Below are 576716 nucleotides of genomic sequence, written 5' to 3'. Positions count from 1 at the left end.
ACTGTGTTCCTCCAAAATTAAATATATGGGACCCTAACTTCTAAGGTGATGTATGAAGAGACACTGCTACCTTTAAGGTACTTGGATCATGAAAGACAACTCCTCATAGGCTAGACTCTTATAAAAGAAGACAGAAAAAGCTACCTTGATTCTTTGAGCATATGAGGGCCTAATGAGGGGTCATCACTATCAAAAAGAGGGAATACATACATTGATTCTGCCAATGACTTCCTCTTAGACTTACCAACTCCAGAACTAGGAGAAATAAATTTTTATTCTTTTACAAGTAATTTGATGAATAATATTTTATCAAACAACCAAAACTGACTAAAAATAAAATTAACACTAAAATTTTCCAAGATATTGTGATGTGTATGAAGTAACATAATATCATTTCAGAATAGATTACAATAAATCAAAGATATTTGTACTGAATCATAATAGCAAAGAAAATGTGAATTAACAAGAAAAACAACTAATTGTGAAAGGTTAAAAAAACTAATCGATGGTATATAAGAAGATGCTATATAAGTAGAAAAGTTCTAGAATAAAATATAAATATAACAAATGACACATCTGTTGTATTACCCCTCTTGTTCGAAGGAAGAAATTTAGATAGATCTATGTGGTTTATGCTTATAATCCTAGCTTCTTCAGAGAAGTTTCTCTTTAAGTCCTTAGCCCACTTATTTATTGGGCAGTTGTTTCTTTGAGGATTTGTTGTTGGGGGATTTAATTTTTTGAGTTCCAAGTATATTTTAGATATGAGATCCTTGTCCATTGTATGGCTAGTGAAGATCTTCTCCGAATCCGTGGGCTTTCTATTGATCTTGCTAGCTATGTCCTTTGCCATGCAGAAGCTCTGCAACTTCATGCAATCCCATTTGTCCAACCTTTCTCTGATTTGTTGTGTTTCCGGGTCTCTATTCAGAAAATTTCTGCCTGAGCCAAGGAGACCTAGGGTTTCTCCTATTCCATCCTGTAATGTTTTCAGAGTGTCTGCTTTGACTCAGTGGTCTTTCATCCATTTGGAGTTGATTCTGGTGCAGGGTGATATATAAGGATCTAGCTTTAGTTTTCTACAAGTAGTTAACCAATTTTGCCAGCACCATTTACTGAAGAGGCTGTCTTTCTTCCATTCTATTATTTTAGCTCCCGTATCGAAGATTAGTTGGCTATAGGTCTGTAGGTTCATTTAAGGGTTTTCAATTCTATTCTATTGGTCCTGAGGTCTGTTCTTATGCCAGTACCAAGCTGTTTTGATTACTATGGCTTTATAGTAGAGTTTGAAATTTGGTATTGACATTCCTCCAGCAGTGATCTTTCCGTTGAGGAGCGTTTTTGCTATTCGGGGTCTTTTATTGCTCCATATGAATTTTTGGATTGACTCTTCTATTTCCTTGAAGAAGGAGGTTGGAATTTTGTTAGGTATTGCAATGAATTTCTAGATAGCCTTGGGATGTATTGCCATTTTCACCATGTTAATCTTTCCAATCCAGGAGCATGGGAGGTTTTGCCATTTTCTAAGTTCTGTTTTGATTTCCTTTTTCAAGATTTTAAAGTTTTCATCATAGAGGTCCTTCACTTCTTTGGTTAAGTTAATAGACACATGAAGAAATGCTCAACCTCCCTAGCCATAAAAGAAATGCAAATCAAAACAACATTGAGATACTACCTCACCCCGGTTAGAATGGCAAAAACCAAGACCTCTAACAACAACAGATGCTGGATGGGATGTGGACAGAAGGGAACCTTACTTCATTGTTGGTGGGAGTGTAAACTTGTTCAACCACTTTGGAAAGCAGTGTGGAGGTTCCTCTAAAGACTTCACATAGAGCTCCCCTATGACCCAGCAATCCCACTTTTGGGCATTTACCCAAATGTTTACAAACAAGACCACACTAAAGCTACCAGCACAACTATGTTTATTGCAGCATTATTTACCATAGCTAAGATATGGAACCAACCCAGATGCCCTCAGTAGATGAATGGATCAAGAAAATGTGGTATATATACACAATGGAATTCTATGCCTCCATCAGAAAGAATGACATTTCCCCATTTGTTAGGAAATGGAAAGATTTGGAAAAAATTATATTAAGTGAAGTAAGCCAGGCCCAAAGAAACGTAGGTCCCATGGTTTCCCTTATTTGCAATATCTAGTATATGTATGAGTCAAGCAGGAAAGGTCAGATAATGTGATGTTAGGAAAATGAACCCTTAGATATGTATTTAAATGTTTTTTTCTTTCATGCATTTGTTTCTAACGCACTTATAAGTTTATTTCTTTGTTGCTTTGTATGTCTCTTCCCCACAATATAACCCCTGCTTTCACTATATTTGATGTCGGTATAATTTGTGGAGGAGATGGGGAAAAACAAGTCGTTTAAGGATACAGGTGGACCCGTTACAACAATGAGAAGTACAAGTTGTCATGTCGAAAACAAACTTTACAACTTTGGTGGGGGGGGGGAATTGGGGGGGGTGGCGGGAGGCTGGGAAGGGATGTGAAGGGTAAACAAAGGAGGAGGCTGCAATGCTTGATAAGAAATGTACTCATTATCTTGCCCATGTAATTGTAACCCCCCCTGTACAGTATGTTCACAAAAAATTTAAAAAAAAATCCTAGCTTCTTAGAGACTGAGATCTAACTAGAGCAGTGCAGTCTTCAAGACCCCATCTCCAAAGTAATAAACAAAAAGCCTGGAAGAGAGTTGGCAATACAGAGAGTAGAGCACCAGTGAGTAGGCATGATGAGTATTCTAAACAGCCCATGAGTCCCAAAGAAAGTATAAAAATTTAGAAATATTTTGATTTGAATGTAATATATCAGAACCTGTCATTTTCCATGAGAGCTATGTATAAAGAATTTATAGTAGTGTCATAGTTGAGGAAAGAATTATCTTGTAATACAAGAAAAGTTTAATAAAGTGTATCCAGAATAAGAAGAATGAAAGAATAAAAATTAATGGGTAAATCTATATGGCAGGAAGCAGTAAAACAACAGAAACTCAAGGAAGGAAAGACGGAAGGAAAGGACAATGTACCATGGCTTTGGTGAAATGAAAATATTCTTAAAATATAAAACTATAGAAATTCACTCAAAACAAGAAATAGATATCATGAATAGATCAAATTTATTAATGAATTATAACATACCAACATATCAACAAAGAAAATCACATGATTGCATGGGTGAATTCTTCTACAGAACATGTAAGGAAGTATTACTCAATCTCGTTTAGAAAATTTGAAGACAAGATACCATCCCAACACATTCTACATAGGTGCAGAACTCTAGTGCCTAAATCAGACAGTGATATTACAAGAATATTAAACCTACCAATTGATAACTTTGATTAATGTAAACAAAAATTTGTGAAGAAACTATCTAATTGCATCTAACAATATTTTAAAAGGGTGTGATATGTCACATGGGTTTATTGTAGTGCTGTAACTAGGCTTAAAATTTAAGATTTGATGAATAAAATTAACTAGTGGTATGAACAGTAAATCATAATTCTATATATATACATATGGGTAATCATATTTTGACAAACTCAGGAAAATTATATTTTTTCCAGTCCTGGTACTTGAACTCTGGGCCTGGGTGCTGTTCAAGGTTAGTGCTCTATCTCTTGATCCGCAGCACCACTTCCAGCTTTATCTGAGTAGTTTATTGAAAATAAGAGTTTCAAGAATTTTTCCCACTTAGCTGGGCTTCAAACTATGAGTCTCAGATCTCAGCCTCCTGAGGAGTTAGAATTAAAGACGTATACAACCAGCACACAGCTAGAAAGTCCTTTAAGAAAATTCTACATCCATTGCTGATAAGTTAGCTACCAAGAAGAAAATATACATTTTTTAAATAACCTCATGCTAAGTAAGAACCTTTATGAAAATCCCACAGATAATATCACAACTAAGGATACAAAGCACATAGTTTATCCTTAAGATTAAAGTGAGGGCAAGGACATCTCCTATAACCAAACCTTTTCAGCTAGAGGTTCTGACCAGTACATATATAAGTGTAATGCTCCGACTTGCACTTCCCTCTGTCCCTAGCGATGACAGACATGTACCAATACAAGCCAGCAGCTATTGTTCATCCCCATAGTTTGGAAAACTGTCTTTCACTACTGCACCCAGTGATTGTTTGAGATGGAGTTTCATGAGCTTTTTTTGTAAGGGCTATCCTCCAACTGTGATTCCCTGCTACATCAAATGAGCAATCATTGTCATATGTCGTGTTTTACATACACTCTTAAATGAGTTATGAGGGTTTCACTTCAATTTATTCTTTCCATTCTTGTCATTAGACAAGATCCTTTTTGTCTCATTTTGATTTTGTGACCTAGATTTGATTTTTGGATATCCTTTATTTCCTCCTCTTTCCTAACAGCTATGACTAGGAATCCCAGAATTACATTTAAGATCACATTCCTGATCTTGGAGAAAAACATAACTTCTCAACTTTCAGTATGATGTCAGCTGTAAACTTACCTTACATGGTCTTTTTTGTTTGTTCATTAGAGATATATTCATTTTATTCCCAATTTCTCAATGATTAACATTGGTTGAGTTTTATCATAGGCTTTTCTATACATGCTGAGATAATCATGTTTTCTGTCTTTTATTCCATAGTTGTGATTTACTGTATTTATTATTTGCATATGTCTAGCTATTTTTGTATCATAGGGAATAATCCAATTTGATTACAATAAGCAACCTTTTAATGGTAATTAAGTGGTATATAGTCAACTATTATTGTACTTATATATTTATCAAGAATATTGCCTTGTAGTTTTCTTTATCTCTAATATCTTTGTCTGGATTTGGTTTCAACATTATTCTAGCCCCTTAACTGAATGGTAAATGTTCTCTCCTCTTCAATTTTTGGTTAAAAATATGAGAAGTATTAGTATAACTCAGTTGTGAAAGTATCAACAAAGAGATGAGTGATTAAGTAAATCAATAAATGGTCACCAAATGGAAGAATTTAGATTAACTTATCTAGCTATTCCATCATTTAAAAAAATAAGCGTATTTCCTATTTCTGAAATGTAGGCTGGTATAAAGACTTTGTTCTCAAGAAGAGTTTAGAAAGGGAAGAGTAAAAGTAACTTCATAGACAAAAAAATAAACTATTTCAGCTAGGTAATCAAGGTCAATATTTCTATTAAGATCCTACAACTCCAGTGAAATCATGAGCATAATGGTACTCCACAATAGGCCTGAAAAAATGGCATAACCAAGAAGAGTCTGCAGAGGCATAAGCACTAAGTGCAATTGTATAGCCTATAGGGGATTGTGCAGCAGGAAAATGATTGTAGTACAAACACTAAAATATGGCCAACAGTTACAGCAATGAATATTCATTGATTTACTAATTTAAATAAATATAGCATATTAATGTAAGATGTTATATGGAGATATGTATGTGGATATGTGATTAAAATTGTGGGGAAACTATTTATCTGCTTAATATTTTTGGTTTAAAAGGATTCTAAATGTATATTAATAAAATATTTTAAATGTCTGTGGAAAATACTTTTAATTTCATAATCAATACATTAGAATTTAGACTATGTTTTACAAAGAAGCCCTCTAAACTCAAAATTTTTAAATATATTCTGCTTAGAAAGTGGGAAAATGTTTTCCAAATTATTAAACTATATGATATATAAATTAAAATCACCATAGCATATATCTATCATAATTTCTAAAAATACTAAGAATAAAACAGTTCTAAGACAAAACTATCCATAATGTTAAGAAATTATATCACTATGCTGCTACTGAGAATGCGGAAAAACCTCTCACTCTGGTAAACAATCTGCATGCTTATTAAAAAGCCATTAATGCACAATGTAAGCTGCATCTATCTCACAAGAATTTTGCTGGGCAAAATAATTTCAAAAGGATATGTACTTTATGAATTGATTTACATAATATTTTTTAAAATTAAAAATGTGAAGAGTAGATTAGTGGTTATTAAAAATTAACATGGACACATTGTAATAATGGAGATGTTCTGTATCTTGGCACTTTCAATGAGAATATTCTGATCCTATTACAGCTCTTCAAGATATGGTCATTGGAGGAAATTGACTCCATTACACAGAGAATCTCTGGATTACTCCTTGCAAATAGATATGACTGAATAATTGTGTTTTCTATATTAATTTGGAAGCTCCTCATGTTTACTGACTTGATCATTCTTACCTTATCTGCTCCCTGAAATTTTTTCTGCTCTACTGTTTTATACAAAATCTGCAAACATATATAATATAAAAGAGCCTCTTTACAAAGCCAACTGAAAAGTGTACGTATATAATACATCTTAAGTCAGGTTCATTTTTTTAATTGTGAAAATACTGTACAGAGGGGTTACAATTACATGGGCAAGATAATGAGTACATTTCTTATCAAGCATTGTTGCTTCCTTCTTTGTTTCCCCTTCCCATCCCTTCCCATTTCCCACCCCACCCCACCCCCGACCCCAGCCAAATTTATAAAGTTTTTTTTTGAACATAACAACTAGTACATCTCATTGTTGCAATGGGTCCACTTGTATCCCTAGTTAAACGATTTGTTTTTTCCCTTCCCCTCCACAAATTATACCAACATCAAATACAATGAAAGCAGGGGTTATACTGTGGGGGAGGGACATACAAAGCAACAAAGAAATAACCTAAAAAATATGTTAGAAACAATCACAAGAAAGAAAAAACATTCGAATACTTATCTTGGGATTCATTTCACCAAACATCAACTTATCTGATCTTTTCTGCTTGTCTCAGACAATTACTAATTATTGAAAATAGGGGAAACCATGGGACCTATGTTTCTTTGGGCATGGCTTACTTCACTTAATGTAATTTTTTCCAAGTCTTTCCATTTCCTAACAAATGGGGCAATGTCATTCTTTCTGATGGAGGCATAGAATTCTATTGTGTATATATACCACATTTTCTTGATCCATTCATCTACTGAGGGGCATTTGGGTTGGTTTCATATCTTAGCTATGGTAAATAATGCTGCAGTAAACATAGATGTGCTGGTAGCTAAGTTGGGTTCTGTACATTCTGACAAAATAATTGTCTCTGCTTTGAGCTGATTCACAGATCCTCTTCCCTACTTGGATGATAAAATGGGATGGGTTCCCAGAATTGTCTCTCTTTTATTCTCATAATCAACATTTTTCAAAGACCTCAAGATGTTGGTTCATGATTTTTGCAAATGATGGCCAACTCAAAGGAACACAGTCTTGTTTCCTGATTTTTGAATATCAAAGCAGAGGTTCTATATCTTTCCTTTTAAGTACAGTGAATGATCATCATATATTCTTCATTGGACTAAGTGTGATTCAACTTACCCTCTGCTCTACTAGTAGCTACAGATTTGGATTTGCATTGATGGTTAAATTTAATATGCTTTAGTTAGAACCAAGTACAGTTATTATAAAAAAAGAAGACAAAATCTACATCATGTTTTCCCCCACCAACCCATACCACAGCAAATGGATGTGATATCCAGGCTCAAAGACTGAGGTCTCAGAATTCTCGAGCTCAGCAATTGCTTTGGTCACAAGAAACATGGCTTAAAATTCGAATACACCCAGCTCAGGGAAGCCAAGGAATTCCAGACTTCTTTTGCTTTTGTACCCACCATCCGTCTCATAGTCCATTTAGATGCATAGAGCTATAAGCCCAATTCCCACCTGCAAATGTTATTCCCAATTATCGATACTTAGTCTTTATTCAATAAACAGCATTGATAACAAGAAGATATTATTTTTCAGACTCTTATTTATTTTGAATTTTGTCTAAAGTTTTAAAGAATCCCTGATAAGATGAAGTTAAGCCAAATTAACCCCAAGATAGGGACAGAAGTGGTTTTTTTTTTCTTTCTTGCTATTGTTTCTAATGTTTATAAGGTATCATGTGATTTTTTTGTTGTTTGTATGTCCCTCCCCCACGGTATAACCCCTGTGATGTTGGTATAATTTGGGGAAAGGAAGGGAAAAAACAAAATATACAAATAGTGATACAGGTTGACCCATTGCAACAATGAGATGTACAAGACACTATGTTGAAAAACGAACTTTACAATTTAGGTGGGGAGGGAGGAATAAGAGAGGAGTGTAATTGTAGAGGTGGGAGGGAAAGGATGGTAGGGGAAATACAAAGGAGGAGGCAACAATGCTTGAAAAGAAATGTACTCATTACCTTGTTCATGTAACTGTAACCCCTCTGTACAGTATTTTCACAATAAAAAACATTAAAAAAGAATCTAATGAATTGATATTCTAAGGATAATGAATCAAGTGTCCAATTTCTCCCAACATGCCTAATGCTAAAGTAAACAGCACAGGATCCACTGTTATATTTTCCCTTCTGGTTTAAAGGAAGTATCAGCTTTAGTGTCCACATGGGTCCCTTGACTTATTAGGAAAAGTTGTCAGAGCATCTGAAGAGATGCAGGGAATGTCAAGCCCAGATTAAGATGAAGGGATGGTATGACATGGAATGTTAGAACTTCTGTGAAACTTACTGACATTAAATACAGTCAAGTATGATTAATCAGACCCCAACCAGAGTGACAAGAGATTTCATGGAGAAGTATATACCAGGTAAAGTTTCGGTCAGATTTTGACCAAGATAAAAAGATCATTTGTAACAGACAAGCTACTGAAAATATCAGGTGCTGGTGAAAATGAGGAGAGCATACTCAGACAAAGCTTAAGCACCTGAGAAGTGAAAAATAAGAGGTATAGAGATCAAATGTGTAGGTTTTAGAGAAAGAGTTGGGTGAGGAAAGGTCTATAAAAGAGTAAAGAATGAAGCTGGGAAGTTGGCTCAGTGTTAGAACGCTTGTCTTGCATGCTTGAGACCCTGGGTTCGATTCCTCAGCACCACATAAGCAAAAAGAATAAAGCCAGAAGTGGCGCTGTGGTTCAAGTGGTAGAGCACTAGCCTTGAGCTGAAGAGCTGAGCGACAGTGCCCAGGCCCAGAGTTCAGGCCCTACAACCGGACCGCCCCCCAGAAAAAGAGTAAAGAATGGTATATGGTTCAGAGTGAGGAGTAACACATGAAGGATGACTGGAGACAAAGGATGGATGATATACATGCACACACACACACACACACACACACATGTATACTTCAGAGCCACTTCATACGCTATCAAAAATAGAGATACATATGTTATTTAAAAATCTATGGGAATTTAATTTCTTTCAGGAACTCATCATTTTCACTATATATAGATGGATATAGATTATATGTGTGTGTGTGTGTGTGTGTGTGTGTGTGTGTGTGTGTGTGTGTGTGTGGTTTAGTATAAAATATCTGTTACAACTCAATGCTTCTTGTCAAACTTGTTACCCTTTCCCTCATTTTTCTCCTATTTTCCCTCCCCACTGAACACTCTCAAGTTGTACAGATTGTTTCCAACATATTGTCTTGTGTATATCGCTGTTGCATTGGTTCAACCTTTGTCCTTTGTTTTATCAATCTGTGGTTTCCCTTCCCTTTTCTAATTCTAATAAACATACATATAATACCAGGGTACCAAAATCAAACACAGTGAAAACCAGGATATATTACAGGGGGAAGAACATATAAAAGAGACAAAAGAAAATTACATAGTATGTTAAAAACAACAACAACAAAGAAAAACTTCTTGTGTCCACGTCTTGGAGACATTTCGTTTAACATCATCTCATATACATAGCTATTGAGCTATTCTGCTCATCTGCTAAGATTATCCTAGATGTATACTAATTATTGCAAATAAGGGAAACCAGGGAACCTATGTTTCTTTGGGTCTTGCTTCACTTAATATGATTTTTTCTAAGTCTTTCTATTTCCTAACAAATGGGGTGGTATCATTCTTTCTGATGGAAGCATGGAATTCCTATATATATGTGTATATATATATATGTATGTATATATATATACAACATCTATATATGTATATATACATACGTATATATATATACATATATATACATATATACATACATATACATATATACACATATATACATATATACATATATGTATATATATATATACGTATGTATATATGTATATATATACACATATATGTATATATACACCATTTTTCTTGATCCATTCATCTACTGATTGGCATTTGGTTTGACTGTTGCTGTTTTTAATGTACTACATGATTTTTTTGTTTATTTTATATGTTCTTTCCCCTATGACATATCCCTTGTTGTCACTGTATTTGATTTTGATACCCTGCTATTGTATATACATTTATTTGAATTAGTAAAGGGAAGGAGACCAACAGAATGGTAGACAAAGGACAAGGGGGTAACTAATGCAACATCTATATACACAAGACAATATGTTGGAAATGATCTGTAAAACTTGAGGGGGGGTTAGGAGGAGGGAAAGCAGAAGAAAAATAATGGAAGGGGTAAATGTACTTACTACCTTACTTATGTAACTTTAACCCCTCTGTACATGACCTTGAAAATAAAAAGAAAAAAAGAAATTGATTCTAGGCACTGGTGGTTCATACTTATAATCCTAAATACTCAAGAGTCTGAGATCTGAGGATTGTGAATCTGAGAGACTCTTGCAAAATTACGCCAATAACATTACCAAAAAGCTAGAAATGGAGCTGTGGTTCAAATTTTAGAGTACCAGCCTTGAGCATAAAAGCTTAGGGACACCTTCCCAGCACTGAGTTCAAGCCCCAGGACCATCTCATACAAACTCAAATGAAATATGTTAATAAGTTTCTATATGACTATATTACCTCCAGATAAATCAGTAGTATGATAATATAAGTATTATTCATTCATTATCTTAGATAACATTTCATAATCCCCTCAGTTTTAAAGTTCATGTATTTGAAAGAGAAGACAAAATTGTTAGATGTGAAATGAGAATTAAGTATATTACCTAGTTTGTTATTTTATTTGACAGATATTTATGAAATAGTTAATGTTTCATATTGATACACACAAGAATTAAAGATCACTCCTGAAAATAACTGATAAAATTACACTTTTGCATAATACCTATAGCATAAGTAAATATAAATGACATGAAAATTGCCAGTAACTCCTGGCTCATAAGCATGCTTAGAGACAACCTAACTTTATCTACCTAAACTTACATTGAACCAGAACAGATTGAGGTTTTGTAACTTAGTTAGGTTATTGATGAATTATATAGCCAACGCTGATTCTTTGTAACCAAAAATTCCTGTGAAGAGATGCATTATTCAAAATAGCCCCAGTTTAACCATCAACACTCATCAAATTAATAGGGTAATTGCTAAATCATTGCATTGTTTTGAGCTACAAAGACACACATTGAGAGCCCCTGTGCTGCATATTTCAAAGCAGTGAGAGCATTTGTAATCCAAGCAGTACCCCAGAACAGAGAAAGCTACTGCTCTCCTAGAGAGTGACCCACATGCTGGAAATAGTATAATTAACAAAATTCCCTTGAGTTTGAGATGAAAATGTATAATATTTTTCTATTTCTCTGGAGTCACTGAAATAGTCTTCTCTTTCTGAAAACTTACCTCTGCAAAATATTCAGAGCCAAATAAATAAACAATTCAGAATGCAAAAGAAGTCCTTTTAATTAAAATAAGCACATGTCTTTTGTTTGATTTTCCTTTTTGAAAACTTCCAAGACTGAAAATAAGCCTTAATATCCAGATTGTTTTTTATGTGACATTTGCTTTCATAAACCATGCAGTTATCAAGATCTAATCCTGTAGAGAAACTAATCAAGGAAGGTGTTTCACAAATGCAAAACATATGATTAAAGATGAGGAAGGCAAATCTCATGCAAAGAACTGAATATTATAATGAAATTGCCACTGAATGGAGATGTGAAGACTTCAAGCTCACTTTAATTAGGCCACTGAGTGGAATCCCCTAAGACCAAGAAGAATTGAACAGCTAATAATCAGTTTGTTCTTTACTGATTACCAGTTAATCATGTCCCAAACACAACCCTAGTCCCCTCTCTAATTATGAATACATTTCCACACCTCTTCTTTAATCTCCACACTTTTATGGGTGCACAAATCTTAATCATCTATCTATTACAGTTCCTATAACCAGTCACTGTCTTGAAGGATTTCATTTCTATTGTGTAAGAAGTAAATATTTGCAATTTCTTGGAACTGTAGTGGTAAACATTAGCTGATCTTAAGGGGGAGGGGAGAACTATAAAAGGCAAGGATACAAAAGCACAGAGCTGTTCATGCCTAAATAATGAGTATTTCTTGTTACAAATTCTTTATAATAAGAGAGAAGAAAGGAAAGAGGGAAGAAAGAGAAAAAGGGAGAGAAAATTTTTTGCCTGTAGTTACCCCATACAGATAAAATTCTCATTTATTTTCTTCCATATATGGTTGTGGAAACTGGGCTTAACCCCCAGCACTGGGTGAAAAACAAAATGCTTTGTATATTAGTCCTGGAGATATAGGCTTCTCATGTATATGTGTATACTTTCATCATGTAAAAGATCACATTAAAACTTAATAATATACTCAAAAGATATGCTCCTTAAATATTTAATAATTGCAAAGTTTACTTTAAAATTCACATAATTTAATAGTTCAGAATAATTTAGTTTCTCATTGTTTTAATACTACTAGAACTGCCAAATGAAATAATATTTAATAATATTTTAGAGCCAGATGTTGGTGGCCAATGTATGTAGTCCTACTTCTTCAGGAGGTTGACATCTTAGGGTCAAGTTCAAAGCCAGCCTAGGCAGGAAAGTCTTAAAGACTTTAATCTCCAATAATCTACTCAGTAAAAGCAAGAAGTAGCACTGTGGCTCAAGTGGTAGAGTGCTAGCCTAGAGCCAAAATATCTCAGGGACAGAATTCCTAAACATTAATGCCCTTAATTTCCCCACTTAAATTAATAAATTTAACCTTCTGTCGTCTGTTTTTTCATTTTACTTCTCATATAAAGAGTCAAGTATTGATTTTTCTGTTCTCTAGCTGGTTATGGCCTTGAGAAAAATTGTTTGTTTTGCAGTTGGGCAGAAGAACATAAGGTCTCTCCTCCAGTCTCATTCTGTCTCTTTTGCTCAGTTTCTATTTTTATACCTTGATCCTGTATAGTCCCCCTACCTAGTACTTATTTAGCAAGAATAATATAGACAATAGTTAATAATAATGCTCACCCTACTGGATGATAGGTAATAGGCATCATTACTCCTGATTTAACAAAGTGAAAGCATGGACATATTTCCTTAAAGATTCCCCTACAAGAGTTAAACCACTTACCCTTTATGGTTTTTAAATTGCTTAGTAGGACCTCCATTATAACATTGAAGGTATAGCATTAAAATTAATCCACTTAAAACTTGAATTCCCACTAAAATCTGAGCTTTTCATGGAAGAGATTTTTACATTACTTTATGTGTACAGTCCCTAGCACAGTGTGGGATTTGTAATATACAATCATCAGATCAGAAGGGCAAGACTATGTGGGTTGAAGGTGGAAAGAAAAGGGGTGGTATTTTTAATCCCCTTCTAAATGGGAAAGAAATACGTATTTAGACTAAAATGTAGAAATCATTTAGTGAATATTTTCTAAGAGTTTAATATTTAGACATTTAAAATTCTTTGCATCAGAAAAAGAAATTAATTTTTTAACATATTTCCTATTCTACTACTTAAATGTGCCTTTAAAAATAACTTCAAGGTATAATTATGCTTATAGAAAGATAATTTTATTTCAGGTTGTCAAATAATAAATTGTTGGAGTGGGTGTGGAGTGTTTTTTTTCTTTTACTGTTTCTCACAAAGTAATCTAGAAATTGGGGCTCCTTTGTAAACTATTGATATGAAATACCCAGAGTAAGATGGATAATAGAAACTGTGTGGTTATCTCTTGTGTACAAATCCTTTTTCATAAACATCTCAAGAAATTCTTTCATCATGAAGTAAATAGGTCATCTTCAGATCACAGCAAATGTTACCATGTGCATGAGTATGCTCATGTGTACATAATTGTAAGAAATTAAAGAGTTTTGTCAAGCTTTGTGGAAGAAACAAAGTAGAAACATTCACCACCTGAAAAGAGTCCAAGAATTGGATGGTAACATCAGCATGATGGCAAAGTAGGAAGTTCCTGCCTTTCTCTCTTCCCAGGGACAAACCAAATGAGCAGCTATATGGAGATATATTACATCTAAAAGTAATTCAGAAGCTAGTTGAGAGACTACTAGACATAGCACCACTGTAAGGTATTTACATCTTTTGATTGGAAAGACTGAGATCCATGATACTATGAAGAAACCTGGCATAAACCCTTCAATTGGAGAACAAATCACAGCTCATACATACATCTCAATTTTTATAGCTTTCCAATAAGGGTCTAGCTCTGAATCATTTATGGGCATGACAGTTACACACATTGTGGAACAAAAGAGCACAAATATGGCTTTAAAAGTACATCTCAACATTTTTGCTTCATTCTCACACTGTGCAGGGAAGGTCAAAGGGGCAAATTGCCCAGCTGTAGTTTCTCCTGAGAGAGGTTTGACTGTTTATTTCCCTAGTTTCTGTTCAGAGTTGAAACTCCATGTATACTTTATGTGAGGGAATTATAAGATTCCAGGAGTCTCAACAGGTTGGTGGACACATCATGGAACTGTTCTACCCAGATTGCTCAAGTCATGAAAGCAAGGCTGTAGCTTGTTGGATAACATAGTTTACCCAATAAGCATCTCGATTTTGAAATTTGTGCATACTTCATTATGCTCTGTCTTGTATTAAAATTTATGTGCTCAGTGAATTTCTTCAGCTGCTGAGAAAACTGCTGAAATTATCTCTGAGTCAAGCAATATTTTACAATAAGTTAATAATTAAAAGTTTTCTATGATATAAAATAAACAAATAGGTTTTCTGATTTGTTTCAATAATGTTAAAAAATCACAAAAAAGGAGTCGGGAGGAAGATGGTAGAGGAGAAGATGGGGCTAAACAAGCTCTTGCATAGAAACTAGTTGTAGTGTTCCAGTGTAAGGTCCATGGCTAGAGAGTCACAAAAAGTGTGTTATCATAGTACAGAGAGTTTGACCATAGAGGAAAAATTCAGGCAGCTTGGTTAAGGAGATAGATTTGAGCACTTACGGGTATCCCAAAACAAAGGCACCAGAAGCAGTTTGTGATCACTAGCAAGAACTGACAAGGAGCGGAAATTTTCATCCTGCTGACCACAAACAGTCTCAGACTGTGGAAGGCCCAGAAACCAAGGGAAAAACATGAGTACCACACAAGACATCTTTAGTCCTCACTCCTCACAGACCAATGGTAGGAAGGTAGCCCTTCCCCCACCAGTGTAGAAGAACTACATCTTTGATACTGATAAAGACAGGGCCAAAGCAGCTGGCCCATAACTTAGGCCTTAGAAGAAGAAAATAGGAGCCATTAAACAGGTCAAAAGAACATGACCTGTGGAGTTCAACTCCATCTCAGGAGAAAGTTGTCCTTTTCAGGCAAAGGATGCTCTGCCCATGGAGGAATGACTTGCTTCTCTGAGTAAACAGAGCCAGAGGCTGTCCCACCCCACTGTAGCACAGACAGCAGACCCAGTGACAGGAAGGCCAAAGAAAAAACAATTGGAAATTCAGTAAACATAAATCCTGAGAATGGCTCCAGGCTGGGCTGTGTGTCTCAGAAGCTAGACCCTCAGGGAAAAGCTACTGGTTGCTGACAGGCCTCAACCATACCCACAACCTAGCCCCATCACAGCAACTCCAAGCTAGAGGAAACAGCCATCTCCCTCTTTTGTGATACTCAAAGCAGATCACCCTCCTACTGAATTAACCTGGGAGGATTATCATGAAGTCCTGGGTAAGGCAGAGCTTCCTTTGCCTGCTCAAACAAACTGATTTAAGAAACCAATCAAGCAACAGAAAGACTAAACACCACAAGCAAACCAGAGATTCCACCAAGAGACTGATTATGGACCCAGGGGAGACATAAGATCACCCTGCTCAAAAAAAAAATTGAAGAATTTTTTTTCTACATAATTTTTCAATTAAAAAAAGAGTTTTCTATTTTTTTCACCATTTTTATTTTAGGTTTGTTTGTTAGTTTTTCAAATGTCTTTTTATTCTCTTCCCTTTTTGTCCTTTTTGCTTTTTTGCATTACTTAATTGATGTTCTGATCATCCCCAGATATATACCCATCTTCGATCATTAGACCTTATCCTTAATTGTGTGCATACTTTATTCAGATATCAATAACTCAATTCACAAACTCTCAGCCTTAATTGCCTTAGTTGTAGTATTATTTCTTTAAACTTATATCATTTTTAAGTGTTTCATTTTTAAATTTTGTATTTCTCTTTTTTCTTTACCTCTCTTCTTTTTTTCTTCTCTCCTTTTCCCCTTTCTGAAATTAGGTCTTGGTTATTCCCACCAAACATTCCTCTAATCTTATTTTCTCCTCACAATTCTCCCTAAACCTATTAATTTATGGTCTGTTGACTCTTTCTTTGATTTTTTTAGTCCATTGATCCCAAGTTGTTTGTTTTTGAACTAGATTGTATCTGTGAAGTAGATTGTAAATGTACTCATTTTGACTGCATCAAACAATCTTTGCAACTACAGGACTCTGGTTGATGCTTGCCTTAAAATAGTGTTCTAGCACAGAATTGGTTTGTTTTCATACCAAATGGGCAGAACAAGCCCCAGAAACACAAGAATAATGGCAAGTTCAGATATCTCAACTCCTGCTCATACTAATTAGACAATAGAGCAGTCAATGTATAATCCAAAGAAAAGTCCCCCAAATGCACTACAAACACTACCAGAAAACATTCTGAATGAAAAGATCGAAAGCCTACAAAGGAATCTGTGTGAGTTTGACAGGGAAATCCCTGAGCATGATGAGGTTAACCAAAGATTAATACAGGAATTTTGTGAACATCAGGAGGCTAATCAAATATTAATAGAGGAATTGCATAGGAAGGATGAGAATAAACAAACATTATTAGAGGCATTCATTGAATCTACAAACAGAAAGCTGGAAGAATTCATGAAGGCCACTAAGGGAATGCTGAATGAAGCCAGACAGAAGGAAAGGGAGTCCAATGAAACTATAACCAACCAACTAAAGAATTTGAGAATGAACACTGAAAACCAAATGAAGAGGTAATGGAATCCACACAAGATCTAAAACAAGTTCCAACAAAGAATTGGAAGATATCAAATCTGACCAATTAAAAGGAAAGGAAATAAAAAATGAAGTAGAAAGTCTTGAAAGTAGGTTAGACCATAAAGAAGATCGAATCTCTGGGACTGAAGACAGCCTAGACATTAGAGAGAAAGAACAGACAAGTATTCAACTTACTAAACATGTGAAATGATAGGCTCAGTCACATACAAGAAGTCTTTAGAACCCCAAATAGACCAGACAGAACAAGATATCCCACTATCACATTATAATCCACACAGGATCAGTTCAAGGAAAGGATGCTTAAAGCTGTCAGGGAGAGAAGATCAATTACCTATAAAACAAAACCAATCAGAATAACTTCAGATTTGTCAGCAGAGACAATGAATGCAAGAAGAACCTGGAATGATGTATGCCACGGCCTAAAGACAACTATCAACCAGAAATAGTGTACCCAGCTAAACTGTCCTTCATAACGGAAGGATAAAAACCTTCCACAGCAAAGAAAAATTGAAGCAATATATCTCTACCAAACCAGCCCTACAAAAGATACCTAAAGATGTCCTACACATAGAAAAACAAAAGCACAATAAAAAAAACTGCCACTAAACAGAGAATCCAAGAATCATAGGAAAAATCCAGTTGGCACAGCTCCCAAGAAGGTGGATAACATGGCAGGTACTGCCAAATGCCTCTCAGTCTTAACTCTCAATATTCATGGACTTAACTAGTCTAGTTGATTCAAAAAGCAAGATCTTTCTATCTGCTTCAAGAGATACACCTTGCCCACAACAAAAACATTTTCTAAAAATGAAAGGCTGGAATAAAATCTGCCAAGAAATGGGACTGGGAAGGTGGCTCAGTGGTAGAACACTTGTCTTGCATGCCTGAGGCCCTGGGTTCGATTCCTCAGCACCACATAAGTAAAAAGAAAAAAGCCGGAAGTGGCACTGTGGCTCAAGTGGTAGAGCGCTAGTCTTGAGCTGACAAACTGAGGGACAGTTCCCAGGCCCAGAGTTCAGGCCCCACGACTGGACCTCCCCCCCCCCCAAAAAAAAATCTGCCAAGCAAATGTCGAAAATGAACTTTACAACTTTGGCAGGGGAGGGGGGGGGAGGAGGAGGAGATAGGAAGGGATAGGAAGGGGAAACAAAGGAGGAGGCAACAATGCTTGATAAGAAATGTACTCATTATCTGAGGATTGTGGTTCAAAGCCAGCCCGGGCAGGAGAGACTGTGAGACTCCTATTTCCAATAAACCACCAGAAAACCGGAAGTGGCGCTGTAGCTCAAGTGGTAGAGCGCTCGCCTTGACCTGAAAAGCTGAGGGATGCCCAGGCCCAGAGTTCAAGCCCCACGACCGACAAAAAAAAAAAAAAAAGAAATGTACTCATTATCTTGCCCATGTAATTGTAACCCCTCTGTATGATATTTTCACAATAAAAAAAAGGGCACCCATAAACAGGCGGGAGTTGCAAACCTAATATCAGATAAAATTGACTTCAAATTAAAATTAGCAAGAAGAAATAAAGAAAGTCATTACATACTAATTAAAGGATCTTTGCTTTAAGAGGATATTACAATTCAAAATATCTGCTCACCAAATACCAGAGCACCAGTGGGTCATGGAAGACATTAGAAAGGAAATTCAAATGTTCATGATATTTAACAAAAATGAGCACTCCAACTACCAACTCTTCTGGGACATAGCAAAGGCAGTACTCAGAGGAAAGTTTATAGTTTTGAGTTCCTACATGAACAAATTGGAGAGATCTGAAACAACAATTTAAAGGGCACCTGAAACTCCTTGAAAAAGAGCAACAAGCTAACCCCCAATCCAGTAGATGGAAACAAATCATTTAAATTAAATCAGAATTAAATAGAGTCCAAAAAAAATGGAAAGAATCAACAAAACAAAAAGTTGATTCTTTGAAAGAATTAACAAAACTGACAGACTCTTATAAAATCCTATCACAAAGAGAACACAACCAAATATACATCCAGATGAGATGAGAATGGAAACATTACCACAGAAACAACAACACAGATCATTAAACCTTTAGACTAATAGGTTTGGGAATCTGGAAGAAATGGACAAATGTATAGTAAATATTGACATGTACAAATTAAACCAAGATGATTTAAACCAATGTAACACATCCATATCAAGCATCAAAATAGAAGTAACAATAAGATAAATCCCTTCCAAACAAAAAGCCCAGGACCGGATGGATTTACAGGCAAATTCTACAAGGCCTTCAAAGCAGAACTCACACTAATACTCCTCCAACTCTTCAATAACATTGAAAGTGCAAGTTCACTACCAAACTCTTTCTATGAAACTATCACAAAGCCAGGAGGGACTCATCAAGAAAGAGAACTATAGAGCAATTTTTTGATGAACATTGATGTAAAACTTCTCAACAAAATTTAGGCCAATCAACATCAAATTCATCAAACAAATCATACACCATGACCAAACAGGATTTAGTGATGTAAAGCTGGTTCAATATATGTAAATCAATCAATATAATTCATCACATCAACAGAGCAAAGATAAGAACCACATGGTTATCACAATAGATGCAGAAAAAGCATTTGACAAGACTCAACACCCCTTTATGATAAAGGTTCTGGAAAAATTAGGAATCCATGGATCATTCCTCAATATAATAAAGGCTGTATATGACAACCTATAGCCAGAATTATATTTAATGGTAAAAAGTTAAAGCCATTTCTTCTAAATTCAGGAGACAAGGATTTCTGCTCTTTCTAGTTCCATTCAATTTAGTATTATAATGCCTTGGTAGAGCAATAAGACAAGATTCAAACATAAAGAGGATCCAAATAACAAAAGATGAAGTATAACTCTCCCTCTTTGCAGATGACATAATCTTGTGTTTAAAGAATCCTATGAATTCCACTTCCAAATTAATCAAACAGATTCGAAATTTTGGCAAAGTAGCAGGGTGTAAAATTAACCCTTAAAAATCAATAGCTTTTCTGTATGCCAATAACAAGAAGAGCACAGCTGAAATCAGGAAAGAAACTCCTTTTGGATTAGCCCCACAAAAAAATTAAATTTACCAACAACAAATTCTCAAAGAAACAACTGCCTGATTAATAAGTGGGCTAAAGACTTAAAGAGAGACTTCTCTGAAGAGGAAATAAGAATGGCTAAAAAACACATGAAGAACAAAAAACATTGAGATATCACCTCACTCCAGTTAGAACAGCAAAAATCAAGAACTCTAACAACAACAGATGCTGGAGGGGATGTGGACAGAGAGGAACCTTACTTCATTGTTGGTGGGAATGTAAACTTGTTCAACCACTTTGGAAAGCAGTATGGAGGTTCCTCAAAAGACTTCACATAGAACTCCCCTATGACCCAGCAATCCCACTTTTGGGCATTTACCCTAATGTTTACAAAAAAGACCACACTAAAGCTACCAGCACAACTATGTTTATTGCAGCATTATTTACCATAGCTAAGATATGGAACCAACCCAGATGCCCCTCAGTAGACGAATGGATCAAGAAAATGTGGTATATATACACAATGGAATTCTATGCCTCCATCAGAAAGAATGACATTTCCCCATTTGTTAGGAAATGGAAAGGCTTGGAAAAAATTATATTTAGTGAAGTAAGCCAGGCCCAAAGAAACGTAGGTCCCATGGTTTCCCTTATTTGCAATACCTAGTATAGGTATGAGTCAAGCGGAAAAAGTCAGAGAATGTGATGTTAGGAAAACGAACCCTCAAATATGTATTTTAATGTTTTTGTTTCTTTCATGCATGTGTTTCTAACGCATTTATAAGGTTATTTCTTTGTTGCTTTGTATGTCCCTCCCCCACAGTGTAACCCCCGCTTTCACTATATTTGATGTCAGTATAACATGTGGAGGAGATGGGGACAAACAAGTCGTTTAAGGATTCAGGTGGACCTGTTGCAACAATGAGAAGTACAAAATGTCATGTCAAAACCAGCTTTACAATGTCGGTGTGGGGGGGGTATGATTGGGTGGGGGGGAGGGGGGAGGCTGGGAAGGGAGGTGAAGGGTAAACAAAGGAGGAGGCTGCAATGCTTGGTAAGAAATGTATTATCCTGCCCATGTAATTGTAACCCCTCTGTACAGTATGTTCTCAAATAAAATAAAATTAAATTAAAAAAAAAAAAACACATGAAGAAATGCTCAATATCTCTAGCTATAAAACAAAACAACATTGTGATTCCACCTCACCCCAGTTAGAATGACTATAATCATGAAATCTAATAACAACAGATGCGGGAGGGAATGTGGCCAAAAGAAATCTTTCTGAATTGTTGGTAGGAATGTAAACTTGTTTGACCAAGCCAGGCACCTGTGGCTCATGCCTGTAATCCTAGCTACTCAGGAGGCTGAGATCTGAGGATTGCGGTTCAAAGCCAGCCCCAGCAGGAAAGTCTGTAAAACTCTTATCTAAATTTTAAAAACACCAGAAAACCAGAAATGGCGCTGTAGCTCAAGTGGTAGAGCGCTAACCTTGAGCTGAGGGACAGTGCTCAGGCCTAGAGTTCAAACCCTACGAACAACAAAAAAATATTTTCACAGACTTTCCTGCACGGGCTGGTTTTGAACCATGATCCTCAGATCTCAGCCTCCTTTGTAGCTAGGATTACAGGCATGAGCCACCAGCTCCCAACTTAATTTATTGTTTTTGTTACAAATGTGATATCATGTGTAAACTTTTTTGGCCTGATAATAATGCATGGCACTTTCTATTTGATTCTGTACTCATTTAAGAGGAGTTCTGGGAAGATGGCGGAGGAGAAGCTGGAGGCTAAACAAGCTCTTGCATAGAAAGCAGTTTTAGTGTTCCAGTGAACAGTCCTAAGCCAGATAATCACACCAAGTGTGCCATCACAGTACAGAGAGTTAAGCCAGAGAAGGAAAATTCAGGCAAGGAGACAGATCTGAGCACATGCCAGCAGCCACAACTGTGGCTGCAGCGGCGGCAGCCATAGCCACCATACCTGCAACACAGAGAGTCCAGGACAAAGGCGCCAGATGCAGTAGGTGAGTGGATTCTACTCAACACCAGCAAGAACTGACAAGGAGCAGACATCTTCATCCTGCAGTTTGCAGACCAGAGATGGCCCAGGAACCAAGACTCCGGTGTGAATAGAAGCCTGACATCCTCACTCCTTCTCAGGGAGCAGAGGAGGGAAGGCCACCCCCCCCCCCCACTAAAGGAGATCTCCATCTTTGATACTGATAAAGGCCCTGCAGAGCTACTAGCTTCAACTCAGGCCTTTGAAGAAAACAAGAGTCATATAACAGGTCACAGGAACCTAACTTGACCTGCCAGCTTCAGCTCCCCCAAGGAAAAGTCACCCAGCTCAGGCCAGCCCCAGGAGTGGCTTTCTTCACTGGGTAAACAGAGCCAGAGGCTGCCCCTCCCTACAGCAACCTTGACAATCAATTGAAATTCAGTAAATATAAACCCTGAGAATGGCTCCAGGCTGGGCTCTGTGAGTTTCTGTGAGTTTCAGCTAGCTCCTCAGGGAAAAGCTGCTGTTTGCTGAAAGGCCTCAACTCTACCCAGAACCTAGCCTCATCACAGCATCTCCAAACTAGAGGAAACAGCCATCTCCCTCTTTTGCGATATTCAAAGCAGATCTCCCTCCCATTGAACTAGCTTGGGAGGAGGATCACAAAATCCTGGGTAAGGCAGAGCATTTTTCTGCCTGCGCAAACAAACTGACTTAAGAAACCATCCAAGCCACAGGAAAATCAAACACCACAAGCAGACCAGAGACTCCAACACGAAGACTGGTATGGACACAAGGGAGATACAGGACCTTCCCATCCTCCCCCAAAAAATCAAAGAACTCTTTTTTGTACCTTTTATTAAAAAAAAAATTGTTCTAAAAGTTTTTTTTTAATTTTTAATTTTTAACTTAAAATTTTTTTCTATTAACGTTTTCTTCTTCCTCTTATAATTTTTATTTTAGGGGTATATGTGTGTGTACTTTTTTCTTTAAAAAATTTCATTTTGTTTAGCTCTAATGACCATTTGATCCTTTTTTTTCTTTCCTTCTCATTCTTTTCTCTTTTTCTTCTCTTTCATTCTTCTTTGCGTGACTTAATTGCTGTTCTGCTCATCCTCAGATATACTTGTAGTCGATTATTAGACCTTAACCCCCATTGTGTACACACTTAAGCCTGAAATTTATTACTCAATTTAAAACCTCTTAGACTTAAATTCCTTAATAGCAGTACTACCTCTTTATACCTATATAATATTTTAAGCATTTTTATTTTTAAGTTGTTCACATCTCCTTCCTGTCCCTCCCCTTCTCTTATTCTATCCACGTTCTTCTCTGAGTATTACGTTTTCAAATTTACATAATTTTTAAGTCTTTCACTTTTTAATTTTTGTTTTTCTATTATTTCTTGTATTTTATTATTTCTCTTTCTTCTTTTTTCTCTCTCTCTACTATCATTCTATCCAACCTATTTCCTGCTTTGAGATTAGGATTTAGTTAACTCTTCCACTGCCTTTCCACATCCCTCTATGCTTATTTTTACCCACATCTCTCCCTAAACCTAATAATTTCTGTTTGCCAAATTCTTTGCGGTTCATAGCCCATTAATACATAGTTGTTTGATGTTGAATAGATATATTTGTTGAACTAGATTTTATCTGCAGACTTTTGACTGTGTAACTACAGACTTTGGTTGATGCTTGCCTTAAAATAGTATGCTAGCACAAAACTGGTGTTACTTTCATCCCAAATGGGGAGAGCAACTGGAAAAACACAAGAAAAATGGCAAGTCTGGGTATCTCAACTCGCATTCATGATAATCAGGAGACAGAAAAGATAATGAATAATCCAGAGGAGAGTTCCCAAAAAGCTCTACAAACACTACTGGTAAATAGGGTAAATGAAAACCTGCAAAGGACTCTGTATGAGCGTGATAGGGAGAGAGAGGAGGCAAAACAAAGGTTAATACAGGAATATCATGAGCTTGAGGAAGCTAGTCAAAGATTGATACAGGAATTGCGTGAGCAGCTTGAGAACACTCAAAGAGAGATAAAGGAATGGCGTGAGCAGGCTGAGATCAGTCAAAGAGAAAGTGAGGAATGGCATGAGCAGGCTGAGAAAACTCAAAGAGAACTACAGGAACTGCATAAACATGAAGAAGCTAATCAAAGAGTAATACAGGAATTGAGAGAGTGGGATGAGAATACAGAAAGATCACTAAAGGTATTCATGGAATCCATAAACAGAGAGCTGAAAGAAGTCAGGGAGACCACAAAGGGAATGCTGAATGGAACCCAAAAGAAGGAATGGGAGTCCAAGGAAACCATAACCAATCAACTAAGTGATTTGAGAATAAACATTGAACACCAAATTAAGGAAGTAAAGAAGTTCATACAAGATCTAAAACAAAGCTTCAACAAAGAATTTGAAGCCATCAAAGCTGACCAATTAGAAGGAAAAGAGATAAAAACCAAAGTAGAAACTCTTGACAGCACGTTAGACCATGCAGAAGATCGAATCTCAGGGATTGAAGAGAGCATAGATATTATAGAGAAAGAACATACAACCATCCAAGACAAGGCCAAGAAATATGATAGATGTATTCAACACTTGGAAGACACCATCAGAAGGCTTAATCTGAGGATAATGGGAGTAAAGGAGCACCTAGAAACAGAAGATAATGGTCTAGGAATTTGTTTAACAGGATCCTAGCAGAGAACTTCCCAAACTTGCAAAAAGATAAGCCTGTTCAGATACAAGAAACTGGACCCAAACTGAGAATCCAAGAACCATAGGAAGAACCCAGTTGCACAGCCCCCAAGAAGGTGGATAACATGGCAGGAACTCCCACATACCTCTCAGTCCTATCTCTCAACATTAACGAACTTAACTCTCCAATTAAGCTACATAGACTGTCTTGTTGGATTAAAAAGCAAGATCCTTCTATCTGCAGCCTTCAGGAGTCACATCTTGCCCTTAAAAACAAACACATTTTGAAAGTGAAAGGCTGAAACAAAATCTACCAAGCAAAAGGCCCCCATAAACAGGCGGGAGTTGCAATCCTAATATCAGATAAAATAGACTTCAAATTAAAATTCATGAGAAAGAAAGAAGGTCGCTACATACTAATTAAGGCATCTCTCCTTCAGGAGGATATTACAATTCTAAATATCTGTTCGCCAAACAATGGAGCACCAAAATTTATCCAAGAAACACTACTTTCCCTCAAATCCCAAATAGATCCAAAGACATTAATTTTCGGGGACTTTAACACACCACTCTCTGGATTCCATAGAGCATTCCTCAATATAATAAAGGCTGTGGATGACAAATCTACAGCCAGCAATATGCTTAATGGCAAAAAGCTAAAGCCACTTTCTCTGAATCCACTCCTCTTCAATTTAATATTACAATGCCTAGCCAGGGCAATAAGATGCAAGCATAAAGGGGATGCAAATAGGGAAAGATGAAGTTAAACTTCCTCTCTTTGCAGATGACATGATCTTGTATTTAATGAACCGCATGGACTCAACTCCGAAGTTACAGGATGTGATTCGAAATTTTGGCGAAGTAGCAGGGTATAAAATTAACCCTCAAAAATCAATAGCTTTTCTGTATGCCACTAATGAGAAGAGCACAGCTGAACAGGAAAGTAACTTCTTTTTGTAAGAACCTCACAAAAAATAAAACACATAGGAGTTAAGTAAAGAAGTGAAGATTGAACAATTTTACACTCCCACCAACAATGCAGTAGGGTTCCTTTCTGGCCACATCCCCCTCCAGCATCTGTTGTTATTAGAGTTCTTGATTATAGCCATTCTAACTGGAGCGAGGTGGAATCTCAATGTTGTTTTGTTATGCATTTCTTTTATAGCTAGAGAGGTTGAGCATTTCTTCATATGTCTATTGTCAATTCTTATTTCCTCTTCAGAGAATTTCTCTTTAAGTATTTACAGATTTATTTATTGGGCAGTTGTTTCTTTGAGAATTTGTTGTTGGGGGATTTATTTTTTTGAGTTCTAAGTATATTTAAAATATGAGACACTTATCCATTGTATTGCTAGTGAAGATCTTCTCCCAATCTTGCTAGCTATATCCTTTGCCATACAGAAGCTCTGCAATTTCATGCAATCCCATTTGCCCAAACTTTCTTTGATTTGTTGTGTTTCTAGGTCCCTATTGAGAAAATTTTGGCCTGTAGAAGTATGGAGGTTCCTCAAAAGACTCCACATAGAGCTCCCCTATGACCCAGCAATCCCTCTTTTGGGCATTTACCCTAATGATCACAAACAAGACCATACTAAAGCTACCAACACAACTATGTTTATTGCAGCATTATTTACCATAGCTAAGATATGGAACCAACCCAGATGCCCCTCAGTAGATGAATGGATCAAAAAAATGTGGTATACATATACAATGGAATTCTATAAATCCATCAGAAAGAATGACATTGTCCTATTTGTTAGGAAATGGAAAGACTTCGAAAAAATTATATTAAGTGAAGTAAGCCAGACCCAAAGAAACATAGGTCCCATGGTTTCCCTTATTTGCAATATATAGTATATGTCTGAGTCAAGCAGAAAAGGTCAGATAAGTTGATGTTAGGGAAATGAATCCTAAGATATGTATTCAAATGTTTTTGTTCTTTCATGCGATTGTTCCTAACACATTTATAAGATGATTTCTTGGTTGTTTTGTATGTCCCTCCCCCACAGTATAACCACTGCTTTCACTGTATTTGATGTGGAGAGGAAGGGAAAAAGAAATTGTTTAACTTGGGATACAGGTGGACCCATTGCAACAATGAGATGTACAAGTCCTTATGTCGAAAACGAACTTTACAAGTTTGGTGCAGGCGGTGGGGGGGCAGGGGGGAGGATGGGATGGGAAGGGGAAATAAGGGAGGAGGCTACAATGCTTAATAAGAAATGTACTCATTATCTTGCCCATGTAATTGTAACCCCTCTGTACAGTATTTTCCCAATAAAAAAAATAAAAAAAAATGTACTCATTGTCTGGCCATGTAATTGTAACCCCTCTGTACAGTATTTTCACAATAAAAAATAATAATAATAATAAAGAATTTAAGGCAACTTTGTCCTTCCTCATTTTTATTTGAAAAATAATAATACATTTAAAATACATTTAGTAAGATTGCTAAAGAAAATCCAATGATATAGTGCAAAATTATATTTTACATTATAGCTTAAACATTTTAATATGTTATAATTACACATGGGTAGGAGAGTTAAGGAAAAGGGATTATACCATCATTATTGTCACTTTCATAGTAAAGTTGATCAGAAGAATTTCTTAAAATAAATGAAATTGAACTTTAAATCTGATTCAAGATGGCAAAACACTACTATTCAGCTGGGCACCCATGGCTTACACCTGTAATCCTAGCTAGTGAGGAGGCTGAGATCTGAGTATCATAGTTCAAATCCAGCCCAGGAAGAAAAGTGTATGAGACTCTTTTTGGGGGGCAGGGGTCCGGTCGTGGGGCCTGAACTCTGGGCCTGGGCGCTGTCCCTCAGCTCTTCAGCTCAAGGCTAGCGCTCTACCACTTGAGCCACAGCACCACTTCCGCCTTTTTTCTTTTTGCTTATGTGATGCTGAGGAATCGAACCCAGGGCCTCAGGCATGCAAGGCAAGCACTCTACCACTGAGCCACCTTCCCTCCATGAGACTCTTATCTCCAATAAACTACCAGAAAACTGGAAGTGGCACTGTAGCTCAGGTAGTAGAGTGCCAGCCTTGAGCTGAAGAGCTGAGACAGCACCTAGACCTAGAATTCAAGCCCCATGACTGACATAAAATATTATTCATTCTAAAAAAATTGTATTTTTATTGTTTCCTATGCCCTTAGACTACTGAGGCAATGGCTGAAATATAAAGACTTCTAAAAATGTGATTTTACTCATAAAACAATTTGATAATTATCTAATACCCCACTAGAAACATTGTTTTGTATATTCTTTAACATCTTATAAATGTGTGAGCTTTGTAATACTACTTAGTGGTAAGCTAAGCACATGTAGATTTTATAGTTTTCTCTCTACCTTTTAATAGACTTTTCTAAAATTATGACAGTAGTAGGACCATGAATAAAATTTTGTGAAATATCAGAGAGAATGTGTTAAACACTCTCATTCTCAGGATTTAAGAACATAAATGTTGGGGGGATTATGGCATTATAATTCTATCTGCAATCATAATTATTTTGATGTGTTAATGTTACTTATTTAAATGTAGCATCCTTTACTTTTGCCATTGTTATATAGTTCTATAAAAGCATTTCTAAAAGGGGTGACAGTAATCAAGATGCATTGTACCCATAAAGTGATATGTTGAAGTCCCTTTGTATAACTACTTAAACATAATAAAAGAAATCATTTCATGATATATTAGGTTGAAATTTGTCATGATTCCTATTTTATAAGGGATCTAACTAGTATATTTCCAGAAGCTGAAAAGTTTTGAATACATTTTGAGGAAGCTTAGAACAGAACTGAAACATGACTTAGCTATAACTCAGTTGTTCCTTTCCTCTATTTAATTTACCTCAATTATGATACATGCATTAAGGTAAATAGTGCAATTTATTAAAAATGTCAAACTTTCCATTTCACTTCCCTAATTGATTTCAGCTCTTGAGAAATTCTGGCATTGTACTTACTGCCACATTCCAGCAAACACCACAGTTTGTCATGCTTTCCCTCTCTTCAGTCAATCTTGAACAAAAACAGAGACAGTTTAAAACATACATTTTTAAATCTAACTATTATCATTTTAAACGTCCAACAAATTGTTTGTATTCCCTTTAGGGACATCCTCACACACACCCCTGTGCCAAAATACCCTTTATTCCTTTTCCAATGAGGAGATACTCAGAGTAGTTTAAGTATGGGTTTCTTGGTTGGTTGGTTGGTTGGTTGGTTGGTTTTCTGTACTCAGGATTTCAGTGATTAACCAATATAGAAGACAAATTGTAAAATAAAACAGGGTCTATAACCCAAATGATTTAAATGCCAGATGTAGAAATCCAATATTCATCCCTTCACTGAGTAGAATTCAATGTCCTTTTTTTTTCAGAAGGAATTAAAGAGAATCATGGCCTTAGATCTAGAAATCACCACATTTCACAGCCATAGATTCAGGTATATTTTATCCAACACAATTTATAATATTGATATCGATTTTTTTTCTTTCTTAAATGAAACTTGATATGTACACATAAAATTGTCAATAAATTTTCCCTATAAATTTATAAAACATTTCAGATAATTTAATATAACTTCCCAACATCTGTTTGGACTATTATATATAAAATAGCCATATCCTCTAGAAATGCATGGATTTAGAAAAAAATCATATTTAGTGAAATAACCCAGGCCTAGAGAAACAAGAGTACATGTTTTCTCTAATATCTGGAAGATATAACTAAAATATAAACCTATTTGAAAGAATATATAGGACTATGCACATATGTTCATGATAAAACTGACCAAAGAATAGTACATGTGGATGTAGGATTCCATGGTGTAGCATATTTGAACAACTAACAGGAAGTTCAATAAAATGAATACTAGGAAGCTGAAATATGTCTTGGCCAAGGGAAGTGGGAACTAAAAGGACAAGGGCAGACAAATAAAAGGAGGAAGAAACACAGTTATAATATTCAGTGTGTGTGTGTGTGTGTGTGTGTGTGTGTGTGTGTGTGTGTGTGTGTGTGTGTGTGTGTTGTGTGTGTGTGTGTATAAAAACTAAGGAACTTGGGATGATGAGCTATATGAAGAAGGGTGGATATGATGGAAGGGATAACTCAAATCAACTTACTTAGTACACATATATTGACATGATAAATTGAAGCACCTTTGTACAACTACTTGAAGAAAGCAATTAAAAAGACCCACATCATTCACAAATGCAATGTGGCTACTGGTAATAATGATAATAATACTGTGTCATGTTTTATCTCTAAATAGATCTGAATAAATTTGATAGAAAGAGAAGTGTTTGAATCATTTTCTTATTACATGTTTTATGTCTACAATGTTATTTATGTCTTTTTAAGTACCCAGTAATTATTAGGGCATTTGGAAGTAGTTGGATTCATCACTCTGCTAAGATAATACTATCCTAGCAGAAGGACCTTTGAAAGATTATTATTTAGCTTTGTCAATCCTGAAACATCTGGCAACATAAAATTACCCTTTATCTTGAATTTATCATTTAGATACAGAGTCTATATTTGGGGTTCTTCTGTGATGTGTTTATCTTCTAGGAAACTTTCTTTAATTAATAAAAATGAGATAAGATTAAAGAATAATTTTTTTTCATTATCTCCCAAATAGCATCTTCCTTTTCTTCCAATGAAAACATGGTTGTTACCGTGAATTAGTTCATTCTTAATTGCCTTTTAATCCCTTCCATCCCTATTTTTCACCTCCAGGTTGAAGAATAGAAAAATGAATGACTTAAATTTCCTCTATTCATCCAATTTTTAAGGGTGAAAAGTTTTGTGTGATATAACTCAATGATAGATGTTTAAGTTTCTGTCTCTTAAAGCAGATATTTGACCTATTTTTTCTTAACCTGGATCCTTCTTTCCTTCAGGAAATGTAGATTTCATATCAGGAAGTACAGCAACCCTTCCAATCCTACTCTGGAAAAAATCATTTTTTAAGAAAAACAGGAAAGGAAGGACATATTTTGCACCTTTGATGGATGTAATAAGTGGCCTCATATGCCCTGATTTATCTGTTCTGGCTCCTCATTACAAGTAGATATGTACTCCTCATGTTGGTATGATAATTTTTCAGACATTTTCTTGCTTCCAGGACCATTGTGAACTCCACAAGTGAGTAACTCTTCTCTAGGGGTAAGAAAATGAGGGAGAACAAAAAGGTATGAGACACTATCTATGAGAAATTCTAAATCCGGGGACTGCAATGCTCTGTAGGTCCTTAAAGCAAGGCATTCATACTCAGGAGGATAAAATTGTTTATTATTTAGTCTATGCGCTGTATACTTTGGGACAAATTAGTACTTAAAATTCTAGAGAAGATAGAAAAGATAACATTAGTGTCCACTGTCCACCTGCCTCATGCACTCAGAAGTTATCTGAAGTTGTGGTGAACAGCACCTGCTAACAACTTTCAGATTTGTATAACTGTCACTCAGTGAGTGAACTCTTTGTCTTGTTACAGAATAAGCAGACAGCATTTTATAGTTGGGAACAAACTATTCAGCTGGTATAGAACATTTTTTGATATACATTTCAAGCAGGACACATATATCATGAAAGAGCTCATAATGAAATTAGATTACTGAGAGGTGAGGAGAGGCAATGAGACACAATGCAATTTTTTCTTTACATTTCTAATTTCATGTGTACAGGTTAATTAACCTCAAATCCATCTTCTGGAATATAATGCAGTGATGTGAAAGGTAGGCTGAGATGGAAATTGGTTGCATTGAACTACCAATTCATTTGTTTTTTAATACTAGTTTTATTGGCAAGGTGTTGTACAGAGGGGTTACAGTTACATATGAAAGGAAGTGAGTATATTTCTTGTTGAACTTGTTACCCCTCCCTCATTTTTCTCCCACTTTCCCCTCCCCACCAATTCATTTCTGACCTTCCAAACAGAATCAAGATCAAGAAAATAGCTTTCCAAACCAGGCCACTGAGTAAAAAGGATTTTTAATATTTTTGTCTCCCCTTTAGGTATTACAAAAATAGCGTTGAGCTTCCATGCTCTTTTTCTTTGGACAATTGAAAATAATCAAACATTTTTCTGTAAAGTATAAGCCATGCTTTCAGACTCAAGCAGAAAACAGAGGAAATGATGGACGGAAATAAAAGTCTTTCTGGCCTGATTGTTTCTTGGGAGGTTTAGAGAGGAAAGAGGCAAAAATATACCAGTTGAATATGTGACCATCCACACTCAAAGTCTTAACTCAGGAAGAGGGAGATGAATTCCACAGTGAGAATTACCTGGAAACTGAAGAGCAGCACTGGCTTTTTATGAGACTATTTTAGGATCACATAAACCTACCTTTCTCTGGCTTGTAGCTTGTTTCACAATGTGGCTACTCTTTCTAATCTGACATTTTAATCATTTTCTCTAAAGAATGTTCTTTTCCAATGTGCAACAGGCTTTACCATGGTGCCTGTGACAGTCTGGGAATAGTATCAAGAACCTTACAGTGGACAGTCTACCTAGAGACAGAAAGAGACACAAAGAGAAAAAAACAGGGAAAGACTGAAATAGAGAGACAGACCGAGAGAAAGAAGAAAAAGAGAGAGAAAGAGACAGAAACAGAGAGACTGAGAGAGACAGAGAGCCACTGAGAAAAACACAGGAGCAGAGGGAGAGAGACCGCACTGATGACAGATAGAGAGATAGACCCACTGACCACACTTGTTACAGCTGAGGAATTCCACCATGTACTCAGTAGTAAAGGCAAGAGGGAACATGTTCTCATCAATCAGAGAAGCCAGAAGACATGAATATTATGGACCTCAAACACATTGGCAGGCTCGGTAGGCTAGATTTTAAGCTATGTGCTTGGAACAAACTGGCTTCCCTACCCTTTCCATCCAATTTGGGATGAGGGTTTTACAAATTAGAGTTGATTGGAAAATGATATAAAATGGATTCATAAATTTGATGCATAAACATTTAAATATCAGACTCAACACAGGTAAAATTCCTTTTTAAAATATGTTACAAAGGATTCGAGGTGATTTTTCTTTTTCTTCTTTTTGTTGTGAAAATACCGTACAGAGAGGTTACAATTACATGGGCAAGATAATGAGTACATTTCTTTTCTTTTCTTTGTTTTTTTTTGGGGGGGGGTCCGGTCGTGGGACCTGAACTCTGGGCCTGGGCGCTGTCCCTCAGCTCTTCAGCTCAAGGCTAGCGCTCTACCACTTGAGCCAAAGCGCCACTTCCTGCTTTTTTTCCCGGCTTTTTTCTTTTTGCTTATGTGGTGCTGAGGAATCGAACCCAGGGCCTCAGGCATGCAAGGCAAGCGCTCTATAACTGAGCCACCTTCCCTTGTAGCCTCCTCCTTTGTTTCCCCTTCCCATCCTCCCGCCCTCCAATTCAATCCCTCCCCCACCAAAGTTGTAAAGTTCATTTTAGACATAACGACTTGTACATCTCCTTGTTGCAATGGGTCCACCTGTATCCCTGTTTAAACGATTTGTTTTTTTTCCTTCCCCTCCACAAATTATACCGACATCAAATACAGTGGGGGAGGGACATACAAAGCAACAAAAAATAATCTTATAAATGTGTTAGAAACAATCGCATGAAAGAAAAAAACATTTGAATACATAGCTTAGGGTTCATTTCTCTAACATCAACTTATCTGACCTTTTCTGCTTGACTCAGACATATACTAGTTATGTGTACCAGGAGTTAAAAAATTTTTTAAATATGTCAAAAGCTATGTACATATGTCAATATAAGATGGTGCTAAGTGAAATGAACCCCAAGATGTGGACACAAGAGGTCTGTCTTAGTTGTTACTGATTTAAATGTACAATATGATTTTTTTTGTTTCCTTTGTATATTCTTCCCCCTATGGTATATCCTCTGTTGTCCCTGTACTTGATTTTGGTACCCTGTATCGTGTATATACATTTGTCTATCTGGGGAGGGGAAGGGGAATAACAAAATGCTGAAACAAGGACAGGATGACCCATTGCAACAAAGATACCCACAGCACAATATGTTGGAAATGAACTTTACAACATTGTGTATGGGGGGAGGGGGTAAGGAGTGTGGGAGGTGTGGGAGGGAAGGGATAGTGGGACAACAATAAGGGAAGGAGTAACAATGACTGACAAGTAACATACTCATTGCCTTACTCATGTAATTGTAACCCCACTGTACAGCACATTTACAATAAAATAAAATACAAAATAAAATAAAATACAAACACAAAAACTATATATATACATATATATATCAAAAATATGGACCATAGCTATTCTATAGGTCATACTTTGAGTAGTTTTGCTCATTCTTTGCTCTTCTGCTATATAACTTGATGCTAGGAAAAAAGGAAGAAGGGGACAAATGTGAATGACTAAATGGGTGTCTCCATGAGGAACAAGCCTGACTGCTTGTTTAAATAAAAAACAAATTAAATAATATAAAAATACTATTCCCAAGCTAAGGCAATCTTGGAGATAGATGAATGACAAAAATAATACATTTTGTAATGTTAATGGCACTTTATGAAGAGACTTTTCCTACCACTTGACTTCATAGTCTCCCCCAACTTAAGGGATTGTGTCTGACTGAGCTGATTGAACAGAAAAACTTGACCTATCATGGCTGTCAAGACAATTATCTGTTCTATAAACAACCAGATATTATACATTTTTACGTCCTGTGGACCATAACGTCTTTGTCACAACTACTCAACTCTTTCCTTATGTTGCTCAAACTTTATAAGGGGAGTGGTGATGCTTTGTTTTCTGCTATTGTATAAAATGAATGAGGGGCTATATTCCAATGAAACAGAATCCATCTGACTCCATCCTCACAGAAGCTGAGCAAATAAAGATGCATAATGAATAGAGAACAACTTCAGGGCTCCAATTAATGTTTTGTCTTTTCATGTAATAAATTTTTAACAATTCCATCCATGGAAAAGACAAAATGCATCTTTTAAAAAATATGAGATATTGATTAGTTTACAACTAATCTTCCTCTAGGGAAAAATAGATAGGCCAGAGTCTCTGCCAGGGCCAAAACCTGATCACTCCATAGAAATGTCTGAAAGAGTTAGCCTTATCTGGCTTTATAAATTGTCCTTGATCTCTAATTTAAACATTACAACTAAAACATCTAACCATCTAGAAAGCAAAAGACAAAATTAACAGGAGCATGTGTTCATCTATAACACATTCTCAGATACACCCTGGAAAACTCATTAAATATCCCATAGTCTCCTCTAATTATTCCAGTGTCCTACCAGTAGTTTCTGTAACATCATAATAATAAAAAGGTTATTTTTAACTGGCAAATGTTCAAGCTTTCATAAAATTATTTGGGGGCAAGAATTCCATTTCTTGCTAAATAAAAAGACTTCATGTACAAGAGATGCCACATAAGGTAGCGAAGAGCTTTGATTATTATATTTCAGAACCTGGGAGTCAAATGTAAAAGCTAAAAGAAAATTCTGTTCCTCTGTGGGAGAACACTCCACAGAACAAAGACCTTTTACTACCCAGGACTTTTCTGAGTCTTAGATGTTGATTTTCCTCACTTTTCTTTAAAAGATCAGAATGTCTCTATTAGCGCCTTTTAGACAGAAGTCTCATGCAGAGAATTGAAAGGGCACCACAGACTGGAAAACATGACTTATTGTATGGATTACATGTGCTGTAATTTATTTAATTATAAAGTTGTTCCAGTGTATATATATATATATATATGTACTTCACATTGGCTGTGTTGGCTAAAATCTTTAAAAAAAAAATGAGCAAGAAAAGTGAAAACGGAGATGATATTTTTTAAAGACTTATTTTAACTCTCGAGCAAATGTATGTGAAATGTTTTCATATGAGCATATACACAGGTAAGTGTGTGTAGTGGGGAGAGAGAAAGAGAGAGAGAAAAAGAAAGGAAAGACATGTATGTGTGTGAGAGCCCTGTATTTACATTTATATGTGCATCTGTATACAGAAAGTTATCTAAAGAGCCTTTTCCTGATTTTATTACATCCGATGATTATGTGTTTAATAGGTTCTACTTTAATCAAAACTAAGGCATCTAATGCCAACTGAATTAAAAGTAAAAGTTATTGATATATTTTAATTCTGTATGATTGATTTGCATTTAAGTAAGCTATAAGATAATTCTAAATTCACTTTTTGTCTCCTAAGAATAAGCAATCATTATGAAGCTTCAGAAATATATATATGTATGTATATACATATATATTGGGTTGTGAAGATCAACAAAAGGCATGATAACTAAATGTAACAATGACTAAATGAAACAGCCAAAGCTGTCTCTCATAGAGATGGTGGTTCTATAATCAGAAATGAGTACTAGCTTCTATTAAGCCTCCCTGGAATAATACAGCTGACAGTATATATGACAGGGGGTCTTACTGTGGCTGCTGGGAAATATGTAGTCATGGAAAGACAGGGTTTGGAGTCATAAGTAGTGTGTCATAGTTCAAAGATATACCAAAATGTTCCAGAACTTTTGCTACTGGCAAAAGCAAAATCTGTGGCAGTCAGTGTATCAAAACACCTATAGGAACTCTGAAAGCCCTTGGAAAAACAATGAATAAGACAACAGGAAGAACAATATGATAGTCCTTTCCAGTGGGTAAACCTTGTCAAATATTTACGAGAAGAAATAATTATTTCTTCCCACTTTCGATTTGTTGACTATGGTAACGCAAGTGCCGTATTTCCACTCCAGAAGGCAAAGACAGAAGCCTCTTAGAGGAAAGAATGTCTATTGGACAATATGAGAGGAATGTAGATCTGTCTTGTGAGCCATTAGATAGACTTAGTTCCTAAACATGATCCAACTTACAAAGGAAGGGTTATATAATGCAAGGGAACAAATCATCTAGGGCTTTTAACATCATTATAGTCAGAAAAAAAAGTGTAACATTGATTAAAGCATGAGTTGTCAATATAGCCTTAGACAAGTCACACAATATTCCAAATATCATATTCTACACCTAAAATAGATATAAAACTATATAAATGATATGGTTCTGAAGAAAGCAAAATGAATAAATGTAGATAATAGGTGTTATTTTAACTTATTTGCATCAATACCAACAAGTGCATGAGGAAATTCTCAATGACCCTGGTTCTGAAGAAAATGCAAACCAAAGTGACTTTAAGATTTCATCTCACTTCAGTAAGAATGGCAACCATCAGGTGGATAAACAATAAATTCTAGTTAGGATGCAGAAAAAAGAAACATTTAAACACAGTACAAAAATATAAACTAGGGTAAGCTTTATGGAAATCCTTATGGACGTCGCATAAAACTACCATATGAGCCAATGATATCACTCCTGGCATATTTGAAGGAATTCAGCTCTGGATACAAGAGAAGCCCCTGCACACCCATGTTAATTGCAGCACTATTCACAATAGCCTGGCTATTGAAAGAACTCGCATGTCCTAAACAGATGAATGGATTGCGAAAAATGTTAAATATAACAAATCAAGTATTTTTCACACCCATAAAGATGAATGGAATTGTCATTTGCAGTGAATGAAGGGAATTGAAGAACATCATGTTAAGTAAAGTAAATTAGGTTCAGAAGGACAAGGGTCTCTTTTTGTTTCTCTTATGTTGATGCTAGAGATAAAAATCATACACACATAGTCACACAGCCTGATGTATACACACACATATATATATATATATATATATATATATTATGCATACATTATCTTTATTTGGTTGTGGGCAGATTAAAGCAAATTGGAACTTACTGAAAACTGTGCAACAGGAAAGGTTGTCAGAAAAAAATGAGAGTAAACAATTGGGTCAATCTGTTTAAAATGGTATATTTACATGCATAAATAATGTAAGCTATTTAAACATTATCATATAATAAATTGAAAAATAGTAATGTAATATGTAGATCTTGTTTGAGATACAGTACTAGTGGCAGTGAAGAGGGAAAATTCAGAAAATGAAGCAGGGTGAATAAAAATACCTTAGGTATCTAAGTGAAAATGAAATAATGAAAGCTTATTGAGAGTAATTTGGCAAAAGGGAGAGGAGATGAGTGTGGAAGGTAAGTCTGATCTAGGTACATTGTATGCATGGATGGATGTGACAAAATGAAATCCCTTTGTACAACTAATTGTTGCTAATAAAAATATGATAAAAGGAGAACTAATGCCGTCATATGAAGGTCACATGTTGAGATTCTGTTCATGGTCTATACATATGGATAGAACCTTCTGGGTGTCAACAAGCAGGATAAGAGATCAAAGCCCCATAGAACCAAAGAACTAAACTCTGCGAATAGGGTCATGATCATGAAGTAGAACTCTGAGTTTCTGCAAGGAACTCATGTCTCCAGTATCATTACTCAGCTTTGGGAGAAGCTGAGAAGGGAATCTAACAAAATTTTCTCTGGACTCTTGACTCATAAAAATCTGTTAGATAGTAAGTGAATATTGTTTTAAACAAACAAAAAAATCACCTTTTCTAACTCTCATTATATATAACAGCAATAATCATTAATAATAATGATAATAATTCCTTCTAATAAAAGATTCAATCCACTTGGAATTTGGTATCAACTTCTACAAATGGTAGTGACAGAGAAATGATTAAAACAAGCAATCCAGCTTCTATTTTGATGACTCTGTATCTTTGAATATTGAAAGAGTGAATGTAATATTAGACACATAACAAACACACACTCCACCATTTGCTCTAACTTCATCTTTAATCTAATTTCCTCTTCCTAAAGGAGCAATTTTAGACTCAAATGATAGACTGTCCTAATTTTATGATTTATCTTTATTTTAAGAGATACCTTTAAACATCTATAAATCAATATTTCTCAATAAAAAATGATTTTATGTTTGCCCCAAACCCGCTCAATTGCTTCATAACAAACTGTGATGTTTCACATTTTTTCTCATGGGCAATCCATAAAATCTGTCATTTTCCTTCATGAAAATTTCTGTGAATTCTTTTTACATAGTCTATATTTATGAGGTCATTTGTAATAAATGTCTTATAAAATACCATTGTGCATTTGAATAAATCTGAATAAGCTGAAGCCAGTGTGGCAGCTCACTTTACAGGGTTTTTGTTGTTGTTGTTCTGGCCTAATTTGATTGGACACTATTGCTTTTAAACTTGTGATGGTCTGTAATTTAGCAGTGACATCTCAAAAAGTTTTAAAGAAAGCTTAGCAGAAAAAAATTGAAAAAAATACTATCAAAAAACCCACTTCAAGAAGACGCTGGATGTTTTAGAAGGCCAGAAAATAAAAAGAAAGAGAAATCTTATTATTTTCAAACTTTAGAACTTTATGAATAATGACCAAAAGAGTGACAGTTCTGACTTGTAAAATGCTTACTTCTTTTCCATAAGTAAACATCTTCATTTATCTAGAAGCTCCCTCTGTTTATGTAATTATTGTTGAGCATGCATAGTACTTTCTTTGATAATATTTTGATATTTCCCTTTTGGTCTCTGAACTACTAAAGAAGTATAAAATCCTGATATTTCTTAATCTGTTGCCACCACAGGGCAGAATGTTTGCACTATATTTGCCTCATTTTAGTTTTTCAAAATATTACAGGAGATATTACATGGATATTGTATATTTTTGTTGGCAAACATTAATTATGCAGGTATCAATTTCATTGTGACCTTTCTATAAATATTCCACTGTGTATTCCAGCCAATATACATCTTATAATACTCCCTCTCTGTCCATTTCTTTCCCAAAACTGTTTCATCAAGTCTTACTGGTGCATTATAATTCTTGCAGATCATTAATATGGGATTAGTTTATTTTTATGTAAATTTTCTTCAAGTAATATTTCAGTCCCTATTCTATAAAGATTCAACTGTTTCCAAAAACTCCAAATAGAAAATTTTAACTTTTTCAATTATCAGGAATGTCGCAATGTAATCATTGATTAGATCTAATTTATAAACTTGTTAATTTTACCACTCCAGAGTCATTATTATCTGTACAGATGTTTGTTCCTCATGTTAATTTTACTTTCACATATATACCGTATATATATATATTAGTTTAAAATATATGTAAGTATATATAATATTAGTTTGATTCTAATTTGTGCTTCATTCCAAAAGACATATCATGCTAGTGTACCCACTAACCAGGAACTACCAAGTCTATATGAGTTGTCAAATATGGTGTAAAATATTGTGATAAATATCAGTCACAAACCATAAATAGACAAGTGTGGTTCATATGTTCAAAAAAATTGACAGAAGAAAGACAATATGGGACCTAAGAATACTGGCATTTTCTACTATACAATTAACAGGAAAATGTGTATTAGAAAGTCAAATAGCTGCTCTGTAAAGGCACAGAAACAAAACTCTGTTTGCAGGGACCGTCCTTTCCCCTTTCATCCACCTCTTCTTTGCTTCAATTCCTTGTAATTCCTTAGAAGAGGATGAATAGAGAAAGGTAAGAAGAGATTGGTCCATTTGGGGCTGATACCATCCAGTTTTAATTCCCAATTCTTGTCTCTGGGTAAATTTATGCAATTGTTTGTGAATTACAGGGAATCAATTTTACTCTTGCATTTCTAGCGTTCTGACAGCTATAGCTTTATGATATTCAGCTTTTAAACTGTAACGAAGACAGGACACATTTGACACATGAAAAAAGAAATGTTGTATCACAGGCCTATGGTAATAGAATAACAACTGTCATATACAATTAAATAGCACATATGTCCTTCTCTTAAAATGACTTCAGCTCATTTCTGTCTATACTCATCAAAGTTGCCTCAAAAATATAGAAGAAGTCTCCTTGGTTCAGACAGATCTGTGTTGCTCTGCAAAAGCCTTAATTAAATTTCAAACAATGGAATCCAGGATAGCAGAAAATAATTGTTAATAATTGCTCTCATACAAAATTATTTTTATCAAGTAAAATCTACTTATAGTATCCTCTTATGAGAGTAGCCACTAATTATTTGTCACATAGTTGCTTAAATATTTATATGAGGTGTGCTCTTGCCTTCCTTAAAGGTAGTCAGCTCTCTTGTCAGTGTACATTGTCCTCTTCAGTAATACAAAAGTGCACTCAGGCATAGTGATTTACTGCAGTCATATTCCATCATACTCTTTCATGCCAGCACCTTACTTAATCTTTGTCAACCAAACCCGCCCATTTTTGCTCTTTTCCTACTGTCTTCACACTCACATATGTAGCAGATGTAAAGATGTCATTTGTGATAGTCAACATTTTTCTGTTTGCACAGATGGCTGAATTATCTTTTTATTCATCAAGAGGTTTCAAATTTAGAGTTTAAGAGCATAAGAATCTTTCATCATAAGAAGATGTTCAGATCACCTCTTATTTCACTATCAATTCAATGCAAAATTCTTTTCCAATATATTTTCAAAGTAAATTTGGCGTGGCACACACTATTTCTCCTTTCCATTGCCCTAGTTGAGTCCTGAGCCTATCCTCTTTTCAGTCTCACTGTGATCACATCCATTTCCAACTAGAACTAGAAATTAGTTGCACAAGAACAGTAAGTGGAAAACTGGCTTGTCTATGTTTAAAGATCAAATTCCACAAGCTAAACCACTGCTCTGCAGAGGGATTTAATCAGAGCATAGCATTTTTAGAATAGTCTATAGAAAATTCACATTTAAAATATTCATTCCCTGCACATTAAATATTATTTCATTTTTAAGTGTGTGAGGTAGAATCTTCACATCTATTTGTTTTAACATTCTCTAAGTAGTTGTACAAGAGCAGTGTCATTTAGCAAACCGCTATACGAACATCGATGCATCTGGATCTGCGTTATCCTTCAGCAATCTCATCCCCCTTTCATCCTGCCCTCCCCTTAGAGGTCTCAACTTTGTAGTATTTAAATGGATTCTTCACTGCCTTCTCCCCTTCCCACTTCATGGTCTACCCTTCTCCTCCTGGGCCCCACCCTCTCTGCAAGTACCCGTTTCTTGGTGCTTATTTTCTTGGGCTTTGTCTTAGTCTTTTTTTAAAAAATGTACTATTTGAATTCTCCATAGTGTATATTATAATTCAGATAATTTATTTGGAGCTCCTTGCATATCACCTAGGGTGTTTACTTATAGACATAGTCATAGTTTATCTATCACAAATAAGAGAAACCATGTAGTATTTATTTCTCTGGGTCTAGCTTACTTCAGTTAATATAAATCTTTCCAAGTCTTTCCATTTCCTTACAAATGGTACATGCTTTCTAATGGATGAGTAATATTCAATTATATATCTTTTATTATATATATTATATTATATTATTAGATACATTACTATATCATATCATATCTAGATAGATATCTCTCTTTTTTTGTCTGTTGTGGGGCTTGAACTCTGGGCTTGGGCACTGTACCTGTGCTCTTCAGCTCATGGCAAGCACTTTACAGCTTGAGCCACAGTGCCACTTCAGGTTTTCTAGTTGTTTATTGGAGATAAGAGTCTCACAGGCTCTTATTGCCCGGGCTGGCTTTGAACCTCCGATCCTCAGATCTCAGCTTCCTGAGGAGCTAGGATTACAAGAGTGAGCCATTGGCACCTGGTTATATCTCTTTATATATGTAATTTTCTTTTTTTTTAAATTTAATTTTAATTTATTTGTGAACATACTGTACAGAGGGGTTACAATTACATGGGCAGGATAATGCGTACATTTCTTACCAAGCATTGCAGCCTCCTCCTTTGGTTTACCCTTCACATCCCTTCCCAGCCTCCCCCCTCCCCCCCAATCCCAATCCTTCTCCTCCCCCCCCCCCCCCCACCCCCGGCACCGACGTTGTAAAGCTCGTTTTGGACATGTCAACTTGTACTTCTCATTGTTGCAACAGGTCCACCTGTATCCTTAAACAACTGGTTTTTCCCCATCTCCTCCACAAGTTATACTGACATCAAATATAGTGAAAGCAGGGGTTATACTGTGGGGGAGGGACATACAAAGCAACAAAGAAATAATCTTATAAATGCGTTAGAAACACATGCATGAAAGAAAAAAACATTAAAATACATATCTAAGGGTTCATTTTCCTGACATCACATTATCTGACCTTTTCCGCTTAACTCATACATATACTAGATATTGCAAATAAGGGAAACCATGGGACCTGTGTTTCTTTGGGCCTGGCTTACTTCACTTAATATAATTTTTTCCAAGTTTTTCCATTTCCTAACAAGTGGGGCAATGTCATTCTTTCTGATGGAGGCATAGAATTCCATTGTGTATATATACCACATATATATGTAATTTTCTTAATCCAATTGTCCATTGAAGGACACCTAGGCTGATTCCGTATTTTTACTATGAATAGTGCTGCATTGAACATGGTTGTGCTGGTGGTTTTACTGTAATGCATTCTATTATGTTCTATTGGATAGATGCCCAGGAGTGGAATTGGTGGATCACAATTATTTAAGGATCCACCACAGTGCTTTCCAAAGTAATTAAACAAGCATACATTCCCACCAACAGTGTTTTAGTGCTCCCTTTCGGTTGCATCTTGGCCAGCATTTGATATTGTTTCCTTGATAACAAACATTCTAACTTTGGTGAAAAGTAATCTCAGTGTTTTTTTTTAATTTGCATTTCTTTTTTTTTTTTTTTTGTCGGTCGTGGGGTTTGAACTCTGGGCCTGAGTGCTGTCCCTTAGCTCTTCAGCTCAAGGCGAGCGCTCTACCACTTGAGCTACAGCACCACTTCCGGTTTTCTGGTGGTTTATTGGAGATAGGAGTCTCATGGTCTTTCCTGCCCGGGCTGGCTTTGAACCTCGATCCTCAGATCTCAGCCTCCTGAGTAGCTAGGATTACAGGCATGAGCCACCAGCACCCGGCTTAATTTGCATTTCTTTAGCTATTTCTTTTTTTGAGAAAAGGGTTTATAAGATCTGTAACAGTTGATAATGCTCCAAAGCCATCAAGTTCAAGACTTTACTCTGGAGAGAAAGTAAATTATATATAAGTGTTATATATAAGTTACATAGAGATATTATATTCAAAAACAAACACAAAGAATATCATAAACCCAAAGAATATCATAATAAAACATTTTCAGCCTTCCAAATTTTGGTAAACTACCCAAACACTTAATAATAAATTTAGTGTGTGTGTGTGTGTGTGTGTGTATGTGTGTGTGTGTGTGTGTGTTTCTGGGAACCAAATCCATGCTAAGCAATGTTCTACCACTGTGTGACATCTCCAGGAGTGATGCTTTTATCTTTTCACTTAATTAAACATTTAGAAATAATCAGCTTTAATGCTTTCTGAGTCTAAAAATTTGCACTAAATGTACTACAATCTGGCATCTACTTTCACAATTTTACTGAAATTGCTTCATCAAATTTATCACCTTTTCAAAAAATAGGTAACACAATAATCCATTTTAGCCTTTGCTTTGTTGATGGTTTTTAAGACTTTGTACTCATATTTATTTGCTTATTTTTAAGTAGTTTATGACCATCTCTCTTTGGTGAGCAAATCAAAAAGCAGGAAGTCTCAAGTGGAGCATTAAGGATGGAAAACAAGTAATAAAAAATGCCTTGTGCTAAAGATCACTAAATAGATGAAATGTCTTAAAAAAGAAGATTAGCTTAGGATGGTAGCACTTAATATGTTGTATTGCACTCTAAATCTCTTCCACCAAAGTAGTCATGGAACATCTTGCACATGGACACATGAAATTTGTTAAAAATTATTCACGTTTCTCTTGTGTTTAGCATCACTTTGCTTGAAATTTTACCGCTTAAAATTTTGATTGCAAATAAAACAAATTTTACTCTGCACAAAAAATGCTTTTATTCTATCGTTTATGAGCAAAGATAAACACTAATGCTGATTCAAAAAAAATATCTGATTAGAAGTTCCTTCAGGGCTGGGAAGGTGGCTCAGGGGTAGAGTACTTGTCTTTCTTTCATGCATGAGGCCCTGAGTTCGATTCCTCAGCCCCACATAAGCAGAAAAGGCAGAAGTGACGCTGTGGCTCAAGTTGTAGAGCATTAGTCTTGAACTAAAGAGTTGAGGGACAGCACCAAGGCCCAGAGTTCAGGCCCCATGACCGACAAAAAAAAAAAAAATTCCTTCATTCACCTTCTGTTTTCATCCCTGTCTTAAACAACCATTATTATACAGCAGCCAAATTTAAAATACATGAATTAATAAGTCACTTCCTTCATTCTTGAAGTTCTTAGAAGTTTATGAGTTGAATATTTGATAATTATGTCCATAGACATGTCCTATTTGTACCTTAAATTGTTTTTAATTTCTTAGTGCAGTCACTGCCTAGAAATCTTCAGAACAACTACAGTGTTTAGTGCTTGTAGTTTGTAACCTCAATGCATTTTTCCATAAAATTGATTAAGATGAGCATGATTAGGAGACATAATTTTTAAAAAATGATGCTTTCTTTTTGGTTAAATATTGACAATTTTTATGATGACCAAAAATAACAAAATTATGAAAATCAAGGTTATTTATATGGTACATAATAAAATGATGACCTTGATATTTTTGGCATACTAAGTGAATCCTGGAGGTTGAAGGTTCTCAATGCTCATGAATGTTCTTCTGCACCCTCCATCTGAAACGCATGATTGCATTCTCCTTTGGCTTAGAAATCTAACTTTCATTTTACTTATATGAAATTATATTTTAAAAGTAATACTTTCCAAAAATTATATTAAGGGAAGTAAGCCAGGCCCAAAGAAACATAGGTCCCATGGTTTCCCTTATTTGCAATATCTAGTATATGTATGAGTCAAGCGGAAAAGGTCAGATAATGTGATGTTAGGAAAATGAACCCTTAAATATGTATTTTAATGTTTTTTTCTTTCATGCATGTGTTTCTAACGCATTTATAAGATTATTTCTTTGTTGCTTTGTATGTCCCTCCCCCACAGTGTAACCCCCGCTTTCACTATATTTGATGTCAGTATAACTTGTGGAGGAGATGGGGAAAAACAAGTCGTTTAAGGATTCAGGTGGACCTGTTGCAACAATGAGAAGTACAAAATGTCATGTCAAAAACGAGCTTTACAATGTCGGTGTGTGGGGGGGGGAAGGATTGGGTGGGGGGGAGGGGGAAGGCTGGGAAGGGAGGTGAAGGGTAAACAAAGGAGGAGGCTGCAATGCTTGGTTAGAAATGTATGCATTATCCTGCCCATGTAATTGTAACCCCTCTGTACAGTATGTTCTCAAATAAAATTAAATTAAATTAAAAAAAAGTAATACTTTCCAAATTGAAAGCATTTTATTTTTTATTTTATTGTATTGTAAAAGTGACATATGGAGAGGTTACAGTTCCATATGTAAGGTAATGAGTATATTTCTTGTTGAACGATGCTATTCCATCCCTAGTTTTCTCCCACTTTCCCTCCCTACATGACTCCCTCCTCTCCACTGCCACAAGTTGTAAAGTTCATTTCCATTGTGATCCTTCTGTGATCCTCTGCTAGGACTATCCTAGACATATACTAATTATTACAACTGAGGAAAAACATGGAGCCTATGTTTCTTTGGATCTGACTTACTTTACTAAATATAATTTTTCCATGTCTTTCCATTTCCTTATGAATAAGGCAATGTTATTCTTTCTCATGGAGATTCCTCAGAAGACTAAACAGAGCTCTCCTATGATGCAGCAATTCCACTCCTGGGCATTTACACAAACAAGGCCACATTAAAGCTACCAGCACAACTATGTACATTTCAGCATTATTTGCCACAGCTAAGACAAGGAACCAACCCAGATACCTCTCTCAGTAGATGAATGACTCCAGAAAATGTGATATATAGTCACATTAGAGAGCATTTTTTAAAAATGTCTTTCTAAGAGAAGATGAAGACAATTGCTCCCTAAATGCAGGCATCCCTGTTGGTGGAGAACTGAAATAGTCAAACCAGTGAAATATTGTTGCTATCTCTGTTTTTCAACATGGAATCTAGGAATGTTAATGAGTGATATTACCCTACCCACTCAACTATAATAAGCCTAATTTGGGCATGTAATAGATAGAACATTAAATGTGAAATAACATTCTTATCATGACACACATAAAATACATTTGTATTTAAAACTTATTGAAGGGTGTGGTAGAAGAAAAATTGGAAGTATAAAAACCTACTTGCCAAGCACTTTAAGAATGATGTAGTTCTCATTTAAAAATCATTTCTCTATAAAATTAGTATGAACACTGGTAAACATTGCCTACACATTTTTTAAACCCTGGAAATTAGTCAATACCTTATAATAATCCTAGAAGCAGATTAAGCTCAGAATAAAACAATCTGATGTTATTTAATTTGGTTTTTCCCATCAATCTCTGGGCAAATCCATGCATGACTTGAAAATCTGTAGTAATAGAGCCATAGTAAATGTATATGCCAGAATGTAATACTCAACTTAGCACAGAAGGAACATAAGGTTGAAATCCCTTCAAAAGAGTCACCCCAGAAAAATTGACATTTTATATCCATATCAGCTTCCATTAGTAAAAGTTGTCTTTATATGATTTGATTCATAAATTGCTAAGTAAGAAAACATTTCATTGGGGTACTTACTAAAAACTATCAGTCCATTGTTTAATAATGTGCATGCCTGAGCTAATAAGGACCAGTTGGGATAATAAAAGGTTAAACATAATTTTGAGTATAATCTAGAGAATCGGTTGTCTGTGGAAGGTTTTGCAAGCCTATGACATATTCTTGAAGATTTAGAAGACCATAGAAAAGTACAAGTTGAACTTACGGTCATCTTCCAAAGGTACCCAGAAGACTACAGTCTCTCAGATTCTGCTGATGTTTACTCTCTCATGAGAAAAGTAAAAGATAAGTGACTTATAAAGTTACAATATACTGAGATTGTTTTCCAGCTCTCTATTTCTGTCTCTGTCTTTCCATCCCTCTCTTGCATCATAGATAGACAGACAGACAGACAGACAGAGACAGAGACAGAGACAGACAGACAGAGACATAGATAGAGAAAGAGAGACAGAGAAAAAAATTATATATTTTTTCTGTGTACTACAATAAAGTCTAGTAGATGTATGGGTTCAAGGAACTGATAGAAATCTCTGTCGTGTTCTGTCTGAATGTACATCTCCTTAAAATATATATAATATATTAATGGCTCAACAGCTCAATCCTAATCAATGTAATGGCTTACAGAACAAAACCTAAAAATGCATGATTATACTAATAAATATAAAAATTGTTTGACAACATGTAACATGCTTTGAAGATAAAAGGTTGAGCAAGCTAGACTTAGAAGGAAAGTATCTCAATATAATAAAGATAGACAATTCCACAGATAAAATAATAAGTGATAAACTGAATATTAATCCTTTATTCTCAAGATCAGTAACATATTAAAGTTATTCTATTTTACATTGTAGAAGCCAATGCAATTAGGTAAATTGTAGGATAGATACAAGAAGGGTTGAATTTCTTATCATTGGAAACAAAGTTTTACTTTTTTCTGCCTATCACAGTCTTGAGTTTGGATGTTGTTTCTGAAATTCATTCCCTTCATGCAATACTGATTGCTTCTATTATCATATCCAGAGCCACTTTAAGTGTTATCTGTCAAAAGAACTCTTCTTTAATTGCTTGTGTCAAGAAAAACTAACTGTTGCCTTTGGATACAAGAAGCATTTGAACTTAGCCATGGAACACTTACTAGACTCTACTTGGCTCTATATGTTTTTAATTAAATTGAGAAAGAACAACTTTCTGTTTATGTTCCTTAAAACATACTGATACCTGGATCATATAGATTCTAATGAGGGTTTATTGAATTAGTTAAGAACAAACTGACAAATGTGTACCTGAGGTTTATATGTCTCCTCTATATTGGGTACAATATAAACTGGATGGTATTAGAGAATAGCTGGTGAAAGGAAATGATCTTTATGAGAATTTACTACCCAAATTTTCTGGAAAAAAGAATGATTTATCAGAAAGTCTACTTACACAATCACACATATACAGGCACTTTCAAAATTCACCAATATACATTTCATTTTCCTTGGGGGAGTGTGTGTGTGTTGTGTGTGTGTGTGAGAGAGAGAGAGAGACAGACAGACAGACAGACAGACAGACAGAGACAGAGACAGAGTTGGAGAAAGATAGAGACAGAGAGACAGAGACAGAGAGACAGAGACAACATAGAGAGGTAGAGTGACAGAAGAGAAGGAAAAACAGACAAAAGATGAGAAAAAGAATGAGTTCGGGGGCCAGAGAGGGAGATGTCATTTCATTCCAAAGGACAATAAACAAATCTTCTGCTTCAGTTTAATCTGAAATTTAAACTAATGTGAAAAGAATTCATCACATTAAGAAATAAGTAAAATTCAATTCTTAGGACAACTATGTCTATAGCCAAGGAGGCAATTTCTTGCATATCATTAGTATTGCATTATCATTAGTATGACATTTTTCAGGTTGTCTCAATATAATGTTTTAGAATATAGAAATCATATGTTCTGATTTTCCCTTAAATTATAACAAATTTTTAGAGATTTCCTGTATATGCAATATTAATTATGAGAAATTTTAAAATATTAATGAAATATATGCAAACCTATTATACAGAACAAGAAGGAACAAGTCAAATAAAGAATTGCATTACTCTTTTCCTCCCAAATTTGGTCTCAAAATGTGAAGATTAATAATTTTTAGAATTTGATGTACTTACAAGGACTTAGAATTTAAGTACACAGTAAGAACATTCTTTCTTTTTGAAAACTAACTTCACAATAAGTGTTAGCACAAATATGATTTCAAAATCTACCAAGTCAAGTTCAAATTTTCAGTTAAAATACTTTCTAGAGGTTTCTAAAGAAATACCTTTTTAATGAATCAAGTTCAATTTATACTTTCACACCTAGATAGACATAATCATAAGGCTCAGTTTTTAATTAAGTGGATTCAGAATCTCTATACCATTATTCTCTTTGTCATATTTGGGTCATCTTTTGCTTAATATGTAGGCCAGCCAATATGATCCTGGAAAACGTTAAAAATCAGAAGGTAATTCTCAAATGAGTCTAACTGGAAAGAACTGGTTTATAAAGTAAAGTGTAATATGAAATAGAACTCTGTCTTTGATGAGTGGCATTGAACAAAATACACCTTATATACTTAACACATTCTAGATAATAAAAACAGAATAGAAAATAAATTCAATAAAGGATCTTTGTTTTTCCATGAATTATTCTGAATGAGAGTCTCAATCAAATAAATTTGTAAAATATTAGTATATTCCATGGCCCTACATATTGAGAGAAAAATAAAGCTAGAGATGTAGATGATTAGTATTGGAGAGAAAAAGATACACTTTTAAACAGGAAAGTAACAAAGTTGCACACAAAGCAGTCTCTGCTTGTCCAATAAAGGTGATTTTTTGAAGAACATTTAAGAGATCATGTTATCAAGTATGATGTCTCTGAGGTAAAAATGTGCATAATATGTGGAGAAATACAAAAACTGAAATTAAACAAAATAAAATAACAAAAATATAACTGCAAAAGGAGGGGTTAATAAAAATGCTTGGTAATTTCAGAGATCAATATTTCCTTTGCTTTAAGATATTTAAATTAAAGAGGAGAATGGAGGAGAATGCATTCAAAAATACAATGTACATTCTACAAAACTTTGAAAATCAAGGGTGGGAGGCGGTTGGGAAGGATGGGTTAGAATGTTGAAAGATTTGACATTGAATAAAGATGCATTCGATTTATATACTGCTTTGTTAAATGGCGACCACTTTGTACTACTACTTAAAGTTAGGAAGAAAAGATATAACAATTAAAGGATGCCAATTTTTAAATTGAAAATTGCATAGTAAAGACATAAGTGTTAAGCATGATTTTTATAATTAATATGGAATATGGGGTTCATAGTTCTACTGTTAGTCTTAAAAAATCATAGAGTGAAAGAACTGTTCAGGTGGAAGCTTATGACCATAAGTATGTATATATTGTTAACTAGGCAGACTTATAGCATGTAACCTAAAGATTTAGCTCAAGATATTAGGAAAACAAGAATAAACCTAAGCCAAAATGATTCAAAAGATACAATATAGATCAGATTAAAAATAAACAAAATAGAGAGTTAAAAACAATATCAATAAACTTTTGCATAGACTAAGAAAAAAATGTAGTCTCAAATTTTAAATAGAATCAATGATGGAAAAACAAGACATTATAATAATACCAGAAAAATACAAATGCTCATGAATATCTTTTAAGAACTACAATATGCCAACATTTTGGAAAACTTAATGAAATGTTTTGTTTCTAAATATTTACAACCTACCAAAATTGAACCATGAAAATACACAAATGACCACAGTAAAAAAAATACATAGCAAGACTTAATCATTAATTTAAAAACTTGGTTTTAAAATTATGCATTATCAATAAAATGTTGAAATGACTAATTATTCAAATTATGGTAAAAGAAAGGGAGAGAAACCTGATCTAATTCAACCAGAGCAGTTTACTTTGACATCAGGCAAGAACATAACAACAACAAAAGAAAGAAAGAAAACTAGAAACCACCATTTCTTATGAACTTTTCTACATTTATGAAAAAATCCTCTATAAAATACTGTCAGATCAAGTCCATCTACTTATTAATTTTTTTCTATGATCAAGTACAAGTCATTTCAAGAATGCAAGGATGGTTCAACATATCCACAAATTTGATGTACTAAATTAACAGAATGAAGACAAACATGGCCATTCTTAATAGATGCAGAGAAAGCATAAAATTCAACTGTTACATGATAAAAGCTCATAAAAAGTTAGATATAGAATAAATTTATCTCACATGAAAAATGTCATATTTGACAAACACATAGTTAACATCAAAAACATCTATGAACACATGACCATATAAAATGATACTAATTTGGGCTGGGAAGGTGGCTTAGTGGCAGAGCGCTTGCCTTGCATGCATGAGGCCCTGGGTTCCATTCCTCAGCACCACATAAGCAAAAAAAGAAAAAAACAGAAGTGGCACTGTGGCTCAAGTGGTAGAGCGCTAGCCCTGAGCTGAAGAGCTGAGTGACAGCGCCCAGGCCCAGAGTTCAGGCTCCATGACCGGAACCATAAATTAATTAATTAATTAATTAATTAATTAAAAAAATGAGACTAGGTTCCGGGAAGATGGCGGAGGAGAAGCTGGAATCTGAACAAGCTCTTGCATAGAAAACAGTTTCAGAGTTCCAGTGAACAGTCCCAAGCCAGAGAATCACACCAAGTGTGCCATCACAGGACAGAGAGTTAGTCAAGAGAGGGGAAGCCAAGCAGACACATCTGAGCAGCTGCCGCTGCGGCGGCAGGGTCGCAGCGGCGACCACCGCCGCGGAGGCATACCTGAGACGCAGTCCGGGACGAAGGAGCCAGACGCAGCAGACAAGCGGATTCTACTCAACACCAGCAAGAACCGACAAGGAGCGGACAACTTCATCCTGCACTTTGCAGACCAGAGACTACCCGAGATCCATGACTCCGCGAATACGTGAATGTGTGTTTTCTTTTCTTTTCTTGTCTTCTTTCTCTTTTTCTTTCATTCTTAATTATCTTTTTGTTTTTTTTCTAGCTCTACTGAACTTCTGATCTTTTCTTCTCACTTTCCTATCCTTTCCATCTTTTCCTCTTTGTTCATCTTTATGTGACTTAACTCTTGTCCTGCACATCCTCAGATAAACCCGTAGTTAACCAGTAGACCCTATCCCCCATTGTGTACACACTTAATCCACAAACTTATTACTCAATTCAAAACCTCTGAGACTTAAATTCACTAATAGCAGTACTTTATACCTATACAATATTTTAAGCATTTTTTTAAAGTTTTTCTCATCTCCTCTATGTCCCTCCCTTTCTCTCAACATATTCATATTCCTCTATAAATAGATGGTCTTTTAATCTCTAAAATAACATTAATTTTTACGTTTCTATTTTTTTCTGGTCTCTTTTCATTCCCCTTTCCCTTTCTTCTTTTTCTCTCTCTCTCTACTTACATCCTACCCAACCCATTTCCTGCATTGTGATTAGGACATAGTTAACTCTCCCTGTGCCTCCCCACACCAATCTATTCCTATTTTTTACCCACATCTCTTCCTAACCCTAATAATTTCTGGCTTTCCAAATTCTTCTCTGCGGTTCGAAGTCCTTTAACATATAGTTGTTTGATGTCGAATAGATGTATCTGTTGAACTAGATTGTATCTGCAGACTATTGACTGTACAAATGCAAACTTTGGTTGATGGTTGCTTTAAGATAGTGTTCTAGCACAAAACTGGTGCTATCTTCATCTCAAATGGGCAGAGTAAGCCGGAAAAACACAAGAAAAATGGCAAATTCGGGTATCTCAATTCCCAATCCTGATAATCAGGGGTTAGAACAGATAATGAATAATCCAGAGGAGAGTTCCCAAACAGCTCTACAAACACTGGTGGCAAACATGATAAATGAAAAGTTTGACAACGTACAAAGGACTCTGTATGAGCGTGATAGGGAGAGAGAGGAGGCATCCCAGAAGTTTATACAGGAATATCATAAGCGTGAGGAACCTACTCAAAAACTGATACAGGATTTGCGTGAACAACTTGAGAATACTCAAAGAGAAAGGGAGGAATGGCGTGAGCAGGCTGAGAACACTCAAAGAGATCTGCAGGAATCCCACGAACGGGAGGAAGCTAATCAAAGAGTAATACAGGAATTGAGAGACCAGGTAGAGAACACACAAAGATCACTAAAGGCATTCATGGAATCCATTAACAAAGAGCTGAAGGAAGTCAGGGAGACCACAAAGGGAATGCTGAATGGAACCCAACAGAAGGAATGGGAGCCCAAAGAAACCATAACCAATCAACTAAGTGATTTGAGGACAAACACTGAACACCAAATTAAGGAAGTAAAGAAATTCATACAAGACCTAAAACAGAGCTTCAACAAAGAACTTGAAGCCATCAAAGCTGACCAACTAGAAGGAAAAGAGATAAAAAACAAAGTAGAGAGTCTTGACAGCAGGTTAGACCATGCAGAAGATCGAATCTCAGGGATTGAAGACAGCCTAGATATTATAGAGAAAGAACATACAACCATCCAAGACAAGTCCAAGAAATATGATAGATCTATCCAACACCTGGAAGACACCATCAGAAGGCCTAATCTAAGGATAATGGGTGCAGAGGAACACCTAGAAACAGAAGTTAATGGTCTAGGAAATCTGTTTAACAGGATCCTAGCAGAGAACTTCCCAAACATGCAAAAAGATAGGCCTGTCCAGATACAAGAAGCCTTTAGAACCCCAAATAGACCAGACCAGAATAGGACATCCCACCGTCACATTATAATCCACACAGGATCAACTCAGAACAAGGAAAAGATCCTTAAAGCTGTCAGGGAGAAAAGGGTAATCACTTATAAAGGGAAACCAATTAGAATCACCTCAGATTTCTCAGCAGAGACAATCAAAGCAAGAAGAGCCTGGAATGATGTATGCCATGCCCTAAAAACAAACAACTATCAACCAAGAATACTGTACCCAGCTAAACTCTCCTTCATAACTGAAGGCCAAATAAAAACCTTCCATAGCAAAGAAAAATTGAAACAATACATCTCCACCAAACCAGCCCTACAAAAGATTCTTAAAGATGTCCTACATATAGAAAACCAACAAGACCGCAATAAAGGCCAAGAAACTGCACCCAAACTGAGAATCCAAGAACCATAGGAAGAACCCAGTTTTCGCAGCCCCCAAGAAGGTAGATAACATGGCAGGAACTCCCAAATACCTCTCAGTCCTATCTCTTAATGTTAACGGACTGAACTCTCCAATTAAGCGACATAGACTGTCTAGTTGGATTAAAAAACAAGACCCTTCTATCTGCTGCCTGCAGGAGTCACATCTTGCCCATAAAAACAAACACATTTTCAATGTTAAAGGCTGGAACAAAATCTACCAAGCAAACGGACCGCATAAACAGGCGGGAGTTGCAATCCTAATATCAGATAAAATAGACTTCAAATTAAAATTCATGAAAAGAGATAAAGAAGGTCGCTACATACTAATTAAAGGATCTCTCCTTCAGGAGGATATTACAATTCTAAATATCTATTCGCCAAACAATGGAGCACCCAAATTTATCAAAGAAACACTACTTTCCCTCAAATCCCATATAGATCCAAAGACATTAATCGTTGGGGATTTTAACACACCACTCTCCCCACTAGATAGATCAACTCGGCAAAAACTCAACAGAGAAACCGCAGATCTAAACAGCTGCATAGATCAACTAGACTTAACAGACATTTACCGAACATTTCACCCAGCAGCATCAGAATACACGTTTTTCTCAGCAGCACATGGAACCTTTTCTAAAATAGACCACATTTTAGGCCACAAAGCAAACTTGTCTAAATTCAGAAACATTGAAGTTATACCTTGCATTCTCTCTGGCCACAAGGGAATAAAGTTAGAACTCAACATCAAAAGCCACCAAAGAAAGTCCGGTATCACATGGAGGCTGAACAACACACTGCTGAATCATGAGTGGGTCATGGAAGAGATTAGAAAGGAAATTCAAATGTTCATGCTATTCAACAAAAATGAACACACAAAATACCAGCTCCTCTGGGACACAGCAAAGGCAGTACTCAGAGGCAAGTTTATAGCTCTGAGCTCCTACATCAACAAATTGGAGAGATCTGAAACTAACAATTTAATGACACATCTAAACCTCCTTGAAAAAGAGCAGCAAGATAAACCCCAATCCAGTAGACGGAAAGAAATAATCAAAATTAAATCAGAATTAAATGAATTACAATCCAAAAAAACTATAGAAAGAATCAACAAAACAAAGAGTTGGTTCTTCGAAAAACTTAACAAAATTGACAGACCCTTAGCAAATCTTATCAGAAAAAGAAGAGAACACACCCAAATTAATAAACTCAGAGATGAGAATGGAAACATCACCACAGAAACAAGCAAGATTCAGAACATTATAAGGGAATACTTCTCAAAACTTTATGCTAATAAGTTTGAGAACTTGACAGAAATGGACCTCTTCCTAGCAAATATTGACATGCCAAAACTAAACCAAGATGAGGTAAACTATCTTAACAGGCCCATATCAAGCATTGAAATAGAAACAGCAATAAGAGACCTCCCAGGTAAGAAAAGTCCAGGACCAGATGGTTTTACAGCGGAATTTTACAAGGCCTTCAAAGCAGAGCTCACACCAATTCTCCTCCAACTCTTCAATGAAATTGAAAGAGAAAGCTCACTACCGAACACATTCTATGAAGCCATCATAACCCTCATCCCAAAACCAGGCAGGGACTCATCAAAGAAAGAGAACTATAGACCCATTTCTTTGATGAACATTGATGCGAAACTTCTCAACAAAATTTTGGCCAATCGACTTCAACAATTCATCCAAAAAATCATACACCACGATCAAACAGGATTCATTTCAGGGATGCAAAGCTGGTTCAATATACGCAAATCAATTAATATTATTCATCACATCAACAGGAGCAAGAATAAGAACCACATGGTTATCTCAATAGACGCAGAAAAAGCATTCGACAAGATCCAACACCCCTTTATGATGAAGGTTTTGGAAAAATTAGGAATCCATGGAACATTCCTCAATACAATAAAGGCTATATATGACAAACCTACAGCCAGCATTATACTCAATGGTGAAAAACTAAAGCCATTTCCTCTTAACTCAGGAACAAGACAAGGATGCCCACTCTCTCCACTTCTCTTCAATCTAGTATTAGAATGCCTAGCTACAGCAATAAGACAAGATGCAGACATAAAGGGGATCCAAATAGGGAAAGAAGAAATAAAACTCTCCCTCTTTGCAGATGACATGATCTTGTATTTAAAGAATCCCGTAGACTCCACTCCCAAATTACTCAAGCTGATTCAAAACTTTGGCAAAGTAGCAGGTTATAAAATTAACCCCCAAAAATCAATGGCTTTTCTGTATGCCAACAATGAGAAAAGTGTGGCTGAAATTAGGAAAGCAACTCCATTTGTAATAGCCCCACAAAAAATAAAATACCTAGGAATTAACTTAACTAAAGAAGTGAAGGACCTCTATGATGAAAACTTTAAAATCTTGAAAAAGGAAATCAACACAGAACTTAAAAAATGGCAAAACCTCCCATGCTCCTGGATTGGAAAGATTAACATCGTGAAAATGGCAATACTTCCCAAGGCTATCTACAAATTCAACGCAATACCTATCAAAATTCCACCCTCATTCTTCAAGGAAATAGAAGAGGCAATCCAAAAATTCATATGGAACAATAAAAGACCCCGAATAGCAAAAACGCTCCTCAACGGAAAGAACACTGCTGGAGGAATATCAATACCAAATTTCAAACTCTACTATAAAGCCATAGTAATCAAATCAGCTTGGTATTGGCATAAGAACAGACCTCAGGACCAATGGAATAGAATTGAAAACCCAGAAATGAACCTACAGACCTATAGCCATCTAATCTTCGACAAGGGAGCTAAAACAATAGAATGGAAGACAGACAGCCTCTTCAGTAAATGGTGCTGGCAAAACTGGTTAACTACATGTAGAAAACTAAAGCTAGATCCTTATATATCACCCTGCACCAGAATCAACTCCAAATGGATCAAAGACCTTGAACTCAAAGCAGACACTCTGAAAACATTACAGGATGGAATAGGAGAAACCCTGGGTCTCCTTGGCTCAGGCCGAAATTTTCTGAATAGAGACCCGGAAACACAACAAATCAAAGAAAGGCTGGACAAATGGGATTGTATAAGGTTGCAGAGCTTCTGCAGGGCAAATGACATAGCTAGCAAGATCAATAGAAAGCCCACGGACTGGGAGAAGATCTTTACTAGCCATACAACGGACAGGGGTCTCATATCCAAAATATACTTGGAACTCAAAAAATTAAACCACCCAACAACAAATCCTCAAAGAAACAACTGCCCAATAAGTAAGTGGGCGAAAGACTTAAAGAGAAGCTTCTCTGAAGAAGAAAGAAGGATGGCCAATAGACACATGAAGAAATGTTCAACATCCCTAGCCATAAAAGAAATGCAAATCAAAACAACATTGAGATATCACCTCACTCCAGTTAGAACAGCAAAAATCAAGAACTCTAACAACAACAGATGCTGGAGGGGATGTGGACAGAAAGGAACCTTACTTCATTGTTGGTGGGAATGTAAACTTGTTCAACCACTTTGGAAAGCAGTATGGAGGTTCCTCAAAAGACTCCACATAGAGCTCCCCAACGACCCAGCAATCCCACTTTTGGGCATTTACCCAAATGATCACAAACAAGGCCACACTAAAGCTACCAGCACAACTATGTTTATTGCAGCATTATTTACCATAGCTAAGACATGGAACCAACCCAGATGCCCCTCAGTAGATGAATGGATCAAGAAGATGTGGTATATATACACAATGGAATTCTATGCCTCCATCAGAAAGAATGACATTGCCCCATTTGTTAGGAAATGGAAAGGCTTGGAAAAAATTATATTAAGTGAAGTAAGCCAGGCCCAAAGAAACATAGGTCCCATGGTTTCCCTTATTTGCAATATCTAGTATAGGTATGAGTCAAGCGGAAAAAGTCAGATAATGTGATGTTAGGAAAAAAAACCTCAAATATGTATTTTAATGTTTTTGTTTCTTTCATGCATGTGTTTCTAACGCATTTATAAGATTATTTCTTTGTTGCTTTGTATGTCCCTCCCCCACAGTGTAACCCCCGCTTTCACTATATTTGATGTCAGTAGAACATGTGGAGGAGATGGGGACAAACAAGTCGTTTAAGGATTCAGGTGGACCTGTTGCAACAATGAGAAGTACAAAATGTCATGTCAAAACCAGCTTTACAATGTCGGTGGGGGGGAGGGAGGGGGGGTATGATTGGGTGGGGGGGAGGGGGGAGGCTGGGAAGGGAGGTGAAGGGTAAACAAAGGAGGAGGCTGCAATGCTTGATAAGAAATGTATGCATTATCCTGCCCATGTAATTGTAACCCCTCTGTACAGTATGTTCTCAAATAAAATAAAATAAAATTAAAAAAAAAAAAATGAGACTAATTGAAATGATCCTCATGACATGGAAACAAGAGCTGTGTGTGTGTGTGTGTGTGTGTGTGTGTGTGTGTGTGTGTGTGTGAGACTGTGAGTGTGTACTGTTAGCAGTTACTCAGTTGTTTCTTCTGTCTCATTTTTTTCTCCTCTGGTTTACTCCCCATGGTCACTGTTTCTAGTTCATTTGCCCATTGTCTTGTATGTAAGTTTATTTGATTTGGAGAAGGGAAGGAGAATCACTGAAACAGTAGGTCAAAGTGTGAACCAATGCAACAGTGATCTGCACTAGACACTATGTTGGAATGAACTTAACCACTTTGGCAGGGCAGGGAGCAGGGGGAAAGGAGATAAGGAGGGAAGGGCTATCTGTTTGAAAGGAAATATACTCACTACCTTAGTTATGTGACTGTAACCCTTGTGTGCATCACCTTTAAAAGAATAAGACTTTTTTAAAAAAGAAAACAACAACAATGATGTAAAGTGAATTTTTTTCCTCTAAAGTGAGCAACACAACCAGGATATGTACCCTTATCACTTATACTAAATCTAATAGTAGACCTCCTGATCAAAACAATTTTAAAAGGGAAAGAAATAAAATACATCCAAATTAGAAACAATGAACTTAGTGTCACTCTTTTCAGATAGCCTTATTTTATAAAGAAAAAATCCTACTAACTTCACCAAAGAAATGTTAGAAGTGTTAAATTTATGCAAAAAAAGCTGCAGAATACAAAACTAACATATAAAAATTCATTTTATACCATTTTATAACATTTTCTATACCAATAAAAAACATACTAATTAGAAATCAAGGAAGAAATTCCATTCACACTAGCTAAAATTTATTTGCTAAAAATTAGTTTAAGTAAATTATTTCTTCAATGAAAATAACAAAATACTAGTTGTTAAATAAATGGAAGTCACAAATGGAGAAAAGACCTCCCTTCTTCATAAATTTAGAACATTGATAGTGTTAAAAATTTCTGTGCTATCCCAATGGATTTGCTTATTCAACAAAATCTTCAATAACATACCAATGACATTCTTTGTAAAATTAGAGCACAGGAAATAATCCTAAAGCTTGTATAAATACAGAATCTTCCGAATAGCCAAAGCAATCCTAAGCAAAAAAAAGAAAGCCAGATATATCACAATCCTGTATCTCAAAATGGCTTATCAATCTACTACAATCATGGGACGTAGAAGCCAAGACAGGGAACAACAGAGCACAATTGAGAACCAATAAATTAATACAGGTATCTGTACTCAACCAATTATTTTAAGAACCAAAATATATACATTTGAAGAAAGACATCTTCCGTGGTATAAGATGCTAGCAAATTTTGATACTTACATTCAAAAGCCTGAAAGGTTTCAGTCATTACAAAATTAACTCAAAAAAAGATTGAATTCCTAAATGAGAGAACTGAAAGTCTGAATTCAGGTGTAGAAAACACAAACACTCTATTGAGCAATATATATTTAAGTAACAGACCCCTAAACACAGGAAACAAAATAAATGTGAAAAAAAGAATTAAAACCCAATTAAGAAGTCTTTGCCCAGAAAGGGACAGAACTAAACACAATTAAAAGACAGCCAATTTGAAAATTTGGTATGGTGAATGCATAATAACTAAAAAAAAAAGAAAATTTTACAAAAAACAGTAACAATAAAAGTAATTCAATTTCCAAATGGGAAATAATTTGAAAAGACAATTCTCCAAAGAAGACATACAAATGGCCAGCCCGTTCTTGACATAATGCTCATCATTGTTAGTCATTAGTAAAATACTAATCCAAACTGTAATATGATCCTTCTGCCTTGTCCTCTTCACTGAGTTTCAGCACAAAAGGTAAACAATTCAGCAATGAATTGGACACTATGTTAGAAATGAACTATACAACTATACAACTTGGTGAAAAGGGGTATTGGGAGGGGAAAAACTGGGAGAAAGTGTGGGAGCAGTGACACTTTTCAAAAAGAAATGTACTAATTACCTGACTTACATAACTGTGACCCCTGTGTACATCACCTTTACAATAAAATTTCAAATAAAGAAAAAAGTGAAGAAAAATTTAAAAAAAGAAAATATAAAATCATAATGCAATAAATAATTACCATCAGAATGGTTATTATTAAAAATATAAGCAATAATAATAAACGCTGAGATAGATTTAGTAAAAAGGGAACTGAATTCTATGGCTGTATCTAGCTGAGTGGAGAATAAGATAGTCCTTAAAAAATGAACTAAAATCTCTTAACAATAGAGAATATCTTCTGATAATCTCTTTGTTTCATGAATTATGCAAAATTCTTACCTATTATATACCCGGCATACTTTTTTTTCTTTCTGAAGTACTTTGTTATTTGCATAATTACATACTTTATTCAGTGTCACTTTTAAGAAAAGTAGTAAAATAGGATTCAATACAGCCCAAAGGTCACCCTCCCCAATGCAGGTGAGATTGATCAATATAAATTCCAAATCATCATGTTTACAATAACTCATGTAGGGCTGAATGTGACGAATCAAGAGCTAAATGGTAGGTTTGAAAATTAGTGGTATTACATCAAGGAAGTGTAGGTTTGAAAATTAGTGGTATTACATCAAGGAAGTGGGCCTGGCTTACAATTTAAAAGGAAAGAAAACTGAGCAGCAATTAAGGGGAAGGAAGTTGTTTGGTACATTTAGGATTCTCTGGATTAAGGTTTACAGATGGTAGAGTGAGTAGTGGCTGACAGCTGAAGGAACTCAGAGCCAAGTCTGCTGATCTATAAAGTGATCTGGTCAAAAGATGGAAAATTTTTCCAGATCAAGATATGTCCTGAAAGGTAACATTCTAAAAAATGTCAATGAGCACATCATTCTAAGAAATATTTTATATTATTTCAAACTTATTTTGATTATGTATTTAAATAATAATGCCTTGAAATTGTTACAGTTTAATGAGTATGTCTATATTCGAACCTCTGTTTTACTTCACTATACTAATTTTCATCTTTATGCTCTTCCATAAAGAGAAATGACCACTTATTTGAGCTCATTATATAAATACAATATGCTTATAATAAAAGTGAATCCTAAAGGGAACATTTGAAAAAGAAGTAAAGGTCATAAATATCACACCAGAGATAATTATTCTTAATGTATTAGAGTATAAAAGTTCTAAAATATTTTCTATACAAATATAAACAGCATAGTATCTAATTTCAGAGGAATGATAAGTTCCATCAATATGCCACCTATTTTTTCCAGATAGATAGATAGATAGATTGATAGATAGATAGATAGATAGATAGATAGATAGATAGATAGATAGATAGATAGATAGATAGATAGATGGATATAGTTTTCATATATGTACTTGATTTAAATTCTGCTATTGCCTTGTGCTATAATCAACTCTTTTATTGTCTCAATGTCATGTAAAAACCAGTAAATTATCTTTTTGGTTTATATAGGTAAATACCCTTTATAGTTCTCCTTTATCTAAGGCTTTAGTTACTTTTTATTCCATCTTTTAAAAGTTTAATAATATTTCTATCATTACTAATGCTCTTCTTGTGGAGATATTATATATAGTAACATACCTATGTCAGCACAAAGCATTGAATTTCTGCATTTCTTTCAGCTAAATTACTTAATAAATTTAGTTTTATTTATTTTTTGTGTTTGACTTTTTTACATTTTAATTTTATTGTCAAGGTGATGTTCAGAGGGGTTACAGTTACATAGAGAAAGTAGTGAGTACATTTCTTCTACTCCTCCCTAGTTTTTCTTCCCCTTTCCCTTCCCCCCAGTCACCCCAACACACAAGTTGTAAAGTTCATTTCTGACATATTGCCTTGTCAGTATCACCTATTTCTTTTTTTTTTCATTCTTTTTTTCCTATGTTTTATTCCCTGTTGTCACTGTATTTGATTCTGGTGTCTTGTGTATTGTATATACATTTATCTGAATTAGGGAAAGTAAGGGGAACAACAAAATGGTGAGATAAGGACATAGGGGGATAACATAAAAGCATTTTTAAAAACAAGGTGTAAGCTGGGTGCTGATGGCTCACACCTGTAATCCTAGCTACTCAGGAGATTGAGATCTGAAGATGGCAGTTCAAAACCAACCCTACCATAAAAGTCTATGAGACTCTTATCACCAAAAAATTACTCAGAAAAGATGTAAGTGCCTCTGTGGCTCAAGAGGTAGAGAACTAACTAGTCTTTATCTAAAAGAGGCTCAGGGATACCGCCCAGGCCCTGAGTTCAAGCCCCAGGACTGGCAAAAATAAATAAATGAATAAATTAATTGATTAAATAACATGAAATATAATTGTAAATATATGTATTAATGGATGAGTTAAAATTCCCAACTCAGTCCATAGATTTCTCTCAGGTAGCAATAGCTTTCTGCTTCCTAACAATGATACTTGGATTGTGACTGAGGAAGGCTGGGTTTCATTTTATACAGTGAAAAAATATATAGTATTAACATCTATTACATTTAGGTGATTTCTCCTAGGATATAAATATATCCCTCTACAAGAAACTAAGATTGAAAAAGACTATGTAACTCATGTATGACAAAAAAAATCAATAGATGTGGGAGAGAGATTAGCAGCCTACATCTGTCTATTAAAGAAGTCCCTACTCTTTTTTTTTTTCCAGAAAGCTGCTTCCCAAGTAAAAAAATGCCTTTTCACATCCAGCTACAACACACACAAAAGAAGAAACTTCTGGCCACTAGCCTAACCTCTGATATTCACAAATTCACCTCTGCCTTCCAAGACTTCACTCAACACACTTCTTGATATTTGCTGACTGAAGACAACTGGTTTACCTGGAGCCTCCTATCTTGGGAGTTGCTAATTTTGCCTGATAACATAGAAATGCATACACCGTTTTGTAAGAGCAGGCCAAGAGCACCTGTAATACACCTTATAATACAAGTCATAAGATGAAGAAAATGGAGATGTAAAAACAAAAACAAAACATATCTATACTATTTTGTTAGATAGGCCAATAAGCTAAATCAGGATTTGTTAAACAAAAGGACAGTCTAGAGAGAGGAGGCTTCTGCAGATTGTCAGTATTAGCACATATTCACACAGATAAAATGTCTGTAAAGGCATAGTCTGTGTACATCTTCCAGAGCTATTTTATGAAAGGCTACTGCATTAACTATTCTTCTAGGTTCTTTCATTCCATGTCTGAAGTTAAATAGTTTTATGTTTATGATTATATCTCAAAAAGTTTTAATTTAGGACATGAAAATGGCATATGAATGTATTTCATTGCAATTATATTAAGAATAAATACTCATTGAATTCCATTAAAATATTTGTTATTGATAGTATTTTTATATCTAATGTACTAAGTTTAAATTGAGAAAGATAAGAACATATTTTAATATAGGATTTGAGTATTAAATTTCTTTAATATAAAAATATTTTAATTATAATAAGATAGTATTGTAATGTCTATCTAAAAATAAAATGTGACTATAAAATTCATTGATCGGTTATTTTCCCTCTCCCATCATTTAATTGCTACATTTTCCCATAAATATGCTAAAAAGGAACAGTGGATTAGTTGAGCTCAATTTCCTTCTCTGGACCAGATCTGAGCAATTAAAAAGATCAATTCTATTTATAATATTGTCTGATTCCAGCATTTCCCAGGTTAAAATGTCTTTGTCTTTTTATTCAGAATATAAAAGTGCTAGATATACCATTATAAATTAAATTTTTAAAATTCCACTAACTTTGAATATATTTCTCATTGTCATATCATTGACTAAGGTAGTGTACTTCAAAGGCAACTTTAAAATGAAAGAAATTGGCAATATGGCTCACATTAACTATAATCTGCTGAAGAATCTTGGTTGGCATTGTACTGAGATAAACTAAACCCAAACAAATTTATTCTGAACTATTGTCAACTTCAGCATTTCAAGCAAAATGGCTGCTTGTTCCATATGTTGTTTATTATGAGATGTGAAGTTTGTTTTACATTAAACGTCTGCTGCATATTTTCTATAACTACACTAATCTGAGGGGAATAAAACCTTATTCATTGAGAGCATTGCATGACTTTTAAATATACAATATAAAAACACTTCTATATAAATTTTGGGGCTTCATATAATTTCATGGGCTTAGGTTGTTAGAATATCAAATATGAGTATGTGCAACCTAAGATCAAGAAGACACTTGCTTTAGTTTGCTACAAGTGAATAAACAATTTTTCCAGCACCATTTGCTGAAGAAGCTGTCATTCTTCCATTCTATTTTTTTAGCTCCCTTATCAAAGAGTAGGTGGCTATAGGTCTGTGGGTTCATTTCTGGGTTTTCAGTTCTATTCCATTGGTCCTCAGATCTGTTCTTGTGCCAGTACCAAGCTGTTTTGATTACTATGGCTTTGTGGTAGTGTTTGAAATTTGGTATTGGTATTGATATTCCTCCAGCACTGTTTTTTCTGTTAATGATTGTTTTTGCAACTTGGGGTCTTTTATTGTTCCATATGAATTTTTGGATTACCTCTTCTATTTCCTTAAAGAATGAGGTTGGAATTTTAGTAGGTATTGTGTTGAATTTGTAGCTAGCCTTGGGAAGTATTGCCATTTTCACAATGTTGATCTTTCCAATCCAGGAGCATGGGAGTTATTTCTGTCATTTAGAAAGTGCAGAATATGCAACTTTTTGAAATTGTTCAATTTTTCCCTTGAAGTATAATTTTCAGCCTTGTTTTTTTCTTATTCATTTGTTCAGTTAAATGGCTCATTCATTCATTTACTTATACAGATTTGATCTCAAGGCTTTGTGTTTGCTTAGCTTTCTTGGCTTGCTCCCTCAGCTCCCTCAGCTCCCTCTCTCTACCACTTGAGTCACTTACATTGCTGTTTTCTCCTGATTAATTAGAGATGAATTCTCAAGGACTTTCCTGTTTTAGCTGGCTTTGAACTACCATCCTTCATTTTCAGCCTCCCACGTACCTAAGATGATAGGCATGAGCCACAAGCTTCCAACCTCAGATTCTATTTCTGCTATTTAAATCCTTTTATACCAACTTTAACATATACTTCCAACAAGTTGCAAGTGACAAATGTAAATTTTTCTTATTCTGAGAATGAATTCTCCATGTTTCCCAAGTGCACTGTCTAGCTTTGTTTTGTTGCTCACATTTCTCTGTCACTGCTATTCCCTGCCTGCTACTATTCTATGTGCAAGGAGGGCACTAAATCTGGTCTTAGATTGTAGAGTCTCTTCCATTAACATTCATTTACAATAATGTTCTTATTTTCTGTTTCCCTCAAACATATCTGGCTTCATCCTTTGGAAATTAATGGTAAGATCTATTTAAATATCCTTAACTATTATTTTCTGCAATGCTGTCATATCTAAAGTTGGCACTCTTAAATATCTCTCATTCTTTGATAGCAGGCACTATTTTTGGTTTGCTATCTTTTTTACATTGTGCAGCCTGTTTAGTTAACAATTACACACCTAAGATTATATTTCTCACTTTTAGAAGATCAGTGTAATTTTTGTTAAGCTTTGTTCAATTAAGGTCTTAATAGTCTGTGGCAGAGTTTAGGTCTGGTTGTATTCATTAAAATTCAAGATTTCAATACCCAATTCCTTCACACAGCCACATGCAAAGAGGAAATAGAAACAGGAGAATCAATGTCCAAGCTGGCCCAGGCATAACAAAAAAAAAAAACTCAAAAATAACCAACATAAGAAGGAGCAGTGGATTTCTCAAGTAGTAGTGTACCTGACCAGTAAGAGTGAGGCTCTGAGTTTAAGCTAGAATATTGTGGGAAGGAAGGAAGGAAGGAAGGAAGGAAGGAAGGAACGAAGGAAGGAAGGAAGGAAGGAAGGAAGGAAGGAAGGAAGGAAGGAAGGAAGGAAGGAAGGAAGGAAGGAAGGAAGGAAGGAAGGAAGGAAGGGGGAAAGGAGGGAGGGAGGGAGGGAGGGAGAGAGGGAGGGAGGGGGTAGAGCTGTAGCTCAAAATGTTAGAGGGCTAGCCTTGCGCAGAAAAGTTCAGAGATAGTCCCCAAGCCCTGAGTTCAAGCCCATTACCTAAAAATAAAATAGATAAATAATATTCTAGTACTGACTCTAAATCCAGGTTTTACTTACCTCTGGATGTAATCAAGAAAGAAAATACTAAAGTTTTTCAGAAGACAGAGTTAGAAGGATTGTGGTTGAAAGCCAGCCTTGTTACAAGAATGCTTAAAATTCAGGCTAGAAGAATGGGAACTGTGTGTGTGACTCAAGTGGTATACTGTAATAAGCATAAGGCCCTGCCATCAGACCCTAATATTTAACAGAAACGAAAATAAAATCAAAAATCTATAAATGGAAACAGAAGGAAGAAAATCTGTATCTATTCTACAGTCTCTCCTAAACTAATAATGTTGTTCAATCATATAAATATATACCATTCAAACAAGTTAGTATAATAATTGAAATAAGATATATTTGATGATTTTCTAGTGTGTCCATCTTCCAAAACAAGACTTTCTCAATATTACAAGATTGGTTATCAGTATTGGGTGCAAATGAAAACAATCTGCAGCATTTTCAAAAGGATGGAGATTCCCAGACCGTATTGGAATTTTTAAATCAGAAATCATAAAGATAAAACTCAATCAACTGCACTTTTATTTACCTTGCCTAGTTGAATTTTAATATGTAGCCAGAGTTAAATGTTAAAAATAGGTCATGATAAAGACCTGGAAGGTGGCAAACAGTAAAAGAAGCTTGCTTTAGAGACTGACTTGGAAAAGTGCAGGCACCTCCCTCTCTGCACTGGTCCTAGTCCTGGAATGTAGTTAAGCCATAGCCTCTTTCCCTTATATATGTGTATGCAGATCGAGCCCATGGCAGATGACATAAAAGATCCTATTAATGTAAATTACCTGTTCATCCTATTCATCCTAATGAAACAACTCAAGCATTGGATAAATTTTTTGTTATATATTAGGTAGTGCTAGTCCAAGTAAAATGATTTCATGATACTGGAACAAATGATGTGGTCTCTTGCTACCTTCCCTATATTCTTTGACAACTATTTCTTGCATTTGTCTTTCCTCTTAAACTCTTTGTTTTACTACAAGAAAATTGCATCAGTGAATCCCATTGACATAAAAAAGTTGAAAGAAGTATATGCTGTATGAATTGATCTGTGCAGACTTAGATATAAGATAAATAATGCAGAGAATGAGAGTTACTTTTATAAGAATAAAAAAGTCAAAACTTTTCACCACTAGCAGCTAATTTAAGGTAGATTTAATGATAGCCACATAAATCTGTGGAAATAAGAATTGGAAATAAGAATAATCTAGGAATACAATTTTTATTCTGAAAATTTGGTGTGGTGCTTGAAGGATTCAAGTGTTCCCCAAAGTACTCTTTGATAATCTTAATCCCAGTTATAAACTAAATTAATGGAATACACTTAAACAACTATTCTGTTGTGTATCTCATGTGGAAGCATGTAAATCAAAATTACTAGAAATAGAGATTTGATAAGTTTAGGAGTTCTATGAGAGATTTTGACCCACATCAGAACCAATGATGAAGGTATGCAATATGCAGTGTTCTCAGTCCTCCTTCAGTAAGAGCACACATACATACACACACACATGCATGCATACAAACATACATACAGTACATACAGAGAGAAAGAGTAAAGAAGAAGGCAAAGAAAAGTCATTTCTGAAATGAAAATGAAAGTTCACTAGGGAAATATGCCTGACTTGTAAGGTTATAATTTCGGCTAAAATAAGAAACAAAAAGAATGTATTGGTTTCACCAAACACAGTCTGAAATCATCATTGCTGAAGATGAAATCTAAAAATCTTTTCAGCATTTTAACATATCATAGTCCAAACACAGCAGTGTTTCTCAACTAGTATAACTTCCTCCCTTTATATGGAATGTTTGATAATATCTGAAAACATTTTTGTTCTAGAAATCAGGAGATTCCTACTGGCATTTACTGGATGGAGACAATATTCTGCTTTCTTATTGATATATTTCCAAAACAAAATTCTCTTTCTGACATAGAGGTCTATGTTCTGGACTCAGGCATGACGTGGTAATGAATATTGCTATGGTTTGGCAGTGTTCCAAGGATACACAATAGGAGAGAAAAGGTCTGTGTAAGAACAATTTTGTAGTGTCAAGGGCTACAGAGAAAATGTTATTAGTAATGTTATAAATGTCTCTTTTGGAAGTGTAAATACAAATCCTTATAATAGAATTTTAGGATTATGGTAAATATTACTTAGAGCAATCTGTTTTCTATTGTAATTGCCAAAGGACTGTAATTCATCTCTGGTTTTTAATAGTAGGTTATAATGGAGAATTGCCCAAGAGCTAAACAAAATATATTGAAAACATATAGAGACTTTTTTTGTAATAATGGAACAGTGAAGGGACTTTTAAAAAAGGGATAATCCGAATACCCTAAGTCTGGGCTATGTTCACAGGTCAAATAATAAAGAGAAAACATGCATTTAAGTTGCACAATTATTCTATAAATATTTTTGTTTAGAAATGACAATGAATTCAAATTTGACTAAAAAATACTATGCTACAGCCAACTTATGAAGAGCAGCAATTAAAGTACCTGATGGATATTTGTCTCAATTTGAATTGATATAATCATGTTAAGAGTAATTAAGGATATACAAATTTTGTCTTTAAAAAATATGTAATTTTATTCTAGGTCAAATGTAGATAAAATTTTTTACAAAATGTTATGAAAAGTTGCTTTTTTGCTGAATGTAACTATATGAAATAGGTTTAGTTTTTAAATTATCAAATTTTACAAATAAATATAAACTTTTCGCATGTAGTATAATGCAGTTTTCACTCATTTTAATAACAAAAGTACATTCTTTGGTTTTATTAAATTTATTAACTAATAAATTGGTCATGAAAATACAAATACTAAAGCTAAACCATATATTGATTCATGAGTAGCTCAAGGAAACAAATGAAATCTTTGAACAGAAAATATATTAACAAGTTTTTGGACATAAAAAATAAGAATACAATTATTGATAAGCAGAAATATAGACGTTAAAATACAGAAATAATGAGAAAACTGACCTAAGGTAGCAAAAGACAGTGTACATATCACTGAACAAATGACACAGCCTTTTGTGATGATGATAGTCATGACAGGAAATTGGAAATTTTTACTGAGAAAAAAGTTATTTTCAGACACATGAAGAAAGTCTTTAAAGCTAGCATGAAATTTTTTTACAAGAACTATTGATCATCAACAAGAACATGTAGCAGCTCCAGTAGAAAAAAAAGAGAAACTGCAAACTTTAATAAGAGAAACTAGCAAAAGCTAAGAAGCAAATAGCATATTGAAAGAGAGACATTAATATGAAAACAGTACATTTCTTATAAATATTTGCAAACATTAAATTATGTGGGTACACGTTCAGGACAATAGTTTTAGCATGAAAAAAGGACATGGGCTTACAGTGTAATACATAAAATCTTTGTGGGCTGGGAAGGTGGCTCAGTGGTAGAGCGCTTGCCTCGCATGCATGAGACCCTGGGTTCGATTTATCAGCACCACATAAGCAGAAAAAAAACCCGGAAGTGGCACTGTGGCTCAAGAGGTAGAGCGCTAGCCTTGAGCTGAAGAGTTGAGAGACAGAATCAGGCCCAGAGTTCAGGCCCCACGACCGACAAAAAAAAAAAAAAAAAATATCACTGTTTGTAAAGATGTTAGGCGAAATGAACCCCAAGATAAGGACTCAGATGGTTTTTCTTTCTTGCTATTGTTTCTAACATATTTATAATACGATTTCTTTGTTGCTTTGTATGTCCCCCCACCATGTTATAAGCCCTGTTTTCATGGCATTTGATGTTAGTATAATTTGTGGAGGGGAAGGGAAAAAACAAATTGTTTAAATAGGGATACAGATGGACCCATTGCACCAATGAGATGTACAAGACGTTATGTTGAAAAACGAACTTTACAACTTTGGCATGGGGGGGGGTGGTGGAGGGAAGAGAGTGGGGAAGGGGGACGGAGAGGGGGGAGATGGGAGATGGGAGATGGGAAGGGATGGGAAGAGGAAATAAAGGAGGAGGCAACAATGCTTGATAAGAAATGAACTCAATACCTTGCTCATATAATTATAACCCCTCTGTATAGTATTTTCACAATAAAAAAAGAAAAAGATATTAAAATCCTAAAAAATCAACTTATTACATTTTATTAAAATAATAGGAATATTTTCATAGCAGTCTGACCCTAAAATTCATGTGATATAATTAGATCTTACAGTAACTTAAATATTTGTGAAAATAGAAGAAAAAATGAAAAATAACATCTTCTATGACAAATTCATAGTAAAATGAAGATACAACAGTATTTGAAGAGAGATAAATGATCAGAGAATTAAGATAGCCAAAAGAAGAGAGAAAGGAAATGGCATATACATGGGGCCTTAGGCATATTATTAGTTAGACATTGGTATCAGAAGGTTCAGGAAATTCTGTTCAATGAATAATGTTGAATAGATATTTTTCCATTATAAGATAAAATATCATTTTATCTATCTCTCTTTCTCTGCCCCATGCCTACTTCTTATTCCCTTTTCCTGTCTTTTTCGTTTTAGTCTTCATACCTATTTCTAAAATCCAAACCTTAAATACTATGCAATGTATTATAAATAAATAAAGCAAACATCTTATTCTTTCAGCATAAAGAAAGATTTCTAAATGAACACCGACAAAGGAGGGGAAGATGATGAGAAATAAGCATATCAGTATTTTAAAGTTCAGATATTTAGAAAATGCAAGGGGGTCGCTTCATCCTTTTGTTACAAAATATAACAGCCAGGAAAGTTTGGTTCTTTTTTTAAAAAAACAGATTTTATATCTTTATTGTAAAGGTGATGAACAGGGGGCTTACAGTTATATAAGTAAGGTAATATACATTTCTCTTTAAACACTGTTACCCCCTCCCTCATTTTCTCCACCCTACCTCTCATTTCCAATTAGTCCAGGCTTTGTCTTGCTGTTTTGTTTTGTTGTTTGCCTCCCCCTCCCCGCCCCCCCCAAACCTCCCCCTCTCCCCCTCTCCCCCCACCAAAGTTGTATGACAACTTGTACTTCTCATTGTTGCAACAGGTCCACCTGTATCCTTAAACAAAAGTTTGGTTCTTATGTCACAAACAGTAGGAAGTGGTATTGACCAACAGCCTTAATTATGGTCCTTTAACATGTGTTCCTTAGTTAATGATGTTTATGCTTCATTTGAGGATTTTCTGACAATGATTGCCCAGTTTACTAGGGCCCATGTGCTTAGAGACAATGACTCTATTGAGAAATCATAAGGTGAGAGGACTACATATTGTCCTTGCCAAGACAGTCATAGGATTGCTTTATAGTATTATTTTCTTGCCCAACTTGTCTTGTTTGTTTCTTGATCCTTTTGATGCTTATGGGTCACACCTGCTTCCTTTGATGGGTTTCCCAGCCTTTACTAGATCTGTGTCCAGTGTTCCTCACAGGTGTTTTACTCATTGCTGAGACATTTGTGTCTGTTTTTCCTAGGGCATTAATTAACATTTAGTGGCAAACCTCAAGCAATCAAACCGGAAATATAAGAAGAGTTGTGAAAATTTTAATTTAACACAAGTTTTTTGTGTGCAAGATGTGATAGCAAACAAATTCCTACAAAGCCTGGAGGCTGAAAGCATGATAGGACTGTGTAGCCCAGAATAAACCAACTAATGCAAAGATTATCTAGATCAGTATTGGCAATTTTTGCTTTGCAAAGGACTAATAAGCAAATATTTCAGCCTTCTCAGGACAAGAGATAAAACTGGAGATACTTCATTGGTTCATCAAAAGCCATTTAAAATGTTGCCTTTTAAAAATCTGAAGGTAGTTTTGTGCTATGATCCCTTATATGCAATCAGGACAACAAACAAGTCACCAGCCAGATTTAGTATGTTGTGTGATGATATATTATTACAAGGGTCACACAGTGCAGTTTATAAGAACTATTCAAAATTCTGCACCTGTAAGGATAAAAATGAAAAAAAAATGATTTTATTTTGTACCTATTTATGGTGAAACCTATCTTCTGATCTCACTTTGCAAAGAGTAAAATGATAGCTGGTGGCTCACACCTGTAACCCTAGCTACTCAGGAGGCTGAGATCTTAGGATTGTGGTTAGAAGCTAGCCCTGGCAGGTAAGTCTTTGATATTCTTATCTCAAGTTAATTATAGAAAAAGTCAGATATGGAGCTGAGGCTCAAGTGGTACACCTGGAGTAAAATGAGCCTAGGCTCAGAGTTCAAGCCCCAGGCCTGAAAAAAAAAGAATGAAATGATCATTGTAATTATATTGCATATGGACACTGTTATTAAAATTCCTGAGATACATATTAAGAAATGTATGGAAGGAAAATGTGTATCTAAAGGTTCAAGTAAGAAAGATCTCTTGCCAGGTGCTGGTAGCTCATGCCTATAATCCTAACTACTCAGGAGGCTAAGATCTGAGGATCACAGTTCAAAACCAGCCTGGGCAGGAAAGTCCATGAAACTATTATCTCCAATAAACCACCAGAAAACCAGAAGTGGCACTGTGGCTCAAGCGGTAGAGCACTCGCCTTGAGCTGAAGTGTGGGACCGCGCCCAGGCCCAGAGTTCAAGCCCCATGACCGACAAAAAAAAAAAAAAATACCTCTCCCTCAAATTGAGGCTCACTTTTCCATATCAGAAGCAAATATGATATTGTTCAGAATCATCTCAAATAAAATCCATCTTATCTCTGTATTTTTTTAATTCTATGAGATAGATCCTCAACATACAGATAGATATGTAGGAGGCAGGTGGACAGGTTCACAGGGTGCTTGAAAAGAGGAATGAAGATAAGTACTGAAGACCATTATTTCTTGAACTTTCTCTCTCTTTGGTGTCTCAGAAATTTTTATGAATTAGAAGCATGCTACAAAAGGATTTTTCTCGGTCTGAAAAGGTGTGACTGGAGAGTTCTGCAAGAATTGATGGACTTACAAAGCAACAAAGAAATCATCTTATAAATATGTTAGAAGAAATCACATGAAAGAAAAAACATTTGAATACTTATCTTGGGGTTCATTTCACTGTATTTGATGTTGGTATAATTTGTGGAGGGGAAGGGAAAAAACAAATCATTTAAATAGGGACACAGATGGACCCACTGCAACAAAGAGATGTACAAGTTGTTATGTCGAAAAATGAACTTTACAACTTTGGCAGGGGGGTGGGATAGGAGGGACAGGAAGGGGAAACAAAGGAGGAGGCAACAATGCTTGATAAGAAATGTACTCATTACCTTGCCCATGTAATTGTAACCCCTCTGTATGGTATTTTCACAATAAAAAAATATATATATATATAAATTTAAATTTTAAAAAATTTTAAAAAAAGAATTGATGGATTTGGGAAAGCCATACCAATCAATGACTACATCAGAGTACTTTCAGAAAGGTACACATGGAAGTTGATGATCTAGAAGATAATATCATCAATTCCACCTAAATGTAATTCTCCCACAGTATAGTTAAGGCAAGATCCACTTGCATAATTATGCCTTGACATGAACAGCATTGGTCTAATATTTTAATGCTCTATTTATAATAGTAATATATCACCGTAAGAAGGGTTGGCTATTGATAATGATATTTGTGTTTTTGATAAATATATAATTCCAGGCTTATAAATCTAGAGAATTCTGTCATAATTCACATCAATCCCTGTCCCCCTAATCTGGTTACTTCTTTCTATAAACATGTCAGTTGATTCCTGTTGTTGGAATTCCTGTCGGCCTTTCTACAGACTAGTACCTGTACAAGGAAATGTCAGAGTTTGCTCCATTGACAGTGCCTGTGGTTCATAGTGAGAAACAGCTTATGAACAGGCCAGCTTTTGTTCTTGTTACATTAGGGCTCCAAGAACCAAGAAACCATCATGAGTAAGTAGAGGGATAGAAAGAAAGTACATATCTACACACACACACACACACACACACACACACACACACACACACACACACACACACACACACACATAATTTGCCTTTTACACATGGATTTTGATATCCAAATGAGAAGATAAATTAACATCTTCAAAATAAATTTGTCTATAAAGGACATCAGTAACAGCATAAGCATGATTTTTATCATAAATGATACAAGTTATCACATATGGTTCAAAACATAATAAAAGAATTATTCCCTGAATAGTTTGGAGGATGTTTATCTTGAGTTCTATAAAAATTTACCGAGCAACGAACTCTTGTCTGAATTAATGAATACTACTCCTACAGGTTTCCTCTACTGAAATAAGATGGCCTTCAAAATCCTAATGACCCAGATGTAAAGTTATTATAATTAAAAAATAATTGGCATTGGCATTATTTTTCAAAAGGTACAATCGTGGGCAGTCTCTGAAACAAATTTACTTATTAACACTACTGGTTGCTTCACATATAGACAGTGAACCTTAGCAGAAGTATGGATGAGTCTAAAGTTGCTAATGCATTCATCTTTTTCCTTAAAAAATAAATCATATCTCAGAACATTTATAAGCATACACATCCATGAGTATGAATGATTGAACTCTTTAATAGAAATAATACAAACTTCTGTACTTACTAATCATTGCTTATTAGAATGTTCATTTTCTTTGTGTATTTTATTAATCATGTTTTTATTATTTCATCTATATGAATTCAGGTTAATGTGTCTCCTAATAAAATTACATCTTAGAAACAAACTCCTAGCAAAAATCAGTTATTTTTACTTTTGTATATGTTAAAACACATGTCTGAATGATTTACTGAGATATAAAAGTACAAAAAAGCTTTTTTAGTGTTTTATTAAAGGACTGGTTATATAAAAAATAAGTAACTTCTCTGCTGCTCTATGAATAAAAGTATTCTCTACCTGGTAATTAAAAAAATCTCAACTTCTTTTGTTGTCTTGCTTCTCAGTATTTTATTACAACAAAACAGTTGGCATTGCCTTTACGTGAGTAAAATATGAGTTCTAGTCCAATACATTTTAAAGGCATTGCCCACCTTAGTAAGAACTTCCACAATCCTGTCATGGTTTTGCTGTTTTTAGAGGTCTTTACTCCTGGTTGAACATGTGTCTCTGAAAATTGTCCATTTTGGAATATTTCATTGGACCAAACAATGCCCATGGAAAGGTTATTTGGAATAGAACTTTGCTAAAGACCTGATATTCCAATTTGCATGTGACACAGTAAAAAGCAACACTGCCCAGAATGTACACACACACACACACACATACACACACACACATGTTCATGAACATACACTTGTCAAAAAGAAATTATCATCATGTCTTAGAAATTAAAAATAAATTTCAATAGCAAAAAAGTCACAATCAAATAAAGAATGATACTTCAGAGCATATTAAACTCGTACACATCTTATAGGACTGCTTTATTAGGGAATAACTGTTTCAGAGGCAAAGTGTATCTCATTTTACTTGCAATTTTATAATGAGATTCAACCCACATTAAAGAGTGACATATTTGTTTTCTGAAGGATATTCCCCTGATATACCCAAACCCAGCCTGGCTTCCTGTCTGTGCCATTGTTTGCACATTTTGTAAATATCATTTGAGTGTTTCTGTATCTTATCATAAATTCCCCAAATCCAAATGTTTTCCCAAATCTAGCCATATGGCAATGCTACTTTAATATTATGAAAGATTCCGTTTCTAAGTTTTTAACAAAAAAACCGTTTATATCATATAGACCTTTTCCATAAAGGTCACCAAAGCACTATCTTTACAAAGCGAAGATGTTTCTACTGAGTGTTCCATCTCCATTTTGATTGTGGACTGCCTGCTGCCTGCTTTGCATTCTGTTCTCTAAATGGCTTATTAATAGGATCTAGAGGGAGGCTGTCAGAAATGGCAGTCTGAATCAAGGGATTTTCCTTTAACATCCAAATGACACACTGAAGCTAGAGAATTAAACAGATGACTAACCAGTGCCCTTTTGTTTGAAGATGAAAGTAGGATTGCCAATGTGCAATCCAGAGACTGACATTTGGGTGGATTAAACCATCCTGCTATTATACTGCTGGTTTATCATCATTACTGCTTTCTCCATCTCAAGTGCCTCAGCAAAAGCCTTCTCGGTGCTTAGAGTTATGTTTGTAGAAACCCTCCACTGAGCTTTTGCTGTAAACATTTATCCACCAAGAAGCAGTGTTCTGACACTAACTGAGAAGAAGCGTTGGCTTCTAGGTATTTAATTAAAACATTAAGGGAAAAAGCTTTTGTGTCAACATTCACAAGTACTTTCCTATAGCTGAGGGTTTCTATAATTGTGTTCTCCTGCAAACGCTTCCCTCCCCTTCCCAGCATTTTCTGAGAGCTACAATAGCTTGAGGTTCACTTTGCTTCATGCTGTTAGTTGTGGCTTTGAGACTTTGCCCCATGCTGTCACTTTCCTGATTCTCTCAATCTGGTTGTTAGCTTTAATTTCTAAAATCAAGATTGGAAGGCAACAAGGGGCTTTAATGAAGAGTGAAAAAAGTCACTTGTTAAACAGCATTAAGGAATCTTATCTTCACTGTTGTATAATATGGTCAAGCCAAATGCTTTCTGCTTTTATGAATCATCCAATTTCTTTTACCATATAATTAATGTTAATAAGGAGAAGGCATTATATAGGAACTAAATATGTTATAATAGAGCTTAAGTCTGGGTGCAGGCTTCTGGGGTGCTACAATTTTCATTTGGAAGAGAACTAAGAAAGGACATGGAGAACAAAGCACATATGGTCATTTGATTCTTGTTTTGAGTTCTTATGAAAAGAATACTTAATTTTCTTCAAAAGTTGCATGTAACAGAAGAATAACAGAAAAAAAGGACTTCTGGTAATACTGTTTAGTGCCTCTTGCTGAACAGTAGCATTTCTAAAGAACATTTTTAAGCTTCACTGTGTCTTGAACCACTAAATGTAATAAAGGGAGATTGCCCATGCAATTCTTTTCGATGTATCAAATCAATCGAGGGTTTTATTCCCCTTTACACAAAATGTAAAGGTATAGATGTCACAAAACATCCTAAACCAATCAAAATGTCTTCAATCAAGTGTTACAAGAAAGACACAAAATAGTTACAGCATGCTTGCTAACCTCATTTGCCTCTAGACAAGCTTAGCTCATTTGAACTCATATTCCAGTAAGTTCATTTTCTTCAAAGGTAACATGACTACATTTAACTTCAACTTTTAAATTAATTTAGAAAATTCAAATCTACATTGTTTTAATTGGGGCACTTTCTATATGTACATTTTTAAAATTTAACTTTATTGTAAAGGTAATATACAGAGGAGTTGCAGTTAAATAAGTAAGTTAATGACTACATATCTTGTCAAACTTGTTACCCACTCCATGATTTTTCTCCTACATTCCCCCCTCCTAATACCCCCTCCCAAGGTGTACAGGTCAGTTCCAACATATTGTCTTGTAACTATCGTTGCTGCATTGGCTCACCCTTTATCCTTTGTCTCACCATTTTCTTGTACCCCTTTCCTTTCTCTTTTCAGGTAAACCACTTAAATTCAACTTTAAACACATTTGGAAAGTGACTTTAAACACATTTAAAAAGCGACTTCATTAATTTTATAATAGATTGTATATTCCTTGTTTTATTTTTGTCTATCTGGCATGCTCTGTCTGTTACTGGCTAATTTCTCTCCATTGGTCCTTGAAATGATTGACATCCTCAATCAATTATCCATAGATAGCACTATGGAGTTATTTCATTTTTAAAGTAGCATTCGGTGTTTCCCAGTCTCTTAACTCATCATGGCAATTTTTTTTTTAAAAAAATCACAATTTTATTGTTGTTACTAAGGAGTTGTACAGAAAGATTACAGCTCTTTAAGGTCAGGTGATGAACACAATTCTTTTTTTCTTAATATATATTTTTAGTGTAAAGATACTGTACAGTTACATTAGCAAGATAATGAGTCCATTTCCTATTGAGTATTGTTACACGCTGTTCAATTTTTTCCCTCTGATCCTTTTCCTCCCCACCTCTCCAACTCCTCCCTCCCCTCTCCCACATGCTCCCCACCAAAGTTGTAAAGTTCCTATTCAACATACTGTCTTGTACACTCATTGTTACAATGGTTCATCCTATATCTTTATTTCAGCATTTTGTTATTTCCCTTTCTCTCCACAGATTAGAAAAATGTGTATGTAGGATGGAGGACACCAGAATTAAATACAGTGCCAACAGGGGTTGTACCATGGGGGAAGAACATAGGAAGAAACAAAAAAATCACATAGTATATTATAAGTACATTAAAAAGAGCAGCAACAAATATAAAACCTCTTGTGTCCCTATCTAGGGGTTCATTTCGCTTAACACCATCTTATATGGTCATATGTACATAGTTTTTGACCTTTTCTGTTTGTCCATGACTTATACTAGTTATTGCAAATAAGGAAAACCATGGGACCTAAGTTTCTTTGAGTCCTGCTTACTTCACTTAATATACTTTTTTCCAAGTCTTTCCATTTCCTAACAAATAGGGCAGTGTCATTCTTTCTGATGGAGGCATAGAATTCCATTGTATTTATATACCACATTTTCTTCATCCACTCATCTACTAAGGGGCAACTGGGTTGGTTCCATATCTTAGCTATGGTGAATAATGCTGTGATAAACACAGTTTTGCTGGTAGATTCAGTATGGCCTTGTTTGTGATTATTTGGGTAAATGCCCAAAAGTAGGATTGCTGGGTCATAGGGAAGTTCTATGTGGAGTCTATTGAGGAACCTCCATACTGCTTTCCAAAGTGGTTGAAGTTCACATTCGCACCAACAATGCAGTAACATTCCCTTTTTGGCATGGCCATTTTTCTGAAGGACAAGGAAAATGAAGAGCACACTCAACCTGTGTAATGTCAATGTCATCCTATAGGTTCAGAGAAGTCAGTGCCTCAGTGTTGACACAAAGCAGGATTTCAAAGAGATCAGCACATATACTTCATATCTGATCAGTAATGATCTGTATCTCGTGATAAATCTATTAATGTAAAATACTTATCGTCCAATTCTGTACTTTCTCCTTATTACTCATCTGAAAAAAAAAGTTAATGAATTGAAAGGATTCTCCAAGCTTCTGCTGTACTTTCAAAGAACAACAAGACTTGTGTTTTATGTTCCCCAAATTATCCAAACAGACTTTGACTATTGTATGCAAAATTAATAGCAAGTATACAACTAATCTAAAGGATGCCAGTTGATTTTAGGTCATTTTTTCATCTAGAAGTAGATGTACATTAACTTTTTTTTTTTTTTGGGTCCAGTCGTGGGGCCTGAACTCTGGGCCTGGGCGCTGTCCCTCAGCTCTTCAGCTCAAGGCTAGCGCTCTACCACTTGAGCCACAGCGCCACTTCTGGCTTTTTTCTTTTTGCTTATGTGGTGCTGAGGAATCGAACCCAGGGCCTTGAGCATGCAAAGCAAGCGCTCTACCACTGAGCCACCTTCCCAGCCCTAGATGTACATTAACTTTGAAGATGTTGATCCAAACAAAGGGAGGTTGTAGTTTTGATATAAAAAATGATTAGTCTGGAAATGTCATCATATGTTTCATTTAAAAAGAAATAAAACATATTACTCAGAAAGAAGAGGAAAAAATATTTTAGTCCAGTAACTTATCCTATCCATACTTCTGAGTTATTGAGCATGAATTTTACAAACTTTCTTAATAAGAGCAAGAAAATTTTGGAAGATATAGAAATAATTTAATGAAAAAAATGGTTTTTTCAGCTTCCTCTGAACTCTATGATTATTAACACTGTTGCTTTCAAACATAATTGAATGTGAATTGCCCGTATAAAGTGATTTTTTTTCATCCAATACTGACATATATCACCTCTCTTGAAAAATTAATTAACCCAAAAAGTTACAGATTGGAAAGTGTCGACTATAATTTACATGTGTAATGTAATTCCCTAGGTTATAATTTTGTGCCAGAAAATGGGTAATTTGCCTATTATTGTGAACTTCTATGAATTTTAAAAGCTAAAAGGAAATCATGAGTTGTTTTGAATATGATTTTCAAGACAGCTCCCTAAGAGTTACTACAGCTCCTGCTACATCGTAAATATCAACCTTTCCCCTTGTTTATACAATGAGTGTTTTACCATTCTTAATTGCATTATTCTTGATATTGATGTTGATCTTAGTGTAGAAAATAGAATTAGAAGGAAATAAAGGTCTAATGGTTCTTTGAAGGGTTCTAGGACCAGAACATCAGAACAGAACATTCAACTGTCAGCCACTCACCAATTTCTATCTTGTATTTCCTCTCCAGATTACTCACAAGTCTAGTGAACCTGAGGACAAAAACCTATACTCTAAACCAAAAAAGTATATGAAACATTTTCTAACCACTCTGCCCTACAAATTGTCTGATACATATATGGTAGGGACATTAAATCTGGTTACATCATTCAAATTTTCATTTCCTTTCCGAGTATTTTTCCCTTTCTTTATGTTGCTTATTTAGTAGATTTCTTTACTTGCCAATACACAATATTTAAAAATTGTAGTAATTGTAGACATATTAAATAGTTTAATAAAAATAGCAAGTACCAAAATAACATTGAGTAACATTATGTTTCTATTCACATACCAATCCATGGATGCATGGATGCATGGATGTATAATAACTATGCACACACAAATATTTATACTGTTCAGGAGCTATCCAAAACATTTGATCATTCATGCTTTTTCAACTGCATATTGTACTTGTGTGTACACTTTTGATGGTAATAATTTGGTGCCTCCACATAAATCAGATTTGTAAAAGCAGTTTTCCTGAAAAGGTTTTAATTCTAGGGCTTTAGAAATACATTTCTGAGTCTACAATGACTGTAAAGTGCATCCTGAAAAGCATATCTCAGAGGAAACCCCTTTGCCTAATAGGGACTACCTAAATGTTTAATAACATTAGTTCCCTGCAAATGGCGTTCATTTCCTGCATATGCAAATTTTCCTAATGTGAACCCCCTATAACAGGTAGAATGTATAAAGTTAATGAAGCCATGTAATTACAATCACTATGGTGAGTGCAGTCCCCTGAGAACAATAATGTAATAATATACATGAATTTTGACTTTCTTTGGAAACAACAGCTTATAACTTGAAAATAGATAGTAAAATATTTTCATTATTTTCCTCTAACTCCTAAGGCAGAAACAGATACAAGTAGATTGGTTTTTTATAAAGTGAAAATAAAATGATAAGAGAAAGGAAAAAATATAATGTTCATAAGTGTTTACAACTGCTAATGCTTTCATTTGCTTCAGTTTAAAACCTTCTTCCATTTTAATCAGAAAAAAATACCTGGGCCCATAGAGCTGGTTATTTTTTTCTTAAATCCTGACCTTTTCTTGCTTCTTATTCCCAATGGGCCTACTTAAGGAATGAGTATTGCTATTGTGATAAAATAACATGACACGGTTTTTTAAACTGGGAAATAAAATTTTAAACATTTCCTATTGATCTGGTAAGCCTGAGAGGGAGACAAAAAGTATGAGTTTCAGAATTCTATTGTGTTGTTTCTAAATATATATATATATATATATATATATATATATATATATATATATAATGATTTGTGAGTTTTCAAGAAGAAGCAATTAAATATTATTGCTGAGTATTATTTCATTCCCAAGTATGGACTGCAAAATTCATATTCACTCAAAGTGAATAAGATCATGCAGGATATTTATATCTCAGGAGGTGTGAGTGATCTTGATGTTACCGTTTGAAATCCAGGAGGATGCATCACACCCATGTATCATTGCCAAGCAGGTGCAGGGAATGCCATTCAGGGACCTGCGGAGACCACATCTAGGATGGAGAGGAAGGTGATGATGATATATTGAGATGCACGTTACATGGCAACCTAAAAGAGACTTAGAAAATATTCTAGGTTCTGATAACCACAGTTCTCTGACTCTTTGAGCTGGACAATTTGGGGATAGTAATATAAGGGAAATGATTAACTACTTATAGAATATTATAGAATAATAATTTCAAGATTCACCTGTGTTGCATTATTTCCTTCATCATTTCCTTCTTTGCAAAGGCATAGTATTTTATTATATGTATACACATCAATATGTTAATGAAATATTTTACATGAACAACCTGATTATATATAAATATATTACATGGATTACATATGTTATATATTATATAATCACCACAATCAAAATAACACATCTACCATCTGATATTGTTACTTTTGGCATGTGTGTATTCATGAAACATGGGCAAAGATAAGTTTATCCTACAGACCTACTACTCATCAGAATACCTATAGTTAACACAAATTGCTATATACAACACCCATTTCTAAACTTTCAACTTATTTAATCTACTGTAGCATGGCATATGTATAGCACATCTCCTATTGCTTTTAACCTATTGCTCATTTTTTATATTGGCTTACTTTCTTATGAGATACTATGACTTTATTTCTCATACATTTCCTTCAGCCTCACTGCTTCTGTCTTACTGTTTTAGGTTTGATACTGCTTATATATCTTATCTAACTATTGTAGGAGAAAGATCAGTCTTTGGTCTTTTCTTGTCTTGTCTTGTCTTTGCTTTTTCTTTTCTTTTTTGGTGTTGGTCCTGAAGCTTGAACTCAGGGCCTGGGTACTGTCCCTAAACTTTATTGAAGGCTATCACTCTACCACTTGAATCAGAACCCCACCTCTGGATTTTCTGTTCTTTAAATATGAAAATTTTGGACTGGGAAGGTGGATCAGTGGTAGAGCACTTGCCTTGCATGCATGAGGCCCTGGGTTCGATTCCTCAGCACCACATAAGCAAAAAGAAAAAAAAAAGCTGGAAGTGGCACTGTGGCTCAAGTGGTAGAGTGTTAGCCTTGAGCTGAAGAGCTGAGGGACAGGGCCCAGGCCCAGAGTTCAGGCCCCATGACCAGACCCAAAATAAATAAATAAATAAATATACAATTTTCATGGACTTTCCTGCTCAGACTGGATTAGAACAATGACCCTAAAATCTCAATCTTTTGAATAGCAAGGATTACAGGCATGAGCCACAGATTCCTAGGTTTTTGTCTTCTTTTTTGTGTCTACTCATTTCCATCATGATGATTTCCTATCTCAAACTTTTATTTACTATGTAAGTGCCAATAATTTGTATATTAATGTCTGAAGCCCAAACTCTTTCTTGAACTCTATAAACAGTTATTGAATTAATAGGTATATTATTTTAAAACAATGACTACTTATAGAAGATTCATGTAACTTCAAGTGGAAAGTAATGCCTATCTCCTTATATCAGTTAAAAAAAATCTCCTTTTGCCTTGAACCAAAAGATTATGTCAAGCTGATTCCAGAAATGCTTTCATTATGGTTGATGGGATATTGAAACTATGTAAAATTTATTATTTATTATTCTCCTCAAATTTATGGAAGAATTTCTCACAGCTTTTGTACCAAAAGAAAAGGCTTACTTCTCAGTAGATCATCTTAAATAATGTGTTCATCCCTAACTCAATCTGGACAGCATTTACAATAAAATTGGTGTTGGCAAAATGCATATCTAACAACAAGATTGAGAAATGTTTTTCTTAAGCAGAGCTATATGCAAAGGGTGAAGATCCACATTAAACTTAAAGTGCTTATTTAAACAGCTCTTGACGTACAGTATGGCATAAGTTATGATGTTTTCAACCTCATGTTAGTATAAAGAAAATATGCCTTCTATAGCAGGAATAATTCCCCTTTTCAGTTTCAATTTGCTTTGGGCCTGGAATACTGATGTGCTATGCATTATCCCCTTGAAGTACTAGACAGTGACTGAGTTCAGTTCCCAGGCAGCTATACAATCATAAAGGTAAACAACAGATGTTCTGCAGCGTTCAGTGGAACTAAGCTATGATATTAGGGAGCTTGCGAGGATTCAGTACAATCTCAACTCAGGATATTTTGAATCTGAGTTTATTAGACTTTCACCAGCATGTTTAGGAAATAATAACCACCATAGTGTGGTGGGAGCATGGAAGTTTATATTAAGCAAAAATGCTAAAAAAAAATCATAGTGTAGGAGTAGCACAAGAAGTAACATCACAAATTATTTTTCAAAGGAAAGTTGATATGCTTCTGGCACTTCTATTTCTTTGTCTGTACTCAGAATCATTAGACTTAAAGATGCCTTTAGCGTTCTTTTCTATCTAAATTTGAATATTATGTGATATCATTTCAAGTGGATATTTGTGGAAACATTTTATTGTAAAAACTATTGTTTTGTAATGATCACTTAGAAAATAATTTGTCAAATGTTAATTCTTTTCAGAATTTAAAAAATGTAACCCATTAAATTCTTATTAAATACAATTGAAGTAAAATATTTTCAATAGGAGTGCTAAAGGCCTTTGGAATCATGGTAGTCTTCCTCTAAAAATGCCCTATTAGGATTTTATGAAACAAAATCTATGAGGCAGTGATATAAATGTAATAAACAAATAATTATATTATAAATTGAAAATTTTGGAATTTGTTTGAAACTCTCAAAAAGGGTTTCCACATAAGTACTGAATGCTTACTTTTAAGCATAGCTGTAAACTAGCTACATTCTTACCATGATTATACTAGCATGTACCAGGATTGGCTTTTACAGTCACTTATAGACAAAAATAAGTGTTCGATGAACTTTCATTCATACTAATACTGATCCAAAACAACATTAATCCAGAAACCAGCAATTATATTGCATTACTATTATTATGTAATGGATGATTATACTTGGTTTGTATAAAAACCACTTATCACTAAACAGCTTTTTTAAATTTAATTTTATTGTCAAGGTGATGTACAGAGTGGTTACAGTTGCATATGGAAGGTAGTGAGTTCAATTCTTGTCAAACTTGTTACGCCCTCCCTCATTTTTCTCCCATTTTCCCTATCCCCAAGTCCCCCACCAAGTTCTACAGTTCACTTCCAACATATGGCTTTGTGACGATCACTATTGTTGTAATCTTATAGAAAAACAATTTTAAATGGGTATCTTGTTTCAAAAGTAAATATCACATTTCACCAATCAGAAATCTATAAATATTTCTCGGGTTCATTGTATGCTTTCTCTTTGTTTTTTTGGTTGTTATTTTTTTTCACTAAGCTATGATTTAAAACAATGACAGGTATAACTATGATCCTCACACAAATATGCTAAAATAAACCTGTGTTTCATGCTTGTACATTTACATCTAGGTCAGCATACTAAAAACTGCTTTTTTGTTGCTTAACGCCTCTGGGGTTTTGTCTGGTCATATTTGTAACTGAAAAGAGTATCCACACACCCTCAACTATCCTTCTTCAGGTGATAAAATGTTCAGCCTTCATGCTTTCTTTATTATAGTCATTCAATGTTAAACCATTGCTGTAAATTCCATCATAGGATCCCTCTTTCTCTATGCTATGATTTTGTAGGAAGTACCTCTGAGATCCCTTGTCATATTTATCTTCAAGTAAGTATCTCTTTTCTATTTTATTTCAATGTATGACTCCCCAACCATTTAAAGCATTTCAATGAAAATATTTATTTTACTATTTCAATAGCAGCCTGGCTCTATGATGTTACTGGCTGTTCACAATATGAATACCATTGAAACTACTGTAATGTTACTGCCTGTCATTTACAACTGTCATTTGCACAAAACAGTACTGTAGAATAATGGAATTGGTTTTTAGAAAATTGTTAGCCACCTGAGAGCAAACTAATGTTGTCTGGAATAAGAATGAGACTGTTCTCTGGAATGGAGTACATTAAGAGTTAAATGACCAAGAAATACTTGGAAAGAGAATTTTCCAACTCCGCATTACTAAACAGGTAGAGTGAGTGATGCACATATTTATAAAAATTATCAAGTATTAAAAGCAAGCATGCTGGACATGGGTGGCTCACAATGATAATCATAGTTACTCAGGAGGCTGAAATCAGAGTATCAAAGTCAGCCTGGGCAGGCAAATCCAGGAGACTTTATCTGGAATACACTACTCTAAAAAGCTGAAAGTGGTTCTGTGGTTCTTTTGGTAGAACACAAGCCTTAAACAATATCAGTTCATGTACAGTGCTCTAGCCCTAAGATCAAGCCCCAGGATCAGTACCAAAAACAAATTAAAACAAAACACAAACATGTATTTGAGTGTTATATGTAGAAACCAATGAAATGCATTTGAGTGTTATATGTACAAACCAATAAAGTATAGAGGAGAAAACACTGATATTATGTGAAACTGCAGATATTTCTATAATTGAATTCCTCACACAGCATTCAGTTATGGTTACCAAATATTTGGCTTGGCTTTGCTACTCTCTCCCATCCTTTATGTACCATCTCTTTGTTCCTCTGACCTTTCTCCTTCTCATCACTCATTTTTTAAATATATATTTTATTGTAAAGATACAGTGCAAAGGGGTTACAGTTACATGAGTAAGGTAATGAGTACATTTCCTATCCAGCATGGTTACCCCTCCTTTGTTTTTCCCTTACCATCCCTTCCTTCCCCACTTCCACAACTTCTGCTACTCCCCCGCCAAGCTGTAAAGATCATTTTCAACATAGTGTCTTGTACATCTCATTGTTACAATGGTTCCAACTCTATTCTTATTTCAGCATTTTGTCATTTTCCTTCCCCTACTCAAATTAGAAAAATGTGTATACAAGATGCAGGGCACTGGAATCAAATACAGTGAAAACAGGGGCTATAACATGGGGGAAGAATGTACAAAAGAAACAAAAAAATCACACAGTACATTAAAGTACACTTAAAAGAACAGCAACAAAGATAAAAACTCTTGTGTCCCTATCTTTGGTTTCATATCACTTAGCATCATCTTACATGGTCATATGTACATAACTTTTGACCTTTTCTGTTTGTTCTAAACATATACTAGTTATTGCAAATAAGGGAATCCATGAGAACTTTGTTTCTTTGGGCCTGGCTTACTACACTTATTATATTTTTCCAAGTTTTTCCATTTCCTAACTAATTATGGCCTTGTTTGTGGTCATTTGGGTAAATGCCTAAAAGTGGGATTGCTGGTTTATAGGGAAGCTCTATATGTAGTTTTTGAGGAACCTCCATACTGCTTTCCAAAGTACTTGTAAAAGTTTACACACTCCCAACAACAATGCAGTAGGGTTCCCTTTTGACCACATCCAATCCAGCATCTGTTATCAGATTTCTTCATTATAGACATTCTAACTGGGGTGAGGTGGTATCTCAATGATGTTTTGATTTACATTTCTTTTATGGCTAGAGAGGTTGAGCATTTCTTGATGTGTCTATTGGCCATCCTTCTTTCCTCTTCAGAACAGCCTCCCTTTAAGTCTTTAGCCCACTTCTAAATCAGGCGGTTGTTTCATTGAGGATTTCTTGTTGGGGAATTTACTTTTTTAAGTTCTGAGTATATTTTAAATATGAGACTATTCTCCACTGTATGGCCAGTGAAGATCTTCTCCCAATCCATGGATTTTCTGTTGATCTTGTTGGCTATGTCCTTTGCCATGCAGAAGCTCTGCAATTTCATGCAATCCAATTTGTCTAAACTTTCTTGGATTTCTTGTGTTTCTGGGTCTTTTTAAAGAAAATTTCGACCTGTGTCAAGCAGCCCTAGAGTTTCTCCCATTCCTTCCTGTAATGTTTTCAGAGTGTCTGCTTTAACTTTAAGGTCTTTGATCCATTTGGAGTTGATTCTGGTGCAGGTTGATAGATAAGGATCTAGCTTAGTTTTCTACAGGTATTTAACCAATTTTCATCATTTACTGATGAAGTTGTCTTTCTTCCATTCTATTTTTTTAGCTCACTCATCAGAGATTATGTGCTATAGGTGGGCAGGTTCATTTTTGGGTTTTCAATTGTATTCCATTAGTCCTCAGGTCTGTTCTTGTGCCAGTACCAAGCTGTTTTGATTACTAAGGCTTTGTAGTAATCTGAAATTTGGTGTTGATATTCCTCCAGCACCATTCTTTCTGCTAAGGATTATTTTTGCTATTGAGGGTCTTTTATTGTTCCTTATGAATTTTTGGATTGCTTCTATATTATTGAAGAATGAGATTGGGCTATTGATAGGTATCACATTGAATTTGTAGATAGCCTTTGGCAGTATTGCCATTTTCACAATGCTAATTCTCCTAATCCAGGAGCATGAGAGGTTTTTCCACTTCCTTAGTTCTAATTTAATTACCATTTTCGAGTTTTTAAAGTTTTCATCATAGAGGTCCTTCACTTTAGTTAAGTTAACTCTTAGGTATTTTATTTTCTGTGGGGCTATTAAAAAAGGATTTACTCTCCAGAGTTCAGCTGCACTCTTCTCGTTATTGGCATACAGAAAAGGCATTGATTTTTTAAATTTATTGTGAAAATAATGTACATAGGTGTTACAATTACACGGGCAAGATAATGAGTTCATTTCTTATCAAGCATTGTAGCCTCCTCCTTTGTTTCCCCTTCCCATCCCTTCCCAGCCTCCCCCCCACCCCCCGGTTCCCCACCCAATCCTCGCCCCCCACCAAAGTTGTAAAGTTCTTTTTCAACATGACAACGTGTACTTCTCATTGTTGCGATGGGTCCACCTGTATCCTTATTTAAACGACTTGTTTTTCCCCTTCCCCTCCACAAATTATACCGACATCAAATACAGTGAAAGCAGGGGTTATACTGTGGGCGAGGGACATACAAAGCAACTAAGAAATAATCTTATAAATGCATTAGAAACAAATGCATGAAAGAAAAAAAAACATTTAAATACATATCTTAGGGTTCATTTTCCTAACATCACCTTATCTGACCTTTTCTGCTTGACTCATACATATACTAGATATTGCAAATAAGGAAACCATGGGACCTATGTTTCTTTGGGCCTGGCTTACTTCACTTAATATAATTTTTTCCAAGCCTTTCCATTTCCTAACAAATGGGGCAGTGTCATTCTTTCTGATGGAGGCATAGAATTCCATTGTGTATATATACCACATTTTCTTAATCTATTCATCTACTGAGGGGCATCTGGGTTGGTTCCATATCTTAGCTATGGTAAATAATGCTGCAATAAACATAGCTGTGATGGTAGCTTTAGTGTGGTCTTGTTTGTAAACATTTGGGTATATGCCCAAAAGTGGGATTGCTGGGTCATAGGGGAGCTCTATGTGGAGTCTTTTGAGGATCCTCCATACTGCTTTCCAAAGTGGTTGAACAAGTTTACACTCCCACCAACAAAGAAGTAAGGTTTCCTTCTGTCCACATCCCCTCCAGCACCTGTTGTTACTAGAGTTCTTGATTTTTGCCATTCTAACTGGGGTGAGGTGGTATCTTAATGTTGTTTTGATTTGCATTTCTTTTATGGTTAAGGATGTTGAGCATTTCTTCATGTGTCTATTGGCCATCCTTCTTTCTTCTTCAGAGAAGTTTCTCTTTAAGACTTTAGCCCACTTATTGGGCAGTTGTTTCTTTGAGGATTTGTTGTTGGGTGATTTAATTTTTTGAGTTCCAGGTATATTTTAGATATGAGATCCTTGTCCATTGTATGGCTAGTGAAGATCTTCTCTGAATCTGTGGGCTTTCTATTGATCTTGCTAGCTATGTTCTTTGCCATGCAGAAGCTCTGCAACTTCATGCAATCCCATTTGTCCAACCTTTCTCTGATTTGTTGTGTTTCCGGGTCTCTATTAAGAAAATTTTGGCCTGCGCCAAGGAGACCTAGGGTTTCTCCTATTCCATCCTGTAATGTTTTCAGAGTGTCTGCTTTGACTCCGTGGTCTTTGATCCATTTGGAGTTGATTCTGGTGCAGGGTGATATATAAGGATCTAGCTTTAGTTTTCTACAAGTAGTTAACCAATTTTGCCAGCACCATTTACTGAAGAGGCTGTCTTTGTTCCATTCTATTTTTTTAGCTCCCTTATCAAAGATTAGATGGCTATAGGTCTGTAGGTTCATTTCTGGGTTTTCAATTCTATTCCATTGATCCTGAGGTCTGTTCTTGTGCCAGTACCAAGCTGTTTTGATTACTATAAAGCCATTGATTTTAAGGGGTAATTTTATACTCTGCTACTTTGCCAAAGTTTCAGGTCAGCTCAAGTAAGTTGGGAGTTGAGTCCAAGGGGTGCTTTAAATATAAGATCATATCATCTGCAAAGAACCAGAGTTTAACTTCATCTTTCCCTATTTAGATCCCCTTTATGTTTGCATATTGTCTTATTGCTCTAGCTAGGCATTCTAATACCAAAATGAATTGAAGTAGAGAGAGTGGACATACTTGTTTCATTCCTGAGTTTAGAGGAAATGGCTTTACCTTTTTGCCTTAAATATAATGCTAGCTGTAGGTTTGTCATACACAACCATTATTATATTGAGGAATGTTTCATGGATTCCTAGTTTTTACAGAGCTTTCATCATAAATGGGTGTTGGATCTTGTCAAATGCTTTTTCTGCATCTATCGAGATAATCATGCGGTTCTTATCCTTGCTGTAGTTGATGTGATGAATTATACTGATTGATTTGCATATATTGAACCAGTTTTGCATCCCTGAAATGAATCCTGTTTGATCATGGTGTATGAATTTTTTGATGAGTTATTGAAGTTGATTGACCTAAATTTTGTTGAGAAGTTTTGCATCGGTGTTCATCAAAGAAATGGGTCTATAATTCTCTTTCTTTGATGGGAGTAGTCCCTGCCTGGTTTGAGGATGAGAGTTATGATGGCTTCATAGAAAGAATTTGGAAGTGAACTTGCACTTTCAATTTCATTGAAGAGTTGGAAGATTATTGGTGTGAATTCTGCATTGTAAGCCTTGTAGAATTCAGATGTAAATCCATCTGGTCCTGGGCCATTTTTGGGTAGGAGGTCTCTTATTCCTATTGCTATTTCGATGCTTGATATGAGTCTGTTAAGTTGTTTTAAATCACCTTAACTTTGTTTGGGAATGTCCATATTTGCTAGACATTAGTCAATTTCTTCCAGATTCTCAAACTTATTTGCATAAATGTTTAAGAAGTATTCCCTTATAATGTTCTGAATCTTGGTTGTTTCTGTGGTGATGTTCCATTCTCATCTCTGAGTTTGTTTATTTGAGTGTGTTCTCTTCTTTTTCTGATAAGTTTTGCTAAGAGTCTATCAATTTTATTAATTTTTCTTTTATCAAAGAGACAACTCTATTTTGTTGATTCTTCCTTTGCTTTTTTTTGGACTCTAATTCATTAAATTTTGATTTAATTTTAATTATTTGTTTCTGTCTATTGGATTATGGTTTAGCTTGTTGCTCTTTTTCAAAGAGCTTCAGGTGCCTTGTTAAATTGTTGATTTCAGATCTCTTCAATTTATTCATGTAGGAACTCAGAGTTATAAATTTGCCTGTGAATACTTGAATACTGCCTTTGCAATTTCCCAGAGGAGCTGGTAATTTGTGTGTTCATTTTTGCTAAATACCTTGAACATTTGAATTTCCTTTCTAATCTCTTCCATGACCCACTGGTGGTTCAACAGTGTGTTGTGCAGCTTTCATGTGTTACAGAACTTTTTTTGGTGGCTTTTGGTGTTGAATTCTAATTTTATTCCCTTGTGTTCTGAAAGAATGCATGGCATAATTTCCATGTTTCTGAATTTGGATAAATTTACTTTGTGACCTAAATGTGGTCTATTTTGGAGAATGTTCCATGTGCTGCTGAGAAGAACATGTATTCTGTTTCTGCTGGGTGAAACATTCGGTGAAATATTTGATGTCTGTTAAGTCAAGTTGATCTACACAATTGTTTAGATCCAAAGTTTTCCTGTTTAATTTTTTCCCAGGTTTATCTGTCCAGCAGAGATAATGATGTGTTAAAGTCGCCAACAATTAATGTCTTTTGATCTATGTGTGATTTTAGGGAAAATATTGTTTCTTGGATAAATTTGGGTGCTCTCTTATTTGGTGAATAGATATTTAGAATTGTAATATCCTCCTGAAGCACAGATCCCTTAATTAGCATGTAATGACCTTCTTTACCTCTTCTAGCTAATTTTAATTTGAAGCCTATTTTATCTGATATTAGGATTGCAACTCCTACCTGTTTATGGGGGCCATTTGCCTGGTAGATTCTTATTCCAGCCTTTCCCTTTCAGAATACGTTTGTTTTTGTGGGCAAGGGTATCTCTTAAAGACAGCAGATAGAAGGTTCTTGCTTTTTAATCCAACTAGACAATCTATAGGAGATTAATCTTTTGCATGGCCTAACCTACTTTTAAGACTTTCAACTTTTTTTATTTCCTTTCCTTCCAATTGGCTTCAACTTCTTTGTTGGAGCTTTGCTTTAGATCTTTTTTTTTTGACTTTCAATGTCTTTAATCTTTAGAGAAATTAGAACCACAACATACATAGGTAGAATTGTTCTCTTATTGTTTCTGTCTCTCTGGAGAATCTAGAATATCAGCTTCTAGTTTGTGGCTTCATGATTGTTTATTACTTTGTTTGGGCTTGAGCAGTTTCAACAGAATGATTTTTATTCCATCTATTTTGTTATTTTTTAATTGTAAAAATACTGTACAGAGGGGTTACATCTTGTATGGACTTCTTTACCTCCTTAATTTGGTTTTCAGTGTTCATTCCCAATCCTTGATTGGTTATAGTTTCATTTGACTCCCTTTCCTTCTGTTGGGCTTCATTCAGCATTCCCTTAGTGGCCTCCATGGATTCCTACAGCTTAATGTTTGTAGATTCCATGAATGCCTCTTTTAATCTTTGTTTATTCTCATCCAGCTCACAGTATTCCTCTATTAATCTTTGGTTAGCATGCTCACACTTGCGAAATTCCTGTATTAATCTTTGGTTAGCCTCAGCACGCTCATGCATTTACCTATCATGCTCACCCACAGTCCATTGCAAGCTTTCAATCTTTTCATTCAGCATGTTTACCAGTAGTGTTTGTAGAGCATTTTGGGAACTCTCCTCTGGATTAATCATTAACTTGTCTGTTACCTGCTTATCATGAGTGGGAGTTGAGATACCTGTTTTTGCCATTTTTCTTGTGTTTCTCTGGCTTGTTCTTCCCATTTGGATATGAAAGAAAAACCAATTCCATGTTAGAATGTTCTTTTAAGGCAAGCATCAACCAGACCCCTGCAGTGGCACCAATTTTTTTACATAGTCAAAATGAGTACAGATACAATCTAGTTCAATAGATACAAAAATCATTCAACATCAAACAACTAAGGCTCAATGGATTAAGAAAATCAAAGAAGGAGTCAGCAGACCAGAAATTAATAGGTTTAGGGAGATGTGAGGAGAAAATAAAAGATTAGATGAATGTGGGAAAGGAAAGAGAGAGAGAGAGTACAACCAAGACCTAAATTCAGAGAGAGAGAAAGGAAAGAAGGAGGGGAGAAGAGAGATAAGAAAAAAGAAAAAGAAATTTTTTTAAATTATAAATGTATAAAGAAGTAATACTACAATTGAGTAATCAATAGCTGAAATAAGTATGTACACATTAAGGATAAGGTCTAATAATTGAAGATGGATATGTATCTAGGGATGAACGTAATAGAAATTAAGGAAAAAAAAAAAAACCACAAGAACCAAAAGGGAAAAGAATAAAAAGAGAATTCAAAAACAAACAAACAAACCTAAAATAAGAATGATGAAAAAAATAGAAAACAAGTTTTAAAACAAATTGTTTAAAAATTAGGTAGCAAAAAGAGTTCTTTTATTGGGAGTGGGGGTTGTGTCTCCCCTATGTCTGTAACCAGTCTCTTGGTGGAGTCTCTGGTTTGCCTGTGGTGTTTGGTTCTCCTGTGGCTTGACTGGTTTCTTAAATCAGTTTGTTTGAACAGGCAGGATGAAGCTCTGCCTTACCAGGAACATCATGACCGTCTTTCCAGGCTAGTTCAGCGGGAGGGTGATCTGCTTTGAGTATCACAAAAGAGGGAGATGGCCTGATGGGGCTAGGTTGTGGGTAGAGTTGAGGCCTGTCAGCAACCAGTATCTTTTCGCTGAGGGTCTAGCTCCTGAGACACTCACACAGGCCAGCCTGGATCCATTCTCAGGATTTAAGTTTACTGATTGTTTCTTTTACCCAACTGTAGATGAGTCTGTTGCCTGTGCTTCAGAGGGGTAGGGCAGCCTCTGGCTCTGTTTACTCAGTGAAGAAAGTCACTCCACCATGGGCGGGCCTTCTTCTGCCTGGGAAGGACAACTTTTTCCTGGGCTGGAGCTAAACCCTTCACAAGATGTTCCTTTGACCTGTTGAATGGCTCCTTCCAAGCCAGAGTTAGGTGCTAGCTGCTCTGGCCAGTCTTTGTCATTATCAAAGAGGAGTTCTCTGGTGGTGGAGGATGCGCTACCTTCCCACCACTGCTCCATGAAAAGTAGTGTGAGTGTCTTATGTGGTACTCATGCCTTTCCCTTTGTTTCCAGGCTGTCCATGGTCTGCGACTGTCTGTGGAGTACAGGATGAAGATTTCTACTCCTTGTCAGTTCTTGCTGGCAGTGAGTAGAATCCACTCTGTTGCCTTTCTCCTGGGCTCTCTCAGTAGCAGTATGGCTGCTACTGCAGACACCCATAAGTGCTCAAATCTTTCTCCTTAATTTAGCTGCCTGAATTTTCCCTCTCTGGACAAACCTTCTATACTATGCTGGCACACTTGTTGTGACTCTCTAGCCTCAGAATTTTCACTGGAACACTAAAACTGGTTTCTACATGAGTGCTTGTTTAGCCCTCATCTTCTCCTCTGCTACCTTCTTCTAAATCTCTCATCATTCTTGATTGTCATGAGATTATGAATACCAGTAGCAGAGCTCAGGTATATTAACTTTCAAGGTAAAATTTAGCTATGTTGATAATCTTCGCCCACTTGTTCCAAAACTGCCTATCCTATCTTAGAAAGTAGAATTTAATTTAAAAATGAATGTATTACCATTGAAAAATGAAAACAAACGGAAGCTGGGAAATACATCCCCTCTGAGAAGTTATTCTCTAGCACTTATTGGCCAAAATTAAACTTTTTCTCTAAAATTATATGACACATTTGGAATACTCATTAACTTTTTACATTTAATTCATATAATAATCATGTAGAAATTCTACCTAATATTCTGGATGTAGGTAGCCTCATTAGCCACAAATTGTCCACCATATATAAATCACAAAGATAGATTTTAAAAGACAGCATATATTTATTTTTCCTTTAGCATGATTTAATTACCTCCAAAATGACAGCAGAATTTGCCTGAAAATAAAAATTAGATTGAGAGACTAAAAAGCAAAACAAAAACAAACCTGCTTTCAAAGTAACCCAGTAGTATGATTAAGATAATAAGACTAATTAACCAATGGGAAAATGTAATAATACAAATCCAAGAATTTGAAACAATAGATTTACTGTCATACAAAAATATCTCTATATAACTCTCAGTTTTCATCTTGCAGAACACTTCATTAAAAATGATCAACCATACTCTACTTACAGAATGAAAAACAGGAACAAAAAGACAGCCTTAAAACTGAACCTGAACCTACAATCATGCATGTAAAATTGGAAAGCAGTCTAGGGGAAAACAACAAGCTATAAACAAACACAAAAGATTTATTGACATCTGTGCAGTTGAAAGTCCAATTCAATGTACTTTGAAAGTCCAACTAACTGATAACACCATTGTATAAAGATCCAAAAGATATTTAGAATTCAATATTGCTAATTGTAGAAATGTTTGCATAGATCATAAGCCATTGGAAGCCTTTGTTTTTATATGCAAAACTAAAAGAATGAGAAGAGAAATTGTTCACATAATTATGATTTGCATAATTGTAAAGTTCTTCTCAAGTAGTTACAGTATAGGTTTCTAAGCATATCAAAGTGATACAAATTCACACTCTTACCATGTAAAATTGGGCAGTTTACTTAATCTAAATGTGATTTTTTTTACCATACATTAAACATACCAATATATATTCTTCAGGCAGGTATATAAACAACTTACCACGTGCTGTACAGATTTAATCATTCGACAAACAGTGGTAATTATGAAGAAAGTCTGGCATTAACTCCACATTTATTGTCACTGTTTTTGATTCTGGTGCCCTGCATCTTGTATATAATTTTTTCTAATTTGAGAGGGGAAGGGAAATAACAAAATGATCTATTGTAACAATGAGACATACAAGATACTATGTTGAAAATGAACTTTACAACTTCAGGGAGGAGGGAGGATTTGAGGAGGTGGGGAAGGAAGGAATAGTAGGGGAAAAACAGAGGAGGGGGGTAACAATGCTCTATAGGAAATGTACTCATTACCTTACTTATGTAACTGTAACCCCTTTGTACAGTATCTTTACAATAAAAAATTAAAAAAAAATAAGCTTGAGGTAAACCTGAAGAAGATCCCACTGTGTAGAAGGAAGTAATATCTGATCACATGGTTAATTACACCCATCAGGTTATATATCAAGTATGAAGTATAACTTCATACTTTTAAAAATCACCTCACACTTCTGTATCTGGTAGTCATCCAAAATTCTGGAAAGTTGGCAAGTAGTTTCCATCAATTCTTAGGCTGTCATCTCTAAAATGAAAACAAACAGAAAGGGTCAGTTTCAAACTAAGTAGAAGATCAAACTGTGATGGCTGCCTTAAATTCTCCCATATGAATGATTAATTTTAAAAAGAAATGAAAATGAAATTCTTCTGGCCTGAGCACAAAGAATGTAACCATTACTTTGTTATAAATACCCAAGGTTGAATGAAGAGATAGGAAAGAAAAGGACATGACACTCATGACAACTTTGAAAAGCCTTTCCTTACAGGATTCTAAGCCAGAAACAGATTATTCTCCCAAAGCTTTTTGATACCTTGAAGGGTTGCTTGACTATTTCTTTGGAGGCTATCATTCACCAGTTCACACCAATTCAACATTACCTGTCACTCAGAGACAAACTTAAAATTACTGTCATAAGGAGAGAAAAATCAGTATCTGAAAGAAAGTCCCTTTGTAAATTCAGAAAATATGTTTTCTTTAAAATGGAAAGACTGATCACATAACTAATGATTTTCATAGAATGGATAAAAACTTTACCACATGGGGGAAGGAGGAGTTATTGAGGTGGGGAGGGAAGGGATGGTAGGGGAAAAACAAAGGAGGGGGGTAACAATGCTCAATAGGAAATGTACTCATTACTTTACTCGTGTAACTGTAATCCCTCTGTATAGCATCTTTACAACAAAATACATATTAAAAAGAATTTTTTAAATAATGGATTAAAAACCACTTGCTACTTCAGGAAGGATGCACTACCTCTTTGCAGATCTGAAATGCTCAAAAATTTTCTTTAGATCACACATATGATTAACTTTCTGAGCCCTTCCACAACACCTACATCTTGCATTTATGTCTCTCATCTCCTTAGATCCTTTTTTCTTCTGCTTCAAGGAAAAGCAATTAAAGTAACTTGTACATCAGAAAATAAGGCTTTGAATCAAGATTAAAGGAATCGGAGGTTATTTGGCAGATATTAGATAAAAAAATAAAGTTATATACAGGTAAAGTATGCTGTGGTTGATTTAATTTAATTCAATAAATATTTGGTGAGCACTGAATATGTGCACAGTTTTGTACTAAGCATCATAAAAAAATGAGAAGAAACAAACAAGACATTGGCCTTCAAAGAGCATTAGCATAGAGGACAGATATTTTGAAATATTGAAATGATTTGCAGTTTGAAATAAATGCCTTGTTGGATATGGAGGATGTTTGTAGAGATAATTGGAGAAAGAGTGGTTATGACAGACAAAAATCTTGTCATTGGTTTTATCACAGAAGGCTCAAAAGAGTCTCTGTTATAGTAGTGAAACTCAAAGGTTACAAAGGTCATCTAAATTTGAGGAATATTCAACAGCAATGGATGCTGAGAACGTCAGAACTCCAAAACTAGTTGTTGCATAAGATAAACAAGAGGGGATGGAAAATATCTAACTAATAAATTTGCATTATATCTTAGATTTACCTGTTATGCTAATGAATCTGAGATTTAAGGAAACTTTACAATGTTAGGATATATACTTACTTGATCAGAGGCAGGTCATGAAGATTAATGGTCTACTCTGCAAGGTGCATGATACCGGCAAGGCAAAAACAAAGGGGTAAGAAGGGAGGAAATGGAAAACACTGATGTAACAACATATTTGAAATGACATTTGGAGGCATAATTGCAAGAACTGGTTCTATAGAGGTGTTTGTTTTTAAAATTATTCTAAAATGTTAATAGGTTCTGGAAAAGGTGTAATATTTTTGATTAAATAATTAGGAAAGAAAGTAGAAATTAAGGGGGGAGGATTGGGTGGGAAGGCGGGGGGAGTCTGGGAAGGGATGTGAAGGGTAAACAAAGGAGGAGGCTACAATGCTTGATAGGAAGTGTACTCATTATCTTGCCCATGTAATTGTAACCCCTCTGTACAGTATGCTCACAATAAAAAAAAAGAAAGTAGAAATTAAGAGGACAATTTTTGTATGGACTATGACAGGTCACAATAAGAATTCAAAGGTGTTGATTTTTCCATGAATATAAGGATTCAACTGCAATTTATATAAGAACCAAAAAAAGTTCATTTAAAATACTAAGCAAGAAAATATTTTGTACCTGAAAATATGGATACTTTTCAGAAGAAAATATTCTGTATAAGGTAACTGGTTAAGATTAATTTGTTTTTCCTCCACAGAATTCTCTTCATGAGCAAGAATGTCACATATTCTTAACTATTTGTTATTTTGACCATTTTATAAATAATCATTTTCAAGTATGAGTCTTACAATGGTAACTCACATCTTTCATGTAATTTTAGTTTAGTGATCAAATTGTAGGTTTTTTTAGTAGTATATTTTATTGGACATCAATAAGAGCTTTGATATTCTTCTTGGTACATCCGATACAAAGAACAATGAAACAAATTGATAGATTTAAAAAAAAGAGTTAAAGGGTTAGCAGGTTGTTCTCTTATTCAGTAAAATTTTGAGAGCACCTCCTATGTGCTGAATCAGGACCACTATGAAGTGGATTGAACATAAGATATCTAGTATATGTACGAGTCAAGCAGAAAAGGTCAGATAAGGTGATGTTAGGAAAATGAACCCTAAGATATGTATTTAAATGTTTTTTTTCTTTCATGCATTTGTTCCTAACGCATTTATAAGATTATTTCTTTGTTGCTTTGTATGTCCCTCCCCCACAGTATAACCCCTGCTTTCACTGTATTTGATGTCGATATAATTTGTGGAGGGAAAAGGGAAAAACAAGTCGTTTAAATAAGGATACAGGTGGAACCATTGCAACAATGAGAAGTACAAGTTGTCATGTTGAAAACGAACTTTACAACTTTGGTTGGGGGAGGAATGGGTGGGGGTGGTCGGGGGAGGCTGGGAAGGGATGGAAAGGAGAAACAAAGGAGGAGGCTACAATGCTTGATAAGAAATGTACTCATTATCTTGCCCATGTAATTGTAACCCCTATGTACAGTATTTTCACAATAAAAATAAATTAAAAAAAAGAAAAATACTAGGTTTCCTATCAGGTTATATCAACAATCCCATTTGTTGATTTTTTTTAAACTTTCTAATATAGGTCAGAATGAATTACACATTGCAATCTATTTTCACTCAATCAGAAGCTTCCTTTAATTTTAAAAATAAATTATTTCTTTTTGTATGTACCAACGTACATACAAATGCAAACACTTAAGATAAAATCTTGAAGTCACTATTTTTAGTCTTCATAAATAATAAAATAGGTAATAGATTCCAGGTACTAAAGAAAAGTTGATAATTAGGATAAGTACACTTTTTAAAAATATATATAATATAAATATATGACTAATAGATCTTGAACTGACTTACTGTTAAAATTTTGGAGAACTGAAATTAAGAACAATAATTAGCAAAATATGTAATGTTGATATTTATTAAGTGGATTACAAAACATGGAATTTTATTTTAGGTCCTTCATTGTGAACTTTCCCAGCATGATTTAATAAAACTGTAATATGATAATATACAAACTAATGTAAGAGTCATTACTTTCATTAAAAATAGTACAGTGAATAAATTAACCCCAAACAATAAAACCTGAGCAGTTGATGTATGTAAGTCATTTACATCTTGTAGACTCATTTGGGGAAGGGAAGAATAAATGTGTTATGGTGGAGGTTTCATTAGCACTTGCATTTCAATTGACTTCTAAGCACACAATAAGAATACAAAAGCAATAAATATCATCCATAAACAAGAATACTATGCAAGGTTGTGGCTTTTTTTTATAACAAGATGTTCTGTGCCATTACACTTTAATAGTCCTGCTGAATTTTCAATATGAAAAAAGCTAAAGAGGCCTGCTGTGGTCCCATTGTTGCATTCTGTAATCATATTTTATTCTGCTTTATTGCATCACTCTACATTCAAAGCTACGTACCTGATGATGCCTCTTGGGAAATACCAAAGATGTTTCAGGAAATCACGAGTATAATGCAGTTGCATCTTTTAGTGTTCTGTACCTAAAGGTCTTCATTTAAGCAAAAGAAGTACTTCAGTGTAAGTCACAAATTAACAGCTTGTCACATCTACTGGATTTATATGCATGAGGATTTATTGGCAAATACAGTTCATTTTAAAGATGTCTTTACATCTTACTGGTATACTGGTTGATGTAATATAAAAAAACTGTTCAGTGCACTCAAGAGAATAATAAAAGCAGAGAGATTTCCTCTGACAGCTGGCCATGCCGTGCTCTATTTACGTTCTATTATTTGGGATATAAGATTTCTTTATCATTGTGTCTAGATCAGTATGATTTTTTTCTCAAAAGATTTTTTTATCTTCTAGATTATACCAGAATGAGAATTCCAGGTGTCAGTGTTTTAATCTAACAAAAAAGTATAGTGTAAAAACAGCAAAAACAAAATTAAGATACACAAGCTACTTTTTAAGAAACCTTGAGAAAAATTCTGAATGCTCTCTGAAATGCATTTGGAGATAGCTATCTCACTTCGCGGTGCTGCCAGAACAGAAAATCTGATAGCCTTGTACTTTCTCCAGTGTTGTCCTATCAGGCTTTCCGGATGAGATTGACAAATGCCGCCCTGGATAGCTCTCAGCTCCTTCAAGGATTTCTACTTCAGACTGAATGTTAGTCTTTGGAACCAGCTTTGTTAATTGACATGGGGGGGAGGGGGGGGGGGGGTTGAAACAAAGTATGCTATTTTAACTGTGAAACACACAAGCCCAGATCCTGGTTCCTCACTTGGAAGATCTCTTCTTCCTTCAGTTCTCAACTATTACTCCATATTGTGATTGTTCTGCTTGAAGTGGCTGCTCTGCCAACTCATTTTCTTTTTATCTCTGTTTCATTTACTTCTTTGTAGCATTGAAATTTGTAATAATGAAATTCCTAACTTTGTTATACTAGCTACCATTAGTGTTTTAGTGACATTTCATTACTTAACTGTTTTTTACCTCCTTATTTAAAATAAAATAGTAATTCAGAATTGTTTGATTGTTGCCAGGACAAACTACACAATAATTGTAAAGCAATCAACAAATGCCAAACAAAATAAACAGAAATGTGTAATGTATAAAGCCCTGAAGAAATATATCGTATTATCTATATTGGTAACTCTGCTAGGCAACACTTTACAACTTATGGTTTCATTCTGTCTAGATTCTCCACCATTTATAGGTATACCTGATAGAAGAAAATTGAGGGTCACTCTTAAATGGATGTAAGTATTTGATTCAACCAAGTTATTAATTACCAACTGTTAAATTAGTATATGAGTGTACTTGTCCCATAAGGAAATAACAATAATACCTTTTATTTCTGAATGGTATTAATAAGAGTCTAAAAAATGCAGTGTTCTTTGTATCTGTTATCTTGTCTAATCTTCACAGAATCTTATAAGGTAGCAGCTAATTACTCTTATCTCTCTTTCACAATGAGTAAATTAAAACACAAAGAGATTATGTAATTATGCAGAGAATCCAACCCAGTAAGGTACCATGCTGGTTTTGAAGGGGCTGTCAGCCCCACGAAATCTTTACCTGGGAACTGAAGCTCTCAGAAGGCAATATAGCTGTGACTCTGCTTTTACATGACCCCTGAAGTTACTGCTACAAATGGATCTTAGATTCTAGAATTCCTTCCATTACCAAGCACAGAATGATTCTCTTTTACCTACTCAGTGAGCATATAAAAGAATGATATAGGAATGTCATATCTGAAAATGTCCAAAAAAGTCTTCTTTTTTAGTTCATTATTAGCACTTCAGAAAAAACACGACAATTTTTTCACAGTCTGTCAAAGCCCTCCATTAGTATTGTTCTGAGAGATTCTCAAAGAGGAGGAAATGTGTATCTAAGTTCTTGAGAGGCTCTTGTAGATTTTATAGCTCCCATTAATCCACTCTACTCCACCCTGCCCACACCTGACAGCATCTCCTCTGAATGGCAGTTGGCAAGTGAAGTGAGCAAAAGGTGTATCCTTTGTCAGTGTGCTAGGCTTGGACTATAGTGCGACTATTTTGGAAGAAGTGTGAAGAGTCGTAAGGGCAGAGACAACATAAGTTTTATTCTAGCTGCTGAAATATAAATTGATCGTTGTTTCCAAGACTTGTTAGAAATACGCGAATAATTAGAAATGATAAAAGCTCATATTTATGAAGCGTTGTTGATGTTTATTAGATGTTCTACTAAGCAATTTAATTTAACACAAGGCTCCCCAACATCTAATCTATATGAGCATTGCTCCCATTATCATTTTTCCTACTTCATAGTAAAGCAAGAAAATGTGTCAAAATTATTCTCCCAAGTTCACTTCATTTTACGAATGGTGGGTCTTGAGTTTAAAGCCAGTGAACCCAAATTCAGACTCAGTGGTCTTACAGTCACATACAATAATGTCAACTTTCCAAGAATATGAGATCATCTTCTTTTGCTATTCTCCCACTACATGATTTCAAAACACACACACACACACACACACACACACACACACACACACACAACATTCTCTGTTAGAAGTTGCTATGTGGCTGATTAGTGGATCTTTGACTCTTTAGAACTAGAGAGTAGCTCTCTAGTTCTCTTGAGAGAACTAGAATAGTATCAAGATGAGATTTAACTTTCCTAAGAATGTGATTTTTTAAAAAATATATTGCTATATCTGTGCTTATAGAATTACAGAGTTTTGCCTCAGCATATTTTATGTGGAAACAGATTCTTATAGTATATAATATCACAAACAAAATATTCTATATTCAAGGTACTCAGGAGTCTAAAACTAAGCCCCTCAAGTGCATGAAGCTTTCACACTCATTTCATTCTCAATTACTGCTGCTGAATGTAACAGCATTTTTGCTAACATTCTTGTTTTCTTAAGCACAGCAGCACAAGATCATTTAGTGTACTGAAATCTATGATTTTTCAGTCTTCTTTGTCTTTCTCATACTATCAAATTGCTTGTATCTCATTTTCCAGGTGCTTTGGTCTACAATCTTCTGTGTGGACTGAAAGAAAAATAATTAAAATTTTAAGGAAATTTTAACTGAGAACTTACATTATATCCAAAGGATATCAGTGTTGAAAATAGGGCTTAGACGTGAGGACAAGGATGGTTAATCCTTTCAGATACTCAAAGTTCTTTTGATAAGGAGATCTTAATGCACATAGATTCATGACTCTTCATTTTTATCCATTGCATTAATTTTCAAAAAATACCTCTCCTAAGTGATTGTTAAATTAATGTAATTTTAACTCCTATGTATGGTATTCTCACAATAAAAAAATAAAAAAGAACATATATAGAATATAAAAGAAAGAATCAATGAAAATTTGATTTAACCACTCCTAAATCCTCTAAAGAAATGGTTCTCATCAAGAAAGCATATAATAAAATTTCACATATTTTAATTGCCTCCTGAAATTGTGATCTAATATTTCCTAGAGAAGCTCTCCATTTTATGATTATTTCAAACACAACAGTTCTTAGCCTTTGCTGAATTTTTGTACCTTTGAAGTCATTTCTTAACAGTCAATTAATCCCAAACACATTTTGGCAACCATATATTAATTATGGCCTTTTTATAGAAGCATATCATGAGATGCAGAGGTCACTGTGACTAGCCTGACATCACAACTAATAGACTGTAGACTATGAGAAGCTTAGTGAATGGGCTGAACTCCCAAAAGTAACACAGACGGTAAAAAGGAAGAAAGGTATTTTTTTTTTTTGCTGTTGTTATTTATTTATTGTGAAAATACTGTACAGAGGGGTTACAATTACATGGGAAACAGAGTGAGTACATTTCTTATCAAGCATTGTAGCCTCCTCCTTTGTTTCCCCTTATCATCTCTTCCCATCCCCCCCCCCCCACCCTCCATGCACCAAAGTTGTGAAGTTCGTTTTTCGACATAACGTCTTGTATATCTCATTTGTGCAATGGGTCCAACTGTATCCCTATTTCAACAATTTCTTTTCCTTCCCCTCCACAAATTATATCAACATCAAATACGGTGAAAACAGGGGTTATACCATGGGGGGAGGGAGATACAAAGCAACAAAGAAATAATCTTATAAATATGTTATAAACAATAGCAAGAAAGAAAAAAAACATTTGAGTTCATTCTTGGGTTCATTCCCCTAACATCATCTTATCTGACCGTTTCTGCTTGTATCAGACATATACTAGTTATTGCAAATAAGGGAAACCATGGGACCTATGTTTCTTTGGGCCTGGCATACTTCACTTAATATAATTTTTTTCCAAGTCTTTCCATTTCTTAACGAATGGAGCAATGTCATTCTTTCTGATGGAGGCATAGAATTCCATTGTGTATATATACCACATTTTCTTGATTGATTCATCTACTGAGGGGCATCTGGGTTGGTTCCATATCTTAGCTATGGTAAATAATGCTGCAATTAACATAGTTGTACTGGTAGCTTTAGTATGGTCTTGTTTGCGAGGAGGAAAGTTTTAAGACTATATTTGTTATACTTCAGATAATACCTCCCCAAAAAGTGCTTCCCATTAATTCATGGCCACAAAAGAGTAAATTCTATATAACTTCTAGTGAATTTAATTTAGGAGGCACAATATTCTATGTAAATTCTAGTGGATTTACATAGTGAAGGTACAATAACCTACAAATTTTAATTCTAGTAAGAACATTAATTATATAGTAGAATATTAACATTTCTCCTGATCCTAAAAATTTTTACTACTACATATAATTCTTCAAGCAGTACCAGAATATTTCTGATTAATTTTATGGACAAGTAAAACAATAATCCTGCTCTCAGGATTTTCCTTTAGCATTTAGGTATTTGGGAGGTTTTAGAAAAATAAAGATTGAACCACCTGATTAATAAGTGGGCTAAAGACTTAAAGAGAGACTTCTCTGAAGAGGTTGGCCAATAGACACATGAAGAATTGTTCAACTGCTCTAGCCATAAAAGAAATGGAAACAAAACAACATTGAGATTCTACCTCACCCCACTTAGAATGGCTATAACCAAGAACTCTAATAACAACAGATGCTGGAGGAGATGTGGCCAAAAGAGAACCCCAGTGCACTGTTGGGTGAGAGTATAAACTTGTTCAGTCACTCTGAAAAGTGGTATGGAGGTCCCTCAAAAGGCTACACATAGAGCTCCTCTATACCCAGCAATCCCACTTTTAGGCATTAACCCAAACAATCACAAACAAGGCCATACTAAAGCTACCAGCACAACTATGTTTATTGCAGCATTATTCACAATAGCTAAGATATAGAACCAATCCAGATGCCCCTCAATAGATAAATGGATTAAAAAATGTGGTACATATACACAATAGAATTCTATACCTCCATCAGAAACAATGGCACCATCCCATTTGTTAGGAAATGGAAAGATTTGGAAAAAATCATGGGAAGGGGAAACAAAGGAGGAGGCTACAATGCTTGATAAGAAATGTACTCATTATCTTGCCCATGTAATTGTAACTCCTCTGTACAGTATTTTCACAATTAAAAAAAAGAAAACATCAAAAAAAATCATATTAAGGGAAGTAAGGTAGGCCCAAAGAAACATAGGTCCCATAGTTTCCCTAATTTATTTATAATGTACTGTGTGATTTTTTGTTTCTTTTATATATTCTTCCCCCATGGTATAAACCCTGTTCTCATTGTATTTGATTTGGTGCCCTGCATCTTCTATATACATTTTTTTCTAATTTGAAGAGGGGAAGGGAAATAACAAAATGCTGAAATAAGGAAACAGATTAACGCATTGTAGCAATGAGATGTACAAAACACTGTGTTGAAATGGAACTTCACAACTTCAGTATGGGATGGGGAGTTGGGTATGTGGGGAGGGAAAGGATGGTAGGGGAAAAACAAAGGAGAAGGTAACAGTGTTCAATAGGAAATGTCCCCATTATCTTACTCATGTAACTGGAACCCTTCTGTATAGTATCTTTACAATAAAAAATATATTTAAAAAAAAATAAAAATAAAAATTGAATTGTTAAACTGATACTTCTTGAATGAACCAAGGGTTAAGCAATGTTCAAAATTTTGATAAATAGATCTTAATCTCCTTTTATGCTCACATTAAGGTAGATTCTTCCCTTTTTTAGAGTGGAAAGTGAAACTCCAAGAGGTTAAGTAAACTGCCAAACCATACAAACAGAGTGTAGCTAATCCAAAATTCAAATTCAAGGCTGTTAATTTTACAAAACCTATATTCTTATATTACCTCTCTGCTTTCTTTGGTAATTTACATTTAGATTAAAGGACTGCAGTATTTTAAACTCTTTCAGACTTAACAAAATTAACAACATCAAATGGGAAATTTACTTACAGAACTATTCAAGATGAAAACTAATAGGATATAACAAATAAGCTTTACTCTTATACTTCTTTACATCATACTGTCTATATGAGACTTGTCTGCCTGGGTATGCTGCTCAAGATACCCTCTATTTTGAACCAGTCTCTTCTCTTGCTTGCAGCTAAGTATTACATCTCTTAGGAAAGCTTCCACCTTCTTTTTCTTTTTTCTAACTTTTACACTATACCAGGGAATACAGGGCTATCATGCTTATATTTTGCTTGGACCCTGAGATCAATCTGAAATAAGAACTCATTTCCACAGGATATCCAAGTTTTTGCAGCTATAGACTAATATGATGCATACCTAATGTTCTGTCAGACCCAAATCTACTCAGCAAGACATTGTTTAACCCTTAGAACAAAATAGCAAATGAGGATTTAAGCTGATTGATCCCACACAAGGAGCCTGAGTAAAACATTTGAAAAGCACAAAATTTATGAAATACTAAAGGAAGAGTAAGGTTAAAAACAATCCAAATAATTACAATCTACTGAGATATGAAGATAGACAATGTGAAACTTAATCCTTGCTTTTCATAATTCAGATGATTATCTTGGGTTTTCTAAATTATCCATACTGTCATATCATCATAGATCATGAGCAGGCAATGATCATTTTAAATTTGATTTTGATTTCCAATCTCCTTTTCCCTTTCTCCTCATTAATTCATGAGCTGTTCACTCAAAACAATGATAAATCATAATGATTTTCAAACATTTATTTTCCTTTATTTTAGAGGGAAATATGGAGGTTGTGAAAATAAGTACATTGTGAAGAGAAATGTAAAAGATGGGCTCTAAGGAGAGGAGGCAGGAAAAGAGAACTGTAGAAGTGGTTATCTGAGGGAAAGTTGGGTTGAAGGAATTAAAAACTTTTGTAAAAACAGAGATCCAATGGAATAATATTAATGGAAAGATAAACAGAGGTAGTAGAAACTGATTAAAATTTAGTTAAAATAATCTGATGTGTCATAAAAATGCAGGCACAGATAGAACAGAAGGAACCCAATACTATTGAAAGAGTTAAACTTATAGGTAGCTTAAATAGTAGTCAATGATATGAAAGTATAATTGCAAAATATATATTTAATTATATATAATTAGTGAAATCCAGCCACTCAGAGACATTCCAGAACAATACAATTTTTATCCATAACTCTTCTATAGAGAACTTCTTTAAGTACTGCAGAAAATAAGATATATTAAAAAGTCTCATCACTCCATTCTCTGGAACTTACCCTGAACCTCAGAAAATATATAAATGTAAAAATATGTTAGTTAATACAGAGTAAGTGCTAGAAATGAGACAAAAGAAATATTCAGAAGGCTCAGAACAAGCCATTCAGGGAACTTTACTTTTGAGGCTCAATTTAGATATATACTTGAAAAAAGTAAGCCTTGCTTGAGAATACGGGCTAAAAGTACCAATGTCAGACAAGAGTACACATAGAGATCTGAATTTCTGGCACAAATGATGTGATATCAAAATTTGAAGTCAGTGCAAATAAATCATTTGATAGGTTTTTTGGAGACAAATTAAAATTACCGAAGTTACATCCCTCCATATAATATGCTAATTTTAAGCTAAAGAATGAGTTCCAATTTAATTTTTTTCAATATAAATAGACAAAGCAAGCTCTGTCAGTAAGGATGTGGATGTTTATTTATTCACGTAATAACAGAAAGCAAGCATAATGGTTAGGAGTAGGAAAATGTCACAGCATGTGATATGGCTTTAAAATTTTATACTGGGTATATATCCAAAGAAATGTAAATCAATATACTAGAGAGATACTTGAACACCATGTTTATAACCGCACTTTTTAATGATAAAAAAGAAATAAAACCAGCCTATATGCCCAATAGCTGATGACTGACTAAAGAAAATGTGGTACATGTAAAACAAAAGATTGTTCAACCTTAAAGAAGAACAAAATCTGCAAGACAAGGACTGGGATTCATAAGGTTAAGCACAAATATTACACAAAAGATGATATCCCATGTCTTCACTCATGTTCAGAAACTAGGCATAAAGTAATAATAGCATGATAATATTGTAGAAGAATGCTGGGAAGAGAACAAAAGATGAGGTCAGAGGAAAGAAGAAGATGATGGAGGATGTACAAGAATATATACATGAAAACAGCATAGCAACATCCACTAAAAAAGTCTTTAAAGAAACAAGGAGAACACAGTGTATTATGTGTGTATACATTTTGATATTTATCCAAATGATATTCTTTATATAAGTAAGTTATGCTAATATTGTAGAACTTATCTCATTATATTTTGTCTCTGGTCCTTAGTCAATACGACTGATCTGCCACAGCTATTTTCAGTTACTTAAATTCTTCCAAAATAAAATTTTACTTTTCTATCAAAAGAACAGTTGCAAGTTTTAGCTCCTATTTTGTCAAAACTTTGTGTTGAGTAATATTGCTATTAAACTGAATTTTAGAACTAGAATGTAGTTCCAAGAGCTAAGGACCTGTAATTTAAGACAAAGTTTCATCTTTTGTACAATCTGTTCTTATACAAGTTGTAATTTGGGGGGTGGGGGGTCATGGTGCTTGAACTCTGTCTGGGCCTGGGCTCTACCACTGGAGCCACAGTGCCACTCCCACAAGTTGTAATTTTTAAGATAAATTAATATTCTATCATATTTTAATTTCTAAACTCCTGCCATGATGTATATGTATTTGCTGCCCCATGAGCACTCAGTGAGCACTCGGGATAAAATTGCCACTCAACAAGAATTCACAGTCCTATAACTACAACGGACATTATATACCGTTTTATATTTTATCAACCATAAAACTGTGGGGCTTGAACGCTGAACCTTGGCACTGTCCCTGTGCTCTTCACCTCAAGATGAGAGCTCTACCACTTGAGCTACAGCACCATCTCTGGTTTTCTGGTGGTTTATTGGAGGTAAAATTCTCACGGACTTTGGTACCCGGGCTGGCGTTGAACCAGGATCCTCAGATCTCAGCCCCTTGAGTAGCTAGGATTACAGGTGTGAGCACCAGCGACCTACTAACTATAAAAGTATTTTCAGAAAGCATATGCTTGCTAGAGCATGAGTACTACATCCCACAGAAGTAATTCTTATGTTCTCACTTTCTACTGCTGAAGTTAAGAGTATAGAAATACATGGATGTTTCTGATGATCACCACAGTGGCAGACACCTCCTCAGCCATGTTTAAAAGAACATAGGAGAGGTGACATAATACTTAGCTCCTTTTGTCCTCCAGAGTCTTTTTTGAACTCATGCTCAAGCAAACGAAAGTTGCACCAACTATTATTACAAGCCTTGGAGAATTATACTTGCACAGGGCTATGCCTTATCCAAGTTGGAGGCAAAATGGTAGAAGTGATGAGTGTTGCCCATGGTGAACAGAAATATTTACAAATGGGTTTGTTTTCTTCCTTTATCATTGAGCACAGCCTATTTTTGGTGAAAACCCAAAGTATTCAATTGAAATTTCATTTATGTGCAGGAGGAGCTTCAGATATATTTAAAAAGAAGGAAAAAAACTCTCTTCAAAAGCTCTTTTCCTTTGAAATAGACACAAAGGAAAGGTGAAATTCATCTGAAGACTGTTCAAAGGAATCAGAATCTCAGTAAAAGGAGGAAAATGAAAATATGCTCAAAGCCATCTTTGTCTCTTCAGAAATATTTTACAAATGGAATCAAGGAATATTTGCTTAGAGCAATAAAGCCATACTCACTAGAGAATAAAAATGATACCCATGCATGTTTACACACAGTTTCTCCACATTTGCAATAAATTCACTTTACAGAGCATTGAACTCACAGGATTAACAGTAACTATTAAGTTTTGGAAAATGGGGAGCTTGGAATGCAAGAACTTTCTACTTGAAAGTCATTATACAATACATTTCAGAAATCCTTACAAACTGTGTCTATTTGATGGGATGATATAATAATTTATGGACAATCTAAAGAAACACTCTCAGTTCAGAAGTACTGAGTGTCACTAGTTAGAGAAACCCTTGTACTCCTCACACTTTCAGCTAAATCACTTGACATACATGCTTTGAAATTTATGTCAATATTACCTTGAAATACAATAAGATAATATAATGTTTCCAGTTTCATAGAAACACAGCTATAGCTTAAATAGGCTTATGGAATGTTGGAAGTGTCTTTTAAAGTCTTTAACTTCATGTAGGGAGGACTTACTAAAAGCTGTCAATGCTCATAGTCCAGGAGAGGGTTTTCAAAGACATTTGAGCTCCCCATTGAGCCACTTGAGGCATTAAAACATTGAGCCACCCATGTTGTCATAGATGAAAATGGAAGTAGATATGCTCTGCTGAGCTCTTCAAAGTGGGGAAGTGATAGCCTGTCTTACCAATTAAAACAGTTGATGAAGGAATTGTCTCAGATTTGGGCATGGGAAAGAAGTTTAGATTCAGGAAGCTGTTCTAAATCACAGACCCATCGACTTTAAAATACAGTCCAGTAGTAGAACCAAGTAGTGTAAGTTAGCATTTGCTTATGAGAGAAGAGCCTGCATTTGCAATCTTTTTCTGTGCTTTTAGCTGAATGATTCTTCCTAAGTTGTAACTTCTTGATGCCAGCATCTTCATGCCCTCATAGCCCTTTGACAGTATTAAGTATGACTGACATGTAGGTAAGTAGTTGAATACAAATTATGAAAAGATATTGTCTATGTATATTGTCTATGTACAGTATATGGCTGCAATTGGATAAATAAACACAACATATTCTGAACACACACACACACAATCATATGAGCTATCTGGCACTAAGGGCCTCTAAGAAATGAAGTGATACTGACTTGAATTTAGATATAGATAGGGAATACTATACTACAAATGATCCCTTTATAGAGAGAAAGATTAAATTTTAGGTTTATTTAAACATAATTGTCCCTTGGTGGTTGTAGTAATAGAGACTAAAACAAGGTAAAGGATCCATTTGCAAGTCTTTCTATTTCCTTATGAAAGCGGAGATGTCACTTTTTCTGATGGAAGCATAGAATTCTATTGTGTATATACACCACATTTTCTTGATCCAATCAACTATTGAGGGGCATCTGGGTTGGTTTCAAATCGTAGCTATTGTGCATAATGCTGCTATAAACATAGTTGGGCTGGTAGCTTTAGTGTGGCCTTGCGAGTGATCATTTGGGGAAATGCTCAAGAGTGGGATTGCTGCGTCATAGGGGAGCTCTATGTGTAGTCTTTTGAGGAACCTCCATATTGCTTTCCAGAGTGGCTGGACCAGTTTGCATTCCCATGAACAGTGTAGGAGCGTTCCTTTTTGGCCACATCCCCACCAGCATCTGTTATTGTTAATTTTATTGATAATGGCCATTCTAACTGGGGTGAGGTGGAATCTCAATGTTGTTTTGATTTGCATTTCTTTCATGGCCAGAGATGTTGAGCATTTCTTCTTTCCTCTTCAGAGACATCTCTCTTTAAATCTTTAGCCCACTTATTAATCAGGCAGTTGTTTCTTTGAGGATTTGTTGGGGGATTCAATTTTTGGAGTTCCAGGTATATTTTAGATATAAGACCCTTGTCTGTTGTATGGCTAGTGAAGATCTTCTCCCAATCCATGGGCTTTCCATTGATCTTGCTAGCTATGTCCTTTGCCATCCAGAAGCTCTGCAATTTCATGCAATCCCATTTGTCCAACCTTTCTTTGATTTGTTGTGTTTCTGTATCATTATTTAGGAAGTTTCTACCTGTGCCATACCAAGGAGCTCTAGCATATCCCCTATCCCTTCCTGAAATATTTTCAGGGTATCTGCTCTTACCTCAAGGTATTTGATCCATTTGGAACTGATTCTTGTGCAGGGTGATATATAAGGATCTAACTTCAGTTTTTCTACATGTGTGTAACCAATTTTTCCAGCACCATTTGTTGAAGAGGCTGTTTTCTCCCATTTGATAATTTTCGCTCCCTTATTAAATATTAGATGGCTATAGTTCTGTGGTATCATGTCTGGATTTTGAGTTTTATTCCATTAGTCCTTAGGCCTGTTCCTCTGCAAGCACCACGATGTCTTTATAACTACAGCTTTATAATAGTTTGAGGTTTGGTATTGATATTCCTCCAGCGCTGCTTTTCCTGCTAAGGATTGTTTTCATTATTCAGGGTCTTCTATTATTCCATATGAATTTTTTATTGCTTCTTCTAGTTCATTAAAGAATGAAGTTGGGATATACATGGATATTGCAGTGAATTTACATGATGATAATTCTCCTAAACAAGGAGCATGGAAGGTTTTTACACTTTCTTAAATCTGCTTAGGTCTTTATAGTTTCATCATAGAGGTCCTTCAACTCTTTGGTTAAGTTTATTCCTAGGTATTTTTTAGGCTATTAAAAAAGAGTTGCTTTTTTTATTTTAGCCTTGCTCTTATAATTGTTGGCATACAAAACACTACTGATATTTGAGGGTTAACTTTATACTTTGCTACTTTGTTTGGAAAAAATTTATATTAACTGAAGTAAGCCAGACCCAAATAAACATAGAATCCATGGTTTCCCTCATTTGTATTGATTAGTATATATCTAGAATAATTATAGCAGAGAATCACAATAGCTCAATAGTTATGTACATATGATCATATAAATTGATGCAGCTCATAATGAACTCCAAGATACGGAAACAAAAGGTCTTTTTTGTTGTTGTTGACCTTGTTGTCATCACTCTACAGCATCAGGTTCTTTCTTTTTATTTTATTTTTATGTTTATTTTCTTTTTCTCTTTGGTTTATCTTCAGTAGTCACTGTTTTTGATTCTGGTACCCTGAGTCTTTTATATATATTTGTCTGATTTGGGGAAGGGCAGGGGAATAACCAAATAGTGAAACAAGGACAAAGGGTGAACCAATGCAACAGTGATACTCACAAGACAGTGTTGGAAATGAACTTTACAACTTTGGGAGGGGAAGGGGAAGAAATGGGGAAGAGGGATAGTGGGAGTGGGTAACAATGTTCAACAAGAAATGTACTCACTACCTTATTTATGTAATAGTAACCCCTCTGTATAGCACTTTTACAAAAAATTAAAAAAATTTAAAAGATCCATTTGTTATATGTTGATGTCAGGTTGATAGTGTTAGTTGATGATAAAAAAGAGTAAAATGTGTTGTGTTTTAAAATAATGTTTGTAAGCAGCTTATTTATTAAAAGTGAAAACAGCATTCTTTCATCATCAGGTATAAAAATTACACAGAATAAGAAAGATAGAGCTTGCTCAGGACAAATGTCACAAGCGGCAGAAATCCAAGTGGGTCCCTATCTTCTATTTCCAGGTTACTGACTTTTCCTCCACTGTATCATACTAGTTCTCCTGGACATATGTCCCCTTACCATATAAGACACTGCTTCCTCTGAGAGGACTGGTGAAATTATAAAAATAATAACCATAAAATATTTAAGCTTCATAGAAAGTAGAATGTGCTTTATAAATATCAAATATTAAATGCTAGGTGACTAGACATATAAAATAGTTACGCTTTACACTTCCAGCAATGATTAAATATATTTTTTTAAAGAACTGGCCTTTTGTGCTTCTACTTATTTTTAAATCCAAGCATTTGGCAGTGTCCTCTTTTTTGTCACCTTTTGTACTACTTACATCCTTCTAACCAAAAAGCTTATATTTATATTTATTTAATTATACTATTTTTATAAGGCAATGATATATGCAGCAATTATAACACTTAAAAGTAAAGATTGCATGAACTGGATGCCATAAACAAGAAAAGCAGTGAGCATTGATATTGTGAGGATATTTTAAATCAAAAAGAAGAGCTGGCTTACTTGATTGTGGGGAATAGTCTGTCCATAAGGAAAAGGGGTTCCTAATGAGGATGGATGCATCTCCTAAGTGCATCCGAAGCGGCAGCAGCACAGATGAAATTGTGATGCATGTCGAGAGCCTTTCTTTTGAATGATGCCTGTTATAACACTATGTTTGAAGCCACTAGAAAGCATTCTCCTATGTATTGTACACCAAATAAAATGGCATGATGGAAACAAATATCACACAGCGATAAGTGGCCAGATATTGTGAGTTCTTTGGAAAACAAAAGAATTTTCCATGATCCAATTGTCTGACAGTATATTTTTCACTCAGTTGACAAATTTCTTTTACCTTCTCAACCAAAACCAATTGGTGAAGCCTGTGAAAATTGTTTTGTACAGAAGCAAGACTTTTTGCACTATTATTAATGACTGATGGTTTCAGTTTAGATTTTATTGAAAGCTATTAAAGGAAATCAAAGTTAATATAATAAAATACACTTCCAGATGATCTTCCAAAGTATATAAACAATCATGTATTCGTTTCTACTTTCAGTAATTTCAAATAAAAAGTGTATATAAATATTCAGGAAGTGTTGGTTCTGCCAATATTATACTTTAAAACTTCCAGAAATAAAACAAGACACAAGTAGTTTGCCTGCAAACTATCACAAGGTTTTAATATTAAAACCAATGTCATTTCAGGTGGCAAATTTTCAAAAACAGTAACTAGTATCTGAATTTTACTATGTTGGTGCAGTACAGATGCTGAGAAAAAAAAACAGAAATTTGTGGTTTCTTATTTTTTTTTCAGATCCATAAATAAAGAGAACTATGTACAAATTGTACATGAATTTTTCAAGACAAGTTTGAATCCTATGGGTGAAGAAATATATCTGGCATAAAAGATTCATCTTCAGTTTTAAATACTCTTGTGAGAATAACATAATCTTTCTTAGACTTGAGAATGATTCTCAATAAATTTCTAGAAATAGAAAAGACAGATTATATTCAATGCTATGTAACCTAAAACTCTAACATGCTTTATCTGCTTCCTAACACATTGCTTTAAAAAGTCAACCCAAAATTATGCTTTCATTCAACTGTTTTATCTGTGATCAGTACTCTCTCAATTATGATAGCTGTTTCTTCTACAAAAAGAGACTCAGGAGGAAAAGATAAAGAATAAAAGGACTAGGTGCATGCTTCATACTGATGTCACTTATTGGTGTTATCTAGCATGTATGATACTATAATTTTAGATGACACTTTAAAAGACACAAACAAATAAAAAGAAATCTTATACAACAACCACTTCCCAGAATTTCAAGAGAAGAATGGAGTTTGGTAATTTGCTCATCTTTAACTTTATAGCTAAGGGAACTGGAACAGAAAAGAGTTAAGTTGGTATCCAGTTTACTAGGGAGAAAGTTATTAGTAAAACAAAATCAAAAATCCTAGTTTACTGATTCACTTTATCTCATTCTCAACTGTTGATTTAAGAGTAAAAGGTGGGCCATAATTTGTCTGTGTGTAAGAAAATGAAATAATCAAATTTCCAGCATAGTTCTGTTGCTGCCAGTTCTGTTGTTAGATATTTGGTTTAACTGGATAAATCAGTTTCACACTGAAATTAAAGCTACTGTCACCTAGAAAACAGCACCTGAACTCTAGTGAATGATATGTACTTATTCATTCATTGAGGTAGTATCTAGCAAGTGCTTACTAAGTGCCTGATACTGTTTACTGGATTCAGGAGAGAGAAACCAACAAAAATAAGCTAGTCTTCAACACCTTACATTTTTAAAGAGATATGACACAAAATAACAATAATGAGAATTTCAAAGGGAAAACAAAACACTCTGTAAGAGAGCTTATTTATTAGGGGATCTGAAATGCACTCATTATCTTGCCCATGTAATTGTAACTCCTTTGTACGGTATTTTCATAAAAATAAAAGAAGAAATTATCTTAATATGTCTGTTTAAAATGGTGTGTTTTTTATCCATTTCTATTATGAAATCAGACAGTAGGTATTGTTAGAAGGAATATGTGTTGGACATTTGAGAGACATTATGGAAGATAAACAAGTTTCAGCTATTCAAAATTCTGCATACTTTCTGTATCATTTTTCTTCCATTACCTTGACCTGTATAATATGACCAGTCTAAATAGAAGCGAGGAAGCCATCTATTTCTTAATGCTGGGTAATTTCTTAGGCTGATTTTTACTTGTAGAGTAATTCAGAGTATATATACTACTTTGAGGCCTTCAGTATCCTCAAACATCGAAAATGAGAAAAAGGTTGGGAAGAATTACATTGCTTGAGAAAGTGTGAATAGTGAAGACAAACTTGGCAGAGGCAGGAAGACCTCTAGATTTAAATGGTAACACATATCACAACAATCAAAAACAAAAGAAAATTGGTTACTAGATAAATGCAAGTTTAAACAAATTCAGTTAGCACTCAACCTTGCCTATGAATCAGTAAAGACAAGAGCACAAAGATTTCATTGGAGGATATAATAAATTTTCAAAACACTTAGATATCATATGCTGTGATTCATAGGTGTATTTCCAGCTAGATGCATTAAGCTCTAGTTTAAACTGAACCAGATAAACATAGGTAGATGACTTATCTTCTCAATAATTCACTGAAAAGAACTCAACATTTTCCCATTTCCTGTATTCAACCCACAAGCACCCTTTAAGCCACCCAAACAGAAAGTTATTTGATGACATACTTGTTTGTATCCCTATTTAAAATATATTTTAGGTTCTGTTTTCATACACAGTCATTATTAGTTCCTTAACATAAGCAAGAAAATTCTATTTAATCTACAATTTATTTGAATTATAGCATTAAAATAATTATAATTTCCTCTTTCACTCTAGGAAAATGCATTAACAGTTCCCATAGGGAAGTCAGGAAATTGATACAGAGTTCTGGATTGTTAGAGTAGAAAGCATATTTGCTTTAAAATCAGTTAATTAGTTTAGAGACACTTAGATATTATTTACTGTGAAGGTCTAAGCACTTTGGAAATGCTAATTCACTTGCTCCTTGCATCAACTCTTAATAAGAAGGTGTTATTATTATTATCATTTTCATTCAAATTTTACAGATAAGGGCTTTGAAGCACAAAATTTTTAAAAGTAAACTGGCCAAAAGTCACATCATTTTCCTAATATGAAAAAAACATATCATACTTCAGAAAATTGTAAACATTGGATCAAGAATTTATAATGAAGCTAGTATTCCTAGAACACAGTCAAGACTTACTAAAGGTTATAATACAATTAAAAAAATTAAAATAGATTCCAGTTTCTTACAGCTAGCAAAGATCATACTTTAAATCAGAAAAGGGAGGAAAGTCTTGCTCTTTAATAAATCTAGAGTGAAAATTCTTTTATTTCTGTCTACTCATCCATGATAAGGAGGATTTTCATATTCTTCCCCAATTTGAGCTTCTTCTTTGCCTCTCTTCCATGATTAGGAAAGACAAAAAATAGCATTCTCTACTTGAAATAAATAGCTTTGAGAATTTCACAAACAGCAATAGGAGTTACAATCATGACTTCTTCAAAAATAAAACAAAAAAATCACAGAACCCTTAACAGTAATCATTCAGAAATAGTGTTGGCCTGTAAATTTAATGCAACAAGGAAAACAGTAAGGTAATTTTCATAATCCAAGCATTTCACAATGTCCTCTTCAAAGGAAGTTATTAAACATAATTTAAGAAAAGTAAAAGTATATGACTAAAGAAGCCTTGAATAATATTTAGTAATAAATCCTAGCCTTCAATTAACCTCAATTCTTGATTTTCTTATTTGTAAAATACAAGTCTAATGCCTCTTTGCCTCACTCTTGGAGTCAATGGAGACCATCATTTATTCTCTATATATTCTAGTTCCTTCCCAAAGTGACTAAACATGCATGGGACTCTTAAAACAAGGTGATTTTTTTTTTACAAACAAAAGTTAACCTTCCTTTACTCCATCTACTTCCTTTTTAAGAGTCTCCGGCCTTAATATTTGTTGGAAACTTTGTTGTGTACTTGTCAACATCAATTGAACATAGATTTATGTACTTCTTCACCCTCATCTAATGCCTCCCCATTAGATTACTCAGGGCCTATTGCTGGATAAAGAAAACTTAACTGAGATAACTGCTCTGCTGACTTTTTACATGGGTTAATACAGACCCTATAGTGGCCTGCAAATTTCCCCATTAAAAAATAGAGTGGAGCCGGGCACTGATGGCTCACACCTGTAATCCTCGCTAGTCAGGAGGCTGAGATTTGAGGATCGTGGTTCAAAGCCAGCCTGGAGCAGGAAAATCCGTGAGACTCTTATCTCCAATAAAGCACTAAAAAATCGGTAATGGTGCTGTGGCTCATGTGGTAAAGCACTCGCCTTGAGCTGAAGAGTGCAAGGACAGCGCCACGCCCAGAGTTCAAGCCGCATGACCTACAAAAAAAAAGAGAGAGAGAGAGAAGTAAAGAAAGAAAGAAAACAGAGTGGAATTTGAATGGAAATAGTTTTGTCACTTTGTGACACAAGAAGACTGTTCTATGCATAAATTCACTAAATCTCCTAAGATAATTTGTTTAATTAATTCCATAGAAGAAGTTTAAAGTTTGATATGAGATAATTTTTGAATATCTTTCTGCTGGCTTCTTGAACTTGTGTTAAAGATCACTGAAAGTTTGAAAATGGTATTCTCTAAAAGTAAAATTGAGTGGCTGTGGTCATGTTTATTTGCCAAAGGCATGGTTGGTGATATATAAATATGATCTAGTTCAGCTGGCTGGGCAGCGTTTTAATAAATGCTCTGACTCATGCTGTGAATCCAGCCACTTGAGATGAGCTTTGGGGATTAAAATCTTTTCCCCTGCTTCAAGCTCATTTTTCACTTATCTTTACTACCTTCTTCAAACTTATGTAGACAGCCTGTGCAAATGGTGGGAAGATGGTAAAGAAACCTCTTTTGCTTTGTAAATTTGCATTTTGATTTTTGAATTGTTCAGAGGTGGTTCAGATAGTGAAGCATTCACCCCAGAGGTAAGGCCTTGAGTGAAAATGAGAAGCAGCTGGGGGTATCCAGCTAAATGATTCCTATGTACAGATCCATGGGAATAGAAAAGAAATAAGGCAAACATTTAAGAAGATTTTGATATACGAAATGACTCTTAAAATGCTTCAAAGAGAATCTTTTCATGCTAAGATTGAGGAGTAAAAAGTGTTAAGAAGGCAATTATCACCTGTAATCTGAATTTCAATGGCTGCATAGGGAAACTAATGGATTTATAAACTAAGAATGTGATCTATAATTTCTGAAATGAGTTAAAAATCTCATATTAATTAATTCACTAAGTCAGTCATCCATTCATTAAAAAGTATTTGTTAAGAATGTAATATATGATAGAAAATGAGGTTTCTGTGACAAAGGATGACAGACTGGTTATAAAGAAAATACATGATATACTCAAAGATTATGGTAGGTTGTATTGGAGAAATAGATTGTTGGACAAAGAAAACATATACTCACAGTGGCAAATCTAACCTAAATAGGATGATCAGGATACAAAGCTCTCAGGATGTGATAGTAATTAGAGACCTGAAAAGTAAATGTGGGAAAGTGTTTTCCAAAAAATATGAAGGGGAATCAAAAGACCTAGTTCTAGAACCATACCATGTACTCAAAGAATGTGTGTCATTCTGAGCATCTGGGAGGCTGAGGCAGGAAGATTGTGGGTCTGAGGCAAATCTAGGCTGCAGAGTGAAGTACCTTGTAGGCCAGTATAAGGACATTCTATTTGAACTCAGCATATCAAAAAAATAATTACTAAGGTTATTTGAATGAACTTTGAGAACATAGTAAGAACTAAAAACATAGTAAGAACTAAAAAAATACAATTGATTACTATTATAAACTTGACTAGAAATGATTGGGACTTAGACTAAAAAGTTGTAGAACAGATGATGTTTTTGTCAGAGAACAAATGTTATTGACATAAATTTACATCATTTTCTGTTTAGATAAGTGTTTTGGAGGTAGAGCTGGAAAGTTGGTTAATTGAGTAAGTATAGTTTTCAGAGAAAGAGATTTATGGATGATAGTTGACTTAAACAAATGATGGTATAAAATGATAAAGTGTCTTGAGGGTTAAAAATAATTGGTTGTTTGCTTGAAAATATTTTATTGTATCTTAAATATATCACAAATATCCCAGGAGTGGGATGCTGAGTCATAGGGGAACTCTATGTTTAGTCTTTTGAGGTACCTCCATACTGCATTCCGGAGTGGCTGAACAAGTTTACACTCCCACTAACAGTAGTGTTCCCTTGTGGCCACATCCCTGCCAGCATCTATTGTTCTTAGATTTCTTGATAATGGCCCATTCTAACTGGAGTAAGGTGGAATCCTAGTGTTGTTTTGATTTGCATTTCTTTTCTGGCCAGAAATATTGAGTGTTTCTTATGTCCTACTGGACATTCTTATTTCCTCTTCAGAGAAGTCTCTGCTTAAGTCTTTAGCCCATAATGGGTCACAAACAAGGTCATATTAAAGCTACCAGCACAACCATGTTCACTGTAACATTATTTACCATAGCTAAGACATGGAACCAACCCAGAAGCCCCTCAGTAGATGAATGGATCAAGAAGATGTTTTATACATACATAGTGAAGTTCTATGCTTCCATCAGAATGCATGAAATTGCTCCATTAGTAAAGAAATGAAAAGACCTGGAAAAAAATCATATTAAATGATGAAGCAAGCCAGGTCCAAAGACATGTATGTTGCATGGTTTTCCTCATTTATAATAACTAGAATATGTTTATGATATTCTTAACAGGGGATCACAATAGCCCAATTGCTAAGTGCATAAGACCATATATAATGGTCAACTCCAAGAATTGGAAACAAGAGATTCTTATTATGTCCTGTATGCAATTATTTCTATTTTTCATCTGTTTTAGTTTTCTATACCCTTCTGTCTTGTCTATAAGTTTGTCTGATTCCTCAAGGGAAAGACAATCACAGAAACAGCAGGACAAAGGATGAACTATTACAACAATGATACTCACTAAACACCATGTTGGAAATGAACTATACAACTTGGGGAGGGAAAAGTAGGGAAGGGTAAGTGGGAGAAAATGAGGCGGGGGGGGGGGGCAGGAGTGTTAAAAAGATATGTACTAATTTCTTTACTTATGTTACTGTAACACACCTGTCCATCACCTTCACAATAAAAATATAAAAAAATAGAGGTTTGGGAAGGTGGCTCAGTGGTAGAGTGCTTGCCTCACATGTATGAGGCCCTGGGTTCGATTCCTTAGCACCACATAAGCAGAAAAAAGCTGGAAGTGGGACTGTGGCTCAAGTGGTAGAGTGCTAGCCTTGAGCTGAAGAGCTGAGGGACAGCACCCAGGCCCAGATTTCAGACCCCACAACTGACAAAAAAATAAAAAAAGTTAAAGATATAATATAACAAATAAGTTTCAGGACTCTTCAACCTATACGCTCTCCATAGCTGAGCAACTCTTAGCTCTTACTCATCAACTGTCCAACTCTTCCTTTTCAGGGAGAGTAAATTTTTTTCTGATATTCCTGTTTTTAGCTACCTAAATTTGATGTAAATTCAATGTCATTGCCTTCAAGAATTAACTCATTTTCTGGGTTTTTACTACTGAAAACACATCTAAATCATATGGATATATTTGCCATAAGAAAACTTGAATTTTTTCATGAAGTCTGCCTCCTGAATATTGACATAGCAAGAAAGTGAAAATAGCATATACAGATCTCCTTTCTTAATGGAAGCCAAAGGTAATTTTTTCAATCATATACCTGACTACAAACAGTGCAAACAATAGTCAATTTCTTTCCATTTTCCAAGCATTTGCCTTTCCAGACCCTCTTTTCTTTACAAGGAGTCTCAGTTCTACACTGATATGATTGAAATTCTCCCACAAAAAAAATCCTTAGGACTCCTTCAAAATAACTTCATAGTCAAATCAACATTTACTATAATGTTGAAAATCTGATTGTTGAAAAGGATATTTATTTTTCACAGTAGATGTGGCAAAAGAGCTTAGGTGGTTTCTTGTATACATATTATACTTGAATAAATTGAAGGAAATATCAATATAGTTAAATATATGTCACTCAAGTTCAGAAGAGACCTAGAAGGAGGATAGGTTTAGAAGGAAATATCAAATAAGTAAATATTTATGTTCAAAAGATGAAAACATACTAAACCTACCAGCACAACTATGTTTATTGCAGCATTATTTACCATGGCTAAGATATGGAACCAACCCAGATGCCCCTCAGTAGATGAATGGATCAAGAAAATGTGGTATATATACACAATGGAATTCTATGCCTCCATCAGAAAGAATGACATTGCCCCATTTATTAGGAAATGGAAAGACTTGGAAAAAATTATATTAAGTGAAGTAAGCCAGGCCCAAAGAAACATAGGTCCCATGGTTTCCCTTATTTGTAATAACTAGTATATGTCTGAGACAAGCAGAAAAGGTCAGATAAATTGATGTTAGGCGAAATGAACCCCAAGATAAGAAATCAAAAGGATAATACATTTTAAAAAATTGATAAAGGACAAAAAAAGAGCCCCATATTTAACACGATATCCCAGAAAGGAGTTTAAGTTATCCCATTAAAAACATGGGTTGGAAGGAAGGAGAGAGTATAAGGAGAAATGGAACCTGAATCCCACATAGACAACTATAAATTCAAGCAGAAAAGGTCAGATAAGTTGATGTTAGGGGAATGAACCCCAAGATAAGTACTCTAATTTTTTTTTCTCTTTCATGCAATTGTTTCTAGCATATTTAAAGGTGATTTCTATGTTGCTTTGTATGTCCCTCCCCCACGGTATAACCCCTGCTTTCACTGTATTTGATGTTGGTATAATTTGTGGAGGGGAAGGGAAATAATAAATCATTTAAATAGGGATACAAGTGGACCCATTGCAACAATGAGATGTGCAAGTCATTATGTCGAAAAACGAACTTTACAACTTTGGTGGAGGGTGAGGGGGGGGGGGGACGACCGGATGGGGGGAGCTGGGGAGTGTATGGGAAGGGATGGGAAGGGGAAACAAAGAGGAGGCAACAATGCTTGATAAGAAATGTACTCATTACCTTGCCCATGTAATTGTAACTCCTCAGTATGGTATTTTCACAATAAAAAAATAAGTAAATAAATAAATTAAATTTAAAAAGATGAAAACAGATCATTCGCATACAGAAAAGATTTGAAATATGATCATACATGGAGAAACCTAAAAAGTATTTGAGAACATAAACACTTAAACATGAATCTATTTTTTCTATAAAAAAAGCACAGTGGAATTAATCCACATGTTATCTAGATTGTGATTTCTGCCTGATATTCATTTAATTTAGTTATATGAGATCAAGTGCACTGCAGAAATATCTGTAACTTATCATTTTCATTTGTTATTTTCAAAGAATTAATATACATGTTAATGATTTTGGCAATTTGTATAAAGACTTCATTAAAACATTTTAAAATAACAAAGGGCTGGAAAATATATTTACAAAAGGTGCCTAAGAAGTTGAATGAGATCAGAGAAACTCAGTAATTCAGGATGAGGAACATGGAATTTTGAAAAGAAATGAAATTAATGTAAGTGAAAAGTTAAAATAATTTTTAAGTAGAAGATGTGGGATACTCATTTATATAATATTATTTTTCTAATGGCAGTTTTCAAAGAAAGCTATATTTAAATTAAATTTTAATGAGCTGTATGATGCGAATGCTTAAATAAAATGGAAATTTTAGTATTCAGTAAATAGCTATTTGAAATCACTCAGACCTGTAGTACTATCTTATCATTCAAGAATGTAATGACTTTGGTTCTTAATTTTCATGCCACTTGTCTTTTATAGAACAACAGCAATGATGATAATATGGAAAATAAAATTTGAATTTTCCCCATTGTATGAGTTTATTCATATTATTTAATATAGCAAAATAATAACTCAATGACTTCATAAGTAGCACATTATTAAAATTTCTCAGCTATTATTTATTTCTTTACTATTCTCTTGTTAGACTTTTAGAATATTATAATAGTACATCATTACTATAACATGTTTTGTTGTGAATCTTAGCCTAAGATACTATACAAAAATTCTATTGTATTTTCCCATTCTGCTTCCTTTTTTCCTTGGAGGATGTTGCTTCTATCCACACCTGAAGGACCTTATTCCTTAGCTTTTAAAAATACAAAAGAAAAATAAACACAAAGGAAGTATAGCAGAATAAAGAATTACAATGCAGTAATCAGAGGAGGCTGTCCCAAGCTGCCTGGCATCTTCCTCCACACCTGTGCTTATATTGCCTGCTTGTTCTGTCTTCGCTTTGGCTATGTAGAATAAGAGGTTGTGCTTTCATGAAGGACATCCTTTCTGCTTGTACACCTGCTAAAAACACATTGCTCTACAATTTTTTTTTCTCTTTGGTTACTTTGCCCTCTTTCTCTTGCAATAGCAAAACATGAGGCCATATAATCTATAAATAATAAGAAATTATTTGTCTCATAGTTCTGTATACCCTGAAAAGCCCTGAAGCACAATGCCAACATCTGCTCAGTATCTGGCATGGAATTTCTCTCTGCATCATGATGTGGATGAGTGCATCACATGGCAAGGCAGACCAAGTGCACTAGCTCTTTCCTCTCTTCTCCCATAAAGCCACTAATCCTATTTTGTGGCCTTTGTCTTCTTGTCTTCAACTAATCCCAAAGTTTCCAAATAGAATTAACATTTAAATTTTGGGATTACATTTTAACAAATGAAATTTGCAGGACACAGTCAAAACATACCACTTTGTAATATTTCCCTCTTTTGAACAAATTATCACAGTACCATAAAAACATGTTGCTATTGTGCCCTTCTTTAAAAAAATGTGGAAGAAAATTTCTCACATACTTCTTCTATCTTTTCTGCACTCCTTTGGTGATAAATTTCTAGATAGTTTATTTCCTTTATGAGCTTTATTTGTTTTTTCCCTTTCTTCTTTCTTTCCATTCCATTAAAGATGTCACTCCATACACAAACAAAATGTCCCTTTAGGTTATCAGTTATCCTTACTTTTTTCAAAACCACTGATAAATTTTCCATTTTGAACTCACTTCAAAAAGAAAAGAGTTAACTCTGCTTCTGACGACCTCCATTTCATACCTTAACGATTTCATGTAGTTTTTCTTTCCTTCGGTTCCCTGATAGCTTTCCATATCTGCACAACTTCTAGACATGCCAATCCCCAACTATTCACTAAGAAATTTTCTTCCATAGTACAAGTCATTTGAGATCTCATCTTTGTGCTCAAAACTCCCACATTTATGTTGCCAGCCTGGAAGTCTGTTGAACTCTTGCCTTTGATCACTAACTTCCTGCCATACATTGCTTTTGGGAAGTATCAGGAACTTAAAATGTGTTGATGGGTCTAGTTTTTGAGATTCCTAATATGACCTTTTCCACATAAATAAATTGCAGGTCCATCTTGCTATTGCTCACTCATCATTCTTCTCTTTCTTGTATGCCTTACCTGTGTCAACACATGCTTATGATTTATTTTCAATAGGTATGCAGTATATAAATTATTCACCACCCTCCACTTATTATGACATTCTAGTCTAAGGATGTGCAATTTTTTTTCTTTAAATGGTCAGATAGAAAGGACTTACGTACCATAAGCCATAAGGTCTTTGTTGGAGCAACTTATTTCTGCAACTTATTTCAGTAGAAGAATCTTTAACAACATGCAATTGAATGAGAATGTTTATGTCTATATCCCATTAAAGTTTCACTTACCAGAAAAAGCAGTTCTCATAATTTGATTCTTGGATTGTAGTTTGCCAACATCTTAGAGTTTTTCCTAATTCTTATTTTTCTTTCCTTGCATATATTTTCACTGTAAGAGATACAATGATCCTATTGAAAAAAAAAATAGCACATGCATTTATTTCAAGCTTTCTGGGTCCACATGTCAGTTACAACATAACTTTTTAAATCCTCAATAAGTTTTATGTAATTTTAGAAGAGAATTTCTCCCACGTTTTGCTTGCAGCAACTCTGGTATTTCTTCAGCTCTTGGCCACATGTATGAGGGCAATTGTCCCATCCAAGTAGAGAATATGACAGGATCCCTACATTGGAAATACTAGCTTTTCTCCTTTCTTAGACCCTTGATCAAATGTCACATTTTTCATTTTGGCATTTTCTTCCTGAGAAAATGTGTCCAAACTGTTTCCAACATGTTGTATTTTTCTGGTTTAATTCATTGACAGGCAAATTTACCATCATCTGTTGGTATGGTAAAATTAATAAATTAATTAATTTGCCCCTAGAAATAAGTCCCTTTAGGCTGATTATACTTGAAAGAAATTGTATTTTAAGTGTTTACAAATTTATCTCTAGAGCCTAAGATATTGCCCAGAATATAAATGAAGAACAATATTTTAATGACTTTGAGAACATCAAGAGAGAGGCATCAAGAGGCATATAAGGGATTGTAATTTATCAAATAATAGATGTTAGAATTTTTATGTAATTTGACAATTTTAATCACAAAATTTTACAGGAAATTTTGAGGTTCTTTTTTAATAAAACATCTTTATGTAAATTGTTTTCTATACTATCCAACAGAATCACCTGTACTGTCAAGTATATACCACTTACAGTTTACATATTAATTTCCTATTTACTAATGTGCTTATCTGTGAAATAGGGAGGTTACCTAATTTACTTTGTAACAGAGCATCTTTGTGTTTAAAGGGATGGGGATATAACTTAAGTGTTAACACTTAAGATTAAGGCTTGAAAATGGTGGCTCATACTTGTAATCCTAGCTACTCAGGAGATTAAGATCTGAGGACTGAAATTTTGAAGCAAGCCCAGGTAGAAAAGACGGAAAGACTTATCTTCAATGAACCACCAAAAAGCTTGAAGTGGAGCTGTGGCTCAATTGTTGAACATTACATGGACAGTGCTCACGCTCTGAGTTCAAACTCCACTACTGACATACATACAAAAAAGTATTATATTTGTAAACTACCTTGTTGAATATCAATGTTTTTGTAAAAGTACCTCAAGATAATAATAAAAAGAAAAAGAAGACAAAATTATGAGCTCTTAATACTTGAAGTATTTAAGAACATTTAAAGAGTTCTGTGAATTATAGCCCAAGCCCCCCAAACAAAAACATTATTTAGCTAGTTAGTTGTTAGTGACCTTCACTAGACCTTCCTGCTGCCAACTGTAATTAATTTGACTAGTCATACTTCAGTCATGTTTCTCACAGTTTCAGGTATAAAAGAGCTTAAAGTGAATAGTGTTAGAATAATGGCATGGGCCTTTTTACTTCCACTTTATTATAGCTACACAGGTGAAAAGATCCTAGATCTCATGTTTAAAAAGTATACACAAATACAAATCTTACACTCCTTTAATTGTTCTCCTAAGTAGACAATAGAACTCATGACATGAAAAAGTTTCATATACATCAAAGCTGGAACTTGTTTACCAAAGCAACTTTGAAAACAAGTATAGTATTAAAAGATTCTGTGACCAAATTAGGAAAGATAACCCTGGGGCTAGAAAAGGGCTAGTACCATGCTTTTCATGACAGTGTAAGGTTAATTCTGGAACGTATGAAGTAGAGTTGGGAGTCAGTTTCAGTTTCTCAAAATTTAGTTAAGCCTGGAAAATTTATTTTTTTCCTTGTTATTATTAATTTTTAAGTAGCTGTACAAAGAAGATGCTATTTAACATGGCAGTTTATGAATGCAGAATTGAAAACAGGTACTACCTTAGGTAGCTCAGGCTGTTTGCACACACATATTTCTCCAGGCTCAGATTTTAAAGTGTTGGGACTGCAGGTATGTGCCACCACATCTAACTTCCTTCGATGCTTAGATGTGTAACAGTTTCACAACCAGAGTTCTGTTACTCAAAATAACCTCTGAAGCCAATGGCAAAGGCATTCCTTTTGGGATGTGCTAAGAACAAATAATCTCAAGCATATCCTCAAAGTATGAATCCAATTCTGAATTTTAACAGCATCTGCACAGTATTTCATGAACATCTAGTTTAAAATGCATTTCTGAGCCAACCTTCTTGTGAGCAAGATTACAAATTGGATCTAGCATTTCCTGCATTAGCTAGTATCTCTTTTTTCCCTATTTTAATCTCTCTTCAAAGATACTTTAGAGCTCTACACACACACACACACACACACACACACACACACACACACACACACACACACACACACACACACTGGACCATTAGGTTAAGTAATACAGAACTATATAATGAAACAAGTCAGTGCTGGAGGTCAGGGCCTTGGGAAGAATCTTTGTGTTCAACTCGTTTACAGTAGCAGAGAATCAAGCCTGATCAGGCCCTGTGTGGGTTCACAACTGTAAATAATGGATAAGCCAATGACGTACTTCAGGATTCCTGGATTTGGTATTCTTGCTACTGTATATTCTGCTTGGATCGAGAAGAATTAGGCCACAATAGAAATTTTATTTAAAATTTTACCTCTTAAACATTGTTATTCTTATTCAAAGCAAAGTAGTGCTATGTAGGAAGTCCATTGTGTTGCACAAATGTGATTTCATCATACATTGTTAAAAGCAACTAAATATCAATATGGATTTAACCCATAATCTGGAAGGACTTTTTTAATCTAAATCATTTTCCAGATAATTTTTCAAAAATCAATCACTTTTAACTCCTAAAAATAATAAGAGTGGTTAAAAATATTGGTGATACCTCACTCCAGTGAGAACGGCAAAAATCAAGAACTCTAACAACACCAGATGCTGGAGGGGATGTGGACAGAAAGGAACCTTAATTCATTGTTGGTGGGAATGTAAACTTGTTCAACCACTTTGGAAAGCAGTATGGAGGTTCCTCAAAAGACTCCACATAGAGCTCCCCTATGACCCAGCAATCCCACTTTTGGGCATTTACCCTAATGTTTACAAACAAGACCACACTAAAGCTACCAGCACAACTATGTTTATTGCAGCATTATTTACCATAGCTAAGATATGGAACCAACCCAGATGCCCCTCAGTAGATGAATGGATCAAGAAAATGTGGTATATATACACAATGGAATTCTATGCCTCCATCAGAAAGAATGACATTGCCCCATTTGTTAGGAAATGGAAAAACTTGGAAAAAATTATATTAAGTGAAGTAAGCCAGGCCCAAAGAAACGTAGGTCCCATGGTTTCCCTTATTTGTAATATCTAGTATATGTATGAGTCAAGCGGAAAAGGTCAGATAATGTGATGTCAGGAAAATGAACCCTTATGTGTATTTTAATGTTTTTTTCTTTCATGCATGTGTTTCTAACACATTTATAAGATTATCTCTTTGTTGCTTTGTATGTCCCTCCCCCACAGTATAACCCTTGCTTTCACTATATTTGATGTCAGTATAACTTGTGGAGGAGATGGGGAAAAACCAGTTGTTTAAGGATACAGGTGGACCTGTTGCAACAATGAGAAGTACAAGTTGTCATGTCCAAAACGAACTTTACAATGTTGGGGGGGGGGGCTGGGGGGAGGGAGGAAGGAGAAGGATTGGGATTAGGGGGGGAGGGGGGAGGCTGGGAAGGGATGTGAAGGATAAACAAAGGAGGAGGCTGCAATGCTTGGTAAGAAATGTACACATTATCCTGCCCATGTAACTGTAACTCCTCTGTACAGTATGTTCACAAATAAAATTAAATTAAATTAAAAAAAAAAAAAAAGAAAAGAGCAGAAGGGGTAAGGGAGAGTGATAGTAGGGGTGAGATGAATGGGTACATTGCATGAATGTATGGAAATATCATAATGAACTCCCCTTGTACCAATAAAAGGAGCTCATAAAATTAAAAAAAAAAAAAAAAAAAAAAATATTGGTGATATTCCAAGTTTCAAATTTTTAAGATATTGAAAATCAATCCAGTTAGTGGGATTTGCATTACATTACAACTATCCCTAAATACTGTTTTGCTGCATCATATTACATTCCAGGTCTTTTAGTCTCAATGTTCAATTTTTTTTAGAGAAAAATACATGCATAATGGATTTAAGATGGCATTTTACAACTAATTATAGCCCCTTTCAGCTTTCCTGATGGAGACTTTCTTAGACCCAGAAAATGCTTTCCTTTATTCCTTCCTTTTCTTTTTATTGAAAAAGGAATGACAAGCTACTGAATTTTGAATGATTCCATTTTATGTTTGTGAAAAGGACAAGTAAGAAAGAAATGTGCCAGTAAAGCAATATAATAAATTTACATATTAATGATGATCAACTCATATCAATTAGTTCTCAAATAGCCACCTTAAACTATTCTGTCTTTCCTTGTAACGTGTGAAATCACTTTACATTGTATAGGTGTTCCAAATAAATGTTATTGTTCTTTTATAAACTTAAATCATAATGCAAACATTCCAGATTAAAGACTTTTTTCATCCAAATAAGTCTTCAGAAGGTATTATACAATTCAAATGTAACTGTTTGTAGTTGTAAATTGTATATTAATTCAAGTTAGACATAAGCAGTTTCACAGAGGAACCCATTGAGTGTTGTGTCAGAGGGAAAAACAAAACCACATACTTAATATAATTTTTTCCAAGTCTTTCCATTTCCTAATAAATGGGGCAGTGCCATTCTTTCTGATGGAAGCATAGAATTCTATTGGGTATATATTTATATATAGATATAAATATAAATATATATACATACATATCACATTTTCTTTTTGTTGTTGTTGGTGGTTGTGGGACTTGAACTCTGGGCCTGAGGGCTGCCCCTCAGCTCTTCAGCTCAAGGCGAGTGCTCTACCACTTGAGCTAAAGCACCACTTCTGGTTTTCTGGTGGTTTATTTGAGATAAGAGTCTTACCGACTTTCCTGCCCAGGCTAGCTTTGAACCATGATCCTCAGATCTCAGCCTCCTGAGTAGCTAGGATTCAGGCGTGAGCCTGATACATTCATTTACTGAGGAGCACTTGGGTTGGTTCCATATCTTAGCTATGCTGCAATAAACATAGTTGTGCTGGTTGCTTTAGTATGGCCTTGTTTGTGATCATTTGGGTAAACGCCTACAAGAGTCATAAGGGAGCTCTATGTGGAGTCTTTTGAGGAACCTCCATACTGCTTTCCAAAGTGGTTGAACAAGTTTACACTCCCACCAACAGTGTAATAAGGTTCCTTTTTGGCCACATCCCCTCCAGCATCTGTTGTTATTGGATTTCTTGATCATCGCCATTCTAACTGAGGTGAGGTGGTATCTCAGTGTTGTTTTGATTTGCATTTCTTTAATGGCCAGAGATATTGAGTATTTATGTACCTACTGGCCAGTCCTATTTCCTCTTCAGAGAAGTCTCTGCTTAAGTCTTTAGCCCATTTAATCGGGTGGTTGTTTCTTTGGGAATTTGTTGTTGGGGGATTATTTTTTTAGTTCTAAGTATATTTTAGGACCCATAATTTCCATTATAACAATTAGTATATGTCTAGGATAATCTCATCAGATGTGCAGGAAAGCTCAAAATCTGTGCACATATGACCATATAAAATGATGCTAAGCAAAATGAAACCCATGGTATAGACACAAGAGGTTTTTCTTTGTTATTGCTTTCAATATGCTATGTGATTTTCTTTTGTTTCTTTAGTATGTTCTTCCCCCTAAGGTATATCCCCTGTTGTGGCTGTATTTGATTTAGGTATCCTGCATCTTGTATATACATTTATCTAATTTGGGGAGGGGAAGGGGAATAGCAAAATGCTGAAATAAGGATACTCACCAGACACTATGTTGGAAATGAACTTTATAACTTCGGGGGAGAGGGAGGAGTGTTGGAGGTGGGGGAGGGAAGGGATAATAGGAGAAAAACAAAGGCGTGGTAACAATGCTCGACAAGAAATGCACTCATTACCTTACTCTGTAACTGCATCTTTACAATAATTTTTTAATCTATGAAATCTCATGTTCATCTGATATTGCTTTTCCAGGCAAATACTTGATGATTTAAGAATTTCTTCTTTAGTGTGGCCAGTTACTGTTGAAAGTCCTGTGAGAAGACATGAGGTCCCTTCTCATAATGACTTCAAATGTCATAATGAAAGGATAATAAATTTCAAAGAATTTACATGACACAAACTAATATAATCTGTGGAAAAAGTGATGTTGAGATAACATCAGATACTTTTGAATAAATATTTTGAGCTAATCTAAACCTTAGTTTACTGTTTATATTTGTGATCTAAATATCTGCTTCCAGTAACTCCTGCAAGGAATGTACATAAGTTTCAAGTACACTCAACATTCTTGATTTCCAGTGCATGCTACTTTTTGATTCTGCCCATTTCCATGCATTGAGATATCTTTCAATTTTTGCTAAAATAGTATTTACTTGCAAATATGAAAAGATTGGCAGAGCTTACTTATATCTTAGACAAGATTTTTTTTTCATATTTAAGCCATGACTAATTTTCAAGATACAGTATCAGAGTTTGGAAATACAAACAACATGTAATTTTTCAATAACCATCAATAGTTTCTACTGAACAGTTTCTAGTGAAAAATATGCTCCATAATTGCATTAAGCTAGAAGGATGCCATATTCAGTTGATATTGTTTTTATTCTATACTCATTAGAATAATAATTCATTTCAATGTTTTTACTGGGAAACGCTGTAGCATACTAAGAATGTGAAATAACACCCAGACCTTTGTGAGTGTGTTGTCAGGATTTGCGTGACTATAAACTTAATTTAGTAAAGCATTTTTTTTTTGCTGGATTTATTTTGTGCTGCTGAGAGAGTCTGAATAGGATGGACTCTGAATTGTTACCAAATTGCAAAAAATAAAGCTTCAGATGCTACATGTAGCAACATTCCTAAAGAACTCAGAGATGATTAAATTGTTGCATGGTTTTAGAATGCATAATGCTCTTCTTCACTTGACACTTACAAACTTGTAAAACATATCTATACCCTCTTTACTGAGTTGAATGCGTTACGGCCCTCATATGAAAAAAACTCATTCACAGGATTATATAAAAATATCATGGTACAGATAGACATTCTCCAGCAAGTCTTAACACAAGTAATATAACACAAAAGAAGGTCTATTTGGTGGGAAACTATAATTACACTAACAAACTCATCAAGTAGGAGAAATTAAAAATGATGTGTGAATGAATTTGGTATATGTGTGTATATGTATATATTTATATATAGTGTGTATGTGTATAAACATTACAAATACATACACATTAGAGAGAATGTGTTCCTCTTGTCAAAATGGATATACATTTCTTTGGAAGTTTATGTCATTTCTTTTAAAACGTATTTATCTGAGGAGAACAAGGTCCTGTAAATTTCCATGGAAACTGGAAAGCTGAAGAACTCCTCATTCATCCTCTAGTGAGGCTGTGCCAGGAGTTCAATCTTACCAGTTAAAAGAATAACTTAATGTCTTCTGATCCTGATCATTTTCTGGTCTTGAGCCTGGCAGCTTGTCAACCACATTTCCTGCCAAATTAAATTCCCTTATCACCTCCTAAATTACATGGGTTCCCTTTTTCCAGTCAAGGCCAACAGTCTACTTTCATCAGGAAGCAGTTAAAGAAGATAGACTATTGACCTCCTTATCTTAAAAAAATTATCATTACTACAGAGATGTACAGAGGAATTACATAAGTCGGGTAATGAGTGTATTTCTTTTTGTACAACGTTACCCTTTCCCTCCTTTATGTTTTTTATGATTAATAGGATCCATAGTCTCGGGAAGGAAATAAGAGAGGATAAAGAGGCAGAGAAATTTTAACACATTTTAAAAAACCCAGACTAAACAGTTAAAAGCAGAAAGTAAACTGAAAAACTAGATAAGCTCTCCTCCTACTGTACCTTCTTTTAAATGTTAAGTTGCAAGGTTAGGAGATATGAGAAGGGACTATATGAATCTGCCTTGTGATGATTCTATTTAATGAATAGGTAGAAACAGAGAATGAAAAGATTTTATCTAGCAAAACAAATTAATGAAAGTTACCTGGATTTTGAGCGGACATCACCCAATTTATCCTTTCCAAACCATTGTAGAAGGAAGAGGAATCACTCAATGGAAATAACCACATCTAGTGGTTATTTCACTCAGTAAAGCTATAGATAAAAATCACCATTTTGTATTTTTAACATCCATTTCCTGAATAAGGTCAAAAAATACGTCTCTGTTTTCCCTACTTTAACCACCTACTAAAATAAATTCTTTCTAAAATCATCACAAAAAAGTGTTTATATGACATTAAGTAGTCCTTCTATTTGACCTAATTATCATTTTATAAACTACATTTTCTTCAATAGCTGACATTAAGATCACATGCTATACCACCCAGCTGTTAAAGTTATTTCTATTAATCTGCCTTTATGTTTTCCTGGAGGTGTATCTGAAGCAGTGTTACCCAGTCATGAAAACACGATTATATTTTAGAATTTCATTTTTGGCTTTCTCCTTGAAGTTTGGGTAGCAATGACCTTTCTTTTTAACATAGGAAAAAATCCATTTTTTTTCTTTCAAATAAGCATAACCTGTTACATTATATCTCCTAGAATGAATGGTATTTCATCATATATCTGAAATATTAAGTCTTGCAACTATTGCATTGGAGAGAATAACAGTGTGCACCTTGGATTTGACGAGGCCAGTTATAAACACTGAGAAGACTTCTTACCATGTTTTATGTGTGCAATATACAATAGACGCTTTTGCCACTGATCATATTTAGAGTAAGAGTGTAAATGTTTTTACATAAATAAGAATTTGAGAACTTATACTCTGATATTGCTATACTGTTCCTTGGTAGAATGGGAATAACAATAACCATTGAAGCATTATTATGAAATCATTACTTACATAAAGATGCAGGGGATTGTCTGGGATAGCTCCCTAATTAATTCACACTCCTACACGACCTCATTAAACCTATTTTTAATTAATGTCTGTTGTAGGTATGCATGGAAGGCATAGTGATGAACCGGAAAGATTTTCTGGACACAGTATCTCATGAATAGTTAAATTTTTGAATAGTAAACATTTTAATATAATAAAAATGAATGTCTTGATTACCATATTCAACATATTTCAATGATTATTTTAGATTAGTTCAAATGCTTACAATTCATTTTATTAAGCTCATTTACATCCTTGTATAAATTAATGCTGACATAATTTCTGTCATAATTTATTGAAAACTTCAATAAGTTGCAAAGATTTAATACTGATGCAAAGCAAATAGAGTTTTGACCTAAATCTTCCTGGTTTCCATGTTGCTTCAGTCAAGAGTCTACAAGGTTCTGCTGAAGAAGTTGTTCAGTAGGTCAAGAGTGTCTCATTAATTGTCCACCAACCAGTGGTTTCCCGAGGAAATTATTCTGTGCTCTTATAATCACTTTTGAAAAATTCTTTTAGCATTTCAGACATTAATAAAGTATTTTAACTAAGGCAATAGACTTCTTTAGTAAAAGGGCATTATAATATACCTGGCCTGAATATAATAAATTACTAAATTTATAATGTCAAATACAAAAAGTCAAATAATGAACACTTTCTTTGGAAATTTTCTGTCTAATAATGAGTACAAAACATTATCTAATACAGCTTTCAAAGGATCAAATCTTTATATTACTTTAAAAATAGGCAATGTTTTAGATAAAATGTTGAAAATTTAAGTTAAATATTTACAAGCTCTTATTAACATACTGAGAAAGTATATTTAAATTTTATCTTAAATATTTAATGATAATAATTTAACGGCTTCATGCTTTGCATGCTTCACATAGATAAATCACTGTATAATTAACAGTTTAGGGAAATTGTTACTTTTAAAATCATAATCCTCTACTAAATCTTTAGACATTAAATAGTCTTGTTAAAAAGTCTTATAAATAAAATTTATAGACTAAGACTGGGTATAGTGGTAAAACCTGTAATCCCAGACACTAAAGTCTTAGTGATAGGTTTACAGTCCAAGCCAACCCAGGCAAAAGTGAAACCTTGTTTTAAAGGCAAAGTGGACTTTGTGGTGGGAAGGTGGCAATGAATGGTGTTGAATTATGAATAAGAATTAAAGTATATGACAGTGCAGAAATGTTATACTGCAAACTATTTTTTGTATAAAAATATTCAAGCTGTGTGTGTTGGCAGATACCTGTGATCCCTAAATCCCATGTACTTTGCAGATGTACATAGGAGAATATACTCTAAGGCTAGCAAAACAAAAAACAAAATGTGATAAACTAATTATAGAATTATAAGCTAAGATAGTAAATTTATGCTTGACAAAATCTTAACAAGAATGACCATAATACACAGATCCTATCCAGGATGTAAATATAAACCAGTGTGAGAAATAAAATATTTCACTTTTTCACTCTCTCATATAGAGAGAGAGAGAGAGAGTCTTCTGTAAACCAATTGAAAGTGCAGTACTACTAAATTGATAGTAAATTAGGATTCCTTAAAGCCAATATAGAATTCTAGTCATATCATATAGGTAAATATTATAAGGACAGAAATCAGCCATAAGATTGCTAAGAGAGAGCTTTCATCAAAATTCTGAAAGTAAGCTGAGTACTGGTGGCTCATGCCTATAATCCTAACTACCCAAGAGGCTGAGATTTGAAGATGACACCTCAAAGCCAGCCCAAGAAGACTACCAAAAAAGCAAGAAGTTGGAGGTGTGACTGAAATAGTAGAGTGCTAGTGTTGAGAAAAGAAAAAGGTTGGACAGCTCCCAAGCCTTTAGGTCAAACCCTAGGACCAGCAAAAAAGAAAATAAAATCTGAAGCTGAAAAGAAATGTTATTACAACCTCCTATGAAAGTATGCGATGGAAATTAACTCTGAAACAATTATCTTTCTCCCCAATAATGAACTGCTTTCATGACTATGGATCAAACCACAATATCCAAATTAGAAGTGCCATGGAACTCTCAAATGCAACTGACAAGAATACAGAAGAGCCGGGCACTGGTGGCTCACGCCTGTAATCCTAGCTACTCAGGAGGCTGAGATCTGAGGATCGCGGGTCAAAGCCAGCCCGGGCAAGAAAGACCGTGAGACTCCTATCTCCAATAAACCACCAGAAAACCGGAAGTGGCGCTGTAGCTCAAGTGGTAGAGCGCTCGCCTTGAGCTGAAGAGCTGAGGGACAGCGCCCAGGCCCAGAGTTCAAGTCCCACGACCGACAAAAAAAAAAAAAAGAATACAGAAGATATATTTATATTGATGCTTTGTGAATCCCACAAATGTGACTTTGTCATTTAGAACTTATTACATGAATACTAACAACTTTTTCTCTATGAAATACATTGAATAGGATGATTAAAACATTGTCTAAATACTTTCAGCCACATAGTCCAAAAAGCTAGTGGGCTAAATTAACTATGATAAAGCCATGAAACTATAGAAAACATTAAAAAACAACAATGAATTTGCTCATCCACATCCACATACACATGTGTATATCTATATACTAATGTGGAAGGATGGTTTCTGGATATTATAAAAAAGTAAGTCGTACAACTGCATATATGATAGGATTAACACATTTACATATTTGTATTCATATACTGAATCTACATTAACTAACACATGATATCTCAAACAAAAAATTGTGTATGCAGCAATTATATCTCCATTGTTACAGTATTGACAGCATGGCCTTAAGGAAGTGATTAAGTCATAAGATTGATAAAATTCTTCACCATATCTCTCCTTACAGTATAAAAGTGATGAAAGAGATGAGTAGAATTCTTATTAAAGTAAGTATTAATCATTGTTTTTCAAAATTTGTAAAACACAGACTCTCAGAAAAAGAAGCTATTTGACTTGCAAAATAATATTGATCCAAAAATTAAACACACCTACATCCTTGTGAAACTTCTGTAAACCAAAAACAAATAGAAAAATCTGGCATCAAACATGAGTAACAGAATTATTTTCAAAGGAATAACAACTGTATTGGGACTGAAAAGAAAACAGATATCTGATTTTCAATATAAATATTTGAAGACAAAACAATGTAATTCCACAATGAAAGTTTCTATTTTGGATCTATATTCCTTTAAAATATGGGCAAATAAAGCTGAAAACGTTTTTTTTTCTATGTTAAATAGTAAAATTTCAAAAAAATTCAGATATGATAGAGTTCCAAATAAAATACTATTAGTCTGAGACAGACTACAGAAAGAAATTTTCATAGAAATTTAGACTTGTATTGAATATTTCAAATGGTAATAATAATAATGCTTTGGCATAAATACACATATTTGCTGTATTGTATATGCAAAAATACTAAGAAGACATAAATGAATTCACCAAGAATCAATCTACTTTCAGAGAACTCTCCAGATTGTAGTGAAGAAGATGAAGTACAAATTGGAGAAACAAGTCAACACACACATAACCATCCATAGCCTATCTTTTTCAGTCATTCTGATAAGAGATTTCATACAACTGGATGTCCTAGGAAGGCTAGACATTAAATAAAATTGATGATTCAAAATGATTTAGTCACTAATACTAAAAACATGAGTCTACTTATTGCTCTTGCAGTAGGAGAAAAAGAAGGGGAAAAGATCATACGGAGTATTCACATTCACTATGTTCCTGAGAGTTATGAAGCTGATAATTTACATATGGGATGTATGGAACAAGAGAATTCTACTTCAATGACTAAAAAAATGGACTACTCACTGTACAGTGAAACAAATATAAGAAAAACAAAGCCAGCTATGCATTGCAGAAACTGAGAAGCAGCATTCAAACTGATATTGAGGGGTTCCAGGGGCTTATAATTATATCACAGGACTCCATGAACAGGTTAGAATCACAAGGAAATCTCCAGACCAACAATCTTCACAAGGAAAATAATTTTTATTTTAAAATTAAACAAAAATTCCATAACATAAGTGAGTCAATCAATATTCTCAAAATTGTGTTGGCTTAAATCTGTATCTATTAAAGTTCCCAGAAATACAAATATGAACAAGCATTTAAAATCACTCAATGACAATATACATTTAAAACTTAATACCAAATTTCATGCAGCTGATAAGACCAATGTTTGACCTAGAGATTATATGCAGAACCAACATAGAACTTTAAATATAAACAGTGCAGCAAAAGAGCTAGTATGAGGGATGAAGTAGATTCTTCTCCAATACCTTGAGTGTGTAAATACGTTTAGATAATGCCTTGCTTCAAATCATGCCTTCTCAATAGGAAGCTCCCATTTAAATATTTACCCATCAGCAGGTTCTTGTGTTCATTTGTGTTACCTGAAGGACTTCTCTCTGATCACAAAAGGTACTGTAAAAGATCCCCTCAGGCTTGGATATCTTCCAGCATTTCCATTCTATGATATGGACTCCAGCATCTAGAGGAGAGGGGATATACACTTCAGAAGACACAGTTTATAGAACGTCTACACGTTTACCATATTCTATGTATTGAGAGAGGTTTAATGAAAAAAAGAGATGGTGAAGTATACAAAAGTATTTCCCCAAAGAGTGGGAAATAAAGGCAAGTAAATTTGTAGAACTCAAGGGAAGCCAGTGTGAATGACTTGAAATATCTAGATAAATGCTAAATGAAGTTGGAAAGATATGGGAAAACCCATATACTTCAGTGCTAAGGCAACCATTTGAGAATTTTGCTGTTTTTCTTTAGCTAAATAGAAATATGAAAGGATAACCATGTCAAGATCAGGTATCTGTGTTTTGATGTGACACTAGAGCTGCTATGTGGAGGATAGGTTGAATGATACTAATTCAATGATTAAATCCATAGATACTGGTTTACTAGAATTACCAAAAGTTCTGTGAATGTTGAAGTGATAGATATTCCATTTACTCAGCTTTCATTATTACACATTGAACACATACATTGAAATGTCACACCATATTCTACAAATATATATGATTAATGTTTTATTTAATTAACTTATAAAATTATAATGTTTCTTAATTTCTATTTATCCTGGTCATAAATGCTATGCAAGAGGGATTGTTTATACTTTGTTTACTAGTCCTTCCTGAGCATTCACAAAGTCAGCAGTTGAATCTATACTCAAACATCAAAATACTTGAAAATTATATGAACTTAATTATATTTACAACATTATACAACAATGACTACAATGCATACAGGCTTTCAATGTGGAAATTAAGGTAGCATCTCAATAAAAGTAATTTGAAAACATTGATATTTAATATATACTCAGTGTACTTAATACACTTAACCTTCTAATATGGTCTGACAACACGGTACTTTACAGAATCAATGCAGAATCTTCTAGCTTATGGCCACTGCCCAACTCTGCAAATCATACACACACACACACACACACACACACACACACACACACTTATGAAAGAACAAAATTTTAAATTGAAAGAAAAATGATTTCTACTAAATGTATATAACTTTTGAACTGGTGTAAAAATTTTTTAAAATGTTTTATAAAACTATTATAAGTCAAAAACTATCTGTATTTCCAAAATTTTGTATTATCCCATACAGAAACTCCACAAATGTACAATAATATTCCATCACCTTTTCCAAAGGTCCTGTTGATTTATATTCTCTATTCTCTGTGTCAATAAATTTGCCTATCTGACCATCTCACAGAGTACAATCATACAGCAATTGTCCATTTGTGTCTATTATAGTGCATGTAGATGATGTTTTCAGAGTCAAGTTATGTTGTACTATGTAATAGAATTTGATTAGATTTTATGATTGTCTCAGAATTCTTTATAATAGCAATAAATTTAAATTCAAATAATCTAGCTAATATTTAGCTGTGTATACAAATAAGATGACAGGCATCTCAGTGCAATAAAATATGTAATGAATAATACCACATTTTATATGTTTATTAACATGAAATGCTTAAACTATATATGAGATATAATCATCCAGTTCAAAAAATATTAGAACATAAAACAAAGAAGTATGAAGAGCAAGGAAAGAATATTGAAAGGTCCAAGATAGGAATATCAAATCACATATAAAAGCAAATACATAAGAATAACATCAGATTTCTCATTATAAACTCTGAAAACCAGACATAAAATGATAGATATAGTTTTAGCTTTGGAAAACTGATACCAACCTAAACTGCAGCAAACTTCCCATCATAACTGAAGAAGAAATAAGAAATTTCAATGATAATGCAATTTAACATAGGCTTTGCAAACACTTTTAAACAAATGCTGCAAAAGATATTTAAAAATAATTCTACACAGAGAAGAGAAAGATAAGTAAAAATAAACATCAGAGTAGAGGAGGAATAAAATTCATTAAAAGCAAATGATATATAAGAAATGATCCCACATTACAAAAACAACAAAATGATAGGAACATATGCACCATTCAAATATAATTCTCATTGTTAATGATTGTGATTCTATAATAAAAACACAAATTTATGGATGAATTTTTTAAAACAATCATTTTATGCCTTTAAGAAATATAAGATAAGGTGCAAAAGTGATGGTCCTATATTAAAATGCCCTAAATATTCCACCAGAATACTCTTAATCTGATAGCCACTTTCAGCAAAATAACAGTGTTCAAAAAAAAATACATGTGAGAGTCCTGATAAAGATGGTGGAGGAGAAGCTAGGAGCTAAACAAGCTCTCGTGTAAAAACCAGTTTCAGTGTTCCAGTGAAAAATCCAAGGCTAGAGTCACACCAACTATGCCATCAGAATACAGAGAGTTTGGCTAGAAGGGAAAAATTCAGGCAGCTTGGTTAAGGAGACAGATTCGAGCACTTGTCCACAGCAAGGGCTGTGGCCGCCATACCAACAAAGAGGCCCCGGGACAAAGGCAACAAAGGTGGTGTGTGAGCAGATTCTACTCACTGCCAACAAGAACTGACAAGAGGCAGAAATCTTCATCTTGCTGACCACAGACAGTCACAGACCTTGGATGGCCCAGAAACCAAGGGGAAGGCCTTAGTAACCCACAAGACATTCTCACTCCTACTCACAGAGCAGCAGTGGGAAGGTAGCATCTCCTGCCTCCCCACCAGAACTCCAGTTTTGATACTGACAAAGACTGGAACAGATCAGCTAGCACCTAACTCAGACCTTGGAAGGAGCCATTAAACAGGTCAAAAGAACCTGACCTGAGGGTCTCAGCCCAACCCCAGGGGAAAGTTGCTCTTCCCAAGCAGAGAAAGCTCCGCCCATGGAGTAGTGATTTTCTTCACTAGGTAAACAGAACCAGAGACTGGCTCATCCTCTGCAGCACAAGCATCAGACCCAGCTGCAGGAGGGTAAAAGGAAACCAATTGGAAACTCAGTAAACATAAATCCTGAGAATGGATCCAAGCTGGGCAGTGTGAGTGCCTCAGGAGATAGCCTCAGGGAAAACTACTGATTGCTGACAGACTTCAACCCTACTCACAACCTAGCCCCATCACAGCAACTCCAAACTAGAAGAAACAGCCATCTCCCTCTTTTGTAGATCTTTGTCCACTAAACTAGCCTGGGAGGACAGTCATAAAAGCCCTGTTAAGTCAGAGCTTCCTTCTCCCTGCTCAAACAAACTGATTTAAGAAGCTGATCAAGCCACAGGAAACCAAACACCACAAGCAAAGCAGACACTCCACCAAGAGACTGCTGATGGAGGGACACAAGATCCCCCCATCCCCCCCAAAAATTGAAGAAGTCTTATCTACCTAATTTAAATTTTTTCTATTTCAAATTTTTTATCATTTTTATTTTAGGTTTTCTTGTTTGTTTTTAATTCTCTTTTTACTCTTTTCCCTTTTGGTCTTTTTGTTTTTTATTTACTTAATTGCTGTTCTGTTCATCCCCAGATATATACCCATCTTTGATTATAAGATCATATCCTCATTGCATACATACTTAATTCAGATATTAATTACTCAATTCACAAACTCTCAGCCTTAATGCCTTTAATTGCAATATTATTTCTATATTTATTTCTAATTTTTAAGTATTTCATTTTTTAATTTTATATTTATTTCTCTTTTTTTCCTTTTTCTTTATTGCTCTTCTCTTTTCCTTCTCTCCTTTTCCACTTTCTGAATTTAGGTCTTGGTTATATTCCCTCTCTCCCTTTCCCTCCTCACATTCCTCTAATCTTGTTTTGTCCTCACAATTCTCCCTAAACCTTTAAATTTCTGGTCTGCTGACGCTTTGATTTTTTTAGTCCATTGACCCCTAGTTGTTTGTTGTAGAATAACTTTGTATCTGTTAAACTAGATTGTATTTGTACTCATTTTGACTATATAAAAAAATTGGTGCCACTGCAGGGGTAAGGTTGATGCTTGCCTTAAAAGAGTGTTCTAGCATGGAATTGGTTTTTTCTTTCATATCCAAATGGGAAAAACAAGCCAGAGAAACACAAGAAAAATGGCAAGAACAGGTATCTCAACTCCCACTCATGATAATCAGGCAACAGACAAGTTAATGATTAATCCAGAGGGGAGTTCCCAAAATGCTCTACAAACACTACTGGTAAACATGCTGAATGAAAAAATTGAAAGCCTGCAACAGACTGTGTGTGAGCATGATAAGGATATGTGTGAGCCTGAAGAGGCTACCAAAGATTAATAGAAGAATTACATGAACAGTATGAGAATAAACAAAGATTAATATGGGCATTCATGGCATCCACAAAGAGAAAGCTGGATGAATCCATGGAAGCCACTAAGGGAATGCTGAATGAAGCCCAACAGAAGGAAAGGGAGTCCAATGAAACTATAACCAACCAATTAAAGGATTTGAAAATGAACACTGAAAATCAAATTGAGAGGGTAATGAAGTCCACCCAAGATCTAAAACAAAGCTTTTGAGGCTATCAAATCTGACCAATTAGAAAGAAAGGAAATAAAAAATGAAGTAGAAAGTCTTGATAGTAGGTTAGACCATGCAGAAGATCAAATCTCTGGGGTGAAAGAAAGCCTAGACATTGTAGAGAAAAAATAGACAAGTATTCAAGACAAATCCAAGAAATATGATAATCTATTCACATTTAGAAGATGTCATCAGAAGGCCTAGTTTAAAGCAAATGAATGTAGGGGAGGGTTGAGAGACAGAAGTGAAAGGTTTATAAATTTATTTAACAGGATCCCAGCAGAGAACTTCCCAAACAAGCAAAAAGATAGGCCTATTCAGATACAAGCAGCCTTCAGAACCCCAAATAGACCAGACCAGAACAAGACATCCCATTGTCACATTTCGATCCAAACAAGATCAATTGTGACAAAGGAAAAGATCCTGAAAGCTGTCAGGGAGGAAAGATTAATCAGTTATAAAGGGAAACCAATCAGAATAACTTCAGATTTCTCAGCAGAGACAATGAATGCAAGAAGAGTCTGGAATGATGTATGCCACATCCTAAAGACAAACAATTATCAACCAAGAATATTGTACCCAGCTAAACTCTCCTTCATAACAGAAGGACAAATAAAAACAACAAAGAGAAATTGAAACAATATATCTCTACCAAACCAACTCTACAAAAGATATGCAAAGATATCCTACACATAGAACACCAACAAGAGCACCATAAAGGCCAAGAAACAACCCCCAAACAGAATCCAAGAATCATAGGAGGTGGATAACATGGCTGGAACTAACAAACACCTTTCAGTCCTAACTTTCATTATTAATGGACTTAACTCTCCAATTAAAGGACATACATTCTCTAGTTGGATCCAAAAGCAAGATCCGTCTATCTGAGGCCTTCAAGAGATACCCTTGCCAACAAAAACAAACATATTCTGAAAGTGAAAGGATGGAATAAAATCTACCAAGCAAATGGCCCACGTAAACAGGCAGGGGTTGTAATCCTAATATCAGATAAAATAGACTTCAAATTAAAATTAGCAAGAAGAGATGAAGAAGGTCATTACATACTAAAGAAGGAATCTCTCCTTCAGGAGAATATTACAATTTTAAATATTCACCAAATAATGGAGCACCCATATGTAACTAAGAAACACAACTGTCCCTAAAATCACACATAGATCCAAAGAGATTAATTGTTGGGGAATTTAACACACCACCTTCCTGCTGGATAGATCAACCCAGCAAAAACTCAACAGAGAAACTTTGTATCTAAACAACTGCATAGATCAACAGACTTAACAGATACCTTCCGAATGTTTCACCCAGCAGCACCAGAATACACATTATTCTCAGCAGCACATGAAACGTTCTCCAAAACAAATTTGTCCAAATTCAGAAACATAGAAATTATTCCCTGTATTCTCTCAGAACACAAAAAAACAAAATTAGAATTCATCACCAAAAGCCACCAAAGAAATTCCTGTAACACATGGAGGCTGAACAACACACTGTTGAAGCACCAATGGGTCATGGAAGAGATGAGAAAGGAAATTCAAATGTTCATGATACTTAATAAACATGAACACAAAAGCTACAAACTCCTCTGGGACCCAACAAAGGCAGTACTCAGAGGCAAGTTTATAACTGAATTCCTACATGAACAAATTGGAGAGATCTGGAACCAACAATTTAACTTAACAATTTAAGTCACCTGAAGCTCCTTGAAAAAAGCAACAAGCTAAACCCCAATCCAATCGGTGGAAACAAATAATTAAAATTAAATTAAAATTAAATCAGAATTAAATGAATTAGAGTCCAAAAAAGCCATAGAAAGAATCAATAAAACAGAGTTGGTTCTTCAAAAAAATTAACAAAATTGACAGACCCTTAGCAAATCTTATTAGAAAAAGAAGAGAATACACCCAAATAAAGAAACACAGAGATGAGAATGGTAATATCACCACATTAACAACCAATATTCAGAATATTATAAGGGAATACTTATCAAACCTTTATGCTAATAAGTTTGGGAATCCAGAAGAAAGGGACAAATTTCTAGCAAATATTGAAATGCCCAAACTAAACCAAACAGACCTATATTAAGCATCAAAATAGAAACAGGATTTAGAGACATTCCACCCAGGAAAATTCCAGGACTGCAAAGCAGCACTCACACCAATAATCCTCCAACTCTTCAATGAAATTGGAAGTGAAAGTTCACTACCAAACTCTTTTTATGAAGCCATCACAACCCTCATCCCAAACCCCGGCAGGGACTTATCAAAGAAAGAGGAGTATAGAACCATTTCTTCAAAGAACATTGAAGCAAAACTTCTCAACATAATTTTGGCTAATTAACATCAACAACTCATCAAAAAAATCATACACTATGATCAAACATGATTTATTTCAGGTATGCAAACTGGTTGAATACACACAAATCAATCAATATAATTCATCACATCAACAAGAGCAAGGATAAGAACCACATGACTATTTCAATAGACTCAGAAAAAGAATTTAACAAGATCCAGCACCCCTTTATGAGGAAAGCTCTGGATTCCATAGAGCATTCCTCAATATAATAAAGGCTGTGGATGACAAATCTACAGCCAGCATTATGCTTAATGGCAAAAAGCTAAAGCCATTTTCTCTGAATCCAGGAATGAGACAAGGATCTGTACTCCACTCCTCTTCAATTTAATATTACAATGCCTAGCCAGGGTAATAAGATGCAAGAATAAAGGGGATGCAAATAGGGAAAGATGAAGTTAAACTTCCTCTCTTTGCAGATGACATGATCTTGTATTTAAAGAACCGCATGGACTCAACTCCGAAGTTACAGGATGTGATTCGAAATTTTGGCGAAGTAGTAAGGTATAAAATTAACCCTCAAAAATCCATAGCTTTGCTGTATGCCACTAATGAGAAGAGCACAGCTGAAAAAACAGGAAAGTAACTTCTTTTTGTAAGAGCCTCACAAAAAATAAAACACATAGGAGTTAAGTAAAGAAGTGAAGATTGAACAATTTTACACTCCCACCAACAATGCGGTAGGGTTCCTTTCTGGCCACATCCCCCTCCAGCATCTGTTGTTATTAGAGTTCTTGATTATAGCCATTCTAACTCGAGTGAGGTGGTATCTCAATGTTGTTTTGATTTGCATTTCTTTTATGGCTAGAGAAGTTGAACATTTCTTCATGTTTCTATTGGCCATTCTTATTTCCTCTTCAGAGAAGTTTCTCTTTAAGTATTTAGCAGACTTACTTACCAGGCAGTTGTTTCTTTGAGGATTTGTTGTTGGGAGATTTAATTTTTTGAGTTCTAAGTATATTTAAAATATGAGACACTTATCCATTGTATTACTAGTGAAGATCTTCTCCCAATCTTGCTAGCTATGTCCTTTGCCATGCAGAAGCTCTGCAATTTAATGCAATCCCATTTGCCCAAACTTTCTTTGATTTGTTGTGTTTCTAGGTCCCTATTGAGAAAATTTTGGCCTGTAGAAGTATGGAGGTTCCTCAAAAGACTCAACATAGAGCTCCCCTATGACCCAGCAATCCCTCTTTTGGGCATTTACCCTAATGATCACAAACAAGACCATACTAAAGCTACCAACACAACTATGTTTATTGCAGCATTATTTACCATAGCTAAGATATGGAACCAATCCAGATGCCCCTCAGTAGATGAAAGGATCAAAAAAATGTGGTATACATATACAATGGAATTCTATAAATCCATCAGAAAGAATGACATTGTCCTATTTGTTAGGAAATGGAAACACTTGGAAAAAATTATATTAAGTGAAGTTAGCCAGATCCAAAGAAACATAGGTCCTATGGTTTCCCTTATTTGCAATATATAGTATATGTCTGAGTCAAGCAGAAAAGGTCAGAGAAGTTGATGTTAGGGAAATGAACCCTAAGATATGTATTCAAATGTTTTTGTTCTTTCATGTGATTGTTTCTAACACATTTATAAGATTATTTCTTTGTTGCTTTGCATGTCCCTCCCCCACAATATAACTCCTGCCTTCATTGTATTTGATGTTGGTATAATTTGTGGAGGGGAAGGGAGAAAATAAATCCTTTAAATAGGGATATAGGTGATTCCATCGCAACAATGAGATGTACAAGTCTTTATGTAGAAAACAAACTTTACAACTTTGGTCGTGGCGGAGAGGAGGATTGGGTGGGAGGGAGGGGTGGAGAGGATGGGAAGGGATGTGAAGGGGAAACAAAGGAGGAGGCTACAATGCTTGATAAGAAATGTACTCATTATCTTGCCCATGTAATTGTAACCCCTCCGTACAGTGTTTTCACAATTAAAAGAAAAAAAAAAGATGATGTTAAGCGAAATTAACTGCAAGATAGGGACACAGGTGGATTTTTTTCTTGCTTGCTATTGTTCCAAATGTATTTATAATGAACCATGTGTTGTTTCATTTTTGTTTCTTTGTATGGTCCTCCCCCACAGTATAACCCCTGTTTTCACTGTATTTGATGTCAGTGCCATGCATCCGTATATACACTTCTCTAATTTCGGAGGGGAAGGGAAAAAACAAAATGCTTAAATAGCGATACAGGTTGACCCATTGTAACATTGAGATGTACAAGATACTATGTTGAAAAATGAACTTTACAATTTAAGCAGGGAGTGGGGAGTGGGGAAGTGTAGTTGTGGACGTGGGAGGGAAGGGATGGTAGGGGAAAAACAAAGGAGGAGGTAACAATGCTTGATAAGAAATGTACCCATTACCTTGCTCATGTAACTGGAACCACTCTATACAGTATTTTTATAACAAAAAAAAGTATCTAAAAATAAAAAGTGAAGTACTTCTATGATGAAAACTTTAAAAACCTGAGAAAGGAAATTAAAGTAGAACTAAGGAAGTGAAAAACCTCCTATGCTGCTGGAGTGGGAGGATTAACATTGTGAAAATGGCAATACTGCCGAAAGTTATCTGCAAATGCAATGTGATACCTATCAAATCCCAACATCATTCTTAAGCGAAACTGAAGAAGCAATCCTAAATTTCATGTGGAACAAGAAAAGACCCCAAATAGCTAAAATAATCCTTATCAGAACAGTACTGGAGGAATACCATTACCAAATTTCAAACTCTACTACAAAGCTATAGTAATCATAACAGCTTGGTAATGCCACAATAACAGACCTGAGGACCAACAGAATACAATTGAAGACCCAAATATGAACCTGCCCACCTATAGCCACCTAATCTCTGATGAGTGAGCTAAAAAAAAATAGAATGGAAGAAAGACAGTCTCTTCAGTAATTGATGTTGGAAAAATTGGTTAAACCCTGTAGAAAACTAAAGCTAGATCCTTACATAACACCCTTAGCAGAATCAACTCCAAATGGATCAAAGACCTCAAAGTCAAAGCAGACACCCTAAAAACATTATAGGAAGGAATAGGAGAAACTCAAGGGCTCCTTGGCACCGGTTGAAATTTTCTTAATAAAGACCCAAAAACACAAGAAATTCAAGAACGTTTGGACAAATTGGATCACATGAGACTGCAGAGCTAGCAAGATCAATAGAAAGCCCATGGATTGGGAGAAGATCTTCACTAGCCACACAATGGACAAGGGTCTCATATCTAAAATATACTTAGAGCTCAAAAAATTGAATCCCCCAACAAATCTTCAAAGAAACAACTGCGTGATCAATAAGAGGGCTAAAGACTTAAAGAGAAACTTCTCTGAAGAGGAAATAAGAATGGCCAATAGATAAATGAAGAATTGTTCAACTGCTCTAGCCATAAAAGAAATGCCCATCAAACAACATTGAGATTCCACCTCACCCTAGTTAGAATGACTATAATCAATAAATGAAATTACAACAGATGATGGAGGGCATGTGGCCAATAGAGAACCCTATTGCATTGTCGATGGGAGTGTAAACTTGCTCAACCACTGTGGAAAGCAGTATGGAAGTTCCTCAAAAGACTCTACATAGAGCTCCGCTATGACCCAGCAATCCCACTTTTGGGCATTTACCCAAACAATCACAAACAAGGCCCTACTAATGCTACCAGCCAACTATGTTTATCACAGTATTATTCACCATAGCTAAGATATGGAACCAACCCAGATAGCCCTCAGTAGATTCATGGATCAAGGAAATGTGATATGTATGTATGTATATAATGCACACACACACACACACACACACACACACACACACACACACACACACACACACACACACACACACTGGAATTCTATGCCACCACCCATTTGTTAGGAAATGGAAAGACTTGGAAAAAAATATATTAAGTGAAGTAAGCCAGGCCCAAAGAAATATAAGTCCCATGGTTTCCCTTACTTGTAGTAACAAGTACAAGTCTAGAACACTCAGAAAAGGTCAAAAGCTATTTACATATGACCATATAAGATGACGTTAAGTGAAATGAACCCCAACATAGGGACACAAGTGATTTTTTTCTTTCTTGCTATGGCTTTAACGTATTTAAAATGTACTATGTGATTTTTTTTTCTCTTGTATGTTCTTCCCCCATGGTATAACCTGTTTTCACCATATTTGATGTCAGTGCCCTGAATCTTGTATATACATTTTTCTGATTTGGGGAGGGGAAGGGAAATAACAAAATGCTGAAATAAGGATACAGGTTGACCCATTATAATAATGAGATCTACAAGACACTTTGTTGAAAATGAACTTTACAACTTTGGGTGGGGGGAGGGAGGACTTGGGGAGGGAATTGATGGTAGGGGAAAACAAAGGAGGGTGTAACAATGCTTGATAGGACATGTATGAACTACCTTACTCATGTAACTGTAGCCCCTCTGAATAGTATCTTTACAATATAAATAAATACTAAAAATGTTCAAAAGAAGAAAAATAAATAAAAATTACCGGAAAATACAAAAAAACAAATATGCAAGGAAATCCATAACAAAATACACCATATTAAGGTAATCACAATGTCTGACTTTAAGCCATAATATAGATATATAGTAACAAAATAGCTTACCATATTCACAAAGATAAATTTGTAGGGCAATGGAATAGGATAAAATATTCAGAAATAAGCCAAGTATACCAAAAGCATACACTATATACTCACATGTTGAGAAAAGAAACTAGATGCCCATCTCTTATTCTATGCAATGATTAAGTCAAGTGGATCGAAGACCCTAGTGAAAATTCTGAAGCATTAAAACTACTAGACAAAAGCATAGAGGTAGCCCTACACAACCTAGGAATAGTAAATGAATTTCCTAACGCTCTAATAACCAAATTTGGATAAGGAATATGAAATTAAAATTCTTCTACACATCAGAACAGATACTAATACAGAATAAGATACTTGCCAGATAGTATAACAGAGGATTAATATACAGACTATGTAAATAACTCAAAAAAACACGTCATGCAATTAAAATATTAACAATAGGACTGAACTCGCATTTATCATAGAATTAAGTACAAATAGCAAAAAAACACCATAAAAACATATTCAACAACCTTAGCCATCAGGACATAAGAAATCAAAATTACAAATGTCCATCATCAAGTAAACAAAGAAAAACAAATTTTGCTGTTTACACGGGGGAAATGAACTGTTATCTTCTGCTGCTGGGAATTTAAATTAGTACCATACCTATGAAGTTTCCTAAAAACAAGTTAAAATGGAACCAGAATTCATAGGTAATTCCTGTCTGTAATCTTAGCTATTCAGGGGTTGAAGATGTGAGTATCATGGTTCAAAGCCAGCCATGGCAGGAAAATCAATGAGAGTCTTATCACCAGTTTACCACCAAAAAGTCAGAAGGGGATCTGTAGCTCAAGTGATAGAGAGCAAGCTGTGGGCCAACAACACCCAAGCCTTGAGTTCAAACCCTAGGACCCATACACATACAAACACACATCACAAAAATAAATACTATAATTTAAATATAATCTTTTAGATTCACACCCAAAATACCAAAGTCAGCTTATAGCAAGATATTTATACATACATATCCTTTTTTATCATACTAATATTTATAACACCCAAGTTATAGAACCACCCCAGTTACCATCAATGGATGCATGGATAAAGAAAAAATTACAGGATGGAATAGGAGAAACCCTAGGTCTCCTTGGCACAGGCTTAAATTTTCTTCATAGATACCCAGAAACACAACAAATCAAAGAAAGGTTGGACAAATAGGATTGCATGAAGTTGCAGAGCTTCTGCATGGCAAAGGACATAGCTAGCAAGATCAATAGAAAGCCCATGGATTGGGAGAAGATCTTCACTAGCCATACAACAGACAAGGGTCTCATATCTAAAATATACTTGGAACTCAAAAAATTAAATCCCCCAACAACAAATCCTCAAAGAAACAACTGCCCAATAAATAAGTGGGCTAAAGACTTAAAGAGAAACTTCTCTGAAGAAGAAAGAAGGATGGCCAATAGACACATGAAGAAATGCTCAAACTCTCTAGCCATAAAAGAAATACAAATCAAAACAACATTGAGATACCACCTCACTCCAGTTAGAATGGCAAAAATCAAGAACTCTAACAACAGATGCTGGAGGGGATGTGAACAGAAGGGAACCTTACTTCATTGTTGGTGGGATTGTAAACTTGCTCAACCACTTTGGAAAGCAGTATGGTTGTTCCTCAAAAGACTTCACATAGAGCTCCCCTATGACCCAGCAATCCCACTTTTGGGCATTTACTCAAATGTTCGCAAACAAGACCACACTAAAGCTACCAGCACAACTATGTTTATTGCAGCATTATTTACCATAGCTAAGATATGGAACCAACCCAGATGCCCCTCAGTAGATGAATGGATCAAGAAAGTGTGGTACATATACACAGTGGAATTCTATGCCTCCATCAGAAAGAATGACATTGCCCCATTTGTTAGGAAATGGAAAGACTTGGAAAAAATTATATTAAGTGAAGTAAGCCAAGCCCAAAGAAACATAGGTCCCATGGTTTCCCTTATTTGCAATATCTAGTATATGTATGAGTCAAGCAGAAAAGGTGAGATAATGTGATGTTAGGAAAATGAACCCTTAGATATGTATTTTAATGTTTTTTCTTTCATGCATTTGTTTCTAACGCATCTATGATTATTTCTTAGTTGCTTTGTATGTCCCTCGCCCACAGTATAACCCCTGCTTTCACTATATTTGATGTCGGTATAATTTGTGGAGGAGATGGGGAAAAACAAGTCGTTTAAGGATACAGGTGGACCTTTTGCAACAATGAGAAGTACAAGTTGTCATGTCGAAAACGAACTTTACAACTTTGGTGGGAGGGGGGAAGGGAAGATTGGGTGGGGGGCGGAGAGGCTGGGAAGGGATGTGAAGGGTAAACAAAGGAGGAGGCTGCAATGCTTGATAATAAATGTACTCATTATCTTGCCCATGTAATTGTAACCCCTCTGTACAGTATGTTCACAAAAAATTAAAATTAAAATTTAAAAAAATGTGATATTCACATAGGTATACATTATAGACATTATAAATTTATATAAATATAATATGTATAAATATATATCATATGCATATGTTATATATTATATACATTATATATTATGTATCATATACATTTATGTATTATATATTACATATACATTATCCATATTGTATACACTATATATATTATAAATATTATAGTTTTACTCAGACATACCTCCAGGCTGTTTGCTGGAAAATGTATGGCAACAGACTTCATTGTATTAACTATAAGCCAGTCCTACAAAGTCAAATACTGGGGCTGGGAAGGTGGCTTAGTGGTAGAGTGCTTGCCTTGCATGCATGAGGCCCTGGGTTCGATTCCTCAGCATCACATAAGCAAAAAGAAAAAAGCCAGAAGTGGCACTGTGGCTCAAGTGATAGAGCACTAGCCTTGAGCTGAAGAGCTAAGGGACAGCGCCCAGGCCCAGAGTTCAGGCCCCACGACCGGAACCCACCCCCCCCCCGAAAAATCAAAAACTGCATTTTTCTCACATTTTTGAACATAGTACAACAAAAAAATATTTCTTGTACTAACAGTGAGACTAATCGGGAAGTCGAAATGAACAAACAGAGGAAGAGGGAGATAAGAAAGAGTAATAGAAGAGGTGAGTATGAACAAAGTAGAAATATTACAAAAAATCTCCTTAGTTTGTGCAATTGATACCTGTTAATTGTCCTCTTAAAAGTATATTCTCAAGTGAAATTGTTGAGAGTGCATTAGTAGAAAGTGTGAGACTTTCATTTTGCTCATTTTAAGTGATTGTAAACATTTAATTATTGGCATTTTCAAATTTTACAGTGCCCTGAAGCCTAATAGAATGTAGCAAGATTGTAATAAATAGAATCATAAAAATATCTAATTATGTTACATACTCAGAAAAATGCAAAAATATGTTCTGCTGTTTAGACTGCATCAATTCCAGTGAAGCTTAAAATGATCAATCAGTGCCATTCTTGCCTCAAGACATTATGGCCACATGGAGAGAAAATAGAATAACTCCATCTGACCACTCCATTCCTGTACTTCCAAAAATACTCCCTCATTCCATTACTCCTACAGTCCTGTGACTTAGTAGATCTATATCTATTTAAATGAACATCCCCCATATGTAAAATATAGAGGGTTTTTTAAAAGGACTTTATTTTAATTATTCTGCTAAAATTATTCCAAGTATTTCAAAATAGTAACAAAATAGTACTAGTATTATTAATAAAATAAATTCTACAGTAAAAAACAAATGGAGAATACATCTTAGTTTATGTGAGAGATAATGTCACTACCAAGAAACCAATTTGTCCAGCTGTTTCTCAATTCTGGACTAAAACAGAGGAAAGAATGAATCAGAGATAGCATTTTTCTTTACAAAATATCAACACTCAGACTTAACACTTGTGCAGTGCTCTGCAGTAGATCCTACAATCTTTTCATCTGATGGAAGTCATGTTTTATAGTTGAAAACACACTGCTTTAGTACAAAGGCATACAAATCCACATACTGAAATCAAAGGGCAAAGGAGATATGGGTTGAACTTCACTAAACTTTGCAAGAAAATGCAAGCTCAAGGTTTTATGGCATATAGATGAATCAAACCTAGAAAGCAATCAGAATATTCAGAGCTTTACAATATTTCCATATAATATTTAAAATGTAAGCTCCCTAAGCCTATGCTACAGATTTTAAATTTATTCTAGGACATTAGGGGAAGTAGGTTAATTCTACCTTGTTCAGTTATTTCTTTAAATAGTCATTTTCTCATTTGTTATTCTCATCCAAATTTTTCAAAGTTTACATGAAAAATCCCTTTGTACAGTATCAGTTGTATGGAGAACAAATTTTTTTCAATATTGGTGCTTCTAGTTGACCAGAAGAACAACCAAAACATAGTGGTAATTCAGATAGAACTTCCAACACAGTCTGTATCTGACACATTTGCATTCCTTTCATCATAGTAAATATTCATTAAAAATCTCTTTTCATTGCCACTTGTCATAGTACATTGCTAAATTTTCTTAACAAAAAGAATAAGGTATATGTTTCTTGAGTCTCCTATTTTTACTCAAAACTAAAAATTGGAAATTTGTATTTTTGAAGGGAAAAAGGTAAATTTCCAACTTTTAGAAATTGTAGAAGAGTTGAATAGTATATTTTGTCTACCATTTTATTATGTATGTGTATTACAATCATATGGGTATATTTGAAGGTTTATAAATGTATACACATGTAGAATTTTTTTATTGTGAAAATACGTACAGAGGGGATACAATTGCATGGATAAAGTAATAAGTACGTTTCCTATCAAGCATTGTTGCCTCCTCCTATGTTCCCTTCCCACTCCTTCCCATCTCCCCCAACCTTCCCCTGAGCCCAAGTGGTAAAGTTCGTTTTTCGACATAATGTCTTGTACATCTCATTGTTGCAATGGGTCAATCTGTATCCCTATTTAAACAATTTGTTTTTTCCCTTCTCCTCCACAAATTATACCAACATCAAACACAGTGAAAACAGGGGTTATTTACCGTGGGGGAAGGGACATACAAAGCAACAAACGAATATCTTATTAATATTTTAGAAACAATAGCAAAAAGAAAAAACATTTGAGTCCTTATCTTGGGGTTCATTTCACCTTCTTCCAGTACTGTTCACATTCTTCCAGTACTGTTCTTTCTGTTAAGGATCGTTTTTTCTATTCGGGATCTTTTACTGTTCCATATGAATTGTTGGATTGCCTCTTTTATTTCCTTGAAGAATGAGGTTGGAATGTTGATAGGTATCGCATTAAATTTGTAGATAGCCTTGGGAAGTATTGCCATTTTCACAATATTGATCTTTCCAATCCAGGAGCATAGGAGGTTTTTCCACTTTCTAAGTTCTGCTTTGATTTACTTTTTCAGGTTTTTAAAGTTTTCATCATAGAGGCTCTTCACTTCTTTGGTTAAGTCAATTCCTAGGCATTTTGTTTTTTGTGGGGCTATTACGAATGATTTCAGCCATGTTTTTCTCATTGTTGGCATACAGAAAAGCCATTGAGTTTGAGGGTTAATTTTATACCCTGCTACTTTGCCAAAGTTTTGGATCAGCTTGAGTAATTTGAGAGTGGAGTCCATGGGATTCTTTAAATACAAGATCATGTCATCTGCAAAGAGGGAGAGTTTTACTTCTTCTTTCCCTATTTGGATCCCCTTTATGTTTGCATCTTGTCTTATTGCACCTTGTTATATTGTCTTATTGTGTATTGCTTAATGCTAGGCATTCTAATACTAAATTGAAGAGAAGTGGAGAGAGTGGACATCTTTGTCTCGTTCCTGAGTTAAGAGGAAATGGCTTTAGTTTTTCACCATTAAGTATAATGCTGGCTGTAGGTTTGTCATATACAGCCTTTATTGTTTTGAGGAATGTTCCATGGATTCCTAATTTTTCCAAAACCTTCAGCATAAAGGGGTGTTGGATCTTGTCGAATGCCTTTTCTGCATCTACTGAGATAACCATGTGGTTCTTATCCTTGCTCCTGTTGATGTGATGAATAATATTAATTGATTTGCGTATATTGAACCAGCTTTGCATCCCTGAAATGAATCCTGTTTGATCGTGGTGTATGATTTTTTGGATGAATTGTTGAAGTCGGTTGGCCAAAATTTTGTTGAGAAGTTTGGAATCAATGTTTATCAAAGAAATGGGTCTATAGTTCTCTTTCGTTGATGAGTCCCTGCCTGGTTTTGGGATGAGGGTGATGATGGCTTCATAGAATGAGTTCAGAAGTGAACTTTCTCTTTCAATTTTATTGAAGAGTTGGAGGAGTATTGGTGTGAGCTCTGATTTGAAAGCCTTGTAGAATTCCACTGTAAATCCATCTGGTCCTGGGCTTTTCTTAGATGGGAGGTCTTTTATTGCTGTTTCTATTTCAATGCTTGATATGGGTCTGTTAAGTTGGTTTAACTCATCTTGGTTTAGTTTCGGCAAGACATGTAGAAATTTAAAGGGAGAATATTCTAATAAATATTGTGGTCAAAGCATTTGTTGGATGAGATTAATGAGACAATTAAAGCATACTTTTAATGTTTTACCACATCATATACTGAGCCTTTACATGCTTCATAAAGAGGATAACAAGGATAATTATCCTATAAATTGAAATTCAAAGTTACATTATTTGATTCAATCTTTCTGTTCTTTACTATCATGTTTTGTATATGCTATCCTAAATCTGTTTTTAACAAACTGCATTTTTTTTACTAATTTGTGTAACAATGACCAATTTATCCAATATGCTTAAATTTATTATGTTTGGAATATGCTATAAGTAAAAGAACTAAACATAATGGAGAGATCAAATAACAAAGTCTTATTTAAAACATCAATAACTTTTAGAAAGCAGAAATACTAAAAATAAATTTTGAGATTAAAAGAATACAACAATATAAGGTAACAGTGAAATCTGTGAAATGATCATTACAATACCATTTAATGAGGAATACCAAGAATATTATATTGGGTTATATTTGGATGCAGCTACATAATCATAGCAATACACCTGAAAATACTGCTTGAGAATACAAATGTATTACAAAAATACTAATATACATATTATGATTATTTTAAGTAAATGCTAACAAAAATATGTCAATGAAATATTGGCATCAAACATGAATATAAAATCCAATAAAAAAGCACAAATGAGAAAAAAATACTAATCCTAAACTATTCCACAGACTCACTCATTAAATAATAAATATGTCAGTTAGTGCCAGTGGCTTAGACAGGACTTGAGATTAGACCTTGTTTATATATATATAAATTAGAACATATATTAAGTACTGAATAATAAGTATCAAAATAAGTAGTACATACTTTAGAAATATAAGGTAACATTTAAAACATAGCAATGATGTTTAAAGCTGCAAGAATAAATAAAAATTTTTATAGTTACATGAGCAAGGTAATGAGTACATTTTACAGTTACATGAGCAAGGTAATGAGTACATTTCTTATCAAGCATTGTTGCCTCCTCCTTTGTTTTTCCCCTACCATACCTTCTCTCTCACCTCAACAACTACACTCTCCCCAACCCCTGCCTAAATTTTAAAGTTCATTTTTCAACATACATCTCATTGTTACAAGGGTCAGACTGTATCCCTATTTAAGAATTTAGTGTTATCCCTTCCCCTCCCCAAATTAGAGAAGTGTATATACAAGATACAGAGCACTGACATCAAATAGAGTGTGAACAGGGGTTACACTGTGGGGAGGAACATACAAAGAAACAAAAAGATCACATGGTACATTATAAATACCTTAGAAACAATAGCAAGAAGGAAAAAAACACTTGTATCCCTATCTTGGAGTTCATTTTGCTAAACATAATTTTATCTGGTCATATGTACATAGCTTTTGACCTTTTGTGCTTGTCCCAGACATATACTAATCATTGCAAATAAGGGAAACCATGGGAACTATATTTCTTTGGACCTGGCTTACTTCACTTAATATAATATTTTCCAAGTCTTTCCATTTCCTAACAAATGGGGTGATGTCATTTTTTCTGATGGAGGCATAGAATTCCATTGTGTGTGTGTGTGTGTGTGTGTGTGTGTGTGTGTGTGTGTGTGTGAATACACATATATATATATTCACACACATTTTCTTGAAAAAAAAAGATATATATATATATATATATACATACACACACACACATTTTCCTGATCCACTAATTTACTGAGGGGCATCAGGGTTGGTTCCATATCTTAGCTATGGTAAATAATGCTGCAATAAACATAGTTGTGAAGGTAGCTTTAGTATGGTCTTGTTTGTGATCATTTGGGTAAATGCCCAAAAGTGGGTTTGCTGGGTCATAGGGGAGCTCTATGTGGAGTCTTTTGAGGAACCTCCATACTGCTTTCCAAAGTGGTTGAACAAGTTTACACTCTCACCAACAATACAGTAGGTTTCCCCTTTGGCCATATCCCCTCCAGCATCTCTTGTTATTAAATTTCTTGATTATAGCCAATCTAACTTGAGTGAGGTGGAATCTCAATGTTGATTTGTATTTCTTTTATAGCTAGAGAGGTAAAGCATTTCTTCATATGTCTATTGGTCATTCTTATTTCCTCTTCAGAGAGGTTTCTCTTTAAGTCTTTAGCCCTCTTATTTATTGGGCAGTTGTTTCTTTGAGAATTTGTTGTTCGGGGGTTTAGTTTTTTGAGTTCCAATTATATTTTAGATATGAGACCCTTATCTGTTGTATGGCTAGTGAAGATCTTCTCCCAATGTGCATGACAATTTTAAAAATAGTTTGGAAATAAATGCACAAGCAAATGGCCAGAGTTTAAAAGGGACTTTTACAAAATGTATAAATCAAGATTGTATATTGACATTTTAGAAGTTAAATATTATGAGAGAAGCTGAAAATGTTAACTTAGTAAAGCATATCACAGTGTGAAAAGGAGAAAATAAAGTTGGAATCAATTATCCATATAATTCAAATACATTTGTCTTGTTTTTTTAAGTTCAATGTCCTTGTGATTCCCTCTCCTGGAAGAGAAAGGAGAAGCTCATCTTTGTTTCCAAACTCAGTCATCTCTTCCTGTGACTCATTCTCCTTTCAACTCAAATTTCCATCATAGGTGCTGTAACTCTATCATTAAAATAAGGTCAACTAAGTCACTTGCATACTGTCCAGACAACTCAGCCTCTGCCCAGGTGTACCTTCCACTGTGACAAAAACCATCTTGTGCTCAAAACCTAGTTTATCTTGGTTTGAGGGGACTTGAAAGTCTTATGTGAATATGTATTTACAACCGTATGATAGGGGAGTATTTTATCTTTATAAATATCTGTTTTAAAAATTCAAAAACAGCTGACGATCAAAGTTAAAAAAATGAGCTGTTTAGAGATTCAGTTCCTATGACTTATCATTAATGTTTGTTTGTTTTGTAATATATTATCATTAATTCACTCACAATTAACTTGCAAAATGAATTCCAACCATCTTAGTCCACTGGAACCTGCTAAAAGTACTAAAATTACTCAGGTTATATCCTTTTTGAGTAATAAAAACCCACTGTTTACAGTTCTATAGGATTGGAAGTCAATGATCAAGCTACCAAAGGTCTGAATGGTATCAGGAACCATTCTTATAGACAGCCTCTTTGGAGTGTCTTAATACAATAAAAGGAGCAAATGCTATATGACAGAAGAATAAAAGGGCTCATCTGGCCTTTCTTATCAGGGCACAAATCCCATTTGTGAGAGCAGAGTCTTCCTAAAAGCCCTGGCACTTAAATCTTCACATTGGAAAATAAATTGCAGCTTATGAGATTGCGAGTGACAATCATGCAGTTTACTGAACCAGGCCTTTATAATGTAATTAGACCCCAATTCTACTTGACAAAATACAAAAAGACAACAAAACTATTAGAATACATCTACTAGAAATTATCCTTATTGTTTACAAAGTCATTAAACATCCTCTATGATTATCATCTGTGCTTTTGGTCCAATCAGTCAGGCAATGGGAAAAAAATGATATGGAAGCAAAACTGCATGACCTCACAAGAGCCTAAGCCATGGAGGTAGGAGCCCAGTAATTAAGAGTTGTCACAGACCATTAGAGTAAAAAGACACTTTTCTCTTTTGTTGACACAGCAGATCTTCTACCTCCACACTGAACTCTGGATCTGTCATGACACTTCCTATTAGTCCCTATATTTGTTAATTCCAGTGCTTTACTAAGTATGCTATCTTACCTACAAGTTTATAAAATACATTATTTACCATAAACTCAACAATATTAAAATAGATAGCTATAACATGAAGCTTTAAATACATATAGATCTCATCTTAAAGTATTCCTAAGGAATATGCCTCCAGACAGATGAAATGTCCTAGGTGAGAGGAGCTCACATCAGCACACATCTGTCTTATTTCTACTTTGGCTTGACACCTTGCATATACAAAACTATCTCTGAGATCACTGGTTTCTTTGATTGCCAGTTGCTGCAATGACATAATTGAGACATTAACTTCATTAGCCATGCCTGTGATGCATCCTGCATGAACGGATATGGCAGAATGTATCCAGATTATATGTGTAGCCTATGTCTAGCTGTGACAAATTACAAATTTCTTCTGCACTCTGAGTTCCATGACTCGTTTGGCAAACACTAAATTTTGGTTGATAATCTTAATAATAAAAATACTCTCATCATTATTTTTCCAAGTTTCATTTTGTCCTATGCATTGCCCATTTAGATAAAGCAAATTAGAGTCCTTTTTTCCCTATACACTCTACACTAGCATTTAAATGAATAATGGAGCAAGGAAAAATTACACACATGGAATATATTTAGGGTTATATGCATATAAACACATATACACTTTTGTATTACCATTTTTCAGAATATATGGGAATTTAGTCTCAGGTGGGCCCAAGAAGGTATTTAGCTTTTAATTTCTCTCCAAAAATAACAAATTGTATACCTCCACAATGTTGCTTACCATTGCTGGTTGTGGCCTTAGGGACAGTTACTTTATTACCTTTCTGAACCCTACTTCAAAGGAATTAATTAATTGATGTTCTTAGCAGCAGCATCCTGACAAAAACATATGATACTCAAATGTTAAACATGGAACCTCAGATGAAACTGTCAGGAAAAAGCCGAAAGTGGTTATTAATATGGCTTTTGATAAATATCTGCTCAGCCTCACACTGTGCCTCGTCTGTTTTCATCTTGGAAAGTAGTTAATCTGATTGATGAAGATCCTGGTTCAGATTGTCTCCCATGCTGAGTTTAATAATGGCACATTTCTCCTCCAAAAAAAATCTTATTTTCAGTGGAGATGTTTGTGCCTTCTCATCTGACTGCTGCTTTGAGTGTAAGCTCTAGCACTCCTTAAAATGATAAGAATTCCTTTTGCATTGAAAACACAGAAACTCACATCTGTTTCTAGGCCTTTGTAAAACTATGGATTAATAGGGATGCTGTCAGAGGCTCGTGCTAATCCTCTGACATAGAAGAACTAGCCCAGCAGCACAGAGAAGGAAGCCTGCATCTAAGGCTACAAGCTTTGGCTGTTGGTCATCACCCATCATCTACCATGAGCCTCTGCACTTTTCCTTATAATTCAGTTCAAAGAATTCCAGATTAAGCCACAGTCACAGCACTACTGACAAAATGGACAATGTCTGATTTTGGTAACATCCATACAATATTAAAGCCACTTACATTTCCTCTGTGGCATCTTAATTAGTATTACTTAAAATATCATTTTTGTTTTATTAGCAAAGGGCAAGGTGATAGTTCAAAATCAATCTAATTGGAATTAGTCTATTTTCATATAATCTATTAACATCATCCTAATCATCTTAATAATTCAAAAAGAAAGTAAAATTATTTTATTTTTCTGTCATCAACTATGTCTGAGTAACACAAATTTGATCCAAGTATGAATAAGCAATCAAATCAGAGAGAAAATTTTCCCATCATGCAAACTTATTTGATAGCTCTGTATACCTCATTACTATCTTTCCTTTATGTGCATGTGTATTCATAAATGTCATAAAACGCACTCACATGATCTCTAAAGCATCATGCAGCTTAGAGACACTGAGTGGACATGGACAACAACACTGAATTGAAACTGAAGGATTAAAAGGCAGGACAGACACATGAAGAAATGTTCAACATCTCTGGTTATAAAGGAAATTCAAACCAAAACACAACTGAGCATCTCACCCCAATAGAATGGCCATCATCAAAAAAACAACCAATAACAGATATTGCCATAGATGAAGACAAAAAGAATTCTAGTATACTGTTGCTTGGAATGAAATTTGTTTAACCACATTTATCCAACAAATTACAAACTAAGATACTGTAAAGCCACCAGCACAATCATGTTCATTGCAGCATTATCCAGCATAACCAAGGTGTGGAATCATCCAAGATGCCCTTCAATGGATAATCAGATAAAGAAAAATGTGATTATATATTCACAATTAAATTTTGTTGATCCATTAGAAAGAATAATACCTCATTTGCAAAGAAATGGAAAGACCTGGAAAAATTATGTTAAGTGAAATAATTCATCCTAAGAAATATGAACCTAGAATCAATTCATAAATGTAAGTAAACACTTCAGGATGGTATTCATATAAATGTATGAACCGAAATATATATTCAGAGAAGAGTTCAAACAGTGTAATTTCTTAGAAAGACTAACTCACAGTGCAACAAAATAAAAGGAGACAAAAAAGTGGGGAGTCAACAGTAAGAGGATAAATGAATGAAGAAAGAAGGGAAAGAAGAATGTAGTCATGTGGGGCGCTGATGAGTCACGCCTGTAATCCTAGCTACTCGGAGGCTGAGATCTGAGGATCGCAGTTCAAAGACAGCCCGGGCAGGTAAGTCTGAGAGATTCTTATCTCCCATAAACCACTAGAAAACCGGAAGTGGCGTTGTGGCTCAAGCGTTAGAGCATTCGCCTTTAGCTGAAGAGCTGAGGGACAGCACCCAGGCCCAGAGTTCAAGCCCCCTGACCAACAACAACAAAAAAAATGTAGCCATAAAACTACTATACAAAATTAATAAAATTAAGGAGAGGGTAAGATTGGGAGGGATGGAGGAGAAGAAAGAGACACTCATGTCATCTTATTTTGTGTGTGGGGGGATGGGCATATTAGGTTATTTTCATAAGATTTGGGTCACAAAGTTTTCAGTGTTCGGTTTCTGTCTGCCTCCCTCCCTCCCTCCCACCCCCCCTCACTTTCTCTCTCTCTCTCTCTCTCTCTCTTTCTCTCTCTCTCTCTCACACACACACACACACACACACACATCTCATCTCTGTATCTTCCTTTCTCCTTTTCCCACATTTACTACTCTGGAAGCAAAGAAGCCACTAAGGATGTCCTCTAGTCAAAAAACAGCAAGAAAATCAGGCCTTTAGTCTTTGAATTCTGCCAGCAATATCATTATCTTAGAAGTGAATCCTAACCCTTACTGATACTATCTCATAGTGAGAATCACTAAGGTAGAGAACCCAGGTAAACTAGGCCTTAATTCCTAGTTCCAAGAACTTGTGAAAAAATAATTGTGTGTTGTATTAAGCCTCTAAGATTTCTCAGAAGTGATTGTGTAAGAGGAGATACATAAAACAATTATAATATGTTTATCAAGATAGGACAGTTTTACACCTAAATTACAAACAACCCTACACAAAAAAAAATTCTCAATGTTTTTAATAAAAAAAAAAAGGTAAGAAAAACATCACTGAGAATTTAGTTAATCTGGGATCCACATTAGTATAAACATGTGAGCTTTTCTTAATCAGATTTCGTAATAGTTTTGATTTAGAAAAAGAGTGTTGATGACTTTACTTCTAATTCCTTGGGATGCATATCAGATGTAAATTATTTAACTAAGCTATCTTCAAGGAAAGTGATATTCTTGGGAGAGCTTAGATTCAGTCAAAGAAAAGATGGAAGAAACTGTCCATATTAACACTAAAAAATTGGCCCAGATATCCTGCAGGGGATAGGAAAAAGGCCTGGGACATAGTAGGATTCAATAATAAACATGAAGAAATATACTACAAAAATAAAGAGTTATTCCCATTATATTATGTCAGGGGTTAACAGGATGAAAATGATTTATCAGTGATGTTGGTCAGATCACTGGCTGATGATTATCAGTTTTCTCCATTACTCTTTTTTTTTTGTTGTTCTCATTTCATGCTATATTTTTGGAAGGAAGTCACTATGCAGAGTTGACACTTAAGTGAAAATTTATGTTATATCTCCTACAGGACTGTCTACATAAATTATCTGCAACTATCAGAATTTAAGATTTATGTATTTTCCCCATTTATTTGTTACTAAATCATATATTATGTCAATATGGATTCATGAATATTTATTTCATCATTCTTGCTACAAAATAATACTGCTTTGTTTTGTTGCTATAATTATTCCATCTTTGGCCATTGAGATCCTTTAATCAACTTCCTACATCTGTTGGACATATTCAATAATTATGGGGATATTTGTTTACTTGTTTGTTCATTTTGAGTGAGTGGGGCCCTTTCTTACTTCCTGGTTCTAGAAAAAATAGTCAATGTACATTTTATATATTGTATACTGTTACCAGAGCCCTGAATATCAAATCTAGCTCCAAATTTGAGTGCTCCACAGCATTAAGAGAAAATTATATAATATTGAGATAAATGGAAATTCGGATTTATTTATACTTTTGTTATTTATACTTTCGTTCAAAATTGGAGAAAGGACAGAGAGAATACTACACTTTATAGAAAAATTAAGCAGAAGCCAGTAGATATATATTTAAAGATAGTCCTCCTGGAAGATAAATCCTTCCTATAACCTTAGTGCTACTGATGGGTGACACATCTCACTCCCAGCATGGAATTTCCATGAAAGAGATAATTTCTGGATGCCCACTTACATCATGCATTTTAAATTAGTTATTTTGGTAAGAGACCATTTATTGGAGGCTAGTATTAGAAACTGAGACCTATAGTTTCAGGTAAATAGGTAAAACTAGAGATTTTCATGTTAAAAGACATTAGCCAGACTCAGGAAGGCAAATGTCTCATATTTTCTTTCATAGATAAGAATCTAGATGAAAGAAAAAATCTGAAGGTAGGCAGGGTATTATTTAGGAGAAGGATAGCAGAGGAAAGAGGAAATCAGGTAATGAGACATATGCATACATATTAAGTTGGGAAGAAAATCTGAATTTTGTTTAGTTAATATATGCTAGTAAACATTTTTGAAACCAAGGTCAAATGTTATGACTATTAGAAATTTTGGTTTCACTGGACAATTACATCTCAAAATTACTAAGGTATTTTGTATGTCCTCAAATGGTATTTTCTATAAACAAAATGGAAATGGGAGCCTAGGAAATCAAACAGAATATTGGAATTTTGTGACTCAATAATGTGACAACCAACAAAACCCATAAATACTTTTCCTGTTGATAGCAATGCACTTGCACACTAAGAAATTCCCTTACTATAACATACTCTTTTGAAATATTATTTCATTTTATCCTTTGACTATTTCCTCAATTGAAGTATGTAAACATTATTCTCTACTTGAATTCTGAATTTAAAAATAACATGAGAGGAAAATGGGAGAACAGAAAGAAACATTACATGAATGATTATCAGAGACATTAAAACCTTACTAATATCTTTAATAGATTAAAATCTGTTTCATTATTATAGGAAGATCTTGTTTCATAAATCGATTATCAGTAGGAAAGCTTTGCTTTAATATAAATTATTTCATAATTAGAAAAAAGGTTTATTACATCATCAGCTTATTTAAATCATGAGAATTCAAAAAGCACATAAATGCCAATAAACACTAATTCCTTAGTTTCAGTCAGAAGGAAGAAAACCCTTTTCTGAAACCCAAGGTAGGTAAAATAAATATCGACAATACAAGAATGGAGAATTTAACAAATGAGACACAGACCAGGATACGAAAAATGGAAAATTTTAATAAATGATATATACATCAGGATATTTCACTCTGTGCACTCAGAGGAGATTATTTTCATTCTAGTTTTTATTCATTCTTCTCAGCAAAAGTACAACTGATATATAGGAAAATGCAAATATACAGGTTTTGGGTCAAATGTTTATTAACATACAAGGTGTTGTATTAATTCCAGGAAAATAAACCAAAAAGGCTGAGATGACTTTCCTTTGGCAGACACAAAATAGATTTTTATAATCTACTTGAAGATAAGATAATTTCAACAAAGCAGTTTAAATTTTACTTCAGAATGCTCATTTTATGCAGTTTTCTCTGTTCACTTCAAATGTATGAAAATAGCACAATGTTCCTTGTCATTTCTGATTTTTATTTGTTAATATATTGAATTTTATCATCACTGGTCTTTGTATGCCTCTTCTTTCAATTGGAGTTATCTAATCTACATTCCATAATATGCATGGAAAATCAACACTGATTGACAGTTAAAATTTGTAAGAGTGTAGCTTCTTCATTAAAGTGCTGCATTTGGATCTTGAATCCAAGACTTCAGTAAAAGTTCCCAGTGACCTTGGGCAAGTTGCCTCACCTTGTATGTTCTTAATTTCCACTTTGTCAAGAACAGGAAAACAAATAATGGCTTATTCCTCATGGAATGGGCAAGATTTATATGAGGAGATTATCTTTCTATATATAAACACAAATATGAAATATGTGTATATATTTATACACATATATCCTGACAGTAACTTTTCAATTCATACTGATATTACACTGATCTAGATAAGAAAATGTTCTATATATTCGATTCTGGGGATTCAATTCCAAAAACTCAGTTATGCCTTCAGTGAGCTTTCATTATCGTGGAAAGCAGAGTAGTAAAAAAAATTAATGTACTGCTATGATAAGATACACAATCTAATATGAACATAGGTAAATAAGCAAGCATATCACACCAGTTTAAGGAAAGCTGACACATTTTTTTCCTGTCAAAAAAGGCTTGGTTTAGCTGATGTCCAAGTTCTCTTGAAATTCTCTCTGAAAGTGGCTTAATACCAAAGGCACAAGTTGAGTACACAAAGGGTTAATGAAATCTGGGATCTAATAACCTTACAAATCACAAAGATTATTAAATCTATATCAGTCTTAAAATGTAAAAAACTGCATTTTCCGGATATATTTTCTATGAAATATTCCTTGTTTAATATTGAAGAGAAAACTTCCACATGTGACATTGTCTTCTGTCCAGCAATGCTTTGGACAAATGATTTCCAAAGTTGCTCTTCAGTTACTCATCATTCCCTCTCACCAGTCTCAGATTTGTGGCCCTGTAGATTGACTCAAAACATATAATGAAAGAACTATAGACCAATTTCTTTGATGAACATCGATGCAAAACTTCTCAACAAAATTCTGTCTAATCTATTTCAACAACTCATCAAAAAAGCATACACTATGACAAAGAGGAGTCATTTCAGGGATCCAAAGCTGGTTCAATATACGCAAATCAATTAATATAATTCATCACATCAACAAGAGCAAGGATAGGAACCACATGATTATCACAATAGATGCAGAAATAGCATTTGACAAGATCCAACACCCCTTTATGATGAAAGCTCTGGAGAAACTAGGAATACATAGAACATTCCACAGTATAGTAAAGGCTGTGTATGACAAACCTACACCCAGCATAAACTTAATGGTAAAAAGCTAAAGTGATTTCCTTTAAAATCAGGAAGAAGGCAAGCATGTGCACTCTTTCAACTTCTCTTCAATATAGTATTAGAATGCCTAGTTAGAGCAATAAGATGCAAACATAAAGGGGATCCAAATAGGAAAAGATGAAGTAAAACTCTCCCTCTTTGCAGATGACATTATCTTGTACTTTAAAAAAAAAACATAGACTCCTCTCCCAAGTTACTGGAGCTGATCCAAAACTGGCAAAGTAAAATTAACCTGCAAAAGTCAATGGCTTTTCTGCAGGCCAATAATGAGAAGAGCAGTGCTGAAAACAGGAAAGCAACTCCTTTTGTAATAACCCCACAAAAAATAAAATACCTAGGCGTTCACTAAAGAAGTGAAGGACCTCTATGATGAAAAAGGAGATTAAAGTATAACTAAGGAAGTGGAAAAACCTCCTGTGCTCCTGGATTGGCAGGACTAACATCATGAAAATGGCAATACAAAGGTTTTCTCCAAATTCAGTGAAATACCTATCAATATCCCAACCTCATTCTTCAATGAAACAGAAAAAGCAATCCAAAAATTAGATCCCAAATAGGAAAAACAATCCTTAGCAGAAAGAACAGTGATGAAGGAATACCAATACGAAATTTCAAACTCTACTACAAAGCCATAGTAATCAAAACAGCTTGGTATTGGCACAAGAAGAGACCTCAGGACCAATGGAATATAATTGAAAACCCAGAAATGAACCCACAGACCTATAGCCACCTAATCTTGGATAAGAGAGCCAAAAAATAGAATGGAAGAAAGATAGCCTCTTCAGTAAATGGTGCTGGCAAAATTGGTTAAACACCTGTAGAAAACTAAAGCTAGATCCTTTTATATCACCCTACACCAGAATCAACTCCAAATGGATCAAAGACCACAAAATCAAAGTAGACACCCTGAAAATATTTCAGGAAGGAATAAGAGAAACTCTAGGCACAGGTCGAAATTTTCTTGATAAAGACCCAAACACACACACACACACACACACACACACACACACACACACACACACACACAGAAAGATTGGACATGGAATTGCATTAAACTGCAAAGCCTCTGCACAGAAAAGGACATAGCTAGCAAGATCAATAGAAAGCCCATGAATTTAAACTTCTTCACTAGCCATACAACAGACAAGAAGGTTCTCATATCTAAAATATATGTAGAACTCAAAAAATTAAATCCTCCAACAACAAATCCTCTAAGAAGCAACTGCCCAATTAATAAGTGGGCTAAAGACTTAAAGAGAGACTTTTCTGAATAGGAAATAAAGATGGCCAATAGACATAAGAAGAATTCCTCAACTGCTCTATCCATAAAAGAAATGCAAAAGGCCTAGCCCAGGCCCAGACGCTCTCTTGCTCTTCTTTTCTAGCTCTCTTGCTCTTGCTCTTGTTTTCTAGCTCTCTTGCTCTTGCTCTTCTTTTCTAGCTCTCTTGCTCTTGCTCTTCTTTTCTAGCTCTTTCCTCTCTTTTTTCTCTCTCTGTTCGTTTCTAGCTCTTGCTCTTCTTTTCTATCTCTCTTGCTCTTGTTTTCTAGCTCTCTTGCTCTTGCTCTTCTTTTCTAGCTCTCTTGCTCTTCTTTTCTAGCTCTCTTGCTCTTGCTCTTCTTTTCTAGCTCTTTCCTCTCTTTTTCTCTCTCTGTTCGTTTCTAGCTCTCTTGCTCTTGCTCTTCTTTTCTAGCTCTCTCTGCTCTCTCTCTGCTCTAGCTCTTTCCTCTCTCTTTCCTCTCTTTCCCAGCCACGTGGAGTGCCAACCTTGCCTGGTCCCAGCAGGTCTACTGAATAAACCTACCCCTTACCTGAAAAAAAAAAAAAAAAAGAAATGCAAATCAAGCCGTGAGACAGTGGCTCACACCTGTAATCCTAGCTACTCAGGAGGCTGAGATCTGAGGATTGTGATTCAAAGCCAGCACTAGCAGGAAAGTCCGTGAGACTCTTATCTCCAATAAACCACTAGAAAACGGGAAGTGGCTCTGTGGCTCAAACGGTAGAGCGCTCGCCTTGAGCTGAAGAGTGCAGGGACAGCACCCATGCGAAGAGTTCAAGCCCCACGACTGACCAAAAAAAGAGTAAATAAATAGAAAGAAATGCAAATCAAAACAACATTGAGAGTCCACCTCATCCCAGTTAGAATGGCTATAATCAAGAATTCTAATAACAACAGATGCTGGAGGGGATGTGGTCAAAAGAGAGCCCGACTGCATTGTTGTTGGGACTCACTCTGGAGAGAATTATAGAGGTTCCTCAAAAGACTCCACTTTGAGCTCCCCCACGATCTAGCAATTCCACTTGTGGGCATTTACTCAAATGATCCCAAAAAAGCCATACTAAAGCTACCAGTACAATTATGTTTTATCATGGTTTTATTCAGCTAAGATATAGATCCAACCCAAATGCCCCTCAGTAGATAAATGGCATATATATGTATGTTTTACATATATATATATATATATATATATATATATATATATATATATATCACATTTCTTCCATCAGAAAGAATGACATCGTGAAGTAAGCCAGACCCAAAGAAACATAGGCCCCATGGCTCCTGTTATTTGCAATAATTAGTGTACATCTAGGATAATCTTACCAGACAAGCAAAAAAGGGTCAAAAGCTATGTACATATGACCATGTAAGATGATGCTAAGCAAAATAAACCCCAAGAAAGGGTCACAAGAGGTTTTTTCTTTGTCACTGTTGTTTTTAATGTACTATGTGATTTTTTTAATGTTCTTCCCCCATGGTATAACCCCTGTTGTGACTGTATTTAATTCCAGTGCCTGTATCTTGTATATACATTTTTCTAATTTGGGGAGGGGAACAGAAGTTACAAAATGCTGAAACAAGGATACAGGTTGACCCATTTTAACAATGAGATGTACAAGACACTATGTTGAAAATGAACTCTACAACTTTAGGGGGAGCGGATGGGGTTGGAGAGAAGTTGGGGAAGTGGATCGGAAAGGGATGTTAGTGGAAAAGCAAAGGAGAGGGTAACAATGCTGGATAGGAAATGTACTCATTACCTTACTCATGTAACTGTAACCCCTCTGTACAGTATCTTTACAATAAAAATATATAAATCACATAATGTTAGAAAGGAATACAGTTTGTTGCATAATAACTCAAAGAATTTAGATTAAAATTTGCATTTGGGTCCTGTGAGAAAGTATAAAGTCTTAGAAATTGAATTCCTCTTATAGAAATATCAGTAGAGAAGATCTTTTTACTAAATAAAAAGGATGCATACAAAATTTTCTTTTCTTTTTTTTTTTTGCCAGGCGTGGGGCCTGAACTCTCGGCCTGGGCGCTGTCCCTCAGCTCTTCAGCTCAAGACTAGCGCTCTACCACTTGAGCCACAACACCACTTCCCACTTTTTTCTTTTTGCTTATGTGGTGCTGAGGAATCGAACCCAGGGCCTCATGCATGCAAATCAAGCGCTCTACCACTGAGCCACCTTTATGATGCAACAAAATTAGTTACTAGAGAGATATTTATAGCACTCAATTATATATTAGAAAAATAAATGTAAAAAATAACATATTTCTGTTTTATATAACCAGAAAAAAAGAGTGAAAACCAAGCTTAAACCACAAGGAGAAAAATGGTATAATATGAAACAAAACAACAATCAATGAAATGGAAAGAAAAACTATTACAGAAAAAGGAAAAACACTATAGTGCAATTTTTAACAAGATTAAAGGTATCAATAAACTCTTGCCAGATTAGGCCAAAGAAAAGAGAAAGGGAGACAGGGACAAACATTATACAAACAGAAGGAGGAAGAGGAGGGACAAATAACTGAATCGATAAATAAGAGACAGTGTTAGTAATGATTTCAAGGATAGTAAATGAATACTATGAGCAGTAAGTGCTATGTTCTTGATAAAATGACCCATTTACTTGAAAGAAATAAAGTACTAGAATTCACAGAATGAGAATAAAAAGTAAGCTTATCATAATAAGAGGCATGAGAAGAAGATACTAGATTTCCACAAACTCTTCCAAAATGTAGACTTAGGAGGAAAAAAATCTTCCAAAAAGTAAAATTAAGAAGCAAGACTTCTGAATTCATTTTGTATATATAATTAACATTTTAAAAATAATAGATCAATATTTCCTATAAATACAGTTGTCACATATTAACAAATCAATGCAATAATGTATAAAGACAATCATCTGTTCTGGCCAGGTAGAATTAATTCCCAGTATATATTTTTTGAAATATTTAGTGAATCAAATCAAAGAGAGAAAGTTGAAATTCAGAATTAATTGTGCACTTAATCTATTTTTGGACCTCCTGGCCAACATTATCTGAATACTAAAAGCAGCTGAACTCTTTTTTTCTCTTCTAGTATATTGGAAAAAGTTGTGGAAAGTTAGTGTTATTTCGTCTATGTTTAGGAGAATTTTCTGGTGAAAACGTGTGAGTTTGATGCTATTTTCTATTTGTCTATGAAATATTCCATGTCTAATATTAAAGAGAATACTTCCACATGTGACTTTATCTTCTGTCCAGCAATGCTTTGGACAAATGATATCCAAAGTTGTTCTTCAGCTCATCATTCCCTCTCATCAGTATCAGATTTGTGGCCCTGTAGATTTACTCAAAACAAAGGGATGCTTATTCCAGATCTTAAGTCTTCCAAATTAAAAAAAGAGGTTTATTTCCTATATGTCTGTATGAAATTTTATACACTGTGGATTTTAGTCACAAATGGACTAAAACCACTCTTTTCACCTCAAGGAAGATTTGCAGTCAATACTTACCTCCATAAGCCATGGTTATACTTTATTCCTGGAACAAGTTTTTCATTGGTTTACTACAGGAATTATCATAAACCTGTTTTATTTTTATCACCACACATACTTTATTCCTCTCAATCATGTCTTTCACTTCTTTCTTTATTTTGCAGACCAGATATCACTAAAAGGCAGTATGATGTCATCTTTTCCATAGCTCCATTATCTTAGGCCATTTATCATCTTGTCTATTGCTGTATTCCCAAAGATAATAACTTTCATCTAATAGCTCCCTAATTTGAAAGGCAGCATGCTTAGATTTTAAGAACAATGTGATCTGTAGGGCCAGATTAAGTGGGCTCAAGTCTTCATTCTTAGGTAATGTCAAAAGTTACCATACTCCCTGTTACAAGCTAGTTACATGTAAAACAAAGATAACATTAGTATTTGCTATAGGAATAAAATGAGTTGGTATAGGTAATAGTGTTGGAAACAGTGACTGAGAAAGTGTTAACACTCAATAAATATAACACTTATTAGTACAGCAGGAAACCAATTAATGAGTGTTGAATAATTTATAAAATGAACAAATCATGTAGGAAATATGTATTTAATACTGGACAGTCAGAATTTGATATATTTGTCCATCTGTGAGCAAATACTTTATAATAAGTTGTACCCTTAAGAAGTTCAGCAGGGCTCTTCTTACTCTACATTACTACACCATGCTTTTTATACATATTTTAAGTAAAAAAGTCTAAAAGCATATTTGCACTGTTGATTCTATGTCACATTTAATCAAAATAATTTGATTAAGTTTTGACATAGCATGGCATGTGGTTGTCAGATAATCAGATAGGGGTAATAGAATCATAAAAATTCTGTTTTATGCCAAAATAAGACAAGTAAAGATCAATAAATGACCTTTTATCATTTCACCATGTTGAAGTAATTTAAAATTGTACTTCGTCACTGCTACAGAGAAATCAAGGTAAATTTTTGTTGTACTATCAAGCACATCATTAATCTTTCCAGGTACTTGCTTTTTTAGGAATAAACAATTATTTCTAATGTCATGTGTTCATTGAATGGGCTACAATTCAGATTTATTTCTTGTTTTTGGACTTGGGCAGTATGAAAGAAAGGAACAATTTCTATATACAGTTGCCAGTTCTGTGACAGAAGGAAAAACATTGTATACACACACACACACACACACACACACACACACACACACACACACACACACACACACACACCCCACTCTCAGAGCATGTGCCTACCAGTGGTCAGAGATATTTACTCAGATATTTGAAAGGCCATTCTTGTAGATAATTTTAATAGCAGTATCTTCTATTTGGGGTGTATCAATTTGGCAAATCAAGATGATAACTCATTTTATGTGAATTATTTGGTGTTGGAAATTGCTATTAATTCTGAAACTTGAAGGACAAAGTATGAAGCAATGCAATAGCAATACTAACAAGACAACATAATTGGAAATGAGCTTTACAATTTGGGGAGGAAAAGTGGGAGAAAAATGAGGGATGAGGTACCAGTGTTCAATAAGAAATGTACTCATCACCTTGCATATGTAACTGTAACCCCTCTGTACATCACCTTGACAATAAAATTAAATTAAAAAAGAAAAAAGTACATGACTTGCCAATCTATCATTCATTGAAAATTGATAGAATAATTTTCAATAGTTGAATTTAGTCATTCAATTAGACTTAACTTCCTCTTGAGTTTATTTATATAAATATGTACATTTTTTCCTATTTAATTAGATGATTCATAAATAATTAATTATGCTGGAGATGGAGCTACAAGAAATCTGTCTCAATCTCACTTATGTTTTCAAGGAAGATATTCAGAGACAAAGATGCAATTTTTTTGTAATTTCATGCAGATTTACAGGGGAAAGTGCCAATTTCATGGTAACATCTAGGGAAATGTGACGATTTCATGCAGATTTAACCCACTGCCCCTAAACCATCTGCAAACATACGCGAATATAAAAATAGACAGCTTTCTGTAAAAATTTTAATACTCAAAATATTAAGATGAATGGGAAGAGAATTTTGAAACATAATATAGTTGATCCTGTAAATTTTAAAAGAATGAGTTATATAACTCTCAGGAAAAAAAAATTAGCAACATGGATTTATGTAAAATTCATTTAAAATAAAAACACGACACCACTAATAAATTTTAAATTCAACTTTAGCCCAGAACTTGTTTTCCATGAGACAAGAAAAATGTCATCTAACAAATCAGCTTACAATACCTATTAAATGTTGATTATTGATATAATCCTAAATGAGATACTCAGATATTTTAAAATAATTTTGTACTATGATACAACAAGTCATATAACTGTGACAAAGAGTGCTGTTTCGTTGATGTTCGTTAGTACATGGCTAGTCAGACCTTTAATTTCAATCTTCATCCCATTTTAAAAGGTAAACCAATAAAGTCAAGATAACAGTTTTAAGATCTGCTAAAACTGTGACTAGTCTTTCTTTTTACCCAAAAGAAAACTTAATTCACTTTAACTATAGAAACTATCTATGACTGTACGTTTTTCAGCTTTAGTGTGTTCACAAGTACAATATTGTACTTTTACATCCACACATCTCCTCAAGAGCAACTTACCTTCAAAATCACAATTTTTGTACCTCTATGGTAAGACAATAAAGTGTAGTAAAGCAAATTTCTAGTGGCAAAAAGTTTCTGATTTTCTTTATGAATTGTAACAGGAAGTAATTACAATAGTCATTCTCCCATATAATTCTCCTTGTAGCACATGGAGTTGATCTGGGACATTATTTTCTTAGCCAGGACCTTGTAAACTGAGTTTTTCAGTGACCAAAAGTCACTTGTGAACAAAACAGTCTGGAAAGCCAGGCAAGCAGGAAGTACCAGATCATGTATAAGCAAGAAGTCTGAGGAAAAGAGTTGGATTGTGTTCTAGAAAGAATGGGAAACTCTGGAAATACTACTTTTGGAAATAGTGTTGGGTCACGCTCTGATTTAATGTTTAATGTCATTTTATTATATGTGAGGAGAATAAGTTAGAGATAAGCATGCATAGAAATAAACAAATGAAGAAGCTATTTCATTAGATATATAGAAGTCCTGCCTTGAGTGCTAGGCTTGAAAACTTGAAGTGCTAGCAAACTATCATTTGGTAGTATGGCTCAAGTAGTAGAACATCTGCCTAGCAAGTTCAAGGCCCTGAGACAAAATCAAGTATGCTAAAAAAGAAAAGGAGGAGAAGGATGAGGAGGAGCAGAAAAAGGAAGAAGAGGAAAAGGAAGAGGCTATTAGTAACAGAAGAGGACCAATTTCAGAAGCATTTGAAAAAGGTCATTGCTGCAAGCTATTATAAGAGGCAATGTTATCTATAAATGATTATAAAGAAATATTATGACATAAAACAGTAAAGATGAAACATTTTAGAGATTTTTAGTAACATATTAGTAGAGTTTGGACTGAAAGGAAAAAGAAAGTTATCATTAATGTATTAAGCTCTCTAACTGAGAAGAAAAAGCATTCAGGAAATACAGAACCTTTCCAGAAAGTGACTCAAGGGGTTAAACTCAAGGCCACACACTTGCTAGGTGGATGCTCTACTATTTGAGCCATGTTTCCAGCTCCATTTTTCACTTAAAATAAAATTAGTATCTCACTCCCAACCAGGGCCTGTACCCGAGTCACAGCATGTTTACTTTAGCATTCTCCTAGGGTTGGGATCACAGGCCTGTGCCACTGCATCCAGCTATCCTGCCATGAAAATGCAATCGCACAGCCTTTGCTCGCACAGGCTGGCCTGGAACTCTAATCTTTCCAATCTCAGCCTCCCATACATCTTAGGATGACAGATGCACATGATTGTGCTGAGGTATGGATTGAAAAGGGGGTCTTATACACTGGCTACTTTTTTGTTTTATTTTTGTTTTTGCCAAGAATTTTCAATTATTATGATCAGGTATGGCACCTGACTTCTAATACGAATCTGGGGGAGCCAACTCAGTTAAGTTCCAACTACCATGAAGACAGCTTGCCACAATTCTCAGCACTGAAAAGGATTTAAAATTTAATAATTCTCTATAAAAATGAATATATGAAAGTGTATGATGCAACAATTTAAGCATGACACTTTGACAAATTATGCTTTACTGTACTGTTTGCTGTTAGATCTTTTTTTCTCTCACTCTCTCCCCACTTCCCACACCCTTACTTTAGCTTATTCCGTTGACACTGTTTTTTTTTAAATTTCTGGACCTATTGTCTTGCATATTCATATATTCATTTATCTTATTTAGGGAAGGAAAGGGGAAATCACAGAAATGGTGGGACACAGCATGAACCAATGCAACAGCCATTTGCAACATAGTGTCTATGTTGCAAATGAACTCTGTAACTTGGGGGATGGAAGGGAATCTGGAGGGAGAGAAAGTGGGGAAAAAATGAGGGAGAAGGTACCACTGTCCAAAGAGATATGTGCTCATTACCTTATTTATGTAACTGTAACCCCTCCGACATCATCTTTACAATAATTTTTAAAGTAGAAAGAAACTGGTATATTCAAGAAGGTGATATATTTACATTCTTTTATATACATTTATTTTTAGTGTCTTGAAATCTGAAGTTATACTTTACATTTTATGACTTTCTGGGGGGGGAATTGATCTGATTTATTTCTTAAGTTAATTTTACACTAAAAACACACTTATAACTTTGGCATCTTCATAAGTCATTTGGTTTTAATATGCTGTACATACCATATGTTAGATTGGTATGTTTTGTTAACTGATAGAGATAGCTCATATGATCATTGCTAGAGCTGAAACAGTCAAGAACCTGAGAAATACAAAACGAGGCTATATTTTAGAATGAACAGTCATCCTGGTGTTTGGATTTTGTTTGAAATGTTACATGTGGCATTTCTAACAAAGGATGCAATTAATGTCATGGTTGGCACTGTCACATTGAGCTGGAAACTTGTCACCGGATGTCTGTCAAAATCAAAGCAGCTGTCACAATTCAACATTAAAAAAAACTATTTTAAAGAATTTCCTGTATACTGATGTTAAGCCAAACCCGTAATTATGCAGATAACAGGCAGAAATTCAGAAGAGAAAATTAATGTACTTTTACCCCCAAAATAGTTTTGCTTCACCCTTTCCTGAGATATTTTTAAAATATGACTTTGAAAAAGGAGCAACTCACAAAGATGGAAGTACTAGTACTGTTACATCATCATTATTATTAACTTGCCATTATAAGAAGCAAAGGGCATTTATTTCACACCAAATGCCATCTCACAGGTCTACCATAAAATGTAGCATTTTATTCCTTAGAACTTTCCTCTGTTCTGGACGATATGTTACCCCACTCAGTTTCTGATTATTGAGCTTCTACAAAGGCATTTACTTTAGTGAGAAGAGGAATTATAGGTAACTCACAAGACCAAAAAGTTGACCTTTCCAGTGAAGACAAACCCACAAACTGTGGATCTGTGGTATACAGACTTTGTCAGTTTTTCTTTAACTATTCTGAAAGCAAAACTATTTGAAATTAAATGCATAATTCAATTTGACTAAAACTTCTTGCAGTATAATTGATGCTTCTCAGACCTCTGTCTGAGACAGTTTAAAAGAAATTATAAAAGAACATAGAAGAATTTTTGGTATGACTGTAAGAGAATCATTTTTTTTGGTATGACTGTAAGAGAATCATTTTCCATTCTTCATTCCACATCTTTTTTTAAGAAGTACTTTTTTCTCCCTTTATATTGAGATTTACAAAAGCAAACCATTACATCTATTTTAGCCATACACAATACAAGAAGTATTTAGGAAATTAATTTCAACTATGTTTGAAAAATTAGTACAGGATATTCCCTGTTTAATTAATAAAGCATGTCTGATTTGGGGTATCTGAAAACTATCATTTTCTTTCTTTCTTTAGTGAGAGCAGGAATATGCGTTATACTGAATTAATGAATACATACTAAGTTGTCTCAGTATTAGTGAGAGTGGCCTTCTTGTAAGGATGGATTTGGAGTGAGTGGCCAGTTATCTTGGTATATGTTTACAAGAGCTATGTTTTAAAATTTTAGAATATAATCTACCAATTCTTTGAGATGATTAGAGGCATATTGAAAATAGTGAGTAGCAGAGAGAGTGGTTTTGAGAATTTGGCAGCAGATGCCAATATTAGGTCTGATTCCTAATGTCATTTTCGGCTTGAGTCAAGTATATTGATTTTTTTAAAAAATGAAAAAGCTAAAGATTGTATTTCAATCCTCAGCATGGAGCTCTGTTGGCTCAGTAGGCATTAGAAAACGAATCATTTGCCAGGTGCTGGTGGCTCATGCCTATAATCCTAGCTACTCAGGAGGTTGAAATCTGAGGATCGCATTTCAAAGCTAGCCCAGGCAGGAAAGTTCTTGAACCTCTTATCTCCAATAAACCACCAGAAAATGGGAAGTGGTGTTGTAGCTCAAGTGGTAGAGTGCTAGCCTTGAGCTGAACAGCTGAGGGACAGTGCTCAGGCCCAGAGTTCAAGGCTCATGACTGACCAAAAAAAAAAAAGAAAGAAAGGGAATCATTCTGCCTTAAAGACTCCACTAGCTGAGTACTAGAGAAGATTGCAGAGTAGTAGCTGGGGGCTAAACAAGCTCTTAAATAGAAAGCTGTTTTAGAGAAACTTCTCTGAAGAGGAAATAAGAATGATCAATAGACACATGAAGAAATACTCAACTTCCCTAGCCATAAAAGAAATGCAAATCAAAACATCATTGAGATTCCACCTCACTCCAGTTAGAATGGCCATAATCAAGAAATCTAATAAGATGCTGGAAGGGATGTGGTCAGAGGGAACCCTACTGCATTGTTGGTGGGAGTATAAACTTGTTCAACCACTTTGGAAAGTAGTATAGACATTCCTCAAAAGACTCCACATAGAGCTCCCCTATGACCCAGCAATCCCACTTTTGGGCATTTACTCAAATGATTATAAACAAGACCATACTAAAGCTACCAGCACAACAATGTTTATCGCAGCATTATTCACAATAGCTAAGATACGGAACCAACCCAGGTGCCCCTCAGTAGATGAATGGATCAAGAAAATGTGGTATAGATATACAATGGAATTCTATGCCTTCACCCCATTTGTTAGGAAATGGAAAGACTTGGAAAAAAATATATTAAGTGAAGTAAGCCAGGCCCAAAGAAACATAGGCCCCATGATTTCCCTTATTTGCAATAACTAGTATAAGACTAGGATATGCAGAAAAGGTCAAAAGCAATGTACATATGACCATATAAGATGATGTTAATTGAAATGAACTCCAAGATTGGGATACAACTGTTTTTTTTTCTTTCTTACTATTGTTTTTAACATATTTAAAATGTACTATGTGACTTTTTTGCTTCTTTTGTATGTTCTTCCCCCATGGTATAACCCCTGTTTTCACTGTATTTGATTCCAGTGCCAGGCATCTTGTATATACATTTTTCTAATTTGGGGAGGGGAAGGGAATAATAATAAAATGCTGAAATAAGGATATAGGTTGACCCATTGTAACAATGAAATGTTGAAAACAAATTTTACAAGTTGGGGGCAGGAGGAGTTGGGGAGGTGGAGAAGGAATGGATGGTAGGGGATAGGAAATGTGCTCATTACCTTACTCATGTAACTGTAACCCCTCAGTACACTATTTTTACAATTAAAAATAAAACATAAAAAAGACTCCACTAGCTTCTAGAATCATCTGAACATGTAAAAGTAACACCAGCAGCACAGGTTAGATCAATCTCCAAAATCATGTTACATTCAAAACCAAAAACTGAAATTAGTTCAGATCTGTCCTTCAACATGTAAGGTGTTAAACTGGTACATCCATAGCAGAGAGTAATTGGTGATATTAAAAAAAAAAGGATTGAACTACTGATAGATACAACCTGCAAATAAAAACATAAAAGCCAATCCCCTTCATCTCCATATAATATGGTATGGACCAAAGACTAATATCCACACCCAAAGACCAATATCATGAAGTCCTAACCATCCAGATGACAGTATTTCTAGGTGACACATTGGTGATTAGAGTGAGATGATATTAGAAGGCAGGGGTTCTCAGAATGAAAGTAATATCTCATTAAAAAGAAACAGTTAAGAGCTTGCCTGTTCATTCCCTCAGCCATGTGAGGATGCAGAAAGAAAATGGATCCCTGCAAATCCAGAATGGGCTCTTGGGCTTACCAGGCTCTAGAATTATGTGTTAATAAATTTGTGTTATTTAAGTAACACAACTTATACTATTTTGTTTTGAAAGTATGAACATACTAATTCTACTTGCATCACATTTTTTAAGTGATAGAATCATACCAATGGAGAGCTTACTGGCCATCTTCAGAATCTAGTAAAAACTTGAGTATGTCAAAATTTCTGTGCTTTGACTGAATGAATGATAGTGTCCTAGTAATTATTGGATCATCAAGATGCTACCAGTGAAGGCAACTGAGGAGCTCTACACATAGAACCTTACTCTATTATTACTTCCAAATGCATATGAGTCTCCAGTTTTCAGAATACAAAACCTCAATTCAGTATGACTATGGTGAGAAGGAGTTTGTTTACATGATTTAATACTCCTAGCAAGAATCAAAAGATTTAGATAAATAGGGACAAACTGTCTATTTCACACAATATAGGAAGCAAAGTTCTCATTTGCATACTCATTAAAGGAGAAAGATTTGGTTTAGAGAAAAACAACTCAAGTCAATTTAAATTTTTAAGATGATTTTCTTTTAAGAATAATCAGGAATCTTAAATGGAGACATATCTTAACAAATTGCCTGATATTTAACTGTTGTGAGTTTTTCCTCTTTTCTAAGGTTTTATACATAGCAACATTCTCCTTAAACTGTTTTAAGCAAAGTAACAAAGAGAATGAAATTCCTTTGCCATAGATGATTTAAAACTGTAAACTATTAACTACTATGATAAACAAAAATGACTATCTTTCGAACTGAAAATGAATGTCCATCTTCTCCTAAGAAACTAACTAAATATAGTAGCAGTTGGAAAATACATGGTTCCCTTTGAAAATATTATCAGTTGTCAAAAGGTAAAAAAGGAAGAAAAGCAGTTGAACTCTCCACTATACTATTTATTATTTTATTTTTTTACCAAGTAAATTTCCATTAAATCTTGGTGTTGTGGGCTGTTTCCACAGCAGGATCACCCACAAACAGACTTTAGAAGAGAAAGAACTGTCTTTTTTAAAAGTGTAAAAGAATCCATGCATTTATTGATTTTCTTGTCTTTCCCTTCAAGTCTTTTGAAATATGATCAAAAAAGTGTCTCTATTTTATATACCACAATTTCCTTTTAATAGCTTTTTCTCCACAACAGAGTCAGAGCTTTGCCTTCCTAACTAAAGGGGAAAAAGCTCTCTCAGAGGAAAAAAAAAATAACAGCCCGGCTAAGCCAACCCCAAGCCACCATTAAATGTGTGAACACTTGAAAGGTCAGAGAAAGGCTGTCTGGTGACTCAACTCTCTTTGTCTTAGCTCCTCTGCCTAGCAGGCCTGACTGGCTAGAGAACTAGATGACATCATTTCTGTTTTGGCTCATGGTCTAGTCACAACTTACCTCTTCCATTTCTTTTGATTTTCCATTTTCCTACTTCATGTATTTGCTTTCCATCTCTGATGTACCCAGGTCATAACAGTGCCTCCCAATTCTAACAGAGAAAACAACCTTCTAAAAATTCTAAAAGCTCCTAAAACGTGTGTTTTAGTTTCTGATTTTTTGAATTCCACCAGAGAACCTTTGCCAAAAGATGTCAATTCACCTAACATGAGGAAATATCCAGATATAGGAAATTTGCTCCCACACAAAAGCTTCTTTGAAATTATTTTTAGACAGCTCTGACAAGTACAAATAGCTTTATAACATGCCTGGTAGAAATGTATGCCTAATGCTTCCAAGTCTGGTTGTTGGGGCTATTCAAGATAAGTTAATCCCTCTCTTACTTGACAGTATATATAATACTTAAAGACAGAAAATATGCCTACATTCTGTCTTCTTCTTCTATCTATTCTGTATTCTCAATCCAATTTATTGTGGAATAGTTTGAGTTACTCTAAATATTTCTATAAATCTTTTTGTGAGAATGATACTCTGTAATTAGAATGTAGCCTTTTTAAAGGACTGTACCCTGAAACCCATAAACAATGTATAAGGTAAACATGAGTGGAACCAAACATTATCTTTAGCATTTAATAATTCTATGTACTTTACAAGTACCACACGCTCTTCTTGACTTTCTTCATTTGTAAAATACCAAAAATGTATGTCTTGCAAGGATTACAAGTGGATTAAATATGTTCATCTATGTAAAGAATTTAAACACTATCTGCAAGATAGTATTCAATAAATTTTAGATACTATCATCATCATTATTATCATTACTAATACAGTCTTAGATGTCATAAATGACAGAAAACTTTCACTACTCACATTCTATTTTCACTCTTTTAAATGTGGTGTAATTTCTAACTTGATTTTTGTTACTTGAGTAGTATCATAACACAAATATATAAGAATTCACAAAAACAGAGTATGGACAATTGCAAAAGGAATTACGTAAGACATTTCTCTTGAAGAAAAGATTAAATAATAAAATTATATCAGGACAGAAGTTGAGGAAATTCTCAGACTTTGGCAATAGCAACCATGGATTAAATTACTAAGTCTCTACCTGAATGTATGTCTTGAGTGTTCTCCCACAACTACCTAAGCATGCCCCCTAAAAAAAGTTTTAGATTGAATTACTGAGGAAGCAGAATCATGACAGAAGGAGGAATTATACTTAGCAGCCTGAGAAGAGATCCTCCTGTATCTAGATACAGCCTGCCACCATCATGGGGAGAGCTACCCCTTAATCATGCATGATTTCAAAATGCAAAACAGGGAAACTTGTCTCATCAAGCCTAGTAGGATCCTTCAGAGACTCACCCATGCACTGTCAAATGTGGAGTAGGAAGGTGGTCCTGTTGGTGGGATCGCCGTTGCCACAAATCACTGTTATATACAGATGTAGCCAGCTGTCCTTCACCACTCAGTTAGCTTTTCCTCCCAGCTTCATTTCTTGGGACACAGTATTATTAGGAATGACATCTTGGCACGGAAAATACCAATTCTCTAGTGTGTAATGACATTTTTGGAAGAACCAACTAAGAAATGTATGAAATTGTATTATGGATGTCAGGTCAGTAACCAAAGAATTCAAGAGGTAAATGTGAGAAAATATTTTATTACATGAAAATAAATAGTCATAACTTAAAACATGAAACTAAGTTTGTAATACTTCATTTATTTGTCAAGAAACATAATAGGAAGAGAAAAAAGCCAGATTACTTCATCTCATTCTCTAATCTGAAAGACAAAAAAAATTCTGGCTATAAAAAAATAAATTACACAGTACAACAGATCCTGGAGGGGAGTGGCCAAAAGGGAACCCTACTGCATTGCTGGTGGGAATGTAAACTTGTTCATTTGGAAAATCGTATGGAGGTTCCTCAAAAGACTACACATAGAGCTCCCCTATGATCCAGCAATCCCACTTTTGGAAATTTACCCAAATGATCACAAACAAGACCATACTAAAGCTACCAGCACAACTATGTTTATGGCAGCATTATTCACCATAGCTAAGATATAGAACCAACCCAGATGCCTTCAGTAGATGAACAGATTAAGAAAATGTGAATATATACGTGCATGTATATGTATACATATATGTATACATATACATATATTTGTATATGTATATGTATATCTCCATCAGAAAGAATGACACCACTCCACTTGTTAGGAAATGGAAAGACTTGGAAAAAATATATATTATGTGAAGTAAGCTAGGCCCAAAAATCATAGGTCCCATAGGTTCCCTTATTTGCAATAATTAGTGTACGTCTAGGATAATCTTACCAAACAAGTAGAAAAGGTCAAAAGCTATGCACATATGACCATATAAGATGATGCTAAGTGAAATGAACCCCAAAATAGGGACACAAGAGGTTTTATCTTTGTTGCTGATGTTTTTAATGTACTTATAATGTATGTTTTTAATGTACTTATAATGTACTATGTGATTTTTTTCATTTGTTTTGTATGTTCTTCCCCCATGGTATAACTCTTGTTGTCACTGTATTTGATATTTGCATCTTGTATATACATTTTTCTAATTTGGGGAGGGTAGGAAAATAACAAAATGCTGAAACAAGGATACAATGAGATGTTCAAGACACTATGTTGAAAATAAACTTTAGAACTTTGTGGGGGGAGGGAGGAATTGAGGAGAAGGAGAGGGAAAGGATGGTAGGGAAAGACAAAGGAAGGGGTAACAATGCTCGATAGGAAATGTACTCATTACCTTACTCGTGTGACCATAACCCCTCTGTACAGTATCTTTACAATAAAAGAAAATCAAGTGTTGCAATAGCTATACATAACATGAATGCATAAATATCAGAATTATATGAAGCATTATAAATGTTTTAAAAGGAAATGAAATACCTATATGTGCAATATATGTACATTAAATTTTACCTAAATTTAGCAGTAATCAAAAACAATATGTTAAGAAACTGGCTTAAATGTGGCAAAAATGGCATACAAACCTTTCAGAAAACATTGTGACAATTCACAGTCATTTTGGATTTAATGATTTGGATTTAATTTGATTAATGCTAAATTTTAAAATCTAATGAACTGTTACCAATTTAAATAAATCATAATGCTTAACTATTAATGAGGATTAAAAGGTTTAATAAATCATCAAATGTAAATATTCATGATGATTGAACATGTATAATCTATTGAATGCCTTAATAAAATGACTACAGTTTCCCATGATATAAAAAAAATTGCAGCCACATAAAACTCTGTACTTTAGATCTACTCTCATTTTCCTCACCTTTCACACAAGAATATGTAACAGCACCCAGAGATCCAAAGTGGTATTGCATTATTGTACTCATTGTACTTACTATTTATCTTTATTCTAATTCCTAAAACAAAGCAAGTAAAACTACCTTTTTATTGTGAAAATACAATTACACGGGCAAGGTAATGAGTACATTTCTTATCAAGCATTGTTGCCTCCTCCTTTGTTTCTCCTTCCCATCCCTTCCCTATCCCCACGCCACAAAGTTGTAAAGTTCATTTTTCAACATAATGTCTTGTACATCTCATTGTTGCAATGGGTCCACCTGTATGCTTTTTATAGCAGCAACAATGAAAGTTCATTACATCTGTATTCATCACATGGGGATGAGGGGTGAATGCACTGACTTACCAGGAATATAGTGTTTCTCTTCATTGTTCCTGTTTAGAAGTTTTTAGTCAATTTCATTGTGTTACTTTCACATATAATATTCCTTTATAATATTCACTTTATATCACTCTCTCCTCCTACTCCCCATTCACTAATACCCAACAGTCTATTCCACTATCACAGCATAAAATGTATATATTTTTAGTAGGTATATGGACAAGTGGTAAATTTGATCAAAGAACATTATATGTACTCATGTAACACTTAAAACTCTTTAAAAATGCAGAGAATGAAGATGGAGGATTAAGAAAGAGTAATGTAAAAGGAGTAAACTTGATAAAAACATATTATAAGCACAAGAAAATATCACAATGAAATCCTTTTAACATTCAATTTACTTTAAGAATATAAATAAAATAGAAAAGGTACATTACTGAGATGTTACTATTTATATTATACAAGAAGAAACCTGAAGGGCTGAAAATATTTTCACTAAAGGAAATTTTTCAAAATTAAAAGCAACAACGTTTTCTAGTGGAAGAAATCACACATTTAAGGAGTGAAATGAAAATCTTCCATACTCTTGGACTATTTTTATGTTTCACAGAATTGATGTACCTACTAAAATTTAGTAATCATCTGTGATGTCTACCCACAGATTTAAAAACAACTTTACCAAGAGAACAAGGAGGACAGTACAGAGAATTCCTAGCTATCTCTGCTTCCACACAAACATAGTTTACTCTTCCACCAGCATCTTTTGCCAGGATAGTTCATTTGTAAAATGATATGAACATAAAAAAATCAAACAAATCCATAGTCTTGTGCTTCTGCAGGTTTCCACAAGTGTATAGCAAGAGATGTCAATCATTACAAACTGACAAGTGTGTTGTCACTTTTCCACCTGTGTGTTCCTTCCTCTTCCAAACCTATGACAAATACTCAGTTTCTAATGATAAATGTAAGATTTTAGATTGTCGTATCACTTGAATCACAGCACAGATTAGCTTCTTAAATTTAGGAACAATATACATTAAGTGACTTCATGTTGTTTCATGGCTTTCTAGCTCATTTATTTTGAGGAATTTTTGATCATTTGTATATGCCACAGTTTATCCACACAGTGAAGGACAATTTACTTGCTTTCAAGTATCCCGTTTATGAATAAAGTTGTTATAAACTCCCACATGCAAGTTTCAGTGCAGACGTAGCTTTTTCTTTTGGTATACCTGAAGTATGTGATTGTAAGATTGTTATCTGTAGTTTTATTATACATTACCAAACTGCTTTCCAAAGTGTCTGCATCATTTTACGTTTCTACTAACAAGATGAATAGCAATTAGTTGCTCCAGTTCTCTTCCACACTGCTACCATAGGTGGTAGCATGTCAGTGTTCTTAATTGCATTAAATTAACATATGATAACATATGACACTGAGCATCTCTTCATATATTTATATACCATCTTTAGACTCTTGTTAGTGAGATTTCTGCTTAAATATGTAGCCCATTTCTTTTTTTTTTTTTTTGGGGGGGGGGGGTCCGGTCGTGGGGCCTGAACTCTGGCCTGGGCGCTGTCCCTCAGCTCTTCAGCTCAAGGCTAGCACTCTACCACTTGAGCCACAGCGCCACCTCCAGTTTTTTTTTCTTTTTGCTTATGTGGTGCTGAGGAATCGAACCCAGGGCCTCAGGCATGCAAGGCAAGTGCACTACCACTGAGCCACCTTCCCAGCCCCACGTAGCCCATTTCTTAAACAAGTTGTTCATTCCTGGCTGCTGAGTTTTAAGTTTCTCTTAATATTTTAAATATCTTTGCATATGTAATTTTTCAGACAGTGGATTGCTGTAATCTATTATTGACAATGTCTTTTGTATAGGAAAAGTTTTTAATTAAAATATTCAGCTTATCAATTATTTTTTCAAAGATTACATCTTAAAAGGTTAATGTTATACATAAAATTAGCTGTGCTTTTTCCTTTATTGTACTTTAGGAATTAAACACTTTATCTTTTTTTAGTCTGAGATCAGAACTCAAAAACTTGGTACCTGAGGCTTTTGCTCATTGACTTAGAGCTCTACCAACTTTTTAATTTAGGATTATGGCTCATTTGAGTTAATTTTTGTGTAGGGTACAAGTTTGGTTTCTGGAGTCAGTGTTGACATGGGGCTTTCTATTTGCAGAATGTTCTTTTATTCTTATGGATTGGTTTAACTTCTTTCTTTTTTGTTGAAAGGACTTTATCTTATTAAATTGTTTGTTTACTCAAATTATTATTGCTCTCTATTCCTTAATACATCAATGTGGTAGTTTGCATTGTGTTCTGATATTGACTCACTTCTTAATTCCTGGAAGATATTCAATTAGGTCAAGATGCTGTATTTTTATAAAGTATTGTATTGCTAAATATTTTTGGAATTTTCTGTTTTATTTCAGAAGCTAAGCTACAATTTTAAAAGCCAATACATTTTTGTGATGTTTTCCTATTGAGGTAAATAATTACCCAAGAAAATTTGAGATATTTCTTTCCTAATCACTGGAAGAATTTTTGTACAGTATGCATTATGTTTTCTCTTGATATTTGGAACTAAAAATTTCTTACTTGAGGTTTGTTGAAAGGAGATACTTTAAAATATTAATTTAACATATAGTTAGGAAAATCCTATTTAGATTTTATTTTTTATATAATTCTTTTGTTTCTATTATCTCTTGTTTCCTTTCTTGTTAGTTTGTTTTTGCTTTTGCTTTTGATAGAGCATCCCACTTGGAACTACACACGTATACCACTAGCCAGCAAGACAGTTTTTTGTCAGTTTTGGGGCTCGAACTCAGGACGTAGGCTCTGTCCCTGAGCTACTAATGTTTTTTTCATTGTTCATTCTATCTGGATTTTCAACTTTATATACAGACTGTTCTCTCTTCACTATTTTAACTACTATAGATTCAATTGATCACCATTATGGAAACATAGTAACTTCACTTAATTTTGTTTTTATTCCAACCTTCAACATTCACTAATCCTTTTTTTTGGATTTCCTTTAATATTTTCTCAAGATTTTTCCATGTCAAGCAAAGAGCATTTGGGTTCTAGGCTGATCTTGGCATCTGGGGACATGAAAGTATTGGAAAAGAATACTTTGTTTGATGCAATCCCATTTATCCAGTCTTTCTTTGATTCGTTGTGATTCTGGATTTTTACTTAGGAAGTTTTGACCTGTGCCTAGGGACCTTAGTGTTTGTCCTTTTTCTTCCTCTAATATTTTCGTGGTATGTGGCCTTACACTGAGATCTTTGATCCATTTGGAATTGATTCTGGTGATATATAAGTATCTAACTTCAGTTTTCTTCACAGCATAACCAGTTTTGCCTGCACCATTTGTTGAAGAAGCAGTCTTCATCTTGTTTTTGGCTCCCTTATAAAAGATTAGGTGGCTATTGGTCTATGGGTTCATTTCTGGCTCTCCTAGTCTATTTCACTGGTCTTCAAGCCTATTCTCTTTTTTTGTACTTTTTTATTGTAAAAATGCTGTACAGAGGAATTACAGTTATTCAAGCTTATTATTGTGAAAGTACCAAGCTGGTTTTATTACTATACCTTTGTAGTAGAGTTTGAGTTTGGTTTGATATTCCTCCCCCACTGTTCTGCCTGCTAAGGATTGTTTTCGTTATTCAGGGTCTTTTATATTCCATATGAATTTTTAGATTGCTTCCTCTATATCAGCATTGAAGAATATTGTTGGGACTTTGATGAGTATTTCATTGAATGTATGGATAGCTTTGAGCAGTATTGCCATTTTTACTATGTTAATTTTTCCAATCCAGGAGCATGAAAGATTTTTCCATTTCCTTAAATCTGTTTTTCTTTTTTCAGAATTTTAAAGTTTTGCTAATCAGGGTCCTTCACATCTTTGGTTAATTCCTAGGTATTTTCATGCCAATGGACATAGTTGTAAGATAAATAGAAAGCCCAGAGAATGAAAGAAGATCTTTACAAGCTATGCATCTGACAAGGGTGTCATATCTAAACTATACTTAAAGCTAAAAAACAAATCCTCAAAAAAGCAACAATCCAATTAATAAATGTGCTAAGACTTAAAGCGAGCTTTGTACAAAGAAATATGAATGGCAATAGAAATAAGAGATGTTCAACATTTCTGGACATAAAAAATGCAAATCAAAACTACATTGAGACTCCACCTCACCCCAGTTAGAATGGCCATTATGAAGAAAACTAACAATAACAGATGCTGATGGGGATGTGGCCAAGAGGGAGTGCTACTGGAAAGCAGTATAGAGGTTTCTCTAAAGTGCTAAATGCTAAATATAGAGTTTCCTTATGACCCAGCAATTCCACTACTGGCATCTATACAATTGACCACAAACCAGGCCACACTAAAGCTCCCAGCACAACCATGTTTATTACAACGTTGTTTACCATAGCTAACATATGGACTCAAACCAGATGTCCCTCATGGACCAAGAAAATAGGATACACACACACACACACACAATAGAATTGTATGCTTTTATCAGAAAGGATGACATTGCCTCATTCATGAGGAAAAGGAAAGACTTGGAAAAAATTATATTAAGCAAGGCAAGCCAGACCCAAAGAAACATAGGTTGCATTGTTTTCCTCATTTGTCAAGATTAGAATATGCCTATAAATCAATCTGCAAGTAAACACAATGGATGATAAAAGAAAATATACTTGGATATGATAAATTTAATACAACTCTAAACATTTACATAGTGAAACCAAAGGAAGATCTTCTTAGGAGAGGATCACAAAAGCTCAATAGCTAGCTGCATGTGATCATATAAAATGATGTTTATTGAAATGAACTCAAAGAAATGTAACCTAGAGGTTTTCTATTTAACTTGTTTTTTTTTTGGGGGGGGGGGTTGGTTGTGGGGCCTGAACTTTGGGCCTGGGCGCTGTCCCTCAGCTCTTCAGCTCAAGGCTAGTGCTCTACCACTTGAGCCACAGCGCCACTTCCAACTTTTTTTCTTTTTGCTTATGTGGTGCTGAGGAATCAAATCCAGGCTTCAGGCATGCAAGGCAAGTGCTCTACCACTGAGCCACCTTCCCAGCCCCCTATTTAACTTTTTATGTTTTCTTTTCTTTCTTTTTCCCCATTTGTCATTTTAAAAACTATTATTGATTTCTCTACTTTTTGTATTGTATATAAGTATATCTTTTGGGGAAAGAAGTGAAATGATGGAACAAAGGTGAACTAGTTCATTAGTGATACTTACTAAACACTGCATTGGAAATGATCTTTACAACTTGTGGAGAATGGGACTCAAGAGGGAAAAACGGAGAAAATGAGGGAAGAGGTAGCACTGTTCAAAAAGCTATGTTCTCATTCTTGACCAATATAACTGTAACCCCTGTGTACATCACTTTTACAATAAAAATAAATTTAAAAATAATATTCTGGTATGAAGAAAGAGGAGAAAATATGGTCATAGCAAGCAATTCTGTATTGTCCTGAAGAAGTTTACATTTTATTTTATGAGAAAATAATAGTTGTATTCTGGTTTTGGTTGATTGGTTGGTTGGTCAGTTGGTTGGCTGAGATTTGAAAATGTTAACATGTAAAATTTGAAGATTTAGTCATAAGAGGAATAAGAGGAATTCAGATGCTATAGATTTGGTGAGTTAATGGAGACAGGAGGATCTGTAGAGAAGGCGATGAATTTGTGTTATATGCTGAAATGTTAGAAATACAATAAAACAGATAAATTATAAGGATTGTGGGTTTAACACTTAAATATAATGAATTTAAGAAACCTAGCACATAGAAAGTACCTAAATTAATAATTTTATACATTTAGTAGTTTTAAATTATTTACATTATTTAAATTATTATGTTCTTTCATTCTCATAAATTCAGTGTAATATTCCTAACTTAAGGAACTGATGCAATAATACATTTTTGTTATTATTTATATTTTTGCACCAGTACTAGGGCTTGTATCCAGTTCAATTTAATTGCATTTAGAATCCATTAAAAATGTAATCCAGATGGCAGACTCTGACTTTTAAAAATAATCCTATTGTTTGGAGCTGAAATTCTGAAATGTATTTGCAGCAGAAATGATTTACTAGTTTCAAACTATAATAAAATATAACTCTTATTGCTTAAACTCACACTAGCCTTTATGGAAAGGCGCAATTAAATTGTAGCTACAACTTATTTCATCTTCTTATTACAAATTTCTTCCTCTAACTCTTTTCCTGCCACCACCTTCTAAAAGACCTTAATAGCCAGTGGTATACCTAATGTTACTTTTATGGTTCATATTCCCAGTGCAGTATCAATAGAGAGGCGACATCTAAGACATGTACAGAAAAGACATTACAAAGAGATATGGTGAAAATAAAGGTGCATACATGCAGTATAAACTAATACTGTTTATCAAGTAATGAAAGATCAGATTTATTTATTCTACTTATCAAATGTTAGGCTATTAATCACTTCAAAATATGTGGTTTTAAATAGCAACAATACTTAATCTTCTCACAAATCTGCAATTTGAGAAGAAATTCTTGGAAGCCAACTGTGTATCCCACTTTGTTTCTGGCATAGCTCAAGTGTGAAGCATAATCATTCAGGTTTTCTCACTCATCTATCTAAATGCTGCTGCTAGGAAGAGTCTAGTCCTTTTCTCTATGAGGCTCTAATTGTTGTTAGGCCTATCTGTTTATACATGGTCCCCCAAATGTATTTTAAGGGAAAGAGGCCAACTGGTAGTTCATTCCTCTTTGAGAAATATCCTCAAATCCATTTCCTGTCATTTAGTCACAAAGCCAGCCAGGTTTGAGGAGGGAACTAGCTTTAACTTGGGATCTGACAATCTTCTGAAGAAATACAGAGGATAAGAAAGATTATTATAACTAGTTTGGCAACATTTTTCCTTTCTTGTAATGTTAGCTGCCATGTACTTTCCCTCACAGAAGTACAAGAATATACATCTTGTAGATCATACCTAAAAAAACTAGATAGAATGGAGTTAGTGTATCTGGTGTCTTATCCTACCACTTATTTTGTTGTGTTCCTTACTAAAATGGAGCTCTATTTTCACAAATAAATCACTTTCTATAGTGCAAATTATAGTGCATGTGCAAGTTATTAACTCAATCTGATATGTTATTAAATAGAGCTTAAATAGTTGCTCCAGGTTCTATAATAAAGAGTTAGACAGAATGGCAGCTTTAATTCTGGTTTCTAGCTTTTGTTTATGTCTGATTCAGCTAAAACTCCTATTTACTTCCACTTCCAAAGTGTGAATAATAGATACTGGAGAGGACTGATTAAGAAGTTCAAATTGAAAATAAGAAACCTGTTTCAAGACTGCTTTAGGAGAGCTTTGAAGTTCATGGCTGGGATGGGGGAATGTGAGACTACAGATTTAAATTACTTGTAATAAAAAGAATGGTTTTCATTTTGCCAGCTAAGCAAAATTCTTACCTGTAGAAATATGTTTTCTCCAGAATCAGTCACAATTCTACTTTCTTTCACCCTGCCTAAGAGTAAAAATTTAAAAATTGTCACAGATTAAAAATATAAAAAGTCATTGTGTAATTAACGTTCTTCTCTGATAGTCAACTTTTGTCTCTGGAGATATGAATATCCATAAAAGGTCATGAGTGAGCAAACACTGATTTCATTTGCAATATACTATCCATAACTATAAGGAAATACTACGTAAGTACTTGATGGATCTGTAAAAGTACAGCAAAAGAAACAAAAAGAGAAAGGACAAAAGGAGTGTAAATTTAGAGTATAGAGTACAGAGATCAACAAAGTTGTGTGACCTTCAGCAAGTCATTTAACTTAAATGAGAAAACTTGCCTTATTTTTTGTGTTATCTTCTTGTGAGGACACAGTAAAATGTTCCATTGAAATTTCTATGAAACGTACCAAAAATGAGGTGGCTGCATGATTATTTGGTGCAGCTTGAAAATGAATATCTATGGTCACTAAATCTAGAAACCTGAGGTCTTGCTGGAGTGCTTCTGACCTAGTTCCCTTTCTACTTGTTTTCCCATTGCCACACTTTTCCTGCTCCACATACTGAGTAAATCAATATGGTTGCACGATTAATTATGAAGCTTCTCCTCTGCCACTGAGAAACAGTTCTTGACATCCCAAACGTACTAGAAAAGTGAACATTTGCATTAATTTCAAATCATTTTCCTGGAATTCCATTTTTAATATACTTGAATATTTAGAGTATAATCAACTTAATAGCATTCATAAGCAAATAATAAAATTGATATGTTAACTATGAAGGCAAAAATAGTTAAGACTTATTTTTAACAATTTATTTCCTTATTAAGGAAAATCTTAAAAAAACAAATTAATACAATTATATATTCTATATTGTCCTGTCATAATATAATAAAATATGACACTTATTTTAGAATATAAAGATTGCTAGATACTTAAAAACTACTCTAAATAAAAAAATTAAAATATAAATTTTAAAATAAAGTACAAAATTGCATAGAAATACAGCAATTAAATTTAGAATCTACATTATAATGAATATGGAGAAAAATTATTTTAATGTATCCTTATAAAGCATAAAATAAGTCAAAAATAAGACAATAGATATAATTAAACTTATAAAATATGAACTTATGAAAAGAAAATGAAAAATAAGTAAACTCTTTCAAGTTTATCAAGCTACACTAAGTATAATTAGTCCAATTAAAACTTAAGAGTTAACCCCTGCTTTCACTGTACTTGATGTTGGTATAATTTGTGGAAGGGAAGGGCAAAAACAAACCGTTTAAATAGGGATACAGGTGGACCCATTGCAACAATGAGATGCACAAGTAGTTATGTCAAAAAACGAACTTTACAACTATTGGAAGGGTGGGATAGGAAAGGATGGGAAGGGGAAACAAAGGAGAAGGCAGCAATACTTGATAAGAAATGTACTCATTATCTTGCCCATGTAATTGTAACTCCTCTCTATACGGTATTATCACAATAAAAATAAATAAATAAATAAATAAAACTATGGAAAGATAGGCTAAATTAAAAAATATAAATAAAATAAAAAATAAAACTTAAGAGTTTTATGAATTTGATATCATTACTTGTAGTAGTTAATTTTGGATGTCACTATTGCCCAATTAAGAAATACTTAGCTGGCAAAGCATTCTTTTTAAGCGAAGCTTTAGCCCCTGAGACCATCCCTCTTCTGTTTGACAGGAAATTCAGGTGGTTTTGAGTGTGTTGCATGGTGTTTCCAGAGCCTGGCATGGGAGACACTGCACTGAACAGAAAGGCACTTCTCTACTCTGGTGGACTAGACAGAACAAAAGGCAGAAGGGTGAATTTTTTCCTCAGTCTTTCCTTTGGCCTTTAGATTCTAGGACTTGAAATAGTGGCCAACTCTACCCAATCTCCTCTTCCCAGGCAGGCTCTGAGGCCTTGAGCCTTGGACTAAGAGTTATTCCATCAGCACAACTGCTTGTGGGCCCTCAGACTTTGACTGAGGGAGGCTACCAGATTTCCCTGTTTTTCCAGCTTGTAGATAGCTAACCTTGGGGCTTTACTCTCCATAGTCAAGTAAGACAATTTTCTTAACAAGTCCCTTTTCATCTATATATCCATATATTGTCCATTCTATATCTCTGGAGAACCTTAACTAACATTGAGTTTGGTACCACAAGTACTTGCAGAGAAATATTAAGAATTTTATTTTAATAGATCATTCATCGTCCATAGTGATAGAGCTACATAAAACATCTGCATGAAACATTCTTAAAAATCACTTAAAATAAATAACTTAATGATTCTAAATATATTTCCCTTTTTTGAACACTAAGGGATATAATGATATTGGTTGATTGCTCCATACATGTATACATACATATATTACATATGATAAATTTTCATCCCTCAATATCCATGAGAGAGTATTTCTATTTCTCTGGGTACCAAAATCTGCACATGCTCAAGTTCCTTTGTAAAATGACGTAGTACTTGAATACTTACTTCCTTCTGTATACTCTATACCATCTCTAGATTACTTATGGTATCTAATATAAGGTGTTATATGAATAGTTGTTATTCTGGATTGTAGAAGTAATAGTAAGGAAAAATAATCTGCTATATTAAGTATGGCTATAATTGTTTTCAAAATCTTCATTGCACACTATAAAACACTAACAGAAGATTTGTATTAGAATCATTGATCAAGATATATCAATGTTGTGTGAATGAGTTGAAAGAATCTTATATAGGCCCCTAAAGCTATGCACTATTTATTGTATTTACTGAGTTACCCACAGCCTTTATTTCTTACCAACTATGTGAGTTGACTCATATGAATTGTGTATGCATGGGAATGACTGTGCATGAAAATTTGTGGACTCAATTCCAATGGAAATCATTGAGTACAGTTCACAATATCATAAGAATATATATGCAGAAAGCACCATAGTATAATATTGTCTCTTAAACACTAAACTTTTCTCTTAATGGGCCCAATTGCCTCATCAGGAAAATCAAAGACTATAGAAGGTTAAAGGTCAGAACAATGGGGTAAACATGTCAGAAACATGAGGCCTACTTTACACTTTTGTAATAGGATTCGGGAGGCACCTTTCCCAAGATTTCATACTGGATTTTAAATTAAATATGTAGTGTATTCTTTAAACTTTTACACATGATTGATATTATAGTATTTTAAGAGGGCATTCAAACTTTTTTTCTGGAAACAGTTCCTATAGTCCCTGCAGTTCTTTGGTGTAAACTCCTTATTCATGAACTTGTAAATCATCAAAAATTAAATCTTAAATACTGTGAGGTCCTTACATGCTGTAATTTTAAAGCAAAATAAAAATAGACTACTACTACCATTTGGCAATATTTCAGTAGAAAACAATAAAGTTGACAGAAACTAAGATAGCTATATATTATCGATAAATTTAAAGTGTGTATTAAACTGCAATTCCAATACAGCATAGCTATCATAATGCACTGCATTGATTTTCCACCACAGAATTAGAAGTTCATTTCCTATATAGTGCTTGAAAGCTAAAAACTGACTGCACTCTACTATCTGAACAAGTAGCTATGACATGTCTCAATTTTTTAATGCTCAATCCCTTTCCCTTAGAACAACCTCACTGAATACTTTTCAAATGTTTCTTTCCTCTAATACTGGGATGTCTTAACTTTGAAATCCAAATGCTGAATCTCAAAAGATAATTTGGTTTAGTTTTGTCAATCATAGTCATAGCCTAAATCCCATCTCTTATTACATCTTCAAGTGTACTGGATTATAAACTGAAACCCTTGACATTCTACCTCTGTTCACTTTTAGAAAGGCTGGAGGAAATATCCTTTGTTTGTGAAGCTGTCTAATTGTTAATCTATAATCCTTTTAATATGTTATGTTTCTGATTGATCTATTGCCAGCTGACCTTACACTGCCCAAAGCTATACTAATCCTATTATTCACATCCTATTACTCAGTATCAGTGAAACTATTTAATGGATTCTGAAAAGCTGGCTTGCCAGACACCAATATAAAGGATGATTACACTTATATCCATTCTCTTATTCTTAATTATAAAGCTTATGATTGTACTAATTGTATTCATCATTTTTTCTCCATAGCTATCTGTGAATTTACACTAGTGATTTGGAAATCTATGTTTTTTTTCTAAATATCATTACCATATATATTTTATTCTAAATTTTAAATAAAATCACAAGATAAAATACTATAATGTAGTTGGAGATTAATACTGTTGTAAGGAAAATAAAATTATGGGACATGCAGAAGTAAGACTTATCAAGAGTAGATAAAATATTCTAGAGAAAGGCTTGAGTTTTGAGTTCCTGATATATTCACAGTACTACAGTACCATTAATCCCCTAATAGGATGGATAAATCTGTCTTGAATGATAAGCATACTTGTTAAGGGAAGTGCATTTTTTATTGAATTAATCACTTTGTATGAAAAGGAAAATTATCATCAGCCTGAAAAACCACGATATGTTATCACCTATTAGTCTGATGATTGGCTAAAGAAAAGTAATAGGGTCTTTTTAACCCTGATTAAATATATTGGCAGTGACACTCGTTAATATTTTTACAAAAAAATCTGTAAATGTAGATTTATAGAAAATATATCTACAGTAAATTAAATACATCTAAATAAATATTGTGGCTGGTGATTTTACTTCATTTAATGAAAAGAAAAATATAAATCATTTTATAGTGATTAGGTTGCTGAAAATCCTATTGGAATCTGCAGACTAAAAAGCAAGTCCTGACAATAGAGACAAACCAATACCAAGTAGGAAAGGATTGTGAAAAATGGTTAATATCAAATAAGACAGAAAGTTAGTCATCCTTAGTGTCATTGCAAGGAATGAATCCTTCATGAGGAAAAAGTTCAACAGTCTAAAGCCATTGATTATCCTGCAATATATGCACATGATCTTTTACCAAAACCTGAAACTATGTTTAAAGACTAAAGTATAAAGTTAAAAAGTTCATTCATCTAGTTCTTTCTCGGTCATTAAAATAATCACTACTTCGCCCTGGTTTCATGAGTAGAATAAAAGTAGAATACCAATAAAATACAAGACAGCTAGTTAAATTGATTTTAGTAAAAGTATGTGTCAAATATTACAATATTTATACACAAAGAATTCTTGTAAGAAATTAAAATTTGATTTGGTGTCTTGGAATTGTATTTGCTAAGTATGGCAACACTGGATAAGAAACTTGAATATTTGAGGGAAAGAATACAGGGGAAAAATCTGTAACAATACTATAAGAATTGCTTCAACAAAGACTTTTTGTGTTAAACCAACAGTAAGGATGATTTCTCTAAATATCTATTTAGCTAATAATATTAAAATTATCTATTTTAGTGTATCTCAATTTGAGTAGACACTTGCTTTATTTCTCCCACAATTTAGCTTTTAATTTTCACTTTGGAGCAGTATTATTTAATTCAACCATTTGGAACTTGAATTTAAAGAAAGACTATATATAAAAGTAAAGTAATATTGAATTAAATGGGAACTTTCTCTGTACAGGTGCAATTTTCAAAACAGCAAGACAGAAAGATTTTTACACAGTAAAGTAAAAGCATTTAGAATTGAAGCTCAAACCAACTAAAATAATTCACACTTCAATTGTGACCTTCATACCCAGTAAATGCATTAAACAGTAGGTTGCTTTTCTTTTTATAGTGTAAAGCTGCATGTAATCATAAAAGAGAATGGCAAATGTATACACTGAGCCATGCAGTGCTCATGCCAGGTCCACATGCCTCCACCAGCCTCTTCCACTCTGTTTATCTTAGAAGTTTACATAGAGTCTAATCTATTATCTAAAGTTAAGGTAGAGGAAAATAAATGTTTCCATGAATATATATTGTGGGTGTGGTCCATAGTTTCTCAAGGTAGATAAAGTTGGAAGAAAGATCAATAAAGGGTAGTTTAAATTGGAGAGAATTAGTGTGTTTGGGTTGTTTTTTTTAATCCGTTTTTTATATCGTCCAAGAGTTTCATATGCTTTTCTCTTATGAGATCTTTGTTAAGCACTTTATTTTTGCCAATCCTAACTTTTTAGAAATTTATGATACGATAAAATTGCTTTAAGTTCCTGATGTCCAAGAATATATTCTACTTTTATACTTTTTCATTCATAAGTAAATTTTGAAACCTGTTTATTTATTTGATTTAAATTATTGTTTAGTTTTCACTGTGACACTTACCAGATGTTAGTTGTCGCTGTACATTTCTGATACAACAATTATTATTTGTAATTCATTACAGATGATACTAAATTTTATAAAGTTCATAGAAACCTGAAATTTACTCACAATGTAATGTTTTCCAATATATGGTAGATGATAAACAAGGTAGATTTTGGATTCTTTTCCTTTTTCTGATGTATATAGTTTTTGTTGTGGGAATGACTTAATAGTTAATCTTACTATTATCCTTTTTTAAATAAAGTATTTGTTTTGATTTTGGTTTTAAACCCAGGGCAAACCTTTGGTTACAGCACTTAGTCTCTAATCTTAAAGCGTGTCATTTTTAAACTTTCAATTAAAAAGAAAAGAAAACTAAGGTGGTCATCATCAAATCATTCATACAGAAGCAAATTCATATTGTAAATTCTTTCTAATTTGAAAAATGAAGATTCTCATATACATGTTCTCAGCTTTTCAGCTTTATCTTTTTTTCACTGAACTTTTGATGATCTGGCTAATTTGACTAATATGATGCAAGAAGATTAGCCATACTGAGTTTCTAGACAAAACAATAGCAGATACTCCATATCTGGTTATTTCTTTGTTTTTAATCAGTCAACTTTTGCTTTAACTACAAGGTACTTACAGTTATTTATATTAGCTGGTATCAATAGTGTTCAAAGCCTCTCTGGATTTCTGACATCCTTCTCAGCAAAGATTCAAATTAAATCCCTTACCTGTAATTTCAACAAAAGTGTTTGTCTCCGAACACTAGTTACCTTTCAGTGCACGAGCTTATTGTAAAATACATGTACATTACAATTTCACATTTGTTGTCTGCATTTTATCATGCTGAAACTTATCTTTGGACTCTCAAATTATGTGACATATATAAGATTACACTGTATCACAAAATAATATGATTTGATGATGTTTATTACCTAATACCTTTTGCTTTATATAAAATTCAGTAATATAATCTGTTCGCCATGAATATTTTAATAGGCTACATGCTACAGAATCATTTTTCATATTCAAATATGTTTATAAAAAAAATTTCAAATACATGGATGCATGATTAGTAGGAATTTACAATAAAATACATTATTTGAGACTCTAAAGTATTTTAAATGTTTATGTCTATCTGACATGGGAATTGATCAATCTAACAAGCTTAAACTGTATTATGTTCCAAAGAAATGGCTAGAACCATGAGGCAAAGCCTCAAACAGAAATAGCAACATTAATCAAAAACAAACTCTTCACAATAATTGAAGATTTACAAATACAAATAAGAGTATTGAAGGAGAACAGGTGGTTAACATTGCACAAGATATTAAATAAGCAAACTTTACATTTGCTTGAAGAGAGAGGATCTTCCTCAAAATAATGGCTACTTTTCAAAAGCAAAGTTCCACTAACAACACATCCTTGATTTTCTGCTGCATATTCCACTACAACAAGTACTTGGGTGCTGGAGGCTATGTTGAACTCCAGTGTTTATTTTTTCTTTCGATAATTAAAAACTCGACCAATAAACTTCTTACTTTTATATAGTGAGAGTGACTTTTTTTTCCAGAATTTATCATCAAATGATCAAAAATTATAGCTGCTGAAGATTCTCTGTAAAAGGAATCCATTTATGAAGGTAAAATCATTAAATAAAATAAAATAAATCAGATTCAAACTGGGTGCCTGTGGCTCACACCTGTAATTCTAGAAGGCTGAGATTGAGAAACGCGGTTCAAAGCCAGCCCTCAGGCAGGAAAGTCCATGAGTCTCTTATCTCCAATTGACAACTGGAAAACCAGAAGTGGTGCTGTGGCACAAGTGGTAGAGCTGAAGCGCTCAGGGACTGTGCTCAGGCTCAGAGTTCAAGCCCCAAGACAGATTAAAAGAAAAAAATCAGATTCATCCATGCTTTTTTTTTTTAACTTCCAGAAATCTAAGCATGTTCCACTGTAAAGAACATGAAAGAAATTATACATTGTGCTACTTACTACTCGTGACACAATTCTCTTCATATTTGAGAACTTTCTCTGTGCCTCATCTGTAGTATTTCAAGACTTCACAAATTTTTAGTTAAAATATGAAGATCTAATACTAGATTTCCAGTGTTATTTGGCTACAATGACTAAAATCTCTTAGTGCTTAGATTCACAGCCTCATTCTTCTCTTAGATGTCCATTACTTTCTATTGTAGAGCACTTCTACTCCCAGATATAATCTCCTTTAAAATACTTTCAATCACCAGAAATGCTCCTACAAATGTACTTTATATATATATATATATATATATATATATACATATATATAAATATATAATACTGTACAGAGGGGTTACAATTACCTGAGCAAGGTAATGAATACATTTCTTATCAAGCATTGTTGCCTCCTCCTTTGTTTCCCCTTCCCATCCCTTCCCATCCCCAGTTTCACCCCAGCCCTCCCTTCTCCTCCTGTGCCAAGATAAGGACTCAAATGATTTTTCTTTCTTGCTATTGTTTCTAACATATTTATAAGATGATTTCTTTGTTGTTTTGTATGTCCCTCCCCCACGGTATAACCCCTGTTTGATGCTGGTATAATTTGGGGAGGGGAAGGGAAAAAAACAAATTGTTTAAATAAGGATAATGGCAGACTCATTGCAACAATGTACTTTTTCATTGAAAATTTACTCATATGTGAGACACACTTCAGTTAGCACAAGCCAATCCATCATGTAATATGAAGACAACCTCTACTTCCTGAGTATGTAAATATATATTATATATGAGTAAATTCACATATTATATTCATGGATAAAGACAAATTTCAATTAAAGTCCAAATTCAAAGTGCTACAAGGAAATTTAGTTGTCATTTCTTTATTCTTAGCTATATTGGATAGTATAATTCTCTAATAATCAAAGAATAAGCCTGTGATGTTACAGAAGTGTCACCTTGTAAGATAGTGACCAAGATAGATCCCTTCTGCTAAAAGTAAGCCTGTATTATTCACATATTTATGTGTTTCAAGATGATTATCTCTTACTGAGAAGCAATAATGAGAGCAATATAACAGGAAGGACTAAATTAGAGCACATATTTTTCATGACAATAGAAATGCAAATATAAACCTAATTAATATGCTTCACTATTTATAGATATTAACTCTAGCTTGAGCTAGTACAATGCAATTCTTTAATATTTTCTTCTCTAATAACTTAGTAATGGGTAAGATTCTAGAAAGTGGGAATGAAGTCTAACCTATTTTTTAATTTAATTTTATTATCCAGGTCATGTACGGAGGGGTTACAGTTACATAGGTGATGTAATGAGGTTTTTTTGCCCAACATTGTTCCACCCTCGTTTTTCTCCCACTCATTTTTCTCTTCAATGGTGATGTGGTTATTTTAATATTAATTGTTTTGTAGCTTAAATCTGATAAGATATGTGTTGGGCTTTTTTGTCATGTGCTCTATTTTTGGAAGAAAATAAAACCTGGAAAAACAAGATTGAATTTTCTAAGCATAAGAGACACCTGGTATGTTTTAGTTAGTTATGAATCTAATATCATTGACGTAGAGGGACTACAGTGAACAAATGCAACTCACTAGACACTGTGATGAAAGTGAACAAACTTGTAGGTGGGGATTCGAGGGAAAAATTGGGAAAGAACGAAGGAAAAACTGACATTGTCACAAAAGAAATGTACTCATTGCCTGACTTATGTAACTGTAATCCCTTTGTATACCACTTTCATAATAAAATTAAAAAGGAAAACATCATCAATGTATTGAGTTATATTAGAAGCCTATTTAAAGTCAAAATTGATAGGTTCTAAAAATAGTGTGCACAGAGCTATGTTGTTCTGCTTTCCTCCTCTGTGTATAAATGAGGGTATTTATAGTCAAATTTTAAAACAAAAAGGAAAAAATGATAACCTGATATTTTAGGTATATTTTTTGTTTTTTTTTAAGTACCTATTTTAAAAAATAAATCCCTGCACAATTTAGAATGTTTAAATTATCTAAAAAATATACTAATGCCTATAATGTAAGATTGTTATCTGATTTTCATTCAGTTAAATCTTTTCACAAGAGAAGGATGTAACAGCATCTTCTTGAAAAATATATGATTAGAATATGTGGTATTCTAGTATTTCTTAAATAAGTCTGATGTGAAATGTAAAGGTAGTTTTGAAAAACAGTCCATGCTGTTAAGAGTCCTGTGCCAGATTACCTTCCTAGCTACCAGAAAACAAAGTAAGGAAGGAAAAGTGGCAAAGGAAAAATCTTTTCTGACAAATAACGAAATGAATTCTGATTTAAAAGATTATGATTACATTTTGTTTTGTTACTTATACCTATACAGCATCATGACATTTTCTACTTCAAAACTAATCCAAAAGAAAGTCAAGCAACACACTATTTGAACATGACAACTAGGAAAAGAAATTCTCTTCTGGTTGGAGGAATTCTAATTTCCTCATATAAATAGTTACTATCTGTCCTAATGAAGAATTCAATTACAAGCACAGAGGAATAAAACATCAGTCTTAATAATGGATTTCAATCTGAAGTGGAAGACAGAAAAGAGGTGCATGCATTAAAATGTTAATTTCAGTGTTCACATAATATCATAATATGTTTTTAATGTACTTTGACAACCTGGAAACAACCAACATTAACACAAAATAATAGATATGGTTAGTCTATGCATCCAGTTGCTAATTTACAAGTAGTGATTATTGTACTTGTCATGAGTTTAAAATGAAATTGCAGCAAAATAAATTAATCTTGAAAGAAAAAACAGAAAGGAATGAACATTGTCAATGAATTTATCATCACTTCAGAACCCAAAAGATATAACTGGGAAACAAGAAGAAGTTCATTTTAGGTAGATTTTATAACTGACACAAAAGAGTTCAATGGAATATGTGTAGATGTTTCCAGAGCCCTGGAAAAGTGCATTCTGTTTAACCTGTCAATACCAAGGCTCGTCAACTTACATGAACTGATGTTTAGGTTCCCAAGTGGATTGAATGACATTGAGCACTCTATTTACAGGATTGGTCAATATAAAATATTATTTTCCTAATAGAAAGGGGCATGAAACTAATAATTAAATGAACTTTTAATGACGAAAGTGTCACAGATACTGAAGAACCATGAATCATTCACACGTAAAGTAGAAGGCAAACCTGCTGGATTCATTTATCAATTGTCCTTTGCCAATTTTTGAAGACTTGTATTAATTTCATTTCATTTGTAACCACAGTAAACTATTCTCTTCTTAAGTACTTTAAAAATCAGTAAATAATGGGATTATATCATGGGCCAGCATGGCTCCTTAAAATCACACTTCTCACTACCTGTACATCCTCTCCAGAAATGTCATGGGCACTATTCAGTACTGAAACATTATACCTATTTCCATTTATTCATTATTCAACCAACCAGTATTAACCACTTGTTTAGAAAATTCCAAATATAACACAGCTAAACTCTGTCTATGTCTCTGCCTTTTGTCCTTCTCTGTCTCTCCCTGATGTCATCTCTTTCTCTGTCTCCTTTTGGATAGATAGACAGATAGATGATAGATAGATAGATAGATAGGTAGGTAGGCAGATAGATAGATAGATAGATAGATAGATAGATAGATAGATAGACGATAGATTGATAGATAATTTCTACTCAGACATTTCTTTAAAAAGGAAGCACAAATGGCTAATATATATTCAAATCTTCTTTGCAATCATGTCAATCATTTTAAGTAGGAATTACTGTTATTTGAAGGAAGAACATAGGTCTTTCCTCAACCTTAACTACTGTCTACTGTTCCTGTTCAGATAGACACTCCAACTGAAAAGCACCTGATCACATAGCCTGCCACCATTTTTTCACCCCTATTCCCTGTCTTCATGCTACTCTACTCATATTTCTCTGTTCTCATCACATTATCAGAAGTATTTCATTTTCTTAAATGTCATGGATGCTGACCTCAATAAAGGTTCTTTTGCCTTCATCTTGCTTACCTCTCAGCACTGATAGAAATAATGTTGCTCTTAGTTCCTGAAACACTCTTTTCTCTGACATTCATCTATAAAAAATTCCATTCCTCTTTTAAATCTTTTTTTCATACTGTATACATAAATTATTTTCCTTTACCTTTGGTTTAATTACTGGAATTAATCTGTAACTTCTTTTCATCTTCGTATAGTCTCTCTAATTAATACCAAAAATTCCACAGTCTTCAATAAACTATCTTATAATGACTATTTAACTTAGAGCTCCACCTCAAATATCTGTTTTGATCTATAAAATCAGACAGGCAGCCACCTTGTACGGTGAATTGTTCTGTCCCATTTCCCTTGGTCTTGATCACATGACCATGCCTTTTAGTTGGCCTTTCTTCAAGACATGGATTAAAGTAACTCTTCCCCTAACCTAACATACAATGATATGTACCTGCTTTATAGCATTGCAGGAAATTCATAAATATCCTAGGCTATGTTTTTTTGCTCTGAGAACAGACATGACCATTCCATATCCAGCACAGGATTTTAATTATAGCATTAGCCAGTCTTGGGTTTTAACTTGCTCAAACATATGGATCTTCTGGAACTCCATAGTATACTATCTTTGTAGCATTCAGCTCTAAAGTGATCATTAGCTAAGAGAGTTTTAAGAATCTAATTATAATGTGCTTGCTTAATCCGTAAGAGAGAGCACACATACATGCAGAGCATTAGTTCCCATGTATAGAATGCAGCTATATACCTCCATAGGTTGTAAAGTATCCAGGAAAATATTCTGAATTGACTACATGTCTTCTTGATATAAATTTTATTTGATTTGATGTTTATTTCACACTGTTCTTTTTCCATATTTCTATCCAAGCTGCATAAGACCTCTAATGAAGAAATATAATGATATCAAACTTTCTCAGAACACCCTAAGCTTTTAAAATGAAGTCATGTTTTAAAGTGGAAGTTAATTCAAAGTTAGCTTATGCTTTTTATCCTTAGAGTGGAATAAGTAAGTGTGCAATTGATTTTAATTTAATATTCATGGTGTATTACAGCTGCTGGGGAACCTGTTTTTTTTTTTTTTAAAGAAAGAAATCACAGCCTGGACCTAACCTTACCCTAAGACTCATTGCCAGAATTGCAAGGACACAGTTGAATACTAAAGAACATGTGTACAACAAATAACTGTATAAATATGTCTTTTAAAGGTGGTAGGTGTACAAGACATTCAAAAGCTGTGGTGTGCTATGAAAAACTCATATGGAGCTTTTAAGATTATTATCTGTTTTATATAAAAATACCACTATGATCTCTCCCTATACAAATTTCTCTCTGTATTATATCTATCCAGATCTTCACTTAAGTGAATCCTCCTCATTATTCACTTCCTGGTTCAAAACTTACCTCTTCAATGAATATTTCTCTGATCACTCATGTCACGCAGCCCACTCACTTCCCCAGAATTAGTCATAATATGATATTACCCTACTTCTTCATTTGTTTATTTTTATCTTCACACCATAAGAATGCCTTCAAGTATAAGCTTGGCAAGAATGAGTATGATATCTGAGTTCACCACTAGAGAAATGATAGGTTTTTTTACATGAATTCATATGTTTGATAATTGCATATAGCACTGTACAGCAGAGAAGGACTATCCCTTTCTAACAGATTGTATTCTCATCTAGAAAAAGTATCTAAGCCTTGCTTGTAAGGTTTTGAGATTAGAAATAGAAATTTATAAATGTATGAAAGCATTTTATGAAGAGAAAAGTTTGTAATCTATAAATTCAAAATGCAATTATACATAAGATAGACAGACAGACAGACAGACAGACAGACAGACAGACAGACAGACAGATAGATAGAAAGATAGATAGATAGATAGATAGATAGATAGATAGATAGATAGATAGATAGATAGATAGATAGATAGATAGATAGATAGATAGATAGATAGATTAGATAGATAGATAGATAGACAGACAGATAGATAGATAGACAGATAGATAGATAGACAGACAGACAGATGACAGTCTATACTAATTTACCCAAAATCAACCTAAGGTTGGAGTGATCAGATATGTTAACTTCTTGGTATAATTCAATAGTTGTAAATTTCAGATTTTTTTCTTTTATTTCTAGAATAAGCTATGTCTCGTGTCTCAATTGCCTCTCCATTCCTTTCCATTAGTCACTACTGTTAAGGGACAATGAACTGCTGCTGCCGTATGTGATTATTGAAAGTTCTAATTCTTCATTTTGCAGTAAAGGAACTGACATCAATAACAGCATTGCCTCAGCAATCAGGTCTACTACTTTCATATTAATTTGTAGAAAAGGAGAGTACTTTGAAGCCAAATCAAATTCATTTTATTTTTTAACAAAAATAGTGGAGAAACAAGGAAAGAGATGACAGAGCTTTTCTTTTGATCTTTAAATTGCAGAAAACTCTCTTTTCTCTAGCAATAAGGTAAGTTGGCTGAAGTCAATTAATGGCAAGTAAGCAGAATATAAGAAACTAAAGAAAGAAAGTTTATGATGGATTTTTTTCTTTTTTAATTTTTTACTGTTGTTATAAAGGTGTTGCACTGTGGGGTTACACTTACAGTAGTCAGGTAATGAGTACATTCTTTTTGGACAGTGTTACTCCCTCTCTTGCTCTCTCCCAGTTTTTCTATCCCCACCCACAAGTTGTATAGTTCATTTTCAACATAGTGTCCAGTGAGTACCATTGCTGCATTTGTTCACCTTTGATCCCTCCATTTCTGTGCTTCCCTTTACACTCCTAAGAACACATAAACAAATAAACAGGACAAAAAGTAAAGTAAAAGAGCAGCACAAAAGAAAAAAACTTGTTTCCATTTCCTAGAGTTCATTATTTTGTATGATCGGTTGCACATAGGGATTGTGACTTTCTGCTTCTCTCCTAAGAGTATCCTCCTTGTTTTTGTTTTATTATGAATGAGGTCAGTCCAAAGATCCCAAAGCACGTTTTACCAGTGTTTCACTGTCCTTTTGCAAATAAGTGATAAAGAAGTGCAAAAGTCAGAGACATGTCTAGAGCATATGTTACTGTCCTTATTGGAGGAGTTCAACTGGTAAAGCAGGATGATCTTTTAGTTTTTAAGCAAGTCAGTACAAAATCTGACACAAAACTTAGCACAAAACTTGCCAGTCCTGTATAATTCATCTGACCTCTTTACACTGGAAGAGCACTTATCTGTCTGTTCTGTTCTGGGACTATTAAACAAAATATCTCCTATAATCATAAGCATATTTATAAATATTTCTCTTCCTAAATGAAAAGTTAATTCTTGGAAGGCAAGAGTTAGTACTTTCTAAGTTGGTTGGATGGTAATTGAGTGATTAGAATTTTCATTACACATACCCATTTTGCTCCTCAATATATTAAAATTATTGAAACCTAGACAGACACACATTACTTTCCATGCCAGTACACTGGACATCTATAACTGTTTAATTTTCTGAAGTCTGGTATAGGATGACATTTTTATTCTGTCTCTATTTTCTATAGAGGCAATTATATATACATATATATGTATACATATATATGTATATATAAAACATTGTCATGCTTGCAGTTATGTGCATCTACTCTAATAAAGACTTGGGAACCACATTGGTACTCCTTGGGTTAAATAAGTAGAGAAAAACATGGTCACATTCCTCTCAACTTCTTGGTGGCCTTCTTTCTGGCCATTACTGACACATTTCAAACTGAAGTCATTACTTGCTACTCTTGATGATGCAGAGAGTAAGTTTAGTCCTGCCTAATTCCCAACCCAGTGTTTCCCTTAATACTGATCAATAGAAGAAACCAACATCCTGTCTTAATATATATTAAAAATTTTACTTGGACATATTTTAAAACTATTTATTAATCATTAAATTATTTTGGAACTTTTAGACATATACTCATTGGTAATATGTTCTTCTCTGAACATTAAAAATTCAGTTTCTCAGTTTGTCAAAAGTAAGCACATACATTCTTCTCACCAAAAAGCAATTCACACTAAGCAAAAAAACCTCCAAAACTACCTTTCAATGGGTCAAGATTGCTAATGGCTGGGTCATTAGGAAGCCACTATGTATGCGCTCACTTAATTAAGAAATAATCATGAATGTTATTTATGAGTCATATGAAAATCTAGAGCTGAGGTACAACAATGAAAATGTCAGTTGAGACTAAGTTTTCATTGGTCTTGTGTTTTTTCATGCTTTAAGAACAATGGCTCTTTCTGGCAGGTTCTTATTCGCATCTCAGTTCTCAACTTAAGTGCCATTTCCTTCTCAAGGAATACATTTGTTCTTTCCTCTATCAAAATGCATATTTGTGTTTTTGCCTGATTAAAATATGCCTGCCCATTAGAATATAAATTCTAGCAGGCCAGAATTCTATTTGTATTTTGGACCTGACACCTAGGCCCATGGTTTGGTTCTGGTTCCTTTCTGATTGAGTTGCTGAAACCACCATGATCAAAACTTTTGGCTCTTTCTTCTGGCATCCCTAAATCAGCCACAAAGGAACAAAAGAAGGACAAAGACAAATGAAATTTATGAGATTCTTGTGGGCTAATGAGGAGTTGTATGCTGGTATGAGTTTGATTTGGGGAAGGAAGCAGGCAGTTGGGAGAACTGCAAGAGTCTTAGTGAAAAAGCACTATTAAGTTTTCTGAGTTTTCATACCTGTAGTTTTAGTAAAGTAGGTCACCTGATACTGTCTATATCTTGTTAAGCAAGGTGTTTACATGTCAGTCAGGTCAGAGCTAACTAATGTCTTTTGATTTGAAGAGCAGAGCTGTGAAAAAAATTCAGGCCTGGAACAAACAAGCAAGATAGGCAACAAGTGTTTATTGAGCATGTTTCTGTGTGAAATTGCAGCGTCTTGCTTTGTCTTATTCAATCATCTTTCCTGTTCTCCTTGAGGGAAGGCAGGCAGAATCCCATTTGAGCAAGGACTAAAGGGAGTCTCAGGAATTAAATTACTTATTGATATCACATTATAAACTAAGAAGAATGAGGGATACAAACCTATACATAACTTCAGGACAAGTGACGTTTTAATGCATTATACTTTGTGAAGATACAGAAGGCACAATATAAAGATATGATAAACTGTGGTACTGCAGCTGTGTAGCACATTGTTTTTAATTATTATGTAACAAATATGAAGTAGCCACCTCTCAAAATATTGTGAGAAATTATTCCTGTCCACTTTTCTTTATGGCCTTAACAGGAATGCAATGCTATTTTCATTCACAAGAGATAATTCATGTTAATATATTTTCTTCTCTCTTGCAATGGAGCCAAATAGTGAAGTAAATGGGTAGGGAGGGGGAAGGTCAACTTACGTTTTAAAACTTTTCAGTGTTAGAAATACGAATCTATAAGATGACCTTAATTTAGTGATGATTCTTACTTGATATTGTTAGAACTGTAGGTCCTTTCTTCTCCATTGTCTTACTTTTATGGCCATGTTCTGTCAATGTGCCAAGAGGACTAAAACATGGTGATCTGGTTTGATGGTTAACAGATGAGAGATTTCCCATGCTCCGAATGCTGTCATTCATTTATCTAGGCTGACTAGTGAATTACTCAAATTTTTGTTTCAGACTAAAAACAAGGAAAAATCAGTGTTCCCCACTCCGCATCCTGAAACATTTAGCAGCTTTGTCTTCTTTAGAGGAAAAATCCATTGGTAATTGTTAAGGTTACCATTTAGCTTTATTCCCTGGGACCTGAGTGTTGTTGTCTCTTGATCCTGACTCCAAATCTCCAATTAATTTCAACAGCCGTTCTGAATATATATTTAATACCAGGATCAAAAGTAATGGATTCAGTTTTCATTTCACAGAATCTCCTTGTGCTATCCCAGAAATCATCTCCTCTAGGGACAGCTACCTTGCTAGACTGAGACAATTATTATGAAGGGTTGCTTTGCATCAACTTCATTTTTAACCATTACTCAGAGAATCCTAATTAGATATTCTATTTTCTTATTCTTCAGGTTTTGAAAGTATAGGCTTAAAAGAGAATTCTTCTGCACTGTTTCTAATTATCAAGTCTAGTTTTAGTGCAGATATAAAATTTGGGTGTTGATTTCCCTAACATCTCAAACTAAAATTTTCTGCTGGGGAAAAATTGTCCTTTAGAAATTTAGCTATTTGTAATAAAAATTATGTTAGCTCTACTAGACTAGATTGCTTTAGAACTAAAGCTTTGAAACCTGTCACAGGTCTTAAAAATAAAATTGCTTGAGTGTCTGAGGAGAACTGTATTAAAATGCAAATTTCCAGCTGTTAATATTTCTTCAAAAACCAATAATCCCTCAAGGCCACCAATATGTCATAATACTTAATGGAAAAATATCCCTTGGGCAGAATGGCCTTTCTGAGTTGACTTTTGATTAAACTTAAAATATTATATGGTAAAAAATTTTAAATATAAAAGAACATAAATAAAGGACTCAACTGAAATGCCATCCAATGTGCAATGAAAGAGGGGTGGAGGGATGAGAATCATCTTCTGTCACTAATTGTGGCTAGTATTTATTTTCCTGAAGATTAGCCAAACTATAATATAATTAAACACTGCTTCTAGTACAGTGCAATGGTTATGTTTGTTGTACTAGATGTGTATTCTCGATTTTAGAACTGTTTGACATTATTTTGGCAAAAAAAAGATACTCATTGGACATGAAGACAAAAACTACACATAAGAATTGAATGGCTGCACTTCTTAATTAGATTTCTAGAATTATTAAAATTCAGAAAACATACTTGTGAAGTTTACTTACTGGCTTATTGTTATGGTTCTACAAGGGATTTGAGAAAATTAAACCTAATTCTTTTAAAATTCAAATATATAACTGAAATGCTTCTATATATCTATAAGAGGTAAAAAGAAAAAACAAAAATCTATACATGGATATAATTTAGGGGAAGCTGGTACTGGGGCCTAAACTTAGGGCTTACACACTCTGTGGCTGGCATTATACCACTTGAGACACAGCTCAACTACCAGCTTTTGGATTGTTATTAACTATAGATAAAAGTATCACAAATTTTCTATTCAGGCAGGCTTTGAGCTGCAATCCACAGATCTCAGCCTCCCAAGTACCTAGGATTATAGATGTGAGCCAATGATACCTGTCACATGATACCTATTAAATTACTCTTTAAATGTTTCCTACTTGAAACTAGACTAAGGGGTTTGTTGGGAAGGGGGTTGCATTTTGTTTTTTTAATGACTTTGATTGCGAAATTAAGGAGTCCAGTAAGCCTATCTTCATCCCAGTGCATGTAAATTCCTACAAAATTTATTCTGCCATGCAAAGTGCCTCCGTCATATATATTGAAATTACATTCGGCTCAAGGTGTGAGTTAGTGATCATATAATTGCAGCAAAGGTAATTAGTTATCCATATGAGAATATGTGCTTAGTTTTGTGGACCAACAAAAATGCATTTATCTGTTGCATAGTAATACTCTCACAGTGGAACTGTATGTAAGTGACCCTAGATTGCAAGCAAATACCAAGGCCAGTATCCCACACCTGTAGTCTTAGCCATTTGAGAGGTGACTATCTGGAGCATCATAAATTCAAACCCAACCTAGCCTAAAAGTTTGTTGAAAAGGGGTCTTGTAAACTTTTCTTCTCAAGTATTCCTCAAAGCACAAATCCTCCTGAACTCAGTGACTCAAGTAGCTAGAATTACAAGAGTAAGACCCAAGCACCCAGCTTGACACATTAGTTAATTAGCTTGGCTAATATAGGACTAAACTTTGCTATATATTTCCATGTCTTATAATTACAATTATGTTAAAAACTAGACATCTTACATTGCATATTGTAGCAATTCTAGATTCTGAATCTGTGGTTGTTTTGTTGTTGCTTTTTGTTTGTTTGATCCCTTGGGCTAATACTATAAGCTGTTTTCCACATGATTCATGGTATTTCAGTTCTTCCTTTTATTGTGTGTGCTGGTCTTGGAACTTGAACTCAGTGTCTGGGTGATTTCTGAGGGTTTTTCTTCTCTCAAGCTAATGCTTGGTATATAGTTCTACTTCCAGGTTTTTGACAGTTAATTAGTGATAAGAGTCTCACTGTCTTTCCTGCCCAGGTTGGCTTTTAACCACAGTCCTCAGATCTCAACCTCCTGAGTAGCTAGGATTAGAAGTAAGTCCCAGCTGCCTGGCATGGTATTTTCATTTTTGAGATAGATTTCTAAGGGTTGCACCTAGATCAATGTAATTCATTATCAATCACTAGTTGGTAAAGGTTGTGCTTAAACCCCTGGAGTCAGTTTCATTATCACCTCTTGTTTAGGTTACACCCCTTGTTTAGGAAATGCTTTCCAACTTAAATAGCTTACAAATCTTCTCCAGCTTGTTCTTTATGGTATACAAAGTGGCATCTCCAATCAGAAATTGTTCACATAGTACAGAGGGAAACCACAATATGTTCAACAAGGGAACTGGAAATAAATAAAATTCAAATAATAAAACAAATAACTTCAATCAATATCTTATTCCCTATTCACATTTTGAAGTATATAGTAGAACTACACTTAAAATCTGAACCTGAATCTTTGAATATTTAGATACCATGTTTCTTCTTCATTTTGTTAAGGTTTGTTATTGGTTTGACCCACAGGGAGTGCAGAAGCAATACTTCATGAATTCTGAGAAAGTCATTAAAACTGAGGGCGATGTAGGTTTGTTTTTCTTAGACCACAGGAATGAACCATTTTCAATGCTCTTGAGCCATGGTGAAGGAAACACAACTATGTCGTTTCTTTGATACAAGTCAGCAAAAGTCACATATAGAAGTTACAAGTGGCAATCCCAGACTAAAACATCTCATTGCTGAAATAAACACTCCACATGTTTCATACTCTTATTAGTTCAAGTCATTCAAGACATTTTATTCTTTCCACCTGAGGACCCAAATACCAGGAAGAAAGTATGAAGAAAGTACAATTACTACCAGTACATCTTGTCTGAATCTGTTCTGATAGAATCTGTGAGCATAATAACCTGCACTAGGTAATGAGATGGTTTGTTATTCAGCAATCTTTAAGTAGATTAAATGTTTAATATATTCAGAAATATACTGAAAGGTTTCCTTGTTTATAAAATATAGGGAAAATGCTCTTTAAGCTACCAGAGGTAAATTGCTGATAAATTAAAATTTTTGATAACCTGCATGGACTGAGTCTTTGTAATGATAGAATTTTAAGCTTACTTAGCTGCACTAGCTCCTAGGATAAATGTACCTTAAAAACAATTTTTATAGAACTTGGGAAACTACATTACCACAATAACTCAGTAAGTTATTTGTTGTTTTTCTCCAAGCTATAAAATTATTTTTAATAAAATACAGATGAGAAGTTTGGGGCTTTCCCACCACCCTTCTGAATAATTTTAAAAGAACCATAGTAACTACTCTGTTACTCTTTTCCAAGGGAAGGAGGTACATGCACAGGTTGATCACTAGATTCTAATTTACTAATTAAGTAGCGTTATTACAGAAAACAATAATATACTGTAAATTTCAAAAGGCTAGGAGAAATGATTTGGAGTGTTTTCACCAGGAAGAGATTATAAGTGTTTGCAATGGATAATGGATACTGTACAACATTATTTAAACCTCACATAAAATATACAAATACACTAACACATCCAATAATTATGCACTATGTTTTATGTTTTTATGTAGCAACTGAAAGTAATTAATTGAAATTTTAAAAATAATCTTCAATACTCTCATCTTTCAAGGAAACAGAGGAGTGATTCTTATATCTGGCCAATAACAGTAGATCAGAATCAATGACCAATTTGATCATTCTTTTATAGTTGGAAAACCCATTCATATATGTTCAGTTTTTTTAATAAATATCCCATAAAGTGAATAAGGATTTATAACCACTATATAACCACATTTATGTATGATCAAATTTATTTTCAAAATTATTTGTTTTCATGCCAAAGTTTCACAATTTTTATATTGGTATAAAAGCAAAACCAAAGACCAATGGACCAGAAGACTCAGACATGAACCTACATAGCTAAAAACTTCTGGTTTTTGAAAAAGGAGTCCAAAATTCATGTCAGAGAAATGATACCTTCTTGTACAAGTGGTGCTGGGAAAACTGGATACTCACATGTAAAAGACTAAAACTAGACCCATCTCTATATTTCACCCTATATTACTAACAATTCAAAAATCTTAATGAAAGACTTCAAACTTTGAAACTACTGCAAGAAATAATAGAGAAAACTCTAGACATCATTGGCATAGGCAGTAAATTCCTGAATAGGACTCCAGTAGCTTAGCAATTAGAAGAACGATTGACAAATGGCTGCATCAATCTAGTAAGCTTCTGTCCAGCAGCAACAACAAAATTCGTAGTTACTAGGCTAAAAAGACAACTAAGAAAATGAGTGAAAACCTTGTCTGCTATGTGTCTGACAAGGGATTAATAACCTGAATACATAGGGAGCTCATAAAACTAAACTCCCAAAGAATCAATAATCCAAATGGTAAGTGAGTGTTTGAACTGAACAGGCACTTTTATAAGGAAGTACAAATGGCCAAGAAACAGGTGAAAAAATGATAAACATTCATGGACATAAAGAAAAGGAAATCAAAATAGTATTCAGATTACATTTTATTCCAATCAGAGTAGCCAAAGTCAAGAAAAACAACAAATGCTAATAGGGAAGTATGGAAAATGAATTCTTACACACTGTTGATGGGAATGTAAACTCCTATATTAATCAGTATGTAGATTGCTCTAAAGACTAAAACAGAACTTACTCTGTAATCTAGCAATACCAGTCTTGGGTGTTTACTTGAATAAATGTGATACAGTACATTTGAAAGGTACCTGGACATTCATGATTATTTCAGCACTGTTCTTAATTGCCTTGCTATGGAAATAGCCCAGATGTAATGAGTGGATGGAGAAAATGTGATATATGAAATTATAGTATTTGCATGGAAATGAATGTGTGTGAAAACCATCATATAGAGGAAAAACACAAGTTCAAAAGATCACATATATTTCTCTCACATGTGGATGGTATACCTAAGTGGTAAACATATAAATAAACACATATAATAACATATACATGTCTGGGACACTTGGTTAAACCCTTTGATCAATGAATACATACTTTACCAAAAATATATAGTGAGTTGAAATATGCCTTGTCTGGGGTACAAGTATCAATGGAAAAATGGTGTGTGAACAGAGAGGGAAAAAGTACAGCTAAAATGCCTTATGTATATGCATGAAATGGAACAAGAAAGGTTTCTGAGACTGGTCTGAGAAGAGGTAAGAGGGAGGAGGAACTCTCATCATGATGTACTGTATGCATAAATGAACATGTTGAAACAGAAACCACTTGTGCAACAAATTGATGCTGATAAAAATGATTGACTGACATGCCAAAGTATCACAATTGTTTAGAAATTAAGATTGTGTTCAAATTTAACCTCACTCCAGAAAACCTGAAGAATATACCTTAAAGAAACATCATCTCAGTGGTTGTGACTTATCTCTGTAATCCAGACCAATGAGGAAGCAGAGATTAGGGGAGCTGTGGTTTGGGGCCAGTTCTGGAAGAAAGTAGCCAGACTCCATCTCAACAAAATGCTGGGTATGGTGATACACTCTTGGTAGTCTAACAATGTAGGAGGTACAAGTATGAAGATTCCAGTCTAAAGCAGACTTGCTAAAAAAAAAAAAAGTAAGACACTACCTGGCTGCAATGCTTGTTAAGAAATGTACGCATTATCCTGCCCATGTAATTGTAACCCCTCTGTACAGTATGTTCACAAAAAAAATTAAATTTAATTTAAAAAAAAAGAAAATTCTATGCCTCCATCAGAAAGAATGACATTTCCCCATTTGTTAGGAAATGGAAAGGATTGGAAAAAATTATATTAAGTGAAGTAAGCCAGGCCCAAAGAAACATAGGTCCCATGGTTTCCCTTATTTGCAATATCTAGTATATGTATGAGTCAAGCGGAAAAGGTCAGATAATGTGATATTAGGAAAACGAACCCTTAAATATGTATTTTAATGTTTTTTTTCTTTCATGCATGTGTTTCTAACGCATTTATAAGATTATTTCTTTGTTGCTTTGTATGTCCCTCCCCCACAGTGTAACCCGCTTTCACTATATTTGATGTCAGTATAACTTGTGGAGGAGATGGGGACAAACAAGTCGTTTAAGGATTCAGGTGGACCTGTTGCAACAATGAGAAGTACAAAATGTCATGTCAAAAACGAGCTTTACAATGTCGGTGTGAGGGGGGGGGAAGGATTGGGTTGGGCGGAGGGGGGAGGAGGGGAAGGGAGGTGAAGGGTAAACAAAGGAGGAGGCTGCAATGCTTGGTAAGAAATGTATGCATTATCCTGCCCATGTAATTGTAACCCCTCTGTACAGTATGTTCACAAAAAAAATTAAATTTAATTTAAAAAAAAAGAAAATTCTATGCCTCCATCAGAAAGAATGACATTTCCCCATTTGTTAGGAAATGGAAAGGATTGGAAAAAATTATATTAAGTGAAGTAAGCCAGGCCCAAAGAAACATAGGTCCCATGGTTTCCCTTATTTGCAATATCTAGTATATGTATGAGTCAAGCGGAAAAGGTCAGATAATGTGATATTAGGAAAACGAACCCTTAAATATGTATTTTAATGTTTTTTTTCTTTCATGCATGTGTTTCTAACGCATTTATAAGATTATTTCTTTGTTGCTTTGTATGTCCCTCCCCCACAGTGTAACCCGCTTTCACTATATTTGATGTCAGTATAACTTGTGGAGGAGATGGGGACAAACAAGTCGTTTAAGGATTCAGGTGGACCTGTTGCAACAATGAGAAGTACAAAATGTCATGTCAAAAACGAGCTTTACAATGTCGGTGTGAGGGGGGGGGAAGGATTGGGTTGGGCGGAGGGGGGAGGAGGGGAAGGGAGGTGAAGGGTAAACAAAGGAGGAGGCTGCAATGCTTGGTAAGAAATGTATGCATTATCCTGCCCATGTAATTGTAACCCCTCTGTACAGTATGTTCTCAAATAAAATTAAATAAAAAAAAAAAAGAAAGCAAAAAAACTGAAGCACTCTGTACAGCATATTTACAATAAAATAAAATTTTAAAAATAACTGAAACAAAATTGGTTAGAGACACGATTTAAGTGATAGAACATATACCTAACCTGTGTTCTGAGTTCAAATTGCAATAATCAAAACAATAAAGATTAAAAAATTTCAATATATTTCACCATGGTGTTACTCTTACTACTATTTTATAATGGGTTTTAAATTGTACAAACTCTGTTACTAAGAAATATCCCTGTACCAACCATACGATATGATTTCTAAGAGTAAGAAGAATTCACTCTTGGAAGCCTGAATGATAGAAAAATATGTTGGGCTAATGTTATGTCCATTGTGACAACAGAATTTATTATTAAGAGTGTGTCCTCCACTAGAAAGAAGCACAGAAATTGCAAATTGCTTAAGATCTCATTGCTAAACAAGTGAACTTAAAGTTTATGCCCAAACCTTTGGAAATCCAAAATTATTCTCTTTTACTTTGCCAACCTAGCCCTGAAATTACCTGTGTTATTTAGTCTATGGGCAGCAGTTCTCAGTTACTCAACCAAATACTAGTTTTGTAGATACAGTCAATATCTGTACTTAGTTGGCTTTAAATAAAGAGATCATTCTGGGTAATTTGTGTGAGGTTAATTCAATCAGTATAAAGGCTGGCAAAACAGAGTGAAAGCTTCCCTGCACAGGTAGAAATTGTGCCTGAGGGTGGCAGCTTCCTCCTTACCAGCATGGTCTAGCCTAAGAAACCACTGGATGTGTCACAATTACCCTGTCAACCTCAGGCATACTGAAAGGATTCTTTGCAATAAACCTGTTCATGTATCTGTCCTACTTATGCTGCTTCCCTGTCTGATACAGACCCAAACATTTAAAATATTCTAGTCCTTGCTTTCTAAAAGTTCATCGCTAGTCCAGGAAAATTCAATTTTATAAATTGTATAGATAATCTTTTGCTTGATTAGTGTTAACTTAATTCCCAGTCAAGGGTCATTTCTTTATAGTTTTCTTATTATCCAATAGTACTATTGAATATTTCAATAGTATCTTGAATATTTTAGGGATAGATCAAAGACTTTATCTGTTTCTTACCTCCATCAAGTCACAGGAAATGCAGAAGAATGCTTTAGAGTATAAGCCAAACAACCAGAATGTTTCAATTCTTTTGTAGTTTCAGAGGGAATTTACATTCCTGAATTCTCCTGTCTTTGTCTATCAGTTATTACTCCTGCATTTACTAATTTGTAATTTTATTATAACATGCAAATTAAAAGTTGACAAAGGCTCAATGAAGGTAAGTATACTATTGACACTCAGAAGAGTGTATCTTCTAGATAACTAGCATAGAAAAAGGCACTCAGCAGAAACTTAACAGACATGTCTTCTGAGGCTTCAAAGACGCCATAGAATCCAATCCTTTACCAAAGTATGGACTTCTGATATTGTAAATGATTCATAGTCAAAGAGTTTAGATATAGGAGAAAAAAGGGAATAAGAAAGACCAGAAATATATATTCCTCCTTTTTTCTTTATAAACCATGTAAGTAACCAAATAAGGATGAAGAAGGAAGACAATACAAGTAAGAAGTCCTTACTCCTGTCTTTTCAGCCATTACAAGCATATTTACCGTTTCAAATGTAGTTTTGCTGAGAATTTCTTTCCCTAAATATGATGTTGCTTTATTCCCAAATAGAGACTTAGAAAATTTCATACCATCAATTAATACCGATGTCTAAATATCCTGGAAACTTGGATTTTAAGGTGAAATTTGGATCTATCCAATGTTCTGTAATATATGCACAAGTCATTGATTAAGTTCATCAGTTTGATGTAGGCTATCATAATGAAAAAGCACATCCTGTAATCTCCGCGCAAGTTTCTAGTGCTCAGAATACAGCAAATCTGTCCCCAAAAGACCTTTTAAATTATAATGCAATCCACCATAAAAGCTTTATAATCCTAACAGTACTTTTCAAGCATAGTTTTGTGCTACCAGCTGAGTTGTCAGTTTTTCAGTTCTTTCTTGTAATGTATTTCTTTTTTCCTATTTCTGATCCTCTACCTTGCTGGGCAGTCTCATGCCTGGCAGGATACTTTAGTCCCAAACTAATTGGCAGAAATCCTCCTGGGAAGATGGATTCCCAGCATTTTAATATCTCAGACTATGTCTGTGATCTTGCCCCTATATGGGCTGTTGGACATCAGCAACTTAGTGGTAACTTTGTCAAATGGCATAATTAATCTGAGACTAGATTTTATTGTTATATTTTTCCAACAGCCCCCCTGTTGCCTGCATATTAGCATCTAAGAAAATTTCATTATTTTTCTGAGTTTATTATTATGATGCTCAGAACACTTAATCTTTTTTATGCATTCAAATTAGAACAACATTCTTTTATTATCCAAATTGTTCTCTTAGAGATTATGTGCACTTGAAGTCATATCAAGTCCTAACGCAAGGGATAAAGTTGGTTTTATTCTAATTAATTTGATTTTCTTATGCATATTTGCTCTGTCTACATAGTTTTCTTTTTCTTTTTCTGAGCTTGGTAACACCTCTAGGAAAGAAATTAGCCTTAACCAAAACAAATAAATAAAACTTGTATGGCTAAATTAATTTTCCCACACTAAAATGCAGAAAACCTCTTTTATCACTTCTCTGTATCATTACCTGGAATGTAAATCATGTGAAACAGGTCACAGTTTTGAAGTGTCAGGTAGAAAAATTAGCTGTTAACCACTCAATTATACCAAACATTCACCAGACCGATGATACTATATTTAGGAAGTTATCCAAAGTTATGTGTGATCAGAAGAAAAACAAAATCTCAGAAATAAAATCTTCAAAACAATTGGCTTATAATTTTACAATAAATAATCTGTAATATATTAACAATGCTCAAAACTTGTTTTTTAAAAAAATATTTAATTTATTGTAAGGGTGATTTCAAAGGGGTTACAGTCTCACTATTTTGTTTTTCCACTTCTCTTCCCCAAATCAGATAAATGTATATACAAGTTTTAAGAAATTATCAGGAAATCTCAATCTCCAAGGACAGTTTATACATTGTATTTATCTAGAAAACTGATTGATGATAATAGAATACAAAATTTATTTAAAATTAAGTTGTCATTAACTTATAATAATATGACACAATTCAAATTTCCCAAGGCATACAGAAAAGTTAATGACTTTTAAATTTCAGATTGCCTCTAAATGATATTTGTTTTATTTTGGTTTAATCCATAAATATTTTTAAATTTAAGTATGAAGATAAACACAATATAATAGTCCTGTAAGAGGAATAGAATCACTTCCAATATGATATGTCTTTTTCAAAGACTGATTGAGATTGTGAGAAACTAATATCTGTAATAAAAGGACATCACTGTCCTTAGAATTATTTGTCCCTACTAGCTAAGTGTTATGTTTTTACTGTGCAAATAAAGCAATTCATGAGGTAGGCAGCCTACTGTTTGTTGTAATTTAGATATACCTGGAAGACACTGGTAAATATTGGGTATTGCCTAAGTGTAATTTTATTCGAAGTAATCTATCATAAAAAATGAAGAGATCATTTAGTGATATAATTTTACTAGTATGATTTTTAAGCAAACATTATAAATCATTTACCCTCAGCTAAGGTCATTAAAAAGAAAAAATCATTGAACTATTGTTGCTTGAGATGGCTTTGCTTCAAATTAAGGGATGGGTAGTCCTTTCATTCTGTCATTTCTAGAGAGCAATGTTATTTGGACAATAACAAAAATAATGAACTTCATGTGGCAAAGAACTATGGCAATGTAAAAATTGTCATTTACTAATCTTCTGTGTATGATATTTCACATCTAAAATTACAGGCTGGCTGTTTAAGAAAAGTAAACTTCAGATTTCTGTCTGGTCATTGGTGCTTATTTATTATTTCTTATGGTTTAATCAAAGTTTCTCCAATAGTAGCTTAATTTTTAACTTGTTTCTTGGTAATTATTTGTTCTATAGAACAATTCATCAGTAATTGTAACTTCTTCATTTGGGGGGGGGGCGGGAGGGGTCCGGTCGTGGGCCTAAACTCTGGGCCTGGGCGCTGTCCCTCAGCTCTTCAGCTCAAGGCTAGCGCTCTACCACTTGAGCCACAATGCCTCTTTCGGCTTTTTTTTTTCTGCTTATGTGGTGCTGAGGAATGGAACCCAGGGCCTCAGGCATGCAGGGCAAGCGCTCTACCACTGAGCCACGTTCCCAGCCCCCAACTTCTCCATTTGTTTTAATGAAGAAAAGGAAAATTAGCAAGAAAATTTAAAAAGTACTTCGATATAATTGTTCGACATACACTACTGGGAAGAAAATTCACTAGTAAAATTCATGTGGCTATTTTCTCAAGCCAACTAGGTGAACAGCATAAAAGAAAGTGAAAAAATGGCAGTGAATTATTTCAGTAAGTATTATGCAAAATGTTACTTGTTTCTGTGTTCTTTCCTAAGGACAGGAAAGACAGGATGATAGAGTGGAAAGAAAGCCACGCTAGCATTTAAGAGTTTGGACATTATTTGAAATTAGATATGTGGTTGCAGGCAGTCAAGGATTTACTGGTAATATAGTAGTATACACTGTACTTAGAAGTGGCAACAGAGTTGAAGAAATAAGAAATCTGTTGTTCCCTAAAGATTCAAATCTCTAAATCTGAAATTTATCCCAATACTTAATTTTGGCCTGTCCATGGTAATGTAATTCCACATTTTCTCAGTACTTGTAAGTAAGCATGATATTAAATTAAATTCTATAGAAATGTAACATGGAAATGGCCATCAAAGTAAATGATCCATGAACAATATTAAATAGAAGATATTTTAGAATATCTCAGTCTTCAATGAAATTATCTAGCTCCCTGATTCTCACACATTATTTCTAAATACTGCCCAGGTGTTTTATAACTTGTGCTGCCAATTACTTTGACTACACTTTAATTTATAAATCAGCTGATAGATGAACTTGAAAGTTAGCATTTCATTAGTATCACAGCAATATTCTATGAACAAGAAGATCTAAGTTGACTTTATGTTCTTCTGACAGAAGGTGACCACTTATTGGTAGCTGACATTTTAATTTTTTTTATCCCAATGGTTCTAGTCTTTTAAATGTATATGATTAACAGTGTCAGAGATGCTCAGCTTTCTCCAACTTTTTTTCAATCACCTTGAGCAACGAAGTTATCTAGAGTTGACTAAAAATTAAAAGATAAAAGACAATTTCTCATCACAATATTATCAAACATTATAAAATGTGCAGAACTATGAAAGAAACATGAAGACATAAAATTGAGGAAGTAAAAGGTCAATACTAAACTAAAGCTAAAAAGTCATAAAGGTAGAAAAGGGGTATTATAAAACTAGTATCACTGTAATGCTGATGTTTTGAACAACTTCAAGGTGTTAGGAACATGTACATTAGGCTTCATTTCTCAAAATATGTAGTATATGCATGTTAGTTTAACAATTAAGCTAACATATCAACTAAACTGGGCCATGGAATCGCCAGATAGCTAAGCCAATGTTTTTCCTGAGTGTGGCTGTGATGGTATTACCAGGAGAAATGGGTTTTTCAATTGATTGGCTGAGAAAAGCAGATGAACTTTCCTAGTGCACTCAAATGGGAATCCTCCAATCTTAGTAGTTCATAAAGAACAAGGACAAGAGGAAAGTTATCTAGCTAGCTGCCTGTCTTTATGAGTTGAAGCCTCACTATCTGCACTTGGATTTCCATGCAGATAGCCTTCAGACTCGTGGAATCTACATAGTCTAACATTCCCTGATCTCCTGTTCTCATAGCCCTCAACTACACAACTAATTTTCCTGAATATCTGGCTGAGTGGATGATTGTTTCCATGATTACATGGATTAATAATTTACTATATTTGTGTGTGTGTGTGTGTGTGTGTGTGTGTGCAGAATCTCTTAAGGAAATTGAAGCAGCAGGGAAACTGTGTTCATTTTTATATCCAGAGAAGTCATTTCCCCAATAACAAGGAGGGCAAATTTTAATTAAACAAAAAACTTTAGTCGCTGGGCACCAGTGGCTCATGCCTGTAATCCTAACTACTCAGGAGGCTGAGATCTGAGGGTCATAATTCAAAGCCAGCCCAGGCAGAAAAGCTCTCATGAGACCCTTAACTCCAATTAATCATGGGAAAAGTGGAAGTGACACTATGACTCAAGTGGTGGAGTACTAGCCTTGAGCAAAAGAGCTCAGGCAGTGGCCAGACCTGAGGTTAAGCCCTACAACCAACAAAACAAAGCAAAACAATAACAAAAAAACCCTCATTCAACAAAAAACTGGAGATATCTAGTACAGTATGTTCATTTACTTTTGTGGACCTTGATTTTAAATCTATTCAATTGGGCTTTATTAGAATATCTTTATTATTATTATTTTATTTGGAAATTTTAAAAACAGAGATATTACAGTTACATAAGTCTGACAAAGAGTACATTTCCTTTTGAAGAATGTCACCCCTTCCCTTGCTCTCTGTTTTTCTCTACCATCCCTACCAACAGGTTGCATAGTTCATTTTTCAACATAGTATCCAGTGAGAACCATTGCTGCATTTGTTGACCCTCCATCTCTCCATTTCTGTGCCTCCCTTTACACTCCCAAAGACATTTAGACAAACAAGATTTAAATAAAAAACGGTACAGATAGGCATTGTGCCTTTCTGTTCCTCTCCTAATAGTGTCCTTCTTTGGTCTCACTGTTTGTGAATGCCTATTATCTTTTATGAAACTATTTCAAATTTTTAGCTTTACCTATTGCTTTATTATCTTTCACTCTTTCATGTTTTCCTAATACTTTTAACACGAAAATATGACTTCATAAATATTTGACATTCCCCAGAACATGTACAACAGCCTAAAAATGTATAAAAGAAGTCTATACAATAGATTCATTTGCAGTGAAATTTACAAAACTGTGCACTAGAAAAAGGACAAACTGTATTTTTAAACACAGTAACTTTAAGGAATATCAGATGATGAGAATCTTTTACTGCCTTCTTCACATTTGAACTTAACTGATTGCTTTGTGAGCTTTTGTCAGGTTCACTCTAGTTCTGCTAATGTCTTACTGATATATTAATTCATTCAGTGTAGCAGATATTTGATCTTTTCTCACATATTCATACACATATTTGAGCCATGTATAATTTTTTTCTGTTACTTTTTTCCCAGAATGTTTCTGAGCTTGTACAGGAGAAACAATCTCCATTCTTGATTATTTCATTAGTAAGGAGAAAAAAGAATAATATTAAATTATTTTAATTACGACTATACTTTATGACTAATGCTGATGTGATGCATAGCTAATTTTATAAAGTAGTTTAATAATTATAAATAATGTGAAATGGAGAATTAACAAGTGAAAGAGGAGGGAATAAAATCAATATTTAATAAAAAGGAAAAAATGTCTCCATAGAACCTCAGGTGGGAAGACACCGCATTTAAAAATAAAAGAATGCACAGAGTATTTAGGAGAGGCTTATGAGGCATGCTAATGAAGCAGACTAAGTGGGCTCAATGCAAACTGGGTCATTTTATTTGAAGAAATAGACAAACCATATTTTTGTATTTGCTTAAGTTATCATCAGTCCAGGAATTTGTTTCTGTTGTCTTAAAAAACGCTGCAGCTTTGTATGTCCCTCCCCCACGGTATAACCCCTGCTTTCATTGTATTTGATGTTGGTATAATTTGTGGAGGGGAAGGGCAAAAACAAACCATTTAAATAGGGATACAGGTGGACCCATTGCAACATCGAGATGAACAAGTCATCATGTTGAAAAACTAACTTTATAACTTTGGCCGGGTGGGGTGGGAAGGAGAAACAAAGGAGGAGGCAACAATGCTTGATAAGAAATGTACTTATTACCTTGCCCATGAAATTGAAAACACTCTGTACTGTATTTTCACAATAAAAAGTTTTTTTAAAAAATGCTGCTCTTCGCATCACCTTTAGAGGATTAAATCCAAATAAAATGACTCAAACTACACAATAACTAATGAGTTGATTCTTGACAGGACAGTGAATGAGTCACTGATATTATATTATATTTTGTTTATATTATATAGAGGATATTTTATTTTTCAAGGTTCACTAAATCCTTCACTGATACAACCTCCTTTGGACCAAGGGCCAACCTTGGCAACTCCTGTTAGTGTTCTCTAAGTAAGAGAAATATATATACACACACACACACACACACACACACATAAATACATACAAGTATGACTACATTCAAATAAACTTCACTCATAGGCATAGACATTTGAATTTTATCCAGCGTTTGTGTGTTATAAGAGATTATTCTTTTGATGCTTTTCAAGTACTCAAAATGTACAAAAAAGAATCCTTAGCTCTGTACCCATAAAAAAGAAATAATGGATTTTTTTATTGTAAAGACGTTGTACAGAGGGGTTGTAGCTACATGAGTAAGGCAATGAGTACATTGCTTGTCGATCTAGTATGTGAGCCTTCTAAAGCAGAATTGAAATATTCAATGGGTTTAGGAAGCAAAAAAAAAAAAAAAAAAAAAAACTTTCATTTGGGTCCATGTTGTAAAATAGGCACGTAGTCATGTCCTTTAATAAGGCTAACAGTTGCCTCTCAGATATATTCCTGAAAATTCTTTGGGGAAATGTTTTCCCAGTCCTTTGGTATTTCAAGACACTTCTGAATGCAAATGCCTGTCTTCTTCCATTTCCCCATGAACTAAAAACTTCACAACTACTTAACTTATTGAGCTTATATCAAGTGCAGTTATTAGACTTAGAAGGTGTGTTTTTCTTTTCTATTAACCGTAGTGTAGATAGCACACTAGTATACAATCAGAAGGGCAGCAAAAAGTTTCAGTTCTTTCCAAATCTAAAAGAAGGATCTGTAGCAACTACAAAATTCCTTACAAAGCCAATCAAGAACGAATCCACATATAGCTCCCCTATGACCCAGCAATCCCACTTTTGGGCATTTACCCAAATGTTTACAAACAAGACCACACTAAAGCTACCAGCACGACTATGTTTATTGCAGTACTATTTACTATAGCTAAGATATGGAACCAACCCAGATGCCCCTCAGTAGATGAATGGATCAAGAAAATGTGGTATAATACACAATGGAATTCTATGCCTCCATCAGAAAGAATGACATTGCCCCATTTGTTAGGAAATGGAAAGGCTTGGAAAAAATTATATTAAGTGAAGTAAGCCAGGCCCAAAGAAACATAGGTCCCATGGTTTCCCTTATTTGCAATATCTAGTATATGTCTGAGTCAAGCAGAAAGGTCAGATAAGGTGATGTTAGGGAAATGAACCCTAAGATATGTATTCAAATGTTTTTTTCTTTCATGCGATTGTTTCTAACACATTTATAAGATTATTTCTTTGTTGCTTTGTATGTCCCTCCCCCACAATATAACCCCTGCTTTCACTGTATTTGATTTCGGTATAATTTGTGGAGGGGTGGGGGGAAAGCAAATCGTTTAAATGGGGATATAGGTGGACCCATTGCAACAATGAGATGTGTAAGTCGTTATGTCGAAGAATGAACTTTACAACTTTGGTCGGGGGGGCGGAGCGGGGAGGACTGGGTGGGAGGGGGGGAGGATGGGAAGGGATGGGAAGGGGAAATAAAGGAGGATGCTACAATGCTTGATAAGAGATGTATTCATTATCTTGCCCATGTAATTGTAACCCCTCTGTACAATATTTTCACAATAAAAAAAAGCCAATCAAGATAATTTGGGAAAAAATGTAATAAATTTCAGGTTCATGAAATGTGATATTGACAAGAGTAGAAATAAATTGCTCCTATGTAACTGCAATCCAGGTCAAAAGAGATGAGCATCAGCCATGCTGCAACCTTGCAAAGAATGCTGGACCCTGAGAGACACAGTCTATTAAGACCAAAGTGCTATTTCAGAGACAGACTCACCCCGCTAAGTTGGAACAGGTAGAAGAGAGGAAGAATGCCTTAATCTATACATCTCAGGGACTTGACAGCTCTTGGCTTCTTGTAACTCTGTCTAAGGAAAGTTATTAAGCGGCTGAGAAATGTACCATTGGCAGCCAACCTGGGACAACAATGGAAAAAAGGATAGCCAATAGACAAGACAGACAAGTAAAAGGACCAGGAAAGATGCCTGCTCACAGATTCAGAGAGGTAATAAACACTGCAAATGGGATCTGGGCTGCATCTTTCTGTACCAAGAAATAGCAGATTCTGAACAGATACTAAATAGCTACACTATCATCTGCTATTTCCTAAATATGGTTAAAATAGATCTGAGTTCTACTGGAAAATATCCCGGAATTCATAAGTTATAATAAACATGCTAACACAGTCAAAACATAGACACGAAAGCAATATGCAATGAAGCTTTACTATCCATGAATTGCACAAGAATAATAAAAGTACACTGTAAATGAATCCTCAATTCCTGATTATGCAATGGTGGGGGAAAAAAAGTTGGCTAATATATAGAAAACTAGTAATTTATTAGTTATAAAATAACTTTTTAACAATTCTACTTCTGCTGGTAATTAACCCAAGTGGTATTAAAATACCATAAAATCATTTAGAAGTTTAACTTATGATTTTTCCTCCTATTTTTTTCTGTCTGAGATTAAAGGCCCGGAATGGAATTTTCAGGCAAGTATAGGTGGAGCCGTGTTCTCATTCCAGGGATTTTCCATTGGCCTGAACTGTATACATCAAAGTGTTTTCCAGTTATTTTGATCAATATACAACCCTTGAAAATATGGAGACTTCCTTTTGAAAAACACAGTTATCAGATTCAGAAGCTGAGGGTTTTTATTCCTACTTGGCAGCCACATGGTAAGAAACGGCTGTCCTCCTGCAATAGTGAATGAACTCCCATCATCATCTTCACTATTCCCTGAGGTCTGGAGACTCAGAAGTGCAGTGTCAGCTGCTATTTGTCACCATACTCTCACTGTCAATTTTCTTAAAGAGTTAAAGAGGAAAATCAAATAATTCTCAAACCCAAGTCTTTATCAAAAATTAAAATGAAAAAACAATGCTACCAAGAGAACCACAATTTCCAATGGAAGCAGAAGAATAAATATGTCCCCTAAGAATTGCAGCTTATCATGTATATATAAACTGTAAATAAGATGACTTGAGAAAATTCTAAGTTAATCTATTAAATACATGGCCCATTTTGACAATTAATTTTGCAAACCTGGTAAGAAGAAAAGGCTAGGATTGTTTGGATGAAAAAAATTCCAATGGAAAGAGAAGCATGGTGGTACATACCTATAATTTCAGCTATGTGGGCAGAGAGAGGATGATCATGGTTGCATTTCAGGACCAGTTCAGAAAAATTTTATGAGACCTTATCTGAAAGGAAAATTGAAATGTAAAGGACTAAGATCTCAGCATGAGTGGTAGAAAACTTGGTGGAATGTGTGGGTTTAGCGTCCACCACTAAAAAATGTGGCTTAAAAATTTATTTTTATATATATTTTTATTGTAAAAGTACTATACAGAGGGGTTACAGTTACATGAGTAAGGTAATGAATGCATTTCCTATCAAGCATTGTTACCTCTTCCTTTGATTTTCCCTTCCTTTCCCACCTCCCCAACACCCTTCAACAAGTTATAAAGTTCATTTTCAACATAGTGTCTTGTACATCTCATTGTTACAATGAGTCCACATATATCCTTATTCAGCATTTTTTTATTTCCTTTCCCCTTCCCAAATTAGAAAAAATGTATATACAAGATGCAGGGCACTGTAAAACAGGGGTTATAGCATGGGGGAAGAACATACAAAAGAAACAAAAATGCATAGTATATTATAAATACATTAAAAACAACAGCAAGAAAGATAAAACCACTAGTGTCTCTATCTTGGGACTCATTTCACTTAGCATCATCTTATATGGTCATATGTACACAGCTTTTGACCTTTTCTGCTTGTCCTACACATATACTAGTTATTGCACATAAGGGAAACCATGGGACCTATGTTTTTTGGGTCTGGCTTACTTCATTTAATATGATTTTTTTCCAAAAATAAAAGTTACTTTTTTTAAAGTCATGGAACTTGGCACCAATGCCTTTTACTTGTACTCCTAAAGACACTGAGATCTGAAGGATCATGGTTTGAACTTTACGTTTCATTTCCAATTAACCCCCAAAATGCCAGACTGGAGTCAGCTCAAGTGATAGATCACCAACTGTAAGAGAGCTGAGAGTGTGAGGCTCTTAAGCCATTGACCTTCTCTTTCATCTCTATGCCAAACCACAGCTGCATGGTCCCCAGCATTTATAAAGATTGCTGGCTTTTAAATAAAGACAATAGCAAACATAGACAAGCCAAAGGACCATCTCATCAAATTTCTGTGACTATTACAATAGGCATATTTAACTTACTGGGAAAGTACTTCTCTGTACAAAATACACCTACAGAATTGAATATATTCCTATTGTTGAGAAAGTTAAGAAATGCTAAGATACTTGAGTATGAAGAAGCCTAGATTAGAATAATTCTTCTAAAGATGACATTGTTAGAAAAATAAAGAGGAAACAAAGCATAGCCACTACTCAAAGGATTCCAAAAAATTAATCCTTAAATACAGCATAAGAAGAGAAAGTATATTTCTGCCAATTTAAAGGCTTAACACTCCTCAACCTGAATCCTTAAATCCAGCAGTAGGTGCTACATTACGCTGACCATGAGAAGTGCTCCCTATCTTGGGAAATAGATAATCCTCCTGAGAACTCTATTTCAGAAGGTCTAGGTGTGTCTTAAAAATAACTCTCCAAATCATTTTGATACTCATCTAATTTTGGTAACCAGTGAATCATTTTACATTACAGCTATTCACATGAATGAATTGTAGAAATGCTCATATGGTATACTACACTTCTCTACAATGACACTCATTAAAATCTTAGGAAGAATTCTAAGAATCCTCCTGTAACCAAACTTAAAAGAAAGCCTATTCTGATTGTAAAATTAATTTTGTAATTCATCTTTAAGTGTGATTTATAAAAATGTTGAATCCTATATGTTCATTTTCGATAGATGACTCAACTCCTAAACAAAGTGAAATGTTGCAATAATGCTTATAGTAGTGGTAGGAAAAGTAGCCAAACAGCAAATAAAAATCACATGAATACCCTCCAGGACATAATGTATGTTGTATATACCTGATCAATGCCTACATTTTTATCTTTTGCTCAATTTCACAGAAAACCTATGAGATTGATATTATTTTCCTACCTTATAGACAAGGAGATTAAGAACTTGCAATTTAGTTTATGTAGAAGACAGGTGAGATTTCAATCTCTCTGATTTCCAATTCTCTGTTCTTCTCTGCCTTCCTGAGCATTACTGGCTGGGAAAGCAAGCTTTAGTAAGTAACAGGGAATAAGGGAGATTCAGGATCATTAGTTTCTATACTCTCTCTCTCTCTCTCCTTGGTGACACAGCCCTTCACCCAAGCTGCCTAAGTGAGTAGTTTCTTCAGGCTGACAGGGAGGACCATAACAAGCAGTGTAACATAAAACCTCTCTACTTGAATAAAAAGTTACCATAATTGTGACAACTTTCCTTTATGTTCCATTTTTAAGTTTTTGAACATTTTCCCTCACTAGCAATATCGAAAAACACTAAGATCATCAATGCTCAATATGAAAAAGAACTAAAATCTCCATCCTATTTATTGCTTTATTTTACCCTCTTCTTTGATTTGTAATGCACAGCAATTATGTCTACTATTTTCTCTCTCATTTTTATTGCAGATCAATTAAAGATAACTGGAGAAAATTTTAATGGTATTCTGAAAGCCGATCTTAATATTACTTTCTGATGAGATTATGATCTTATCACAGATTCAATCTTTCTCATTTTCCTTTTACCTATTGGGACTTTCCAAGGCTGTAAATCAAGCCAATGGTATTTACAATCAGTGTGGATTTTGTTTATCAGTTATCTATCATGCAAACTAAATAAATGAGATAATGAAGAATAAAACTGAAAAACGTAAGTCACAGAATTTGAATCCAGTTTAATATTGGAAGAAAGCAAGCAAAATTAGCTAATAGATTTTGATAATTAACATACCAGAAACTTTTTAACTTGTACACATTTATATATATTCATATTTACTATATATGCATATATAAACAATTTCATGTAGTCTTATTAGAAAAAAAGGTAGTGACATTTGATACACCTGTCTTGATAACTCCTAATTTAGTGTTGCATTGGGAGTGGAAAAAGGAAGCAAATAATGGTTGGTTGTATATATTTGAAAGATACATTTGGGGATGCTATTTATGAATCCTTAAAAACCAAACTACATTGTGGAGGTATATATAGATCAAAAAAGACATTCTAAAATGCTATGTTTCTATGCATTTGAAAATTTCTAAACTGCACACACATTTTGATCCAGAATTCTACACTTAGGGGTTTCTTCTAAGGAAATTTTTAGACTACCTCACAAGTAAAATTCAAGTACTGACACCTTAATTTTCATTTGCATTACAGGAAATTTACTCCATGGCACTGGATGCAAGAAAGCTTATATACTTTTGCTTTTCTAAATTATTATGGCTCTCTGCCTATCTTAATAAAATTCTCAGATGAATCATATATGGCAGTGGGGCATCATACTCCCTAACAACATGCATACTCAGAGAACTTCCAAGGCTGAAAAAGTCTTCTCCTTTATCATTTATACCCAATGTTCAAAGGCTTGCATGTAACAGCCTGAAAACCAATAAAAAGTTTGGTGGTTCCAGGGACCCATGAGCCTCTCCTATTCTGTTAAGGTCTCGGTTTACAAAAACCACAGCCATCCAAGTCTCCACTTGTAGACCTCTGTCCAAACCTCAAAGCAAGCAGGCTAGGCTCCCAAATCAACGACCCTTTTTCTTTCTCAATTTGGGCAAGATTTCTGGATTAAACACTATCTCTGATTATATCCTCACATCTTTCGTGTTCTCCAGAAATTCAGTCTCTGAGGGGCTTATTTTAGAAGTTTTCTCTCACATAGCACACAAGAAATTCCAGAATATGTGGCCTTTTCCTTGGAACTTGCTCCAACTAACTCAAAGTGGGTAGCTAAGTACCTAGGTCCCTCACCCCTCAGTAGGGAATGCCGATAGAGTGTGGAGGTATATTTGAGTTAGGAGTTTGACAGCATACTGTGGTTTCCTTAAGGGTTTGAACTCCTGTTGTCCCTGAGGCATTAAGCTGAATAATGTAACTTGTGTTTGTCTCCTCTCTCTTGCATAATTTCCTTTTTTTTCCTTTATTGGTATTTACTGTACTTGCCAAATGCAAATCTGGTGCTCAAATACTTTTTTCAGTGTCTGCCTCTGAGATTAACCTAAACTAACACAATTTTCTTCTTCCTTTTGGGCTTGGACACTTTAGACACTTCACCTCTGAAAAACAGCCTCTCTTAATAGAAGAAAACAAAGCAAAATGTCTTTATGACTACCAAATACTGAAGCCCCAAATCAGGACACAGAAAGTGTAGCTACTTTCTTGAAATTGTAATATATGCATATATATATATATACATTAATCTCCTTATTTTTCTGTTAGTTTTTGTTTCTCAGCCACAGAGACAACAAAAACAAAATTTGCCTCACCTGGAAAAGTCATCGTTATTACTACAGCATAATGATAATATAACCTTATTTTTATTTCCACTATATTAATATTTATATTCAAACATACAGAATAGTTACCCATGGAAAAATGCCACCATTATTTCATTCAAAACGAATGCAAAATTCAATGGTTTGAAGCCATATTTATTAATTTTAGCAATTCCTTTGGCCTGAGTTGATTTCTCTGTTAAGCATCTTCAGACATCAAATCTGAACAGATAGTGGGATGGACTCATTTTTTCTCTGGTTTTTCTAGCCTCCTTATGAAAGTTTCTCTAGTAGTTATGACCAATTACTAACTTGCATGTTATCTACATGTTAACTTCAGTGCATTAGAGATCATCAAAATGTTCCATATTATACAAACAGTTACTATATTTTCACTTGCTCATCAACATTTGATACTGTAAGTCTTGCTGACTTGGAGGTAAAGTAACTATCTCACTATGTCTTATTCCCTGTTTATTCTTGAGAACACATGCTTTCACCCTGCTATTTGTGTGACTGTTTCATCTGGCTTTTTACTTTTTATTTTTATTAATTAGTCAATGAAAATTCAAATATGTAATGTGATATTTTGATATACAGTACAAGTGAAAGAGTTGTCAGATAGAAATGTTTTTATCATGATACAATTATAATTTTGGTAATGAGCACATTTAAAATCTATTCTCTGAGTAATTTTGTTTTGGTCGGTCGTTGAGGCTGAATTCTGGGTCTGGACACTGTCCCTCAACTCTTCAGCTCAAGGTTAGTACCCTACCACTTGAGCCACAGCTTCACTTCCAGCTTTTTTCTGCTTTGTTGCTGAGGACTCCAACCCAGGGCTTCATGCATGCGAGGCAAGCACTCTACCGCTGAGTGAACTTCCCAGCCCCTCTGAGTAATTTTTAAAGACCATTCTGTCCAATAGGTCTCTAGAAATTATTCTTTCTGTCTAAATGAAACTTTGCACTCCACATTGAACATACAGGATTACTTTTAGGGGACTGTCTTTTTATATCTTTCCTTAATTTTTCTTTGGAGTTCTCGCTCTGAACATAACATTTTTATATAATATGAGTCCTGGTTTTAAAGTCTCACGCATTGCAATATTTTTCCTCTAGTTTCTGGTTTATCGTTTATGTTTGTGCTACCAGTTTTCTTTGTTTATTTTTGGCTTAAATATGATGTGTTTTCTTTGTAATAAAGAAATCATTTTTTTTAATCTCCAGAGGTTGGATGATAGGTGGATGTGGAATTGAGTCATACTGTTATCAAAAATGCACCAAAAAAACATTTGTGTGGTGTAAAGTAGCAATGTTTTGAATCTACACAATTATTTTTCTTACAAGTATATAAACTTTAACTTATTCCCGAGTGGTATATAATGTTTGAAAATCTCTTTTTCCATAAAAGAGAAGGAAATTAGTAGCATTAATGACAAGCTAATTTTCATTGAAGAATTTCCTCTCTTACTCTTTGCCTAGGCATCATAGAACTTGTTTCTAAAGATGGATGAGTAACTTCTTGCTCACATCATTGGTTCTGATTACAGAACCATAATAATGCCCAAACATCACTTTTCCAGATCTGCACTGGTGGGCAGCAATATCATGATAGGGAATCCTGCCTGTGGCTGAGTCTAGTCATAAAAGGTAAATTTCTCCTCGCAAAGCACTTGGTGTTGCTCCAAAAGCAGCAAAAAAGGGAAGTATACCTTTTAAAGGACAAGCAAAATGTGAATTAATGCAATATTCTTTTTGCTCTTCTACTCAAATCATAAGAACATCTATCTTTAGCATGCCAATACCTAAGTAAAAACAATAATGAATGTGTAAGTGCTTTAAAATGTTTATGCACATCTGTTTCTATTAGGAAGATGTTCCACGGGGGGGAGAAATGTAGTATTTCATTAACTTGCTAGCATTGAAATTATTACAAGACTTCTCCTCATAATTGGTTAAGGGCTACTCCCAGAGGCATTTTTTATTTTCTGAATTTCTGATGCGCACTATAAAGATAAGAGTAAGGAGATGTGAGTGGAGTATTGATTATGTTATTGCACTTCTCTTCATTACACATTCTGTGGTATTCTTTGAAAACACTTGGTCAAAATGTAAAAATGGAAATACATATGTAGAATGAATTTTAACATATAGCTCATTTTATAGCATTCTTAGAATCAAAAATTATACTGCTGAACTCTTTGGATTCAGGAAAGCTGACACTGAAAACAACTAGGAAATAAATCAGAAGATAAAATCCCATTTGATATTTATGCCTTATCTTATAGGCAATGGGAAACAATTAAGATGTTTAAATCAAAATTTAAGTATTTTAAAGCATTTTCTAACAGAAATATTGAGGGAGAAAAAGATAGAAGAAAGGGAAACAGCAGATGAGGATGTCAGAAATAATTATGTATATTATATTTATATAATACATGGTATATGACATAGTGATCAGATATAAGAAGATAATGAACATATTTAAAGGTATTTTAGAAACAGTAAAATAAGGAAAAAGAAAAATAATGAAAACAAACATCTTCACATTCTATGAGATTATGAAGTAAATGAAATAGAATATTTCTTTTATTAATGTTGTATTTTGTATATTAGTATAAAATTATTTCTTTAACTAAATTGAAGCATGTAATTCAATTATAAAATTGAAGGAGGGACTATGAAGGGAATTAAATATTCATTAGGAAGCATTTCCCATCAACCACTTGTTCATGCTTAGATCAAATAGATCTAATAATTTCTTGTTAAATTCATCACTTTTCATTAGAAGAGTAATTGTATTTGGTAAAAGGTAATGGTTACAGTGTGTTACACAATTAACACAGTGTGAAATGAAATAAAATATGTTCCCTATAAATGATTTTCTACGAAGACCAGATACTGGATTTAAGATACATAAAATGTATGATTTAGCTAATGCGCTATCATTTTGCTAAATCAAATCTAAATGTATTTATATTTCGGTTGACAACTAATATCATTTAGACATAAAATCAATATTTCAACAGATTTCTTAGACCAATATTTGATTTTAGAAGAATAACCTAGGTGTATATACAGAGTGAGAGGCAATATTTATCTTAGATCCATGTTGAAAAACCTACCCGATAGTTCTTTTTTTGGTGGGGGTCCGGTTATGGGGCTTGAACTTTGGGCCTGGGCACTGTCCCTCAGCTCTTCAACTCAAGGCTAGCGCTCTACCACTTGAGCCACAGCACCACTTCCGGCTTTTTTCTTTTTGCTTATGTGGTGCTGAGGAATGGAACCCAGGGCCTCATGCATGTAAGGCAAGCACTCTACCACTGAGCCACCTTCCCAGCCCCCTGATAGTTCTTTTCAATTCACACATAGCGAAGGATATTCACTATCCTTAATGTTCTTATTGGTCTTCACATATTTTCTCTGGCAAAATATCAATTCAAATAGCTATCTCATTTTAATTGTGTTATTTTATGTCTTTGAGCTATAAACGTACCATCATGTATTCTGAATACAAAACTTTAATACAATATATAGCCACCAGCAAATTTCATTAGGGTATCTTCTTATTCTTCTTCAATTTTTACTGCAGTACCACCTTTTACAATTATTTACTTGTTTACTGATCCTAAATTCATTCTTGAATTTTATTTTAAGATAATCATTGTTAAAATTTAACTCATTCTTCATAGTGTCTGATTATTGTTTTGATTATGTCTTTACAGAAACAAGATTATTTTGACTGCTTCCAAACCATGTGAGAAAAGGCATAAGAAACACTTCCAGGAAACAAGCCGTGTGGACATAAGAAGCTGACTGGCAACCTGGAGGCATCCAAGTGTCTCTTTGAGAAACACATCCCTACCTAACACCAGATGGATAGAGCTGGACAGCATAGCAGATAAAGGGGAAGTTCCCCCGTGGAAAAACTGCCCTCTCGCAAACTGCCAGGTGTACAGAAGACAGAAGATCAGAGCTTGTTAATAGGACAAGCCAAAAAACTCAGAATTTGCAAATTGAACAGGCGAAAATGTAACTGGTGATAATTGAAAGCTAATTATCATCAGCAAGCAATTGGCATCCAGGTGTTCTGAGTCACCTAAAAGGCAAGGATGGAGGACTGTGAAGATGTTTAGTTTTGGCACACATAGGATGAATGAGTTTCCTGACTGAGAGTTCAGCAGAGGAAAATTAGTTTTGTTTATTTTTGCCATTTTGGTGTGTCTGAGATCTAACTAGGGTTAAGAAAGGATTGCAAATCTAAGTAATTATGTAAGGTATGTAAGACATGCTTATATTTATAAATTGACTTTTGCAAATCAGTAAAAGCAGAAATGTAGTAACTACCAGAGTCACATTTGTTGGCTATTGGTAAACCTAGGAACCTATTGGCTTAACTCTTCAGGCAGAATTGAACACACACACACACACACACACACACACACACACACACACGACAATGCCAATTTGAGGAAAAAGGTGTTTATCATTTCTGTTGATAAATATTGCATATTTTTATAAAGGAATATTTTGGAAATTGAAGTTTAAACAAATTTTTAAGGTCAAGTTCATAGAAGTAAAAGCATTTACTTTAGGATACACACACAAACTATCTGTCTCCAAAGCCCAGCTTTATATACATCCTGATTTCCCCAATTTTTTAAGTGATAAGGAGTTTCTTCTAATTTTTTTATGAATTTCCCTATCTCTGCTAATTAGGAATTATAATGAATCTAATTTTTAAATAAACATTTACATTTATATAGAAAAAAATACAAATGTATTGCTTAATAAAGGAATAGAGTGACTATTTCTACTCAGCCAAGAAACTGAATAGTAGTAGTAATTCAGAAATTCTGTGAGGCTAGGCACTGGTGGCTTCTGCCTGTAATGCTAGCTACTCAGGAGGCTGAGTTCTGAAGATAGTGGTTCAAAGCCAGCCTGGGCAGGAAAGTCCATGACATACTTTTTTTGGGGGGGGAGGGTCGGTCGTGGGGCCTGAACTCTGGGCCTGGGTGCTGTCCCTCAGCATTTCAGCTCAAGGCTAGCACTCTACCACTTGAGCCACAGCGCCACTTCCAGCTTTTTTTCTTTTTTGCTTATGTGGTGCTGAGGAATTGAACTCAGGGCCTCATGCATGCAAGGCAAGTGCTCTACCACTGAGCCACCTTCCCAGCCCCCTCCATGACATTCTTATCTCCAATCAACCACCGGAAAACAGAACTGGCTCTGTGCTTCAAGTGGTAGAGTGCTCCTCTTGAGGTGAAAAGCTCAGGGACAGCAGCCAGGCCCAGAGTTCAAGCCCCACGACTGAAAAAAAGAAATCTTAGCAGGGCACCGGTGGCTCATGCCTGTAATCCTAGCTACTCAGGAGGCTGAGAGCTGAGGATCACGGTTCAAAGCCAACCGGGGCAGGAAAGTCTGTGAGACTCTTATCTCCAATAAAAACCACTAGAAAAGTGGAAGTGGTGCTGTGGCTCAAGTGGTAGAGCACTCACCTTGAGCTGAAGAGCTGAGGGGACAGTGCTCAGGCCCAGAGTTCAAGCCCGACAACCGACCAAAAAATAAAAAATCTTCTGTGATCCTATTATACTATTATTGCTCCAACAGTAACCAGTGCCCTGATTTATGCTACCAGAGGTTGGAAGTGAAGCTCTTCCACTGATCTCCACTAGTAGAGAACTTTCCTAGCATACTCAAGGATCTAGATTAGAAACCCAGTACCAATAAAATCCCACAGAAATGCTCAACCTCTCTGGCCATAAAAGAAACGGAAATCAAAACAACATTGAGATTCCACCTCACCCCAGTTAGAATGGCTATCAAGAAATCTAACAACAACAGAGACTGGAGGGGATGTGTCCAAAAGGGAATGCTACTACACTGTTGGTGGGAGTGTAAACTTGTTCAACTTCTCTAGAAATCAGTATGGATGTTCCACAAAAGACTCCACATAGAACTCCTCTATGACCCAGCAATCCCACTTTAGGGAATTTATCCAAATAACCACAAACAAGGCCATACGAAAGCTACCAGCACAACTATGTTCATCACAGCATATTCACCATAGTTAAAATATGGAACCCATTGCAACAATGAGATGTACAAGTCGTTATGTCGAAAACGAACTTTACAACTTTGGGGGGGCGGGGCGGGGGAGGATGGGAAGGGAAGGGAAGGGGAAACAAAGGAGGAGGCTACAATGCTTGATAAGAAATGTACTCATTACCTTGCCCATGTAATTGTAAACCCTCTGTACAGTATTTTCACAATAAAAAAATGCTAAAAAAAAAAAAAAGAACCAACCCAGATGCCCTTCATAGATGAACAGATTTAAAAAAAAAAAAGTGGTATAGATATACGATGAAATGCTATGATTCCAGGAAAAAAAAGGCACCACCCCATTTAAAAGGAAATGGAAGGAATTGGGGAAAAGTGAAGTAAGTCAGACCTAAAGAAATATAGGCCCTATGGTTTCCCTTATTTGTAATAATTAGTATGAGTCTAAGATAACTTTAACAGATGAGCAGAATAGCTCGATAGCTATGTACATATGACCATATAAGAAAACGCTAAGCGAAATGAACATGGTCATCAGAGATTTTTCTGTATAGTTGTTGTTTTTAATGTACTACTTGATTTCTTTTATCTTTTTGTTTTAAGGAGAGCACTCTACCATTTGAGCCACAGCACCACTTCCTGTTTTCTGATGGTTAATTGGAGATAAGAATCTCACAGACTTCCCTGCCCGGGCTGGCTTGTAACTTCGATCCTCAGATCTCAGCCTCCTGAATAGCTAGGATTACAGGTGTGAGCCACTGGTGCCTGGCTTCTTTTATCTTTTGTATTTTTCTCTCTATGGTTTATCCCTGTTGTCACTGTATTTGATTTTGATACTATGGGTATTATATATACATTTTTCTGAATTAGGGAAGGGAAGCAGAACAGCAAAATGGTGAGACAAAGGACAAAGGGGAACCATTGCAATATTGATACTCACAAGACAATATATTGGAAATGCTCTGTACAACTTGGGGGTGTGGAGATTGACAGGGAAGGAAAAGAGTAAGAAGACTAAGGGAGGAGTAACAAGTTTGACAAGAAAGGTACTCACTACCTTACTTATGTACCTGTAAACCCTCTGTACATCTCCTTGTCAATAAAATTAAAACACAATTTAAAAAAAGAAAATAGATAATATGTAATTTTAAGTGAAATAGTGCCGTTTGTTCATTTTTGTGTCAAAGTCCTTCACTAAACTACTACTTGTACTTATTATTGTATGTATAATTAATTTATTTATATTCATAACTATAAAATATTCCAATAGACTAATATATCACAATGACTTTTTCTATCATGATAGAAGCATTTGAGCAAGCACTATACCTTTCTCTATGTCTCCACATATAAACTCTTAAAATAAGAATGCTTAGGTTATATTTCTGTCATAAACTTTCAATTGCTTATGAAGAAACTCCTGTAATTGCCTGTGTATACTTTCATCTAGTGTGAATCAATTGTATTGTTGCATTTGTTTACTTTCTAAGCTTGCCCACTATATTGTAATCCCATAAGAGAGAAAATTCTTATAACTTTTCTGTGTTTGCAATGCTAACTCCATAAATATTTATTCAGAGGTTTTAAAACACCTATAATGAGAATTCCTCTTCAAAATACTTTTCTAAATTTTCAAATAATTTTCTTTTTTACTCAAAACTACTAATTGAATATTTGGATGTGAATGCAGGCAATTCCTTTGATAACAGTGCCAAAAGGGATTCCCTTTTGGGAGCTGTTTCCTAACTGTAGTAACTTTAGCATGCTTACTTATCACAGAGACTTTGATAGGATATTGGGAATATTTCAGCGGGACACTAGGAAGAAAAACAATAACATAAAATTCTAAAAAGACAGATGGAATTGCTTTATTCTTAAGACATCAACAGGAGGAGAGGATAATGGATAGAAGTATAAAGAAGTCTAGAAATGAGTTTTCTAGTCTTAAATTTTTCCTGCTCTAAATAGGAAATAAGATGATGTGATGGTTCCAAGCATGTAAGATTTGGGAATGCGTTTGCTTAGAAAAGTGGAGAGATTTTCAGAGATATATTAGCATGGGTTAATATTAAGAATTGATCTGAAGTTGAAATTCCTTAAACCCTTTGTTCTCAGGGCACAGATACGAATAAGGCAGATATTTGGGTTCATCCGGAATGGAATTCTGACAAAGAAGTGACAAAGGGAAAGGAAAAGGAAATCTATGATAATGAGAAAACATTATTGCTATAATAGACTTTGAACTTTAAAACAGGTTAGTGAAACAATGAGATGTACAAGATGCTATGTTGAAAAAAGAACTTTACAATTTAGGCAGGTGTGGGGGTAATGTAGTTGTGGAGGTGGGAGGGAAAGGAGGGGAGGGAAAAAACAAAGGAGGAGGTGACAATGTTTGATAAGAAATGTACTGATTACCTTGCTCATGTGATTGTAACCCCTCTGGACAATATTTTCACAATAAAAAAATATTAAAAAACAGGTTAGTGAAAAAAGGAGGGAGAAGAAAAATTAAGAAATGAATAGGAGGAGGTAAGGAAGTGAGAGAAATAAGAACAGGCATCATGAAAGTTACAAACCAAGAAGTCTGGAGAGATTTGAGTCAGAGAGTTTTATCATTATCAGCAAATATATGATAGTGAACTCAGGGAGTCATGCTCTACCCTCTATAGATACAGGGTTGTTGAGGTGAAGAAGAAAAGGAAGTTATTAAAACTTAAAGGTTGATGAATTGACGCATGAATGAATTCTACCTTCCATATAGATTATATGTAACTCTAGCTTAATTCAATGAGAATAAGCCATTCAGTCTAGTTCCCATATTCTCTAAAACTACAGATATAAATCTGTGGAGAGCCTAGCATTAAAGGTTTAAAGAAACATTGGTTTAATTTAGTGAATATTCTTCATTAAAAATATTTTTTCTTCTTTTTCTGTTAATGTCAAAGCAAATAATTGTTGGAAGGGGGCCTATTTTAAGGATGTGGGTAATTCCAGAGAGGAGGTGAAATGTCAACCCACAAGTATATAAATCCAGTGAGAAGCTGTCAAATATATCTATTGTTGAACCATTACTTTCACGTAAACTGCTGGGTATCCCATCAGTTTACTTGTTCACTCAAAAGCCAGGAGTGGTAAAAGTAGGAGGAGTATTATCCTATCTTCTAGTCATAATTCTGGATCCGCTACAGGAAAAGTAAAATGTTCTTGAATATACTAATCCTTATTCTTACTTATATATCAGAAATAGGAAAAAAGATTCATAATGATTTTTATGAAAATGTATTTTTATTATTAATAAGTTTTTTATTGTGAAAATATGGTACAGAGAGGTTACAATTACATGAGCAAGGTAATCAATACATTTCTTATCAATCAGTACATTCTTATCATTGTTGCCTCCTCCTTTGTTTTTCCCTTAACATCCCTGCCCTCCCATCTCCATCACTACACTCCTCACCCCCCATACCCTCCTTGTCAAAGTTGTAAAGTTTGGTTTTCAACATAACATCTTGTATATTTCATTGTTGCAATGGGTCCACCTGCTTCCCTATTTAAAAGATTTGTTTTTTCCCCTCCCCTCCCCAAATTATACCAACATCAAATACAGTGAAAACAGGGGTTATACCGTGGGGGAGGGACATACAAAGCAACAAAAAAATCACCTTATAAATATGTTAGAAACAATAGCAAGAAAGAAAACCCACTTATTTACCATAGCTAAGATATGGAACCAACCCAGATGCCCCTCAGTAGATGACTGGATCAAGAAAATGTGGTATATATACACAAGGGAATTCTATGCCTCCATCAGAAAGAATGAGATTGCCCCATTCGTTAGGAAATGGAAAAGACTTGGAAAAGATTATATTAAGTGAAGTAAGCCAGGCCCAAAGAAACATAGGTCCCATATCTTCCCTTATTTGCAATAACTAGTATATGTCTGAGACAAACAGAAAATGTCAGATAAGTTGATGTTAGGTGAAATGAACCCCATAATGCTTTTCCACAAGAAAAGATACATAATTTTTTAATTATTTTATTTTAGGGATATTTACATTCTCATTATGAAGAAAACAAAGTAACTTAATAAAGAATGCAGCTTGTGGAAGAGGAAGAATAAAACAGCACCAATAATAACAAGATAAATATCCACTTTTGAATACCTAGCAGAAGGTGAAGAGAGGTTAAGTGCCAAGTCGATTCTCGGAAAGATTTATAGAACAAATTCAACTTGTACTAGTTCAGCAGAGAAAAACTCAGCTCCCTGCAACCACACCAATCGTTTGGGCAGAAGAGTGAGTCCCACTGCCCTACCTATACGAGGTCACACATATACCAGGAGATGTTGGATTGCTCAAGGGTTCATTATCTTCTTCATGAGTTTCCCCTTAGACCTCCGTTCTCTATCTTTTCCTTATTCATGTCCATGCCTTAGTCATTTCACTGCTCATTAGCATCTAAATTAAAGAATTGGAGCTTAGGTTAAGTTGAGATTTGTTAGATGCTTTGAGTAAAAAAGGTGGGAGAGTAGCAGCAAGTTCATGAAAAAGCTCAGCTGGAGATTCAAAGGTGCCAATTATTTTCTTCATGACCTCACAATCCCTCCTTGAAACATGTCTCTACTCTTTCTTCACAGACACTCTGCTACACCCACTGGCACATGTGACCTACCCTCTTAGTCTTAGCTAATTAGAATGAACTAATAGTCGACCTAAGGTGAACCAATTAGAATAACCTTCCCTAAAACTTTGTTTTCCTGTGGTGTATGGTGTACACACACACACATACATATATGCATGTGCACCTGGATGTGTGTAAATTGTGTTATAGTCATCCTAGTTATTTGCAATTGGATTTTGACTGGAAAAATTGCAACCTATAGCCCATACACAAACTGTTTAAAGAGCAGATTTGAATCGGTTCTTGCAAAAGTCTGGAGCTAAGTAGGCCTGGGGGGTAGGTACAGGGAGGTGGGGAAAGGCAAGCCTAAAAGAAAACAATAAAGGCTTGTGATCGTTCAGAATTCCTATTTCCTACTTCTGAGTTTGATGACTGATTTTTAAGCACTGAAAAAGATATTCACCATTCTACCTTTCTTTTAAGGTAATAAATTGTCCTTAATGTCTAAAAGTTATTGGTCCCAAGAAATCATAATCAGGTTTCTAAGAAAACTTGTGATGAGATGCAAAAATAGCAAACATATTTATGACTTTTGGTAACCAAATCAGTACATGCTGGGAAATGATGATGGATCAACATGCCATGAAAAGCCACAGCAGATTTCTTCCGTATATGAAGGATAGTAACAAAATTGCTATAAGAGGAAGGTATCTGACAGCTCTGTGAAGAATGAATTGGGAGAAATGTAGAGCACTGGAATAACAAGTTATATACTTTCAGCATAGGCAGCAGTACTTTAGATTTCTTGACCAACTGCAGCACTCACTTTAGAAACCTCATATTAAAATATATAAACACCAACATTTTTTTAAACATAGAAGATTAAAAAATGTCTTAGGAACAAGTCGTTTAAGGATTCAGGTGGACCTGTGGCAACAATGAGAAGTACAAAATGTCACGTCAAAACCAGCTTTACAATGTCGGTGGGGGGGGGGGAGGGGGGGTATGATTGGGTGGGAGGGAGGGGGGAGGCTGGGAAGGGAGGTGAAGGGTAAACAAAGGAGGAGGATGCAATGCTTGGTAAGAAATGTATGCATTATCCTGCCCATGTAATTGTAACCCCTCTGTACAGTATGTTCTCAAATAAAATAAAATAAAACTTAAAAAAAAAAAAAAAAAAATGTCTTAGGAGCTGGGTGCCTGCGGCTCACACCTGTAATCCTAGCTACTCAGGAGGCTGAAATCTGAGGACCATGATTCAAAGTCCCAGAAAACAGGAAGCAGTGTAATGGCTCAAAGAAGAAAGAGCTCAAGGAGTGCCCAGACCCTAAGTTCAAGCCACGTGACGTAGATAGATAGATAGGTAGATAGATAGATAGATAGATAGATCTATCAAGAAAATGAGAGTGAAATGAGCAAGAATGGAGATATCTACTGCACAGACTAAGACCTGGATTCTAGTATATACTTTATTGATTCTCCAGGAGAAAAATTTACTATTTTCCTGAACAAACAGAGAGAAATGATGCTTCAAAGTCACCCTAGCTAGTAAGATAAATAGCCCACAGAATGGGAGCTCTTTACTAGCTATGCCTCAGACAGGGCATCCTATCCAAAATATACTCCGAGTTTGAAAATTAAAACTCCCAAACAAAATTCTCAAAGAAACAACAACCTAGAGGTTGAGCATTTCTTCATTTGTCTATTGGCCATCCTTATTTCCCCATTAGAATAGTTTCTCTTTAAGTCTTTAGCCCACTTATTTATTGGGCAGTTGTTTCTTTGAGGATTTGTTGTTGGGGGATTTAATTTTTTTGAGTTCCAAGTATATTTTAGGTATGAAACCCTTGTCCGTTGTATGGCTAGTGAAGACCTACTCCCAATCAATGGGCTTTCTATTGATCTTGATAGCTATGTCCTTTGCCATGCAGAAGCTCTGCAGCTTCATGTAATCCCATTTGTCCAACCTTTCTTTGATTTGTTGTGTTTCTGGGTCTCTATTAAGAAAATTTTGGCCTATGCCAAGGAGACCTAGTGTTTCTCCTATTCCTTTCTGTAATGTTTTCAGGTGTCTGCTTTGACTCCAAGGTCTTTGATCCATTTGGAGTTGATTCTGATACAGAGTGACATAATAGGATCTAGCTTTAGTTTTCTACAGGTGATTAACCAATTTTGCCAGCATCATTTACTGAAGAGGCTGTCTTTCTTCCATTCTATTTTTAGCCCCATTTGTTAAATGGGCTAAAGACTTAAAGAGAGATTTCTCTGAAGAAGAAATAAGAATGGCCAAACTGGGCACCGGTGGATAACACCTGTAATCCTAGGAGGATCATGGTTCAAAGCCAGCCCTGGCAGAAAAGTGTCCTTGGGACTCTTATCTCCAATTACCCATTCAAAAGTCTGCAAGTAGAAGTGTAGCTCTCTTGAAGAGAGCTAGTATTGAGCACAAAGAGCACAGGCCCTGAATTCAAGCCTCACAACTGACAAAAAAAAAAAAAAGAAGATAAAGAATAGCCAAATTACATGTGAAGAAATGTTCAACATCTCTGGTCATGAAAGAAATGCAAATCAAAGCAACATTGAGATTTCACCTCAACCCAGTTAGAATGGCCATTATCAAGAAAATTAACAATAACAGATGCTGGTAGGGATGTGGCCAAAGGGAATGCTACTTGGTGGGAATGTAGACTTGTCCAACCACTCTGGAAGGCATTATGAAGGTTCCTCAAAAGATTAAACATAGAGCTTCCCTATGACTCAACAATCCCACTTCTGGTCATCTATCCACTGACACAAACCAGGCTATAATAAAGCTAGTAGGTCAACCATGTTCATGGCAGCATTGTTTACCATAACTAAGATATGGAATCAATCCAGATTTTCCTCAGTGGATGAATGGGTCAAGAAAATGTGATATAGATAGATAGACAGACAGACAGACAGATAGATAGGTAGATAGATAGATAGACAGACAGACAGACACATACAATGGAATTCTATGCTTCCATCAGAAATAATGACATTGCCCCATTAATTCATATATATATGATATATATCTATATCATATATATCATCCATATATATGATATATATCATATCTCATATATCATATATCTCTCATATATATATATGCTGGAAGCCAGTCACTCTGGTCATAACTCTATATCTGACAGAGCCTGATCTATGAGGACCCCTGAAAAAACTTTATAAATGATCCTCATTTTCAAAAGAGATAAGATATGAACTCTTAGCATGATATATAAGTTTCCTAGCAATCTACACCCTCCCTGTTTTTCCAGCCTCATGTCATGCCAATCCCTTACACTTTGGCTTCATTCTAACTGATCATGAGTGTCACCACCTCACAGGCTGCCCCTCCTTCCTGCACTATTGCATATACTGCAGCTCTCTTTGGAATGCCCTGTTCCTTCAGCTCACTGGGCCTCTGTGTCTCCTTTTAAAACTCCTCAATTCAGAATCTCCTCCTCTGGAAACATTCCTGAATTACAGTATAGCTTAATTTCCCATGTCTTAAACTTTCCCTCAACCTGAATACATCTCATTTAGGAAGGGAACAATAAATTCACTTTCTATCTCCTTAGCATCTAGTCTATAAGATTAGTACATGTCAGTTTGATAAACGTTTAAGAAGTGGCGCTGTAGCTCAAGTGGTAGAGCGCTCCCCTTGAGTTGCAGAGCTGAGGGACCACGCCCAGGCCCAGAGTTCAAGCCCCAGGACCAACAAAAAAAACAAAAAACAAAAAAACAACTATATAGAGCACTCAGAACCTCGGCGATTTAAAACATTAAAAAAAAAAAAAAAAGGAGCTCTTGCCTTGCATGCCTGAGGCCCTGGGTTCGACTCCTCAGCACCACATAAGCAAAAAGAAAAAAGCCGGAAGTGGCGCTGTGGCTCAAGTGGTAGAGTGCTAGCCTTGAGCTGAAGAGCTGAGGGACAGCACCCAGGTCCAGAGTTCAGACCCCACGACCGGACCCAAAAAAAAAAAAAAAAAAAAAAACATTTAAGTCATTTCTTTTAGGTTTTGAGAGGGGTTACCACTAAGATCCAGTTTGGTTCTTTCACTTAGTAGAATTACATTTTAACTGAAAGATGATTGTTGATTGTACCTTACTTTGTAGTGGACCTCTTTAAACTGGATTATTTTTAGAGATAATGGGACATGTTGTTGATATTAACTTCCTTGACAGTCTAGTAGTCTACCAGAACTTCTATCTAGGAGTTTTTTCTCTTTACAAACAAAAACAGCTTTTATGTGATAATCAAAGTTAAATGCTTTTATAAGATTACAATTCTACTCAAGACAAGCAGTCTGTTTATTAGCCTGATAATTTTAATTAGGAGCCAAAAGTAAAAGGTATAGCCTGGTTTTATTTTGCCATAGGGCACTGTTACTCTTTCAGAACAGCAGAGATGATTGTATTAGAATATCCTGTCAGATGCCTAAACCCAAGGCATTAAAAAGTTTTGTTAATCTTGGAAAATGCTGCTCCTAATCTTTCATATGAAATGCTCTTCCAGGAAAAAGAATTCCAGGTGGGAAAGACCAATGTTATTTGCAAAGGCTTGTAATTCTGCTCAATATGGCCTTAAGATGCAGCCCATTCGAGGATTTTAGCATCCATGAAATTGGAGGAATACACATACCTTGAAAATGGTTTGATTTTCTTTTAGCAAGCAGAATAGTACTTCTTGCTTTACTGCTCCTTGAAAGTTTTTGGATCTTCAAATGACATTAAAAGCTAGAGAATGGAAAACAAAAACTGCAGCCAATTGCCCAGCTAATGTTTGTCACCAATGCAAACTTGGGAGAAACTAGAACAACTTCCAAGAATGTAATCAGCTTGAAATGCGTGATAAAAATTTGATTATCTACTAGCGCAAATTGTGGAACAAATTGCCATCAGGTATGGCCTAGGAACTTATTTGCGAATCTCAAACCATTTTTACTTTCAATGAAAAAGAATAATTACAATGGCCTCAAAAATAGTTTTTTCAGGATTGTCAATGACTGCTATATATGTCGAACATATACAATTTATGATCTTCAAGTAAATTCTATTCTTAATGTAATTATTCTTAAATATAAAATTTAAACTGGTTTAGAGTAACATATTTAGGTGTATTTGCATGGTGATAATTGAGGTTTCTAGAAACAAGAAAAACATCAGAAGAAATAAAGATAATCTACATGTGGTAGTAAAAAAAAAGATAGAAACAAAGAAGAAAAGCTTGTAGTAAACAGTGAGTAAGCAAAGGGAAAAGATTACTATGGGACATCTTAAAGACTACAGTAGGCCAACATTCCTGAAGGAAATGGTTTTCCAAACTCAATGGACAGCTGTATCTTCTTTCTACAGAACTACAAGAGATTACTGCTCCACATGTCCCTAAAAAGTCCATACTCATGTATTTGTGACCAAGGAGAGAAAACACAAACAAACAATACTTATGATATAGGATAGATTTTGCCTTTGTGATTTTATGCTGCTGTTTTACATCTTGTACTGTTTTACATCTTGGAGTAAACTTCAGTGATTCAGGAGAGGCTAACCTCAGTATGTTAAGAGTCTTCTGAGTTGTGGTGGAACTCCTCATCTTGAAGATAAAGTCAGTAATATAAGACAAAAAGGTAAAATTTTCATGAGTTCATTCTGATGAGGATTTTCTTTTTTCACTTTCTGTTACTCCATTCAAGTTGCTGTAAAGAAATGCACACTGGGTAACTAGTACCTACCTAAAGCCTGGAAGTCCAAAGTCAAGGTGCCAGTGACTTCAGTGATTTTTTTGATGCATAGATGGCATCTTGTTTTATTTTTTTAAATAAGTTTTTTATTGTGAAAATACTATACAGAGGGGTTACAATCACATGAGCAAGATAATAGTTCTTACATATTGGAAAGTGTAAGGAGGCTCTCTCGGGCTTCTCTATTAAAGGCATTAATCCACTCACGAATTTTCTGCTTTTATGACCTAATCACTCTTACTCATGAAGGCCCACCTCCCAGTATCATCAGTGTGGCTGTTAGCACTTCAACAGGTGAATTTTTTGGATGATAGACATATTCAAACAATGGCAGATTGTTTAGCTCCACCTCTCATCCCTTTTCCATATCTACTTCAATTTTTTTGTCCAGCCATAGAATGAAGAAAATTCTTTAAAGATATTTTTTCTCAGTTCTCTTTACTCTGTGAATTACCTGAGCTAGAACTAATAGGTCTCGATAAATCTCCAAGTCTCAAGTATTGTATTATTCATGTTGGCAAGAGCCCAACTTATCTCTAAGATATGAGAAAATAATGATCTCTTCAATCCTGACCTAGAAAAATTCATATAATGTCACAAAATAAATATTTTTACAATATGTATAGATGGGTGTTTAAATGCAATAAATTTGCCTGTTTCAATTTCTTTGGCTTTGTTATTGATTTTTTTTTTGTTTTAAAGAAAAGCTTCAAAGAGTAGTTGGAAGTCTTATGAGGGCAAACTTTTTGTTCATTGTGTTTGCTAATCTATTCCCAACATTATAAAAAGACATGATATATAAAAGACAATATAAAACTTTGTTGGGAATATGAATTAATGTTTAAAAATATGATTTCTTATATCTAAAAACCATAGTACTCTGTTAGAGAGTGAAGGAAAAATTCGTAGAAGCAAGGGAAATTGACCCTTCTGATTGTATTCAGTGTCATTAGGAACATTATTAAGTTTGTTGGTTTATATAATAAATCCTTTACAACTGCTGAAGAATTTTCAAAAATTTGTCATTAATATCTGCAGAGCAGTTTATCAAGTAAATCCTTGGCAATCATTATAATGATTTTCCTACTAGATATTTACTCCCATCTGATCTATGACAATTTAAAAACAATATTCTACTAAACATAAATGCCTACAAAATGTGTTCAACATTTAACATTGTTTCCTTAGGATTTGTTGTCTGAATTGAAATCTTTCTGTACAAATCTATGAACATAGTTAAAGCTCCTAGTGTTTATTTAAAATGTCTTTCAAAAAGTTGCATTATTTTTCACGTTATGGGGCCTAAAACTACTACATCAGCTTTTTTATTCTTTGATCTGAACCAAATGTTTTCTGCTACCATGGTTGTTGAATGTGAGAATAGTAAAGCTGACACAAAGCCTTTGAGTTTGGCACAAGGTCACTGGGTACTTCTGAAGGACTTTCATCTTTCTCTGTGTGCCTGGGTTGATCTGCTCTCTCAGTTACAGAACGATCTCCTTTCAGGCTTATGTTCTTAGCAAAAAATGTGTTTTTCAGTGATGAGCTGTAGTTAAGGTCCTGAGTTATAGTGTGCTGAGTTATAAGTTTTCTTTTGTAATATCTTTCTAATAACAAAATAACAAGTATTTATTCTAAGTAATTAGGAAACATAGAAAGGGATGCAGAAGAAATTCTTTTTTAAAATTTATTTTATGTACAAAGGGGTTACAGTTACGTTAGTAAGGTAATGTGTATATTTCTTGCCCAGCAGTGCTACCCCTCCCTCATTTTCTCCCACTTTCCTTCCTCCCCTCCTGCTCTCCCCCCAAGTTGTAAAGTTCATTTCCAACTTAGTGTCTTGTGAGTATCTCTGTTGCATTGGTTCACCCTTTGCCCTTTGTCTCACCATTTTTTGAGTCCCCCACCCTTCCCCAAATCAGATAAACATACATACAAGACACAGGGTACCAAAATCAAAACAGTGACAACAGGGGATAAACCAAAGAGGGGAAAAAGAGAAAAGAAATAACTTCACACAATAAATTAAAAATGAAATTCTTAAATTGCAGTGCCACTATATGTTTTAATTCTTGTAGTGCAATAATCCCTTTTAACATGAGGTGTGTTTGTTTCCTAATGTGGTGACACATATAATGGCACATTCACAATATAGCTATCATACATCACAACAATTGGGACCACACTATACTAACACCCTACAGTCCTGAGTGTTTCGGGTAGAATTATGCTATCAGACATTATTATGTCATTAAATACACTTTGAAAATATGAATTAAAGAAAGCATACAACATGCTACCAGAACCATAATTTATTTGACAGACTTACGATTAGATATTTAACCTTTCCTTTTTCATTTGCATGGCTTTCTTGCATGCAATAAAAGCAAAACATGACTATTTATATATAATTATGCTTATAACCTGAGAATTGATTTTCTTTTGGCAGTATGGAAGGTTAAATTTACAGCTGCATGCTCTCTAAGTAGGCATTCAACCACTTGACCTCCAGCCCCTTCTCACAATTTTTTTTGTTTTGTTTTTTGATTTTTTTGTTGTTGGTGGTGGATTTTTTGTGTATTGTTGTTGTTGGTTTATTTTATAGGTCATGGGACTTGAACTCTGGGCTTGGATGTGTCCCTGAGATCTTCAGCTCAAGGCTAGCGCTCTACTGCTTGAGCCACAGCGCCACTGTTGGTTTTCTAGTAGATTTTTGGAGATAAGAGTCTCACGGACTTTCCTGCCCAAGCTGGCTTTGAACCACAATCCTCAGATCTCAGCATCCTGAGTAGCTAGGATTACAGGCATGAGCCACCAGCGCACAGCTCACAATGGTTATTTTTAAGGTAGGGTCTTCTTTTATACCAAAGCCAGACTAAGCTGCACTGCTACTTCCTGTGCATCACTGAAAGTACATGCATGCCCAGCCCTTGATTGAAATGGAGTCTCTCAAAGTTCGCTTTGCCAGTGCTGGCCTAGAACCTGGATCCCCTGATCTCTACCTCCTAATTAAACAGGATCAGCTGCTTAAATGACTGCACCAGGTACTGAGGATAAATTCTTACATGTCTTTCTAAACTAGAACTATGAATTTCCTTAAAGGCATTTACTATAGACTTCAAAACTTGGAAAGATTTAACTAGCTTATTTTGCTTGTTGCATTGCAAAAGAGATAGCACAAATGGAAGATAAAGATTATGGGGGAGCAATGGTGAATGGTGGTTTAGAAGCATTACTGTTTTGATTCCATAAATGAGAATATTCAGTAACTCAGACAAGGCACCATTCTGAAGAGTAAAGGGAAGGAAGAACTTGCAGCATCACAAATGAAGTCATAGGACAGCAGAAAAACAAAGTGAAGCAACAGAGAAAAGAAGCAAATAGTTCCAAGCCCAACCCTAACTGCCCTGTGCAGGGGAAGACATACAACTCCAAGTACAAGGTCAGTCATAGGACTCTGATGAAAGACTTACATTTCCAGCTGCAAAATAATCCCATACCTCTCTCTTGGGCCTTATGCCCAATATCAGGTTATGGTGAGACAAAGAATGTTCTAATGTATAGCACTCTGCATAAACCAAGACAGGGACCTGTTCAGCAACACACCCTAAACAGAGCTCCACTCTTTCAGTTCCCGCCTCTTCACTCAGCACTGGATTCCCTGGGCCATCTACCTTTCTGAGGTTTTAAACACAAGCTCCAAGGGGAAGAGCAGACTTTACCCTTGTTGTTGTTGTTGATGATGATGTTGTTGTTACATTGCTTGATTTTGTTATTTGGTTTTGGTTTTCCTTTTCTACTCAACTCTCAAAGAGATTCCCTACTCTATGAACCAAGCAAAGGTCCAACCAAGACTCAGTGAGAACCCAGAAATTAGGTATGGATTTAGACCACTTCGTAGACATTTAACTTCGTGAGAGGGAGAACCACTTGCCACAGATGACCAAAACACAAATTTAAAAAATCTGCCAGAGGACAGTCTTCCCACAGCACAAATCTTGGACAGAGTTCTAAATCTTGATAGAGCCACCATTGAAAGCAAAAGCCTTCACCCGAGTAGAAAGAGCTACAAGGACTCTAATAGGAAGAAGTTCCACCTAGCCCTTCCAAAGAGCCTGCAGTATGCAAAAGCATCCTGCCTACAAAGTTAGGAGTACCTGCCTGCTGGAAATGAACTCTGCCTGTCTGGGAAGCAGTATAGCATTTCTGCCCAAACAACCTCATTGGTAACTTCGAGTCCACACCCACCAAGAGAGGTGAGGATCTAGGAAACCCCTCAGACTTCTACTCCTAGAGGAGCTCTGCTTTCTGAGGATGGCATCCACCTAGAAACCCCTTCCCCTGAAACTGTAGCTATAGCACCCACAGCCAATCCATACCCCCAGTCTGTACCTAAAGGAGCATTGCTGCAGATCCCTGACCAAAGAGAATCAATGCCAAACACATTAGGAAGACACTGATGGATCTCTGAGGGTGAACATTTGGGGAAGGATGGTGGGCACTTCATCTGGGACTAGTCTATATCCACATTTCTCCTCAGGCTGCCAACTGTCCTTAATCTGAGAGAAACCAAAAGAGAAACTTCCCAAAGGATGTTCAAAATACAATAATAAGAGCCAGTGGGGTAACAGAATTAAAGTTCTCATTGGTAGATGGCACCTGACTGAAGAAATACTTTTGAAATTATTGCAGAGGCTCTACCCTCAAGGTTCTGAGATAAGTAATGGAAATCAAAACCCTATACATCCATTTCTTGAAAGCACTACAATCTCCCTTGTGATACCTAATAGGTAGGCAGCCATAAACTACTGGTTTAGACTACATGTGAATTTGCACAAATAAACATAGATAGTGAATAGAGTGAAGTCCTTTATGAATAGCTTTGTTTCAATGGCCTCTAGATGTCTATTATGCTTATATAAAATAAGCAATATCGTGCTGTTGCTTTTAGCATTCCATTTGGAGTCTTGCATTCAAAGATACTTTGTAATAAAATCAGTAACTGCAGCTTGTAATCACAGAGTGTCCACTAGATGTAGCACACCATAGTGAGATATATTGTAAAATTTATCTTACCTAATCCTTCCAATCCTTGAGGTAAGTATTATTACTTCTGTCTTACAGATTAAGAACCTGAAACTCAAAAAGAGGTAAAAGGATTTGCAGGAGGTAAAACAGAACAGCTTAAAGAGCAGGTCTGTGTAAAGTATCTTTCCTAACTGCCTTCTGCTTTTCCAATTTTAGGTCTAATGTTTCAAAACTAAAACTAATCTGTTTTCACAACTACTTATTCTGGCATCAGGCCACCATATTCAAGACTTTAGGGACTGTCCTCTCCTAACTAATATAAATAATTGAAGGCTGACACAATTGTTTGTATTTTAGCTTCAAAGGGATTTCAACAATAGGAGCAAACTTTGAGAGAATATTCACAAAATGCAAATTAACTACTTTCTCCTCTTTCCAGGGAAGCAAAATCCGACATGAGAGGCTTCCTGCCTGCAGAAAAGCAGAGGAAGCGGAGATACTTGTAGCCATAAATATGCTTTGAGGTGATGATTTAAACAATTTGTTTGCACATAAATCATCCTGAAAACAGACATAGACCCGTGCATGCCCATACAGTTTAGCTAAAAAAGAAACAAAAGAACTCAAAACAGTACTACACTTCACCATGTGCTTACAGTCTATTCAAAACAAAAATTCCTTCCTCCACACTAAATATTACACCAGCATAGCTTCAAGTCACATGGGAAGTTTGTCCCATGAATATCATACAAGTGAGGACAATACATTGTTAGAAATGACAATATAACCACTGGTATTATAAAACCAGTTTTGGAGAGCCAGTGTTATTAATTTATTCTATTCTTATTTCACAAGAAACAGATTTTCAGGTCAGAGTTGGGTCCATGTTTATTTTGCTCACAATCTCTTACATTTTGTTCACATCTCTTTCATATTTGTTTCTTGAAAGTATACCCTTATTTTACCACCCAGAATAACAGTCATAAATATTTACCCAAAAGAAATAAAACATAGTCCCACACAAAGCCTCATACAGAAATATTTAATGCAGCTTCATTCACAGTAGCCAAAATCTGGCAGCAACTTAAATGTACAATTCAATAAGTGAATAAATGAACAAACTTTGGTATTTTTTTTGCAATGGAATAGTACTTGGCAAAAAAATTGAAAGTAGTGATTCACAGAACACAAAATGAATGAATCTCAAAATGTAGTGCAGATCAAAAGAAGCCAGACAAAAAGAAGGTAATATGATTCTTTTATATTAAATTATAGAATTAGAAAGTTGTGTGCTTGTGGCTTATACCTGTAATCTTGGCTACTCAGGTGATGGACCTGGAATATCATAGTATGAGGCTAGTCCTTGCCAAAATAATTCAATAGATTCCATAAAAAGCAATGTTTGGGACATGGCTCAAGCAATGTGTTCAAGCCTAGTACTGCCACCAAAACTAACAAACAAACAAAAAAAAAACTAAGAAGAGGTGAAGATCCTAGAAGGGGAAAGGGGGAAGGAAGGAGAGAAGAAAGAAAAAAACAGAGAGGAAGGGAAGGGAGGAGAGGGAAAAGGAAAGGGGAGGGGACATATTGGGTCTGCTAATGGACCAAATACAAAGGGGCATAAGGAAATACATGAAAATATGTTCAACCAAGAACCTGGAGACATTCTTGACTGTTACATTGACAGTTACATACACAAATTTGTTTATTATTAAAATTATTGTTTTTCATTGTGTGTAAATTATACTTAGATATGATTTCAAGAATCTACATTCAGGGCTGGGAAGGTGGCTCAGTGGTAGAGAGTTTGCCTTGCATGCAGCATCACATAAGCAAAAAGAAAAAAGCAGGAAGTGGCACTGTGGCTCAAGTGGTAGAGCGCTAGCCTTGAGCTGAAAAGCTGAGGGACAGCACCCAGGCCCAGAGTTCAGGCCCCAGGACCGGATCCAAAAAAAAAAAAAAGAATCTACATTCATAGAAGATAATAGTTTATGTCTATTATTATAAGAACAATTACCATTGCCAAATAAAAATCTGCAATCTATGTCTTCTGTGTTTTCCCTGAAAGCTTGCCTAAGACCAAGATTTGAATGAACATAGGCTATCTTGGGCTATCTCCATTGTTCACCAATGGTGGAGAACTGTGGAAATGGAGAAGTTATCTAGCAAGTGGTAGTGGTGGGGCTTGAAGGGATGATCCTTCACATGAAGGTTGTGCAGTTGAGAACATTGACAGCATTGGTTGAAGACTGTTCCAGCCATTGTTGAACGCCTTTTCCTGGACATCTGGTACTCAGTTGTCTTGGTATTCAGAGGCTGTTGTGTAAACTTCAGTAGACAGAGGAGGCATTTAGAAAAACCAGAAGTTGAGCTATTGTGTTCTGAAGTGGTAGATGGGACCCTTATCAGTGGCCCCTGCAACACTAAAGGAGAAAACAGCTGAAAGAGTACACTTTTGTTTCAGGAAACTTTGGCATACAGATATCAGATTTTTACAACACTTTTTTTTGACAGTACTGGGACTTGAACTCAGGGCCTGGGCACTGTCCCTGAGCCTCTTTATGCTCTAGGCTAGCACTCTACCACAGTGCCACTTCCAGCCTCTTTTGAGTAGGTTATTGGAGATGAGAGTCTCATGGATCCTCAGATCTCAGCCTCCTGAGTAGCTAGTTTTATATGTGTAAGCCACTGATGCTAGCTTTGACAACACATTTTTACAACTATCAGGATATAAGCCAAAAAGAAAATTTTAAACCCTGACGGTAAATCTGAAAGCCAGCTTCTCAAAGTTATGATTTTGGCCAGCGCCAGTGGCTCATGCCTGCAAATCCTAACTACTTAGGAGGCTAAGATCTAAGGATCATGGTTCAAAGCCAGCCTGGGCAGGAAAGTCTGTAAGACTCTTATCTCTAATTAACCACCAGAAAACCAGAAGTGGCACTGTGTCTGAAGTGGTAGAGTGCTAGGCTTGAGCTGAAGAGCTCAGGAACACCAGCCATGCTGAGATCAAGCACCATGACCAGAAAATAAAAAAAGTTATGATTGCATATTTCAAAGGAAACTGAGATTATATCATTCAAACATGCTTTAAAATGTAAATACCATCTGATTATGTCATCACATTAAACAATGCATCGATATAGAAAGAAGATAAAACAAAAATACAACTTAGGAACACCAACAAATTGTTCTTTGTACAATAGTCTTTATTTTGGTATAGAACTCCATTTTCCCAGGAGCACTCAGCAGCAGCAATATACTTAGGGATGGATGTATTATATCTAATACACTTAGCTATTAACCCCACAAAACTATTAATCTGAAACAATAAAACACTAAACATTATCAAGAGGCCTAAGAGAATGACCCTAAATTCTGAGATATGAAATTAAAGAATTACACGTACTATTATTATTTTTTACTGATGATACAAGTCAGTATCAAATGATGGCCATAAGTATTCAGCCTTCAAATATATTTACCTTCCTCAGTGAATATCAGTTCTGTTCATCTACTCTCTCACACAATACTTATTATTCACTTTTCTTACTGTGTAAATCTATATACAACTTATGCATATGTAATAATTACAGTAAGCATGAAATGCACACTGGTACTCTCAATTATACAGTCAATGGATTATTTCTAGTCCCATCAATCACTACATCCACCCTGTTTTGTGATTTCTAGCATCTTTCCTGGATTTCTGACTTCAGATATCTGAGAAAATCAAGCCCAAGTCTAATGTTTGTACTCAGACATTTTGTAAAGGTTTGACAAATTAACAGATAACTTTAAATACTAACATCTGATTTTTTTAATACATTCCAAATATATTTCCAGATATTTCAATATGAGATAATACTTTCACCATTTAGATTTTTATTTTTTCAACTTGAATTCAACTATTAAAAACATATAAAACTTACAATTTTACAACAAAATAATTCTATAAATTGCAGATGATTAAGTATAAAATAGGCACATTTTAAAAGTAATCCTCTATAAACTGTTTAAATTTTCTTCTTATAAATCAGCTGATTAACTGGCAGCCTTAGTACCATCCATAATTTCATAAGTCCTAAATCACTCAATTTTGTTGTTTTTGAAAGCTTTATTTAAAAAACTCTTTTATAAATATAAGTAGAGTCTCTCTTCCAATAAAAATTAATGTATGTATAATTTGTTAAATTCTTGGACTTCGTAAAAGCCAACTTTTAACCCTTTCTGTATTTACAGATTTTTTTGTTAGTCTGCTTAGACATAAATAAGATACAATTTGCTTGAATTAAGCATAAAATTATGATTAAGGTATTTAACACTGTGGCAATAAAAAGCATTATTTTGTACAATTCATATACCTTAATAGTGAAAACAGAAATTTATATGTCTCATTTTCTATTGACTTAATGCCTCTCAATCTTCATAATAGTAATTTTCCTCTCTAATTTTTAACAATGGATTAATGCAATATACAGTATAGAAAAGTTCTTTATATGTTTTTCAAAGTGACACCACAAGAGATTAATTTTTCAAATACCACAATAAATTGACTGTCAGAATGGATCCAAACAAGATACAGAGACTTTGCACAATGTAAGTTAATTCCTTTGCCTTCCATTGCTTCCAAAGTGATGGATCCAGGATATTAGTTAATGGCAGTCAGATAGTTAGGTATACATGCAAAACGTTTAGCTAATTTCAAAGCAGGCTTTAACATGTTTGCTTTACATCTATTTATTTGCTATCATCTATTTATCTATTTACCATTTATCTATCTACATGCCTACCTATATATCTGCCTATCTGATTATTCAAAATAAATAAGGCATCTCTGACTCCTTTATTTCTCCTTATTAAAGCCAGTCCACTGGTGAGTCATAGATTTTGCTTTTGTAACATACCCAGGTCATATTGATTTACACATTCTGGCAGCATGGTCCTTGGGCAGAATCCAAGTTAACATTTCTTACCACCTTCAAACTTGGTCTTCCTGCATCCATCCTTCCCCTTTAAAACACACCTCTACAGAGTAGAGTGGTCCTTTTAAAGCATGTCACATCCTAACACTTACATGCTTAGAATACACTAAGAATTCCTTCTGCACTAATGAGTAAAGTCAACATCTTACTTCCTTTCTTAGCTCATTTTATAAATTCATTTCAGTGTCTACCCTGTTCTAGCTCCTCCAGACACAAACACCAGGCCAGCCCCTGCCATAGATTCACAATTGTCTGCCTTCCCCTTTGAACATTCTTATTCTACATACTTGTATGACCTGGCAACTGTTGAATGTCACCACAAAATAGAACTGCTTTCCCACATTAAAAATAAATAATCTAATAAATCTAATAAATAATAAATAATCTAATAAATCTCTGTACCCTCTGTTCCATTTTCTTGATAGAATTTATTCCCATAATATACAAAATATTTATTTAGTGAGTGCTGTTTTCTCCCACAGGTTCTATGCTCAGTATAGTCCAGAATTTTGTTTAAGTCATTCATTTTTGTCTCTTTAGGATATCCACATTGCATTTATTCTTTAGTAAACATGTGTGAATAAATTAACATAAAGAAAGAGAAAATGTTCAGTTGGAAGCCTTATGAGTTTGAATCCTCAAATCTTTTTCTCACTGTAAGACCTCTATAGCTAGGGTCCATAGGATTATAAAACTTCTGTTATTTTACAGGGTCATTGTATTGAATGAAGCTCTATATTCATTGACAAACTGAAAATTGTATGGAGAAAGGAGAAGGCAGAATGAATTGTATGTCACTTCCTGCATAGCTCTAGAATCCAAGACCATTATTCTGATAATTATTTAAGCCCATATAAAATTATGGACTTATACTGGATGGAAAGCCTCACAAAGATCATAAAATCCTCAATGCATTTTAATAAGTTACTTTGTGCTCCAATAAGATTATCTCTATATTGAAGTCGATTGGTTTCACACCATTCCACCCTGCAACTTCCACAAGATATACATCAACAAGTTCCAGAAAGTAAATTAAAGCAGGACTAGCAAAAAACATTAAGTTCAGTCACATAATTGAAGAAATATCATTTTACTTTTCTATAATTTAATCTTTATCTGAATCTCAACTACTGCCATATGGAGAACTTTAACAGCTAAGATAATTGAGGCCAATTTCAATCTGTCTAAGCTTTTTCAACCTGTTAACCAAATTTGCCCAAAACTTTCACAAGTCATACAAAATGCCCTTTGCAGGTGATGGCACCTGATTTTCTTAAACTATCATGGTGGCTGCTGCAGGAAGACATAACCTCACTGATCTTTGCTAGTTAAGCTGTTAGATTATTCTTGTATGCTGTTGACCCAGCTTCAAGGCCTTGTGGTGACACTAGGCTCCTAATTATGTTTACAATATATACCACTATTTCAAGCAATAGAAAACTTCTGCTTCCCTCATGAGTTTGGTTTTTTTTTCACCCTATTCTTCACATCCTAATTATTCCATACACACACCTCAACTCTGTTACAGGACTTGCTGCATCCCCAAATTCAATTCTAAAGACAAGGTCCTTCTGTTCCTAGATTCCTAAACCCCAAGAGTCAAAGTTCTTTCACAGGAATATATCACCATTCATCATCCTGCCTGTAAATAAACACTGTTAAGTATGTTGAATTAGTGCCCTCTTGCACTCAGGCTTCTTTTTTAGTAGCAGAGCTAAAGCTACGAGAACACAAAGCAACAAATTACTTTCACTCAAAATCATCAGCTCTGACAAATTCTGAAAAATTATCTCACCAAGTATGTGTCCTTGTTTGTTTGTCGGTTCCCCTGAGGCAGAGACTGCATGTGAACAGCTGTAGTGGTCCAAGGAAGATCACAGGGTTCATGGGTTAGGCACCTACTTGCAAAGGTCCCACTAAAAGTGATATGAGTAATCCTTGAAAAATGTTCACAGGGTCTCCGTGTTATTTTAAATGATAAATTGCATTAACCCTAACTTTGAAGATGTCAGACTCAGAGAATAATGAAAAGAGTTCACATGCTATGAGATGTAGAGTATGAACTTGATTCTAGTAATAAAACCATGGAGTGCAACTTGCTTTCACACTATGATTTCCTTAATGCTGATTCTGAACATGAACAAAACATAAGCAAACAAGTAAAAATAAATTACTAGTATACTCATTGTCAGAAGAGTGCAATAAAGAGACACCCCGCTTGTAACAAGCCTTATTTCTATGTATAGAGCTAGGTTTCTAAGAAACTTGAGAGAATGAAACAAGAAAATGCATAGAATCTAGATGTATTGTTTTAAGAATAAGATGCTGCAAGAAAGACAACCAATAGAGGGAATTGAGGAATGCTTTCAGATTTTCCCACTCATTCTAACTTTATTTAGAAAATACCATTGTGTATTTTTTGTGGTGCTTCTATAAAAATACCTTAATCAGAGCCTATAGCAGAGAAGCAGAAAGTCATATATGAAATGATATAAAGGGTATGAATGGAGCCACTGTTGAAGTTACCTGAATCGTTTTTGAGGGAAACTGAAGTCATGTTACTGAAAATTTCCTAAACATGTAATAGTATAGTCTTGAAATGAGGTATCTGTGCAGAAATCTGGGGTAACTCAGAATTACATTATAGTCTGTTCATTTCTGACCTACAAACCTCATATTTATCAATCTTAAAGACACTTTTAACCTCAAATCAAACAAGAGTTCACAGATAGTCACTTGGAGAACAGCCCTGATTGCCACAGTAGTAGACTGACAGGGGCAATTGAGTTGGTTTTTGACTGAGCAGGGAACAAGCCTGGAATTTGGTACTCTGAGAGGTCCTGAGCAAACAAAAGAAACAGCAAATACCTCGAGGAAAGTAAATGATATTTTAATTTTTCACCCTTTCCTTATTTATTTTGATATTTTGCCTATATTCATATTAAACCTGCTATTTTGTGTAGTATTTTCTGCATAAAATGATGTGTAATTTTTTAACAATGAGATTTGAAATATTTTTTTAATAAGGGTTAAGAGGCATAATAGTTTTAAAAAGCCAGTCTCTGGAATTTAAAGATAAGATTTGACTCCTAAACTGTCACTTAAGATATGCTACTATCACTAGATGTGTGTGTGTGTTTGTGTGTGTGTGTGTGTGTGTGTGTTTCTCAAGCTCTTGCATTAGGAACCTAAAAATGCCTACCTCAGAGCTATGAGAAAACTGCTTAGCAAACACAAGTTTCATCTTTTATCATTGACTTCCATCTGTTTGTCTTCTGAATGAGTAGAGAGAATAGCAATTGTTTACCTCTCTTGTAAATTCATAAAGCAACTTTAATCTACTTAGTACCTATTACTTTACCATGTTTTTTGACTGAATGATTTAGAAAATGAAAACAATGTGTTTTTTTATGTTAAATTGGGATATCAGAAAATTACAAGGTGGATTTTGACAACAGAAGAAACTATGATACTTACAAGTATTTTAAAATATTTATCTGCCCGCTACTGGTGGCTCACATCTGTAATCCTACCTACTCAGGATCCTGAGGATCATGGTTTAAACCCAGACTGAGCAGGAAAGCTCATGAGACTTATCTACAATTAACTATCAAAAAATAAAACTAGAAGTGGAACTGTGGCTCAAGTGGTAGAACTAGCCTTGAGCACAAAAGTTCAGGGAAAGTACCCAGATCCTAAGTTCAAACCCCCGCAGCACAAGAAACAAAAGACATAGATAGATAGATAGATAGATAGATAGATAGATAGATAGATAGATAGATAGATAGATAGATAGATAGATAGATGATAGATAGATAGATAGATAGATAGATAGATAGATGATAGATGGATAGATAGATAAACTTATCTGAAATAGTTGCATTCTAACAACTTCCTTGCATTTCTTTCAATAACCACAATTACAAAGGCCTTCCTTCATCCCTCCATGTTTGAAGGGAGGAACTTTATGACTCAGCATCCTAATATGTCCCTGACATAAAACTGGTAAGTAAAAGCCAACAATTGCTATACAAGGATACAAACAGGTATGTATATCTAATGTACAGGTTAGACATTGAAAAAAGAACATCTGCCCTCCAATGGCAGTAGCTACTACAGCAGCCAACAGAAGGTATTGAAACCTACAGGCATAATACCCAGAAGTTTTGCATCATCCCACTATCTGTCAGTGATAAAAAAGATTTCTACATATGTAGAATTAAAATGATTAAAGTTCTCTATGTCAAACTTGGGATGCTACACCAACTGCTTGGCAGTAGGTTGTCTCCTAATTTTAGCACTTTTCTGTATAACACTCACAGAAAAAATCAAAACAAACTCATGTGTCTTCTATTCTTTTCCATCTTAGTAAAAAAAAAAAGAAAAGTATAGGGATTTATTGTTTTAAAATGTTTCTTCTGAAAAAAAAGGAAGAGCCAGCCTTTTGGAGTTGTAGGCATGGCTCAATTGGTAGAGTACTAGCCAATGAGCAAAAGCAGCTGGTACCAAGCTCAAGCCCAGTTTCAGACCTAGATAGAGAGATTGAAAGATAGATAGACAGACAGATAAGCAAGCAGGCAGGCAGGCAGACAGACCGACAAATACATATGTACATACATACATACATGAATACATAGATAAGTACATAAATAACATAGATACATAGTTGGATACATATAGATATGTGTATGTATGTATATATATATTTACATATACAAATATAAAGCTCAATCATACACCATAACTTCTCATTGTTTTGCTTATGGATTCAGCTCCTGAAAATCTTCTGTGATGTATATGTTTGGGATCTTTAAGAAATGAGAATGACATAGCAATGATTTTGTATTTCAGGTTCAAATCAGGCTATAAATGCTCTCAAATTTTGTCACCTACAAATGAAATAAACAATAAACAGTTTATGTAGATATATGCTCTGATTTTTAATATTTTTATAATTGATATTACTGATAGGCATTTGAGTTGAATAAAAATTAAGAAGTATATAAAAAATAGCTTGATAGTAAAATAAAATTTCTGACACTGGTAAGTCAACCAAGTTTCCCACAGGTTTATACACACAGTCTTTACATTTGCTTGAGGCTAAGATTTGGAATTCAGAGCTGATGGTGGAGATGCAAATAGCTTTTCCAAAGAGATGTTTGTATTACTTAAGCTGCTTCATACATGTAAAGCAAGGAGGAGCAGGACAAGAGAGGAAATAAAAACACTTTTCAATCTTCTCATGATTTCTTTTAATTTGTTCTGTTCAAAAATATGGCTTACAATTTATTACTGAAATAAGAACCTAAAGATTCTTAGTCCACAGATGCAACCCTAAAAAAAAATTCTCAATTTTAGAATAATCTCTGCTAGAATTCTAGTCTGTATTGTTAACAGTTAAGCCCCTTTTCTACTCACAAAGAAAATTTTTTCCATGAAACCATATCATGAAAAATTTTATCATTAAGTATAAATATATCATTTTTCTTCAATGAAGTAAAAGTTGGATTTTTTCATAATTTCAGTTTTAGAGAAAACAATAGGTGATTTATATGCTTTTATTCCTATCAGATTTTCTCTCTTCTCTTAAGGAATAATTTTTTGTATGCTAGCAAAGCGTGGATTTTAAGATTGAAGGGAAGATTGTTTACTTACTTCTGCTTAAACTTTATTTTTTTCCTCCAGCCAAAATATTCAAATGCAATTTTAAACAATTAAAATTTAATTAATGTGTATGTTGAAACAAAATGAGCTAAAAAAGTTTTTAATCTGAGTATCTAAGTCTTCACATTGATGATCTTTTATTACCCATTCCCAGGCTAAAACAAGAACACAAAAAAAATATGTAAATAGGTTGTTTTTCAAGAGTTCTATAACACCATCACTTTTCCATACTATAGCTGAAGGGTGTTGATAATGCAAGAGTTGGAAAAACAAAACAAAACATGTATCTGCCCAGAAAAATAATAGTTCTAAAAATCCTGATCTTTAAAACTTGAAATCCTGTTAGATGTTTGCTACACATTTCAATGCTAGATACAAAAGGTACTCATTACCTTGCTCATGTAACTGTAACCCCTCTGTACAGTATTTTCACAATTAAAAAAACTCATTTTTAAAAAAAAGAAAATTATCTGACGGTTAGCTATATTCTATATGCATACAATAACAGCAGTATTTCCTTAGGGAGGATGGAAAAGCAGTGTAGATGTGTGGCAACTGAGGCATATTTTTATTATTCTGAATTATGGATTTTAAAAAATGCAACATGATATATAATAAAATTAATAACCAATAATCAAATACTTCTAAGACAAAATAAATATTGATTTTTTTCCCTTCTCAGTCTCTCATTTGTTAGCAGCCAAGAGATCATAGTGATAAATAAACTCCAAAACAGAAAGATCTATCTGTGGCTAACATGTCCAGGAGCAGGAAATGATGAAAAAATCGTGCCTGTTCTGACAGAGTCTACCTTAATATTGGCCTCTAAATGTCATGGTAAGTTCATCTATACTTTGCATTAAAATGATTGTCTATGGATTTGTTTATATGTCCTGGTAGAACTTGGGAGAGCTGGACATGTAGCAGAATGATGTATGTTTTATGTGCAATTAAGGAATCTCTTAAAAATCATTTATTGATTACTCACTTTAGCTTTCTCTGTAATATTTCTATTTTTTCTATATGAATATAGACTTATGCCTAACAAGTATGAAAGAAAGGTGAAAATGGGTTAGTGTTCTTCACTTGGCTTATGGTTAAGCTTTGAGATTCTTCACATCCCATCTTGAATCAAGGCTTCAAAATTGGTGAACTTACAGACTTCTTCATCTATTCATTTTTCTGGTATCTATATAAAATTTATTTTTTAAGGAAATAATGTCTATACATAGTGCTATCCAATCATTTGATTCCACATACTACAGGTAAATTAAGCACTGAAGTCTTACATGGCATTTGTAGTTGTTTCAGCTGAATCAGTATAGTAGAAGCATAGAAATTGAGTCACAAACTTCAGACACCTTGATATTCCTTCTAAGAAAGAAATGACCTTCATTTCAGTCTTTCTGCCAAATAAAGTCTGTGCAGGAAAAGAAATTAATTAGGAGACCTCGATTCTCTCCTTATGTATATTGATTTTCTTTTTCTCAATAGTTAGTATGACAATAAACCAAAAATGTGTGCAATGCTGTATGCCACAATTATTTCTCAGGTCTAAAACTGAAACTCTTAATTTGTTTTGACGGGGCAACTAATAGTAATTTAGATAATTCTGTTCAAATTTAAAGACATGAGATACAAAACCATGACTGTATTTAGCACATTCTTCTTGTCAGAACCATTTAAATCACCATCTTACACACATACATATTGAAACTCAACTTTCAGGGTTTATTTTTATATACATTTCTTTTTATCCAGAAATAAAATATCTAAATACAGACAGTGTAATGTTGTATATGTATAGCTTTCAACAATACTTGAGCTGAATAAATGCTTTGTACATTGTTTGTCGTTTTAATGGATTTCACAGCTACATTGATAAAATGGATTCCTCAGATCCTTTTTTTTTCGTTTTTAACCAATAACAGGCAGAGAGACAAGTACAATTTAATATTAATAAGCAGCTCAAATAACACTTGGTTAAACTATGTACAATACAAACCATTCATACAAATGAAGACTAGAATATTGAACTTGTTACAATATGTGTAGTAAAGATAAGACAGACACTTAATAACTTACATGGTGTCTGCCAGGTATTTCCCTTCTTGTATAGTGATCAGAACTTGTTTAAATGGTCTTAACTGATCTTGACTTCCCAAATGTCCAGTGATTGGTGATGAAAGTTGTAATCCCAATGTCTGCTCACATGTAAATTCCAAATGTTTGCTCATCTTTACTGAGAACAGGCTCCCTCTACAGAAAAAAACAAAGAGCCATCTTGTATCACCTTGAATGTGCCTAGTGTATGCTGGAAAAAAATGTTAACTATACTGTTGTGTTTATAAAGTAAAGAATACTGAGCTCTAAAGACAAAATTTTCCATTATAACAAGCATTTACTCCTACAGTAGTATTTACCAGTACAGCTACTCCAAGCAGTAGGAATGCATGAGTGGGGAATTATTGATTAGCATGGACTCAAGACTTTAAAAGAGATTTCCATTAACAGCAAGTGTTAAAGACATTCTGTGTCTAGTTAATCCTTTTGTTTGATCATAGTTTTTCCTGAACCAATGAGTCAGACAGTGAAAGCCCTCTCAACAGGAGCCATGATAGATGCAAGCTGAAATGTGCATGACTGTATGTTTGTGTGCCTCTAGATGTGAGCGCATGTCTTCGAGTGTGACTTGAAAATCTGTGGTGATCTACAATATACTAAGAGATGAAGCTGACTGGGCAGAAATTACATCAGATTGTTTTCCACTAGCATATTGGCAGCCAGTCGACAAGAGCAGCAGTGTAGACACATTCCAGGCAACAGATATGACCTTCTTTGAGGTAACAGCCCTGTCATATGACCTTTAATTCCTCAGGTTCAGTCTCACCCTCTTGTTCTTCCTCATCCAGAGGGAAAGTAGGGTGTGTCACTGTGATAGTTGTAGTCGGGGCACACTTTCTGTACTAGTTTATAATCTGTACTATAAAAGGAAATGTAAATACAGATCACCTTGAAGGGCTTGGAGCAGAGCCAGGAGACGTGGCTTTGGGTCTGTTCCTGGTAGCAGGTTTTGGAAGGGTCATAGTTGCAGAGTGTGTTCTTAGTAGCTTTGTCAACCTTTTCATATTCGATGCGACAGTTGAAGGACTTGGAATCTTTGGCATCAATCACGGTTTGTTGTGCCAAGTCGAATTCCACGATTTTTGTTGGGGGCACCAAGCTGACGGACACATTCCCTTGACCAGTGGAATTATGCCTGAAGTACACACTAAATGTCCCATTGCCATGATCAACAATTTTTCCCGTTATCAACAGGTTTAGCTTCACTGTTTTGATGTTGGAATGAAAATCACCCCATCCAAACATTTTCTTAAACTTGCCCGTCTTAACAATGGGCCTTCTCTTGGCCCTGGGCCGAGGCTCTTGAAGATCTGTGGAGTTCCTCAGCCAGTCCCAGAGGTCTTGCTCAGAATAAGGTTCTGGGGTATCATATCGCAGGTCTAAATCTGTATCATTTTCTTTGCCACGAAAAGTCTGTGACAGGAGCCGGCTGATAGATAAGTCTTTGCTGCTTTCTGTCCATATGTGCTTTAGTGTGGATTTGCTGCTTCCTGACTTCAGAAGTTCTGACTTTACACCATTTGTTAAATTGGCACATGTGACCTGAAAGCAGAAAAGAAACATGATGTTTACATCTCTACATCTAAAAATACTCAACACACAGATTCAAGTCCTCCCTCAGAGGTTTAGGATTCGATGATGACATGTTTTGTTTTTAAAAGTGCCGACAGCATATGGCCAATATTTATTCAGATGTGGTAAACCACTTCTATCTTTATATAACAATGAAAGAGGAGAGATGTGAGAGGACAACATTACCTCTAACATTACCTAAAGATCCATATAAAAACATTGTACAAACAATGTAGAAAAAGGTCCCCAAGCATCAGTTAAACAAATTAAATTCAAACAGAAACCAAACTAAACCAATTATGTGTTAGCCCCAAATCCACCTTTGGAATAAAATTTTATACGTCATTATGTTCTCTTCCTGCTTCAAAAGCATCTCACGCCTGTAATCCTAGCTACTCAGGAGGCTGAGATCTGAGGATCGTGGTTCAGAGCCAGCCAGGGGCAATAAAGTCTGTGAGACTCTTATCATCAATAAGCCACAGAAAACTGGAAATGGCACTGTGGCTCAAGTGATAGAATGCTAGCCTTGAGCTGAAGAGCTCAAGGACAGCATGCAGGCCCAGAGTTCAAGCCCCAAGACCAACCCTGCCCCCCCAAAAAACCTACATTCTTCTCAGAATGTCAATTGTCACTCCATAGACATTTTGTTGTCAAGGCAATTACTATATTAGAAAAAAATAATTGTTCAGAGACCTGTATAGTGTATTTTAACTAATTAAAACAAAATAAAAGTTATCAACAGTCCAAAATAGCAAACATACTAAATAAAGAAAATCTTTTCTTTAATTTTTCAGGGCTTAAAATGTGGTCTGGGAGGGGAAGGGGCATAAATTAAGATATCTAATATTCCCTGTCCAACAGGTTTCTCTCAGTCTCCAAGAGCAAAAAAAAAAAAAAAAAAATACACAGTCAGATCACTTCTGGTTAGATTTTTGAGTAACATTCAGAATCTGTTTTTTTGAGACCTGTTCTTCACCTTTGGGGGAGGGGGGCGGGGACTGTTCCACAGCTAAATCAGGTTCAGTGACTTTCCATCTTGACAAAGTTGATTGAGGATGGGAGTGAATATAACTCAAGACCCTTACCTATTGGCCAAGCAGGTAAGCCATTTAACATGCAGACTTGATAGGCTAGGGTAGGGCTGCTGAAGGGAGTCCCCAGACGCAGGTTAGAAAGCTAAATTTCACAATCAACCTCTGTTTACAGGACTATAGAACCAATCCTAAAAACCTTCTGAGCCCATCTCAGACGTGAGCCTGATTACTACCAAGAAGATTAATAGGACTCCAGTCTACTTCTCGGCTATTTTCAAAATTAAAGGTCATTAAAGTCAGGTCTATTAAGGATTAGAGCTGCACCCTAGGGACACTACCATAGATTTAGCCAGGCTAGCCTTTTTTCGTGAGACAAATTTATTATAACAATGTCTAACACAATACCTAGGGAGCAAGACTATAAACTTTAGGGCAAGACTCCCTGAGATTCTCTTCCACATCTGCTACTTCCAAGCTGTGCATCCTTGGTCAAGCTATTAACCTTCCTGCACCTCAGATCTCCACCTCTGAAAAATGAAGGTAATAATGGTATTGCCAGGATGAAAGGAATTAAGGCATATGAAATCGTTATAATAGTAGCTAACACATGGGAAGGACTCAGTATATTGAGCTATTATTATGAATTACGAACTTTTGTTTGGAGACATTTAAAGAAGGTTGCCAAGTGATATATCCTAAACTCTGTCATAAAGGTAGCTTTACCCTGGATATTGCAGCCAGATGCTTGTATCCTGGAAGGAATAGCTTCCCTTTGGGGAAGGATGCAGAGAATCTTGGTAATCTGTGCTGGAAGTCTGTTTGATCTTGTCACAAATACCTTGGGATCTGAGAGCTCTTTCCTACAATCCAAAACATAGTTTCGTTCTTGTCTAGTTCAAACTGAGACACTGTGTGGAATGTGAGACCATTTAAACCTCAGAAAGAATAGTAGCCCAAGCTGGTCTATTATCAGTAATGCTGAGATGTTTAAATCTGGCAAATTTATTCCCACTTAAGCTCAGGGCAACTGCGGTAAATAAAGTTTTATCATGGGTTTATATCACATGACTGCACCTATAAAGCCAAAACTGGAACATTGGGTAAGTTAATACAAAAGCTCTGTTAACTATTTCAGGAGACTAGCTTCTGTCCTTTTGTATTAATTAAAATTCCCAAAGCAATAATGATGTAGAGGAAGAGGCCATTGTATGTAAATGTTACTGAAGGAGAGACAAACACTGACCAATACAAAATCGCACCATATAGATAAGTTCAGTCTTAAGACTTTAAATTTATCCCCCCCCCCCCCCACAAATGAACCAATACTCTGATAAATAATCAAAGGTCTCTGTTGGACTCACCATTTTTGGTTTCAAGAGGAATACTGGGAATTGAGAAAAGTAAATGTTTGCTCTCAACTTAATTTTACTTCTATCTGCTCCCATTCACGTTTGTTCAACCCTTGGATCATTATCTCCCTCTTTCTTCTGTACCCAAACTGACCCAAACTGTTACCTGTTCACAGATTCTCATCTTGCCAAGCATGATTTCAAGTTGAAGAAATAACTAACAGTAAAATTGCTACCTTAGCAAAAGTAACTCTTTGATACAAGGAATAAATATTATGTCTTAAGGAATGAAATCAAGATAGGAATAGTCTCTGTGATAAGGATATTGCACATATACAGGAATGCATAATGGTCAAAGCATATAATTTCTCACCCACCCCATTTGCCTGATAATAAATTTAGTCCATTATGAGGTAATTTTTATCATTACATCAAAATTTCAGTTCATAGTACTAACATAGTTAATATTATTTATTATTTATTTATAAAACTAAAAAGAAACAAGTAATATCCTACTAACTCCATGAATTAATTACATTTCAAAAATACTATTATTTAGCTATAGGCCAGTAGATGAGTGATCTGAGATCTTGAACCCTGCATTTGATCTCCAGCATCATAAAGAAACAGTCAAACAATTATTTTGCTGTAACACAGAGTAACAATAATATCAAATTTAAAAATCTATTTTGTTTTGAAGAGTTGTGTATCCGTTTTGTTTTAATAAAAGCTAATTGGTTAAACATTGGAACCCATGTATAAGCATTGTCCTTATCACAGTCCCTGCAATTACACTTTATTGAAACGAAATAAATGCATATTCTCATCTATGATTTCTGTTTAAAATGAGATAGTTTCCCATTGTCTAGTTGGTACTAGTAGTAAAATTTAAGCATACATTTGGCAATGACTTAGTACTTGTATCTCAAACAGGGCTGTAATGAGATGTATTGATGAAGAAAGCATTAATGGCATTGCTGCGATGAAGGAGAAGAAAGAATATTGAGAGTAAAATTTATCAGAAGCTTATGAGTGGCAAAAGTAAAAAAGAAAAATGTACACATGGCTGATAGGATTTCAAGGAAAAAAATTACTCTATTGAAAAAGATGCTAAGACTCTGACAGGCAGATAAACCTCTGATTTTTTCAGGCAGAACATTGTGTAGTTCTGAATTACATTCTCCACAGATGAGGTGATTAGGAGTATTGGCTCTAGAGTCAGACTGCCTAGGTCCTGGACCAGTCTCTGATCCTTAACAACTGTATGATGTGCACACTTAGCTTGTTTGAGATTCTGTTTTGTCTTGTTTTGTTTTCTCTTCTGGAGACCAAGAGAATAATGGCTATCTCTCTCACAGAGCTGTTATGAGGATAGCATAGGTTAGTTACTCCTTTTAAAGCCCTAAGGGTATTACCTGGAATACAGTGAGCAATCAACATCAATATTACTGGTGAGATCATCATTAGATATTTTTACCTTTAAAAACCACTAGTTAATTTCTTTTTGTAATTTAATTTTCTTGTCAAGGTGATGTACAGAGGGGTTACAGTTACATACATAAGGTAGTGAGTACACTTTTTGTCACACTTGTTACCCTTCCCTCGTTCTTCTCCCATTTTCCCTCACACCTTCAGCTCCCCACCCTACCGAAAGTTGAACAGTTAATTTCCAACATATTGTCTAATGTGTATCGCTGCTGCATTGGTTTGCCCTTTGTCCTTTGTCTGACCATTTTGTTGTTCCCCGTCCCTTCCCTAATTCATATAAACACAATATGCAATACCCAGGTCACCAAAATCGAATACAGTGACAACAAGGGATAAACCAAAGGAAAAAAGACAGAAGAAAAAAGAGAACACATAGCACATTAAAAGCAACAACACCAAAGGAAAACCTCTTGTTTCCATGTCTTGGAATTCATTTTGCTTAGTATCATCTTATGTGGTCATATGAACATAGCTATTGAACTATTCTGCTCATCTGCTAGGACTATTTCTGCTGTCTTTAAGAGACACATCTTGCCCACAAACACCAAGTGAAAGGCTGGAATAAAATCAATCAAGCAAACGGCCCCCATAAACAGGCTGGAGTGGCAATCCTAATATCAGATAAAATAGACTTCAAATTAAAATTAGTGAAAAGAGTCGAAGAAGGTTATTACATGCTAATAACCTATAATTCAGGATATGACCATCCTAAATATCTATACACCAAATGCCGGAGCACACAATTTCATCAAACAAATACTACTTATATTAAAAACTCACATAGACCCAAGCACATTGATCGTTGGTGACTTTAACACACCACGGTCGGCTCTGGATAGATCAACATGGCAAAAACTCAACAGAACTAAACAATTGCATAGACTAACTAGACTTAACTGATATCTACAGAATATTCCACTCAACAACACCATAACATATGTTCTTCTTACAGAACATGGATCATATTCTCCAAAATAGATCATATTTTAGGGCACAAAGAAAATCTGTGCCAATTCAGAAATATTAATAATTTCTTATGTAAATGAATAGCTTGTAATAGTATTTGAGTGTAGAAACAATTTTGGAAGAAAATCTTCCCTTAACACAATCATAAACATAAAACAATTAGAAAGGAAATCACACCAGGTGCTGGGAGGGGGGAATGAGGGGGTAAATGAGTCTAAAGTTTCAGCTCAGCAAGATGAAATAAATTCTAGAGATTTGCTGTACAACATTGTACTTCTAGTCAACGCCAACAATACTAAACTGCATACATTTCTAAGTTCAAAGATGAGGCCTCATGAGAATGGTTCTCACCAAAATAAAATTTTTGTATATGTATCTGAGAAAAATCATAAGCATATATTAAATTCTGATAGAATGTGTATTGAAAGTTTAAAGAAAAAGGAAATAAAGCACCTATTTTTTAGAAGTTGCTGCAGTGACAACCTAAAAAAACCTAGCAGCTTGAAGAAGTTGTAAAATGTCAAGTAATAAGGTAATAAAAGATGACTACAAGTTTAGATATTAACCAGCAAAGCTATGAAATGCCATAAATGCATTTGCTTCCAAAGGTATGACGTGAAAAACAGCAAGTGATGATGACAGTCAAGGGAGGGACCTTGGAATATCTTAATTTAGATTCAGAATCAAAGCAGATTTCTCTGTAATTGTCAACACTATCTTAAATAATCTTATTCTCTCCTTCCATCTCACTTATTCAGGGTGAGATATAAAAGGAAATACGTTATGACAATCCATGAAGAGTCCTTAGGAAATACCCCAGATCTAATCAATATTAACAACCCTAAATAATCTTGTTTACTCATTCCATAACAATGTAGTGAGGCTCTTATTGCAAAGCTAAATAGAGGGATAGACAAGGGCATGTTGTTCTTGCTCTGAAGGAGGTCACAGTGTAATGGGGGAATCAATTATGAAAATCACAGTGTGATGCTACCAGCACTACCTGAAAGGTAGAAAAGATGTAAGATGTAACAGAAAGATGACTCATATCTGGGAGATGTAAAGCTTCAAGGTTTGGAGGTACACGGGACAGAAAACAGCCCAGACATAATAAAAATAACCAAGCAAAAGCACAGAATTGAGAAGTGATATGTCAAATATAAGATCGAAAACAACATCTGTCCATGTAAGTGACATTTTGTATCCTTAAACATTTTCCTACTTCCTCTACCCTTCAGTCTCTACTAACCATCATTTACTCTTTCACCTATGGGCTCAACATTTTTATAGCCCACATATGGTCACTACAAAAATAGGTATGCAATACATTTGATAAATTGCTTTATTTACCATCCCATGGTGTATATATTGATTATATATGAATACACAAACAAAACATGTTGTATACTCTAATATTTAACTTATATTTAATTTATACTCTAATGTTTAACTTGCCAAAAGAAAAGAAGAAAGGGGAGTTCCGGGAAGATGGCAGAGGAGAAGCTGGAATCTGAACAAGCTCTCGCATAGAAAGCAGTTTTAGAGTTCCAGTGAACAGTCCTAAGCCAGAGAATCACACCAAGTGTGCCATCACAGGACAGAGAGTTAGACAAGAGAGGGGAAGCCAAGACAAGGAGACACATCTGACCGCCTGCCAGCAGCCGCGGCGGCGGCGGCGGCGGCAGGGTCGCAGCGGCTACCGCAGCCGCGGCCATACCTGAGCGCTCACACAGAGAGTCCGGGACGAAGGAGCCAGACGCAGAGGGCGAGAGGATTCTACTCAACACCAGCAAGAACCGACAAGGAGCGGACAACTTCATCCTGCACTTTGCAGACCAGAGACGACCCAGGATCCAAGACTCGGCGTGAGTAGCCCCACTTCCTCACTCCTTCTCAGGGAGCAGAGGAGGGAAGGCCACCCCTCCCCCCCCAGCACCGGTGATCTCCATCTTGGATACCGACAAAGCTCAGAGGAGCTGCTAGCTCCAACTCAGGCCTTGGAATAAAACGAGTCATTTAACAGGTCACAAGAACTTAACGGCGAAGTGACCTGCCAGACTCAGCTCCATCCAGGGAAAAGTCACCCAGCTCAGGCACCAGCCATTGGAGTGGCTTTCCTCACTGGGTAACCAGAGCCAGAGGCTGCCCCTCCCTCTAGCAGCCTCCACAATCAATTGAAAAACAGAAACCCTGAGAATGGCTCCAGGGTGGGCTCTGTGAATTTTTCACAAAATAGCCCCAGGGAAAAGCTACTGTTTGTTGAAAGGCCTCAACTCTACCAGAACCTAGCCTCATCACCCCTCTTTTGTGATTCTCAAAGCAGATCACCCTCCCATTAAACTAACCTGGGAGGGGGATCTCAAAATCTTGGGTAAAGCAGAGCATTTTTCTGCCTGTTCGAACAAACTGACTTAAGAAACCAATCAAGCCACAGGACCTCAAGCTGACCAGAGACTCCAACAAGAGGCTGGTAACAGACAAAAGGGAGATACAGGATTCTTCCCACCCCTCCCAAAAAAAAATCAAAAAAAAAAAAAAATCAAAGAACTTTTTTTTTTCTTCTTTTCTTTTTTTTTTTTTTTTTTTGGTACCTTATATATATAAAATTTTTTTTTCCTTTTCTAAAACTTTTATTAATCTTTAATTTTTGCCTTTTTTGAAAAAATAATTGTTTTCCAGTAACTTTTTTTTCCTCTTATAATTTTTATTTTAGGAATACGTGAATGTACGTTTTCCTTTCTTTTCTTGTCTTCTCTCTTTTTATTTCTTTCTTTCTTAATTATCTTTTTGTTTTTTGTCTAGCTCTACTGAACTTCTGATCTTTTTTTTTTTCTCCCTTTCTTATCCTTTTCACCTTTTCCTTTCTTTTGTTCTTCTGTATGTGCCTTAACTCTTGTCCTGCACATCCTGATAAACCCATAGTTAACTAGTAGACCCTATCCCCCATTGTGTACACACTTAATCCACAAATTTATTACTCAATCCAAAACCTCTGAGACTTAAATTCCTTAATAGCAGTACTACCTCTTTATACCTATATAATATTTTAAGCATTTTTTAAGTTTTCCACATCTCCTCTATCTCCCTCCTGTTTTCTCATTATATTCACATTCCTCTCTAAATAGATGGTCTTTCAATCTCCATAACTATATTAATTTTTACGTTTCTAACTTTTTTTCTGGTCTCTTTTCATTTCCCTTTACCTTTCTTCTTTTTCTCTCCCTCTCTACTTGCATCCTACCCAACCTATTTCCTGCATTGAGATTAGGACATAGTTAACTCTCCCTGTGCCTCCCCACACCAATCTATTCCTAATTATTACCCACATCTCTCCCTAACCCTAAAAATTTCTGGTTTCCCAAATTCTTCTCTGCGGTTCGAAGCCCATTAACATATAGTTGTTTGATGTTGAATAGATGTATCTGTTGAACTAGATTGTATCTGTAGACTATTGACTGTATAAATGCAAACGTTGGTTGATGGTTGCCTTAAGATAGTGTTCTAGCACAAAACTGGTGCTATTTTCATCTCAAATGGGCAGAGTAAGCCGAAAAAACACAAGAAAAATGGCAAATCCAGGTATCTCAATTCCCAATCTTGATAATCAGGGGTCAGATCAGATAATGAACAATCCAGAGGAGAGTTCCCAAATAGCTCTACAAACACTGGTGGCAAATATGATAAATGAGAAGTTTGACAACTTACAAAGGACTCTGTATGAGCGTGATAGGGAGAGAGAGGAGGCATCCCAAAAGTTTATGCAGGAATATCATAAGCGTGAGGAAGCTACTCAAAAAATGATACAGGATTTGCGTGAACAACTTGAGAATACTCAAAGAGAAAGGGAGGAATGGCGTGAGCAGGCTGAGAACACTCAAAGAGAACTGCAGGAATCCCAGGAACGGGAGGAAAGAGAACTGCAGGAATCCCACAAACGGGAGGAAGCTAATCAAAGAGTAATTCAGGAATTGAGAGACCAGGTAGAGAACACACAAAGATCAGTAAAGGCATTCATGGAATCCATTAACAAAGAGCTGAAGGAAGTCAGGGAGACCACAAAGGGAATGCTGAATGGAACCCAACAGAAGGAATGGGAGTCCAAAGAAATCATAACCAATCAACTAAGTGATTTGAGAACAAACACTGAACACCAAATTAAGGAAGTAAAGAAATTCATACAAGACCTAAAACAGAGCTTCAACAAAGAACTTGAAGCCATCAAAGCTGACCAATTAGAAGGAAAAGAGATAAAAAACAAAGTAGAGAGTCTTGACAGCAGGTTAGAACATGCAGAAGATCGAATCTCAGGGATTGAAGACAGCCTAGATATTATAGAGAAAGAACATACAACCATCCAAGACAAGTCCAAGAAGTATGATAGATCTATTCAACACCTAGAAGACACCATCAGAAGGCCTAATCTAAGGATAATGGGTGTAGAGGAGCACCTAGAAACAGAAGTTAATGGTCTAGGAAATTTGTTTAACAGGATCCTAGCAGAGAACTTCCCAAACATACAAAAAGATAGGCCTATTCAGATACAAGAAGCTTTTAGAACCCCAAATAGACCAGACCAGAACAGGACATCCCACCGTCACATTATAATCCACACAGGATCAACTCAGACCAAGGAAAAGATCCTTAAAGCTGTCAAGGAGAAAAGGTTAATCACCTATAAAGGGAAACCAATTAGAATCACCTCAGATTTCTCAGCAGAGACAATCAAAGCAAGAAGAGCCTGGAATGATGTATGCCATGCCCTAAAAACAAACAACTATCAACCAAGAATACTGTACCCAGCTAAACTCTCCTTCATAACTGAAGGCCAAATAAAAACCTTCCATAGCAAAGAAAAATTGAAACAATACATCTCCACCAAACCAGCCCTACAAAAGATTCTTAAAGATGTCCTACACATAGAAAACCAACAAGACCGCAACAAAGGCCAAGAAACTGCACCCAAACTGAGAATCCAAGAACCATAGGAAGAACCTAGTTTTCGCAGCCCCCAAGAAGGTGGATAACATGGCAGGAACTCCCAAATACCTCTCAGTCCTATCTCTTAATGTTAACGGACTGAACTCTCCAATTAAGCGACATAGACTGTCTAGTTGGATTAAAAAACAAGACCCTTCTATCTGCTGCCTGCAGGAGTCACATCTTGCCCGTAAAAACAAACACATTTTCAATGTTAAAGGCTGGAACAAAATCTACCAAGCAAACGGCCCCCATAAACAGGCGGGAGTTGCAATCCTAATATCAGATAAAATAGACTTCAAATTAAAATTCGTGAGAAGAGATAAAGAAGGTCGCTACATACTAATTAAAGGATCTCTCCTTCAGGAGGATATTACAATTCTAAATATCTATTCGCCAAACAATGGAGCACCCAAATTTATCAAAGAAACACTACTTTCCCTCAAATCCCATATAGATCCAAAGACATTAATTGTTGGGGATTTTAACACACCACTCTCCCCACTAGATAGATCAACTCAGCAAAAACTCAACAGAGAAACCGCAGATCTAAACAGCTGCATAGATCAACTAGACTTAACAGACATCTACCGAACATTTCACCCAGCAGCATCAGAATACACGTTTTTCTCAGCAGCACATGGAACGTTTTCTAAAATAGACCACATTTTAGGCCACAAAGCAAACTTGTCTAAATTCAGAAACATTGAAGTTATACCTTGCATTCTCTCTGACCACAAGGGAATAAAATTAGAACTCAACACCAAAAGCCACCAAAGAAAGTCCAGTATCACATGGAGGCTGAACAACACACTGCTGAATCAAGAGTGGGTCATGGAAGAGATTAGAAAGGAAATTCAAATGTTCATGCTATTCAACAAAAATGAACACACAAATTACCAGCTCCTCTGGGACACAGCAAAGGCAGTACTCAGAGGCAAGTTTATAGCTCTGAGCTCCCATATCAACAAATTGGAGAAATCTGAAACTAGCAATTTAATGACACATCTAAACCTCCTTGAAAAAGAGCAGCAAGATAAACCCCAATCCAGTAGACGGAAAGAAATAATCAAAATTAAATCAGAATTAAATGAATTAGAATCCAAAAAAACTATAGAAAGAATCAACAAAACAAAGAGTTGGTTCTTCGAAAAACTTAACAAAATTGACAGACCCTTAGCAAATCTTATCAGAAAAAGAAGAGAACACACCCAAATTAATAAACTCAGAGATGAAAATGGAAACATCACCACGGAAACAACCAAGATTCAGAACATTATAAGGGAATACTTCTCAAAACTTTATGCTAATAAGTTTGAGAACTTGACAGAAATGGACCTTTTCCTAGCAAATATTGACATGCCAAAACTAAACCAAGATGAGTTAAACCAGCTTAACAGGCCCATATCAAGCATTGAAATAGAAACAGCAATAAGAGACCTCCCAGCTAAGAAAAGTCCAGGACCAGATGGTTTTACAGCGGAATTTTACAAGGCCTTCAAAGCAGAGCTCACACCAATTCTCCTCCAACTCTTCAATGAAATTGAAAGAGAAAGCTCACTACCGAACACATTCTATGAAGCCATCATAACCCTCATCCCAAAACCAGGCAGGGACTCATCAAAGAAAGAGAACTATAGACCCATTTCTTTGATGAACATTGATGCAAAACTTCTCAACAAAATTTTGGCCAATCGACTTCAACAATTCATCCAAAAAATCATACACCACGATCAAACAGGATTCATTTCAGGGATGCAAAGCTGGTTCAATATACGCAAATCAATTAATATTATTCATCACATCAACAGGAGCAAGAATAAGAACCACATGGTTATCTCAATAGATGCAGAAAAAGCATTCGACAAGATCCAACACCCCTTTATGATGAAGGTTTTGGAAAAATTAGGAATCCATGGAACATTCCTCAATACGATAAAGGCTGTATATGACAAACCTACAGCCAGCATTATACTCAATGGTGAAAAACTAAAGCCATTTCCTCTTAACTCAGGAACAAGACAAGGATGCCCACTCTCTCCACTTCTCTTCAATCTAGTATTAGAATGCCTAGCTACAGCAATAAGACAAGATGCAGACATAAAGGGGATCCAAATAGGGAAAGAAGAAATAAAACTCTCCCTCTTTGCAGATGACATGATCTTGTATTTAAAGAATCCCATAGACTCCACTCCCAAATTACTCAAGCTGATTCAAAACTTCGGCAAAGTAGCAGGTTATAAAATTAACCCCCAAAAATCAATGGCTTTTCTGTATGCCAACAATGAGAAAAGTGTGGCTGAAATTAGGAAAGCAACTCCATTTGTAATAGCCCCACAAAAAATAAAATACCTAGGAATTAACTTAACTAAAGAAGTGAAGGACCTCTATGATGAAAACTTTAAAATCTTGAAAAAGGAAATCAACACAGAACTTAAAAAATGGCAAAACCTCCCATGCTCCTGGATTGGAAAGATTAATATCGTGAAAATGGCAATACTTCCCAAGGCTATCTACAAATTCAACGCAATACCTATCAAAATTCCACCCTCATTCTTCAAGGAAATAGAAGAGGCAATCCAAAAATTCATATGGAACAATAAAAGACCCCGAATAGCAAAAACGCTCCTGAATGGAAAGAACACTGCTGGAGGAATATCAATACCAAACTTCAAACTCTACTATAAAGCCATAGTAATCAAAACAGCTTGGTATTGGCATAAGAACAGACCTCAGGACCAATGGAATAGAATTGAAAACCCAGAAATGAACCCACAGACCTATAGCCATCTAATCTTCGATAAGGGAGCTAAAACAATAGAATGGAAGAAAGACAACCTCTTCAGTAAATGGTGCTGGCAAAATTGGTTAACTACATGTAGAAAACTTAAGCTAGATCCTTATATATCACCCTGCACCAGAATCAACTCCAAATGGATCAAAGACCTTGAACTCAAAGCAGACACTCTGAAAACATTACAGGATGGAATAGGAGAAACCCTAGGTCTCCTTGGCTCAGGCCGAAATTTTCTGAATAGAGACCTGGAAACACAACAAATCAAAGAAAGGTTGGACAAATGGGATTGCATAAAGTTGCAGAGCTTCTGCAGGGCAAATGACATAGCTAGCAAGATCAATAGAAAGCCCACGGATTGGGAGAAGATCTTTACTAGCCATACAACGGACAAGGGTCTCATATCTAAAATATACTTGGAACTCAAAAAATTAAACCCCCCAACAACAAATCCTCAAAGAAACAACTGCCCAATAAATAAGTGGGCGAAAGACTTAAAGAGAAACTTCTCTGAAGAAGAAAGAAGGATGGCCAATAGACACATGAAGAAATGTTCAACATCCCTAGCCATAAAAGAAATGCAAATCAAAACAACATTGAGATATCACCTCACTCCAGTGAGAACGGCAAAAATCAAGAACTCTAACAACAACAGATGCTGGAGGGGATGTGGACAGAAAGGAACCTTAATTCATTGTTGGTGGGAATGTAAACTTGTTCAACCACTTTGGAAAGCAGTATGGAGGTTCCTCAAAAGACTCCACATAGAGCTCCCCTATGACCCAGCAATCCCACTTTTGGGCATTTACCCTAATGTTTACAAACAAGACCACACTAAAGCTACCAGCACAACTATGTTTATTGCAGCATTATTTACCATAGCTAAGATATGGAACCAACCCAGATGCCCCTCAGTAGATGAATGGATCAAGAAAATGTGGTATATATACACAATGGAATTCTATGCCTCCATCAGAAAGAATGACATTGCCCCATTTGTTAGGAAATGGAAAAACTTGGAAAAAATTATATTAAGTGAAGTAAGCCAGGCCCAAAGAAACGTAGGTCCCATGGTTTCCCTTATTTGTAATATCTAGTATATGTATGAGTCAAGCGGAAAAGGTCAGATAATGTGATGTCAGGAAAATGAACCCTTAGATGTGTATTTTAATGTTTTTTTCTTTCATGCATGTGTTTCTAACACATTTATAAGATTATCTCTTTGTTGCTTTGTATGTCCCTCCCCCATAGTATAACCCTTGCTTTCACTATATTTGATGTCAGTATAACTTGTGGAGGAGATGGGGAAAAACCAGTTGTTTAAGGATACAGGTGGACCTGTTGCAACAATGAGAAGTACAAGTTGTCATGTCCAAAACGAACTTTACAATGTTGGTGGGGGGGGGGGGGCTGGGGGGAGGGAGGAAGGAGAAGGATTGGGATTAGGGGGGGAGGGGGGAGGCTGGGAAGGGATGTGAAGGATAAACAAAGGAGGAGGCTGCAATGCTTGGTAAGAAATGTACACATTATCCTGCCCATGTAACTGTAACTCCTCTGTACAGTATGTTCACAAATAAAATAAAATTAAATTAAAAAAAAAAAAAAAGAAAAGAAGAAAGGGAGGAAGAGTGGAAGGGAGGAATGATGGAGTGAGGGAAGGAAGAAAAAAGAAGGAAGGAGGGAAAGAGAGAAGGAAGGAAGGATGGAAGGAAGGAAGGAAAGAAGGGAGAGAATGTGAGGGAAGGAGGGAGGAAGGGAAAGAGGAAGAATGAGAAAAGGGGAAGGAAGGAAGAGTTCCTACTGAACTTTAGGAGCATTACTACAGAGGAGAAACATATGTGTATATATATATATATATATATATATATATATATATATATATATATAGTATATAGTATATATATGTATATATGTATGTATACGTATATGTATGCATGTGAGTAATTTTTGGGAGGGAGCCAGGACCAAATAGGCATGTAATATTGATCTTAAAGTTACTGGGCAATCACTAAACTTTGTTTTCAAGTAGGTAATACTAGCTCTAAAAGAATCATTGATTGGACACCGGATAATGCAATTGATAGAGGGGATCCAAAGGAAAGACAGACTGTTGAATAACTAATTGCAATATTTCACTTAATGAAGAAATGAGCCTGAACCAATGAGTGACAGAAAAGAGAGAGGAAGGGAGAGAGTAGAGGGGGGAGAAAAATTGTGTTTAACAGATATTTCAGTGATGAAACTCAATGATTTATTGGCTAAAAGAGAACATGAAAAGGTTAATAATTAATGAATTTCCTCACACTTGTTAGGAATACAGAGGTGTCAAAGTCATCTTGAAAACAAAAACAAATTTCATGTGAACAAAGGGAATTGAAGTATCTACAAAGAATTCAAATGATGCCATCCAAACGAGAGACAGCAACAGGGATTTGAGAGTCTGGATAAATGAGAAAGATGGCAGTACTGTGTGGATGCATGAGATGGTCATGGGGAAATGAGTGTGACAATACCAAAGAGATGTTGGTGCTTTAAGGATACACAGAAGTGGAGCCAAACCAGGCAAAGACAAAAGAGGATATCAGAAAAAACATAATATTGTTAGAAATCAACAGAATGGAGAAGGGTGTGATATGTTCAGGATTAAGATTCCAAGTAAAAGTCTAATAATGCATTTCTCAAGTACTGGTAGAGAAGTCTCTTGACTTTTGAAGTTACAACTAAGCTTAATGAAACTGGATGTCAGTAGTAGCAAATAGATTTTTCAAGATGAAAAAAATGAGTAAACAACTTAATATACCTAGTACCAGATGCAACAAGGAACTATGGCCTTTCTTAATCTGTCGTATTTAGATTTTAAGAGCTTTCCTTTGTGAAACAAGTAAACATAAACATAAAATTGATCTTAACTGGATAAACATCACTGAAACAGAAAGACTTTTCCTAGAAAAGAATGACTTCAACTGTTGATTTAACAAGCATATTAAAATTTTCTTTCTGAAGGTTGTCTAAATTTTTTTGCTGTTAGTTTATCAGGGTGGTAATCAGAACAAGAGAATGATGGATTAATGGTTATTGTGAAAAAAACCTGCAACTTGTAATTAACTCAATTTCAAAAAGATAACGCCTTATGAATCATTTTTACAAGTAAAATTTCAACAATACTAGAATGGGAAACATTTTATTTCCTAATTGATTTTAGCATTCCAAATGAAAAGTGAACATATATACTCTGATGAGCTGGTTCTCTAGTTGGATGGTTCCATTTTCACAAAATAGAAACACTGGAAATCATGAAGATTCTTAACATGATTAAGTGAGTGGATTTTAAATCATATGTTTCAAGTTAGGTGCTAGTGGTTCACACCTGTGATCTCAGATACTTTGGAAATTGAAATCTAAGGATCCTGGTTCGAAGATAAATTCAAGAGACTATTATCTGTAATTAATCAGCAAAAAACTAGAAGTGGAGATGTGACTCAAAAGGTAGAATGCCTTCAGCAAAAAAAAAAAGTCAAGCAAGAGCCTAAGGCTCTGAGTTAAAGTCCCAGTACCAGCACAATAAAAAGTATGTTATATGTGTATGTGTGTGTGTTTCTTTTTAAAACTTCCAATGATAGGAGCAAAGATGAATATCCAGTCTTCAACCTTGAACAAAGGCAGAACAAACATGAAGGATAGTTATTGGGATAGGGCTTGTGTTCAGACCTATGAGAAAAAAATTACACTGGATGGTGGCCTTCTTCATGTGTTTTGGGATCACACTTTCACATTATATCATCTAAAATACTTTTATTGTTGACTTCCAATCATAGTGTAGCATCATTAAAAAGACTGTTGAAAGACAGCATTTTGGAAAATAAAATATTGCTTAACTGTCCTTCCGAGAGTGTTTACTCTTGTTTATTTCTAGTTAGAACTGTTTCTAGGGATTTGTATACTTTTTTAAATAATAAATAAATCGAGTCTTTAATTCTACTACACTGCTTATTTTACTGTTGATCAGTTACTATTCAGTGTAAATAATAATATCAAGGTTGCTTTGAAAAATTGGTATCCATTTCATCATATGTATGAATACTTGAAGCTAAACAAAAATATCAGGTAAACTAATGCTTTAAAATATTGCTCATCAGTGAATAACTAATCAACAAAATGGTCTATGATTACAACTTAATCTTTACCGCTTTTTGATTAGCTTTGTTGAATATGTATTGCATAATATTGTGTATGATAAACTGATAAAGGGCACAATATATTTGTGGCATTATAATTTGTATTTTGCACATATGTATTTGGTATACATATGGTATTCCCTTTAAAACCATGTATACGATAGTATACATGGTATTTCCTTTAAAACACACATGGTCACATACACATATACACACACAAAACCATATTGCAGCATATGATGAAAATTTGGAAATTCAGATAAGAGTTCATCCAGGATCAGTTAACTTTTTAGTTATCAAACAGGATGTATCCATTGATCCATCATTTAATCATGCAATTCTTCACAAAAAAGCATTATAAAATTTTCTAAATAAAAAATAAAAGTTTTAATGCATCATTACTCCATGATCTTTACAATCTCATTTTAGTAGGTTTCATCTCTGAGGTAAAGCCTGAATTATATATATATATATATATTCTAAATATGGTATCTATAATTTGGTATATATGACTCCTAAATAATTTCACTTATAAATACTTGGTATATATAGTATTATATTTTCTTAATTGCATTTTATATTTTCCAAGTTTAAAATAGCTTATATTTTCAACCCTGCTAGAATAAGCCAGGGTATATAATCTTTCATTTAAAGTAGGATGTGGAATTCTGCAATTTGAATATACTTCTACTTTCATACAATCATTTGTGAGAGGTCATTAGTTATTACATTGTTCCAAAGCTGGGTGATATAGTTCTCATTAGGCTTGGCTGTATTGGCTCCTCTGCTCAGTAGTGTGTCAGACATCCCACTCCCCCTTCTCTAGCACTAAAGTTTCATTTTGGGGGGTATGTAGGTTTGTATGACTCTTTAAAAATAGTTTAGAGATGATAAACTGAATTAGCTATGCCTAGAAATGCCTGCTGTCTATAAACTTACACTTAACATAGATATTCTTTCACTTCTTCTTTTGAGGGGGTGGATACTGAGAACTGAATTTAAGGCTTTGCACTTACCATAGAAGCACTCTACCATTGAGCCACACCTCTTGCCATTTTACAGTCATTCTGCTTTTAATTAGGATTTCTTGCTTCTGCTTGAGATGGCCTTAGACATTAAACTTCCTACCTTTACTTCCTTAGTGGCTGGGATCACACATATGCACCATCACACCCAGCCCTTCATTTATTCATTATGCTCAGTTTTACTTATCCGTAAACTTTAAATTTTTTTCATTAGGATTAAATTTGATTGTCATCTTGCCTGGGTTGAAAGAAATCTACAAAATTAGTAAGGTAGAGTTATGGGTGTGTCCGTGAGACTGTTCCCAGAAAGAAGTGGCCAGGTAGGTAGAAACTAAGGGAGGAAGCCCTTCCCTGAAAGTGGGAAGCAATATCTAGTAGGTTCGGAGATGTGGGTGAAGCAAAGGTGGAAGAAGGAAGCCTGCCAGTTCAGCGTGCTCTCTGCTTCTTGTGCTTCTCAACTGTCATGATGTTCTCTCAGTGGGCCCAAACAACCATAGTTTGAAACCAATGACACTGTAGGGCCGGTGAATCTTCCTTCTTTGAGTCAAAACTTTCTCACAGCAATGGGAAACTGACAAACATCGCATCAGTTATCACAGGTCTAATTCTAATTTCCTCTCCTTCCTCATTACAGCTGAATTTTCTCCAATTATAAAATGGAGGTAATACTTAACTCACTGGATTGAAATCAAATCAAAATAAAGGGTTCTATATGTAGCATGTATCCCTAGGTCACATGACATTCAATCAATTGGGATAAAATAACCCAGAAATAAAAACAGTTCATATTTTATATTATTTTTTTTTAAATGTATAAAGGAATAGCTCATGTGAGGTCCCCTGGGTAAATGGTTACTATGATTAAAAAATCACTTAAAACAACACATTGGAAAACTATTTCTTCATTGAAACAAATCCAGTACATCCTCATATTTTGTTAGCCATGAAAAGATGTGAATTTTGTCTGTAAATCCAGATGGCTCTAAAGGAAACAAAAATGTAACATATAGAGAGATAGCTTCTGTCTAACAGAATTAGAGGTCAAGTTTATAGCATCTTGGAATAAAAAAACAAGCTACCTATCTGTCTGGAAAAGACCAAATATGCAAAGATCAACTCAACTTCTCCCAATATTTGGGTATAGATTGCCCTCAAAAGTTCATGTGCTGATGGCCTATTTCCTAATATACTCACAGATGATGGAATCTTAAAGAAGTAGGAAGTAGAGTGAGGTAATTATATCACAAGGCACCACAACCACAAACATCTTATGAAAGTAGGATAGGTCTCACTAACTAGACTAGTAACTGGGGAGCAAGTGGTTGCAAATTGAGGCCACCCTATGCATGAGCTCTTCGCTGCTCTGCATTAAGGCTTGCATTTCTGCCATGTGATCCCATCTGTCACAGGATGATGTATAGGTCCTCACAGATATGGCCACCAAGCTTAGCCTTTTCAACCTCCCAAATCATAAACCAAGTTAAACAGCTTTGCCTTATGAAGCATCCACTACCAGGTATTTTGTTAAAACCACACAAAATGTATCAACCCTCTCTTAAACAACATGTACGTACAAAATGCCCTGGATATGTGTGACAACACAGATCCTTGAGCACTTATTGAGATATATGACCACACTAGATCTCACAAACTGGATTAGTTACCAGAAAACAGGTTGTTACAAAACAAACCCATCTCGCAAGTTTGGACAGGTCTTCAAGGTCTATGAGAATACTGCGTAGCAGTAATCATCCAATCATAAAATGCATTACATAGGGGCTCAAATCCTTGAAGAAATAATATATATGTACAATGAAACCTTATTCAGCTATAAAGAAGAATGAAATTATTCCACTTATAAAATGTATGAAACTGGGATTAACATATTAAATGCGATAGGCCAAGCTGAAAAGAATGTGTATAGCTTCTCATACATAGAATCCAGATATAAACCATGATGATGTGATTGAAAAAACAGACAACAGGACTTAGCATATATGTATATACATGAAAATAGCACAAAAAAATACAGCAAAATTAGGAAGGCGAGAAGGGAAGTAGTTAAGAAAGACTAACATAGATGGGGTGAATTTGATCAATGTACATTATGTGCAAGTTATAAATATCACATTGAAACCATTTCAAATTAATTTAAGCTAACAAGAATTAAACTATGTATAATTTGTTAACATGAAAATATATTAAATGTATATTCATAACTAGTATATAGATTATAGTATGTAGTACATAAGTTAAAAACTAGATAACACTCCAGCTGCCACTAGAGGGCATAGCTAGGACACATGACATTTGTCTCTGTTCATGGTGCTGAAAGTGAGACAAATGAGTCCCTAAGAGTCAGAACACAGAATATGCCCCAGGAAACTGGCTGACAGATCCACTAGGGGCTGCTCTTCTGTGAGCTACAGACAATGGTAAGCAAATGCTGTTCTCAAGGAACTACCACTAGACTAGAAGCCATGGCCAACTGAAGAAGCTGTGGGAATTCTATACACCTGCCAGAGTACATGTTCAAGGATGATACTGACATCTGCTTACTTATTTGGAAAGTCATCTACGTCAATGTAGTACACATAAATGACTCTAGCCTTATATTGGGTATTCTTCACTTTGGGCTCAGGATTCTAGTCATGCCAAATACTTTCTTGTTCTCCTTCCACTTTTTAAAATATATTTTTATTCTCTTTAATTAATTGTACAAAGAAGCTGCCATTCAGCAAAGCCGTTTATGAATACAATGCATCTGGAGCAATGTCTCTGCTTTCCTCATTCTCCCCCATCTCTTTCCAACCAACCCCTTCCCCTACTTTTCTTTTTTTATATTTATTTAAATGCTTTTGTAAAGATGATATAGAGAGAGGTTAAAGTTACATAAGTCAGTTAATGAATACATTTCTTTTTAAACAGTTCTACCCCACCCTCATTTTCTCCCACTTTTTCCCCTCTGGGCCACCTCACCCCCAAGTTGTATAGTTCATTTCCAACATAGTGTCTATTGAACATCACTGCTGAATTGGTTCACTCTTTGACTCATTATTTCTGTGCTTTCTCTTCCCCTCCACAATCAGATATGCATATATACAAGAAAAAAAGTGCAGAAATCAAAAAAGAATGAGAAATGGAATAAACCGAAGGAAAAGAAAGGAAGAAAAAAGAAAAAAACTTCAAATAGTTCAATAAACAAACCTTGTTTTCATTCCTTGGAGTTCATTTCAATAAGTATCACTTTATACTGTTATATGCACATAGCTATTGAGAAATTGTGATCCTCTCCCAAGAATATCCTCCTTTGTTCTCACTGTGTTGATATAGAAGAAGCAATCCAAAAAGTCATATGGAATAATAGAAGACCACAAATAGCAAAAGCAATCCTTAACAGGAAGAACAGTGCTGGAAGAATATCAATACCAAACTTCAAAGCTCTATTACAAATCCATAGTACTAAAAATAGCTTGGTATTGGCACAGGAATAGGCCCTAGACCAATGGAATAGAATAGAAGGCCCAGACCCAAAGACCTAAAGAAACTTACTATTTGATAAGGGAGCCAAAAACACAGAATAGAAGAAAGATAGCCTCTTTAACAAGTGGTACAGGCAGAATTGGCTGTACATATGCAGAAAACTGAAGTTAAATTCTTTTTTTTTTTTGCGGGGGGGGGGGGCGGAGTCTGGTTGTGGGGCCTGAACTCTGGGCCTAGGTGCTGTCCCTCAGCTCTTCAGCTCAAGGCTAGTGCTCTACCACTTGAGCCACAGTACCACTTCCGTCTTTTTCCTTTTTGTTTATGTGGTGCTGAGGAATTGAACCCTGGGCCTCATGCATGCAAGGCAAGCACTCTACCACTGAGCCACCTTCCCAGCCCCTGAAGTTAAATTCTTATATATCACCCTGCACCAGAATTAATTACAAATTGTTCAAAGACCTCAATGTAAGACCAGATATTGTGAAAATATTATAGGAAGGGATAGAAGAAACACTAGGGCTCCCCGGTACAGATAAAAACTTCCTAAGTATAGATGCAGAATCACAACAAATCAAAGAAAGAATGGACAAATAGCATTGCATCAAACTGAAGACTTTTTGCATTGCAAAGGGCTTAGCTAGCAAGATAAGTAGAAACCCTACAGACTGGGAGAAGATCTTTACCATGCATCAAACAAGGGCCTCATATCCAAAGTATACTTAGACATCAAAGATTTTCATGGATTTTCTTTTCTTCCAACTATAAGACTTAGCATACACTGGTTCCCCCCTGGAATTCTTCTACCTATCTCCTCTTTGTTAAGATTACTTCACATCCTCTGGATCAACTTAAACCTCATTTCTGTGGAAACCACTTATCTTCTCTTTGCTTCTTGCTCAATTTCTTCACATATGTAATACCAATGTGGGAATATATGGAATTTTTCCTCTAGACCGCCATCTCCATGACAGAGCTATCTAATGCCTTGTTCTCTATTTTTGCTGTACTTTAATACTATGTCAGATATCAAGTAGGTACTCCACAACTACAAATAGTAGTTAAGTATGTTATGTTTAGGTGGAGTGCCTATTCACACATAATGGTATCATTCTGCAGAAGAACTTATTCTACAAGCAAGGAATCAACTCACTTTGTTTGTATACATGAGGAATTTACATAATTCTGTAAACACATAAACAGATTAAAGCAGTAATGGTAAATTTTCTAAGACAATATGAGTGGCTCCTAGGAGCAATTATAGCTAATCAAGGAAGTTCAAAAATGCCTAGGACAGCATCAAACTATATTTTGACAAATATTAGAAAAGCGAAATGAAAAATCATGTGATCTCTTGAGAGAGTTGGCATCATCCTCTGTATTTTCTTCCTTGAATTTCCAGAAATTTGACCCTCAAACAGTAATGGTGGAAATACAGATGGGATTCTATAATCTGTAAGTTCTTCCAGAGCTTGCCAAATTTTCTGGGGTCATTTTCTTTGCGAGACTCAAATGGTCATTTGTATTGACAAATAATTGCCTTGAAACAGGCAGTTAGACATATGTTAGTTTATTTCTCTGCACAAATGTCCATTTGCTTGGGAAATGCAGCAAGAGTTTTAAATGTGAAGCAATAGAGCCAATTTTATGGCTATGTTTCCAAAGGCTACAAATGGAGCAATAAACTGCCCATTAACAGCATAAATTAAAATTTAAATGTGAGTCTTGAAGGCTTTACTCTGTAGAAATGACAAAGTGTAAATAAACACAGTTTGACTGAGACACATTTTTGTGACTATGTAGCAAAAATTCAGGACTGTTCGAATCACTGGAAGCTACAAAGGGCCTGTGAAGATATTTTATAACTTGTAATGCTGAGTCTCAAACTGGATTGACTGTACAAACTATCAAGATGATTCAAGATGGAATTATGGTAAAGGTTTCTTAATCCATTTTTCATATTCCAAGGTTTCACTTTATTGAAAGCCAATTCTTAATATCTTCTTCAGAGTTTACAGAAGTTCTGGAAATCAGTGTGCCCCATCAAGAAATTGGTTAATGTTTGCTAAAATGTCTTTTAATTTTGTGAAAGGAAGGAATACTATGAATTTGGCACTATCTGGAGCCTTTGAAACCAGAGAGCACCAACTGATAGCATTGCATCTATAGCTCAGGAAGCCATGGGTTGACTGTGTGTACAAAGGTATACAGGCTGTCCCTGACTTAACTCTGAAGAATTATGGATGGAAGTAGGAAAGAATCAAAATAAGGACCATTGTCACAGGTTCTCAGCCAGGCCAATGATAAGGCAATGAGAATTATTTAAGGCTATGAAAAGAAATGTGTTTTATATTTGTTTTCAAAAAATTGCATAAGAGCCTATTTTCGGTAGACTTATTTTTAAAAAGGGAAAGGTTAAACACAAATAAATGTGACACATGCTTTCTTTCCATCCCAGAAAAGTATAAACAAATGTGATAATGCATTTGTTAAGTAACCATGACTTTTTTTAAAGTTTTCCAAAATTTACTTGAGAGAAACCAATTTCATGGCAAGTTCATTTGAAATTCAGTTCACCAGAGCTAACCTACATCAGTGCTCTTTACTTCCTACAGGTCACAGTCTGAGTATTCTGGAGCCTCCTTCCTGCTACAAGCCTTGAAATTCAATGACTCTACAGGAAGTACAACAGCAAACCAAGGGTGATCTCACTGGGATATATGCCAAGGATTGTGCTGCATTTGACAGTAAGAGTAAAGTTTCATGGATGGTATTAAACAATACATCCCAAATGAACCATTAATTTTTTAACCAAAATGGTTATTTCATAATTGTATATAATATTAAAGGAAAGTACGAGGTTTATGTGTTTTTCCCCAAAGTAGAAGTTGATATTTGGATAGTCAAGAAGAAATTAAACCACTTATTTCTAAGTAAATTTGATCTCAAAAATAGACGGCAAGGATCATTCATCTTAATAGGGAACTACACATAAAATAGCATTTATGTTTGTATGTTATTAACATATATTAATCATACAAAAAGATGGCATTGTGATATGTCCATGCATATAACACATTTTTATCAAATCTACACTCTCTATTACTCTTTCTCAGCCTTTTCATCAATAAGTGCATAAAGTTATATTATTGCAATTTCTATTGTGATATAATTTACAAGTTACAAAATCTTTGATACATGTCATCTGTGGGTAATATTTTTGTATTGCTTTATTTTTTCTTTCTTGTAGGATGTAAGCCTATTTTCTTTTTATATATGTGTAGAAACATACAATGCTTTTAATTATTTATTATAGTATGAACTATGGAATATTGATACAAAAAGCACCAAAACTATGTATAGTGAATACTGGAAAGGCAGAGTATTTTATTTTATTTTATTTGGGTCCGGTTGTGGGACCTAAACTCTGGCCTGGGCGCTGTCCCTCAGCACTTCAGCTCAAGGCTAGCGCTATACTACTTGAGCCACAGTGCCACTTCTGGCTTTTTTCTTTTTGTTTATGTGGTGCTGAGGAATCGAACCCAGGGCCTCAGGCATGCAAGGCAAGTGCTCTACCACTGAGCCACTTTCCCAGCCCGAGTATTTTAATCTTGAAAGCAAATACACTAAATTAATAAATACATTATATGTTGTTATCATAAAGCTTATGTGTAATAGATGCTCACATCCCTTGAACTATCTCCTTTTTATTACCTTTAAGTAGCAATACAAAGGGATTTTAATTTAACAATGCATCTTGGCCACTTTCACCTATCAATCACTCTTTTCCTCTATCTCTCCCAACCTTATCCATCCCTTCATGTTACTTAGGTTTTTTGTTGTTGTTGTGCTGTTTTTTGGGTCCGGTCGTGAGGCCTGAACTCTGGGCCTGGGTACTGTCCCTCAGCTCTTCAGCTCAAGGCTAGCGCTCTACCACTTGAGCCACAGCGCGACTTCCGGCTTTTTTCATTTTGCTTTATATAGTGCTGAGGAATCGAACCCAGGGCCTTAGGCATGCAAGGCAAGCGCTCTACCACTGAACCATCTTCCCAGCCCCTACATTACTTAGTTTTATTTTTACATTTGTAAATTGAGTATTATGACTTTATTTCTCATTCTTTTACATACTGGTATATATTCATTGTATGTATTGTGTGTGTGCATGTATGTATCTTCATACACACATATTTATAAAGAATCAGATGCAGCATCACATACTACATTTAGTTGCCCTCATCCTTTGTCAGACTTTTTCCTATTTCTTTCTCAATTTGAGTTGCACAGATGTGCATTAGAAACACCTTTGTAACATGTTTAGGTTGACAATGTTATTTGGGAAAATGGATTTCTTGATTTGAGAGTTGGGAAGCAATGCTTTCGGTAAATGTGAAGAGAATATTATGATAGTATGCTAAATCATAGCCTTGTAAATAATTTAGACTACTTAATATAATTTTACAGGTAATTAATTTGCATTATATGCAAGTGTTTTCATATTATTGATAATAAGCTCATTAAATCTAGTCATTTTGTAGTCTCCGTCATTTCACATTTTTGTTAAATGAGGCTAATGCTTTAAAAAATTATTTATTGGATTCACTCAGCTGATCTATCAGTCAAATGCTCCCATTACACTCAAGCATCACTATACAATAGAGATGTGTTCTGAGAATTGCATCGTTAAGTAAGTTTCTCATTGTGTAAGGATGACAGGATACACATGGACAAATCTAGATGGTTTTAGATTAATTACTACAAGTGAACTCTTGATTCTATTAAGAGACAAGTAAACATACAATGGAGATAGCTTTTGCTTATATGATGCAGTCATTGTTTTACAGTGACGTTCTTCATGAGTATAAAGATGAAGGTGTGAGGGAAGGGATGGTAGGGGGAAAACAAAGGAGGAGGCAACAATGCTCAATAGGAAATGTACTCATTACCTTGATCATGTAACTGTAACCCCTCTGTACAGCATTTTTACAATAAAAAATGTACAAAAAGATAGTTCTATAGAATGATGATAAAATTATAAACACTAAATATATAAACTAGTAACATGGTAATATATTCTTTACCAATATTATACATTATGTGTAAGCATATGTGCTTTTTGCAATAGTCAGACTAATCCTAGATTGTTACTATATTTTTACATGACTAGAGAGTACAGTAACTTTCAGTAAATCAAAATCAGCACACACACACACATACTCACACACACATGCACACACACACACACACACACACAAACAAGTAATGCATTGCCTTCAACACTGAAACTACAGTATCAGTAGGTGACAGAAATATTTTTGCTCAATTATAATTTTATCAAACACTATTATATATGCAGTCTATTGTTAACTAAAACATCATGTGAAATATGACTATGCATACTTTAAACAATAGTTGGATAGAGTTTATGCAAGTAAACATTTATGGAAATAAACACTTCCATCATATATTAGCAGATGAAGTGAGTGAAAAATTGATCTCTAACAACTTTTCTAAAATGCAAACACCAGTAACGTAGTCATGGAGTGAGGAGAAAGCAAGGCTCCTTGCCTAAAAGACTTCTATAACTCACATATCCTGGAAGAAGCATTCAGATTCTGACCTAACATCACAAGATTATTCTATGCTTTCCCCAACCCTCCAAATTGTATTTGTATTTCTAAGTGCCATTTAGCAATAGGATACATCATGGAGAGTCAGTTCCATAAATAAACATAGGCCAAGAATAGATATTTGACCAAGTGGAGCTCATTTTAGTCTTCATTTCTGGATGTGGAATTGTACGTGCAATGACTCTGAAAGGAGATGTCAGGCAGGTCAGGCTGTGTGGAATACATTAGGCACTCAGGTACACAGACACTCGACTGGTTACCCAGAACATGCGTCAAGACCAAATGACAATTAATTTAAAAGTTACAGTCTCTTGAATCTTAATCTTCTCATTCTGAATTAGAGGCATTAACACTTGTGATTTTAAAAATTAGAGGCAATGAATGTAAAATGCTTCTCAGTAAAGGGCAGGTGCTAATAATATTTAGTTTAATTCAATTTCACTTTTCAGGGTGGCTATATTGATCTGAGTAGTTAACTGTGGATGAAAGAATTTCAGTATTCATAATTTAAATTGAGGCATAAAAACTTGCACACTTCAGACAGCATGTCATAATGGGAAGAGGGTAGACCTTGAAACCAGGGTGCAGGTTTAGATCACAGCTTTTAAAGCAGATGTCTTTTCCCATAGGTACTGACTGAATGGGGACTATCCAAGTCATTCTGAAACCAGGAAATGGTTACCTTTTATGAAGTGACTATATTAAAAATACATAATATGTAATATGTGATACATAAGATTATTAAAATATTAGTTTTAGAACATGAAATTATGACTTGCACACAAATTTTCTTTTCTTTTCTTTTTTGCAACACAAGAAGAAAAAATTAGTAGGCAATGTCCCCAGTGGGGTTGTACTATCCAAGCCATGACATTTTTGATCTATGCTTTACAAAGCATCCCATTAGAGTTTCAGAGAAACCCTTCCTTTCTATTATGTCAACGACACCTTTGCTGGCCTGGAGCCATCACGAGCTCTTAGAGCTCTGAACCATGAAGCAATATCTCTGTAACTAGGCCAAATAGGCCATGACCTGACAGGCCGTACAGCAGTCATTATCTCCTGTTAAGTCTGAAATCTGCACTTTGCATATTTTAAAACAACTATCCAGTTGCACTACAGAGGTATATCTGCCAAATGATAATGAGATTTTTAAGAGCCTATAAAGAGGATCAAAGCACTTTATTCTGTGCCAAAAACAAAATCAATTCAGATTTTATTTTCTCTCCTCCCATGTTTTTTATCCTTATGCGCTGGCAGTCAAACCAAAAATATTTCAATAACAGATAACTGCTACACAATTTACTGTATAAACCAAGTCTGGGTTGATGTTCTGTGAACACTAAGGTATTCTGTGCTGAGAACTGCAGGATGCTGCCCCATGGAGCTGGGTGGGAAACGGTAGATAGTTGGCACCTAATATTTTTTGAATGGTAAATGTGATTACAAAGAGTTTTATAAAATGTAAAACAATAACTGAAAAAGCCATTTAATTGTTAAAACCCAGAAAAGATTTTCTTTACTGGTTTAAAATTTAAGTACCCCACCCATTACTCTTCTGCGTGAAAATTTCTAAAGAAGTCATTTGAAACAACTTTCATGGCACTATGCAAGTGACTCTGGAAAAGACAAAACAGAATTGAAAGACAGTTATATAAAATATCCTATTAATTATTTCCCCCATTCAGCATTTTGAGAAAGACTTTTAGCTGAACTCTTGAAGCTCAGTACCTATGATGTCATTAAACATTTTTCACTTCAGTGAATTGTAACTCTGGGAAATTTACAACTGCTCCTTTCAGCAGAGGATTAAACTTTGAGGGAATAAATTAAATTGGGTTAAAATGTCTAACACAGTTTTCAGATGAGTGCTTAATTCAAATAGCACAGAGACAAGTTAACTTTGAAATGAAACTCTCGTTAAGTAAATAACGTTTGTCAAGAAGCAATTGCTGAGATGCTATACTGCTCTAAGCCTACTTTATTAATATTGGGCTGTGAACTTCAGTACAGGTGCAGGAAAGAATTTTAAATGCAATTAAAGCTGAGCCGGGAGGCCATACAACCATGTTTTAATAAAAAACTGAGTTAAAGATTGCTTTACATATAATATGAGCAAAAATATTTTATCATTTTAAGTATGAATACCTAAATACTCTATGGTTTGCGAGAGAGAAAATTCATTTACAAGGACAAATGCAAAGGAGGAATGGTTCCATTTCATAAGGAATGTTAGAAGAATCTGAAGAAATACTGCATGCTTTAATACATTAAATTATGCATTAACAGTTATGTTTTTAAATCTTGTCCTACCAAACCCAAATTAGATATACAGTTATAGAACTCTGTAAATATGTATATGTGTGCATGAACACTTAGTTTCTATTTGAATATGTAAATATATAAACACACACAGATACACACAAATATATGCATGATCCACTTTTAAATTTTATAGCTTAATAGATTTAGAAAACCCTAAGACCTATTTCTCTCTGAACCATTTTGTACATACAAGCTGATTTGTTCAATGGTAACCCCTCTGTATAACTAAAGATAATACAAATGTAATTTTTTAAAAAGCCATGCTATAAAACCCAAAATTTTCAAGTGACAACAAAACACAGAAACTACACACACCATGTACCCAGAAGGAGCTTTCACTCCTGAGATAGATAGAAACATCAAAGAGACAAAAGCATCCCTGAGATAAGATTGTAGGTATGGCTGGTAATCTAATAGACTGCTTTCCAGTGCCTTTTGGACTCAAAACCAGAGAGATCTTTATTCTAGAATTTTAAGTAAAATCTCTAAAAGTATGGAAGAAGAAAATGAGGAAAGAGGAATAATATTTAAATACTCAGTCCCAATGTCTGAAGACAGCATAAGAAACTTAAAGATGTTGAACAACAAAGACAAGAAAAGGGAGAGCAATAGCTGAGTTATAAGATATGAGCTTTTGAGTTGCCATAGTGAAACTCCTTTGTATAATTAATACGCACTAAAATAGTCATTAAAAACAAGAATGGCATAGCAGGCACTGATGAGGGGCAGGTACCAGGTAGGAGGAAGGAGACCAACAGAGAGAGGGAATGAGGATGAATGTGGTCAGAGTGGTTTATATGTGTGTATGAAAACAGAACTATGAATCTGTTTGATTTTCTAAATAATTAGGAGGAGAGGAAATGAAAAAGAGAAATGAAGAAGGTGAGGTTGATCAGGGTACATTGTGTGTGTGTGTGTGTGTGTGTGTGTGTGTGTGTGTGTGTGTGTGTGTGTGTGTGTATGTGTGTGTCTGTGTGTCTGTGTGTCTGTGTGTCTGTGTCTGTGTGTCTGTGTGAATATATATATAAATATATATATGAAACTCCCCTGTACTCTAACTTATGCTAAAGAATAAAAATAAAATAGGTAGCAGTCACTATTAGCTTTTAGATACTTATTAGAGTCAAATAGTGCAACAAAAAGTACAAGCTCAGCGGGCGCCGGTGGCTCACGCCAGTAATCCTAGCTACTCAGGAGGCTGAGATCTGACGATCGGGATTCAAAGTCAGCCCTAGCAGGACTTATCTCCAATAAAACACTAGAAAACTGGAAGTGGAGCTGTGGCTCAAGGGGTAGAGCTGAAGAGCACAGGGACAGCACCCAAGCCCTGAGTTCAAGCCCCACGACCGACCAAAAAAAAAAGCACAAACTCTATCAATGTATGAATATATGTATACATGCATGTGTATTTATTTACTGGTCCTGGAAGTTGAATTTGGTGTCTGAGTGCTGTTCCTTAGTTTTTTTGCTCAAGGCTAGTGCTCTACCACTTGAGCCATAGTCCCACTTCTGACTTTTTGGAAGTTTGGTGGTGATAAGAATCTCATGGACTTTCCTGCCTGTACTGGCTTTGAACCATGATACTCATATATCTCAGCCTCCTAAGTAGCTAGGATTACAGGCATGAGTCAACAGCGTCTGGCACATCTTCCTACTTTTAAGTCTACAAGTAGCCAAATAACCATAGCAACAATATAATTGCTCCTGTTATTTTTGACATTGCTCCCTAAAATTAGTGCAAGAAGACAGGACTTCATATGACTATGATTGCTTATTTAAAGGAAAGAATACACAAAGGACCATGTCACATATTCCTCTATAAAGCTATAAAGAGAAGTAGGGAAAGAGACTCAAAATCAGAACAAGTTGAGCAAAAGAAGAAAATCAGATTTAAAAGTCACAGTTGACCAGTAACTTTTATATAGTTTCTTGATATACAACTCAAAATTATTATCAGTCCAAGGGTAGATAGAGATGGTAGGTTAGTATCTTGAAGACTTTGTGCTATGCTAGTCCAGAGTGCCCAGCACAGGGCTGGGGGCAGGGATGTGATAGGAGAATACTCCAATGATTTGAGGTAGTGACTATTCCCCAACTATTACATATGTATTTAATCACTTTGATTCTGGTGTCTACTAGCTCAATATCCACTGTGTTTTCACATCCATTGACTTTTCACCAATCCTGAAGCAAGAAATCCAGACATATAAAAGTAATATGCAGCCCCAAAATCCAAGAAACCCAGAATGGTTGAAAGGCAAATGGAAGGTACTGAAATGTAATCTTGACAATTATGAAATTTCTGCAATCTTTAATTTTTCTGTTTGAAAGTAAAAGGAAAGCTGTGAAAGAAGTAGCAGAAACTCTCCATCAGGAGAGAGGCCCCAAAGAGGAAGCACTATAGACCTTTTTTTTTTAAGTTTACGGATTGTCTATTCTTAAATTAATGTTTTTATTATAAAAAAAATGCTGTACAGGGCTGGGAAGGTGGCTCAGTGGTAAAGCACTTGCCTTGTATGCATGAGGCCCTGGGTTCGATTCCTCAGCACCACATAAGCAGAAAAACAAAGCCGGAAGTGGTGCTGTGGCTCAAGTGAGTGCTAGCCTTGAGCTGAAGAGCTGAGGGACAGCGTCCAGGCCCAGAGTTCAGGCCCCATGACCAGACCCCCCCCCAAAAAAAAAAAACCCATGTTGTACAGAGGCATTACAGTTACATGAGTAGGGTAATGAGTACATTTCATAGCGATCATTGTTACATCTTCGTTTATTTTCCCCCTTCCATCACTTTCCTCCCCACTTCCCCAACTCCTGCCGCCCCCTCCACCCTGACATTGTAAAGTTCGTTTTCATTATAGTGTCCTGTACATCTCATCGTCACAATGGGTCAGCCTGCATCCTTATTTAAGCATTCTGCAATATCCCTTCCTCTCCCCAAATTACAAATATATATATATACATATATATATACATATACATATATATACATATATATACAAGGTGAAGAGCACCAGCATCAAATCCAGTGAAAACAGGGGCTATAACATGGGGGAAGAACATACAATAGAAACAAAAGAATCACATAGTGCATTGTAAGTACATTAACACTAGCAAGAAACAGAAAAAAAAAAAAAAAACCTCTTGTGTCCCTGTCTTGGGGTACATTTTGCTTAACATTATCTCATATGGTCATATGTACATAGCCTTTGACCTACTCTGCTTGTCCTAGACATGTACTAGTCACTGCAAACAAGGGAAACCATGGGACCTATGTTTCATTGGGCCTGGCTTACTTCACTTAATATGATTTTTTCCAAGTCTTTCCTTTTCCTAACAAAAGAGGCAATGTTGGTTTTTTTCTGACGGAGGCATAGAATTCCATTATATAAATAACTAAATAAATATATAATGGAATTTTATATATGTGTGTGTGTGTGTGTGTGTGTGTGTGTGTGTGTGTGTGTGTGTGTGTGTGTGTGTGTGTGTATATGTGTGTGCCACATTTTCTTGATCCATTCATCTACTGAGGGGCATCTGGGTTGATTCCATATCTTAGCTATGGTAAATAATACTGCGATAAACATAGTTGTGCTGGTAGCTTTGGTATGACCTTGTTTGTGATCCTTCGGGAAAATGTCCAAAAGTGGGATTGCTGGGTCATAGGGGAGCTCTATGTGGAGTCTTTCAAGGAACCTTCATACTGAGTTCTAAAGTGGTTGAACAATACACATACCCTCCAGCAGCTGTTGTTACTAGATTTCTTGATTATAGCTATTCTAACTGGGGTGAAGTGGAATCCAGTATTTCTTCATGTGTCTATTGGCCTTTCTTATTCCCCCTTCAGAGAAGGCTATTAAGTCTTTAGCCCACTTATTTATTGGGCAGTTGTTTCTTTGAGGATTTGTTGTTGTGGGATTTAGATTTTTGAGTTCTAAGTATATTTTAGATATGAGACCCTTGTCCATTGTATGGCCAGTGAAGATCTTCTCCCAGTCTGTGAGCTTTCTGTTGATCTTGCTAGCTATGTTGTTTGCCTTGCAGAAGCTCTGCAGTTTCATGCAGTCCCATTTGTCCAACCTTTCTTTGATTTGTTGTGCTTCTGGGTCTCTATTCTTTCTTTATTCTTTCTCTATTTCTTTCTTCCATTCTATTTCTTTAGCTACTTTGTCAAAGATTAGATGGCTATATGTATGTGGGTTCATTTCTCGGTCTTCAGTCCTATTCCATTGGTCCTCAGGTCTGTTCTTGTGACAGTACCAAGCTGTCTTGATTGCTATGGTTTTGTAATAGAGTTTGAAGTTTGGAACTGATATTCCTCCAGCACTGTTATTTCTACTAAGGATTGATGTTCATTCTTCTATAATATATAGATAACATTCTTTTCAAGTATCTCTTCGTATCTCTCTGTTAAAATCAAATGGATCAAAGTCTTCTGTATTTAGCTATAAATTCAATTATAAATTTTTAAATAAGTTTTTTATTGTGATAATATTGTACATAGGAGGGATAACAGTTACATGAAGAAGGTAATGAGTACATTTCTTATCAAGCATTGTTGTCTCCTCCTTTGTTATTCCCCTACCATCCCTTCCCTCCCATCTCCACAACTACACCCCCCTCCTAAATTTTAAAGTTCGTTTTTCAACATAGCATCTTGTACATCTCATTGTTGCAATGGGTGGACCTGTATCCTTGCTTAAACAATTTGTTTTTTTCCCTTCCTTTCCCCAAATTATACCAACATCAAATACAGTGAAAACAGAGGTTATAATGTGGGAGAGGGACATACAAAGCAACAAAAAAATTGCGTGGTACCTTATAAATATATTGAAAGCAATAGTAAGAAAGAAAAAACCACTTGTGTCCTTATCTTGAGGTTCATTTCACTTAACATCATCTTATCTGACCTTTTCTGCTTGTCGGAGACATATACTAGTTATTGCAAATAAGGGAAACCATGGGACCTACATTTCTTTGGGCCTGGCTTATTTCACTTAATATAATTTTTTCCAAGTCTCACGTAGGGCAACTTGATTGCTCTGCGTGTGGAATCCACATCAATTATAAATTTTCTAAGCAGTTATTTTGCCTAACCGACCTTGACACAGAATTATAAGCAAAGCTGGGGCTCTTTATCCCCTCGGCCCATCCATCTTAACATCCAGGGGTCCAAGATTAAGGAACATTTATAATAGCCAAATTCAGTCCGCAAAGCAAATTTTAGATAAAGAACTGTGGATTCAGTGTATTTTAGGGATAGCTTAAAGAATACATAACATTTTGGGGGCATCTTGATGTTTGGGGGTATGCAATGTGGAAAGAATGAGATGTGATATTTTCAGGTATGAAATTGGTTTGCTACTGTATTTTTGTAGGGTGTGTGTGTGTGTGTGTGTGTGTGTGTGTGTGTGTGTGTGTGTTGTTGTTGTTGTTGTTGTTGTTGTTGTTTGGTTTGGTTTTGTACTCATCCTGGGGCTTAAATTCATGGCCCAGGTGCTGTTTCTGACCTTCTTTTGCTAGTGCTGTACCACGTTCACTTGAGCCACATTTCCATTTCCAGGTTTTTAGGCAGTTTATTGGAGATAAAAGTCTCACTTTTCTGCCTGGCCTTAAACCATGATCCTCAGATCTCAGCCACCCTGGACAGCTAGGAGTACAGGTATGAGCCATTGGTGCCTAGCTGTAAGAAAAGCTTTGAGAATAATTTGACTTTTATAGCACCTGAAAATATCAACTCCTTCTCTTGTCTCCTTTGCTTCTGATATCTTTGCCTCATGAAAACTACATCTGAGTTCAGTACCTACAAGACAATACTATCTCAGTATATACATGTCAATTATATTGTGCATGTTCAGCACTAAACTTTCTTATTGGGATTTTAGGTCCTAGTAGTGCTCTTATTTTAGGGGTGTTTTTCTCTTCATCTGTCACTCCCATTGGCCAACTCAAATTTATAGACATTTTTGGTGAGTCATGGGGCTTGAACTCTGGACCTGGGCACTCTCCCTGAGCTCTTCAGCTCAAGACAAGCACTCTGCCACTTGAGCCACAGTGCCATTTCCAGTTTTCTGGTGGTTAATTGGGAATAAGAGTCTCACAGACTTTCCTGTCTGGGCTGGCTGTGAACCGTGATCCTCAGATCTCAGCCTCCTGAATAGTTACAATTACAGGCATGAGCCACAGGCACCCAGCAAATTTATAGACTTTTTTATTGTGATGATAAGGCTTTCCTTTCTCTCCCCTGTAATGTTGTCCTGAAAGTTATAATCTAGCCTCTTTCTTCTTCACAGTTCTAGTTGTTCCTATGTTATGACTCTCGTAACCTTCCCAGATCACTTTATTCGGAGTTAAGAAACAATAAATGAGTGTTTTTGTCTTTTCATAGTTGATTAGAGCATCCTGAAAAGAGACCTAGGTAAATGTTTATAGATCCATGAGTTCAAAACAAGACTCTGACATTTGTAAGGGATGTGACTCTGGCTAACTTCTCCAAGCCTGGTCCTCATCTGAAAAATTAAAGTTGCTAATAGCATAACCCACAAGGATGGTACAATAAATATGTGAGATAATGTTTACAACATATTTGGTACAGAGCAATTATTTGATGCAAAGCTGTTATGGTTTTAATGTTTTTTTAAGTTATCATTTGCTTTTGAATTTATACATTTTCTCTGTCCTTGTTCTATTGTATGGGAACTGGTCATCTAATTCTTTGTATCTTCACCAAACACATATACTATTTTTCAGTCAATTGGGTAGTCTACCAAAATTGGCTGACTTTTTGAAGGAGTTTGGACTTGCTTGCTCATTTGTTAGAGAAGTTGATTTTCTTTGCTCTCTGAGCATGTAAAGAAACTGTAGCAAAATGAAATCTGGTGAGATTGTCGTAGTTGCTGCAAAAACTTGTATAAATGAGATATTTTACATATACTTAATGCAAGAAAACAGTCCTGTAAAAATACTGAATATTTTTCTGGAAGAAAAGAAAAAGATAAAGGAAAAAAATTGATCCTGAAACTTTACATACTGAATTCTACATTGATTTAGGGACAAATACTTAATTATGTTCATTGTCAATCTAAACATGAAGATGCTTGAGTTCAGTACCTAACGGTCAGTACCAATGCGGTGATCACATTAACAACTCTCCAGAAACTCAAGTCACACTTCTCCTCTCTTTGGGAAAAAGAATATCCTTGGGTTTCCAGAGGGAAAAGAAAGACAAGCGAATCATGTGGAATTCCTAGCTTTTAAAACCTAACTAAACAGCAGATGATGTAAGCATAACTGTCTGATAACTGATGACATTAGAAGTAAGCTTCCTGACACAAGAACTTCTCTGCTATAGCCTAGCTTTTGTATTATAAATACATTATTCTTCACAAAATTTGTTTTTCATATGGTTTCACAATCTCTGTAGGATATCACCTGGTCTGGCATTCAAGGTTTTTAGGGAAAATCCTTTTGTCTAACTGTCTAGCCCTTTTTAGTTGCCTTTCATGAATTAGTTCCTGGTCTATTATCAGTTTCCATTTCTTTCTTCCTTCCTTCCTTCCTTTCTTTCTTTTTCTTTCTTCCTTTCTTTCTTTCTCTCTTTCTTTCTTTCCTCCTTACTTGCTTGTTACTTACTATGTAGTTCAAATTAGTTTCATAATTCCCAGCCACAGCCTTTTCAATGCTGGATTACAGTTGTGAATCTCCACACCAGGCCTTCAGTTCACTTTTGAACCCAGATCTCTTCACATTCTGAAACATTTTCCACCCCTGACATGCTCGCACACATACGCATATGACAAGTCTCTGCCCAGGCAACTGAATCATGCACCCTTCCCAGGCCCTACAGAATTTCATTCCCACCACCAATCATACATACAGTAGTGTGGTATTATTTCTTCTGCCAAGCAACCATCACTGCTTATAAGTAAACTGTATGTATGAATATGTCATAAGTGCCAGCCCAGATCAGTCCCTGTTTTCCATACCTACTTTCATGCTTGACCCATGGAAAGAATTCAGCAAGTCCTTTCATGAAAAACCACACTTTCACATTCTGAATAAATCTATCTAACCTACTACTTAACTAGTCATATACTCCTATGGGATTTTTGCAGCAGAAACAAAGCAAAGAGAACCAAATATACAAACATCTACTATGCCAGTGGGGTCATTAAATAGATATGTCAATAAAGTATTTTCTTGTCTAGGCATATTGAGTATCTAGATCACTCATAGACATCCATTATTTGGAAATGATTCATCCTTTAGTTTTCTTTTTACTAGGAACACTCCTGGGGAAATGAGTAGAAAATTGTTTTTTATCTAAATTTAAAACTGCTGAAGATGAAGGTGTAGCAGGATATGGGCGGGGAGGGGGGGAATCCACTCTCCATGAAATACAGTATCCTTGCATTATCTCAAAACCACAACATTTGATGTGCTTTGTTCAATAACCACATGGACAAACCTGAAAAGATTTATGTGCTTGGCAGTTGATTGCACTTGGCCTTCAATGCCATCTGATTAGCAGTTTTCCCCTTGAGCCTGTTTTCTTGTAAAGAAGTCAAGGTTTATATTGCCAATCTTAGGAAAATGTGCTTCTTTAAAATGTAAAATTTCAGAAGAAAGAGTATTAACCTCACACCTTAGTAAGCCATCCCCTCAATTCTATAAAAGGAGATTTGATTAAAAGATGAAAATCCACCTCAAGTTTTCCAGATAGGCAAGGAGGCCCATTTGTCCCAGCTGCCGGGAGCCATTTTAACAGCAGGCACTTTGAGCTTTTAATGAAAATCAGGTTGAACAGTGTGGTATCAGGAAACTGCCCAACCTATCTGTCTGCCAGAATAAACTGCTCAACTTGCAGCCCTCCTCTTCTAATCAAGAGATCAAACACCCCCACAAAGTCTCAGAACTGTTCCTAAAGCCAATGCTGATGCTTAAGAGGAAGATTTTAAAAATACCAATACAGTCATTGCCTAATTATTCAATTCTGCTCGTAGGGCAAAGGAGATTCTTTTCTGACCCCTGCAGTGATTAATTTATGCCCCAAAGCATAAGATTTGATTATCCCTCTCCTAGCATGTATAACTTGTAAGCCTTATTACTGGTCATAAAATTATTCATCCACCGAGGCTGGTTCAATGGCTTCCTAAGGCAGTCAGTTCAACTATGCAGCTGCCTGCTGTTAAAGACTTACACCCTCACATTACCCCTGAACTTACCTGCTCCTTGTTTTATCAGTACATATTCGATGTAAACTATTTCTAAAGTCTTACAGAACAATAGCAGATCTGTTTTTTTTTTTTTAATTTAATTTTATTTTTTTTTTGAGAACATACTGTACAGAGGGGTTACAATTACATAGTAGATCTGTTTTTAAATGATTGGAAAAGTAATGTTTGTAAATATCAGTCTGTGAAGACTGATATTCACCAGTGTTCTCATAAGAAAGGGATGTTTTAATTGAAGTGAACATTTTGATTTAGTGAGAAGTCATCTGGGCTTTTCACTCTTGTTTTAAAATCTTCAAATAGCACATTAGTCCCTGTTTGTCTCAGTAAGTACAGTATGGTGTACTGAGTATAATATTTCTTTGCTGATAACTGTATCTCCCAGAGTGCCACAAGATCTCTATATGAAAATTAATGCTGATGCTTCAGGAAGGTAGGTGAAAAAGAGGTAAGGGTCTAAGATTGTGGTACTCAAATCATGAAACAAATCCTGGAAATATTTTAGCTTTACACTGGCCCTATTACTTCATTCTTGACCACATCTTACAGACGTCTTGAAGCATGTAACACAACACATGACACTTTTAAATGTAATAAGTACCAAGACAAAGGGAATGTATGGATGACATACAAATGAGCAGATGCAAGGATAGTAACAGTACTTGAGGAAAATTCTACCACATAGTACTCAAAACTACTAGCAGGATCTCAAGAGGTGGCCAAGACAAAGGCAATGATTAAACATTTGAATGTAAAACTTTTGTTTGCAGAAGCAGCTTTTCCTTGATCATGCATATATTGTCATAATATTTCTGTGACTATTAAGTCTCATAAAAAGCCTGCTATCAAGCTATAGTGTCTTCTACTTCACATACTTAATGTGTAAATTTTCAGGTACATAGGGATCAGTCTAAAGGAAGATTCTTACTCAGTAGGTCAACATTTAGGGCCTACAGTGCCAAACTTCTAACAAGCTCTTGGGTAATGCCAATGCTTCTGGCCTGTGGACAGCATATTGAGTAACAAGATATGGATACTATCAGGAATATTCTTGTTAATAATCCACTACTAATGGATATCCTACAAAATTTAGAAGAGGGAGGGAAGAGGTGGGTAGGAGAGGGATGGGTGAGAATGTTGAAAGGGGTGACATTGATCAAGATGTATTGTATTCATAAACTGCTTTGTTAAATGGCAACTCCTTTGTACACTACTTAAAGAGAATACATTTTTAAAAACACAAAAATAATTTTCTTGCAAAGTTCTTTATGGTATGCTGATGGTATATGAACAGCTCATGAAATGCAATTATATAAAAGTAATTCTAACCTGGCACTGGTGGCTCACACCTGTAATCCTAGCTATTCAGGAGGCAGACACTGGGAGGATCATGGTTCAATGCCAGCCCTTGAAGAAGTTCACAAGATTCATCTCTAGCAACAGTTGGGCTCTGTGGTACATGTCTATCACCTTAGTTACACAGGATGCTGAGACTGGGATAACAGTAGTCCAAGCCAGCCTCAGACAAAAGGAAGTCCCTGTCTCAAAAATACCAGAGCATAAAGGACAAGAGACCTGAGTCAAATGGCAGGGTGCTTGCCTAGTCGGTATAGAACTTTGAGGTCAACCTTTGACATCACCAAAAATGAAAACTTGATTAGAAGGTGTGGCTTAGTAGTAAAGTGCCAGCTCAGCAAATATAAGGCCCTGAGTTTAAATCCAGTAAGTGAAAAAAAAGTAAGTTTATGAACTAGGAGTAGACAAATGTATTTTAGGCACATATTTTTCATCATGTCTTCTTTGGCCTAGAATAAAAACCTAAAACACTTAGAAGGTGTGAACAACATATCTTACATCATTTCAGCATAATGAGTTCATTAATAGCCATCAAGTGTTCCATATCTGATCATTTTTCTGACTAAAGAAAAAAACAAGAATACTTTATAGACTATAATTTGGTGCTTTGTCATTATAGTGATTCAAAATGTACGACAAATCTTTTGTAATAGCATGTTATAAATATTTTCAGTTTCTAGTTAATCTAATTTAAAATTTGCATATTCATGTATATGCATGTATATTAAATTAGTTAATGATTTATGTATTCCATTTTAGCAAAGTTTTGAGCATTGATCATTTTCAAAAGAAAAAAGGAAAGCTTTTATCTGTGCTATTTTGGCAATTATTCTAAACTATATGAGAATAAAGGAAAATTTTTAATTTAATTGTTTCTATAGTATAATTTATTTTTTTCTGAAGTCATGAAACAGTAGAATTACAAAGTCTTAGAAAGAATTGAAGCTAAAGAAGGCTAAATGACTTTTCAAGGTCTTAAAAAACCTAGAGATAGATCTTTGTCTGTTAGATCAATGCTGATATCTCGTATGTCATATTGCTCTAGTATTTTTAATCAAGTTGGCCTACAGACTCCAGCATCATTGAAATTCAATATAATTATAAAAATTAGTAGAATGGAGGGGATCATAATAGTTATTTACTTGGATGTAGAAAGATAGATGTTATAGCACAGCCCAATGCTACCAACTTCTCATGAGGCTCAATTTAGTGAAGGTAGACGAACACTTCTAATAAGTCCAAATCAGCTCAAGTAGCTCAATGTTACAAATACATATGAAGTGTTATAAGGTAGAACTTAAATGCTGGATTTATTTTGGCTAGAGAGAATAGAAAATCCCAAATCTACTAGGTTAAGATTCTTATAAGTACATGAGAGATGGAAATCTATGATGCATGTTCGATTCTAGCCTAAATAGTAAGAATCAAAGTAATAGCCAATTGTCATTGTAATATACTATTCATAGATATTCATATGGGATCTGATATTGTCAAGCTACCCCTAGATGGGCCTGTTCTTCCCTCTTCAATTGTATATGGCACCATACTCACATTGACCTTTGTGATTATCAAATTAGTCACTCCGGAAATTGGAAGCATCCAAATAAGGGTACATCTATGTTTATGAGCTTGAAAATAATCTCCATTTCTATTCCCTTGACTACTCTTGCCCACGGGCCTATTGTAAAAAAAATGAGAGTGGCTAAGGGAAAAACAAATTGGTGATCTTAGCATGGGTCATCTGGTCTACATAATGATTCTGTAGATGTCCTTTGTTACACTGAAGAGCAACAAAACCATGTTTACACTCTGACAATTCCAAAATGATCATGCATAGACTTCAAGCCAATCTTTCTACTCAGACCTCAACTATTCATAAGATTCCAGGCTGAGCATATCTCAGAGTTATAGCCTCAGTATGCTCAAGTCCCTAGGTTAAATTCTCCAACACCTGAAAGAAAGCAATGGAGAAGGTAAAAAGAAGGAAGGAAGGAAGGAAGGAAGGAAGGAAGGAAGGAAGGAAGGAAGGAAGGAAGGAAGGAAGGAAGGAAGGAAGGAAGGAAGGAAGGAAGGAAGGAAGGAAGGAAGGAAGGAAGGAAGGAAGGGACAAAGAGGAGAGAAGGAAGAAAAAAGGAGGAAGATTACTTGTCATCAAAAGTTGACATAGCTTTGTTCCATACCCTAGAGATCATAAGTATGATTTTCCTACAGGGATTTTTTTCAGGAGTACCACAAATATATCTATTTCTAGGTATCTCAACTATTAAATGAATGTGCTAAGTCATTAGGCTGAAATACAACAGCACTTCCCACTGCACTATGACTAGCCTTCCTTTATATAAGAAATCTTTTGAGCTATTCAGTAAATACACTCGAGTAGCATCTTCAAATTTGATATATGTTGTCTTTCAAATCCAAATTAGTTAATCAAATTTTATGTCACCATACTACTTGAGAACTAAAGGTGAAAAAAATGCAGCAGTGGTACACATTCGACACAGTGTTGAAAATGAACTGTACAACTTGTGGGTGTGGATAGGAAGGAAAAACTGGGATAGTGTAAGGGAAGGAATGACATTGTCCCAAAAGAAATGTACATCATTTTTATAATAACAATGCAAGAAATTAATGTTTAAAAAGAGGAAGAAGGAATGTAAATATAGCTCTACAGCAAAACTGTGATCCTGTTAGGGAAAAGCCCACCAATGTTGGTGATCTTTGAAAATTGTTATAGAGACAAGAGCATTTTGCTGATCAACTTCTATGTATCAGGTCCAAGAGGCTGTGCAGATTGATTTGTCTCAGCAGAGAAAACACATCTGGAATCACAGCTGCAAATGGAATCAATGTCTGATTATGTTTAAGATAATCCACAGTGATTCACTAAAATACATCCATCTCCTTCAAAACCAACTGAGTGGACTAAATGAGGACATAATGGAAATCACTACTCCTGCATATTTCAAGTTTTTGATAGAGGCACTGATACGCAGTTTCTCTAGGGCTGCAGAAATACTTTAAGCTCACTATCCTTGCAAAATGGGAAGCCAGCGGGGACAGAGTTCCAAAAGGGTACACATATCCTGTCAAAATAGCTCTCAGTTCATGAGTCAGGAGTCAATGTGTAGAACATGACAATAGTGAAAGAAGTGCCATCCTATCTGTTTGCCAAATATACCCAGATACGAGAGTAACAATCATAATACAAGTCTACGTATACATCCACATACCAGAGTAATAATCATAATCCAGGTCAACAAATACATCAGGAAGATAAACTTTGTACAAATCCTATATGTAGTCTCAAAATTGATACTTCAGGTAGGATTGGTACTTGGATAAACCAGTTAATATACCTAAAATTGTATGCCTTAAATGCCTTACTTGCTTCACTGTATTGTCCAGGTCTTATATTACTAAGCTACCATTATTCACATTTTTGGAAAATGGAGATAAATTTTGGGTGCCCATTAATTAAAATTAAATTCAACTAATGTCAAATTATTCTTAAATCTTCTGAGTGTTTTTTTGCTCTAAAGCACATGTTTGTTTGTTCACCTTAATATTTTTAGATCATTTGGGGGCAAAATGCACTTTGTGGTTACAGATTCTTTCATTTAAAAAAAAACCCTAGACAGAAAATAAACAAATAAACAAATGCTTAAGGCACTGTTTCAGTATTCTCCATTGTGAAGACTTTGTCTTCTAGCTTTGTTAACTGAAGCCATGAGTGAAGTCATGACTCTGGCCATTTTCCGAGGCTACGACCAAATGTTTGCAGTCTTGAAAGACAGTGTTTATCTCTTTTGCCTCTATGGATACAATGATGAGTATCTACAACCAAAATACCTACACAAAGCAGTGTGGAAGTTCCTCAAAAGACTAAGCATACAGCTTCCCTATGACTCAGCAATACTAACCTTGGTCATTTATCCAAATCACTACAAACCAGGTCACACTAAAGCCACCAGCACAATACCACACAAGATATGGAATCAACCCAGATGCCCTTCGGTGGACTAATGGATCAAGAAAATGTTGTATATATACTGTAACCTATTGCAACAATAATACCACAAGACAGTATATTGCAAATGAACTTTACAATTTGGGGGAGGGGAGAGGGAGGGACGTGGATGGGAAGGGATAATGGGAGTACAACAAGGGAGGGGATAGCATTGCTGGACAAGAAATGTACTCATTGCCTTACTCATGTAACTGTAATCCTTCTGCACAACATCTTTACAATTAAATAAAAAAAATTTTAAAAAGAAAATGTCGTATATATGCACAATGGAATTCTATGCTTCTATCAGAAAGAAAGGCATTGCCCTATTCATAAGGAAATGGAAAGACTTGGACAAAATTATACTAAGTGAAGTGGGTCAGACCCAAAGAAACAATTGCATGGTTTCCCTCATTTGTAATAATAAATATGCCTATAAATCTACAAGTAAACCCAAAGCATGTAAGAGCCAATAACAGTTGGGCATGATCAATTAAAGAGTGCCTTTAACACTCATACAGTGAGAACCAAAGAGGATATTCTTAGGAGAAGATCACAAGGGCTCAATAGCTATGTGCATATGACCATATAAAATGATGCTTATTGAAATGAACTCCAAGAAAACGGAAATAAGAGCATTTTTTTGCTTGATAAGAAATGCACTCATTCCATAGCTTAGCTATGGTAAAAAATGCTGTAATAAACATAGTTGTGCTGGTAGCATTAGTATCGTCTTGTTTGTGGTCATTTGGATAAATGCCCAAAAGTGGGATTGCTGGGTCATAGGGGAGCTCTATGTGGAGTCTTTTGAGGAACCTCCATACTGCTTTCCAAAGTGGTTGAACAAGTTTACACTCCCACCAACAATGCAGTAGGGTTCCCTTCTGTACACATCCCCTCCAGCATCTGTTGTTATTAGAGTTCTTGATTATAGCCATTCTAACTGGGGTGAGGTGGTATCTCAATGTTGTTTTGATTTGCATTTCTTCAGATGCCCCTCAGTAGATGAATGGATCAAGAAAATGTGGTATATATACACAATGGAATTCTATGCCTCCATCAGAAAGAATGACATTGCCCCATTTGTTAGGATATGAAAGACTTGGAAATAATTATACCAAGTGAAGTAAGCCAGGCCCAAAGAAACATAGGTCCCATGGTTTCCCTTATTTGCAATAATTAGTATATGTCTGAGACAAGCAGAAATGGTCAGATAAGTCAATGCTAAGCAAAATGAACCCAAGTTAAGGACTCAAATGCTTTTTTTTTCTTTTTTGCTATTGTGTCTAACATATTTATAAGATATTTCTTTGTTGCTTTGTATGTACCTCCCCCATGGTATAACCCCTGTTTTCACTGTATTTGATGTTGGTATAATTTGTGGAGGGGAAAGGAAAAAACAAATTGTTTAAATAGGGATACAGGTGGACCCATTGCAACAATGAGATGTACAAAATGTTATGTCGAAAATGAACTTCACAACTTTGGTGTGGAGAGTAGGGGAGGTGAAGGGGGAGATGGGAAGGAATAGTAAGGGGAAACAAAGGAGGAGGCAACAATGCTTGATAACAAATGTACTCATTACCTTGCCCATGTAATTGTAATCCCTCTGTACGTTATTTTCACAGTAATAAATAAATAAATAAATAAATAAATAAAATTTGAAAAAACGTTTTTTAAAATCATACTGTTTTGTTTCTTTTATATGTTTGTTTTTCCTTCTTTCTTTGGTTTATTCCCTGTTATCCCTGTTTTTTAGTTCTGTACCCTTTGTCTTGTATATAAGTGTATCTGACTTTGGAAGGGAAAGGGGAAGCGCAGAAATGGTGGGACAGAGTGGGGAGCGGCGTCAGGAAGAGAAAAACTGGGAGAGAATGAGGGAGGGGATGACACTGTTCATCAGGAAATGTAATCATTACCTAACTTATGTAAATGTAACTCTTCTGTACAGCACCTTTACAGTATTTTATAAATGTCTACACAGGAAGTAAGAGTGCCCCATACTAATCTGCTACTGTTGCTTTCTACTAATATACTGTCCTTCACTCTGAGGAGTAAACGGTGGTACTCAGAACTTTTCTCTCCAGAATTTCAACATTACCAATGAATTCAGATGGATATGTCTATCTATCTGTAAGTAAATAGATAGATCCATGTATATAATTTACAGTAATGTAGTTAGCGTTCTAATGAGTTGTACTCACATATTATGCAAATGTATTGTCTTAACATAAAATAGAAAAATGCCTAGACTAAAAGAATCACACTCCATATGGAGCTACTTTACTTATTGAAGACTTTTACAAAAATTTACAATAATTTATATAAAATATTTTCCAAATTAGATCACTTTAATAATATATACAATTCTCGGACTTGATAAACAGGTGTGCATTAAAATCAGAAAAACTTTCACAGAAGTCCATTTTTAATGATGGTGTCTGATACCATTACCTCTGACCTATTGAACTCTTTGATTCCTAACTCATATCTTAAACCCTAAACCAAAAGGAATACCTTTTAAATCTCTTGAAATATTGTGTACTGTGGCTTTCATGGCTTGGGGAAGGAATTGATGATTCAGGACACATCAATAGGCTCAACTAACTCCAAAATATCTATCTCATATCCCTTTTTTGATTCCTTCCTCAATAGGATGCTGCAGAAATTCTAGAATTTCAGCTTCACTGAATAAATATCATTACTATCAAAGTTTCTATTGACTAATCAACCTTCAGAACCAACACCAGTTATGCAAACTGAAACACTGAATCACAAATTCCTGTCAACTTTAACAATTAGTTCAACTTTTTCCAATTATATGTTAGCCCTCCATCTAAAACGCTTAAATTTTTTAATATAAATTAGAGAAATTTTCAATTATGCTGAAGTATAGCATATTAAATGTGTCATACCTTATGCTTGTTCTGGAATATTCTGAAATTGATTCTACTTAGGGATCTAGAGGCAATAAGAGGAATTTGCAATGGGTCTCCTCATATTTTTCTGCAGCAAATTTCCCTAGATGAAGAAATTAAAATACCAGGCAAGGGAGATTAGTATTAGGTTTATGTTCACTTTTAGTGGGGTGATCTAAAACAAGAAATAAATGAATCTTTCAGGGCTGCTATGAAAGCTGTTCTCTGTAGTGGCTTAAAACAAAGACAAATTCATTGACTTTTTCTACTCTTTAGTGTATTTGTTTCTTAATACATAAAAGCATTAAAATGCACATTGAACATTAGAATGGTTAGCTTTGGAGGTTATCTGGTGAAATTTTCACACATCTATACATTGTGTTCTACTTATATTACTTACATATTTACATGCTTGGCATCAGATATTTTATTGCAGGAACAGAAAACTAGCTAATAAGAAGGTTTGACAAATGTTTTCTTCTACAATGCAGCTTGTATTTAAATTAGGCTAGATGTTATCTCCTCAAGTATTCATCATTTCATTATGATAAGAAAAACATTCAACATTCTCTCCCAGCTTATTAAAATGTACAACACATACGTCTATAGTCATCCTATGAGAAATAGCACACCAGAACTTTTTACTTATATAAAACTATAAGAATAAATCTTCACCAACTTCTCTCCATGTTCCAGTCTCTTATAACCATCATTTTACTGTCCCATCCCAGAGAATTTTTAGCCATTATTATTATCTTAACAGCCAAGTTCAGCACTTGTTTGAACACTCACTTAAGCATTTATATAGCCAAAGAAAATAAATTCATTACATTTCACCAAATACTAGAAACAAAGAAGTAATCAATGCTTTTTAGGTAAACACCTAAATTAACCCATAACACAATATTGATTACTTAATTTCAGAATGCATTTCTTGAGACTTCTCATCCTTCCAAGCATAGTATCATTCAAAGTCTTGTCAGACAAACTATACCAGAGAGTGTAAAATGTGGAGAACTGGTTTCATAAGCATTAGAAGGCTAATAAATTATGATGGGTACATTAAGGTAATTACAGAGAAAATAATAGTAGAAAGCAGCTTTTACCATTAAGGAAGATGTTGTGGTACTTGATATCTAGAAGCTCATAGTTGAGACTCTATGTTGGACCTCTGAGGACAGGCACTGCTTGGCTGGTGTTGGCAGCTCTTAGGAAATAGAATATTGTGCTGGAGAAGGCTTGAAGATGCTGCTTATGGTTAAGAATATAATGAGAGTAAACAGAAGCAAAAAGAAAAGGAAAGACCCTTGTCTTTTCCTCTGACTATACAATTTCCCCCATGTATTCCCGATTAGCAGATGTAACAAGATCAACTGACAAAGAGTCCAGAACTATGCGAAGTCACATCCCCAATAACACATATCATAGTACAGAAGGACAGCTTTAGAGCCAAAGTCAACCAGCATGTAGGTTATATGAAGGAAGCAAAATATTTTTTAAAAGTTAGATGGAGTCAGAAAATAGAATTTGGTCTCAGATACATATCTAACGAACTGTAAGGCTCTTAACAGATAATTTTATATTTTGTGAATATCAGTTGCACTTGAAAATCCCCTATCAACAATACCACTTGTGCTTTCCTAGCAGGATGCATAATGTAAGTGAAAGCATTTTGACTAAGTATAGACTACTACATAACCATAAACCTGCCTCACTGCTATTGTCCATACTAAATGGAGCCAGGAAAACAATAAATGAATTGAACCCATAGATCATTTTGAAGCCTACTTTTTAATGGTTTTATATTCTTTCCTATCCAGCCAGCCTATGCAGGGTACACTAAATAACAGTTCAGTAAACCTCAGTTTGAGTTTCCTATGTAAATGCTAACAAGCAGTAATGTGAGTCCTAAGAAAGTGGACTTGGTTAGCTAATTCCCTAAATGAATACCTGGTCTGAAGAGTTGAAAACATAGCCCCACACTTTGTCCACATGACCTGTTCCCCTTTGTATGGTGGTCTTTGGAATACCAAAATGAGGGGGAAAAGCATCAGAGAAAGTTGAGTTCAAAAATTCAACTGCTGTGGACTCCAGTGGCTCATGCCTGCAATCCTAGCTACTCAGGAGGCTGAGATCTGAGGATCACGATTCAAAGCAATCCTGTGTGGGAAAGTCTGTGAGAGTCTGATCTCCAATTAACCACCAGAAAACCAGAAGTGGCACTGTGGCTCAAGTGGTAGAGCACTCGCCTTGAGTTGAAGAGCTGAGGGTTAGTGCCCAGGCCCAGAGTTCAAGCTCCATGACCAACAACCACAACAACAACAACAAAAGGCAACTTCTGTCTTCAGAAATAATCAACTAATAAATTAACTAAAGCCACCAAACATCAAACAAATAACAGAATTTGGATCTAGAAGGCTTTTTCTTTATATCGGGATAACAAACACTTTTCAAATTGGAATTGGTACATTTAAAGTCAATAAATATACCAAAGAGAAACCACAAAATTAAACAGCAAAGACTACTGCACTTAGAGATGCTTATCAGAGACCTGAATAATTATTCACAAAGATTCAGAGTTATTCCAGCCTATACAGAATCAAGGCTTGTTATCATTTTTTTGGATTCTGGCTCTGCTAAAATGAACTGAAGAATGTCTCTAAAAGTAAATGAGTGCTTATACAATCAACAAGTACTCCCTGTCTTCTTTGTGACAAATGCTAGATTCTGAGATATGAAAATGAGGAAAAGCTGCATCACACAGATCATCATCACAGAAGGCAGTACACAAATGTAATAGGAGAACAATTATCTCTACCTGACGACTCTAGGCAATGATTCTCAAATGTGACATTTAAGCCAAACCTCACAAACTTAAATCGAGTTTGCTATTTAGAAAGTAGTAAAAGGGCAGTAAAAATAAGACAGCTGCATTGCAAAGGCAGAGTCCTGAAAGGAACCAACATGTTAAAGGACAATGAGGAGCACTGTGTTGCAGGAATTTAGGATGCAAGGAGTGGAATCAGAGAGTACAGGCAGCCACAGGAGATGAAGCTGGAGACGAAATCAAGACTGATGAATGGTGAAAGGATTTGTTACATCACTGAGAAGTTTTCACCTGACTCTGTAGCAAGCAGGAACCCAATGACAGCTTTAATCAGAGAGAGAAATGATCTCTTTTATTTATACTCACATAATAACTCTGATGCAGGTGTATAGTCCAACATTATTAGCAAGAAACAAGGACTAAGGAAAACTATTGCAGATGCCTGGAAAGAGCTGATAAGGATAGATGCCTTAAGGTTGGAAGTGAGCGTAAATAATAGGAGTCTGAGTTGGAGACATCCCTTTCATACACCAGGAAGATGAATACAAATAAAAGGAAAGGCTGGAAAACTACTTGGAAATTTTAGACTTAAGAATGTGAGAGCTGAGAGAACAGCAACATTTGCCATGCAAATCAAGCTGGGATCAGCAAAATGAAGGCTATTACATGGCTTTGAGGACTATACAGTCTTCATCACGGCTTAGTTTTGTCATTGTGTTCTGAGCAGACAAGGAAAATACAAAAGGAAGAAAGTGTGGATGTGCTTCAACACAACATTATTTGTGGGCATTGATGTTCTTTATTTCATCTGAATTTCCAATGTCGTGAAACGTTATTCTTTTCATTTTCTCTAAACCATTTGAAGAGCTACAAATGATGCTCACTTCACAGGTCGTGTAAAACAGGCAGTGAGGTAGAGTGATCTCACAGACAATCATTATCCAACATCTACAATAGCAAAAAGCTGGGCAGAAACCATGTGCAAGTTGAGTTTGAGATGCTGTAGAACATCCTGCTAAGCACTGATGTCCAGAGACAGGTGTCTGGCTTTCTATAACAGGTGCAAAACCAAGTAAAAGGAGCTTTCCCAAATGCTACAAATTCCGTTCTTCATGGGCATCAAAACTCAAACGTATGTGAGAAGGCAAATACAATAGGGAAATGAAAGACCATATTGTACTCAAATGCTGCTTTTAAAGTACTTTTTAATTGAAGGTAAAAGCAACATTTGCGGTTTTTATATTATCAAACCCAGGCACTTATCGCTATAATAGGCAGTTAGAAACCAAGGCCAAAGAGGTAAAGCATTTATGGCAGGACTTATAAGAATAATGAAAGATGATAGAGCATAAGAACGATCTGAGAAGCAAATAATATTTCGTTCTTTATGGGTGGAAGACAGAAATGAAGCCTGATTTAATTTTAGAAAAAGAAATCTCACTTGTTACCTGTCAAGCTCTGATGCAAAAGATAAATAGAAGTAAAAGAAACCTTCTTCTCAGGCAATATGTAAGAAGACTTCACAATGCTGTGTTTGTTAAAAAGCATTCAAACCACACCAATGATTCTGAACAGGAAGAGTTTACAATTTAATTTAGTACAGAAAGGCTGTCTTTCTCAGGTGGCTCAACAGAGAGATTGTTAGACATGTGTGGCCCTGCCTTTCATAGGCAGAGTAATGAAAAGTAAATTTATCTCCACATTTCACCATTTATTTGGATGGGACACAGAATCATTGGTCCACACTGGATTTTTAACAGATGAAATATTTCCTAAACCAAGTAATTTGATTCTGTACAGATAGTAACCACAGGCAGTGTAATTAATTTCTTTTATATCTTCCACATAGTGAGTAAGTGCATCTTCTCTTTCTATCCATAAGACAAAGCTAGATACAAATCACCATGAAAAGCAAGGTGCAACATGAAGATTAAGAAATCTTCTATGATGTTATGGATCCAAGCTATTTATTGCCTTACAACAAATGTGAAATGTTCAAAATCAATCGCTAGACCATATCAATGTCCAATACAAAGTAGCCCAAACAGGAGGAGACACAATTTAAAATGCTAACATATTTTCCCCATCACCAAAACCCTGTCAAAAATCTCTTGATATATTAAACAGTACATTGATATATTTATTTCGTAGCAACTATTTCATTTCTTCAAAGTTGCATAGTTTTTCATTGTTGAAATTAAAATGCTATGGTGATAGTACCTGGAACTATATGGCTCACAAAGCTGTCATATCCATTCAAAATTACATTTTTTTTCATGAGAAATACTGCCAAGTTAATTCTTTCTGGGCTATTCTTTTACAGAATAACAATACTGTTGGTACCTGATGAGATAAAACTCTGAGATCACAAGGAACATTTCACTATGTGAAAGTCTTCAAAGAGGAAACAGATAAAATCAAACAGTAAGCAAATACTAGTTTTAAAATATTTTTTACTATCTCTAAATAGTTTTGCAAAGGAGGTGCCATTTAACAAAGCAGTTTATGATTGCAGTGCATCTTGATCAGTGTCACCCCTTACAACATACGAGTGTGTATGTGTGTGTAGACGTGTGTATTTATATATACATATATATATATATATATATATATAATGTTCCATTTACAACAATCTTACAGCATTTATTGAACCAAATACTAGGCAAGCCTCAAATAAAACAAAATAATAAAAAACAAATAGAAACAAGTTTCCAGGTTGAAAATAAAACCTATGAGAAAACCAGGTTTTTCTGTATCCTAATAAGTGAATCTAAGGTTAAAAATCCACAATTAGAATTTTTCTTGATATAAACTACAAGATTATTTGATCTGTTCTTATCTTTCAAATTTTAATATTTTTCATTTTATAAACATTATTTTAGTAATAATAGATGCATAGCTCTACATTTAGGGATTTAATCCAGAAATGTTAGCAGGGTAACCTACTATAATATATAAGCTTCTGCCATGATTGCATAATGCGAAGAATATGGTCTTTAGAGAAAATCTGACCTGGATTTAAAGACAAAATCTGTAATTAAGCAGTTGTGGGTTCTTGGAAAAATTATTAAAGTAAAAGGTTACCAATTCTAGCTCCACTAACCCAAATCAGTTATAATCAGAAACTTAAGCTTAACAGGTAATCTGTCCATCATTATGTGAATGTATTTCTTAATTATTCAAACTAATGTCCACTTGATGGAACAACAGTTTTATTACTCAGAAATAAAGTCATATATATAGCCCACACATACTACAAAAATATGCATATTAAATTGCCTCATGATATGGCCTTACATATAAAAATACATGGATAAGACATGTTGAAATGAAATGCTGACACCTATACTTTGAGCAACCAAAAATGGCAATTTTTAGTACTGATGTATATATATGTAAGGAATTGGCTATCTAAACATCAAATGTAGCATTGCGAGCAATAATGTGAATTTTCAAAATGGTGAACAAGTATTGAGATAATTTTGAACAATGTAGTTACAAAGTTTCCTTCAATGTACACAATAATTATATTCCTTATACATTTATCATGCGATAAAATTATGCGAAACGGTTGTGTTTATGTATCATACAAAACTGCAAATAGGTGTCAATAGTTTGAATTTCCAGATGAATAGTGGAAGATCAAACAGGGTGGAAAAGTGTATCATTTTATAGAATTTACCCACACAGTAAAGATATTAAGTACTTCCGTCCATAAGTTCCTTGTCTCCTCATTTCCTTCTTGCTCTTGTTTCCTTCTCCTTGCAAATTCTAGTATTTGAGTTAAACCCAGCAATACATTCTTGTTACACATGGACAATAAAAATAATCTAAATTCTCTCACATGATGTTGAGGCCTGGACAAACTTGCCTGCTGCAACTTTTCTCTTCTCTTGTCCAGCAGAGTGCTCACTCCATGTTCCAGATACTGTGCAATCTGCAGTCAGTTCTCTCTGTCTAAAACCACATTGCTTCATCCTTTCCTTGGCTCTGTTAACCTTTCTCACCTGACTATTTTGCAAGTATGCCTCAAAATAAAAACTATGTCCACTCCTTCACCAAGTCATAGAAATCTTTGTCTTATCAGACAGCATACTCCATTGCTCAGGCTAAAATAACCAACAATTCTTTTCTTCCTCTTGCACATCAGTCCACATCATGAGTGAGCTTCTAGATTCGACCTCTAAAACAGATTCCACATTAATCACAGTCACCACTCCTATTTCAGTCAGAGTTACAGTCATCTTCCACCTGTACCATTTCATAGACTCCCTAATTGTTCCCACTCTGACTCATTGCTTATCCTTTAGGGTCCACTCTCTATTCAGCATAATGAGTACTTTTTAAAAAGAAAAGGCAGATCATGTCACAACCCCATTTAAAGCCTTCCTCTGGTGTCTTTCTCTCATTAACTCCAAATTGTTGGTGCCACAAACTAGAAGATCTTTAGCAATCAAGTCTCCTCCATTCATCTTTAACAAATATTCTACTCACTCTACATAAATGGCCTCCTTTAGGACAGTAACACAATCAGACTCCTTTCCACCATTGGACTTTTGTTCTAACATGTAATTATATTATAAGAAACAATGGCACTATTTTGTATGACTGCCTTTTGATCATTTAGGGGTTAGTTTTCAAGGTCATGTCCCCAAAGAGATCTTTCTCAAACTGACTCTGGAGAAGTCCCTACTTACCTTCTTTCCTATTGTTGTGCTTTGATTTAATCACAGATTTATTCACTGTAGGATTTTCTGCTTTATTTGTTGAGTAATATCACTCTCTGAAACATAAAATCCATAAAAACAAAAACTGCAATCTAATTAACCATTGGTTTATGCTCAATAACATCACAATTATTACTAAAAATGGATACTAAAACACATCTGTTGACAGTACCAATGAATGAGTAGCTCAACCTATCACCCAATTTCCTGAATAAAGCAAATAAACATGTTGAGGAGTGGAAATGTACGTGTGTGTGGGGGGGGTGTGTGTTTGGCAATAATGGGACTTGAACTCAGGGCCTCACAAATGGTGTGCAAGGGCTCTACCACTGAAACATGCCACAGTTCCAAGAAAATTCTTCAATGTCATGATTTTCAAACTAAGGTATATATACCTGGAGAAATGATGTTACCTTACCAAAATAGTTCAAACCCACACAAAAACATGGTGCATAATTCTGAAACAATTTTGTGAAATGTATTTATATCAACTAGATAAGAATATATACAGGGTTAGAACTTACAAGTTTGCTTAATTTTATTTTTTAATTGTATTTTTATTATCTTTAGCACAAAAGGATTACTATTCAACATGTCAATTTCTAAGTTTAATGCACATTTTTATTATCTTTAACTAGCTGTCCAAAAGAGTTGCCTTTTAACGAAGCAGTTTATAGATACAATGTATCTTGACCAATGTCACCCTTTCAACATTCTCTCTCATCCCTCTCCTTCCCACCCCCTTCCCTCACTCTTCTAAATTTCATAGGATATATATTGGATTCTTGTCTACATTTCCTCCTGTTTATTTATTTTTAATATAAAACATGATTTCTTTAAAACTTTATGCTTTCATGCTATGTTCAGATCAGGTTTCCACGTTTCCAAATCCCCAATGCTATTATCTGTGTGTGTATGTGTGTGTGTGTGTGTGTGTGTGTGTGTGTGTGTGTGTATGCTCACGCTTATTTGTGACAGTACTGGGGGTTGGTAGAACTGTCACTGTCCCTCAGGCACTTCACGCAATGCTAGCACGCTATCACTTGAGCCGCAGCTCCACTTCTCATTAACTTTTAATGAGATTAAAGGAAGAAATTAAGAAGCAACAGAATTACTCCACAGATGGTCAGTCAGTGTGACAAAGAGTAAGGAATAGCCTCACTATAAATGCTCTATTAGCCAATATCACCGAAGAGGACAAGTAAAGCATCATCTTCATTGGGTCATTTTCAGTGTTCTGAATATTAACATTTACAGATGTTTTTTTCTTCATAAGAAAACTGTGGTAGTGGAGGTTCCTCAAACAACTACACATAGGGCTCCCCTATGACCCAGAAATCCCACTTTTGGGCATTTACCCAAATGATCACAGACAAGTCCATACTAAAGCTACCAGCACAACTATGTTTATTGCAGCTTTATTCACCATAGCTAAGATATGGAACCAACCCAGATGCCCCTCAGTAGATGAATGGATCCAAAAAAATGTGGTATATATCCACAATAGAATTCTATGCCTCCATCAGAAAGAATGATATCACCCCATTTGTTAGGAAATGGAAAGACTTGGAAAAAATTATATTAAGTAAGCCAGACTCAAAGAAACACGGGTCCCATGGTTTCCTTTATCTGCAATAACTAGTATATGTCTAGGACAAGCAGAAGAGGTCAAAAGCTATGTACATATGAGCATATAACCTGATGCTAAGTGAAATGAACCTTAAGATAGGGACACAGAGATTTTTGTCTTTCTTGCTGTTCTTTGTAATGTACTTATACTGTACTATGTGATTTTTTTTGTTTCTTTGTATGTTCTTTCCCCATGTTACAACCCCTTTTGTCACTGCATTTGATTTAGTCCCCTGCATCTTGTGTATACATTTTTCTTATTTGGGGAGGGGAAGGGAAATAACAAAATGCTGAAATAAGGACACAGGATGACCCATTGTAATAATGAGATGTACAAGAAACAATGTTGAAAATGAACTTCACAATTTCAAACATGGAGAGGAAAGGGATGGTAGGGGAAAAACAAAGAAGGGAGTAACAATGCTTAATAGGAAATGGAGCCATTTCCTTGCTCATGTAACTGTAACTCCTCTGTACAATACAATAAAAAAATATATTTACTTAAAAAAAAAGAAAGAAAACTGTGGTAGTTAGACACCTGTAGTTCACACATATAATCCTAGCTATTCAAGAGGCTGAGATCTGAGGATCACAGTTCAGAGCCAGACTGGAAAGACAAATCAAGAGACTCCTCTCCCATTAGTTAGCAAAAAGAAGGAAGACGTATGTGGCTCAAGTGTGGCTCAAGCCCTGAGCTGAAAAGTCTTCTTGCTCAAGGCACTGAGTTCAAGCCCCCATACTGGAAAAAAATAGAAAAGAAAAAATTAGGAAACTTTGAGTTACCTTTTTGTATCATTGGTAGTAAATTTTTAACTATGGCACAAATGTCCAGTGTATTCTCTAATACACTAAAAAGAAAACAAGACAAAGACATACTCAAAAATCCTTAGTAAAAAAAACCCCCACAATGGTGTTATATCTATAAAAAAAAACTAAAGGTAAGGGTTGTATAAATTGTTTATCATTAAGTCTAATGATGTTAATCAGTGTTCAACAATCATTGAGTTCAACAGAAAATTATGACTTCCATTAAACTTATGAGTAGATTTGAGAAGAAAACAGTGATAACAACTGATAAACAAACAATATTCAGTACCTGTAACCCTGTAAGAGCAAGATCTGGCATTAGAAATGGCTCCATCAATCACTAACTATGTGACTTTAGCCAGGTTATTAACTGCTCATGCAGAAGCAGGAGGATTGAAATTTCAAGGGCAGCTGGGTCTAAATCATAGTATGACCCTGACTCAAAAAAAAATAAAAAGAAAGAAAACAAAAATACTGTTGGGAGAGGTATACATGCAAGAGTATACTTCAAAGACCTAGCACCAACCAAGCCCTTAGACTCCACAATGTGCCTATTATCTAAAAAATTAAAAGTATCTTCTTCTAATTTTCAGATTTAATATAGAAAGAAGTTTGGTTTAATATTACCAATGAATATTTAATGTTTTTCTCTAAAAGAAATGTTTTAATAAAAGTTGATACCCAGTTCTTCCAGACATCCAAAATTATATCCAATGATTTAAAAAGTCTAAACCCTCTCATACTTGGTTTTAAAGCAATAACGTATTCAGAATTTTTTTCCTTCCTAGGCAGACTGAATTATCAACAGAATCCCAAATCCTGCCCTGAAGTACTCATTTTAAACTTAATTTCGCACTTATTTTCTGTAACTTTTTTCTGCATATACTTCTGAGAAGTTAGAGAAGTACCCAGCGGCAACTTCATGACTTTCTAGTTGCATTGTGGTGAAGAAGGGGTTGATCCAGAGAAGTGAAGAAGATGGACTTCCTAGATACCTGACATTTGCTCATTGTAATGTACATTTTTAATTTCTTGGCTTCTTTACTGCTAGAAAGCACCAACAATCAGTTGAATTTTGAATCAAAGGTCATCTAGTGGAATAAAAAATGGATGTTTTATGTTAAGGAGATAAAACATGTTTAAGGATTTAAAGCATAGTTTGATGTTGCCAGAGCTATGCCTATACTAAAAGTTTTGAGTCCTTTTTTTGCTTTTCCTATATGGACGGACTGAGAAATGAAATCACCATTCCAGAAAAAAAAGTCATCCCAGCTGTTCTCCCAGCAATATGCAGCTATAATTTTTGTTGAGGCTTAGAAATCTCGGGGTTTTTTTCCCTCTAAAGAAAGCTGTGGTACATTAACAAACCATTCATGTTGTACATACAATTCAGCCTTTCAAAATACACATAAGGGCAGCAAGATAATGCTACACATGTACTAGGAAGAGGAGAACCATACATTTGTTCCAACACCATGAGTTATTTTCATGGCATGAAGCTTGTGGATGACTCACAGGAATGCATCTTGTCTGACCCTTATTCCAGGAGTGGTATGTCATCATAAACAGCCCCATCATTCAGGCCTTGATAGTAGATTTATTATAAGTTTGATGAACAAGATGCTGCCTTTCATCAGAAAATCATTTTTACAAATGTAATCCTGACTTCTCCATAGAGCCCTAAGTCTTCTAAAGATAAACATTTGCAATTATATACTGAATGTTTCCCTGAGTTACATGAGTACCATATTAAGATGACTACATAACTGGTTTCCCAAACTAGGACATTTTCAAGGGAGTAAAAAGAAAATACTAATAGCCATGCCAAACTTAATAGAAGAAAACATTCAGTCATCTTAGAAGAAAGCTTAAAGCAAATATATACTGATTTTAGCAAACCTGAAAAATAAGATGCAAAAGTTGTCAGAGACATAAAGTTTTCTATAATAGAAGAGGAATGATAATGAGATTTGAGGAGTGAAATAAAGGAAAGGAAATGACAGAAAGAAAATATCGTTTACTAATTGCCTGCTTTAGATCAAGCTAAGCTCCAACAATTATTATATGTAGGACAGTAATACGCATCAGACAACTATCTTGTGACATAGATATTGATCCCGTCTTATAGATAGGGAATAATGTTAGAGAATTTTAAAATCTCTTGCCAATGACACTTAAATAATAAAATGGAAGTTGTATTCAAACACTATAAGTCCATGTGATTTTCTTCCCAGGGTCACTCAAATTTAAATATGACACTTTCATTTTGTATATGAGAAAACTGACTCTCCTCATTTGAAAAAGTGTGGATGAAAATTCAGGCTTGTCTGACTTTAAAGTCAATCATCTGTCTATCAACTATTAAGCGACCTTTGTTTGTAGAATGAGATTTTCTTACTTTCCACCTCCTCCTCCTCATCTTCTTCCTCGTTCTCTTTCATCTTTCTTTTTCAAGGCGAGTGGAAACTCTCTCTCCCTATTCACATGCTCACTCTGCTTAAGCTCCATTTCTCTTTTTCTATTTTTTTTGAAAATTTTTATTGTTGTCATAACTGTGATTTCCAGTGGAGTTAAGGTTTATGCAATTCAGATAAAGAGTACATTTCTTTCGAACAGTATCACCCCTTCCCTCCCTCTCTTCTGGCTTTTCCCTCCCATCCCTACCCACAAGTTGTATGGTTCATTTTCAACATAGTTTCTAGTGAGTGCCACTGCTGCGTTTGTTCACCCTTGCCTCCTCACTTCCCTCTTTGTTTCTTTGCTTACTTGTTTGTTTTTTATGCTGCTCTGAGAAATCAAAATGTCAGACCTAGGCTTGTCAGAAGTCTTGGCTTACTTGTAAGGGGCTTCATTGCTTGCATGACTCACAGTCTGGGCTTTGTTCAACAACCCATCCCCCCTTCTTTCCTGTCAAATTCATTCAGCATGGGTCGTTTCGTTCTACACAGCAGCTTACACACAACATCCCTTCCTATTATCTTGTCCTCCTTTCATCTAGTCCTCAGAAGTTGTCATTATCTTTTTCTAAACAGGATAAAAATCCATAAATAACATTGTATGCAGAATTGATGTGCGGAGTTGCCTTAACACAAAGTATTCAGTCAATATGAGCAGATTGAGATGTAACCTTGGAAAATTTGTCCCACAGTATTTTTTGAGAAAAGTTGAGTAGTACTCATTTAAGCAATAGTCCAGAAAAGCTATTCAAGAAAATGGTACTCTAGCTATAGGAGATACAAAATCCTCTTCAGAGTTTACCTAGGATACTGTATCCTAATGATAGGAAACAAATAATCCTTTAAGGTACTATTAGAGTCATATAGATTTTTCTAGAGCCAAATATCCAATAAAGACCAGACCTCACTCAGTTACTTCCACCCATCCTTATCACCATAATATAACTGTAAGTCATTACCATCTCTCACTGGTAGAGTAACAGCTTTTCAGTACCCTCTAGGCTTCCCAATCTTGTTTACTTTTGGTCAAATCTCCATTTAGCTGCTGGGGTTTCTTTTAAATGTATTCAGTAAAACATTTCAACCCATTAATACAATAGCTTCCAATTGAATTTCAGACCACATAAAATAAAATCTGAACTTCTTGTCCAAGCTTACCAAGCCTACCAGGGCCTAATAGGCCCTTCTTGTCATTTTACAACCCTTCCTTCCTTGCCTTCTCTAATATCCCTGACCTGAGGTGCCTAGAATGTGGTATCACTGGTTCTGGCCCTGGACACTTCGTGCCAGCTTTTCTGTTGGCAAAAAAGGTCTCTCCATAGGCCTGACTGGTGAACCTTGTCACTCAGACCCTGACTTGTGAATCATCTTCTCCAAATGACCTTCCTAACCTCAATTGCAAACCCTCTCTTATACCACAACACAGGGACCTGCAAGCAGCATGTGATCCACTTTGATGGTTTATTCCTTATTTACTGATGCTTATTGTCTATCTCCCATACTTAAAACGAAAACCCTATCCGTTGAGAAAACAAACTATCTTACAGCTATAACTCCTATACCTACAAGAATATCTGATGCAAGACTCAAGAAACAAATATAAACAAAAGCAAACAAACTGGTAAGTTAATCAATTCAATAATTTATGGGTTTTTTTATATTATTACATGGTTAACATTTTTCAATTTCTTCTTTCTGATTTATATTTGGTGAAAAATATATCCTTATCATTAAACATGGCTTTAGAAACATATTCATCAATGTCAAATCATGAAAATTATCTAGGCTTTGTAGAGATGACTTAAGAAAGTTCTGTAAAGAACTCATTGGAAAGTTAACGAGCATTTTTTGCCCCAAAAGATTGCACCTCAGGTTTCAATAGATCTGGTAAATACCAGGACTGAGTAGTCCCATATGTCACCCAAAGTATTAGAGTCACATTCAAGCCAGTCGCCCAACTATTAACTACAAGTAATTTTCTAGATGAAAAGAGTAAGTCATTACTTAAGAAGACTTCATTTAAATCCAGATGCATGTCAAAGGAACAGGGCAGGTGGTGAACAACAAGCTGATTCATCTGAACTGGACAATAAATGCCTTTAAGAAAATCAGTAAGCTGAGAAAGAAAAGCACTAAGACACTGATGTTGGCATGGCTATCACAAACAGGTAAGATAAATGTAAACATGAAGGCTAGCATATACAACTGTTTTCATTCTTGAACTTGTTCTAAACCCATCAGCATCTTCTGAGATGTTTATTGACTTCCTTAGTTGTCTGTATTCATTAATATTTTTCTTTATTGTTTAGTGTTTATATATAATAACATTGAAAAACACTCCTGGTCAGTTACCAATATTTGCACAAAATCAAAATTCATGAACAGCAAGTGCTTTTCAAAATAAAGCAAACAGCATATCAAATCATTAGGTAAATGATAATCATAATACAGAAAAGCCATGACTAAAGAAAATTAAATAGCTCATCAAAATCCTCCATGTAAAATATGTGCATTCTGTTTATTGAGTAATATTCTCTCTATTGCCACTACTCTTTTCAGTGTACAAAAAAAAAGTCTGTCAGTAGGGGTGAGACTACTAAAAAAGATCAGGACTTAGGTTCACAATAAAACCTAAATCCTTCTCATTTTTCAGGAAGATTTTAGCAAGGAACTCAGTAATAATTACCAGATTTGTAAGCCTGCCATGAGTCCTAACTGCTTTATTAAGATAATCCAAACTTCTTTGTCAAAATACTGATATGATTCTATCACAAGAGGGAAGAAAGTAGAAAAAAATATGTAAAGAGAAAGAAACCCATGTTCACCTTGGCTTATTACACTTGTCTAAATAAAATAGCAGTGAACACAATTTGGCATAGTTTTGCTTTATGCCTGTTGTCTGGGCATGTACCTCTACATTCTCAAAAGTGTTATTCTACACACAGTAATTATAATCCAACTTACATGCTAGGCAGTAATCACTATGTTCATGATAGATTCATAAATCAATCTTTTACTATGTTGGTGTATTCTGCTCTCTATCTCATCCTGCTCTATTCCTTAGAGGTTGACCCACATTAATGGACTCTATTTGAGTGGATTTGGCCAATCAGAAACCCTAGCAGGAACTAGGGTTGAATAGACTGAACTAAGGAATATTTATTCCCTAGTTGCCCTCCCTGCTTGAATATGGTCCAGTAAAATTAACAGATGTCAGTCAACGTGTTGGTTTTAAAATCTGGTAATACGGAGGCTAAGATAATCTTTAAGACATACCCAAAAGCTATAATTCAGTTTGGCAACATTTATCGGTTACATTCTGATGAACTGAAATCTGGATGGTTAGCTGTGTCATAGCAAGAAGAACCTACCTGCAATCCCCAAATAGGTTTTTTCAACAACACTATCACATAAGAAGCTGCGGAGGGGAATCCTGATGGACCCCTCACTCTAGCTTGACTGACTCTTGATGAGCGCCAAAGCCTTAAGAGTTAAAAGAAGATAAAACCATTCAATTCGAACACAACAAACTTCAAACATCATTTCCTTTCTATCATATCTTCTACCTGTCCTGCCACAGGTCAGTCACCTTGTACTCTTGAAGTATACATCCAAGGATGTAGGATGGTAAGGGGAAACAAAGGAGGAGGCAGCAATGTTTGATAAGAAATATACTCATTACCTTGCTCATGTAATTGTAACCCCTCTGTACAGTATTTTCACAATAAAAAAAAAAAAAAAAACTTGGATGTAATCAGTCTACAACTTGGCTTTGTCTAAGATAAGTAGCATACGCAAAATAGGAGAAGAAACAGTGATCTAAATGTCACATTAATTTAAAAAGTAAGAATAGCATTAACTGAGATACATACTATGAATAATAGGAAATAACAAACTTCTTGAAACTTATTTAAAGGTTGATTTGGCCATGAGATGTACAAAAGAATTTCCAGAGTATAATGTATAAGTTTCATTATTTTCCTTAGTGTTCTTTTTTTAATCTGCCTATGTCTGCTTGGTGGGAGTAATTAATACCTATAACTCTACCTATTCAGGAACAGAGGTCAAGAGGACAGGGATTTTTTTGACCTGTCCTGGGCAAAAATTTCAGGAGATCCTACCTCAACCATTAAAAACCTGGGTGTAGTGGCAAGGGCCTGTCATCCCAACTATGTGATATATTTAAGTAGAAATGTGGTTTAGGCTCCCCAGAACAAAACAAAAGCCAGTCTCAAAAAAGGGAGCTAAAGAGGGCTGGAGGCATGGCTTAAGATGTAAGGTACCTGCTTAAAAGGCATGAAGCTCTGAATTCCAAAGCTAGATAAATACAGAGATATAGATTAGATAGATAGATAGATAGATAGATAGATAGATAGATAGATAGATAGATAGATAGATAGATAGATAGATAGATGATAGATATCGACGCTCTGTTTCTCTTGCATACATGGAGAAAATCAGATCCCAGAGCATCAACTAGGTCTACTCTGCATTTTGAAATACCTTTTCATGCCAAAAACTTATTTAAAAAAAGCAAAATAACAATAAAACTTCTTGTTTCCAAACACACACACACACACACACACACACACACACACACACATACACACACACACACACACACACACACACACACACACACACAAAGCTCTACTAAAGTAAGGAATGGCTCCTACTCAAGACGCTAAAAAAAAGTAGGTCTTATGTGCATTTTGTGTATATTTACACAAGGGACTACATTAGTTTTCAACAAAGAATATTTAGATTTCTTGGCATTAAGAATTTAGATAGCTGGGCACTGGTGGCTCACGCCTGTAATCCTAGCTACTCAGGAGGCTGAGATCTGAGGATCACGGCCCAAGTAGGAAAAGTCTGTGAGACTCTGATCTCCAATAAACAACTAGAAAACCAGAAGTGGCGCTGTGGCTCAAGCGGTTGAGCACTCTCCTTGAGCTGAAGAGCTGAGAGACAACGTCCAAGCCCAGAGTTCAAACCCCATGACTGACAAGAAAAAGAAAAGAAAAAAAAAAAAGAATTTAGATTATGATTCTCATAACTGTCTTATTTTATTTCAAGCTAACTACGTATATTTGTACCATTTGGAAGACAAAAATCAATACAGCCAATGGTCCTGCTTTCAGAAACATAGGAAATTGAAAGAACAGTTATTTTTTATAAAATCTGATTTTAAGGCTTATTTACCGAAAAAAAAAAAAACAACTTTCATAACATGTCAGCAGAGAGACAGCTGTCTTAGTAAGAATGACATTAATAGCAAACATTTACAAAGTACCCAGCACTTAACCAAAAGATAACATTGTATCACTGTTCAAAAATCTCATCAAAGTTATTATGTCTACTTCACAGATGAGAAAATGAACCACCAACCTTGTTATTTAACTTGCCTAAGGTACTTGCTCCTAAGTAGCACCATTTAAAACTTTTTTTTCTCATTCTGGGTCCAAGGGCTTTACAGGACAGGAATATGTTTACTTTTTTCACAGAGAAAAACAATCATGTTTCTTCAAGTCGAAATATAAAGGGAAATTATGCTTTAATGTAGTATCCTGCCAAGTGTACCTCTACACACTGACTTTTCACAAGTTAAATATCAAATAGGGAACAAATGAGAAAATGGATCTAAAATGTCTTAATATTTTTAAACAAATTAAACTCCCTGTGTCCTCATTTTAGCAGGTTTCTTCCTTGGAGCCCATGTAATCCGTGTTTCCCTACCAGCCACACAAATGCTTCACTCACAACCAAAAGTTCATATAGGCAGGGCCCTGAATCTTTCTGTATCCTAAAACACAAGCCTTGCTGTACAACTCCAACACTCCATCATGCATTTCCATCTCAGCATCCTTTACCTGTGCAGCATCCTGAGGACATGGGCACAGTCTGCTGCATCCCACAAGTGTGGTGGAGTAAAGGACAACATGGCTTTAAGAAAAAGTGATGGCCATGCCTCCATCAGAAAGAATGACATTGCCCCATTTGTTAGGAAATGGAAAGACTTGGAAAAAATTATGTTAAGTGAAGTGAGCCAGGCCCAAAGAAACATAGGTCCCATGGTTTCCCTTATTTGCAATATCTAGTATATGTATGAGTCAAGCAGAAAAGGTCAGATAATGTTATGTTAGGGAAACGAATCCTTAGATATATATTCAAATGTTTTTTTCTTTCATGCATTTGTTTCTAACGAATTTATAAGATTATTTCTTTGTTGCTTTGTATGTCCCTCCCCCACAGTATAACCCCTGCTTTCACTGTATTTGATGTCAGTATAATTTGTGGAGGGAAAGGGGAAAAACAAGTCGTTTAAATAAGGGTACAGGTGGACCCATTGAAACAATGAGAAGTACAAGTTGTCATGTTGAAAATGAACTTTATAACTTTGGTGGGGGGACGGGGAGGATTGGATGGGGGGGGCAGGGGAGGCTGGGGAGGGATGTAAAGGGTAAACAAAGGAAGAGGCTACAATGCTTGATAAGAAATGTACTCATTATCTTGCCCATGTAATTGTAACCCCTATGTACAGTATGTTCACAGTAAAAAAGAAAAAAGAAAAAAAAGTGATGGGCTTTCAGGGCTGAGACCTTTGCACAGTACTTTCTAAAATTGTACTGATTATTTATTTTCTCCTCATCAAAAAACCAATCTTTTCAAATAGTATGATTTCTTGCCTGCTTTGTTTTTCCTTAGATGGCAGAATTATAATCTGTTTACCACCTGTGTACAACAGACCAAAGCACAGCATTTGTGGCCACAAATCCTACCTGACATGAATACCACCAGTTCCAGTTTATCCTAAGCTGCTTTGAAGGAACTAGGTTGAGCTGCAAACATCATTCAAAACACAGGATTTTGCTATTACTGTATTTTTCCCTTGATTTAACAAGTTTAACACAAAAGAGTAGTGAAATAATACCACTTGTCTCTTTGTCTTTAGTACATTTGTGAGGCTAACCTTTTCTGCTTTTTTCCCTCATATGTATCAGAGAAGTGCTGTAATTCTGATATGAGAAAGTACATTAAAATATCTAGCTTTTCTGTGTACAGATGACCTTCTATTCAGCCAGACCCCTCCATTCTTCCCGTCATGCAGCCAGGAACTCTATTATTTCCCCAAAGGTCATATTCAAGTGGAACAAATACACCTGATATTTTCCACATTATTTGCATGTAATTTGCTTATGCCTAAACAGACTGATTTTTTGCAGAGTACAAATCTAATTTAAATTTTCTGAATGATCACAGGGAAGTGATAACTGTGCTTTCTGAATTTTGACAGTACAAAATTTTCATTAGATGTTAGGAAAAACCATCAAATACATGAGGAATGAAACATTGTCTAAATGCAAACTACAAGCAGGAAGTTTGTAAGTATAAAATATCAAGCATATTTTCTAAATTTAAGGTCATTCCTAACAAGAAGCTCTAGAAATACCTAATCCAATACTTACAATGAGAAAGTATGAAGGATACATTATTTATTTTGTGGGAGGAGGGGGGGAGTCCGGTTGTGGGGTCTGAACTCTGGGCCTGGGCACTGTCCCTCAGCTCTTCAGCTCAAGGTTAGCGCTCTACCACCTGAACCACAGCGCCACTTCCAGCTTTTTTTCTTTTTGCTTATGTGGTGCTGAGGAATCGAACCCAGGGCCTAATGCATGCAAGGCAAGCGCTCTACCACTGAGCCACCTTCCCAGCCCAACATTACTTATTTTAAATAAACCAGGCATATCTCTATAATGTAACCCTACTGGGAAAATAATTCCTTTGGCTTAGGACATTGTAAGCTATTAAAAGCAAATAAACAGAGATAAAACAAATAGATAAGATAATGGTACTCTCAGCTATCAGCCCATCAAACCCTAGTATAAATGAGTTTAAAAGGCTGTCTCCTAAAAGCAGAACAGGCATGAGCTGTTTTGGAGAAAGAAGCTAGACTGGAAAGAAAAAGAAGGGAAAAGAAGAGAAAACTGAGGACAAGAACAAAGTTCCCTCACTCCCTGTGCTACTGTGCTACGTAGAGTCAGCTGTAAATACAGCCAATACACTTGACAATGCAGCATCGTGAATTTCAGGCTTTTAAAATTCATATTAATAGAGGTTGCCAGAGGGATGTGGTGAACAGAACAAGGAATACTGGACATTGGTACAGATGATTTGCAGTTTTCTTTCCACTTGGACAAAAGATGGCTTGATAATGTAATGTTGGGAACATCTGGTTGACACTTTTAAAAGTAAAACCTTCCCATACATATATCACCTGTTCTTTCTGTTCCCTAAATGGGCCGGGTTACAAAGAAAACAATAATGAATACCTAAGATAGTTATGGCTCAGTATCAAGAGACTTGCATTTTCTCCTTTATTTCAAGCTAGTCTCTCCCTCCAACATATATATTGTCTTGAAATGAAGGAGATTAAGAATTTTTTTTTTTTTTTTGGTCATAGGGCCTGAACTCTGGCCTGGGCGCTGTCCCTCAGCTCCTCAGCTCAAGGCTAGTGCTCTACCACTTGAGCCACAGAGTCCACTTCCGGCTTTATGCTTTTTGCTTATGTGGTGCTGAGGATTCGAACCCAGGGCCTCATGCATGCAAGGCAAGCGCTCTACCACGGAGCCACCTTCCCAGCCCCAAGATTAAGAATTTAACCACAGCATGACCTGAGAGAAAGCAGTCAGGAAAGTAGAAAGACAGACAAAGCAAAACTATCAAAGTCCAAGTTTCAAAGCCAATGTACCAATTAAGTACTCTGGAAAGTAAGTACTAGTATGAAGAAACATACAGAAACCATGGTAGTGATCGCAGATACAGGTGATCATGCAAAGGTGCCTTGCAGGCAGAGATACAAAATTAAGAAACCCAGGAACACCCTCATCAGTAGAAAGTTGCTTCCTGAAAAGTCAAACCTGTGAGATTCACTGGAGGTGCTTTGCCAGCTCTCTTAAAGCCCATGTTCATAGCTCACATCATGGAGATCCTCTTCATACACCCCTACCCCTAGCTGAATTATTTACTTCATCAAACATGATGCAGCGCTTTCATTTCTCTGTGCCTGAAACACTCTGCCTCACCAAATTTCACTTTCTAAATTCAACCTGTACATTAAGATGCAATGCAGATGCCATCTCCATAAATCTGAATCACACCAGTGATAAGCTCTTCTACCATGAATTTTTATGTACTAGTCATTTTATAATATATTGTTTCTAGCTTCTTAGTCATTATATATTTCTTAACATTGTTATTATTTGAGGACAAATTATGCATATTAAGTGGGCCAGAATATTAAACATAAGACCTGTCAATAAATATTTGTCAAATAAATATATGAATGCAGGAATGAATCATCAGAAGAGTTTAAGGAACAAAATGTAGAGTAAGGAACAGGAAGCAAAGTTGAAATGGTCTTTAAAAAATTAAAGAGATTTTATTTACAGACTATATATGGCAAATCCAGAAATTATCTTATCAGTTTTGGCATTTTATTGGAAGAATTTAAGCTATACTGAATACATATTTGACCAATCACTGTAATATTGCAGTTATCTGACTTATCCTTGTGTGTATACCCTATGCCATCATGAATAATACCATAGAACTCAGAAAAACATAGAGATATAGCCCCTTCCTCTATTTCTGGGATACTAAGAGGTAGATTATAGTTCACCCAGCAGGTCAGTTGCTGATGAAGCACCAGAATTTAGATTTCCTGAATTGAACTCAAGAGCTATATTTACTCAAGCTTCCTCCTGGTAAATCTATCTTCTCTGATGTGTGGAAATATTCAACCACATTCTGATGAACTACAAAAAGTTAAATAATGTGTGTATTCCTTTGAGTGGTATACTGAATCATTGCTCATCCTGAGTAAAATGCAGCAAATGATTTCTTCTGACTGATGATCAATACTGCTATTTATTCATGCCCAGAGCCTAGTCAGTAGGTATTCATTTTCATTAGCATTGAAGGCTTATTAACATTGTATTTCAACTTTAAATGTTGATCCCACGAATGCTCTTCTCTTGATTCTTTTTCCTTAATCCTATGAGGAAAGTTTTACCTCTTGTTTGTATGACCTTTATATGGACCAAAGAAATCTTGTAAAGTGAAGCACTTACTTTATTGAGCATTCACTTTATTGAGCATTGAGATAGAATTATCTTCATTATTATGCATATCCTGTAAAGAATCCATCCAGAGGCATTATATGCAAACTATTTCTGTATCAACATAGTTTCAGGTATTTTTTTTTTTGTCAGTTGTGGGGGCTGAACTCTGGGCCTGGGCTCTTCAGCTCAAGAATACCACCCTACCACTTGAACCACACCCCACTTGGGCTTTTTTATGCTTATGTGGTGCTGAAGAATCAAACACAGGGCCTCCTGCATGCAAAGCAAGCACTCTACCACTGAGCCAACTTCTCAGCCCTTCTTAAAGAAACAGACTCCTGATCTCCACTGGAGATCTCAAAATCAGAAAATATCTTCCCATCATCCTGGGAATCTTATTCCCAAAATCTTGTGATGAATGGTTGTAATTGGAATTCTTACATCTAATCCCAGATATTTCTTAAAGAAATCTGGCTTATTAGCCAGGTACATTGGGGGCTCACACCTATAATCCTAGCTCCTCAGGAGGCTGAGATCTGAGGATTGTAGTTCACAGCCAGCCCAGGAAGAAAAGTCTCCTGAGACTCTCTCCAATTAACCACCAAAAACAACCCCCAAAAAACAAAAACTAGAAGTGGCACTGTGGCACAAGTGGTAGAGTACTAACCTTGGGCACAAAGAGTTTCATGGACAGTGCCCATGCCCTGAGTTCAAGCCCCACAGCTGACAAAAGAAATCTGGTTGCATGATCAACCAGTGTCTGCACAGATTTTGCTCCTTGCTCTAGAGGATATTGTTTCTATTGCTGTGTTCCGTTTGGGCCTTGGACTCTGATATATGTCTCTCCCCAGGTTCCCAAGCAACACTACTTTAATCCCATTGCCTGTTCCACTCCTCACTGTTCCTCAATAACGCAGACACAGCCATGTGTCCCGCTGAAGGTGATCAAGCATCCTTACTCCCAGGACTCACCCAGATCTGTCCAATGGCTTGCTTGTCCATCCTATTTCTTTGTTTTCTTACTCCCATGCTTCTACTCTGGCTCCTGATGATTGACTGCCTTTGAAACTCCCCCTGCCTCTGAATCTCAACTATCAGATTTTTAAAAAGGAAATAATGTTGATGTCAATGTGATGATTGGGACACCTACCAGCTGGACAAACTCCTATAAGGGAGACTGGGAGAAAACAAAAACAATAAATAGATCAGGTGGGCTGAATGAACTGATATAAACCAGGACCCAACCTGACATGATCCTGATGTTTCTCAAAGAAAGAGGCTACCCTGTGTCAGTCACAAAGTTCTTAACACTGTGTAATATAATTCAGGATGCATTTCCACGTTACATTATGAAATTGGAATTCTTGGATACCACTGAATAAAAGTCTCACCTTTTGTAATTGCTCTCCACACATTTCCCCTCTCAGAAGTCCCATGACCTTTCTGTCTAATCATAGAGACACATGGCACAGGGCTGCAGCAGAGGTCAGGAGAATGGTACTGGCCCATCTAATGGGCTTTCCCTACTCTGAGTAGTTTTATTAAATTATATATGAAATATAGTCAGATACATACAAAGTCTCTTTGGCCTCATGAGGCAAAATAAATCTACTTTACTGGTAAGAATATCATACAATATTACTGAAAGGAATTCACAAAAAGGGATATGAAGCAAACTCAGTTGAAATTAATTTGCTATTTCTGCATCATATATCACCTTGATCAGAAAAAAAAACTAAGTATGTTCCACATGAAAGGTGGATGTGATAAGGTAAAAAGATCTCAATTCTAAAAGTAATAAGGCTGGATTTTTTTTTTTAAGTTACAGGGCTTGAACTCAGGCCTGGGCACTGTCTCTGAGTCTCTTTGTGCTCAAGGATAGTGCTCTGCACTTGACCTACAGCGCCACTCCCAGTTTTTAAGTGGCTAATTGGGGCTGAGTCTTATGGAGCCTTTTCTGCCAGGGCTGGCTTGGAACCATGGCCCTTAGGTCTCAGCCTTCTGAGTACCTAGGATTACAGGCCACTGGTGCCCTGCTAGAGCTGGATTTGTTTTTTTGGCAGGAGGGGGTGGGTTTCAGTCGTGGAGCTTGAATCTGGGCCTGGGCGCTGTCCCTCTACCACTTTGCACCACAGTGCCACTTCCAATTTTCTGGTGGTTAATTGGAGATAAGAGTTTCATGAGGGCTGGGAAGGTGGCTCAGTGGTAGAGCACTTGCCTTGCATGCCTGAGGCCCTGGGTTCGATTCCTCAGCACCACATAAGCAAAAAGAAAAAAAAAAAAGAGTTTCATGGACTTTCCTGCTCAGTCTGGCTTTGAAGCATGATCCTCCTATCTCAGCCTCCTGAGTCGCTACAGAGCATGAGCCACTGGCACCCATCAAGGGCTGGGTTTTTATTATTACATAGCTCTGAAACTGAATGACTTGAAAAGGCCCCGTTATTCTCCCATAGATATCTATTCATTAAAATACCTCATATAAAAGGATTAGACAGGTAAGCAAAATCTCTGAGATGAGCACTGTTCTGGACATTGACACCAGCTTTGCTACTCACCATCTGCATAGATCCTGGTCATTCCCTTTCCCTTTCCAAACCTGTGTGCTTATCTGTGAAATAAGAAGGGGATCTAGATATTCTCTCAGGGCTGTCCTAGTTGCAGTATTCAGGTTTCTGTTAGCCTCAGATCACAGCGATCCATACCCAGCACTAACATTCTGTTAATAGACACTTCCCTCGTGGATTGTGTGGGAGCTCTTTTAGTACTTCTCTGCCTACAAAAGATGCTGATAGAAGATATTTTCAACAGAAGCTACCTCATTAGTACTGACAGCACTAGGTGTTAACTTCCTATCACTAAATTTTTGGTGATCCTTTGTATTATAAGAATTCTTCATTTGTTGCATATTAATTTAATATTTTTTTTCAGGTGGATTGATAAAGTATCTTGCTTTTTAAAAAATACCTATAACATTGTCCTACTTATACTAGAAACATATTTTTGGTATGGATTAATTTTTAAATGCATTTCTGTTACCAAATTTTTACCTGAATATCTGAGTATAGTGCCTAGTATTTATTCTTGAATCATTTGGGAATGATCAAGACGACGTAAGATTTGTTTTATATTGTACAATCTATGGTCTTGGATTACATAGCTTGGAGGTATGCATTCAATATCTCCTTTTGTTTTTGTTCAGCACTAGAATTAAATGTGGGACTTCATGCTTGCTAAGCAAGTACTGTAACAAGGAATCGTGCCTCTAATTCATCTCTGCTGTTGTAGTTGTCTGTCATCTTAAAATAATGCCTCACTCTATAAATTAGGGTGGTCTGGAACTCTGTTTTGAAACCCAAACTAGCCTCAACCTAGTGATTCCAAATGCCTGGCTTCCCATGTCTTTTTATCCTCAGTTGTAACTGTGCTTTTACCTGGTGTTATATACCTTAGTCTCTTGCACTGTTTATGCTTTCTGAATAGTTTATGCTCTTCCCTTTATCTGAAGCCTGCCATCTCTGTCATCTCCTTATAAATAGCCTACTTGACTAAAAGAGATCCAAAAGGAACCTCATTAGCAAAGGAAAATGAAAATTGAAGGAAGAGACTTCATCATAGGTAAAATAAATGTAATACAGGGGACCAAGGCATTTCTGTTATGTAACAACTCCAAATAAACAAAATGAAAACAAGATAAAGAGGACATTCTCTTCACTGTGAGTCTTTGATGTGCAAACCACATACCTGAACAAGTGGAGTGAGCATAGAGTTACAATGGCTGAAGCAGCAACCCTGCAAAGCACAAAGTGACCTATTACTCAGGAGGGGCTCCATAGGATCAATTAGAGCCTGTGACTTGGATGGGCATAATTACAGAGAGAGTAATAAGAAATGTTAGTGGTCTCAGGAGATGGATGTCCATAGGTGCAACCAACTCCAATTCAGACTACAGTGAGCAACAACCAAAGGAAGATGCAATGTGACTGGATAAAAACACTGGAGAAGCCAAGAGATTATGTAGAGACCTAGGGACTCTGTATAGGCCAAGAGGCTAAAGAGAGAGAGACAAAGAGCTTCTGGAACAGGGGAGGGTATAGTAAAGAAGCAAAAGTTCAAAGTCTGGGGTTCAAAGCAGAATATAGGAAAAGGAAAAACTTCTTCAATCTGGGAAAGATGTGAACTTATAGACTGGCAATTGGGTCAGGCATCCAGTAATAGGGTTTATTGAGCTTATATCATTATAACCTTCTTCCACAGATGAGTCTTACAGATGCTAGAGCTACTAAACAATAATTCTAAGAAATAGGAAATCACCCTCTGAAGGGAGTATCTGAACTAAGGATGCAATCTTCATCCATTCAACAGATTATCTCAAACTCATGCAATCCTCTCCAGTTCTTCATTAGCCATATAATGTCGAAATGTTTATATTTCCAATGCTCATGTATATATATATATATACATATATATATATATATATGTATATATATATATATGTATATGTATATATATGTACATATATATATACTCATATATATATGCATTGTGGACTAATTCTTTGGACAACTATTTAAAAGTATGATATGTTTACTCACATGTCTAACATTTGGATTGAGTACATTGTATTCTAGATTTAACATAAACCTTAATTAATTTATAGCCTTGGAAAAGGCATGTTTTTTTTCATATTACTAAGAATTGTCTCTTTCACAGCTATCTTATCTGCTGTTTTCTTGGCCTAACTTAAATACATTAGCGTTTTCTTTCAATATAGGGCCTTGTTACTTTGAAAGCCAAAGATAGGGAAAAGCTTTATCTCTTTCTTTTCTCATTTTACCATTATGGGATGGGCTCCAGATGGGCTAGAGCTTTTGTCAGACTTCACATTCTAAAACCTTGCTCATCTGGTTATGTGCCATCATAGATCCCCTTTGCCTCTCTGGGGAATTTTTGTGTCTGTTGTTGGCATCTGTCCTCTGATTTTTCTCTGTAAATGTCTTAGGAAATAAGTCACTTAATGTCGGCTGTTCCTACTAACAAAATGGCACTTTCTCTTTGGGCTGTCATTTCTTTCTCTCTTTTTTTTTTTTTTTTTTTGTTTGTTTTCATTTGTTTTTTTGTCTTCCACGAGGCTTGAACTCGGGGCTTGGGCGCTATTCCTACACTCTTCAACTCAAGGAGAGTGCTCTATCCCTTGAGCCACACACCACTTCCAGTTTTCTAGTGGTTTATTGGAGGAAAGAGTCTCACAGACTTTTCACACGGACTGACTTTGAACCATGATCCTCAGATCTCAGCCTCCTGAGCAGCTAGTATTACATGTGTGAGCCATCGGTGCCCGGCTTGTCATTTCTTAAATGTACTGCTAAATACCCTACCATTACAAACCTATGCAGTTTCTGTGTTCACACTCTGATAACCTTCTAGTTAAATGAAGCTCAACTAACATATTTACTCACTAATGTGCCAGGAATCTCATTATAAGCATAACTTTAATTGTTTTATTTTTTAATTTTTCCCAATTTCTGTCAACTTTGTTAAATGTAGCACAGGTAAATTCTTCAAAAAGTATCTTTTATAGTTGTTCTCCTAATTTTCTTAGGTCTCAGTCTCATATTTGGAAGAAATAAAGTACTTCTATAAACCAACTTTACTCACTTTGGTTAAGACAACTCTGATAGACCATACAAGACATAATTGATGCCTACTTTCAACTTGTACCTCTCTTTCAAAGACTACAAGTTAAATTAAGGTCTTACAATAAATAAAATGTAAAGACCAGATATTTCCTCAGCAACGGAAATTTGAACCTGGAATAGCATGTCTGTGTTAACTTATGTACTTTAGAGTAAATTTATATATATAAATATATATATAAATATATATATATATTTGGTAAAGAAACCTGTTCTCTTTAATCACTGTGGTTGCTTTTTCTAATTCTGGACAAATAATGTTTGAAAAAAAGAAAAAGAAAGTAAACAATAATAACGACAAAAGAAAAACAGTATAAAACCATCAGTTTTATCGGTCCCAGTCAGTATGCTTTCTCTTTGTTCATTAAATCAAGTATCATGAAGTGTCAGCCAAATTTAAACTGTTATTTCTTTACCTGGTTAAGCTAATATGTCATTAGGATTAGGATACATACAAAGGAAGCAAAGTTCTATACAAAAATAAATAGTACATCTTAAGTCATGGACTATTGTTTCTTTTTCTTTTTAGCTATATATAAATATATGAAATTTTCTTTAGCTGTACATTTCCCTGTACATACACTTTACTAGACAGTGATGTTTTAAACAAATATAGTCCAATAACATATAAATATACAATATATAAACTTTTAGTCCCAAAGTTTTTTTCCTAACATTTCCTAACATTTTTCCCCACCTAAAAGAAAAAAAGTTGAGCATTGATTTGGGGCTCTCAGGAGAAAAATTATGCAAATGCCTTCAGTTTACCAAAGCTCCCTTTATCTCCCACAAGTCAACTTCCATACAAATCTCCAGAATTCTTTGCTCTGATAGAATGTTTCAAACCAAATTAAAGTACTCTTTAAAAATCACTTCCATTATTATATACAATAGATAGTTCCAATAACATGTATCTTGGGATTTTGGACTTGTAACCCTTTTTGGTTGTTCAACTGACAATTCTCTGCAATGTTCTGTGTTTTGTATAGATGCAACAGCTTTGAAATGGTAATACCCCATTTAAAAATGCAATTACAAAACTACCATATCTGTGGTAACTGATCATGATCAAATTGTTCAGAGAAACAGCCAAGATTCTGTCCATAATTTTAAAAATGTAGCCCTAGAGCTTTTTAGTAACATGGTCATGCCAGTTTATTGCAGCATATTCCCCATAGCTAAGATATCGAACCAACCCAGATGCCCCTCAGTAGATGAATGGATCAAGAAAATGTGAGCTATAGATATATGTAGATATAGATACACACACACACACACACACACACACACACACACACACACACACAATGGAATTATACACTTCTAGCAGAAAGAATGACACCACCCATTTGTAAGGAAATGGAGAGTTGGAAAAAGTCATGCTAAGTGAAATAAGCCAGACCCAAAGAAACATAGGTCCCATGGTTTCCCCTATTTGTAATAATGAGTATATATCTAGGATAACCTTAGCAGATGAGCAGAACAGCTCAATAGCTATGTACATGTGACCATATAAGATGATGGTAAGTAAAATGAGCTCCAAGACATAGACATGAGGTTTTTCTTCATTGTTGTTCTTTTTAATGCTTCTTTTGTTTGTTTCTTTTGTGTGTTCCTGGGTATTGTACATACATTTACCTGAATTAGGGAAGTGAAGGGGAACAACAAAATGGTGAGACAAAGGACAAGGGAGGAACAATGGAACAGCAATATTCACAAGTCAGTATATTGGAAATGACCTGTACAGCTTGGGGGAAGGGTACTGGGGAGAAGGAAAGGAAGAGAAAAATGAGGGAAGGGGTAACAAGTTTGACAAGAAATGGTTTTAATACCTTACTTATGTAACTGTAACACCTCTGTACATCACCTTGACAATAAATAAATTAAATAAATAAATGATTTTTTAAAAAACTTGATAATTAGATGTAGCTGAAATTAAACAGGTAAGGCAATAGCTGGCAAAAACTACAAACCAATGGCAATGTTTGACCTTGTCAAGAGTTGAATTGATTGGCTGTTGGAAGCTATTTGAACATTATAAATGATGAAAAAGAGCCATGATTTTCTATACCAAGCTTCCCCCTTTTAAGTTTCCTTTTTATTCACCCTCCATTCTCTGGAGAATCCACATTCAGACTTAACTTGTAGCACATGCATTGCCATCCCTTCAGCTATCGTAAGTCCTGCTTTCACACCTCACGCTCACTGTGCTATAAAACATGGGTCCAATAATTCTGCAATTATCAATGGAGGAAGAGGAGAGGTCATGTTCCCTATTTTTTATCATCCTAGTCCCTGGCACAATTCCTGTTGTCCTTTACATGCCAATAATTGATTCTTAAGTGGCACAATGAATCATAAACATAAGGAAAAGAGCAAGAACATGAAATTATGATCAGTAAAATATATGTAGTGCCCTATTGTCAAAGGAAATAAATGCCAACTGCAATGTAGTAGTGGGTAGCCGAAATTCATATTTATTAGCTTAGTTAGAGCTTGTAGGTAATGAATCTAAAACCTGGGGCTAGGAAGGTGGCTCAGTGGTAGAGTGCTTGCCTTGCAAGCCTGAGGCCCTGGGTTCGATTCCTCAGCACCACATAAGCAAAAAGAAAAAAAAAGCTGGAAGTGGCGCTGTGGCTCAAGTGGTAGAGCACTAGCCTTGAGCTGAAGATCTGAGGGACACTGCTCAGGCCCAGAGTTCAGGCCCCACGACCAGACCCCCCCCAAAAAAAAAGAATCTAAAACCCAAGAATGTAAGTTACTTACTCAACCTAACAAGAAATAAAGGGAAGAGCTAAAATTTGAGTCTAGGTCTCTCAGATTCCAGAATTGCTATTCTCTCTCCTTCACATAAGACTGGAAAGATTTAGCCAACCACAGCTTTGCTCTATTTTAGGACTGATCCATGCATGCACACCATGTCCAAAGAATCCTGTCAATCCTGGTAGGAAAAAGTCAGGGGTGCTTTGTCACTACATACTTAGCTTAGAAAAATCACAGATTTCATCTGGAGCTGCCAAGATGGGGCATACAACAACCCCCTTGAAATTCTGGCTTCAGTTTCTAGGCCAACTGTTCCTGATGAGTGTTCATACTTCATCAGAGTGATGTATGGAATCTCATTAGTTGAATCCCCCCTGTGCTAGGCCTCCAGAGAGCATCATTTACTCTTTGGTGCATGCTGCTAGCTATCAGCGTGGTTCACCTAAAATTGACAAGAACCTTCTTCATTAACACAGCTACAATCCAACCCCTCTGACGATATGACCATACTCTGCAAGTTGATCTGCTGATCAGCTTCTCCCAGGCTTCTTATATCTAGTTTTTGTAAATGCTTGGAGCCTGAATCTCTTTAGAATAAGTTTACTTCCCTTTCTGTCTGCAGAGATCTTCTTGCCAAGCCTGACTGTTAGCAGGTCTCCATCTGAATAAACCCATGTTTCTTATTTAATAGACATCAATTTTAAAAGAATGTAATGTCAAAAAGCTAATGTGTAATGTTTTTCTTAATGGTTATTCTTACTTGGAAAAATCATTTTAAAAAGTCACAGACGCCAGGCACCAGTGGCTCATGCCTGTGATCCTAGCTACTTAGGTGGCTGAGATCTGAGGATCAGGGTTCAAAGCCAGCCAGGGAAAGGAAAGACCATGAGACTCTTATCTGCAATTAACTGCCAGAAAACCAGAGGTGGAGCTGTAGCTCAAGTGGTAGAGCTCTCACCTTGAGCTGAAGAGCTCAGGGACAGCACCCAGGCAAGAGTTCAAGCCCATCAACCAAAAAGAAAAAAAAAGTCGCAAGTGCCCCCAATACTCTTTCTTTTGCAAATACAAATAGATGATATAGCCTGACTTTGTTTATAAGCTCATTTTCCGAACAGCAGTCCTTTTAAACTTGTTTGCCATCAATGAATAAATCATAAAATACTGGTAATAATGACCTCCTTATTTTAGATCCAAATAATGAGCCTTTCTTTCCTAGTCTTTCACATATTCAATGTTTACTCAATGTTGACCATGAAAAAAATCTGGTTAAGATTATCAAATGCAATTGTTTGCAAGTAGTACTCTCTTCCTGTGCCTACTTCTATTACTAATGATAATAATAAAGGCACCTAATAAATATTGAACACAGTTTTCCAGACTGTTATGATCCCTTCCATGTAGTATCTCAGATAACTCTTATACAGGTATATAAATAAACACGTGCTACATTGCACAAAACTATTATCCCAAATTTAGATGAGAAAACAGGAAGAAGGAAGTACTTTGGTAGGTATCCCATCTGAGGTCATCTCCATACTCATCTGCTAATAAATTTAGAATAAGAATCATAACACTTAACTCCTGAATCCTAGTCCTTAGCCTTCTGGCCATATCTCTAATTCAAGTAACATCATATGCTTCACTAACAAGCACCTAGCTTTATCTACACTTGAATTCTTAAGTACATATCTAAAATAGTATTTCCCTATCAGGATCTCTGATTTAGACAAATCATACCCTGACAAGCCTCATGTAATTGTATCTGAGAATTCAAGAAATATTCTCAAGATTCATTTCATTTGAAAGTATGTAACTTAATAGAAACGATTCATGGAATAGTGTTTTTTTAGGATGTTTTTTGGCTGTCTCTTTCAAATATATTTTGCTTTTATTCATCACATTTTCCATAACCATTTTATATTCCCTGTTTAGACTTAAAATAATTATATTCAAATTGGTTAGTAGTCTTTGACATGGCATCTGAAACTAAAGCAGTAATGCCTGCTATTTATTCAGAATTCATTATGTGTCCGCAACTGCGCTAAGACATCTGCCAGATACTGCCGCACTGTGGCACATTTTGATAGGCAGAAATTATTTCAGTGTTCAGATGAGGATACATTAACTTGATTGAGGCAATCTTGGTGATAAATGATAAAATTCAAAACTAGGTTTGTCTGACTCAAACTTCTCTTCCCTCTTCTATCCTTCTCCTTCCTTTTCCAGCACACAAAAGAAAGAACAAGAGGCTAAGATTGGGGAAATTAATGAGGAAAATGTGGCAGAGGAGACTGGGGGACAAGAAATGGCGGTTAAAAGAAACAAAATTATCCATATTGAAAAGGGAGAGAGGACCCCTTATTGGGAACCACAGCAGTTGGTATACAGTACTGGTATGAACTGAAACCATATCTATGTCATCACTATGAAATAATGGCCTCATATTTCATTCTGATTTTTTTCATTTTTTCAAAATGCACACCTTTTGTGCTAATTACTTCAACCATCACAGCAGTTCAGCTACATAGAAGTTAGAAAGCAACAGGATAATCTTAGATTTCTTTCTCAAGTTTTTCAGGGCATTAAGAGAATGTTCTTATTTATTGTTTCACAAATCCTTAAACACCCTTTTTAGAAGTGATTAAAGAATTAAGACTTGCATAACTCTGTGACACAACCAGTACCAGACTCACTCACAGGAATGTCTTTCTGAGCCAAACTTACCTAAGACATCAAAAGTATTCAAAACAAGACCTAAAATGACCTGGAAACCATCACAGAATCACTCTCCCACTGAAGAAAGAGCTTCATTAAGACAACTCCAGCAATATAAATAACCATTCTGTTTTTAAAAGACCTTAATGGGAAGTAATTATAGGACCTTCCACATTAGCTCATTGCAGCATTCTGAAATGTTTCTCACACTGAAACTGTGGGAAACAGCCATGTTTTCATTCTTTCTGGAAAACATATGAAAGAGAAAAAAAGAGTGTTCCTGAAACAAAACTTTATACCAGCAATCAAAAAGTGATTTTAGAATGGTTAAGCACATATCTGTCCAAGAAAGCTTCAATGGACGAAGACAGCTGGGTGCTTAATACAGGAAAATCTTTAGTCAAACATATGGTCTTCTCCACAGGATACTATTTTCTATAATAATGTTCCCAATCTCATTCTCTTCCACATAAAAATAAAACTGTTCATTTAGCAACACCAGTATGCATAGTGTATATAATTTATTTAACATATTTGTCTGTATAAATTCTTACCATAGGAGATCTGAAAATGTTCTAAATCCACTACAGAAAAATGGTACATATCTGTGGTCTATCCAATTTAGGGAAATTTTTGAGTGACTTTTTGTTAAAGAATTTGATCGTTTATCTGGATGGCAGCTTAACTGGATTGGGAGATTAGTAAAGCATCTTTCTGTGTGTGTCTTTGAGGATATTTCCAAAGGAAACCAGAATGTGGACAGCAATTGAGTGAGAAAGATTCATGCTGAATATGGATGACATCACCCAGTAGGATGGAGCCTGGATAAAATGAGCAAGCGCTCCTCTTCTCTTCTCTTCTCTTCTTTTGTCTTCTCTTCTGTTCTCTTCTCTTCTGTTCTCTTCTGTTCTCTTCTCTCCTCTCCTCTCCTCTCCTCTTCTCCTCTCTCCTCTCTCCTCTTCTCTCCTCTCCTCTCCTCTCCCCTCCTCTCCTCTCCTCTCCTCCTCTCTCCTCTCTCCTCTCTCCTCTCCTCTCCCCTCTCCTCTCCTATCCCCTCTCCTCTCCTCTCCTCTCCTCTCTCCTCTCCTCTCCTCTCCCCTCTCCTCTCCTCTCCTCTCCTCTCCTCTCCTCTCCTCTCCTCTCCTCCTCTCTCCTCTCTCCTCTCCTCTCTCCTCTCCCCTCTCCTCTCCTCTCCTCTCCCCTCCTCTCCTCTCCTCTTCTCCTCTCTCCTCTCTCCTCTTCTCTCCTCTCTCCTCTCCTCTCCTCTCCCCTCTCCTCTCCTCCCCTCTCCTCTCCTCTCCTCTCCTCTCCTCTCCTCTCCTCCTCTCTCCTCTCTCCTCTCTCCTCTCTCCTCTCCTCTCCCCTCCTCTCCTCTTCTCTTCTCCTCTCTCCTCTCTCCTCTTCTCTCCTCTCCTCTCCTCTCTCCTCTCCTCTCCTCTCTCCTCTCCTCTCCCCTCTCCTCTCCTCTCCTCTCCTCTCCTCTCCTCCTCTCTCCTCTCTCCTCTCTCCTATCCCCTCTCCTCTCCTCTCCTCTCCTCTCCTCTCCTCTCCTCTCCTCTCCCCTCCTCTCCCCTCCCCTCCTCTCCTCTCTTCTCATCTCTTCTCTTCTCTCTCCCCTTCCTTCCTCTCCTCTCCCTTTCCCTCCTCTCTCCTCCTTTCCCCTCTTCCCTCCCTTCTCCTCCCTTCCCTTCCTTTTTCCTCCCCTCCCATCCTCTCTCCAGTCCACCATGAAATGTGTCACATTGCTTCACCTCAAGCTACCAGTCATAATTGCTATCTTATCATGCATGGTTCCAAGAGCCAAAGAGCTTAGTGATCATGGACTGAAACCTCTGAAACTGTGACACAAAATGAATACTTTCTCTATAAAGTAGTTTCCTTGGGCATTTGTCACAGCAATAAAAAGTGATTAACACAAGGCCTGATGATGATTCAGAGACCACGTGGATATGAATAGGTCACATCTCAGACAGATCAGCCAGTAGCTTATTACACCTGAGGAACTGTGTATGATCTCAATGACTCAAGAGCATGATCCCACAGCGGGGTACATAGTGAAAACACTTATGGGCTAGGAATCCACAGAGAAGCAGGATGAAAATGCCCCATACCAAATATTTTTAGGTAGAAAAAGGAAACGTTTGTGATACAGTCACCACAAGAGTAAAGAAGGTGAAGCAGGCTTTTAATATTTTAAAATGTTGTGTATCTGACCCAGTTTTGACATTAATTTCCATTTTCAAGGCTAGCTTTGCTTTGAAAAAAAAAAGATGTTGAATAGCTTTAAAGAGATGGCAATAGGGGGCTGGGAAGGTGGCTCAGTGGTAGAGCGCTTGCCTTGCATGCATGAGGCCCTGGGTTCAATTCCTCAGCACCACATAAGCAGAAAAAAAGAGCCAGAAAAGGCATTGTGGCTCAAGTGGTAGAGCGCTAGCCTTAAGCTGAAGAGCTGAGGGACAGCGCCCAGGCCCAGAGTTCAGACCCCATGACCGGACCCCCCCTCCCCCCAAAAAAAGAGATGGCAATAGAAGTTACAAGTTTCACTAAGACAGTGGGAAATAAATTTTAGTGAAATTAAATGGAAAGGAGAGTATGGGTGTCCTGCACATTTGCACAAAAGATGCAAACAAAATTTTCAAAGTCTAAGGGAGATTACATTTGGGGCAGGTGATTCGGTCAGTAGTTTACACCATCAAAGGAAATTTAGAAGCACAAAAAGTCAGGAATTTGTGTTAGATGGGCTCAATTTTTTAAATATCAGCTTAGGTAAATCCAGGGCTTTCAACTTTTGCTTTTTTAGCTAGAAATAGGAAGAGGAAAGGAGGAGGAGGAAGAAGTGAAGGAGAAGAAGGAGAAGGAAAGTGAGAAAGAAAAATGAGGAGGAGGAGGAAAAGGAGAAGGATGAAGAGGAGGAGAGGAGGAGGAAGGAAGGGGGAAGAAATCAAGAAAAAAATTAATTTACAGTAGCATAATAGTTATAACATAGTATTATTTAAATGGTCATACAACTTTGTGAAATATACAGATTCAATTCAATCTCTATCACTATACCATATCATTCCTAAAATTCTATAAAAGCACAGATTGCCAAAGCAATCTTTCAAACAAGATTAGAGATTGTATTACCTCTCGTCAAGATACATTTCAAACTTCAGTAATAAATACATCAAGTACTAACAGATAAATATACATATAGGAATAAAAGAATAGAAATGGTATCAGAAATAATGTATTCATGGTCAAATGGTTTTCAATAAACATGAAGAAAACACAGTAAGGATAGGACCATCTCTTCAAGATATAGTTTTGAAATTACTGAATATCTACATGTAAAATTATGAGATTAGACACATCCCCTAACATTATACAAAAATTAACTCAAAAGGTATTAAAGATGTATATTTAAGACTTAGAAGAAAGCACAGGGTAAATCCTCATAATATTGTATTGGACATTGATTTTTTGCCCAAAAGTATAGGCAACAAAGATGAAAATGAGACAAAGTGGTTAATACCTATAATCTCAGTACCTGGGAAGGTGAACTAGGAGGATGAAAGATAGACAGACAGACAGACAGACAGACAGACAGACAGACAGACAGACAGACAGACAGATAGATAGATAGATAGATATAGATAGATAGATAGACAGACAGACAGACAGACAGACAGACAGACAGACAGACAGACAGACAGACAGACAGACAGACAGACAGATAGATAGATAGATAGATAGATAGATAGATAGATAGATAGATAGATAGATAGATAGATAGATAGATAGAAAAATACTAATGTTAACTAAATTAAAATATAACTTCCCCATGGTTCCTCAAGAGTCAGAGAGAATCATAATTTGAGTGGGAGATCTCATTTCAACTAATAAAAAGCTGGACACAGTAGTGCCAAAAATTCTAGCCCCAATACCAAGATTGGTTGGAGTATGGGGGTGGAGAAGAGCTGTATTCATGAAGTAAAACCATTAAATATTAGACTTCTATATTTATGTTTATAGCTTTGTTTTCACTGTATTTGATTTCCATGTCTTGCATCTTGTATATACACTTCTCTAATTTGGGAAGGGGAAGGGAAAAAACAAATGCTTAAATAGGGAAACAAGTTGACCCTGTATGTACAAGATGTACAAGAAACTATGTTGAAAATGAACTTTACAATTTAGGGGGGCTTAGTTGTGGAGGTAAGAGGGAAGGGATGGTAGGGGAAAAACAAAGGAGAAGGTAACAATGCTTGATAGGAAATGTACTTATTACCTCGCTCATGTAACTGTAACCTTTCTGTGCAGTATTTTTTTACAATAAAAACATATTTTAAAAAATTATATATATACCTATATTTATAAATCAGACTCTTCAACTTACTTCAATTTGAGAAAGCAAATGTTGCCCTGCCCCGCTGGCTATTCAAATAATTAACACACCTCTTAAGGTTTTCCATAAATTAGAACATTGGAATTCACTTTACCAGTTTCATGAGTCCCTTTATGTTTTGGCAACAGAGAAGACCTGGAACAAATTTAAGTGGGTTGTGCAGCTTTAAAATGGCATGGTCTGTAACTAAAGCAGACTAGCTGCTATTTGCCTGCTCTGCTACATACAAGCAGCTAGTTGTAGGTGAAAATGTCACAGAAGTTTTATTTTAGCCAAAAGAGAGCTCAAAATTGATCTACATTGAAACTACACAGAAAACAAATATGTGAATCCCACATATTTTAAAACAAGAGAAAGTAATGGGATTCATGATGGAATGTTAAATGCATGTTCTTCTTAAAGGATTTCACTTTTTTACTTGATGGGTTTGTACATGCCACTTGGACCATATCTACCCTCCTTTTGCATTTAGTTCCTTTTCCAGATAGCATCTGCCCCTGGTTGACCTGAGACTACAGTTTTCATACCTCCAGCTCAGAGATAACTGGAACCACGGAGCCTATTTCACTATGCCTGGAGTGTTTTGGAAATGTTTTGCTAACTTTTGCCCAAGCTGCTATCCTTCAGCCTTTATATCCACAGTGGCTGGGAGTACACACATATGCAACTACACTCAGCCCTTACTAAAAGATTTTAAAACTAAAAATATGTAAATCATGAAGGCCAAACCAACAAATGAAGAGAGGGAAGATTCAGCCAAAACTCATCAAGGGGAACCATGATGAACACTTCTTATTAACTCCATGAATGCATCCATGTCCCAATTTGTAATCTTGGTTTTCTGTGAGAATGCATCTTGATATGCTTTGACCTTCTCAAATACCAAGTCTAATATTCTGTCTCTTAACAAGCCTTAACATTATACTTATATCAGATCAACATTCTTCACCTATGCATATTTAAAAACAGATGATATTTAGAAATGTCTTCTCTCATAAAAACCATTTTTCATCCAGTTTACGCATTGAATAAATACACATATTTACAAACTTTTAGGCAATAACACTGATAGTAATACAAATATGACCTACAATGTTGACCCTGAAGTCTGACAGTCATGGTTTAATTCCTGGCTCTGGTGTTAAGAGCTATCTGACTTCTTGCCAATAACTTCACTCAGTGATTTTGTCATTTGCAAAGTGTAATATAATAATGCCTTTTACCCCAGAGTGATGAAAAATTTTTAAATCTTTCTTTGTAAACTTACAGTTTATCTACATAAAGGCACAATTCCATTGAAGTAAAATCAGATTTATGTTTGAAGTTGTCACAGGACATTTTCTTCTCCTGGTTAGATATTTTGCATGAATAAGCACTAGTAACATAAGACAAACTTATCTACAAACTTTGAAAGACTTTTCTGATAGTTAAAAATTGAATCAAATTCCAGACAACTGTCCATTTCTTTCGTTTGCAATCATCACAAGGCATCAATATCATGTAGCATCAGGCACAAGTTTATTATAAGGCCGTATTGAACAAAATGGAAGAAAATGCAAGGGTGGTAAAAATATGTATCTCTTCTGGAGAAGTATATGTGAGTACATCATTACATTCAGAAACCATATTTTTTTTAGAAAAGCAATGAAGCCCTGGTGCTTGACCTCATGGGCTGGGTGCTATCTCTCAGGTTCTTTTGCTCAAAGCTAGTATTCTACCAATTTGAGTGACAGCTCCACTTTGGGCTTTTTTGGTAGGTTAATGGAAATAAGTGCCTTACAGACTGTCCTGCCCAAGTGGCTCAGTGCCAGGTGCTCAAGTGCCCTCAGATCTCAGTTTCCAGTTAGGATTGTAGGCATGAGCCAGCAGCACTGGGAGCTAAACATAACATTAGGCACTCATGAAAACATTTACAAGGTCTTGAACAAATTTTTCATTTTGGAAGCTCCCTGGAAAGTTTTCATATTTTCACTAACCTAAAACATCCTATTTTATGTTTACCTTTAAGTTAGTTGTCTATTTCCTTAAAGTTTTACTGTGCTAGTGAGTTTACTTGTGCCAATAAGTTATCTCTGTCAGTCACAGTTGATGTCTCATTATTTTTAAATAATCAAGATGAGAGCTTACCATCATTTAAGAAGTTAAAAAATGAGCAGTAACTTATACTTGAAGAATTTTCATTTCAACTAATATCATTAAATATCATTAAAAATATAAAAAATATCATTAAAATTTTGGGGCAGTTAGCCAATACTTGAATTGAAGTCATCAATTCTATTTATTTTTTTAATTCTACAAGTGCCTTTTTAATACCCCCCCCCCACTTACCTATTAATCATGGATCTAAGTAGCTCTTATATCCAGTTAGACTGATTCTTTCAGTAAGTCTAGATTTGTTAAGTCACATTGATATTTAAAAATCAGTAGATGCAAGAGACAATTGCCTCAATATAGGTATTAATCAGAAAAAAAAAAACAGATGCCTGCAATAACATATCCTCAGTTCCAATTGTCTTCGTCAATTTTTGGTATGCAGTGAAACTTTAAGTAGCTGAAAAGTTCAATCTATATTTTAAAGATGAAACAACTGGCAAAGTATACTGGGTTAGAAATGAAGATACTGGGCTGGGAAGGTGGCTCAGTGGTAGAGCACTTGCCTTGCATGCCTGAGGCCCTGGGATCGATTCCTCAGCACCGCATAAGCAAAAAGAAAAAAGCTGGAAGTGGTGCTGTGGCTCAAGTGGTAGAGCGCTAGCCTTGAGCTGAAGAGCTGGGGAACAGTGCCCAGGCCCAGAGTTCAGGCCCCATGACCGGACCCCAAAAAAAAAGAAAAGAAAAGAAATGGAGATACTTCAATATTTTAGTTATTCTCATTTTGATTGCTTATTATTCAGACAGGATTCAGAGGAAGCAATCATGCAGCTGTCCCTTCCTATGCTGTCAAGTGGCTTCTTAATCAAAAGATTACCTGAGGAAAAGATCGTGCCATTTAAGGATATAGGTAATGATGTTAAGCTATATTTAAAATAAGGGAACCATGTATAAATTATGTCCTCCGATGTTCAAGTAATTGGTATTTCTCTTCATTTGTAAAATTAAGCTGGAAAATTTTTGATACACAGAAGACAGATTAGAAAAGCTATAATTCAAATGCTTAAACTTCATAACCAACCTTCAGTTGACTCTTATGTGGCGTTGCAAAAAATGTTTGCCCACTTCCAAACCTATTATTGGAGGAGTTGTGTATCTTTTCTTTTTCTAGTAGTGCTACTTTAATCATGCATAAATATTCTACAGTCATTCTTGTGCCAAAGAAACTGACAATTGTTTATTTAAAATGATTTTTTTGTTCCAGTGTGTGGCTTCACTGCTGTCCAATTCATTTCAAATTTACATTTTCCCTCTTCAGATGCCAAAAGTGACTTTTACATCTGAGCCTCATTCTCTTAAAAAACGCAACAAGTTTGATGTTGTAATCTTTAAAAATCAATAGCTATTTAAGCATAGGAAAATGTATTTATTTTTGAGCAGTCACTGTATCAATTACATCCTATATTTCTGCTTAGTCTCCTTATAGAAGTTTTGCTTATGTGTTTGTGTAAACTAAAGGCAGGACTTTCATCATTCCCTGACTAATTCTGTAATTTTCAGACTGCTATTCAACCTTTTTAAGTCTGACTTTGCTTATCTACAGAGTAGTAACTATGATGAAAAATAATAAATAATGCTTCCTATCTGGAAGGAAAAATTTTAAGGATTGAAATGAGATGAGATACATGAAACATTTTCACAGTCTACACACATAATACGATTCTCTACATAGTTTTGAGATTAACAGGATCATAATATTAGAAAGTTAAACAGATTTAAAGTTTTATAGCAAGATGATTGAGTTATGCTGAGGTGGTTCCATGCAGAATTGTAACATTCCTACATGTTTCCAACACCCACCACCACTGTCATGCCAGTATTTATTTGTCTTTGCATTGTAGAACAGCCCAAATCTCTTGTTCATTCATCCATTCACACATCCATACCATGAGGTGGTGAGTGCTGTGACAACTGAGACTCTGTGGCATGTTAGGCATCCTGAAATAACTAACTGCACAAGATACAATAACTTGAATCAGCTGAAAAACTATTTCAGTGCTTTTCTGAGTTATATTCAGCCACTTCTGTTAAAGAATATTTCCTTCTTATGACACTTTGTGAAGGTTCTGAAAAAAATAGAAGACTACAGGCATTTATTTTTTCTAAATAAACCTGTGTAAGTTCCTGTACCTCCACTTCTTATAGTAGCACTCTAGTGCTTTTTAATTATGTTAGCCTTCAAAATGTCTGGGTTATCCTTCAGTTCTCCAAGTGTAACTTGAAATCATATCTACAAAAGGCTCCCTGTCATTTGGCTTCAACACAGGAAACGAATCCAGTTTCCAAGCTAACCATAACATACTTTGCTCATTTAGCCAAGAGGAAAAAAAATCCTCAGGCCAGCTTTCTTTTTACTATAATTTTGTAATTCACAGCATTCAAGTATTAAGGATCTGAAGCAAATCTTGCCTGACATAATTTATCAATTCTTTTAGACTTTCCAAGCAAACTTACTATACCTTAATAGTCTTCTATTATTCAACTATTTACCTCAGACTGATTTATATAATAATAAATCTCCATTATTATCTTTTTTCATCATAGGTATTCTAAATTAGTTTATCTTTATTTCTTACTGCAGTATAAACACCAGGGATCAGAACTATATACATTATTACATAAAGGTCATGGACTTTTGTAACAGATTCAAGTCATTGTTACAAGCAACTAGTGGTATAAATACTAATGACCATTTTAATCATACTTGATAATATATAAAACAAGGACATGGGTTTTTTTTTTTAATGTATGAGTGTAACCACATTAATCTACGTGTTTTTCAAACTCTCAGAATCAATGTATATACAGCCATAAACATAAAGCAATGTTAATTTGGTACCTTACATTGCATATCATATTAAATTTATTATGGCTGTAGTTACAAAGTACACTGAAGTCTTGAGCCAATTAGAACTCAAAAGAGCATCTCTATTTTTGTAAAAACAAAAATATTTAATTTAGGAAGTGGCGCTGTAGCTCAAGTGGTAGAGCACTCGCCTTGAGCTGAAGAGCTAAGGGACAGCGCCCAGGCCCAGAGTTCAAGCCCCACGACCAACAAAAAAAAAAAAAAAAATATTTAATTTATTTTATTAAAAGTCAGCTACTGAACCCTTTGCAAGCAAGAATTCACTTCATTAAAACGAACTAGCTGGTTTTTGGTAACATCTATTATCATACAAAGTAAGGGGTTTTATTTCCTTCCCATACACATATAATCATGTTCACCCTTTATTGCTCCTTTTGTTCTCATTCTTTTTTACTCCCTTCCTCAGCCTTAATACTTCTTCTTTTATTTTCATGAATTTTTATCCCTAGATTCTTTATTTTTTATTTTATTTAATTTTATTTGTGAACATACTGTACAGAGGGGTTACAATTACATGGGCAGGATAATGCGTACATTTCTTACCAAGCATTGCAGCCTCCTCCTTTGGTTTACCCTTCACATCCCTTCCCAGCCTCTCCCCTCCCCCCCAATCCCAATCCTTCTCCTTTCCCCCCTTCCCCCCCCCCCCACACCGACGTTGTAAAGCTCGTTTTGGACATGACAACTTGTACTTCTCATTGTTGCAACAGGTCCACCTGTATCCTTAAACAACTGGTTTTTCCCCATCTCCTCCACAAGTTATACTGACATCAAATATAGTGAAAGCAGGGGTTATACTGTGGGGGAGGGACATACAAAGCAACAAAGAGATAATCTTATAAATGCGTTAGAAACACATGCATGAAAGAAAAAAACATTAAAATACATATCTAAGGGTTCATTTTCCTGACATCACATTATCTGACCTTTTCCGCTTGACTCATACATATACTAGATATTGCAAATAAGGGAAACCATGGGACCTATGTTTCTTTGGGCCTGACTTACTTCACTTAATATAATTTTTTCCAAGTTTTTCCATTTCCTAACAAATGGGGCAATGTCATTCTTTCTGATGGAGGCATAGAATTCCATTGTGTATATATACTACATTTTCTTGATCCATTCATCTACTGAGGGGCATCTGGGTTGGTTCCATATCTTAGCTATGGTAAATAATGCTGCAATAAACATTGTTGTGCTGGTAGCTTTAGTGTGGTCTTGTTTGTATACATTTGGGAAAATGCCCAAAAGTGTATCCCTAGATTCTTTATGTGAGAAAAACATGTTACTTGTCTTTGGTGGATTGGCTTTTATCACATACAATGATCTCAAATTCTACCCATTTTCCAACAAACAACAAAATTTTTATTCTTCTTTATGGCTGAGTAGAATTCCACATATAAAACATTGTTTTTTATCACCCTTTGATGGACACCTAAGCTGACTCTATAATTTAGCTGTGTGAACAGTGCTATGATAAATTTGCATATGTAGACATTTCTGTAATAAGTTGACTGACCCTTTTGTGTATATATCCAAAAGTAGTCTACCTAGATCTTATGAAAGTTCTATTTTTAATTTTTTGAGAAATTTTCTGAATTGGATTATAGTATTTCAGAAATATAACAAATAATAAATAAAAATAATTAACAAATAGAATTACATCCGCTTAAAATGCTCTGCACAGTAATACTTCCCAAGGCTATCTACAAATTCAACGCAATACCTATCAAAATTCCACCCTCATTCTTCAAGGAAATAGAAGAGGCAATCCAAAAATTCATATGGAACAATAAAAGACCCCGAATAGCAAAAACGCTCCTCAACGAAAAGAACACTGCTGGAGGAATATCAGTACCAAATTTCAAACTCTACTATAAAGCCATAGTAATCAAAACAGCTTGGTATTGGCATAAGAACAGACCTCAGGACCAATGGAATAGAATTGAAAACCCAGAAATGAACCTACAGACCTATAGCCACCTAATCTTCGATAAGGGAGCTAAAACAATAGAATGGAAGACAGACAGCCTCTTCAGTAAATGGTGCTGGCAAAACTGGTTAACTACATGTAGAAAACGAAAGCTAGATCCTTATATATCACCCTGCACCAGAATCAACTCCAAATGGATCAAAGACCTTGAACTCAAAGCAGACACTATGAAAACATTACAGGATGGAATAGGAGAAACCCTGGGTCTCCTCGGCTCAGGCCGAAATTTTCTGAATAGAGACCCGGAAACACAACAAATTAAAGAAAGGTTGGACAAATGGGATTGTATAAGGTTGCAGAGCTTCTGCAGGGCAAATGACATAGCTAGCAAGATCAATAGAAAGCCCACGGATTGGGAGAAGATCTTTACTAGCCATACAACGGACAAGGGTCTCATATCTAAAATATACTTGGAACTCAAAAAATTAAATCACCCAACAACAAATCCTCAAAGAAACAACTGCCCAATAAGTAAGTGGGCGAAAGACTTAAAGAGAAGCTTCTCTGAAGAAGAAAGAATGATGGCCAACAGACACAGGAAGAAATGTTCAACATCCCTAGCCATAAAAGAAATGCAAATCAAAACAACATTGAGATATCACCTCACTCCAGTTAGAACAGCAAAAATCAAGAACTCTAACAACAACAGATGCTGGAGGGGATGTGGACAGAAAGGAACCTTACTTCATTGTTGGTGGGAATGTAAACTTGTTCAACCACTTTGGAAAGCAGTATGGAGGTTCCTCAAAAGACTCCACATAGAGCTCCCCAATGACCCAGCAATCCCACTTTTGGGCATTTACCCAAATGATCACAAACAAGGCCACACTAAAGCTACCAGCACAACTATGTTTATTGCAGCATTATTTACCATAGCTAAGATATGGAACCAACCCAGATGCCCCTCAGTAGATGAATGGATCAAGAAGATGTGGTATATATACACAATGGAATTCTATGCCTCCATCAGAAAGAATGACATTGCCCCATTTGTTAGGAAATGGAAAAACTTGGAAAAAATTATATTAAGTGAAGTAAGCCAGGCCCAAAGAAACATAGGTCCCATGGTTTCCCTTATTTGCAATATCTAGTATAGGTATGAGTCAAGCGGAAAAAGTCAGAGAATGTGATGTTAGGAAAACGAACCCTCAAATATGTATTTTAATGTTTTTGTTTCTTTCATGCATGTGTTTCTAACGAATTCATAAGATTATTTCTTTGTTGCTTTGTATGTCCCTCCCCTACAGTGTAACCCCCGCTTTCACTATATTTGATGTCAGTATAACATGTGGAGGGGACGGGGACAAACAAGTCGTTTAAGGATTCAGGTGGACCTGTTGCAACAATGAGAAGTACAAAATGTCATGTCAAAACCAGCTTTACAATGTCGGAGTGGGGGGGGAGGGGAGGTATGATTGGGTGGGGGGGAGGGGGGAGGGTGGGAAGGGAGGTGAAGGGTAAACAAAGGAGGAGGCTGCAATGCTTGGTAAGAAATGTATGCATTATCCTGCCCATGTAATTGTAACCCCTCTGTACAGTATGTTCTCAAATAAAATAAAATAAAATTTAAAAAAAAATGCTCTGCACAGTAAAAACAATCCAAAGACTGAAGAGACTGTACACAAAATGGAAAAACAATCATTGCCAGATATTCATCTGAAAGAAGATTAATATCTAGAATGTACAGAGAACAAAAGTTGAAACAAAAATCCAAATAGTCCAACCAATCAATGGGCAATGCAACTGTATAGACACTTTCAAATGAAGAAGTACAAATGGCCTACAAATAAATGAAAACTTTTCAATAGATTTCAGGCATCAGGAAAACACAAACAAAAAGTACTTTGACATTTTTCTCCACCCCAGCCAGAATGGCTATTATCAAGAGAACAAATATTAGCAAATACTGGTGAATGAATGGAAGAAATGGAATCCTACTCACCTCTGATGAAAATTTCATACTAAACATGGTCCTAAACTAAATGAAATTTCACTGTTAATCAAATTCTCACTGAGCATTTAATAGAATTTGGACACTATTATAAAGAAAGATAAAATTAATAAGAAATAGCAATACAAAATTACAAATTAGATATTCATGTGATATATGATGTATATAAACATAAAAGCTAATTTTATTCAAATTTAACATGCAAATATATATGTGCATGTGTGTGTGTGTGTGTGTGTGTGTGTGTGTGTGTATACATATACATGAACATACCAAGTTCCAAAGGCATCAACTATTCATCTGAAAACATTAGAACTAACTTTCAGGTTTGCACTGAACTTTGTTTTCTTCTTCAAAAACTAGTAATAACATTGATCAACATGATTTTATTCAGAAATAGAAACCCTTTGTTACAACTATTTAAAAGTAATAAAAATAGTAATAGAAGTGCTTTCCCAATATTCTCCTTTCTTTAATTGTGGCAATGTATCTTTTAACTTTGTACTGTAGATACTAGAAACCTCCTGCCTGCAGGTATTTGACCACTGATTATTAGTGATCCTTTCATCTGACTCGTCTGCTTCCCTTTCCCTGTCATCACTCTCCTCCTCATTCTGTGTGGTTCCCATCTTCCTACCCATCACCCTGAATCCCCGCACTGAGGGAGGACTCTTCTACTTTCCCTTTTCTGTTTCCAAGACAAATGTCTGGAACATTCTCATCTAAACAGATGTTCTGTAAAGCATGGCTAACAAGCAAAAGGGAAGTACCAAAGTAACCAAAATGGCAAAGACTAAAAGCACCTCAGAATATTATTCAACACAACTATCCCAACAATGTCCATTCTGACTCATTCCTCTCACTTCTGATTTCATCACTCTCTTTCCTTGCACAGTCTTCAGCATTGGCACTACCCTGCAGTACCGTTTTCTGTTTGTGCTTTTGGTTTCATTTTAACTCAGAAACTACAAAGCAAATCTTTTTATGCTTTCATAAGCAAAGCACTGCATCAGGTAGACGCTATGAGTGAAATGCATGAAACAATTCTTGCCCTTATAGCAGCTAGGAAACATGATGTGCCTAAAAGCATAATACACAGTAAAATGATTTCCTCTACTACTGTACATAATTGGAAAGAATTGTCTGGAGAAGATTCTGAACAAAAAGAACTAACTTTTACATGACTGCCTGAACTCTTCTTAAACTACGTTATTCTTTTGAGACAGATATTTATTATGATAAAATACAAATGACATATGAAGAAATATTTTAACAAGCACAAATTAAATATAACTATTTCTATATTTCCCTATACTCAGAAATGTTTCATTTTTCTAGGTGAAAATTACACAGGAGAGAATCTTGCCTTCATGAAGTTGAATTTTTCTAATTGAAGTTGAATTTTTCTAATTCTGCAAAGTTGAATAATAATGGTGTCTTTCCCTTTGAATATCAAGCAGCTGCCTTGACATTCAATTCTTTTGGATTATTGGACCAACCAATCCATCTCCACCCTCAGAAAGAATCTATCAGAACTATCTAGCTGACAGTTTCCAAATCCATCTCTTCTTTCCATCTTGGATTCCTAGATCCTCAGCTCAGAAGACTGAAGGAAGTTGCCATGGCTGTCAGTGGGAATTCCTTGGAGGATTCAAAGTTACCAGAGCTTCTCTCTCCAAAAAGGAGACAATGAAAGGAGGTGAAATGAATGGGAAAGAAAACATTACAGGAGATGAGATCTTTATTGTTGTGGATCTTGCCAAATATATTATGAAATGAATATTAAAATTGTCTCACAGATAACTAGAGTTGGGTTGATTTTCAAGTGAATGAGTTTTCTTTTTGTACTTGATCCCTCATTATAACATCGTGAGAGAACAAATTTTATGATCATGTGTCCCCTAAGTAGAATGTGATTTTAGTGTATAAATTCAGAATAGAGATAAGATATTCATATTCATTTTGTTGCCTTCTTAAAGCCAGATCATTTCAAAAGAGTTAAGGAGCTATCGTAAGCACTTTTCTCATCTCTTGGTATTTAACTCCATCTAAAAAAGCTTTTCTTAAAGTTAATTAAAAATATATAAGCTGGTTGGAGTCTGACCTCATGAAATTTGTGGTTAGTGGTAACCTGAAAAGATCTAATAGTTTGTTTTCACTAAAAAAAAAAATAGAGCACTAATACTAAGTCATCCCAAATGAAATGAGAGAAAAATAAAATAAAAGCAGAAAAAGCAAGAAGAAGAGCTTTCCAAAATTTAAAATTGAGGAACATCTTCAACTTCTGCTGTCCTCTTTGCACTCTATTCTCCAAAAATAGATCAGCGGTAGATTTATTATCAGGATTAAAAAGGGTAAATGACAATTAAATCCTAAATAATTCTCTATGTTTGACTTTCCACAAATCAAAGGCTAGAAATGTTGTATTAAGAAGATCTCCATTTTAATCTACATTTTTCTAATGCTATACTGTATACAACATGGAAAATTATAGAGAAAAATATTCAGACATTCACGAAAGGCAATGATAACAAGAAAATGAATGAAGTTCAAAACTGACTCAACATTGTGGTAAAATGAAAACTCAAAAAATATTGTATCAGCTAATGAAACAACTTAGCAATTAAATAAGTTTCCCCACAGAGAAAGGGAAGTTACAATTTTGCATTTAAGAGTACAACATTGCCTCAGGATTTAGAAGAGATAAGTGGAAGTTAGGTATACAAATTCTAGATCTTTGATAAAGATAATCCTTCTTTGAAAAACTAGTCATTTGTAAGATTAACAAAGACAATATCATATTTTATGGGAAACTGCAACAAAATGCCAGGAAATACATAGATGTGTGTATACTAAGAAAGAGCCTAAAGTCATGTATGCCAGGAAAGTATGTTATGTAGTGCAATACCTCCCAGCCCAGAGCTGGTCAGCTCTTTAAAATCAACTATTCAAATTCTGAGTTTTAGTTGAGGATATGAAGCAATGCCAACATAGACAACACGTGGGAGATGACAAGTTTTATGCCAATCAAAGCTACATACTCAGTCTGTCTTACAAAAAATATACATAGACATAGGTGTAAGAAAAGCAAGAAAAGTGTTTGCATACAATTTAAGAAATGCAGTACTGCTTGAACAAAATTAAGGAAGTATTTTGGGAGGTAACACAAGATAAAATCCAATGGTCATAATATTCAAGTTCTTATACTGCATGGTAATAATTATATCATTTGCTGTATCTAGATATTTTAAATAATTTATATCCATAAAAACTTCTTAGTCTTTTCAAGAATATAACAATAAGAAAGCAGTTTAAGCTCAAATGTTTTCCCCTTATCCCAATATATCAAAAATTATGTAAATATTAACTTATACCACTATCAAGAAGAAAGGTGGCCAGGAACAAACAAGAAAAAAATAGAAGAACTTCTAGAATACAGTGAGGACCAAAGTTTCAGAAAAGACAGTGAAAAAACTTCAACCCAAAGTAGGTGTGAAGAAAGCCTTTGCCAACATGAGAACCTTTCTCCCCAAAGGAGTTCCAGAGAAACTCCAAGCTCAGAGTCAGCAAATTCAAAGGGCAGGACATTCGTGGGTACAATTAATGAAAAGACCATCCATCAAACACCAACTGCTGTGCCAGTACTGGTCCTCCTTCTCCTAAAACACTGGCTTTTCCTAGGATAAAGCTTTCAGAATTACTTTCTGAAGGAAGAATACGCTTCAAAAAAAAAAAGGATAATTTTCCCCAAAAAGGCTCTCAGATAGAGAAAAATAAAGCAAAATTTCATAAAAGCAAGGGTCATAAATTAATAATATGTAAGTATATGAGGCATAGATATATAATACATAAAACTTACCTATATCACCTAGCAAAGACTACCACATAGCAAAGACTACCTTCCACTGACCAAACACACACACACACACACACACACACACACACACACACACACACACACACACACATACACACACATTTTTTGTACCAGTACTGGAGCTTGAACTAAGAACCTTGCATTCTCTCTTAGCTTTTTTGCTCAAGGCTGGTTCTTCACCACTTGAACCATATCTCCACTTCCAGCTATGTACTGGAGATAAGAGTCTCACAGACCTTTCTCCCTGGGTTGGCTTTAAACCATGATCCTCTAATCTTAGCTTCTTAAGTAGCTAGGATTATAGGGGTAAACCATCAGTGCCTGGAAAGGCCAAAATATTAAATGAAATAATATGAAACAATATGAATATGAACAATAGTAAAAATTATAATCTTCATAGAGTTTTTAATTGTAAAATTAAAATCCATGACTTCTAAGTTGAGCATGAAGCTTAGTTGTAGGGTGCTTACCTAACATGCACAAGGCTCTGAGTCTGAACCCTAGCACCACAAGAAAAAATATGACATTCAAAGTTAGGCTCTTAAATATATAAGATATTATCAAAATTACAACAATAGATGAGATATATTTATACACTACGATAAAAATAATAAAGTACCTAAAAAACAAAGCAGTGATTAACTCAAATAAATACAAAGGGTTATAAGAATGGAAACAAGATTGTAAAAGATGTTGACAGAATCTTATGTGAACTATACTAACATAATCATGGTAAAATATAATTAATTAACTTAAAATGAAATGCAACTATCATGAGGAAAGATGATTGGGAAAAAAAAAAGATGATGTAAGAGTGAGATTTTCTTCACTTATGGTAGAAATAAACACCATGAGGAATTTTTGTCAGTAATGAGGTTTGAACTCAGGGCCTGGGTGCTATCTCTGAATTTTTCTGCTCAAGGCTAGTACTCTACCACTTCGAGTCACGGCTCCAATTCCAGTTTTCTGGTAGTTTACTTGTCATAAGAGACTTACAGACTTTCCTGCCTGAGCTGGATTTTAACTGTAAAACTCAGATCTCAGCCTCCTGAGTAGCTAAGATTACAGGCACATGCTACCAATGTCTGGTATGGGAAATGGTTAAGCATTAAAATAAATAAATAAAAATCATAAAAATAAGACAGAAACAAGTCAAATTATCCTTATTTGCAGATTATAATCCCATACTTAAAAGAACTTAAAGACACACACCCAAAAGCTCTTTGACCTGACAAATACCTTTGGTAAAATAGCAACATATGAAATCAGGTTTATTTTGTTGCTTTGTATGTCCCTCCCCCACGGTATAACCCCTGTTTTCACTGTATTTGATGTTAGTATATTTTGGGGAGGGGAAGGGAAAAAACAAATTGTTTAAACAGGGATACAGGTTGACCCATTGCAACAATGAGATGTACAAAACGATTTTTTGAAAAAATGAACTTTACCATTTGTGGGGGGGAGTGTAATTGTGGAGATGGGAGGGAAGGGATGGGAGGGCAAAAACAAAGGAGACAACAATGCTTGATAAGAAATGTACTTATTACCTTGTTCATGTAACTGTAACCCCTCCTCTGTACAGTATTCTCACAATAAAAAACATTGAAAAAAAAGAAATCAGCATACAAAAACCAAAAGTTTTCTTACGTACTCCCAACAAAGAGACAGAGAAAGAAATTATTTTAAAAAATAGCTCATTCATACTAGATTCAAAAAAAAAAAACTGAAGGATAGAAAACCTTAGGAATAAGCTTAACTAAGGATGTAAAAGACCCCTACAATGTAAACTACAGAAACTACAAAACATTGAGGAAAAAATTGGAGAAGACATCAGAAGATGAAAAGACCTAACATGTTCATGGATTGGCAGAATTTGTATAATAAAAATGGCTGTACTACTGACAGCAATTTACAGTTTCAATCCAATGTTGTTCTTCAGTGAAATAGAGGATGTAGTTGAGGAGGTGGGAAGGGCACGCTGGTAGGGGAAAAACAAAGGAGGCGGTAACAATGCTGGATAAGAAATGTACTCATTACCTTGCTCACGTAACTGTAACTCCTTTGTACAGTATTTTCACAACAAAAAACTTATTTTAAAAAATTAATAAGGAACACAAACAACCTCAAAGGGCCAAAGCAATCCTAATCAAATGAAGAAAATAATGTTTACATGTATTTACTTCAAATTATACTACAAAGATAGTAACACAAATATCACGATGCTTGCATTTAAAAAGAAAAACAGACAAAGACTAATGAAATAGAATAACACATCCAGAAATAAATCTCCATAGCGAAAGCTGATTTTCAACAAAGGAGCCAAAAAAAAACGTATATGGAGAAAAGTATTTTCAAAAATGATGTTAACAAGACAAATTAGGTCCCTGTCTCTCACCTTGCAATAGACACACGACTGTAATGTAAAACCTGAAACACTGCAGCTACTACATGAAAGCATGGGGAAAATACTGGAAGATATAAGCACAGACAACAATTTCCTGAACAGAAAACAGTCTCTCAGCAAATAAAACAAAGCATTGGGGCTGGGAAGGTGGCTCAGTGGTAAAGTGTTTGCCTAACATACATGAGGCCCTGGGTTCAATTCCTCAGGACTACATAAACAGAAAAAGCCCAAAGTAGCACTGTGGCTCAAATGGTAGAGCACTAGCCTTGAGCTGAAAAGCTGAGGGACAGCGCCCAGACCCAGAGTTCAAGCCCCATGACCGACAAAAAAAATTGACGAACTAGATCGATCAAATTAAAAGCATTTGCTTTTTGGGGAAACAACTTCCAGAGACAACCTATAGAATGGAAGAAAAATCTTCACAAGCTATTCATTAAAAGATTAGTAACAGAATTTCTAAAGAGTTCAAAAAACTAAACACCAGAAGAACAAAATAATTCAATCAACAAATGTGCAATCAAATAGAACAGACAATTCTTAAAAGCGGTGCTAATAGCTTCTAGATGCATTTTTTTAAGTTCAACATCATTAACCATAAAGAAAATGCAAATAAAAATTACACTGCAATTTCATCATACCCCAGTCAGAATGGCTTTCATCAAGATATCAACAACAATAAATACTGGTGACGATGCAGGGGAAGTGGAACCTTTATACAGGATTGTGGGAATGTAAATAAAATGAAAAGAAATAAATAAAAATGGCATTGCCAGGTGATCCTACTATTCTTGGGTACATATCCAAAGGGATATAAATAAACATACAAAGGCAATACCAACACCCTCATCTGTACAGCAGCACTTTCCACATAGCCAAGCTGTAAAATCAGTCTACACGTCCAACAACCGATGAGTAGATTTTTACAATGTGGTACATAAACACAAAGGAGTATGGTTTCATCATAAGAAGAATGAAATGATGTCATTTGCAGAAAAATAGGTGAAACCAGAGATCAACATGTTAAGTGAGAGGAGGTAAGATCAGAAAGCCAAATGCACATGCTTTCACTCATGGAATCTAGATAGACACTTCTTAAATTGTTGACATATAAGGTTTAAAAACCATAATATGACATGATTATAAAAGGGGGACTAATGGGAAGTAAAAATCAGTGGTGGTGGGAGGCAGGAAAAAAAGAGGCTATAAAAGTGAATTCTAACAATAGCAAAATGAAACACACTAGAAACTCTTAAAAGAGCAGGAAAGAGGGGTTAAGAAAGACTAATAAGAGAGAGTGAATGAGATCAGAGTATATTTTATGTATAGTATTATTATAAAGAAACTTTTGTAAATTTATGCTAACAAAGCATTCAATGACATTCAACATCACAGATAATTAAAACAATGTCAATGACACAAAGATATACATTTTTGCCATCAATTAGTAAAAATTAAATGGGTAATTGAAAAGGGTCGGGTGGGGCCAAGCAGACAAGGATAGAAGTATGAAGCAGCGATTGGGGGAGATGCAGGCAAGAATTCATTGCATGTACCACAGAATTGAGGAATACAAGAGAAAGGGGTGGATGGAAGGGAAGGGAAGATTTTGGAAGAGATGACACAGATCAAGATGCATTGTATACATAAACTTTGTTAAAAGGCAAAAAAAAGAAATATATCCTATTAAGGTTATACAAAAACTAAATATATAACCTATATAAAAATTAGATATGTAGAACCTATTAAGGAGAGTAAGAAAAGGGGTGGGTTGGGAGTGGTGAGTGAGATTGCAGCGATCAAAATGTATTGTCTTCATAAATTTCTTTGATGAATGACAAGTCTTTTGTCAAACTACTTAAAGATAATAAAAAAATACTCAAAAATAAAATAAAATAAAAAGCTGGGCTTGGTGAGGCATACCTCTCACTCTAACATTTGGGAGACATAGGGAGGAGGATACTTAGTTCTAGGCCAGCCTTGGCTAAATACTGAGATCCAATTTCAAAAAATAATAATAAATAAAAATAGTTACAGAGAAGCAGCCCTCCTCATTTTAAACTGCTGGTAGCAATGTATATTGGTATAATGTTTCATAGAAAAATTTAACAATATCTACCAAAAGTAAGGGCCCATGCTTCTTGGTCAAAGTGTCTTGATGAAAATATGAAAATCAATTGCACTACACGGAGTGTTAAATGACCAGAGAATTCAGCCTGTCTCCATTTACCCATAGATTTGGAGCTAGTTAGTTCTATAAAGGTCTGAAGTTTGATAATATAATATATGAGAGATCACAACTCAAGATATTCATGTCATCATTAATTAGTCATTAGAATTTTATTTATAGCTCATATGACTAGCAATTATGTAATCATATTTATGTGCATGTGGTACTGAGAGAAAATGTATGTTAATACCTGTATTCTATGTCACAAACTATACTAAGCATTTCATAGTTATTTCATTTCATAGCTTCAGCATATTTATGAGGTAAATATTATGCTCAGTTTGGAGAAAAAGAAAGTAAGAGTCAGAGAGGTTAAGGAACTTGTCAAAGGTCATGCAGCTAGGCAATAGATCATTTCAAGCCCAGGTCTGGTTTTCTCCAACAATCCTAACCATTGCCTTGTCATTATCCAACATGAAAAATAGGTAAATTGCAATGGTTAAAGCATAATGCTTTATTGGTTTATTATGAATTATTATTATAGAAATAACTAGAAGATACATTGTTAAAATAATAGTGTTGAAAGATATGAGGAGCCACTCAGGAAGCTGAGATCTGAGGATCACAGTTTGAAGCCAATCTTGTCAGGAAAGTCTATCAGACTCTTATGTCCAACTTACAAGCAAAAAAGTCAGAAATGTAGCTGTGGCTCAAGTGATACAGCACCACTCGAGCAAAATAAAAACGAAAGGACAGTACCAAAGCCTTGATTCAAGCCCCAGTAGCAGCAAACAAAAAAACATAATTTATTGAAATATTGCATAAAAGATTCATATGAAAGCTGGGAACCGGTGGCTCATGCCTGTAATCCTAGCTACTTGGGAGGCTGAGTTCAAGGGCAGCCTGAGCAGGAAATCCCACTGGAAAACCAGAAGCAGTGCTGTGGCTCAAGTAGTAGAGGGCTTGCTTTGAGCTAAAGAGCTGAGGTACAGTGCCCAGGCCCAGAGTTCAAGCCCCACGACTGACAAGAAAAAGAAAGAAAGGAAGGGACGGAGGGAGAGAGGAAGGACAGAAAGAGAGAGAGAGGAAGGAAGGAAGGAAGGGAGGGAGGAAGGAAGGAGGGAGGGAGGGAGGGAGGGAGGAAGGGAGGGAGGGAGGAAGGAAGGAAGGAAGGAAGGAAGGAAGGAAGGAAGGAAGGAAGGAAGGAAGGAAGGAAGGAAGGAAGGAAGGTAGGTAGGAAGCAAGGAAAAAAAGATTCATATATAATAATCACTCACCAAATTAACACACACAGCTTCATAGCACCGATAGCAGGGATTTTGAAATGTGTTCTTTTCTATTCCTACTTAGAACCTTTCTAAATGTATGTTATCCTGCCAAAAACAGAAAAACTTATAAAAAAAATATGAGGCATAAGAACCCTAAAAATGTTCACTCATCCTCCAAATTCTTTTGCTTTAAAAGTTTTTTAATGTGATATTTTACAAAATTCCATGGTTTACTGATCTATTTAAATAAGAAGAGCCCCAGCACTGGCTAATACACACACTCAAGATCTGCCTATGCACTGAGAAGAAACTAATGCTCTCTAGGGATGTTTGCTTTTTCGCACCTACAAGTTAGTGATCACTCGGGTTTTTCTGATATCCAACAAACAATGAGTTGGGCAGTGCCAATTCAGGTTCCTAGCTGCCGGACATGGCTGCCCAGGTGTTTGTTCACTTTTATTAGTCCATTGTAGATGTTGGCCATCCTCCCAGATTTTCAGCTTTGTTTTAAGCTTGCATTTGTTTGGACCATCTGCTTCAGTAAATCAGCAATCTCCTTTCCTGGTTCTTCACCAAGAGTTGAGACAAGTTGGTATTTTGTTTTGTTTTGTTTTTAAGTAATTGTCACCTGCACTATATACATTTTTATGTACGATTCTCCAATTTTCTTCAGCCAGCTTTCACTCTTATAGGAGTTTAATTTTTTCTCATAGTCTAGATTATCAATTTTAGTCCAGGTATGGTCATTTCTTTAAACCTAAAACTATATTTAAAATAAATTTCTTTGATGTGCTATATGTAATATCCCCAGAGTCCTTACTATTCATATATTTACCTAGTGAGATAATTTTTCTATTTTCAGTCTTTTTTTTTAATTTAATTTAATTTTATTTGTGAACATACTGTACAGAGGAGTTACAGTTACATGGGCAGGATAATGCGTACATTTCTTACCAAGCATTGCAGCCTCCTCCTTTGTTTACCCTTCACATCCCTTCCCAGCCTCCCCCCTCCCCCACTAATCCCAATCCTTCTCCTTCCCCCCTTCCCCCCCCCCCCCCCGCACTAACATTGTAAAGCTCGTTTTGGACATGACAACTTGTACTTCTCATTGTTGCAACAGGTCCACCTGTATCCTTAAACAACTGGTTTTTCCCCATCTCCTCCACAAGTTATACTGACATCAAATATAGTGAAAGCAGGGGTTATACTGTGGGGGAGGGACATACAAAGCAACAAAGAGATAATCTTATAAATGTGTTAGAAACACATGCATGAAAGAAAAAAAGCTTAAAATACACATCTAAGGGTTCATTTTCCTGACATCACATTATCTGACCTTTTCCTCTTGACTCATACATATACTAGATATTACAAATAAGGGAAACCATGGGACCTACGTTTCTTTGGGCCTGGCTTACTTCACTTAATATAATTTTTTCCAAGTTTTTCCATTTCCTAACAAATGGGGCAATGTCATTCTTTCTGATGGAGGCATAGAATTCCATTGTGTATATATACCACATTTTCTTGATCCATTCATCTACTGAGGGGCATCTGGGTTGGTTCCATATCTTAGCTATGGTAAATAATGCTGCAATAAACATAGTTGTGCTGGTAGCTTTAGTGTGGTCTTGTTTGTAAACATTAGGGTAAATGCCCAAAAGTGGGAACTATTTTCAGTCTTTAACCACATATGTTTGAGAAATGGCTATCTCTATGTTAGCAATGAATGCAATGAAGCTGAAGAACATACATAACTATGAGTTAACAAGGACCAGAGCAGCTCTAGGACCAAAAGTTATCTAAATCTAACCTAAGCAAAATCTACCTAATATCACAAAGGGAGCTAAAGATAAATTGGCAATGAAAAAAAAAGATTAGTCAGTACAATCTCAATGGCTAAACCATAAAATAATAGTAGTGACAGTAGCAGGCAAGGTAAGGGACATGAAGTATGAGGAAATACAATTGTATGACAGGTAAAGATCTCAGAGTTTCTTTGGTGTTTACGTTAAATCTGACCATATGACTATGGTGAGTACCTTGGTTCTGATTTCTGGAAGGAAAGGGTAGAACAAAGTAGTATGCAAACATATACATAGGGTTCCCAGGGAAAGAAAGCCAGGCCAGTTAGAACTGGAACACAAAGTAGGTTATGGTCATATGGTCAAGTCAATATGCACATAGCTATTGAGCCATTGTGATCCTCTCCTAAGAATATCCTCCTTTGTTCACAATGTGTGAATGTTTACTGTAAGTTTAATTAATCATGTCCAAGTGTAATTATTTGTCTTTTACTATCCATTGGATTAACTTGTAGGTTTATAGACATATTCTAGTTATTACAAATAAGGGAAACCATGCAGCCTATGTTTCTTTGGGTCTGGAGTACTTCACTTACTATAATTTTTTCCAAGACTTTACATTTCCTTATGAATGGGACCATGTCATTCTGGAAAGGGTCACAATGGCTTAATAGCTATATGCATATAACCATATAAAATCCTTATCGAAATGAACTCCAAGAAATAGAAACAGGAGGTTTTTGGTTTTTTGTTTTTGGGGTTTTTTCAGTATACTGTTTGCAGTCATTACTTTTTTCTCCTTTGGTTTACTCACTGTTATCACTGTTTCTGATTTCTGTACCATTTGTCTTGGATATAAATGTATCTGATTTGGGGAAGGGAAAGAGAATCCCAAAAATGGTGAGACAAAGGGTGAACCAATACAACAGTATACTCACTAGTAATATGTTGGAAATGAACTTTACAGCTTGGGGAAGAGGGAGTCTGGGGGAGGGAAAGTGGGAGAAAATGGGGAATGGGCAACACTGTTCCAAAAGAAATGCACTCATTACCTTACTTACATGACTGCAACCCCTCTGTAGATAATCTGTACAATAAAACTTAAATTTAAAAAAATTAAAGCAATAAACCTGGTTCTAGAATCTTAAGGTTAGTAACGCTGACCTCTCATGGAATCTTCAATTATTGCTGGTATTTTAACATTTCATTAATTAGATTACTCTGATTTCTTTAACTGTTGATGAATAGACCTTTCAGTTGAGCCTTTGCAACCTTAGCAGCCCAAAATACAACATGAATGCTGGAAAACCAGATAGGTCATCATAATTGTAGACCCAGGTTTAAAAAATGGTATTAAAACTTAAGCTTGAAGTCTATAACAAATGGATGGCAGACATCACAAGTCACTCATAGTATGCTTTCCCACTGAATGTGGATAAACCCATCATTCATTCCCTTTGGGAACATAAAGCTGCTGTGTACTGATTGATCCACATTTCCATTCCATTCCACTTGAAATCTATTTGGTATCCTTGATTTGCCCTTTCCTTTTTCCAGTCTTTTTCTGCTAAGTTCTCATGGAAAGTTTTACAGGAATATCATTATCTGCTGAATGCAGACGGTTGTAGCTCTTTTACCTATTAATATGGGGAGAAGGTGACTTGAAAACATCAGAAGCTCTATTGGAAATTCTGCTGACTGATGAACACTTTTGCAGGCCAAAAAGTATTTTTCGGATCTTATCTGGAAGACAGTTCTTCAGATAAATTTCTTTAAATATTCCCATAGTGTCCTGAGTTAAACTTTTGTTTAAAGGGAACAAGAGATAAACATAAGGAGCCTTCACTTACATTTATTCAAACATCCCAGAGGGCTGTTGTTAGAGTTTGGCTATTGAGTGGAATGGTCTCCTGAGCCTGTGAGCTCAAACACAATCCTTTTCAGGGTATAAATGAAGCTAGGCACAATTAGGCAGAAAACGATAACTTTAAAGGGAAAAGAAACTATGCAGGCTGCAGTCCAACTTCAATTTAAAAAAAAGTAAAAGAAAGAAAAGCTTTACCCTTGGATGGATAAAGTGACCTTCAATGAGAGTAGTAAGAGGCATTGCTTTGAAGTATCAGATTCCCTCGATTTTTTTCTTTCTTTCAAAACCCAGCATTTTGTTTCTATAATTATGAGTTAAAGTTAGCAGTAAACTCCTACCCATTAGCTAAAACAAGTAGGTAAACTGTTCAAATTCAGCTGGACCACTTTCCATGGGTGAAAGATTTTAAGATGAATACTTCCCAAAAAGCAAGTGGCTGATTTATTTTTACATTTTGTTCTTTTCATTATTGTATGATAATATACCAATTATACTGGAGAGGGAGATTTAATTGTAATCTTTCCACCCTTATAAGCTTATCTCAATCTCGCCCATATAAACGTATCTCTATCAATCATGCTCCCAGCATGCTCTCCCACCCATTAGGTTTTCTTGTTCTATTTTATACATGTATATAATCCATGTTGATCTCTTTTTTTTTTCATTTTCTTTCAGAATATCTCAAACGTATTTTGACCCAAAGTTACCCCAATCACTTTCTAACATTGTGGAAAATAGTTGATAGTGCTTCATTCAAGTTATATGTCTTAATATATTTCTATTCTGTTTTTACCTTTGCCTATCACAGCACTGCCCTTAATATCTAACAATGGTCTAGATAATGGGGGGAGATGGGGAAATTCCAGGAACTAACCACTAAAACCTGACACTATTAAATAAAGCAATTCAAATGCTATCTAAGACATTGAATGACTTATAACACCAAAAAAGAGAAAAGCAGAAAAAAGAAACTTGAAAGAAACTCTGAAGTTCTTTGGAGTTCAATAGCTGTCTAACCAAATAGAATGTGATGTGAGATTTTAGGGCAAAAGGTAGCAAAGACTACTGTGTTAGTTCTTAAAGAATTGTACCTTCAGCCTGCTAATAGTTGACATTCCCATAACCTTTGAAGAAATCTGTAGAGAGAGCACTCAAGTTCCAAGTTTACCTCCACCAGTGACATATCATTTTCTCTATTTTCAGGTCTTATTCAGCACTTTAGGCTGCCTCTTAAAAATAATGCCTACTAGTTGACTGCTTTGGACAGATTAAAACCTCTAGGCTGCTTTTGTGACAACAACAACAACAAAAAGATTAAATGATTGCCATTTTTTAAATTCCCAATATTGTAACATAGTTTCAAAACTTGTTTAAATTTCCAGTAATATATCAGTGACAGACAGTAAAAAGTTATTTCTATACAAGTAACTAGTTACATAGAAATTAATAGTTATCAAGTGCTGCATTACAAAGGAGTTACAACTTCTGGGTCCTTGAGTTCATAATTCTTACTGTTAAGCAAATCAGCAGATGCTTGGTCACAGAGGAACTACGCATCTGCCTATTTTCCTATTTGAGGAGCATAGTGACATAAGCCCTACCATTTCCTGGGCTTTTTTCTCTCTTACAGCAAATCATATAGAAAAGTAAGGCTGTTCCCTTTGGAAGAAATCTGAACAATCACAATAATGCACATAACTGCATTAATAAAAGAATTCACTCCAAAGAATTTTATTCCATAACTTTTCAAATTAGTATAGATGTGATCAGATCATAGGCTTCTGACACTTAGACCAGTTTGATAGCAAAGAAAACAAAAACTATCTAGAAAATAAAAAAGTAAGTAGAGGTTACCACAAGACAGACTGTAGTATAACATCAGACCCAACTTTCAAGCCATTAGATTTATCATAAGATGATACAGTAAATTGCACAAAAGGAAGAATCCCAATTTAATAAAGTTTTTAGGCAATAACTTATTGAAAACTCACAGACTAGTATTCAATTTTTTAGTGTTTTCATTAGTGAACTTTTTTTTACTAGTATACAAGATGTTTTTGTTTAATTTTATTTTATTGTAAAAGTAATACATAGAGGGGTTACAGTTACATAAGGAAAATATTGAGTACATTTCTTGTTGAACAGTATTATCCCTCCCTCATTTTCTTCCTCTTGCCCTCTCCCATGACTACCCTACCCACCAAGTTGTAAAGTTCATTCCCAACATAGTATCTTGTGAGTATCGCTGTTGCATTGGTTCACCCTTTGTTTGTCCTTTGTCTCACCAAATTTTAGGCAATCATTTCCCATGCAAGCTAGAAAAACATTTAACAAAGTAAATATGAAAAGTTACTCAGCTTTTTTAAAATCTGACAAAGAGGTTCAGAAGCAGTGCTTGTCAAATATGCGTGATGTTATACCTCCACAGGGTCATCTTAGTGAGCCCTGCACAGTGGAAGAATTACAAATATTTCCTTCAGTTCTCTTTACAAATTATTAACAGCTACTAAATCTCCTAGTGAGTGATTTATAGGTTTTGAAGTTTTTCGTACATTACTAAGCTTGCTGAGGCTGAAATTCAGTCTGATGAGAAATCTGGTCAACATTCATGCACTGGAGTACAGTGTGCACCAGCTTTCATGCAAGGATGAAGTAATACAATAGTGTGTTACAGTAAGAAGCTAGCCATCCAAATTCTGTCTTCAAGGTGGGATTCTTCTAGAGCAAAGAATCATGAGGAAATTAAGAACAGAGAATCCATACCCTAGACGGTGTGACAGCCACCACATTTTGTAAATGAGGAAGACTCACATAAGTGAGAAACATCAAAGGCCAACCACCTAAAGTGACCAATGTCCCCTCACCTCTGACAGCATGAATACCCAAAGTGAGACTTCTGGAGAAAAAGTCCCACACAAATTGTTACTCATAGACATGCACGTAGAAAGGTGACAAATAGAATAAACAACAAGAACATAGAAATAAAGGAAAATAGATCATAAAGGTAAACGGCAATTGAATGCATTAACAATTGAGATAAAATGTTACTGGACTGGCTAAGAGACATTCTCTACCTTAAATTCTGCTTTAAGCTAAAATTCTTTTTGTTTTATCACCCAAAAAGATTTTTAAAATTTAGTTAATTTAAATAGATTAGAGGCAGAAATTCAATTTATGAGTAAATCCCTACTCCCAACACCACTTCCAAGAAAGCAAATAAAATATAAGGCAATGTTTCAGTTACCACATTCATCTGATGGCAGCATCATGGATGGTCAGCATCCAAGAGCTGACCTTATTTGAGCCACTAACTCAGTATTTTAGTTATCTCCAGACATAATGAAGAATATCCTACATATACCCTATGTTCTCTGGAGGACCAGAAAGCTAAGGATATATTTATTATGGAAAGTGCAATACACATCTTGATTAAATATGTTGGAAATCAAAGGAGAACCTATTCTAATAATGGTCTAGGATGTCATTCATTAACATTACTTGAAAGAAATAGCTAGCTTACAATAAGAGGACATTGGGAATTGAAAATGAGTTAGAATTTAAATGAGTTAATACCTGACAGTAGCCAATAATTCACAATTATAATGTTGACCACAGCAACTGTGAGGTACTATTAATGTCACGGTGACTGGATAATAATTACATGCTCATGAGTTGTAACCTCATGGACATACCATGACTGAAGTAGCAAATCCGAACAAAGTCAAACTCAAAAGTATTCAAATGTGAATCCTAAGATATGCCAGAAGAAAATATTTCAGCATTTGTATTTTCAAATCATAAAATACAGCCAAATTATGGGTGATCACCAATAGTTTGATTTGGTTGGATTATAATAAGCTTAAAGAACAGTGGAAATTCAAGGCACAAAATTAGTTCAATATTTTTTATTAGCTAGGGCACAGTTCTTTTTCCTGTAACTTGGCAACTAACTATGATTATTAAAAGACAGGTTTCATTATATATTCATATATTTGTAGAATAGTTATCTAAATATCATACCCAAGCGCACATACTTCTGTTTGCATTTCATCTGCCACATGTTTTGTTTTGTTTTTTCTCATTTTGGGGGAGTGCTAAGAGGATATATTGCATCTGAACAACATCAAGTCCTAGGCATCAAATGAATCAATAAAATTCTTGAGGATAGTGAAAATTTATAAATGCAGCTTTAATCTTGTAGTTGGCTCTTCTTGGGGTATTAAGTTGAATTTAACCAACCATTCTATTTCATAAAATTTCTTTGTAGAAATGACTTTATGTGTGAAGTGTCTTAATGGCACAGAACCCAGAGCTATAATGTTATCTCTGATTGAATCTATTATGGTAATATTATGTCAAAGAAAACTACTATCAGTCAGCCTTATAATGTGATCTGTTCTGGAAAAGTTAATGGCATATTTTTTTCTAATCCCTAAGGATGAAATGTAGAGGAAGGAAACATCCACTAGTCCACCTATCTTGGCTTCTTTAGCACAGTAACCAAATCTATAGAAGAGACATATAAATAGCCATTATATAAGCTATGCAGACCAGAAATATCTAATTCTCAGATGGGCTAAGGGTTATAGGATTTTAGTTATTCACAGTAGATGTCTAAGCTGATATATGCACGAGACAATTTCTAAACCTTCTATTTCAGTTTGTTGGTATAGCTACAACTTTGTTTAGCGATACCACACAAGGCTTCGAAATGACTCACTTGTGATATACTACAGATAGCATTTCCATTATTACTAAGTGCTGCTCTACATTGTATCATAACTATCATTTGGACAGCAACCTGGACATTTTTCCCTAAGAGACTTCTACTTTATAGACAATATTATGTAGGTATTGTCTACCAATATAAAGAACAATTTCAGTCATTTCAATGAATTATCCATGTAGAAGCTTGTAATACTATCTTAACACACCAACATCAAAATAAGTGCATACTATTTTAACTATCTATGAAAGCCTATCCAAGATTTAAATAAAATAGTATCTTCCCTAAATGCTGGTAAATGATTATAAGGCTCCCATTCAGAAGTATTTATTACAGTTTCTACCCATTCAAATTCCTTAGCAGTTATAAATTTGCTATAATTCCCAAAAGTTGGTTTGACTTAGGAATGAACTAACCTATTTTCAACATTCCTACATCATAAATTTCAAAACAATTGACTTTGAAAATTGGAGATCTTTGTGTTCAAAGGAATACCAAAAATATGCTGTGTTTACACATTAGAGATCTACAAATACCTAATTTAAATTATTTCTATGACCACAGAATGGTAGAGCTGTGTAAGTAAATAACAATCTTAAAGTCATTTCAGTAATGCAAGAATCTTTCTGAAATGGAAGCTTATATACTTAAAAGACCTGTTTTCTATCCATCCAGTATTTTTTTTGCTCCTTCTTTTCAATGCGAGCACAAAGCTATTAGAACAGTTTGCTGGATTTATCTTAAATTTTGCCAAGAATTAGAATGCATGTGGCCTTGACCAATCTCATTAGCCTAATGATAGTGAGATATATGAGGGTTCTGTCATTCCAATCCATATGGGGTCTGGCTTCAAGGGAAAATGCAGTCTTCACAAAATAACCTCAGCACATAACAACTGCACAACCGTCTGTTCAGACAACACTCAAACCTCTGAGAAATAGCTACACTCTAGTTCCAAACTTCAGTTTACCACTTACATTTCCTTTCATGAGAATAGGCCAGACCACATAGCCATGATGATCATCTAGGCACTGGTTTTTTTGTATATGAATAGGATAACTTCCTTCATACTCAAAAATACCTTATTTGGCTTACAAGAAATAAAAGTTCTAGATTACTTATTTTTAAATCATCAGAAATTACATTATGGCCCCAGAATTTTGTTTTAATGTTTGTTCATTTGTGTGTTTCTGTTTGTTTGTGGAGTTTGAAGTTTTGGGTCATGTTTTCACTTTGGGGTCTTGTTTTGTTTATGAAGATTCTTATCATCTAACTTTACCAAAGAATTGCACAGAAACTCTTAAATGCTCCCCACCTGGCTAGTTCAATAGGCACCTAGTATACTCACGTGGTGTTTCACTAAAACTTTTTCTAAAGACAGATGACATAAAACTTTATAATACTTAGGGATGTTTATGTTTGTACATTTTCAGTTCTCTTCACTGTGAAAGTCTTTTGAAGGAATATATTAGTGAGTTAACAAGCCATCCACATATTCTTCCTTTACATTTCCTTGGCTTCAATTCAGAAAGGAATTGTAACTGATAAGTTTAAAACTAAGAGTGTCATCTTAAAAGTCTAATGGTTTTAGTTGTCATGCTCTCCCCTCATTCTGACTTTAGCAATTATTCTCATCTGTACCCAAGATAACCTACCCGTCTAGACACAGATTCTTCCTTGTACTTCACTTTTTTGTATAATACTTTATTCCTATGCAGTGCCTTTTATCCACAGATCTCAAAGTGATTCTTTTTCTCCAATATGCCTTTATATTCTCTAGAGAACCAAAAAGGCTTTTTATATTGTAACTCTAGCCTTCTTTTATAGGTGAAATCTGGCCTGGTTGCTAAGAAGCATGGATTTGAATACACTCTGTAGCAGCTTCTACCTTCTACTTTTAAAATGGTTATTCTTTTTAATCCATTGAAGTGCATTTGACTATCATTTTGAAAAATCTCCTTTAAAAGTCAAAATGCAACTCTCTGGAAACCATGAAGCTCATTGCTACGGTATGGTAGGTTCTCCTGCTTTGAGATCTATAATCATTTCTTCAGTGTCAGTAATAAAATGCTTCAGTAACCTCTCCCAGCCTCTTGGCAATCTGCCTACTAGTGTCGGGATATTTTCTCCTGAACTCCCAGGACTCAAAGAGCCAAGAGTGATGGTGCTGCTGCTATGGCAACCTGGAGTGGGGAAGGCCTGGATCGCCTTTCTTTGTTTTGTATTAGATAATAGCTTAAAAATACATGCCACCTAGTTAAGGGGTTTAGTTCATCATCAGTTCTCCTAAGTCCATTTTCTCCTCAGATGTATAGACTTGTTTACCCACACATGGCCTTTGTTTCCAAACTAACAAGTAGTTTCTCAACCTGTTTAATTTACAAAATGAACATTTCACTTGTTACCTTATCCAAGATCACATGAGTTCTAAGTCCAAATGATACTTGTTGGTCACCTAAAATACAGGAAATTTTTCACAAATTTGAAGTTGAATTCTACTTTCCAAGTAGGTGAATTCTTACAGATATATTAATTGTTTACTTTGGGCAAAATAGCAGGAAAGTACTAGAAAGATCTCAATGATATCATTCACAAATGAAGCCAGAAAACATAAGAAGAAAATAGAAACAAGTTAGGTGGGGTCAAGTCAGAGGTGTCCATGAGGAATGAAGAGCTATTTTGCCCTTTGCAGAAAAGAATGAGAAAATTAAAAAGGTTACCTGGGAATAAGGTACATATATCCATAGAAATATCTAATACAAAGAGATGTCTAATAAGCAAAATATAGCAAATGCATCTTAAAAATAGAAACAAATGATGGTTTGGAGTTGATAAACAATACACGTAATAACTGGCTTGCTGTTATTAAAACAGAGTATGCCAGTAGGAATAGTGGGAGATGCTGTCATAAACCACATCATGAAAGTCCATATGCAACAGTTAAATTTGCAAGTTGAATAGAGAACACTTTGGCTTCACAAAACCTAAGGTGTTAAATTTCAGTATGATATTAACACAGAATTGGCAAAAGTAATGTGCTAATAAAGCCTACTTCTATCATTATAAAGAGTCATTAAAAAAAAAAGCTGGAAACTTGAGTATATGGTGAGGAGTCTGCCAAGGGAAGAAGCAAGTTACTCTCAGGAGAAAGAAGAGCCTTGGGAAAGAAAAGAGGAGTTAAGAGTTGCCAAAGAAAGAATAAGTAGCAGGACAATGATATTTTGTTCCTGAAAAAACAAAATTATAGTCCATGTAATTTATTAAAGTCATAAATCATAGCAAAGACCAGTATCCAAAGAGTCAGCATCCAATTTTGCATGTTTGATCATATGGCATCACATCATACTCAGTTTAAGTGGACACCAGCATCTTTACCAAAATAAATACTTGCTCTACCTCTTCACAGAAAAGGTTTTCTTCTTAGGTTTAATACAATCTTTGTGTTCCAGTGCCGCCTGCCTTGCTTACAGATATAGAAGTCCCCTCGTACAAATGCAAAGGAGAAAGATTCTCCTGAACATGAGAAAATAACAGACACCTTGCATTTCCTGTAATCCTAAATGAACAAACAGAAAAGTGGAGTCTTTATTTCACAGATTAGATAACTGATTTGCAAGCCAACCAAAGGGGGATTATATAAACTAATTGAAGGTCACTGAGAAAATCAGTCATCTTAGGATCAGAGGCCAGGTCTCTCTGACTCATTGTTTAAAACACCCATTATGTCACTTATCTAAAGGAATGCTGTGGGTTAATCTATAATTGCACTTTGCCCCATATCCTTTCCAAAAACTTTAGCTTGACATTTCTCTAGAATAACAGATGATGCCTGAATCACAAGGAGCATTTCAGACATTTTATTCCTTTTTATGATAACAAAGATCTGCAGGCTTTGTTAAGGAAAGTGGTGATGAGCCAGTTTGTGCTCAAACCTCTGACAAATGTTCTGAGAAGCAGGGAACCACAGAGTTAAAAGGAGTTAGTAGCTTCCTGATAGAACAGAAGATCAGTAATCATATGTTTTATAGTCTACTTGAGACTGTGTTCCACAGCAATTCTTTTAGTCACTGAGAGAAGTTCTGTCAGGGATTAATTGACCAAGGAAAGCATTTTCCATTTCAGGTTTGTCATTTAAGTAGAATGATACCATCTGCACAATTTCCCTTTAATATTTGAACCTAATATATATATATATATATATATATATATATATATATGTTGATAATGCAGTAGAAAATTTGAGGTACAGAATTTAAGTTGGTCTTCCTCCTTACTTCCTACTAAAAATAGCTGCTGATACATAGCAACTTATTGTAACAGATCCACAGATATTAAAAACAAGGAAATAAACATCAAAGTATTATTGTGCTCCTCAGCTAAATTACATTTTATTTGTGTCAAAATGTCATATGGATGTATGTCTTCACCATTCAAATAACCTAATGATGAATTAGTAAGGTTTCAGAAGAGTGAAACATTTCTATAATATTCATAGTCTCAATAGCAAAAAATGACATACCCAAAACTAAAAATTAAACCTTAATGTGGATATGGTCCTATCTACAGGTACTTTTTTTAAAAGCATAATAGGAGAGATGTTGGAAGACATGTTGAGTGTTACTTATTCCACTCTGAATTTTTAAAGAATTTAAAGTAATTAAATCCCAGGCAAGCCTATTATGACATAAAATCTATGACATACATATATAGTTTTCCATCTCCAAGCACACTGAACAGTCTTCCTTAACTCAGTTTCTCCTCTTCCTGGGGCTGACTTGTGTTGCTGCTACAGACTACTGTAGCTCACTCTTAACAAGCCTCCAGACTCTTAACTAGCAACAGCTCCAATGTCTTTTATCTACACTGCAATCATCTGCTCTGTATCTTATTATTTTGATTGCTATCACTGGATTTGAAAAGCAGTATGGAATGTCTACTATGTGCCATGACTTCCATTGGTTTCTACACATAACACCTTTCTCCTTCTGATTTAGCCAGCTCCATCCCCTTTGATACCTTGCAGCATATGTTTTCTCGGTTCTCTTTCAGAATATTTATTTGCCCACAACTTTTATCCAATATTATACTAACCATTGTCCTCTGGCGATGGACTGCAAAAATAGTACCTGAAATTTAGATCTCCCTAGCACTTTTCTTCAGCAAATGCTCAATGAAAATCTCATATGCAGGTCAGCTAAACCCTTCTGAAACTGAATAACATTTTCTCCCCAAAACCTACTTTCCCTACAGGTTTCCTGTCTCTGTTCCAAATGTGTCCATGTCAAATCTGTGAGGCCTTGATTCTAACACCCATACTTAAGAGACTCCTCTGATGCTTTGCGTTAGCAACTTACCCAGTGCTACCAATTATCTGTGCACATCTGGCTCCTTTTTTACTCATAACGGTTTCTGCTTCAGGCTCTATAACTTGACCTATTTCTCCCCATCCCTTGTGTTCAATTGAGTCACACACACACACACACACACACACACACACACACACATACACACATGAAATAATAATGTACAAGGCTCACATGAATACCCACAGGTTAGTTTTAACTATTTTAACATTTTCAAATGTATTTACCATATATCTATACCTGGATCTAACTATAGATATAGAAATAGGAGTGACCATAAGAATGAATATGGATATAAAAGACACAGTGTTATTGTTGGGATCTTGAGTGTCCTATAAAGGCCCATGTGTTAAAGGCTTGGTCTTCAGTCAGTGTGGCACTACTGGGAGGTGGTTGCTATTGTGGGAGGTGATGCCCAGTAGGAAGTCCTTAGGTCGTGGGGGCATGCCATTAAAAGGACTATGGAATCCTGGTTTGTTCCTCTTCATTCTTCCTGGTTGAGGAAGGAAGTGGCTTTTCCCAGCATGCACTCTTGTCATGATGGGGTGCCTCACCACAGGACAAAAGCCATGGAAAGAACTGACCTTGAACTGGAGCCTACAAAACTATAAAGTTTTGCTCTTTAAAAGTTACTATTCTGGACATATTGTAATAGTAACATGAGTAAGCATAGATATGGATGTAGATACAGAAAAATATAAAATAGAGGAAAATATACATTATATGTGTGTGTGGGTACAGTCATTTGAAAATAAGGACAGATATGCTATTCTTAGCATACAAGTCTTTCTCTTTTCCTCACATTTTTATTAGCATCAATTAGTTGTACAGGGAATTCCATTTTGACATGATCATATACGCATGCACACAATACTCCTTGATCAAACTTACATCATCCATCACTCTCATTCTTGACTCCTGTCTTCCCAAATCAATATGGACAAGATTTATCCTTCAATGGATACACATATATGGATATTTGCATACACATGTATATAGGTATGTATATGTACATATGTATTCACACATATATACATGCATATATGTGTGTATAGAGAGAGAAATATATATATAAATTTCTATATATAGATAGAGAGAAATCAAACCTTACTCTTACGGGAAGAACACGAAGGTGCAATGACTATGTGTCTCTGGTCATATAAAATAATATTTATAAAAAATGAACTCCAGAAAAAATCATATTAAATAAGCCAGGTCCAAAGAAACATAGGTCCCATGGTTTCTCTTATTTGCAATAACTAGTTGATGTCTAGGACAAGCAGAAAAGGTCAAAAGCTATGTACATATGACCATATAAGATGATGTTAAGCAAAATGAACTCCAAGATAGGGACTAAAGAGGTTTTATCTTGGTTGCTCTTATTTTTAATGTACTTATAATATACTGTGTGATTTTTTTGTTTCTTTTGTATGTTCTTCCCCCATGGTATAATCCCTGTTGTCACCGTATTTGATCCCTGTGACATGCATCTTGTAGATATATATTTTTCTAATTCAGAGAGGGGAAGGGAAATAACAAAGTGATGAAATAAGGATACAGGTTAACCCATTGTAGCAATGAGATGTACAAGACACTATGTTGAAAACGAACTTTACAGCTTGGGGGACTGGGGGTGGGGGATGGTAGAAGTTGGGGAGGTGGAGAGGGAAGGGATAGTAGGGGAAAAACAAAGGAGGGGGTAACAATGCTTGATAGGAAATGTACTCATTACCTTATTCATATAACTGTGACCCCTTTGTACAGTATCTTTACAATAAAAATATATATTAAAAAAATGAACTCCAGAAAATAAAAACAAGGTTTTTTTCCTTTGTTATTTTTGTTTTCTTTTTGTTTTGTCTTGCTCGTTCATTTATTTGTCTTTGGGAGGATAAGGGGAGCAGAGAAATGGAGGGGCAAAGGGTGAACAAATGCAGCAGTGGTACTCACTAGACATCAGGTTGAAAATAAACCATATAATTTGTGGGTGGGATGAGAGGGTAAAACTGAGGGAGACTGAGGGAAGGGGTAAGATTATCCAGAAAAAAATGCACTCACTACCTGACTTATGTCATTATAACCTCTTTGTAAATCATCTTTATAATAATAATAAAAGGACCGGGAGCTGGTGGTTCATATCTGTAACCCTCGCTACTCAGGAGGCTGAGATCTGAGGATCTCAGTTCAAACCCAGCCCAGGCAGGAAAGTCCGTGAGATTCTTATCTCCAATTAACCACCAGAAAACTGGAAGTGGCACTGTGGATCAAGTGGTAGAGCACTAGCTGTGAGCTGAAGAGCTGAGGAACAGCACCCAGGCAGAGAGTTCAAGCCCCACAACTGACAAAAAAAAAATAAACTTTGATTAAAAAAATAATCAAACTTTGCCATACATAACCACATATATGATCTTTATAAACATAATACATATACAGACAAAATTAGAGATAAGGCAAATAGGTATCAATAGATAATAGGTGGGTAATAGACAGACAATTTTCCTTTGTAAAGCAATTTGAAAATAAAGAGGGAAAGTTATTCTATTTCTTCTTTTTTTTTTTTTTTTTTTGTCATTTGTGGGCCTTGACCTCTGGGTCTGAGCGCTGTCCCTCAGCTCTTCAGCTCAAGGCGAGCACTCTACCACTTGAGCTACAGTGCCACTTTGGGTTTCCTAGTGGTTTATTGGAGATAGGAGTTTCATGGAGTTTCCTGCCTGGGCTGGCTTAGAACTGCGATCCTCAGATCTCAGCCTCCTGAGTAGCTAGGATTACAGGCGTGAGCCACCAGCGCCCGGCAGTGATTGTATTTCTTAACATGTACCACTTAAGAGGAAGCACTCTATCTATATTACCTCACAGTCGTTAACATATATAAAAATTAAAATAAAATCTACTAAAATATAACTCACATTTAACTATCCTTGCTGGTCCCCAAACATGGTTTCATAGCTTTCTTTTACTTTAATGTTTCATAACCAAAGGAAACGCAAAACTATGGTTTATTCACAGCTCACATGTTATACTGGGATTTAATTATTCAATTCTTTGGGGTTTTATTTCTCTCCCTCCTGTTTACTTTTCAGCACAATTTACTTTGTCTTACACGTTGTAAAATATCTTGAGTTTGTCTGATTGTTTTCTTGAAATGTCATTTGTCATTTGCCTCTTTCCATAGCCTAACTTGTTCCAATAGTTTTCTGTGTTCCTTGCTCCATCCTACTTGTACAATCTTTTGTATACCAAATGCATATTTCTCTCCACTCTCTTTGTATTTTAATTTCTCTCCTAAAATCCCTCTGTTCCTACACTCCACCCAATTTTCTACATCATCAAATCCAGCCCTCTTCATACTCAATTCATGAGCTCTTCAAACTAGCTTTGGCAGACTCTTTTGGTTTCATATCTATTTGGTTTTATATCTTCTTAAGACTTGTTCCAAAAACAAATCACTCTCTGGAGCATGCCTCCGACTTCCTCACCTCACTGCATTTGCTTTCTGAGGGAAGAGCACCCTCACCTCCATGTCCTACTTTCAAGGATTTGTGGAAATATCTTGTTCATGCATCTTCTCCAGAGTCCAAGGCTCATAATTATTTTCTTCTTCTGAACTCTTAGTACTTAATGCTCACATCATATCATTCATTGGCTAATTAGTTATATACCTCCTTAAGACAATTATTTACAATTTTCTCATAGATAACTAGAAACCTGTAGTGTCTTCATCCATACTTTACATTCTATCATTACAGGTCTCAAACAAGGCTATATGTACATTAACACACATTTCATTTAATAATGAGTCATTCAATAAATATTTATCTGATTAATTGACAAACCATAGAATAAAGAGCCAGACAACTAAAAATTCAAATTTAGACCCTGACACTTACTCTCTATCAAGCTAATGCTACTATTTATAATTACTTTAAATTTTCACATTAACTAAATCCGAACTGTTAAGTCTTATTTGTTCCCATTGCCTAGTTATGGCCTAAAATAAGACAAAAAGAACTCGGCTTGAAAGTAATTAAAGGGTCTGAATTCAAGTCACAGCTATTTCTACACTAACTATATGCCCTTAGACCAATTGTTTAAATACCTTTCCATCTATAAAATGGAAATGACAATATCCACATTTTCTATTGAGGAAGACTAATAACAATAATAATAACTCAATCTCTTATCTGTAAGGTTCCCAATCATTTATTTCATTTTTATCTAGTTTATACCTGCCTCAAGTGTAGAAGCAACAGCAAAGAAAACTATGCTAAAAGGGAAGTGTTTGAATGCTTGGAATCTAGTCATCTATGAATTTGTAAATAGTAACTGAATATTTAACTTTCCAAACAAGCAACTACTCACTGGAGTGTGAATGTAGAGCAACTATTCTGTTCCTCTTCCAGAGAAATAACTGTCATGGACAGATCCCACATAAACTTCCAAACCAATTGGCTTTAGTTGATTCTGACTTACTTACTGGATTGGTAAACATACACAATCTTGTGCAAGATGGATATGGCACTAATGTTTATCTGGAAGGTGCTACTCTGTGATTAGTGTGATAATGTATATGACATGTTTGACCTAATTTCATGTATGTAGTCATTGTTAACAAAGAGTTGTTGTTTACAGAAGAGATAGAAATTTCCATGGTACATTTTCTTCGCCTCATTTTTCTGCTGCAGTCCATCCTGTTGAGTCATGAACTTCCTCAAACAATAGGCATAGACAAAAAAGACATAGGCAAATGTCTTTGCCTATGCTAGGCTTCACCTCATGAACAGACTTCTTCCTCAATACCTGCCCAAATCCTTGAGATTTCACTACCGCTCTGTCTCTTTTATGGATGTTGTTACTTTTCAATCTACGTGGCATTTCCTCCTCTTTGACTTCCCTCAACGATAACCACATCACATTGAGTTGTACAGGGTGACTGCCATCTAATTTTCTTATCAACAAAATTGTGCATTGTTCAGAGTAGGAGTGCCTTATTTCTCAGCTCCAACTGAAGAATAATTATTTGTGGAATTCATATAGGTAACTGATAATAAGAAGAGCAATATTTGAAAACTCATAGATTATGTGAAACTTTATGGAATATAGATTTCATTCGTAAGTCATGAATCATTTTTTTCAAAAGCAGAACAACAACACAGTAAAGTTGGAAGAGATAAGATCAACCCAGAACATTCATCCTAAACTTTTCTTATTTCCACAAGGCCTTTAGAGTGACAAGAAACTTTAACCATTTTGGAAAAAATAAGATTACTTTTTGTTTAACACAAAGATACTAGAATTCTTTGAATTTCAAATGACAACATTTAATCATTTTAAGAATAAATGTATTGATGTATACAATTCTAAGGTACAGAATTAGTCTTGGTTTTTTGTTCAACTTGGTACCAGGCTCAGCTTACCTCTGAACTTCACTAAGTTATCCTACAGTCATCCTTCTACATTACAGGAGGAGTCAAACAACATAGCAGCCCTAGTCTTCCCGCTTTCTGGTTCAGTTCCAGAAGAACAGCAATTCTCTTGTCATGAAGTCCAATGAAAACCAACTGGCCTAGTTGGATCCTATTTCCTTTGAACCAGCCAATCACCATGGCAAGAGACAGCATAATGACTTACTGAGGTCCTCATCAATCCACATCGACTCTCAAAGTAGAGAAATGGGAGATTCCTCTGAGGGAAACAGAACCGTGCATCAGAGGCTGGGTGAATGGAGTCTGTGGAAACATTTCCAGGATTGTTACGGACCAAAAGTCTTTCAGTAAACTCGCACTGCCAGGATTATTTCAATGTCATATTACACAGAAGATAGTGGTAGTTCTATGTGCTATGTTATGATTTAAACAAAAGGTTTCTTCAGAGAAAGATCGATGTCTATCGAAGCTGGGTCAATGTCTCAACACAGCACAGTACAACAGCAGGTGAATGGGTCACATGATTACAAGTCTCAAATTCACCACTGACTTACTATCAAGCTTCAATCTTTCTGCCTATTAATTTCCTAATTGGTAAGATAGACACAGTAATGGCCAGCCTGACTCACAAAATTACTGAAAATGTTACATTGTTTTATAAATAGCAATGTGGTAGACAAATTTCTGAGACTTAGTTTCCCATTCAAAAAATAAATTGGAGGTTGAAAAGATAAACTCCCAAAATACTTTCTCAAACAGAATTTCTACAATGATCTGATTCTGCTTCACAGATAAACAAGTCCATAGGGGTCATTGAGGTTCTTTCATAATGCAGACAACTGAACTTACAGACAACCATGGGTAGAATGGGGTGAGCTAGATCAGGCTTATTAATGCTATCAGGCCCATTTCACGCTATCTCAAGAGCGCTGAGTATCATGTGCTTAAATAAACATGAAAAATAGATCCAGAATTAAACAAAACTTCAGTAAGAAGTTAGCAATTAATAAATAATTAAATAATAAATAATAATAGCTTCATCCCCTCCATGGGAACAAATCTTAACAAGTGGAGTAACAGAAGGTTAGCGGTCAATCCAGAATAAGACAAGGAATCCTGATAAGAAAGATGGGCTGGTTGGGCTGGGAAGGTGGCTCAGTGGTAGAGAGCTTGCCTTGCATGCATGCATGAGGCCCTGGGTTCGATTTCTCAGCACCACATGAGCAGAAAAAAAAAAAGCCGGAAGTGGTAGCACTCTAGCCTTGAACTGCAGAGCTGAAGGACAGCACCCAGGCCCAGAGTTCAGGGCACATGAACAGACCCCCCAAAAAAAAAGAAAAGAAAAGAAAAGAAAGATGGTCTGGTTTCTCTCTAATAAAAATTAATAGATCCATCGCAACAATGAGATGTACAAGTCATTCTGTAGAAAACGAACTTTACAACTTTGGTGGGAGGGCGGGGGGAGGATGGGATGGGAAGGGGAAACAAAGGAGGAGGCTACAATGCTTGATAAGAAATGTACTCATAATCTTGCCTATGTAATTGTAACCCCTCTGTGCAGTATTTTCACAATAAAAAAAGAAACACAACCTGAGAACCATACATGGACATATGGCAAGTGTAGAAATATTCACCAAAAGTATGACAAAGGAATTTATTAATACCACATCTTTTGCACACTGTAAACTTTTTCTGATCAAAACCAGAAGACAAAGCAACAAGATTTTACTTTAACAATTTTCTCCTTCTATTGGACTCATGCCATGAAATTTACAGAAGCAGGCAAGAAAAACGTGGGCTCCAGGTCATTTCAATTGAGGCACATAAAATTAGGCACTACTTGAATTCTCCATAGTATGCTTAGCATATATTCAAGCAAATAAGATAGAAAAGAATAACACATTTTTACTTCTTAGGCAGATTCAATATACAAAGATACTAGATTGAATATCTTGCATCATCTACAGGAGGTCCTCAAAATGAGAGAATGATACAGTGATTACACTTCAGAGAGAAACAATATGTTAGCAATAGGGTAAATCCTCATTCCTTGTTGCTTCTCTCTTAGTTTGCAAGTAAAATTTAAGTCACAGGAATGTCTCAATGCCTGGAAGTTTGTTTCAAGACAATACAGCTAATTTGGCCTCTTCCTGCCAACACAAGCATATAAAGAGCATAAAGGGGAAAAATGTAAAAGTGGCTTAGGAACTTCTATGTAAGTTAATAACATATTTAATTACCCTCAATAGCCACTCAGTTGATTATTCGAAATTCTGCTGTAGAGAGCTGATGCTCTCTAAATGACGTATTCAAATACACACACACACACACACACACACACACACACACACACATTTATATTTCTGGTCATGGGGCTTCAACTCTGGACCTGGGCACTGTCCCTGAGCTCTTCAGCGCAAGGCTAGTGCTCTACCACTTGAGCAACAGTGCCACTTCTAATTCAATAATATTTTGATCAAGCCTGCTCTGAGAACTAGTATAACATTATATATCCACTCCTATCAGTGGCAGAAAAACTTGAGTGAAAATATCAGACCAAATGCTGTACTTGTAACCTCATCCTTCAGTATTAAATTACAAACCTGACTGCCCATTCTAGTCTTGCCATTGGTGAAAAGATTAAATAGAGGATGAGCAGAGCACCTGGATCCATTTAGTCACACGTGCCCAAACCTAGGATTCACTCTTAATGCCTCCTTCTTAACTCTCATTCCTTCTCTAATTCCAACTTCTGAATTTTTAACCTCATGAATAGGATTCACAAACAGATCTAAAACAAGTTTCTCAAGCATGAAAGCATTGGTATTGAGGCTAAAAAGAATCTCTGTTGTAGTCGATTGTGTTGTACATTGTAGGGTGGTTTGTAATATCTGTGACCTCTACCCACTATTGCGCAAATACAAACCTATCTTCCCAACTGCTAACAGTCAAGACAAAAATATGTTGCTAACTATTGCCAGATAGTGCTCTCCTGAAAGTCTATTCTTTGCCCACTTTCTTTCTGATCCATTTGAAGTAACTGGTTCAAATGGGACGATTTCTGAGACAAATGCTATTTCAGGCTTCTAACTAATCCATTTCCACTCTGCCTATCCATAAATCTGATAGATATACTTCAGCGAAACTGGGTTGTTTCCTTTTTTTAACAAAGCTTTATTGGTCCTCCCTTTTTTCTAACACTTGAAAATTTTCCATTTGATTTTAAGGGAACATATTTTAACAACAGGCCAATCAGTTCCCATCCACCTTTTTGCCTCTGTTACCCTGCATTCTCTTGTATGCAAGATGTTTAACAGCAGTAATGTCTCCAGTGTTTCTTCTACCTGCTTTGGAGTCTTCACACATGCTTCTTTCTTCTACCTGCTTTGGAGTCTTCACACATGCTTCTTTCTCTGCCCTAAACATTCTTGCCATTATTCTTTACTCATCTTTCAAATTTTGCCTTGGGTTCCTAATGCTTTCAAGAGCACTATTCTGAGAGCTGGAACTCCAGGCATGCACATTAACCCCTAATCCCAAGACACTTTTCAACAAGCACAGTGAAGATGAGCCGGAAGAGTGAAAACAAATTTTTCGAATGTGGGATAGAGCACTAAGTACAGTGTGAAGATGGTGAGGAGAGCCAGTAGAAGACAGATTTGCTAATTATTATAGGGTCATTTAGAGAGAGTTTGCTGATAAACTGAGTAGGTTTCTGGAGAAAAATGTTTTGAGCAGAAACCAGGAAGATCAAAGCCTTCAACATGAATATGCCTCTAGAGCAGCAAGGAGACCAGTGGAAGAGAAAAGTGCAGGAAAATGAGGTCAGAAATGTAGCAGGAGGCCAACCATATAAAGGCTTATAAGATAAGGTAAAAATTACCCAAGTGGAGGAATCCTATTTTAATATATATTTTTTATTGTAAAGCTATGTACAAAGGGGTTACAGTTTCATAAGTAAGGTAATGAGTACATTTCCTATCAAGCATTGTTACCCCCTCCTTTGTTTTTCCCCTGCCATCCCTTCCCTCCCTAACTCCTCCCTGACCCCCCCACCAGAAGTTGTAAAGTTCATATTCAACATAGTGTCTTGTACATCTCATTGTTACAATGGGTCAATCTGTATCCTTATTTCAGCATTTTATTATTTCCTTTCCCCTTCCCTCCCTTCCCCTCCCCAATTAGAAAAATGTATATGCAAGATGCAAGGCACCAGAATCAAATACAGTGAAAATAAGGGTTCTACCATGGGGGAAGTACATAAAAAAGAAACAAAAAAAATCACATGGTACATTATAAATACATTAAAAACAACAGCAACCAAGATAAAACCTCTTGTGTCCTATCTTGGGGTTCATTTCACTTAGCATCTTATTTAGAGAGATTTGAGGAGTCTAAGGTATTCTGACTTTCATTTTAATGGGGTCATACTGGTAGCTATATTGAGGCTAGACTATCAGAGAGTGGTAGCAAAACAAGTATAGCTTTACCTGTTTATCATATATATATATATATATATATATATATATATATATATATATATATATATATATATTTACGTTTAACTTCCTCAGTAAAGACTTTCCAATCTCTTGCATTCTCTTAAATTCCATATATCTGTCCCTTATACAGCACTTGGCATCTTTATGGTTTCATACTTACTTGTAAAATTAATCTGATTGATGCTCATTTTGTTCTCTGTTCTGTGAGGTGTTTTAGGAAAGAGTCTGTGAGCTTCAGTGCCTAGCAGAGTACAGAATACCACTGGTTCTCAATCAATGCTAGGGAAGGGAAGTTGCAAAAGGAGAAAAAAAGGGAAGGGAAAGGGAAATGTTGACACAGCAGTTATTTTGTAGATTCTGGTAAAATTGTTCCAAAATGATGTAATAATCTAATGCCAGAAATGACAGAGGTTTCATATTTTGTTTTGTTTTTCTCCAAAAGAGAGAGGATAAATTATGTCCTACTATCTAAGGAACATGTGGGATGCGAAGAGATAGAAGTTATAGCTAACATTTGTTGAGACCTTACTTGGTCCTAGGCACTAACTCGTTATCTTATTGAATTCTCTCAGAAACATCAAGGAGTTTGTACCATTACATTTTTCAGAGGAATAAATGTACTTACAGAGGTTACTTACAGAGCCAATTAATCACAGACATTACGGTTTGAACTCTGTTTAGCCACCATGCACTCTGCATCCTATAAGGACAGTCAATCGCAATTTTATTAAAGATTCAGCTCTTGCAGTCTGATTCCTAAAATTCCACTGTGTCAAACAAATGGGAAGGTTCAATATAGATGAATTTTTGTCACATCGAATGTATACATTTCTCCCCACAGATACAGTTCTAATTAGTGTCATACAGTTTCATTTGAAATTTAAATGAGACACAAGCAAGAAAGAGGAAACTGAAAAAAATCAGGGCCACCTAACAATTGATGCTAGGAAACATCTACACTGCAGTGTCAAAACACAAACCAGCATTTGAAATCTCATACCTTTTTAAAACCGTGATTCGTGTAATATCTTAACAAAAGATACAATTTAGTGACACTTTGAGCTATACAATAATTCTTATTTCAAGATATTCAATAAGAACAATAATTGTCACAAAATGAATTTCTCCTTTTGATAAATCTTTGGAGAGAAATAGAAGAAACGTCAATTTAAGGCCATACCTTGGAATATTTTCATCAGAGCTGCATAATGAAAGACAAAGTTTCTAAAATATTTATGGCAACTTTATTACTTAAGTATTTTCAGTGACTTTCATTTTCCCTAGCATGAATGGACCCTTTTCTTTGAAACTAGAAGTATTCAAAAAGTTAGAGATAGAGATACATACATGTTGTTATTATGGTCTGTAGATATGGGAATGTACATCTGTATTTGCACACACACGCCTGTACATGTGTGGCTCCCTCATAAATAACCAACAGAAATGTTTAAACTGGTTTGATGTTTCAGAAGAAAATTGGAGAACACATATTAAGTTTTATAATATCCAAATTTTTATCTCATATATGATTTCTAGGTATATGCTTTATGGTTAAGAAGAAAAGACAAACACAAGGTATAGTTACTCCACTATGACTTATAGTAAAAACAAAGTGATACATATTTTTAAGAAATGACCCACAAAATATGGTATATCCAGACATTTTAATACTATGTTGACACTAAAACTACTGCTATAAATAAACATGTGGCTCATACCTGTAATCCTAGCTACTCAAGAAGCTGATACAGATATATAGATATATATTTACTACATGAAAGAAAATCAGTTCAAAATAATAAGCATAGTATATTTCTACTTTTGTAAAAACTTGTTGTCACTGACAGAAAGAAATCTGAAAGGAGGATTATCCAAATATATCAGTTTGTATATGAAAACTGGATTTATGGATTGTGGTATTATAGTGTAGTAATTATATATGTATATACATTTCCATTTGTGTTTATACTATATGTATGTCATTTCTGTGTGTATGAATTTTACAATTATCTAAGAAACGGATTGGCCAAGTTACATTTTATTCTAGAATGAAAATTATGAACATATTGTCATATCAAATCTTTTTAAATACCTATAGTGTATATATTATATAGAGCATATCATACATATATATACAAAATCAAAAGCTTAAACTAATAATGGGACAGTAAATAAAATGCACCCAGTGCTAATTTGCATTTTTGCTAGGTCTTTTAGAATGTTAAGCTACCTCAAGTGTCTTACTATAATAATAAAAAAAAGTACCCACTGTGTTCCCACTCAGCTTGTTAAGAAATCAAAGAAAGAAATTAAGTTAGTTTGGCTTGATTTGTTTTTGATGAACCCATGTCGCCTTCTAATTATCACATTATTTTCCTCCAGATGTTTGCAAATTGAGTGAGTGTAGAAATTCTCTTTGTTGAAATGCACCATGAAAGCCCGGGACAATAGGCAATGTATGAAAGCTTTTGAGTTACCCATTTGCTAGCATCTAAAATGAAGCTTATTTAGCTGAAAGAAAATAAGCCCAAGCATTGAAACATTGCTAAAATCACTAAAATTGGCTATGTAAAATTAATGGTTTTACATTTTATTATCTTTAGAAAGTAATACAAAGGGGTTGTCATTCAACAAAGTGATTCGTGAATACAGTGCCTCTTGATCAGTGTCACCCTTACAACGTTCTCACCCATCCTTCCCAACACACCCTTTCCCTCACTTTTCTAATTTTGTTGGATATGCATTGGATGTTTTTGCTATTAACAGAGCCGCTTATGAAAACAAAACTAATGACTTTTTAAAATTCTCTGAATCTTATACAGTAAGGAAGACCCAAGGTGGGAGTAGCATTCAAAGTTACACTTAGTTATATAAATGGAGAAGCATATGTATAGAATGAAAGGTAATTTGCAATTCATTGGTCATCTTTATTATGACTTATTGAGATAAAACCCAAAATTAGTTTGCATTTTTATATCTCTCAAAGTATCTTACCACAACATATAATCTCCTAATTCATAATGGAGACCTAACTTTAGGTAAACTCAGAATTGAGGCTACAGTTTTTTTTTCAGAACTTTTATCTAATACTAGCAGTCAAAGTAAGTGGATGGACTATTTGCCAAGACTTCTGCCCTCTATGTTTATCTTTATCTACCAAACAAGGTTAATGATATCAGGATGGAGAAAGAGCTTAAAGAAGAATGCAGCACAGTGTGAAAAGAGAACGTCGATATATTAAGGATCTGATACAAAAAAAATCGGAATATAAAGTGTTCTAAATATTCTCTTGTTAAATAGTCTCTTTTCAAACTATTGCTGAAGTTTAGAATTTATTGGTTTCTCTTATAGCCTAAGAGACACAAATGCTTATTTCCCTCACTCAAAAAATTGGGCAGGTCAAGACATTCATAGTGCTAAATGTGACAGTTTTAGAGTACTTACAAAATTCTTAGGCACTTCTGGTTTTTCTTCATTCTCCTACACACACTTAATCTCCCTCCTCACATTTTTTTTTTTTTGGTTGGTGATGGGGCTTAAACTCTGGGCCTGGGTGCTGACCCTGAGCTCTTCAGCTCATTGCAAGCACTCTACCAATTTGAGCCATAGCGTCATTTCTGGTTTTCTGGAGATTCATTGGAAATAATCTCACAGACTTTCCTGCCCAAGATGGCTTTGAATTGTGATCCTCAGATCTCAGCCTCCTGAATAGCTAGGATTACAAGTGTGAGCCACCAGCGCCTGGCCTCACAAACATTTTTGAGAGAATCAGAAATTCAGTAAAACAACATTCGTTGTGAAAAAATGATCAAGCTGGCTGATCTTATAAATAAATGAATATAAAATGAAATAAAAGAGGCAGAAACAGAAGAGGGGATAAAGGAAATAAAGTAAAAGGGAGGGAGAAGTAAAGGAAAATAAAGGGGGGAAGGGAAGAGAAAGGAAGGGAAAAGAAGGGAAGAAAAGCGGGTAGAAAGACAGGAAGGGAAAAGAAAAGGAAAAGATGAATAGTAGAAAGCAGTTCAAACATTGAACTTGCCTTTACATAGCCTCTTTATAACATTCTGGGTTCCTAGAGAATCAGTTCATGGTAGTCTTTATTATCCAAGAAACCTTGAAGAAAATTCACATTCTTGGAATATTTATAAATATATCTACCTTACTCTGATATCTCATTTTCTTCCCATGTCATATCATTTAATACTGAGAATTGTTTTGACATGATAAATTCACTAGCAATAGTTTCACTGATGAGGTCACTCTAAATAACTCTAGTTTACTTGGGGTTCATAGTACTAAACATCATCCACAAGGCTCTACTGAGAAACAGGGTACTTATTGAATGCATACATGCACCCAACACTCTTGTCATCATTTCACCAGGAATGGTCCTCAGATTCACAAAAGAATGTATTACAATATTCCAAGTCATTGCTTGAAATTACATTGCACTTAACAAATCATATTCTTGTGCCAGGCACAGTGTCTCACATCTCAGGAGGCTGAGATCTGAGGATCATTGTTCAAAGCCAGCCCAGGTAGGAAAGTCCATGAGACCCTTATTCCCAGTAAACTACTCAGAAAAGCTGGATGTGACACTGTGGCTCAAGTGGTAGAGTGCTAGCCTTGAGTACAAAGAGGCTCACAGACAGTACCCAGGACCTGAGTTCAAACACCAGGACCAGTTGGAAAAAAAGGGAAAAAAAGATATTTGCTAAATGCCTTCCTTCATAAATTCCCACTAGACGTTTAGGACTCTCCTATCCTGGTGATTCATTCACAACCTGTTTGCTAGTTGTAGTAATACATAATCCAAGCCACTCTCTTTCTCTTGTTCTTAATCAAGATAGATATTTTATGACTATTTCTTTAGAGGCTTTTGTCTCTGGCAGGTAATCTACAGAAGGCTGAGCCTCCCATGTACCACGTTTATGTTCAGAGGTACTTTCTAAAGACATATGACTTAATCCAAAAGACAAGGACAGTTGAAAGCCCAGGGGTAGGCCAGTTGATAGTGAAAGATTCAAGTTAATAAGAAACTTCACAAAACCCTTTACCTTACAACACATAGGTGCTTGTCTGCCCTATGTCCAGACTACAATGCATTCTGCTCCTTCTACCATGTCAAATGTGATGCAGTTGTTGGAAATGATCAATTTGGAAAGAGAGTAAAGAAATAAAAGGGGGAGAATATTTATGTAATATAATAAAGGGATATATAGAGGTAAATTCCTAGCTAGTTTATTATTATACTATAATGATTTTTAGATTTCTTACATATGCCAGAAAAGTTGTCAGTTCTTTGTAGGAAGTACAGAGGGAGCTTGGCATGGTGACTCCTATGTATAATCCCAGCTACTTAGGAGGTGGAGGTAGTAGAATCATAGTCTGAAGCCAGCCTGTGTAAAAGCGTAAGACTCTATGTGAAACACAAACTGAAAATAAAAGGAATGGGCATGCCTGAAGTGATAGAACACTTCCCAAATACAATACCATTAACTGAGTTCCTACTACAACTAAAGATTAAATAAATAACATTAAAGGGACTTGTGAAGCATTTCCTTTTATTGGACTGTCCTTAATGGTATTATCCAAATGTGCAACTGCAATGAATATTGACTCAAAAAATTATGAAGTACAGTTATTTCTCTTAGTAATTTTCTATTTAAAATAAAATGTTATGACCTCTTCATAGCTTTCATTCTAGTAAGCAAATAGGTCAAAATAAAGTTCAAATTCTTATCATGTTCAGGAGCAGTATCTCTAAAACAAACAAATTCCAGTAATGTAATACCTCCTTCAGCAAGGATCTTTGAAAGTCTAAATGGCAAAAATAATCATCCCCAGCCATTTTAACAGACAAATGTTTTGCCTCTAATTAATGTAAAGTAACAGACAGAGACATTTCTCTTTTAAAAAGGTAAAAACCAAAAAATTAGAGTCTGGCTTATTGAAATAATGAAAAAATAGTGCACAGAGCTTGGAAAAATATACTAAAGTTATATCACAATAACATTATTAATTCTTTGCTCACACACAAAAAAATAATATGAAAGGTCAATAAAAATCCAGGCACACAGTGTATGATTGCAGATATGATAATGATTCCTTTTATAATATTTTGTATGAAGTAACATTTCTCTTCTTAAGGCATTCTGAAAATATCTCACAATACTCCACATTCACAATCCAGGTCAAATAGTTCATTTCCTTTCACCAGATCTTTTGCATAGTGCTTCTTCTTATCTGTTCATTGGGTGAGGCTGTGTTGCTCTTTCATCATTCTGCTTGTAACATCATTTTATAAAAGGAAGCTGAGAAATCACTAAAATTAAACTTTGGGTTTCGTTAGTTGATTCTACATCTTGAGTTTCAAACCTTTTCTTGAATTATGCTAACATGTTTAGAGAATATCAACTATTTGCACAAATTATATGTGTGTAGGTGTGCATGTGTTCTGTGTTTTTCTCCATCTATAAGAAAATTTTAAATATTATCTAAAATCCCCATCAATTCTTACATTATGGATTTTTGTAATCATATATGTAAATATATGTGTGCATACATTATCCAAATGATTTATAATTATTATATTATTCATAACCTATCATCAAAAACAAGTTTTTCTTTATGGTTAAGTTTTTCTGAGGTTTGTGGCAGTACTTTAATGGGGTAATTTCTAAGGGTAATACCATGTATTAAATAAAAATTACAAAGTTTTCAAAGTGGAATATTAAAAAAGAAGAAAACTAACTATCATGGCATTTAACTACACAGAAAGAGTCCTTTTCCTTGGGTAATAGTTCAAATTCACATATTTTACTTTTATATTCTCTGTTTTCATCTGTTGCCCCATCTATTTCTCTACCCTGATTCTTACTCTATTAAAGAGCCTCATATTTACTCATGAGCAACACTTGGATTTATATTTATCCCTAAAAGCATCCGATCACATTCTCCCCTTTAGAAGTCAATCTAATCAATTCAAGAAAGAAATCTGAGCTATTTTTCTTTTTCACCTATAACAAAGTAGTACAATCTAGTGGCTTAAAACAGTACAAACATGCTTTCACAGATAATGGATGATGTCCACAATCAGCATGGCTTCCTCACCATACTCCCTCTGAGACTCTGCATGGAACCCTTCATCACCTCCTCCTGGCAGTGACCATTAATCCTTGGCCTGTGTTGTTTTCAGCTCTGTCATTCCCATCTCTGCTTCTACCAGCACATGGCCTTTTCCCTGGCTGATGAATCTCTTGCCTTATAAGGACACCAGTCATCTTGAATTAAGAGTCTACATCGGAATAATCTCATCTTAAAAACTCTCTTTCCAAATTAGATCACCTTTACGGATACCAGTGGTTAGAATCTCATATCTTTTGAGGGGGGCTATATCTTGATTTTTAAAAGTATACCCTAAAGATATAGCCAACCAACAACTCTACCAAAAGAATGGAATCTAGCCAAAGATTCCCCAAAGTGTGAGAACTCTACCACAAATGAGAATATCAGTTATTCTAACTACTTGCAAGAGCTACAATGATTGATTTTAGAGAGAAAAGAGTCAAGTTTATTTTCCAGGCTAAACTGAGTTCTTTTCTTCTTAGGAACTGCTCCTAAGTTGTAGAAGTCAGCTGCATTAATAACCAGGGGCAAAATGCAGTCTGTAGCAATTATACTGATAACACGATCAACTAATGAAGTTCATTAGTCTAACTGATGGAAACAGGGATTTATTGACTTTTTATTTGTCACTAGTAAATGAGTATTGTATAGAATGACACCATCCAAGCAAAGAGTAAAGCAAAATGCATTCTTTCCGCATCTCATAGGTCTTAATTAAATTATGCTTTTAACTAATTTAAGATAAAATTACTCAGAGCATTTAATATTTAAACACCTATTTAAGAAATAATGGATACACATTCTGTATTAATTATGGATGGTCAATTGCTGTTCCTAAATTTACAATGATCCAGTATGATTTCTCTCAAGGTTCATTTTATATTTGTGTGAGAGAGAGTGTGTGTGCATGCGTGTGTACACGCACCAGTAGTGTACTTGAACGTGGTGCCTGAGATCTATCCATAAACTCCTTTGGCTCAAGGTTACCTTTACAACACTTGAGCTACCACTACACTTTTGGATTTTTGTAGTTACTTGGAGATAAGAGTCTCACAGATTTTTCCTGCCTGGCATGACTTCAAATCTACAATCCTCAGACCTCACTGAGCTTCCCGAGTAGCTAGGATTACAGGTGTGAGCCACTTGTGCCTAGCTAATTTTACTACATATTTTTAACTTCTTCATCTCAGAACAAACCAGCATAAAGACACAAATGAAATAACTCACTAAGTATGCTTTAAATTACCAAATATACTAATAATAAATTTAAACTTATTTAAATTTAAATAAATTACCATGTTTACTAACAGATTACACCAAGTCTAGCACCAGAAAAATGTGCTTGTCATATGATTTGATATTCTATTTCTCAAGTGTAAAAATGTATCTGGAAAAAAATTAAATAAATATCTTTTTAGTATACCAAGGATATTAATGTTCTTATCACTTAATTGGGGTTACATACCAATTTATACCCTTTTAGATTTTGCTAACAGTGTCATCAGTATCACCTCTTGACTGAAATGTGTTATTCTGTATGTAATCACTAATCTAATAGGATATACATTTAGATTTGAACTAAAGGCCTTGTGCAAGCATTTTGAGTTTACACTATAGCTGAACTAATTCATTTACCAAGCTTTTGAAAAGGCAGTGATACAGCAGCAATCCTGTATCTCTGTCCATTTCAAAAGGTGGGTCAAAAACAACACCTTAGTTTCTAATGCCTGGCAGGAATTTTATGCTGAGCTTGTTCCAGAGTGTTTTCTTGATCCCCATTATGTTGTTAGCACAGCAGAGGAAAGAGACAGTTTAAAAAATGTCACAGTAGGAAGTGCTTTAATATTGAGTGGTAAATCCTCAGAGGCAAATGCAAAATATATCCACATTGTTAGCTGTGCTTTTGAAGTAGGCCCAAGATTGTTAAAATAAGTGACTTTGGTTTCTTTCCTATGGTTGATGTTGTTTGCGGTTTAGAGTTGCTTGGGGTGGGAAAAGAAATGTTTGTCATAAAACCTAATTTTTGAACCTTTCAGTATTTTATAATGTACCACAAACTATAAATACTTTCCTTCTCATCTTCTATCCATATTTCTCCAATTTAACAAGGCAACACAACTGTAGAGCAAACAGTAATGTTAAATTGGGTATAGAATAATTCAAATTAGAAATATGATATGTTATATCATGTTTAATCACATCATGTAGGTCACGCTACGCATCCTTCTCCCCCTGAATGCAATCACCAAGAACTATTTTTACACATTAAACACGGAATGAATTCTGAATATTCAAATGGGATCTCATTAATTCTCTAGAATAACAGATTCTGTTTTTCAAAGGGAAAAAAAGTGGGTTTTTCCCCCCATTATATTGAAGAAAATAACAAAGACATTCTAAACTACAGTCTCTGGTGATTGAAATCCAGCGAGTACCTCTAACAAAAGTGGAAATAGAAATATTAAGATCTGACACTTCCATAGATCCCTTTCTGGTGTCTCTGTGATGCTCTTTCTTCCTAATCTCATTTGATTTTTATTGTCTCCACTCTGAAAGATTTAACTTATCTCTTTTCAAAAACTGCTTAGGTTTTCGGGATCTATTGCAAGTCCTTTGTTGACAAAATTAGTATTTTGATCTCTGATGCTGAACATCTGCAAGCTAAATTTATATGCATGATAATGACACACAATCATAAAGGATGGGAAATAATCTGTCTGTGTTACAACAGATGTCAATTTTTGTTCCTTGTTATTACTAAAGGCGAAATGGAGCTCCTCTCTGTGACAAGTAATGTGGCGTCTAATCCCTAGCAATAAATGTACCTAGAATATGTACAGAAGTGGCACTCAGCCTGACTATCCATCACTATTTTGATTGTTTGAAATACATCTGGTCCCTTTGAGTATATTTACTATGATTACCCAGTTCAAGCCTTTTCACACCATTGTGTGTGTCATTAAATGACAGTAATGAAAATAACTGCAACTATTATTATAGGTTTTAGGACTTTGCCATCTGTTGAGTATTAGCCTTTGCCATTCCCCAACTGGCATTCTGGTGATCCAAAATTACACAAAAGTCAGCCCTCAATGCTGCATTTTTATGTCACCTTTCATTTTTCTTCTCAGCAAAGATAAGACATTCCCCATCAGTTCTATTAAGAATCTAGTCATTAAGGATGAATCTCTGGGAACTCATTTGATATTATTTCAAATCTTGAAGTACAAATTCAAATGGATTAATGTAGAGTTAAATAATGGCATATGGTACACAGCTATAAGAATTATCACTGATGTGTAAGATTATGATACATATGCATCAATATAAATAAATAAGACTTGCAAGAATTATTAATGTTTATGTAACTTACATGGAAAATTTTGTATATGTCTTACAAGCTATAGATGTCTAATGAATCAGAATGTCAGTATTTTGAAGAAAAATTTGAAAGGAATACATATTCACAAGCCCCAAAGATTGATACTTGATTATAGTATTGCCACAGCCATCTATCACTATACAAGAACCTGTTTATAACCCTTATTTTAGACAATGTCTACAGCTCCATGTAAATCCCAAAGTCACAAATAAGGTATACATATTATGTGCTAACATACTGGAGATTCTAAAATGTAATGGAAAACTATCACTATAAAGCTTAAACTTCTACTCGAATTTAAAATTTTCAAAATCATTTTAAAACACTCTATTTGCATAATTCATTTTAGCCAAAAATCTGGTGAGAGGAAAGCAGTCTAGTGTATAAAGAAAAATCACATAGTAAAAAACCAGACTCAGTGTAACTAAATTCAGCTAATTTAATTGTGTATTTTCTAAGCACATCAACTAAAGCTTTATTTGAGGGGTTAAAGAGTTTAGCACAGTATTAACTATTTAGTAGCTACTCAAGAAATAATACAGAAGATAACTAGAAATCAAATGATCGGCTGTATTAGAAATGGTTGCAGAAATGTTTGAACCCACAGAATTAAAAAAAAAACACATGCTGCTAATAACAGTGAACCCAAATCACATCTCATTACACAAAATTCTATTTTTTTTAAGTAGCTCATAATCCACACTTAGAAAATGCCTTTAACATGAAAAAGACAAGACCACCCACACTTCTTTCATTCTGTCTCAATTACATGTGATTTCACTCTATAGGACAGATACCTTCCATGTCAGTTACAGAGTTTTCCCACCCAAAAGTAGACCTGGAAAAAAATTCTAACGCTAGTAAGTAAAAGCTGAGAAATACAAAAAAAAATGTGAAACAAAGATAATGATGACCAATAAAACCCAAAATGATGAAGGCAGACTTGCGTGGTCTTTTTAAATAAATGAGTATTACTCTGCCTGGAATTTAGCTGAGGACACAGTTATTGATTCAGTCTTAATGATAATGTGGCCAGCTGAACACAACAAAAAGAAAATAGCAAGAGCAATAATGTTTCAAAAGGTTACTGTGGCTCTGGAGGTTAGAGAGAACACCATGAAATGCACACTGATGTCTGGAATAGTATTTATATATTGTATTCTTATTCAAAAATGCTTTATACTACTAAGGATCAAAATAATTATCTTATTTCTGAAAATGTTCGAAAGCATTAAGATAAATCATATACCTTTGGCATTTGACCTTTGCATCTTCCTTTAAGTTAAAAATATTTCAATTCAACTAAATATTGCTTAGGTTTTATTATCTTTTAGGCACTCAAATAGAAGCTGCAAGAGATATTGGTAAAAGGTACTTAACTATTGTTGACTCTGTACTATTACAGCCCGAGACAATAAGAACAAGATATTGGAGCTACGAAAGTGAACCCTGCCTATATAGAAGAATGAAGGAAACTGATATTCAACAAAGTGTCACAACAAATAATAAGAATTTTTCCCTTCCACGGAAAATTTAGTGAGAAAGGCAAATATATGAACATGGAGTTAAGGTAAGGCTGACTGAGACATATACTTAGAGAGAAATGAGTTGTACAACTCAGTGAAGCAAGGCATTAATTTTAACTCAGAGAATTTTGAAGGAAAGAGGACTTGAACAAGCGTACCAAAGTGGATGGTGATTGGGGGCGGGGAACGGGGTACAATTTGAGACAAAAAGATCAAGATTCTAATGCAGCATCTATTCATATGTCAGGGATCAAAGAAATAATGAGGTTTTAAAGGCAGCAATGGAAAACCATGAGGGTGTCTTAGAAATCACACCAATTAGGCAGCGGGCAGTGGTTCATATTGGTTGAAAGGATTATGGTTCAGCACCAGCCCAGGCAAAAGGTTAGAAAGATCCTATGTTAAACAATAAGCCAGGGCTGGGAAGGTGGCTCAGTGGTGGAGTGCTTGCCTTGCATGCATGAGGCCCTGGGTTCCATTCCTTAGCACCACATAAGCAGAAAAAGCTGTAAGTGGTGCTGTGGCTCAAGTGGTAGGGTGCTGGCCTTGAGCTGAAGAGCTGAGGGACAGCGCCCAGGCCCAGAGTTCAGGTCCCATGACCAGCAAACAAAAAAAAAAAAAAAACAATAAGCCAAGCATGGTGGTAGGGTCTGGCATTCCAGCTAACATCATGAAACGAAGAAACAATCTAACAAGAACATAAAAAATAAATAAATAAAAATAAAAAAACAGGCCAAGTGCAGATGGCTCACACCTAGTAACCCTAGCTACTCAGGAGGCTGAGATCTCAGGATCACGATGCAAAGCTGGCCCAGACTTTATCTCCAATAAACTACCAGAAAACTGGAAGTGGTGCTGTGGCTCAAGTGGTTGAGTGCTGGCTTTGAGCTGAAGAACTCAGGGACAGCACCTAGGACCAGAGTTCAAGCCTCATGACCAACAAAAATAAAAATAAATAAAAAATAAACCAGGAAACTCTACATGAAAAAAATAACTGAAATAAAAAGAAAAGGGCTGAAGGCATGGCTTAAGTGGTCTAACACCTTATCTAGCAGGCACAAATTCCTGAGTTCAAAGCCCAGTACCAAAACAAACAATCTACCAGAATGTCTAAGCTTAATCTATAGAAAATTAAAAACAAGAATGAATAATATGATTATACATGTGATACTAAAAGAAATATTTAAACATATTTGGGTTTTACTTCCATTTTAAGTACAAAAAAATAACTAAAAATAATGAATATATTTTTAAAAGCGATATTTTAATAACAAGTGATCTTTGCAAACTGGTTTTTACTAAGTGTTTATGATGAAAAGGGTCTGTATTTATATGTTTAAAGCAAGTTATATACCTTCTATTGTACCATATCCACCAACAGGGCATATCCTGTTTTTAATCACTGTTACATAAACAGAAGAGGCTGAAAGAAAAATTCTAATGTCATTTAAGTATTTAACTTTGTGTATCGATTAAAACAAAATGTGGCTATTGGCCTTTGGTCAGGACTTTTACTGAAATTGATCTGAAGCCAAATATTTCCAGCAGCCAGAAAATGATGATGGCACTTTCCCGAATAACCTATGTCTGGTCCTAGAATAGCACTGTGACTCTTTTACTTACGGGAAAAAGAATCTGTTGGATCACAAATCTAGGAAACAAAGGTGTTTTCCATCACAGAGCAAGAAGGCACTAAAAAAGCCAAGCGCTTAGGAAATCAAGGCTGGATGTAACACAATTCAGGATAAGTAGATGTCCCTCCTGTGGACTCGATCTCCATTTGTAATAAAAGGCAATCCTGTCATATTGAGTACAGATCAACCTCACTTGCCCTTCCTAGAACAGTATCACTTGTTCTCCATGTGGAGAACAATAGGAAGTTGGTGTAGGAGCTAACTGAGTAATACCACCTGAAGAATGGGATGGAGAGCACTGAGGACTTAGATAAACTCAGGGTCATTGAAGAAGCCAAGTGAACGATACATCTTATTTTTGCTCTTTTTCCTCAATATATACTGGAAAGTAAGATTCTAGAGCACAAACACACTCTTTTTCATTTTCTATCGGTCTGTCTACTCTATGACTTAACACCACAGCAGACAAAAATTCATTTACCAAAAAATTCATTTTACAGTCTATTTTAAAATGATATTTCAAAGCCATTCACAGGGAGGGGGAAATGATAATAACTAATTGTGGGAGTTTGAGTAAGGAATTTGTGATCCCCATATGGGGAAATTATATTTATATTCATATATATACATGCATAAATACACATATATACACACATATTTATATGTATGTGTGTATTTCCTTAGAGACAAAATATTTGATTTTTATGGAATCTATTGAAAAGAAAAAAAGTAGTCCATTTACATCTTCAACAGAATTTAAATAGTTCTTTCAAACACAAGGCCAAAGCCAACTAGTAGACAATGAAGGCCAGCATGGCTTAAAGTTCAAAATTTAGGCCTAATTGGTTATACCACATAATCCACCAATCTGTTCTGGACATCTGTATCTAATCTTCTCTATCTGCTCTGGAGAAAGAGACTAGAAGTTGATGCTATTCTCAACATCAGGGTCTACAGGCATGTCTGGTAAGAATGCCAGGCCTCTCATAGTTGTGTGTGTAGGTATGTCAGATGCAATCTGAAGCTGGCCTAAACAGATCAGAAAGAAGAGCCAACACCACAAGAAGCCAAGTGGGTCAAGCACAGAATGAGAATGAGCTGAAGCATTAAGAGGAAATAAACTGACCCTTGCAAAATCCTCTGAGCTCGATTCCAGGTTTCCAAATTAATTTTTATATGTGGTTTCCCTCAATCACTGGTGCAGATTCACCAGGATCTGTTAAAAGTCTCTACCAAAAAAAAACAAAAAAAAAGAGTCTAGGAGAAAAACAAAAGATAGACACCTCAAAATAAGCATATTCTCTGTGAAACTTTCTATTCAATATCCTTGAATAAAGGAATCTACCTTTTCAACCATATAAATGCAGATAAAAGGCTGAAGAAGAGTTTTGTATTACTAGAGAGCCTTTATCTTGGCTCTACCCACCCCTTCAACTAGTACTATTCTCTTCCAATAGTCCCATTCCTTCAGTCCCAAGGACTTTCATTTTATAAGAGCGTCCTTCAAAATTAACCTATTCTAGAAACTGCCTAATTGCCAAAAATAAATAATAATAGAAACTGGAAAATTCATTTGCATATGAATACCCACCCCTCTCCAAATCCCCATCACATCAGGATAGTAGGAGAACCGCTAGATATAAATTCACTTAAATGTGCTGTTAACCTAACCTACTCATGTAGGCTACATGATGGAAGAAACTGAACTAAGTGTTGGAAAGATTAAAATAACCAGGAATGAGACATTAATAGGTGTGAATGTATGATAAATAGGCAATCACACGTGAACATGGAGAAGCACAGGGAACAACAGACGTGGAGATTGTGGCAAATCTCACACACTAAACCAAAAACTTCTGTCTTTATTCAAGACAATGTAATATTGTAGTAAAGTAAACAGGGAAGAAACAGTGAATCTTGTGAGTTAAATTTTACAGTAGTAGCAAAATGAAGAATGAAATTTAAAAAATGAGACTGGAACATAGTATAACGTTAGGAAATAGAAAGCTACTGATGATCAAGGAATGATACAGAAAATGAAATCAAACAATGTAATGATCATAACTCCTGTTTTGGATACCTGCCAACTCATCTGACTATATCAAAACTTTTCATTATCAAGCCTAAGGTCAAATATTTTCTCTTCCACAAAGTTTTCTGTTGAAACCTATTCCTTCATATATTATTATTCTCTCACAAGCCTCTGTTCATTCCTCTTGTATATGTGGTCCATTCTACCTTGCATTAGAGTTCCTTATTATATGTCTATTGCTTTGATTATAATGCAAAGCCTTAGAAGACAGGAGTTGGCTCTCAATCCTTGCCTGATTCATTCTATACCTCTTCTTCTAACAACATCTAGCAAAGCAACTTATATGTCATAATTTGTATAAATAAATGATAGCATTGAACTATCTTGAAGACATGCTTTGCTGCTTTGCATGAGTATTGACATAACTAAATTCCAGAGCCAAGAGCAAAAAATCATCATAGGTAATAGGGCTAACTTCAAAAACCCATACTGTTTTTTCTCTACCATCCCTTTCCTCCCACCTCCACAACTAGTAGGGGAAAAACAAAGGAGGAGCAACAATACTCGATAAGAAATGTACTCATTACCTTGCTCATGTAATTGTAACCCTCTGTACAGTATTTTCACAATTAAAATAAAAACCCATATTGGTCTATGGAGAAAAAGGAAATAACTGGAACATGAGATATTTATAGATAATCACTAATATGAGTTTCTTTATTTTAAAAAAATCTATCCATCTTCCTGCAAATCATGACAATAGTAATGGAGACCCAAGGACATTTTCTTTGTGAACTAAAAGAAAAATACTGATATTGTATAAAAACTCTTGCAATTCACTGCCCGAACTAGACTTTCTTCTCTAACTTTTCCCTTACACTCTAACATGAAAATAAAAAAAGAGAAAACCTACTCAAATGCATTCCTAGCTAGGTTGATGCAAACATAAGCCCCCAAGTATCCAGAACAGTTTAGTTATAATGGACAGGGGAAACTGGGCAAGAATAACATCTGTCTTCCTTAGTTACTACTACACCACTATGGAAAGGAGCTATGTCTACTTTCCAAAAAGATGATTGGATCCTGAGATATTCATTAACAACTAATCAAGCATTTTGGATCTCATAATTGATGGGAAACACACAAAAGGAGAGCCATCTAGGGCTACTACTGGTTTCCTAAGAAGAATTCCTCAGCATTAATATCACTCTTCCAAAATCCCTTTGAGGATAGCTGCTTAGATGCTGAGAGAAAATAATTGAACAATTTCATGGTGACATTAAACAGCAGCTCATAATTGACCTCAATATGAATAGCAATAAAGATGGAGAGAATGGCATATGCTCTATAGAATGAGCATAGGCAGGATACAAATCCTAATGCCTTTAACTCCACCAAGACAAGAACACACGAGGAAAGTGGTGAATAATAATGCAAAGCCGACTTGCTTTCTGTAGCTGAGCTGGAGGTTTTCATATCACCCCTGCTTACTGACTACATGGAAGTGATGGGAGCACTCTCTGAAGCAAAAGGACTCTCAGATTTGCATTGATCCAGGAATTAACCAATTTGGTTGTGCCACTTCTATTTCTCAAATAGCATTTCACTGGCCACATCAAAGTGAAGTGCTATGTATTTTTTTTGTATAAAAGCACCAATGACAACTAAAGAATGATGGGTCTTCAGTGTACTAAGATGTGTTGCCAGTGGCCAATTATAAAAAGGAAAGCTAGTGCTCACTCCTCCCTTTATCTTACTTCATAACCTAGACCTGACTATATAAGCAGAACTGGAGGCATATACTCACAGTATTCAACTTACTTTTTAGACCACTCTAATCTGAAAGAGCAAATAGAAAGGGACTGTATGGATTTTGTGTTGTTTTGGGGGGATTTTTTGTTTGTTGGTTGGTTGGTCATGGGGCTTGAACTCTGGGCCTGGCACTGTCCCGCATCTCTTCAGCTCAAGGCTAGCACTCTACCTCTTGAGTCACAGGGCCACTTCTGGCTTTTTCTGCTTATGTGGTACTAAGGAATTGAACCCAGGGCCTCATGCATGCAAGGCAAATACTCTACCACTGAGCCACCTTCCCAGCCCCGACTGTATGGTTTTTGACACTGGCTCCTCTGAGTTTCTGTCCCCACAAAATAGTCCATTCAGAGCCAATATTTAGAACACTTGGATACATAAGTCGGCATTAAACAAATTTCTAGATGAAGGATTATACATCCTAACCAAGTAATCCAATGATTGTATAACTTGGGCTCAGGCTCAGAATCTTTCCCAAACCTGTTCGTGCTCCTATATTCTCTGACACAGGTATTCAATTACCCACCTACTTGTCCACCCAGGAATATTTCTTTTAATTAGAGTCCTGCAGTAACCACAAAATTTGTCTCCCCACTGTCATGGCTACCTGCTACACATATGTACAGTCTATCCAATTAACACACCATCCTTATTTTAGCTGAAAAGATCCACTTCTTGAATGATGTTAATCTCTTTGTTCTCTTCTCCTGAATACTCCACCCACACTTCACTCAGTCTAAAATGTATACTAACCGACTACTTGTAGTTGCACAGACCTTGTTGTAGCATTAGCCCTTCTGTATTTATTGTACTCTTCCTTCAACTATGAATAGACACCTATTGCCTTTATTTTATCTGCAATACTTTGCCAAGGTGTCATTGAATTTGTAAGCTCCTTGACTAAAAATGTCCCCTTACACAGTGTGAAAAATAGTTTTCCATAGTAGTCTTGCATATTGCACATAATTCTTTGAATAAAATATTTTACCATATGTAGATTATATGTTCTATTTCTCCCTTATTAGAAGATAAACTTATCAAGTGCCTTTACTGAAGTATTAAAATAGAATAATGAAGCCCATTCTATATAGCATTCTATATAGGGGGAATAAGAAAAAAATAATAGAGGAGTAAAGCTAAAGTCCATTATATGCCTATAGAAACATTACAATAAAACTATGCAATGACTCTACACCAATTAAAAAGAACACAAGCTTTGACAGCAAAAGCAACAATTACCATGGTGAAGAAATAGCCAAGAGAATGGGAGAAAATCACTACCAGCCATTTATCCCATAGATCAATATCCAAAATGTATTTTTAAAAACTTGAACACTTAAAGAGCAAGTTATCCAATCCAATCAACAAACGAGCAAAGGAATTGAAATAAATACATGAATAAAAGTATCCAACATCGCTAGTCATCAGGGAAGTGAAAGCCAAAACAACACTGAAATTTCATCTCATTCAATCCTGAATGGTCATCATCAATAATACAAAAGACAATAAATGCTGGTGAAGATATGGGGAGGTGGAAATTGACACTTGGAAGTGTTGATGAGGTAGCAACTTAGTGCAACTGCCATAGAAATCAGTACAGAGGTTCCTCAAAAATTTTAAACCAATTTCCAACTATAACACTTCTGGATACATTCTCCAAGGGATCAAACTCAGCATACTTTAGAAATAAATGCAAACGTATTCAACACTATCTAGGAAACATGTATCACAACACTATTGTCAAATAAGCAAGTTAATCTAGCTGCCTATTGGTAGGTAAACATTTAAAAATGTGGTATATATGTATAAAAATGAAGTGTTAAAGAAGAATGAAACTTTGTTGTTTGCTAGAAAATGGATAGAACTGGAGATTGTTATGTTAAGCCAATATCACAAAAATAATTATTGAATTTTTTTTCTTGTGTTTGGAGTTGGGAAAGCACAAGAAAATGAAAGGGGAACTAACAGGGAGATAGAAAGGAAGAATGGGGAGTAAGGGATAAGAAAGGGTAATAAAGGAAGCAAGTATCATCAAAACATGTTATATGCCTGTATGAAAATGTCAAAAAACTCATTACTCTCTACATTTTACAAAAAATAATTCAGGCTTTGGAGATCTCTGACTTCAAGTCCTGACATAAGTTCTTTCCAGCTGTGTTGTCTTGAGCAAGCTACCTAACCTCTCTATACCACAGTGTCCTCTACTGTAGAATAAAGATCATAATAAAGTATGACTTATTACAAGTATTATAAAACCTGATTTCTGTGAGGCTTTAGCATTATAATGTCCAATGAATATTATGTACTACATTGAAAGGTCATTGGAATCTCTCCTTGCTCTCCAGTGGACAAGTGGCAAAGTCTTAAATGCAATGGTTGAACTTAAATGCAATAGTGTAGCTGACTGAAGCAAGAAAGAAATAACAGTAAAGTTCACTCCAATAGAAACACTTTGGCAGCAGTTAATGATAGAATTTTTGGTTCATTTAACAGTAAACATTCTTCTAAGAGCCCTGATACCTAAATGATTTCATTACCTCCTCCAAGGAATGCTAATCTGTGTCTTTTCAAACTGATCCTCAAGGACCTTCATCCTTTTTAAGATTTTCTTTGTCATTCTATTCCTGTACAGAACATCTCCAGGTAACTCAGAATGAGCTAATGAACTTACTTGTAAAGAATGAACTTTCAAATCCTGACTTCACTGCTCATCTTGGAAGATACTACTTCAAAAGTCATCAATTTCATCTAATTTTATGTTAGTATAAAAGGTGGAACAGATAAGACTTTGGGGGAAAAATGCATGATGCATAAGTGAACACATAGACCATTTGTCTTTTCTATGACATGTGCACCATGGACCTATCAAACTTATTTTTTTTATTGTGAAAATACTGTACAGAGGGGTTACAAGTACATGGGCAAGATCATGAGTACATTTCTTATCAAGCATTGTAGCCTCCTCCTTTGTTTCCCCTTCCCAGCCCTTCCCATCCTCCCCCCCACCCTCCCTACCTATCAAACTTTTATACTAAAATTTCAAAAGAAATTGGTGCCAGTGCATACTGAATTTATAGATTAATTCATCTGCATAACTGAAATCATGGAGCCTATTATTCATTAGTCCTCAAAATCACCTTTAACAAAAGGGAACCAGTTATAAAATTGACTCATAACCCAAGTGTTGGTGGTTCATGCCTGTAATCCTACTTACTCAGGAGGCTGAGATCTAACAATCTTGGTTTGAAACCAGCCCAGGCAGGAAAGTTGGTAAAACTCATCTCCAATTAAACACCAAAACAACATAAACAAAAACAAAAAATAGAGGTAGAATTGTGACTCAAAAAAGTAGAATGAATGGCCAGGCGCCAGTGACTCACACCTATAATCCTAGCTACTCAGGAGGCTGAGATCTGAGGCTCACTGTTCAAAGCCAGCCCAGGCAGGAAAGTCCGTGAGACTCTTATCTCCAATAAACCACTAGAAAACCAGAGGTGGTGCTGTGGCTCAAGCGGTAGAGCGCTCGCCTTGAGCTGAAGAGCACAGGGACAGCGCCCAAGCCCAGAGTTGAAGCTCCACGACTGACAAAAAAAAAAAAGTAGAATGACACGAGGGAAAAAACTAAATGACAGTGCACAAGCCCTAAATTCAAGACTCAGTACTGATATGAAGTATGTACATGCTTAATTATGCATACACATAAAATTGAGACACATATGGGCACAATAAATATCAAAAATGATCGTGAGGGATGATTTTGCTCAATGCTCTTCTTATCAGTACAAAAAATTTACGTTTTCAAAAGAAAAATAGCCCCTTTTCAAAAACTCCCATAAGCTAAAAATTATATCCAACTGCATTCTAATTGCATTCTGGGTTTTGTATAAGTGAGATCACTTCCACAAATTATAGGAAGTTGTAACATTGAAAACTGAATTTTATCTAACACTTTCTATGACTACATGACTAGATCAATATCATGTACACAATTCAAAATTTATACTTGCAGTTTTTCATGGATTTCTATGATTCCTATTAAATTATTAAATCTATACTTACATTTTTTATTTTAAAGTTTTACCAAATGATTTCCAGATGATTGTCATATTTTTACCTTTTCAACTTATTGTAAACACAGTTTTGACATTTATTTTCTTCAATCAAAAATAAGTAATTTATAAATCCAGTCAAATGTTTAAGTAGTAAGTTGAGTGCATGATTGTTTAAATGAATACTTATTGCCTTTATTAATATTGTCTTCATAATAATGTTGCTCCAAATGAATTAATTCTGAATTCTTAAAATAATGTGATCATTTGTTTGTTTCTTAAATATACTTCCTCCTAATAGCAGAGAACTTCAATTATTGTCAGTTTTAAAAACAGCCATAGGCTGATGGCTCATATCTGTAGTCCTGGCTATTCAGGAATCTGAGAACTGGGATCTTCACTTTAATGACAACCCAATATATGAGTACATGAGACTTCATCTCCAAAACAATCAACATAAAGCTGAGTTCTCAGCATGGCTCAAGTAGTAGAGCATCAGCCATGCAAGTTTAAGACCTAACTTCAAGCCCTGGTACCACAGTGACTTTAGATTCTAATTAACAGTCTCGAAGCTGTAACTTTTTTAACCCTAGATAGCTTTAAATAAGGTTCAAGAACTCATGAATCTTACACTTTCCCATCATCTGGCTTCTTTGCTTCCTGCATAGATAATTAACGAAAACACATACTCAGCCTGCAGGAAATGTTGAAAGTTTACTCCCCATAAAACCCTGATGAAAAACCTGCTCCACAAGACAGGAATGTATTTAAATTTGTACATGCCAATTGGTAGGAGTAATGATCCCTTGGGGACACTAGGTTTTATAAAGTACAATCTTCCTTCACTGAACCAGAGTAAAGTTAAGTCAACTTTCAAAGAAATATAACATGGCACCAATGCTCCCTTGAGAAGATTCCACTGAGACCAGCCAAAATTCATTTCTCCTTGCCTCAGTTCTCACAATCATTCTGTGAAAACTAGCTGCTGAAGTCAAAACCTTCTCAATTTATTTTATTCCCAGCCGTGTCCCACAAACAAGCAAAGACAACCACACTTTTAAAACTAGAATAACTGCTTCATAGGCCCACAGACCACGCGTCAATGCTACTGATGATGTAAAGTTAGGAAAATAATGCTTCTCTATTTACCCGCTTCTAAATAAGGTAATGTTAACTGCCTTCTCCAGCTTCTTACCATTTTTAACAATGATGTGTTTTGTCATGACTGAAATATGCACAACTTCAAAATAGTTCTTCCATGAGTCTACCTAAGCTCAATCTCAAAATATCCCTGTTCCTGAAAATGCCACAAAATAGAAGGAACTTATTTCAAAATGAATGCAGCTGCATGTGTGTCATTTCAAACTCATTCCCTCAAGTTCATACTTATTGTTCAAATGAATTTGTGGGAAAGGAGGGTAGGCCAATATGATAGGGGCATTTAAGGTAAAAAAAAAAATCACTGGACATCTTAAAGAAGTCCAACTTTCAGAGAAGGTTTGTATTCAGTGGTATTCAAAATTTGTTTCTCTTACATTTGCTAGAAGAATTTTGAAACATACCATACATACATATTTAAGTTTGTGTCTAAAATTTCATGATAATTTTATGATTATAAACTGGATTTTTTGTAAAAGTTATGCATTCCTTCACATGACAATTGTACATCTACTTTAAACATACTTTTATCAAGGCTTTTTAGCTATAGTTTAGGTGTTTCCATTTATGGAAAAAGTTTGCAATAATTAATATTCTATGATAAACTACAATCTCATTTCTAAATAGTCATTGACTGTATTAATATCATATGAGGTCTTGGTCTTGTGAGAATTTTGATTTTGAAATACTATTGAGGAATATGAAGGTAGAAACTAGGGGACAACAGGACACTGAGACAAATTCTCTCTCTCTCTCTCTCTCTATTATTTTATGGTCAGTTGTACATCAAGATTTTTTCATTTATTTAGTCATTATTTTAGATTTTAAAAATTCTGATATTCATCTTTAATTAATCCACTCGTACAATTTCCAAACAACAAATTAAAGACTTTCTCATGGCCCATAGAACTAGAGGGCAATTCATTCTACAAAGAAACAGAAGTCAACATTTTTATTTGATGAAATTTGCATGTCAAAATTGATATTAAGGCACTAATCTACAAATGTGACTTCAAAGTTGCATGCAGAATTTTAATCCTATTTTTAACCAGCCTCCTTAGGCCTCTTAGTTTCAAACATAAAGAAGTAAAACAAAGGGACTATTGGAGGACATTGGCATACCCTTTTTTCAACCTAGAGTTAGAAAAAAACAACGCTTATTAAATTTTTAGCAAATGTCCAAATGTCCTGTAATCTTAGCTACTCAGGGTGTTGAGATCTGAGGATCGCGGTTCAAAGCCAGCTGAGTAGGAAAGTCCGTGAGACTCTTATCTCCAATAAACCACTAGAAAACTGGAAGTGGTGCTATGGCTCAAGCGGTAGAGTGCTCGCCTTGAGCTGAAGAGCTGAGGGACAGTGCCCAGGTCCAGAGTTTAAGCCCCATGACCAACAAAAAAAAAAAAAAAAAAAAGATTATACAAATGGCTATACAATTAAGGTAGAATAATACTCCCCTAGGATGGAGTGGTATGGAAAGTAAAGACCCCTTGGAGAAGAGATCTAATCTGAATTTTATTTTTATTAATTTTTTAATTTTAAGGATTTAAAAAAAAATTATCTTTGCGTTGGGACAAAGAGGTTTCGGGTTTAACACGGATCTCATAACTGCATGTTGAACTCAATTGAATTTTAAATCATGATAAAATGTGAAAAGATGACTAAAATCAGAGCATTTCCAGTACAGCTTGAGAAAAACACATCTAGACAAGCAATGAACATGGTCAGGAAATCACCTTCCTGGTCAAGTAAGATATCACTGTGGTGGTTGAAAATGTCATTTCTAGATTCAATTTCTTCACAAGTGCTGGATGTGCCACTTGTTATTGAGTGACTTCTCTGTGACAAAATATATGACATTAAAAAAAAAAAAATAGAGGAGAGAAGGCTTATTCTAATGCCTGGTTTCATAGGCATCTGGTTGCTTGTCCTCATGTACTTAGACAGAACTTCAAGGAAGGATCCTATGGAGGAATTTTCACCTAATTGAGGACAAGAAGCAGAGAGAGAAAGAGAGAGAACCTTCAAATACATGCCTCCTGGTAATCTACTTCCTCCTCCACCTGGTGCTTACCTCCTACAAGTTACAGAACTTCCTAAAATAGCACCATCAGCTGCGGACCAGAAATTCAATTAAAACTCTCTCAAGTCATCCTTGAGAGAGTTAGATAAGATAAAGCGCACAGAGTGATGCATGATATGGTAGCCACACAAACAATCTTAGCTCTATTTGCTTTTATTGTCGTTCCTTTGTAACTATAGATGTGAGAAATCCTATCCAACTTTCCCTTTTCTGTTTTCCTTGTGCCATTCTGAACTAAGATCTTCCCTGGAAGCCAATGAAACATTTCTTGTAACTGCATGAGCATTTTAAAGCTGCTGGGGGGCCATTGTGTATGCAGAAGCAATACCTAATTGAATAGTAGCCTAATAGCCTTAGAAAGCTGCTTCAATTAGAAGAAAAAAAAATGGGCTAAAAATAGGACCAGTTTAAGGAGTGGGAGAATGAGCTTCTGGAGTTGTCTTGACATTCATTCTTAACACCATTTTTAAAAGAGCAAAATTTAGCTACATAAATAAATGTACAAGTCCAAATTGCTCACCAGTTAAACAAAATAAGAGTCAATTACTCTGAAAAGGTCCTATCCCTAGGAAGAAATCACTAATGAAAGCAAAAAGATCTAAGTTAAAATAAATATATTAAGTCAAAAAAATTAATTGTTTCCAGTTGGTAAACAGGATTCCATTTTAAAGCGTTTTTTCCAATGAACAGTCTGAAAAGATGTGACTTTGGACACAAAATCTTAAACTACTAACTCCTTGGGCCAGGGAAGATACTGCTTCTATGTACACTGGGGATGATGTCTACATGGCATAGGTGACAGATCTGATTTTACCACTAAAAGCCTGCCTTTGGGAAGTGATATAACCTCTAAAAATAGGATAACTAGTTCAGTCAGTTTTGAAATCACTCAAATGCAGCATTCTCTGTATACAGAGGGTCTTGCTCACCAGTTTGCCTAACCATAAGTAATACAGTTCTTTTTCTCGTACACCTATTAAGGAAGCAAATGAGAAGATCTAGACACTGGGTTTCATATGACAGCATACCCCAGTGTTTGTCTCTAATGATGCTAGATGTTCATCCCCAAATGCCATATTAGAGTCATTATCCAAATGAGTTCCCAACACAGTCTCCAATTACTGTGAAAAGAGGAATGAAATCTCGAATTGGACCACACCTTTATGATGGTGGCCACTTAAAACTCTCTGAGACTCTCAGAGCTTTCTGTTAGAAGGAAAGTATTTCACACCTTCACTGATTGACTGGTGTGTAGCAGCCTACTAGCCTATTGGTCAGTTAAAATGTGGTTAGTATGACTGTGGAAATGGTCAGTTAAATTGTGGTTAGTATGACTGTGGAAATGAACTTTAATGTCTGTAGAGTTAAATATTGACAGGTGACTAGAAGTTGTTTATTGGACAATGCAGTTGGAACCCTGGTCCTGTCACCTATCAATCTCTTTCTCCTGCACATACTCTCTGCAGTCTCCAGCCAGCCTGTGCTTGATAAATCACTCTAGCATAATAGCTGTTCAGCAAATCTTTGTCAACCTTTTGTTTCCTCTTTTTCTGACTTACTAGTCCAACTTGGCTGTGTGATTTATGTCATCTCCTATTCCTAGAGTTCCCTCACTTTTGCTGAGAATGGGCTGACCTAGCATTCTCTCTGGTCCTCATTCCACCATCTCCTGTCTTCTTCAGCATTCCATCCACATAGCCCTCAGCCATTTCCTCCCAGTCTCAAATGAGTATAGTTACTTTCTCCTTATAAACACTAACACTGTGGACACCAATGTTCCCACTCCAGAAAATTAGTTTCCTTAACTTCTGCTCTCAAATATTACACCCCATTGCTCAATATAATGAGAGTCACCAGGCCTGCCAAAGACAGTTTCACTCCCCCTTTAATTCTCGGATTTGCAGTTCGACCTTAGGTGTTGATTTCCATCTTAAAGTTTACGATTAGTCTTTCTCTTTGGTTAATCATCTGAAGTCTGCTGTGCACATCCCAGAGCAGAGGAAAATATTTTAGAAGTTAAGTTTTATATTTCTACAGGTCAGTTAGCCAGGTGTGAAAGCAGGCAAACTTTATTCCACTAGAAACATGTTTTGAATCTTTTTTATGCACTGATACCAACATAGCACTTTATTCTTAAATCATAAACTTGAAATCTTGGTGATTTTCTCATGAATTTCCATACACTGATAATATGAAAGGAGATTTTTTTTAAAGAAGATAGTATACATGCAAACAAGTTGTATGTTGATCGGTCCTGTTTCTGTAATTATAAACAATAAAATGGTAGACTACTGTGACTTTTATGACTTTTTGTGTGTGTTGTTCTCTTTCTGGTTAGTCATGGGACTTGAACTCAGGGCCTAGTCACTGTCTCTGAGCACTTTTGCTCAAGGGTAATGCTCTACCAGTTTGAGCCACAGTGCTACTTCTGGTTTTCTGGTGATTCATTGGAGATAAGAGCCTCATGGACTTTCCAGCCCTGGCTGGTTTAAAACCACAATCCTCAGATCTCAGCCTCCTGAGTAGCTAGGGTGATAGGTGTTAGCCACCAGCATCCAGCTTAACTTTTATGATCTTATAATTACATTTAAAAGTCTGCCACCAGCATCCAGCTTAACTTTTATGAGCTTATAATTACATTTTAAAAGTCCCTCCATTATTTGGCTATATTTAGCCTGAATGCTATTTTACAAATACATCTGACAGCAGCAATCAGCCCCTTCATGTTCAAGCATAAGATTCCTAGTTAGCATTCCTATGCCACATGACTATATTCAAAGTCCATTGGATCCTTAACTTGAGCCGCACAATCCTTTCACAAAATCTTCCAAGCTGGGAGGACTATAATAGAGCCCTAACAATGGAAGCCTTGAACAATTCCCAATGTGTATGCAAGGCATTCTGTGCAAGAGAAAGTCCACACTCAAAAAGAAGCAGAGATTCAATTTCCCTATTCAGTCTTCCCTGTTCTTAGACCCACCTGACCCTGTCTTTCCTGCTGTGATATTAACTATCCCAGTACAAATTCAGTAGGTTTTTCCTGAGTTAGTTCAAATTACATTTCTGCAACTAATATTCAGGAGTATCAATCATAAAATATATTTAACACATTATAAACTATACCCCTGGAAAAAAATGTAACATTGTGATTGAACCTTAGAATGATATACACAAAAGTATAAAATTCAAAATGAAGAGTCCCACAGCAACTATTCTTCAATAAATGTCACAGGAGTATTAAGGTTATGAGAAGCATGGTGCCTGGGATATGGCAATGCAATGAAAGAAAATGTCATTTTAAATTCTCTGACATGCAAATTCTCAGACACATTTTGAAGTTTGTTGTCACTAAAAATAATAAAGAGTAGAATTTTTCAATCATGTATAGTGTAATCTCACTTTTATTAAGATTTTTGTCTGGTTGTCTAGAAATGTTCTAACTTTAGACATACAGAGAAAATTGCCTGGAACAGTTGCCCCTACTGTCAACAGTAGGCTTTCTTTTAAGGGATGGGTTGTTGCATTGTTCTTTTTTTTCCTTCATAGTCTTGTGAGTTAAAATTTGGAATGTCTTACCACATACCCATCTAACATATTAAAGCAATGCAGAATAACAGTCCAGAGAGAGATTTGACACTGGCCCAACAAGAATACAAATAATGAAAATCAAATATTGAGAAATCACTACTTTTATTCCAAAGTAAATTTCTAACTTATTTATTAGTATTTCAAGTTTCTATTTAACATGTAACTATTCAGCTAGGTTTATTACTACATACCTCTAACACTAGCACACAAGAGTTGAGAAATGAGAATTATGAGTTTGAGTCTACTCTATACTATGAGATGAGAGACCCTGTCTCAAAAAAAGAAGAAAAATGAACACTATTATATATGTGCATATATATGTATATATAAAGAGAGAGATTCATATAAATATATATGAATGGATATACTTTGTTTGATCTACCTATAACCCTGTATCTAGCCTTCAAGACTAAACAAACCTTATCTCTTCTTTGGAATCTTTTCTGCCACCTCAGTACTGAATCCTTCCTCATTTCCCTTCAAGTCCTGAAGTACCAATTTGTTTACTAGCAATACAACTTGACTCTGGAACATATGATATGGCATTCTATTATTAGGTTTGTATGAATCAGAGATGAATTCCAAACTCTCTCCTTTTGGAGATCAGGATCCAATATATAAACCAATTTAAGACAGCCTCCCTCCACATTCTTCTTCCCTTCTATTCCTGCACTATGCAGTTTTAGAACAGTTTCCCAAAAAGGCACTTTGAATTACAATTTTCAATTTCATTATCCTCAAGGTATTGGAGTTAAATGTTTACTCTGCCAATTCCATTCTTATCTCCATTTCAACTGTAACATAGTGAAGACACATATGTGGCATACTTTTGATGAGATCATTCTCATCTTCTACGGCACAATTTCCCTCCTTATAGCAAACTCTATTCTAAATTCCTCCATAATAACCTGTAAAATGTCAGTGTCTACCTCACACTGATCTTCCTGAAGTTTTTATTTCCCCAACTTCCCCAAAAGTAGTTGAGGGAGAATTAATTTTGATTCTCAAGAATCCACCTAGTCAACTCAAGAAGTAGATATTTCCAAAGCTCAATAAAATCCCCTTGATAAAAATTGTGGCATTGTCACAAATTGCAAATTGGCATGAAAAGGAATCTGAAAATATTGCCAAGGCTGGCAATCTGCCTTCCCTGCCCAGTCACTTAAGAGAGTAATACCAACTAATTGCAAATGTTCCAACATATGTGAGGAACACACATGCCTTTATTTTTAGTACACAAAAGATGATTTCTGAAAAATAAACAGTCCAGACAAAACATATCAGATTGCCAGATGGAGAGCAAGGCTGTGAATGGATACACAAAACAGATTAAGATTCAGTAGATTGGGGATTGTATGATGCAAACATGTATTGAATGCTTAGAGTCCATTAAGAATTGCAGAAGAGGGGCAAGGTCTCTAGTTTCCAAAGACCTTGTCTACTAAGACTGAATGTTCTGTCTGTAAACCTGTAATAATCTGCCCAAAAACTATAATGCCAAGCTACACTGATAAAAAAAAAAAAATTGAACTACTCTCTAAGGAATTCTACCTAACATTAAAACCCCAGTTTGAGATACCTAATGAATTGGTTGTAGCAGAAATACAAAATTGCAACTGAACACCTGACCTAGGAATGTCCCATTTGAAGGAGACAGACAGACAGACAGACAGACAGGCAGACAAACAGACAGACAGGCAAACAGACAGACATATATCATATAAGCCAAATGTGGCAACTCTTGTTTGTAAGCCTTGCTACTTTGGAATAGGAGGACCTCAGTTTAAGGCTATCAAAAGCAAAATGTTAGCAAGAAATCCATGTCAGGCAATAAAAAGCTGGGTGCAGTGATATGCACCTATATCCCAGCTACTTGGAAACATAAATAGGAGGATTGTGGTCCAGAATGGCCAATTAAGAATTGAGACTCTATTTAAAAATGATAAACACAAAATATCTAGCGTTATGATTCAAATAGTAGAATACCAGCATGTGCAAAATGCTGATTTCTAATCCTATTTTTCCCCTTCCAAAAACAGCAATAATAAATTGAAAAAGGACTATTTTCCAGGAATTTCCTGGTAGAGAAAAGAAAATAAAATGAAAACTGACATAGAGTAGCTAAAATATACAGAGGCCCTAAGTCAATTTTTTACAAAATGATATACAGTCATAAACAATACCTAAATATATAAACAATTTCTATGTCGCCAGTCTACAGAGATAAAATAAAACAGATATATGATTTAGATGTAAGATTATGCATAACAAGTACTGGCCACTGGTAGAGACAATAATTCGCGATTGATTACCTCACCAAATAGGCATGGTGAACTAGACATGTAAATGGCAGACACAGTTGGAAAACCAAAGAGCAGTCTCCTAACTTCACAAATCACTTGGAAGCAGCAGTTAGAGATCTAGTAAGTAGTAAATACTTCTTGAAAAAATCCTCAGAACCCATTATACCAATCACATTTCCATGAAACTAAATATTCTGTCATGGGTTCAATTTCTGACTTTGTGTCTGTCTGTCTTTCTGCATGAATGTTTGGCTCACTGGATCTTGACCTCTTGCAAGACATCTACTCTATTCTACTCTGAATTCATACATTGGTCATGTTATTGATGCTTCAATATTATCTTTTAATCTTCAAAACCATAAAGGTAAGCCAAGTGCTGATGGCTTATGCCTATAATTGTAACTATTCAGAAGATGGAGATCTTGGTTCAAAAGCCAGCCTGAGAAGAAATAGCCTAGAGACTCTTTTCTCCAATTAACAAGTGAAAAAGTTGGAAGTGGAGATATGGCTCAAATGGTAAAGAGCCAAACTCAAGCAAAAGAAATAGCTAAGTGAGAACTTGAGTCCCTGTGTTCAAGCCTCAGTACAGGTACTCAAATGCACACACACATACATACACACACACACACACACACACACACACACACACACACACAGGTGTAAACATGAAAATGGAAAGTATAGCCTAATTCTATTTGGTATTTGGGGCTGACCAAATTGTTTTTCACCTCCATTGTGAAAATAGGATAGTGACTGTATCTGCCTCACCAATGCATGACAGATATTTATTAAGTTAATATCTACTTGTAATTCACACAGAACAGCAACCCAGGCAAAATAGTATTTAAAGTAAAACTAGCTTATTCATTTATTTAATACTTTGGGGAAACCAAGAGATTTTGATAGGTTAAATTCTCTGTTCAAGTCTATATAAATAATTGTGTTCTTATTATTCATTTTAGTTACACAGCTTGAAGTTCTTTTTATCTTCCCATCTCTGCACAGAGACCTCTATGGCCAGGCTATTGGAAAACAAAAACAAACAAACAAACAAAAAAAACCTTCTTTCCCATCCCTCTTCTACCTCCTAGAGGAGTTGCCAGAGATTAAGACAAAAAGGATGGGACTTATTTTCCCTCATGCTCTGTGAGCCCTCAAGTCAGGGTAAGTGGCTGGAGCCACTGTCAGTGCATTTAGTACTCTGGGCTCCTGAAGAACTTGCTCTCCTACTCTATGATTAACCATCTGTGCTCTACTAGAAAAGGGAAGGACAGCATTGTTTGACAGGGTAGATAATACTATAATCACTAAATATGTGTGATATGCCACTACATCTTTAGTGACTCAATCTCTCCAGTAGAAAATGGGGGTAATATTAACCATAACAATGTAAAGCTCCTATAACCATAATATATAGTACTATGTTCATCACTGACATAAATAAAATAAGAAAAAAAAGGAGGCATGATGAGATCACAGAACTCATCCAAGGACATATGACTAATAAATCACAATTTCTGACACTCTACAGCAGGTAATCTAGAAATGCCAGCTCTGTATACACAGTATGTGAAGTCATTCTTGCTTTAGAGATTACATAGTTTAAAAGTCAGGGTAGAGTTTCCCCCTACCCCATTATATCCTTGAGAGTAAGAAGGTTTACACTTGAACAGGTTTCAAAGTGTAGACATCACACTTTTTAGGCATTGGTCCCCATTAATCTTTCCAGCACCATTTCTCAACATCTGTGCCAACACCCACAGTAATAATCTATACCAAAACCATGACTACCAAATTTCACACCATTCACAGAACTCTTAGTACCTTAAATATGTCATGATTTCATTGTATGCTAAATCTTTTCAACTTCTGTGTCTCTCTGCTTTAGAACACTATGCCCAGCTCCATTTAACAAGGATCCTTGTTAAATGTTACTTATTTAAATGACAGCTTCTCTGGAAGTCTTTATTTGAGTCCCATCCTATCTCCCTCCCAAATAAGTTATGTGTCACTTCTTTGTCTCCTAAATCCATATAATTTCTTATTAAGACTCTTCTCACATGGACTATAATGGTATTCTTCATATTATCACATCTTTAAAAATAGTTCACTGATAAAAGGGAAGAAGTCCCAGGCATTTCAATGAAGAAAAGCTTAGCATGTCCCAGTATACTTTTCTCCCTCCCTACAAGAAGGAAAAAAACAGTGACTACCAGAAGTCAGTCTGCAAGAATAGAGCAGATTCAGCTTGGGTGTCACAGAACTCCACTCAAATGTCAATCACCAGAATTCGAAGCTATCCAGAGGTTTGGCTGGATCACTGCCAGTCAGTACTATGACTGATATCTTTTTCTTCAGACATCGCAACATTGAAAAATAAAAGGAAAATATGTTCAGCTGCTGCCTCTTCAGCAGCTTTGCAATTTTCTTAGGATCAGCCTGTCTCCTATTCTCAGCTCCCTAATCTCCAAGCGAAGTAATAGCTCCTCCTTGCCCAGGGATGCTGTCTCTGGTTAGCTATTCAAGAATCCTCAGTTCTCTAATCTCTTTCTGCCAGGAATATGGGGATGTTAGTTAAATGTAAGGCCCTCTGTAAAACCTGTCTCTTTTCTTCTCTTTCCTTCCAGCCCTTCAAGGTGTCAAGGATAGTGACCGTATAAACTATTAATTACAGCAAGCTGTGACTAGGTCCTCTAGTTTCCATTTGTAATGTTAGCACCATCTTCCATCTATACAATCCTTCGACAGCTCTTGAGAACCTTTAGGTATCTTCTCTGTTCCCTTATACAGGAAAGATCATCTGGCTTAGCCCAGGTCTTTAGGTACTCCCTCCCCCAGGAAAGCCAGTCACAGGGACTCAGCCCAAATTGTGCTCTCTAACTAGCCAACTATCATTCATTTTACACTTTTCTGTTCTTTGCTGAAAGTAGTTGATGAATGCCATTGATTCTTCTGAGACATCTCTACTCTCTGCATCTTATTACAAGATATATGTTGCTTGAATGTGAACATTTTGCTTTTACCTCGAAGGCATTAAAGCCAGCAGCATTCAAAGGTGAGAAACGTCTGGTTTCCTTTGAGATTGTTCCTAGCAACCCCCATGAGGCCTGACAAGGCTAATTTCAGCTGAACAAGACTTCAGGCTTTCTGCTGGTGACTCTGTTATCTCTTCTCTATAATATTCACTAAAGATGCTTCTAGAAATCAGGTAGAAAAGATCATGTGGATGGAATGAAATTAAGCCCATAAACTGAATTATAGTCAACAGCTTGAATCTTAAAAGTCATAGTCACCTGTTATAAATCTCTATAAGAGATGAGTTACATGGTGGTGGGGGGTGTCAATTTTATCCTTGCCCTCAGTTTCCTTCCCCTCTTTAAAGACAGGTATTGATGGTTGCCTGTCAAAATTAGTTTAACAAGTAATAGTAAGTGCTATAAAGTGAAAGGGGTGCAAAGAAGATCTGAGCTAGATACATACAACCATGTCCTTGAAGCTTCGTCCCTATAGCTCTGACAACAGTATTATGCTACATGCATGGTTTTCTCACATCATCAAGTGCCATTGGCTCTTTCATCCTGATCCATTCCAGATTGTACTCTCTTTTGACTCAAAGCTTTAAATACCAAGAATATTCGGCCTCTCCTTCACCTATCACATTTTTCCTTAGATAACTCCCTCAATATTTACCAGCCTCACATGACCTATAATGTTTTCAGAGAAGTCTTGGTTGACCTTGTATTGTTGGCTTCTCCCTAATTTTATAGTTCATAGAAATCAACACTTAAATCCTGGCAGTAAGCATGACTCTTGTGACTGTTTAAATGTTTCTCCCCTCATAGGTGAAAATAGACTTTTTCTGTCTTATCTCTTTATGACCCCAATATCTAGCTCATGAATGGAATATGGTAATTACAACATACATATTTATTAATTCACTCTTTGTAAAAATCTGCTCTACTTTCAGTAAAACCATAGTTATATTGTATCAAAGCAATTTATAAACAGCAAAACTGAAAGTTGCTATAAAAATCTAAGTCTCTACTATTAGCTATGTATTTTAGTGAACCCAGAATTTCAGGTTGTAGCAAGTCTGTATGTGCTGAGACTTCAGATGAGCCTTGTTACTGTTGGCTTGTGATATGTCTGAGCTATGAATATCAACCTCCCCTTTTATAGTAAGGTAAACCCTATAGTAGCAGAGCAAACTTAATGGCTTAAAACATTAGCTTAAAACATTCATTCATTATCTTCCACCGTTTTGAAAGGAAACGAACTTTAGTCTACCTTGGCTGGGAAATATTGGTTTAGATTATGCAGTGGCAATCAAATGCCTGTTGGACTGCCGTGATCTGAAGGCTTGAAGAAGTCCTGGAGATCCACTTCCCAGGTGGCTTACATGATTCACAACTTGAGACTGACAGGAGGCCTCAATCCCTCCCCGGATGGGCTGCTTCTTAACAGGGCTATTTAAGTGTCCTCACAAGTCATTCAAAGAAACAAGAGGGAAAACACAATGCCTTGAAAACCAAGCCTTGTAATTTGTACTTCATCTCTGTTATACTCAATCTGTCACACAGGCAACCCTTGATAGACTGTGAATAGAGACTACACAAGGGCACAACACTAGGAAGGAAGCAAGGAACATTGGGAGTTTTCCAGACTCTAGCCTTCCGAGACTGACTTTTCTATGACTCTTGCAATACATGGCTGAAGAAATCCATGGCTGGATCAGTAGATGAATGAGTAGGCCAAGAAGTAAATGTTACTAGCAATGAGAAGCAAAGTAAAGTGACACTGGCAATGGAAAAACCCAGAGAGATACTGAAGCTGTCAATGAGACTACACATATATGTTCTCCAAGCACCACAGAAAACAAAGATTGCAGCTACTTGTTTTAAGGGAAGAGAGAAGACATATGTACCTAATTGCAGTTTTCTGAACCCAACCTACTTGTTTACCCACTGCTTGAGTAACCCATAATTGAATAAAAAGATGCAGGTAGATAGGCTTTATCACTTTTGTTGAAAAAAAACTGATAATATTGAAACATTTAGCATTGCTGAAGTCTACATATTTGTATTGTCTTGTTACAGAAATTTGTAATTTAACTACCCTCATGAATTATACGCAAATACATTAAACAATACAGGGGAGACTTCAGCTTTTAGAATTCTTGGCTAATGCTAGCATTACTGTAATTACCATTGCAGAGTTCTAATAGCATTATTTGCGTTTTATTTGACATTATTCTTAAAACGACTTGTGAATACTTGAACAAGTATTTGTGTTTTGACTATGACACAGTAAAGGCCATTCTGGGTAAGGAGGGAGCACTGCAGACCAGAAAAGATTATTTGAATATTAAAGCATACAAATTCTCTCCAGAAACATAGTTTGACCTTTTAGGGATTTATAATCTAATGAGCCTGAGAATAACATAGTGTTTCAATGAAGACCTACCATCCTATAAGGACCAATTCATAAGCATGTTAATTACCCTAAATACTTCCCTTTTCCTAGTCCCTCATATCTGATTAATCTCACCAAGAGTCTATCTCTTCTCTCTACTGCAAGGTCACATGTGACTTGGTTCTGCATAAGTCTTCTTCTTCCTCTATGTTTCTCATTTTCCCTTAAGGCCTACAGTGCAATCTTTCACCACTTCATGTCTACAACGTCCCTCATTACATCCTTCTAAACTTACATGCCAATTCAGGGAAGTCTTTCCTGGGCTCCAGGAAAAATTACTTAATCCTATTACACACACATACACACACACACACACACACACACACACACACATTTGCCCTGTGTATCCTCCTGGAAGCTCTTATCACAACTGAAATTTTCATTCTCTGTGGGACAATTTGAGTAAGGCGACTTCACATTCCAGTCACTTCCATCTATCCCAAGTGCACAATGTGACTTTACTTCTTCATTGTACTCCCAATGCTTAGCACAAAACTAATGTTCACCATGTATGCATGGTTTGAGTACATGGAGATTTTGAATGTATCTTAACTATAGAGGTATTTGTTTCATTTATTCCAGAAGCAGTACATGAAAAACTAAATGCAAAATCTCCCACAGGGTGAATTTTTCCTACTACTATCAATGGCTAAAATAAAAAGAGATAGAAGCCATTTTGCACAATCATGGAAGTGGGTGTTCTCATCCCTAGTTTACTAAAGCTTGAGAAGTGTTTGTTGATGGCAGTTCTTTTTCAGATAAGAAGGCTTTCAAGGGTTCTATAGAAGAGGCAGGGAAGAAGCAACCAAAGCAAAGGCATAACAAAAGAATGCAGGATTTGTCCCCAGTATCTGCAAGACATCTGTGTACAGAAAAGCCACAGTTAGTTGATCTTCATTCAAGGAGCACATTTTTTTCTTAAAAAGAGAAGCAAGATGATAGTGTAATGCTATATATATGGTAAAATTTAGAAGTCCTCAATGCTTCTCAAAAACCCAGGAAATTATTACAGAAGAATTATTGCTATTAAGTGTTTTAGGTCTACCCAAAAATGAAAGTGCAATAAATACTCAGATTTGAAAATACAAAACTTACAGAAGTTTTATTTGTTCTGTAGCAGTGGACATTTAAGAATATAATAACAGCCTTGACTATAAGTAAAAGTACATACCAACTCTTTTAAAACATATTTCTATGATTTCTATTCATTTAAATCAATTCTAAACATGAATGCCAAATTTCTATTAGAACAGTCACATATAAAACAAAAGAATTTTAATGAGTTTTCTCCCTAAAAATACCCAGAAGTACAAATCTACATTAAGGATTAATGACCTGTCAGCTTGTACTTAAAGAAGAGAGGAGACATTTTAGTTGCTGAAATGTAAAAATAAAAGAATCTGAAGTATGAAACTTTGTCTCTTTTTTTCCTTTTGTGTCATAAAAAGAACTGACCTGATTTATTTGCTTTAAATTGACCAAAAGAAAAACGTATTAAGTGGTTAGCCATTTAAGCAAAAATTCATTCTGGGCAATGTTTTATGACAAAATTAGAAAGCCTGGTCAGAAATACACTTTCAGCCACTTAAATGATACAGAGGTACTGTCAGAGTCCCACAATATAAAACGCAAAAGCTATTTACATTTTCAGTTTAACACAATGTCTCCAATGACAGCAGTAATGTGGAAGGAGTATCTCAGTCTCTTAGCCAAGCATGTCAGGTGACAGGTGCCATAAAGATACTTGAATAGCTATTTCAGGCCATCAATGCAATTTTATCCCTATTTTTTAAAGCCTTATCTATTTCAAGTAAAAGTTAATGCACAGTTTTCTGATTCATTTACACTTGATGCACAGCCATGCCAGACAAGCTCTATTTGAGGTGCTATGAATCTCTTTTTTTCCCCTTTGAATTGAGAAGCAATGTTATGACAGCAGGAGATAGAATCTAAAGGCTGAAAAGATCAAGTTGAATTTGAAACTTAGAACTTCCAGTGTTTAAATAGATTCCAAACTCAAAAGCTTGTATTCTTCGAACCCCAGAATGTTCATGATACAGCGAGACAGAGGAAAACAGCCTGTGGTGTTGTCTTGTCTTCCTTTTCTATCATATATTTCCATCTTCCTCTTAGTGGGCAGCCACTTGTATGAAGGAGGCGAACCAAATCCATACTTTTCTTTCTGAGTCAATATCCATTAACCAAACTGAACAATTTTAACCTAAGTCTCTACCTGTTTCTCACACATAACCTTTTGAAGTGATAAAATAAAATAAAACTAGCTTTTGACTAGAGACTGTTACATATATCTGCATATCTTTTCATATAGATATTTACGGTTACAGAAAAACAGGAGCACATATGAGAAGGGTGTACAATGCTTACTGATTTTAAATATACAATGTGCACCTGTGTGGCTTTTATTTTAAAAGCATTTCTTCTCTTCCAGTAGTGATTAGAGCCAGGAGCAATCTCAGGACATGTCATTAAACAAGAAGGTCCCTGAAACATCTTAAATACTCAATAAATCTTTATCACACTCCAAGTTTTATATACCACCCGGGTACACGGGTAAAGGTTTCTACGATACAAAGATGACCTAGCACTTTTTATCTTCCAGGTGCTTTATGCAGTTACTGACAGAAGTGTGTAAAAATCAATTTATGTTCAATAAGGTAAATGTCAATGATATCCTTAAACATGATAAGCCCGTGGCATAGTTTATTTCCAGACATTCAAATTTTGATAGCTGGTGACCTTAAATATTATTTGAGCATGATCCAAAAGTTCAGAAGCATTTAATAGCTTATAATTAACTGGAAGAAAGTTCTAAAGTCATGGCATCCGCCTCCTCAGAAGCATTCCATAGCTAACTACTTGCATTCATTTGGCATTTAAGCTCTTCTCCAATCCAGTTCTAAGCTACCCTTTCAGACTGATTTCACTCATGCATCACTCATGCCTTACGCTTCCAAAAACATTTGACTGTTTCTTGTTGCTGGCTACATACTATGCTTTTTCACCTCTGCCCTGTTGAATCCCTTTCACCATGTCTTCATCTTGACCCTCATCAAGTCTAATTAGGACAATCTACTCTAATTGGAAGGCAGTTTGATAGTCTGTGTGTAGATAATTAACGTCATTTTTTACTGTTAACCCAATAATTATACTTGCAAGTCTCAGAAATAATCAAAGCTATGTAATTCTTTAAGTGTACAGCAGTATATTTTATAATAGAAGGTACCTAAAACCCAAAGTTAAAAGGCTATGCTATAATGTTCTTCTAGACCACACAATGCATTATTGTTTCATCTATGCAATGGTTTTAGCAGAGTTTTTAATAGCAAGAGAAATATTTAAGATACTTTTCAGGAAATTGAAGATAGAAAATCTTATATGCAATCATTTATGATGTTTGAAAAACCAGGAAAATACCTGAAGGAAAGATAGCAAAATTCCATCTGTATTTTTAAGTCTTAAAGTTTGAGGTAGGGTTTCCTCATTCTTTTACAAACACTCCTCATCTCATTCATACAACTTTATACAATTACCTTAATCAGAAAATATAGAAACCGAAAGGACTTTTTTACAATCTTGTATTTTAATTAGATATTCACATGCTGCCATCTTGGAGATTGTCTCACAAGACCCTTGGTGGATTAACTTCTTAATTTAATTCCTTAATTAATTCTCTATAATTTCATAGAACTTTATACTTCGTACTATTTTTGTAAATCACAGTTTCTGTTTCATGTAGTTGTTGCATTTAATGGAAAATGTATATATTTCCTAGCCTTCCCAAAATAGATCTCATTAAAGAGAATGTTTCCATCTATAGTAAATGATACCTGTAATACAGTTTTATTTTCAACATTGCCTTGTTGAGTACAGCACACCTGCTTAATATCAGTCTCCTTTAAAAACCAAGTGTCAGCTTTCCCTCCCTCATAACTCTACATCTGCAGCTTGTTTGATAACTTATGCCTTAATTATAGGCTGTCTTCCCACTAAATGTTGTATTAAGATTATGGAAAAAGATGCTAAAAGGTACACAGGGTTTAAAAAATTAGTCAGTAATTTTATCATAAGTACAGGAAGAAAAATCATGGCTTAATTTAACCAGCAGGCTTGTTTTGGTTTATATCTCCAAACTGGATATACAAGTACTTATATGAATCGATTATTTTGTAAAATCTCAGTTTGTCCATGAATATTAACATTTGCAATTCTATACATAAAAATTAATCTTTACTACTGTTGGAGTACTGGGCTTTGTTGTATAAAATATAGTTAAGTTGAGTTTCAGACAAATTCTTACTTTTTTTTTTTTCGGTCATGGGGCTTGAACTCTGGGCTTGGGCACTGTCCCTGCCCTCTTCAGCTCAAGGCGAGTGCTCTACTGCTTGAGCCACAGCACCTCTTCCCGTTTTCTATTGGTTTATTGGAGATAAGAGTCTCATGGACTTTCCTGCCCGGGCTGGCTTTGAACCGTGATCCTCAGATCTCAGCCTCCTGAGTAGCTAGGATTACAGGTGTGAGCCACCAGTGCCCGGCTAAAATTCTTACTTTCTATATGTATTTTTCTACAAGATATGGACATACTGCTACTTAAAAATTATTCCTGATCACCAGAGATCCAAAATTAAGAGGGAGTCCTTTTTTTAAGAAACCCACAAAGTATTTGTTCACCTAAGATTTGTGTCTGCTCTATCTTGAATCATGAGGTCTTTGCAGTCATGGATATGGAACATACACTAGAATATATTAATAAATCACAGATATGCTATTGTAAAGATACATTTGTTATAAAATTTAGAAGATAAAATATATACATGAAGTAAGCTATATTAAAGCTTATTGTTTCATCTTGAAAAAAAGAGGGTGTTCTGTATTTTTGTTTGCTAAGTCAGACAGCTCTGAGTGATTAAGGGTGATTGAGTATGCACCCCTAAGTGTGTACAAAATTTTATTTCAACCCAGCAGAGAGTGAATTCAGATATCTGAATTGTCCACATACTTCCAAACCAAGTTTAAACACATCCAACAATACTGATGCCAGAACTTCCTAACTTCTCCAAATTACTAAGCCTGAATTCTTGTCAAGTCTATACAGAGAATTCCATCAAAGCTACCAAGTATTGTTGCACCTTACAATTTTACTTTTATGCACTTAAACTTAATGGAGCAGCCAGATCTCTTTGAATTTATGAGCTCAAAAATTTTCAGTATCTAATGTATATTAGAGAACAAATCATATGTCCGTTTTCTTTTATAGAAGTATCCCAGGAAAAGAATATACCCAGCATTAGTCATATTTAGACTTTCCTTGACATTTAGACAGTTAGTAGATTTTCTGTTTGATGATTTTACTTTGTCCATCTGTGTGTGTGTGTGTGTGTGTGTGTGTGTGTGTGCGCGTGCACGCACATGCATGTGCACGAGCACATGCACACCCACAAATGTATGAATGTGCCAGTATTGGGGCTAGGACCTCAGGGCCTTAGTACTGTCCCTTAGTTATTTGGCTCCAGGCTGGCACTCTACCACTTGAGCCCCAGCTTCATTTCTAGCTTTAGGGGAGGTTAACTGGAATCTCACAGACCACAGACTCCTACTGGACTAGCTTTGAACCTTGATCCTCAGATCTCACCCTTCTAAGTAGCTATAATTATAGACATGAGCCACAGCTGTCCTCCATTTTTACAGATGTTTCTAATTTCATTAGCTGCCTATAAGCAGCACTCAATATAATAAGTTATTTTCCCTAAATTTGTTTCATGAAACTTTCTCTTTTTGCCATATTACCAGAAATTCCAATTAGGAATCTCATATTTATTCTCAGCATGTCTTCTGTGCCTGTACCATCATCTTAACAGTCAAAAGTTTTTTCTCACTTCTGCAATGCATCTGTGAGTGGTCCTCATTCTCTCCTTTCCATCCCAATATTGCTGCCTTAGCACAGAATTTCCTGTCTCCAGCCCAGTGTTTCCCAAATTTCAGTGTGCTTGGGAATCTTGTAAAAGAGCCAATCTGACCGTATGGGTATATACGATAGGACCAAACAATTCCCACTTCTAATGGGTTTCATGATGTTCCTGGTGCTGTTGGTCTAAGAATCACTCTTTAAACTTTAAGGCTCTGTATTGTTCTTATTCATTCCCAATAAATCTTCCTTCCACTCAAATTAATCACCAATATTATTATTGCTCTTCAAAGTAGAATTTCCTTATGACTCCTTTGATCTACTAAATTACTAAGATGTAAAATACCTAGTGTGCATTTCTGTGTCCTACTCTTCATCCCTAAACCCATCTTCTAACCTTTAATCCTATTCCATTTGCTTTTGCTCTTAAATTTTTCCTCCAAATTCTAGTCCTTTGTACACTCCAGGAACTTTATCTAAAATGAGGTTAGAGTAACTATCTTTGCCTGAATGGTTCATTCCTTCTGGTGAAGTTCAAATATCACACTTAATCTGTGAAGCTATTGTACCTTTCTAGGACCAACCTTAGCACTCAATACAACTATCTGCACCTCTTGCAAGGGAAGGTTTTCAATTACTTTCTATAGGTACTAATTACTATAATATACAGGACTGATCATGTACTAAACGCTCTTCTGCATATTTTATGTGTAATTTTCATAACATTCTATAATGAGTTATACCAAGACTTGATAGACAATAGCACTTAAACACAAGCTGTTTCTTTTGTTTCACATTATTTATGCGAGAGCTAGGAGTCAAGCTGGAGTCTAGCCTCCAGTGAAGTATAACTTCATTACCTCTGTGACTATGTCTCCATTTAGCTTACAAGTTGAATAATATAAAATGGCTGATATTTGCTTTATGTCTACAAAGAAGTGTTCTCCTATGAGTCCCCTTTTAAAATAACTGGGTAAAGGAGAGGATGCTAAATACGATCTACACTATGATATAATACATTTGAAGATAGAATGTTAAAACCCATCAAATACCAGTTCAAATATAGGGAAGAAGAAGATTAAGAAAACGTAAGGAAGATATGGAACCAACCCAGATGCCCCTCAGTAGATGAATGGATCAAGAAAATGTGGTATATATACACAATGGAATTCTATGCCATCAGAAAGAATGACATTTCCCCATTTGTTAGGAAAGACTTGGAAAAAATTATATTAAATGAAGTAAGCCAGGCCCAAAGAAACATAGGTCCCATGGTTTCCCTTATTTGCAATAACTAGTATATGTCTGAGACAAACAGAAACTGTCAGACAAGTTGATGTTAGGCGAAATGAACCCCAAGATAAGGATTGAAATGTTTTTTTTTCCTTTCTTACAATTGTTTCCACCATATTTATAACATGATTTCTTTGTTGCTTTGTATGTCCCTCCCCCACAGTATAACCCCTGCATTCACTGTATTTGATGTTGATATAATTTGTGGGCTGAAGGGAAAAAACAACTGTTTAAATAGGGTTATAGGTGGACCCATTGCAACAATGAGATGTACAAGACATTATGTTGAAAAACAAACTTTACAACTTCGGGGGCAGGATGAGGTATGGCGGAGGGGAGGAAGGAGTTGGAAATGGGGGAGGAAAGGGATGGTAGGGGAAAAACAATGGACGGGGTAACAATGATCGATAGGAAATATACTCATTACCTTATTCGTGCCTTATTCATGTTACTATAACCCCTCTGTACAGTATCTTTACAATAAAAATATATCTTAGAAAAATTTTAAACCACAAATAGAGACAGAAATATGGAGGATCCCTGGCTGAAAGGTTTTGGCCTTGCAATGTTACAAAAGCAAAACACATTCAGAAGAGGTAGAACTTCACATTATGAATTTTGATTTTTCTCAAAGTAGCAATATGAAGCAAGATTCTCTCATATAATAGTTAAGAGCAGCGGTGGATCACAGAGTCTCCAACTACCTGTATGACCATAATGCTTTGTGTTGCTAAGCTATGGGTAAGAATATTAAATGCACTTTATTTACAATGTTTTTGATTTATGACAAGTTTATTAATATACAGCCGCACCAAAAGAACCATCTTACAATAATTTCCTACTGAAATTTCACTATTTTCAATCTACTTTCCCACATATCGTGCATATTTGTTAGGTCATTGATGTGTTTGAGTACTATATACCAATTTCTTTATAAATTTATCATTATGTTTTTCTAACTTTTTTTGGGTCAGTTGTGGGCCTTGAACTCTGGGCCTGAGCACTGTCCTTGAGCTCTTCAGCTCAAGGCTAGCACTCTACCACTTTGAGCCACAGCACCACTTCTGGTTTTCTGATAGCTTATTCAAGATAAGAGTTTCATGGACTTTTCTACCCAGGCTGGCTTTGAACCACGATCCTCAGATCTCAGCCTCCTATATAGCTAGGATTACAGGCATGAGCCACAGGCACCCAACTGTAACATTATTTATAAGTAGCCACAAAATAATTATCACACTTAAAATTTTCAAAAATGTTCTTATATATAATCTACTGTCAGTCTATGTTCAATTTCTCTTGTCTCTAAATGCCTTCTTAGGGTTATATTTGAATTAAGTTCCAAATAGTAACAACCCACTGTGTTTGAATGTTATATATGTTGAGTTCTCTTTAATCAAATATGGTTCTCCTTTCTCTTTTTTTAAACTATTTTATCATCTTTAAGTAGTTGTACAAAGGGGTTGCCATTCACCAAAGCAGCTTGTGAATATAGTGCATCTTGATCAAAGTCAACCCTTTCAACATTCCCACCTACCTCTCCCTACCGACCCCTTCCCTCACTTAATGTTTGGTTATATATTGAATTTTTTGCACTTTAGCAAAGCAGTTAATGTACACAATTCATCTTAATCTTTGCAATCCCTTCAACATTCTACTCTGCACTTCAACCCACCCCTTCCCTATATTTCTCAATTCTGTGGTATGTGCAATCAATTCTTGCCTAAGTTTTTCTTCCCTTTCCCCCATAACTCTTCTACCCCTCTCTCTTTGGTCCCACCCACCCTTCTCTCAAGTGCCCATTTCCTGATACTTATTTTGGGGGTTTTGACTTCATCTTTTTAAAGAACTTTTCTATTTGTGCTTCCTATAGAGTCTATTACACCTCAGTTAATTAAATTGTAACACCTTGCTTACCACCCAGTGTGTTTACTTATGGATTTATAGGTATACTCTAGCCACCACAAATGAGACAAACTATGCAACCTATATTTCTCTGGACCTGGCTTACTTTGCTTAATATAATTTTTTCCAAGTCTTTCCATTTCCTTCCAAATATCATTCTTTTTGATGGAAGCATAGAATTCCATTGTCCATATATACCACCTTTTCTTGATCTGTTCATCCATTGAGGGGCATCTGGGCTGATTCCACATCTTGGCTATGGTAAATAATGGTGCAATCATAGTTCCCCTTTCTTCATTTTGCTTCTTTCATGTCTTTTATTTGTTGTATATCTAGTAATTAAGCAGAAAATCTTAAGTATATTCAATGTTTTAAGGTGGTGTTCTGCAAGTCCTATGTCATTAATCTGTGCACATATTGTCTATTATCCCAAATTTGGCAGATAGATTCACAAGCTCAAGAATTAGCCTGAGACAGCATTATTTTTCTCTGTTCAAACTAATTTTATTGAAATGATGTTTTAAAACCTGTAGGAAAAAAAAACATATTATAAAAAAAACATAGATAGCAGAGCGCCAGTGGCTCACCCCTGTAATCTTAGCTACTAAGGAGGCTGAGATCTGAGGATCATGGATCAAAGCCAGCCTGGGCAAGAAAGTCCGTGAGACTCTCATCTCCAATAAACCACCAGAAAACTGGAAGTTGCTCTATGGCTCAAGTGGTAGTGAATTTTCCTTGAACTGAAGAGCTCAGGGAGAGTGCCCAGGTCCAGAGTTCAAGCCCCACAACTGACCAAAAAACAAAACAAAAATAAACACCCATAAATATATGTTTATCAGAATTAGGGAAGGAAAAGGGAACCAAAACAAGTGGTGAGACAAAGGAGCAAGGGTGAATCAATGCAACAGCAATACTCACAAGACACCATGTTGGGAATGAACTGTAAAACTTGGTGGGTGGGGCAGATGGGGGATTGGAGGGAGGGAAAGTGGGAGAAAAATAAGGGAGGAGGTAACACCTTTGATAAGAAATGTACTCACTACCTTAGGTATGTAACTGAAACCCCTCTTTACATCACCTTGACAATAAAATTAAATTTAAAAACATAAACATCCATTTTGAAGAAGTAAAATTTGAAGGGTGTTTTAAAAGCATTTTTTTCTAATTCCACCATCCCTTTATATTTGTAAGCTAGAATTCTTACTATCAACCTCTTGGCATATTGTTCAGCAAAGGGGTCAGTTACAAATGTAAATATATATAACACTGCATTGCATACTGATTTTTTTTTGGCAGATAAAAATCCTCCAGCCTCAAAATTGTTTATCTACATCAAAACCCCAGAGAAACTTAGTCGACACATAGCCAGACACTGTGGTCTAATGCTTATAATCCTACCAACTAAGGAGGCTGGACCAGAAGGGTTATTATTCAAAGCCAACTGAGGCAGAAATGTCCAAAAGACTACATCTCTGAGGCATGGCTACAGTGGTTAAGCACCAACCATGAGGAAGACAACTGACCAAGAGAATCAAGCCCTGAGTTCAAGCAACAGTACCAGTGGGGGGAGATAAAACATTACAGTTGATATAGAACTCCAATATCAGCAGAGTATTAGACATATTAGAAATTGTAGAGGACATATTTGAAAACCTATTATTTGACCAAAACATCAAATTTGTAGATCAACCCAGAGAAAAATACAACTGCAATTAGGTCATAATACTGTGAAGAGAAATTTAAATAAGGAATATTCTCTCCATTGCATTAACATCACTTGCCTTACACAAATATAGCCTTTCTTTTATGGATCTACATGATAAGCTGCTAGGCTAGGCATTGTGTAAAAAAAATTGTCATTTATAACATTTGCATTGAGCATCAGATAAAGAAAATCATGGCATCAGAAAGAATGAAGCTAATGAAAATACATTATTAGTTCTTGTTTGCCTATTCATTGACAAAGGAAATTGGGTCCCGCAGAAAATGTACAAGAGAAGTTTTAAATGCTGAAAGCATTTGAGGAAATTAAATCTCAGCATCTTGGTTAAGGGCCAGTTATAAGTGGCATGGTTTCTACCAACCTCAGCACATTTCTACTTGGTACTATGCAATCTGCTTTTCTCTATCCACCTATTTTTAAAGGGTTGTGATAAGTACCAATTTTAAAGCCATATGTTTTATGCATCCTTGGAAATAGCATGGAGTAAAAGAAAAAGGTTGTAACTTCAATTCAGAAACTTAGCTCCTGATTCCCATACCCACATTGATTATCTATATTTGATTAAATGTGTTTCTATAATTATGATTGAAGTTGACTCAGATGGGATGGGGTAAGTCCACTCTGAGGTCAAATGAGCTATAGTTTTGTCAACTGCTGTGCTAATACAGATATATAGATATATATAAAACTTCAAATTATTCCAATGAAATGATGCCCTGAGCAATACCAAAAGCCCATATGTTCTCTTTTAACAATACCATGTTTAGATCCATTATCAACATCTTACTCTGCATAGGCTTACTAGCAGAAAAGTAATCTCAGAAGTCTGAAAATAAAGTGTACCTCAGAGAAAGATGCAGACTTCATTGTATACCTAAGAGACAAATAGCAGAAGAAAATCTGTATAAATCACTGTGTTTCAGTATTTGTTGATTTCAATTTCAAATGTTTCCTTTAGTTTGTCACTTAAAATTAATAGAAAGAAATGTTCTAGCTTAGAATACAATAAAGATTGCTAAACCACAATCTTCATTCCTTTATGTTTCAATATTTATTTGAATCATAGAAGTCCTATAGAAGTCGTTCTACTCTAAGGATAGCAGATCTGCTCCCAGATGCTAGTCAGTACACATCCTGTCCACAGCTTCTTCCAAAGATAAATGTCCTGCTCATAAAACCTAGGCACAATATTTACCACTAGACCTCTTCCAGACATGAGAACATAAAATAAAGATAAATAATTGAAGTGAAGTAACACACCTATGAAGGGAGTTATTATTTAAAATAAAATGGAATAGGGCTTCTCAGGAAATGTTTCTGGAAAATTCTAAAGATATTTTAATTATTTGAAGGTGTGGAGATAAATCTGTAAGATCTCAAGCAAGCTGACAACACAAGAAACCTGCAACAATCTGTAAAAGAGAAAAGCCAATGAGGAAAGAATATAATGGCACTTAGGAGGAACACGAAATTTCCATCAAAGGTGTGTATATGAGAAAACTGAAGCAGCCAGTCCACAGAAAGGCACAAATCTTTCATATTCCCACCAAAATTCTAGGACACACAAATCCTTACTTTAAATATGTACCCCTTTTCCAATATTTGAAATCCTTTGAGTAAATGATGAGTCTCCTGGACATAAAGAAGATGGCAGGGAGGAACGTGCTGGGAGGGAAGGGATGGTAAGGGGAAACTAAGGAGGAGGCAACAATGCTTGATAAGAAATGTACTCATTACCCTGCTCATGTAATTGTAACCTCTCTGTATGGTATTTTCACAATAAAAAAAAATTAATAAAAAAAAGAAGATGGCAGTAAGGTGTGGCCCCATAAAAAGGCTTCCAATGATTCCATCTGGATATGTACTGGAGTCATCAGAAAGAAAGTGTCAAACCACAGCAGCCTGGAAAAAACATAATGCTGTGTCTCCTTTGGAATCAACATGAACTAGTAAGAAACAATAAAAACTGTATTCTCTCAACAGCAGAGAACTTACCTGACATCATCCCACCTGGTCAGGAAGAACCAGGATTCCCCACAAACCAACAGAAATATTAGCCTGTAAATTATACTAAAGGACACCCTGCCAACCCTACAAAGTGAGTTACGTTGCACTGAGGGATCTTTTTAACACACATACAGACACACACACACACACACACACACACACACTTTACCAAGTACAACTCTGGAAAACCAAACCCACCATAGATTTGTGTTTTCCAAAACTCTGTAAAATTCAGCAACAAGCCCAAGAGGCATTACTGTTTAAAAAAAATAAAAGATTACAAGAGTACTAAAACATGCCAATGACACACAGAGCGCTAAGGCCCACGTGAGGCAGCCAGTATGGAATCTGATTCTCCTCTTGATTTATATACTTCTTGGTGTTCCAGCCTTTAAAAAATGTCAAGATCCTATTACATTTGTGCTTAAAAGATGAGTATAGGAAAAACTCTTTTTTTCATAGGAAATACTCTTAAGAGTAAAGAAATGGGCAATCTAGTACAGCAAAAATACATTATGCTATGTTTGAAAAGAGTCACCATGGAATCAGTGGGCTAGAATCTATCCATTTTCACTCTCCAGGTTTCTAAGAATGGCCCAGAAAACTATAAGATCTATCATGGAAAAGAAAACAACATCATATCTGCTTTGAGCAATTGGGCTAGTTAGAGTTCTCAACAAAAATGTCCTGTTTCATCTGCATTACTACCTCGGATCAAGGGGCCTTTGATGGCCATTTCTTGAGAGGACACAATGCAACTATTAAAAGGAGACAGTAGAATGACTCCAGCACTGGCAGTTGAAGTGTCATGTAAACGAAGAACAAAATCATCTTATGCCTCTTGCCCCTTCACTACTAGCAAAATCTGTTTCAAATTTGTTTCTAAAGAGAACAAATACCAGAAGAGTTGGGTTTAGTGGTTCATACCTATAATTCCAGCTACTCCAGAAACAAATAATAGTTTGAGGCTAGCCCAGGCAAAAGCGATAGAAAGATCCTGTCTCAAAAATACGCCAGGCCTGGAGGTTCTTACTATAATACCAGCTACTAGGGAGGCAGAAATAGGAAGCTCACAATCCAAGACTAGCCCTCGGCTCAAGTGCAAGACCGTATATGCAAAACAAACTAAGAAGAAAAAGGACTTGGGGACTGGCTAAAGTGGAGGAGTGCTTGCCTTGAAAGCAATGGACTCTAATAAGATTATAAAGAGAAAATAGCCACACTTCACCTGCACTGAGCTCTCTATTAAAAGAAACATATTCTGTCTTAATGAACTTCTAATCAGCAAAGCATTCAAGTGACGCTTAATCATTTTCCCTCCTTCTTGATTTTTTGCTTCTCATCAGGAATTTGGAAAAGATGTTCGATCCAGTGGGAAAGCTACAATGTTTACTAACGGAGATGGCAGCCAGGATTCCTCACTTTGAGATATGCTTACAACTAGGTGTTGCCAACTTTCCTTCCAGATGGCTGCTAAGCACCCACAGATGACAACCAACCCAGCTTCTGGCAGCACTTGGGAAGAGCTGTGAGCAATGACACATCCTGAGGAGAAAGCCAGCAAACTCACGTCTTCTGTACAGTCATTCTCACCATCACAAGAGTTCTATTTTTATGAACAGAACCATTTAGAATTGGCATGAAATTAATTTATTGCTACATTGGTTTAAAGTACTTATTTTTAATTATTTTTTCAGTTGGCCTGAATCTGTTTTACAAGCAGAGATGAGGATGGCAAACAGACAATGAATACAGAAAAACGGTACCATCCCTGAAAATAAATAGTTCCAAAGGATCATAGCTCTCCTGCCCATGGAATGAGCAGTTCATTAGGCATGAACTGAATCTTATTTTCGAGGTCTGGAACTGATAAGAAGGATGAGGTGGGGGTTTCTTAGTTTTATGCAATGGAACTGCATGTCCCTCCTGTACATGACCTATCCTGTTCAAATTTCACTTGGCAGGGAAGAATTCTGGCACTGGCTAACTGAAGAAGTATCACTTATTCATTTGTTTTGTGGCTATTTGTTTTGCTCTTTTAATCTCAATGGCCCATCAATTTTTAACTAAGCTCTCTCCAGGGTTTATAGTTTGGGCAAGCCAGTTAACTAGGATAAGTAGCACTTCTAAAGAACTTTTGTGTGCATTGATGAATGAGCTCAGTGGCCACCATGGAATCCAGGGAAAGAGATAGAGCATTTGTGGGTGAAATTTTCTCTTAATTTAAGAATGGGAGGAATTTCCCAAGTGACTAAACCTTCCCCCACTACCAGAATCACCCCAGATATTTTGCTTCCTTTAAATTCTTGTCCTTGTACCAGCCTTCATACTCTATCTTGAAATTTTTCATGCATCATTGATCAGAGCTACAAAGTGGTTTCTAAAGTCTCATTCCAATCACTTCTGCTTCTTCATTTCTTATACTATTGATAAAAATGGTAGCATCAACACATTATACCTTAATAAATTTGAGTTTCTGCCCCCTCCAGATACTATACAATAATTTCATCATCTACTTCATGAGCTAACAAGGTGCATATGTACCTAACTTCCTAGTGAGTAGGCATTGCCAAAGAGCTCTGAAAATTTAGGCCCAATGACTGCACATGCTACCTAAAATAAGGTTAAGGTTTTCTGCCAATAGTTTCTTCTTTGTAAAGTTAATATACAGAAACATTTTCTTGACCTAACTAAATAATGTAGCAGAAAGCAGAGAATGATTCCAAAGACTCCTAGTTTAGAATGGGAGCTGACAGTTTTCTTTGCAATGTTTGATAGAGAGCTGGTTCCATTTTTATTTTTTTAATAATAAGCTTTTATTATAAAAATGCTGTGCAGAAGGTTACAGTTACATGAGTAAGGCAATGAGTACATTTCCTATTGAGCATTGTTGCCTCCTCTTTTGTTTTTCCCCTACCATCCCTTCCTTCCTATCTCCCCAAGTAACCCCCCTCTTGCCGAAGTTGTAAAGTTCATTTAGTGTGAGGACTCACTAATCATATTTTCAATTTGGAAGACAAAGGTCTATCTTGCTTAAAAGCCAGCTATAATTTAAATAAAAAGTAAAAATATAATTTATAACTTGGTTAAGTGTCTCCCAAATACATTTCTAAAACATGATGCTGAACACTAAATACTCGTTTTCCTTTGGAATTGCATCTTTAAAAATTATACATGAAATAGATATGCTTTTTATGAAATTGGGAGACTCACTGAGCTTGATGGTTCATGCCTATAATCTCAGCATTAGTGAAGCTGAGACAGAAGTATCACTACAGTGCATAATGATAATGATAATATGTGGAAAGAAAGAAAGGAGAGAAAGAGAGAGAAAGAAAGAAAGAGAAAGAAAGAAAGAAAGAAAGAAAGAAAGAAAGAAAGAAAGAAAGAAAGAAAGAAAGGAAGAAAGAAAGAAAGAAGAGAAAGAAAGAAAGAAGAGAAAGAAAGAAAGAAGAGAAAGAAAGAAAGAAGAGAAAGAAGAAGAAGGAGGAGGAGGAGGAGGAGAAGGAAGGAAATAAATCAAGGGATGGAGGACTCACAGAAGCAACATATGAAACATTCATATTCTCTGTCATCCATAACTGGAGATAAGAAGAATCTCTAAGAATCACAGTCAAGAAAATTTAAAGAAAATAGAAAAAAGTCTCCTCTTTAAACAAGCAGCCATCAGGTCAAAATCCAGAGTTACAGAGATAGAGGACAGTTAGTTCATCAATCATATTAAGGAAATGAGATAACCATTAAAAAACCATGAATTTATAGAGGCCCACTTTAGTAAAACATCCCTTCAGCTGGAGTATTTTCACTGGTACTATTCATCTGCCTGGAATAGAAACCAGCTCCACAGCCTAGTTCAATTTTACAGGCTTTTATTTGGCCTTTCCAACTATTCCAACTTTTTCTTAGAGAGGCTCTTAAGTCTCTTGGAGAGAAACTGAAGTATAAAAATTGGAAAGAATATAAGGTTGAAGACTGAACACATGGCGCAAATGGTGGAATGCTAGCGATAAGCAAAAAGGCCATGTAAGAGCACAAAGCTCCGAATTCAAGTGCCCGCACCAGCACATAACCAAAATATCACGTTGATCTTGGGAAAATTAGTTACACTTGCTAGGTTTCTCATCTATAAAGCAGGAATAAAGATTTTCCTTTCACGGGAATTTACAGGGATCATAAGTCAACATAGGTCTAACACTTAGAATAGAGCCTAGGTCAAGCTAGGTGAAGTCATTATCAGAAACTTCCATACGGGTGTTGAGTCACAGCATACCTTGCTTAATTATTTTGTTTCTTGGTAAATTTTTCCCTCTGGGGTTGGAACACAGGGTTTCATGCTTGCTCTACCATTTGAGTCACAACTCCAGCCCATGAGCAATTATTTTAATTTTTCTTATTTGTACATTTTCTCCTTTGTATCACTCTTTTTATGCAAATGCATAAAATTTTTAGCCCAGTGCTTTATGTGATATTTTTTCCTATTAAGAGCTGGCAGACATATACAAAACATTGTTGTACCCTTGAATAATCAAAGGCTTTTGACTACCACCAGTCTGAAGCCAAGGAGTAGTATCTAGCAGAAAAACCACACACAAAACATACAGTCTGTGAATCCTTCTCTGACAGTAGGCTCTCTCCACTATGTGACTCAACCCAATTTATAATTGATGCTCTGTTTTTACCCTTGGGCTGAATGTCTGTAGGTGGAAGGGTTGTCTCTCAGGTGGTAGTTGAGTCAAAGGTAAAACCTACAACTATTGCCTGGTATACTCTTCTAATTATTGAAAATAGCCCAGAGGAAAGTGGAGGAATTGAGAAAAGGCAGAGTGACTTTACACAGGCTTCCCTAACTATAACACTGAGTTGATAGGATGAGATAAAGAGATTCTACCATATACCTACAGGCAATTTCCTACACAGCTAGCTCAGCAGTTGTGAGTAGTTCTTCCTCACCAACCAAATCTCCTTGCTAGAATCATTTTTCTCTTTTAGAGTCTCCAGACAGAGAAGCACAAGGAAACATCTAGTTACAAGTATCAGAGCCCAGCTGAGTCCGTGTGTGTGCATCTGTGTATCCTACTGGGAGAATATATAGGATTCCTGTAGCTATAATTGGTGCTGCTGCCCTTCGGCTTAGAATTGTATTACTTGAAAAGCAGAGGGGTTGCTGTTGTGCTTATGATCATTAATATTTCAATCCAGAGGGGCCTGTTTCCTAAACCCTAGGAGAAGTAACAGAGGTTAGCATGGTGAAACTCAGCCAAAATGCTATAACCTGCAGCCAGATGTGTTATGAATAACAATAGGTGAAAGAAATCATAAAACAGGATAAGGAGAACAAGCTTCTAGTATTAAAAACCTTAGCAAATTGAGGTTTTGTTTAAGTATGTGGGAGCTAAATGCCAAAGAAATGCCCCCTGACCTAAGCAGCTTCTAGAAAGTGGCTGCACATAATTCAACAGCTCTACCAGGAAAGTTACACAGAAAAGGTTTACAAAAGCCGCTCCAATAGATCGACTAATGACCTGGAAGGAAGCTATAGAACCAAACATCTCATCCCAGAGTCCTCTCTCTCTCCCCCTATCCTTGACATTTCATCAGGGCCATATTGCCTCAGAAAAGGAATTTAACTTGAACAATGGTGAAAGGATAATAAATACTTGCCAATAACCTACCATTGGAGGATGCTTCCAAAACAATGTGGCTTCAAAGAAGTGACTGCCTCTGTACTGTATTGACCCTTACCATAGATCAGCAAATACAGAAACCAAGATTTGACCACATTTTCTCCAGATGCAAAGTATATTCTTCAAAGAGGGAGTGTTCAGTCCTGTCTATCAGATACTCAACAATTTTTCAGGAAACTACTCCCAAGGAGTAATACAAGTTTTTTGACTCTCTTTTGTTTTATAAACTGGGAAGGTTAAGTTTGAAAACATCACAACTTGTAAACTTGTGAGAATACTGAATTCCTACAAATGCTCTTGTTTTCCTATTACCTCACTTTACAAATTCAAGATGTTCAAAACTGAGTTAATGCTAACCGTTCAAGTAGAACCTTGTTTTAAAGCTAAGGCACCAATATTATTTTAAATTATTTTAATGAATTTTTGTCCATAATTGAGAGAGTAAAAGCAAACCTTTCACTGATATTACTTCCTTTCTGTTCAACATTATATATTTAGCCAACTCTGATATACTTTCTGTCACAATTCAGAAAACCAATGCTCTCAGAAATCACTGATCAAAGTTGACAAGTAAGTTAAGAACGGGCCCAGTCTATTATGAACTCTTTAAATTAGTGACATCATGATGACTCATTCTATTATCATTGACAGATGTTTCAGTTTCTACAACTAGAATTCATATCCCTGTACCTTGTCTTGATAGAAAAAACAATGAGATAAAATTTACCTATTTAAATCTACAGCCTTAGTTCTTCCTAAACACTGGATCCAGACCAAACTAGAAAATACTTTGAAACCCTCTTTAGGCTGATAAATGGAAACATTATTAAAGATCAATATGAGTTAGGTAAAAGCAAAGGATTTGGTTCAAAGAAGATGAGCCCATGAAATGTAAAAATCCACCTCCTTATGGCACTTAAATTCAAGCCTTAAAGAAGTAGTGCTACTTGTAATATAAAGATCCAAGAACAGGCACTGGGAAGGTGGCTCAGTGGTAGAGCACTTGTCTTGCATGCATGAGGCCCTGGGTTCCATTCCTCAGCACCACATAAGCAAAAAAGAAAAAAAGCCAGAAGTGGCACCGTGGCTCAAGTGGAAGAGCGCTAGCCTTGAGCTGAAGAGCTGAGGGAAAGCGCCCAGGCCCAGAGTTCAGACCCCAGGACAGGACCCCCCTCCCCAAAAAAATGATCCAAGAATAAAACAACTGAAAACAATACACCAAACTGAAAACTACACTGTTTTGTTTTTATGTCTCCCAGACATACAAAATAAATGTTTCACTCTTTTTTAAAACCAGAGTTGAATTCAGGGCCTCTTACTTGCAAGGCCAGTGCTCTACTCTTTGAGCTATTCCCCTAACCATATAGTTTTATTTTGTGTCTGACCTAAGGTATGTGACTAAGTCTGCCCTGGCTGGCCTTAAACTCCAGATCCCCCATTACTGTTTCCCAAGTAGCTGGAATTACAGGAATGTGCCAGAACCATAGCAGGTTGCATGTTTCACTCTTAACCCTTCATTAACCTCCTCTGAAATCTAGCTGCTGGAAATCCTCAAGTCTAGCAGGATGTCCACCAACCGCTTAAGAGAATTACCAATTTCAGCAACTATATCCCTTAACAACTATCAATAATAATAATAATAATGCATGGAGAAGAAGGATAGCTCAGTGGTAGTGTGTTTAATATATCTCAGACCTTTGGTTTGGTCTTCAACACTACACACACACATACACACACACACACACACACACACACATACACACACATACACCACACCACACAAAAAGATTTGTCAATTAAAATAAATGCATTCCCTTATGCTATTTCAAAACTGAAGTACTAGGTAAATGGATAATAAAAACAAAACCATTCAAAACAAAACTAATTGTAAGAATTGAAAATCAAAATGACTATCACTTGTACATTTCAAATGAAATTCTCTCCCATACTGCATTAAGAAAATACGAAATTTAAGAGGACTGGAGAGGAGTTTTCCTAATATACCTTTCTCCATGAGTGAAGAACTCTGAGTGGTACTCTTTAACCATAGGACTACAAGAGATGGAAGGATGCAGGTTTACATAGGAGAAATTAAGTACATTCAAAGCTGGGGATACACTGGGAAGAATGAAAATGAAGCAATTGCCTGGATTGATTTTCTTTACCCTTTCACTTGTAGTAAATCTGTGGAATGTTTTCCCACAAGGAAGAAAGTACAGGATCCTTGTATGCCACTGAATACTAAACAGTGAGCTGGACAGTTTATGTAGCTATATAGAAGTGATTCGGTGTAGGGATTTCATTTGGGGATTTGTTCTGCCTTTAGAGGGTAGCAGCTACTTGAGTAGGAAATGTTTTTACTGCACCAGTTCTGTGCAACACTCAAAATACCATTAAAGGAAATAACACTGGATGAAAACCTATTACTGCTGGGTACATTGCACACAGTATATTATTTTGTCCTCAAAGCCCTTAAAGGTGGTTGTTATTAGCTCTATTCTACAAACCAGGAAATCAGGCCCTGAGGGGAGGGGGTCAGTAATTTACCTAAGATTATAAGGATTGCAAAGGATTCTGACCAAGTCAAGCCCCAAAGCAAGTACATCCCCAGTGTAATATGCAACCTTTTGCTGAAGGTTTTTAAAGGTATTAATTGATCTTGTAAGATATTTGAGACTAAGCTTGCCTTAGGAAGAGATGAACTAATGTTTTCAAAATATTTAAGCATTTATAACACATACTCTTTTCCAAATCTAATAAAAGCCAAGAACACACACACACACACACACACACACACACACACACACACACACACACAAATTATTCTATATGATAATCACAGAAATTTCAAGTATCCAGTGATCACATACATGAACCTAATCATAGGTTCTTTGTCCTTGGAAAATGGTCACATTTCTGTGCTGTGTTACAATATCTGACTCTGTGGAGTCTCTAAACAGGAGACAAAAGAGGGAAGAATATAAATGCCAGAGTAAGGTTACTCTGGTTCACATTTTGCTTTTGCCTTTTAATAGTTGTGACTTTGAGCAAGCTGATACCTTTTTGTATTTCAGCTTCTTCTTTGTAGTTGGGGGCAATAACAAGTCCTCAACTCATAAGTTGTTAGAATCAAATGAGAAATCATATTAAATATTTGATTGCATTTTCTAGCACAAAGTGAGCACTAAATTAATGTTAACTATCATAATTTGTATTGAAAAGAGTCCATTACAAAGGGATTTCCTTCTGCTTTCTTCCACTTGTATGGTTTCTTAGGAAAAAAAATTTGTGCTATTTCTATATTTTCAAAATATATTCAAAATATATGTGGTCTACTGCAATATGGCCATGCTACTTTCTCCCATAAAGAGATGAAATTTGTTTCTGAAGGAATGATGTGCTAGGTCTGGACATAACCCATTTGCTGACCTAGCTCTAGTCAAATTTCCCTTCTTCTTAGTATGATTACTTAGATCTCGCTGGCCATGCTATAATAAAGCACAAGCAGTATCATGGAAGAGCCTAAATGAAGAAAAACTATGGCCCACGTCAATGCTTGTGGCTGAATCCCCTGAAGACAACCAGGGCAACTTGCTATTTGTGTGAGTAGAATTAGATTATCTAGTAGATTCTCGGTTCCGAGAAATCCTAGCTAACTCTTTATAGGACAGAGTTACTTGCAAGCCCTGCTAAATGAAAGATTGTGTTACATTGAGTTAACCTGTCTGGAAATAGTTTGTTGTACAGTTACAGATACTCAGAATATAGCACATGATAGAAGACCCTTCACTTTCCTGCAATTCCCCTTCCCTGAACAAGTCCATCATAAAGATACTTTCTATTGGAGAATCTATGGGTATTATTTATACTGAGAATCTGTGTTGTGCCAGCCCCTGGCCCAGGCTAGATGGAAAGAGAGGTGAAGAATATACTGCATAATCAAAAATGGTCCTGCATTCAAGATCCCCCATTATAGCTGGGAAGAATGAATCCCCCTATATAGCGCCAAATAAAATACTAAAAACCAAACATTTAACCCCAGTCAAATTATATTAACATAAAGTAGACCAATTTGTTCCCAAGGTAGATGAAAGGATGAATGGTGATACAGTTTTTTAGCCACAAGCAGTTGAGTTGTAAAATACTGTCCCCAAGAGTTCCATGTCTTAAGGGTATCAAAAATATATAGCAGATACACCGATAGGAGAGACCATGTTAGAAATGGCAAGTGGAAAAGTTGTAAACTAGTAATGAACAAGTCGTAGACAAGATCTGTGAAGGAGACTGCCTAAATTCTAGTAGAGAATCTTTGCAGAGAATTTTTTTTAAAAAGAGCTTGGAGAAATTGGACCAAGAGGTCAACAAATCTCTATTCTGAGCTTTTACATCCTGGTGTGCTTTGACCTTGGTAAGTTTTTCTTTTCTCCTTTCAGACATAAGGCTTCTCTCCAGCCCACAAAGACGAGCAGCCTGCAGGGAGACTGAGATGCTTCTGTCACATAATACTTAGCCTCTTTACGAACTTGCTTCTTGTGTGTTACTCGGCAGTCTGTGTCATAGCTTTTGTAGAATCAGGATTGTTCAAAGTTTAGTCCTATCTTCTGCCTGGTGTCTTCTAACAGTGATGTCTAAGCTGATTCCTCACACATCCATCAAAGAGACACACTTCAAAATGGAAAATAAAAGCAAAGTGACCATATCAATAAAAGCTGCTCTTGAGTTGATTCACAAATGCAGCCACCAATGGAGTGCCGAGCAGAAACTAACTCCCACTGGACTTGCTGCTCTTAACAGTTGTGCATTTGTTTGCACCCAAGCAGTGGGCTTTGGGCCATTCAAACCACAGGTTCTCAACATCAGCATAACTAAGTCACATATTACCTTTTCATTCAATGCTTTTTACTGAGAATCTACACTTTGTCAGAGATGAAGCCAAACTGCAGGGCTCAACCACGCTGTCTGCCAAGGACTACCTTTTCCTGCTGTTGAGCTTTGATAGAAGATGGAATCCAGATGTGTTCTGATCCAAAAGGAACTTAGAGCCCACATAGATAAGAAGATCAGACAATTTTTCATTAGCGATATCTCTCTCTAAGATGCTAACAGGATAGAGATAAAATTTTACACTGACTTTTTAAAAAGCTAAAATCTTGCTTGCTTTCTTTCAATATTCTCAAACCCTTCACAGACAGCTGCTCTACTCTTCTAGCAACCACACAAGTAAGAGAACAAGAAGACTTGAAATTAGAAAAGCCAAAGAAACCAGGAAATAGATTCCTCTGGAATCTCTTTTCTACCCAATTACTCTTTTTGCTTTTCCTGAATTGTGAATGTAAGAAATGATGTGGACATATACAGAATCAAAAATAGCAGGTATTACTAAAATCAGAGTCCTTCTCAGAAAGGAACCTTACTTCATTGTTGGTGGAAATGTAAACTTGTTCAACCACTTTGGAAAGCAGTATGGAGGTTCCTCAAAAGACTCCACATAGAGCTCCCCAATGACCCAGCAATCCCACTTTTGGGCATTTACCCAAATGACCACAAACAAGGCCACACTAAAGCTACCAGCACAACTATGTTTATTGCAGCATTATTTACCATAGCTAAGATATGGAACCAACCCAGATGCCCCTCAGTAGATGAATGGATCAAGAAGATGTGGTATATATACACAATGGAATTCTATGCCTCCATCAGAAAGAATGACATTGCCCCATTTGTTAGGAAATGGAAAGGCTTGGAAAAAATTATATTAAGTGAAATAAGCCAGGCCCAAAGAAACATAGGTCCCATGGTTTCCCTTATTTGCAATATCTAGTATAGGTATGAGTCAAGCGGAAAAAGTCAGAGAATGTGATGTTAGGGAAACGAACCCTCAAATATGTATTTTAATGTTTTTGTTTCATTCATGCATGTGTTTCTAACGCATTTATAATATTATTTCTTTGTTGCTTTGTATGTCCCTCCCCCACAGTGTAACCCCCGCTTTCACTATATTTGATGTCAGTATAACATGTGGAGGAGACGGGGACAAACAAGTCGTTTAAGGATTCAGGTGGACCTGTTGCAACAATGAGAAGTACAAAATGTCATGTCAAAACCAGCTTTACAATGTCGGTGGGGGGGAGGGAGGGGGGGTATGATTGGGTGGGGGGGGAGGGGGGAGGCTGGGAAGGGAGGTGAAGGGTAAACAAAGGAGGAGGCTGCAATGTTTGGTAAGAAATGTATGCATTTACCTGCCCATGTAATTGTAACCCCTCTGTACAGTATGTTTTCAAATAAAATAAAATAAAATATAAAAAAAAAAAATCAGAGTCCTTCTATTACATATGAATTTGTGGATCACATTTCAACATTCTGAGAACTGCTGCTCATTTACTCCCAATCATGTACAGGATGACAGAGGCACAACATGCTCAGGTTCAAATCCAAACAGCACCAACAGGCTCACGCTGATGGACATGAGCAGATCTCATACCATACGGTCTATATCTCTTTTCCTCTGATGATTGCAACACCCCAGTTTACATCACATCTGTCTGTATCATTAGGTTGAAGGGCTACTACCCCTGGCTATTATTGTATTTTTAGACAGCTTCAGTGCATCTTAAATGCCTGAAGGCTAACACTAAAGCAGTATCAAACATCTAAACATCATTGTTTCATTTTTGTTAGCTTGTGTGTGTATTTGTGTGAGTGAGTGTGAGTGTGTCCCTTTGTGTGTTTCTTGAGTGCATGTCTTGTTGGGAAGATTTTAGCTCTGTTATGAGCTAGACATAATTTCCACTCTAACCAACCTGCATATCAAATTCCTACATTCATTAGAGAGCTAAGTGATGATTTGGAATTAGTGACAAATCGCTATTGGGTAGATCCATACTTTTTTTGTCCCTATCAAACAGAACAAGTTATTAAGTTGACTATTACTAAAGGTGATTGACTCCCAGGTTTGAACATCTTAGTATGATGGTGATTTACTACACACATGGAAATAGTTTAATAGAAAACTTCAAGAGAAAAGAATTAGATCAACGTAGACTTACACATGTATTCTAAGTTAATGCCCTGAAATAGTTTGCTGAGCAACCTCTTTACATTTTTTTTCCTTTATACATTTTTAATATCTAGTTTGGTTGAACTAAAAGGATGGGTATGTTCCTAGTAAGCTCATTCTGGAACTAGCCCAGCTTTCTGGCAAGAGCTATATCAGAAAGAGGTCTTGTCAGCCAAACAGTATCTGCAGTTTCCAAAGACACCTTCCTAAAACTATGCTTCACTTTCTTTTGGTCTCCAGCCATTATTTTATAGAAAAAGTGTTGGAGGCAGGGCTGGGGCACATGTGTTTTTCTCTTTTCTCCTTTTAGTTTGAATCCATATTTAGTTTTGGTGAAAATGACTGCCTGAATTATTACTAGCCTATAAATGATTACTTTTCAATGTATTTCATATATGACCATTATTATCTGCATCTTTACAAACAAAATCCTCCAATCTGACTTTATTAGAATGTATAACATGATGTCCTGAAATTTAATCTCCAGGTCAAAAAGTAAACATTAAGTAGTTTTCAATTAAGGACAGTAGAATGGTGACATTGATGGATTCGTGGAAATAAATACAATGCAATAATTATGTACAAGTGAAAAACAAAACAAATTAGTTTTCTTTCCTGTGCCCTCATATCCAAAAGAAAAACTTGACAGCAAGAGTATATTTTTAAATTGTACAACTGATTTCCCAGTGTAGAGAGAAAACAGTTTAAGAAATCATAACCTACACAGCACAAGGTTAATGTTATTAAAAATGCAAGGCCAGTGAGATGGTACCCATATTACCTGGTATTTTAGACATTTATGCACCCAGGAGCAGACATGTTTGTCGATCACCTTGACATCTGATTGCTGTGCTAATGCCATTTAAAACTAGATGGAAGAAAATTATATTCTCATAAGGAGTCGGCTGATTCTTTTCTTTAAAATAAAGGGGAGGAAAAAAAAGAAAGATAGCCATTTTGATTCAAGCAAAGTGGCACATAGAAACCTCTGGTCATACATCGCATCAGGCCTCTATAATTTTTGCTTGCTATTGGTTATTGCTGGGATAATTGCACGGGAACAATATTTGGGTAATTGTCAGCACTAGTACTCCTGGACCAAGGACCAAAGCCTCCTGCAGGCTTCTACTCTCTTTACAGTTTGAGTTTATTTTTTTGTTTTTTGTTTTTTTGTTGTTCTGAAGATCACTGCAGGAAAGCCAAGTAGAATTATTGATCTCAAACTTAGGAAAATTCATATTAATTTCTGAAAAGGACAGACAAATTTTGCAGCTAAGTAAACTTGTGCCCCTTGTTTAAGGAAAAAAGGGACACGGGGGACTGAGAAAAGGGAAGTATTCAAAGAAAATGCACCTCTTCAAAGCTATAACTCTACTTGAACAAACTAAAAGCTAATTTGGTGAGTGGGGTCAGGAAAGCAGACTATTTAACCCAAAGGGGTTGGGCATAGAGAGAGATGTTTAACAATATTTGTTCAACTCTGGTTTTTGCTCATTGTTTTCTTTCAAGTTGTTAGAATTCAGAATTCAGAAGCAATAGATTATTAGACACTCACAGTATTAAATAAGACTAAGGAATATGTTTTTCCTCTTCCTCCAAAACTTCAAAGGATAGTTCTGACCTATTTATAATTTATTGCCTTCTGTAAGATATTATAAACACACAATTTCCTCTAATTTCCATGTTTCTCAAAAAAAAAAAAAAAAAAAAGTCTTGCTAACTTTAGTAAGGAAACAACAAGAAGGTTTATTTTCTTTTTTGGGGGGAGGGGTCTGGTCGTGAGGCCTGAACTCTGGGCCTAGGCACTGTCCCTCAGCTCTTCAGCTCAAGGCTAGCACTCTATCACTTGAGCCACAGCGCCACTTCTGGCTTTTTTCTTTTTGCTTATGTGGTGCTGAGGAATCGAACCCAGGGCCTCAGGCATGCAAGGCAAGCGCTCTACCACTGAGCCACCTTCCCAGCCCCAAGGTTTATTTTCTTTTAACATGTTTAACCTTAATTAAGTTTGCATAAAATTCCCAACATTTAGATTACAACATATTATATGAAATATTTATTTATTATTTTAGATCTTAGACAAAGGATGTAAGTAGAAAATTGAAATGCCAAGGAGATAATACAGATGGCAAATATTTTAAAATGAGTAAAGAATCAGATAAGAGAGTAGACTTATTCAAGTAGCCAAGACATTTTGAAAAATAATCCTCAATGTTCATAAGAATTTGGTGACATGAATCTCTTTCTACATAGTAGCTAGGACTGAAAAATAAGATATTTCTGCAAAGTAATTTTTAAGACACAATAAAGCTAATATTTTAAGCTGTATTGGGGATGGGGGCAGTCCTCAGGCTTGAACTCAAGGTCTGGGTGCTGCCCCTGAACTTCTTTTGCTCAAAGCTAGTGCTCTACAACTTGAGTCACAGCCTCACTTGTGGATTTTTCTGAGTAATTTGTTGGAGATAAGAGCCTCATGGACTTTCTTGCGAAGGCTAGCTTCAAACTCTGATCCTCACATCTCAGCCTCCTGAGTAGCTAGGATTACAGGCATGGGCCACTGGCCTACTCTATACATTTTTTAAACAGATGCCTATCCTAAGAAAGGCTTTCTATCAATAATTTTAAAACTTTAAGAACTCATGTGTGAAAATACTCTAAAGTCAGAAACAACTGTATAATTATCCAGAAATAGGTACAGGTATGTTAAATTAGGTGCAAAGTACAAAGGGGTTGTTAGCTGCTCTTTCAATAATATGTTCAAATCTGATATTCAAAAATATTTAAACAAATATTATAAACATGTGTGGAAATATAACAATGAAATCTTCTTCTATATAACTAATACAAGTAAATAAATACAAAGGTAAAAATATGTAATGAGTAGCTAGGCACAGCCAGCTACATGAGCAGCAGGGGTAAAGGACTATGGCTTGAGATTGCCGTGGGATTTTACAAAGTGGAAAAATCCAATCCAAACATAATTTTAAAAAAAAACCACTAGAGGAATGATTTAAGTGGTAGAGTGAAGTCCTGAGCTCAATCCCGAACATACAGACAATGATCTTAATTAAAATCACATTAAGTAAAATACAAGCTTTAAAAGTACATATGCATGTGACTCTCAGAGTTATAACTATAGAAAAAAAAGTTGTCTAGGATAAAAGCTGTGGTTTAACTCTATAGTAGCAGGCCCTTGAAACTCTGTGTGGAATAGTAAAAATCCTTTTGAAATACCATTTAAAATGTAGTGCTAATTTTGTTTTGGGTTGAGGCTGTCAAGGAAGTTATTACCATAAGCCAGATTCCTGCAACCCCATTTCCACCCCCAAGCATTTCATGTTCTGTCACTTCCCTGTGGAATCACTAATTGTCTCCTAGTTATTTCTATCCCCTGCAGCCATGATGGCTGTCACCAAGAAGACACATTGTCTAGTGGCTTTAGCCAAGAACAGAGTCAGAGTTGGAAGACTGTACCTGTGTCTGCTTTCACTAACATCTCCAGATTACCGCAGGCACATTTTATAACCACATATTAGCTGCTTCTCCTACTTTAAAACTGAGTAGCATTTGATATCATATTCTTTCTCACTGAGAAACAAAATAGGACATAAAGATAGCCAGTTACAAGCTTCCATTCTTTCATTTGATCCTCACTATTCAGTGCCAGCTTGTTTCTCTGCCTAAGGAAATTGATATGATTTGAAGGCATTTGAGAAATGTTAGTGGTTTAGTAGTTATAAACACAGACAAAAATCTTGACTTTGGCCACAAATCCAGTGCTGTCACTAGTCATAAGATCTTAAGCAAACTGTATAATCTCTATGAGTTCCTGTTTCTCCTCTGCAAATGAAAAAGAAAGGAAGGAAGGAAAGAAGAAAGGAAGAGAGAAAAGAAGGAAGGAAGGAAAGAAGGAAAAAAGGAAGGAAGGAAGGAAGGGAAAGGAAAGAAGAGAGAAAAGATAAGAAAAAACATGGGGTTAGCTAAAACATACAGCATTTGTAGTCATTTCTGGCATACAGTGTTAGCAATTATTAAAAGGCAATGTGTCCTCTCTTTTATCATAGTTATAAATATGTTTATAAATTTCCTTGCTGCCAAAAAGCACAGATTATACTTTGGAAGGTTTTGTTGATAACACTTCCATCTTCAACAGAGGAAGAAGAGAAAACACTCTACTGAGTTAGCTTTGGCAATAACTTACTTAAAACAGGATCTTGCCAGGAATCAGTGGCTTGTGCCTGTAATACTAGCTAGTTAGGAGTCTGAGATCTGATTATTGTGGTTTGAAGCCAGCCCAGGCAGGAGAGTCCTCAAGATCCTTATCTCCAAATTAAGCAGCAAATCACCCAAAAGTGGAGCTTTGGCTGAAGTAGTAGAGCACTAGCCTTGAGCAAAAAAATCTCAAGTACAATGCCCTCCCCTATATTCAAGCTCCATGACAGATACAAAAATAGAAACAAACGGATTTATTATTGAGAGAAGCTTCATTAAATAGGCTTGGTATTTAATATACTGACTCAGAATAAAAGTTGTATAACTGAGGATTCACAAGTAGTTCTGCGTGTATTAATGCCTGTCTGTGATGGGCAACTACATTCCAACAGAAACAGACTTAAAATAATTACTTTTCATTTTGGCTCATGTCAGCCACATGGTAGCTTAGCACAATTTAATGGAAAAGCGCATTGTCTCTTACACTTAATGAAGCCACATTTGATAAGAGACTCTGGTGGGATCTGGGATCATAACAGTAATGAAATCCAAAGTTTGAGTTCTTGGTTCATTAGGCAACAAGACTAGCTCTTCAGTATATTCATTCCCTAAGAAAAAGAACAGGGCCAACTTGTTGGATTTTTTTATTTATATTTTCAAGTGCTAGAGAGTGAGTAGGGTTTTGTCTTCCAAATATAAAACAAAAGCATTTCACAGTAGCTATTATTTCAAAAATGTTATTTTTGAGTTCTCATATGGAAGTTCAAGGCTATGATATAGAACATTTAACTATTTACAATTACCACTAGTAATATACTATTCATATAACTATCCCTTTTATTGATGAGGAAACTAATGACTACAAATTTGACAAGAAGCTAATCAATGACAAAAACAAGATCAGAAACAATGCCAGTAACTGTTATTAATCACTTACTCACCATGATGTTAGTTCATTTACTCCTCAGAAATCTTACTTAAGGATGATAAAATGTAATCGCATATAGAATTAAGTGGGTAGTAAAGGGTCACATAATAAGTTGCATAATTATATTAAGACACCAGGTTCACCAACTTCAGTCTCACTAAAGTTAGCATTAAAGTCTTTGTCGTGGACTCTAGTCCAAAGGCAACATCAGAGACACACTATACGGTCTCATTGGGAAAAGCTCCCCCAAAAGCCTGAATACCGCTCTTTTTACTCATCCCAATCATTTATATAATTATATAGGAATGCACACATTAACAAGATCAGAGAGCTTTGACATCTGGAAGAAATAACCTGATAGCAGTCATCAAATTTTTTAATTACTTGCATCAAAAAATGGGCCTACTTATTGGAAATTTGCTTGAAGAAATAATGTCACTGCATGGATTTCTCTCTGAAACTGGGGCAGTGCCAAATATGAATTTCCAATAAATATGGACACTACTAAGAGTAGTGTCATCACAGTAAAGTCTGTGAACAGGACTTTCTAGTGTATCATTTTAATAAATTATGCAACTTCATAAAGGCCAACTTCCCTGAAAATCTTGGAGGATAATAAATATCTTTTCTATACTTTCACTTACTCACTTATGATAATATATGTTTTGTGCAATTGTAGATGTATAACATTAAGCTAGGTTACAAGCAGGAATAAGGATCTAACAACTTCTTTAAGCCCTTCAGAGGAAGGCTAGGGGTGGGGACTCTCATTCACCCTCTTAATCATGCTTTCATACAGCTTTTAAAAGAAAATATTCTAAGTGCAATCAGTTGTTTGAAGTCACTATTTTGTCCTCCTCTTTGATCATTACAGATGGATAAACTGATTTTTGACTAGTTACAACTAGCTGGACTTGAGCCATTCCATGTATAACTGTGTGCAGAAATTCTGCTTTCCAAGGAGCTGACTCCTAGAATAATCACACAGAAGTCCAAGGTCATCTCACAATATAAAAATTCCTCACATATACATATATATGTGTGTGTATGTACTATATATATATATATTCTCACAAGACTTGAAATGTACAGAATCAGATGCTGTTACTGCCATCATCATTTACTGTTATCACTATTCAAACAGAAAAGACACTTGGAACATCTAATAGGTTAAGCTCTAAGTAACTGAGAAATGACCTTTCAGTGAAATCTAGATACACAAACAGTAAAAGAAGGAAGAAGGATAATGGATCGCCAGGAGATGAATGAGCTAACAGTGAGCAAGCAAAAGATGGAATGTCTGCCCTAAGTTCACATTGCTGCTACATAAGTTTTGATATCTTTTAATGAGCTTCAGTCCTTTGGGTATGTTTTTAAGAACTTGTATATTCCTGAGCTTCACTTCAGACCCACTGGAAGAGAATGTCTGGTCCTGAGGCCAGGTAACATGCATTTTAATAATAAACTCAAGGGAGACTCCAGTGACTAATCTATAGATAACACTTTAACCTAAGAGACTGATTTCTAAGAAACCTAATGCAGTTAATTAAGCTGAACTATCCACAAGTGCTCAACCTCAGGCTCTACAAACACCAGTCAAGAATGTCCTGATCTAGTTTCAACAATGAAGGAAAACAATAATTTTTTATCCATACTTGTTAATGTTCTATGCTTCTACATGTTCCCTGAACTAACTCCAGGAATTTGTGCATGAGTATTCTTTGAAAAGGTTAACATAGCAATCATCTTGGCACTTACACTTCCAACTCATTACCCCAAAATGTATAGTCAAAATAAAAATGAGGGAAATTTCCACTGTATGCACTAATCCTAGAACAAATTTACCAGGTATATGTAATCCTTGGGATTTTAATTAGCTGGCATCAAAAGTTTCCTGACCTCTATTTACAATCTTGAGGGTGAAATCAAAAAGTACAACAGCTGGTACCCCCTCTCACTGTGCACATTTAGCCTACAAACACAGAAGTAACTGTTTTGTTCATCAACATAATTAAGCCCAGATACTGACTGTCTGTGTCAGACTTTGACCAGGAGCTAACTTGCAGGAGAACTTGATGTAATTGCGTTAAGGGCTGACAGTGTTTGAGTAAGAAAAATGATACCAAAAAGGAAAGTATGTGTTCTCTACTGAATGTTAATAGCTAATGGGAAACTAAGTGATTACTTTTGTCATTTCTATATTTTAATTATAAAAAACATCAATATTAGAGTAGCTGAATATTTCCTCTAAATATTTAACTACTAATTGACCTGAGAAGAGTACTGCAAGCAGGAAATATGACATGTCTCTAAACCATGAAAAAAGAAAATCATTTGGAGGTTAATACATGGTTTTATTTCCATTAGAACCATGCTATATTGAGATCTATGTATATAAGTCCTTCAAGTAAAATCTCACATAAGCTTCTCCAGAAAAACGACATTTTGTTTTGATGGAATGACATTTTTACTTGAGGTGTTTTTCTAGAATGATTGTCTTTCAGTCCAAACAAAAAAATTTCTGAACAACATAAACAATTGAAATTTTTACTATAGATAATTCATATAGAAATGTATGTGATTACCTAGCTTGCATTGTTATTAAATGGTTAACTAGAATTATCTCAAGGTCAAAAAGTGTCTATGGTGACATAGCCATTACTGCAACTCAAACTTCATTCCACCCTCCATAGCATCTCTATTTCACAAGCTACTCTCTGGGAGAAATTTCTCTTCAATAATATTTGTCTTTCTTTATTTTTGGACCCATAATGGTACTGGAAAGATGTTTCTCTGGTTGTTGTTTGATAATATGTCAGTCATCTGTTAAGCCTCAGCTCATATTTCCTATTCTGTGAGAGTACAAAGATGCTCTTTCCTTCCACGCAGCAGCAAAGATGAGTGGGCATCCATTAAGAAATTACTCTGTTAAGGTCAAGCTTTAATAAAGTGGTCAGATATGCTTCCTTGTGCTTCTCTACTCAAAATAGAGAAGAAATAAAAAGGATAAGATAACACATGCAGCATAATATTGTATATATTTACATTTTCCAAAGGGTATATCTGTGTAATTTTTCTTGGCTTTTGTAAAGTACACAAGATAAATGCCTTGTGTGTAAAATACAAATATATGCATTGGTTCACAGATGACAAGCAGCACTCTTTATGCCAGAGCATAATCTTCCTCATAAAGAAGTAACAGGCACTTACGAGAATACCGAGAAATAAAATTTTAAAAGAGCATAACGAAAGTTCATATAAATAAAAAGCCATAGAAGAATCAAAATCATACCATCTTATGCCTTACTAAATTCTATATTATAGCATTGCAGTACACACCTAACTTCACTTTTATTTACAGCATATGTATGTGGTGTCTACAGATAGTATTTTATATGAAAATTACCCTTCACATATAAATCCTTTATGAGTCTTTCCAGGAACCTGTGATCTCTGTCCTTGTCTATACAAAGCAGAGGTTTTCAATCAAGGGTGAGTTTGCCCCCCAGTGAGTGTTCAAAACTGTCTATCAACATTTTTGATTGGCGCAGGTAGGGAAAAAAGGGTGCTTTTAGCTACAAGAGATTAGCAATCTAGATAAAATTTCTACAATGTACAAAAAGACCTCCTACTATGAAGTAACATTGGACCCAAAATTATCCACAGCAAACAAGCTAAAGACACAATCCCTGTGAGTTCTTTGGAGTGATATGAAGTTTTCGGTCATTTAACCTTGACAAGGAACAGTTGAATCTTCTCACTTGCGTGAGGAGTCAAATTTCCTTGACAGCACTGCAGTGGTAAGAATAGTAGGCCTTGGAGCCTGAAAGGTTTGGACTCTGGAGATAAAGCTTTTTCACTAAATAACTTTCTGAACTTGGATAAGTCACTTCACCTCTCAGGCCCCCAATTGCTTGATTGAGAAATGAGAGAACAAAGCTAAATAAATGCCAGAGCTCTCTTATAGTTCTAACCTTGCCACTCAAAAGAAGAAGCAAATCCACAAGAGTAGAAATTTTTTTTGTTAAAATAACTAGCTAAGGAATCATTACATTTTGGAAAACTCAAGAGTGCAAATACAAAGTGTTTAACTACAACGTGTCAATAAGTTACCTAATAGTTTCTCATGCTATAGGAACTTGTAAGATTTTTACTCCCAGCAACCAACGGATATTTTCTCTTGAATTGCTGTATCTCATAGTTAATATGACCAACCCAACTTTAGTGTCACCATTGACACCGGAAAGAGATTTGAGAAATTAACTTGCTTCCCAATTTGGAAATTCGAAACACCTTTCCAATACCATGGGTACATTGGGTTCTGCTGTTTCTCATCAGAATTAGAGAGAAGTAGTAGGTATGTGGAAACATCCTTTACATTGATACTGTTAAGATCTGACTGTGAACTACTTTATCAATTTGATCTGTTTGTTTCATGGCCATAGTAACAACTGATGTTCCCACATGATTCTTAAAATACAGTCTCTTCAGCCCCAAATCCTGTATCCCAGGCACCACCTTCAACTCTTTTAACTGCTTTTTCTTCCTACTTATCCTCGTGTTTCTAAATATTAATCCTGCCTTTATTATCCAGCTTAACTGTTCTTTGACTTCTTGTCACTTCAGATGAGAATTTAGCTCTGTACCACTACCCTCAAGACCTTCTCTTACACACACTCATTATTTTATTGGTAGAGTGAAGTTAAATTTTTGGTTACACAGTCACTGTTTACATAATTTTGACTATGTAACATTTGTTCTTGAGCCAAAGACCATGCAATGATGACATTTCCTTTACTTGCAGCAGTTTTTTTTTTGACAAAAAGGCTCATAATATCTTTTTATTATCTTTAAATAGTCACACATTTATTATCTTTAAATAGTTACCAATTCAATTCAATATGTCAGCTTATGAGTACAGTGTATCAAAGTAACTATTTTTGTCCTTAATATATATTTTTATTGTAAAGATACTGTACAGAGGGGTTACAGTTACATGGGCAAGGTAGTGAGTCCATTTCCTATGGAGCATTTTTACCCCCTCCTTTATTTTTACCCCCATCCCTTTCCTCCCCACCTCCCCAACTGCTTCCTCCCCTCCCCCCCAGCTCCCCACCGCAAAGTTGTAAAGTTCATTTTCAACATCCTGGGTTTAGTTAGATTTACATGAATTACGACTAATATTTTCTGTGTATACTTATCAGCCTTCAATAATACCTTTTAAACTCCAAAGATATTAGACAATATATCAGGTTCTTTTTTCCCCAGTGACTTCTTTCCAAATAGCTTTATCTTTCTGCTCAAATCCATGCAGAGTGTTGTCTGGGCCCTCAGCACTGTTGTCACCTTCTAACATTAAAACTGGACAGTTCTGACAATCTCTCCCAGGTAGCATTTGCATTGATGTCTCTGCTTGCCATAGTGGATAGTATCTAGACCTTATTTCAAGAATACGTATTTGGGCTTGGATGAATAGCTCACTTGGAAGAGCACTAGCCAATGAGTGAACCAGTTACCAAGTTCCAGGTCTGGTCTCAGGACAAAAACAAACAACAAAAAGTACATATAATAATTTATATGTAAGCAATAAAAAGACTATGTGGAGGGCTGCTATGATTTAGCAAGTGTGGGGGAAAATAATTAGCAAAGATCTTATTTGTTAACATTATGGATGCCATGAACATTGCCAGATACTTAACCTTATTCTTTATTCTCAAAACATTGCTTTGAAGTACACATTATTATTATTATCATCCCATTTTACAAGTGGGAAAATTGAGATTCAGGAAAACATATCCAATACCCTGCAGACAAAGCACAACTAAAGCTAATTTCAGGCCATTCTGCTCCTAGGGCATGCTCATAACAACTCCATTCATGCATTATCATGACATTATTCAATTCAGTTTCCTGGAAGGAAAATCAGAGTAGTGGCCAAGAAAAGAAAATTAATATTTAGTCCTGGTTCTGCTACTTGCTTGTCTGACATCTTTTTTTTTTTTTGGTTGGTTATGGGTCTTGATTTAGCCACAGTGCCACTTCCAGTTTTCTGGTGGTTAATTGGAGAAAAGAGCCTCACGGACTTTCCTGCCTGGGCTGGCTTTGAACTGTGATCCTCAGATCTCATCTCATCCTCCTGAGTAGATAGGATTATAGCATGGGCCACCAGCACCTGGCTTGTCTGACATCTTTGGATAAGTCATATGACATCTGATAATAGTATCACCATCATAACCAACATTTACTTATCATTTACTTCTAGCAAGGCACGATTGCATATTTTATCTGATTTTAGTTCTATAATAATCTTTTATAGAAGGTCCTTATCATTGTTATTATTATTAATAATAGTTTTATCACTGTAGTAGTATAAATGGGGATGCTATCATAGGGTTCTATTTCTCTCACCTTGTCTCTAACCAGTTAAACCTGAATTGAACTGATTACCTAAAAATGACCTCTTTATAAGGATGCATTTGTTTGAAAATAATTACAATGTACACTTACAAGTGTATATTGGAATTAGACATCTCAGAGATAAAAGTATCAATTATAGAATTCTCAAACTAGAAACTGAGAAATCATCTCTCATTGCCTCATTTTTCAGATTGAGAAACGAAAGCTTATAAAAAAATATAATTAGAGCACTTAATGTCACATAGCTACCACTCAAATGTGATGATGACTATGTCAGTGCCTTTTTTCCTAAACTGAAAACAAGGAGGTGGTATATGGAAAGAATGAGGGGACAAAAGAACCAAAAACAGAGACAAATAATGGGAAAGTACTGTGGCAGTCCCCCCACCATCTATCCATCCATTTTTTTACTCTCTTCATTGACAGATATCAGAATACAAGAAATACAAATGTGAATGCAAGCATTCTTGATTAAGAATTCACTGTTTTAAAAACATATACCATTTCCCATCTCAAATGTAAAGTATCCATAAGATAACTCTCACTTTCATTCACCTATCTACCACCACTCAACCCTTCACTCATGCCAAAACTCAGCTGACATCTTTAACTCCCTGTCACCCACATATAATCAATAAAATAAACCCTCTCAATTCTATTTCCAAGATACATCTCAAGTAGGTTTGCTTCTCCATTCCTGCTTCTAGTCTATGAACTGGACACAGCTTCCTATATAGGCCCCCTTTTTCCATACTACCTTCCTATAATATACTTGCCAAGTCAGAACCAAAACATTTTTAAAGTCAAGTGAACCAGATTGTGTCCTTTTCCAAGTCTACCAAAGGTTTTAATAGTTTTTAATTGAAGTTATTAAGTGCATTCTCGAGTAAATCTCAAACATAAAATTAGATTCTCTAACCACTGACTACTTGACTAGACAGCCTTTTAGTTGACTAGACAACCTACTAGTAAAAAGAGGACTCATGATTAAGTTGCCATAAGGCTACATGGTATTTTTCTTTCAAAACGCAAACAACAGCAGAAAAGTCTATTGCTAGTTAGATTTTCACAGTGCAATGAAAAAAAAAAAAAACAAATATATTCTAAAAGTCACTTTCTCAAAATCCAGTTACTGCCACTCACCCCATTCCCCCCGAAAAAAAGTGATCCAAACTGGAATATATATATATATATATATATATTCCATAGTCATATGAGTTCATTTCCCAACTGGAAGATAAACTCTTACTTGCTTATCTTAAGGCTTCAAATGTAAATGAGCAACATGAACTTAGAACTCTCTTAATTCAATGGAGGGTAGCAAGATATTGATATCTAAGTGCGAGGATGAATCATATTTACAAAAGTGAGAGCATGAGGCATTTAGGTAGACTTAAGAGATAATTCCTGTCTGAGCAAGGGATCATCTAAGCTAAAAGCTGATGATTAAACCCAAGTTAAGAATCATCTGGGCAAAGGAGAGTTAAGTGGGGTGCAAGGACAAAAGCAAAGCTTCCAGCAGGTGAAGCAGCAGGGAGAGCAAAAGATGAACATGGTATGCTTTCACTACCATACCTTGCTTTAGTATCTTCATAGTTAAACTTGCAAAGCCCTGGCCTTTGCCATACCATGAACTGACTGAAATTTCCTATTAAAAGTTTACCTTGTGAAAGATAAAAAAAAAAAAGACCTTTCCAATCATTGTTGCTTCCTTCTTACCTTGCTTTATTTTTCCTTGTAGGGTGTACTGTCATCTGCAAGGGCACATATTTGCATTTTGGTGGGGGGATTTTTCCTTTCTTCCCCCACTAGACTCTTAAGCACTGAGAAAGCAGAGCAAAGTCTTGATTTATTATTGTTTTTTACTTGTTTTGGTGTTTCTTTTTTTGGTTTTTTTAGTTTTACACTGGATAGCCCAGTCAGCTACAGTTACCCAAACAGTGTCAACATACATCCATATCAAGCCCACACGATAGGAACCAGGTTATCTAATTTTAGTCCTTTTTTTCTTAATAGACAAAATTAGCAGTATATGATCAAGGGCTTAAATTAGAAAACTCTCACGATAATTTTTTTTTCAGAAATCCCAAGTGAAGCATGACATTATATTATATATTCTCTAATTCTGTCTCTATTATTTCCACTGATTGCTTTTTTGATACCAAGACATGTAGTTATATTCAAACCTAAGTCAAATGGAGAACTACCACTGGGTGCTTAATTTGAATTAGATAATCGTTGTCATTTTGCGTCCATGCCTGTCTATCGTTAAATTCATCTGTGTCTAAATGATCCCAAAACATCTGGATAAGAAAGAAAGTTGTATCCATCACCAAGACTTTTTAGAACAGTGCACTTCATTTTCATCTAAATAGTAAATGTATTGTAGACAGTGTGGTGTTATGGGGTTTTTTCCTTCAGTTTACTTGATTATCTTCTTTCATATATGACTATGTATGCCATAATGACAAATGTAAAAGAAAACCAGACCCAAAGAATAGGCTGAATATAGGCTAGAATATCTCTATAAATCTACAAGTTAATCCAATGGATAGTAAAAGACAAATAATTACACTTGGACATGATTAATTAAATAGCACTCTAAGCATTTGCACAATGTGAATATAGGAGGATATTCTTCAGAAAGGATGGCTCAATAGCTATGTGCATATGACCATATAAACTCATGCTTATCAAAGTGAACTCAAGAAATAGAAACCAGAGGTTTTTACTGTATTGTCTGTAGTTATTATTTCTCTTTCTTTTGTTCCTTCAGTTTATTCCCTTTGTCCCTGTTTTTGATATCTATAACTTTTGTATATAAGTTTATCTGATTTGGGGAGGGGAAGGGAAAGCACAGAAATAGTGGAAGAAAGGGTGAACCAATTCAGCAGTGATACTCACTAGATACTATGTTGGAAAAGAACTTTACAACTTGGGGGGAGGGGGGAGAAAAAAGGGGGAAAGTGGGAGAAAATGAGGGAGGGGATAACACTTCAAAAAGAAATGTTTTCATTACCTGACATATGTGACTGTAATCCCTCTGTATATCACTTTACAATAAACTTTAAATTAAAATATAAGAAAGGAAAAATAATGTGAATAAGCCCCAATTTAGTAGATACTATGACCTATTCTGTAGTTTTAACACTACCAGTAACTTCAAGCACATGACTTCATGCTGTCTTAGTTTCCTCCTCAATCAGGGTTGCAAATGCTTGCCTGACATTGTGTTAGAACAGACTCACATAGAAGGTCTGAAAACATGCCAAGTATTTGTGACTATTGTAAGTGTAAGATATCACTACTGCACGTATATCTTCTTTCAATAGAATTTGCTTCACAAACTCTCAGAAACTAACATAAACATTTCTCCCTATTTTAGACATTATGCTTTTATATGAAAGATTATGAAATGCTTTCACTCCAGAGCTTCCTATCCCATTAGCCACCAAACAACTCATAGAATAAAATAGCTTAATATGTCAGTGTGGCTGGGAGATTATTACTACCACCCATGATTCTACTATTTAGTCTACAATTTCTCTATACTCAAAGTTACCTTCCTAGGAATTCTCTGTGCTAAATTCAGTAATCACTTTATCAGAAAACAAAATGTTTCCAGAAGTTCTTGCATGGCCCTGAAAGATATGAGAGCCTTTTCTATCACATCTGCTTTTATTAAAACATATTGTTGTAATTATGGTTTTTGAGATGCCAGAATCTGATCAGAATCCAGAATGACCTCTAATGATGTCTAGTGATAACTAAATGAAAAAAAATGAACCACAGAGAAATTGCACCTCTAAAGTGATAGCTTGATGTATAAATTAGCACCCATATTGATTTTTATGTGTTTCCAAAGAATTGACTGATATTGTTTTTCATTAAACTAATAAGTTTTGGCATCATAACATTACAATATGTTGTTAACATTTGGCCAAAATTAGAAATGAATTACCTTGCTTGTTTGTTTATTCTAGGGCTTGGTCCTCTGGATATCCTACGTTAATTTTCAAGGTCAGTGAACTGAGGCATACTTCTAACGGAGCTCAGAGGCTCATAGAACGAGTTTTAAAATATCCCCTTGAACCAGTTTCTCCTTCCTCCCCTTGGCATCAAACTATTGATCAGTTTTCTTTCTGCATCCTATGGAGATGAGCAAGATGCATGGAATGAACAGCAGGCTGGAGAGGCACATAACCAATGTTGCCGTGAGGATCTATTTGTAATTAATTTTTTATGTAATGAAATCATCTTTCCAATTACAAAAGTAATACAAGTTCTTTGTAGCACAAAATTGAAGAAAAGCAAAAAGTCTTGAGAAGTAAATTAACTACACTACTACTTGCCATAGATTGTCATAAACAATACTAAACTTTGTAGTTAACTTTCAAATATTGTCCCCATGTTTCCCTTTGTGGATGCACACTGCCATGAGTCATCTAATTCTTCCTCTTTTTCAATTAATGTTTGGAGAGATGATGGAGGAAGTGAATAGCTCAAGTTTTAGGAGGTAGGTTCTTGCTTCCAAATGCATGCATGTGATGAGTTGGTTTTTGTGTTTGTGTGTGTGTGTGTATGTGTGTGTGCGTGTGTGTGTGTGTGTGTGTGTGTGTGTGTGTGTGTGTGTGTGTGTGTGTGTACTAATAAAACAAGCTAGGGCCAAAATCACTCAAATAACCAGAAGTGGCATCTGTGCTGGGCTCACAACAGATATACATAAAGTTAGAAGACAAAGGCATAGGACAGCTCAGGTTGAAATTGAGTAATAGTAGTGCATAAAGTGCATATTATCTGAAATCTCATAAACCAGGTTATTGCTTTCATTTTGCTATCTCATCACTGTGTGACTGAAAACAGGTTACTAAATATCTCTGTACCTCCATTTTTTTCAACCACATAAAATAGGCATCAGAAGAGAATTTACTTGAGATTTCAAAAGGGCAAAATCATGTAAAGCCCTCAGACAAGAAGCACTCCGGAGGTATTAGCTACTGAGAGTAGTAATCATATTCAAATTTATCAGATTCTGACTCAATGTTTATATACTTTGCCTCATTTATTCCTCTGATTCTACAAAGTAGGATTAAAGGAGACTGTACCCCGAGCACTTTATCATGCATAAATTGGAATTACAAATGAGAAAATTGGATAGAAAAGATTCTTGCCCAAGGCCAGAGAACTTACTGAGTGATAGAGCCTGGATTTTCAACCAGGGCTGAAAATGACTGTACTTTTCTAAGTGTGGTCTGGGGACCACCATCAACCTAATGAGATCTCTGCAAGTGCGGCCCAAGAATCTGCAACTATGGCAGGTTCCATAGCTAGTTCACAGGCCCTGGTCATGGTTCTTTGCTTTAGAGAAAGAAGTTGTCTTATTTCTGGCAATTTTCCAGAGATAGCTAATCTCAATACCTCCATTTAAACTCAAAAACTTGTATTCAGATCCTTGTACCAAGCAGATACCCAGAAAATGTCAAAAGAAAATTCTGCAGCAGGTGAGAAAATTACCCCAAAAGGACACTAACAGAGCACAATAGGGGGACAGGACTGAAGTAAAACACCTGCCTCTTGCCTGCCTGAAGGTGTTTGCTTGCATGTGATTGATTTTTATCTTACACTTGATAAATTGACACATAGGTTTAATTATATTATGTGTTGTCCCATCAATACTGCTTTGCAGCTATTTTACATTCAGCCTGGGTGCCAGATTGAATTAAATGGCTTTCTTTAGAGCCTATAAAGCAGGAAAATATCTTTCCCTGGTTGGTATTTTTTTTACATATTGGTTACTAAGAGTCTATAAGCTAAAGCAGGTTGTAAAGTTCATTTGCTAGTGAGGAAGCTGATTTGACTTTTATGGCTATTAATTTTTTATGGAGCACGAAGCAAGATTACTGGTGCTGATCCTGACTTAGATGTGTCTGTAGCTTTTGGGTATGAGGGCAATTCCGAGAGGGAAGTAATGACGCTGACCCTCCCGGAGAGATAAAGGATCATAGACAAGCAGCTTCCAAGCCTCCTAATAAGGTCCAACCATATATAATGACACCTACTAGGAACCCCACAGAAAAATGACTGCCATTGCTTTAACATCAATTGTAATATACGTTACAGGTTGCACATGATTTGGGATGGAGGGCTGGGAAGGTGGCTCAGTGGTAGAGTGCTTGCCTTGCATGCATGAGGCCCTGGGTTCGATTCCTCAGCACCATATAAGCAGAAAAAGCTGGAAGTGGTACTGTGGCTCAAGTGGTAGAGGGCTAGCCTTGAGCTGAGGCGCTGAGGGACAGTGCCCAGGCCCAGAGTTCAGGCCCCATGACCGACCAAAAAATAAAAAAAATAAAAAAAAAAATGATTTGGGATGGAGTGAAAGAGATTAACCACTTAAGAGGCTGAGGCGGCCCACAGCTATTAACTTGCCATTTGTTTATTTCTTTGTTTGTTTAATTATTTATTTTTTGTGCAGTATTGGGGCTTGAACTCAGAGTCTACACACTGTCCCTTAGCTTTTTCACTTGAAGCTAGTGCTCTACTAGTTGAGCCCATAGCTCTACTTTATTTACTGGAAACAAGAGTCTTGTAGCCTTTCCTCTTCAGGTTGGCTTTGAATCCTGATCTGAGTCTCCTGAGTAGCTAGGATTCCAGGCATGAGCCACCAGCACCCAGCTCATCATCTTTTCATGTTACTACCATAGATTTATATGGTGCACGTAGACCAAGTTTGCTCCTCCCTTGAGCTTAATCCTTCCTTCTCCCCACCCCTTCTCATACATTTCATTAACCTATCTTCATGTATATATGAAGATATATAGAAGGGCAACATATGTGGATGTGTATATTACATCCTTCCATCTTCTTTACCCTCCAGTATCCTCTCCTTTCTCCCTGCCTCTTCTCACTGATGGACCTCGACAGTCTTCGTTTAACACACATCCCATTATTTCCAGCATTCATCCAATAGCTGTTTATTGACTCCATCTAGGTACTGTGCTAGGTTGGAAAAACAATATCTCATAATTATGGGACATTTGCTCAGTGAAAGATCATTCACAGCACTTTACATGACTTAGTAGGCTGGTAAGACAGAAATCATTATTTCTCTCTAGGTCTCAAGGAATAAGATGTAGACAGATTGCCAATGCTCAGGTTCAGTTCTCTGGTGACAAGGAGAGGACAAAAGTCATGTTTTCTGCTTCTCCTTCTCATTATCCCATGACATACTAAAGCGTGGATAAAATTCGTCAGAGACAAAACACACCATGTGCATTCTGGAATAAACATAACTCTACCTCATTGCTAAATGAACCTCAAAAGGCTATACAAATTAATCCCCTGCCTTCAGACAAATAAATTACTATTAGCCTCATCTATACATGAAGCTTTCCCCAACAGAGTTCAATCAGCTCAGGAAACAGACTAGTAACTTTATAGTACAAACCAGATGTCGGAATAGATGCCCCCTGTAATCAGAGACTGCCAGCAGGGCTAAAGAAGCGGGCAAAGGCCTGTCATGGCAACCTTCATTCTCACCTCCCCAGTAGACCATCTGCTCTGTTACCTCCTTCAGGCCTCCTCAGGCCCCGCCCAGGCACATCTTCACTGTTGCTTGCAGAAACCCTATAATAGCTTCCTCTCCTGTGAAATGCCATTCACATTTTACCCACATGAATAGTTATTGGACTTTTTACACACTAAAATCAAAGGCATCAGCAATCTGGTTCATAAAGGACGGTTCACAAAGATCAACCTAAACCAACTGCATTCATTGACAAATGAAACCAAAAAGAATGCATGGTTTAAGGCTAATGAGTCCTAGAACCAGACTTAAAACCCAAGTTTCATTCTCTGAATAAAATACCCTTTGCATTCTACGATGGTGCTTTTTAGGTCTTCTTTTTTATTTGAAAAGAAAGTACCTCTAAGCTACAGTTTAATAGAAAACATATTGTAGAGAGGGTCGGGAAGAGTTTGACTTTTTGACGCCTTTCAACTCATCCCTTAGCCAGCCAGCTACTATGCCCTTCTGTGAGATAAGGTCATTCAAACACATTCTTCATGGTGATTGGTTTTCTCTGCACAATATTGAATGTTGGGCTCATGGGGGATTGTCTGGGTTTCTATGATTAGTCATAGAATTAACCTGATAAAGAATGAGCTAAAAAGAGATCCACATTCTTTTCTCTAGATCATCAGATACATTTCAAAATAATCACTGATTATTTCTAAGTGTTTTAAAATTATCAACTAATTTTTGACATGATTTGCTTAATTAATATCATTTTCATTTAAAAGTGATAAAATTGTGACACAAAGAAAGAAAGATCACACTACTAACTAGAAAAGAGGAGGAAAATTAAGTTCAAGCCACTCTCAGCTAGATATGAATTAATACAGACTTTTATTTCTGAAACAGAGAAAGATGCGTCAGATATTGTGGCTCATGCATGTAATCCCAACTCCCTAGGAGACAAAGATCAAGAGGGTGACCACCATTCAAAGCAAGCCTAGGCAAAAGTAAAGGAGACTCCATCTTAACCAATAAACCCCCATCTTAACCAATAAACCCAGTGTGTGGCGCATGCCTGTGATTCCACAGGCAAGCATGAGAGGCCATAGGCAAGAGTACTAAAGTCTTAGGCTAGCCCTAGGCAAAAACACAAGACCATACCTGAAAATTAAAACAAAAAAGGGCTGGAGACAAAATACGAGAGACCGCCCTAGCAAGTGTGAGGCCTCCATACTTCCAGAAAGAATTAAAAAGGAGGCTTTAACAACGCAAAAATGTTGAGTGGGGGGATATATTCCAATCATCACATTTCTCTGAACTGAGTGGTATTTATTACTGTTATTACTATTATTCTCTTCATGATATGCATGAAGATCCTACAAGTCTACTCCCAACCACTGTACTCTCCCTGGGCCCTTCCTGCCTAGCATGAACAATGGACCTTGGAAAGTGCAATATGTCTTTAATCCTATCTCCCTTTATAGTCTTCTGTATAAAACCCTGTCCACATCTTTGCTCCTGCTGCCCAGCCTGTCTGTGGAAGGCAGAATTTGGACTCCCTGCTCCCCCTATCAATGAATGTTACCTCATATGAAATCTGGAGCTTGCATGTATATAATAGTGACCTAAAAACGGTGATTATGCTGAATTTTTTTGGCAAGCCCAATGTGGTCACAGGAGCATTTAAAAGTGAAAAACAGAAAGGAAGTCAGAGGGAAATGACAGAATAAAATCAGAATAAGGGCTGGGAATGTGGTTTTAGTGGTTAGAGTGCTTGCCTAGCATGCATGAAGCCCTGGGTTCCGTTCCTCAGTACCACATAAATAGAAAAAGCTGGAAGTGGCACTGTGGCACTGTGGCTCAAGTGGTAGAGTGTTAGCCTTGAGCAAAAAGAATCTCAGGGACAGTGCCCAAGCCCTGAGTTCAAGCCCCAGGATTGTACTGGTGGACGGGGAGGGGAAGGGGGAAGGAGCAGAATGATACAAAGAATGAGAAAAATTAACACTGTTTTTGGCTTAATGATATATGTGGGAAATAGAGACCAATAAGGAAGAGATCAAAGATCTAAATTCAGGTTTAATAAATATTTCCATCTCCTTAATATTCCTTTGTGTTTAGAGACTTCACATTCCCACCTCCTAATTAAAATATGTAGTATGTTGCCAGGCTTGGAAGTATACATCTATAACAATCTCAGCACAGGGGCATAAACAGGATGGTCATGAATTCAAGTCTAGCTTGGGCTATACAATGTGACCTTGACTCAATATAAAATAGTTTATTGTGGGCAATAGCAACCTATTTATTGGAACTTATTATTATTTTTACCTATTGCACTAGGACATATCACTTCTTTCTATCTGTATCTGGAAACCCACTCTCCAACATCTCTCTACCCCTCTCCCTTCCCACCATCTACTAGTCACTATTATATTATCTGACCAATGGTTTGCTAACATCCATGTGAAAAGAAAATGTATGACATTTTCATTTCTGAATCTGACTAATTTTTGCTTCATATGTCATCCAGTTTCATTCATTTTGAAGATAACGGTAAAATATTGTTCTTTTGTTGGATAAATGATATCCATTATATACATATATACATGTGTACACACACATATACACACCCTATGTGTGTCTGTGTCCATGTCACATTTTTCACTACCTAAAAGTCCATTAATAAGCATCTAAGTTAATCCTGTACCTTAGTTACTCTGAATAGTGAAGCCATAAACATCTTTTTGATGTGCACATATTATATGTTTAATCAAAATGCATCACACTGCATAACAAAGTTACAGTTACTACACATGAATTAATTGTTTAAATGTATAGGGAAATAAATATTTATTTTGATCATTAGATGTTGTATAAATTATCATATTTTACCCTGTACCTAATCAACGTGTACAATTACATTTTTTAAAGGAACTAAATTGTGGAAACTTGGAAGAAGACTCTCAACCACAGCTGGAAATTGTAATCCTGACTAATACCTTCATTTTAGCTTAGTAAGGCACTAACCCCGCCCCTGCCTCCCCCCCCCACACACACACACACAAAACTCCAGTTACGCTGTGTTGAATATTTGAACTACGGAAAATGTAATATCACCAATAGATGATGTTTGAAATGGCTAAATTTGTGATTAGTGACATGAACAACAGAAAACAAATACACTCTGTTCTATCTTGTAAGCTTTATGCTTCTTTGCAGGTTCATCTAGGGTGTGAAACACAGATGTCTGTAAGATAATATTTAAAATATTAAGTAGGAATACGCAAAGTGGGTAGATGCAATTTTCTCAAGATCCCTCTACTCTAACAATATAAAGGCCTTATGTTTTTCAATGGTAAACCAGAAGAGCCATTCCTTGGAAGAAAATTGAGGAAGAAAACCCACCACAGAAGGGGAGATATTTTCATATGTTAATCAAGCATATTTTGAGACAAAGAGTCTTAAACAAAAAAATCCAATATGGTCTATGCCTCACACTTCAACCGTGCAGATTTCATGTTAAAAAAAAAAAATCCTGTGTCTGTTCATGTTGTTTACTTGTGGGATGCAATCTGTTAGGAAAACAAAAGTATTTCTGCAATACAAAACCATGCCTAAATCCCACCACATCTCCTGAGTTGCATCCAGCCTGGAGCCCCGTACTGCTGGAGCTTGCCTGCTCCTCAGACTCCCAGCTCCCAGGGTCTTCACAAGTGCCATCTGTGCTGTGCGTCCTTGGCCAGTCACAGACCTCCACAGTCACCCTTCAGGGGAGTAAGAGGCCTTAGCAAGAGAAGCCTTAGTTCCTTTCCCTTCTCTAGAAATGAAACTGTAGCTTCACAGCACAGCAACTGTCCCTCTCTCTGTTGGTTACTGTGCTTTTGGAGTTGGGTCAAAGAACCAACCTTGTGAATTCTCACAGCTACAAAGCAAAGACCAAAGCAAACCAGTCTACAGAGGGCAGCCTCTTCCTTAGAGAGGTGTCTTCACTAACCAATCAGTTAAATGTGTTAGCATATCATGCATGGCTCTTAACATTGGATCGGGAGGTTTTTATTCGTTGTTGTTTTTAATGTACTATATGAAGTTATTTCTTTTTTCTTGTAGTTTTTTTTTTTCTTTTTTCCCCTATGGTTTATCCCTTGTTGTCACTGTATTTGATTTTGGTACCCTGTGTTTTGTATATACGTTTATCTGAATTAGGGAAGGGAAGGGGAACAAAAAAAATGGTGATACAAAGGACAAAGGGCGAACCAAAGCAACAGTGATACTCACAAGACAATGTGTTGGAAATGAACTTTACAACTTTGCGGGAGGAGGGAAAGTAGGAGAAAAATGAGGATGGGGTAACAATGTTCAACAAGAAATACACTCACTACCTTACATATGTAACTGTAACTCCTCTGCACATCACCTTAACAATAAAATTAAATGTTTTAAAAACACATTGGATCAAAACAAATCTGGATAATGCTTATATCCCGTGCTCCCACTAGAAAATGAATCTGTTTGTAAGTATCTTCCCTTTGCCATGTTATGTTATACAGTTGGGCCTCCTCAGGAGGAAAAAAGTCTCAAACAATTTCATACTCATTACTGGATAACTTAATGACTTGGAGACTAGAACATAGTCAACAAATCCAATAATTGCATTTCTCTCCTTGCCAGAGTCTAGATCCATAGGGAAGTCTTATTCTGAAGTATAGATCACCAGTACAAATCCCTTCCAGATTTATCAAACAGTTAAGCTCTCATCTTAATTAATGGCATAAGCCCTCTCCTGATTGGAAAGAACTGATTTGTCTTCTTACTCCAAAGCCATGATTACTATTATCTTCCATGAGTAGCTGTGTTACTTTTATCTAAAAGGACAAAGTGTTGCAGTGGGAATACTGTTGTACATGGTGAACATAATCTCCTGAAAGCAGCTCATGGACCATTCTGCTTCTCTGAGATCTTTCCTTTCAACCTCTGGTCATCATGAATTGATGAGATTCACCACACCCCACAACTCTCTCCTAAAGGTGAAAATTCATGCTGGCAATACATGTCCCTATCCACAATGACCACAGGAAGTTGCCAGTCTAAATAAATTTGTCTTCTCCAACTCAAACGCAGCTATTTCTCCAGGAACTAATGAAAGAGGGCTGTTCAGCCTGGGTTTGATGAATTTTAGTTAGCAGGAGAATTCTGTGTACTTTTTCTGTTGGAAAATTACTGTAAGGAAATTCTTGATGAGCTATTATCACCATAGACTTCCAGAATGCATTTCAAAAGTACAGGAATTAACATCAATATTAGTTCATCTCATCCAAAGAATAGAGATCCAAGCAAAATAATATTTTTACCGGTACCTTTCCTTTGTTCATTTTTATTTTTTATTGTCATTATAAAGAAGAGGTATAGAAGGATCACAGTTATTTTAGTCAGATAAAGAGTACATTTCTTTTTGAATAGTGTCAATCCTTCCTTTGCTCTCCTTCAGTTTCCCACTTCCATCCCTACCTACACATTGTATAGTTTCATTTTCAACATAGTGTCTAGAGTACCACTGTGTGCCCTGCCTTGGCTAGAACACTTCAGCAGACTCCATTTAACAAAGCAGCCTCTTATTCTGCACAAACTCCATTGTGATTTCTGAAGGACAATTACCAAGTCCATGTTAGTGAAGGCAGAAGAGTGGGGCAGATGAACCTCTGAAGCAGCTATTGCCAAGGGACCTTTACGGGCCTTACCTGGGGTACTCCTATCAAGAGCTTATTATCCTTGAAAGAACAACACTCCCTCAAGAGGATATTGACTGAGATTAGGGGACGGGATTACTATATCTGTTCTAAAAGTATTCACAAGCATAAAAATAGCTTCCTATATCATGAACACACCAGCAACTCTGGTGTTTCTGCTCACATGTCATATCTCGACCAAAGCCTGTGGGTCAGAAAAAACACATGATAAGTAATGATAGACAGAAATCATGTCCAGGCCAATAGGAAGGAATGGGCAAGAAGTAAAAGGAAATGGATCCAAAGAGACAATCTTTAATCAGTCATTGGTTTCAATTAGGGAACACCTATTTGTCACATGCTCAGATGTTTCTGAGCATCTTACTACAAATTAGCTGGGGAAATCTTAAACAACAACAACCAAAAAAAAAAAAAAAAACTCAATCTAGGTTTCCCAAAATTATTTAATTAGAATCCTACATTTTTCTGCTGAGAACATCTGAACATTTCAAATAATGTTCCCTAAGACAATTTAGAAATTCTAGAGTAGAGCAAACTCTGCTTTAATTACAGGGGGAAAATGATAGTGATATGTATTAGATCCTTCAGTCTCCTCCATATAATATTAAGAGGGGAGAAAAATCTAAGAATTTTCATGGATACTTTGGTCAGGAGGACTCTAGTTTCATGATTAAAGTTCCAGGAGGGACCAAATTAGCAACATCTGCACAATATTAGAGACTTCGGGTTGTGCCCCCATGTGTGAAAGGCAGCAATAGACTCTCTGTCTATAACTCTGAAAGATACAGGCTTCAGATTGACACTGAATTAGGTCCAGTAGAGTCAACAAAAGTCCGAAGATAAACCTTGCTGATATCACTGGTTATATCCATTCATCAACAATCTTATCAGATAGTTATCATCTTCAACAGGAGCCACATCTTTTGTAATTCTCACACCTACTATATTTGCATCAATCCCAACTTACAGGGGAAGAAACTCAAGCACTTAAGAGTTGATTTGCGCAAGGTTGTATAGTAAATGCATGATAGAGCTAGGACTGGAAATTAGGTTCCTCTCTCCAATGCCAATGTTCTTGCACATTATATTTGCATACTGCTCCATAGCAGAACCTGCAGGCCTTTGTGCTAACAGCCTGATGTAAGCACCAACTCCAGAAGAAAGAAAGAGTACACACACGGCCTGGACCTGTAGCTGAGGAGCAGCAATGGGCCCAGCTCTAAGCATTTAGGAGATTCAGGCTGAAGAAGCCGGGTTTAAAGCAACAATTCAAGCTTTTCAAGTAGGAAAATTGGTTTTCTGTAATCTAGGAGGAAATTAATCTAAATGACAATGGAATAAAATTAACAATCACAAAATGATGACTTGAATTTTAAGTCCCTCACTAGCATCTCCTGTGTTTTCAAAAGAATAGTCTACATCTGATACAAATTCATAAACTGAATACAAATTCATAAACATGTCTCTCTAAGAATTGTCTACTCTATAAAATCAATAATGCATACTCAATAAAATAATAATAACTACATAAAACAAATTAGATATTCCCTGTGGGACTTTTAACAATGTTGAGAATAATTAATGATCACATTCAATAGTATAAACTAACTGATTCTCAGGCCCTAACATCATACAATTAAAGTATGTTTACTGTTGATATCACATACTTCTACAGAGCCCAGCAGGAAGAGAAACAAAGTGATAAGAGCTAGATTCATACTATGGCCCAAGGACTCATTGTTTTTGTTCAATTCCAATTTGTCTTTTTCTCTCCCAGTGAACTATGGCACACTCAGTCACGAATGTTAATAATATATTGCACCCTTCAACTTTTAACCTATTCAGCTATAAGTAAACAGATTTGTAGCTTTCAACATTTATTAGATTCTTTGTCATTTTCATACAATACCAAGAGAAAAAAGAGCCCTTCTCTCTTCTTTAATTTTTCTGAAACAGCACCTTGCAACATAGCCCCAGTTGGCATCCAATTTGTGATCCTCCTCCCTAAACCCCCCAAGTGTTAGGATTAAAGATGTGAGCCACCATGTCTGAATGCACTTCTATTCTTTAAGGCAGCAGAGGCTCTTCCATGAGGCAGCCATGAAAGTCTTGGCTCACATCATCACACTATGGTCTTCTGAGAATATCTCCCCATCTATCTCCTTGTACTCTACCATCCAGTTACCCTGCATCCTTCAAACCACTTCTGTCCACAGCAGTCTTATCTTCTCATGTGTTGATGAAATATATTGACATTATTTCTTATTTGATGATGATTATTATTATATCTCCTGAGAACTTTTGTCATTGTTTATACTATCACTTAATGCTTATCATATTTTACATTCCATTTCATTAAAATGGGAAAGAGTATTCTGTAATTTCTTTTGGAAAAAAAGCTGTATCACAAATGTATAACCCTTCAGAAATTTCTTTCTCTCTCATACAAAGGTGAGTGCAGGTTCCTAGAGTCTCCATCTTTTGATGACTCAGAGACTCAAGCTTCCTCCATTTTATGACGCTGTCATCTCAACATGTGACCATCAAGGGTGCCATGGTGGGTAAGAAAGAGCATTGACGTAACTTTCACTCAATGCACTACACACATTACACCTGCTAATTTATGATTATTTAGAATTAGCCACACAGCCCACCCGTCAACAAGGAGCTAGCAAGAGCAGTATTCCTAAATCTTCCAAAATAATGAAAGAATGAAATTTAGTGAGTGCTAGTATTCTCAATCACAATAAGTTCACACATGTCCCAACAGAGAGGCCATCTAGGCTGAAAGTGTAAGCTCCTGGATGGCAAGAAGACTCTACCCTCCTCGCAGCGAAGTCTCCACCCAGTACTTGCATTACCTAGGCAACTGGCACACCTGGAAGAGGTCACATCTGCATCCACTGAGGTCACATCTGAATCTGATGTGGCCACACCTTTCTCCGCCCATACCCTAGATAAGGCCTAGCCCAGACCCAGACGCTCTCTTTCCCAGCTCTCCTCTTTTCTAGTTCTTTTCTAGCTCTTTCTCAGCTCTTTTGTGGGAAAGAGCTCTTTCCGAGGTCTTTCCCAGGCCTTTCCCAGCTGCAGTGGAGGTCCAACATGGCCTGGTGCCAGCCAGAACAATGAATAAACCTACCCCTTACCTGAATACCACATGAGTGGTGCTGTTCTTACTCAGCTACCCCTTTTTAAAAACCTAACATAAATGGTGTCCACAGAAAGTGGGTCCAATTCTGATACTCCAAAGGTCCTATAATTTTACCTTATATAGTGTAAACTAGAGTCACTACAGGAAGTATTTGTTTATAGATATAATCAGAAGTTATAGAAGACACCATACCTCCTCAAGTGAATGTTTCTCCAGTAAGCCCTTGCTCCACAGTGAAGTCATCAGTACTACCATGTTCACTGCAGCACTTTTCACTATAGCCAAAACCTGGAATCAGTCCTAATAACCCTCAATATATGAACACATCAAGAAAATGTGGTGTATATACATAATGGAATTTTACTCATCCATTAGAAAGAATGACATTGTATAATTTGCAAAAAAGTGGAAGGACTTGGAAAAAAATTTTATTAAATGATGTAAGTCAGGCCTGCAGAGACAAAGGTGCATGGTTTTCCCACACACTTAGAAGCTAGAATTTGCTTATAAACATAAGTAAATGCATTGGGTAATATGCCTATGTATATTAACTGAAATATGGAAAATTCAAGGGAGAACTCAGGTAATGTGATTCCTTAGAAAATCAAAGTCAAATTTCAACAAAATAAATACTAGGAAATGGGTACTTGAAATGGGAAGAGAAGAGGGAGATAATCAGTAGAGAATTCAATGTATATCCTTCAAAATTAAGAAAATCTAGGAAAGTGGTAGGTTGGGAAGGATAGATGAGGATGTTGAACGGGATGAAAGTAATCACGATGATTGTATTCATGCACTGTTTTGTTAAATGGCAACTCTTTTGTACAACTACTTAAAGATGATAAAATTTTAAAAAAAAAGTTAATACTGCTTGTAAAAAAAATAAGTGTGGCAGGAATGTCAGCGTTTCCTGTGGTTGTCTCAATCAACTACACATGAATATCACAACTTTAAAATTTCCCTCATCCCTGCTTTGTACTCTGGGATATGATGAAATCAGTAGTGATGGAGAAGGCCCTACTGAGGAGGAGAGGAAATGACAGAAGCTGCCAAGAAATATGTTTATGATCCAAGACCGCCCAACAGCATATTACTCCTGAGCTGCCTTACACAGTAGGCTCAGAGCTGAGGCACTGTCATGCTCATTAATGGATGGAGAAAGTGATGCCTGAAAAGGTTAAGTTTCTCGGGCCTGGCCGAACAGCCACACAAGGAAAGCCAGGGAGAGCACCTGCAAGGTTGAAGGCTGGGAGCTGCTGCTATTAAATTAGATGATGTTCATTCGTCACTGACAGCTTTGGGGGGAAATGGATCAATAAGCACTTCCCTTTGGGTCACTTTCCTACTGTGTCGGATTTATATCTGCAAATGTTTAAAGAGTTCCCATTTACCTGGGGTTTTATGACTTTGTTATAATTGCCAGAGCTGAGAGAAAGCTGCCTTCCGTCTGGCTTCTCCTCCTGCAGGGAGCAGTCCAAAAACCATGTCATCTCAATCATAGAACAGAAATGCTTTGAAGGAAAACAAACGCTGCTTTCTTTTTCCTAAAAAAGAATTGTTGAATTGCCTAGAAAAGTCAGACAGTGACTTGCAAAAAGCCCTTCTTTTAGGTTGTCTAGTTACTGGCAGGAGAGAATGGATTATCACAATGGATTTTCTGGATATCTCATCCAGGTCAGCGAGAAAGATTGGGAGATGGTTCCAGTCTCCTAACACCATAATCAAAGATGCGTTTTCCATGTCAAATACATATATATATAAATAAATGCATACATATGTATGTATACATGTTTCTCATATATATGTATATAAATTTCTCATGTATATCCATACATGTCATCCATCACCTTTCCATAACCATTTTTGATGAGCATTATCAAAAAAATAATTGGCAAGCAATACTAACGCATTTATCTATAGTTAGTTGACATATGGCATTGAGTTTTTTAGACCATATTTTCTCATGGATATACTTCTTCATTTCACCTGATATATATATATATATATATATATATATATACACACACACATACATACATATATATTCAAAGACAACTGTGAACTTAATATATACATACATGTGTAGATGTACACATATGTACATAAGTATGTCTGTATATATAGGTAGGTATATATCTATCTATATCTATCTATTTTCCTGTTAACAACCAATAAAAATCAATATGCTTTTCCTTGCTTTTTTTCTTGTTTTTCCTATTATACCAGCCTTCAACCTATGCCTCCCTTAACACATACAACACACACACACACACACACACACACACACACACACACACACACATACCAAAAAGAGAGAGAGAGAAGATAAAGGACAAAAAGAGAAGAAAGCACAGGAGAACAAATGCTGGTTTGCAATTTATCAAGATACAGATATTGACAACTCAATTTCATGACAAAAAGCAGTAGATGTACTTGTTCCATATTATAACTATTCCTTTGTATAATCTATTCCTCTTCTCTCCTTGGAATTCCCTAGGTTAAATAAATGTGTTTACAGTTGGGATGTGTTCATTGCTGAAAACAAAATAGCATTTGTAATGTTTGGAACAGTTGTGAGAAACACTGCTAAATCAAACAAGGCAAAGCCATTCTCCATTTGAACAAGTCAATTACAGAGTACATATTACTTAATCAACCCTTAGAAACTCTCTGCATAGGAAGAGGAACTTTAATTCATGTCTATGTCATTCATTTGCTTCACCATTCTTAAATGTATGTATTTAAGTGAATTTAACATTTCCTACAATTTTCCTAATGCTATTTTTATTTAAGAAAACCTTCCCTCATACAAAAATCATATATAAAAGTAGATAATCTTTGTTCTTGAATAAATGAGATTAGTATTAATGAAGCTTAGTCATAATGTTGTTATTTAAGAACAAAGAAAAGGGTAATGGAGAGTAGACGACAAATAACAAACACTGCAAGCCAGGCATTCTGATATATGTATTACATAAAGATATATACATATATATTTCATCCTATTTTTGAGAAAATCATGCCCAGTGTTATATCTATTTTGTAAGAAAATGAATGACCCAAGGATGAAAGGAAACACAAAGAATTTGAAAACTTTTCCCATACCATTCCAACAATGAAAAATAGGTTAAAGCATAAATTTGTATGGCTCCAAAAATCTACTACTACAAAGATACATTTGAAGTTAGAAAATCAATCCATGTTTTACAATTCTTCTGCTTCTGCTATAGATAATCCTTTCTCTTTATAATTTTCATGAAATAGAACAGGAAAACATCTTAGAAAACATGATAAAAGTTGCATTGTTAAAAATAAATTGCCCTGCTGTTAATTAGCACTACATTTCTTCAGCAAATATTATTTACCCAGTAGCCAGATCAGTAGTAAATCGATATATGCAAAAGAAGTTTGAACACATTAAACTTGTTTTTTTCCTTTGAAATCCATATTGCTCTGTAGCATCGTGTGAATTCAAAATTCAACTTCAACCTGTAGTATACAAAATGCTGTGTTGTAATCTAACCCTCAGACCTTCAAAGCGTCACAGAGTCAACCTACAAAATCTAGCTCTTAAGTATTGCTAGTTCTACCTACCTTTCATGTGTGTTTGACCAACATTACAAAAGTGGAAAGAAATATATGAGAAACTCAATTTTTAATACAATTCTGTTTACCAAAACACAGTTCCAAGCAGCTCAATTTACTCCTAACAGTTCTTTGGGGATGGCAAAGATCATCTCTGTTAGCCCTCTCCTTGGTAGTGTTTTATATTATCTCAGAGAATTGCTTGAAACTATGTCTATATAAATGTCCCAAGCAGAGTATCAGAAAAATAAATGTTCTCTCTCCCCTCCCTAGACCCTACTCTACCATTCCTATAAACAGACGTCCAGGCACAAATGTGGATAGAGGTCTCTTCTGGGAGAGCTCACTATTCCAAAGCCATATGTTCTTTTTAAAGAGAAACAAGCAGGGCATCCCTTTGGTGTCTATGTGGCTCTCTGTCTGCTTCAAGCTCAGAGTCAGAGCTCAAAGAACATAGGTAAAAGCTGTTGCACAAAAACCACTCCAGGCATCAGTTCTTTCTTTCTAACCAGAAAATGGGATCCTCAAGAGAACCCTCATACCTGCACAGCACTGAACTGTGTGTCCCTGGAAGTCTGTGCTTCAGCCAGATTGTCGTTCACATACGTGCATGTACACACGCACGCATGCACGCATGCGCACATACACACGCCACATTTTTTTATCCCAGGCCTTCCCTGCATTCTTTCCTCTATTTACAAGTGAATAAAAGGCAAATTACTTCTTCATATAGTTTTCTCACCATAAGTGATTAGCCAACTTCTGCTTGTTTCATCCACAGGCATCTTTAAAGAGCTGTTGAAGTTCCTTGCTCTCAAGGGCTCTCTTCAAGGCCCTGCCTTATCTCTCCTGACCGCTCTACTTTGCCCTCTTTTCCCTCTATTTCCTCTATTTACAACTCTTCTCTACAAATTCTGGACAACTAATTCTTATTTATCTTACAGAGCCTTCCTCTGAGACCCTAAATCTAGGTGAAGTTGCTTTCTATCCCCTCACAGAACCTGCCCCTCCCTCTAAGTGCCAAGGCACATTCCATGGTTGTTCAGGGCTGACCTGCTGTGATTCATGCTAGCTTCCAAGCTAAGTGTGACCAAAAAAGTGCATCTACCTTCTTACTATCGGATTTATATTGAGCACATAGTCAGTGCTCAATAAAGTTTGGGAGTTGAATGCAGCAGTCAACCAATTAATGTGTGTTTATTATTTAGTGATTCATGCATACATTCTTGTTTAATAAACTCTACCTAATGTAACCTTAAAAGCAACAGAAAGCACCCAAGATAGCCAGACCTATTATTATAAAGGGGAATGTTCAGTCCTTTCCTTACATAGACTCTCTGTCCCCCAGATATTTTATGTCCCTATAGTTATTTATGCTTTTCTTTAATAAAGTGTTTTGTAAACTTACTTGAGTGAGAATAAATGACAAGAGATTGGATCTCTTTTTCTCACCCCCACTTCAAAATGGAGTTCTAAACACAAAAGACTTTACCTCCTCTTGATAACTGGACAAGTCTATAATAAGGGCAAAGCAATTAAAATAAAGCCATTTATCCAGTTAGGTGTCAGCCTTTAGCAAGTATTTTCCTGAGGGCAAAAACATTACTTGTGTTGATCAATTTATTTTTTTTAAAAAATCTCAGCAAGATCAAGGTATCTCTGAACTAGACATGATATTGGAAGAATTTCAAGTAATATTTCACACAACTTAATTCTTAATCATTACTAAATAGGCATTAGAGGCTCTTTATACTGCTCTTTGACCTATTTGCTTTTGTTAATTTACACCAGACAAACATTCTTGGTTGACTGTTATTGATAGATAAAATGCCTTGAAGTCTAAGAAAGTACCCAGCCAGTGATAGAATATGCCAACTAATAAAAAATTCTAAGTAGACAGAACACAAGAAATGGGAGGGAATAAGTGTGATCCAAAGGATGGGTGATAGTAAAAGAGGGGAAAGCAAAGAGGTCAGGAATGACGAGAAGGCAGGGCCTTGAAGAGAGCCCTTGAGAGAAGGTAGAACTTCAACAGCTCTCTAAAGATGCCTGCGCTTGAAACAAGCAGAAGTTGGCTATTCACTTGTGGTAGATAATAAATGAGAAAAACATATAAAGAAGAAATTTTCTTTTATTCAGTTTTCTGTAGCCTGAAAGACTGAAGTGATCAAATCCATATCCCATGTGAGTTTGCTGATGCCATTAATACGTCCAGCGTTATTCTTCCCTGACTGTTAAATGAGGAAGAGGAGAGCACACAGACCTATTTTCCAACAATGACTGAATATGGATCAGGCCTTATCTACAGCATTTCATAATGCTCTGATAATAAGTAATATGGACTTTTACAGTTGTGTTACTACTATATTCTTTGTTAGTTTTTTGTTTAATAGATGCATTTCTCTTCCTCACTGGGAGAATCAGCCACAAATAATACACACTTAAGAGAGATTTCTCTTGAGCCTAAAGACTATGATGCGTTTTTATAAACAATTCATAAATGGGCCCCTCTAACCAATTGCTCTTAGATTCACCATTTAAATGTGAAATGTAGCAACTTTTTCTCCAGGATCTCATGGCAGGGAATGAAATATTACCCTTTGGAGCACCATACAGTGCTCTGTGCTTCATGATCTATCGCTCAATAAATATTAATTGATGATGATGAAGCAAAATCACACAGACTAGTGAGAGTCCTGCAGAACTGTTCTCTTATTTATCCCACCTCCTACCTAGACACACATCTGTGCAGAAATGCAGAATTTTTGCCTCCCTCAAAACCTGCTCTAGTGAGAAATATTCTCAACCCAGCTAAATTAGAAGTTCTAGTAAAAAGTCATTTTAGAAGGAAAGTTTCTATAAACTTCCATTCCTCTTCTCTCTCCCTCTCTCTCTGTCTCTCTCTATCTCTCTCTATCTCTCTCTCTCCCCCTCTCTTTCCCCTCTTTCTCTCCTATCTTTTAGGTGCATAAATGCCTGCATACTACATACACATTACTCTCTGCCATGCAATATTTATCCTTCTTCAGAAAAGGAGAAAAATAATTAAGGAAGTAGCTATTTCTGTGTAGGACAGAGAACATGTAAGCTATATGAGTTAAACTGTATGAATATTTGGAAAACAAGATAGGAAAGTAGATTTCCTTGGCAGTGTTTAATCTGTATTTTCATCTCAATTGAACCAGTGACTTGTAGCTGGAGAGGTAAATGAAGGGGTAGAGGGAGAGAGAAGTGAAGGAAAGCAATAACATACAACTGGAAATTTCGATGTGCTACCTTGCATAGTCTTTGGATCAGAGATTGATGTGAAAATCGGACTGTCCCACAAACTTAGAGTCTGAAATTCCAAAGACACTGCAGAATCTACCAGTGTGAAACCCAGACCCTAAAATTTTCATGAACCCATAGTCATGATGCAAGGGATGGAGAAACTTCTTACCAGGGGCCATTTGAATATGCATGACATTGTTTGCAGGACATACAGAATTTTCAATGCAGGCCAGCCTGGAAGCATATAAGAAGTGTGCCTGTCTGCTCTTGTTATATACCAAATGATTTTTGTGGTTATCATACTGTCTATGGATGAGATGCTTCTAAAATATATTTCAATAGATTCAGCAGAAGCTTACACCTTGTTAGAGATAGTGGTAGAAAAAAATCTGAGATGGGATCCTAAATTTGCTATTTGCCGTGCAGCCCTTAGGATGTTACTGGAGTTCTCCAAGTCATCCTTAGAAATAGCAATACATGCTAGAGCACCTGCCTAGCAAGTGTGACCTGACTTCAAACCCCATTACCATCAAAGTAAATAAATTTACATTGTTAAAGTCTGATCCTTGTTACTACAACATGAAATTGTATTTGAAAATAGACTTCTGATATATTAAATGCAGATGATGAGCCCTAATACCTTAGGACCAGTATCTTTACCCAAAGGGGACATTTGGACAGAGAGATATGCAGTGGCAGGCCCTTTTCCTCAAGCCTTTAGAAAGAACACATCTTACCAGTTTTGATTTCAGACATTTTTGTCTCCCAAACTCTGAGATGGTCATTTATGTTGCTCCATCTTCCAGTCAGTAATACTCTGTTATGATCCCTAGGAAACTAAGACATGGATTGATGTACAGCCAAGTCTGACAAGTGGCTCTCTGAAAAGTTCCAAATTGCTCTCAGTGCCCAAACCATAACAAAATGTCCACATCTGTCCAAAGATAGGCATATACCTACCTGAAATGTTAGTGCAAAATGTGTTTTAAAATTCAGAATATTTTATATTTTATAATGGTATTTGATTGCAGCTATTACCTCAAAACCTCAGTAACATACAATAGTACATACTAATATTTACATAAGTAATATGTGAAGATTAACAATAATGGGGGAAAGTAGAAACAACACATAATCTTGTATTACTTTAAGTCAGTTTAGTTTCTCCCAAGTGAGTTAAGAAAAGTTTCAAAGCTTTCAAAAGTTCAGAATTGATATCAACGGACTGAAAACCTATAGAGTAATTGATTCCTCCATAATTTTGAATGTTCTGCTCCATCTAGTCCCTCCACCTAAAATTCCTGTTATTCTCATGGATCGTTTCAAAGGGCAACAATCCTAAGAGAACTTCTCGCATTATTGAGGCACTTTTCATTTCTCATCCCATAATGTCTCCTTTCATTCCTACCTCTAGTTCCCAGGACTTTTCATGACGACTGTATATACTCCCCAAAAGAACATCTCGTTCTGAGTCCTTAGGTAGAATAAAGTTCCATTTACTAAACATCCTCATCTTGATATAACACTAAAGAACCAAATGTGGCACAAGAATTCTATCCCATTTTGATCTTGATTGCCCCCCACCCAAGGCCCATACCATACGTTAAAGAGTTATTCCTCAACTGGACACTAGAGGTGGTAGAAATCTTTTGGAGCCCAAAAGGGAGTTTAAGGTTAGTGAGGGACATGCCCAATTATTCAATCCTAAGTGATTATGGAATACCAGCCCCCCCCCCCACCACTATCATCTCCTACCATTCCTGGCAGCCCCTGAGGTGAGTAGCACTTCCACCATAATGTGATAGCTCTCACCAAATGCCCAAAAGGAACAGAAGCAACCAATCTGAGCAGAAACCTCCAAAACTATGAGCCCACATGAACTTTTCCTCTCTGTCTCTGTAAGTTGGTCATCTCGAGTACTTTGCTATAATAACAAAGCACTAACACAACTCCATGTTTCCACTAAGAAGTCCAGTTGCAATGCATTGCTGGCCTATAATCAAAAGTTCCTCCCTTCTCTACAAATGCACAGACATACAGGTAGAAATCTGAGAGGAAACAACAATTTATCATGAGCATATAACCCAAAGTAGGAACTGCATATAATTTATATTTGTTTCAATCACCGAGAAAAGTATTAACTTTTATTTTATCTTTGTTTGGGTTCCTTGGGCAACCTATAGGATAAATGAAGGTATTTTTGACTCAACAGTAGTTTAGCTTCTAATTTTAAACTACTAGAATAGGCACTATTGTTCAAATACAAATCAAATAGAAAATGGTTTCGTCTCTTACATTTATCATAATCACTATCTCAAAGTTTCCCAAACTGAAAGGGAGGAAAAAATAGGGTTTGTGCGCCACAGCATCTTTGCACCCTGCCAACTAAACCATTCAATCACCTAGAGAACCTCCTCCTTGCAGTATATACATATACAAAGGTTACAATACCTTTGTATATTTCTATTTTCATTGCTCATCATGGAGTGAGCATTTAAAAAAATGTTTCTCAATTGATTAAAGGAATGAGTGTTTTATTTTAAAAAGGGGGTTGGGGTTATAAAAATATAAGTAGTTTAGCTCACAACTCAATCCAGCCATTGCAACGATATGCTGTGTTAAGATTAGTGAATGGTTTGTTGTACTTCTTAAAATACAGGCAAAATCGCAATGGTCTCCTGACATCCCTTTCCTGCTATATTTGGAAAGAAGCCATGGCAATCCCTCTAGCTCCTTCCTGTCATCTCCTTCAGAAGAGCCAACTCATGTGGACACTCGGGAGGCTAGTTTGGCAGCTGTCAAGCTCAGGATTATGCATCTTGAGCCCTGGCATCTGCAGTAGCAGTGAGAACATTTCTCTAGTGTCTGCCCTGGCTGGGCTTCAAGGACCACAGCTACCAGACAGGGGTCACCCATCCTGAGTTGTCAGAACTTCCTGGTAGCTACTTTCTTTCAGTCAACCTTGATAAAAATGAAAGATGCCTTCAATTCAGTCCCTTGGACCATGTCATGCCAGAGCTGCCAACACCAGAACTGAACCTGTGCCAGAGTCTTCAGTAGGGTCTTACCAATCTGCTATGTGAGAATTTAAAGCTAAGAAAACAGAAACAACTGTTTTTAGCTGTATTATGTTGCTGCCAACACGTTGCCAGGGTGGCTTATGGCCCACAAGTTCTCTGAGATGAGAGGATGGGACAGTGAAAAAAAGGTCTTCATCAGATCTTTTGGGTTTAATGGCTTGTGTTATTTGCCTGATTGACTCCACTTCATATGAATCCAGGAGACATTTCAAGGTCTCTCATTGAATAAGTGATCCACTTATGCTATGCGTAATGGCCTCATACCAGGTTGCAGACAACATTACAGCCATGGCCACTTGCAGCCGACACTAAAATCAAAGGACAGGATAATATCCATAGGCAGGACAGGTACCACAATTAGAAGGAAATGCAAAAGCTCCTGACTCAAGAGTTGTAACCTCTATAATAAAAGAGGTAAACTTTTCAGCATTTAACTCAGCAAGTCAGCAACGCAAGGCCTGCAAATGCATCAAGAAGTCACAGAGAAGAAACACCTCCTAAGAGCTACAATGTTCCCTTCATATTATACATAATCTATTATTTCTTCAGAAAATTTCTCTGTACTTGCAATTCAAGTCATATTCTTTGGGATTTCCAGTTTAAATCAAGCTCCATCATTCTACTCAAAATAAAGTGTTTGCAAAGTTGCAAACATCACTCTAGGAGCATCTTCTTTATTGATCCAAAGCCAGGGAAGCAAAGAAGGTAAGACAAGCACCAGCATACTACAGGTATTTATTTCCCAAGAGCTTATGACAAGAGAAACAATCCTCCAATGGAAAGGTTCTGAAGTTCAAACTTAAGTGAATTGGAGCCAAAGGAAAGTATCTATTAAGAGAGATTATACCTCCAGTGAATAAGTAACAAATACACCAGTGTATCCTATTTCTCCGCTCAAACTATATAACAGAACATTATAAATATCATAAATAAATAAATATTATAGTATGCACAAATATACACATGTAGAAACATAGAATATGTATTTTTAAATTAAATCAATAACCCTTACATCTTATGAATATATTCTAATACAGCTATCCAAAAAAAAGAGCAAACTTTCCAGGCCTCTGTTCCAATATTCTCATCCAATTAAAACCAAAGTGTACATATTTAATCATTACACTCCAAAAAAATTTTAAACACATTTTCCTTTCTGTGTTGTAAAGGAGATCAATTCTGGAATTGCATACATAAAGTATGCCTCAACTAACAAATGTCTCAGCTTCTCTGAGCCTCAATTTTACCATTTGTGAGACGTGGATAATAGTAGTTTCTTCAGAAGGGAAATTATGGAATATTTATGAAACAATATTTATCAGAGTATTTCATTGAACAGTTTGGGTACAGTGGCAAACATTAGGACTCACAAGTCCCTGTGCTATGTATTGATTTATGCACATACATCAATTAAAACATGGCCCTATGCAAAACATGGGGGACAGATATTGGGATAATAAAGAAGCAGGGAGAGCCTCTGTCTTCCAGGGTGTACACACTAGACATGTGGGAAAGAATATGCTGATTAAATGTAAGATCTATGAGCACAGTGCTCATTCGTGGATGGCAAACTATTTCAACAATCGTTCTTCATACTGAGCCAGAGAGAGACTCTTTAACAATAGTAAAGCTCTCAGTGCAGCAGGCAAGTTCAAGGCATCTTACAGAAATGTACAACAAATATTAGCTTCGTTTAATTCAAGCAATTACTCCATGAGAGAAGAAATACTGTTATTGTTTCTATTTTACAGATGAGAAAAACAAAGCTATGTTGATGTAAGCCAAGATAGCCAACCACTAATTCCGTATGCCTTTGATCAGTTTGTCCACTGAAAGATGTTTGTTGGGTTTTGTGTTTGTTTGTTTGTTTGTTTGTTTTGGGGGGGTCTGGTCGTGGGGCCTGAACTCTGGGCCTGGGCGCTGTCCCTCAGCTCTTCAGCTCAAGGTTAGCACTCTACCACTTGAGCCACAGCGCCACTTCCGGCTTTTTTCTTTTGGCTTATGTGGTGCTGAGGAATCGAACTCAGGGCCTCATGCATGCAAAGCAAGCGCTTTACCACTGAGTCACCTTCCCAGCCCCTGTCTGTTGGTTTTTAAGTATATCTATAAATATGCCTGTATTTATCTTTAATTTAGCAAGTGAAGAGACTACTATGCTTACAATACAAAATAAAGCTAAGTTACAATTATTTGAGCCTTGTTCAACTGAAAGGAATAGCAGTCATAATTTAACAGTGATACACTGGGAACTGCCTAAAATTGAAATGAGAAATATTGGCTAGGTACCAGGTGACTAGCAATGTGAGATCCACTTAAAGCACCTCACCAAAGCACAAGGATTTTTTTCAAACAGTATTCCTGATCTCATCATTAATCAGCTTATCTCCCCTCCCCCCCCCCATACACACACACTTTTTTTACCCTATTGACTGGCCATCTACTTCAATAGAACACTCTGGCTCTTTTCAGAGATTTCTCATTCAGCCTTTAAATTAGCTAACTGCCCGGCCACAAGGCAGGTAGCAATTTATGCCAAACAAATCATGAGGCAGGAGGCACTGAGGAAAGACTGCTTATTTTCCTTCTGCTCTCCTGTGAGGAGAGGAGAAGGTGACAAATGCTTGTGGGTTGGTAAACTGTACTAATTTACAAGCCTGCTGTTATCTTTCTAATGTAACACTCCCTAGAGGAGCTCTGAGGAATGATCTAGCTACAGCTTTCAGCTTCAATCAATAAACTTGGAAGATTATGAAACATAGATACCTACTTAATATAGGAAAATCCTCCTTTTAGACCACTGGAAAAACTCCTAGGGGAATTCTCACTATAAGTGATTCTGAAGTTTAAGTTAAGGGAATTAAAATATGAATTAATATATTGCTTGCCAAGTTTTACCACCAAAATAATAGTTTAAATAAAACAAATTTTTACAGCTCATTACAGCTCAAAGACCAACTAGAATGTCTTAATACCCTCCTATAATCATCACCATCATCATAGTAGCTATTGTGTACTAATAAGCAGCAGACTCTGGGTGCTTTGCATGCATTTTGCTCAGGATCTGCCCGCCTTTCACTTTCAAACTCTGCTCCTTGCATAGAGGTCCATATCCTAGTGAACCACCTATTTTATCATGGAAGCCAGAAAACTAAAATGCTATCCAGATATTTCTCCACCCACAAATGTAGTGCATAACCAAACTTAATCAACTTCCTCCCCTAACCCTAGCTTTAATACCCACCTCTCCAAATCCAAGGCTAGCCCATCATCTCTCCCCTCACCTGTTACAATAACTTCCTAATTGGCCTTCTGGCATCTTACTCTTCCCTCATTCCTTTTTTTATCTTTCCAGAATGGCCATTGCAAATGAAAATCTGGTCATACATGCTCATGGAAATACACATAGGTAAACCTTTCAAAGACTAGCCCCAAACTTGCATGTGGGATACAGGACACTGGTGCCTGTTCTCTAGCCCTTGTCTCTTCCTTCAGCTTCTCCTGCCAAACACACTAGTATTGAATGTCTCACATGGTCTATTCATCATTCTCTCCCTCTCCTCTCCTCATTGATACACAATCACCAACTTCCTCTTGTCTAGTGGATGCCAGTTCATCTGCTAGCTCTCATCTCAAACATCATTTTCTTGGATAATACATCCTGACTCCCTTAAACAGATCCACCCTTCTTACCAAAGTCAAATTCCTTTGTTTTACACCTTCATTGAGAGATACTCGGTCCTCATCATCTCTAAGCTCTGAGAAGCAGAAATGTGGTCAGCCTTCATTTATCGATATACCCTCATTTCTGAGATTACCAAATGAGAAACCATAGGTAAAAATTCATAAATAGTAGATAAATTTAAAATGCACACCAAATTTATCCCATTTATTCTTCACAAGTGCCATAGAAGGGAAATGTCCCTTATCTCTATGTCACAGAACAATGGAGGGAGGAGTCAAAGCTCAAACTTGAGTCTTCTAGGATGGGTTCCAGTGGCTTATGCCTGTAATCCTAGCTAAACAGGAGGCTGAGATCTGAGCTCCCAGTTCAAAGCCAGGCTTGGCAAGAAAGTCCATGAGACTCTTATCTCCAATTAAATACAAGAAAACCAATAGTGGTGCTATGGCTCATGTGGTAGAGCACTAGTCTTGAGCTGAGAAGCTCAGGGGTAGCATCCAGGCCCAGAGTTCAAGTCCCACAACTGAAAAGAAAACTTGAGTTTTCTGATGTTTTGGTGTCCATCAAAACACTCGTTTTGCTGCCTTCCAAATTGAAAAAAAAGACTATTGTATTTTGCCACCTGTTAATATAGTAGATATTTTCTCAACCAAGGCAAAGGAGAAGAGGTGAAAATTATTATTACAGCTATAGTTTTACAACTCAGAAAATGTACTATAAATGTTGAATTGTACACCAAAGCATATGAGTTTGTGGCATATAAATTATATTCCGTTGATCAAGAAGCACTGTATTCAAATACTGCTTTGTTGAATAGCAACTCCTTTATACAACTACTTGAAGATATTAAAAATATTCAAAAAATATACTTCAACAAAATATTTTTAAAAATCACCAAAATTTCCATAATGGTATTTTGGAGCTCAATCCAGATCTAAAAAGATGGAAAGCTTGAACACTTTCTATAAAGTCTAACTTAGTAATTCTTAAAATGCCATCTTCAGACTGTTTCCATCAAATACACGCAAATGCTCTAAAAATACAGATGCCTGGACCCATTTCAAGACCTATTGTAAGAATGGTTGCAGATGAGTTTCTAGAAGTCCAAGTTTTTAATTTTCACCAGAAATGTTTTTTATGCATTCCAAAGTTTTTAATACAGAGATACTTACCTGCTTCTCCAAGTTAATAGTAAGTTAATAGTTTCTCAGAATTAAGAAGAAAATTACCACAAGCTTGTAAAGCTATTCAACCAACAGCCATTGGATGTTCATTACATGCAAAACTTTAGCAAAATTTAAGGCTTCCATCAAATGAGCAACTTATTATATAAAAGTTTTACCCCCAAAAGTACATATTATGATGTTTTTATAGATATGTTAAAATGGAAAAGATGTGATTTCAGAACTATTTCCCTTGCATTGCTTCTGCTCAGGAACCTTTGCTTAAGTGGCTCAAGCACCCAATCTACAATTCTGAGCTGGAATATCTTCCTAGGCACAGGCTTTCTAGTGGTACATTCCTCACAAAACATGACTTTATCCCATTCAGGTTACTTTGGGGAAAATTATAAACAAACACCAAGAACATAGAACTGGAGAAAGAGCCTAGAAATGCTTTCAAAGATAGAAGGTCAATAACATTAAAAATGAGTCCAATGTTAGGAAAGACTTAAAGATCAGGCACTTACTAGAGGCCTGAAATGATCATGTGAATAGGAGAAGGCAGAGGTTCAGAGTCTCATAAGTTACTTGATAGCAGGAAAGCATTAATTCTGTAAATTAAGAAGTCCCAGAAATTGGAAATTTTAAGTTCATCAAAAATTAAGAAACAATCTAAAATGGCACATTTTTTTAAGTTTCCTTCTATGTGTAGCATACCATGCCAGGAAATGTTACACTTGCAGGCCCCTGTGACTAGCAAGTCATTTAAGCTGAATATCATGACTAGTTGCCGAATATCATGACTAGTTGGGCTATTACAAGATACCGCAAGCTGAATGGCTTAAACAACAGACATCACTGATTACAGCTTTTGAGGTTGGAAAGTCCGAGATCCCATCATCAGCAGACCTAGCATCTGGTGAAAATCTTCTTCCTGTTTTACAGATGGCATACTTCTCATTACGTCCTCACATAACAGAGCAGAGAGCAAGAACCAGCTGTCCTATCTCATTTTGAAAAGGCAGTCATCTCATTCATGAAGGCTTGCCCCTCATGACCTAATTACCTGCCACATATCTAAACTTGAAAGTACTATCATAATAGGATTTCAGCATATGTATCTGGAGGTTGGGAAGACAAGCATTCAGCCTATAGCAGCACTGAAGGACCACACAGCTTGTAATTTCTCTGATACACCTTGCTCTCATTAACTACCACACTTATGAGAGGAACCTTCCCCAGTGATGTCTGAGACAGAACCTGCACTTAACTGGCTATAGTCCCTATAACAACCCTGCAGCAGAATACATGAGACTTCCCAACTCCATATCCTTTCAAAGTAAATTTGACGCTAACAAGTCTAATGGAGTTTCATGAGCTTGTCTGATCATCAAAACCTTGAATCTTATTTTGGTTACCTCTTTGATGGAAAGAAACATAATCATAAATGAATGAATGAGAGAAAATTCATGAAATACTTTCTTCAAATATTGTTGTTGTCTTCAAGGAACTTGTGACCTAATTGTGGGGTGAAAGTGGAGATAAGCATTGCTACCCTGGGGGGAAAAAAAGCAAAATGTGGTATGAGAAAAATATAAAAGTTTAAAACTTCAAGCAGGAAAAAAAGGTTACATGAAAATAGAAAAAGCTCTGTAGAGTAAGGGGTAGCTGGAAAGATTCCAAGCCAGCGGTACTGGGTATTGGATACATGCCCAGCAGCAGAAAAACTCTAGAAATATGCATACCTAAAAACTAGTTGTAAGAATACTCAAATGCTCACTTTAGGTAAAAGAATAGGCACCAGTTGAAGGGGAAAAAGTTGGAGCTAGAGAGTTGCTAGAGAGTAGAGCAGCAGTGGTGTGACCAGCGATATTCATGAAGGTTGATGTGTGACAGTGTCCAGCAGGAACTAAACCTCAGCTGACAGCACCTTGGTAGGCTAAGCATTATTCCAATGTGGTGAGATAGAAAGCAGGATTCTCATATACACACACACATATCACATTTTCTCCCATATACAAAACAATAAATGTGAAATGGGAACCAGTTTGTTTTCTTTCAAACGTGTGATTTAAATAGAAACCGAATAAACATGAAGACAAGCAGAAAATAGTTACAAAGGACAAGAGTAAGAAAATTCTGATAAAGTCAAGCAGTTTTTACTTATCTATACATATAGCAAGCAATCAGGTTGAACTATGGTGAAACTTGTCCAAAATAACATGATATAGCTTAATGCCAGAGGCTCAAGACTGAAATTCTAACCTCTCAAGAGGCTGAGATCTGAACATAGCAGTTCAAAGCCAGCCAAGGCAGGAAAGTCTATGAGACTCTTATTTCCCATTAGCTACCAAAAAGCCTGAAGTGAAGCTGTGCCTCAAATGGTGAGTTCCAGCCTTAAACAAAATAGCTAAGGGACAATGCCCAGGTCTTGAGTTCTAGTCCCAAAGTTCTGCATCCCAAACTTCAGTAGGTCCAAGAGTAAATTTTTGAAAGTCCTGGGTGCCAAAAATACATGGCCAGGTCTCAGAAGCACTGTATCCGGTCATTCAGGCTCATTATTTCAAGTTCTGTCTTGTATGTAGGGCACAATTCCTGAAAGTGACCAGGACATTTTCATTACCAAATAACAAATTGCAGTTTCTCATTCTTGCATTGAACACATTAAAAGACTAACTTCAGTTTGGTTTGTGAAAACTGATAGCCACACTATATTATGAAATTTTGAAATCGCTTGAAAGAGTCAGATGACAGAAGCCGTATCTGTGACAGCTGACAGATCTTTTTTCAAGTTTGAAAGAAAAAAAAAAAACAAAAACAAAACATATGCTAAAGATCTCAGCTCATAAACAAGTGACATAAAAGGATTTAATAAGATGTCTTCCATGATTGCAGACAAAACCTTTCAAGATTTGAGTTTCAGGGACCTCTTTTCTGCTGTCTGCCTTTGAATTTTATGCTTTGTTAGAAACAAAGCCAAAGGTATAAAAGCTTCTATTCAAATTCTGGCTGTGATTGCAAACTAGGGAACCCTTACCTGCTTCATTAATCTTTGATCTTATATCTAAAAGCTGAAGAAGCCCAACGAAAAAATATCTAAATTAAACTTGTATGATCCTAGCTGAGTGTTGGTGACATGCCCCTAACTACTCAAGAGACTGAGATCTGAAGGTCATGGTTCAAAGCCAGCCCAGACAGGAAAGTCTGTGAGTCTCTTATCTCCAATTAGCCACCAAAAAGCCAGAAGTGAAGCTGTGGTTCAAGTAGTAGAGCATTAACCTTGAGGGAAATAAAAGCTCAGGACCAGTGCCCAGGCACTGAGTTCAAGACCCAGCACAAGCATAAGAAACGAAGACAAAAGAAAGGTAGACAGAAATGATAGCTTAAAAAAAATTCTAAGCAGGGTATGGTGGCTCATGCCTATAATCCTTAGCTACTCAGGAGGCTGAGATCTGAGGATGGCAGTTCAAATCCAGCCGGGGTCAGAAAGTTCGTGAGACTCTGATCTTCAATTAACCACCAGAAAACTGGAAGTGGCGCTGTGGGTTCAGATTGGTAGAGAACCAGCCTTGAACACAAAAAGCTCAGAGAAGCACTCAGGCCCTGAGTTTAAGGCCCATACCCGACAAAAAATAATGATAATAATAATTAAAATCTGTATTATATCTGCAGAGAAAACCCTGATCATATCAAAACCCTAGAAAGTATTTTGTCTTTCACAACATAAATAGGTTTGTGCTTGGAAACAATAATAACAAATATGGGAGCTGAGTGTAATCTCAGAATTTGGAAGGCAGAAAAAAAAATAGGTCATTGGTTTTGGGCAGCTTGATATATGTAGAAAGGTCAAGGCCAGTCTAAGCTGTCTATAGAGATCCTTCCTGTCTCAAAAGAAAAAAAAAAAAAGTCCAGGAATGTAGCTCACTGATAGAGCACTTGCTAACAATGTAAAAGGCCTGGGTTCAATCTCCAGGACCACACAAACACACACACAAAATGTATATCTGTATGTATAGATGTACATTCTGATATGAATATATAATTATATATATTTACATGCATGCAGATAAATATATGTACATCCAGTACTGTTAAATATGTTCAAAACCCATGCCTTATTTTTCATATTCATAGTATCCAAAGAAGGTAAATGCCGAGCACCAACCAACCTGCCTCACTCAAATTCACACAGCAGCAGCCTGTGCTGTTAATTATCATGAGACCCTGCCTCTTCTCAGCTGACCAAAGTTGAAAATTTCCTAGTAATTATTTCCATAAATCAATGTGTTATCAGTTTTCCCAAGAAACCATACATAAAGAAGTTCAAGAGCTGGAAGTATGACTCAGTGATACTACACTAACCTAGCAAGCGCCTGAGTTCAAATCCAGTACTGACAAAAAAATAAAACTAAAAATAATTTCAGATACCTACTGGTGACAGTATTTTTACCAGCAAGGACTAGTACAAAAAATGAAATTCTTTTGTCTTTTTTTTTCTTTTGTAAAGGTGATGTACAGAGGGGTTACAATTACAAAATCAGGTAATGAGTGCATTTCTTTTTGAACAGTATCACCACTCACTCATTTTCTCCCAGTCATTCCCCTCCACAACCCCCCTACCCCAATGCCCCTCACAAGTTGTATAGTTCATTTCCAACATAGTGTCTAGTGAGTATCACTGCTGAATTGGTTCACCCTTTGTCTCACCGTTTCTGTTACTTTCCTTCTCCTTCCCAAAGCAGATAAACTTATGTGCAAGACAAATGATACAGAAATCAAAAACAGGGACAAAAGGCGGGGAAAACACAAAAGGAAGCAGTGGGGGACAGAAACCACAAACAGTACAATAAAAGACCTCTTGTTTCCATTTCTTGGAATTCATTTTGATAAGTGTCACACAAAATGAAATTCTTGCCAGTAAAAGTAAATTTAAAACTTAGAGTGCAAAGGAAAACAATACTCATCCTAGAGAACAATATTTTTTAATGTCCATTTTTTCTCTTCTGATTTCCAGAATCTTGACCTGATGCCAGGAAATTTCTGCCAACAAGTACTTTAACTCACCAATGTATAAAAATGTCCAAAAATATTTGTTGAGAATATTGGCACCCATAATATATTATGTATGTAATATTCACATTATAATTCATTGAACTCATACAAAAAAAACTCTAATTGGGAGACTTTTCTCTCTGAGGTTCCTCTTCATCATGAGGAAAGTAATGGTCACTTTTAATGTGGCTCTGTAGGGATCTGCTGGCCCCTGTCTTCTCCTGTGATATCTGGTGATGTGGAAGCCACAGGAAGTTCAGCTGCATGGTTCCCCACTCAGAAGGGACAACTGTGCGGTGAAGTAAAGCTTCACAGCCTTTGGCCCAGATGCTACTCTCCACAGGCATTAGCGTGGATCACAGAATGTAGGAGCACCACTGTGTCATAGACACTGATTTTGTCCTGCTGATGTTAGCAGCACCTCAATAGTTAACCAAAGCTATAAGCACTTAATCAAAATCTAAGTTTCCTTCTTGTCACACCTTCAAATCACAGTAGTCTTTGTAGGCTAATATAGCTCAGCGGTGATCTGTGCTGTTTGTATCAGGGCTTTTGTTAGTGCCTTGGCCTTTGCCTAGGCACTTGATAGAAAGTACTGTCTTGGAGACCTGGCTGTTTGCTGTGAACCCCTGAGTGCCTGTGTAAGGCCCTCATAGCTGGGGTCATCTAAACATTCTGTCTGAACTCTCAACAAAAGAATTCTTATGCTCAAGAACTTGTTGCTACTGATTATGAGAATGGGAGACACCTTGGGTATTTTTACCAGCAAGGACTGGTAGACAAAATGAAATTCATGCAACTAAAGGACAACTTTGAGACTTAGAAAGCAAAAGGAAAACACTACTTATAAGCCTGTTCCTTAAGAATGGGGGGGGGGGGGGGAGGGTTGGGTGGGGGGTGGGGGAAGAATGAAGTGGGAAGGGGAAACAAAGGAGGAGGCTACAATGCTCGATAAGAAATGTACTCATTATCTTGCCCATGTAATTGTAACCCCTCTGTACAGTATTTCCACAATAAAAAATAAAAAAAAGAATAGTCTTTTCCTGCTTAGTACAGGAGCCAATAAAAGAATCATCCTCTTATTTTTTTTCTCACTGAAATTAAAACATTCAGTCCTGAATTAACCAATTTTCCCCCTCTGTTTTGGCTCTTCTGGTTGACACTTAATTAGTGGTAGGGACCAATTGGCAGGTGTACTTATGAGAGTGAAATGATCAGCAGCCACTAGGGATATCCTTTCAAAATGAAGCTGATGTCCATGTAAATAAGGTACTTGTCATAATTATAACTTGTGCATGTTTTGTGCTTCGTGGTTTTAAAAGCATTTTCAGATATATGTATGAACTCAATATTTCACAAAGTAAGAGGAGCAGGCATGATTGACTGCTACAAAGGAGGAAACATCAGTTGTAAAATTACTACCATAAGGAAACTGGTTAAATATTTTGTTATTTACCTGCCTCCTTTGCCTTTGTGATTATTATGTGAAGCAGCAGTCATTCAACAGGGGAACTGGGGCATGAGAGGAGGTAACCAATTTTTTTCCCTTGTACTGTTGTCAGACCTTAGTTCCAGGGAGAGTTTTCACCTATTTTAGCATGTTCTCCAATATCCAGAAGAGTTTACAATTGTTGAGCTCCACTACAGAGTAGAAAATAGTGGCAGTAGGAAAGCAGGACACAGCTAGCTTCTGGATTTCTTTTACTATCTTCCTGTCTCCATCAAAACTAAGGTAGTACTAGCTCTTATACTCTATAAATGGGTGTTTTTGTGTGTTATTTGGAGAATTTGAGCACTGACGTTCATCTAATACAACACTTCTGCAGCTATCTTCCACCTACTGCCTTTCTCAGCTCTTAGAAACCTAGTAGTCACCCTCTACATTCTCTCCTCAGGATGCCCTACTAGAAAGACCTAAACCAGTCCACAGGAACTCCCTCTCCAGTGGCTCACCTGAACAACCACAAAACCCTGTCTCAAATTCCACAAACACAGAGTAATGCCAGGACATCCACTTGAATGCTGCTGCCACAGACTCACAGACCTGTGTCCCCATGCCCATGCATAGGTAGCCCCAATATTCTAGCTGTTCTCCCAACTGCCAGTAGTATATAGCAGACTCTGCATGTGATGCTGTGGGAAACCACCTCATAAAGCTGGGTGCATAAGAGGTAACAAGTACTCTATTTCCTTAAAGAATAAGGTGACAGACCCACAAAACCACACCTCTCTTCAGTTCTATCTCCTTACAAATCTTGATTTCTCTTTCTTCCTCAGAGTATTTTCAGGGTACTAAAAGGAATACTAGAAAAGTATGAAATCGGCCCCCTTAGTCATCTCTCTCAATTTATAGAAAACCAGCTTTAAGATTTCTTATCCATTGAATCATAGTGTGAATTGGTTAATTTTATGTCATCATGATTAGTCTATGGTGTCGCTTTGTTAAACACTAGTGTCAGTATTGCTATGGAAATATATATATATCATTTATATAAATATATTCAGTAAGTTTTAAGAAAAATGGAATATCCTCCATAATCTTTATTATATCATAACCATATCATATCATAAACATATAATAATGTAAATGATATCATGATTATCATTTGAAAGTATTAACAAAAAAAAAAGAATGATACTTCCCAAGAAATTTCCTATCCTGCCTCCAGAAAGCCTTCAGAAGCAAGACTGCTACATCAAGTCTTCCAGGAATTCCCAGCCTGCTGATCTATTTGACAAATCCTAGACTTGCCAATCCCCACAATAATCTGAGCCAATTCCTCAAAATAGATCCCTATTCATCTATCTCTTTTTGGTTTTGTTTTTTTTTGAGAAATATATAGAGAGAGAAATATGAGATATTATTAAGTTTCTATTTTGACATCCATTTTTAAACCTCACAAACTCTGTCATTCTCACTTTACATATGAGGAAATGAAGATATAAATTTAACCAAGCAGTTGGCATTTAGTACAGTTAGAATGCAGAGCTGACTTCAGTAACCATGCTGTCCTCATCACAACTTATTATTCAGTGCCCACATAAGCTAGACCACTGAATCAGTAGTATCTCGTGTGTGTACTTATCCATAATATTGTAGATGCTAGACAAAGAGAGTTATTCAGTGATTTAATTCATAATAATCCTGTCAACTTGGTAGAGCCCATTGGTTAAATGTCACAAAGATTAAGTATTTGGATAGTTGCATTTTGTTTGTATTATCAAAATATTTAGAGGGGCAGGGGAAATATACTAGTAGTAATAGTGAAAAATATTTTTTAAAAAACAATCCTTTTCTGAAATCACTCCACATACATATCATTAAATATCTATGAAAGTGTTATCAGCCTCATTTTACAAATTAGAAATGGATTCCACAAAATTAAATTAAGGTTGTAGAAAAAAATATTTAAATCCTAACTCCCATAGCAATAAAGTAGGGAAAAAAGTAACACCTACTTCACAGGTTTATAAGACAGAAAATTGTGTGTGTGTGTGTGTGTGTGTGTGTGTGTGTGTGTGTGTGTGTGTGTGTGATGTTTATCACATTGTAATATATGCATTCAACAAAAGCTATTCAGTCTTTCTCCTGTTTGCAGAAATAAATGCATGCTTGAAGAAATTATGTTTATCTTCTACCTAAACAATTATTCCCTTATTCAAATTCAAGAAAGGAATTTAGAAAACAAAGTGCGAAAATGAGTATCTCCTTGCGATCCTGCTTATGGCTTGATTCTCAGGACTTCTAACATTCTAAGACAATAGCGTGTGTGTGTGTCTGTGTGTCTGTGTGTGTCTGTGTCTGTGTGTGTCTGTGTCTGTGTCTGTGTCTGTGTCTGTGTCTGTGTCTGTGTGGGATAGCTGTTGGTATCCTAATAGAAAAATGTCTCCAAAAATCACTTAACTGCTCCCTCAGCTCTCACTTCTTTCAGTTTTGTGCTCTTGGTCTTTGAACAAACTAACCTATGTTGGATGCTCCGGTCTATGGACCTTATTCAGCAGTACACCATGTCTCTGTGTTGTTATTCTTTTCATCCACTTTCCTTTTGTGCCCATCCTGGAATTCAGACTCTGGGCTCTGTCCTTGAGCTCTTTCACCCAAGGCTAGCACTCCACTTCTTGAGCCACAGCTCTACTTCTGGCTTTTGGGTGGTTAATTGGAGATAAGTGTCTCATGAACTTTCCTGCCTGGGCTGGCTTCAAACCAGGACCTTGGAGCCTCCTGAGTAGCTTAGAAGTCCAGGCATAAACCACCAGAGCCAGAATCATCTCAAATTCTTTAAATTTCTTCTAGATTGTTGGAGAAGAAAGGAAGAAGAAAGAGAGAGAGACAGAGACAGAGAGAGACTCATTTTTCATTCACAATAAACAAGTACTCATATGACTAGATTTTCATTCTTAAGCTAAAAAAGTAGATGTTGAGTCCACTGGAACATTGCCTTGACCATATAATCCTTTGATTGCATATATATGAACATTTTATTATGTTGCTGACCTCAGTGAGCTGAAAATAGGCAATTAATTTTCTTCTAATCCCAAAAGTGGACACTTACTTTGGGTCAAGGCAGGAAAATATATTATAGCCATATAACAATGAAGTTTATACTACTCTCCAGGTTTCTGCTCAAGGTAAATTAGCTGTTCCTTTTTTCTATCAGGACAAGATGTTCTTTCTTTGAATGGTACAAATACTCCTGGAAACTACAATGTTCTAGGAACAGCAGTGGAAAAGTCAAAGTACCAGGCTCTGGTATAATCAATTACTACTGCCATTTTTATAACAGCAAAAGACTGAGTTTGGGGGCCCACCTTTCATCCAACAATGTTAAAATAGCCATAGTCATGGCATTAAAAATCTTAAGCAATATGAAACACATTGCCTTCCATGGCTGGTGCACAGCCTCAGAAAGAAATATCTCTCCAAGTGAGCTAATCATCATCTCAAGTTACCTGGAGATCGAAAATTCTGTATATAACCCTGGCAATGACTGAAACATTCCAAGTTCAAAGGGCCACAACCAATGCATCACAAATCTGCCCTGCCTCACAAATTCCACTGAAAAGATGGTGGATTACCTATTACATGGTGGCCCAGGATAAGATCCTCTGGGACCAAGGATGAAATAGGAAGGTTTGTCCTTTGACAATAAACCTCCCCTGTTCATTGATTCTGATTGATTACACTTTAAACTAGTAAAAAGAAAATGCCTTTCCTTCTTTTCCTCTCTGTCTCTTTCACTTAGAACATTCTGGCTACAAAGGAAATAATCGATAGATAGACTCTCCAGCCAAACTTAAGGGGATAAACTAGTAAATGCTAAGCTTTGGAGCATTAAGAAGGCTCATTGTGCAGTTTCAGAACAATTTCCATGTCATTAACTCTAACGGCTCCCTCCACCAATGGGACTGACTGTCAGGAACAGAATCAGCATTATTTTGCTTCCCACTTTCAGGCATGACAACAACAACAATAAAGCCATAATGATGTTGTTGTTACCTTCCATATGTATATAACATATTTAAATATGTGGAATTTATTTACACACCATTTGTTCATGTAAGCTCATTGAAGGCAGGAACCATGTCTGTTTTATTCACTATCATGTCATCTAAAAAGCCTGTCAAAAGGACAGGTTAATAAAAGTTGGTTGAGTAGATGAGTTAAATATCTCACATAACCCTCAGAAAATAAATGTCCTCTGAGGTTAATCATTTGTTTTTGTTTTGTAAAAATTCAGACTGAGATACAGGGACACAAGTTGAGGACCTAAGGTCACACAGCTATTAAGTAGCTGAGTTAGGAACCAACCTACAATATTCTGACTTTAAATTTAGTACCTATTACCCTACAGTGCTACTGAAATTGATAAGCATTACATCATGCATCAAGCAAACAAGACTAGAATGTCAAAACACAAGACTGTCAAAAACATATGCTTCTGCAAAGAGTAGCAAAGGAAGGAAAAGGTCAGAGCACAATAAAAGTGCAGCGAGAAGTTAAGTTCAAGAGATTGGTCATTATTAATCAAATTATAGATCAGCCCCAATAGCCACATGTTTCCTTGCATTTACACTCAAGAGACCCCTTTGTAAAACATTCAAAGAAAAGGATCAATATCTCTCTGGAGGTAAGTGGCATAAATTATGTCTCAACATATGCACCACAAGAGTTTTACTGTGTGTTGTATACAGTAATTGCATTTTATAGATGGCTGTGGAAAACTTCAGTCCTCATTGATTTTGATCATAAACTAAAAGGCGACAAAAAAGAAAAGAACAGCACTTTAGATGAAGAAGTCAGTCAGCTGAAGCTGCAAAAAAAAATGAAACTTTGGCATGCTGAATATGATCAATTCATGTTTCGTGGAAAATGAATGTAGATATGCCTGGCCTTCATTACAAGCTGGTAGAAGTACTAGAGAAGTACTTTGATAATCCCTGTTCATCTAATAGTCAAGGGTGGTACCCAGCAGCAAGACATAAGGTAGCAGGAAGGCCAGTCGGAACTGTAGCTATTTCTAACTTCTCACGTTGGACTTACATCAGAAGTGCTCACAAAGTATGTTAACTGAATATGTGTGATTTTTATTGATACTTTTAACATGTCTTTCAGATTTACAGTCAGCAGCAAATACATCATGATATAATCTACAATCACCAATCTGTCACCAATACTGGTAAGTTCCAAAAGCATATTTTTCAAGCATTAGTCTCTTGATTTTCTTTATTCCTTCATGCCCTTCACAGTGAACAATTCTGGAGGGATGATAATGCAGCATAACAACTCTTTACCCTTTTTCAAGGCCAATTTTGCAATATGGGCAAAATGATTGGAAATGGAGTTCTGAAAACACTGAAACCATCTGTCAGGGACTCAGTTAAGAAGATCCATACTGTTTCACAGCCAAGGATGGGGATAAATTACAGCTGGCTGGAAATGTCCAAAGCAAGTTGGATTCCCATTCAAGCTTATTAGGATAAATTACAAAATGTTTTATTATTCATTACCCTAGTAAAATCACTCTTTTGGGTGATAATTAACTGTAACCTACTCATGAAGAAGGTGGCAAATAGTGCATACTAGTTTTACCAAAAAAAATACACTTTTTCTAATAGTAAATATTAATCAAAACAGGTATCACTAAAACACAAGTTGTCTGTCAGAATGTCTATAGAAAAATTTACATTCATAGACACAATCCTGTGAAATGTTCCTATGCATCTTATAAAAATAACCCTGTTAATATTTAATCACAAACTCCAGAAGTACTTGGTTAATATTTATTCATGAAATGTATTTGGTAAAATATTAAAGGACTAAGGGTGGGACTCTTGTGATTAAATTACCTAGCTTGGGATATCAAGCTTTGGAATAAGTTAAACACTTTTCCACCTTCCTTTCTTAAATATTTATCACTATTTTAATTATCGCTATTTTTAAACTATTGACATGTTACACTAAAAAAAGAAACCAATGATTCTCACATTTTATAACACGGGTTTTTATACTAGTAAACAGTGATCGGGAAAACCCAGAAGTGTTGGGATTGATCTGCTTCCCAAAAAGCAAAGACACCCCACCCCCAGTTGTAACTACAGAACCACACAAAATGAATCATCACCATCACAAGCTCATAGAGTTCTTTCTATGAAGTACCAAGGAGACAGTTTGATTATAAAGTTGTGACTGAGGAAATAAATGTGTTGGAAAAACAGACTATGTGTTGATAAAGATAAGCAGTTACTCCTCTCCTCCCTCTCACCCTCCCACTAAAACATTGGAATATGCATGAATTGGAAAATTGGTACAGTAATTTAATACATCTTTTTAAAATTCTCCTTTGTTTTTTTTTCTTTAAATCATTCAGCTGGGTGTGGTGTCTAGTGTCTGTAATTGTAACTATACAGGAGACAGATCAGGAGGAACACAGTTCAAGGCAAGTTCCGGCAAAAAAGTTTGTGAGAACTCCCCTCCACCCTCATCTTCACAGAAAAAGCTAAGCCAATGGTGGTAAGCTACTGTCAGCACAGCTGCAATGGGAAACATAAATAGGAAGATAGCAATCCAGGCTGGCCTAGGCAAGATCCTATCTCAAAAATAGAGCAAAGAGGGCTACAGGCATGGTAAGAGTGGTAGAGTACCTGCCTAGCAAATGTGAAGCCTTGATATCAAATCCTGGTACCTCTGCCAAGAATTTAAAAAATAATTATTCGTTTTTAATCTAAATGCCACCAAACTGATTTGGTTAAAATCCTTCAAATAACATTCAGAAAAGTCCTCTTTACTAACAAAGGATTTGGGGAGAAAATTGTGGAATGGGAATGTGCAGAGAGGCTTGACAGGCTTCAAAGAGCAAAATGAAGTCAGTAGTATACTCAGAGGGCAGATGCACACTCTCAGAACCAGGGCTTTTCACTGAGTTCTTGCGTGATTGAGGGACCAGCAGATAGTCTCAAGAGAATAAGATGGATTTTGCCTTAACAAAATAACTCGCTCAATTACAAAGAACCACAGTATCAGACACAAACATGACCCAGCAGAGCTACTAACAGTCACAGAAACACTCCAGACTCAACAATTTACTTAGACTCTGAACCCAGAGTAGACCTGAATTTATAGATGGAGAGGAAGTCCGGCTGAGAGAACTGAAGGTCGATAGAGACAGATGCTTTCACCAAGACATTTCACCATGTCACAATTTCACTCATAATATCATCAAGCTACAAACTTAACCAACTGGGTCAACTGGAATTGAGCTGCTGATATTGGACTGTCATTTTCACAGGAGCAGATATTTATCATACATCCTCAAGAAATCTTAATCCCTTTCTCTTCTTTCCTTCTGGTGGATACTTCCCCTAGAATTCTCTGGAAAATTCATACTCTAGAATGAAGATCCTTTTCTAGATGGGAAGGCCACCTACTTCCTAAAGGGTTCCGTGTGCAGCACCGATGATGAACAGGCAGAGAACTAAACGCACCCTAGTATGAGAAGAAAATACGGCTTAAGTTTTGCCCTTGCAACTAAAACAATTATACTGCTAATTGCTTAAAACCTTCTCAGGCAGGAATCTAGAATCCATACCCTCCCCTCCTATAGCTCCATATGTTATGATTCCAAATGGAAAAAAACAAGTAAAACGTCTCTTAGAAATTTGGTTCCAAACACTATCTAATCAGAACGAATATTGAGCTGTAAAGAAGACACACTAAGATTCAAAATAGTTATTGAGGTTCAATTGGCTACTAGAAGATAAAGATGAGCAACTGCATAACCCAGCATCTTAGAATTAACAGCACAGCTGTTGCCAGAAACTATAAAATGTATAATACATAGGGTATCTCATTAAACCTTCACAACTTTTTTAAATGAATCTTACACATATTTTAAAGGTGAAGAGAATCTATCTAAACTTGTTCTAGAATCCTTAGCTACAAGGTGATTCATTTACATCATAGATGCGTATGCAAAAAGAAACATGGAAGAGGTAAGGCCTCCAGTAGACCTGAGAAGACAGAGGGAAGGATGGAAGGAAGGAAGGAAGAGAGGGAGGGAGGGAAAGAGAAAGGGAGAAAGAGAAAGAAAGACAGAGAGACAGAAAGAAAAAGAAAGAAAGAGGGAGGGAGGAAAGGAAGGAAGGAAGAAAGAAAGAAAGAAAAAGAAAGAAAGAAAAGAAAACAAGCAGTCACAAATTAGAATAAAGGGTATAAAATATAAAATACAATTATATAATATAATATAAAAATCTAATAAAATGTACAAATAGAGTTCATTGTATAGCTTTGGATAGCACCATTAATGACTACTGTTAGAAAAAAATCAATAAAAACTAAGAGACTTAACTTTTGTTTCACTCATTTTGCTGTCTATGAAAAGAATAACATCATGCTTTTGGAAAAAATAATTCTTTAGTCTAATCTCTAGGATTAACCAGTCATTAAACTGCTAAATATTTTAAGGTTTAAAAAGGAAAATATCATTGTTTTTTGCTTTTAAAGATTGGGACAAGCTGAGCACTGGTGTCACAGGCCTGCAATTCTACATATTCAAGAGGCTGAGATCTGAAGATTGCTGTTTGAAGCCAGCCTGGTCAGAAAAGTCCATGAGACACTTCTCGCCAATAAACTACTCAGAAAAAGCTAGAAGTGGTGCTGTGGCTCAAGTAATACAGAGATATTCTTTTTTTTTTTTTTTTTTTGGGTCTGGTCATGGGGCCTGAACTCTGGGCCTGGGCGCTGTCCCTCAGCTCTTCAGCTCAAGGCTAGTGCTCTACCACTTGAGCCACAGTGCCACTTCCGGCTTTTTTTTTCATTTTTTTGCTTATGTGGTGCTGAGGAATCGAACCCAGGGCCTCAGGCATGCAAGGCAAGCGCTCTACCACTGAGCCATCTTCCCAGCCCCTACAGAGATATTCTTGAGCAAAAGAAGCTCAGGGATAGTACCCTGACCCTGAGTTCAAGCCCTTAGACTCGCAAAAAAAATTCATAATGTATGATTTATAAACTGATAGGTTTATAAACTGACATTGTGGACTACCACATATCTACAGCGCATGCGATATATTTAAAAGGCCACATTGCATAAGATGATAGAACAAGAAAAACGACTACTCTAGACTGATATTCTCCATGTAATAACTGCATGAATCTATACATTACACATTATTACCACTAAACAAGTAACATTATTACCACTAAACAAATAATGAAAAGGGACTATGGAAGATAGAATCATGAATAAAGGGATTGTCCTACACTGGTTTAAAATTCCATCGCAAAGCCTGATGGAATCTATTGGCATCAAGCCTGACTGATGTCCCCTCTAGTCTTTGTAATTCTACTTTATAGTTTCTTTTCAAAATGTTATTTCATGTGACTCTCAAAGTTCTGCACATAAAAATATTAAGCCTGGTAAATTTAAATAATCAGGAAACTAGGTGTCAGAAAAGAGGATCTGGACACATCTTCTGATATTAAGCTCTGGCCCTTTTTACTGTCCCACATTCTCAATGTCCAACAGTCTCATTGCAAATCAGGAAAGTTCCCTTGTCAGATGAATGATGCAATTTTATTTCTTAAGGCTTTCTGTTCTATGTAGAGTTGCTTACTTTCAGAGCAAGTTGGTGAGTGAAGTTAAAAGATTTATATTTCAAGAAGCCTAAAAAAGTCTTCCACAGTGATTAAAGAGATATAGCATAAATTCTAAAAGAAATTCCTGATTATATCAACAAGTAGTTAATGAACAATTATTATTCTAGGTAGTAGCAAGGCTCTCTGTTTGCAATGGTAAACAAAATAAACAAAAACCCTTGTTTTCATATGCATGTCAGATCATAGAAAAATAGACATTATAGAAATAATCACTTGAGTAAGTTCTAAATCTTAAGTGCTATGAGCAAGAAATAATAAGAGGGCTGGGAAGGTGGCTCAGTGGTAGAGTGCTTGCCTTGCATCCATGAGGCCCTGGGTTCGATTCCTCAGCACCACATAAGCAAAAAAAAGCTGGAAGTGGTGCTGTGGCTCAAGTGGTAGAGCATTAGCCTTGAGCTGAAGAGCTGAGGGGCAGTGCCCAGACCCAGAGTTCAGGCACCATGACTGGCAAAAAAAAAATAATAATAATAATAAGAGCTAGTGATTTAAATAAATGAAAACTTCAGAAAAGCTTAACTAAAGAAATTACAAAGAACTGAAGGAAGGGTACCAATTAACTAGACAATAATGAAGCATATCCAGAGAGAACTGCATACCAAAAATCCTGAGATCATAAAGAACCTGTTATATGTGAGGAACTGAAGGCAAGAAAACCACTAGTATATGTCTGAGACAAGCAGAAACAGTCAGATAAGTTGGTGTTAAGCGAAATGAGCCCCAAGATAAGGACTCAAATGTTTTTTCTTTCTTGCAATTGTTTCTAATGTATTTTTTTTATTGTGAAAATACTGTACAAAGGGGTTACAATTACATGGGCAAGATAATGAGTACATTTCTTATCAAGCATTGTAGCCTCCTCCTTTGCTTCCCCTTCCCATCCTTTCCCATCCTCTCCCCGCCCTCCCCCCACCCAATCCTCCTGCCCCCCCCCATGAAAGTTGTAAAGTTACTTTTCTATATAACGACTTGTACATCTCATTGTTGCAATGGGTCCACCTGTATCCCTATTTAAATTATTTGTTTTTTCCCTTCCCCTCCAAAAATTATACCAACATCAAATACAGTGAAAGCAGGGGTTATACCGTAGGGGAGGGACATACAAAGCAACAGAAATAATCTTATAAATGTGTTAGAAACAATCACAAGAAAGAAGAAAACATTTGAATACATATCTAAGGGTTCATTTCCCTAACATCAACTTATCTGACCTTTTCTGCTTGACTCAGACATATGCTGGTTATTGCAAATAAGGGAAACCATGGGACCTATGTTTCTTTGGGCCTGGCTTACTTCACTTAATATAATTTTTTCCAAGTCTTTCCATTTCCTAACAAATGGGGCAATGTCATTCTTTCTGATGGAGGCATAGAATTCCATTGTGTATATATACTACATTTTCTTGATCCATTCATCTACTGAGGGGCATCTGGGTTGGTTCCAGATCTTAGCTATGGTAAATAATGCTGCAATAAACATAGTCGTGTTGGTAGCTTTAGTGTGGTCTTATTTGTAAACATTTGGGTAAATGCCCAAAAGTGGGATTGCTGGGTCATAGGGGAGTTCTATGTGGAGTCTTTTGAGGAACCTCTATACTGCTTTCCAAAGAGATTGAACAAGTTTACACTCCTACCAACAATGAAGTAAGGTTCCCTTCTGTCCACATCACCTCCAGCATCTGTTATTAGAGTTCTTGACTCTAGCCATTCTAACTGGGGTGAGATGGTATGTCAATGTTGTTTTGATTTGCATTTCTTTTATGGCTAGGGAGGTTGAACATTTCTTCATGTATCTATTGGCCATCCTCCTTTCCTCTTCAGAGAAGTTTCTCTTTGAATCTTTAGCCCACTTACTTATTGGGCAGTTGTTTCTTTGAAGGTTTGTTGTTGGGAATTTAATTTTTTGAGTTCCAGGTATATTTTAGATATGAGACCCTTGTCCATTATATGGTTAGTGAAGATCTTCTCCCAATCGGTGGGCTTTCTATAGATCTTGCTAGCTATGTCCTTTGCCATGCAGAAGCTCTGCAATTTTATGCCATCCCATTTGTCCAACCTTTCTTTGATTTGTTGTGTTTCTGGGTCTCTATTAAGAATCTAACATATTTATAAGATTTTTCCTTGTTGCTTTGTATGTCCCTCCCCCACGGTATAACCCCTGTTTTCACTGTATTTGATGTTGGTATAATGTGTGGAGGGGAAGGGAAAAACAAATTGTTTAAATAGGGATACAGGTGGACCCATTGAAACAATGAGATGTACAAGACATTATGTCGTAAAACGAACTTTACAACTTTGGCTTGAGGGGGGAGGGGAAGGATGGGAAGGGATGGGAAGGAGAAACAAAGGAGGAGGCAACAATTGATAAGAAATGTACTCATTACCTTGCCAGTGTAATTGTAACCCCTCTGTACAGTATTTTCACAATAAATAATAAAAAAAAAAAAGACATAATGTTGAGAAAACTATGGGATAGCACAGAATGAATTTGGAGAGGTGGGAAGAGGCTAGACCCGTATATTATTCATTTACCATCTTACTGAGTTAAACTATCAGATTGATCTGTCTAACTTCCTGCTTACAAATAAGGAAACAAAGATTCAGGAAGTTAAATGACCTAAATTCACACAACTAGTCAGCTAAAAGAAGAATGTACTATTTAGGGATATATTTTCCTATCTAATGGTTCCTAAAAGTGAAGGAATCCAAGAGTCAACACAAAATAACAAAGCAGAAAGAACAAACTAATTTACTAGGTGAATGTGAAAGGTATAGGGACAGAATCCCACTTTTTTTTAAGAAGCCAACATTCTACTCTACTCCTGACTGGCCTACATTGGAAGTGGCAGAACACCATTTAATTGTTACAAGTGACTCTCGAAACTTTGCCTAATTCTGTCTTCAAAATAAGGGAATCCATTGTAGGCAGATGAAAGTTATAGTCTTCAAAATCAATCAGAAATGTAGATGCTCTGGGCTCATCTTCTAAATATCTCTAATTGGTTCAAACATAAGTGGGGAAAGAGGTGGTGGTTGAAGACAACAAGTATCTGATGAAATAGGCATATTTAAAAATCTAACAGGTAAGCCAGGTGCCAGTGGCTCATGCCTATAATCCTAGCTAGTAGGAGGCTGAGAAACCATGGGACTTGTGTTTCTTTGGGCTTGGCTTACTTCACTTAATATATTTTTTTCCAAGTCTTTCCATTTCCTAACAAATGTGGCAATGTCATTCTTTCTGATGGAGGTATAGAATTCCATTGTGTATATACCTTGTTTTCTTTTTTTTGGGGGGGGGGCGGTAGGGGGTCCGGTCATGGGGCCTGAACTCTGAGCCTGACGCTGTCCCTCAGCTCTTTAGCTCAAGGTTAGCGCTCTATCACTTGAGCCACAGCACCACTTCCGTCTTTTTTCTTTTTGCTTATGTGGTACTGAGGAATCGAACCCAGGGCCTCATGCATGCAAGGCAAGCACTTTACCACTGAGCCACCTTCCCAGCCCTATACCACATTTTCTTGATCCATTCATCTACTGATGGGCATCTGGGTTGCTTCCATATCTTAGCTATGATAAATAATGCTGCAATAAACATAGTTGTGCTGATAGATTTAGTATGGTCTTGTTTGTGAGACAAGCAGAAACAGATAAGTTGATGCTAAGCAAAATGAACCTCAAGTTAAGGACTCAAATGTTTTTCTTTCCTGCTATTGTGTCTGACATATTTATAAGATATCTCTTTGTTGCTTTGTATGTCCCTCTCCCACGGTATAAGCCCTGTTTTCACTATATTTGATGTTAGTATAATTTGTGGAGGGGAAGGGAAAAAGCAAATTGTTTAAATAGGGATACAGGTGGGCCCATTGTACCAATGAGATGTACAAGATGTTATGTCAAAAATGAACTTTACAACTTTGGCGCAGGAGGAGGAATAAGGGGGAACGGGGCTGGGGGAGGAGATGGTAATGGATGGTAAGGGGAAACAAAGGAGGAGGCAACAGTGCTTGATAAGAAATGTACCTTGCCCATGTAATTGTAAGCCCTCTGTATGGTATTTTCACAATAAAAAATAAATAATAAAAATTTTTTCAAAAGGAGGCTGAGATCTGAGGATAGCAGTTCAAAGCCACCCGGGCAGGAAAGTCTGTGCGACAATTATCTCCAATAAACCACCAGAAAACCAGAAATGGCACTGCGTCTGAAGTGGTAGAGCACTAGCCTTGAGCTGAAGAGCTGAGGGACAGCGCCCAATCCCAGAGTTCAAGCTCCACAAACGACCCAAAAAAAAAAAAAATCTAACAAGTAACGGTTTTTAGAGCCATTGAATTCTAAAATGTCAGGCTGCGAACCGAAAAAAGCCTAAAGTCAATGCTAGAAGGACACCAATGATGTTTAGGCCATATGGTTCTGGAAGCTGCTATTCTTTTTATGATGTTGATTTGAGATTACCAGCCCTGCTTTCTCTTCATTTTCACAAAGGGCCCTAATTAATATCTAAATCTAACATGTTCTTATCAGAAAAATAGTCACTATTACTTCTTGTAATCTTTGATGTACCCCTTGAAATGTGTTATTACTGGGATAAAAAGCTTTTCAAATACTATATATAAAACACATAACAATGTTTTTCCAAATGGAAATTAAGTCTTCTGAGCTTCCTGCTTCCCACAACCAAAATCCTATCACCTCTAACCCACCCATCAATACCCACTTCCTAAAAAACAACAGAATCCCATGGAGCTTGGAGAAATGGGGGTTTCTCTTTCTAATCCTTCTGTAGAAAGAGGGAGTAATGAGAAACTAGAAGTTCCTCTGTGAAGTAATGAGACTCTAGAAGTTCCTCTATGAAGTAATGAGACTCTAGAAGTTCCTGTGTGAAGAGTACGCTCTTGAGGATGAGTTGATTCAGTTTTTTTATTTTTTTTTAGTTTAAGGGTCAGTATCATAACTAATCATCTCCACAGTGATCATTGTGTTAGTTTCTTTTCTCCTTTTCTCAGAAGCTAACATATTTTATAAGTTCCTTAAATGATGCTCTCTCTATTTCAAGATAGTATGTAATGACAAAAGTAAAAGTATCCAGGTTGGAATTTGATCCCTGGAATGTAATCTGGAAAATGGAAAAGTCCATTCATGAATGATGTATTTTTCCTGGGTGAAAAAAAAAATTCCATTATTTTTTGGAAGAGAAAAGAAACAAATAGATTCCCAAATGTCTTCTTTTCCTTATTAGTATTCCTAAAAAGCACTGGCTTATTGGAGACTTTTTTCTATTACTTTTAAGGAAAATTGGTTTTATGACATTTATTCAATTAAGTTCAGGTTATATAATTCTAATGTAACTGAGGAGATGGTTATATTTTGTGGAGTTCAAAAAGGGAAAAGCTGAGTTCATTTCATTCATTGATTCTGACTCCAAGAAAGTCTTTTAAATACTTAACTTTTTGTCTTACTTTTGTTTAAAAGGAAAAAGAAAGTAAAATTGCTCTGTAAAAATTGCATCATGAGCCAGAATCGATTCCTTGACCATTCACATTAATGATCCCTTAGGTAATAGTGTTGCTATGAGCCTGCTTGATCAGGTGACGCTGAACAACTGTAGGTAGTCATATCAAATGTCTCAGGTATGAAAATCAAATTTAAATCAACCCTTAAAACTCAAAAAAAATCTTGATAGGTACCACCCAAAATATAAACTGGGAAATCCTTGAGGCAAGACTAGGTTTCGCTGCCCCTAATAATGCACCAGCATCATGCTGGCACATGGAAGACACTAAACAACTTCCTGCAGACCTGATTCATTGCAGAGAGAGCATATGGGGGATTCAAGGCTTAATGAAACAGATGGCCGCATAGTCAAGTCTGTGAGTGACATTTCTGACATTCTCTACGATCAACTTCTCAAAAGGAAACAAAGAATGAGTATGTCATTTATTCTAGTTGTGAATCTGTGTTTGTATAGACATGGCCCTAAATTTCCAATTGTTTCTACCAAAGAAAAAGAAAGCTGATCAAGACAATGAGAAATTAGTCTCCTTTACTCAATTATATTATTATAAATATGTTAATGTTTAAATAGACCTCACAGAACATCTTGCCTGTGATTTTTAAATTATACCTCTGGGAACTTGCAGAAGCCATAAGGGAGTTTCTACACACTTCCACATGATTTAGCACAGATAAATATAGATATAGATATAGATATAAAATCATGATTGTATATATCATCAGGATTTAATATGATATCCCTAGAGATACAGTTTCCAGTACTAAAAGTATTATTTAGTGCTATTTACCTAATTTGACCTTTTAATCTTGTAAAAATGGATGTAGAGCCTAAATACCCAAGATGTTAAAAGCAATTAATTACAGGACAAAAAAATACAAACAAACATACAGGTTTATTCTCAATCTAATGATGATCACTCCCCAGATTTTTAAGATCCTAAAGTACTTAGCAACCAATAATCCCTACAAGCCTAGGAAAGAAGGAAGCAAAAATTGGCAATAAATAATGTTGCTGACAGTGTATATGTATCACATTAGGCAATTGGCAAAGAAATCCACATCCATTTGTCTGTTTCTCCCTATTGACAATGAATGACAATATATTTCAAACAAATGAAGATAAAGAAAGAAAGCTAAGTTTCAGAGATAATGGCTAATGTAGCAGTAGTGAAGTGGCAGAATTGGGAAAAGAATACAGTTCTAACCATCCTATCCAAGACTCCATTCACTAAACACTAGTGCACAGCCAGCTAACCATTTGCTTGGAGTGTACAACCCAATGTCACTTCCAAATAGAAGAATACATAGGATAAACTCAAGGTAACTCAGTGACTGTCCATACTAGTAAGTATTCTAAGATGAATGCAGATAGCACTTAAGGTAGTCAATGACGGTGAACATCAGCCTTTGACACTGAGGGAGAAATGAAGGAATGTCTGTCATGCCTTCACCATCCTTGATTTGAAAACTTCACAAGAGAGAGAAAGGCTGAAATGCTGAGACTTCAATTCTGAAGAAGGCAGATTGCATTTCACTTTAAGTCCTACTATCTGCCTGTCTAAGCTTGAGAAACACAGGAGGGAATGAAAGCCTCCAAAGTCCTATAAACAATAAATGCCTCCAGATATTTCCCTGGCCTCAACAGTTCCCTGCTAAAAACAGAAGAAAGGAGGCCTGACTAGAGGAGAGTTGATCTTGTGGGAAATGGACTTTAGAAAGGGAAATCAAAGTACCCTCAGTTCACTGAGGCACCATCAGATGGCTGTGTTTGGGCACTGCTGACAGGGGCCAGATTCCACATGCTCATTTGGGAAAGCCAGCGAAGCTCATGGAAACTCTCCCCTGCAATTTAGCCCCAGCTGTTCAAGCTGAGACTGCTCTTTAAAGTGAAGCAATCTGATGAAAACACTGGAGTTCAGCAGTTTCACTCTGTTGGGCCAAAGCTTCCGCGTAGTCCCAGCCCACGGATTCTGCTACATTGGCCAGATGCTCAAGGCCTCCTGGGCCAGTCTTACAGGGAGCTCTGTCAAAAGGCAACAAGCTCCATGTGCATCAGGTCCAGGCCAAAATGAAGCTGTCCAAGGAGGGCATCAGGTCCTGGTCAGCCTGTGCTGCCAGCACTGAGTGTGATCTGAGTGAAAATTCCAAAGAATTTCCAATGGTGAATGTCATCAGACTTCATTTTATAAACCAGATCTTAAAGCAAACAACATAAGTTAACATGGCTTATTCAGAATGCTTTTTTCCTGATACATATTTATAAGTCACAAAAACAAAAGTAGTGTGAACAAACTCACTATTTCATCTCTGACCTCTTCATGTCATTTCGCAGTATCTGTCCCATGCTTCCTCAGCCCCAATGTTTCTATATCCATCCGTTTACTACTGCAAGTTGATAAGTGAGATCTCTTAACTGTGCTCTATGGTCTCATGCAAACAATATGCCTTCAGCCCTCCCAAGTCACTCTGGCATTATTTATTTTCAAGTTTATTCTTCACGAGTTTTGCAAAGGAAAATACTGCCTGGCCTAATCATCACTAGATATTTTCTTACTTCATAAGACATTGGCAGAAAAGGGAGAGCCTGAATACAATTTCGTAAATCCCCATTAGTGTCCACAAAGAAACCTCTATGGCACATCAGACATTGAGCACAACGTAGTGCATGTGAATCCTCAGCCCTGAGCACTGATGTGTGAATGAAACCCTGTTACTCAAGCCTCTTGTGTCCACTTTCTGTCAGTAATTGAAGAGTCTGGAAGATAAAAAGAGCCTCACCATGAAATGAAAAAAATAATTCCTTTAGAAACATCCATCTTGACAATGACTAAATGTGTGGGCCATGATTGCAAACACTTAGTGAATCACTAAGGAATAGAAGATCTAATTTCCAGGACTGCTTGTGGTAGGAGGGGCAGTTGGCCTTCCACAAGGGTACAAGTCTTGGTGACTCATTTTTCTTCTTATAATTCCCAGGTGGAAAAGTTCATACAATAGATGGATAGATTAAATAAAGATCAACTCTGGCTTATGGAAGGAACAGCTTTTGTGGGCATTGTTAGCAGCCATTCAGGGAGTGCTAAGGCATAAGTAAGCCACTTAGGAGAGTGGCTTAGTCCACTGAGATTTATCGCCCTGTTCTCTGATACCAGGTGTTAGAAATTCTCACCAGTGACAGCAGGCCTATGTTACCATGTTTTCCCTGGGGACAGATAAAGTGTAGAGAAATTCTGAATCCAAAAGGCAATGATGTCTCTTTTGAACCATGTTTATTCTCTGGAGTACTGGGCATATTTTCATACAAAGATGGACTTGCTCTCTTTTTCTTCAAGTGTCTTAGGACTATAATAAACTTTTAGACTATATATAAGAACAGAAAAAAAATCACAAAATTTTACTGGGAAAATAAATAAAAACCCTATTCTACTTTTTTGGCTTTAAACTTTTCAATTATAAAATAAAACACATACAAAAAACCCACAAAATATATGCATAGTTTTGTGAGTTATTATAAGATAAATATCCTACAACTTTAAACTATATAAAATTATAAATTTTTGTCAGCCTTCTAGGAAATCCTCTCAGATATACCCTTTCGTATCTCAAAACACTTCCCTCATCCCCAAATTAACCACTCAACTCTACAGTAACATCACATTTTGTAGTTTTAGGCACACATGTGCATTCCTAGGCATCAGTGTTTAGCCGACTACTTTGCTCAGTTTGATAATATTTTAAGTGTCTTGTCGCCCACAAATTTTAATGGAACGTTCCAGTTTCACCTTGAAGATTTCCTGTCCCAGACCTGGAATGATCATTGCTCTAAGAGTTCCTGGTTTCTTTTCATGAGAAACATTTACTCAAACTTACAGCAATCTTCATGTTAAGTGTAACCTTTGCACTGAGCTGTTTGTTGTTTCTAGGCCTCTTCAGTAAGCAGAGGAAAAAATAGACATATATGCTTATATTTATACATGTGAAATATCTTGTAAGTTTATGCACTCTTTTTCATTCAACCATTTGTTTTTTATTAGTTATATTCACATTTTTATTCTGCATCAACTACTTATACAGAGGGGTTTCATTTTGAGATATACATATATGCGTACATATATGTACAATGTATCTTGATCATGCTTACCCCTCTCCCCCGTCACTCTTCCTCATCCTCCCGCTTGCTTCCCAAACCAAGCTCAACAAGCTTCATTGTTGTATTTTCACAGGTGTCCATAAGCTATTTTGATCACACTCACCCTCTTTCACCTTCTTTGTCAATCCCCCTCCCACTCGTATTTTCCCACAGGACCTGTTTCACAAATTCCTGTCATGTATTTTCTTAAATGTATGTTATTCAACCCTTACAAAATTACATCTATATTTTCTTTCTTCTATGCCAAAACTTCTAACGCTCAAAGATGCATGAGATGATAAAACTAGAAAAATTACCAATCACTCATTTATTTCTTTGTATTACACTCTTAACTACCTAACAGTGCTACTACCACCAAGTAATAAAAAGTATTTTAAATTTTTTATCAGAATACATCCTTTTCATTTGTATCTCCAATTTTATAGTCTTTGTCTATGTTTTCCTCTTGTTTCAGATTTTTTCCTGATCTGCATCCACTCATTTCTAAGTACTTTTCATTTTAACTTGAGCATCCATGTATTGAGACATTCCCTTAATGTTCTAGTTTCTCTTACACAAAACACGACAGCTTTTGCTATAGCCATATCCTTTCATTGCTTTTGGAATAGAAGAAGACACTGACCTATTTTTGCAAATGTATGTGCAAGAATATTTCCAATTACATAACCCAACTTCAATCCTATAGAAATGTCCACCTGTAATATCCCTCTGACACCATGTATTAACCCTTTTATTCATTCAATAAATGTCTAATGAGAATCTCCTAGTTGTGCAGCAATGCTTCATTTTTTAGCAAGGTTTATAAGATTATTAATGAGACAAATATGGCCACGGCCATTACAGAATCACAATCTAATAGTGAGACAAGAAAATATACTTTTGTGATTCTCAAGCTTTTTCCACATAAGATATAGACCAGCCATGGTGGCAACTAGCCATTGATGACTTTTCAACTCACAAATCATGATTCATTTAGGCAATACTTAACCATGCCTTCATGTGGCCTCTCCATCACTGTCTCCCATGCAGCAGGGGGTGACTCTTATTAGAAAGCATTGGCCTGATTCTAGCACTAAAATGCCATTTAATCTACAATTCTGCTAAGAGGTCCATTAAAGATGAGACAAAATTAGGCACATTTGCATATTCCTTTTTCTTAATCCTATAGTTTCCTATAGTACATGAATGTGTTCTACTAGGCAAAAAAAAGCTGAAAAAGCAGAATTATTGGTCTTTTCTTGGTCATCCTCAAATCAAGGAAATGTACATTCACTCACTAGACTGACAGTTCCCCTTGACCACTCAGAGTAAAGAACTACAGCTACTAGTCTCCTGCACTCCAACAGCATAAGTACAACAGTGGAGACTGGCAAACCATGTTTTTTATTAAACAATTTTGGAAGCAGTAGGATTTCACTATCCCTGGTCATCTAGCAGAGAAATACATTTTTAGAATTTTACCTCAAACTGTTGTCTCTATTATTTTATTTATTTATTAGTTATTCATGTGCTTGCTTCACTTCCTGTAAGTCCTTTTGGCTTCAGTTTATTTTTCACAGAGTCTCACACTTCTTGCCAAGTCCAGCCTCAGACCATGATTCTTTTACCTCCACCTCTCAATTATCAGACCTTACAGGTATGTACCAGCACAAGCCATGACTTGCCCCTTCCAAGTCAGTGTCCAAGCATGACCAGCCCACAGAAGTAATGTCTGTCCTGTATGACCCAAGAGGCCCTCCTCTAAGGAGAGCTGTGGTATACAGAAGCAGGAGCATAGCTCGTGGCCACCCTGCCCATACAACCACTTCCATTGTCACACACACAGGACAGTGGTATGCATTCTGCTCCACCTGGCAATCGTGCATTCAAGACTGGCCAATGCTGCCATAATTTGATAATATGTTCATCTTGAAATCCAGCTGAGAGACAAGAAAAAAATCCAGCAAGACCTGAAAAATGTACTAAACATAGACAGGTATGAAACTATGTTCGGAAAAATGAGAATGATAGACCTAAGTGAATGTGATGATTAGAAGAAACTTCACAATATAATGTTCGACAATAAAAACAGGTTACAGGCCAGGTACCAGTGGCTCACACCTGGTAGCCCAGCTACTTGGGAAGCAGAGATCCATATGATTTTAATCCAGGACTATCCAAGGCAAAATGTTCACAAGACTCCATCACAACAGAAAAAGGTACCCATGATGGCATGTGCCTGTCATCCCAGCTACAGCGAGAAGAATAAACAGGAAGACAACAGTCTAAGCCAAGCTAGGAACAAAGCAGTACCCTATCTCAGAAATAGCCAGTGCAAAGAGGAATAGAGGTATGGCTTAAGCTGTAGAGCTCCTACCTAGACATGGCAAAACTGCAAAAAAAAAAGCAAATGATAAAAATATTTACAGTACATGAAGTAATTTTTGAAATTGTATTTAAACCCAGAGAGGTTTGGATACTTGTATATATTATACTAGATGGATGAGAGGGAGAGAAGTAAGAGGGAGACAAAAGCTAATAAAACAGGAAGATGCACAGCAGAATGCTACATGGGTCTATTATGCAGAGCACTAAGTGTTATTTCTTCTTTTTTTATGTTTCTCCATAGTTTAATGCTGTGCATTCTTTTCCTGTGTTCTTGCTCCCAGCACCCATCTGAAAACTTGAGATCAATTGCTTACCTCAAATGTAGAATAAAAAATATAAAGCACATGGAACAATCTGAAAAATCTCTTCAAACTTGCTTCTTGTTTTCCGACAAATATTCCCACCTTTACAAACATAATAAGTAAAAATAAATATCATGAAAAAGATCATCCAAATAAGACTTCTGACAAGGCAACAGTTAAGAATCAAAAGGGTATATTTTACGGTTAATTGGCTATCCACCATTAGAAATCTGGCTTTTGGATTCAGAATCATCACAGCAGGTCCTCACAGATTGGCTAATGAGCTGTCCACTCACTGGCGAATCCAGCTATTCATCAAGCCTCTGAGTAATTTGACGAGAGATCAGGATACCTACAGCGGCTCAAGTGGAAAATGAAATCCAAGTAGCCCAGAAAGGGGAAATGACATTCTACCCAAGCTGAAAATGTCTATTCTTTTAGGGTAGACTCATTAAATGACTAATGGAATTGGCCTGAGAAATTAACTAAATAGAAAGTCTATCATCTACTTCCAGCCATTGTGACTTCAGAATCTAGTAAATTCAGCTTATTTATAGAGAAAAATGGCATCAGGAGAAGGAATACTGAAAAAGGAAAAAAAAAAAAAAAAAAGGAACCTCAACTAAAGTTTGGGGGAGGGAGACAAGATCCAATAAGAAAGCAATTACTTAAGTGGGTTTTAATCTGAATCTGCCCACTTACACGCCAGCTTTAGACAGCAGGGGGTATAAAAGGACACTGGATGCTTCACAATGTCAGCCGACTGTCATCCTGTCAAGAATGCAGACAAATAGTCACCATGAGAAAATCAATAGCAGTGGGGAAAAAGCTTTCTTGTACATTTATGATGGATAACACAGCCTGGGTGTAATGCATTGAAACAACTAACTTAGATGATGCAGCCTGCTTCAGTCAATGATTTTTTTCCAGCCTTCATTGGTAACAGCTGCACTACTAGGTACTTGTCAGTGGCTAGTTCCCTACATTCTAGAATTAAACCATGTGGTGTTCCCTGAAAACTCCAAGTATGGTAATGGTAAGAAAGAGTGGAAAGAACTATCAGATATGTCATGTCTAAACATTCTAAGTGAAAAAGCAGCCCTTGGCTACAAGTCCTGATCGGCTTCAGAATTGGAAAGCCGCTGATAACATTGAGAGAAATCTTGCCCTCATATGGAAGGTCCACAGGGAGATGTTTCAGGAAGGAGTGCCACTGCTGTTATTGAATTAGAGAGAAACTGGGATGTTAAAGCAGTAGTTACTTTTTGAAACTTCTAGAAGGCTGTAGAAAAGCAGGGACTGGGTACTAAAATCAAATGAGTTTCCTTCTCTTTTAGTCTCTTTTTATTGGAGTCTTTTGCCTCCATTAGGCAAATAGGAACCTGTGGGGACTAAGGAGTGATTGCTTTGACAACTGACTTCTACTTTGTACATGGCTAAGCAGATTGATTTACTTCTCTGCTTTGGCCTGGGACAATTCTACATCTCGTTTCCTGTAGCAAGGACACATTTGGAATCTAGGATCCTACCAGATTTCCTAGAGTTCTCTCCTAGCAAGCACTTGGGTCCATGCAGGAAGTATTGTATCCAAATGGGGAATCTCTTAGAGCACTGGAGTCAGCCAGGCATAAGGCGCTATGGCAGTGCCTGCCTGTGCCCACAGAAGGAAAGCTACAGCCTCATGTGGGCTGTGGTACCAATTCAGGGTGACTTTGGACAAGCATGCAACCCCACAGAGGCTCAGAAACTCATTTGTAAAATAGTGGTGATCTTATCTCTCTTACTGGGTGGTCAGGGAATCAAATGAACTCATACATATGAAAGAACTTTGAAAAATGTTCACTCATAAAATCATAGAATTTTAGAAAGACCTGAGAGACCATTCAAGTGCAGCCCCTTATTGTACAGATGTGGAAACAGTCCCCAAGCACATAAATGACTTGAACAAAGTCAAACAGAAGCAAAGCTGCTGCTGTAAACGTCAAAGGACAATTATCAAAAAGTAATCGAGTTCCAAGCTGGGTAGAAATGTATTAAGAGCTTATTTTTCTTTCTTCTTACCATGAAGAAGAGGACACACAGTCTAGAAAAATAAAAGAATTAGACCACCAAATTTGGATTGCATAATAATGTACTGCCATTATGCCATGAACATAATATTTTTATGTTCAGTTTTTGTGGTCACCTATAGTGGATCAAAAATGAATACACGAACCAGGTGCTGGTGACTCATGCCTGTAATCCTAGCTATTGGGGAGCCTGAGACCTGAGAATTGCAGTTTGAAACCAGCCTGGGCAGAAAAGTCCATGAGACTCTTCTCTCCAATTAACCACAGAAAACTGGAAGTAGAGCTATGGTTCAAAGTGGTAGAGTGAGAGTCTTGAGCACAAAAGCTCAGAACAGTGCCCCAGGCCCTGAGTTCAAGCTACATGAGTGACCAAAACATAACATTAATTAATTAATTAAAATTACCTATAATCTTTCTCAGGAAAAAAATATCAGTGTCAATATGATGGTAGACACCATTTGCTCTTATGAGATTATATGACATATACTATTTTTATGCTACAACTTTGAACACGAATTTAAACAATGTGACATCTGGGAAGCATGTTGACAACAGAATGTGTGAAAGAGTAATACAGCATTCAGTTTTGTGTGAAACAGAAAACCTCTATAAAGATCTCCATCTATTCTCCAGGGAACAATAGAATGCACAAAGATAGCTGGAGAACAAAAAAGCTGATAAAGTGTTTTCTCCATTTGGTTGAAGGCCATGGACAAATGCTTCACACCCAGCCAAGATCTGTACTAAGTCACAAAATGCGTTCTGAAAAAGAAAATCATCTTTAGTCCTACTCATGATCCTTCTCCAAAGCAGTCATTGACCTAGTAGTTACTACCCTGAGCAGCAAAATTGATATCATCTCAAATATCTGTCCTTCCATTCTTCTTCTGAACTAAAAGCCAGTTTGATTAACTTTTAAGATAATGATATTTTATAACCCAGGGTTCTTACTCCTCATAAATCCTTCCCCTTAGAGTGCATATTCTACTTATAAATTCCCTTACATTCAGTCTTTATGATAGAGTGCTGCCCCACGAGCCTGATCTCTACTTTAAAGAGTGAAAATGCAAGGTGCCCATGTACCATTTCTTCTTCTCTTTCATTCTAAGATGTTAAACTTGGCAGATTCACATCAATCATCTACATCCAATTTGGGTTAAAACTAGGACTTCTGAATTAATATCCACCAGAAACCCCAAAAGTGTCCCTATCTGATCACCCAAAAAGAAAGCATAAGAAGTTCTAAATCGTTTCTCCTTTTTCTATCCTTGTCCTAAATTCCAGAGAATTCTGGAAAATTTGTACCTACAAATTTTTTAAGGTTTTTAAGGTTGCATCCCTATGTTCAGACCATCCTGCTATTTCTTTTTTTTTTAAATAAGGTCAATCTTTTTCATACCAAAGGTATAACTAGGGAAGAGGAGAAGAGTTCACAATTACCGTCTCTGAAAGCATTCCACAAAAATAGCACCTTTTCAGCAAGGGTTTTATAGTAATTGGTTTACAGGACATTGGAAAGAATTTGACAAAGAGCCATTAAAAAATCCAGAGAAAAATAAGGCTGTGTAATGTCTGAGCGAGGTTCTGAATGTGGTGCCTGTTTCGTGCTCACGGCCCTTGTACTTCCAGTACTGGTCTCTGCTTTCCCCACCGGGGAAAAGACCACCGACCAGTTCTCCCCGTCTGAGATCTGTCTCTATACTCACTCTGCATTTTTCTCTAAAAAGCTAAAGTTGACTTTAAATCTAATCATCAAGAGTAGCTCAGCTTTAAATAAAATATGTATTCCCTGGGAATTCTTAGAACCACACTTTAAATAAAATGAAGTGTTTCTCTTTGTGGAAAAATGATTTCCAAGTTCAAATTTCCTCAAGAATAATATTCTTGCCTGTATACCCAAAACTTCAAATAGGTATACCCCTCTCATTTCTGGCTGATGTGTACATATACAGTTTATATGTGCATCATGTGATTGACACCCATATTTCAGCCATTTTAGTGATCAAGACAGGCCTCCACAATCCATCTAATAATGCAAGTAAAGCACAAATGGAAAAATACACTTTTCTCTGTAAGCCTGATACACTGGGCCACAGCTAATTCTAGATGCTTAAGCTAAAATTAGCTCGAATTACATTCAATCAATTTGACTGAATATGAACTGGGTTCCTATAACACGTGTATGTCCACTACATACACAAGACATAGAACTTACATTGTCTGCTATAGTCTACCTTAAGATACGATCAAAATTCAAGTATGGGGCATGACTTTAGTTAAAAATCAGTAGTATTTCAGCTCCCCTTCAACTTCTTTAAACTTGTATACAAACCCACTACAGGAAAAACTTTGAGGTAAGATCATTGTTACTTGGCTATTAGTCTAGTATTTATCTGACTTTATTTTTGGAATGCTAGTCAATTCTAGATTTCATTTCAGAGAGTATTCTATATATTACATGCTGGGAAAAATATTATGTTTATTTTTATTTTATAACCTGATATGTTTAAGAAATTTCTGTGAAAGCATAATAAAAAAGGGTACAAAGCATTTTTTCTTATTTTTTGTGTTATTTAAATGGCGTATAGATGGATCGCTCTTTTTTCTTTTATTTTTGTGCAATTTGTTTCATAACTAAATACTCAATAAACTTTATTAATTAACCACATACAAACTATAAGCATCTCAACAGAATACAATCAATAATGCTGATAGTGTGAGATGCTTCTTGGAATTGGCCTCAAAATAAATACCAGTGCTTGGTAATATTTTTTTAATAAAATAAGCAGTTACTGCTTTCTTCCAAAAAAAATCTATTCATGACTATTCATTTTAAATCAAAATTTCTGAATTGAGAATGTTTTGTATATTGTCTCTCATCACTCATCTCAACCAATTAGACATCTTAGATATCTAATTTGCCTGAATGTCAAGAGTGTTCTAGTAACATCTAAAGGTACTAGACCACTGGCATTGGTTTATAGCAGTTGACTCTACCCTTCACTTAACTTGCATATCTACTGTCTCTCAGGCTCATGGTTTTTAGAAAATTAACAACATGAAGAGTGGAGATGTAAAAAATTCAGTAAGAAGATTAGGAAAATTCAGGAAATTAGTGTCCTAAGGGGAGCTATAATAAAAGCCTAATTTGAAAATACCTCAGAACAGACAGAAAGCTTCTGTAAATTATATGCCAACTCTATGCAAATGGACATGATATGGCCTCAGGGAGAACTGTGAGAGGCCTATCACCTGATGCTTCCATCGCTCCTCATTTGAAGTATTTAGCTGTTACTGTCCTTTCATATATCTATAAAATGCATTGACCTTTAAACCAGACTTTCATTTGAGCCAGGCATACTTTATGTACCATAATTAGGTAGTCACAGCCTTCCATACTGAAAAAAGAAAATCTACAATAGGAGGATCTGCAGAATCCACACACAAATAAATTTTTTTAATTGACGACAATTCACTAAACAGCAACTCACTTAGCGGTATACTAAGTGCTTTGTATTTCTCTTGCTGATGCTACTCATCCTCAAAACAACAAAAGGAAGCTATCATTTATATCCATGTTATACATGTGGAAAATACTTCTATAGAAAGATGAGGGAAATGGTACCAGGTCACAATTAGCTTAGTTAGCAAAGTCCATACTCTCATCAGCTCTAGTTGCTCCAAACACAGGATGGAGAGTGGCATTGTCAATACTCTGTCACACCTCCCACACCACCATAGCAGAGGAAAACAAACTGAACAAACAAGGAATGGATTCACAAAATGACTCGGCATTTTATAAGTTTTCTCCAGGACCAGAGTTCTGTTTTCTTATCTTCTTTTTTTTTAAGGTAATATAAGTAATACCACAGGAAATCAGATAAAAGGATTTTCCTCTACCTCATCTTCCTTAACAATATATTAAAAACTAAGAAAATGTGAATTCGTAATGTCCCTTCAAATCTTTATCTAGATGTGGTGCTATAGAAAAATGGAACCTGAATTGATCAGAACTCCAGCAAATGTTGCAGACACCTTTATTCCCTCAGTCACACTTCTACATTTTATTTTTCTGTTCATAAAAATTCATAATTAAATCCGCAAAGAGCAGCCTAATCTGGTTCCTCGCTTTAGTACCTCAATACATCACTGGTTCTACTGACCTAATAAAAAGAACTCATCTTCCCCATATCAATTGATGTACCAAATCACTAATGAACTTGTGTCCGTTTTGTATACTAGAGGACAAGAGATGTATTTAATTGATCAACTCCATTAACTGCTTAGTACCATTTTTAGGATTTCATGAGCAAATTCAAAAACCCATTCTCCAAATTTCCTGAGCATTATAAAGTGTGGTCTTGATTTTGATTTCATTTAACTCAATAATTCTTTTTGTGCTTTTAAATCACATTTTAAATTGCTCAGGAAAGCCAGAAAGGTTCAAGAGAGTCCTAGTATATCAGAATCTCTTTTTTATTACTTCACTTTTTCTCATTCTTTCATTACTTCACATTATTTCATTATGAAGGACCCAAGTAAATTATAGCAACTCAAAGAGTAGCCTCAAGATACCCCTCAAACACATAAGAACAACCCACTGAAATTGCCTTGCCCAGTGAATTAGACTGGAGGGCATAGGTGGGGGAAGGGACTCCTTCTGCCTCAAGGCTGTGGCACCACAGTCTCCAGTTTTGTTAATAATGTGCCAACACTGCCACTTGTGCTCAGGTGGCTGCTGCAAGTCCTCAGAGAGGCACATTGTGTGACATGACGCCAGATATTTGAGGTCTTGAGAATAATTAGAAAGAAGGCATTTTGACTTTTAAATATTCTACTGTCTTTAAGTGGTTTAAATAATTCCTAAATGTAAGTGCCTACAGGGAGAGCACGGTGTCAGCAGCAGAATGGATGCTGTTGCTAACAGCCAACAGCTGGAAAGGGACTGTGACAATGCCCCCTGCTTTGCAGCACTTTTCCTGGTGTTTCCAGTGCTACACTCGTTCAGAAATCTAATAGCACAATATGGGAAATGAGAGCTCATCTATCTCCTTGTCAGGGGCACAGCAGGCATCCCATGTAAAGCTGTCCCAGATCAACCAGAGCTGAACTGGACCATGACCTGATAGGAAGCCTTTCAAGGGTGAGAGGCCTTTTATGGTAATTAAACCTCTGGTTGGCACAATCCCCAAGGTCACCTGAGTTTAAGAGCAAGTGGGAAATTCCACTATTCTAAACTCTGTTATAAAATCACATTGAAAGAAACTATATCAGAAATGGCAAAGGAACACCGATTCTTAATAATAGGTGACAATCCTCTGGGTGTTTCAGCCAGATTGCACTTAACACTTTTCCATCAAACCAAAAACTTCCACCTGCCACTAAAAGCTTTTCTTTCTGATGTTGGACAGAGTTTTCATGCTGTATCTTTGTCCTGTTATCCTTTCTGCTATAACTGTCCCATTTCAAGTAAGAGCTTTGCCTTTTCATCTCAGTATCTCCATCTACTTTTTTGTTGGTATTCATGTCTCCTTTGCTCCCATGAGACCTAGACTATGACACCAGATTAAGTTACCAAAAACTATTTGGATTATATCCCTCTCTTATTCAAAAACATCAAAGATACGAATTCTAAACAACATAGCTAACTGTTAAGACCTTTAGAGAAAATGCAGTAAATGCATATGAATCTTTGCTGTAAATGATACCAGTCCAACAAGTGACTCATTTACCAGATGATTCCTCAAGAGACTAAGAGACTTCCAGATTAACTGTCAAGGAATGCCTTGAAGGACAAGAAAAGAAAACTGCCTACATCCTTATCTACTATGTGCCTCTCGCTCCACTAAGCACTCTGACAAGCAGAAAATTAAAACTAAAATCACTCATAATAAATAATTGCAAATAATAAAAATAAGTTACTATTTTTTATCAGTGCAAATGCTAAAAAGTTGAGGATGTAAGAAATAGCCCTCACATAAGAGCATTGTTGGTAGTAATATAGAACAAAACATTAGTATTATATGGTAATTCTGTGTGTGCCTACAGACACATATGTCTGTTCTTCTTCAAGGGATAAAATCAATAAAGCTACTTGGATTTGAAGAAAATACAATGACTTGATAATGCTATCTGCTTCACATTAAACATACCATCTCTAAGAAGCCTTATTTTCTACATTTCTTCTTCCCATTTACCTTTTCTCTGTGTTTTCCTCTCACTTCTTTAGAACCTGGCATTTGTTAATGTCATTCCCTTTCCCACTGGTTGAGAAAGAATAGGATGGAGAGGGAAAGTGTTTGTGTCAACTGGAATCTCTTCTTATGTACTCATGTGACAGAGGGAGAATGAAAAGTTAACAACTGAACATTTTTTGGAGCAAGCGCCTGAGAAAGCCTTCATTGTTCTGTGGTCTCTGCAACCTAATACTAAGATTTGCTCCAAGCAGCTCTCCTAGACCTCTAAATAGACAATTTACTACATTTTGAGTAAATGTAGTACTTTTTCATTGGGGTGAGACAATTATTTTCAATATTTAATATGGAAAAGTTTCAGATACAAGAGCTAAAAAGAGAAGGAACCAAAGGCAAGGAAATGTTATGAGATCCTACGTGTGCCAGGTGGTAAAATTATTCATTTATACTTCACAAAGTCTTATGAGATGATTACTCTCATCTTCCTATTTACACATAAGTGTCAGAGGCCTAGCTGTTGTTAAGTCATCTTGCCCAGCATAGGGAGCCATTCATTAGAAGACCCAAGATTCAAATTCAATTGTGTCTACCACAAGTGTTTGGCTTTTTGTTCCCAATTTTGCCAAGAGACAAAAACTGGGTGTGCAAATATCATCCACAATCTTGTTGACTTTTTTCCCCAAACTTACTACTCATCTGGAGAGAACAGAATTAGGCAGCTCAAAGATCAACTAAAGGTTTAGTCTTGCCATTGAATCCAAACCTTTTTACTGATCATATTGTAAGACTAACTGAATAGAGTTGATTTAGGACTATTCTAAACAATGTGTCATGCAGCCAGACACTGATGGTTCACGCTTATAATCTTCGCTACTCAGGAGGCTGAGATCTGAGGATCGCAGTTCACCAGCCAAAGCAGAAAAGTCGGTGAGACTCTTATCTCTAGTTAACCAGCAAAAAGCCAGCAGTGGAGATGTGGCTCAAGTGGTAGAGCTCTAGACTTGAGCACAAAGAGGTTCAGGTATAGCGTCCAGGTCCTGAGTTCAAGCCCCAGAACTGGCAAAAAAAAAAAAATGTACCATACAAAGGAGAATCAATTTTGTCATCAAGACTAAAACACATATATTTGTACTCTGATGCTTAATTTTTTCAATAAACTAATCATCAACGAGTCCTAGTCCCAAACAATATTAGGTGAATAAGAAAAAATGTAAAGAGAATTCCTCCCTACCTTCATGTCCTTTTGGAAGGAAAAGCTAGGGTCATTGATATAAGAATGAAATAGTGCAAAATTAGTAAATGACACATTTCAGATAAAATTAATAAAAGTTTGGTTTTTAAAAATTTAGTCTGGGGGAAAATGAAATATTAAATGATTAGCATGCTTTCATTTGTGAGATTAAGTATTTAATGGGTTGGTTTTCTATGTGAGAAGCTTTTGATTTAATCATCTGAACAAAACTAAGAGAACTCATAGGAATACAAGAAATGTCACAACATTGAACTATGATACTAAAGAAAGCACCTAATTCTAATAAACCCCATAGGTCATCATGCCAAGCTCAGTTTGTTTTTATGTACCTCATGGTTGTTTTTACTTTTCAAGGGGCTCTAGCAGGTCTCCTTCATAAGTGAATTCATGCAACAAGTATTTATTGCAAATCTTATCCAATACTGGTTTCTGTTGTACCCTTCACAGACATGCCAACTTCATAATGGAATTTTAAATCTATTGCCTCTCTTTAGACATTTACTCTTAAATTCCCCATACATTTTCCATTCCACTTTAATGCTTTTACCTCCCAAAATTCAGGAGTATTTCTGTCTACTCTTAAGAAACCATCATGGATAAGTTTAATAGACCAGAAGCAAAGCTGAAGTTCTTCATAGCAGAAAGCAGTGCATGCATTTATTTTAGTATTTCTAGAAAGATGACAGAACAGAGTACAATTAGACATCTCCTCAAATTAAACTGAAAATGCAGTTTAACATTTCAAAACCCTGGCACTCAAAGTTGTTTTCCCTGTTGATGAAACTGTAATTATACTATTGGGCAATTTAATTAATATTGTGTTTTAGTACAGAAGTCCATGATTCTGCCCAAATAGAGTTAAATCAATGGAATATAAATCAGTTTGTCACATCTCCAAGAAATTTTGTGAAGGGTGTTTGGCTTTAATTTGTAAAATCTAGAAATGTCTCCACACGATAAAAATTAATCATCCTTCTCTCATATCTTTTCATCTAGAATCCAGGTAAAAAAATGAATAATTTTATTCCTTCATTAACCACTTTGCCCTCAAAATACTAAAATTTTTAGATAAGCATTAAATTATTAGACCATAGAGACATTCTAAGATGTTCATTTATTCTTTCTGCTTGGGAAAAAAATCAAAGAAAAATTGTGAAAGAGCAGAATCAAAAAGCTACTATGTGATAAAGGGACTATTTTATGTCATTATAATTTTACGAATAAGAATGTTCCCAAGATAATAGTCAACTTATAAATTCAGTTTAAAAAAGCTCATTTGCTCCTTTTTAACCTTTCCTAAAATTCCATTTCCACATCAGAATTTTTTCAAATAGTTGTGCAAAATTTTTCTATCAAAATTATCTCAACCTGCCACGTTTGTACTGTTTTACTTGTATCCCACTAAATAACTGTAACATATCTTCTCTGTGTGTCTTCCTTTTCTCTTGTTAATTGCATGTACCCTCTTCCTTTCAACAACTCTATTAAACAGTTAAGCAATCATCATTTTACAGAACAGAACACTCAAACTTGAAGATGCTAAATGATTTTTTTTTTTCCTGTCGGTCATGGGGCTTGAACGCTGGGCCTGGGCACTGTCCCTCAGCTCTTCAGCTCAAGGCAAGCACTTTACCATTACAGTAGCACTACCAGTTTTATTGGAGATAAGAGTCTCATGACCTTTCCTGCCCAGGCTGGCTTTGAACCACGATCCTCAGATCTCAGACTCCTGATAGCTAGGATTACAGACATAAGCATCCAGCACCTGGCTGCTAAATGATTTTGACACTAGATTTTTGTAGGAAAAATATAGAAGGACATGGAGACAAAAGTCTGGAGTTCTAGTCTGGTTTCTTCCTGTAACTATTTATTTGATCATGAATTAGTCATTTCATTCTTCAGATTATTTTCCTTAGGAATGATATAATAGGCTCATGTAAATAAACTCCAAAGCTTTTCAGCTTTAAGTTCAGTGTCTGAAGATAAAGAATCTATACTAAGATATAGGTCTTCAGTTCCTCACCTAGTACTCTTTCCACTACTCAAAGTAAAAGATTATAAAAGAAGTAAAATACCATTTCACATCAGCAGAGTCTACACAATCTGCTACATGCAATTCATGCAGACTACATGCAGTCTCATTAGATCTCAATTGTTACCACTACTATTTTATTTTTGTGAGCCAGAACTTGTTTTCATACTTTTTTATAATATACTAATTTCAAATAAAACAATCTCAAGAATTAAAAAGAACATCCTATGATATCATTAATAATTGCTTCAGAAATCTGATGCTAGCACTTGACTGTCTGACCTTAATCAAGTCAGTGAGTCATTCCAGATTTTTCTTCTGGTATTGAAAAAATTAGTTTGAATAATTTCTGGGTTTTAATAGCTGTAGAATTATGTTTTCCATTATTCTAATCAATGGCAACAAAATGTCCTTTTCTGCAACAACATCCACACAGAGGTGATGGAGAAAGTAGCAGGCATCTAGTGTTTCCCAGATCGCTGAGAAGCAAAGGGCAGACATGTAAAATTGTCTGTGTGGACCCTTATTGAGAGCTCTCTCCAAGATGAATGCAAAAGAAAATAAGGGGACAATGGGAAGAATGCCAGAGCTATAAGACTAAATGGACCAATGAAATTGGCTCAACTGCCTTGTGAGTGTTTCAAGTGTTATTGAAAAAAAAAGACAAGAATTAGGTCAACAAAAAGCATTCTTCCAATGTGAAAAAAAAAATGGTGTGTGACTAATTCAGTTCTGCAACTATATTAAGAATATGGGCCTTCAGGCCAAACTATTACAGATGCCATGATTGTTTGCTGCCTATCTTAACCAATATTATCTCCATGAAGACAGTAATTCTGATCTAACCAGTAACTAGACCATGCCACAGGCTGCATCTATTATCTGTTTCTTTGTCTCATCTAGGAAGAGGCTCTGGAACTGCCTGAGAAAATAAGAAATCCAAATTTGTATTTTGTTCCTATCTTTTATCTTTTTTTTATGTTAGGCAATCCTCTTTACCAGTGAGCCATACTCCCAGCCCTGAGATTTATTTCCATTTGCTTCAGTTGCCTATTGTGGCAAAATAGGTGTACATCACTGAACAATATTGTTAGATATCATTTGAAAGTATGAAAGCCAAGAAGTACTACATCTTTCACAGCTAAGAGGTTTGAAAATACCTACTAACAGCCATTTTTAGGCCAGCACTCTACAATTTGTGCCACATCTTCAAGTCCTTTCTAAAAGCTATTGTTAAATATAAGGAATCCAGATCTCCTTCACGGTATTTTTTGAAACCCTACTCGGCATAACTACTCAACTGATTTTTGTGGAAATACAAGCTTCTCTGTTTTGAGATGTGGGGGACCATAGAACTGTAGCTAGAATAAGTCACCACCATTTTAATACTCTAATGGATTTAAAGAGTTGGAAAGCTTATCTAGGCAGTAATGAGGTGGGTGATACAAAGGAAGAGTCAAAAAACCACTGGAAAAGAAATGAATTGAAAATACAAATCAAAAGAAAAATGTTGCTTTCACCACACTGGACCTTATCAAGTGAATAGATTTTTTTAAAGGGCAATAAATGATATGGCTCATAAAATCAAATTTTATTTCTTCTTGTGATTAATATAGTTTTATGTATTTGCATGTACAATATTATGAGTAATAGAAAAATCAAACACTTGTTTTTCTGCTCAAAATCAAATAGAACAGGAAGGAAAAAAAACAGTATGTTTTCAAGCCTGTCGAATTCCTCTTCCACCATGATTCACTGATCCTTGGAATGTCATGTCTGGCCTGGAAGAGAAGCAGATGTCATTCCAATAAGACCTCTGTTTCCTTGAACCTGAACCCCCATCCATCACTTTTGTCACATGCTGAGCACACATAGCCACTTGGACCAGACTCAAGGTCCCAGAGCTTCTGTGAATTCTAAAGAGTTGCCCAGATTATTTTATAAAATGGATCTAACTGAAGCAATGTTGGAATCAAGAAATATTGATGTACAATAACATTCATTCTTTATTATTATTCCCAATCCAAGGATGGACAAATGTATTAGTTACTATCAGGATCTACCTACATTATCTCCCTTATCTTATCTTAGGTTTTTAGATACTTCTTAGATGACACAGTAGCCTTATGCAGAAAAAGAAGCAGTGAAACTGTGGAATCCTAGTTCTCTTAGTTTTTGTCAATTGTTGTTTTCTAAGGATTGGCAAATAAATGATGGGTAAAGAAATAGCCCCTGGGATAATAGAAATAAACCCCTGCCATCTCATATTTTGAACAAATGACAACTATATCACTGTGCATTGTAACAGGCCACTTAATATTTTATGTTAGTAACTTCCAACAGCATCTGATATTGAATATTGGTCCAAACCCTTTTGGAAAAGTGACACAAGTGGATGCTGATAAGCAGAAGGCAATTTCCTCCCAACTTGCACTCACAAATGGCTTGAGACTGTTAAAATTCCAAACTGGAACATTGCTCAAATTCTTATCCTTTCTGAGAAGTACCAGTCTCTCTGGACAGCAATGGCAAGCCAGATCACAAAGCAGTGCAGATTGTATAAAGAAACAAAGAAGCATTTACTCATTGTGAGTTGAGATGTCCCAGCTTGGGGGTGTAGGGAGGGGGAAGCTTTACCTTCCACCCTTCTGCTAAAGCTCTAACAGCCCTAACTTCCAGTCAAAGTTTGGCTCATTTCCTTCTTCAATGGCACTTCAAAGTACAACAAGGCCAGGAATTATTTATCAAGACACAATATATAGTACATCAATCTCCTTCATTCATAGAATACTGTCAACTGATTAAAATTTTAAGGTTAGTATTTTAAAGTGGAAACAATCTTCCCTTTAATTTAAGTCTATTTGGGGTTTGTTTTCAGCCCTATGTCACAGTTCTACAAACATTGCCTTATTCCCCTTTGTTAGATTTATGTATAGGGAAGCTAGTTATATAATACATGACATAATTTGGTTTACATGTAGTCATATGAAAAATAATCAAATGGTATTCTACTGTAAGGTTGCCTCTGACAATATCTGACAGCAATACAGCTCTTCTGGACCATGCTTCACCCCAACAATGCATAGACATTCAAATGATGGTATCAGTTGCATAAATTAGAGTTTTAGACTCTATTTTAATGTCTTTGCTCTTTGTATTTAACAATGAAAGCAGATTCTTTAACAATCTCTCCAAATTCCCTACTTCTGAAACACAACTTTCAATGAGCACATAAATATAAGTTAACAACTACTAGTAAAGATGTCTCCCAAGCTGTGGTAGCCCCCAAGAATAGAGATATTCAGTATTTATAAAAGTGTAAGTCTTCATGGAACCAACCCAGATGCCCCTCAGTAGATGAATGGATCAAGAAGATGTGGTATATATACACAATGGAATTCTATGCCTCCATCAGAAAGAATGACATTTCCCCATTTGTTAGGAAATGGAAAGGCTTGGAAAAAATTATATTAAGTGAAGTAAGCCAGGCCCAAAGAAACATAGGTCCCATGGTTTCCCTTATTTGCAATATCTAGTATAGGTATGAGTCAAGCGGAAAAAGTCAGATAATGTGATGTTAGGAAAACGAAACCTCAAATATGTATTTTAATGTTTTTGTTTCTTTCATGCATGTGTTTCTAACGCATTTATAAGATTATTTCTTTGTTGCTTTGTATGTCCCTCCCCCACAGTGTAACCCCCGCTTTCACTATATTTGATGTCAGTATAACATGTGGAGGAGATGGGGACAAACAAGTCGTTTAAGGATTCAGGTGGACCTGTTGCAACAATGAGAAGTACAAAAAGTCATGTCAAAACCAGCTTTACAATGTCGGTGGGGGGGGGGTATGATTGGGTGGGAGGGAGGGGGGACGCTGGGAAGGGAGGTGAAGGGTAAACAAAGGAGGAGGCTGCAATGCTTGGTAAGAAATGTATGCATTATCCTGCCCATGTAATTGTAACCCCTCTGTACAGTATGTTCTCAAATAAAATAAAATAAAATTTAAAAAAAAAAAAAAAAAAAAGTGTAAGTCTTATCAATTAGGGATATGAACTCTGGTTTCAGTGGAACTTCTGTGAACACTAATTGCTCCAACAGTTGACTCATCCTTTCTTTTCTTACTATGAACTATAATTTTCCTCTAACATCCTTCTCTTTTTGAAGAACCCTTTGTGTCCACACATAATTTTGAATAGATCATAGGAAAAGGATGGAGAAAAATGTTGAGGGTCATAAAGAAGGACTAACGCCAAAGTGCATGTCAGAAGATCCTCTCCATTCTTCTCTGTGAACAGCCCTAATTGTACCATTTAGCCAGTCATTGCCAGCTAAATCATCTAAAATAGACTAAAGGATTGGAAAGACTGAGAATGATGTAGAAGAAACATGGCACATAATGCAGAGGAGAAATGTTTTGTTCTAGACCTTGAGATGGTTAAAACTGATTATCCTCCTTAAATTCCATTCATATCCCAGAGCTCACTGGCAATCTTTCAAGCCCCAAATACACTGCTGTCTTTCAAAACTCAATTCAGCAAACCTCTTAATACCTCAATGTATGAGAGATAGGTCACAAAGAGTCACTCACTTTTGGAATTCAATAGGATCAGTATCATAGTTGTCTTCACAACAATACAAACTACATAATTCAGCTAAAGCAGCTTAATAAATAAAGTACTTTGAGAGCCAGGCATCAGTGGCTCACTCCTGTCATTCTATCTATGGGAGATATTGAGATTGGAGGATTGTGGTTTCAGGCCAACTCAGACATAAAAAAGCCCCCAAGACTCCCTGCCCACAGAGGAATGCTGGACACCAGTGGTATAGGCCTCTGAGCCCAGTTGGGTCCATGGCTCAGACAAATGATCAGTAAGATTTGAAACTCTGTGTCAGAAATAACCAGAAACGCATGCTGGAGGCCTGGCTCAAGTGAAATTCCTACTCTGGCAAGCATGAGTTCAAAACCCCAGTGCCAAATAAATAAATAAATCACCTTGACCTCCCTCAAATAATTCTTTACAGTTCCCAGTTGCAACTACATTTGCCTAGTTACTATGTGTAAAAAAACAACCATACTGTAAAATGTCACAGTTAGGAAATGCAAACATCTTGGAAACCAGGGCATGACACGGTTTCATAAAATGTTTGATAATTATGCATATTTGGGGGGAGTACAGTGCTCTCTCTTTTGTGGTGATTAAAATCTTAGAGTGATTTTCAAATTTTAAGTGACTAAGAAGGCAAGAGCTTGTGTCAGGTGCTCAGCTCATTGGAGAAGGTAATGTTCTTTGGATGATAACTTCTAAATACAGAAGAGATACAATGCAAATACTCCATATTATCTATCCTTTCTTCCTCCTCTCCCTCTCTCTCCCTATCACATCTAATTCTATAATACAATATCTTTGGAGAGAAATCTGATGCTTTCTGTCTTTTTGTCGATTTTAGTTTCCAGGCTAGAATGGAATTCTTGATGTATGATCATATTAGCTTTGTCCTTGCCTGAACAAATTAGATTGGTAGAATACAACTCCTGACAAGACTCTCTCACAAAAGTATAGTAGGAAACACACTCTTCTCCTGAGCCATCAGAAATGGCAATGTGCATTGACAGTGCCTAACAAGGGGAATGCAGTTAGTCCTTGTCAGTGCATTTGCAAAAGAGAATTTGTATAGGTCTAGCATCAACCTACCCTCTACTTTTTAAAATGCTTTACCCAACACAAATTGCTGCAATCCCAATAAGTTTGAAGAAATAAAGACATGATTACATGATGCCTATTTAAAGAAAAAAAGTCAAGCAATTAAACAAAGGCATAGAAAATATTGCTCTTGTCCCTCTTCCTGACACATAGTTTGAAGTTTTCCTTTATGAAAAACATCTAAATTGCAGTATGAAAGAGTAATTTATTAAGTCAACCTCACACATTTACAGTCCTAGTCCCAGGCTTAACAGAGGCCTATAAAAGGAGACATCTATAAAACATAGTGAGAAATCAAGAGTATCTCTGGGTTCTAACCTACCAAAAATCAAGATATTAAAGAAGGAAAGAAATGCCTTCATAGGACCTAACACAGATCAATTTAAAAAAAAAAAGAACAAGGAGAATATTCAATAAGTCTACAGGTGCAGCTATTTCACTATACTTGTTTCAAAGGGAAATCACATATTCAGAAAGGGGGTATAACACAAAGACTGGATGGGTTTGTCAGCCTGGAAAAATGAAAGTTAGGGATGTAAGTGGCCATAATGTACTTTTACCATTCGTGAGGTCAGGGATAATACTTAATCCAGAAAAAGGAAATCTGTGGTTCTGCTTTCAGTACTATCAGGTTTTTATAAAATAACATCAAGGCTTTCCTCTTCTAACACACACACACACACACACACAGAGCAAGTTTTCCTTACTAGTTATTCTCCAGAGCCACTTTCCTACAAAGCAAGATTTCTTTAAATAGTATTTAAAATATTCTTTAGGAAAAGTATATTATCAAAATGATATTCTGTGTTCTAACTACTTCATATACAGATATAAAAATAGAATAAGTAACCTATTAAAATGGTTTAAAATGGGTGGTTAGGAGTTAAAAAAGAATAATAGAAAAAATAAACTATATCAAAGTATATTATGTGCATGTATAGGAATATTACAATGAAACTGCTTTGTACAATTAATGTAGACTAGTGAAAAAGAAAATGTTCCAGTTATAGTGAGCTTTATTCTAAGGATCTATTGGCTATAGTAGCACTGACAAAGTTCATTTTTCAGGCCTTGCATGATTTTTATAAACCATTTCATTAAGCTGGTAAAACCCTGTGAAATCAATAAATGGCTAATCAATCAGTTATTTTCTTATCAGATTTCCCCATGACTACCAAATTTTCAATAAGAGAGTTTTACTAGATTTTTAAAGAAAGAAGTATAAATGTGTTCCTTCAGCATACAATGATGGTGGAGCCTGGGTATCCAAGTCCATGAGGATCCTAAATAAGTATGAGAAATCATGAATGGGTAGGGGAAAGGAGAGAGGGTAAGGAGGAGAAAGAGGCAGGAGGGAATGTTGCCTAAACAACATTCTTCCAATGTAACAGCCTTTTGTAAGGGTTACTTTTGAAAATAAGAGGAGATACTATATATATATATACACACATATATATATGTGTGTATATATATATACACATATATATATGTATATATATATACACAGATATATATGTATGTGTGTATGTATATATGTATATGTCTGGATGTACATATATGTATGTATTTATATGGAAAAATGTGATAAATAAACAGGATGAATTCTCACTTTAATCATAGGGCCTTGGTCATTGAATTATGATCACACATCTACTCAGAGAAAGGATTAATGTTCTTTTCCAATTAAAGGAAATTTAAAGATATTCAATAAACAAAATAATCTCCCAAGGCAGAAAACTTGGTATTACATTGGTTTGCTCATCTTCCCAAAATAATTTAACTTAAGGTTAGAATAAGAATTCTTTAATGCTGCTAATAAAGCCATCTCTGCTTTGGAAATGGTTGGCCAGGTGCCTCCAGAAGAAGCAATCAAAAGTTATTAATAATCAAAATCATAACAAATAAATCGAAGACTATATCAGGATTGTATTGCTCAAATTACAATAATTTGTAATTCAAACATCATCTCTCCCAAAAAGAGAAGTGACTTTACTAGACTCTACTATTAAGTTTCCAAAATCCTGTTTTGTGGATGATCTATAGAAGGAGAAGGAGAATAGGAAGATGAGAAGGAGAAGGGGGAGGAGTGGGAGGAGGGGGAGGAGAAGAAGAAGAAGAAGAAGAAGAAGGAGGAGGAGGAGGAGGAGGAGGAGGAGGAGGAGGAGGAGGAGGAAGAGGAGGAGGAGGAGGAGGAAGAGGAGGAGGAGGAAGAGGAGGAGGAGGAAGAGGAGGAGGAGGAAGAGGAGGAGGAGGAGGAAGAGAAGGAGGAGGAGGAAGAGGAGGAAGAGAAGGAGGAGGAGGAGGAGAAGGAGGAGGAGGAGGAGCAGCAGCAACAGCATGATAATTGGAAAAGGCAAGAGCCTCAAAAATCTTTCCAAAGCATCTTCTCTTGTTCAGATTGTCATCCATACTACTTTAATAACTAAGAAATTTTATCCTGGGGAATAGTTGGCATTTTTAAAAGTTCAGAGTTGAAAGCACACATTCTATAAATAAGTCTACAATGAAGAGCTAAAAGGTTTATTTCTGATTTCTTATTTCACAAACTAAGAACTAGGCATAAAAAAAGATGAGGCCATAAAATGCTTAAAAAGTAGATTACTAGAAACTAATAGAAAACATTATTATCTATTGAGCCAATGATGGGTCAAATGGCATTTTGAATCCTTGCGGAGAATATGAATATGACCTTCATGTATACCATTTACAGAAAGCAATTTTATTTACATTTTTAAATCCACATAAAGGTGAAAGATGATACTGCTGCAAAATGGAACATTTAATTTTTCTGCCCCAAGGCATACGTAGTTCTCCCGAGGTCAAATGTAGTATAAGACGGAAATGAAGCCAGACTCCCTGGCGTCATCTCCTTCCAGTGGACTTTCTCTTTGGGCAGGAGTATATTGAGCCTACTTTGATTCTTCAGAGATACAAATTTTTCTAGATTCCACATAAACTGAGGAATTCTGTAAAACGGGATTTGCATCCTCTTTGTATATTCAGTAAGCTATCAACAAGAAAAAGCTCATGAAAATAAATAGCCAAGGAAAAGCAGGGTGGTGGTGTTTTTTTTGTTTTGTTTTGTTTTCTGATAAACGTAGTTATTCCCTAACAAATAAATTCAGCTCTCCCTCCACCCAAATTCTTCCTGCCAAAACATGGCAACTAACTCAAAACACATGTGTGACTTGTTAGGCGAGACACAGATGTTATAGATCATTGTAATGACCACCTCAGATGACTCTAAGGGAGTGCATCATGTCCCAGTCTCACAATCTTGCTCTGAGGCCCAAGGATGATTTTTCACATTGGTTAGTTCAATAGACTCAAGCTTCCTAAAAAGCTTGTGCTTTATATGCTACCAACACGGTCACTAGTATCAAAGCTATGTTTGTGTCTGCCTCTGTAAAATGAAAACTTAATCTAATAGAACCCTAAACTAATCATAATACCGACAGCAATTTTATACATATCCCAGTATCTAAGCAAGGTATGCCCAGAAGAAGACAAAATAACTTTTCATAAAGATGGAAAGCAAAAGTTATTTTTCAAAAAGAAATTTTAATAAGGTTCATTTTTCTGCCTCACTATTTATTTTCCTGGGCATGCATGCGGGCACGCGCGTGCGCACACACACACACATACACGCACGCACACACACATGCACGCGCGTGATGTAGTAATTAAAAGCCCTGACTCAAGAATAAGACTGCCTAAGAATTCTTTTGCAGCCTTTCACCAGACAACCACACCACAATGCCTCAATTAATTTCTCAGATCCGAGATGGAATAGTAGTAAGGTCACTAGGATTAGCATATTGGTATATCACTAGGATCCTCCGAATATTAACTATACTTACAGGGTTGTTAAAAAGAAATAGAAGAGCCGGGCGCTGGTGGCTCACGCCTGTAATCCTAGCTACTCAGGAGGCTGAGATCTGAGGATCGCGGTTCAAAGCCAGCCCGGGCAGGAGAGACCGTGAGACTCCTATCTCCAATAAACCACCAGAAAACCGGAAGTGGCGCTGTAGCTCAAGTGGTAGAGCGCTCGCCTTGAGCTGAAGAGCTGAGGGACAGTGCCCAAGCCCAGAGTTCAAGCCCCATGACCGACCAAAAAAAAAAAAAAAAAGAAATAGAAGAAAGGTGAGGTTAGTTCAGTGATGGATCACTTGTCTAGAATATGTATCCCAGAGTTGTATCCCAGAACTACAAGGGGGTGGGGGCAGGCAGGGAGGGAAGGGAGCTACATTTTAAAATCCTGGCTCAATACTTAGTCAAAGATATAAGCAGGAAGATAGAATATCTTATCCTTTGCAGTCATCCCTGCACCTCATGATCATGGCGCATCAAAAACACAAAGCAGTCCTTATATGAAGGAACTATTTTTGGTAACCATTGCAAAGTCTTGGAGTGGGGGTATGTTAGCCCTTAGAATATATTTTGAACAGCCTGTGACAGGAATATTGTGACTTTCAGTCTACCAAATCATTTAATATAGTGTGCTGCCACAGCTAAGTCTTCAGTCAGAATTAATGTCAAAGGAGAAAAGTCACCTGTATTCCCTGGCCTGAGGCCCCCAGATTTTATAACCCAATAAGCTAAAACACTATGCAGAAATTTTAAGAGAATTTAAAGTGTTAAATATAATCAATAGCAAATAATACTCACAAATTAATCAGTACTTAAAATTAGATCTTAATAAATATCCTTAGTATTTGCCAACTGAAATTAAAGCACAACAAGGAAATCTCATCTCAATTAGACAGCCTATTCATTGAGCCTGCCTGAGATTTGTCTCATTTCCATAAACAGTTGGCTAGTGGGTGTGGAAATGTCCATTGTCTTCTGGCTTTACTCACAATGGTTTACTATCCACAGTAACTGCGTATGGTTTGCTGGGAAGCAGTGGGTAACTTTATAGCAATCAACTAACTGAAAGAACAAAGACATGTCTTAGGGATATAGTTTGTCTGTGTGAAGTATCCTTATTAGGACTATGCTAGAAGCACCTAGAACCCTGATCCAGAAACCTTTCTCCATAAATGATAGTAAGACATTTTTCTTTATTAATTCAGGATTGCTGTGTTCCTGTCCTCTTTCTAATCCCTTTATAACACTCTAACTCAATGAGCACTCACTAATACCTTTATGGTGTGGGAAGAATTGTTAGCCTCAGTTTGCAAATAAGGAAATTTGAGCACCAGAGAAGTTGTTTGCCCAAGATTACAAAATCATGAAAATATTTCACATTTATATGATTTCCATAAGAAACACCATGAAGCCTGGAGCTGGTGGCACCCTCCTGTAATCCTGGCTACTCAGGAGGCTGAGATCTGAGGATCACAGTTCAAAGCCAGCCGGGGCAGGAAAGTCCATGAGACTCTTATCTCCAATTAACCTCCAAAAAACCGACAGTGGCACTGTGGCTCAAGGTGGTAGAGCACTTGCTTTAAGCTGAAGAGCTGAGGGACAGCACCCAGGTCCAGAGTTCAAACCCCACAACTGACCCCCCCCAAAAAAACACCATGAAGGAAGTAAGAGAAATTCAGGATGCCTGTTTTTTCCTTCTTGTGGTAAAGTCTACCCTGGAACCAGGAAGTCACCTGCTTCTCCTTGTCACTCATCCATCTATATGTGAATTTAGTGTTGACATCTGGTCAAGTTCCAGGACATTATCACCTAGGTGGAAGTTGTGTGGTGGTCAGCCAGCTTCAGAGATGTAGAATCCCCTTTAAGACTTCTCATTCTTTTCATCATTTGTTCAAGGAAGACCAGGGGAGCATTCTCTCTATCTGTACAAATGTATCTAATTAGAGCCACTGTAACTGTGAAGAATTTCCATCAAGAATGCAAGGCAGGATTAAGCATCTCAAGCCAAAAGACTGACTTTTCATGCCTCCACACTTCAGAACATTTCTTTAAGAGGTACAGATCCAAAAGTGTTAGCTCAGCTCATCTGAGTTAATGCCAAATTTGCATTAGTTTGATAATGGCTAGAGACTGTGGCTGCCTCTTCGGTGCAGCTGTTCATAATTCTGCCTTGTTAAATCAAAAGAAATAAGGTTGAAATCCAACATGAGGCACTCATCTTTCAATTACATATTTCTTGTGAAAGAGGCTAAAACTCTGCCATGTTCTGCAAAATCTCCACATCAATAGCAATTAAGTTTCACATCAAGACTGAAGAAATAGCACACTGACCATGCATGAATAACTTCCTTTCATATGCATTTTTCTCTGCACTTAATTCTATAAAACAATAAATGATGGTGCCCTGGTATAAGAAACTATCCATAAATTGCTGGAAAAGATTATGTGAGTAGAAGTATTTTATATTTTCGATTGCAAAGCTCATGTAGACAGCCCTGTTATCAACTCCACAGCTGCCCCCAACAAATCACAGAACATCATTTTGCCAATAGTTTCAGAATTAAGCCTGGAATTAACTGTGGTATTTTCACAGAAAATTTCTCAAGCAGAAAGTGTGATGGGTCTCACATAATCCAGCCCACACTTTTAAAAGTTTTTCATCAAATATTGAATATCAGCACCATGTAGACAGCCAGCCAGGGAGTGACACGAGGATATTGTTTCTAATCCTTAGATGTTGCAATGAACATTTCTGCAAGGAAAAAGAGATTACATCTATTCTACTCAACCTTGGAGTTACATGGAACAAGTTTTGAGAATGTCACCAAATTTTTTGGCCAGGTATAATCTTCAGTGCTTTATTTTGATGCCAAAAAATGCACAGTAAAGAACAAATAAATGTATAGTGAGACTTTGGATATTTCTTAGAGACCCATAAAGCTAGTAACAGAATACATAAAAAAAAATGTAAGCTTTAATTCATGTTTAGATAAAGAAAAGAATAAGGATCTTAATAGTTTTCCAAATTTTGCCTGTGCCAAAAAGTAAGAGACTTGTTTGTAAAACTTGAACTGCATTCAGAAGGTCACTTTCTTCGTTTGATGTGAAAATCTCTATTCAGTTACTTATTCAAAAGTGCATATAAAGCATCATCATCATACAACTAATATAAATATACTAATGATCATTTTAAACAAAATATCAAAACCATGTTGGACTATTTATTTTCCTTCTCATTTGTGACTTCTTAGTGGCCCTTGGATCTCTTTGTAATCTGGCAAAGGTAATAAATATAGCTTTCCTAAAATTTTGACTGTATGCTTTGAGGTTACCTTGGAATCCTAGCAATCAGTTTCAAAATGAATCAAGTACATAAAAGAACAAGCAACATGGTGATTAGCACATCACACAAAAATGGACAATAAATTTCCATCACATTGTCAAACTCACTGAAAACAATCAAATATTTCACTGAACCATTTATAACTATTGATTGCACACCAAGCTTGACTTTATATTCTTCCTATTTTAAATAGATGCGATATTTTATAAGGGCTTCACAAGCAGGAGATTGCGAATATAAAGCAGTCCATTAATTTTATATAAGCTGTTTTATATACCTATGGTCTCTAATAACACCCAAGAACAAGGTTACAAGGAGAAGAATCATTTTGTAAAGTTCAATTGGAGTATATATCCACGCCTAAAATTCCAGCTGTAACACCAGTAGTTTCTATTTACCTAAATAGTTTCATAATATAGGTGAAAATAACATATAAACAACAATACAAGTCTTGGGTTTTAATGAAGCAGCATTGTCAAAGCTAAGCTAAGCTTTCAAAGCCAACCACCTACATAAACAAAAGAATGTTCCACGACATCCTTCAAAAAGGTAGACACATAGACATAATTCTTCCTTGCTGTGTATAGTCACATGTTTATTTCTGGATATGAAAACTATTCCTCTATACCAAACAATTTTCACCAAGCCTTTCTATCACTATTTTTCTGGCAATAACCTTTTAGAGAAGGAAATCAAGAGACTGTGATTTTCAATTTTATTAAACATTTCTGTCAGTTTGCATTGTGGATCTTGATGTTGGCCCTGCACAGCCCTATTACACCGTATGGAGATTTGTGCATTGTAGTTGGGTTAGGGACATAGAGAGATAGAAATATGTAGGACCCACAGCTGTTTGTAGCTAGCTCTTTCTGCTAAGCTTCCAGCATCCCAGCGTACTTTACTATGATGCACATTTCCCATATGTGAGGGGAAGGCCTTGCCTTTTGTTCATCCAACTTAGAACAAGCTGGTAAATGTCTTTTCTCCTTTATTGGAATCTCTTTTGAAACCAGCATGACTCTGGAGTCTGGTCTCACAGAGATAACCCTCCAGACTTAAAAGGACAATTCTGTTAAGATCGAGGTAGGCTTATTACTTCAATATAAGTACTTCCTTAATTTTCCTTTCTCAGCATGCTACATAAATATAAATAAAAAGGTTCTCCACTGGATGTATGTTACATATATCTCACAGAGTTTAATTACAAAGCCTCTAAAAATGAAGACTGTGGGCGGAAAGGAAGCAAGTAGAACACACAATCATGGTATTGTGTTACCAGGCTGTCTCTGACAGCCAGGAAACAAAGACACTCTGCCAATCACAATCCACCATGAAAGGTTGGGCTGAGGAAAAGAAAAATCCAATAGGGTGAGCAGATATTATTGCTAGTTTAATGCTTGGAAGCCCACAATTTTTAATTTTGTTCTAATTAATGTTATTATAATTATGACAATTTTACTGCCATGAAAGAGAAGTTAGGCTTTTTTTGGGGGGGGGGGGGACTTTAAGTTATACATCCTGTCTTTCTGCAGCAATTGATTGACCGATTCTAATAAGGAACTTGCCAGATGGAGGCCAGCCTCTCACAGACTGCCCATAAGAACTAAAGCATTACAGGGAACTCTGAAGACACTTGAACAAGAATAAAATATTCCATCTCCAAATGACCCTTCCCTTAAAGGGAGAGGACGGTCAAGCAACTTCTAAAAGCAAGAAAGACTGAGCGTGCTGGCTACAGAAAGAAGAAATGGGGAAACCTCTACAATTCAGAGGCAGGACCCAGGGTAGTTTAACAACCTCAGCAGTCAGGAGGCTGGGTGGATCCAAAGTCCTAGGAGACTGTGGAAGGCTTGGACCCCTTAGGCAAAAGGCAGAGTGAAGGAAGCAAGAGAGGAGGAGTCTCCCACCCCACCCCCCCGCCCCGGGGCTTTGCCTAACACTAGGACAGACAATGCTCCTAAACCTTTCGGTTTAATTTCTGGCTCCTCTTCACCTCTAGATTTCTTCTTTCACCGTGGGCTCGCCTTCCTCTAACCTGACTTCTCCTGCGGACTGATGGAACACCACACGCCGGATCTTTCTTCCCTTCGCGCGGCGGCGATTTGCACAATCTAGTGTCACGAAAGGATGGACTCGGCTTAGGGGAGAGTAAACCCGGGAGCTTCCCAGAAAATCTTCCCCTTTGACACAGACAACCCCTAGCGCCAGCGCTAGGTACTATCCGGCTTCTTTCGGGATCAAGTCAACAGTGTGATCGTTGCCGAGGAAGTAGTACACTTGAAGTGACAGCAGGGCCAGTGTCCTGGGCGCTCAGAGAGGCCCCCCGGGGAGTGTGCAACCTGTCAGAGCAAGGGATGGGGGCTGGAAGCGACGGGGAGGAATGGTTGTGTGCTCGAGAATGTTTGGGGTGAGGGGGGTCGGTTTGTTGTTGCTGTCGTTGTTTGGTAAATAACTAAAGAGGAACTCCTCCTTCGCCTCCCGGGTCTAATGATGATAAATTCCACGCGGAATCCGGCCCCACGCCGGCGAGCCCAACCACGGAAAATAATGAGGCTGCATTCCCATTCATCTGCATTAAAGGCGAGCCAGGCACTTTCGATAGCAAATATATCGATTCCCTGGCCCGGGCCACGGTTCGTCCTGCTCCTGGTGAATAATTACTACTCCTTTAGAAATTCATAATAATTAGGACTCTCTCCACCCCACCCCCCTCCGCCCTGAGAGCTGCTCTCTCTGTTAAAGGCGCCTGACCCTGCAGGGTGTCGGGGAATCTCGATCCTGCACTTATCCCTAAGTGAAGAGGCCTCCCCCGCCCCGCACCTCTGCAGAGGGGTTTTTTCACTCCAGAGAAAAGGCTGGTTTCCCGCCCCCCACCTCCCTGCCTCAGTTTCCCTCCCTGTCCAGTGAGGCTCAAAGACACTCCCAGCTCTGCAAGAGGCATGTTTCTGTTTTGTGGAAAGATAATTTAAGGAACTGTGTGGATCAAATGGGGGGGAGGGCGCTAGGGAGGCGAGGGAGGGGCGGGGAGAAACACGGATTTGTCTCCCCGCTGAGCAAACTGCGGTGGTCCCGGGACCAGGCACCCCTAGATGGGGCGGGGACGGTGCTCCCCGGAGTTCTGACCGCCAGACCCTTAGGGGAGCCTGGAGACCCGAGCTCTGCGTTTCCAGACGGAGAGCTGGGGAAACTGCTCCGGGAGGCAGGTCGGTGTCTGCAGAACCCCGAAGACTAAATGCGCAAGACCACCCGGCCCAGGCAATGGAGCCTGCGGCGGGGGTGGGGGTGGGGGGGTGAGGCGGGGGGGGGGGGGGGGAGAGGCTGTGGCGGGGAAGTCTCGCCTCCAGGCCTGGGCTGGCCTCGCTGCGCCCGGGCGCGGCCCATCCGCCTCCCCACCGGCCCGCGGCCTCTCGGGGAGAGCTACCGCGGTCCAGCCCGCTGCCCCACGAGCCCAGATGGTGCGGGGCGTCGAAGAAAAGTTTGCTGGGAGTGCCCTTGGGCTGTGGTGAGCCTGGAGGTCCGGACGGAAGAGCGTTGCACCTGTGAATTCACCAACCCTTGGGGATTTCCGGCGCTCGCCCTCGGCTAAGTGTGGACAATGGGGTGCGCAGCGGCGATGGCCTGCAGCGGGGTCCAGGCACAGCGGCCTGGGATTGGAGGGGGGGGGGGGGAGAGGGGGGGGTCGCAAGAGTTTCCTAGTGGAGGTAGGAAGGCTACGTGGAAGAAAAGTTTCCTCGCTTCTCAGAACCTGGTGGGAAGGGGTTGCAGGACACGGGGCAGGGCGCGTGAGAGCCCCGCCCCCGCCCCTCCCTCCCTGCGTCCCTCCGCTGCGGGGCGGGCCGCGCCTGGGCTGTGGGGGTTCTCGGGGTCGCAGTCTGTGACCGAGGTAGGGGTGACGCGGGGGGGGGGGGGGCCGGGAAGGGGGAGGCCAGGCGCGAGGCTGCGGTTCCGCGGGGACGCGCGCGCAAGCCCCGCGAAGCCAGTTTCTACGGAGACACTGGCGGCTCCGAAGCAGCAATTTGTCATTTTGTGGGAGAAAAGAAACAGTACCAGAAAAAAAAAATGCCTCCAGGTTCTGGCTTCTCCCATTCTCATGCAGATGAGACGGCCGGCTCGGGAGGTGGCCTGCGAACCTCCCTCCTCCTCCCCCTCCCCCCCCCGCATTTCCGGCTTGAAGGAGTCAAATACCCTCCCTCATTTCCAGGAAGGAGGAGCTGGGAACGCTTTCCTGGGGTTCGGCCCCAGAGGCACGTGCTGCCCCCTTGCTGCTCTGGAGACCACACCCTGCACCCCAAACCAACACACGGACTTTGGGGTACCACCCACAGTCCCTAGACTAGAGGCTCCGCCTAGGCACTTTGGACGATCAACCACACCTGAACCAGAGAGATCTCCACCCCCGACACCGCCCCATACACACACACACACACACACACACACACACACACACTCGCCACCCCCACCTCTGCAGAACCCAGAATAGCCTAGAAAGGGCTGTTTACAGAGTAGGTAATTAAGTGTGTGAGCCCCCAGCGAAGACGCAGCGCGCACGTCAGAAGTTTAAAGCACAGCCAGCTAGCCGCGAGGGCAGGGGACAAACTTGGAAAGTAAGCCGCCGTGGCGCTCTTGGGCGCGCGAGGGGCTCGGAGACGCCGCCCATGTATCATCTCAATAAACAGCTGCTTCTGGAAGGCTTGCGTGGTAATTGAGACGGGAGCTCTTTTCTGATCTGGGTTGGCATTTCCTCATCTTGAGCTGACAGAGCCAGCTCAGGAAATTGCTGGTAATATTCATCTGGGGAGCACTTTCATTAAACGTAATTCATTCGACTTTCACAATAAATTGAGTGACATCCTTCCCGCGGAACCCTTTTATCCTTGATTAAGTGCTTGCCAAGCTTTGGTTCCCCGCTTTATTGTCACATTGCTTCGAGCAGAGTCGTCAACATGCCAGTCGGCAGCAGAAAAAGAAAAAAAAGAAAGCAAGAACTGCGCGCCTGTGTTTTTACCCAGCTCCGGGAGGGGTTCGTGCTGACACGGAGAAACAGAGCTGGTCGGGAACGCGACTAGTGGATCAATCGAGACCGCAACTTGCAGCAAACTCGGTGGTGACCGGGAGAACGGGAGAGAAGGGGGGACGCGAGGGCTCCGACTTCGCTACCCACCCGCCTGCGCGGGGAAGCGGCTGGCCTAAACGACGCCCGGCCGGCGGGCGACTCGCCGGCTCCCATTGAAATCAAATAGACAAAACTATCAAGGTCTTCAGATGAGATCTGAAGTTCCTAAAGGACATCGTAGTCCAAGGAGATTTTCTGGAACCGAATCAAATCTAGACATTTCGCTTTTGAAAAGGGAGAGAACACACTCTCTGTGAACTTGCTGCTTCACAAGTCTCCAAGTTGCCTAGCTTCGCCAGCTTTATAAAGGGGCGGGCGGAAGAGGACCGGGGAGGGTAATTTCGCACTCCCGAGAGACTCCTTTTTGACTCTGAACGACGAGCTCCTAGATAGCCAAATCCCTTAGGCTCTTCAGACCCAAGAAGTCCAGGATGAAGTGACCAGCACCTCGCTATTTCAGGACTGGACAATGAAGAAGACATCTCATGTCACTGTGGCTCCTCCCTTGCTGTCCCTTGCTTCGCTGCCCTCCCCCAAATAAAATCAAAGAAGCCAAGGACAGAAAATTGCTTATTTGAAAAAGCAATATCCAAATGCTTTCATCACTCAAATGTCCTTTTGAAAATATTGTCGACGGTGGTTATTACCCGGACAATGCTGTCAATTTCTGTAGTCTGCAGAAAATCTTCCCTTGGATAGAAAAGTAGGACATTGGGCACCTATCTCAAAAAAAATCAACCAATTTCCCTGCCACCGGATATATTTTTCACCCAGACAACACTTTCATTAAGGGGAGAAATAGCCGTCAACAATTCAAAGCCAAATAGAAATCAACTTCGCACAAAGAGGAGCCACAAATTTAATAGCTTTCTGGGAAAATACTGCTGACAGAGTTGGACCAATTCTGGTTTTTCTCCCTCTGATCCTGAAGGCAGTTTCTCTGAACCTATTGCAAGAAAGTCCCCTACCATAATATTCCTGGAAATGGGACAAAAAGGCCAACCACCCAAGTGCTTCTCACACACCACATAGTTGCTTTCCTGGTCAATGGAGAGTTGAATAGTTCAGAAATATGCCTGGAATCATACAACTTCTTCTCTGCCTCAAAGAGCTCTGAAGCACACACTGTGGGACTGATTAGTTCTCATGTTGTGACGGTAGGGCATAGGCCCCTCCAAAAACCTAGGCTTAATCCTCTGTCTAGATGGCTGGTCTGGCACAGAAGAGTGAGGAAATGCAATGCAGTGGGGAATATTTAGTACTGCCTTCAAGAACTAGCTAGAACAGCAAACACTTAATAGTCACTGTTGGGTGGCTAATTTATTTTATTTAGCTTACTTTCATTTATTTAGCTTATTTTCAGGAATAAGCTGAAATTAAAACTTTCAATGAGGTTAATTTTCAAAGGATAGGAAGTATACATGCCTGGTCCAAAGAATAGATAATAGTGGTCTCTCTCCCTCTGTCTTCCCCCATCCTCCATATTTTTAACAGCCACCTGCATAATGGGTGGTCTTCACCAAATACTTTGCCTTCTAACTATGCAGAACATAGAGGTCTTGAAGATTATGAATCATTTTTTGAACTCAATCAATTGCCATAGGATTATGCATAGTAAGAACATGCTATCAAGATGCATTGTATTTATAAAATGATGTGTGCAGTGACTTCAAGATAAAAATTAAATTAAGAAAAAGATCGTCCCAAATTTGAGAGAAAGGGGTGGCTCCAAATGTTGTGGCAAAGGTTTAGAGAAGATTTTCCAAGTCTTGTGTATTTTCACAAAGCAACTAGATTACTATTGTCATTCCCAGTAGAATTTGTGGGCTTCTCATTAAATAATGCTCTAGCTATATGATTGGTCACAATAACATCATTCAACCAAATTCACTCCATTTCCTGGGACTCAAATGATGAGTAACTTTGACATTTCCATGCATAGGCAGTCCTCATTCGACTCCATTTGCTACCTCTGAAAACTACCACAGGTGAGCCCCCCAAAATAATGCAATAATATATTTTCTGCTGAGATAGACTCTTCCTGTTCCCTGGCCTGTCCTTCAGGTTGACCCACTGGGATCATTCAGTTTAGGAGACATGCATCCTTCCCATTCTTTACTGTGAGCAACCACATTTCCTACTTTACCCATGTGCTCTTCAATTCAGTTAAAAATGCTGTGGTCCTGTTATCCCATTATTATCATATTCAAAATCTCCTGAAATCAGTCCAGGACTGAAAGGACAATAAAGATGGCAGAACCTTTACATTTTTTTAAAACAAATCACAACATGATTCCTCTCCTGCTGAATTCAGACTTTAAAATCTGAAATATATCACATATGACAAATTGAAATTTTCTTTACCTTTATACTGAAAAGATGGTTTCCTACCCTGTGTATCTATGATTAAAGCCTTCCTTGTGATCATATTTGAACATTCCAGCTAATGTACTTCAGAAGGTAGCTTTGTACACACATTTTAATTAGTTTTTTATTGCAAGTTAGCTTATCATATGAAATAGGATAGATTCATCTCTCAATAAATACAAACTGGCTAAAAAAAATCCTCAACTGGCATTACAGCAGACTTTCAAAGAACACTGGGCCAAGTAAGAGAGCATCCACCCACGAACATTCAGAAAACTGTGACTAAAGTGGGGATCCTTAGTCTGAGAGATAGAGGGTTCTTTATCATGAGAAATACTCCTTGTTCTCTGACAAAATATGACCATGACTTCTGGGGAAACTGGGATTCCCAGGGCACAAAGACAAAGGTGTACTGAAGGTACACCTGCAAGAGAAGACACAAATAGAATTCTCTGGTTTGAGTGCACCGAGGCAAAATTAAATTACCTCTGAAATTCCTCCGTAGCTCATGCCAGTTCAAGGTAAAAACCAGTGTTTTTGTCACCCTGCCTGCTTGAAGCTGCTCCTGACAACAAGTATGCATCTAGTTCCGGATTATTGCAAAGAGCTAGAATGTCCCCAGATGCAGTTCCAAATAAATGATTTGATTCAGTTACTCTATCTGATGTTAGCTGAAATAGATGGGGGAAGCACCTTGATCACTTCATCTGTAACTTGCCCTAGAGTTTTGGTCAAGACTCCCGGCTTCTTTATTTACCCTCACACCACCCTGGTGTGACTACCCAATTCGCCCTTTCAAATTCATTTTCCTGGTCAAAAGTCAGCTTCCTCCTCCTACAGGAAAACAAGTTGGAATTTTGCTGGCAAATATCCATAGGATTCCAGTCCCTGAAAATACTACCCTGGGCCATGGCCATTAGTCCTTTGTTTTGTGTGGTTTCTAATCCCCGACACACAAAACAACTTTAGATTGGAAAGAAAAGAATGGACTTCTAAACCGCCTTTTCTATTTTATTGTTCACATTTCGTATTGTTTTGTGTGAAATTGGAAAAATCGTCTCCTTTCTCTGTATTGCCAAAAGGCATTCAGGTAATGAAGTCTGTAACTAAACGGTAATTGAATCAGCATAATTTGCACACTGAATGGTTTTCAAATGCTCCCAGTTTACAATTAAAGGAGAATTAATGCGCTTGTTGTTGAGAACGCAGCGCATTAGAATAAATCCAGCACTGTTGTTGTAATGAGTGGAAAACGGTTTAACTGCCAACAAACACATTTAAAATTTAACACAACGTATTGATTTCACTTCTGCTTTTGATAGATTATTTTCCAGACTATCGAAATACTTGCTTCGAGCAATAGAATGCACTATAGCCGAGAGCCCTGGCCGGGCGTGTGATCACAGCCCAAGGACGTAAGAACAGTCCCGAGGTTCATGTTCTGCGTGAAGGTATGCAGAAGGGATGGAGTGGCCGCTTACTACGGTCCAGGGCATCGTTAATATTCCTCCTCGGACGCGTTCCCTTTGCTCTCCTCCCTCCCCGTTTCTCAAAAATCTCTGACTTTCCTCTACCCAAACTTTCTGTCCGCCCAAAGTCCGGGCTCTCAATGTCAATGAAGGGCTTCCTGGGCACAGGTAGGTGTGGGAGAAAATGATAGAAGAGAAATGGGAAGGACAGACACCCACTGCACTCGGTCTGCCTCGGAACGCAGCGAAGCCCGGACTTCGGGGACCGAGTCGGGAAAAGCTGTTCTTTTGGATTGGCTGCCCCGGCTTTCACCTGTTTACCCCAAGGTGTCCTGCGGGCGAGGACATTGATGCGCAGCGCCCTCTGGCGTCCGCAGCTGCTACGGTCAGGCTTTAAAGGTGTAGGGAGGCAACACTGAAGGCTCTTGGGTGGAAGCTAAAACAGGTTAAAGACGCGCGCGCGCGCGCGCACGCACACACACACACACACACACACACACACACACACACAACCGTATTCACATAATTCCCAGCCATGCAGTCACAGCAGCACCAAGGCAAAAGCGGAGAGACGCTGTCAACTGCACGGATAGCTTCCAGGCTATCCAGGATTCTGAAACTCTTGGAGTGGGACGCCAGTACCCCCCTAGTCCCATCCACCTGGCTCCAGGAGTGCACGCAGGCGGCCCCGGCGCTCCCCGTCCCTCGACAATATATACTAAGCCAGCCCTCCCATGCACTTTCGTAGATCGGGATGAACTGTGGGGCTGCCCGCGCCCAACCCAACTTCACCAGCAGGGCACGAGTGTTCCTGACACTCGAAGAAGCCAGGGACCGGAGAATTCACACTCTCCTAGGCTCGGCGCGGTGCCCATAGCTTCCAATTCACCACAACAAAGCGCTTCTCCCTGGAGCCTACTTCCATCACTAGGCAAAGTCTATAAACCTCGGAGGACCGGCCCACGGCTTTGTGTAGGATTCTCTCCCTGATGACAAGACCCGCCATTTCCTACTTAGGACTCAGCACTAAAAGTCAGGTTCGGTGATTGGGTGGAATCTGGTGGTTGAAGGAGCGGAGGGCACAGGATGAAGTGTCTCCGTCTGGCCGCTCACAGTGTCCCTGTGTGAAGTTATCCTTCCACTTGTCCTCCAACTCGAAGAAAGTTCCCTGCACTTCTTTACGTGCTGCATCTTCCAAACTGGGAGTGGGTGGGCAGAGCCACATTCAAAACCACACACTTCGGCAGATCCGTGCCTTCCGCCCCTCCACCCCACCCCCATTCTCTCTCCTCTGAAGTCCCTGGATGAACTACCAAAGAGTTCCGTGCCTTCCATCTCCTCTCTTTGCCTTTTCCCCTACCCCACCCCACTCCCCCAAAAATCCTGTCTATTACTCCTTTGGTTTCTAGACATCTAGGGTGCCCTTGCCTCGGTTCAGTAGCACTCCCGGGAGAGGGGAGTCAGGAGCCATAAAAGGAGTTGGGAACCCCGAAAAAATCCCACAGGAATCCAAAGAACAGCTTCTCAAAGTTATTCAAACACAGTCTCTAGGAACACTGAGGTCGGTGGCTGAGCAGGCAGCCCTAGCCTCCCGATCACCATCACCACCACCCCGCGCGCGCACCCCCAGTGGCTTGGCCTCCCCGCCAGGGTGGAATTTCAAAGGCATCCGACCCGCCAGGACTTACCAAGTAGACTGTGGGCTGCAGGAGGAGAAGCACGTACCAGCACGCAGCCTGCATCCTCCCGCGTCTCAAACTTCCTTGGCGGTGCCTTCTCTGAGTCTTTGTTCCTTCAGAAACATAGATCCACCTGTCATCCACTTTACAGAGCAAGGAGCGTTCTCAGCATCAGAAGCCTAGATACAAATGAAATTAGACATCCCATGACCACGCGGGCAAGGTTAGGCGATCGAGCAGGGGAAAGAGGGTCGTGACGAAGAGGAGTAGACGGAAATGGGAAGGGGAGGCGGGGGAGCGGGGAGGGGGGGCACGGAGATTTGAAAAGCCAGTGCACCCAGCGCCTGCCAGGGGCACTGCCCGGTCCGGTCCGCAGGCAGGAGGGTCAGGCCTGCGCGGGGGAGGAGGAGGGGCTCCCCGCTTCTCAGCGCCAGTTCACCCGAGACAGAGGCCAGAGGTTCCTGGGCACCCCGAGTTCGTGCTGGTTAGTTGGGCACCCTGCTGGCTTTGGCAACCGGATCTGTCCTAGTGTCGGGTGGATTGGCGGGCGGCTCGGACTACAGGCGGCAGCTTGTTCTCCGCCAGCCTTGGCTGGGGTTTACACACACGTCCACCCCAGTAGAGACAGAGGAGAGTGTGCGAGCGAGTTGGCAAAAGAAAGAAATGGGTAGGTAGACCGGACCAGGATCTCTCAACACCTTCGCTGAGGAGGAGGGGAAGGGGGTGGGGAAAGGGAATACAATTGCATTCAGCAAGCGAGGCTCAGTTTACCCATTTGAATCCTCAGCATACAGATAACACACGCATACACATACACCATCACCTCTCGAGAGCTACTTTTTGTCGAGCCAAGGGGCACACAGTCAGTTGGTAACTTCTAGAGCGGGTGCCTGCGAGGGTCACCAGGCGAGCCCTCCCCTTCAGCCAGCGCCCCTCCCCGCTGCCACTTCCTGGCCACTGCCACCCCTGCCCCCAAGGAAAGTGGAGGTGAAGGGTACGTACCGCACAGGCTGGACTAGAGGCGAATCCAGAGACGGAGAGCAGGGACCGCTCTGACCAGGCTCCATGGAAGAGCTACTCGGGCCTGGCGTCGCCAGCGCCCCGGACGCGCCCTCCCTGGAGCTCCATGTCCACGCTCGGGCGAAACGGGGCCAGCTGCCTCGGCCAGCCTCGGCGGAGCCGGTGTCCCGGTGCCCGGCTGGCACTCAAGATTGGTTCTTGGGAGCCCAGGCTTGGCACAGTTGGATTCACGGTGCAGAAAACTTAAGCGGAGAGAGAGAGAGAGAGAGAGAGAGAGAGAGAGCGCAGGGGGGAGGAGGGAGTAGAGGAGGAAAGAGAGAAAGAGGGAGGGAGAGAGGCGAATGCGCCGGGCTGCAGCGCCGGACAGACCCAGACTGGCTTTGCTGGCACTGGGATGAGCCGCCCAGGACTCCCTGCTTATCCGCGATTGCCAGAGGAGAGTAGAAATTACGAGGGGAGGAGACTACACAAGTCCTGGGGACTTGAACTTGAGAATAAGACACTGGCTTCTCCGAAGAGGGGGAGGGCGCGGGGGGGAGGAAGCCACCGGAGAGGCACGGACAGCCCCAGTTTGGGTGGAGTGGCGAGAAATGAGAGGCTGCGGGCGCACCACGCAGCTGCGGCTTCGGCCGAGATGCTGAGAAGCCCCGAGCCGCTCGGAGCCGCGTCCTGGGCGCTGTCCAAGGTGCTGCCCGGCCACCGGGAGACGCTCTGGAGCGCGCTGTTTCCCTGCGCCTCGGTGATCCAGTTAGTTCGCTCTGCGGGGCCGCTGCTGGGGTGGTCCCTACCACAGGCGATTACATTTGCACGTGGATTTAGGGTTCCTCAAAGATTAATGCAGACACTCATGGAGATAGACCCGGCTCTGGTGCTCTCCCCTGGCCAGACCCGCAGGGAGAAGTAATTCCTGAGGTGTCTCTGGTGGCCTCAGCTCCCTGTCCCTGGAGAGCGCACGGGAGTGGCTGGGAGGTGCTTAGGGCCTCCGAACCCCTATAAGCATGAAAGTACGGGGCGCCCCTACAAGCTTCGGGCAGGGAACCGATTCTTGAGCCGCCGACCTGTGGCTACCTGGCCAGAGGCGGGGATGCTGTGGACCGCCAGCCATTCAGTGCGCACACTCGGAGAGGACTGGGCGACCTTGGGCTCTGCACTCCTCTCCACAGGCTGGGCAGAGCAGGAAATGGGGGTGGGTGTTTTAAGCTGTTGCCACCCCCTTCGATGTGGACACCTCCTACTGAACCAGCTTTTCCCAGAGACATCCTGTCTGTCTCTGGCTGGCTATCTGTCTCTACCTCTGCTTTTCTCAATCTCTCCCTTGCTGTCACTCTCCTGCAGTATCTCTCTCTACCATTCTCCCTTTTCTTCCTCGCTCCCTCCCTCCCTTCCTTTTTGTTTTTCTTTCTCTCTCTTTGCTTTTTGCCTGTCTGCTATGTGTCTCCTATCTTGCCTTTGACTTTCTGTGGATATCTCTCAAGATTTGTGACTCTTGATCTCTAGATTTCTGTCTTTATCGGGTCCTCACCAATCACCTTCTCTAAAGCACAAGCATAACCAGCACACTAACTTCACCAATATCTGGTGAGATTTGAGACTAGATCCTTCTGTGGGCAGGGTAGAGCTGCCCAGACTCAGGTCACAAGAAGTCATTCTTCTTCTTCCACTATTCTGGTTACTTCTTCAAACTTTCTCTGTACCTGAGCCTGACCTGGACTGATATGCATGGCAGGCAGAATAACATTCTCGTATCTCAGGAGGCCCAGATCATAGCATCAAAATAGAATTGTAGATTTTAATGGGCCTCAAGGTTCTTTTCCTCAAGTTTGGCCATTGGACATCTCAGGCTCTGTGGATTCTGCTCTAGTGAACATAGGTACAGACACAGACACAGCTTACCCTGGGTAAGCATAGGCTGAATACCCCAGGGAACACAGCTTACCTTCAAACCTAGTGGTGACAATCAGCAGAAATACTGACTACTGGTGCATGTGTAAGAGACTCTTCACTGAAAATGGAACCACCAAAAGCCTCAACATTAAACCCTACTGTAGGACAGGTCTACCCACACTTTAAGGCCCTTGCTATCTTCCTGGTAAATATATACGCACACACACACACACACACACATATAGATAGATAGATAGACACACATACATATCAAGCTTTCTTAATTTCAAATCTGTACTGTGTCACAGATCTCTTGGAACCCACTGGGGGAGATATGCAGCGTAACATAGTGAGGCACACTTTCTAACTGGAGTTCTGAAAATCCACTTTAGTAATAACCTGTGTACGTAGCATAGCTGCCATGTTGATTTGGCTGTTTTCATTTACTCTCTCTCTCTCTCTCTCTCTGTGTGTGTGTGTGTGTGTGTGTGTGTGTGTGTGTGTGTGTACACATGCATGCACCAAAACTAGGACTTTGAACTTAGGGTTTTGTGCTCTGATTCAGCTCTTCCATTCATGGCTGGTGCTTTACTATTTAAGATACAGCTCCAGTTCTTTGTACTCTTAAAAAGTATAAATAAGAAAAAAAATAAAATCTTAAAGTCCTAAGCCTACACTGGAGACCACAGGTGAAACTTTGAGTTCCCTCTAGGATTCATGAGGTCATCCTAAAATGGATCCATATTTGTACATGAGCTCCTGAGGAGCCGCAGGCTGGAATTTGGAGCTGGAGTAAATGCTATCCAGATAGCACTGCCCAAAGGCAGTGCTTGCAGAGCTGGACTTGTATCTAATCTTTGGGAAACATGAAAGAAAAAGTTCAGCCTTGAAATATACCAAACTCTTTTCTAAACCTTTCTTCAAAAATATTCATCCTCGAAAAAAAATATTCATCCTCTAAAGCTGTAAAAGAAAAAAAATACTGCTTGTGAAATAGAAAGATGATCGGGCACCTTAAAAATCTCTGTCTGAATGGGACTGATTATTTAAGAAAAGCGCCACAGGAGCTAACAATGGAGACTGGTCAGACACAGTTCTATGACACAGGGTGCCAAGGAGCTTTTTATGTTAATGACCCAAGACCTTCAACTCTGGAAGACCCTGAAAGATATGTGGCCTGTGATATAATACAGTAAATGGATTGGCTTTTTTAATCTTCCTAGGAGTCTTCATGTCTTGTAGTACTCAATCAGAAAAGGGCATCACTGAGCCACCAATTAACAGATAAAAATATATCATTGTTTCCTCTAAACTGCTTCCATTTTAATGACAGACTATTGATAGAGATAGGAAAAGGATGTTCCATTCACCTTATTTCTTTCCTAACTTTCCTATCATTTATTTTACCACATAAATAAAAAAGACAGTAAGAGCAAATTTCTCATATACCTTCTGTTTAAAGCATTAAGATACATCCTTAGAAAACAGAATATACTCTTAGAATATATCTTCATTGGGCTAGAACAATGATGTGTTTGTCCTTAAGGAATATGGCATTTGTGTCAATTTCATTCATTTTAGAAATCACTCTTTTTCTAAATTTTGTGTGTGATCCACCTTAATATACATAGAAACTTCTAAATTATAATCACAGTAAAACATAGCCCTCCACCATTTGCTTTTGCCTAAATCTACCTGTGAGGCCTAAACTGAATGATATAAAGTGTATTTCTCATCAAGAAATATATATATATTAAAAGAATCCAGTAGTAGGATCACTAAAGGAAATTATGATATTAAGCAATTTCCCTGATAATTAAAAAAAGGAGAAAATAAAATTCATTTGGAAGATACTGATAATTCTGTTAAATGTAACTCTGTTGTTCAGTTGCTTTGTTTTTGTTCATTTGTATAACTGTCTTTTTTAGTCAGGGAAGTGGCTGGGCTAGAGTTGGAGGTTTGAATTATTTTGGGGCTAAGGAGAAGAGAGTAATAAAGATGAATCTTAAATTCCACAGAACTCTGTCCTAAAATAACCTACCTTTAAACACATGAGTATCACATTTTACCTAAGATCGAAGTAAAAATGGAAAACTGTGGTTGCGAAGTACCCAGCTGTGGTCTTGCTTAAGGGTCAGGCTAAAGTGTATTGCTTTGCATATGGCACTACATTACACCTGTTTCTCCCCAAATATACCAAAGTATTATAAAAGCTCTGTCACCTTTCTTCCCTAGCACGATATTTTCATATTACATGACCCTGGGCAAATGGCTGAAGATTCTTCTGGTCTAAGTACTGTCTTCTACATAATGAGGAAGTTGGCACCAGATAATGAATAAAATTTCTTTATTCTACTTTGTACAATTAAATGTGAAGTCATTTCCAGTGTTTTGTTATTTCGTTTTTAAAACTTACATATTTCACAAAAAATCCGTGTGCACTGCATTATGATTTTCAAAGATATTAACTTTTTTATGTTTTTTAAATTGCAAAAATGGTGTACAGAGGGGTTACAGTTACATGAGTAAGGTAGTGAGTACATTTCCTATCGAGCGTTGTTACCTCCAGAACACATTCTAATGATTCCAAGTCAAATGCATTTATGGATTTGAACCGAAGTATTTTTTATGCATTTCTTTCCTGCTCAACCCTCATAACCTTTTTTCTAGGTCAAGGGTTGACTGTGTTGTATTAATCATAATCATTTTCTCATATAAATTGTATTGCACATGTTTTTAATGTCATTGATTTATGAGAATCTACACTCAGAGTGGCATCCTTATTATACTTATGAATATTTGTTACAAAAGATCCGACACTATTTCCATTTCTTTTTCAGAATTTTTAAATGTCACTCAGGACAACTAAGAAACCTCTATCCCCTCCACATCCCCAGGATATTTTGCTAGTGAAACAAGAATTTGAAAAGTGATTTTACCAGCCTAATGTCTTTGGTATTTCAACATGATAGAACTTGGCTAATGACTATGAGGTATGTGTGCTAAATTACCATTATAAGAATGCTTAAATAACAAGATCACTGGACTATGGAGTAAAAACAACCACCAAGCTCTAGAATTATAAATAAATAAAGAATCAACAAGGTTTGCATAAAAGGCATTTTCTTCTTAGAATTAATTCATATGTTCAGTCTTTATATTCATATTTTATTTATCCTGCTAGGTAAGGATAAAGGGTTCTCAAAGTTAGGATAGTTTTAATTATCCTCACAAACCTTAAAAATACAATGAACATAAAAGAAATTAAAGGCAGATAGCAGTAAAAAGGCAGTTGAATGCAAAACATGGGGAGATGGAGGTCATATCCCCCAAATCATAATTAAAATGTTTAAATATTGTGACTAAACAATCCTTTGTATTACAATCTAATTACAGAAATTCTTCATAGTAGTCCCTCTAGGGATTGACAGTTCTCTAAAGCAAAATCATTGCAGACAAAGAACTTGATAACTAATGTTCTGTGAACAAAGCCAAATATAGTATTTGCTGTCAGACTGGAAGAACACTGGGACTCTCAATCAGGTAGAGATAGAAAAGAAAAGAGTAAAAAAAAACAACTTAGGAGGGTAAAGCCGACCTATTCTGTGGTTTCCAAAAGCTGAAAATGAATCAGCAACTGCATTTTTTATCTTCATCTAATGTAACCTGGATATTTTGAAACACAGATGTTTTTCCAGCTTTTGTCTTGATTTGGCAATAGGAAGACAGAGTGTAAAACAAGATGAGTTAGACAGGTGGAAAACAAAAGGCTACTCCAACTCAAATATCACAAGAGATAAAAATAGTTTAGATTGGTCCTCTTTTAAATAAGGGATTTCATATGGAAGCCACATGCCTTTCAATGTTTGTTTTCAACAGCTAATTAATGAAAACAACTATACAGAAATTTCACTATAATTAACTTCAGGGGTCATGTCATAAAAATCACTTATTATGTTTTTCTGCTTTCTCTAGTTCCAACAATAAAATGCTTTTCATAAAGTTCAAATCAAAATGATCTCCCATCAATTTTTTTATTAAATGGATGGCAATGTCTCAAAGCTCCAGTTTTCAATAGGGTAATGACTACCATTTACCAGGTACTAGGCATGTGCAAGGAACTGTAGCCTGGTATTTATTTATATTATTCCACTATATCCTAGTGCACCCATGAACACCAGCCAACACCTTAGTTTTGGAAGGAAATCTCTCAGTTTAGAAAGGATCTTTTTCGCATTTGTTTTCCAATAAGTGGATTTGGTACAAATTTGAGAGTCATTGGGTCACTAATGTGATTCCCCCCATCTTACACCTGTCTCCCCTTCTTTGGTGCATTGCCACCACCATTCTATTGCTGAATTTTTCAAGAAACCTTCAAGTCTTTCTCAGCTATCTGTGCACTCATCTTCATACAATAAGCCATTATGGTACCGAAACATCAAAGCATCAGACTACCAGTATCAGTACTCCATCAATAACATTGTATTCTCTCTGACTAGGTCTCCCCATCTAGGTCCATGGTTTAATTATTACTGTTAGTAATAATTAAATGCTCATCAGTCCAGTTCTGATATTTTCTTCAGTGCAAACATTCATGTCCACATAGCTGCATTAGTGATACCTAAAATTAACACGATTAAAACAGAATGTCTTATGTCATCATAGTACACACATCCCTTACTGCCACTAGGCATTATCTGTTGTAAGACTAAGCCTTGTGCTTTTTCAAAAGGTCATACTGTGAAGTGCAGAAGTACTTCTCATTTATTCTCTCTTCCTCTCCCTCTCCCTCTCCCTCTCTCTCTCCCTTTCTCTCTCTCTCTGTCATTCACTCTCTCTATTTACTAATCCCAAATCAGAGACTTCAAGATGTATAACCTATTTTCACTTGCTTCTCTAGACACCAGGAGACTACCTCACACCAGACGGAAGCTAAACCCCTCAGTATGAGAGCTATATAAGAAAACACACGTAACCAATTAGGACTAGGCATATAGCCACCAAGATGACTTGTACTACAGACCAAAAATGAACAATAAATGTTTTTTTGTTCAACTGTTAAGATTTTGAGATTGCTAACTTTGCAGGATTATCACACCTAAAAGCCGACTCGCTTGTCTGACAATGTCACTACCAGCCTGTTACTTATGTGCAAAGACTTACCCATTAATTGCCCCCAAGTTCCAACAAGTTCTGACCTAATTATCTCTTTATATCTTCTTTCTTTTGTCTTCCTG

At 36.0% G+C, this 576716-nt stretch overlaps 1 protein-coding gene across 2 annotated transcripts; it reads right to left on the bottom strand.

Moving 5' to 3' along the window:
- Positions 1-271247: 271247 nt before the first annotated feature.
- Nxph1 (neurexophilin 1) lies at positions 271248-569871 on the bottom strand. 2 transcript variants are annotated; one of them, XM_042696043.1, is made up of 3 exons: positions 569578-569871; positions 568585-568754; positions 271248-273203 (listed from the first exon to the last, which is right to left on the bottom strand). In XM_042696043.1, exons 2-3 carry the CDS (start codon positions 568636-568638, stop codon positions 272442-272444), a joined length of 816 nt encoding a protein of 271 aa, XP_042551977.1. In that variant the 5' UTR covers positions 568639-568754; positions 569578-569871; the 3' UTR covers positions 271248-272441. The 2 variants fall into 2 exon arrangements, with proteins under 2 accessions (XP_042551977.1, XP_042551976.1); XM_042696042.1 differs by lacking the exon at positions 569578-569871 and having other exon boundaries at positions 568585-568831.
- Positions 569872-576716: the final 6845 nt, after the last annotated feature.

Source organism: Dipodomys spectabilis, unplaced genomic scaffold (assembly GCF_019054845.1).
Source record: "Dipodomys spectabilis isolate Male_0828 unplaced genomic scaffold, ASM1905484v1 ptg000197l, whole genome shotgun sequence".
Lineage (NCBI taxonomy): Eukaryota > Metazoa > Chordata > Mammalia > Rodentia > Heteromyidae > Dipodomys > Dipodomys spectabilis.
Note: the sequence above shows the minus strand (reverse complement) of the source record. Positions and strands in the feature narration are given on the sequence as shown.

What these genes read in the sequence shown, in the direction of transcription:
- Nxph1 (XM_042696043.1), bottom strand. Translation starts at nt 568,638, where the DNA reads ATGCAGGCTGCGTGCTGGTACGTGCTTCTCCTCCTGCAGCCCACAGTC. An exon ending in TGCAGCCCACAGTCTACTTG is followed by an intron (nt 273,204 to 568,584) that starts GTAAGTCCTGGC and finishes TTCTGCTTTCAG; the next exon opens with GTCACATGTGCCAATTTAAC.